General features: G+C 39.2%; 7 protein-coding genes across 14 annotated transcripts in view; 4 read left to right on the plus strand and 3 right to left on the minus strand.

The window, feature by feature from the left end:
* Window positions 1-222: 222 nt before the first annotated feature.
* Window positions 223-154,016, minus strand: LOC126131609 (UBX domain-containing protein 11-like). The gene is made up of 10 exons (XM_049915177.1): window positions 153,929-154,016; window positions 130,067-130,197; window positions 116,981-117,129; window positions 86,377-86,499; window positions 60,617-60,699; window positions 16,418-16,559; window positions 5,494-5,661; window positions 2,113-2,252; window positions 603-660; window positions 223-294 (listed from the first exon to the last, which is right to left on the minus strand). Exons 2-10 carry the CDS (start codon window positions 130,194-130,196, stop codon window positions 223-225), a joined length of 1,065 nt encoding a protein of 354 aa, XP_049771134.1. The 5' UTR covers window position 130,197; window positions 153,929-154,016.
* A 1,309-nt stretch (window positions 154,017-155,325) lies between these two features.
* On the plus strand, window positions 155,326-301,865 carry LOC126153681 (parkin coregulated gene protein homolog). 3 transcript variants are annotated; one of them, XR_007532077.1, is made up of 5 exons: window positions 155,326-155,659; window positions 179,831-180,002; window positions 190,224-190,373; window positions 202,152-202,285; window positions 258,165-258,293. XR_007532077.1 is itself a non-coding variant. In XM_049916089.1 (4 exons), exons 1-4 carry the CDS (start codon window positions 155,420-155,422, stop codon window positions 301,617-301,619), a joined length of 762 nt encoding a protein of 253 aa, XP_049772046.1. In that variant the 5' UTR covers window positions 155,326-155,419; the 3' UTR covers window positions 301,620-301,865. The 3 variants fall into 3 exon arrangements, 2 of the variants coding, with proteins under 2 accessions (XP_049772046.1, XP_049772054.1); XM_049916089.1 differs by lacking the exons at window positions 202,152-202,285; window positions 258,165-258,293 and adding an exon at window positions 301,420-301,865; XM_049916097.1 differs by lacking the exon at window positions 202,152-202,285 and having other exon boundaries at window positions 258,165-259,313.
* A 55,636-nt stretch (window positions 301,866-357,501) lies between these two features.
* LOC126154001 (uncharacterized) lies at window positions 357,502-362,788 on the plus strand. Of its 5 annotated transcripts, XM_049916118.1 has the most exons (4): window positions 358,408-358,508; window positions 358,732-358,897; window positions 360,373-360,468; window positions 362,103-362,788. In XM_049916118.1, the coding sequence occupies exons 2-4, from the start codon at window positions 358,851-358,853 to the stop codon at window positions 362,326-362,328; spliced, it is 369 nt and encodes a 122-aa protein (XP_049772075.1). In that variant the 5' UTR covers window positions 358,408-358,508; window positions 358,732-358,850; the 3' UTR covers window positions 362,329-362,788. The 5 variants fall into 5 exon arrangements, 2 of the variants coding, with proteins under 2 accessions (XP_049772067.1, XP_049772075.1); XR_007532080.1 differs by lacking the exons at window positions 358,408-358,508; window positions 358,732-358,897 and adding an exon at window positions 357,502-357,554; XR_007532078.1 differs by lacking the exons at window positions 358,408-358,508; window positions 358,732-358,897 and adding an exon at window positions 357,921-357,976.
* Window positions 362,789-399,065: 36,277 nt separating this feature from the next.
* On the minus strand, window positions 399,066-435,529 carry LOC126167485 (sesquipedalian-1-like). Its single transcript, XM_049920480.1, has 3 exons — window positions 435,051-435,529; window positions 433,389-433,577; window positions 399,066-400,325 (listed from the first exon to the last, which is right to left on the minus strand). Exons 1-3 carry the CDS (start codon window positions 435,253-435,255, stop codon window positions 399,937-399,939), a joined length of 783 nt encoding a protein of 260 aa, XP_049776437.1. The 5' UTR covers window positions 435,256-435,529; the 3' UTR covers window positions 399,066-399,936.
* A 14,611-nt stretch (window positions 435,530-450,140) lies between these two features.
* LOC126167502 (uncharacterized) lies at window positions 450,141-457,147 on the plus strand. Its single transcript, XM_049920481.1, has 5 exons — window positions 450,141-450,953; window positions 451,342-451,439; window positions 451,552-451,882; window positions 451,982-452,081; window positions 456,801-457,147. Exons 1-2 carry the CDS (start codon window positions 450,173-450,175, stop codon window positions 451,386-451,388), a joined length of 828 nt encoding a protein of 275 aa, XP_049776438.1. The 5' UTR covers window positions 450,141-450,172; the 3' UTR covers window positions 451,389-451,439; window positions 451,552-451,882; window positions 451,982-452,081; window positions 456,801-457,147.
* A 31,326-nt stretch (window positions 457,148-488,473) lies between these two features.
* LOC126133270 (uncharacterized) lies at window positions 488,474-490,752 on the plus strand. The gene is made up of 2 exons (XM_049915189.1): window positions 488,474-489,049; window positions 489,352-490,752. Exon 2 carries the CDS (start codon window positions 490,420-490,422, stop codon window positions 490,750-490,752), a length of 333 nt encoding a protein of 110 aa, XP_049771146.1. The 5' UTR covers window positions 488,474-489,049; window positions 489,352-490,419.
* Window positions 490,753-533,246: 42,494 nt separating this feature from the next.
* LOC126167518 (mediator of RNA polymerase II transcription subunit 13) overlaps window positions 533,247-534,487 on the minus strand; it is a 211,199-nt gene continuing 209,958 nt past the window's right edge. For both annotated transcript variants that reach the window (XM_049920483.1, XM_049920482.1), the window contains one exon: window positions 533,247-534,487. This exon is cut by the window's right edge and continues 1,387 nt beyond it. The gene's annotated coding sequence lies outside the window, so the exon portion shown is untranslated.

Here is a 534,487-nt window from a genome sequence, read left to right on the forward strand (position 1 = left end):
AGTTACCAGCCAAGACTCTCAGTGAACATTTGGCCTGGAATTCTTGGAGATCACCTTATTTGACCACACATCTCCTGAGACTGTTTGATTGATGCATGGTATTTGGACTTTCTGGACAATGCCTTGCTTGAACTTGTAGCAGATGTTTCCTTGAAACTATGCATTCATTTGTGGTTTCGGAACAACAGTGCTCCAGTGCTTTGATTTTCAGGCCAGGTCATTTCACACAAACAGTTTCAAGCAGAGAGTAATTGGATAGTTAGAATTGGATTCCCAATTCCTTGACTTTTTTCTCTGCAATTATTTAAGGTCCCTTATGCACTCAATACCAAGTAAGAATAGTACCTGAGCTTGGTGGAATCTTGCAGGGAATCAGACAATGCATGGTTCCTTGCTGCACATTATATAACAAAGTTGATAGTCTTCACATTATACATTTACTCTCACTGCACATTAGAGTACAAAGTTGGTAATCTTCACATTGTACATTTACTCTAAAGCAGTGAAGCCACTGATTCGATCCACAGTATTTGGTTGTACATTATTGTTTTGTCAATTAAAAGTTTCCAAACTACAATATTCTGTTGTTTCATTTAGCCTACCAAGTGCATACAAAATGGTTGTATGTTTCTTACATCAAAATGTTCCAAATTTTGTCCTCTACAATGTCCCAAATTTTAAAACTATCACTGTGTTACACCTGTATCATGGCTAAACATGTTGACTGCAGCTTGCATAGTTATGAACATTTCACCACCAGGTGTGCAGAAATACAGTGCACAGGGAATGGACATGCCTGTGAGCATGGTGCATAAAATCCTATGAAATATCCTGCATTGCTATTCATACAAAATCACCCATGCTTCCTTCTGATCTGCCAGCAAGACAAATGTTCACTCTGGCATTTCTTGCTCATGTGGAAGTGGACAATCAATGGCAATAGAATATTCTGTGGACATATGAAGCGCATTTCCATCTCCAAGGACCTGCCAGTACACAGAATTGCAGAATATGGACAACAGAAAATCTGCATGCACATCAACCGGTACCACCTCATTCTGCAAAGGGTGACTGTGTGGTGTGCGCGAATTGCATTGTTAATCATAGAGCCATATTTTTCCTGCTAGTCCTGTTACCTTTACTATCACTGGTAAATGCTATGAGAGACTTTTGCATGCCCACATCATTCCAACCTTTCAACAGCGTGGATGTGTGGGTAGGATCATTTTTATGCCAGATGGCACTCTTCCACACATAGCACTGCCAGTCAAGCGGCTGCTGCGGAGACATTTTGGAAGCGTTAGAATTATCAGCCCTAATTTCCCTACAGCCTGGCTATCCAAATAACCTGATCTTAATCCATATGACTTCTGGCTGTGGGGTGATGTGAAGGATGTTATGTTCAGTGCTCCAATTATGAACACAGCTGAACTGAAGGCATGCACTGCACAAAGCATTTTGAACACGACCCAGAGACACTCTGATCTGTTGTGGAACATGTTGTTTCCTGATTTCAACTTGTGGCAGAAAACTATGGACGGCATATCGAACATGTCTTGTGCCAGTCTCATGACAATTAGATAATTATGTCATTTTGCTTTTCATGCAGTTTTTGTCCTCAAGACAATTAAAAATCAATTTTTCCTATCAAATCCGGTAGGACACTGCCATGGTGGATGGGCTGATCTAACTAACAGTGCTGCAACTATTGACTGCTGAATGTCTGCACTTACGCACATTGAACAGTACAGATGGTGAAATGTGCATCTCAAAACCATAGCCATTGTATTGTGATTCATCTGTCATTTGTAGTTGACCGCATTTATCTTAAGACGCTTACAGCACCTTCTATTGGTAAAATTTTCATTAGATTTTTTTGTTCCATGATGTTTCCTCCAGTGTCAATAATACGCTGTTCAAATTTGACAACATTCTGAGCAGAGGTTCTCTTTCTGCAGCATTTTAAAGCTGGGACTTTACTGATGGGCACCCTGTATGTCACATTTATGTGTCTCTACTGGCAACACTATGATTTTTGCTTCCTTAAGTTAATTATTGTCCATTTTTGTACTCAATATGTGTAATCCATTTTGAGTCATCTTGCAGCCATACAACCAGATTTCTGAGCTACTTAGCACTGCCATTTCCATAATTGGAATGACAGGTTTATGTGGAACCCTATTTTGATGAGCATGAAAATTCATTTTGTTATTCATGATTAACTGGTTATCATGTGCCCAACTGCTTACTAGCTTTGGACATAGTTTACAAATTCCTTGCTATTCTTGATATTATGTAAAACTGTTTTAGAGTCAGCAAATAAGATATTTTTATGAGGATCCACAATTAGACTCAGACTATTAATATACAAGAGGAACAGAAGGGGACCCGTAATTGCAAACTGAGGCACCCTATATTTGATTGTACCCTCACATGACAGCATTTCATTGGCTGCTTTGGACTTCTGACCAGGGACCAGGGTACCTCACTGATTCCAGATGTTTCCAATTACTAAGGTAACAAAAAATGGCTCTGGGCACTATGGGACTTAACTTCTGAGGTCATCAGTCCCCTAGAACTTAGAACTACTTAAACCTAACTAACCTAAGGACATCACACACATCCATGCCCGAGGCAGGATTCGAACCTGTGATCGTAGCGGTCACGCGGTTCCAGACCGTGGCGCCTAGAACCGCTCGGCCACCCTGGCCGGCACTAAGGCAACAGTTGATCAGTCTTAGTGTCAAGGCTATTGTGATCAACCACATCAAATGCTTCTGACAAGTCTAAAAATATTCCTGTTGTTAACTGTTTATTGTCCACCCTTCTGAATCTATGTATGACATAGATAGTTTATAACAATATTATGAAAAGGATAGTTGCTACTCACCATACTTCAGAGATGCTTAGTTACAGAAATGCACAAGAAAAAGACTATCAGAAAGTTGCTTTTGGCCAATAAAGCCTTTCTCAAAAATCAACAACATACAAACTCACACAAATACAACTCACACACACACATGACCACAGTCTCTGGCAGCTGGAGCCAGACTGCGAGTAACAGCATATTATGGGTGAAGCAGCTGGGTGGGGATAAGTAGGAGGCTGGGGTGTGGAGGGGGTGAGACAGCAGGGTAGGGGTGGGGGTTGGTAAAATGCTGCTGGGAGTATGCTGGGATGGGGTGGAGAGTAGGGCAGCTAGGTGCAGTCTGGAGGTTAGAATGTGGCCAGGGGAGAGAGGAGGGAGGGATAGCAGAAAAGGAGAGAATTAAAAAGGGCAGGTGCGGTGGTGGTATAGAGGGCTGTGTAATGCTGGAATGGGAACAGGGAAGGGGCTAGATGAGTACGACATTCACTAATGAAGGTTGAGATCATGAGGGTTACAGAAATGTATGATACATTGCAGGTAGAGTTTCCACCTGTGTAACTCAGAAAAGGTGGTGTTGGTGGGAAGGATCCAGATGGCACAGGCTGTGAAGCAGTCATTGAAATGAAGAATGTCATGTTGGGTGGCATGCTCAGCAACAGTGTGGTCCAGTTGTTTCTTGGCCATAGTCTGTCTATGGCCACTCATACGGACAGACATGCCCACTCAGAATGCGGCACAGCAGTTGCAGCTTACCTCATAGGTAAGCCTGGTTTCACAGGTAGCCCTGCCCTTGATGGGATTGGTGACATTTGTGACAGGACTGAAGTAGGTGGTGGTGGGAGAATGTATGGCACTAGTCTTGCATCTAGGTCTTTTATAAGGAGCCGTGAGTAAGGGATGGAAGTAAGGGTTGTGTAGGGTGGACGAGGAGAATACTACTGTGGGAGAGGTGGGAAGGATATTGGATAGGATATTTCTCATTTTAGGGCATGACGAGAGGTAGCCGAACTCTTGCGGAGAATGTAATTCAGTTACTCCACTTCTGAATGGTACTAACTCATGAGGGGAATGCTCCTCTGTGAGAGGGCAATTACAATCTGTGAAGACCACAGTAAGACCTTTGGTATATTTAGAGAGGAACCGCTTGTCCCTACAGATGCAACAGCAATGGGTGGCTAGGCTGTATGGAATGTACGTCTTGGTATGGAATGGATGACAGCTGTTGAAGTGGAGGTATTGCTGGTGGTCAGAAGGTTTGAAATGGGCAGATGTACTGATGTAGCCATCTTTCAGGTGGAGGTCAACATCAAAGAAGGTGGCTTATTGGGTTGAGGAGGACATGGTAAAGTGAATGGGAGTGTGGGTGTTGAGGTTCTGGAGGAAGGTATCCAGATCATGAAGGTGTCATAAATGAATCTGAACCAGATCAGAAGTCTGGGATTCTGGATGTTTAGGAAGGATCCCTCCAGGTGGCCCATGAATAGATTGGCATAGGACAGTGCCATATGGGTGCCCATAGCCCAACCCTGGATTTATTTGCAGGTTATGCCTTCAACGGAGAAGTCATTGTGAGTGAGGATATAGTTGGCCATGGTGACAGAGAGATGGGTGGTTTGGAATCCATTGGGCGCTGAGAAAGGTAGTGATCAATAGCAGTAAAGCCATGGGAATTAGGGATGTTAGTGTAAAGGGAGGTGGCATCGATAGTGACGAGCAGTGCACTGTGTGGTAAGGAAACAGGATCTTTGGAGAGTCGGATAGTGGGTTGAAAAAGTGTTGGTCCACTAGAGCAGAGGTTCTCTCAGTGGGGCACAGTAACTGGCCATAATGGGGGATCCTGGGAGGTTGGGTTTATGGACTTTAGGAAGCATGTGAAGGTAGGAGTGTGGGGAGTGGTAGGGGTGAGGAGAGAGATGGACTACAGGGAGAGGTTCTGGGATGGACCTACGAATGTAAGGTGAGACTCACGATCCTGCTGGATTTCTGGAGTTCAGTCACTGGGGCAAGGTTTGAAGTTGGGTGAATCTGACAGCTGGTGGAGTCCTGCTTCCACGTAATCCTTATAGTTCAAAACAACAGCACTTGAGCCTTTGTCAGCAGATAGTGTTATAAGGTTGGGATCAGTTTTTAGGTGGTGGAATGCGGATATTTCTGCAGATGTAAGCTTAGTATGCATGTTGACAGATTTGGGGAATGATGGTGACGCATGATTCAAGGTCCTTAATGCTTTTATAACTCAGTAGCAGTGCTAATAAATATGGTCTTGGCACAGTTTTTTGCAGTTACAGTAAAGAAGTTATTAATTATGTAGGTTCATGACCATTAAAGATTCCCTACCTTAATTACTATTGTGTGTTAACACGTAAAAGTTGCACAAGTGTAATTATTTTCCCCATATGCGTTTTTTATAAGATTCCAGATGACTCTTCATAAAATCACTGTGTTCTCTCTTTTAATAAGTCTTATTACCTTATTTAGTACGTAAATGCATGCTTTGTTGTAAGCATCTATCTCAGGTGATCCACTGAGATATGAATACAATCTAATACAATATTTAAAATATTTGCCTTTCTATTTATACTTAATTTATTTCTAGCTACATGCTAACTGTCTCCAATACATACCTCAAAAGCAACACCATCAGGGTAAGAGTTTTGCAGTTCAGATGGAAAATATCCATCAATGATATCTTGCACAAACATTTTAGTGTTTATGTCAGAATAAGGTCTGAAAGGACCATCCGATAAAACCAGACCATTTGAATATATTGTTAATGGTATACTGTCTCCAGCCTACACAGAAAATGTGTATCATTAGAATCAAACTATAATGCAAATTTCTGAATGAAACAATATGTAAAATAAAGCAAAGTCAGCCATTCACCTTTAGCAGACTGATGTGTGGGGCACAGAAACCTCATAACAGAACACATTATCAACTAACTTTAAAGCCCTGCCTCTTCTTATAGGGAAAAGCATACGCAGAGACCCAACCCACACTAACGCAGCTGCAGCAACACACACACACACACACACACACACACACACAGGGAGAGAGAGAGAGAGAGAGAGAGAGAGAGAGAGAGAGAGAGAGAGAGAGAGAGAGCACATGTGTGTCTTCCTATATGTGTAATTCAGAGAAACTTATGTTGGAAGGGAGTGTCCAAGTGACACATGTAGCAAAGCAGCCGCTAAAAGTCACTTGGAAGGGAGTGTCCCAGTGGCACATGTAGCAAAGCAGGCACTAAAAGTCACTTGTGTTGTTGTGCACTGAATGTACAGCAACTGGATGATCAAGTTTGTGGTTTGCTACAGTTTCAGTTTGGCAGTAGATGTTTATGCAAATAGACAGCTGGTTAGCTATCATCCCCCATAGAATGCTGCACTGCAACAAAGCCAGTATATGATATCTGTTCAAAAAATTCTGGAACATTCATGGTGTGTTGCCATTAAATGCAGTCAGCATCTCTACACACACCTTTGTTTAACATGTAACTGCCAAAAGTTTCATTGTTGTATGTCTGTTAGTTACTTTTCACTGTTGTACTGAGTAGAAGGTTGTGTCACAGAGTTAGATGAGCAACCCGTCTGCATTAAATTTTGCGTGAAACTCAAGGAAACCTTTCCAGAGATAAAGCAAATGATGCAGGAAACCCACAGTGATGAATGCATAAGCTGTACTTGGTGTTACAAACGGTTCACATTGTTTAAAAATGGCCAGACAGAAGTTAAAAGATACCCTAGTTCAGGATGCCCTTCGACATCTACCAACAAATGTCATGATGGGACTGTCAATGAAATTGTGAGTGCCAATTGAAGACTGATGGTCCAAGAGTTTGCAGAAGAATGTAACATTTCAATTGGATCACATCACAAAATCCTCACACAGCATCTTGGGATGCATCATGTTACCGCCAAGTTTGTCCCATTACTCACGAGTCAAGATCAGAAAGACCTTCACCTCACAATCAGTGAAGAGCTTTCGGATCATGCAAATGAGAATGAGATGTTTCTTCAGAGAATCATAGCTGGGGATGAGACATGGGTCTATGGTTAAGATGTTGAGACCAAGGTTCAATCTCCACAATGGGCCAGGAAATACTCTCAAAGACCAAAAAGAGCTCATCAGGTAGGGTTGAATATCAAAGCTAGGCTAATAGTTTTGTTTGACTTTGAAGTATTAGTTCATCCTGAATTTGTGGCACTGGGACAAACTGTTAATCGATGGTACTATCAGGATGTGTCGGGATGCCTGCAAGAAAATGTGAGAAGGAAATGGCCTGAAATGTGAGGAGACAATTCATGGCTCTTGCAGCACGATAACGGACCTGCACATTCATCCCTGTCGGTGCGAGACTATTGCTCAAAAAACAAAATCATTGTGTTGCATCATCCTCTGCACTCTCCAGACATGGCCCCTTCACACCTCTTTTATTTTTGAAGTTGGAAACCCCATTAAAGGAATGAAGATAAAAAAAATTTGCAGGTGGCACTCCACACAATCCAGCAAGAGGCATACCAGACTGCTTCCAGAAGTGGAAATGGCATAGGGAGCAGTGTATCAATTATGGAGGAGAGTATTTTGGATGAGTCCATGCACAGTAAGTAAAAGGTAAGTGTAAAAAAAATTGTGGATAAAATTCCGGAATTTTTGAACAGACCTCTTACAACATGGCTACTTTCACAGGTGGCCCTGCCTTTTATCAGGTAGGAAATGCCTGTGACTGGACTGTGAAACAAGGTGCTGGATGGGTATATGCTACAGGCCTTGTACTAGAATCATTCACAAGGAAATGACCGAAAGGGCCCTAGATTTGGAGCCAGATTGAAACAGGCATTGATGAGATTATTCTAAAGGTTGAGTGAGTGGTGGAACCCTGCTTTTGGTGTTGTGCATAGGATTTTGCGTAGGGTATCTCTCATCTCAGGGCACAGTGAGGGATAGTCAAAGTTCTGCTGAAGGATATGGTTGAGCTATTCATGGCCAAGGTGATCAGATAAATACTAGATGGTGGCTGGATAGCAGGAGGAGATGGCATAGGAAATATGCTTGTGGATGAGCTGAACAGGCTATAGTTTGTCAGTAAATTCCCTGCTAAGTTTATTATCATGTTTTGACACCTCTTGTTGGTGATACACCAACTTTATAATGAATATGGGTAGATTTTCTAATCATATTCCCTAACAAGAAACCGTAATTGTGACATATGAAACTAAGAGACTGGTAGTGATTTGGTATTTGGGCTATGAGTGGGTCTGTTCAGAAAATGTGGCTCGACATTGTTATAGGGCCAAGCAGTACACTTCTGCTTTCATGCTCATTAGCTAAGATAGCTGAAGTAACAGCTACAGATTATGATCCTCTGGTCAAATAGCTAAAGCACTGGCAAGTTAAATAAAAACTGAATTAAACACAAATTGCAAGTAAAAAATGATAATAAATGGCAATACAAGGTTATTATCTTCTGATGATAAATTGATATAGACAACACCACAAATCTATGTAGAATAAAGTGATAATTTGTTCAATCAATTACATGAAAGACTATCAAGAAATGATTGCCCTAGAATAATGTAGTTTAAAAGATACAAACTAATAAATATTTACTTGCAGTTACAATTGTGTAAATCTGCATAATCAGAGTGATAGCTGACTCCCCAGAAATCAATAAATCATCACTAGTTCACCACAATAGATACAAATAATCTGAGAACAGCAAGTAAATCATATCAAAGTTCCCTGAAGCATATCTTTTGATGATTGCTCACAGTTAAAGTCCATACTAACTCACTGAAACAAAGAGCTATGTGCCATGGAATTTCACCAAGTTTGAGCAAATTTTAAGTATTTGTGATCGCTATCTGCCCATATACTATCACTTTACCCCACTAATTGCCCTGCAACATCAAGTATCTTCTCTATCACTTCTCAATGCAAGGTTTTCGCTCTCACATCTTGAAACCAACTCTATTCCCTCTCAACCCGAAGTGTTTCACAACTCCCTATCTCCCAGAAATCCCTTCTTGCTGCCAAGAGCCACTCCCTGAATCAAAACGCTTGAATGCCTCACCACTTGCACCAATGAGAAACATTCACTCCCACATCAAATAGCATGATTTACTAAAAATCTATAAAATGGACCACTTTTGTATAAGAATAAAGTTGCAGATTGGATGTACGACTTAAATTACACAACAATCAAACAATGGAAAATCCAGGATGGAGAAGGAAAGTTGCTACTCACCCTATAACGGAGATGCTGAGTCGCAGATAGGCACAACAAAAAGATTTTCACATTAAAGCTTTCAGCCAATGGCCTTTGTCAACGACAGGCACACACACACACACACACACACACACACACAACTCACACTCGCAACTGCGGTCTCAGACAGCTGAAACCACACTGTGAGCAGCAGCACCAATGCATGATGGGAGTGGCAACTGGGTGGGGGAAAGGAGGTGGCTGGGGTGGGGAGGGGGAGGGATAGTATAGTGGGGATGGTGGACAGTGGAGCACTGCAGCAGGTTGGGCGGTGGGCAGGAGCGAGCTGGGGTGCTGCAGGTTGGGCGGCGGGCAGGGGCGAACTGGGGTGGTGGTGGTGGTGGGGGGGGGGGGGGAGGAAGTAGTGGAAAAGGAGATAAATAAATAAAATTATTAAATAAAATAAAATAAACCAGCCCCTTCCCTGCTCCCATTCATGCACTACACAGTCATTCCACCACCACACCTAGTCCTTTTTTTTTATTATTTTTTTTTATTTTTTTAATTTCTCAACCACTGTACATTATGGAAAATTAGAACACTGCAACAAAAAAAATATTGACATGCCCTATCTTCTTACTCTTCTTACCGTTGGGCAATACAACAATAATAAGGAAGGGATAGATTCAGTAGGCATGTTGATATATGAGGGATGACCAAAAAGTAATGCCTCCACTCTTGTAACTCTTTAACAGTTGGCAGCATTGGTATGCGGCAGGTACTGGCTTGTTCCGTAGCCTCTTCTCTACAGATCCAGTTGGCAGGAAGCCTTAGCATTGAATGGTTGTGTTGTTACAGTGCACAGTAAGGAACTCTGCACAGACGGTTGGTCAATGCAATTTAAGCAACAAGCAGTCATTGAATTCTTGACAGGAGAAGGTGTCACCCCAAAGGAGATTCCTCCATACGGTCCAGATTTAGTGCCATCTGACTTCCATCTGTTCCCGATAATGAAAGACGATCTGCGGGGACATCATTATGCTTCTGATGAAGACATTGAGAGGACTGTGAGACTGTGGTTGTGGAAACAGTGTTCGACCTCTTCCGTGACAGCTTCAGAAAACTTGTTCATCATTGGCAGAAATGTATCCAATTGGCTGGTGATTATGTGGAAAAGTGAATATTGGTAATTAAAGACCACATTCTAAGAATTATTTCTGCATTTGATTTATTAAAATATTCCCATCCAAACCAAATTAATGAGGGTGGAGGCATTACTTTTCATTCAACCCTCGTAAATCATACTGAGTACATTGGAATACTGATACTGAGATTTTTAATTTTTTGATTACTTTCTGAACCAGTACATTTTATATGTTTAATTCATAGTTTGTGCAGGATTAGAATTTGCATTTGGGAGGATGATGGTTCAAATCTGTGTCCAGCCATCCAGATTTAGGTTTTTCATAATTTCCCTGTGTCGCTCCAGGCAAACGCTGGGACAGTTCCATTGAAAGGCCACAGCTAATTTCTTCCCCATCCTTTAAACAACCCAAGCTTGTGCTCTTGTTTCCAATGACCTCAATGAGACATTAAACCCTTATTTTCCTTCCTTTATCTTTACAGGGCTTGAGCAAAGATTCTGAGAGTATAGACCCTTAGCATCAAAATTACACAGGATGATCCATTTGTGGTGTCAGAAAATTAAAACATGATATGCAAGAAATTACAGAAATTTACTGTTTGTTAACAATAAATACATGTGTAGGAGAGTCTGGAGTTTGTATCTGAAGGTTGTGTCACAGCACATTAGCACTTAACATGTCCACCATTAAGACTGCAATAAATATCAAATATCATACCTTGCAACCGAGTTGCACCATGTGGCATGCAGCATTTCTGCAGTGATTTGCTGAAAGACCACTGTAATCTGCTCCATAGATCAGTCAGAATCTGTGGTCTCTGCGTATACACAATTGATATGACATAGCCCCATACAAAAAGATCTGTAGTTGTTATGTCAGGACTATTTAGGGGGGCATGGAATAGCTCCTCCAAGGCCACACCAGCGATCACTGAATATTTGGTTTAATAGTTCCCGTGCTATTAGAGCCCAATGTGGTGGTGCGCCATACTGCTGATGGATAATTGTGTCCAGTACCACATCTTGCTGTAACGGGGGGGGGGGGGGAGGGGGGGGGGGGGACCACATACTGGGCCCATCAACCATAGTGAGTCATACTGCATTGAACGGGAAAAATCATTTTTTAACTGTCCTGAGACCAAAAACTACATAAAAGGCAAAACGAGATCAGTTTTTAATTGTCCTGGAGCCAAAAACTGCCTAAAAAACAAAATTACATCAGTTTATAATTTTTGTGGGTCCAAAAACCACATAAAAAGCAAAATGACATGAGATTCTAATTTTCATGGGACTGGCATAAGAAATGTTCAGTATGCTGTCCACCAGTATATGCAACAAGTTAAAACCCAGAAACAGCATGTTACATAACAGGCTGGAGTGTCTTGGGAGTCAGTTCAGAATGCATTGCCCAATTGATGCCTTCAGTTCAGCTACATTCATAACTGGAGCACTGAACACAATATCTTTCAGATAACCCCCAACCAGAAGTGACACGAAAGAATATCAGGTGATTTGGATGGCCTGGCTGTAGGGAAATTATGACTGATAATTCTAGCATTTCCAAAATGCCCCTGCAGCAGCTGCTTCATTGACTGTACTATGTGTGAAGGAATGCGGTCTTGCATACAAATGATCCTACACACACATCCGTGCTGTTGACAGGTTGGAATGACACTGGTGTGCAAAAGACTCTCGTAGACTTTACCAGTGATAGTACAGGTAACAGGACCCACATGTCTCATCTCCTCAAAGCAACATGGCTGTACAATCAACAATGCCATTCACCTACACTACACAGTCACCTTTGCAGAATAAAATGGTATTGGTTGAGGTGCATGCAGATTTTCTGTTGCCCATATTCTCCAATTCTGTGTACAGACATGTCCTTGGAGAAGGAAATGGGCTTCGTCTGTCCATAAAATGTTCCATTGCCATTCATTATCCACTTCCATGTGAGCAAAAAATCCCAGAACAAACATTTGTCTTGCTGGCAGGTAAGCATGAAGCTATTCCTGAACATGGGTGATTTTGTATTGGATCAACTGCTTTCCTCCCTCTTCAACATTACACTTTAAAAGAACTTGTCTTTCTGAATTTTGTAATCACATTCTCCAGACCCTCAGCAGACATTGGACTAATGCCTTTTTTCATACCCTTGAATGCCTGGAACTTCTGGAGGGCTACTGGCACAAAGGCACCATTCTTGTAAAAGGGCTTTACCAACAGTGCATGATCCTTCATGAAGACAGTCATATTGGGCATCTCAGATGCAAACTGAGGAGCATCTCGGATGCAAAATGAGGAACAGCAGTGTGCCATGCAGTTGCTGGTGTGCATATGTTGATGCTTACAGTGCTGTTGATTGGTAAAGTATTCTGTGTGTGTGTGTGTGTGTGTGTGTGTGTGTGTGTGTGTGTGTGTGTGTGTGTGTGTTTTCCATAATGTTTCCCCCTGCCTCAATAGTATGCTGTCAAAATTTGATGCCATTCTGAGTAGGAGTTCTCTTTCTACAGAATTTTGGAACTGGAACTTTAGTTATATGCATATTAATGATCTGTGGACAATATTAATAGTAATGCAGTTATCTATAACAAAGTACCATGTGAAAGAAGCTGCATGAATATTCAGTCAAAGCTTGATAAGATTTCAAAGTGGGCCAAAGACTGACAACTTGCTATAAATGTTCAAAAATTTAAAATTGTGCACTCCACAAAATGAAAAAAAAAAATGTTATTCTATGACTATATTATTAATGAGTCACAGCTGGAATAATTCATACGAATACCTTTGTAGGGATATGAAATGGAAAGATTATATTATCTCCATCGTGGGTAAAGCAGGCAGTAAACTTCGGTTTAGTGGTATAATACTGGCGAAATGCAATCAGTCTACAAAGGAGACTGCTCACAAATCACTCGTGTGACCCATACCCAATAGGACTAACAGAACAGGGTGGCAAGGATGGTTGCAGATTTGTTTGCCCTGTGGGAGAGTGTCACAGAGATGCTGAAGGAACTGAACTGGCAGAATCTTGAAGACAAATGTAAACTATCTCAAGAAAGTCTACTTACAAAGTTTCAAGAATCAGCTTTAAATGATGACCCTAGGAATATACTACAACCAACTATGTATTGCTCCTACACGGATTGCAAAGGGATTGCAAGGAGAGGATTAAAGTAATTACAGCACGCTTGGAGGCATTTAAACAATCTGTCCTTTTGCACTCCGTACATGAACAGAAAAAAAGGAACTCTAATAACTGCTACAAAGGGACATACCCTCTGTTATTCGCTCCACAGTGGTTTGCAGAAGAATAAATGTGTGTGTGAGTGTAATGTAAATTATACGTATATCTTTGAGTAAATATGATCCCCATTTACTCAAACTTTCAGCTTTGCAGTGACTGAGTGTTGCCACTGTTGAGAAACTGTGAAAACCAGGTCTGTATTGCTACATAGTGTAGGAGCATGCCATACCTGTGTCATTGAGATCCTTATATGTTGTCAGATAGTTGCAGCACAAGACCCCTGTTTCAGACTGCATTCTTCAGTGTCACTATGTTGTGTACAGATTGATACCAATGGTCAAAGAAACTCTTCTAAATTAGTGATGCTACCTCCTAATGGCTTGGTCTGACATTTTGTGAGAGCCATTGGTATGACATTCAGAGTCTGCTGACAATCTTATAACATACACTTTTCTGCTGCATCGTATTGATTTGCTGGCACCATTTGATGAAGTCATCTGTTGTGGTTGCATCCTTCAAAAGATATTCTTCCTAGGAGTCCTCTGCCATGCTCTTTCTTAGGTGTGAAACTTCATTAGGTGCCATCACATTTGGCTTCATTGTGTGATATACAGAGTAGCGCTCATGCAAATTAACTTGACACATGTGCAAAAATGCACTGGATGAATCCACACCTTTTTTTCTGATGAGGCAGTGGCTTTAGTTTTCTGTCAACGGCTGAGCCATTATTATGGTGTACACATAAGAAGGCAGCAGTGCAATGTGTTCTGCACAGAGACTAACAGCCAGTGTACTTTCACACTTTCTGTCTCTGCCCCACTCCTCACATTCCACATGTTGTCTATACTGGGAAGCACAATAATGGTTACAGTTTCTGCTTCTGACTCTGCCTAGTAGAATTTATATGCTTGAAAAACTATTTCCCTCATTTCTAAACATAATTATTCTTGTGTTTGCTTTATGCCTTACAAAATGAACACTACAGTATCTAAATAATGTAACCATACCTAAAATAACATGAAAATTAATGCTAAACATTCAACATGTACTTCGATGCACATGCTACAGGCAAATGTGGCACAATGATACTATCTGTCGGAATGTCACATGGTACACTGCTCCCTCACACTATATGTCTCCCACTTCCACCTCCTTAAGTGTACACCAGTATACGTATGGGCATCTGAATTTTTTAAGTGCTGATTTCCTTATTCGGCACTATAATCAGAGATTACTGACTTACTGAATTTTTAATTATACTGGCACAATCTTAATCATACTAGCATAATCCATCAATACAATTGTTTGCAAGCTAGCTAGCAGTAGCACAGAAATTCTGCTTGTGAGTAGACTTCAACTGTTTCAATGCAATTCCCCAACGGCACCATAGCCACATGCTACAAGTCCCACATCACTACCACTGTATTCTCCACCAGTACGTCATTTTCACAGGTATGGGCCAAGTTATTATATGTACACTCTAAGCAACTTTGTTATTTCCTCCTGGTGTTGGTTCTTTGGTTAAGTGAACCTGATACTGGTTCTTGCCAAAGACTTGAAATTTATTCCAGATCTTGAACTGTACCCCAGAGATGTCAAACTACTGCTGGGCTGTACTGTACAAGTAAAAGCAGATGTTAACAAGATATTTTATGTCATCCTTCCTTTTGTATTTACTGACATAGTCAAATCCAATAAGCTATTTTGTCAGATCCCAGTTAGCATCTCCCAAAAATGCAGTTAGATGCCTGATGTTCAACTGGTTCACAAATTTTTTTGTGTACATTGGTACCTTGAGAGAGTGAACCATAGGAGGAATATACTGGTTGTATTTGGGTTCCTGTCCATGATGGTGATGGTTTCTGTACAGCCTGCTGGGGCTGCAACAATGTTGAGATAACCAATATCTTCATCAAACTATGTCATTTGTAATCTGTAATCTAATACCAATTACGAGAGAAAGGTCTTCAATGACATCCAACACTTTACACTGATTATATAGAATGCCCACTGACCCACATGTTGACAGCCAGGAACTATTGCCTCTGTACCAGGGAAGGCGATGCACAGAATATGGTACTAGTGTTGTAAATATGTATGGGTAGCAACAACTAGAAATTACAGTGTATGACTATACAAAAATTTTTGTAAACAATCAAAAATGTGTAACCAAAATACCACAATATCACTCATATCCCAATGGGAATTCAAGAAATTAAAATTATGTTTTCCATGAAAATTTGAAAGAACAGTGGTGAAACCATTTTTCACAAAGTATTGATTGATTGCTATAGCAGTTACATTCTTAATCTCTGCTTCCTTTTTCAGTATTAGCTTCCTCTCTTTCATATAAGCTGTTTTCCCAATTTCTCACAATTATCATATTGATGAATTTCTTATTTATCTAATTTCAGATTAGATAAATTTGCCAGTACTAAATGAAAGTTTCTTTAATTCCTAAGTCATTCTACTTTCACTACCCTTTATTTCATTTACATTAAACCCACAGAGACACTGATTCCCAAAAACTATGAATTGAAATTGTTTGACAGTATCAACCTTTGTTTCTATAAAATAGCATACTGCATGTCAATGGATTCACTATGTCACTTTCTTTGTTGTTTTAGTCCTTACAGGTGGCATATCAGTGAACATGTGATTTTGAATAAACCTGGCTTGGCTTTCTACAACTATGAAAGTATTTTACAAGGTATAATAACAATACAGAATTGTGTTTCAATGTTATAGCATTTTTGTAAATGTTTCCAGGCACTTGGTAATGATGTTTTGTATCAAATGCCATTAGCTCTAAATCTGTAGTTCTTATGGAAAAGAATATCAGTCAATATTGAGCAAATTGTGCTGTCTTTCCTGCTACATAAAATTTATTCAGTTATAATAATCTCATTCATACTGACACTACAATGTAAAGCTGAAGATAGTATAGTTTACCTTGAACATAGCACCTGCCCCTGTATATGATATTTGAGTTTCTCCTGCACCGGCTATCAAATTAAGTTCAGTTAAATTGTGCAGGAGAACATCAAAATTTATTTCAGGGCTCTTCAAATGATTATCAAAATTGTGATTTGTTCTGTTTGAAAGTAAAACAAGAAATAAGTTTAGTTCACCTTCAAACAAAATGTTTAAATTATGAAGATAACATATTTAAAAACATTATTCATCTATAAATTAAACTTCAGTATTTTATTACCTTATATTCATAATTTTGTTATTGTTGTACTAACTGTAATCATTATTAAAATTATGAAGTTGCTTCACTTATGTCATGTAGTTCAGATATCAATAAATATTAATGTTGATTTTCTTTACAGATAGTATGTGAATCAAGGCATTTTTAAATGTCACTACACAAAGAAATGACATTAATGATCAGAAGGGTCTACACGACTACAAGGCAAATTTTATCTAGTTTCCAGTTTATTATATGCATTCTAGCTCCAATATTAACAAGAATTTGAAAAAAACATTTGTCTTGCACTTATTACTCCACTCTGTTTCTCTGTGAATTCTTCATCAGAAGGTTCATCTCTGACAAGTCAGTGTGTGTGTAATATTTATCTGCACTAACTTTCATTATTCTGTATTGGACCAATTGACTTACTTGCATGAAATTCATTATGTTTGCAGTCAAACTTTGTTTACTGAGATTCACTTGCTACATACCACAATCAGTGCCTTTGACAACACTTTGGTCCCATGTTATTCAGATTTACCCCTCAGTCCTCAGCACCAACTTTGTTGAACAGTGCAGGTGGTGGAAATGTGCGTCCAGCATATAGATGCTAAACAGACCTCTGATAGGAAGAAGCTAAAAAGCTGGATGACAGAAGAATGGCAGTACATCTGGGACAGCACCAGCACAGGAGGAAGACTTTATAACCACCTACCAGATGTTAGGAACACACAAAAATAAGTTTCCTAATTTCTTTCAAGGGGATGGTTCACATGCTGATGGCCATGAATTATAACCTAATTATGGCCTTATGAAAAAGCAGTAAATAAATAAATGTAAACTTTGGAAACATTAAATTCTTGCTCCAGGAGAAAAGAGTGGTGTTATGTTGGTAAAAGTTAAAAGCAGAAGACTTGTCAGACCCCACCATGACAGTGCCCAATCAGTTGTGAAGACGAGGGGAAATAAAAATGAAGGAGGGAGTGTCAGAAAAACTGAAAGGTCGAACATAGTACATTGTGACAGCTTCTGTCCAGAGATGATAGGACAGAGTAAGGAGTATAGATGGATTAAGAGTAATATAAATGAAAAGTGAAATGAATAGTGCAATTAAGATTAAAAGGTAAGTGGAAAAGGAGATGAAGCAAAATACCAAAGAGAGTGAGACAAAAGAGAGCAAAGATTAAAAATATAAATGAATACATATAGTGAATAAAAGTACAGAATAAAATTCAATAATAAAACACAGATGTGGAGAACTGAATGTTAATGAAAGTTAAGTACAGGATGGCAGCAAAACTCAAGAATATGTTGGAGATCAAGTACTCATTCTCATAGTTCAGGGAGACTAGTATCAGATGGGAGGGTCCAAATAGACCATATGATGTAGCACACATCATATCTCTTGGGTCATGCTGTACAGCTTGTTCACAATTGACTACTGGTTTTTCCTAAAGTGGATAGTTCTTTTGTGTTCATTCATGTGATCATCCAGTTTAAGGGTGGTAATTTCTACATAAAGGGTCATGTGAGCAACACATTTTATTTGGTAAATAACATGCTAAATCAAACACAGCACACCCATCACATCTCCACTCAAGTCCTATCACAGTCATAATCAAACATCTCACAATTTATTGAGTCCTATATCTCTCATGCGATTCACTCTCTGAGCCTGAGACATATGTTTTTCTTTCTTCAAAAAGCCTAACCATCTGTCCCATATTTAAATCCAGTCACACTGTCCTGGTCAAAGAACTCCTCTCATTCATCCATTATCTCAAGTGGAAATACTACTTCGTCCTCCAGTCACAACTTAAAACCAACATTAGCAAGCACTGAACTCTGCTTAGAACAGTTCTAACACAAATCAAATAGAGAACAAATAGAGACTTTTCCTTCCAAACCATCCTTTAGATGCATTCCAGGAAACTCTTACTTCCAACACGAACACCCCATCTTTCATGAAAAAGTCGCTAAAATGCCAAAACTCACTTTAGTTGAAGGTAGACTGTTCTATGACCATCCTTCTTGTGGAGTGGACAAATGCTCCACTACTGTGATACTTGACTGTGTGGTTTCATTAGCTCTTGAACACCACAATGTACGAAAATATTCCTAATGACACAATTCCTTTTTATCCGGAAAATCCTAAAAATCATAAGCCCTTCACAAGAACTCTCATTTGCCGTCACTTCCAACATATCATGCAGAGCCTCCCAACCTACATAAAAGACATCAACCAATAACCACTGGAGTGTCTCACGTCAATTTCAAATCTTCTCCTACATGGACCCTCCTTAGCATCATCGATACGACCTCACTCTACACCAGAATACCATTTATACACGGTCTCTCAACCTTAGAACACTGCCTGTCCAAATTCCCACCTGAGAGTCTCCTTAAATCCTCATTTATAGCTGCCCTAGCTAACCTCATACTTACCTACACTTACTTCACATTCAAGCACCACACCTACAAACACATTAGAGGAATTGCAGTGGGAACAAGGATGACCTCATCCAATCCTAACCTTTTTAGTGGTTGCATGTAAGAGCCTTGAGCCCCAACAGCTGAGATCCCTTGCTGGACAAATTTATCGATTATACCTTTACCGAATGCACTCAAAGCAAAGGAGAACTCCTTAACTTTCTATAACAGATTAAGTCCTTTTCCTGAATCAAATTTGAATCACCGTTTTCTAAATATGAAGTGACTTTTCTTGACACTGACCTGCATCTAATTAATATTAATCCAGACTTCACATCATATAAAATTACCATAACAATACTGTTTACAGTTGCCACCCCTTCCGCATGAAATGCTCCCTTCCCTACAGCACAGGAATCCATGGCAAAGCTATCTGCTCCACCACTGAATTAACACTGACCCTAACAACTTTCGGAGGCTTTCCTCCTTTACAACTATCCCACAGATTATATCCTCATACAACCATATGATAAATGTGAGACGAAAGTGAAAAAGCCCATAATGTAATTTACTTCATTTTGTACAATATTGTAATGATTTGAATGTTGTTTGAATCCAACAGAATCAATAATATCATTTACAGCAATCAACATCAGTATTCTGAAAAAGAACCTCTTGTTATTATGTGGAAATAATATTGGCCTGACAGGTGAAGAAAATGGACCCATTAGGTTTCTTGGTGCAGTAATTCCAGCAGGGATGATAAAACAACAAAGATATTATCTTTTTAAAAACATCAGGACCTACTGCAAAGAGGAATACAATGGCATTCTGTGTCATGAAGTAGAACCAGAACCTCAAGACAGTGACAATGGGGATTCTGAGGAAGAACCTTACCAGCCAACTATTCCAGAACCAAAGAAAAAGAGATGAAAATGCTATTTGTCAACACTCTTGAACGCCTTCAGACACAAATATTTTGGAAGCAGAAAATCAAATCCTTTAGCCACCATCAAATATGGGGATTTTGTGAATTCAAAATTTTGGGCGGGGGACCATTAATGGGCTCAAAATGAAAATTTATTATAAGAGATGCCATAACACTGTAAAAATATAAATATCTTGACCAAAAAAAGAAAGAAAGAGAGACATAGAGAGCTGTGAAGTGCGCACTAACTTCTCATATTTTGGGGCCAATTTATTTGGTGTTAAATTTTTGTACATTATAATGTGCTATACATCTTAAGTGTAAAGTTAACTTAAAAAAAGTCTATACCATCTGACAATGGACATTTGAAGGGTAGTATATAAATGCAGGCTTATTTCTTAAGTATGTCAATCAAACAATGGTAATAAAGTGAAACTTTGAAACACATAATCTCAGAACACCTGTTTTTCATCAGCAATATTCAATCTGCCATAACTCACTCAAATTTAGAGATAGACATTATTTTTTATGTATATTTTTTCAGAATTTAATGCTGAACCTACAAATTACAGTAGTTCAAAATTCAAAATTTTTGCCAAGAGGTCCCTTTCTGCTTCGCACCCAGACCTCAAATTCCTCAGTACATTACTCCAACATAGATATGACTTCCTCATGTCAACTTTGAAATGAGATCATCTCTCACTGACATCCTTCCAACATCATGCACAGTCACCTTCCATTATGCTCCTAATATCTGCGACATCCTTGTCAAACCATACATCATTTCCAGACCACTGTCCCTACCACAGTGACATGCATTTGTTTTATTTCTACAAGAGAAGCTAAATGCAAATTTTCCTAGATTTAGCTTTAAAATGCTTGCACAATTAAATATTTCCATAAAAACTTTCATTTCCCGTTTCACTCCCATATGGGTTGAATTTCCAAAAACAATGAAATGCATATTTTTTATTTCTAACTAAGAGGCCTAATTTACATTTTCATCGGTTTAGTTATAAAAATGCTTTCATAATACACTGAAGAGCCAAAGAAACTGGTACACCTGCCTAATATCATGTAGGTCCCCCCACGAGCATGCAGAAGTTTCGCAACACAATGTGGCATGGACTCGACTAATGTCTGAAGTAGTGCTGGAAGTAATTGATGCCATCAATTCTTCACGGCCATCCATAAATCTGTAAGAATACAAGGGGATTGGATATCTCTTCTGAACAGCATGTTCCAAGGGATCTCAGATATGCTCAATAATGTTCATGTCCGGGAAGTTTGGTGGCCAGCAGAAGTGTTTAAACTCAGAACAGTGTTTCTAGAGCCAATCTGTGACAATTCTGCCCGTGTGTGGTATCACACTATCCTGCTGGAATTGCCTGCCAGAATGCACAGTGGGTATGAATGGATGCAGGTGATCAGATAGGATGCCTACGTACGTGTCACCTGTCAAGAGTCATATCTAGACGTATCAGGGGTCCCATACCACTCCAACTGCACACATCCCACACCATTACAGAGCCTCCACAAGCGTGAACAGTCCTCTGCAGACATGCAGGGTGCATGGATTCGTGAGATTGTTTCCACACCTGTACACGTCAATCTGCTCGATACAATTTGAAATGAGACTCATCTGACCATGCAACATATTTCCAACCATCAACAGCCAAATGTGAGTGTTGACAGTTCCGGGCGAAGTATAAAGCTTTGTGCCATGCAGTCATCAAGGGTAGATGAGTGGGCCTTTGGCTCTGAAAGCCCATATCGATGATGTTTCGTGGAATGGTTAACACGATCACACTTGTTGATGGCCTAGCGTTGAAATCTGCAGCAATTTGTGGAAGGTTTGCACTTCTGTCACTCTGAACAGTTCACTCCAGTAGTCATTAGTCCTGTTCTAGCCGGATCTTTTTCCAGCCACAGCAATGTTGGAGATTTGATGTTTTACCGAACTCCTGATATTCACAGTATGCTCAGGATATGGCTGTACGGGAAAATCCCCAATTCATTGCTACCTTGGAGGTGCTGTGTCCCATCGCTCATGTGCTGACTATAACACCACGTTCAGATTCCCTTAAATCTTGATAACCTGACATTGTAGCAGCAGTTACTGATCTAACAACAGTGCCAGACACTTGTTTCATATATAGGTATTGCCGACAACAGCGCTGTATTCTACCTTTTTACATATCTCTGTATTTGAATATGCATGCTTATATCAGTTCCTTTGGTGCATCAGTGTAAAATACATTCATAAAAAATCTCAACCCCTATTTCATCCCCTTAGAAGTGCAATTTCCAGATACACTCAAACAGGCGTTTCTTTATTTGTAATGGAGAACAGTACTTTAGTAATGATATATTAAAAAAAATGCTTTCACCCTCTACTTCACCCACATAGGGTTAAATTTCCAAAAATGCTGAAACATTTATTTCTTTATTTCTGACAGAGAAGCCAAACACCAATTTCCATAGCTCTAGCTTCAAATTAGCCTTAATAGTGATTTTTTTTTTAATGTCTTATACCCTATCTGACCCCTTAGGGTTGGAATTTCAAAAAATACCTTCTTAAAAGACACCTACAGTATAAGATCCACACCTCCTCCACATTTCTAACCTTAGAAGTTTGAGCTGGGCAATGATGAGTCACACAGTGAGGACACTGCCTTTTATATTTCGGGAGATTGAAGATGAAAGGGTTAAAACCATTGTGAGAGCAAGCCAGAAGGGTGTAACATTAGCCCAAATGGTGGATCAAGCATTAACAGTAGAAGATACCACAGTCACCTCTTGCAATAAAAAGTTCAGTGAATCCAGTTGCCCAAGAGATTACTGTTTTAAATGTAAGAGAGGAGGTCATTGCACTAGGAACTGCGCTACAGAGAGACATGTCAGGAATATATGTGTCCTGCAGCCAGGTTGTAGGAGAGCACAGAAATGGATGCCCACTCCTCTGTAGCTACTGAAAAAGATAGCTGAAGGACTATTCATAAGTCATCATGGAGAAACTGAAAGCATGCAACCAATTGTGTGCCACTACTTCAAAGACAAATGATAAGGTGAGACACACCGTATGATATGATGAGATTCTTTATACACTATGTGATCAAAAGCATCCAGACACCCCCAAAAACACGTTTTTTATATTAGATGCATTGTGCTGCCACTTACTGCCTGGTAATCCATATCAGCAACCTCAGTAGTCATTAGACATTGTGAGAGAGCAGAATGGGGCACACCACATAATTCATGGACTTCGAATGTGGTCAGGTGATTGGGTGTCACTTGTGTCATATGTCTATATATGAGATTTCCACACTCCTAAACATCCCTAGGTCCACTATTTCCAGTGTAATAGTGATGTGGAAACATACAGCGCAAAACCATACAGGTCGATATTGTCTGTTGACTGACAGAGACCACTGACAGTTGAAGAGGTTCGTAATGTGTAATAGGCAGACATCTATCCAGAGCATCACATAGAATTCCAAACTGCATCAGGATCCACTGCAAGTACTATGACAGTTAGGTGGGAGGTGACAAAACTTGGATTTCATGGTCAAGCAGTTGCTCATAAGCCACACATCATGCTGGTAAATGCTAAACTAAGCCTCGCTTGGTGTAAGGAGCATAAACACTGAATGAATGAACAGTGAAAAATGTTGTGTGGAGCGACCAATCACGATACACAATGTGGCGATCCGATGACAGGGTGTGGGTATGGTGAATGCCCAGTGAACGTTATCTGCCAGTATGTGTTGTACCAACAATGGTGGTGGTGTTATGGTGTAGACATGTTTTTCATGGAGGGGTTTGCACGCCTTGTTGTTTTGTGTGGCACTATCACAGTACAGGCCTACATTGATGTTTTAAGCACCTTCTTGCTTCCCACTGTTGAAGAGCAATTCGGGGATGGCGATTGCATCTTTCAACATGAGCAAGCACCTATTCATAATGCACAGCCTGTGGTGGAGTGGTTACACAACACTGTGCAGGCCAGTCCATTACAGGGATGTTAGAGCCCTGACCTGAATCCTATAGAATATCTTTGGGATGTTTTGGAATGCCGACTTTGCGCCAGGCCTCACTGACTGACATAGATACCTCTCCTCAGTGCAAACACTCCATGAAGAATGGGCTGCCATTCCCAAGAAACCTTCCAGCAATTGATGGAATGTACGGCTGCAAGAGTGGATGCTGTCATCAGAGCTAAAGGTAGGCAACACCTTATTGAATTCCAGCATTACCAATAGAGGGCGCCACGAATTAGTAAATCATTTTCAGCCAGGTGTCCGGATACTTTTGATGTTACATTTGCAAAAAACAGGACACTTAGCCTAATAGTGTAATTATAATGCTTGGTTAACAAGTACAAAGACTCAAAAATTGGGAAACAAAAAACAGCATGAGTTTACAGTCAAGACATGCCACAGTAGACTGTGAGGGAACAAATAACTTCATAAACATAAAGAGACATGCTGGGAAACATGGGAACCACGAGTTTCAGGGCATATTGTGCTGCTCAGGCAAACTTAATAAGGGAGTCAGTGCTGAGGAGTACAATGGGCAGAAACACTGATGAAAGAATAAAATTTAAAGGCATCACAAAGAAATGATAGAGATGTGTGGAGGCATGATATTAACATTGATAGTTGAGAACGTTCTGTGTGTATGTGTGTGTGTGTGTGTGTGTGTGGAATATAAGTTTCATATAGTAGGGGATGAGTTTGATGTCCCATATGAAACAATCATAGGTAGATACTTCTGTGTTTAAAAGTAATCACAGATTATGCAACAATAAGCTATGGGTCAAACGCAGACCAGCGCAGTTACAGACAGAACAGCAGCTGAACTATCAAATCTTGCAGACCAGGATGGAGCTGTGAAAAGGGAAGACTTGTCCCGTGAGATTGGCAATGGGCAGCCAAATGAGATGCGCTGTAAGCGTAAGTGCAATACCAAAAGCATTAGTAGAAATTCAGGTAGTATTGGACATAGATCTGACAGAACAGAGGGCCCCTGGAGTGCGGAAGTGAAAGCAATAAGGAGAAGTAGGGCGCAGCACATAAGGGAACAAGGAACATAGGTGGGAAGAAATCGGAAAGGGAAGAGTACCAGCGTAACTTTATATTAGTAGGCCAACAACAGGAAAAGATTTTACGATCAATGAACAAACCACAGATCTGCTTGAAGGAATAATGGAGAATGGCAGGTGCAAGAGGGCATGTAATTTTCAGCAGGATTGGTGACTGAGGATGCTCTTGAATCATGAGTAATTTGAATATTATGAATGAAAAAGTTATATTAGGATGTCTATATGTAGTACATTGTCAGTGGACCACTAGACAAGAGCAGAAGTTAACAGGTTAAAGAAAATGGTGTGAATAGATCATTTAAATGAAGAAGAATGGACCTCTAAAACTGAACTACGTATTGCCTTTCATGATGTATTCCACTTTCCAGGAGACAATTAACATACTCTGAGGTGGTGAAGCATAAAATTAAGCTGAAACCACTGGCACAAGGTACAGTGACAAACATCCAGCCATAATGACTCCAGAGCCACGAAAAGAAGTCCTTAAAAATGAGACACACCCAATATTACGGGAAGCAACCATTACACTGAGCACAAGTGAGTGTAATATTCGATTGTTCATGGCTCCAGAGAAGATGGGTACTTCAGGGAAGTGTAAGCAGAGGATAGTTGTGAACTATTGAGAACTAAATGACAACGGCATTAGCACTGTATTTCAGTTACCCCACATTGAAGAGATTCCAGATAGCTTAGGAACAAGCCAAATACTTATCCACTTTATACTGCAAAAAGAGTTATTATCAGATATTGTTAAATAAGAATGATAGAGAGAAGACAGCCTTCTCCTGAATCACAGTGCTCGTACAGGAGATTACTGATGGGAATAACAGATAGTGGAGCCACTTTCAAAAGACTAATGAACGCGCAATACTAACCAGACTTCAAGGGCACAAGACATTCATATATTCAGATGATTTGGTCATATTCAGAGCCACATTAGAAGAGCATAATGCCACATTTGGAGAAGGGTTTCAGTGTTTCCAACTGCACAACTTAAAATTGCAGGTTGACAAGTGCGAGTTCCTGTGGAAGAAAATATCTTATCGAGGGTACATAATTATGACAGAAGGAATAAAATCCAATCCACAGAAGGTAAGCATAGTAAACAAATATCCCAGACCTAATAGCATAAAGCAGTTGAAGAGCTCCTTATGAATTGTGTTGTTTTACCGTCGAAGGACTTCAGCCGGATAGCGAAACCATTACAAGAATTACACAAGAAACGAGCAAACTATAAGTGGTTGACACAGCAGGAAGCAGCTTCCCAAGAAACAGATAAAAATATGATGTGCATTCAAGTTCTAAGGCCTCCGATTTTTTTTCTAATTAACTACTCACCTGAAATCGATGAAACTGGCGTTACTTCTCGACGTAATCGCCCTGCAGACGTACACATTTTTCACAATGCTGACGCCATGATTCTATGGCAGCAGCGAAGGCTTCTTTAGGAGTCTGTTTTGACCACTGGAAAATCGCTGAGGCAATAGCAGCACGGCTGGTGAATGTGCAGCCACGGAGAGTGTCTTTCATTGTTGGAAAAAGCCAAAAGTCACTAGGAGCTAAGTCAGGTGAGTAGGGAGCATGAGGAATCACTTCAAAGTTGTTATCACAAAGAAACTGTTGCGTAACATTAGCTTGATGTGCGGGTGCGTTGTCTTGGTGAAACAGCACACGCGCAGCCCTTCCCAGATGTTTTTGTTGCAGTGCAGGAAGGAATTTGTTCTTCAAAACATTTTCATAGGATGCACCTGTTACCGTAGTGCCCTTTGGAATGCAATGGGTAAGGATTACGCCCTCGCTGTCCCAGAACATGGACACCATCATTTTTTCAGCACTGGCGGTTACCTGAAATTTTTTTGGTGGCGGTGAATCTGTGTGCTTCCATTGAGCTGACTGGCGCTTTGTTTCTGGATTGAAAAATGGCATCCACGTCTCATCCATTGTCACAACTGACGAAAAGAAAGTCCCATTCATGCTGTCGTTGTGTGTCAACATTGCTTGGCAACATGCCACACGGGCAGCCATGTGGTCATCCGTCAGCATTCGTGTCACCCACCTGGATGACACTTTTCGCATTTTCAGGTCGTCATGCAGGATTGTGTGCACAGAACCCACAGAAATGCAAACTCTGGAGGCGATCTGTTCAACAGCCATTCGGCGATCCCCAAAACAAGTCTCCCCACTTTCTCGATCATGTTGTCAGACCGGCTTGTGCGAGTCCGAGGTTGTTTCGGTTTGTTGTCACATGATGTTCTGCCTTCATTAAACTGTTGCACCCACGAACGCACTTTCGACACATCCGTAACTCCATCACCACATGTCTCCTTCAACTGTCGATGAATTTCAGTTGGTTTCACACCATGCAAATTCAGAAAACGAATGATTGCACGCTATTCAAGTAAGGAAAACGTCGCCATTTTAAGTATTTAAAACAGTTCTCATTCTCGCCGCTGGCGGTAAAATTCCATCTGCTGTACGGTGCTGCCATCTCTGGGATGCGGCCTCATTTTAAAACAATGTGCATGTTTCTATCTCTTTCCAGTCCGGAGAAAAAAAATCGGAGGCCTTAGACCTTGAATGCACCTCGTAATTTATCTTATAGTATCTTTATTTTATGAATCAGATCATAATGACAACAGGTGCTGGAAAGGAAGTGTTACGCATCATACTGAGTCAAGGAAAATTATGACAGAACTTACTTGTACCCCAATCACTCAGAACGCTGAACTGCACCAAAAATGTATATAGTATTACTGTGCAAGAGCTTTTAGCCGTAATATGGGCACTGCGACACTACCAGCCCACGTGCACAGAAGAAAATTTATTGTATGTATTGATCACAAACCACTGAAGTGGTTGGCACATGCAAGAGATCTGTTATTTAGATTAATGCAATTCTGAATTAAACTGGCAGAATAAAATTTTGAGACTATATACAAAAAGGGGTTGAAAAACACTGTAGCAGATGGATTGTTACACATACTAGCAGACCCAGCTGCAGTCATTAGGAGCATAGAAGACACAACAAATGAAGAATGAGATGACCAGCAACATGCAATTAATGAAGAAGAGAAATGAGCTACTCAGAAGCAGTTTCATTGATTTCCCCATAAGTGAACACCAAGGAATCAGACACATATTTGGCACCTTGAAAACAGAGAAGTGTGAATGAAGACACAGAAGAGTACATTCACAGTTGTGAGAATTTGCCAGAAGAATAAAATTATGCATAGTACAGTCAAGATATCCTTGGTCCTGACCAAAATACCTACCCAGGTATTTGCTCATTATGACATCATCATAGCAGGCATTATAGCATAACTGGACACTCACACAATAGAACAAGTTTCAGTACAGAAAATAATCTGAAATTATGGAATACAGTCAATATTATTCACTGACAAAGGGGTAAATTTCTTAAGTGACTTCCTACAGAGCTTTTGTCATTTACTGAAGATTCAGTCTTGCACAAACCACCTGCAGGTTAGTAAAGCACTTAAAAGAATGCATGAACTGCTAACAGAGTACCTACATCATTATGTGGGAATAAAGTAGAAAAACTGGGATGAATAGATGCCTTATGTTACATTTGTCTGTAATTACCATACCACATTTTCCAACTGGGTTCACTCCATTTGGTGAACTATTTTTTGGGAGAGTTTGTAATATTTATTTATTTATTTAACCTGATCAGATTAGGGCCATCAGGCCCTCTCTTACATCGGACCAGTGTTCCACACATGCAGCATCTTACACATCATAGTTACATCATGACAGTAGTTTGAATAAGAAAAATATATTAATCTAGTGACAATATGAGTAAAGACTAATGACAAAGACGTAATAAAGTAAATACTGGCAGTATTTTTACATCAGCTGCTACACATAAAAATTATGATAAAAGCAATAATAATAACAGTAAAAGAAAAAAATGAAATAATAATGGTAAACATGAGAAAAATTGGCAATAGTAATGAAGATTTGTGCAGATGTACATTAATATATTGGTGTATAAAGTAGATGTTTACTGGTATAGAGAGTTTTGGGGAAGGGAGATTTAAGGAGGCCGCCTCAGTTAGGAAAAAACTGGGAACTGAGGAAGATCTAGTAAGAAAGAAGGAATAGGGTGAAGTGCATTCATGTACAGAGGAAGGCATTACTGTTGCTCAAGTTGATACGCCATAAACTGTTTTTTAAAGCTTGAAATGCTTTTAAGTTCTCTAATATAATGAGGGAGGTTCCTGCTACTGTAAAGGACTTTGAGGAGGTGACTGAGTGATGTAGTGGAACAGAGAGGATTTTATTATTATGGGAACGTGTGTTTCTCTCATGTTGTTCAGACATGAGTATTAAGGACGAGGAGAGATATTGCGGACAGTGTACATTTATAAGCAAGTAGATGAGACACGAGTGTATGGAAATCTCTGCATTTGTCTGCACACAGCTAGGAAAGTTGTGCATATGCTGGTAAAATGTGATCAAAAAATCGAACGTCATAGATATATCGAATGCAGGCAGTTCCAGACATCATGAATTTTCCTGAGAGAGACCTGATAGGATAATATCGTGGTAGTCAATGATTGGGAGTATAAGCGTTTGCACAAATTTCTTTTTCAGATTGAAAGGGAAGAGTTTTCTATATTTTTGTGGAGCATGAAGGGATGCTGATGCTTTTTTGCACACTGCAGTTATGTGCTCTGTCCAATTTAGATTTTCATCTATTGTTACTCCCGAACTCTTTGCTGAAGGAGAGAAGTTGATATTTGCTCCATTTAGGATTAGAGATGGTACAGATTCCTGATGGTTTGGGCTAATGAGCTTAGAGTGACCAACAACTACTGCTCGGGATTTAGATGGGTTGAGTTTTAGTCCTGCATTCTGTAACCATTTTGATAGTGCATCATGGTCAGTATTGAAATTTTCATTAGCTTTCTTAAGAATGATTGGTTTTGCACTTACATACAACTGAAGGTCATCAACATACATGTGATATTTGCAATAGATCAGAACCGATGACACATCATTAACATACAGAGAGAAGATTATAGGCACTAATACTGAGCCTCGGGGAATGCCTGACACTACCTGCCGCCATTCTGATTTTATATTCTTGGACAGGACGCGTTGCTGACAAGACGCCATGTATGAGTGAAACCATGCACTTGGTGAGAAATTTAAACCGCTAAGTTTAGCAAGTAAGATGTCAAAGTCAACAGTATCGAATGCTTTGCTGAAATCTAAGAACCAAATGACAGTCGCTTCTTGTCTATCCATGGCAAGTTTCAGGTCATCTGTCATGTTTATCAATGTGGATGTTTTGCTTCGATGTTTATGGAAACCTGATTGGCCTTATGTCAAAGCGGTAGGTGGATCAAAACAAAATGTGCAGACACTCTGTGACCAAAATGGTACCGAAACAGAGGATGACAGACTAAAGGCCGAAATACTAAATGTCTTTTTCCAAAGCTGTTTCACAGAGGAAGACTGCACTGTAGTTCCTTCTCTAGATTGTTGTACAGATGAAAAAATGGTAGATATTGAAATAGACGACAGAGGGATAGAGAAACAATTAAAATCGCTCAAAAGAAGGAAGGCCGCTGGACCTGATGGGATACCAGTTCGATTTTACACAGAGTACGCGAAGGTAACTTGCCCCCCTTCTTGCAGCGGTGTACCGTAGGTCTCTAGAAGAGCGTAGCGTTCCAAAGGATTGGAAAAGGGCACAGGTCATCCCCATTTTCAAGACGGAACATCGAACACATGTGCAGAACTACAGACCTATATCTCTAACGTCGATCAGTTGTAGAATTTTGGAACACATATTATGTTCGAGTATAATGACTTTTCTGGAGACTAGAAATCTACTCTGTAGGAATCAGCATGGGTTTTGAAAAAGACGGTCATGTGAAACCCAGCTCGCACTATTCGTCCACGAGACTCAGAGGGCCATAGACACGGGTTCACAGGTAGATGCCGTGTTTCTTGACTTCCGCAAGGCGTTCGATACAGTTCCCCACAGTCGTTTAATGAACGAAGTAAGAGCATATGGACTATCAGACCAATTGTGTTATTGGATTGAAGAGTTCCTAGATAACAGAACGCAGCACGTCATTCTCAATGGAGAGAAGTCTTCTGAAGTAAGAGTGATTTCAGGTGTGCCGCAGGGGAGTGTCATAGGACCGTGGCTATTCACAATATACATAAATGACCTTGTGGATGACATCGGAAGTTCACTGAGGCTTTTTGCAGACGATGCTGTGGTATATCAAGAGGTTGTAACAATGGAAAATTGTACTGAAATGCAGGAGAATCTGCAGCGAATTGACATATGGTGCAGGGAATGGCAATTGAATCTCAATGTATACAAGTTTAATGTGCCGCAAATACATAGAAAGATAGATCCCTTATCATTTAGCTACAATATAGCAGGTCAGCAACTGGAAGCAGTTAATTCCATAAATTATCTGGGAGTACGCATTAGGAGTGATTTAAAATGGAATGATCATAGAAAGTTGATCGTCAGTAAAGCAGATGCCAGACTGAGATTCATTGGAAGAATCCTAAGGAAATGCAATCTGAAAACAAAGGAAGTAGGTTACAGTACGCTTGTTCGCCCACTGCTTGAATACTGCTCAGCAGTGTGGGATCCGTACCAGATAGGGTTGATAGAAGAGATAGAGAAGATCCAACGGAGAGCAGTGCGCTTCGTTACAGGATCATTTAGTAATTCCGAAAGCATTACGGAGATGATAGATAAACTCCAGTGGAAGATTCTACAGGAGAGACGCTCAGTAGCTCGGTATGGGCTTTTGTTGAAGTTTCGAGAACATACCTTCACCGAGGAGTCAAGCAGTATATTGCTCCCTCCTATGTATATCTCATGAAGAGACCATGAGGATAAAATCAGAGAGATTAGAGCCCACACAGAGGCATACCGACAATCCTTCTTTCCACAAACAATACGAGACTGGAATAGAAAGGAGAACCAAAAGAGGTACTCAAGGTATCCTCCGCCACACACCGTCAGTTGGCTTGCGGAGTATGGATGTAGATGTAGATGTAGATGTATTCGTCTAGTAGGTTCTTAGCAGTTAGGTAGTTGGTGAGCTGGTCATGGACTATATATCCTAAGGCTTTTAATAGTGCAGGAAGAATGCAGATGGGGCGGTAGTCAGAGGGTGGTGTGGCAATGTCCATTTTAGGCAGTGGCTTAATTTGTCTCAGTTTCCAGGCCTCAGGGAAAGCACTTGTGATTAAGGAATTCATCTGGTTGCTGTGGTTTCCTGAGTGTGAATTGCGTCTTCTATAGCTCTGGATCGACGTTTCGCCGAAGTTCTCTGCACTGCTATCTCGTTCAAGTCCACAGGTTGACGAAGACACCGCGGACACTCCTGAGCTCACGGAATGGCCGAATCTGCAGTTGTACCACAGATCTCTCCTCCACAACGGCCTCCCAGTAGCTTGGATTACTGTTATAGACAAGTTTTACCATCTGGATAATGATGCCATCATGTCCAATAGATGCTCATCTAGTCCACATGATGGCTTTCCTGATTGTATTGCAAGTGACATGCTGTAGATAGAATTTTTCTTTGCTACAGTCATTCATCCCCATGAAGTAATCATTGATTCTCTCAACCCCTCTCTTTTTTTCACCCTGTTCAATTGTGGTTGTAGGTAATGTGAAGAATCGGTTTAGTTCTTTAGCTGGGACCATGAGATTTTCTGCAACTTTTATTTTGCCTAAATCGAGACTAAGGAGATTTTTCCACAGGATAACTGGTCTATATCTATTGTCAGTTAACGTACAGGCATGCCTGAGCTTAGCGTTTCTCACCACTTGACTGACTAGGTTTTATTTCTACATGTATTCAGTATGATTTTCAAGTGCAGCGTCTCTGAAATTCATGAGCTGTTTTAGTTCATCAGTCAGCCAAGGTGCAGGTTTCCTTTTTACTTTTCTGGTTTTTATTGGAGCATAACAGTCATATAGTTGAGTAATTTTGTAAGTGAAATCCTGAAGTTTTTCGTGAGGGGAGTAGAGGTCATCCCCCTAACTATTTCTTGTGCCTCTGTTTTGAGTTCAGGCAAATTTATGTGCTTGAAGTCTTGGTACATAGATAGTTTTTCTTTCTTTCTAGGACATTTTAGTGAATACACCATGAAAATAATGTCATGGGCAGATACGCCAGGCACAGATATTTGACAGGAGATTTCGTTGCAAATATATCTATGAAAGTGTGACTGGTAATCTTGTGAAGAGTACGTGCCAGTGGAAGTAGTGTCATATTTGAGGAAGAAGGCATCCTCTTAAATTTCCCACTGGAAGGACTATAGTGCAGAAAATTAATGTTAGTGTCACCTGCTATAATTACATGTTCATATGACAAATTTGAGACTTGAGAGGGCAGTTTCAAAGCATGTGAAGCCACCTACTTTAGGAGGTTTGTAAAGGACACATATTAAGCACTGTCTGTTAAGGGATTTGATGTCTATGAACATATATTCCTCTTGTTTATCTACATTACTGTTGGATGTATGTAGCACAGTAGCTGATAAATCAGAGCGTATGTACGCCCCTATTCCACCCCCCTGTCTGTTGCATCTGTCATGCCTGAGAAAGATATGTTTATGGAAGTTGTGGGAATACTTGGTTGGAGCCAAGTCTCTGACATAGTATTACGTGTATATCAGTAGTTTGAAATACATATTTGAACTTGTCAAAGTGAGCTGGCAGAGACTGGACATTTGCATGTGCAATATGCAGCTTGGTGCATTCGGGTGTTGACTTCCCAAGGAGGCTGCCAACGGATGGTTGCGGGTCTTGGTTAGCACTGGCAAGAGGGTCTGGCTTGAGGAATGTGGGAGGCGTGAGGGAAAGTGGCCGGGAGGGAGGGTAGGTCCCCAGGGAGGCCACAGGACCTGTGGCCAAGTTCAGTGAGGTTTGCAATGATGCTGAAGGTAGCCGCATGCTAGCAAGGGAAAGAATCTTGCTAAACACAATGAGAGTAAACTGCATGTAATGGTTTTCAAGACAAGGACAGAGTGTGATATTAATGGCACTTACGAGGATAACAATTTAAATATGATAGTGGGTTGCTAATTAAAAATGGAAGTAAAACTAACTTATGTAATAATTAATAAAATTACATGAGAAAACAATTTGAGATAAAAATAGTTATGTGGAGAAATATTTCCAAGATTACACAGCGGGATCTGGCCAAAGTACAAGACAGTTGTGATGACCATATGCATTGTATGGTGAGGAGATGTAATACAGAATATAAGGAAAATAATAAGGAATACTATGCTCATAATATGAAAATGATAGATTGCCATATAGCAGAGATGATGAGTCTTGGACAAGCGCAACAAAAGCACTACTCTTCTGAATATTCAAGCTTTCGGCCTGAAGGCTTTCTTTTGAAACAGACAACATAAACACATACATTCATGCAAAAGCAGCTCACAGACACATGACCCTTGTCTCTGGACGCCGCGGCCAGTCTGTGAACTACTGCACATGATGGGAGAAGCAATCTAGGTGGTGGGGGTAAGGAGAAGGCTGGTGTGGGGATGGGGTACAGGTGGGGGGTGGTAAAATGCTGTTTGTGGGAGCACAGTGGAACAAGGTGGAGAGAGGGTAGGGTAGCTGGGTGCAGTCAGGAGATTAGACAGGGGGTGGGGGTGAAAGGGTGGGGTGTGGGGTGGACAGAGTGGGGGAAGAAAAGCAGAGAAGTTAAAGGACTGTGGGTGTGATTATGGAATAGAAGGCTATGGATTGGGAACAGGGAAGGAGTTGGTGGTTTGAAGGACAATGACTAACAAAGTATGACGCCATGAGAGTTAAAGCACTATCGAATAAACTGCAAGGAGAATTCCCACCTGCATAGTTTAGAAAACCTGGTGTTGGTAGGAAGGATCAAGATGGTACAGGCTGCAAAGCAGTCATTGAAATGAAGAACATAGTGATGGGTAGCATGCTGAGCAAATGGGTGATCCAGCCATTTCTCGGCCACAGTTTGTCAGTGACCATTCATTCAGAAACACAGTTTGTTGGTTGTTATGCCCATGTAGAACGAAGCACAGTGGTTGCAGCTTAGCACGTAGATCATGAATGGTTTCACAGGTAGCCCTGCCTTTGATGTGGAGGTGATCCTTGGGAATGGACTCAAGTAGCTAGCAATGGGAGGATGTATGGAACAGGTCTTGTATCTAGAACTATTACAAGGATATGAGCCATGTGGCAACGGGTTGGCAGCAGGGATTGTGTAGGGATGGATGAGGATATTGTGTAGGTTTGTTGGGCAGTGGAATACCATTGTGGAAATGGTGGGGAGGATAGTGGGTAGGGCATTCCTCATTTCAGAGCACAACAGGAGGTAGTTGAAACCCTGGTGGAGAATGTGATTCAGTTGCTCCCATGCTAGGTGATATTGAGTGATGAGGGGTATGTTCCTCTGTGGCCAGACAGTAGAACTTTGGAAGGTGGTGGGTATCTGGAAAGATAAGGCAAGGGAGACCCATTTCTGTACAAGATTCAGAGGGTAATTATGATCGGTGAAGACCTCAGTGAGACCCTTGGTATATTTCAAGAGGGACTGTTTGGACTACAGATGTAACGGCCACAGGTGGCTAGGCTGTATGGAAGGGACTTCATGGCATGCAATGAGTGGCAGCTATCAAAGAGGAGATATTGCTGGTGGTTGGTAGGTTTGATATGGACAGAGTTACTGTTGTAGCCATCTTTGAGATGGAGGTCAACATCAAAGAAGGTGGCTTGTTGGGTTGAGGAGGACCAGATAAAATGAATGAGTGTGGGTGTTGATGTTCTTGAGGAATGTGGATAGGGTGTCCTCACCCTCAATCCAGATCACAAAGATGTCATCAATAAGTCTGAACTAGATGAGGAGTTTGGGATTCTGAGTGTTTATGAAGAATTGCTCTAGATGGCCAATGAATATTTTGACATAGTATGGCACCATGCGGTTGCTCATTGTTGTACCCTAGATTTGTTAGCAGGTGATGCCTTCGAAGGGGAGCTGGTTATGGTGAGCAGGAAGGTGGATGTAGGACTGGAAACCATTGGTCAGTGGGAAAGGTAGTGTTCAACAGTGGCTAGGCCATGGGCATTAAGGATGTCAGTGGAAAGGGAGGTGGCATCAATATTGACAAGCAGGGCACTGTGTGGTAAATGAAAAGGAACTGTGGAGAGTTGGTGGAGGAAATGGTTGGTATCTCTTGTGTAGGAGGGTAGGTTGCAGGTAATAGGCTGAAGATGTAAGTCTATGAGAACTCCTTTTCCACCCCCACCTTGCCCTCCATCTAACTTCCTGAGTCAGGGTTGCAACAATTTTCCCCAAGTGAATTTCCCTGATTTCCAGACAAATTTTAGCATGTTTCCCTGACAATGTTTGAGATCTCAAGAGTAAGTAAACACATAAGTTGATAAAAAAAGGCAAGAAAAAAGTGTTACTAACCCTTTAGTATTGAATGAGCAGCAAGTTGTCTCCTTTACAGGATTTATGATCTGAAGGGTAAGTAAACAGGTGAGTTGTGTAAATGAATGCCATTTTTAGATGAAGAGTTTCTGTTTTTATTAATGAGTTAACTCTAATTTTGAATTAACAGCAATCCCATAATTACTGACACTAAATAAGAAAAAACTGAGACAAAAACATTTTATTAAAGATATTTTCTTCTGTTCCTGTTAGCTGACTTGTTTAGTTACTTTATTCAATTTTTAAATAGACAGATGATGAACACTGCATTGTAAAACACTCAAGTAAAAATTCTACAAAAATATCAGGCCTCTTCAAATAGAGAACAAACAATGACACACATCCATATGTATATGATGTATCCTTAAAATCACAATTTTATCAAAGCAAATAATTAAATCATGTACAGAAAATTTTACTTGGCTAAAACTGTTTTTCATCTAATAGCTATGACAGTGACATGTCATGAAATCACAATTTAAAAGAAACTTTTATGGCAGAACCCAGTATTTAAGTACAATCTATCACTCCAAAATCTCATAAATCATGTTGAAAACTTTGATTTTTAGGGTGTTTATATTAAGACCTTGTGATAGCTTCTATCAATGCTTTTAAAGATAAAACACATTTTCCATGGAATCAAATCATTTAAACACATGAGATGGCATCAAACCATCATACAAATTATTTGAACCACAGTGCAAGTTCAGAAAACTGTTCCTCAGATTAAAATCAATAACAAATTTGAAGTTTGTCCAAACTGCTCTTATATCTAAAGCACTGACAGTCTAATGATTAAATAAAAACTAAACAGTAGTTTTGCTGTTTCATTACGTGTTACAATATGTGATAATTAAGTAATTTTCAGCAAATTAGGTGACACTTTCTATGCTTTCATGTAAAATTCAAATAAATTTTAAGCTGTGAGAAAACAACGTTGTGTATCAAATGAGCAGTCAAAGGATTCACACATTATACTCAGTCTTAAATGATAGCATGTTTTTTTTTAACATAGCTGCATTCCCAATAATTACCAGCAGTCTCAATAATTACCATCTGGGACTGGAGGACAAGCAAATTGAACAACTCTGTACAAGTGCTAAAGTAATATAACTAGACATACATATAAAAGTAATAACAGTACATTTTTTCATCCTTTGTATATAAGGATTATCACATATTTTATAAGGTGTAGGCATCAGAAATTTAAGATTTGTACTTTAAGTTAACTTTCAGCAAATACTGAATGTTTACCTGCCCAACATAATACACAATGTATCTAAAAAGTTGTTAAGGAAGAACATAAGACTTTTTAACAACATTTCAAATCATAACTACAGTACAAATCCTTGTAACACATTGTTGGAAATGGCAGTTCACTTGTGCTTTAACAGTATTGATTCACTACTATCTGGTTTTTAGATTTTGCCTCACACGTTATAAATCATTATTCAAATGAGATGTTGAGGAGAGATGACCTTAAAATCTATTTTTCAGAATACATCTTTCCTTCCACAGAGGATTATCAGTTTTCACACAACCTCCTGACAGATTAAAAGTGTGTTTGGTTAGGACACAAATCTACACTGTTTCATAGAACTCATATTGAATTTGGAGGGGTGCAACAGATACTGACAGACTAAAGCAGTGATGTGGGTGATGACACAGGCCTAAAAAGACTGTGAAGCAAGACGTTAATCCACAAAATGGTATTGAGGCTCCTTCACAACTGATGGAAATGGAATAACAGATGTATTAAGGTACAAGGCTTGGAAAACATTTTGGCATTCGTTTGTGTCATACATTTTGTAACTAATTTATTTATGAATTTTCTTTATGTGCAGTCTGCATCTGGTACATATGGTGTCCGGCCTTTGTTTCCCTAAATTAGCATGGCCTGTCATGGGCTGTTTGCTACAGTACTGGAGTATGTTTAGTGACTTTTCTCTGTGAAATAATAATACTCTTTATTTTGTCAAACAAACAAATGAAATCAATAAATGAAAACCAGTCAAAAATTCTTAGTGAAGCGATCTCTTTATCAATTCCACTCACTACAGTGGACCTTTCAGAGAGTATCCATGACTTTTGGTCTCCAGTTCTTTAATTTGTTGGACGATGGATCCCTTCCATCTTGCTCTCTCGGCTTCTTCATCTTCTTCATGTTGCTTCCACTTTAAAGCCCCACTATACCGATCTTGAGCATTGCGATAGTTCAGAATCATTTTCTTGTTAACGTCAATCTTGAAGACACTGGCAGCTGATTTCAGGTCATCATATACTTGATGTTTGGCTACCAATGATTCGGTTTCTTGGTTGACTATCATATACTCTTTACAAATGGAAAAACACTGCTCTACTAAAGTTTGACCATGGTTCAGAATGACATCCTTTTAAAATAAGCTATACGAATGCTGACAGCTGGTATCACCATCCAATAAGTCTCTCCAAAAGTGATCAATTCGCATCTCAGTCCTCCTGTAGTATGCACAGAGATCCAAAAATACCATCTTACCAAGCATATGCATGAATTCTTTCTCAACTTTATTACAGTCCTTAGCACTTATCCAATTCAGTGCAAAACATTCAAGGTTCTATCCTTACTAGTTCTTGGGCTAGTTTTTATCACAACTGGATCAGAAAAGCTTATGCATTTACAAATGCTGTACTTCAAAGGGGATTTTTGAAGGAGGTTTAAGCACATTTCGATCAGAAAGTCTCTGCACTCAGTCGTGAAAGTTAAAATAACTTTGGTAGGTATCTACATATACATCAATACTCTACAAATCACTCTTAAGTTCCTGGAAGAGAGATTTTCAAACCTCTCTCAAACAGTGCATGGAAAAATGAACACCTACATCTTCTCGTGCAAGCGCTATTCCCTTATTTTATTATGATGACCGTTTCTCCCTTTGTGGGTTGGTGTCAACAAAATATTTTCACATTTGGAGGAGAAAGTTGGTGACTGAAATTTCATGGGAAGATTCTGCTGCAATGAAAAATGTCTTTGTTTTCATGATGTGCATCCCAAATTCTGTATCATGTCCATGACACTCTCTCCCCTATTTTGTAATAATACAAAACATGCTGCTCTTCATTGAACTACCTTGATGTACTCCTTTAATCCTATCTGCTTAGGATCCCAGACTGTACAGCATTACTCCACAAGAGGATGGCCAATCAAATATAGTGTAGTCACTTTTACTTTGCTGAGCTCAGACCGTACAGCATGACCTAAGTTCATATCTATTGCAGGAATAAGACCAGCTCTATTACCAAGTTTTATATCATACACTGATTTCACAGCAGATAATACTTCAGCCTTGACAACTAAGGACATCAAATCAGCAAGGAGAGGTGCCACACCACACATTGGAATTTCCTTACGAAGAGCGTGATCAGCCCCGAAACAAAGCTGGAGGGGAGGGGGGGGGGGGGGGGGGGATTTAGCTGGCAGCAGAGGATCTTCGAGGTACTTCAACATCATTCCCCAGCTGTAAGTATCTATTTACTCTCATGCTCCTTTACTTTGTCTGCATAAGCCTTTAAAAAAAGGGAGGGATGATTTTTACACCCCAGCTGGCAGTGCTTTTTAGGAAAGGATAGATTTTTCGCATTTATTAAATCTTTAATAATCAGCTGTTCTTACAGGTACATTCTTCAACATATTGTAAATCAATCTCAGAAAAGGTACAACATCCCAGTTAGTCTTTAAGGCTGCATTCTCAAAACTCTGATGATCTGTATGAAGACGACAAGATCCCATATAAATAAATGTTGATGCACTGTCCCCATGAATGTTCTTCAGATCAAGACGCAAATCCTTCAAGATGTCCAACTGACATTAGGCCCACCCACTGATACCTGAAGCATGTTGGTAAGGTTCAGATCAGAAGTTTCTATCTTCAAACCATCCAACATATTGGCAGCAGTGGTATGGCTTAAAAATGCAGATGAAAAATTGTGCATTTTGACTTGTTAACTTTGTGCCAATATCTGAGAACAATATCCTTTTTTTGCAACTCACCCACCTCATTAAGGTCCTTATCAGGTAAGATTACAAATGGAACATCCCCTTCAAGACCTTCAAGAATATTTTTCCTAAAGTGCAGAGCTAACCCATGGACAATACTGTATGATGTCTTGGTCAGCACAAGCTGCTTCTTACTAGCTAAATTATTGTTAGGGAACGTGACCCAAAACAAAACAGTCTGCTTTCCTGTAGTAGAAAAGGACACATGATTTTCGACAGCCTGCAAAGTCCATAATATTTCTGCCCTTGTAACATCACCCTGAATCAGGTACTTTCAAATACGATTGTTAGCTGATGCAGCATCAGTGGCAATGGTGGAGGTGATAATATGACTATTAGTTGATGCAGCATTAGTGGCAGTGATGGAAGTGTCATCAGACGGCAATAGTTGGCAGAAAGGGAGCATCTTCATTGTGCCTAGTTATCTCACCAGACAACAGGGAGTGTGATCAGGATGTACCAGCGCCCTGAAAACAATCAAATGTCAAAATAAGATGATGACATGACCCTGGTAATACTAAATACTTGTCAACCTTTAAAATCCAAAAATTGGGAGATGCAGTTGATCAAAAATCATGACTTATTTTCAGTATAGTCCCGAGACAACTGATGTGAGTCTTCTCCTGTGATGTCAAAAAGCTATACAATAGCTATTAAAATATAAATAAAAACACTGGAACTAATCAATGTGTCAATTCTATACCCGTTATCTTTAGTACTAGGTTGGGACATTTTTTGACCATTTCTCCTATGATTACAACAGTTTTTTTTATTTTACACAGCTGTATTTTTTCACTGTATTGCTATCCGATATTTTCCTGACAGGTCACTCGCATTGTCAGTGCAATTAATTGGCAAATTGTAAATAACGATGTAAATAATTCTAACACCAAATCCATTTTTTTTTATTTGTCACAAAGTTAACATTTTCTCGGTGTTTTGAAACATCATTTTTTTCAGCATGTGAAATACCAGAGTCTTATCTGTATGGTGTGAAAAGAGGCAACTGATCTTTAATAAAGAAAAGTGTGAGGTCATCCACATGAGTACTAAAAGATATCTGTCAAATTTCAGTTAGAAGATAAATTGCATAATTCTCAAGGCTTCAATTAAACTAAAAATCTAGGAATTACAATAAGAGCAACTTTAATTGGGAAGACCACATAGATAATGTGTGGGGAAGGTGAACCAAAGACTGCACTTTGTTGGCAGAACATTTAGAAGACGCAGTAAATCCATTAAAGAGTCGGCCTACACTACACTTTTCTGCCATTTGCTACAGTACTGGTGCACAGTATGGGATCCTTACCAGATAGGATTGATGGAGAACAAAAAAAAGTCCAAAGAAGGGCAACTCATTTTGCACTTTTTCAATATAACAGGGGAGCTTATGAAATTTCAATCACCAGCTTTCTCCTCCAAATGCGGAAGAATTTTGTTAACTCCCACCTACACAGGGAGAAAGTATTATTGTAATAAAATAAATCAGGGAGTGAACGAAGAGATTCAGGTGTTCATTTTTTCTGCACTCTATTTGAAATGAAAAGGTAAAGAAATAATCTGAAAATGGTACAATGAATTCTCTGTCAGGCACTTAAGAGTGAACTGCAGGATAGTCATGTAGATAAAGATTATAAATTACAAACAACGGATCTGTCCTTGTCATAATAATGCACAGACATTGTTGCAGTATTGTTCCAAGAAAACAAAATGAAAATGTTTGAGGTTGGCTGATTTCAGAAATGTTGAAATGATTGTATTGGTTGCAACATTGTAATATATTATTGTTATTCATAATAATTTGGTCACGCTAATGCCTGCTGATTCCTCAGTTACAATGTTATACGTGCTGTCACCGACATCTTGCCACAAATCTTGCACAAAACAAGGCCTTAGTACATGTTTTATAACTGCATTACGCTTTGTTCTATGTATTTGAAGTTTTCTGGCAATATCATTGTCTGAATTTGTTCATTTACATCCACTTAAGTGACCCACAATATGATTTCACAATGGTAAAAAATGCATGGGAACCCTCAGCTTGATTCACTTCTAAAGATTCTTTCATGGTACTGAAAGGTATTTTTGTTTCCAATGCAGCAGCTGTCTTGTATTTTTTCATGCCACTACGGCTTATATGTTGATATAAGATGCTGACAAAGTAATACAACACAATTTGCAAGATGTCCTTGTATCATTGCTGAAAATTTGAAATGAAGTTTCAGAAAATAATTCTTCATTTGTGTGATGACATTGTGCACTGCTGCCTTATAATAACTGAAGGTATTTTAAATCCATCTCTGGACATTCATATAAGAAACAATAATGCCATATCAGGAAATACCTAAAAAGTAAAATAAATAAATAAATAAATAAAAACCTTGCAAGCAGATGGTATATCCTCATGACTTCAGAAATAACCTCAGAAAAACATAGTAGGCCTCTTGAAAAAAGTGTATAAGGTGGGGAAGAGTTGTGTAAACCAACACTACAGGGTAGAGAAAAATTGTGTCACGAAATTTTAACCCTGGATAGCAGATGCCATTAGGAACCAAAATTACTAATGTTGTGTAGGTCGACAATGCACCATCTTTAAACTACGGAAACTTGGCATCACACGCTCCGATTCGCCATGGGATTGCCCATCATCAATTTACAGGCAGAGCTATGGTTGTCAGTTCGCACATACAAACATCCCTCACCCCATCACTGCCCCAATGTGATTCGCACACGTGTCGAATAGGTCTTGCCGATTGCCTCCATCTCATCCATCTCACATCAGAGACATGCACTTGTAAGCTTCGCTTCAGGACACACATGTCACCTGTGATTTAGTCATATAGTAGGCAAAGTGGCACAGTATTTGTTTGAAGAACAATGAGATGTGGTTTTTGTGTATGGACTAGCCAATGGTAATGGGCATACCCAGCAAGACCCCACCCACACCTGCAAACATTTACAGCAATTCATAAGTGACTTGGCGAAACAGGCTCGTTGGCAGGATATCGTGGTGATGCTGGAAGACCTTGAACATGATGAGATGCTTCATTTGAAGAGACTGCTCTCGAGCACTTCGAGGAAGCACCTATGACAAGTACTCGAATGGTTGGACATGACATGAGCGTTGCTCATCAGTTAGTCTGGGATGTTTTGAGGGATGATGGCCAGCATCCATTTAGTTTCTACCCTGTCCAAGACCTAAATCCTGTGACGGACTATGAACACAGGCTAGGGTTTTGCTGATGGTTTCTGCGATGTGTTGCACGAGATACCGACGACGCCCCCTCTCCCCATTGTGTTGTTTACTGACGAATGCACTTTCCATTTCCATCGGGATGGCGTTTACAACACTCGAAACATTCATTACTGGCCAAGGGGAAATCCTCACGTTACGTACGTCCACGGACACCAGGAATGACTTTTGCTCAACATTTGGGCAGGCATTGTGGGTGACCATCTGATTGGGCAGGTCTGACTACCTCCTCAACATACTGGGACAAATTAATTTCACTTTTTGCAAGATATTCTACCTGGCCTGCTGGAAGATGTTCTCCTGGACATACGGCTACACATTTGGTTGCAGCATGATGAGGCACCCGCACATAACAGACATGCTGTGCGCAGATGGGCGAGTAATTGGCAGAGGTGCCCATAGGATATGACCCCGGCAATCACCAGACTTCACACCATGGGACTTTTTCACCTACCCAGGCGTGAACCACCCAGAAACGAAGAGGAATTAATGAGTTGCATTCAACATGTTGCCAATCACATCAGGGCAATTCTAGGAATCTTTGAGAGTTCAGCAAAACACCGTTCAACGTTACCAAGCTTGTGTTGCACCAGAGAGTTGCCAGTTTGAGCACCTGCTTTAAGTAAACACTGTCCTAGCTACAAAAAAGGCCCTTTCCAGGGCCAACACAATTTGTAAAGGACTTTCTGTGTGCAAACTAACAGCCATTGAAGGGTTTGTTCCTGGTATATCTTATCATGAAACTACAGTGTATGTGTTGGGACCCTGGTGGATTCTCCTCCAGGCCCCAGAGTGGAAGGCTGGCATGCTACCACTGAGTGTGCGGGCCGCCTCAGATACATCGTGACCTCTGGCAGGCAAAGCATTCGCGGTCATCCATTGTCCAGAGCATCCAGGAACGGGGCAATCCTAAGGCCAATCGGAATGTGTGGCACCAAGTATCCGTAGTTTAAAAATTGTATGTTGTTGACCTACACAACATTAGTAATTTTGGTTCCTACTTACATCAGCTATCCAGGGTTAAAATTTCGTGACACAATTTTTCTCCACCCTGTATATGTGACCACCAATAAAATGTTGGTTCAACTACATTCATTATTGTCAGTTATTAACCACTGTTTTATGTCTATTATTTTAAAGGTATTGTGTGATTTTTCTTCTGAGAAACATATGACTACATAGCATACAAATTGCCACAATTTTCTTCTTCTTATCGTCCATACTTTCTAATGCATGAACTACTTTCGAAGTGCAAAAATGTGCTAGAATTTAATAACATGTCTATAAAATGCTGCTTTGAACAATGTGCTTGCAGTGAGACAGTTCCAATTCCTGAAATCCGTCCCCTGTGGCCTGGCGAGGAGTGCCACAGTCCTGGGTCCATGGGTAAACCATGAAAATCCACTGCATTATGCCACACACAAACAGACACAGCCTGCAGACAGATTGGTGATACTAGTCACAGAGAACATGTCAAAAAAATGAGACTGCATTGATCAATCCATAAATAGATAACTTGTGCAAATACTCTGAGAATCAATAAAAATGAGGATAGATAGCAACTCACTGTATAGATGATCACTGAGCTGCAGACAGGTAAGCAGAAAAGACAATTACACTTTCACAACTAAATTTTCAGCCATAGCCTTTGTCAGAAAACGAGAGCACACACACAATCACTCAGACACAACTCACACCCACATGAGTTCCATCTCTGGCCACTGTGTCTATAGTCTCTGAGAATCAGATTCAAACAAACCACTCCTCATGTCTCCCTGTCTCTCATCAGTAGCTACTAGGCTAGCAGCAAGAAGTGGTGGCAGCACTGACCGTAATCTAGGGGAGTAGTAAGAAGGGGAGAAGCAGTAGGAATGAGGGAATAGGCATATGTACTCAGCTGTGCCCAGCAAGCGACAATGCACAACATGTCAGTAAACAAACCATTTCATATACTGAGACAAAAAAAGAGATTTTTCTAGTGTTCTTTTTTCTGATTTCCCTGACATGTTTGAAATTCCCTGATATTCTCTGATTTCCAGAATTTATGGAAACCCTGTGACTGCACCTAGCTACCCTACCCTCTCTCCACCTCGTCCCTGTATTTTCCCTCAAACAGAACCTTACCATCCCCCACCCGTACGCTGCTCTCCCCTCCCTTCCTCACTCCAGCCTCCTTGTTACCCCCACCACCCCGACTGCTTCTTCCATTATGCGCAGTTGCTCAGAGTCTGGCCTCGGCAGCCAGAGAAGTGATCATGTGTGTATGAGCTGCATTTGCATGAATGTGTGTGACTATGTTGTCTATTTCAGTAGAATGCATTATGGCCAAAGGCTTACGTGCTTCGTAGCCTTCTTGTTGTGCCCGTCTGCGACTCAACATCTCTGCTATATGGTGACTAGCGATCTACTCTTTCCATAATACAGTCATTATTAAATCACTTAATAAAATCAAGTCTTCTGGTCCACACTGTATACAAATTAGGTTTTTTTCAGAGTATACTGATGCAGTAGCTCCATACTTAACAATCATATGCAACCGTTCGCTTGATGAAAGACCCATACCCAAAGACTGAAAAGTTGCACCGGTCACACCAATATTCAAGAAGGGTAGTAGGAGTAATCCACTAAATTACAGACCCATATCATTAACATCGATATGCAGCAGAATTTTGGAACATATATTGTGTTTGAACATTATGAATTGCCTTGAAGAAAGTATTCTGTTGACACACAGTCAACACGGATTTAGAAAACATCGTTCTTGTGAAACACAACTAGCTCTTTATGCGTACGAAGTGCTGAGTGCTATCGACAAGGGATTTCAAATTGATTCCCTGTTTTTGGATTTCCTGAAGGCTTTTGACATTGTACCACACAAGTGGCTTGTAGTGAAATTGCGTGCCTATGGAATATCATCTAGTTATGTGACTGGATTCATGATTTCCTGTCAGAGAGGTCACAGTTAACAGTAACTGACAGAAAGTCATCGAGTAAAACAGAACTGATTTCTGGCATTCCCCAAGGTATGTTTATAGGCCCTTTGCTGTTCTTTATCCATATAAATGATTTGGGAGACAAACTGAGTAGCTGTCTTAGGTTATTTGCAGATGACACTGTCATTTATTGACTAGCAAAGTCATTTGAAGATCAAAACAAATTGCAAAATGATTTGGAAAAGATATCTATATGGTATGGAAATTGGCAATTGACCCTAAATAAATAAAAGTGTGAGGTCATCCACATGAGTGCTAAGAGAAAGTAGTTAAACTTTGATTACATGATAAATCAGTCAAACTTAAAAGCCGTAAATTCAACTAAATACCTCAGAATTAAAATTACAAACAACTTAAATTGGAAGGAACACATATAAAATGTTGTGGGGAAGGCTAATCAAAGATTGCATTTTATTGGCAGGGCATTTAGGAAATGTAACAGCTGTACTAAGGAGACCGCCTGCACTATGCTCGTCCTCCCTCTTTTAGAATAGATGATTGGGTGTTTGTGTTGTCCTCATCATTTCATCATCATTCATGAATGCGGCGAGTTTGGACTGAGCAAAGGTTGGGAATTTGTATGGGCTCTGATAGCCATGCAGTTGAGTGCCCCACAAACCAAACATCATCATCATCATCATCATCTTTTAGAATACTGCTGCACAGTGTGGGATCCTTACCAGATGGATTTGATGGAGCACATCGAAAAAGTTCAAACAAGGGCAGCATGTTTTTTATTATTGTGAAATACGGGAGAGAGTGTCACTGAAATTATACCAGGATTTGGGACTGGCATCATTAATACAAAGCGTTTTCCATTGTGGAGGAATCTTCTCACAAAATTCCAATCACCAATGTTTTCCTCCGAATGTGAAAATATTTTGTGGATGCCGACCTGCATAGGAAAAAATGATCACCATGATACAATCAGGGATATAAGACCTCATACGGAAAGATACAAGTGTTCGTTCTTTCCATGCGCTATACGAGATTCGAATAATAGAGAATCGTGAAGGTGGTTCGATGAACCCTCTGTCAGGTGCTTTAATGTGATTTGCAGAGCATCCATGTAGATGTAGATTACATGATGGATATTCCATTGTTTGAATATTATGATCATAAGCAAATCCCCGAAGAATTTAAGGTAGGAGGCAGAGTATTATTACACGATGAAAGTGTGAGAAGAAGGTGATGGAGGAAATTAATCATGCCCCTAGAGAAATCCCTTTTATGATGTTAGGACCATATGTATAGTACTCCAATTAACGGATAAGAAGTCACACTGGTGTACACAAACAGATTGATTACAGTGGTGTACTCAAACAGACTGAAGGATTTCTTTTAACTTTAGTCATGTGATGCTGTGACCAAACAAAGTTTATGACTTCTGCAATACAAGGAGTGAAAGGCAAAAATCTTTTTTTAAAATCAATGAAAGAGGGCATTATATATTGAAATGTTATGAGTATAGTGGAGGGAAACATTGTGATTGGTTCTCGGAGACATGCTGACCCCCCAGTCAGTTTGCCTCGATTGCTTAACCCTGCCAGCACTGGCAAACAGGAGAAGAGGACAGAAAAAGGAGAGTGTCAGTGAAAAATGTAAAATTAGAAGTTGAGACATGAAGATATTAAAGAAAATCTTTTTAACTTTACAGATGGCCCCACAAATTATGCTGATGGAAGCCGTTTTGGTAAGTCGGTGGACAACAGTGACATCAATCCAGGATAAGCAGGACACCTATCAGGTGCAGGAATTTCACAGCACCCCAGGAGTATATTACAGTGATGAAGAGAAACGGTAGATCACCAGCATAATGTGGAAAATTGTAGCATATATCAGTTTAGGGAAGCTGGAAGAAAAGTTGACAAGATCATCAAGACAAATGGTCCCAGATAGCAGAGCTAGGCACTATCGGAGTATATTTCACAGAGGAAATGGTGGAACTGCAAAAAGAAAAGCTACAAGAATCACAGGTATTAATTAAGCAGCTGGCACTTCATATTGTGAATTGTGTTTTATTCATCTCATGATGTACATTTGCAATCCATTTGGTTTGTGTAAAGGAGACATGTCAAAAATTTATAATACAGTTACAATGATTTTTACATTAACAAATAATTGCACTACAATAAATAATAACACTACAAGGATATTTATTGGAATATGTAACACATTGTATCCAGCTTAGATTTCCAGTTTGTCCTGCATGAATTCATTCACTGAGTAATAACACTTCAGTGTCAGTACCTCATATAGCTTTCTTTTAAGTGAACCTAAATTCATCTGCATCAACTTGTTCCCTTTTGATTTATTACAAATTTTCATTCCCATGTATTGAGGTCCCTAGGCATACAATCTGAGGTGCTGGGTTCGGAGCATAAAATTTTCTTTGTTTCTAGTATCATGTGAATGGTTCCCTAAAATAATTCATAATAATCTCATACATGTATAAGGATGGCAGAGTTAATATTTTAAGTTTTCTAAATAATGGTCGACACAGTACTTAGTGATTTGCAGTGCACATATTTTGGATGATTTTTTCTGTATTTTTAATATCCACACTACGTTTATCGAGTTACCCCAAAAAACAATACCATACCTAATAATGGATTCGAAGTAGCTTGTATACGCTACTTTTCATGTGTCCATGTCAGTTGCGGTTGATAATATTTGCATTGCAAATGCAAAGCTGCTCAGTTTGCTTGCCGGGTATTTGATGTGCGCCAGCCAACGCAACTTTTTATCTACATTTAAACCTAAGAATTTGACTAAGTCAACTTCTTCTATATTTTGGTTGTTACATACAAGCTTAATTTGCTCACATTTTGAATGTTTGGTTTTGAACTGTATCACATGAGTCTTAGATATGTTTAGATTCAACCCATTTAGCAGAAACCAAGTTTCTAAGGTACTGAGCGTATTGAGCACAGATTTGGGAATTTTTTCCGGATCCTGTGCTTCAACTAAGACAGAAGTATCATCTGCAAACAAACTGATGGGCAGCTGATATTAAATGGTAAGTCATTAACACAGAAGAGAAATAGGACTGGGCCTAATATGGAGCCTTGTGAAACACCCTGAGATATTTTTTTTCCAGTCAGAAAAATAATAAGCTCCATTTTAAGAGATGCTAACTCTTTGCTTTCTGTTGGATAAGTAGGATTTAAGCTAGTGTAGGGTACTGTCGCTAATGCCATACTTTTCGAGATTGTAAACAAACAATGCATTGTTTACAGAATCAAATGTCTTTGTGAGGTCGCAGAAAATTCCTGCCACCTTATTTCTCTTTTATAATGATGTACTTATTTTCTCAGTGAAACTGTTTACTGCATCTACGGTGTTTTCCCTTGCTGAAAACCAAACTGATTGTTTAGAATAACAGAATATTTTGCTATGAAGTTTTGGATTTGTGCAACAGTAAGTTTTTCAAATATTTTAGATAGGACTGAGAGAATTGAGATAGGATGATAATTTTCCATGATCTCTCTTGATCCCTTCTTGAAGAGTGGTTTGACTTCAGCATATTTCAGTACCTGTGGGAAACAGCCCTCTTCAAAACATTAATTTATTATTTGAGCTAGTGGGTTTGCAATCCTATTGTGTACCACTTTACTAACTTTGGTGGGTATTCCATTTCAACCAGCAGATGTTTTGTTTTTTAATGTTACAATAACATTTTCTACATCCTCCATAGAAACTTTTAAGAATTTTGTAAAGTTTTCAGAGTTTTCACCTAGACCAAAGGAATTTACTTTGTTGTGATATCTGTTACATCTGCATCAGACTTTGCTACATTTATAAAGAATTCATTGAAGTACTCTGGTATTTGAGTTGGATTTACAATAGCATTTCCTTCCCTGCCAATTTTTGAAATTTCTTGGTTACAGGCTTTAACATCTAAGTCAGATTTCTGACAGACCACACAGCCTTTGTTTTATTTTTATGATTTAAAATTATCCTGTTATTTGCCAGTCTTTTTGCTGCCCTGACAACTCTTTTAAATTTGGTTTTATAGAGTCTAACGTATTTAATGAAATCAATATCTTTATTATATTTTAGTTCTCTCCGCAGTTGCCTTTTCCTTACACTGGAAATTTTTATGCCCTGGGTAATACACTTTCTTTTTTTGTTATTTTATTGCTGCAGAGCTTATGTGGAAATGTTTCATTAAATACACCAAGAAAACTATTTAGGAATTTCTCAAAGTTTTTGTCACTTGAGTTACAATCATCAAAAGGCCATGTTTTCTCTTTTAGATTCTCACTAAATGTTAGCAAGTTTTCTTTGCTAAAGTTCCTGCTCATATGGGTTCTCATACGTGAAATGTTCCTGTCTGTCTGTGGCAGCTCAATGAACAATGCACAATGATCTGAAATACCTAGATCCAGACAAAATTTATACACATCTTCATATACATAATTATTTAGAACATTGGCAATACATGTTGCTGATTGCCCATTGTCTCTGGTAGATCAAAGAAATTCAATTTTAGACCATATTTCTTTACAAAGTCAGCAAATCTTGAAGTGTGGCTACTATCACATGTGATATGAATATTATAATCAGAAGGTATTACATTTTTTTTCTTTTTTTCTCTACAAAGGTTTTCTAGCATAATTTGAAGTTAGGTAAGAATAGTTCTGTTGTTGGCATCCCTGGAATTATGTATATTGAGATTATTATAACATTTGGTAGTGAGTCCACTATTTCTACACGACAGCTCTAAAACACACATTCTTCATTTAAGTAATTAAAACAGTTTCTGGTCTCATAATTTATATCACTATGTACATGAGCCTCCATGTGACTTGTTTCCTCTGCAAAAGCTACTTGGTAATCTTAATGGTGTCCTCAGTAAACCAGTGTGCATTTAAACAAACAACTCTAATATTTGCACATTCTGACAGAATGATTTCCAATTCATCTAATTTGGAGATTTTATTGTTTGAAGCATCAGTGTTTAAACCATTTATATTCCAGTGGATAACATACCTGCTTTGACTATTAGTTATGGGCTTTAGCACATTTCTTGCCAGATAATGGTTTGATTTTGTCTTTCTTAATGCTGCACAAGTTTTTTCACCTGCATCGTTACTTACCAGTTTCCCGTATTTTTTATGACCTGGCAAGTATCAAAGGACACCTTACTGAATATTTTTGAGCCCAACCTATTCAGATGTAGACCATCTTTGGCAAGACATTTTGCACTTAGAAATTTGTTGTGGTCAATGAAAACCACTCATAGTTTATTGCACTGTTCTTTAATATTTCCATTTATTCTCTGCACATAGCTGTCACTCACCGATCTCCTGTACACAGTGCCACTTATTATTAGGGTGAAATTGGAGTAGAGTCTTCTGGCTATTCAGATGAGGTTCCTTGTGTGGTTTGCAGTTTCTTCCTCGCTATTGTTTCATAGCAAATTTGTTCCTACATATATAAAAACACCTTTTGGATTTCTGCTATGTTTAGCAGATGTGAAAATTACCGAACTATCAGTTTAATAAGTCATGGCTGCAAAATGCTAATGCGAATTCTTAACAGACAAATGGAAAAACTGGTAGAAGCTGATGTCGGGGAAGATCAGTTTGCATTCCGTAGAAATATGGGAACACGTGAGGCAATACTGACCCTATGACTTATTTTAGAAGCTAGATTCAGAAAAGGCAAACCTATGTTTCTAGCATTTGTAGACTTAGATAAAGCTTTTGACAATGTTGACTGGAATGCTTTCTTTCAAATTCTGAAGGCGGCAGGGGTAAAATAAAGGGAGCGAAAGGCTACTTACAATTTGTACAGAAACCAGATGGCAGTTATAAGAGTCGAGAGACATGAAAGGGAAGCAGTGGTTGGGAAGGGAGTGAGACAGGGTTGGAGCCTCTCCCCGATGTTGTTCAATCTGTATATTGAGCAAGCAGTAAAGGAAACAAAAGAAAAATTTGGAGTAGGTATTAAAATCCATGGAGAAGAAATAAAAACTTTGAGGTTCACCAATGACATTGTAATTCTGTCAGAGACAGCAAAGGACTTGGAAAAGCAGTTGAACAGAATGGACAGTGTCTTGGAAGGAGGGTATAAGATGAACATCAACAAAAGTAAAACAAGGATAATGGAATGTAGTCGAATTAATTCGGGTGTTGCTGAGGGAATTAGATTAGGAAATGAGACACTTAAAGTAGGAAAGGAGTTTTGCTATTTGGGGAGCAAAATAAATGATGATCGTCGAAGTAGAGACAATATAAAATGTAGACTGGCAATGGCAAAGAAAGCGTTTCTGAAGAAGAGAAATTTGTTAACATCGAGTATAGATTTAAGTGTCACGAAGTCGTTTCTGAAAGTATTTGTATGGAGTGTAGCCATGTATGGAAGTGAAACGTGGACGATAACTAGTTTGGACAAGAAGAGAATAGAAGCTTTCAAAATGTGGTGCTACAGAAGAATGCTGAAGATTATATGGGTAGATCACATAACTAATGAGGAGGTACTGAATAGGATTGGGGAGAAGAGGAGTTTGTGGCACAACTTGACTAGAAGAAGGGATTGGTTGGTATGACATGTTGTGAGTCATCAAGGGATCACCAATTTAGTATTGGAGGGCAGCGTGGAGGGTAAAAATCGTAGAGGGAGACCAAGAGATGAATAAACTAAGCAGATTCAAAGGTATGTAGGCTGCAGTATGTACTAAGAGATGAAGAAGCTTGCACAGGATAGAGTAGCGTGGAGAGCTGCATCAAACCAGTCTCAGGACTGAAGACCACCACAACAACAACTGAAGATATCCCTACTTGAGAATCAAATTTTCATTTTATACAGGGTATTGCACTACAAGTAAGAAGAGTGATGGAATGGTATGTATATTTAGCTCCAGAAATGCATTATTTTCTAATAGACAATGCCAAGCAACAACACACAGCTATACAACAGGGTGTAGTGTTACTTGGGTTTATGTGTGGAAAATCATAAATGCAGAATTGTTTCTGGAATGTCCCACCCCCAGACAACGCAAGTGATGGCTGCTGGGGAGGTTCCCTAGATGTTTACCACTAGTAAGTTTTATATAAGGTATAAAGACACTTTTGATGCTGAGCAAGCCAGTGAAGTATCTTGTCATAAAGATTTTACCACTAACTCACAATAAACACCTACATTTGTCATATTTAACAGATAGTTCCTTTAATTATAGTTTTCTGTTGTTACACAGACTTCATCTCTAAGTAATACATTTCATAGAATTTAAAAATGTCTTGAAATAAATATCCTTTTAAACCATAATTCATGTATTTCACAAATGTAGGGTTTACTAGTTATTGGGAGCTTCAACATTAGGTGTGTTATGGAGCCCCTTAGGCAGATAGCATTCAGGTCTGGAAAGGAAGCCAATGTGCACTCGGTCTGTCTGCCACTGAGATGTGAAGGCAGCCCTGCCTGCAGCTATCAAACAAGCAGGGTGCAGTAATCTGCAACTTGTGACTCATGTCGGCGCCGACGATAACTATTGCATGGGTTCTGAGGCCATCCTCAGTTCATATAGGTGGCTGGCAGAAGTGGTGAAGGCTGCTGGCCTCTCTTGTGGGGTGCAAGCAAAGCTCATAATTTGCAGCATTGTTCCCAGAATTTTTCCGGGTCCTTTGGTTTGGAGGCAAGTGGAGGGTCTCAATCAAAGCATTTGTCAACTCCAGGATGGTCTTGGCTGTAGATTTCTAGACCTGCGTTATCGGATGGGGATTTGCAGGACTCCCCTTGATAGGCCAGGTGTGCATTACACAAAGGAAGCAGCTACTTGGCTAGCAGAGTACTTGTGGGGCGTACATGAGGATTTTTTAGACTAAATGGTAGTTTGAGATACTCTGATGAACACTCGCCAGTCAATATGCAGCAAGGAAAGTCAGACCACTTTCAAAGTAAAGACATTTAAACTCTCAAAATTTTATCAGTAAATTTTCAAAGTATTCGTAACCAAGTTCCCAAATTTATTGCCCTCCAGGAAAGACATTTCAACTGTTAAAATTTTATCAGTAAATTGTCAACCAAATTGTAAATTGTCAAGTCAAAGCTTCCAAATTTACTGCCCTCCAGGAAAGTCCTCATGCTCAAATTATTCTCGAGACTGAGAGTTAGATGAAATCTGAAATGGAAAGTTGTGAGGTGGAACGTATATTGAGTCATGGAACATATATTGAAAATACAGATTAGAAGCCATAGAAGGGGGAGGGTTCATTGTAGTTGACAAAGATACTGTATCTATTGAGGTTGAAGCTGAGTGTGAGATTGAAGTTATCTTGTCACATATAACTGGTGTAGGTGAAACCAAGTAATTGCTGGATGTTTTACTGGCCACCAGATTCTGACATGAGAGTTCTAGACTCATTCAAAGAATGTCTATGGTCAGTTACATCTAAATATCCAGATCATGCATTACTAGTTGGAGAAGACTTTAACCTACTCAGTATAGACTGGTATGTCTATGGATTCTCTGCAGGGGTTACAGACAGCCATGCAAAGTACTTTTGAACATTTTTTCTGAAAACTGTCTTGAGCTAGTTTGGCAGCCCACACACAATATGGGGATTAGTGATAATGATGTCATTATAGTAAGTATGGTTACAAAAGTTAATAAATCAATTAGGAAGGGTAGGAGAGTGTTTCTAATAGAAAGAGCAGAAAATCAGCTGTTAGCATCTCACTTAGACAATGAACTGACATCTCTTAGTTCCACTATGATGGACATAGAGGAATTATGAGCAAAGTTTAAGCAGATTGTAAATCTTGGTCTGGAGAATTATGTGCCTAGTACGTGGATTAAGGATGGAAAAGAACCACCATGGTTTAATAATGAGAGTCAGAAACTGCTGGGGCAGCAGAGGCTGCTGCACTCTCAGTTCAAAAGAGAATGTGCAAGTGAAGACAAGCAAAACATCTGTGAAAAGATATGTGCACAAAGCATACAAGTTCTACCACTGTCATACCTTAGCAAAAGACCTAGCAGAGAACCTGAGAAAATTCTGGTCCAATGTAAAATCACTATGTGGGTCTAAGGCTTCCACCCAGTCACTTGTTGACCAGTCTGATGTGGCAATTAAAGACAGCAAAACAAAAGCTGAAGCTTTAATTTTACATTCAAGAAATCATTCATGCAGGAGAATCATACAAATGTACTGTTGTTTGACCGTCAAATGGACTCCCATAGGGATGACAAAGCAATAAGCATCCCTGTTGTAGAGAAACAACTGATGGAATTGAATACAAATTAAGTCACCACATACAGACAGAATTCCATTTTGGTTTTTCAAAGAGTCCTCTACAGCATAGGCCCCTTACTTACCTAGTATTTATCATGAACCTATCATGCAGGGCAAGGACAAAAAAGTACAGGTTATGCCTGTGTATGAGAAGGGCAAAAGAACAGACCCACAAAATTGCAGACCAATATCTCCAACATTGGTTTGTTGCAGAATCCTTAAACATATTCTCAGTTTGAATACAATAAATTTTCTTGAAACCGAGAAGCTGATATCCATGAATCAGTATGGTTATAGAAGGCATTGCTTATGCAAAACTCAGCTTGCCCTTTTCTCACACAATATACTGCAAACTATGGATGGAGGGCGAGAGCCAGTTTCCATATTTCTAATTTCTGGAAAGCATTTGATACAGTGCCCCACTGCAGACTGTTAAAGAAGGTATGAGCATATGGAATAGGTTCACAGATATGTGAGTGGCTCGAAGACTTCTTAAGTTATAGAACCCTGTATGTTGTCCTTGACAGCAATTTTTTTTTCAGAGACAAGGGTATTGTCAGGAGCAGGAGATTAGTGTTTAATGTCCCATCGACAACAAGGTTAATAGAGACAGAGCACAAGCTAGGACTAGGGAAGGATGAGGAAGGAAAGCAGCCATGCTCTTTTGAAGGAACCATCACAGCAGGGAATCACAGAAAATCTAAATTAGGATGGCTGAATGTGGGTTTGAACCGGCGTCCTCCCAAATGCCAGTCCACTGTTCTAATCACTTTGCTATCCCACTTGGTGGCCAGACTGTGTGGGAGGGAGCACCACCTACTCCAGTCCAATCATAGGCTCATTCTACCACCATCAGAAGCTGGGCCACCTGTGAAAGCGGAGTGTTATATACCAGCTCTGTTGCAACCACTGCAAAGAATTTTACATTGATATGACAACCAACCAGCTGTCTACTAGAATGAATGGCCACTGCCAAACTTTTGCCAAAAACCAGGTGGACCATCCAGAGGCACAACATGCAGCAGAGTAAAAACATGTGAGATTTGAATGGCTGCTTCTCAACCTGTTCCATATGTATCCTCTCCACCACCACCAGCTTTTATGACCTTCCTGGTCTAAACCTAAGGTAACTCGCTGTCCCTACCACCCCCACCCAATGGTGTGTGTGTGTGTGTGTGTGTGTGTGTGTGTGTGTGTGTGTACACTGTTCCCTGCCTCAGCATCCCCACCCAATTTGTGTCCCAAAATCAGCTAGCTATGTGCTGTTACCCAACAATCTAGTCTTTTGAACCATGTGCCAGGCCATCTGCTGCCTGTCCCCTCTACCTGCACCCCTAGCTAGTCCACAGGTGGCTCCCCACTCTTCCACGAGCCACTAGATGCATGCTTCCTCCCCCCCCCCTCAAACCCCCTCCCTGCCACCCACCTCTCTCCATCCCTCACACCAACCTACCCCACATCTCCACCTCATGCCAGTACACTCACCATGGGCCAGTAAAGAGCTGGCAGTCGAATGAGCACAATGTAGGGAAACAGGTGTGTGCATGTGAGTGAGTGTGTGTATGTATGTGTGCATGTTTTTCATACAGCTAGAAAAAGGAAGTTCATTCCAAAAGCTAGCCACAATCTGTACTTTGTATTTTGAGTGCCTATCTATGATGCAGCCCTTCTGCCTTTTGGTGAGTCATCTCCTTTATTCCTTAATGATTCACAATTTTCAACCAGAAGAGACAGAACAGTTGGATACATTTTGCAGATTAATCACTGCTGAAAACTGTAGTTGAAGGGGTGGAGGAAGGAAAGACTCACAGGGCCTAGATGTGAGTAAATATGGCAGATCATAAAAGTGTGGGATGCAGCACCTTTTTCTGAAATGAAGAGGATAGTTAGCAAGCACTAAGGATGAAGAATTGCATCAATCAACATTATGGTTAATGGCCAACATAATCACAATTTAATATCAACTTCAACACAGAAAAAAGTGTGGCACCTTCTGAAACACAGCTAAGCAACCCAGAATCCAAAAACATGAAAATTGAGAAATTAATTTCTGAGTGGGTCCTAATAGGAATTTTTTTTTTAAATTACCTTTTACCTTGTATACAATATTGATATTAAGTTCCAAGGATTGCTTTGTTTATTTAGCACTAAAAAGCACAGTTTATTTTGCATCATACTCTAAATATCTGTGTAGGACAAGGTTCAGAATATAATGTCCTCCAACTAAGAAACAGGCCACATGTCATTCCTCTCATTACAATATTCACGGTACCTTCACAATACATGTATTCACTTATTAATAAACCATTTGAATTCAAAACGAACAGCAAACTTCATAGCTACAGCACTAGAAAAAGGACGATATTCATCATTTTGGGTTAAATCTAACATTGGCATAGAAAGGGATGAATTATGATGCCACAAAAGTTTTTGGTCATTTACAAAATAGCATTAAAAGCTTGACAATAGCCAACCAGAATTTAAAAACAAACTAAAAGAATTTCTGAATGGGAACTACTTCTACTCAATAGATGATATTTTAGATATGAAGCAGTAATGCAAAAAAAAGAAAAATTAATTAATTAGAATTACATTATGTAAAGAAACCATATGTTATACTGACATGTTTCACATCATTACATGAATATGAGTCCTGACATTTCGAAGTGGTACAACTGTGGCAAAAGTACCAGTAATCATGGCATTTCATGTAGGTGAAAAATTACAAATACCATATTCCAGTTAGGTGACCCTGGAGTCATCATTCGAGCACATGCTTTACTAAGTGGCATTGCCTATGGAATGTTGTGTACCATGTTATTTAGGCACAGGTACTAATATCAAAAGGAAAATTCACTTATAAAATTTGTAAAATTGGAATGGGATAAACTGCCTGACCACTATTTACCTTCGGGATGCAAAATTCCAAATACAACCAATAGATGCATTAAAAGCACAAAAACTATCTCTGGTGGCCAGAGACAGTGGTCATGTGTGTTAGAGTTGTGTATGCATGAATGTGTGTGCATGTGTTTTCTATTTCGGAAGAAGGCCGTTTGGTCAAAAGCTTACTTGTTTAAGTCTTTTTATTACGCCTGTCTGCTACTCAATTTCCATTATATGATGAGTACCAACCTAGCCTTTTATATATTGTTATTGAAAGTTTCAGTTCACAAACTGTATCGTTCTCTTTATTTTACAGACATATTTGCAAATGGTAAAAAATTTTAGTGCAGGGAATGATTCACTGACATACAAATACTTATACTGATGATTTGGAGGTGTCAGTGATTGTTGATTAGACTAACACATAATTCTTGTTCCATGCAGGTGTCTAGGGGGACTTTTTGGATTATTCCAAATTCATACATCATCATGGGAATTTTAATTTATAAATAACATTTGAAAACCAAATTTCATTACATTCTTCATTTATTGGTAATTTTCCACTTTCAACATTTTCTCTACAATTTCACAAATCGAGATCATTCAGAATTGCAACAACTTTAACAAAACTGACTTTAACAATAACTACTACTGAACTACAAACACTGCCTCAACAATTCTTCATATAGACCTAACATTAGCCCTTATATGGAATCTTGAAAATACATGGTACGTACATGGTTATTTATATGTGACAGCATGCTCAACAAAAAATAACAAGTTATTTTAAACATAATGTTAGTAATTCAACTACCTACAATAATGGTAACTCCAATGTCAAATATATATAAGAGGGAAGATTTCAGTTTGTACTGAAGAGTGGTAATGTGAAAACTGTTTACATTATGAACAACTGGATGTGTCATATAAGTCTTAACAAAAATTCTGTTAAAGTATTTTCCACTGTAAACTGTTTCAAATGTTGTTACATAGTGATTTGTGTAAGTTGAAAATTAAGGCATGACCATAAAAATGTAACTACATAATAAAATTACAGTGCAACATGATGTTTAGGAATCTTAGTCTGTTTCATTATACATTGGGCCTGGAATCTGAGTGTCCACCCCATGCTTTGCTACCTTCACAAAGCTATCCATCTTTCCTCTCTGAGCATGGATCTAATGGAATGCAAGCTAGGATAGTTTTGTCTACTGTTACATGTGTCTGTTGACAGTACTTGTATTTTTGCCTCCTAAAGTCAAGTACAGATTAGCCTTTCTTCTTCATTGTAATTTTACAGCACATAATATTTTTAACCAAGGGCAGCCCTGCTCCATAATCTATGACACAAACAAAGTGGTCTTTCTGATAATGAGTAGGAACCTCAGCACATCAGATGCAACAATAAACAAATAAATTAATAAAGGTAAAAGAACTGTTATATATATGGTCTTTCAATTTCCTTACACTCAAATAAGCATTTTAGTGTTCCAACTACGTTTTGGCAAAGAAATACTTGAAAATTACTCTGTGTTAATGACTTAATAAAAGTAATAGGTCCATAGTATAGCATTAGGTGACTCACTGAGCGTCTGGTTCTGGGATGTTTTCTGGTGATTTGTGTGATTCACCACCAATCCACATCAGTCCATAATCAGCAAGAAAACTCTGGAAGAAATTCATTATAAATCATCATATCACAGTTCCTTATTGCACTCACTATTATATCTAATAAGGAACCAGATTAATAACATTAAATATATAATCTGAAAAAAACCTTCATTAATTCACTCATTGCAATCACAGAGGTACTAAACTGTAAAGCATGTAGGAATTTTATGAGCAGTGAAATGAAAACAACTCAGATACTTACATGTATTATTCAAATTTATTATCTCAAAGGACTTTTATCTAATTAGAGATAATATAAGCAGGACCCTTTTTGCAAAAGTTTGAAATGGCATTGAAAATACTGCTGTACACTTTCACATGCCTTCAGTCACTGTGTCTTCTTTATCCTCTGTTTTTAACTTGCATATATCTATATCAACATACATAATCTGCATGTAACTGTAAAATACATGGCAGGGGACACTTCATGCCAATATTGATTTTCTGTCCTCTTCCATTTGTGTATCGAGTGTGGGAGAAAGGATTGTCTATATGCCTCCATATACACTCTAATCTCTCCTTATCTTATTTTCACTCTATAGAATAATGGCTGCACAGTCTTCTCTGAATACAGACATTCTGTATTTACTCAACAGGATTTTCCGAGAACTGCATCATCTTTCAAGGATTCCCTTTTAAGTTCCTTAAGCATTTCTGTCAGGCTTTCATATGGGCAATAATGACCTTTTATGATACTAGCAGTGTGTCTCTAAATTTGTTTGATGTTCACTGTCATGCCTCTTTGGTAAGGACTTCTAATACTGGAACAATAGTCTAGAATTGGTTCACTCTGGCATTTTGTATGCAATTTCTTTACAAATGCCCTGCCACTTTCCCAGAACCCTTCTAACAAATCTAAGTCTTCCAGTTGCCTTACCTTACATTAGCATGTGATAGCCCCATTTCATATCACTTCTAAGTATTACCCGTAAATACTTATATGACTTGATGTGTTCAAGATGTTTATCAACAGCCTAGTAAATGCACACTATTGGATTCTTTCTCTTTGTTATACACAAGAGCTTACCTTTATCTATATTTATTCTGACCAAATCTTTCTGTATTTCCTTATCATCGCCTACATATGCATATAGGTGGTGCCTGATAAACTTAAGTTTTGTCGGGGGTAAGTGTGGTTATGAACTTTTAACAGCCTTGAACAAAAATCCTTAAGTTCTTACACAAGAGCAAGTCTGTTTCCCTTCATGTCTGAACGCAATATCTTCTTCGCAGGTGTGCAGTATTTCCTTCCAGTACATGTCTGTGCTCCAGGGCATCTTCATAATGTATCATGGCTCAGGATGGCAAACAGCTTTCCAAGTTCACTGTATAGCACTCTGGCCAACAACAGCATAGCTAAAGGCAACACCTCGTAAGCAATTTATCTGACTTAGCAATTAAATGATCACAAAATAAATATAGGACTATTTGGATAGCAGACCTTCACGAATCATTGATCATGTGTGAATATACATTATATAACTATGTTGTGCATATTGGAATAAGCCTAATACTGACAGCAACATAATATTATTACTTAAAAATTATTAGTTAAAAATATTATTACAGTAAAACTTGCTCAAATCAGCACATGTAGAATTCAGAAATCTGCCCAGACCATATAAGTATTTCAGTCCAACACATTCAGTGCATGTTCATATGCTGATATTTTGTATGAGGCAGAACATGCCTAATGCAGAAATGGAAAGCAAATCTTAGAACATACTTAATAATTCATTGTGTAATAGGAAAAGAGCCTATACAGTACTACTGTATTACAGTTCATTTGCTATTCATGACTCTACAAGGATGTTACTTTTAACACCTCTGTTAAGCAGCACAAAACCAAGAAAACAGGTCCAGTGCAGTGCAGCACTGCTGGTGTGGACCTAAAACCATGCCGCTCTGTGCAACAACGAATAAGTTACACTAAGTGTCGGTGCAGTACCTCATAGGATACAGTTTGTTTGTCAGCACTCTGTTTGTTGGCTTTCTCATTTTCCTCATTACTAATGCACACCAGCGCACGCAGGACCATTGTTCCTAGAATGAAATTTTCACTCTACAGCAGAGTGTGCGCTGATATGAAACTTCCTGGCAGATTAAAACTGTGTGCCGGACTGAGACTCAAACTCGGGACCTTTGCCTTTCGCGGGCAACTGCTCTACCAACTGAGCTACCCAAGCACGAGTCACACCCCGTCCTCACAGCTTTACTTCTGCCAGTATCTCATCTCCTACTTTCCAAACTTTACAGAAGCACTCCTGCGAACATAGCAGAACTAGCACTCCTGAAAGAAAGGATATTGCGGGGACATGGCTTAGCCACAGCCTGGGGGATGTTCCAGGAGGTTCGCAGGAGAGCTTCTGTAAAGTTTGGAAGGTAGGAGACGAGGTACTGGCAGAGGTAAAGCTGTGAGGGTGGGGCGTGAGTCATGCTTGGGTAGCTCAGTTGGTAGAGCACTTGCCTGCGAAAGGCAAAGGTCTCGAGTTCGAGTCTCGGTCCGGCACACAGTTTTAATCTGCCAGGAAGTTTCAGGATCATTGTTGCGCATCTACTAACACTCTGCTGCAATGTGCGCAGTGAAAGAGGTGGGTATTGTTCCATTAAACAATGGTTTTACCCGGCAAGTTCATTATTTTCTGCCAGTTTCAGTTCACTAGTAGCACTTTAAGAGATACAGTAACATGATGTCAAACAAACGGTATGTGTCATTAACAATTAATGAAAAAATTAATGTAATCGAGGTGAGTGAGAAAGACAAACTCTCTGTGCACGAAATTGTGTTGTATTTCAAATGCGGTAAAACACATATTTATGAGACTTTAAGAAACAAGGATAAGATTCAGGATGAATGGATGAAAGGGAATTGGCAGATGAAAAGAAAGACGAAGAAGACTGGAAATGAAGAAATTAACAAAATAATGTGGGTAGGTTTGTTAAGTGTGCCAGCAAAAAATGTACCTTTACCTGGACCCATGTTGCAGAGGGAGGCTCTGGAAGACACTACAGAGCTTGTAATTATTGAGTTTAAGGCATCCAGAGGATGGCAGGACAGCTTTGAAGCTAGGCATAACATTGTGTGGAATGAGGTGTGTGGGGAAGCTAAAGATGTGCAGGAAAGTGTAGCAACAGAGTGGAAGACCATACTGTCCAACTTAATTGTGAAGTATGATCTGAAAGACATGTTCAATGCTGATGAAACTGGACTGTTTTATTGCACACTGCCTTCAAAACTGCTAGCAATTCGAAGTGAAAAATGCTGCACAGGCAGAAAAATGTCCAAGGAAAGACTCACTGTACTGCAGTATGGAAACATGTTAGGTGAAATGGAGAAGCCACTGGTGATTGGAAAGATAGCAAAATTGCATTGTTTCAAAAACATAGACATCAGTAAGCTTCCAGTCACATGGTGAAGCAATAAAAAGGCATGGATGGTGAGTGATGTTATGGAAGAATGGCTGGGCTCTTTCAATGCCAAAATGAAAAAAGGAAATCACCAAGTTCTCCTTTTCTTACACAATGCAACCTGCTACCCAAAAGTAATGTTACTGAATGTGAAATTGGCTTGGTTCCCTCCAGGTTCAACTAGCCTCACACAACCCATGAACCAGGGGGTTATTTACACATACAATGTCATTATAGATGATTAATGATACAATCTCTTATCCTTAGTTTTGAAGAAGCCGAATGTGTGTTTGCTCTTGAATGGTCAGTTTCTGTCCTGGATGCAATAAATTGGATTGGCTTAGCAGTAAAGGAAATAAAACCGGAAACTGTCACCAACAGCTTCTGTGGCCATCAACTTACAAGAAAATGCACCAGCAATTGCTGAATTAATGAAAATGTGAAACATTTCATGTAGTGTAGATGATTACATTCGAAGTGATGACTTTCTGTCAACTCACTCCACTTACACTTCAGCATCAGATTTAATAGAAATCCACAACATAGAGGATGATGATGAAGAAACAAAGGAAGAAGAAGAGGAGCATAATTATGTCCCAAGAAAAATTAATAAGCCTGAAGAAGCAACTGCATGCATAAATGATGTTATGCAATTTGCACCTCACACAAATTCTCCCAACTTGTTGGAACTATTGTATGGTGCAAAAAATTGCCTAGAAATTGCCCCCGAACACATTGAAACAAGTCTCACTTCTTGATATGTGGCAAAAAAGTGGAATGTAAATCAAATAAACATGAGAATAATATGCATGTATATAAAATAATAAACAAACTTAAATTTTGAGAAAAATATAGAAATGCTGTGTTATTTATCAATTAGTGTAATAGTCCAGTGTTCTATTGTCCAATATACAGTAAATGTATATCTACTGTGCTGAAGTGAATGAACGTACAGTATATGCATAACTACAAATTTTTAATGTACTTTTGTGCATGATACCTGACAAATTTTACATAGCCCAGCGAGTTTTGTGTAATCCAGAAACTTGTCCAATTTGGAAAATTAGTTTAGTCCCAGGCAATTCTGTTTTGTGCAAGTTTACTGTACTTAAAACCTATTACTTAAGAATTCCGATTGTATGAATACTATATTTATTGGGCACACTGTTTACATAAATTCTAATTGTTGATACACACATTGCTCAATCTCTAACACAGTTCTGCTTTTGTTTTGGGATAAGCTATAACTATCAAATGATGACCTGAGGTTGTATTCCACCTCTCTCCTGACCCTGACAGTTTTAATGCTTTTTTGTCTGTACTGCAGCTCTGTAATCAAATGCTCTACTTTAACCAACAGTTAGCTTTAGGAACATAGTATTTTCTTCAATTTACAGCTACAACTCCCCTTACATCTTTGCTCACATGTATTAATTATAATTAATCACTTAATTTAATACTTCACAAAACTGACTGCCTATGTTTCCTCATGCCTGCATACTTGATACACAACCATTCATGACACACAAACCATATGCAACGTTTTATGCCAGGGCTGGTCGGCATATCTGGTTAACTAGATAGACTTTGATAGTGGTAGTGCACACATTCCACTTATCTCTGCTACTACTAAGGAAAGGGACGAGCACACCAGTGGCCAGAGCAAATGGAAGAGCCACTATTTGAAGACAGCATGTGCAGAGTTGCAAGATATTACACCGTGAACAGTTATCAATAAATAAAAGTAAAAACAGTCATGCTCATTTCATGAGAAGGAGCAAATGAACTTCCACACTTTATGTGTCACATAGAGCACCATTTTCTCTGATAATATGGTTTTATTTGTACTCTGGATATTATTATGTTTAGATATAGTAAAATGGTGTGGCTCAGTGGGTAGGTGCCAGATTTCAGATCCTAAGGTCTGGAGTTCAATGCTAAGTCAACACTTGGCATTTTATTTCTGTCACCTATCACACCTTGCCTCTGACAAGTATTTGTTAATGTGAAAAATGCCAAGATAAATGATGGCATGGAGTCCACATGAAACTTGATAAGTCAGTTCTGTAGTTCCACCACCATTTTTTGAGCATTACTGTGGCAGCATAGCTGTGCAGGATATCGATATGCCAGTTACAGCAACAGTGCTGTTTATGCACCGCAAGATAGATCAGGTCAGGCACTGCAAATCTTCCAGCAGTGGTAAGACTGGGTGGTTACAGGATGGTTCAAGCAGTTTTTTTCCACTGACTGGTCGCAGAAATCTTGTCAGGTGTGTGACCAGAACTGGTACATTGGCACAAAAAATTGGAAGAGGTATTCGCAGCCCGACAGACCTATTGTGACAAGAGGACTACACCAGGGGCTGCCACACCACAGGTCAGCTAGTGGCCACCATGAGCCCAGTCCTCTTCCACTGTCAAACCATCTTCTAGCACTGCGCCCTTCTTCTTGAGCTTGATGCATCTCCACTGGTCCAAGCTCACTCCCAGAAGCAGCTCAACTCCTATCCATGGGACAGTCAGTTGTGATCAGGAAGGTACAGCCACTAACCCTTCTATATTGGTGCAAGTGCTGTGGCACCTCACACCGTCACTTGCATGAGGCTAGATTTCCCACCAAGAGGGTGTCATCTTCTACCAAAGTTCTGGCCATCTTCCACACAGCTTCCACAAGCAGCTGTGGCACAACTAACTAGCTGGCCAATGGGCTTCAGCATTCTGGGGACCGAGTGAGGTGGCACAATGGTTAGCAAACTGGACTCACACTCAGGAGGATGACAGTTCACACCCGCTCTGGCCAACCTGATTTAGGTTTTCCATGATTTCCCTAAATCACTTCAGACAAATGCCAGGATGGTTCCTTTGGCATGGCATGGCCGACTTCCTTTCCTATCCTTTCTTAACCTGATGGGACTAATGACCTCTCTGATCCCCTCCCCCTAATCAGCCAACCAACTGTTCTGGCATGTGTATGTGATGGCCTACCACCTAAGCACTAGCCAACATTGCACGGCATGTGCCTACTGCTCCACAAGCCCAGAGGGGTGTGGCTGCCACACTGTGGCTTTTGTGTGTAGTCACATGAGTTATAATAAAGTGATTGACTTTTAATATTGTTTTACTAAGCTGCCATTGGCCTGCTCCTCGCCACAACCCTACATTACCATCGAGTAATGCGGAAGTGACTTGTCACCCCCGGTGCTCCACACCAGTTGGTGACAGAAGACAACACCAATCCGTGGATGAAGAAGATAACTCGACTACTGCAGGTTTGCAGTTTTGTCAACATATGATGGGGATATAATTGAAAATCAATGAGACTTTTGCCAAATGTGTAACTGTATTGGTAAGTTCAGTAGTCACAGACAATGTTCATTGAGTGTGTAAATAGGAATGTTAGTTTTGTAATGTGTTATCACAAGCAAGATTTGTAGATCATTCTGTAGAAGTATATAAGGTGGTGACAATGTGTAGAAATTCAGGAGGTGAAGCTGAGGTTTATCAACGAATGGTCATGGTTTTCAGTGTGTGAGTAGTAATTATGGGCAGTCACTCAGGCAGAGTAACTAACTTATGGTAAAAGATATTATGATATATTATGATAACCTTATGGTTAAGTGTCCTTGTCATAGTTAGATTTTGTTTTGTTAGCTTACTTCACCCATAACCTTTCAACAGTTTAGTCCTCTTAGAAAACAAAATCTGCTTATATTCTATTAAATATAAAGTCAGTTTTATACATCACTCATTATTATGAATTTAAATGTATTATTCCTGTGCATTAAAAGGCACCAGTAGAGTTTAAACAATTTTCTTCTCTGCATTTATAATTACTCTGAAGCACTTACAAATATGATAATTACTCGTGATTTTTCTACGCAAATGTTTCCAACACTGATGATCTTTTATATGAGGTTCATTCAAATGAAACGTGGTCAGTGCATCTATCTTTGTCTTACATGAAAGGTGGCACCATGTAACTGCAGGTATGATGGCACCATCTATTGGTAGAGAGACTGACGTAAGTGCACCACTTGATGTTGCATAGTGCCAGTGTGGTTTCACGCCAAAGAGAAGGTGGTCACACAAGTTATCATCCACTACTGAACATGCAGGTGAGTAAGCAGGAACAATGAGAAGTGATTCAATTGGCAGTGGAGGGAGTTGGAGGCCGTGAAATGTATCGACAGATGAAGGCTGTGTATGGTGAGTACAGTCTGAGTCGTTCAAGTGTTGTGGATTGGTGCAAACGATTCCTTGAGGGTCATGAGTCACTGGAGGATGATGCTTGTCCTGGACAGGCTCATCATGTCATCACACCAGAAATTGTTGCAGAGGTGAATGATTTAGTCTTGGATAACCACAGAATCACCATGGACAAGATCCATCGGTTACTGGGTATTAGCATAGGCACGGCCCACACCATAATGAATCAACACTTGAACTTTTGAAAAATCTGTGCACAGTGGGTTCCCCACCAACTGAGTGCCGAACAGTGCAATACTCGAGTGTTGCTGTCTCTGAGTCATCTGCATCATTATCATGAGGAGAAATATAGCTTTCTGTTGCGTATTGTCACAGGTGACGAAACATGGTGTCACCATTTTGAACTGGAAGGCAAGTAGCAGAGCAAGCAGTGGTTTTATGAGATTTCAACACCTCCAAAGAAATCAAAGGCCATGCACACCAGTTTTGGTAAGGTCATGAATGGTTCAAATGGCTCTGAGCACTATGGGACTCAACTGCTGTGGTCATAAGTCCCCTAGAACTTAGAACTACTTAAACCTAACTAACCTAAGGACATCACACACATCCATGCCCGCGGCAGGATTCAAACCTGCGACCGTAGCAGTCGTGCGGTTCCAGACTGTAGCGCCTTTAACCGCTCGGCCGCTCCGGCCGGCAAGGTCATGAAGTCGTTGTTTTTTGGCCACAAGGGCCCACTGCAAGTCGAGTTCCTAGAACCACCATCAATGCCCAGTGTTATCAAGCCACTTTACAGAACCTTAGATGAGCCATCAAGTCGAAATGCCAAGGCATGTTGTCCAATGGCGTTATCCTCCTGCATGATAATGACCGCCCACACAGGGCGAATGCGATGAAGATGACATTGCAGCAGTTTTGATGGAAACTGCTAAAACATCCACATCTCGACCTTTCACTGTGTGACTTTCCTATGTTTGGACCTCTAAAACAAACTATTTGCAGGCATCGACTTGAAATGGTCAACGAAGTGTGTGACTGGGTCTGGGACTGGATCCGACAGCAGCCTACTATCTTCTTCAAGGATGGAATTGAATGGCTGGTGCCACAATGGGATAAATGTGCCAACAGTTTTGGTAACTATTTTTGAGTATATGTACTATGTATAAGTACATTTTTGAGTTAATAAAACTGTTACCGTTACTTTACACTAGTGACTGGGTTTCATTTGAATGAAATGTAAGAGCATCAACACAGCAAGGAAAATAATGGAACAGGCGTACAACTGGTTCACAGCAAACAGTTAAATTTTTAAAGCATAAAGACTTACATTACACAACACCAATTACTTAAAAATATGTTACAGGTACAAGAAGTAGGGATCAGTGGAGGTTGGATCGGCTTCCTGTGTGAAGCAGTGAAGCATCCAAATGTATAATAAAATGAGGTGGCAATCATAAAGATCAGTTTTGTTTTCTTTCCATTTGGAAATATCTGCCATTAAGTTGACCTGGAGATGGGGTTGTTAATATGTGTACTTTGCTTACTTTCACTCTGTACTTGGGTGACCAACATTTGTCATGCTTTTAAGGAAGATGACCAACAGCTGACCATTATTTCAAAGGAGGTTTAAATTTAAACTGCACATTATATCACTTTATCTTGGAATGGATGACAATGGAGTTATAAATATAAACAAAAACTGGCACACTTTGGTTAATTTTATTCTATTACAGAACATGGTATCATATTTTGGGCTAACTCCACAAACTGATAGAAAGTTTTTAGAGTTAAAAAGCATGTAATAAGACTCCTCGCATTCCCTTCTTTTTTCTGAAGAAGTATAAACAGGAAAAAGACTATATGTCGACAATCAATTGTTATACGAAAACTTTTCAAGTCGGTCAGGGAACTCGGACTATCAATAGCGGTTCATGGATTAATATTTATAATTGGGATCACTGACAAAATATACAGCAGAAATAGGCAGTCAATAAGGGAACCAATAGGGTTAAAAAAATATTGCTATATATGGCAGATCCCATGAAATATGGGAGAGTTGGTCATCCTATTTGGTATTATCCTGTGGCAAACTCTTCTGGGGAAATGACTATTTATTCACAAAATTATAGCTTTTGGCCATTAAGGCCTTTGTCAGCAATAGACACACACAGACACAGACACAGACACACACACACACACACGTGCGCGTTTGCACTCTCAGACAACTGAAACCACTGTGGTTTCAGTAGTCTGAGACTGCAGGTGTGTGTGCAAGTTGCATTTGCATGAGTTTGTGTGTGTGTGTGTGTGTGTGTGTGTGTGTGTGTGTGTGTGTGTCTATTGCTGACAAAGGCCTTAATGGCCAAAAGCTATAATTGTGTGCATTTTTTTGTTGCGCCTATTGTGACTCAGTATCTCCGCTATATGGTGAGGAGCAACTTTCCTTCTCTAATATTGTTACATTCCATCCTGGATTTTCCATTGTTTGAGAATGGAGTTTTATATTCTGGTGCAAAAAACTATAACAGGCTCCAAGCATATATCAAACATGAGATTTAAAATCCATAAACATGCAAAAACAAACTAAAAGAATATCTCATTACCCGTTCCCTGTATGATTTATCAGAGTATCTGGGCTCAGAGATGTAAAGTCCGTGTAACTCTAATGTTTATATTAAAGAGATCTTCATTTTTCTACAGTATAGATACCTGCATAGGTATTGACAGGTGGGTAAGGGTAGCAATAATGAAGACTCCCCCCTTTTACCTGGACTCTGGAGTACAGAGATTTTATTCATATACTGAGTGAATAACCAAAAATTCTATAATAAAAATTTTTTCTGTCGCTTGCACAATTTAGTTCTTGTGCAATGACACATCTAAAACTGACTTGCTCACCTATTTGAAAAATGGAAATTTTAGAGCCTTGTTCATGCCCCAACCCGCTCTCTGCTCCCTTGAAAAATTTCTGCAGACATCCACAGACAGCTGATAGCGATCTGTATAAAGATACATAAGGCTTTGATTGAAGCATTAGATGAAAAGAACAGCTGAGTAGTATAAGACAAGAAGTGCTGTGTTTTTTCGCAAGGTTGTAATTTTCTCTTGCTCGTACACAAACAAAGGTATAATTTAATTCCCATAATTGTCATTTGAGTGGATTTCTGCTGGTTATTATTTCTTCTCAGTACTGGGTTACTTTACAGGAGTACACTGTAATGGCTGTTTCTGCCTGTTAATGTTTTACCCCACCCATTTCACTTCCTTGAAGTCCTCCTCGATGGTGGGATTTACGGGTCATAATGTACAAATGAATGAAGTAATATCAATATCTCCTAAAAAACCAAAAGGCAGTTTCTTCAGTTAACCAAAATGAACTTCCCACAAATCCTGTCCAACTGGAGCAAGTTGGAGTCTCCAATTGAAATTGTGTGAAACCTCTGATCATTTCCCATGATCAGTGCTACTGCTGCTTAAGAACTAGTGCATGTTCTTGAAAGTGCTCAACAATGTTCTACAGAAAAAAGTTATTTAACCTATGTGAGGACTTTCCAGTAAAGAGCAGATATTAATCAAGTCAATGTAAATAGTAAGGAAAGTCTCACCAGCACCAGTATAGTATCACTAGATGCTGTGCTCTTACATTCTCCAACTAATTCATTTTTAAAATTTCCAAGGAATTTTGAAAAACATAAAATAAATTCTAAATCCCTGGTGAAATCTACAGAGAATTGTAAACTATAGCTTATCCCTCAAATATAGCATTTGCCACAGTATCCCATCATTCATCTGCCCATAATAAATTACAACTCCATTTCAAATCATTTTCATTCATACTCAATTTGTTCAATTTGCTGTGAATTATCACTCTACAATCATAATTATCAGCAACAGAATGGCACACAAAAGTAATTAATAGTCAAGAATCATTAATGAGAAGACCTTATACTTATTCAAGAAGACAAGAGAGGAAACTTTTCAGAAGACCTCCAAGATTCTTAGAGAATCACAAGAAAAGTATAGGAATGTCAAACCAGTATTCAGAGGCAAATGGTACCATTTCAACCTTACAATATTCCCCAGTTAGTTAAAAGGATGTCTTAATGAATTAATTCAAATATGCCAGGCCCTGTATCACAGTGCATATTACCTTAAATAGTTGGCACATGAGCAAGTGCCTTGTCTTTCCTGAATTAGTGGTTATAGTGTTGGTCCTGCTGTGGAAGGCCACGCATACTGTGATACTATTGTTGTGCTCACGACTCACTGCACTGGTTGTCATGCAGAGGTAGCCGAACGCTCGTCTCCTCGATGAGTTCGACAGGGTATGAAAGCAGAAATGCACAAACTCTTTCCATGTGTTTAAACATCACATCTCCTCATGTACACATGTACACACAAGTATTGCCCACCTAGCCATACAATATCCTAACATGACAGTTCAAATAATACTGCTTAACATGCCTATTTATTGACACTTCCTGACTTCTTTTCGGTTCACGAAGTCCTTCCGTATCACTTGTGTTCGTACCACAAAGTGATTTTGCAGTGACCAACATCCAGTCTTCACACTTTCTTCCTTTTCCCAAACTTTTTGTTGATGCATTTCTTGTAATTTTTTACTCTGAAATACTTCCTTTCTCCTGTTATGCTAGCTTCTAAAAAGACTGAATCCTTCAATTACTAATCAGTTCTTATTATATTTTTGTATTTCCTTCTATATTCCATGGGCCTCCATTCTTGTGGTTGTAGTTGGACAGAAGCTGTTGCTGTGACCACTACTGTTACTCAAAAGTCACAGTATCTGCAATCAAATCATTAAATTCATCAACCCAACAACATTCAGGATTCTAAGAATGTTACTTACACCAGCAATGTCCCGCGTCTGGCCATCCCGATTTAGGTTTTCCGTGATTTCCCTAAATCACTCCAGTCAAATACCAGGATGGTTCCTCTGAAAGGGCACAGCCAACTTCCTTCCCTGTTCTTTCTCAATCCGATGAGGCCGGTGACCTCACAGTTTGGTCTCTTCCCTCAAACAACCCAACCGGCAATGCACAAATCTACACAATACTGCCCCTGTGTTACTTTTTTCTGCCTTGCAATGCTGTCTGCTCCAACTGTAATATAATGGTTCTATTCTGTTGAGCTACTGATGTCACTGCCTCATAGTATTACTAATCCAAGTTGATGCTGTACTTCCATTACACATGTTACCAATATCACAGATAATCCACATGTCCAAAACTGAAATTGCATGCATGTGTGAGGCAATCCTTAGTGTTGTATCCTTTACTATTGCCTAAAATAGTTCCTTACAGTGTGACTTTGCACTTTTCAAAATCATTCACCGAATTCATAGGTCCTCGGAGTGGCAGCCGAAGTCCTGCTTGCCAATCAACCCACTCTACCAAGGACATTTTATACAACAACTCCATCACAGAAGGCTACGTGTTTACATTTTATATAAACTACAGTCATAAAAAAGGCATTCCACTACCAGGATGGCAGGTAATATAACATCACTTGGATCAATAATTTACTACACTGGAGTCCAATGACTTTTTTGATGCCCATAGCCTTCCTTTGTCAGGAAAGTTCCAGGGCAGGTTTTTCCTTTTTTATTTCTGAGTTTGTAACACTAAAAGAGGAACAAATGTTGTCTTTATGTTACTTGGTTTGTGTACATTCTTTAAATGACCTTGGCCATGTTTCTACATGAACTCACTAGGTGGCAGGACTGTGCTTAGTAACACATGTTTGAGTTCTTGGTGTATTAGATGCAGTGACACAATGGATGCTGATTGTGAGCAAAGAGTGAACTTTAAGTACTGCATTATGTTCAGAAAAACCCATAGTGAAACAGGGACAATGATTAGTCAAGCATATGCAAGCAAGATACTTTCAAGAAGTTGTGTTTTCGAATGGCAGAAAAGGTTTCGTGAAGGCAGAGACTCAGTGCAGGATGGTCCCAGAGCTGTTCGCCTGTCTACAGCACATACCGATGCAAATATGGAGTGTGTAAGGCAGTTATTGAAGAAGACTGCCATGTAACTATGTGTGTGATATCAGAAGAACTTAATCTGAATCGTGATAAGTGTCATAAGATTTTACACAAAGATTTAGGGAAACAGAAACTTCAGGCAAAACTCATCTCTCACACACTAACAAATGAACAGAAGAAGGAAAGACAAATAATTTCTGCTGAACTATGGCATAGAGCCAGACACGATCCCACATTTCCGTCAAATATTACTGCTGTGGATGAAACCTCGTGCTACCAGTATGACTCTCAAACGAAATGTCGACGTGCTGAATAGAGAAGTCATGGATCACCAGCCTCGAAAAAGGTTAACAAGAACCTTCAAGAACAGAGACAATGTTGATCACATTCTTTTACAATAGAGAATTAGTTCATCATGAGTGTGTTCTTCCAGGTCAAACAGTGAAACAAACTCTTTAAAGTATTGAAATGTTGGTGACAAGCAATTCAATGTCACTTCCCTGATTTGTGGCATTCTCATGACTGGTCCTTACTGCATGACAGTGCAAGGTTTATGCTATCCATGGACTTCCCAAACCTAAGGTAATACCTGCTTTGGCCATGGGATCTGGAGGGACTCCCATGACAGTCAACTGTAGTGACTACAATTATGTGCATGTTATCACTGCCAATCCTGGAGGTTTTCAGCACACAAGTGTCCCACACCTACATTATAGGACACATCTGGTTTCCCCCAGCAGGTGCCACCATCATACAAGGTATCTTCACTTGCCCCATATTCCAGAGCTCTCAGAATAAGAGGTGCAAAGATAAAAAGTCTTCAAGACTAATTGTCCATTTCCAATACAGAGCTGCAAGGAGCTCGACTGATTTAATCCTTACATTTCAAAACTAGCCTTTGAATCAACCAGTGAGACTTTTGAAAGGGTCTGTTGCCTTTCAACATGGTTACATAGCCACCATCAGACACATCCAAGGACCACAGGCCAAGAGAGACAATCTACAGACAGGGAGCTCAGGTCATGAGTTGACTACAAGACCATGAACTTGACACCACACCTAAACCAACAGTTACTTGAGTGATGGTCTCTCAAGTGATTCAGGCCAGCTCTTATTCTGCAGAATAAGCAAATGGACAAGAATTAAGAATGGTTTTTGATGCTCTGTGTTTAGTTATTGGTCTCCAACCTAGATGTATTCCGACTATGGTTCAACGAAAGAAGCAAAATGTTCAGATATGTAAACTTAATAGCAAGTACAAGAAATGTCTTAAAAAAAACTTCACTCAGTACTGGCTTATGAGTTCCTTAGTAACATGTTCCATTGATCAATCTCACGGTAACTGTTATGATGTGGAACATGTCAAGTGCATAAGAAATGAACACATGAATGAATGTTTTTTTAATGAAAAAAAAAAAAGGTTAAAACTTTTATTACCTACCCCATTCCCTTAAATGGCACAAAATACATATATTATACCAATATATTTATTTATTCCTTTTCAAGAATCCATCTATGGTATACAAGGAGTTGTCAAGGAGATACGATTTCAATTTATTTTTAAAAATGTTATTGCTGTCTGTCAGACATTTTATTTCATCTGGTAATTTATTGAAAAGTTTTACAGCAACATATTTTACCCCTTTCTGTGCCAAAGGTTTCAACAACCTTTACCAATGAAATGCAAGAAACCCCTCTCCAGTGGTGGGTCTACTTAAGTTCAAACATTGATGCACAGAGCCCCATTTTCTGTGTTTATCATTTCATAACATTTAAAGACTTTCATTGCAGTCAGGGCTTGTCATCTACGGAATAATCATTGTATTGAAGACAGACAGAATTGTAAACCTTTGTATCTGTATACATCTCAACATTCAAATATACTGCTATCAACTGACAATGAACTACAGCAATGTTATGTATTACTTTCAATATTTTATATAAGATGTAGGATAGTTAATATCTGAATTATCTGTTCACAAACTGCTCATGTTCCTCACTCCTGTATCCAGTAAAGGACTACAAAGTGTGCAAAGTAAGTTACAACAGTCTCCAGGTTATTAGGAAGTACGGTGAACTGCCTCTACATCCTTGGCCCATGGTACCACTACCAACATTTAACAAATAAAATCCTACACCACCCTTTTCATAGCTTCCTTTAACCGTTCTGTGGGCTGTGGGAGATATACTTCCCACTAATGGTATTCCTTTACTGAATTCATGGAAATACGTGTTCCCACTTCCATACACTCCTGGCCCCTAATGGTAGTCTGCTGCACTAGCTCTGGTTTCTGTTTGTTGCTAAACATAGCTTTTAGGGCTGTGGAAAGTATATATCCCACCAAATAATGGTGTTCCCAGGGTTCTTGGGAAGTACGCTAACCACCAAAAGTCTTTTCTGAAAGGGGCTCGGGAAATATATATATCACAATGTCTTTTGTGGTCCTTGGGAAGCATACTTACCACAAATGTCGAGGTACTACAATGCTTCTGGGAATACATCTTACCACCACTGTATTTGCCTGACATCTTGTGGTAATACACTGTACCAGCTGTATGAAAACAGCTACAACAATCAGTTTGTGTGTATCATGGGATCACTGCTGTTGTTGGAAGAGTTTGCTTCGCTTCTGAAGTATATGTCTGTGTCACTATTATCAGCTCATAGCTTTACTGTTCTCACATTGTGGTAAGTAAATTTTAATATTGGTGGCAAATATAATTGGAATGTCATATTATCACTTATTGTTCGCCTCACAATCTTTATTTGCTTTTCGTAGCAAAAATGTCAAAGAAGCACGCCTATACTAAGAAATACACACCAGAAGAAGCATTGGAGTTGCTATTTTCACTACCTAGTGATCTGGATTCTGAAATAGAAAGTGATGAAGCATCAGAAGATGAATTTGTTTCAGATGTTGATCTGTGTTTGGTTCCACAACCTAATATCAATAACAGTGCAAACAATTTTTGCTTCATGGACATCGATATTTCTAGTGACAGTACCGTAAGTGCAGAAGAGCCATTGGCAGAAGAGGAATGGTCCGATGACACTGCTGTTTTCGACTTTCTTCGCACTGATACAAAAGGAGAACCAGTTGTCAACCACCCATTGACAAAACACAGCACAGAGAGAGACTACTTCCTTTCTTTATTTACCAATGAGATGCTGGAGTATGTGGTTCACCAGACAAATCTGCATGCAGAGCAACAGAAACAAAAATGGCAATCTGGTCAAACTGTAAGTGAGTCAACAAATTTATCTGTAGGGGAGTTACAGGCCTAGATTGGAATGAATATCTTGATGGGTTTGGTTGTGTTGCCAAATGTAGCGCACTACTGGAGTTCAGAACCTGCCTTAGGTCAGCCTTACATATCGAAACCTATGACATGCAAATGACATGCAAATGTTTCAAAAAGATATGTGAAACTATTCACATAAATGACAACAGGCTGAATCCTCCAAGAGGGCATCCAAACCACGATAAACTTCACAAGGTCAGATTTCTTATAACCTTTCTGAACAACACAGTTTATAAGCCATACACTGCTAGTAAGGTATTGGCTGTGGATGAAAGCATGATACCTTTCAAGGGACGGTCTTTGCTCAAGCAGTATACGCCTGTCAAGCCAGTAAAACGAGGATACAAGGTATGGTGTTTAGCAGATTCAAAGACTGGCTATGTCATAAAATTTGATATTTACACAGGAAAATCAAATGACAGATGTACAGAAAATTCTCTGGGAGAGCATGTAGTCATTAGCCTCACGCAAGTCCTGAAATATAGTAACAGTTTAGTTGCATTTGACAACTTCTTCACCACAGTGAATCTGATGCAAATGCTTTTGAACAATGGAATCTACTCTATAGGGACTGTCAGAGCAAACCGGAAAGGGCTTCCTTCAATGATGAAAGATAAATGTACCTTGAAACGAGGAGAATTTCAGTTTCAATGCAAACGTGGCATTGCAGCTATACAATGGATGAACAACAAACCTGTCCCTATTTTGACAACTTCAGACAATCCTAGAGATACCACACTTGTCTGAAGAAAGAATAAGGATGGCACAAGCAGCATGGTTATGTGTCCCACAGCTGTGGCAACATACAATAGCATAATGGGAGGTGTAGATCACTTTGATCAACTTAGAGAACGTTATGCAATAGGTCAACGTTCTCATAAGTGGTGGCATCGGATTCTCTATTTCCTATTAGACATGGCAGTTGTAAATGTCTTTATATTGTACAAAACTAATAAAGGACAAGAGGGATATGATGATCAATTGAACTTTCGATTACGACTTGCAAAACAATTGATAGATGGCTTTACATCCCGCAAAAAAAAAAAAGGACGTCCAGTAACCATTCTAACCAAGAACACCGTACCAGATCATGTTTGACTGGCAAATGTAGGCAATCATATGCCTGTTTTAGAAAAAACCTACAGACAGTGCCAAAAGTGTTCAACATAAGCTTGTGACAAGAGAACAAAATATGTATGCTGCTCCTTCAACGTACCCCTGTGTATCGAACCATACTTCCGTCAGTTTCATGGAAAATAAAAAGAACATTTTGTTGAAAAAGAATTATTACTTGTAAATCAATCATTTGAACATTTTGTTGAAAAGGAATTATTACTTGTAAATTTGTAATGTAAATGTTTTTGAAATAAAGTAAAATAAAAAGAAATCACCGTCTTCTTAAAAAATTTTTACATGTAATGCCAACATGTTACAACTTATAAAATGGAAATGGGATACTTCTTCCCACCAAAGTGTAAAGCTCACGAGAGGGAAATCGGTTTACCACTGAAAATGTAAGGTTTAAAAAAGTGCTGTGGTGATATATTTACCACCATAATTTTTAGACCTAAATCACAAAAATAAAATTATCAAAAAAAAAAATAATAATAATAAACTGATCACAATTCTAATTCGATGCAAACAAAATTAGCTTCATTAAGTCGCCACAAAAAATGCGCCCGTTAAGGGGTTAACCTAAGATTTTATGAGGGTCTGCCTTCTCCTCCCCCCGCCCCCCCCCCCCCCCCCCTTTTTTAATTGTCATGAATTTCAAATGCAACTACACAGATTGAAAACCACAGCCTTGACAATTAATTTATGACTTTTCAATAAAACCTGAGTCTGTTTCCATAGTTCTGATCCTTTTTTAACTAGGTCATATATTCCAGTGTGCTAAAACACACAACTTTGCATCCGAAGCCACTGATGCAGGGATGTTTTCACAGACTCCTCACATTCAGAATGAATCCCTTGATGGACTTCTTTTAGCCTGAACATATGGAAGTCTGATGGTGCCGGGTCAGGGCTGTATGGGGAATGAAGCAAGACTTCCCATCCAGTTTTTGCAATCTCTTCAGTCGTATGGTCTTGCGTTGCAATGTAAAAAAAAATATCTGCCATAACTTTTGTCGGGTGAATTCACTGAGGATGCGCATTAAGCTGCTCAAGGGTTTTGACGTATTGGACAGTGTGTAGCATGCATACCTTCTAAATCGTACCCTTTGCATCCCAGAACACAGTAGCAATAACTTTCCCTCCCAATCACACAGTTTTGAACGTTTTCTTCTTCAGTGAGCTTCTATGATGCCATGTCACTGTCTGCTTTTTAATTCTGGTTCCAAAAAAATAAAACTGCTTCCTTTCTGGTCACAGTTTTTTGCAGAAATTCCTCCCCCTCCAGATGGAAGCACTACAAGAGTTGGGAGGCAGTTGTCTTTCTCATCTCTTTATTCTGGTCAGTTAACATTCTTGGAACTCAAGTTGCATGAACCTTTGAGTATCTCAGTTGTTTGACAATAGTCATCACACTGCCTTTACTGAGGGTGGTAATGCAACACAAATCATCTGCAGCCACCTGTTGGTCACCAGGAATAATATCACCAACTTGATGAATGCTGTATGGAGTCGCTGCATTCACCAGCCTGCCACTTAGTGTTTCTTCAACCAATGGCGTTTGCCCTTCAGCTTTGTCACAGTGATGTAGTGACCAACCTATCATCTAACAGTGCTGATAACAACTATTGCATTACCGTAAACATTTTTCTGTTTTTCATGAATGCAAATGGGCATTTCATCTTCTGCATACAAGAATTCTATCACAGAATGCTGCCTACATGAATATCAATGTCAGACATTTAGCAAGTGGCTGCAGTACTGGCATCTGTGACAGAAAGTTATTACTGCAACGGACTGGAGAAGCTTTGCGGAATAGAGCCACATTCAGATTTTTCACTTAAGAAGGAAAAAGTAAGAGACATTACTTTTGGACTGACTTTCATATACTGACCCTTGATTGGCCATTGAGCTCTTTTATTTAAGGTATAACTTCCTTTTAAAAACTCAAGTCATACATTTTATGTCTGCCCCGATAGCTGAGTGGTTAGCGCAGTGGTCTGTCATGCCAAGGGGCCCGGGTTTGATTCCCAGCTGGGTTGGAGATTTTCTTCACTCGGGGACTGGGTGTTGTGTTGTCCTCATTATCATTTTATCATCATCAGTGGAAGGCAATGGGAAACCACCACTGGAATCATTTACCTAGATGCTCATGCGGTGGACACCTCTGACGAGGCTTCCCCCATGACAAGACCTGCCGTAAGGCAGAACACAAAGTTTATACATTTTATGCACTTCTTTAATGTTTCTTGCTCTAGAACACCTACTTCAGTGTGTACATAAGTGTGATTAATTCACTTTAAGTTATCAGTCTGTGGCTGCATACACTAGGTAAATTATTGCATGACTATGTACATACTGCAATATATCATATTATTATGGTTCATTCTGACTCTTAGCTATTGCACATCACATAATTTTAAACAAACATATTATAGTTTTTACATACTCTTTTTAGGTATTATTAATTTTCCAGTAATATTTTGATGTCTGCTTATCCATAATGTAACCTAGTATTAAGTAAAGTTTTGTAAGACACTTCTTGTAAGTAACATTCAATATGGCTGCCAGTGCAAAAGTATGTTGTGCATCTCCTCAGAAAAATATAAATATTTCCATTCAAGAGAAATCGTGTGCAAATTGTGAGGGTGAAATATCGATACTACACTTCCTGTTAAGTAACATTCAATACGGCGGCCAGTGCAAAAGTATATCGTGCATCTCCTGAGAAAAATGTACATATTTCCAGTAAAAAGAAATTGTGTGCAAATTGTAAGGATGAAATATCAAAACTACACAAACAAGTATCCAGTCTACAGTATACTAAAAATGGAAATTACTAAATTTCAAACAACAAAATGTGAACAGCCGACAAAGGAAAGTGTGCCAGCGGACAAAGGAAAGTGTGCCAAAAATTCCTTCAGAAATACTGCCCTTTTCTGATGAGTGGTCTGAAAAGTGTTGCAAGAAGAAAACAGCAATATGAAAATTAAATTCAAGGATCCAGAAGCACTAATACCCCATTGTGAACAATGAGCAGTGAAAAATTCTTATCATGTTTCATGTGAAAACTTGCAATCTGTTAGTCCTCAAACAACTGCTACAAAAGGAAAAAAGTGCTTATTTTAAGTGCCAGTCACGGCAGAAAATGGGGTTTGTACTAGAAGGCAAATTAGGTAAAAAATACAGTGTGCAAAGTATTATAAAACCTGGTGTGTCAATTAAGGAAGTTGTGAAATACGTCATCAAATTAACTGATAACTTCTCCATTAATGATATGTTAAATGTTATTGGTGGCACAAATGAGACTGAAAAACCTCTGAAATTTTGGAAGAACATGATAGATTCTTTGGAATATATGCTTAAACCCATGCACAAAACAAATGTAATAATTCATCCAACACCGCATAGACATCACACACATAGTCTAGATGAAAAAATCAGATCTGTAAATCGCATTATGTTAGAAAAAAATCAACACTGCCACAGGCGTATGTAGAAAGAGATTATCGTTGAATTTAGAGATCAAACACCTGAAAAGAAATGAATACACAACTGCTGGTTTACATCTACACAAACAAGGAAAGATTCGCATCTGTAATACGCTTGCTTCTTTCATACACACAGCAAAAACTGAGAAACCAAGTACAAGTACAGGGAAGAAGCATACGCAAACACACAATCAGATAAAAAGAGCCAGTCTTGAAGTGAAAGTGTCACCCACAAAAACAACAGACAGTTATGAACCAGTATATAACAAAAAATAAGCTCAAAGAAAGTCACAACACACTTATTAGGTTAAATTTCAAGCTATTAAATGCAGCAACAAGGCAGTTGTTAATGGAGAGATGGGTGAAAAAGGATGGAAAAACTGGACATTGGAAACATTTCAACAGAAGAAAGGCAGAACCCACATAAGGTGAACGAGCAAGCCATACATCAAACACCATGACTGCCATCCCTGGAAAACATTAGGATTTTTTTCCACTAACTACACTAGCTCAAATAGATAGGTAAGTGGTGAAGCAAGAAATGATCTACTCTCTGTACCTAATTTTAAATTACTCCACCAAAATATTCAATCACTCTCGAATAAATTAAATGAAATAGAAATAATATTGAACAACCTAAATGATACTTCTGTGCTGTACTTTACAGCACATTGGCTCAAACAAGATATGTTACAGCAAACATATATTCCTAAGTTCAAACTTGCAAGCATATTTCATACGAAAATATCGAGTCCTTGAGGTACCTGTGTATATGTTAGAGAAAATACTGAATTCAATAGTGTAACTAAACACTACAAACTGTCCTGTGTAAAAGATATAGAACTCTCTACAGCTGAACTACCAAGGCAAGATACAGTTATTATTTGAGTATACAACTCACCAGATGGAGACAAAAAAGTGCTTTATAATCGCATGGAGGAACTCTTGGAAGGAATTCACTCTCCCAAGAGAAATATAATTATATGTGGTGACTTTGATATTGATTTCTTGAAATGCAACTAATTCAGAGATGATAGTATAAATCTCACCACAATCGTTCAACATCAGTACAATGGTAACTGAACCAGCTTGACAACTTGTATCTATTATTGATCAGATCTTGATAAATATGAGCAAATATGCCTATAACATAGAAGTTGTAAACACTGATTTTAGTGATCACAATGCTCAAATTCTTGCAGTGAATACTTCAGGACACTAAATTCCCAGTAGAATATGATACACTGTAAGGAATTTCAATACAAAAGATGTGGAATATTTTTGTTCTCTTCTAAAGAGTGAAAGTTGGGAAGATGTAATGACTGTAATTATACCAATGAGAAATATGATAAGTTTATGCCTACAATCAAACCTTTTTTTTAAATGACTTTTATGAGAAAATAACTATGATAGCTCTACTAAAAACAAACAAACAAGTGGATTAGAAAAAGGATAAGGATATCATGTCAAAACAAAAAGAGAGTACTCCAAAGCAAAATACTAATCCTGACTTTATTACATATTTCAAAAGACACAAAATAATATTAACAGGAGTAGTTTAAAAAGCAAAAAAACTAGAAAATGACAAAATATCGTGTAATTTGAAGAAAAACTAAAGCAACCTGGCAAATTATAAGAAAAAAAATGGAAACCTGGTCAGTTAATCACAGTAATATAGAAATGATTACGAATAAAAATAAACTAACTGACCCCAAACATGTGGCTACGGCTTTCAACAGCTATTTTTCTAATATAGCACAGCAGTTAATAAATACACACCTTGACAAACAGCCAGCCAGTCACTCAGATCAAAAAATTAATCCAAACACATTATTCATGTATCCAGCAACACCCGAGGAACTGGATGACGATGTTTGGTTTGTGGGGCACTCAACTGCGCAGTCATCAGCACCCGTACAAAGTCCCAAACGTTACACAGTCCAATTTTTTACACAGCCCAATCTAAGCACTGTCATGAATGATGATGATGATGATGATGATGATGATGATGAAATGATGAGGACCACACAAACAACCAGTCCCCAGCAGAGAAAATCCCCAACCTGGGCAGGAATCGAACCCGGGATCCTCTGATCCAGAGGCAGCAATGCTAACCACTAGACCACGAGCTGCAGACACCTGATGAACTGTCAAGAATCCTAAAAGAATTACCTAATAAATATTCAGTGGGTGTTGGTGAGATACCTAATGCTATTATCAATGTTAGCACAACATTTACTGTGGAACCATTAACAAAAGACATAGTAAATTCATTTTTTGAGAGTGGTAGGTTTCCAAATAATCTAAAAACTGCAAAAGTAACACCTTTGCATAAGAAGGGTACAAAAAGTGATATTTCTAACTACAGGCGAGTTTCAGTATTATCAGGCTTCAGCAAAATTATGGAAAATATGATCCTTAGAAGATTAACAGTTATCTTAAATAAGGAGATGCTGATAAGTGACTCCCAACATGGGTTCAGAGCTGGAAAGTCAACACAGAAAGAAAATTTTGCCTTCTTAAATGAAACATTAAAGCAGTGGATGATAAGCAACACGTGTCTGAGATATTTTTGGATCTAAGTAAAGCCTTCGATGTTATTGATCATGAAATTCTCTTGTGTAAATTAAGTAATTATAGAATAAGAGACCAGTCTGAAAGGTGGCTCCAGTCATACCTCAGATTACAGAAATAAAACACAAAGATAGTGAAACACAAAAAATTTCTAGTTTTTACAGTGATGAGATGAAAATCTAATATGGAGTTTCAAAAGGGTCAGTTCTGGGACCTGTCCTATTTCTGCAGTATATAAATGACTTGGCTGGTAAAATACATGATGGAACCACTGTTCTCTTTGCAAATGACACTAATATTCTAATTAAATCACAGGTGAGGAAAATCTGCAGGATGTTGCAATATCAGTTATGCATACCTTAATGCACTGGTTCAGAACCAATAGGCTCATCATAAACTCTGAAAAAAAAACTCTGGCAGTTAATTTCCACACCACATGAAACCTCCAGCCTGCAAAACCTGTTTTTACTATCGAAGGAAAAACATGTCAAAGGCTGATCATACAAAATTTCTAGGCATTCATGTTCAGGCAGATCTGAAGTGGGAGGTGCACCTAAACAATTTGAATAAGAGATTGAATTCACTAGCATATGCTGTTAAGATGCTCACCCAGAATACACGCTGCTCATCAGTGCTGACAATGTATCACTGTAGTATACAGTCGCTACTTATGTACGGAATAATTTTTTGGGGGAATTCCACAAATTCTACAAAAACATTTAAAATATAGAAAAAGATTATCAGGCTGATAAAAAAGCTAAATTCAAGAATTCCTGCAGGTCCCTTTTTAAAACACTCAAAATATTGCCACTGCCTTGCCTGTATATACAAAATACTAATTTGCACAAAAGGGATCATCTTAGAAAAGGAAAATCACTTCAGATACAACTATGATATACACACATATGAAATCAGGCAGAAGATGAACCTACACATGAATAATGTAAATACAAACTTATGCCAAATAGGTGTGAATCATACTGGAGCTATGTTAGATAATCATTTGCCTTCTTACCTAAAACGCATACCAACATTAAATACATTTAAAATAAAGTTAAAACAGTTCTTGCTTGATCATTCTTTTACAAAACAATGTAATAAGTAAACCTGATTTAGCAAATTTTACTAACTGTCAATTCATAATATAGTTTATGTTGTGTTTATCATGTCATCTCATTTCATGACTGCTATTATCACATGCAGAAGCAATGTAGCACACCAACCTCCATTATTATGCATTTTGATTATGTCAACAATGTAGTCTAAATGACTATTTACTGTAAATTAATTAGGTTTAATACTGTCCTACATCACATGTACAAACAATGTACTAAAATGATTCTTGGACAAATAAATAGATAAACCATTTATGACTATGTTCTAATGATTTGTATTTTTCTAAATTTTGTGGATTTATAAAGATGATAGATTAATCTGTCAAACATGGTTAAGTGCAATAAATATTTCACACTGCACCTGCTGAATGATTTTATTTTGGAAAAATTAATCCTACTAGTTATAAATTCATTACAATAAACAAATCAAATGAAACCCTAAATTACTACACATTTACCTCCATTTCATAGACCTGTCTCTCTGCTTTCTGACATCTATGGAGCAGTTCCCGATATTTACAATGTATACTCTTCTTTGTGCTTATATTTATTACTTCCTTGCTTTTCTGCAGATCAGTCAGCTGTGAAAAGTGAAAGTCTCTGAGAAACAGAGCCACAATAAATAGAAAATATGAAAAGAAAAATTGATTCGTGAATGTACAAATTTCTCTAAATTTTCTGTCTTATTGCAGTTTTATTGTGGACCACAAATAGATTTCCCTTGTTGTATCATGCCACAATTATAATACTCTAGCCACAAACACAAACTAGCCACAGATGGGTGTTTGCATCACTGTTATACACACTTCATAAAGTTTTTGACTAACTTTTGTAATGTTCTCAAATGAGGAATACTCATCCCGAAAATCCTCCCTATACATCCCAAAACAGTATTATGTGAATTGCAGTTTAGCAGTCTGAAACACTAAACAATAATGTACAAATGCTATCCTATTGGTGTACAGAGTCATTTTACAATGTCCTTACATTATGTGGACCATAAAAGGCTACTTGATACATTGAAATGTCATAGAATAAATGTCAAGTATATAGCACGAGTGGAGTCTTACCATGACAACAGAAACCAATAGGTCACAGTAGCAAGTGCATCACAGACATAAAAGTAAACTCAAGATTGGGATAACATGAAACATGAAGTCCCCACAAACTTTGATACTGGGTCTGCAGCTGTTCTTAACCCATAAAAATTATTTTCAATAACTTCGGAGGCATGTTCAAAAAATTAATAGCTGCTAATGATAATAACTTATCAGTCAAGGGTCCAGTCTGATTATACCAGAGACACATCAGATTATATCCAAAAAGACCTGCGGATGGTGCACAGAGAACAGTTTAACTTTTAATCATACAAAGACTCACGTCATGCAGTTTGAAACAAGCAAAAATAGTGCTCAGGTGCCTGAAATAGGCATCAATGGCCCTACACCACAAAACACTTTCTTTAAGATTCCTTTGGATCCTGCTGAATACTGTGCTAAAATGGTTTAAATTCAAAGATACAACCATTGAGAGACAATCTGAAACTCTTCACAGTATTAGTTTATAGCAGTATGTTCCTTGAACAGAGGGTACTAGCTTATTTTGCATACTTTCATTACCAGTTTTCTTATGTATTTAAATTATGGGCAAATGCAGATAAGATAAATAAAAGATGTATCGAGCATATATATACACTCCTGGAAATGGAAAAAAGAACACATTGACACCGGTGTGTCAGACCCACCATACTTGCTCCGGACACTGCGAGAGGGCTGTACAAGCAATGATCACACGCACGGCACAGCGGACACACCAGGAACCGCGGTGTTGGCCGTCGAATGGCGCTAGCTGTGCAGCATTTGTGCACCGCCGCCGTCAGTGTCAGCCAGTTTGCCGTGGCATACGGAGCTCCATCGCAGTCTTTAACACTGGTAGCATGCCGCGACAGCGTGGACGTGAACCGTATGTGCAGTTGACGGACTTTGAGCGAGGGCGTATAGTGGGCATGTGGGAGGCCTGGTGGACGTACCGCCGAATTGCTCAACACGTGGGGCGTGAGGTCTCCACAGTACATCGATGTTGTCGCCAGTGGTCGGTGGAAGGTGCACGTGCCCGTCGACCTGGGACCGGACCGCAGCGACGCACGGATGCACGCCAAGACCGTAGGATCCTACGCAGTGCCGTAGGGGACCGCACCGCCACTTCCCAGCAAATTAGGGACACTGTTGCTCCTGGGGTATCAGCGAGGACCATTCGCAACCGTCTCCATGAAGCTGGGCTATGGTCCCGCACACCGTTAGGTCGTCTTCCGCTCACGCCCCAACATCGTGCAGCCCGCCTCCAGTGGTGTCGCAAAAGGCGTGAATGGAGGGACGAATGGACACGTGTCGTCTTCAGCGATGAGAGTCGCTTCTGCCTTGGTGCCAATGATGGTCGTATGCATGTTTGGCGCCGTGCAGGTGAGCGCCACAATCAGGACTGCATATGACCGAGGCACACAGGGCCAACACCCGGCATCATGGTATGGGGAGCGATCTCCTACACTGGCCGTACACCACTGGTGATCGTCGAGGGGACACTGAATAGTGCACGGTACATCCAAACCGTCATCGAACCCTCGTTCTACCATTCCTAGACCGGCAAGGGAACTTGCTGTTCCAACAGGACAATGCACGTCCGCATGTATCCCGTGCCACCCAACGTGCTCTAGAAGGTGTAAGTCAACTACCCTGGCCAGCAAGATCTCCGGATCTGTCCCCCATTGAGCATGTTTGGGACTGGATGAAGCGTCGTCTCACGTGGTCTGCACGTCCAGCACGAACGCTGGTCCAACTGAGGCGCCAGGTGGAAATGGCATGGCAAGCCGTTCCACAGGACTACATCCAGAATCTCTACGATCGTCTCCATGGGAGAATAGCAGCATGCATTGCTGCGAAAGGTGGATATACACTGTACTAGTGCATGCTCTGTTGCCTGTGTCTATGTGCCTGTGGTTCTGTCAGTGTGATCATGTGATGTATCTGACCCCAGGAATGTGTCAATAAAGTTTCCCCTTCCTGGGACAATGAATTCACGGTGTTCTTATTTCAATTTCCAGGAGTGTATATCCAGTATATATCCACACATTTGAAGCAACCCCTTCAAATAGCATGGAATTCTTATATGCAGCCCACTATTTTTACTTCCTAATGGTATGTAATGCCAGTAATAAAAATCAATTTAATTTGACATAACTTTTACATAACAACAATGCAAAACAGAAAAATTATTTCCTTGAAGATATGTCTTACTGTCTCTGGCTCAAAGGGGTGTGGAGTACTGTAAGCTGGTGCAAAAAGCAAACTCCCATTAGACATAAAGCAAGACACAGAACACAAATAAATTCTAAATAAAAAAAAACACAGCATATCTGAATAACCACCCCTCTTCAAAAAGTAACTGGTTATGTAAATTCAAGGCAGAAAGACCGCTGTTAGCTGCATGACAAGTAGCTATCTTTGTTGTACACAGGTCTTTTTGTTACAAATGTAGATAACTGATAATTTTCAGTAAATAACAATGTGATTGCATCTATCTTCTGCTGCTATTTAATACAGCTGAAGAAGCCTTAGCACGCAGAAATAATTAATGATGTAGTCTCTAACAGCCATTCACTTTCACTTTTTTAATGTTTAACATCTCAATTATCCTTCATGGACTGTTCTACAGAACATGGTGAATGAGTGGGTAATATTTACATCAGTATGGAAGAACCAGGTCTAAGACTGGCCTAATAAACCCCACTCTAGTGTCATCATTCATAATAACATCATCAGATTCAGAACAATATACAGATGCAGTCATGCAAGGCATCAGTTTCGCTGTAGTGACTGTGCTGCATTTTATTTAAGAAGAGCTTGGCAAACAACCATTTATCTGTTTGTACTGATGATCACTTTCAAACTACTTCACCGTTAAAGTAAAGCCCAATACTTTGTTCAATAGGACCAAATTTAATGGCTGCCTCAAACCCATGCCATCTTGGCCCTTCCCCCTTTTCTTAAGTAACTGCTTCTCTGAGTTATGTAGTTAGGGACAAACATCCACAACATCCCTCTACATCTGCAAGCAATCTTACTGTGTGTGGTGGAGGGTACTTTATGCACCAGTGTCACTTCCCCTTTTGCTGTTCTGGTCACATACGGTTCACAGGTAGAATGATTGCTGGTAAGCCTGTGTGTGGGCTCGAATCTCTCTACTTTTATCTTCATGATCTTTTCACAAAATATATGTAGGAGGAAGCAATATATTGGTTCTCTTTAGAAATTTTCAAACTCATAACTTTGACAGTAGACCATATCATGATGCAAAATGCCTTTCTTGCTGCGTCTGACACTGGAGTTGGCTGAGAATCTCTGTAATGCTTTAGAGCTACTACATGAACTGTAATGAAACGTGCTGTACTACTTTGGATCTTTTCTATTTCCTCCATCAGTCCTATATGGTACAGATCCCATACTGACAGGCAGTATTCAAGTGTTGAGCGAATGAGTGTTTTGTGAGCACATCCCTTTGTTGATCAGTTACTTTTCCCGGGGATTCTTCCAACAAATCTGTCTGGAATCTGCCTTCCTTGTTGTTACTTTGATGTGATCATTCCATTTCAAATCACTCTGTACACATACTTCTAAATATTGTACAGAAGTAACTTCTTCCAGTGATTGTCCTGAGACTTTGTTTATTTATTCACAAAATGTTACATCTGTTTATGTTGAAGGTCAACTGTCACTCCCTGTGCCATGCATCTAACCTCGGCAGGTCATCCTGCATTTCATTACAATTTTCTATAGTCATGATTTCTCTGCATACATCACCATCACCCACGAAAAGCCTCTTGGAACTTCTGACATAATCTGATAGATCATTTTTTTTATTTATTCATCCAGTAAATCTCTACAGATTGTCGAATGTCATTTGCATGACACACACACACAGGTTAGATATAACTTCAACAGTTATTTTAATAGTACAATAAATTAATTATATTTGATCTTGCTTTAGCAGCAGCAACAATTTTTGCATATTCTTGCTTCATGTCTGTTGTACTTCACATGGTTTAAAAATTCTATCACTGAACAGAAGCAGTGATCTAATAAGAATGCCCTTAGGGATTTGTGAAACAGAAAATTAAGAAATAACTTTAATTTTATGTGGAAGACTATTGTATATTTGTATTATGCTATGTGTACTGGAGGTTTGATAGGCTGTTGTCCATACTGACTGAACATGGAGTTTGTCTTTTTGCCTGGTATTGTGTTCATGTACATTACAGTTTTTATTTATCTCTTTGATGTTTTTCACCACATATTTACAATTTTCTAGAATAAAAAGACAGGGAATAGGGAGGATAGAAGATTTTTTAAAGAGGGACCTACATGAGTTTTGCATGGTGCATTGCTCTTACAGTTCTTTTTTGGGTCTGGAAGATTACTGAGCTAGCAGCTGTGCTACCCCAGACTATAATTCCATGCTGTAGAATACTGTGGAACTGGGCAAAGTATGCAGTTCTAACAGTGTGGAAACTAGCTTTATGTGCCGTAAGTGTAGGCTGTAGCATACTTTTTTCAGTGTCATGTTCGTTTTTGTCATATGTGTCTGCCATTTAAAATCATTTTGAAGCCGTATGCATAAAAATTTTGTTTCCAGTCAGGGTGTAATTCCACTGGCATTATTGTCATAGCAGTGTCACAGGCCTCCCCCCTTCAAACAGAAATTAAGCACAGTTGTTTAGGAAGTGTCTATTATTAGTTTATTTGCTCCAAACCAGTCATTTAGCAGGTCTGTAGATTTATTTACGTTTTCTTGTGGCTGTGTTTGTGTATCCTCTGTAAGAAGTATACTTGTGTCATCTGCAAAACAAAATATTTCGTTGTGATTCTATGCTTACATCTGTGTCATTTATATGGAGAAGGAAAAGAACAGGCCCAAGAATGGATCCTTGAGGGACTCCAGTTTTGATTATTCCTGCATCTGAAAAATATGTTCTAGTGCTAACATTTAGTTCATATGTTATTACTACTTTTTGTTTCTGATTTGTCAGGTATGAGGAGAACCATTTTAGCGCAGTGCCTCAAATGCGGCACCTCTGGAGTTTTTCCAACAGGATTCTGTGGTCCAAAATGTCAAAAGCTTTGCTCAGATATAATAAAATACCAGCAGGATATTGTTTATTATCCAGGGCTTCTAGAGCATTTTGTAAGAAATTATATATGGCACTGGTTGTAGATTTATTTTTCCAAAAACCATGTTGGGCATCAGCGAGGATTTTGTTCTTATCTAGAAATTCCATTAATCTGTTATACATGATTCTTTCCATGAGTTTGGCAACAACTGACAATAATGAGATTGGTCTATAGTTTTCCAAATTTGCTTTGTCACTTTTTTTATGAACAGGGTTCACTTTGGCAATTTTAAGACATTCAGGAAAGATTCCGGTTGAGAAAGACAAGTTGATTATCTCTGCAAGTGGTGTTGCAATGTTTATAACACATTCTTTTATGATGAAATCAGGAATACTATCAATTCCTGAGGGTGTTTTTCTGAAGGTTTTTGCTGTGTGAATGATTTCATTCGAGGATGTGTCATAGAGATAGATTGAGTGGAGGCAAGAATTCACTTCATTGTTTTGGTTGATTGGGCTGTCTTTCTTATCATTAATTATTTAGTTTTTTGTATTGTCTTCATAGTACTGCCTGAACAGGTTTGCAATCTACTGTGGGTCAGTAATTCTCTTGTTGTCACAGTTCAGTAGGAAAGTTTCCTTTTTACTATTTCCTTCCTGCTTTATTACTTTCCAGATTGCTTTGCTTTTATTTTCTGTCTCTGGTGTAAACTTATCATTAGCCATTATTTTTGCCTGACATATGACTTCTATACACCAGAATATATTTTGTGATATTACTGTTGAGGAGAGGGGATATGTTGTTCATATAACTGTGGAAAGTAACAGTTCCATAACACTTCCCTGAGGCACGTCAGAAGTTACTTTTACATCAGAAGACTTCTCTCCATTCAGAAAGACATGCTGTGTTCTGTTTTCTAGAAACTCTTCACTCACAAGGCTGCTCTGATATTCCATATGCTCATTTTTTGTTCATTAGGCGGCAGAGTGGAACTGTATTGACTGCCTTAAAGAAGGCAAGGAACATGGCAGCTACCTGGGTGCCTGTTTGTACTGCTTTCTTGATCTTGTTGACAAAAAGAGCAAGCTGAGTTTCACATTATCAGTGTTTCCGGAATACTCATTGGGTCCTACAGAACAGATTTTCAGTCTCCAGAAATGTTGTAATATGTGAGCATAAAACATGTTCCAAATTCTGCAACAGACTAACATCAGAAATACAGGCCTATAGTTCTGTGTGTCTGTTCAACAACCTTTACTGAAAATACGAATGACTTGTCCTTTTTTTCTAATTACTAGGTATGCTTCACTTCTCTAGAAACCTACAGTATACTGCTGCTAGACTAGGGCACGTTCTTTCACATACTCTGTGTAGAATCAAATTGATATCTCATTGGGTCCAGTGGTGTTTCCTCTGTTGAGCGATTTCTGTTTCTTTTCTATCCTTGGTCACTTGTTTTTATTTATTTATTTATTTATTGTCATTTGAGTGGTAATTTAAAAGAGCAACTATAGTGTGATTTTCCTTAGTGAAAAAGTTTTGGAAAAGATGTTTAGTATTTCAGCCTTTTCTGTGTCATTCTCTGTTTTCAATGGCTTTATGGTCACAGAGTGTCTGGACATATGGATTCCATCCATTCACTGATTTAATATAAGACCAAAACTTCTTAGGATTTTCTGTCAAGCGGGTAGGTAGAGTTCTATTTCACATTCACTGAAAGCTTCACACAAAGCTCTCATTATGCTAATTCTGAATTCATTAAATTTTCGTTTGTCTGAGAGGCTTTGGCTGAATTTAAATTTGCACTGACCCTCTACATGTGTTGTATGATGCTCTTGAGCTTTGTCCACTGACGCTCAACATTGTCAATGCTGGAATCAAATTTTTGTGATGACCTGTCAGGTAATCTGGAATCCGTCTCTTGTCACTTCTGCTAAACAGAAAGATCTTACTGCCTTTCTTTGTATTCCTGTTTATAGCCTATTCAGTGAGAGCATAATGGCCTTGTGATCACCGATTCCCAGTTATTTGCTAACTGTGTCAAAAAGTTTGTGTCTGTTTGTCACCAGGTTTAAGATGTTACCTTCACGAGTCAGTCCTTTGATTAAATGCTTGAAGTAATTTTTAGATAAGACACTTAAAACAATTTCACATGATTTTCTGTCCCTATTACCTATCTTATTCACTTGAGTCTTCCAGTCTATAGCTGTAAGTTAACATCGCCACCTAAAACTATAACAAGACCCAGAAATTTACGCAAAATATTCTCCAAGTTTCCCCTCAACTGTTCCGTCTCTACCATTGCTGAAGCAGATCTATGAAAGCACACAATGACCACATTTGAACCACCTTTAACACTTCTTTACCCAAATTATTTTGCATTTGGAGTCTGTTCTAATCTCACTAGAGATTATACTATTTTTTTATTGCTACAAACATGCCTGCCAACAGCCTTGCCACAGTGGTAACACTAGTTCCTGTTAGATCACTGAAGTTAAGTGCTGTTGGGCTTGGCTAATACTTGGACAGGTGCCCATCCCGGTCTCCTCAGTGCTGTTGGCAAGCAGGGGGCACTCATCCCTCGGATCACATGCCCATCTGTATCCACATCCAGTGATACCTAATGACTGAGGATGACACGGCAGTTAGTCAGTACCATAGGGTCTTTAAGGCCTGTTCGGACAATGTTTGGTTTTTCTTTTATAAACCCGCCACCACCACCAGCATTCAGCCTATCTTTGTGCTATACAGTCCAGTCAGAGTTTAGAGTTTCATTGCTATTAACCTTTGTGTTCTGCCAGCTTTCTGTCCCTAGTACCATACGGGCAGTTGCCATTTATAAGTGATATCAGTTCCAGGACCTTTCCATAGACGTTCGTGCATTTAGCTAATACTATATTAACATTTTCTTTCTCCAATCTGCTATGACAAATGCTACTCTGTCTGGACTCAGAAGGCATCTTATCAGGCCTATGGATGGATTTCTCTATTCTAAAAACCCTGCATGTGCAGCCATATATACTCCACTATGCTAGTAGCTGCTCCCTGCGTGCAGTGCACACCTGATCTACTAAAGGGTATCCTAGAGTTCTCCACCTAATAGCACAGGTCAAGAAATTTGCATTCAATACCATTATGGAATCATCTGAATTTCTGTTTTATGCTTCCAAAACCAGAGCACCACAATTGGTTATGGGAACAATGCAGCAAAGTAGTAACTCTGCTCCCATCCCTTGAGCGAGGCTAGTTGTCTTCACCAAATTAGCGAGCCGCCTGCAGGAATCAAGGAAGGCCTCTGAATCCAGGCAGGAGGTGTCTTTCACTGCTGGCTCCTCCATGTCTTGGATGAGACCCCTCAGAAGACAAATAGAGTAGACACTGCTCTTTTCTCAAATCACTCATCTAACACTCGAGTTCCCAGTGACAAGCCATCTCACTCTCTGTGCTTGTTCGCACCTCTCAGGAAGATCAGCCACAGAACCAACAGGTGAGGCATCCTGTGCTTGGTCAAATGTACTTTCAGCAGCAGGAAATATCTCAAACCTATTTTAAGACATAGGGTGACAGCTGTGTGGCCAGTACCCCTGGCAACTACTGACTGGCTGTGATTTATAAATCAGGAGGTGTAGCAGCATTAAGGTTGCCAGATGACAGTATAGGCTTCAGAAGGGCCAAAGCATTTGCCTCAGGAGTCCCATGACCACCACAGACCAAGGCAGCAGCCTGAACCCTGTCAACTGCGGCCAAAAAATTTATCAGCTGTTTACCGACAGTGGCCAGGTCCCATTGAAAATGTACACTACAGGCAAAGTCCCTATCTATCTTTAGACAGCACTGAAGGCAATACTAATAAAGTCACAAAATGAAATGAATACCACAGATTTGCACTCCTTTAGTCACTTTTAAAGGCCTTTGCACTCTCATTCACACTGTTTTCACAGTAGTCTCCCTGTATCAAACTTTTGTATGCAACATACACAATGATGTGGATTCTCTACCTCCATGTGCCCTTCCTGTTCCCCATCAGTCCTTCCTGCTTCCTGTATCTTTTCTTCTTCCCTGCCTACCCTTCTCCCCTCCCTCCTGCTTTCCAAGACAACCAGTCAACCAGTCATCCAAGTCAGGCCACAGCACAAAAAGAATTTGTGTGTGTGCGAGTGGGGAGGGGGCATGTGCACATTTGTGTGCAGTGTTCATTTTCTTGTTTATGCACAGTTCAACTGCTCAATACTTCCACAAAGTGCATTTGTATCACAACTTGTTTCATCAGTTTATTTTTCTACTGGAATCCCCATTAGGACTTCAGGACATTAAATACAGAACCAGTATCTCCTTTACTTAGAGCAGAGAGAGTCGCTGTGTGTTTGCCATTGTAAGTCAGAGATGCCATACTTAAAGTATGGTCATGACATAATGCTACATGTAATAATGTTTATATATACACATCAGATAAAATAATACAGCTACAGTTTAAAATTACAAGGAGACAGAATGACTGGCCAGATACAGATCTTTGACTCCTCTTTTTCTCACACCAAGTGGGCACCTCTCAATCTGGTATCTAAATGACCTGCACCTCCTTCCCAACCTACACTTCTTTTCTCTCTGAGGGAGGAACTAACAGCTGTCAGATCTAGGACAGATTTCTTCTATTGTGGAATTTTGCCTACAGAAGATAAGTACTGTTCAGCCATCTATCCCCTTCTGATACAGTTAGACGTCATCATTTTAATTGTATTATAAAAGTTTCACTGGATCAGAAATGCAGTTAATTGTATCACAATAGACAACAAAGCAGTCCCTCTCATCCTGTGATTTGAGTGACCTGCCCTTACATTTAACCTTCTCGAACCTAAAACCTTACCCCTACCTGAGGAAGGAACAATCAGTTCTGCAACCTAGGATAGTATATGTGTGTTGTTAGCAGTACTGAAATTTTGCCTCTTGAAGGTAAGTACTGGCTAAGAATTCTGTGTAATAATTTTATAGTTTAACAATAATGGAAATACCTGGATGAAAAAGTAAGTAAAATAAGGGAAAGACAACCCTTTACATAGAGAGGACTGGTGCATGACACATAGAAACATGTAACAGCACAGTTAATACTACATTTCAAGCTTTTGCTCTTTTTCTAGCAATAGTATACACATTCATACACACAATCACACAGACACCCAGATAGAGGGATAAAGAGAGTGAGGAGAGGAGGAAAGGTAAGGAAGATGGTGCTGAAGAGGGAGAAAGGGAGAGGAGATAGTAAGGGAGAGGAATGGAAAATGGGGGGGGATAGGGAGGGAGGGAGGGTGCCCAAATGGGGGTGGTGGGTGGGAGAAGGAGGAAGAATGGTGGGAAAAGGCAGTATATAATCTGGATGAGGAAAGAGTGGTGTGGTGGACAGAAGGGAAAAGGTTAGGTGAGGCAATAGGAAAAAGGTTAGTGGAGGTTTAGGGGAGGGGGATAGTGAGTGCACAAGTTAGTCTAGAGAGACAATGCTCACATGAGTAGTTCACAGAAACTTCTGCTGGAAGGGAGTGTCCAAACGGTCCATATAGAGAAGTAGCTGTTGAAGTCATTGGCATTGACATGCACAGTATGTTCAGCAACTCCATGGTTAAGATTGCAGTTTGCCACTGTTTGACAGTGGCTGTTCTTGCAAGTGGACTTGTCATGCCCACATAGAATGTTGTACAGTAATCACAGCATAGCTGATATGTAACATGGCTTTCACATGTGGCTCTGCCTTTTATTGGGCAGATATGTAACATGGCTTTCACATGTGGCTCTGCCTTTTATTGGGCAGGAGAGGGCTCTGACTGGACCGAGGTAGGAGGTGGTAAATGGGTGTATGCCACAAGTCTTGCAGCTGTTTGGACCATAAGGAAATGACCCATGGGGTTCAGGATTGAGAGCAGGATTAGCCTACAGATGGACTAGGATATTCTGTAGGGTGAGAGGGTGGTGAATGCAACTTTGGGTGATGTGGGTAGGATTTTGGGCAGGACATCCCTCACCTCAGAACATGACGAGAGGTAGTCAAAGTCCTGCTGAAGGATGTGGTTGAGCTTTTCAAGGCCAAGGTGATACTTGGTGATTAGAGGAGCGCTGGTTAGTGGCTGGTTAACAGGGTTACTGGTGTAAGAGAAGAAGATTGCATAGATATGTTTCTGGAGAGATGAATATGATTTTGTCTGTCAGTAATGGCTTTGGTGAGGCTGCTGGTATTTTTTGACAACTCTTGCTTTCCACTGCCAATGCAGCATCCACGGGTGGTGAGGCTGTATGAAGGAGATTTTATGACATAGAATAGCAACAGCTATCAAAGTGGAGGTAATGCTGGTAGTTGGTGCACCTGATATGAACGGACATATTTATGGAACCATCGGAGAAGCCAAGATCAGCATCTTAGAAGTTGGCTCATTGAGTAGAGAAGGACCAGGTGAAGTGGACTTGGGAGTAGGTGTTAAGGTTATGGAGAAGGTAACAAAGGTTGTCCCTACCAAGAGTCCAAAACACAAAAATGACATCAATAAATCTAGACCAGCAAGGGGGTTTTAGTGTTGGCAGGGCAGAAAGGATTCCTCCATATGGCCCATAACTAAGCTGGCATAGGATTGTGCCATGTACCGATGACAGTACCACGGATTTGTTTGTTGATTTGGTCTTCAAAAAGTGAAATGACTGTGAGTCAGGATGTGGTTGGCTAGGAGCATTATGAAAGTGGTAGTGGGTTTGGTATTAGATGGACATTGGGAAATGTTACAGAGACAGACTGGGACACATTCCACATGCAGCTGTGTCACCTGCTGGGTGACAGTAAAAAAAAGGCTGGGCATTAGTTCTTCATAACAGTTGATGCAAGTAGTGTCTGCAACAATGACAACTCTGCATCTCATTTAATTAGTAATTTGGACTTTCCTTAATATTGTTTAGGTGAAGAAACCTTTGCCAAATGTACAAAGACACACATTTGTGCATGCTTGAAAACACATAATTCATACTATTTAGAATATATTAGTTCTAAGATTACTGGGATTTTTGTTACTATTGTTGGTGTATTTGATGTTCAGTCTTATGAGTTTGGGAAAACAGTTTTAATTTATATAACTAAGTATGACACAGAACCATTTACAAATTGTAGAAAAAGTTCACTTTAATGTTAGATTGTCTAAGTGGGTCAATTATACTAAGGAGTTTGATTTCACTGACCCTTTTCTTGCTGCTAATTGGAATAAAGTTCATTTTACTGAGAAATACTAGAAGTCATATCAAGCCAGGCATTGTAAAGTAGAAGAATTAACAACTTGAGATTTGCTGTAAGGCATTTGGGCTGGAAAACTGGTTGCCCAGTATAATGAGACATTTCAGTACACAAAGGTAAGAAAACAACACCTATATTCGTTTAGTGATACTAGTATCGGTAAGAGTACTCTTATTGAAAAAAGATCTGAGCAGTCACAAGATACTTATTTGCCTTACTGTTCAGAACATGGTTTTGGTGGTTGTAATTCCAGGGTGCATAAAGTTATTCTTTTTGAGTAATATGAATGAGCTAGGTGGAGAAGCAAATTGTTAGAGGTAGGAATTTGAAAATAAGAAAATGAAAAATTATGACTGAAGTATTAAAATGGAAATAAATAGTAAGTACTGTAGATAGAGCTCTGTAGGAAGTTATAAGGCTGGTCATGAAACGTTTAAAGATGCAGGAGGTAAAAGCAATGTTTGTAAATAGATATGCTGATCCCATATTGGCACATGTAACAGTAAAAAAAGTGTGTGATCGTACAATGAAGCTATGAATAAACACCTTTGATCAGCTAATGGTGAAGCTGGACAGCACGAGTTGGCAGTACAGAGAGAGGAAAAAAAAAAAAAAAAAAAAAAAAAAAAAAAAAAAAAAAAAAAAAAAAAAAAAAAAAAAAAAAGAGAGAGAGAGAGGAGAGAGAGAGAGAGAGAGAGAGAGAGAGAGAGAGAGAAAGAAAAGAAAAAAAGAGAGAGAGAGAGCATTGGGATTATATGTTCAAAAAGGATCAACTGTTGCAAGAACAGGGAGTTTTTGTACAGCCCTTACTAGCGTGGTGGACCGTTACAACAGCAGGCATGTGGCCGGCGTGTGTTTTGAAGGCATGTTACTGCAGAAGAGAAAAAATATAGACATATTAACAAATAAAGAAAGGACAAATGAGTTGTAAGTAAGTAAAGAAAGACAGCAACAAAGGTAAAAGGGTACATGTAGCTATAAACAATTTGAAATTGAAAATATACATTTTAAAAAAAGTACATAAATTGAAGAGTTGCTTCTAGAAAAAACTGAAGTTAATTTGAAATATGTTTACCCCTAACTGTCTCGCACACTTAGAGGCAACATAGTCTGTTCTCCATAAGATGGTTCAAAAACTCTACTGGCAGTTGTTTCCATTCTTGATGAAGAGTTGTGTATGGGTTGTGGGACACCATCTGATGTCACTATGGGACCCAAACAGCTGGTGCAACATCACTGTCACCTGTTACTGGCCCCACTACCCAGAGGACATGGATCATCAGAATCCAGCACATAAGTCAGCCCAGGGCTGATTTGAGTCAGTTGTGACCCGATCTGTGGAATACATGGAAAGTATGCTATCAGTTTGGCTAAAGTATTTCTATTGTGGACTCTATTTGTTATAGGAGGAACTCTGATATGGTGTGGACTGGTCTTTCATTTTGAAAACAGATTAAGACAGACTGCACTGTCTCCAGGGAGCATCCTGTATATATCTCTTGTTGTTAATAAATTAGGATGAGTTCCTATTGGTAGCATGTAGAGATTGCCTTTTACAAAAGTGGCAATGAAGATGTGATTCATTATGTGTGCAAAAAGGACCTTGAAATATTTTTGCAATTAGGTGAGAGTGTGGGTTTTCAGCCATGAAACACTATCAACTGCTAATGCAGATCACATAGCATTATCAATAGCTACTAATACATATATTACAGGCAGTGCATTAGTGAATGTAGCAAGGACATCTCCCATGCCACCTACAGCCTACAGCTTTTCCAACATTTATGAACAACATGAAGAGTGGGATGTTTCTACTGCAGATGACTGTAATTATATTTTTTGGCTTGTCAAATTTGTGACTCGAAAAGACAAAAGACTAAGTTCTCGTCAGTAAATCCTGAATACAGAAACTGGAGCCTTAACCAAATCTGACAGAAATTAAACTGTCTAAAACACTTTCTTTATTACAAGAATATTTTTTGAGGAAAAAAGAACCCACATCTTAGGTGGACTGGGCTACTGACTTACATGGAGTGAGTAGAATATACCGATGCCTCTTCTTTAGTCTTCTTCTTGTTTCTTGTTTATTCTGGCTTCTTGAGATATCTTGTGAAGAGACATGATACAACACGTTCAGTAGACAATCAATGAAGTTACACAACAGTTAGTAATTTAACTTTTGAAACCGCCAGTTTATTGGCATTTCTGGAAATAAAATCACTCTCATATTCTCATGTGGTCAGCAAATTTCGTGTAACAGTTTGTATGTGTAATGGGCTTATTACATCACAAATCATTCTAATGAATTAATTAACCTGGATTACAGTGTTGCTAAGCAATGTGATCAACAAAGTGATACATGTCTCAATTAAAACAGAACCTTGATATTTTGAATAAACTTTCAGTTCATTTTTGTAAAAATCAGCACTTGTATCAAAGTTAATTTCCTTCTTTGTGCATTAAGTCCAAGCACGTTTTGACAGCTCAATCACACACCAGCGTGTAACGCATTTCAAATCAAGCCCGCAGTTTTCAGATTTCCCTAATGGGCTAAATGACTCTTTTGTAATAACGTGATGTGTGTATCTCATGTAAAGTCTAAATGAAACTGGATTTGTCTCCATACGTGTCAAAATCACAAAAAAATTCACCGTGCAGGTCAGCCAACTGTACATGCACACTCTTAGTACTCTAAGTGGTATTTTGTCTCACAGTAAAAGCTGCATATAAATTCACACTTTTTCATGCACACAAAATTCAAAACACCTTTATATTAAACAGCTAAACTATGGCCTGCAATTACTAATTAACGTTTCTGATTCTGCATAATTTTCAAGAACTTGTATTTCATAATCAATAAAAATTTATCGCCTGAAAGAAACTATTAAGTTTCCTGAAACAAATTCAGATTAAAGTCCACTTGTGTCTAGACAATGACATCACAAATTGATACTTGCTTGAAATGAATGACATACCTGTACTGAAAAATACTGTCCGTTGAGTAATTTACTGACTTTTATAACAAATTTGGTACCCCCCCCCCCCATCTGTAATGTCACAATAAGATTCACTGGAGCATGTACTGTGCTGTTATACCTTAGATCAGCCATCCCAAGTTTCATATCACAAGTTGTAACATACACTTTACATCAAATTTTACATGAGTAATTGTAAATGGGGGCCTAACAGAAATTGCCCATTTACATGAATCTCCAAACGTCAATGAATTTGTTTGAATTTCACTTTTTGACATGATGCACTTCACACACACTACACAACACACACACAACACTTAACTGTTTGGAGAGAAGCCCTTTCAACTGGCTGCACAAGGCATGGATTGCAGCCAGTTCCAATAGAAAATGGATAGAGCTGCAACTTCCACCGAGAAGTAGAGGCAGCTATAGCCGGCTCGGTCATCTCCTTCTTTCTTGTTCTTTAAATGTGCTGCATACAGTATCGGGTTGAATAACATATCAGCTGGTAACATCATCTATGCTTCTCCACCATGTGTCTTGCGATTCTCTCTGGGGCAAGTGTTTTGTCAACAGAAAAACAAAGTGAATGCGCAATTCTTCCAGTTAATCAGTAAATGTGTTTCATAATTTGTTCAAATAATTATTGTCGTGTGTTTTTTATCATGCTTTCATTATCTTCAACAGATGGTTTTCTTCTCATGTTTTCCAGATTATAATATCAATTAGACAGTTACATCAGCTTTCTTTTCATTCCATCCTCATATTTCCTTTAGCTTTGATCATGCCCATTACACATACATGAAATATACTTCCTACCATTAATACATATAAAAAATTCTTCAACAGTTCATAAACATAAAATACTTATGCCTATAGGGTAGCATTCTTTTAAACTTAACCAGTCACCTTGAAGTCAGTTAATCTTGCTTTCTCTTGTTCTTCAATCTATTAACTGCTTCTTTCTCTTTCCAGAAATTATGTTTTCTGTGAACTTTTTCATTTTAATCTTCTTAAATTATATTATCATGTTGTGTTTGCCATAACACATACATTATATTTAATAATAACTGAATAAAATAATCTTCTTAACTATATATAAAATAATGAACAAAATAATACATCTTGTAGCTCATACTGTGGCTCTAGTCTAATATCAGTGTCCTGTTAGTAAATACTCTTCTCATTCTCTTTTCCTTTACTTTCTCTCCACAAATGGTATATATCTTCTAATTGATTTTATTTCTTTATCTCCGTGTCGTGGAATAAACCTTTTATCACATCAGAATCACAGTCAGCAAGCATATAACTTCCTTCATGGGGAATTTGTATTATTCTGTATGGTCCAGTATATAAATACTACAAATTTCTTATTTAACATTTTCTTTATTGAGGCCTTTGGATGGTTTCTCAACAATATTTCTTCTCCAACAACATAGGTTATTACCTTCTTCCTATTTTCATCAAATTTTGTCTTTTGTAATTGAGCTTGATGTTGTAGATTAAAGTAAAATTTCTTTGAGAGGTCCTCCTTAGTGAGATTGTCTTCTTCGATTTGTGGCCATCCCTTTAGCCAGTCTTGAGAATCATCCCTGCCATACTTCACTTGGTTGGGCGAATATCCTGTAGAAGTATGAGGCAAATCTTTATAAATCCTTTCAAATCCTGATAACCACTCGATCCATTTGTAATGTTGATGTGTGGTATATGTATGTAGGAATCGATTTAATTCGTGGGACAATCTTTCAATTGGATTCCTACAGTGATAAAAATGTGATATATATTAATATATGTTTACTATTGTATTCCTTCATAGTCTCTTTCCAGATTCTGCTGGTGTAATAGACAGCATTGTCTGTCAATATCACCTTCAGTTTTCCAAACTCTGTTATGAAATTATTGACAGATTTCTTTAACATAGGATGCACATGTAGATTCCTCAAAGGATATATATATTTCGAAAAAATATAAGTGTAAATATTGCTTCATTATTTCTATAAGTACCATAAGTACTCTATTTAAAATCAGTCAATTGTTTCACATAAATATTGCTTCTTTATTTGTCTATCATAAGTGCTCATGTATATTCATATTGTCAATCAAATGGGAATTAACATTCTCCATTAACAGGAATCTCCTTAAAACTGCCTTTCTATATCTGTAATTTTCATCCTCATCACCACCACTACTACTACTATTATCTTTTTCATAGCCACTACTGCCACTTTCCATCTTTTTTTTCACTCCCTTCTCCAATACCTCCAGCCTGTCTGTCACCTTTAGCCCACAGACGCTTGAGTCAGCCACAACCTCGGGCACACCTGTAAATATGTCTTCCCCCGCGAAATCTAGCTTTTGTCCTTCTTCCGGCCAGCAGGTAAACGGAGCGCGCTCAGTCCTACAGGCGGCCACAATGGGATGGACCGGTTCCGGCGGCGGGCTCTTTGTGGCCCACGCAAACGCGCAGTCGCTAACGGCTCACTTCGACGAGTTCTGTGACCTGTTCTGCCAATCGCTGTTCCATATTATCCTCGTCTCTGAAACTTGGTTGAAACCAAACATTTCTTCTGACGCTATCCGAATCACTGGTTACTCTCTCCTAAGGGCAGATCATGAAACATGACGTGGGGGTGGTGTGGGTGCATATGTTCGCACTGATCTGCCACCTACTATACTATGCACATCGGATGCAAAGGGCGAAGGAGAAGCAGAGTTCTTGTTTTTCGAAATAAATACATCAAATCAGAAACTGCTAATTGGAGTAATCTATAAACCTCCAAATGTTGGTGCCATGTCCTCCTTTCAGTCTGCCCTGTTCTCACTCGTGACACAGTATGAACACATAATCATTATGGGCGACACAAACATCGACTTACAGTTAAAATCTCCCTCTGCAGAAAAACTATGGAGACTGTTCCACTCCAATGATATGAGTTTAACACCGCTGGACCCAACTCATCACACGCCACACAGCCACACACTCATAGATATAATAGCAACAAAGCGAGCAGATAAAATAATTCGCGCCAATCAGACATCCGCTCCGGGACTCTCTGCTCATGACGTGATATTCTTAAATTACTCAATTCATACTACCAAAGAAAAATCTCACCTGGTAACCTACAGAAACTTAAAAAATGTTAACCATGATGCTCTTCAAAAGGATTGCTCAGACATCCCTTGGCATGATATAAGCAATGAACCGACTTTAGACAGAAAAATTCGGGAATTATGTTGCAAAATTATTGGACTGTATGATAAACATGCTCCTCAACGCACTGTCAAGGTAAAGAGAGCTCCCACTCCGTGTCTGACCACTGCATTATGCCAGTTAATGAATAAACGTGATGCTGCACATAGGGCCTTCAAGCATAACCCAACTCCCAAGGCATACGAAGCTTATAGGAAACTCTGAAACAGAACCAAGCAAAGCGTGAGGAATGCCAAAATCAGACATGCCCGCTCTGTCATATGCGGCATATCAAAACCTGCTGCACTGTGGAAAAAGCTGCACACTTTCGGTATAGGGAAGCGAAGATCTGACGCTGTTTATCAAGCGTCTGCAGAAGAATTAAACGATTTCTTCTCAACAGCTGTAAACTGCCACGCAGCGACAAATTACCAGCTCCAAGATATCAATCTCTCGACAGACAAGTTTTTCCTAAAACATGTCACTACCGGCACAGTACACAAGGCAATTATGAGATTCTCTTCCAAGGCAGTAGGAAATGATGGAGTGAGCATTGGCATGATTAAGAACATCGTAGACACTATTACTCCAGTTATCACAGACATCTTCAACCTGTCTCTTGTCAGTAGTACATATCCTACTGCGTGGAAGCAAAGTTTAATTCAACCTATACCCAAGACTGACAACCCTAAGTCGCCAGGTGACTACAGGCCGATCAGCATACTACCTGCAATATCTAAAGCCCTAGAATACATCGTCCATGAACAGCTAACGGATTACCTCAAAACTCATAACATCCACGACAAATATCAGTCAGGCTTTCGAAAGCACCATAGTACAGCAACTGCATTAATCAAAGTAACTGATGACATTAAACATGCTATGGACAGATGTGAAGCTACCATTCTAACACTGCTTGACTTTAGCAAGGCTTTTGACACAGTTAACTTTGATATATTACTAATTAAAATGAAACAACTGAATTTCTCAAACAGCACAATACACTGGTTCGACAGCTACCTCAAAAACAGAAGTCAAAGTCATTTGTGGGTCGGAAAAGTCATCATGGAAAAACGTGCGCTCTGGAGTTCCCCAAGGCTCCGTCCTTGGTCCATTACTCTTCTCACTGTACATTAATGATATTTCTTCAGTGATTCATTCCTGCAACTACCATCTATATGCCGACAACATCCAACTGTACATAAGTGCAAGCCCCAAGAACATTGCTGACGCAGTAGCGAGTATGAACGCAGATCTTTGCTCTGTTTCTCGATGGGCACAGAACCTAGGTCTGAAACTAAACCCCAACAAATCCCAGGTCATACTTATATCTCATCCAAAGTTAATCAGCTGGTACTTTCGCAAAACAGCCCCTCAAATACTCCTCAATGGTACCCAACTACCATACCAATAAACAGTAAAAGACCTTGGAATAATCTTGGATGAACACCTAAACTGGGAAGAACAGACAGTCACAGCTTGCCGGAAATCGCTCTCCTCCCTACATGCAAGTCAAAAATTTAGTAAAATATTTCCAACCCATGTTAAACAAAAATTAGTCCAAACACTAGTCTTGCCTAATCTTTACTACTGTGATGTAGTTCAACACGGCACAAATAGTGAAAATTCGAGATGCCTCGAGCTAGAGATGAATGCTTGCGTTAGATACGTGTGCAATATACGGTTGTATGATCATATCAGTTCTTCATACTCCCAGCTAGGTTGGATACACCCACATAAGGCACGCGATCTCCACACGATGTGCTTACTTCATCGATTTCTTAGCCACCAGTGACTTAGGTTGGTTGGTTTGGGGAAGGAGACCAGACAGCGTGGTCATCGGTCTCATGGGATTAGGGAAGGATTGGGAAGGAAGTTGGCCATGCCCTTTCAGAGGAACCATCCCGGCATTTGCCTGGAGTGATTTAGGGAAATCACGGAAAACCTAAATCAGGATGGCCGGACGCGGGATTGAACCGTCGTCCTCCTGAATGCGAGTCCAGTGTCTAACCACTGCGCCACCCCGCTCGGTTTAGCCACCAGTGCCCCAATACTTATCTTCTCACATTAAACACCTATGATCATTCCACAACCGCAATACCAGATTGGATACGTCTAACACCTTGGCTGTACCTTTACATAATACAAAATCTTTCTCCGTGTCATTCTCCATTCAGCCATATGACTATGGAACGCGCTCCCCTGTGATCTGCATCTTATCCAGAACCACTCAACATTCAATAGGGAACTCAAAACTTACATATTAGGGATGGTATAGCCAACATTGTTGTGCCCCTCTCAACTCTTTCTTTCTCCTCTCCATCACAGCTTCAAATTTTACCATTCTATTTCTCTTCCTCTAACCTATCTACCTCTTCTATATCTCTTTCACTCCATTCTATCGTCTTATGTCTCTGCTCGATGAGAATAACTCACAAGCTGCAAGAACATAACAAGAAAATTCCCAACTAGCAATAGGACTGACATTCATAAAGGAAAAATATGTTTACTTTCATGTACATAGTCATTACTATTACTATTATTATTCTTGATTGTTATAATTATTTTTTTATTGTTATAATTATCATTGTACTACTGTTATAATCTCTATTTTTTTTCTTTAACATTAATACTGTATAACACGTTATATCTCCTTAATTTTCTGTAGAAACTGTAATTCGTTCAATCTGAGTATGCCTGGTTAGGTGTAAGAGAGGGCCTGAAGGCCCTAACCTTGCCAGGTAAAATAAATGCATAAATAAATAAATAAAATATACTTAAATTGTCCATGAGTAGTAGGGCATGGTCCACACACATCACAAGATATCAATGTTAAAGGTTGGTGTGGTACAACTGGACGTAATTCAATTTTTCATCAGTAGTTGATGGGTTTAGTTTTCAGGCAAATGTTACATTTCTTTAGAATGTTACTAGCCAAGCATTCTAAATTCAGATGTTAGCAATATTGTGATAACTTGGCTTTGCATTTTAAAGATCCAAAGTGTCCCCACTTGGGATGTGTATACCACACTAAAGATTCCAGATGCTCCTATGGAATGCATACTTTCCATGGTTTGGCATGAGTTTTTCATCGAAATAATACATTAGATTGTAAAGTATATAGACTACCCAAATGATTCGTAGCTCCTTAGCTAATTAAATCTCAAATAGGTTTCCAATAAGGATCTTGTTCTTGCAACTGCGGCATATTGTGACACAACTTTGAAATTTGTTTCTCAAAAAATGCAATAGACAGATCCATTATTTTGAAATCTAAAGTCTGTTCCTCGAATTCTTCACTATCCTGTCTTCTAGGCAAACAGGATAGAGCATCAGATACAATGTTGTCTTTCCCTTTTATATATTGGACTGAAATGTTATATTCTTGAAGTAACAAGGACCATCTGGTTAACTTTGAGTGAAATATTCTTCCCGTTAAAATATAAGACAAAGCTTTATGGTCACAAAATATGGTTATTCTTTTTCCATAGACAAAATATCTACACTTTTTATGCATCCATACCATAGCTATTACCTCTAACTCTGTGGTACACTATGCCCTTTCACATTTACAGAGCATTCTGCTTGTGAATCCTGTAATATTAATGGTATTCGTATCTTGTGGATCATCCATTTGGAAAAGCACAGTGCCTAGGCCTGTTTTGGAAGCATCAGCGGCAATTTAAAAATCCTGTTCAAGTTTCGAATGATGTAACAACTGGGCGTTAACTAAAGCATCTTGGATTTTGTCAAATGTTTGACTACACTCAGGGGTCCATTTCCACATGATGTTCTTTCGTAATAACTTTAATAAACATTCTTGGCTGATTAATTGACTAGGCAAAAATTGTCGGAGAAATGAGGCTAATCCCATGAATGATTTTAATTCCTTTTTATTTTTTGGATAGGGACACTTTTTGATAGCACTCATTTTGTTAGGATTCGGCATAATACACTCTGGTATAATTATATGTCCTAGGAACTTCAGTTGACTTCTGGTGAATCTAGATTTCATTAAATTTACTGTTACTCCATGCCCTAAGAATTTCACAAATACTTGTTCAAGAAGATCGAAATGCTCCTCCAATGTTTCAGTAACGATCAATAGGTCGTCCACATACAAGGTAACTCTATTGAGCAAATCTCGTACAAGTACAGTGTCCGATATAAATACACATCCGCTGATATTCAGTCCAAATAGCATAATAGTGAATTGGTAACTTCTGTCCAGAAAAATAAAAGCAGTATACTTTCAAGAGTCAATAGAGATTTTCGTTTGCCAGTACGAACTTCTCATATCAAGGGATGTCAGGAAGCGGGCACCACAGAATTTCTGAATTAACTCATCCAAACTCTCAGGTCTTGTCTGTACCAGTGTGATTATCTTGTTTATCTCTCTAGCGTCTAGAACTTATCTGACATCACCATTCACTTTGAGGACCGCCAAAAGAGGCTACAATATTCAGAATGAGCGGGCTTTATAATTCCCCATTCTAACATGGTTATTCCAGGACATTTACAAAATATGGGCAGATAATTACTTAACAGGCAATACAAATCTTCTTGTTGACTTGCAGATAGGTATTAGGATTTGGAGATTTTCTTATGAAGTGTAACTTCTCCAATATATTCAATATAGAAAATATCATCAACTAAATTACAGTCAATATCAATACAGCTAACCGTTAACTTCATGCAATACTGATCCGGGACTATTTTGCCCATTATCATAGAGACTGTCAAAACGTCGGCTTCAGAGTCCAAGGTACACTCCTCCTTGAAATTGATGACTGCTCCAGCATCACACAAAAAATCTAGACCCCAAACACATGGTATGGTCATTTTTCTTGAAACAATTATAAAGGTACTTTCTATTGAAGCCGCCCACATCATAATGTTGACTCGTGCCTGCTTTGAGACATTTTGCGCTTCCACACTAAATGCTCCAGATACAGTACATCCAGTAACAGGAAATGTAAGCACTATCACTCCTTGACTAATTTGTTTAAAACAATCCTGCATCATTACGCTAATGATTGCTCTAGTATCAATCAAAATTTCAACATCAATACCATTTATTACTGCTTGAGCTACTGCCAGCAAAATTCATCCACACTTTTTCGAAATGTAAGGTGTTTCTTCAACCAGTTCCTCCCTTAGGTCCAAAAGATCATTATATCTCAGCACATTCACTTTAAAATGATGCCTTCCCTCCTCATCCTCTCCAATTATCATAGGAAGGCTTTTGGTGACCAGTTCTAGTTTAATCTTCGGGTAGATGACATATTCGGTGGACCATATACTTCAACAATATGTACAGTATGGTCGGAATTTGGAAGTTGTTCCCTTTGTGACTTTATTGCTCTGTTACTGAGTGGTATTGGTCCTTGTGTTTGTTGAGTTACATTTGTGTCTACCCATCGAACTTCAGGTGTCAAAGAGTCTTTCCAAGGTTGTATACTATTAGGATTGTCTTCTGGGTATATATCACATCTGCGTGAATTACCACACTGATTATTCGAATCATTATATCTGCGTTTATGATTTGGTTTTCCTGTACTAATCTGATTCACCTGATTATTATTATTTCTATAGGTTTCTTTAGAATAATAGGTGATACATTTATACTGAACATTATTATTGGCTTTACTATAGCCATAATATGTCGCTTGTCCTCAATCGTGTAGTATAGGTTTAGTATTTGTATCTCAGTTGTCATTATTGTTAATATTATTATTATTATTATTATTATTATTATTATTATATTGTAAGGCAGACATTTGATTATTATCCCATACTAGGGCACCTTATAGTACCATATCGATTGAATCGACTACAGACAGAAAGTTTCTCATGTATATGAATAGGTAATCTTCCTTTCAAAATAGGTATCACTTCTCTATCGGAAATAGGATCACTCCAGTACCTTGTTTTATTAATGTATTTCTCTAAATACTGTCTTAATGAGCTTCATTTACTATTATAAAACTCCAGTTGATACACCTCCTTCCTTAGCCTCTCGTTTGGTACTTGACCAGTATTTTGCTAAGAAAAGTTGTTCAAACTCCGCACATGTATTGTCTGAGTCTGGAACCGTGCGACCGCTGTGGTCGCAGGTTCGAATCCTGCCTTGGGCATGGATGTGTGTGATGTCCTTAGGTTAGTTAGGTTTAAGTAGTTCTAAGTTCTAGGGGACTGATGACCTCAGATGTTAAGTCCTATAGCGCTCAGAGCCATTTGAACCATAAATTCGGTGTGTACGTTAGTCATATCCATGGAAACTTTTACTTCTAATTCACTAAATTTGGTACTTAATCGTTCTTTCCACTCTACTTTCAAGTTACTGAATTTCTCATTTAATTGTCTATTATTATCTTTAAGTGACACAATTTGATTTTCAAGTGACTCAAACTTGTTGTCAAATTTTTCATTTAGTGAAGTCATATTTTCCATTTCAGTGTTGAATTTTCCAGTTTGGGAATTAAATTTGGCATCAAACTTCTCATCTAATTGTAGCATATTCTCAGGTAACTGATGATGCATACTCGCCAAAAATTTAATAATATCATCTTTAAGCTCTGTAACATTTGATGTAAGATTCACACTTCCCTGTGTAGCTTTGGTATTTATAAAATCCTGTATATTCCTATTTCTACTTGTACTCGGGTCTGCTTCTACTGCCACCTCCACATCAATGATATTGCTACCACTTAAATTATGTGATTGCTGTCCTACATGTATTACATTTGGGACTCTTTCACCAAGATTTTCCTCTCTCAAATTATGCGATTGCTGGTTCGTAATTGGTTCCCTAGTTACCTCCTCATGAGGATTATATCCACTTTCACTCCACTCACCCGTCACTTCTAAACTCTGGGTTGCATTATCTCGCGCTCTTGTTGTTCAGGTGTACATCTTTCCTAGTATCTTTATACATAGTTAAAATATCAATATCAACACAACACACAATTATTTGTTTGTTCACAAAATATATGAATAACTGTGCTCTGGTCAAAGATGATTGTTTAGGACAAAATCAAAATATACTTTCACCAATCGTAGAACTGTTCATTTATACTATGCCTGTACTACTCGTACCTGTGAATATCTCCAACGAGCCAATGTTCGTGCCTTGGGCCTGAAGTTTTTAGTATATCCTTTTCAGGCCCCACATTGGGTGCCAAGTGTATGCTGATGGCTTTTCTTTAGTCCTCTTCTTGTTTCCTGTTTATCCTGGCCTCTTGAGATCTCTTGTGAAGAGACACAATACAACATGTTCAGTAGTGGCGAGGGACAATCAATGAAGTTATATAACAGTTAGCAATTTAACTTTCGAAAGTGCCGGTTTTTTGGCATTTCCGGAAATAAAATCACTCTCATACTCTCATGCGGTCAGCAAATTTTGTGTAACAGTTTGTATGTGTAATGGGACTTATTAAGTTGCAAATCATTGTAATGAATTAATTAATCTGCATTACAGTGTTGCTACGCAATGTGATCAACAAGGTGATATGTTCCTTTTTGTAAAAAATTTACGACGCACATTAGATATCCCGCTGGGATCTCTACAGCAGTACCAGCAGAGCTTGGAAAAACAAATGAGTTACGAAATGACATGTAATTCACAATACTGCCACTAGGAGACTAGTAAGCAGTAATGGCTGACAATGGAAGACTGATGACACAGCAACAATTGGCAATTGTGTTACTTTTTCATGAAACGAAAAGCCTTGTTGTGGCTCAGAGGCATTTTCGACAACAGTTTAATACACGATGGGTCCCTTGCAAGAAGACCATCCACAGGTTGTACGATAAATCTGTACAGGAAGGAACAGTATTGGAAGTGAAGCGACGTCGGCCTAAGCCTGTTTGTTTGCTGGAGAATATTGAGGCGGTATGAGTTGCTGTACAGAGAAGTCCCGAGAAATCATGTAGAAAGGCAGTAGTGCAACTGGGAATATCCAGACACTCCGTTCAACGCATTCTTAAAAGTGACCTCCATATGTACCCATACAAGATGACCTGTGCACAGAAGCTCACTGAAGAACACAAGCATCAGAGACTATTGTTTCCTCAGTGGGGAGGATTGGGAAGAAACTATCAACAACTTTTGGTTTTCAGACGAGGCGCATTTTCATTTAGACGGTGTGGTTAACAAACAAAATTTACACTTTTGGGCCACTGAAAACCCACAAGTGCTTCATGAATGACAACATTATGCTCCGAGGATTACAGTGTGGGCAGCAGTTTCCAGTCACATACTTATTGGACCCTTTTTCTTTGAGGAAACTGTGAACAGCGAGCGTTATTTGAGCATGCTTCGCAATAGCTTCATTCCACAGCTTCTTGCTACTGCTTTGCCCTTCAACACACAGTGGTTCATGCAAGATGGAGCAAGGCTACATACTGCAAACAGTGTGTTCGAGCTTTTACATGAGCATTTCGACATGCAGATCATTTCACTCAAGTTTTTTCAGGTCGCTTCAATGATGGACAAAATTGGCCCCCCAATAGTCCTGACCTCAATCCATGTGACTTTTTTCTTTGGGGGTCCCTAAGGGAAAAAATTTTCCTGAAACGTCCATGTGATTTAATGGAGCTTAGAAGACTTATTCTAAAAGCTTGCAGTGAAATTATGGAAGACATATGCCGTAGGGTAATCACTAACTTCAGTGTTCGTTTGAAGGAAGTTAGGAAACAAAATGGTGGACATATTGAGCATGTGCTGAGTTAGAACAAATCTCCATGGACGGCTCTTCATTGTAGTATATGTTCCTTTCAGATTGTATTGACAATAAAGTTTATATTCAAAAACAAAATGGTATGGGTCTATGGACGACATCATGTCCTTTGGTAGGAAAGTTTCCAGTCTTACTCACTCACAACCAAGTGACCCAACTAGCAAATTTTCCAATGGTAGCTGAGCCCAAAGTGGACAATATTTTATTTTATTTTTTGCAATGGACTCTTTCCACAATTTCTGATATAAGATTCATGGCACAGCGTACACCATGCAATACAAAGGGTCTTGTACCACCTTAAAGACTCTTTGCGACAGATATGCTCAAATCTTCTCAGCTAGGTTAGGGAAGGCAACATCACTTTTAAAATGATGGCTGCCCCACACTTTTTAAAGCCTTTTCCAGTGGCCTTGGCTTTAACCCTTGATTACTAATATCTCACAAAATATACAATTGCAGTTAGTACCAATCTGCGGTTCTCACCAATCTGATATTGTCAGTACTGAGTGTAAAACACGATATTTTGTACTTACTTGGTATAGGATATACAATTGGAGACTTTGTAATTGTAATTAATTCTAAACTGTAAATTATGACACCTTTCGAATAATATATGGAGCATTAAAGTTTATGATGGTTTAGTAACAATGTAACATTTTCCTCTTTAGTGTTCTAGCTAAGCCTCAAAAAAGAGCCAGACAGACTCACTCATTGAGATCTCTTAATGCCAATCTCCGCAGTCAATGGACCACTCCTATGGGCACAGTATGCAAACACAACTGGAGCTTGTAACTTTGTGATTTTAAAGTAACGAAAAATGCAGAAGCTGAAGTGGAAACATATTCTCTACTGACCCCAGACAAACTCTTTGCAAAATTAGGCCACAGTAATTTATTCTGTAAAATTGACCTTGCAGACGCATAGTATCAAAGCCTTTCAGGAGCAGCATCACAAGCTTACCTAGCACTAAATGCACAATATGGCCTTTACCATTATAAGCGGTTACCTTTCAGAATCTCTAGTCACTGTCATGTTCCAGCATTTTATGGATCAGTTACTACTAGGTATTCCCTACTTCCCATTTACATTGATATTTTAGTCCCAGTTGCAATGCCAAAGGATCATTTTAACAACTTCACAATTTTGTTGCAGAAACTGGCAGTGAAAGAACTTAAATGCAATCTGTGCAACCTTGACATATTTAAAGTTTAAACTCTCAGCAAATGAACTGGAATCAGTGAAGTATTATGTTGCAGGGATCAATAAAATGCAGCCTCATATGAATAGGACAGACTTAAACATGTTTCTGTATAAGATGAACTACAACAGCTGACTGACTGCAAATATAGCAGAATTCTCTTACAGACCGAATGTTCAAATGTGTCTGAGTTTCTAAGGGACCAAACTGCTGAAGTCATTGGTCCCTAGACTTACACACTACTAAAACTAACTTAAGCTATGAACAACACACATACCAATGCCCAAGGGAGGACTCGAACCTCCAGCGGCAGGGGCCACGCAATCAGTGACATGACACCTTACAGTCCGAATCAGCTACAATGCCAAGGTGAACGTCTTGTGTGATCACCTTGCTGTTAACAAGTTTTCCAGGCTTTGAATGATTGAATTTTTCCCTGCACTGTGCTCGACAACACACACCTCTGGTCTCCCTCTGATAGTAGCAACTGAAGCATTCCACTGCAGTATTGGTGCAATCTTGTCCCATAAATACTCCAAAGCTGCTGAGTGCCCTATCACATATCCTTGAAGACTGGTGCATTCACAATAAACATGTTTGTCCTTGCATTGTGTCAAGTGGGCACACACTGATGGATATCTTGAAATAGACCAATTGTTCTGAGACTGATAGGATTGTATATTTTCTCAGTATTTTGCAACACCCGAGTCAGTGATTAATTCTGCAGACATTTGCATACAGATATAGCTGGATTGCACTGCATAGTCAATGCTGAAAGTTATTTCTGTTGAAGGGTAATTACTTTAGGTCTACCAGTTACTGATCTGTGGCGAACAGAGTAGGGAGTAAGTCTGTAACTCACCTACCTCAAGGCTCTGTCGATACCAATGTGCAAAACAAGGACATAACTGCAACTTTGTAGCATTACATTATTAATTTTACCAACAGACTTCACTCTGCCCATAGTGAAAGTAAAAATATGATTGAGACACAATGAGTTTTTTTAGAGATATTTTATTATTTGAGTGTGTCAGAGCAATTTATGGTATTAGATTCATATTTAGGAGCAATGAGGTTCAAATTTGTGTCTAGTCATACAGATCTACATTTTATATGATTTCCCTAAATCACTTAAAGTAATTCCTAGAATGGTTCCTTCTACAGAGGCACAATGAATTTTTCCACATCCTTGTTCAACTGCATTAGTGCTCCATTACTAGTGTGCCCTCATTCCTCTTCACTGTTTCCATACAGGATTTTTCATCATCAGACTATTGTTATTAGGTAATCTGTATGCACAGACTGAAGATTACTTAGGAACAAAAATAAATGATAAATCTATGTCTACGAGTAGAACTACACCAAGAATTTTTCGCTAGTACTGACATGATTTTCAAATAATGTTGGTCAAAGAACAACAAAAAAGTTTAAATGAAATTTTAGAAACAGGTGCTACCATATGCTTGGGAAGTCTCGTTTAATCATATATATAATTTGTTAACACCAATGACATATACTGAAATGAAAGGGATATTTCACCTTCTCATTCAGATGTAGAATTTGTTTATCTCTCTCTTTTACACTGTTCTCAGCATTTGCCAATTCTTTGGATAACCGAACCACATTTCTCTCTGCTTCACCTAGTCTTCTCATTATAACTGGTATGAGATCAGCAGGCAGCTCAATTGCTGAAAGAAAAATTAAAAGTAATCAAGAAATGAGTATTACCTGATGCATTTTATGTGTTGCATCAAACTACACTTATGACAGAATAGGTGTATACAGTTTTGCAGACCTAATATTTTTAAATTTTGCAGTACTGACATTTATCACACAATACATGGGAATTTTAAAAAGTAATTTACACATAATTATGGCATATCATCTAAGTTCTGCTCTACACTTCACACTGACACAGATACATGACTATTTTTCAACATAGCCATCAAATCTATGCTAAAAGTCAAATGTTCTACAAATTGTTCAGTTGATGACAGAAATCCGCTTCTTGTTCTCAGAGCTGTTTGACGACTGCTGTGTGAATTTCCTCATCATTGAAAAATCTCTTTTGTGGTACAGTCAATGCCCACACCGTGGTGCCTGCAACTGCGTGGTCACGGTCTTTACGTCACATAGCTGACGGCCGGCACGCCCCGCTTATGCGCAGCTCTGCACAGCTGTACAGCGCAGGCGCAGGCCTCACTTACCGAGTGCCTCCGCACTTTCACAGCAACCTCAGGCGGCGTCCTCCCGAGAGATAGTTACGTGAGGCCGCGCCGCCAATCGTAGCGAGACACGAAAAGCGGACTCGGATAAGGTGGGCATATTCCTCCGTCACTCGCCCTATATAGCTGCATACATCGCCATGCCTGGCAGTCTCGTGTCGGGCTACCTACGTGCTACGTCGACGTCACATCCCGGAATGACACTACACTACGACTGTTTACCGTACCGGACTTGGACTCTGCAGCCCAGTCGCTGCACTTGATTGAGCACCAAGTTGTGTTGTTATTGTGGAACTCTTGGCAATAAACAGAATTTGTAACTCACACCAATGGTTAATTGTTGTTTCTCCAATTACGGATACAACATCTTTCTCTCAGATATTATTTGTCAGTAGCCCACACACTCTCTGGTCGATGTTGATGGCCTTCCTTCCCAGTCAGCATCGCCCACATTTGTATGGCTCGGTCAAATTGTTGGCACCATTTCATTACAGCTGGACATGACATTCTCTTTGGTCCGCATTCCATCAGGGCGTAACCACAACATAACTTAAAAAATAATTAGGCCCAAGTACAAGCAGTAATTTTTGTGCCTATAGAAATGTATCTAACCAAGTTCCAAAATAAAGCTGAAACAGGACAGATTGCCACTCACCACACAGAGGAGGCACTGAGTAGCAGACAGTCTCATTTAAAGTATATTTGAAAGTGCTTCCTCAGATGAAGAGAAAAACACACAAAAAAAATTTACACATGCACAAAATTTACACATACACATATTTCGCTCGTGGTCACTGTCATCTATGGGTGCTAACGCCAGAATATGGTGAGCAGCGATCTCAGCTGAGATGGATAGTGGGGGTACAGAAGAAGTATGGAGTAGGAATGGGGAGGGATAGCAGAGAAGAGGTTGGGGGAGATGCTGTAGTAATGCCTCTGGGAGTGTGCATGGATGTGGTGGAGGCACAACAGAAAGGTGTGAGCTGCAGCATCAGGAGACTGTTTATGGGAGGGAGGGGGGAAGCAGAAAGTAGAGAAGCAGAGAAGGGGGAAGGGCTATGGAGATCTGCTTTGGGTTGAAGTACTGTGTGAGGCTGGAGTGGGAGCAGGAAAGGGACAGGGACAGGTGGGGTTCAGAAAAGTTTGTGTTGGTGGGAAGAATCAAGATAGCACAGGATGTGGAGCAGTCACCGAGGCCACGCTCCCCATGTTGTGCAGCATGCTTGGCAACTGGGTGGTGCAGCTGTCTCTTGCCAATGTTTTGTGGTGGCCATTCTTGTGAACAGATAGGTAGTTAGTGGTCCTGCCCAAGTAAACTGCCACCCAGTGTTTGCAGCTAATTTGGTACACCATATGACTGCTTTCACAGGTGGCCCTGTAGCGTTGCAGCTATTATGCAACTGCAGATTTTTGCAGTAAGTATTGTTACATTATGGCAAGCTGTTTTGGAAGCCTGCAGTATAGTAGCATTTGGTGGCAGCCGACTTGTGGCCTGCTGTATACGTCATAGCCACACCTGTCGCTAAAGCGGACCTTGAGAATGCTGACTATGGCACGTACTGAAATCACTTACTCACCTCGCATAAGAAACTAAATAACTATGTTAAATATTATCTGTCTTATTCCAAATTTGGTACCTGACCTTTTGTTATTAAGATGAACTCTATGTCAAAATTTGATACCGGTACCTATAATACTTTCAGAGATATGAAAAACCCATAAAAAGGTACTTAACCGACACTTAAGAAAGTAAATTCAGATAGGAACAATAGCAGTTTATATTTCTTTTGTTATTTGAAAACAATAATAGCACTCTCATTGTGCTTATTTATTTTATAAAGATTTTCAATTCTAAACTTTTGATAATTTTTCTTTCGTAATGAAAATAACAGTTTAAAAGTTAATATTTATGTTTTGTGTTAGGGTGAGAGTAAATGTGAGTGTGTATGTGGGACATATGTCAAAATTCAATTCTATATTGTATTACACCTTACATAACTAACAAGTGTTATGCCACCAGGGTGTCATGAAAACTGTAAATCCCCTTAACTGACAGATGACGTATGTATACAAGTGTTTGCTTTTGTAATAAGGGAACCAGAAAGGTAATAAGAGGATAATCAGTTCTAAAGCATATTTCAAGCATAGTTTTCTCTTTGTTTTCATTTTGTTTGGTTTGGTGGAACATTTTGTTAATATTTGCTGAAATGATGTAAATGCATCTGTGAATGTTGATTGGAGTAAAACAGTTTAAGTGCGAACATGATGTAGAAAGATTGATCTGATTGGCTGTTTGTTTTGATCAACCAATCAGAGTAAAGTCTTTCCCATGCATTAGAATGAGACAATGAGTTATATGCCCTGAAAGCAACGGCATTCAGTCAGTCATGGACTAGCTGTCATACGAGAAGGTCACGTTAGACATGTCCGAAAAAGTTACTTGTAAAATGAAGAAGTGACTGTTATTTCGCATTTGGTTTATATCGCCATGCAAGCAGATGCATTTACGGACAGTTCTGTGAAGTTTGGGAGATTTTGGAGTGTTTGTTGTAGTGAAGAATTCTGTGTGGCGTGTTCAGTATTCATTTACAGAACATTTTTTGGTGAGCATCTTCCTTTGAAGAATCCACTGAAAAGGACCAAGTGTGAAACTCATTTCATAGCAGAGTATTGACTGCATTAATCTCATAATATTTCATGTTGAACTTAGTAAACTTCTGGTTGTTTTGCGTGTGATATAAGCTGCATGAATTAGTAGCAGATGTGCTATCCACGTAAATGTGGGCTTGTTGACACCATAACTAAAAGACAATAAAAAACATTAGTATCATTTTCAATGAAGGAAGGAAACATCCACTTTTGCCCATTATTGCTAGAGATTTACATGTTTATTTTGTTACTTGAGTTACGCGGACAATGCAATTGTAAGTATGGACAATGGTTTTCTTCAATGCTGCTTTTAACATTAACTACATAGTACCTATGAATGCAGAGCAACAGATGGTGAACAAACAATGTACTGAGGTAGGTGTACATTAATATGCAGCTTGCTTCACTCAGTGCTAGTGAATATTTTTAACACCGCTCTGCTGAAACCCTGCCTTTGACAAGACAGAAGATGTCTATGATAGGACTAGTGGAGGTGGTAGTGGGTGGATGTATGAGGTAGATCTTGCAAAGGCAAGAGGTTGGGAACAGGGACAGAATAGAGACTGCCAAGAATAGACTGGGTAGATGGCGGAATATCAGTGTAGGAATGGTAGGGAGGATATTTGTTATTTCAGTGCATGGCAAAGGTAGCCAAAAACCCTGCCACAGAATGTGATTCAGTAGCTCAGTCTTAAGTAGCAAATGAGTTGCAAGGGGGGATATTCTGTTGTGGCTGGTGACTGAGTATGTAGGGGATGGTTTAAGTGACTGGGGAAGGATACTAATATATTGAAATAATTTTTTTAGAATCATTCACAACACATAGTAATTACCATCAATAGTGTGTCTCCTCTTGTACTTATAACACAAATTATGGCAGTATAGTAGGCTGACTTTGTTTCTTTACTTAGAGTTATGTTTGTTGTTGTTGTGGTCTTCAGTCCTGAGACTGGTTTGATGCAGCTCTCCATGCTAATCTATCCTGTGCAAGATTCTTCATCTCCCAGTACCTACTAGAGCCTACATCCTTCTGAATCTGCTTAGTGTATTCATCTCTTGGTCTCCCTCTACGATTTTTACCCTCCACTCTGCCCTCCAATACTAAATTGGTGATCCCTTGATGCCTCAGAACATGTTCTACCAACCGATCCCTTCTTCTAGTCAAGTTGTGCCACAAACTACTCTTCTCCCCAATTCTATTCAGTACCTCCTCATTAGTTACATGATCTATCCATCTAATTTTCAACATTCTTCTGTAGCACCACATTTCGAAAGCTTCTATTCTCTTCTTGTCCAAACTATTTATCGTCCATGTTTCACTTCCATACATGGCTACACTCCATACAAATACTTTCGGAAATGGCTTCCTGACACTTAAATCTATACTTGATGTTAACAAATTTCTCTTCTTCAGAAACACTTTCCTTGCCATTGCCAGTCTACATTTTATATCCACTCTACTTCAACCATCATCAGTTATTTTGCTCCCCAAACAGCAAAACTCCTGCACTACTTTAAGTGTCTCATTTCCTAATTTAATTCCCTCAGCATCACCCGACTTAATTCGACTACATTCCATGATCCTCGTTTTGCTTTTGTTGATGCTCATCTTATATCTTCCTTTCAAGACACTGTCCATTCCGTTATCACTGCTCTTCCAAGTCCTTTGCTGTCTCTGACAGAATTACAATGTCATCGGCGAACCTTAAAGTTTTTATTTCTTCTCCATGGATTTTAATACCTACTCTGAATTTTTCTTTTGTTTCTTGCTCAATATACAGATTGAACAACAGCGGGGAGAGGCTACAACCCTGTCTCACTCCCTTCCCAACCACTGCTTCCCTTTCATGTCCCTCGACTCTTATAACTGCCATTTGGTTTCTGTACAAATTGTAAATAGCCTTTCGCTCCTTGTATTTTACGCCTGCCACCTTCAGGATTTGAAAGAGAGTATTCCAGTCAACATTGTCAAAAGCTTTCTCTAAGTCTACAAACGCTAGGAATGTAGGTTTGCCTTTTCTTAATCTAGCTTCTAAAATAAGTTGTAGAGTAAGTATCGCCTCACGTGTTCCAATATTTCTACGGAATCCAAACTGATCTTCCCCGAGGTCGGCTTCTACCAGTGTTTCCATTCCTCTGTAAAGAATTTACGTTAGTATTTTGCAGCCGTGACTTATTAAACTGATAGTTCAGTAATTTTCACATCTGTCAATGCCTGCTTTCTTTGGGATTGGAATTATTACATTCTTCTTGAAGTCTGAGGTTATTTCGCCTGTCTCATACATTTTGCTCACCAGATGGTAGAGTTGTGTCAGGACTGGCTCTCCTAAGGCTGTCAGTAGTTCTAATGTAATGTTGTCTACTCCCGGGGCCTTGTTTCGACTTAGGTCTTTCAGTTCTCTATCAAACTCTTCACGCAGTATGATATCTCCCATTTCATCTTCATCTACATCCTCTTCCTTTTCTATAACACTGCCCTCAAGTATATCGCCCTTGTATAGATATTAACTTTCGTTTATAGTTATGTTAAAAGTGCAGTCTTCAGAACAGTTATTTCTTTTACTCTCTGAAATATAGGCATGTATTTGATACAAAAACGTACATGGTAGGTAAAATCTTATATTTCACACATTATAAACAAGCTATCTTTTCTCTGAATTTCAGTCAAAAATTTTATGGTGACTGAATTAAAATTTAGAGTTCTTGTTGGTGGTCTGTACACCGGCAGCACAGTAGAGCATAAAGTTTTTGATCTAAATGGGTGATGAGTGTGTTCAAAAAACCAATTTATTAGGATGCTTAAGCTGTATACCTTCATTTACCAATAAAACTACATATATTTGTAATAACATGAATATCAATTATTATTACAAAATCAAGTACAGTAGCAGCACAGCCCAGTAAACAAAACATATGTAATACATATGCATTTTGCATGTACATTACATACGTAAGGAATTAATACTTAAAAAGTCCTTGGTTTTGGCCTGTCAAAGCAGGCCTACCCACTTACGAACGACTAAATCATGCACACTGTTTGCGGTCAGATGTCTGATACTGGTTGCTTTCATCTTGAGCTTCAAACCCTCCCAGGCAGTTTCTGAACATGTAAATACTTCAGAAGGAGCTGGTGTACTGTATTTTCATCTTCATTTTCTGGGCCACTAGTTGATGAGATACTGGTGGAGTCAGCTTCATCTGTGACAAGGTTTACTATTTCCTATCCTACATGATTTGATGCACTGGATCTGCATCACAGACATTCATCCATTCTTGAACATCTTCTTCATCACATTCATGGAGACTGAGTAATTTTAGCATACTGAGTTTTTTAGATATATCATTGTGTTCATCTTTTTCAATTGAATTTGAGAACTTTCCTCCCTCCCCAAAATTTTATTGCAGGCTTTCTTCAAATTTTGTACTCTTACCCCATGCTACACTGATCATGTAGAACACATTTTTCTAATCAAAATTTTTATGATTTCTTAACAGACTTTCTTCTCCCTTCTTGTCTCTTTCTAACAGTAACTTACGTTATTCTTTTCTGTAATACCATTTGAAAGTCCCAATATTGCCCTGATCAATGGGCTGTAATAAACAGGTTATATTAGGTGGAATAAATATGAATTTTATGAACTTGTCTTTTTCATTTAAGATATGATGGATGAGTTGGTACATTGTGAAGAGCAGTAATGTTTTCTCCCTTTTGCCAATCTTTAGTTGATGAGCTTTTACAATGAAAATTTGACAATCCCCCCGTGTGCTCTTTTGTGAGGTGTAAACAGTAGGCATCACAGACATATTTACTTTTTGAAACGACTTTCAACAATGGCAAGCACTGGCAATCAGTGGTTACTAGTAGCATCAGCGCAAGATAAAGCAGTAGTAAGATCCTTGCTTATTTTATGATCAGATGCTGCTAATTCATGACATGAAGCAAGAGTTTTTCTTGGCAAAGCTTTCCAATTGAGCCCAGTCTTGTCAGATTTGTAAATGTTTTTCAGAGCACAATGAAATGATTGTATGGCAGTGTTGGCTGGGAGGCCCCATGCAGAGAAGTTCGGCTGCCATATTGCAAGTCCTTTTTAGTTGACGCCACTTCAGCGACTTGCGAGTCAATGATGATGAAATGATGATGAACACACAACACCCAGTCATCATGAGGCAGAGAAAATCCCTGATCCCACCGGGAATCGAACCCGGGACCCCGTGCGCAGGAAGAGAGAATGCTACCGCAAGACCACGGGCTGCAGACACAATCTTCTTCCCCTACTACAGCCCTTAGTTTGATGCTGAAAGAAACAGCAGACAGTTTTTCTCCTTGTACTTGATGCTCACAAGTGCCATGTCTTGACTTAAAGCATTTTAACTAGTCTGTGCTTGCTTTAAGATTAGGCAGCCCTCCAAGATTTTCATTACATTGAATTACCTTTTCATACAGAATGTGACTAGAGAAAGGTCCCTCTTGTGATCTTTTTTTACCACTTTTAAACAGCATAATCTAAATCCATGTTTGTCAAGATCTTCATAGTTTTATGCCTTGATCAATCAGTGAGATCAGGCTTAGGTATAAAATTTGTAGTGCTAATCTTTTTATTTTATTTTATTTTATTTTTTATATCCATAATTGTCAACTTACAAACCTTCTACTGATTACATTACTTTGTTGCAGATTCGCCTTACATTAACCTTCATTACCTTCATATTTATCTCTCATAGAAATGAAAACACATTTACATTCATGTATTTATATCACAAGTTAAGTTTATACAGCAAAGTTGACACAAAAGAGCGCAACAGAGCGTAAACTATTACTATTGTTGACAATGGGGAAGGTGCACGAGTAACAGTCTGGTTAACACGTCATCTAGTTGACCAATGTTCTGACAATCGACACTCTACCGTAGTACCAAGTTGTGTATTACGCAGCCACTTTCCCCTTTTTTTATTGATTCTACCATAGTACAGTATTTATTTTTATCCACCAAAATTAATCCGTTCAATTTCAGGTTTTCCTTGTGATGTTCCCATATGCACAACAAATTTTCTGGCATTCCATCTATCCTTTTATTTCCCATAAGGAAATGAGAATTTCTTTTTTATTAATGACATGTCTGATGTTTTGGTTGAAGGGACTAAATGCACTTTGGCGATATCTGATCTACAGTCATATTGATTTTTCTTAATGTCCTGAAGCAAAATACGTTACCGTACGTGACACTCTGTAATGTTTCTCCTTGATACAGCTACACTAGTACATACCAGACTACTTAGATTATATACTTATATGGATATGGTGTCTGTCTTTTGCACATGTCCGAAAGAACAGACAACATTGATGACCTGCAGCTGTCTAGAACAAAATTAGAATTAAATTAATACCTTCAGGTGCTGACAAGCGTTGATATATATCAACGGGGACAGGTGAAAATGTGTGCCCCGTCCAGGACACGAACCTGGGATCTCCGGCTTACATGGCAGACGCTCTATCCATCTGAGCCACTGAGGGCACAGAGGATAGTGCGATTGCAGGGACTATCTCGTGCACACCTCCCGTGAGATCCACAGTCTTACCTTGTAAGCAGGAGATCCCGGGTTCAAGTCCCGGTCAGGGCACACATTTTCACCTGTCCCCGCTGATATATATCAACGCCCCTCAGCAGCTGAAGGTATTAATATAATTCTAATTTACTTAGACTATTGACCCTCATTTATGACCAGTTTCGCATTGCCAAAATATCAGTACCAACTGTTATAATGACTACATAAAATAAAGAAAAGGTAACCATATACCTATGGAGGAATGGTGCATGATGCATAGAAATACATAATAGAAAACAGTTAACACTAGTTTTCGGGCTCTTAGGCTCCCCACATACAGGGCGTCTCAAAAGCAACTCCTTTCTGACCCTGTGTTGGTACTGAGATGACAGTGAATAACTTCCTGCGTAGTTGCGTACGGCTACACAAATGGAACGACTCCACAGTGACTTACCAATAAATCACTTGCAATGCACTGCCAACCTGTTGTAGATGATTTGGCACTTGTGTTGCCAGGTTGTCTGAGTTACATCATGTCCCCAAACACAGCTCTGTATAGGTTTAATTTGATGATGAACAAGCTGGTTATGAACATTAGTTTTATACAGAAAGTTGATAGAATTCCCATTTTATACAACCATGAGTACCCAGGCTACTGAAGGAGAGATCTGTTAGAGAAAGCAGATGTGAAGTGAGAAAAAATTCATATCATATGCATAGTGCACTGTACATCTACTGTTTAAAATAAAATGACCGGTACATCAGTGGAAGAAAATGTACAAAAATTTGTAACATAAAATTACACTGTCAAGTGAAAATGAACATGGACAAGCCACAAATCTCTGATACATGTAAATACAATGGTGTTCAGATACAAGTGATTTAACAAGCACAAACCACCATCACCATATCTGCACGTATGTAAATCTCAAGATAAGTGGGTTTTCAAAACAAATATTACAGTATGTTAGGGTGCAAATCAACTGTGCCAAATCACTATAGTACTGTTTAGTTGTTTTGTCTGTTACAGCTCCTTGGCTACTAATACAGCATGTGGTCTACATTTCTTTGGCTGTAAGGATGAATCCAGTATTTTCTCTGTTTTATTATTATATACAGAACCACATCTTCCTCTGCATTTGAATCTGTTCTTGACATACCAAGTGAAACCAAAAGATGCTCAGGTGTGACAAACAATATTCCCTCTATCAAAACACACACATACACACACACACACACACACACACACACACACACACACACACACACATTTCAGAGCTGCACCATGTCCATTACTGTGCTGCCAACCAGTCAACAACCAGCTGCCAATGTAGATTGCTGCCTGTTGCGTTCCTTTTCTGTCATTCTATGTGCAAACAGCCTTACTCTTTTTCTAGTAAGAATACATGCATAAACAACCACCCAGACATGAAAAATAACAAGAGCTCAAAAGCTAGTGTTAACTATTTCTATTACTTGTTTCTGTGCACCACTCATCAGTCCTCTATAGGTAAGTGATTACCTTCCCCTTATTATACACATTTTTCAATACATAAATTTCCATTACAGTTATAATGACTAGTTCTATTGGTTCATATTTCAACTAACTTCTTATAATAGCACTCTTTTAGTTAGTTCATAGTGTTACTCTACTTCCATTTGAATGCCCAAACCTTTTAACCGGCAATTGTGATGGGATGCAACAATTTTTCTGAAAGTTGTTGTTGTGGTCTTCAGTCCTGAGAGTGGTTTGATGCAGCTCTCCATGCTAATCTATCCTGTGCAAGCTTCTTCATCTCCCAGTACCTACTGCAACCTTCATCCTTCTGAATCTGCTTGGTGTATTCATCTCTTGGTCTCCCTTTACGATTTTTACCCTCCACGCTGCCCTCCAATACTAAATTGGTGATCCCTTGATGCCTCAGAACATGTCCTACTGACCGATCCCTTCTTCTAGTCAAATTGTGCCACAAACTTCTCCCCAATCCTGTTCACCACCTCCTCATTAGTTATGTGATCTACCCATCTAATCTTCAACATTCTTCTGTAGCACCACATTTCGAAAGCTTCTATTCTCTTCTTGTCTACACTATTTATTGTCCATGTTTCACTTCCATACATGGCTACACTCCATACAAATACTTTCAGAAACGACTTCCAAACACTTAAATCAATACTCAATGTTAACAAATTTCTCTTCTTCAGAAACGCTTTCCTTCCCATTGCCAGTCTCCATTTTATATCCTCTCTACTTCGACCATCATCAGTTATTTTGCTCCTCAAATAGCAAAACTCCTTTACTACTTTAAGTGTCTCATTTCCTAATCTAATACCCTCAACATCACCTGATCACCCAACTTAATTCGACTACATTCCATGATCCTCGTTTTGCTTTTCTTGATGTTCATCTTCTATCCTCCCTTCAAGACACCATCCATCCCGTTCAACTGCTCTTCCAAGTCCTTTGCTGTCTCTGACAGAATTACAATGTTATCGGCGAACATCAAAGTTTTTATTTCTTCTCCATGGATTTTAATACCTACTCTGAATTTTTCTTTTGTTTCTTGCTCAATATACAGATTGAACAACAGCGGGGAGAGGCTACAACCCTGTCTCACTCCCTTCCCAACCACTGCTTCCCTTTCATGTCCCTCGACTCTTATAACTGCCATTTGGTTTCTGTACAAATTGTAAATAGCCTTTCGCTCCTTGTATTTTACACCTGCCACCTTCAGGATTTGAAAGAGAGTATTCCAGTCAACATTGTCAAAAGCTTTCTCTAAGTCTACAAATGCTAGGAATGTAGGTTTGCCTTTTCTTAATCTAGCTTCTAAAATAAGTCGTAGAGTAAGTATTGCCTCACGTGTTCCAATATTTCTACGGAATCCAAACTGATCTTCCCCGAGGTCGGCCTCTACCAGTTTTTCCATTCCTCTGTAAAGAATTCACGTTAGTATTTTGCAGCCGTGACTTATTAAACTGATAGTTCGGTAATTTTCACATCTGTCAATGCCTGCTTTCTTTGGAATTGGAATTATTATATTCTTCTTGAAGTCTGAGGGTATTTCACCTGTCTCATACATTTTGCTCACTAGATGGTAGAGTTCTGTCAGGACTGGCTCTCCCAAGGCTGTCAGTAGTTCTAATGGAATGTTGTCTACTCCGGGGGTCTTGTTTCGACTCAGGTCTTTCAGTGTTCTGTCGAACTCTTCACGCAGTATCATATCTCCCATTTCATCTTCATCTACATCCTCTTCCTTTTCCATAATATTGTCCTCAAGTACATCACCCTTGTATAGACCCTCTATATACTCCTTCCACCTTTCTGCTTTCCCTTCTTTGCTTAGAACTGGATTTCCACCTGAGCTCTTGATATTCGTACAAGTGGTTCTCCTTTCTCCAAAGGTTTCTTTAATTTTCCTGTAGGCAGTATCTATCTTACCCCTAGTGAGATAAGCCTCTACATCCTTACATTTGTCCTCTAGCCATCCCTGCTTAGCTGTTTTGCACTTCCTGTCGATCTCATTTTTGAGACATTTGTATTCTTTTTTGCCTGCTTCATTTACTGCATTTTTATATTTTCTCCTTTCATCAATTAAATTCAATATTTCTCCTGAAAGTATAAAAATATAATGGTAAATAAATAACTATATAAAAATTAGTGCATTTATTATGCAAGTATAAAATGAAACATGTTTTAATCAAATGTCTTAAATTCTTAATCTAATGTATTTGTTATATTGCAAACAGAAAATTGGAAGTCACTACAGCAGATGTAAAGTAGTTCATTTTTTATTTTGGGAAAGTTTTCTGGGCCTTTCATCTAACTCATCAATATCATGCATATAAAATAATAAAATGTTTCATCACATGCGTAAACCATAATTTTAAATTACAGTACAAACAAGTAACCTGCTGAATCCGGAAAAATTAAGACATTATCACATTAAATATCCAAAAACTGAGTTTCTAGTTCTGATGTAGACAGACAAAACTTGTTTTTGATATTCATGCAATTCATGCAACAAAAGGGGTATTCTGATGGAACAATCATGCTTGCTATAATCGTACTCCTACATCACACATTCAGCATTTACTTTAGTATTTAACGTAAGTGCAACATAATCTTACACAATCTGAGCTGACAACAGCTGAGACAAGCTGCAAACAGGTACTACTTTATATTCACCATCATCATGTTACTCACCTGGTATGTCTGATAATAATCCTGGATTGTTGTACAAATGAGTGATGTTGCAATAGGCATCTGAACGAGAATTCCCGACTGCCACTTTGTGATGACTGCAACTTCCCCTCATTTCACTCATCTGAAACATACTTCATCACAGATTTGAAAATGTAAAGACAACATATACAATGAAACCAAATATAACACAGATACATTTTCACAAAAGTGAGATAGCATTTTTACAAAAGGCAAAACAGCAAAACCAGAGACTAGTTTTGCTGCAGACAACAAATGAAGTTGAATAGTTGCTGTGAGAGAGAATAGGGGGAGGGGGAGGGACTGATTAAAATTTGCTGCTTAAATAATTAAAAAAGAAATTTTGGAAGAATAATTGAAAGAAATTGGAAAGTACTCAGATCCTGAGTGAATTTAGCTGGTATTAATATCAACAGATCTTCAATATTCAATACATTATTAGATTAACATTTGTAAATTTACATACATCCTTTTCCTTTAACCGCTATAGAGATTTGGAGATTTGTATGACAATACTGGTTCTGGATCGGCCCTCCTCTGCTTACGCAAAATCTTCTTGTTTGCTTCGATCATCCTGATGCAGGATTCTCGGTGCGAGCGCAATGATGAACAGAATGTGAATGTACGAATAAACTTTGCTTTCCTGATAACTTTTTATAACACTCCTTTAATGTACGGTTGGAACACACATTTTTTAACAATATTAACTTGGTGGAACTTGTAATTCATCCGCCAGCTATCTCTTATAGAGACAAACAAGTGAAGATTAATCAACCGAAGAGCACATCTCTCCTTGTTTTGTTTAATGCCAATATTATCCGTGGTACAACATTCTTATTATTTTATACATATAAAGAAAAAAAAATATGATTCTTTACAATTGCCCCCCACTGTGTACTGACGTCATACGGAGGTGCGCAGTGTCTGAGCTTATTTCTCTTTTTACGGGTTGATAACTCTGGCTGGTAGGGGCATAGCCTTTAGTTTTCAGCCATTGTAGTTATCCAATATGGTTGTCAATTTATATAGGCATGTCACCTCCCTTACATACATAAGTTTTCTGTCATAACAAAGTGCTTGCTGTAACCACCATTGTCAGTCAGTATCTGCATAGTGTTTAGCTTGCGAAGCATGTGTGCGCAGCTTGACATCAGTTACCATCCCAGCTCACTTGCACATGTTTAATACAAAGTCAGAGTGCCCATGTCGTGTGTTCACATAGCCTTCACTGCACAAATTCATGAAGCTCGTGTTCAGCGGTGTGATCCTTTGTGAAATCTTCCATATGTGAAATGTTTCCATATCAGCGATCTCGCACTTATTCAGCGGGGACACCAGTCGTACATCCGACATCTGCCGACAAGGTAAGTTTCTTGCTGCTTTTAACACGTTATCAAGCACATAAAATTCATGTTTTTACAACGTTGTTGAGTACAGAAAATTCATGTTGCATGAAGTATTGTCATTTTTTAGTTCATTAGACACACACCCACATATCTCTCACACACACACACTTAACACTTTGCAGGCAGGTTTTGTATGTTTTTGCACTTCATTTTTTAGCATCTTTCATACCACTCCAGTACACATCTATAGTGTCCTTTCCACATTCTACAAAAATAAAAAAAATACAACTACAAAAATAAACTTATCCTATTCATCTGCTGACATGCCATTATTGTTGCTTATATACATTATAGTCTGATTGTCATTTTATTTCAGTACATTTTGTTACATTATGGTTTCATTACATTGTTCAGTTTCAATTATATGAGTACACACTTTACTCTTGTTTAGTTTTACATTCTTTACATAACAATTCATACAATAATAGATTCTTTTTTCATTTCTTTACGGCAAAATTAACATACATTTTTTCAATTTACAATGACTTATTGTCGCAGCAATACTTATCAATTTCAAACAATTAAAGAAATAAACAATGGTAGCTACAACAGACTCTACACATTGCTCAAATAACTACGCATGGCCTCGCCTCTCTAGCAGTCTCCAGGATGGATCTACATGCTACAGGGTTGAGGAAATTTCATGGAAAGGCTTTTACATGCTCAGTTAAATCTTGCTACTAGACTTAATTGTGATCCTAGGAACAAAACAGTTTGTTGTTTATAAACACAACACAAACCTGACAATACCAATCGTATCGAATACTTATTCAGTGTTTAAAGTGCAGCTCAATATTTACTTGTTATGTTCATCGTGTTAAGGATAACCATTTCATATGCAGAGGTATACAGAGTTGTATTATCAATACTATATGTTATGTACAATGAGCATAAAATAGTGTTTATATAAGTAGCAAATGTGTATAAAAATTTCAATGTAAATCTGGTGTTTGACGCTTTCATGGGTAGTCGACGCTCACAGTAGTTAGGTTTTGGCCCCTTGATTATTTGGTAGTGCTCCACCTTAGTTCAGCATTGTGATGTGCAACGTACTGCAACTGTATTCTTCTACATATAATTTCACGCTATCATATTCATATATATCATAAACTTACAATGATATTTACTTGTGGTGCAGTCCTTTCTCATGTTTATATGGTACCTAACACTCAACAAGCATTTATCTTCCTTAACTTTAGGACATGTCGATGCATCATTCCCCGGAAGAAAAAAACTTAATACTAACTTAAAACTAGATCTTCATAGATAAGTTGGCTCGATGTTCACTAATATCCCTTTCATATATTCAACCATGTATTCATGTACTTGAGTGTGCAGTTGTGCCATCACAAACTCATTTAATGTCATGCGTGCATCTCTACTTACCTTATAAATCTGAAAGATAAAGTGTATTATAATCGTGGTGCGACCTCTTATTCAGTTTGCCACTTATATTGGACTTGCTTGTTTACCTGCAGCAAGAGTTTTCTGGTCCCTCAATTATAATTTATGTGTGTACTTTAAATACTTAAATTTGTAAATATATAGACATAATGTACATAGTTGCATAATTTCAGTGAACATCTCATAGTTTAGGATCCCTTTCCATGTATATAATCTCTTAGTTTATCTTTGTTTGTGTGAATTCTATAGATAGTCGTAGTTGTAGTACAGACTCTCCCTTAATTTCCTATGTCTCTTTTTATGCAATAGACTTTAAAAACGCTAGTATAGGCTGTAGTTCATAGGGTTTGTTTGTTTTTGGTGCTCCAACACTTTCAGCTGTGTCTGTCTGGCACACAGGCGCTTGGTGTTTGTTGACTAACTTTCTCCCGAATGCGCATGGGCTGTGTCGCTTATCACTAACGTCGTAGCGAGTTTTGTATTGGACTGCGTGCTACCGTGCATTTCACAACTTCGTTTATTCATTTATGACTCAGCTACACACAAGGCAAAGCATTGGTTTAAAGTATCATTGTAACTAGACACATAAAATTCTTCCTTGTTACATCCCCTCCCCTTATCATTTACACATCTGACATACAAGAAAAAACACAAAAAAAATGTTCCGTATCAATTAACAACATAAATTCAGGAATGTGATTTTCCAGTATCATAAATCTGATATTATTATACATATATACAACTTAGGGCCAACTGCGCCAATGGTGATTAAAGGTTAACCGCAGTCAAGTCAGCATTTAACCCTGATTAACTTGATATTCAGCTGCACCAACCTCGATTAAAGTTAGTTGAGGGATTTGATCGCGATTAAAGTTAACCGAGCTCAAAGGGTCGATTATCTTGATTTGATCGCGGTTAACTTATTGTAAACACGTAACGTGGCAGTGCGTTGTGACATTTTAGATGGCATAGAAGACGAAATGCTATATCGTCAACATATAAATCGTTGCATCCGTGTTGGTGTACTTGTGGAAAGGGGAAATACTTTGGAAGATTATGGTGACTGAAAATTTGAAGAGAGGGTTCGTCTTTCAAAAGAAACAGTGTGGTGGTTATTTGATGAAATCCACGATAGGTTAGAATTTCCAACTTACCGAAATAATAAGGTCTACATCTACATCTACATCTACATTTATACTCCGCAAGCCACCCAACGGTGTGTGGCGGAGGGCACTTTACGTGCCACTGTCATTATCTCCCTTTCCTGTTCCAGTCGCGTATGGTTCGCGGGAAGAACGACTGTCTGAAAGCCTCTGTGCGCGCTCTAATCTCTCTAATTTTACATTCGTGATCTCCTCGGGAGGTATAAGTAGGGGGAAGCAATATATTCGATACCTCATCCAGAAACGCACCCTCTCGAAACCTGGCGAGCAAGCTACACCGCGATGCAGAGCGCCTCTCTTGCAGAGTCTGCCACTTGAGTTTGTTAAACATCTCCGTAACGCTATCACGGTTACCAAATAACCCTGTGACGAAACGCGCCGCTCTTCTTTGGATCTTCTCTATCTCCTCCGTCAACCCGATCTGGTACGGATCCCACACTGATGAGCAATACTCAAGTATAGGTCGAACGAGTGTTTTGTAAGCCACCTCCTTTGTTGATGGACTACATTTTCTAAGGACTCTCCCAATGAATCTCAACCTGGTACCCGCCTTACCAACAATTAATTTTATATGATCATTCCACTTCAAATCGTTCCGCACGCATACTCCCAGATATTTTACAGAAGTAACTGCTACCAGTGTTTGTTCCGCTATCATATAATCATACAATAAAGGATCCTTCTTTCTATGTATTCGCAATACATTACATTTGTCTATGTTAAGGGTCAGTTGCCACTCCCTGCACCAAGTGCCTATCCGCTGCAGATCTTCCTGCATTTCGCTACAATTTTCTAATGCTGCAACTTCTCTGTATACTACAGCATCATCCGCGAAAAGCCGCATGGAACTTCCGACACTATCTACTAGGTCATTTATATATATTGTGAAAAGCAATGGTCCCATAACACTCCCCTGTGGCACGCCAGAGGTTACTTTAACGTCTGTAGATGTCTCTCCATTGAGAACAACATGCTGTGTTCTGTTTGCTAAAAACTCTTCAATCCAGCCACACAGCTGGTCTGATATTCCGTAGGCTCTTACTTTGTTTATCAGACGACAGTGCGGAACTGTATCGAACGCCTTCCGGAAGTCAAGGAAAATGGCATCTACCTGGGAGCCTGTATCTAATATTTTCTGGGTTTCATGAACAAATAATGCGAGTTGGGTTTCACACGATCGCTGTTTCCGGAATCCATGTTGATTCCTACATAGTAGATTCTGAGTTTCCAAAAACGACATGATACTCGAGCAAAAGACATGTTCTAAAATTCTACAACAGATCGACGTCAGAGAGATAGGTCTATAGTTTTGCGCATCTGCTCGACGACCCTTCTTGAAGACTGGGACTACCTGTGCTCTTTTCCAATCATTTGGAACCTTCTGTTCCTCTAGAGACTTGCGGTACACGGCTGTCCATGAACGGACTTCTGATGACATTAAGGGCATATGCAACTGGAGCATTTAATATAGCGATTGATGACAGTGTTAATGTACATTCTACAACGGCACAAAGAATTATAAGTGAAGTGTCGGGAATCATAGCAACAATGTCTCGTCAATACATAAAGTTTCCTTCTCGAGTGGAAGTACGCTCTGTGATGGATGGTTTCAACACATTGACTGGATTTCCTAGTCATTGGTACAGTGGATTGCAGTCACATAAGGATTCAGTAACCTGGGGGACAGAATGCAAACTTTTCTCCTTTAATTGTCAAACAATCAGCAACCACAATTTAATAATATGAGACATTGTGGCTCGGTGACCAGGCTCTGTGCAAGATAATACAATATTTCGTAATTGCGCTCGAAGAGCACAGTTTGAAGATGGTGAAATACCAGTTGGTCACTTACTAGGAGATAGTGGCTATGCATGCAGACCTCACTTATTGATACCACTTTCAAATCCACAGAGTGTGTCAGAGCACCGATATAATAGGTCTCACATTACAACAAGGAACACTGTAGTGAGATAATTTGGTTTGTGGAGGAGGAGATTCCCCATTTTATCTATGAGAATGAGGTGTAATCCACAAAAGACAATGGCAATTACTGTGAGTACGGCTGTCTTGCATAATATTGCAAGGAGCAAAAGCAAGGAAGAGCCACCAGAAGATACAGAAATTATGTGGCTGCTGAGGCTATTATGTAGCGAGAGGGGCCCAGAAATCGACAATAATGAGCCAATGCCTCCTGGTCAACAAATGTATTGTGATGACACATTACCAGGACAAGCAGTTCATCACACTATAATTGATGAACATTTTCAATAAGGTATACTATTACTTAATACATGTAAAATATGTAATTATTTTTATTTGAAATTATTATAGTGCACAAATAACAAAATGTTTTTTAAACATTTACATTACATTCATTAGAATTCTTCCGCTTCCAATATTTTAATTTTTCTTTTAGTGCCATAATTTTGAGATTTTTTATTCTCATTTCTTTCATATGTTCTCTCTTCATCATTTCCAGTTGCTGCTGGAGTACTTCCCCCCTCTTCTGCATCACACTGTCCAGTGCAGTGGAGGAAGTTGGTTTAGGTCTCGGTGGCATCCCTCTCCGATTACATGTTTCTTGTGTTCCTGCACTTGAAGGTTTGGAGAAGGGTTGTTGAACATTCTCCTTAACAACCTGTTCTGGGATCAGGATTTTGCCAGCTTCAGCAGCAATTGCAGTTCCATTACTGTTTGTGGTACTGCTGGCATCGCCAACTGCTGCATCATCAACTACATCTACATTTAGATCCATTATTACACTGTACTGTGCATCCGAACAAAGGTATTTTCCAGTGACTTCAATAATGAGCCAACTATTTCCAGTATTTTTGCCTTGTGTGGACTCTTTTTAGGTACTGGTACTGCTTTCCCTCCTCCTGTTTTATAGACTTGAACCTTCTCTTCAGCCAAATCCTTCCGCAACCTCCTCTTCAGATTCTTGTAACATGTTTTAAGCCTTTCAGGCCTTCTTTTTGTTACACCTGAAATGGATATATTTTGTAGTAGCTGATATCATTTTTATTGTGTGTATCTTGAATTGTTATTCAATATTAATCTAAGCACCATGAAAAGCAGTGTTTTAATTTACATTAATAACAGATGTTTCATTTATGATTCAAATAAAATTTAATCTTATCTGGAGTTGAATTAAATTGTGTTGCTATATTTTCCCATGCATCCAGTTTTTCCCTAATTGTGCAACCATCCGTTTTTCTACACTCTAATATACTTGAATTGGAGGCAACCAACTCCAAAGTACATCTACTTCGAATTTCGAAAAATTTGGTGTCCTTTTCTTGTTCTCCATAGAGAAGTAACAACGCTCACGTTACGCCAACAATATGAAAAGCACACGTAAATATCACAGACCAATGCAGTTACAACACCCTTGCCACAGGCAGACAGCGAACATCATTATCTTTGCATGTATATGCGCACTTTCCTTTGTAACACGTGAGTTAACTGCGGTCAAACTCCCGATTAGCTAACCGTGTTTTGGTAATCAGCGTTTAACGTTGGTGCACCGCAGAGACAACTTAATCATGATTAAGTTTAACCATGACCATGGGACCCTCGGTTATCTTGCTTTTTAATTGGCGTTGGTGCAGTTAGTCATTAGAGGGTATACCTACCTGGATCGTATCTGATAAAACTAGTGTTGATGAAGCTCATGCCCCCCTCGCCCCTCCAAGGTCACGGAATGGCAGCCTACCATGACCAGTTCAAGTTTCCCGGCATCGCAGTGACATCAATCTTTGGGTTGGGTGTAACTTCCACTATGTTGGCCATTGGTGTTTGATTACGCCAATTAGTGTCCTGAGAGGCTCTCGACTGGAATTCTCTTTGCCTCTGCATGTTATTCAGCATATGTGTGTTACTTCGTTGGCCGAATTCTGCTGTCTGTGATTTATCTGGTAGTCTGTTATTGTTTTGTGTTTGCAAGCGATTGGCTGATTATTGCCGGTAGCTTGTGTCTGTACATATTGTACAGGCTGGCCATACATTACTCACCCATTGTAGTTGTTTTCGCTAAATCTTTGCCTATTTCTTTTATATCCACCTTTGTCTTTATGGCTTTCTCCATTGCCGTTGTGATTACCATTACCATTACCATAGGCCTGTGTGGGGTACGGTTGCCATCCGTGTTGTACTACAAATCTGTTGTTTACTTGTTGGTCCGTAAATCTCTGTGTTGCTGTAGGCATATTAACAGGTTTGGGTTACACTGGTCTCTCTTCGTATGTCAAATCTATTGAGTCCAGTACAGATAGAAAGTATTCAATGTTATGTTCTAGGATAGTAATGAGCTTTTCCCTAACATGGGCCAAAAGACAGCTCTTTAAAATTTTCAGCACATCTACTTGAGATACCGAGTTCGTTCAGTATCTGGTTTTACTAGAATATTTTTTAAATTTCCGTACTTGTTACTGAATGGAGCTGGGTTGAATACTTCAGTCTGAGCCTCTCTTGTACAGCCTTAGACCAATACTTATACAGAAATGCTCTCTCAAACTGTTCATAATAGTGGCAACATTCAGCCGTGTCTGTAGCCCATAGCAGAATGTTACCCTGTGTGTATCCAACAACAAATATAATTTTCTGGACTTCGGTCCAGGTACGAGGTAAAAAAATTCAGAATGCTTTGATAAAGACCACAGGGTGTGTTATTTTCCATTAAGAAGTAAATATCGGAAATTGACGATGCCTAAGTAATCCATCATCTGCAAGTAATGTTGATAAAACAAGCTGCAGTTAGTGACAGGCGTTTTCATGCTTGCTCATGGTGTAGCGCATGGCAACTGCACTTGCTTGACAGGTGCAACTGTCGGCATTGTGCAACCTTCGCTACTTTCCTTTGACAGGCTAACCCCGTATTGTGGGTAACCAGTGAAGGTATCTAACTTCTCTAAAAGCATAGGTTTATTTTCTGTCATACATTGGTTTGGAATGTCAGTAGTTTTAGCATCACTGCCTTGTAACCTTTCCTCTGCTTCCTTTAAACCCAAATCTATTTTAGCTAGAAATTGACTTTCTTTCTCTTTTAGAGCCTTTTGTACAGCATGTACATAAATTTTGCATTCTGACACTACCTTTTCAGCAAGGGTGCTGCCCTTATCCAGCATCCCAGCTTCAGTTTTTTCAATTATTTCCCTTACATCTGCACATAACTTATCTCTCTGTTTTTTGGCAAATTCTAACTCTAAAATTAACTGATCTACTCTTAGACTCAACTTGTGTATTTCTGTAGGTATGTTTTTTCATACATCTTGCAGTTCACTGACCGTGTTCGTCTCATTTTTTAGCACCACATCCACTTCAGATTGCGTCTTCTGAATTTGAGAATATGCTTCACTAAGGTTTTGTAACTCACCTGAAAGTTCTTCAGGCTATTAATAGACTATGGATGTTATTTTTCCGTTAATGTATTTATATTGTGGGACATGTTGGTAATTATTTCTTATTTTAGTTGTTTACTGAGCTCTGTGAACTTACCAGATAATTCGTCAGATAATTCAGTGCGTATAGTTTTCCTCGCCTCACTGAACTGTTGACTAATAGTATTCTTGAAATTGTTAAATGCCTGATTTTCCAGTGCAAACTGTGTGTCCCACTAGTATTTGTATTGCTTTTGTGAACTGTTTCCTGTTCTTGCATTCATGATATTGTGAGCAAATAATCAAAGGAGTTTTCACTGTCGTGTGCTTCAGTTTCACTATTTGAAAAAATGTTTCCCGATGAGACCTGAGCTTCATACAAGTGACATCATGATTAGTTATATTACAGGTGTCATTAATTTTTAATTGTGGGACGCCAACCTGGTTGTTTTGGTAGCCATCGGCCAATTCATGAGTTGAAGCATTTCTTTCAAATGTTGTCAAGCTCGGATTTCCAACATCTTGGCATACTGCATTTTGGAATGAGTTTTCAACAATGGCCATTTTCTTTGACTCCATTGTGAATGGTGTTTAACAAAATTATGAAAAAAAAAAAGATTTTCAAAAATGAAATTTTGTTTGTATTGGTACCTTTCAATTATGCAGTTTCATTAATGAACTTGATTATTCTCTGATACAGTCTTACAGAATTTGAATGAATTATTTTGCACTTTAATGTTGACTTTACACAAATTTTCGCCTTTCCTATAGAAATGCACTTTCCGTACAGGATATTAATCGGATGGAAAAGAGATTATTTACTGTGAGAGAGACAGTGCCAAGTGCAGCCATATAAGCATACAGTGAAGCAGCTTCCTACCTTTGCCACTACAATCAGCATTCCCGGGGCACCTCACTTATTGGCAGAATTTAATTTTAATTTGCTTCTTCAAGTTTTAATTCGTCCCAATCTCACAGACATGTAACAAATGCAACAAAGGCCTCATTACGATCTTGTAACAATAAAATGGACCATTTATGTCAAAACATTTTTATCTCAGCAACTGAAAGGTCTGTTCGTATTCCACTCAACACCATCCTTTGAACGGTCGCCATTGAATAGTTTTTGAGAGAATAGAGGGGCATGCATAAAAATATAATATATAATGGAAACTGATTAAAATTTGCTCCTTAAATAATTAAAAAAGCAATTTTGAAAGAATAATTGAAAGAAATAGGAATGTACTCAGATCCTGACCTTCTGTACTCAGATCAGACCTTCGATATTCAATAGATTATTAGATTAAAATTCGTAAATGTATGTACATCCTTTTCCTGTAACCAATATTGTGCATAGAGATTGGTATGACAATACTTGTTCCAGATCACCCCTCCTCTGCTCATGCAAAATCTTCTTGTTTGCTTCGATCATCTTGATACAGGATTCTCAGTGCTGGCGAAATGATGAACACAATGTGAATGTACAAATAAACTTTGCTTTCCTAATAACTTTTTATAACACTTCTTTAATGTATGGTTGGAATACACATTTTTTAACAATATTAACTCGGCGGAACTCGTAATACACCCACCCGCTATCCCTTATAGAGACAAACAAGTGAAGATTAATCAACTGAAGAGTGTATCTCTCCTTGTTTTGTTTTTATGCCAATATTATCTATGGTACATAAAGAATTAGAGAAAAAAATATGATTCTTTACAAAGTATAGATATATTTTAATAGTGTGCCTTATTATGATTCCAGAAATGCAGTAGATCTTGATTGTGTCATTGCAAACATTGTAAGTGGAAAATGAATTTATATTTTTTATGCATCTATTAAATTTGGGTCTTTTGCATGAAGACTTGCAAGGCATCAGTTATTGTGCATGAACTAGCAGTTAGCCCTGAACACAAATAATTGTAACACACTGTGGATAAGAAGGCACTTAGGTCAAGTACTGTTTGATTACAGTATCGATGATAAAACACGGAAACAGGAACATTCATAAAATACTGAGAGGTAACTGTCTGGATGAACTTAAAAGTGAAATGGCCACATAATACTAGTAGTACGAAAAGCAAACCTCAGGCTGATACTTAATGACATAATCTTAAAGAAGTCCTTAATCCACAAAAGAAGTGAGCAACAAAACAATTCTAGACTCATTCTTGAGTACTGCCCATCAGTCTGGGACCCTTACCAGATCTGATTAATAGAAGAGATAGAGAATGTCCAACAAATAATTTGTGTTTAGCCATGGGCTCATTTAGTAAGTGCAAGAGTGTTACAGAGGAGCTCAACCTACTCCACTGGTAGATGCAAAAAGCAAGGCATTGGGCATCATGGAAAGGTTTACTATTAAATCACCCAAAGAGCATGTTCCAAGAAAAATGGGCAGTATATCATTTCTTCCCACATTTATCTTGAGAAATGATCAATGTGAATGTTGGAGCTCATGCAGGTGTTTACCAACAGTTATTCTTCTCACACACCTTTCATGAAAGGAACAGGGAATGAAGTGAACTGAGAGTCGTACCAAAAGTATCTTCCACCAGCACTGTAGGATGGTTTGCTGAATACAGGACAGATGCAGTACGACACCTTGAGGAACATCTGTTTGTGTTTTCTCAATAATTCATTCTCTATTGATTTGCATTAGGGTGCCCTCTCCCCCGCTCTCCTCTTTACTCCACTTATGTACCATTCATGAGAGGAACACGGGAACAGAAGTGTCTTCCACCAACACTCTAGGTGGATTGCTAAATACAGAAGCAGATGCAGTACAATACCTTGAGATACATCTGCTGGTTTTTTCTCAGTAATTCATTCTCTGCTGATTTGTGTTAGGGTATCCTCTCCCACCTTTTATAGTGTATTCCACAAAATTAGGGCATTCAAAGGGAGCAAAGCTGTCACTGCCTTTTATAAGTTAAAAATATGGCACAATGAGGACAGATTTTCTTAATATGAAAATATTTGAATGGTCTGGTAAAAAACATACATTTGGGAGAGCTGTGTGCTGACCACATACCCCTCCATAACCGCATCCAGTGATGTCTATGGGCTGAGGATGACATGGCGGCTGGTCAGTACCATTGTGCCTTCATAGCCTATTGGGCAGAGTTTAGTTCACTTTTTTTTAGAAAGTATGTGAAATGTTTTCTAGAAGTTATTTATGTCTTCAGACATACTGTGAAACTACTTTTGAATGTGGCATTCATTTCTCTAAACGAAATGTAAGTTTTTTTTATCACTAGTTATTTGTTTCTAACACTTGCAATTTTTACTCTCATTCCCAGCTGCCTTATATACAAGAAATCATCAACTACTTCAGTAACACTGTTGTTAATTTTTACTGTCTGTCTTTCAGCATCTTAATTGTTCATAATTTGCTCTTCTTCTACAAATGCTGGTCAACCACAAGATTTTGACTGAACTTCCTAATGGTTCTAAAAATTCTTGAACTTTTATGAACTCTATGACTTCCAGAAACTATTCAGTAAGGATGAAACATACCAATACATGATCATTAGGATAAGTAACATGAAGTGTTGACCCCAGGTGTCAGGCTGCCACAATTACAGGCTTATATACATTCCATGACAATTGTATTTCATTTATGTGGTCTATTAGAACTCAACTTATTATACTGATTCACATTCTGTTATTAATTTGATTTGACATTAGCAAGCTTACAAATATTTCTGTGCTGGTTGGATTGTTACTAATCAATACTTGAACATAAACAATTCTCATTTTCTAATTACAGAATACCTTTTAGAAGAAATGAAACAAGTTTTTTATTAGTATTTATGGAATAAAGGTGGGAATTTAAGGGGATGGGACCTGGATAAACTGACTAAACCAGAGGTTGTACAGAGTTTCAGGGAGAGCATAAGGGAACAATTGACAGGAATGGGGGAAATAAATGCAGCAGAAGAAGAATGGGTACCTTTGAGAGATGAAGTAGTCAAGGCAGCAGAGGATCAAGTAGTTAAAAAGACGAGGGTTAGTAGAAATCCTTGGGTAACAGAGGAAATATTGAATTTAATTGATGAAAGGAGAAAATATAAAAATGAAGTAAATGAAGCAAGCAAAAAGGAATACAAACGTTTCAAAAATGAGAGTGACAGTGCAAAATGGCTAAGCAGGGGTGGCTAGAGGACAAATGTGAGGATGTAGAGGCTTATCTCACTAGGGATAAGATAGATACTGCTTACAGGAAAATTAAAGAGGCCTTTAGAGAGAGGAGAACGACTTGTATGAATATCAAGAGCTCAGATGGAAACACAGTTCTAAGCAAAGAAGGGAAAGCAGAAAGATGGAAGGAGTATATAGAGGGTCTATACAAGGGTGATGTACTTGAGGACAATATTATGGAAATGGAAGAGGATGTAGATGAAGATGAAATGGGAGATACGATACTGCGTGAAGAGTTTGACAGAGCACTGAAAGACTTGAGCTGAAACAAGGCCCCGGGAGTAGACAACATTCCATTAGAACTACTGACAGCCTTGGGAGAGCCAGTCCTGACAAAACTCTACCATTTGGTGAGCAAGATGTATGAGACAGGCGAAATTCCCTCAGACTTCAAGAAGAATATAATAATTCTAATCCCAAAGAAAGCAGGTGTTGACAGATGTGAAAATTACCAAACTATCAGTTTAATAAGTCACAGCTGCAAAATACTAACGTGAATTCTTTACAGACGAATGGAAAAACTGGTAGAAGCTGACCTCGGGGAATATCAGTTTGGATTCCATACAAATATTGGAACACGTGAGGCAATACTGACCCTACGACTTATCTTAGAAGCTAGATTAAGGAGAGGCAAACCTACATTTCTAGCATTTGTAGACTTAGAGAAAGCTTTTGACAATGTTGACTGGAATACTCTCTTTCAAATTCTGAAGGTGGCAGGCATAAAATACAGGGAGCAAAGGGCTATTTACAATTAGTACAGAAACCGGATGGCAGTTATAAGAGTCAAGGGACATGAAAGGGAAGCAGTGGTTGGGAAGGGAGTGAGACAGAGTTGTAGCCTCTCCCCGATGTTATTCAATCTGTATATTGAACAAGCAGTGAAGGAAACAAAAGAAAAGTTCGGAGTAGGTATTAAGATCCATAGAGTAGAGCACTTGCTCATGAAAGGCAAAGGTCCCAAGTTCGAGTCTCGGTCCAGCACACAGTTTTAATCTGCAGGAAGTTTCAAAAACTTTGAGGTTCGCCGATGACATTGTAATTCTGTCAGAGACAGCAAGGGACTTGGAAGAGCAGTTGAACGGAATGGACAGTGTCTTGAAAGGACGGTATAAGATGAACATCAACAAAAGCAAAACAAGGATAATGGAATGTAGTCGAATTAAGTCAGGTGATGCTGAGGGAATTAGATTAGGAAAAGGAAGTCTTTTCTTAAAGTATTTGTATGGCGTGTAGCCACGTATGGAAGTGAAACATGGACAATAAATAGTGTAGACAAGAAGAGAATAGAAGCTTTCGAAATGTGGTGTTACAGAAGAATGCTGAAGATTAGATGGGTAGATCATATAACTAATGAGGAGGTATTGAATAGGATTGGGGAGAAGAGAAGTTTGTGGCAGAACTTGACTAGAAGAAGGGATCAGTTAGTAGGACATGTTCTGAGGCATGAAGGGATCACCAATTTAGTATTGGAGGGCAGTGTGGAGGGTAAAAATCATAGAGGGAGGCCAAGAGATGAATACACTAAACAGATTCAGAAGGATGTAGGTTGCAGTAGGTACTGGGAGATGAAGAAGCTTGCACAGGATAGAGTAGCATGGAGAGCTGCATCAAACCAGTGTCTGGACTGAAGACCACAACAACAACAACAACAACATGGAATAAACACACACAAATGTTAGGAACATTTTCGAGTGAATTATATTCATGATATAAGGAAGTGCTGTTATCATACATATTTTATGAATTTCAATACTAAAAGCTTAAAGCCGTGTCAAACTTTACTCTGCAATGTGAGAGGACCAAATGAACGTGTAACTGAATGAGACCAGGTGGTATACGCCAGGAAGTTTTTTATTGTAATCCGTGCATTTTATGTTTTGTAATAGTGGATGAAGTAAGCAATAATTGTTAGAATTATATATAAGCAGTGATGAATCAGGCACTGGGGCTACAGTTTTCTGTCAGAATTTCATGAGCCAGTTTTGTTGTAGTTTTATGCAATGAAAATGTAATTCTGAAAGAGAAAGTTTGCGTCAACCAGAATTTCTTGAAATTTATCTGGGTACTGAAACTTCCTGGCAGATTAAAACTGTGTGCCGGACCAAGACTCGAACTCGGGTCCTCTGCCTTTCGCGGGCAGGTGCTCTACCGACTGAGCTACCCAAGCACGACTCACGCCCCGTCCTCACAGCTTTAATTCCGCCAGTACCTCGTCTCCTTCTGTAAAGTTTGGAAGGTAGGAGACGAGGTACTGACGGAATTAAAGCTGTGATGACAGGGCATGAGTTGTGCTTCGGTAGCTCAGTCGGTAGAGCACTTGCCCGCGAAAGGCAAAGGTCCCGAATTCGAGTCTCGGTCCAGCACACAGTTTTAATCTGCCAGGAAGTTTCATATCAGCGCACACTCCACTGTAGAGTGAAACAACCCCCAGGCTGTGGCTAAGCCATATCTCTGCAATATCCCTTCTTTCAGGAGTGCTAGTTCTGCAAGGTTCACAGGAGAGCCTCTGTAAAATTTGGAAGGTAGGAGAGGAGGAGGAGATTAGTGTTTAACGTCCCGTCGACAACGAGGCCATTGGAGATGGAGCGCAAGCTCAGGTGAGGGAAGGATGGGGAAGGAAATCGGCCATGCCCTTTCAAAGGAACCATCCCGGCATTTGCCTGAAGCGATTTAGGGAAATCACGGAAATCCTAAATCAGGATGGCCGGAGACGGGATTGAACAGGAGACGAGGTACTGGCGGAATTAAAGCTGTGAGGACGGGGTGTGAGTCGTGCTTGGGTAGCTCATTTGGTAGAGCACTTGCCCGCGAAAGGCAAAGGTCCTGAGTTCGAGTCTTAGTCCGGCACACAGTTTTAATCTGCCAGGAAGTTTCATATCAGCGCACACTCCGCTGTAGAGTGAAAATTGCATTCTAGAAACATCTTTGGGTACTGCCAAATCATTAGCTACACTTCCAAGAAATAAGAGTTGTGGCAAATTTTTGTGGAGCAGATAACTGAAAATTATTTTGTAGCTACTGCAGCATTGGAGATTGCTGAAAATATAATTCAAGGTATAATTCAAGGCTATCAGGAGAGAGCTATGTTTCCACACAATGTGTGCTAATAATGTTGATTTCATAATAGGAATAAAAACATAAACTTTCAACAAAACATTATTATTATTTTCTATAAATTAGAAGTAACTCCAGGCATGTACTAGGGAAGTGTGTTGTGACCATTGCTTGTTCACGTTATATATTAATGACCTGGCAGACAATATTAACAAAAACCTCCAACTTTATGCAGCTGATGCAATTACCAGTATATATAATGAAGTACTATCCAAACAAACTCTGCCTCCTTAGTTCAGTGGTCAGCATAGCCGACTGACATGCGGGGGACCTAAGTTCGATTCCTGGTACTGGCAGGGATTTTCCTTAGTGGGAGGACTGGCAACAGGTGCACACAGCCTCATGAGGCCAACCGAGGAGCTACTCAACCAATTAGTAGCAATTCCAAGGTCCAGAAACCTGAAAGCAACCAGAAAGGCAGTGTGCATACCCCTCCACGCGGCATCTTATAAAGTCATTGGCAGAGAGCAACACGATAATCAGTCAAGCCTGACTGGCTTGTCTGCGGCCAGAACACAGGGTGTAACCTTTACTATCTACACAAAGCTGCACAAATATCCAGTTAAAGTTGATAAGTTTTCAAACTGGTGCAAAGACTGGAAACATGTTATAAATCTTCAGTAATCTGAAATTGTATACTTCACAAAATGCAAAAAAAAGGAATATTCTATGACTACAATATCAGTGAGTCAGAACAGGAATCAGTCATAGTAATAACTGAGCATTACAATTTGTGAGGATATCTACAAACAAACAGGCCTGACCTTATCGACGTAATATATGACAGGAACTAGTGATCCATGATGTCATAATAGTGATAATGGTTACTAAATTTAACAAATCATTCAAGAAGGCCAGGAGAGTATTTTTGCTAGAAAGTGCAGATAAGCAATTGTTAACATCCCATTTAAGGCAATGAATGGTCATAATTTAGTTCCATTATGATGAACATAGAGGAATTGTGGGCAAAGATTAAACAGGTTGTAAATCACGCTCTGGAGAAGGAAGTGCTGAATAAGTGATCAAGGGTGGAAAAGATCCACTGTGGTTTAATACCAAAATGAGAAAGTGCTGAGGAAGCAAATACTGTTGCACTCTTTGTTCAAAAGAGAATGTGCAAATAATAGTAATACACAGAAGTCGGTAGAGATTTGTGTGTCTTTAAAAAGATTAATGTGCAAAGCACACAACTACCACTATCATACCTTAGCATTAGATCATCTAAAGAACCTGACAAAATTCTGATGCTATGTAAAATCGCTAAGGGGCTGAAGGCTTCTCTCTAGACACACATTGATCAGTCTGGTGTGGCAACAGAAGATAACAAACGAAAGCTTAAGTTTGACATTTCACAGTTGAGAAATCATTCACGCAGGAGGATCATACAAACATACTGTTATTTGACCACCCCCATCATGTCAGATTAAAGGAAAACATTGAAGCAATTCAGGGTCGAGCTGCTAGATTTGTTACTGGTAGGTTCAAACAACAACCAAGTATTATGGATATGCTTTGGGAACTCAAATGGGAATCTGTGGAGGGAAGACAGTGTTCTTTTCACGAAACACTACTGAGAAAATTTAGAAAACCGGAATTTGAAGCCGACTGCAGAACGATTCTACTGCTCCCAATGTACATTTCATGTAAGGAGCACAAAGATAAGAGTAAAGATATTACAGCTTGTACAGATGCTTATACACAGTTGTTTTCCCCTTGGTCTATTGCAAATGGAACAGAAAAGGAAATGACTAGTACTGAGGCAAGATACACTTTACCAAGCACCATACAGTGGCTTGTGGAGTATTTATGTAAATATACACATGAAATGGAATGACCACATCAGCTCATTTGTACGTAAAGCAGATGGCAGCCTTCTGTTCACTGATATAATACTGAGGAAATAAGACCTTACACTTGGTGTCCCATCCTAGAATATAACTCAAGTATGTAGGGACTATAACAGAAGAACTAACACTGGGTATTGAAGTACAGCAAGAAGAGCAGCATGACTGGGCACAGATTTGGTCTGACACATGAGCCAGCATCATATCAGTGGCCAAAAACTTCATTTGGCAGAAACTTGAAGATAAATACTAACTATTCTGCTAAAGTTTAAAGTTTCAAGAATCAGTATCTTGAAAGGAATCTAGGAATATACTAGAGTCCTCTAGGCTTGGTTCCCATAGGTAACATGAAGATGATATTACACAGGACATAATCATACACAGAGGCATTTAAATAGTCATTCTTTCCACGCTCCACATGCAAATGAAATGGGAAGAAGTCCTAATACATAATACAATCAGAAGTACCCTCTGGCTTACACTTCGGAATGGTTTGCAGAGTACAGATGTAGATGCAGATGCAGAACCAACAAAACATAATGTGAAAAAACTAAGTTCAACAAACATTTAAACTAGTAACAGATGATTATTATCTGACTAAATTATTGCAGGTACTTTATGAATTCAGACATTTATATGAGCTTGTTTTTAGACAAAATACATACAAAATGAGTTTTCATTTTTCTTCATTTGCTATGCTCTACAATTAAAGCACTCAATTTACTTCAAATAAGGTTATGTTAGCAGTCACAAGTATTATCAGTAACAGAACTGAAATATGTAATTGTTGAATTATGCAAATAATAAGTTGTGGAATAGCAGAAATCAAGAGGATAGTCATTCATTCATTCATTAATAATGTTCTGTAAATCCCATTATGAAAACACACATTCATGGTTGGCTGTAAGAAAAAAAGGCCGGTTTTAAAATTCACAGCTAACAACCATACATCATGATGAAGGATCTACAATTGGAAAATAATCTAAGTCATAAAATCATTAAGTAGCAATAACAAAGAAATCAACCACTTCATCAATTTCATGTGCACTAGAAGGTGACAAGCCTTACAAATCTAAGATGCAAGCTTAGAGGCAAAAGAATGGGCATTACATATCAGTACATAAATGAAATTTTGTACGCAAGTTTTTGTGGGATAATTTGTGTTGATGTCCAAGAGTCTGCCAATTCAGATTGTTCAACATTTCTGTGGCACTCTCCTGAGAGTCAAACAAGCCTGCGACCATTTCTGCCACCCTTCTTTGCATGCACTCAATATCCACTGTCAGTCCTCATTCGTATGCATCCCACATGCTTGAGCAACATTCTGAAAGGAGATACACACAGTGATTTGTAAGCTGTCTCATTTGTAGATTGACAGCATTTTCCCAGTAGCCTGCCAATGAACTGAACTCTACCACCTGCCTTACCTATGACTGAGGCTATGTGATAATTTGATTTCATTTACTTATTAACTGTCACACCCAGCTATTTGTATGTGCTAACTGATTATAATTTTAAATCACTGATATTGAAGTCATATGCTATTATGTTTTTTCGTTTTGTGAAGTGCATAATTTTACATTCCTGTACATTTAAAACAAGTTGTCAATCTTTACAGACATTATTCCATTATAGATACTTTCTTCACCACTAGCAAAAAGTCTGGGCCTGTTATCAATATCTTCTGCCAGGTCACTGATATACAATATGAACAACGAGGGAAGTCCAGGTATATACTGCATACACCTTATTCCATTTGTTGCACCACAGCCTAGCCTGGTGTAAAAAACAGCTCCTTTGTCGATTCAGCATAATGGCATCGTAAAGCAAGAAGCGCTCATCAGCTCAATAACAATGTTCCATGGCACAAGAGTACGCATTGAGCATCCAAGAACACTTATTCAGTATGCTGATGATGTGGAAGACACCAGCCAGTGTCTCTGAGTGCCAAAGTTGTAACACCTTACAGCAAAAACAGGGCTTCTATAGGTGCTGACCAAACAGGAAAACCAAGGCAAATGAAGTCACAGTTTGCCAACAATTACACTGATCAGCATCAGTTTGGCGTGACTTACAGGGCAAGAGTGCTGCCAACGGGGAAACACTAACCAGCATAACTTATGTATATACCATCTAATTTATACCATTAATTTTAGTAGTGTTCAGTTGTGCATTGTATGTGCAGGGACACAGTAGATGCCAGCTGGTAACTGCGAGATGACGACTGCTTGTAGTTCAAGATGGACTAGCAACCTGCCACTGACACTCTTTTCTGACAGTACTTTTGCAGTCAGAACAATTGCTAATTTTGAGGATATAGAAATTAGCAAGCAAACATACTTTGCATACTTTCACTCTCTGACGTCATATGGAATAATATTTTGGGGTAGCTCAACACTTAGGCAAAAATTTTCACTGCTCAAAGGAAAGTGGTTAGAATAATGTGTGGGGCTCATAGTCGCACATCTTGTAGGCACCTGTTTAAAAGGTTAAGAATTCTTACAACAGCTTAACAGTAAATTCATTCAATAATGAAATGTGTGCTAAACAACATGGACCAGTTTAAAAACAACAGCGACATTCACAATCATAATTTCAGAAGAAAGAAAGACTTACACTATCCTGTACTTAACATACTTTTGGCACAGAAACGGGTAAAATATGCTGCTGTAAAACTTTCTGATAAATTACCAGATGAAATAGAAATCCGACATACAAACAATACATTGAAATCATATCTCCTTGACACCTCCTTCTATACCAGAGATGAATTCTTGAATAGGAATAAATAAATCTATAGATATTCTATAGATATAATATATGCATTTTGTGCCATTTAAGGGAAGTGAGTAGGCAATAAAAATTTTTAGCTTAAAAAAATGCACTTGACACATTCCACATCATAATGATTTCCATGAGATTGATCAATGGAACATGTAACTAATTAACTAACTAACTTTTGCTTATGCCTACCTCCCTGGTGAGCTGTGGGTTCGAGTCTGGGCCATCTACCTGCCCAGCTGCACTGTCCCTGTCCACCATTTTCAAAATGGCGTTCGCAATGTCATTTTCGAGGCCTGTATCTCGGGGCAGGAATTATTTTGGAGAAAACAAAAAAATTCGCATTTCTTTAAGTGTGAACCATAAGGAAATCCTTCAGTTTGGATTTGCAAAAATGAGTATTACTGTTAAGGCCTCTTCCATGGTATTGTAGATTATGTTCAAGGGATAGAAAAATAGCAGAACAGGAAGGGAAGATTAGAGCCCTTCAGGATGAACTGGATAGTGCTAGGGAGGAACTGGTGAGGTTAAGGGGGGAGGAGGGTGAAGACAGGTTGGAAGTGGTAGCTAGAAACAGGGGCCACAGACAGAGAACAGTATCAGACAGTTTCATCATTGGCACAAACAATAGTTTGCCCTGTTATCTGAGTTAGCTAAGAAAGAGGCTCAAGTAGATGTAAGTGTAGTCAGCACTCGATAGACTTTCACCAGGAAACCAACTGTTGCAAAAAAAGTAGCAAGTAGGAGGAAAGCTCTGTTGTTAGGTAGTAGCCATGAAAGAGGTGTGGGCCACATTTTGCAGGAAAAATTAGGTGACAGGTACCAGGTCACAAGTATTTTCAAGCCCAGTGCATGCCTTAGCCAAGTGATAGAGGATGTATGATCATTGTGCAAAGCTTTTACAAAGCAGAATCATGTTGTGGTAGTGGGTGGTGCACGAAACACTATTGATAAGGATCAGGGCTACAATATTGAGTGTGACCTGGTAAAAATAGCATCTGCAATGAACCATAGAAATGTTGGCTTGGTTCCCGCTTTCATGCAGCATGATTGGCCCCAATTGAACAGTTCTGTCAGGAGCGTCAATATGGAGCCAGATCAGCTGCTTCGGGCAGCTACTTTGTCAAGCATATGTTTGGTTCCTGTTGATTGATGGTGTTGGTAGGTGGAACTTCACAAGACATAGCCTGCATCTAAATAGGAAAGGGAAGGGTAAACTGGCTGGGATGTTATGAAAGCACAGTAAAAAATAAAGTTAATATATTGCATCAGAATATCAGGGGATTAAAAAACAAAGTAGATGAGCTTCTTGTTTGTATAGAAGATTTAGAAACTGAGGATGGAATAGATGTACTATGCCTGTCTGAACATCATATAGTCACAGGTAAGGGGAGACACTATGGAGAGAGGAGGAGTTGCCACATATGTTAAAATCAGTCATAGTGTGAAAAATTTGGAAAATAAAGAATTTTGCGTAGAGCAACACATAGAAGCATGTGCATGTGAGCTTAAACTAAATAAAGGCACTTTTATAATTGTAGCCATGAATAGGTCCCCATTGGGAAATTTTCAACTATTTTTGAAAAACTTGGATTTTTTGTTGTGCTACCTGTCAGATAAAGGAAAGCAAATTATTGCTTGTGGGGATTTCAATGTAAGAAAGCTTGACCTTTAATTATTACTTGGTTCTTTCAATTTGACATCATTTATTGATTTTCCTACTCAAGTGGTACAGGAAAGCAATTTTCATAGACCAAAATAAATTTAATCAAACAAAAATTTTTCCTGTTAAGAATTGTCTGTCTGATCATGATGCACAGCTAGTTATAGTATATGATATAGCTCCATACAGTAATGCAAAACAGTCCTCCAAAATAGTGTGTTCCATTAACAATTTAACACTTCAAAATTTTAGGGAAAGCTTGCAACAGTTAGAATGGGATGAGGTGTACAGGAAATGTGACGCTAATTTAAAATTTAATCTATTTCATGATACCTTTGTGAGTATATTTGAAGACAGTTTCCCTAAGAAAACAGTGAAATATAAATGTAACAAACCATGTAAAAAGCCATGGCTTACTAAAGGGATAAAAATATCTCGTAAATAGTAAAGGGAAATGTATCTTATAGCTAGGAGGAGTATGATCCCGAAACAATGAAACATTATAAAAACTACTGCACTATATTAAGAAAAGTTATTAAAAAGTCCAGAAGTATGTGCTTTATGTCTGAGATTAGCACATCTGACATTAAATTAAAACAATTTGGAATATTGTGAAAAGGGAACCAGGGCAACGAAGAGCACAGGAAGAGTGTATTTCTAACAAACACAATGAAAAGTGTCTTAACAAGAAGTCAGAAGTAGAAAACATTTTTAATAATCATTTTTTATGTGTTGTAGAGAAAATAGGTTCCAGCTTTTCATTGGAAAATGCAGGGCAGTATATTGAAGAAGCAGTACCTACGCAATTTGATAAAATTGAAATTCAACCCACCTCTCCTACTGAAATTAGGAAAATAATAAATTCACTACAAGTAAAAGCTCACATGGAATTGATGGCAGTTCCAACAGAGTACTAAAACTTTGTTCCCAACAAATAAGTAGGATTCTCAGCCACATATGTAGTAAGTCACTGAAACAGAGAATTTTTCCAGACAGATTCAAATGTTCTATTGTTAAACCATTACACAAAAAAGGGAATAGATCTGATGCTAACAACTACCACCCAATCTCACTTCTGACAGCTTTATCCAAAATTCTTGAAAAAGTAATGTATTCAAGAGTAGCATCACATATTTGTATAAATGAAGTACTAACAAAATGTCAGTTTGGTTTTCTGAAAGGCTTTTCAACATAAAATGCGATATATGCTTTCACTGATCAAATATTAAATGCAATTAATAACCCAACATCACCCATTGGGATATTTTGTGATCTCTCAAAGGCTTTAGATTGTGTGAATCATGAAATTCTTCTAAATAAGCTTAAGTATTGTGGTATGAGTGGGACAGTGCACAAATGGTTTAATTCATACTTAACTGGAAGAATGCAGAAGGTTGAAATTAACAGTACAGATAGTCTACAAACACCAGGAGAGTCTGGGGAGGTATCAAGAATGGTGTCCCACAGGGTTCAGTCTTGGGTCCCTTATTGTTCTTAATCAATATTAACGACTTGTCACTCTATATCTATAAAGATGCAAAGTTAGTTAAAGATGCAAAGTTAGTTCTTTTCGCTGTGTAATCAGAATAATAGCTAGAATCCACCCAAAATCACCTTGCAGACATTTATTTAAGGTCTTGGCTAAATCAAGTTATTTTGAAGAATTTCCTCACTTGAAACACACGCCGTATTGTCTCTTCGGTAAAGTTACGTTAATGTTCTTGCCTGCGAATACACTGCAACTAAATATCATCTGTCGTACTATTGTTGCCTGCAGCGTCATAACTACAATAACGCACAGCTAATTTGAGCAGGACTTCAATAGTAAAAAGTTCTTTCTCGCGTCAACAATCGCATACGTAAGCCACAGGAATTACATGCTTGCACATTGTACCCGTAATTCGTAAGTTTCTAAAGTACCACAAAGTTTTAATTTACAGACGTGTCATTTTCCGACGTTTTATTGCAGAAAATAATGCAAAAACGATACTTTTCTGCATATTAAAATCTACGATAAATGTATCGTTTTTGGTATGATTTGTTAAATAAAATGTCAGAAAATAATATACGCACTCCTAAATGGCAACAAAAACTCCAAACGAAATGAAGTAATTATTACTACGACACAGTAAAGACAAGAAAAGTTGCTATAGCGAGTTGTTACAGTTACCTTTCAGTGTTTGGAACGCAGAATTTGAAAATAGATTTACGACTGATGCATATTTTCGATTGACTGAAAATCGATAATAACCTCCGTTGCTAGGCGAAATAAACAAATTGGTAGATTTATAGCCCGGTGAATTCAGGTAGCAAATTTACCAGAACAAGGAAGCTCTAGGTGGTGCAGTGGGCAAAATTATTGTTTTGTTGGAGGGATGGTGACTGGGAGGGAATTCCGTGAAAGCCTGCGTCAGAAAGGGCGCAAAAAGCGCGTAGTGCCAGGCTTCACGGTGCAGTCCTTGCAAAGCGGAGTTGTCGTCCAAGGGCCGCCTCGCGTTAGTGCAGTTCGTCCGCGCCAACCACCAAAGGAGTCAATCTTCAGAAAGGCTTACCTCCGTGGGGACTTGCCAATATCCTTGGCTTTCGATACCTATGGCACCAAGCTCACCTGGAAGGTAAATACCGCCGAACAGGGCACCAATCGGAAATTTTATTTTCCACTTGAAATCCACATTTATATTACGCAAGATTACAATTTGGTTGACAACTTTCTAGCAGCCTTTTTCCATTTCGTGAAATTTCTGTATTACAAGCATGGTTCATCAGTAATACGTTTTTTTCTTTTAACTGTGTGTGTGTGTGTGTGTGTGTGTGTGTGTGTGTGTGTGTGTGTAACCGAACCTGTGCATCCCCTATCTCAGACAACCATATCGGTAGTTACCACAGACATGATGTAGTTATAATCAATGACTTGAACTTTTTGGTTAATAACTTGCTTTTTCAATTCCATCCCAATAATTTTTAAATTTAGTGTTGTACGTGGTGAGATGGGGTGGAAAATAAATATAAGACTAGCTATGATCAGAATTCGGAAAGATAAGAAATACATACATTTTTACTACTTTCATACCAATGTAGTTTTGATATGTATAGCTTAGGAAAACAGGTTTTTCTAGATCAACATCCCTATCAGTGCCCTGCAAGGAGGTTTGAAATGGGGCGACTTCTATATTATATGTTTTAAGGCATAAACATTTTTATATCTGTTGAGTTTTGAAACTGATGCAGCACTTTGGAAAATAAATATTTTGTAAATAATTCGTAACATAGTAGAGAACTACAAAAATGGGATCAATTCTGGTGTCCGATTCCACTCGTCGGCTTGGGGAATGTATGAAAGCAATGGATGGTAAATACCCTATATGTAGCATACGATAAAATTACAATCACATTCACGCTGTTATTTACTTAGTCATGAATTATATAACGAAACGAACTGAAAATAACGAAAATAGTTAAGAATTAAAAGTAATTTATGCGACGGGAAAATTAAATGAATGGCAACAAATACGAAACTGTAGCATAAAATGTTAGGAAACCGACACTAAATTCTAAAAGAAAAGCCAGTACGTGTCAAACGAATATCTACCAAAAAATAACGAATATTGGAATCGATAACTCTCTAAAACTACTGTGGTATATAACAAAAATTGGAATCGGTAACGAGAACTGACCTCCTACATAGATAAATTCCAGTTACCGTTTCCAATATTAGTACCTTTTTACAGTAGTTACAAAGAGCAATTACAAATGCAGAAATCATATTAACCTTCATTTTGGGGCACAAACATGCAGAAAAAACTAACTAATTAATGAATCATCGAATGGCTGGAAACGGTAACTAGAATTGACGTATATAGAAAGTCAATTCTAGTTACTGATACCAAGTTTTTGATGGTTCATAATTTTTGGCGTTTTTGCAATAACTCTGTGCAATGTGTTTTTGTAGGATTTCTAGATTTCTAAATGATCTCAGAACTACTTCGAGAAACTAATAAATATTGTAAGTGCAGCTTCCAGATTTTTCTCTTATTCATAGTAATGAAGGTAGTAATACCATATGTAGAAATCCTGTAACATTTTGCCGGCCGCAGTGGTCTAGCGGTTCTAGGCGCTCAGTCCGGAACCGCGCGACTGCTACGGTCGTAGGTTCGAATCCTGCCTCGGGCATGGATGTGTGTGATGTCCTTAGGTTAGTTAGGTTTAAGTAGTTCTAAGTTCTAGGAGACTGATGACCACCGATGTTAAGTCCCATAGTGCTCAGAGTCATTTGAACCATTTTGAACCTGTAACATTTTGTGCATACACTTGTTAAAACAATCTAAATAACGCACTGTGGAGTAGTTAGAATCGGTAACTAGAATTGACGTATGTAGGTAAGTTCCAGTTACCGATTTCACTATTTGTTAGACACTACTTTTTGCCGGTTTTCGTTACTTGTGTACTTGCCCAGTACGTTTTACAATTAGTATTAAAAGTTATGACTTTGCCATGCGCTATACTATACTGGATGTAAAGATTCTCTGTGCTTTCCTTACTCGCATAAATTACGATAATAATTTATTTGGGACATGTATATTTCTCTTTTTGTGTTCTTATTTATTTCCGTTAGGTTTAATCCTTGTCGGTATAATTTGTGACTGAGTAACTAATAACGTGAACTTTGTAATTTTATTGTATGCTACATTCGTTTGTTCACAAACATGATCAGTTGTTTCCAAAGAGATGCCACATAGAGACCACGTCTCTCCCTTAGGCATGGCGTCAATGCTCGAAGCTGACGAGGGGAATCGGACACTAGAATTAACCCCAAAAATGTGACTAATAAATCAAAGGTACTGGAGACTTGGCAGATTTTTTGCTCCAAATGTCCATCTTAGTATGTTCAAACTTAGTTGACACAATACTTATGGGCTATTTTAATGTACAAATTTAAGAATAAAATATAAAAATTTTAATTTTTTTTTTTTAGTGTTCAAAACAATTTTTCTAAATTTGTAAACCCTCATAATGCTAGCTTTCCTATTTTCTTACCATTTCATCTGCCTGTATTACATAAATATTTATTAATAAAAATTTAAAAAGTCACATTTTTATAAGTTTTTACAAATTACTTACTGGAAGGAAAACCCCCACCACAAAATTTATGAGAATTGCACAGTACTTTATTTGGTTATTGTGTTACTAGGTGGTTCAATCGAAGTAGGCAATTTTTTGTGCGTAAAGTTTTAAAATTTTCCCCATATTCTGTGTATTCAATATTTAATTTCTGGTGTTAAAACTCTGTTGGCAACACTGTTTTCACCTCTCTTTTGTTTGTTTCAGAAACATATAACTTTGCATAAAAATCATTCCGCTTAGAGATTTGTGTGTGGTTTAAACTTTAAAATACTGCGTCACTGAGGGAATATAGTAGTGAAAGGGTATATATGCGGTCCATGAAAACAGACAAAAGGAGAAAAAGTAAAAAAAAAAGTGAGATACACTTTTTGGAAATCTGGGTGAATAACTGCAGAAATATCTTGGTCCTCAAGTTACACTGTTACCATAACAGCCATTGTGTAAGAATTTCTATGCTCAGTAAAATGAGAAATTTAGTGATACCTCATGTGAAAGATCAGTTACCAGAACCTGAAACTGAAAAGATGACGCAGATGTTTGTACTTCCAAGGATGAAGTTCTTGATGTTGGCGTTTCTGCTGTAGCCTAACTTATCCCCCCACAAATGCCATGGCAGGCTAAATACAAGGATAAAGGTGGAAGAACTTGATCAAGTTTTACACAATCAACATCCACAAAACTTTGCAAAATGTACAATGTAGATCTACCTGGTACAGAAATCGAAGGCAGTGGCATGAACACCCATTGTGATGTATGGTTTCAAAACCTAACCACAGCAGTCTCTCGGCTATTTATTCTGAGCAGGTACAATTGCTAACACTGATACCGGAAAGTTACTCAGAGCAGCAATTACAGAAATAGATACCCATTTCCTCAAATTACTTAATTTCAAAGGCCTATAAAATAAAGAAGGAAAATAGTATTTGAGCATGCGCAGATTCTTACTGTGAACACCATCTGCTAGGTGGTGCTCTGGCATATTACCTAACTGATGACAAAGATTGTAGCAGGCAAAGTCCTAATAACATTGATGTTATCTCTGTAAGTGAAAATAGAAAGTTAAAAAGATAGATGACAAAATCAGTAAGAGAGACATACCTCCTAATGAAGGAGGAGAACTAAGTTTAAAAATTGGTGTCACAAAATTCTCATCCTTATGATCAAAATGGGTACAGTGCCAACCAGTGAAGGAAATATACACTTGCATTTCCTGCACTAATTTGAAACTTACCTGTTTATCCATGAGCAGCATTTCAGGAAAGAAGTACACAGAGATTGACTTGATGCTTTTGTGTATATGACAAGAGCCACAAGATAAATATTGGCTGCATTACACCTTCAGGATACTGACAATGGCATAATGTGTGCTCTGTGGTAGAGAAGTGAGTTGGTGAAAAAGGCAGTTGAGCCAGAGATTTGTTACAAATGTCACGGAAGGTGTACCTCACCATCATATCCACGGCATTCAGAGACAGGCCATAGCAGAAGTAAAATCAGCCACATCCCACAATCCTGATACATTGGTTCTTCATTTCAATTCTGCTGATAACTGGCCCTTCACTTTGTCAAATGAAGTTCAAAGTTACCACTGGCAGACATCATAAATGTCACTATTCACATGTGTTGCTCACTTCCTTCAAATGGCACACTGTTATTGATGATCTAATTCATGACAATGCACTTACATGCTATGCTGTCAAAATTACAATTGATGAAATAGCATCTAGAGGGCATGCTTTTCCTAAGTAAGTGTATGGAACTGTTGGTAAGGCATCTTGTTTTAAAAACTGATTTTAGCTTCATGAGCTTGGAAAACACTGTACAGAAAATGAGATAAGAAAATGGATATTTTCAGCAACATGGCATGGTAATGGGGTAGGAGATCTCTGTAAACATCTTGAAACAAAGTTTGATGTTGAGCATGAAGCTGTTGATAATGTAAGAGATGCTATATACCATATCAAAATTACTGAAAGATATTAGACTCTTACTGTAAACTGGGGTTACTGTGACCCAATTTTTGTCTGTCTTTTTGTATATGGCAAGAAAACAAAGAATAGCGGAGAGAGAAAATTTCATGTACTTTTTCTAGTATTATCAAAGTCTTGTGCCATCAGTTAAAAAAGATAGTAAACAAAATACATAACATCCGTTGCTGTTGCACCACAAGAAATGGACCAATATTACCTGCACTTGGGCCTACTTTGATTCATTCAGTCATTTATGCATAAAAAATTGGTAATATAAAAAGTTGGGCCAAATAAACTCAATGGATATCCCTAAAGTAGATATTCAGGAGCATGAGGAACAAGTAAAACACTAAATTTTGGATGCAAAGACAGGAACTATTGATTTTTTTTTTTTTTTTTTTTTTCAGAAAGCAACATAGTAAATATACGTGTGTAGTATATTTCATCAGTTGACTAATTAAGTTTAAAGTTAGATGGTACACTATAGTAACTACATGCAAAGACAATAAATAATATGTTAAGAATTTTGTACAGTATGGATATGAGCCTTATTACACAAATTACTGAAGCTCCAGTATTTGAAAGTAGCCACAGTTTGTTAGCCATGTTTGACTGATAATTGTTATCATATCATTCGAAGGATAAAATAGTTTATCTTTATTGTTGTGGCTATTTGGAGTAGGACTTTAGCACCCTCATCCATCATCTCCAAATTCCTGAAAATTCTTTGCCGTATGAAACTGTAGCATATTGCCAAAATGCTAATTTATCTTTCAATATTTTGTGGTACTGGGCATCATCTTGCACATCAGAGAAAGTTTCAGGATCATCATCAGATACTAACACCATTTCATCTGTGTTTTGGGGTTACTTTGGCCCGAGTTAAAAGTAACCCCATACTTTGCAAAAATGTTTACCTAATACTGACAGAATGCAAAATTATACTCACTGTGTTTTTAACTTAATTGATGTGTATCATACAGGCAGAAGTTATTGGGGCGTAATAGCTGTGAAAATATTTATGATCAACAATGAGTCTGGTGCTACCAACAAATTATTACTTCATGGAACTCACAACCTTTTAGATTGCTATTCGCGCAAGGTAAAAGCACACTGCCTTGTTTACTCTTGTTCATGATGTAATTTTAGTGACAAAATAAATTTAAAACTATTTTCTGACCAGTGGACCAAAGCTACCTGCAAAGCCTCAAAAAACCACAGCTTATCACAGTGCTTCAAATAAAAGTACAGTAGGGGAATTCCATTTACAAAAGAGACAACAGTGATCTGGTTTGAAGCCAGTGGAAGGAATTCAGTCTAGTCACTGCTAGACTGCATCCTGTAGTGGAACATACACTGCGAGAACTATCTTCCATGCAGTGCAGCCTGTTACTGTGTGGGAAATGCAGAGATCTCGGTATACCTTAGAAAACTGTTGTAAGCAACTTCATTTCTTGTATGTGCAGGTATGACAATCAGTGGTAGGGTCCCTCATGAGCTGCGAGATGTAAGAGTCTCTTTTATGACACCTCATGCTCCAGAAAATGCTTTCAAATTGCCAGCATCAGCAGTGTGCAGTTCCAATTTCCCAAATGCTGTTCTTGTTGGCTCATCCTTGTCCACATGCAAATTCAGCCCAGTTACACAAGCTCAATGAGAAGCAGATGAAAACAATGTATCCTTTTTCATCAGTGCAGTGTTGATTGTTACAGTGTGAGCAGTTTCGTCAGTCTTTTTTATAGAGTAGTTGAAATATGCATTTGATTTTTTAAAAAATCTTCAACAATCAGTTGATTGCCTAGTAAAATTTACAGACTATTTGCCTTACATTTCAAACACTGAACTATTGTAAGCAATTCCAATCCACGGAATGTCATAGAAAAGTAAAATAAAGCAGTAAAAATTTGTGAAAATTATCACAAAGAGAAAAATTTATAAATCTAACATGCATTTTGTATATCAAATTGTGTTATAAAATGCTTGAACAAAATCAAAAATGTTTTCCCACTTGTTTACAGCACTGTAAGAAATAGTTATTTTGGCCAGTGTCCAGGATTTTTTACCTCGAATATAGATTGGCCTAACTCAAAAATTTTCCGCAGAAGAATATTACCCACTCTGACCGTGCCTCCAATAAGTAGCCTACAATAACTTTTTGAGTAATAAAAGTTCTTGAAACAATTTCTGTCTAGCTTGCACATATGCCTGCATTAAGTTAAATACATCATTGCTTCTTAATGTTTGTTGCTTTAAAATTTGTTTAGTGAATACAGACAATTTTTAATTAGTTGTTTTTAGATTTGAATTGAACTGTTTTTTGTTACTAATTTTCATGAACTGTGGCAGCTTTATTGTACCACATAAACCCATTAATGTATGGGGTCATATTTGTCATTTTTAATTTAGTTCTTTCTCTGACGTAGTTATTTTTGGACCTGGTGTTGTGATCATGTATATCACTACATATAATTGTTGTAGTTTCCTGAGTGACAAGAAAGTAATTGATTTATAGAAGTACAAAGAATAGGAACTGTGTGTTGTAGGAAAATTTTCAATTTTAGCCCAGTCTGTGTGTAATCTATAACTATCTTTTTTGTAGCTGTACTCTGTTAAGGTTTGTGTCTGCACTACAACCCATTATTTCTATGCAGTAGCTATGATGAGAATTGATTGCCATGGAATACACAGTTTTAAGAACTGATTGTCCCAGGATACAAAGTTTTCAGGATTTTTGTGGGCACCATTTTGGACTTTACTACACACACCATCAATGTGTTTAATCCACCGAAAATTTGTGTACAGATGGATACCTAGGAATTTACAGCTGTTTGTTTCTGCTTCTGTTAATCCTGTATTTGCCGTGCAGGGTAGCCGTGTGGTATGAGGCGCCTTGTCACAGGCCATGTGGCTCCCTCTGTTATAGGTTTGAGTCCTCCGTCAGGCATGGGTGTGTGTGTTGTCCATAGCGCAAGTTAGTTTAAGTTAGATTAAGTAATGTGTAGGTTTTGATGACCTCAGCAGTTTGGTCCCATAAGACCCTACAGCAAATTTCCAATTTTTATCCTGTATTTGTGGAAGAGTGTTGTGAGCTGCAGGTTGCAAATATTAGCATGTACTTACTATGACCTTTAGTCCTTGATCATTGAAATATGTACTTAATTCTAATACCCAACTAGTTGCTGAAAATTCACATTCGCTGCCTTTGCCATAGAATAAAACTGAGGTGTTACGAGCATAATTTACAGTGTACAAGTTCAAGGGATGTACAGTGTCACTAATATATGCTAGAAAATGGGAATGCCCAAGGATTGAGCTTTGTGGGCCTTCTTGTCTGACTGTTTTGCTTGTGGATTTTAAAACTAAAATTTTATCATCAATTTGATATACCATGTGATCAAAAAGTCAGTATAAATTTGAAAACTGAATAAATCACGGAATAATGTAGATAGAGAGGTACAAACTGACACACATGCTTGCAATGACATGGGGTTTTATTAGAACCAAAAAAATGCAAACATTCAAAAAATGTCCAACAGATGGGGCTTCATCTGATCAGAATAGCAATAATTAGCATAACAAAGTAAGACAAAGCAAAGATGATGTTCTTTACAGGAAATGCTCAATATGTCCACCAACAATCCTCAACAATAGCTGTAGTCGAGGAATCATGTTGTAAACAACACTGTAAAGAAACTTCCTGGCAGATTAAAACGCTGTGCCCGACCGAGACTCGAACTCGGTACCTTTTCCTTCTGCGGGCAAGTGCTCTACCATCTGAGCTACTGAAGCACAACTCACATCCGGGCCTCACAGCTTTACTTCTGCTAGTATCTCGTCTCCTACCTTCCAAACTTTACAGAAGCTCTCCTGTGAACCTTGCAGGACTAGCACTCCTGAAAGAAAGGATATTTACATCTACATTTATACTCCGCAAGCCACCCAACAGTGTGTGGCGGAGGGCACTTTATGTGCCACTGTCATTACCTCCCTTTCCTGTTCCAGTCGCGTATGGTTCGCGGGAAGAACGACTGTCTGAAAGCCTCCGTGTGCGCTCTAATCTCTCTAATTTTACATTCGTGATCTGCTCAGGAGGTATAAGTAGGGGGAAGTAATACATTCGATACCTCATCCAGAAACGCACCCTCTCGAAACCTGGCGAGCAAGCTACACCGCGATGCAGAGCGCCTCTCTTGCAGAGTCTGCCACTTGAGTTTGTTAAACATCTCCGTAATGCTATCACGGTTACTAAATAACCCTGTGACGAAACGCGCCACTCTTCTTTGGATCTTCTCTATCTCCTCCGTCAACCCGGTCTGGTACGGATCCCACACTGATGAGCAATACTCAAGTATAGGTCGAACTAGTGTTTTGTAAGCCACCTCCTTTGTTGATGGACTACATTTTCTAAGGACTCTCCCAATGAATCTCAACCTGGTACCCGCCTTACCAACAATTAATTTTATATGATCATTCCACTTCAAATCGTTCCGCACGCATACTCCCAGATATTTTACAGAAGTAACTGCTACCAGTGTTTGTTCCACTATCATATAATCATACAATAAAGGATCCTTCTTTCTATGTATTCTCAATACATTACATTTGTCTATGTTAAGGGTCAGTTGCCACTCCCTGCACCAAGTGCCTATCCACTGCAGATCTTCCTGCATTTCGCTACAATTTTCTAATGCTGCAACTTCTCTGTATACTACAGCATCATCCGCGAAAAGCCGCATGGAACTTCCTACACTATCTACTAGGTCATTTATATATATTGTGAAAAGCAATGGTCCCATAACACTCCCCTGTGGCACGCCAGAGGTTACCTTAACGTCTGTAGACGTCTCTCCATTGATAACAACATGCTGTGTTCTGTTTGCTAAAAACTCTTCACTCCAGCCACACAGCTGGCCTGATATTCCGTAGGCTCTTACTTTTTTTATCAGGCGACAGTGTGGAACTGTATCGAACGCCTTCCGGAAGTCAAGAAAAATAGCATCTACCTGGGAGCCTGTATCTAATATTTTCTGGGTCTCATGAACAAATAAAGTGAGTTGGGTCTCACACGATCGCTGTTTCCGGAATCCGTGTTGATTCCTACATAGTAGATTCTGGGTTTCCAAAAACGACATGATACTCGAGCAAAAAACATGTTCTAAAATTCTACAACAGATCGACGTAAGAGATATAGGTCTATAGTTTTGCGCATCTGCTCGACGACCCTTCTTGAAGACTGGGACTACCTGTGCTCTTTTCCAATCATTTGGAACCTTCCGTTCCTCTAGAGACTTGCGGTACACGGCTGTTAGAAGGGGGGGGCAAGTTCTTTCGCGTACTCTGTGTAGAATCGAATTGGCATCCCCTCAGGTCCAGTGGACTTTCCTCTGTTGAGTGATTCCAGTTGCTTTTCTATTCCTTGGACACTTATTTCGATGTCAGCCATTTTTTTGTTTGTGCGAGGATTTAGAGAAGGAACTGCAGTGCGGTCTTCCTCTGTGAAACAGCTTTGGAAAAAGGTGTTTAATATTTCAGCTTTACGCGTGTCATCCTCTGTTTCAATGCCTTCATCATCCCGGAGTGTCTGGATATGCTGTTTCGAGCCACTTACTGATTTAACGTAAGACCAGAACTTCCTAGGATTTTCTGTCAAGTCGGTACATAGAATTTTACTTTCGAATTCACTGAACGCTTCACGCATAGCCCTCCTTACGCTAACTTTGACATCGTTTAGCTTCTGTTTGTCTGAGAGGTTTTGGCTGCGTTTAAACTTGGAGTGAAGCTCTCTTTGCTTTCGCAGTAGTTTCCTAATTTTGTTGTTGTACCACGGTGGGTTTTTCCCGTACCTCACAGTTTTACTCGGCACGTACCTGTCTAAAACGCATTTTACGATTGCCTTGAACTTTTTCCATAAACACTCAACATTGTCAGTGTCGGAACAGAAATTTTCGTTTTGATCTGTTAGGTAGTCTGAAATCTGCCTTCTATTACTCTTGCTAAACAGATAAACCTTCCTCCCTTTTTTTATATTCCTTTTAACTTCCATATTCAGGGATGCTGCAACGGCCTTATGATCACTGAATCCCTGTTCTGCACATACAGAGTCGAAAAGTTCGGGTCTGTTTGTTATCAGTAGGTCCAAGATGTTATCTCCACGAGTCGGTTCTCTGTTTATTCCTCGAGGTAATTTTCGGATAGTGCACTCAGTATAATGTCACTCGATGCTCTGTCCCTACCACCCGTCCTAAACATCTGAGTGTCCCAGTCTATATCTGGTAAATTGAAATCTCCACCTAAGACTATAACATGCTGAGAAAATTTATGTGAAATGTATTCCAAATTTTCTCTCAGTTGTTCTGCCACTAATGCTGCTGAGTCGGGAGGTCAGTGAAAGGAGCCAATTACTAACCTAGCTTGGTTGTTCAATGTAACCTCCACCCATAATAATTCACAGGAACTATCCACTTCTGCTTCACTACAGGATAAACTACTACTAACAGCGACGAACACTCCACCACCGGTTGCATGCAATCTATCCTTTCTAAACACCGTCTGTACCTTTGTAAAAATTTCGGCAGAATTTATCTCTGGCTTCAGCCAGCTTTCTGTACCTATAACGATTTCAGCTTCGGTGCTTTCTATCAGCGCTTGAAGTTCCGGTACTTTACTAATGCAGCTTTGACAGTTTACAATTACAATACTGATTGCTGCTTGGTCCCCGCATGTCCTGACTTTGCCCCGCACCCGTTGAGGCTGTTGCCCTTTCTGTACTTGCCCAAAGCCATCTAACCTAAAAAACCGCCCAGCCCATGCCACACAACCCCTGCTACCCGTGTAGCCGCTTGTTGCGTGTAGTGGACTCCTGACCTATCCAGCGGAACCCGAAACCCCACCACCCTATGGCGCAAGTCGAGGAATCTGCAGCCCACACGGTCGCAGAACCGTCTCGGCCTCTGATTCAGACCCTCCACTCGGCTCTGTACCAAAGGTCCGCAGTCAGTCCTGTCGACGATGCTGCAGATGGTGAGCTCTGCTTTCATCCCGCTAGCGAGACTGGCAGTCTTCACCAAATCAGATAGTCGCCGGAAGCCAGAGAGGATTTCCTCCGATCCATAGCGACACACATCATTGGTGCCGACATGGGCGACCACCTGCAGATGAGTGCACCCTGTACCCTTCATGGCATCCGGAAGGACCCTTTCCACATCTGGAATGACTCCCCCCGGTATGCACACGGAGTGCACATTGGTTTTCTTCCCCTCTCTCGCTGCCATATCCCTAAGGGGCCCCATTACGTGCCTGACGTTGGAGCTCCCAACTACCAGTAAGCCCACCCTCTGCGACCGCCCGGATCTTGCAGACTGAGGGGCAACCTCTGGAACAGGACAAGCAGCCATGTCAGGCCGAAGATCAGTATCAGCCTGAGACAGAGCCTGAAACTGGTTCGTCATACAAATTGGAGAGGCCTTCCGTTCAGCCCTCCGGAATGTCTTTCGCCTCCTGCCACACCTTGAGACGACCTCCCACTCTACCACAGGTGAGGGATCAGCCTCAATGCGGGCAGTATCCCGGGCAACCACAGTCGTAGTTCGATCGGGGGATGCGTGGGACGAGCTGGCCGTCCCCGACAAACCCCCATCCGGACCCCCACAGTGATGCCCATTGGCAACAGCCTCAAGCTGTGTGACCGAAGCCAACACTGCCTGAAGCTGGGAGCGAAGGGATGCCAACTCAGCCTGCATCCGAACACAGCAGTTGCAGTCCCTATCCATGCTAAAAACTGTTGTGCAAAGAACGTCTGAACTAATCTACAGAGAGCGCAAACAAATTGACACAAAATTTAAACGGTTATTAAAATACAAGATTGCCTAGTAAATGCAGTAATGCTGCTACTTGCGCACTGCTGACACACTGCTCGGCGGCGGAAGGAGACTACGCGATTTTACACTATTCAGGTACTAAAACATGATGCTACAACTATCAAATACTATAATATGCCCGAAATTTATGAATTAAACAATGCAAGTACCAAAAACACGCAAAGAAATTAAGAATTAAACCATGTAGCAAATGAGTGAGCTAGGAGTATACGACTTGCTGCTGCAGCTGCTTATCCAACGGCGGCAGGCAGCACACTGCATATTGCGGAGATATGGCTTAGCCACAGCCTGGGGGTTGTTTCTAGAATGCAATTTTCACTCTACAGTGGAGTGTGCGCTGACATGAAACTTCTTGGCAGATTAAAACTGTGTGCCGGACCGAGACTCGAACTCGGGACCTTTGCCTTTCGCGGGCAAGTGCTCTACCGACTGCGCTACCCAAGCACGACTCATGCCCCGTCCTCACAGCTTTACTTCTGCCAGTATCTCATCTCCTACCTTCTAAACTTTACAGAAGCTCTCCTGCAGGAGACGAGATACTGGCAGAAGTAAAGCTGTGAGGACTGGGCGTGAGTCATGCTTCGGTAGCTCAGATGGTAGAGCATTTGCCCGCGAAAGGCAAAGGTCCTGAGTTCGAGTCTCCATCGGGCACACAGTTTTAATCTGCCAGGAAGTTTCATATCAGTGCACACTCCGCTGCAGAGTGAAAATCTCATTCTGGAAACATCCCCCAGGCTGTGGCTAAGCTATGTCTCCGCAGTATCCTTTCTTTCAGGAGTGATAGTCCTGCAAGGTTCGCAGGAGAGCTTCTGTAAAGTTTGGTAGGCAGGAGACGAGATACTGGCAGAAGTAAAGCTGTGAGGACCGGGCGTGAGTCATGCTTCAGTAGCTCGGATGGTAGAGCACTTGCCCGCGAAAGGCAAAGGTCCCGAGTTCGAGTCTCGGTTGGGCACACAGTTTTAATGTGCCAGGGAGTTTTATATCAGCGCACACTCTGCTGCAGAGTGAAAATCTCATTCTGGAAGCTCTGTAAAGCATATCTGGAGTTATGGTGAGGCATTGGCGTCAGATGTTGTCTTTCAGCATTCCTAGAGATGTCGGTCGATCACGATACACTTGCAACTTCAAGTAACCCCAAAGCCAGTAATCGCACGGACTGAGGTCTGGGGATCTGGGAGGCCAAGAATGACGAAAGTGGTGGCTGAGCACACGATCATCACCAAATGACATGCACAAGAGATCTTTCATGTGTCTAGCAATATGGGGTGGAGCGCCAACCTGCATAAACACTGTACGTTCTAGCAGGTGTTTATCAGCCATGCTGGGGATGATGCAATTCTGTAACATATCGGTGTACCTCTCATCCGTCATGGTAGCTGTTACAAAACCAGAATGATGCATTTCCTCAAAGAAAAAAGGCCCGATAATGGTAGATGTGGTAAATCCAACCTATACCGTGACTTTCTCGTCCTGCAATGGAGTTTCCACGAGAGTTCTAGGATTTCCGGTAGCCCAAATTCTGCAGTTGTGCGCGTTGACAGACCCTCGGAGTGTGAAATGAGCTTCGTCGGTCCACAACACGTTACTCAACCCATCGTCATCTTCCGCCATCTTTTGAAACGTCCACACCACAAATTCCCTCCACTTCTCTAGATCGCCAGGTAACAGTTTATGATGCTGATCGATTTTGTACGGATAGCATCGGAGGGTACGCATAAGTGCCAACCAAATAGTAGTGTATGGAATGCCAGTGCAACATGCGACTGCACGAGCGCTGACTTCCCCATCCATAGACGAACCCACTACAGTCTCCATTTCTTCCTTAACTGTCTCAGCAGCATTACGCCTTGTGCTCGGTCGGCCACTACGGGGTCTATTGTCTAAACAACCTGTGGCTTCGAACTTCGAAATTATTCTCACCACAGCTGTCCAGCGCCATCTGTCAGACATTTTGTGAACTTACTTCTCTCTCTCTCTCTCTCTCTCTCTCTCTCTCTCTCTCTTTTTTTAAACCCATGTCATTCCAAGCATTTGTGTCAATTTTTATGTCTCTATCTACATTATTCCTTGGTTTATTAAGTTTTCAAATTTATACTGACTTTTTGATCACCCGGTATATGGGTGGTACACTTTTTCGGTTCATCAGTTATACGGTGAGAAGTTCCATTCCGGCATCATTGTAAAGTATGCCCACAGTTTCTTTCTTTTTTTTATTTTCTTTAAAGAGAGAGAGAGAGAGAGAGAGAGAGAGAGAGAGAGAGAAGCCCATGGTTTACTGAATCAGAAGCTTTGTTCAGATCTAGAAATATTCCAGCATCATGCACACCCAATTTAGATTACTGTATATTTCATGGAGGAAATTGATAACAGCTGTGGCTGTGCTTAAGTCTTTCCTAAATCCACGTTTTGATTCAGTAAGCATTTCGTGTCTTGAGAAGAAGTCTTTGAATGGGAAGAGTATAATTTTTTTACTTATTTTACTGAAGGTGGGGATTAGGGTTCTGTAATTTTAAAGTTCCTCCTTACTTCTCTTCTTACAGACTGCCTGAATTACATATATTTTTAAGTTGGATACTATCAATCAATAAGGTAAGTAAAATGTTCAGTGGTTTCATTGACACATTTCCTTAACACCACACTCGAGATACTACCCCGTCCAGATGGTTGCTTGTTCTTTAGCTTTTTTATTGTGTTAAATATCTCCTTTTGATTCACTTCACAAATTTGAGCACTTCACAGAATCTTTCAGTATGTGGCCTTCATGCCTAATGCTCACTGCTTCACTGTGGACATTGCTGGTGGTTTTATGTTTATTGATTAGTCTCCAGAATGCTTTACCAGTGTTGGGTGCATGCTCTATAACACCTTTGTTCATCTGTTTCCTCAGGTGTAAAAGGTTCGATTTAAATAGTTTTTTTGGCTTCATTGTAAATTTCCTTAAGCATATGCAGTTTACTTCTGCTTCTTTATGTACGCAGTCAAGATCATATACACGAGCGGCAGCCATTAAGTGTGCAACACTTTTTCTGAAAGTGGATTGGTTTTATTTAGGATTCCAATACATGATATTATTCCCCACTCCTTTGGCTACAAAAACTCTATTTTCAGTGCAATCTCTGTTCAGTGTGACAGCCTTAGGCCACTTTATTGGGGGTTCTGTATGCCCACATGGTGCCATTCTATGGGTCGATGTCAGGGCCAGTGTCTTGTTGAAACAACAACTGATAATCAACAGAAAACGGTCGTGATCAGCCTCATAACATGTAAGCAGTTGTGCATAGCTAGTCCTTTGTTGTTGTTTATAGTCATCTGTTAGGCAGCGAGGAACCCGGCAGGCTCACGCCTTTGAGTACCCCAACTAGTGGACCACGATGTCAGCACTACCAACAGAGACGTCCAGTTGAGCTGCAAGGTGTTTGATTATGATCCATTGATCACTTCGAATGAGAGTGTCTGCATATTGTAACATTTAAGAAGTTGCAGCTCTGTGTGGCCATTGGCACGCAGGAGATCAGACAGGTTTGCACGACCCTTTTTCAGTCTAGTAATACGTTCAGTATGGCAGTTTGTTAGTACCCTGGATATTTCTTTGAAAGGTGACAGTAGTTGAAATGCCTCAACACAGTCCTATAAAACTCATCCCATTTGCATTCTGACTCTTTAGTTTGGTAAATGGTGTCCCACCTCTCTGTTAGCTTAGTTTTGATATTGCTGATGATGGTGCTTCTCATAATCCACTTCTCACATATTTTAGCTGCTCTCTGGCTCTTGAGTTTAAGTGTGTTACACTAGTGCGAGAGCTTCTATATTTGTGAGGTTATATGATTTTAACATATCTGTCTGTCAGTTAAACAGCAGGATTTTGTTTAAGTATTTAGCTATTTAACTATACTAAGGTCATTGGTATATTTCTGCTTATGATTCTGTTAACTGTATCAAGATAGCGTAACACATCAGCATTTGGTGGGCAGCACATTCCAGTTATTTAATGTTTATCTAATCTACTTGAATAAGCATTTATGTGGACCACAACAGTCATTCCATTTGTTCCTTCTTTGCTGTATTGTTCAGGAAATGAGATTCTTTTAAATGTAAAATTTTCACTAATAAGTATTGCTACCCCACCACTTTTGTGTTGTTTCCTGCAAAACCATCTAATTTATGATAGTAAATTTTATTGACTTTCAGTCCATGTTTTCTTATTAGCTTACTGGTTGTTCAGGAAACTAGACAAAAAATCGCCAGTCTCATATCTCAGTGAGGAGCTTAAAACTTTTAGCTCAGGGCAGGAGCACATAGAGGAACTACAGCTTAAGTTCAAAAGCCCGAGCACGGGGTCCCGGGTTCGATTCCCGGCGGGGTCGGGGATTTTCACCTGCCTCGAGATGACTGGGTGTTTGTGTTGTCCTCATCATTTCATCATCATCCAGGAAAGTGGCGAAATTGGTCTGAGCAAAGGTTGGGAAATTGTACGGGCGCTGATAACCACGCAGTTGAGCGCCCCACGAACCAAACATCATCATCAAGTTCAAAAGAATAACTGACTATGCACTAGATAGATGTGTACCCAATAGAACAATTCATGATAGGAGAAATCCTCTGTGGCATACAGTCACTGTAAAGAAACTTTGAAAGACACATAGACTACTGCATAATAGGTATAAAACAAAACATAGTGCTATAGTTAGAGGGGTGCTGAATGAAATGCCTTTTGCAGGAGAAAAATGCATGAAGCCTTCAGTGACTGCTGTAGCAGAATGTTGTCAAAATATCTTTCACGAAACTCAAATAAATTCTGGTCATGCGTAACGGCTGTTAGTGGCGCCATGAAGTAACATCTAGTCATTCATGATGCAAGACAGGAACTGAAAATGAGAGTAGAAAACCAAAGTAGAAATACTTAACTCTATTTTCAAATGTTCCTTTACAAAGGAAAACACAGGGGCATTACCCCAATTTAATCTCCATACCACTGAAAAGATGAATGAAATAAGTACAGGGAATTGTCAAGGAACCTACACTGGAAGAAGTTAAAGCTAGTATCAAGATTCTTAAAAACAGTAAAACTCCAGCAGAAGACAACATTGTAGCAGAAGCGATAAAATGTGGTGAAGAAATGCTAATAAGGGTTTTGCATGAGATTATGGTGGAAAGAAAATATGCTGGAACAGTGGAACACAGCTATACTCTACCCTATACATAAGAAACATGACAAAGCTGACTGTGAGAATTATAGAGTAATTGCACTGCTCTGTATAGTATAAAAAGTATTAGGATAAATCATGGTGGGGCAACTCAGTACGTATGTATCTAGGAAACTACCAGTGTGGTTTTCAGAACTAATAGATCCACCATAGATCAGATTTTTACCATCGACAGATCCTTGAAAAATGTTGTGAGTATTACATCGATGTCCACCAGCTGTTGATTTCAAACAAGCTTATGATAATATCAAAAGGGATCAACTCTGGAAGGCAATGCAAGATGCAGGGGTAGCCAACAAACTAAGAAGACTGGTCCAAATGACTTTGAAAAGAACAGTGTGTAAAGTAAGGGCTGAGGGCGCTTTATCAAAGGCATTTGAAGTTAACCAAGGATTGCAACAACTATTATGTTTAATGTCGCCTTGGAGAGGGTAATGCAAAAGACACAAAGCAGTAACCCTGGGGGAACACTGTTTAACAGTGTCACAGGATCTTGCACAAGGAGATGATTTTGATTTGTTATCTAGGAGGAAACAGGACCTGGAAGAAAAGCTCGAAAAATTAGATGTGGAACAGAGGTGGGGGTTGACAGTTATGAAGTCAAAGACCAGGTATTTGTTAATATCTAGGAAAAGATATAGTGAAGGAGAAAGAAGCATGACTTTGAATGGAAAAGAATTTGAATGCTGTGAGAGTGTTAAATATCTTGTGTCACTGGTAACTGAGAATAATGATACGAGAGAAAAAATACGTACAAGGATTACAGCTGGTAACAGGAGTTACTTCACACTGATTAAAGTATTTAAAGCAAGAAGGCTTACAAGGGAACCTCCCCATCACACCCCCCTCAGATTTAGTTATAAGTTGGCACAGTTGATAGGCCTTGAAAAATTGAACACAGATCAATCGAGAAAACAGGAAGAAGTTGTGTGGAACTATGGAAAAAATAAGCAAAATATACAAACTGAGTAGTCCATGCACAAGATAGACAACATCAAGAACATCAGGAGCGCTGTGGTCCTGTGGTTAGCGTGAGCAGCTGCGGAACGAGAGGTCCTTGGTTCAAGTCTTCCCTGGAGTGAAAAGTTTACTTTCTTTATTTTTGCATAGTTATGATCTGTCCATTCGTTCATTGACCTCTCTGTTCACTGTAATAAGTTTAGTGTCTGTGTTTTGCGACCGCACTGCAAAACCGTGCAATTAGTAGGCGAAAGGACGTGCCTCTCCAATGGGAAGCGAAAATATTTGATCGCAAGGTCATAGGTCAACTGGTTCCTCCACAGGAAAACACGTCTGATATATTCTATATGACACTGGTGGCGGCATGTGCGTCACATGACAGGAATATGTCGTCAACCCACCTAACTTGTACACTTGGCGAATGGGTAAAAGGATTCTTCTACCTTGCCCGATTTAGGTTTTCTTGTGGATGTGATAATCACTCCCAAAAAAGTGATGAAAACATTAGAGTTTGTCACGTAAACTGAAAACAAAAATTAAACTTTTCACTCGAGGGAAGACTTGAACCCAAGGACCTCTCGTTCCACAGCTGCTCACGCTAACCATGGGACCACGGCACTCCTGAGCTCACATTCTCCTTGATGTTGCATTGTGCATGGACTACTCAGTTTGTATATTTTGCTTATTTTTTCATAGTTCCACATAACTTCTTCCTGTTTTCTTGATTGATCTGTGTTCAGTTTTTCAAGGCCTATCCACTGTGCCAACTTATAACAAAATCTGAGGGAGGTGTGATGGGGAGGTTCCCTTGTTAGTAGGAATCTGAATCTGACAGTGTATCGTACAGTGAGACCTGTGTTGATGTTTGGGTTGTAGGTTTGGAGAATGACACAAAATGATGAGTTGTTGCAGAGATGGGAAAGAAAGATACTTAGGAAAATCATTGGGCCAGTGAATGATAGGGGGTTTAGGCTATCAGAAATAATGTGGAGATCAGAGAGTTGTTTAACAAACCAGATATTGGTACAGAATTAAAGAGCAATAGACTACGTAGGTTGGGACATGTAGAAAGAATGGTGGTGAGCAGTACGATAAAGAGTTTTCAAAGGAAAACCAGGTGGACACTGTATAAAGGGCAGACCAAGGACCAGATGGCTAGACAAAGTGGAGGAGAACTTGAGAAGAATGGGCATTAGAAGATGGAGAGCCAAGACAGCCAGCAGAGAAGGGTGGGCGGAAATTGTCCGGGAGGCCAAGGCCCAACACAGACTGTAGTGCCAAAGAGTAAGTAAATACATGAAAAGATATTAGTGTTGGTGGCATTGAATTGTTAAAACTGAACAAAGCTGCATGGCTTGATGAAATCCCTATCAGATTCTGTACTTAATTTTCGACTGAGTTAGCCCTTCTGTTTACTATAAGCCGTTGTAGTTCCCATGAATGAAAAACAATGCCCATTAGCTGGAAGAAAGCACAGATCACGCCTGTCTACAAAAAGGATAGCAGAAGTGGTGCACAAAACTATCATTCAATGTCCTTGACATCCTTTTGTTGTAGAATCTTAGAAGATACTCTAAGCTGAAACGTAATGAGGTATTTTCAACATGATGACCTTCTGCATGCCAGCCAGCATGGTTTTCAAAACATCAGTCATTTGAAACCCAACTCGCACTTTTCTTGGGTGACATTCTGAAAGCTTTGGATCGAGGAAGTCCGGTAGATGCAGTATTTCTGAAAAGCATTTGACTCAGTACCACACCTATGTGTATTATCAAAAGTGTGATCATATGGGGTACCAAGTGAAATTTGTGACTGGACTGAGGACTTTTTGGTAGGGGGGACACAGCATGTTATTTTGGATGGAGAGTCACCATCAGATGTGGAAGTAATGCACCAGGGAAGTGTGTTGGCTCCCTTGCTATTTGTTTCGTTTATTAATGACCTTTTGATTTATAGTAACAGCAACATCAGACTTTTCACAGATGATACAGTTATTTACAATGAAATACAGTCTGGACGAAGTTGTGCAGATATTCAGTAGGTCTTGGTAAGGTTTCAAAGTGGTGCAAAGGCTGGCAATTTGCTTTAAATGTTCAGAAATGTAAAATTGTGCACTTTGCAAGGGGAAGGCCGCAGACACAGTCAACTGATTTGATTAACATTCAGCAAGTCAGTTGTACAACATAAAATGAAAGGCTCAGCTCCCTTCCAGTTTTGAGAAAAACAGTTCTAAATTTCATGAGACATAATTGAATCAAAATAGACAGGACCAATAGCTAATTGAAAACAGCAATTTTCATCATCAAATAAGGTATCTGCAAACTCACTTTTCCAAGAAATAGAGGAAAGAAACTGTTATAGCTTTCACTTGTGTACCCATAAGGTAGACACAACTGAGGAGAAACGCCACTGGTGTAGTGACCAAGGCATCTCAGTGGGAAGGAGACAACCTGTGTTCAATTTCCAGATGCATTTTGCAGCTCTTCCCTCCGCATCCAAATTTATAGGAATGGAGTGTTAATAAGTTAAGTAAATCAGTGAGGGATAATAACAAGGTATGCCTTGGTTGCTACAAAGATCAGTGAAATTAATCACCCATACTAGGGATTTTTTTTTTTTTTTAGATCACCTCATTGGTGAGAATATGGGGAGCTGTGCCTTCTTGTCAGTTTCAGGACTGGCAAAATTTCTTATACAAGCTACTTTGAATCTGGTTTTAGGTATGGTAATGGTTTTAGGGTAACTCAACAAATGTACAGTGGATACAGAAAAAGATCATTTGAAATATGTGCACTGTAAGCCATAGAGAACCATATTGTCTATTATTCAGAAAGCTTAAAATATTAACTCTGCCACCCCTATATATGTGAGAGATTATTGTCTTTTATTACATCAGACAATAATTATTTGAGGGGAAACAATTTTGTTTGTTCGCATGATACAAGAAGCTAAGAGTATTTTATGTTTCTTATCCATTGCCTCAGACTGTAGGCCCATTGACCTCAGTACATGGGAATGAAAATTTACAATAAATTAAAAGGGAACAAGCTAATGCAGATGAATTTAGGTCCACTTAAAAGAAAGCTGTATGAGACACTGACACTGAAATGCTATTACACAATGGACGAATTCATGCAGGATGAACTAGAAATTTCAGCTGCACACAATGTGCAAAAGCTGCTAACATATTCTGAGCATTAGCTTCTTCATCATCATCATCTTCTTCTCTTCAGTTATTAGGAAGGAATTGCCTGTTACAGTACCCATCTCTTCCTCTGTCTCTTCTCCCATGACACTTATAATTTCTTGCCTTTAAGGGAAGTCTCTCACTCTCCATTCTTTGTAGATGTTTGTTCCACTTTCTTCTGTAAGCTCGAATTTTATCGTTGAGGCTAAAGATTTGCAGTTCTTCTCTAATATCTGGATTTCTTAGCCTGCCTTCTCCTGTGCAACCTTTAAAACCACGAGAATTTCATTTCTTGTGCCTGAATCTGGCTTCTTGCTTCTGGGTAACCACCCAGGTCTCACTTCCATAGAGCAGTGTGGGAACTGCAACAGTTTTGTAAAATTTAATTTGTGTGTCTTTCCTGGCTTTGTTCTTTCGGTTTCTGTTCATTGTTCTGCATACCTAGCTGAATTTACTAAGCTTAATTTCAATATCTCTGCTGTAGCCATATGTCATTTCACATCTGAGGTAATTGAAATGGCTTACTTGCTCTAAAATCTTCTGATCTATCACTATTTTGGCTCTGATTGGTTCTTTCCCCATGAAGGCCATCATCTTAGTTTTTTCTTTTGAAGTTTTCATGTTATATTTTGCATTTATTTGTTTTAGCAAGTAGATTCCTTTCCAAAAGCCATCTCCCTTGTCTGCTAGGAACACTGCATCATCAGCATATAGTAAACTATTTAAAAGAATGTTCCTGTCTAGGTAGATGCCTTTCTGAAATTCTGATTTCCATATATGTATTATTTCAGTAATGTAGATGTTGAGAGTTAGAGAGATGCAGCAGCCTTGTCGTAGCCCTTTGTTAGTTGGTATCTCATTAGTTATTTTACCATTGAGATCCAGACTGATATTTGTGTCTTGATGTAAACTTCTCATCACATTTACTAAATGCTTTGGATTTTCGCGATTCGTCATTATTTCCCAAAGTTTCTGCCTATTGACATTTTCAAAAGCTTTAAAAAAAGTTGATAAAATCAACATGTGTTTCTTTATTGTGCTCTCTCCGTTTTTCTGTTATTTGCTGTAGAATAAAAACTGCATCTATTGTGGAGTGTCCTTTCCTAAAACCCATTTGTTCCTCATGCGTACTGCTTCTGCTATGTTTTTAAGTCTTGTATTTTATAATTTTAGCATACACCTTGTATGCTGAGTCCAGTAAACTTATTCCTCTGTAATTACTGCATAGGCTTTTATCTCCTTTTTTAAAAAATTGATATCACTCGAGCTGTTTTCCAGTCTTTGAGAATATTGTTCTTCTTCCAACATTCATTGAAGAGATGCAGCAGTTATTGGTGTAGTATCATTCCTCCATATTTTAATAATTCAGCATTAATGCCATCTTTTCCTGTCGCTTTTCTGTTCTTAAGTGATGTTAGTGCAGATGTTAATTCGTCAGACTGTATTTCATCTAATCCTTTCTCATCTAGTTGTTCAATTTCAGTTTCTTGTGCTGTATGATCATACCACAACTCGCTGTAATGATTTATCCACTGTTCTTGTTCAATACCTGTTATGTGTATCTTCTTTCTTTCTGTTGTGTTTAAAGTTTTTACAACCTTATATGCCATTTCTTGTCTTCTGTGGATATCATGTCCGATATTAGAAATAAACCTACCCCAGTGTTCCTGATGTGCTTTCCTTACTACACATTTAGCGTTATTTCTTTTCTCCTTATAGTATTGTTTGTTCTCAGTAGTGGGGTTGCTGAAGTATTTTATATATGCATCCTGTTTTTCTTTGACAGCTTTCATTATATCCTCATTCCAAACTTTCAGGACTTTTCTTTTTCTTTTCTCCCCCCCCCCCCCCCCCCCCCCCCCCCCTGATTTGGCCTCTTGAGAGACAGATTGTTGTAATTGTTCTGGTAAAGTCGTCAGCTGTGATGAAACTTCAGTAATAGGGCAGAAAATGTTGTAGTTGCGTATCATTACATTATATAATTGTAACCACAATTACTTTTGCTGCTAGCCTAGTCATTTTATAAATTTTTGATTAACGTCGTTGGGCCACAGCCTTCACTTCTGAGAGAAAATGTCATGGTCAGATGTGTTTCTATGATTTTTCATGCACATATTTTGAGTAAAATAGAAATAGTAACTGAGATGGGTGGGATTATCTGTGACATATTCTATCTGAGCAATTCTGCAGAGTCATTAGTACACTTCTTGGTGAGAAATTAACTATTTCTGTGATATCTGATGCTGTAATACAAATGAACAACTAGATGAAACATTAGTTATTATACATGAAGGAGATCAGCTTGATATTTGGCTGTGCAAAATCCCGATATCAGTAGGATTTTGGATGCACTTAACTTTTGAGTTCTTTGGAAGTATTTAATCGATACAGTCATGTGTTGCCAGCTTATAACATTGTGGCTATCCCAAAGGAAACACATTGAGTAATTATATTTCTTTTTTTCCAGGTGGAAGTGGAGAAACTGGACTACCATCACTACTTGCCAATATTTTTTGATGGGTTAAGTGAGACTGAATATCCTTATAAGTTCTTCGCACAGCAAGGGATAAAAGACATGATGCAACATGGTGGTCCAAAAATTGTACCAGTTATACCACAGCTTATTATACCCATCAAAAGTAATACTTATTACACTTTTAATTTATCAAGTTTCTGTGCTGAAGTTTACTTATTCTACACCACAAGATCTGTATACAAAACATAAGGCTAGGAAGTTGCAGAAATTTGCCAGAAGTAGCAGCAGAAATAGCTTAATTACAGGACAATAGTCATGTTCGAAAAGGAGTAGTAGGATACAAACAGAGGATAGAATGTAGGGCGACCAACAATTGATCATGGTTTTAAGGGAGATGACCAACATCTGACCGTGGTTTTAACGGAGGTTCAAGGGAAATTTAGTGACAATAATTTTCCACTGTGCAACTACAACACATTTTTTTGGAATGGGTGACAGTAGAGATATAAAAAAAATTGGGAGGCTCTGCATAAGATGTGAACACATCTGTGTGTTGCTGGTACTGACCAAGAACTGATTAAACAGTCTCACTCGCATAACCCCTCTAGACACTATGGCTATATCATTCTTTCTCTGCTCCTCCCTTTCCTTGAGCCAAACCATCTTCTTTCGATAGAAGCATGAACAGAAAAAGAGACTGTATGTTGACTGACAGTAGATTGGTTGTTATATAAAAGGTTTTTGAGATCTGTCAGTCATGGAATTTGAACTATAGGTAACACTTAATGGGATCAATATTTACAACAGTGATCTTTGACAAAATATATTGGAGAAATAGGCAGTCAATAAGGGAGCTGGGAGGATCAAAGAAGTTACTATAGTACAGAAGATCCCCAGAAATATGATAGAATTGGCCAACCTAATTGCAACATACCAGATTTGTAAGTCTTAAAAGCTAAATTCTTGGGATTCAGAATTCTGCAGTTGCTCATTTCTGACATCAACCTGTATACTTCTTTTATTTGGTTACATCAGAGAGTGTTTCAGTATATTTTTTTCCCTTTTTTTTTTAAAAAAAATCAGCAACTCACTAAATGAAACAAAGGAGCAAGACTTGTTAAAACAGGACTACCTGGAACTCAACTGACAGATACAAAATAACATGTAATGGAACTACAACTTTTGAAACTAGGACTCTAATGTGGATTTAGGTCAATAAGGAAACAGGAGCAGAAGATTCTGTGTTTCCTTTTTTAAAAATAAAAAAATGAAAAAAGCAAGTCCCACTGTACATGTTACCTATAACATGCAGAAATTTGATATGTTTACTCAATCACTATTTCCTTACCTGCGTCATGTAAAACTGACCTAAAAACACTGTTGGAATGAGCATACATAAATTTTTGAATGCTAAGAGCACTCTTTCATGTACAAAGTGTTGACTTAAAAGGTGTCTGTATAAATATGAATTGGAAGCCATAAGACACCAAATGTAAAGCAACTGTACTGTAAGTTGACAGTTTCCAAAGTTGTAATCTGAATACAGTATCTCTGTTCTACTTTTATGCCACTTGATATTTTTTTCAGCTGACACTAATTTATATGTTCCCTAGTGGCTGACACTAATTTATATGTTCCCTAGTGTTTTACTAACTTGGATTGTCTCCATTCTTAAAGAGCTTCTGCTCATTGTTGCAGTCTGTGCAAAAGTAAGGAAATGATTTAAATGTGTATTAATGGAAGAGTGCAAGAAGCATGTTCGTGGGCAGTTCATAGTATATTTGTACTGCAAACATGCTATCAGTTCAATAAAGTCTTTTTCCAGAGTTTGCCCACCTGTGTCACCAAATATTGGGCCACTACGTTATTTTCCCTACAGAAACATACATGTAAATCACTGAATATCCTTCACAGTGGAATTCCTAATGTTTCATAATCTGTTTCATATTTATTACAATCCTATGATTTCCTTTGTCACAATACATCATGAGGAAAACTGTCTTAGAAATGAAATCACATAAAAGCTTTCACTGACTCTTTATTTTTAATGATGTAAGACAAAAATTCTTTTTTGAGAACTATGACTATCTTTCGTCCAGGACTTAGTGACGATTAGGAAGTTCTTTACTACATCTTTTCCTTATTTATTTATTTTTTCATTAGAATGGCACATTTAAATACTGTACTCTTAAAATTAATCATAAAAGCAAACAATGACAGTTACTAATATTCTTAAATATGCAAGACAGCCATGAACAAAAATTGCAAACACTGAAAGGATATGTATGTATTAAAAACTGTGCTAAGATGTATTTTTCCTATTGAATTATAACTATATGTTAGAAATGTTTGGTGCAAGAACATAGGCAGTTTTAAACATTTAACTAAAACTGAACAGAAAAACAGCCACTGTCACTCCATAACTTATTTCTTAACTTGAATGTGCTTACCTTTACAAATGTATTCATATTAAAAGCAGCATTGTTTGCTAAAACAATGAAACTGTTATCTTGACCTGCACACTGTCAGGCTAAAATCAAAATAGAAAATAAATAGCCACAGAATAGCATAAACTACTTTGAAGGTGGTCAATGCCCTGCTTGGAAATATCACAGCCCTTCCTTCTATCAAATTAAAAGGCAGCCTTAAATCTTGACCCAAATGCATGTTTGAGCAGAGTCTAAAAAAGACTCCATATAAAATACACAATGGGTTTTTGTCTGAATTTTCATAGCCATGTGGAGGAAGAAGAAAGAAGATTAGAGTTTAATGTTCCATTGACAGTCATTCAAGATAGAGCACAGGCTTGGATTACAAAAGAACTTGGGAAAGAAATCAGCCAGGTGCTTTTCAAAGGAATCATTCAGGCATTTGCCTGGATCAGTTTAAGGAAAACATGGAAAAACCTAAATCTGGATGACTGGGCAGGGAATTGAACTGTCTTTCTCCTGAATGGTAGTCCAGTGTGCTAACCATTGCACCACCTCACTCAGTATAGCCAAATGTAGAGTGGGAAATTGACCACTGTGAGTTCTAGTTTTTCAAAACAGTATTTAATTGCTTGAAAGTAATTGGTGTAATTAAGTAATATCGTGAAAACAAATTTTTGTTACTTCTGCAATATATGTTGTATTCATTCCCACCCAATATCAATTTAAATTAAAAAAACAGAAAACACGGAAGAAAATTTTTGTGTGTGAGAAAAATGCACAGTACCACTGCACCATGGTGTACTGACACAAATGACCCACTAAGGAAGAAGCATGTGCACATTTAATACCCACTTAACAGGTTAAAATAATTTATTGTTACTTTTGCCAAATTCTTCTTGTATTCATTTATCACTGTGATGATAAAGATTGTTGCTGTTGGGGTGTGGTCTCCAGGCCAATGACTGGCTTGATGCAGCTCTCCATGCTACTATATCCTGTGCAAGCCTCTTCATCTCCAAATTAACTACCGCAATTTGGTCTCTCAACTATTTTTACCCCCCTTCCCCCACACATTCCTTCAGTATTAAATTGGTGATCATTTGATGACTCAGAATGTTTACTATCAACTGATCCCTTCATCTAGTCAGGTTGTGTCATAAATTTCTTTTTTTCCCCTGTTCTATTGAGCATCTCCTCGTTAGTTATGTTATCTACCCATCTAATCTTCAGCAGTATTCTGCAGCACCACTTTTCAAAACCTTCTATTCTCTTCTTGCTAATCCGCTTATTGTCCATGGCTCATACCATATGTGGCTACACTCCATACAAATACGACGGCTGATTTCCCCCCCCCCTCCCCCCTCCCCCCCCCCTCCCCGATCTCCGGTTGGCTATAAATAAAAGACGAGCTCATAGAAAAAAATTATTTTATTACCAAAAGTTTTGTACACTTATGGCTGCTTTTCAACATAATCACATAAAAGATTGAGACATTTATTGTACCTGTGGTCAAGCTTTGCAATACCCTCTTCAAAAAATGTTGCCGCCAATGAGTTTAAATGAGCATTGATGTTGTTTTGAAGATCTTCGTTGGTTTGAAAGAGCTGCCCTCCTAGCCACGTCTTCAGTCCAGGGAAAAGGTGAAAGTTGGTGGGTGCAGGTCAGGACTGTATGGTGGATGATCGAACATGTCCCATTCAAATTGTTCAAGGAGCCGTTGGGTTTTGCCAGAAGTGTGTGGACGAGCGTTGTCATGGATCAGCACAATTCCTGAAGTCAGCATACCTCTTCGTTTGTTTTGAATGGCTCTCCGCAAATGTCCTAAAGTTTCACAGTAAGCAGCTGCGTTGATAGTGGTTCCTGTTGTTGAATGTATGTTTGAATTTTGTTGGTTTCGGTGATTTTGGATGCATCCATTGTTGAGTGGTTCATGTTGTTGAATGTTTGCTTGAATTTTGTTGGTTTGTTCAGTGATTTTGGATGCATCCATTGTTGTGACTGTCATTTTGTTTCCTGTGTCGTATTGGATCCAAGTCTCATCTCCAGTAACAATTGATTTCAAAAAGTTCTCTCCTTCATCATGACAATGGTCAAGGAAATTCAAACCTGACACCATTTGGTGACTTTTGTGGGCATCCGTCAACATTTTTGGAACCCAACGAGCACAAAGTTTTTTGTAGCCTAAATGTTCAGTAATGATGGAGTGTACAACAGATCTTGAAATTTCCAGAATTTCCATAGATAAAGCAGTTCCATGTTGCCTTCAAGTTCATCTTCCTTGTATAGACCCTCTATATATTCTTTTTGCTTTTAAGCTTTCCCTTTCTTTGCTTAGTGCTGGTTTTCCATCTCTCTATTCATACAGTTGCTTCTCGTTTCTTCGAAGGGATCTTTAAATTTTCTTGTAGGCAATTTCTATCATTCCCTAAGTTGTATATGCTTCTAAATCCTTACATTTGTTAGGTTAGTATTGTAAAAAATTTTAAAAACATATTCCTGAGTGAAACCATCTCCTTAAAATAACTTGATTGTTTAATTTTGCCAATTTCTTCTTGTAGGTGGTGCTTCTTACAACTAAAAAGGTCAGTTTTGTGAAAAATTTTAATTTTTTTTTAATTGTTGGGGCTCAAAGAGTCAATTTAGAATTTTTGAATTTTTAAGACTAGTGGAGTATATTTTCCTGTTTGATTATGCAGACTGTGCAACTATTGTTTTGTGGCCTTGACATACTTCTGTTATCTATGTTGAAATGGGTAAAAAAAGTTCCAACTGTTTTTCAGTCTCAAAAATTTTTTGATAGAGAATCAGTCAAGTATCAGGACAGGGAATTGCATCTCAATCAACACCTCATTTGCTATGCATTATTTCAAGCATCATACGAAGGTGCAGCAAATATTTCTCTAATCTGTTTTATTTTATATTCATGCAAAATAAATTTCTGCATAATCTATATATACATGTTAAATTTACAACTGTTATTTTTCAGTAATTTCAGTTTCATAGTGTTAAGTGCTCTGCAACAAATTTGAGACAAACAAACATCTGTGACAGTATTTATAGATTCATAAATTAAAAATGTATGGAAACCTCAAAATGATGTCATATTTTCATTTCTACTCTGTGAAAAGAATATCATGGAAAAAAAACTTTGTTATTGTTACTTGACACTTTGGAAGAATAATCTGTGTGATGTCCCAAATTGTTTTATTTTGGGGGTGGCATAAGATTATATTATTATTATTATTATTATTGTTATTATTGGAGTACATTAACTCAATCATTTTTCATTGTTCTGTTTCTTCTTTTAGTCCAGTATTTTTCATTCTTTCTGATCTCACTTTCATTTCTTTTGTTGATCGGATCATTCATTCGGTTTTGATTTTGACTTGGAACTGCTCTTTCTTGTTCTCCATTTTACATTTGTAGCTGTGAACATACTTCCTATGACTGAGGTTTTTAAATTCTTACTCCATTCCCTTAAACCAATTTGTCTAATTTTTTGTTGCAGAAATATCAATTTTTTTCTGTATTTGGGTTTATTCTCAGAATGTGTCCATAAAAATCAAAATTTCTTTTCCTCATTGTGCCTGAAAGCTTCTCAGTTATTTAATAAAGGGTTTAATTTCTGATTCTCAGGTAGTTGACCGTGTGGAGTGCACAGAAGGGTTTCTTTTAGGTTAGGTGACTCTCCATCCAATCCAGATAATGGTAGCTGTAGGATACCCAGAAGTATGCATGTAAGATCAAAAGAAATGTCTGCCACAGATGAGAATATTAACATCCTAATGTTACACTGCTGAAGCATTCACAAAAAAGTGCCAGAGCTTGAAGCAATCCTGAAAAGTAGTGAAGTTCACATAATACTAGGCACAGAAAGCTGGTTGACACCTGAAATTGATACCAGCAACATTTTGGGGGAAAATTTAAGCATATATTGAACAGACTGGCAAATGAGAAATGGAGGCGGTTTGTTTGTCACAGTAGACATGAAACTCAAAACCACCAAGATAGTAATTGAAGCTACATGTGAGATTGTTTAGGCAAGACTCAGTATCAGGGGTGGACATAAGATGATAACTGGATCCTTCTGTTGCCTACCAGACTCATCTCCTGATGTGACCAAAAACTTTCGAGAAAACCACAGTTAACTTGTAATCATCGGTGGAGACTTCAGTCAGCCAACAGTTAATTGGGAAAATGACTTTTTTTGTGGTGGGCATGATAAGATATCCTGTGAAACATTATTAAATGCCTTCTTTGAAAATTACCTGGAACATGTAGTTACGTATCCCATTTATGATAGAAATATGTTGGATCTGATTGCAACAAATAGACCTGACCTCTTTCAGGATGCCCACATCGAAACTTGTATCAGTTACATGATGTGGTTGTGGTAACAATGATGACCAAAGTACAAAGGACAACTAAAATGAGCAGAAGTATATATATCTTCAGTAAACTAGATAGAGAATCAAAAGTGTCATATTTCAGTGAGTAACTTGAAACTTTCAGCACAGGGCAGAAGCATGTAGAGGAACAATGGCTCAAGTTTAAAAGAATAGTTGACCATGCACTGGATGGATAAGTACCAACTAGACCAGTTTGTAATGGGAGGGAACCTCCATGGTATATACTCACTGTAAAGAAACTCCTAAAGAAACAGAGATTAATGCATAATAGGTGTAAAACAATGCCTAGGGCTGTAGACAGAGAGATGCTGTATGAAAGGTGTTTGGCTGTCAAGAGAGCAATACATGATGCCTTCAATGACTACCATAGTAGGATGTCGTCAAATGATACCTCACAAAACTCAAAGCACTTGTGGTCATATGTAAAGGCTGTTATTGGCACCAAAGTTTGTGTCCAGTTCTAAGTGAATAACACGGTAACTGAAATTAAGGGTAGGAAAGCAAAATCTGCAATGTTTAACTCTACTTTCAAATGTTTCTTTACAAAGGAAAACGAAGGAAAGTTGCCCCAATTTAATCCTCGTATCACTGAAAAGATGAATGAAATAGTATTAGTGACAGTGGTATTGAGAAACAGCTGAAGTCTTTGAAATTGAACAAAGTTCCAGGGCCCAATTGAATCCCTGTCAGATTATATACTAAGTTTGTGACTAAATTAGTCCTTGTTCTAACTATAATCTATTGTAGATCTCTTGAACAGAAAACAGTGCTCTGTTCTTGAATAAAAGCCCAGGTCACAACTATCTACAAGAAGGGTTGTAGAAGTGATCCGCAAAACTACTGGCCAATAACCTTGACATCAGTTTGTTGTAAAAGCTTAGAATATATTCTGAGCTCAAATATAATGAAGTATCTTGAACAGAATGCTAATTGGCGCTCACAAGACGTACTGAAATCTTTGAATGAAAGCTGGGGGATAGATGCAGTATTTGCTCATTTCCAAAAAAGCATTTGACTCATTACCAGATTTATTTAAAAGTTTGATCATATGGGGTATCAGGTGAAATTTATGACTGGACTGTGGACATTTAGGTAGGGAGGATTTTATCTTGGATGGAGAATCACCATCAGATGTAGAAGTAACATTGGCAGTGTCCCAGGGAAGTGTGTTGGGATCCTTACTGTTCATGTTGTATATTAATGATCTTACAGACAATATTAATAATAAACTCACACTTTTTGCAGATGATACAGTTATCTATAATGAAGTACTCTCTGAAAGAAGCTGCTTAAATAGTCAGTCAGATCTTGAAAAGATTTCTTCAAAGTGTTGCAAAAATTGACAACTTGCTATAAGTGTTCAGAGATGTAAAATTGTGCACCTCACAAAACAAGAAAAACATTGTATCATATGACTATAATATCAATTAGTCACTGTTGGAATCGGCCAACTCATACAAATATCTGGGAATAACACTTTGCAGGGATATAAACTGGAATGATCACATAGGTTCAGTCATGGGTGAAGCAGGTGATAGACCTTGGTTTATTGGTAGAATAGTGGGGAAGTGCAGTCACTCTACAAAGGAGATTGTTAACAAATTTCTCGTGTGACCAGTTCTTGAATATTGTTCATGTGTGTTGGACGTGTACCAGATAGGACTGGGGGAGGGGGGGGGTATTGACCATATTTCAAAGAAGGGCAGCAGGAATGGTCACAAGTTTGTTTGATCCATGGAAAAGTGTCACATAGATACTGAAGGAACTGAACTGGGAGACTCTTGAAATGACATAAATTACCCCGAGAAAGACTATTAACGAAGTTCGAGGAACGGACTGTAAATGATGACTCTAGAATATACTACAGTCTCCTAGGTATTGCTTGCATAGGGATCATGAGGATAAGATTAGAATAACTACTGTATTAACAAAGGCATTCAAACAATCATTCTTCACCTGCTCCATATGTGAATGGAATGGGAAGAATTCTAAATAACTGGTACAGTGGGACATGTGCTCTGCCATGAACCTCACGGGGGTTTGCAGAGAATAGATGTAGATGTGGATTACTTTGTTACTATGGAACTTGAGGCTTAGAATTGTTCATAATACTTTCCTTTCTTTGATCTCCAGCCTTTCAGTTACCGCATTATTTTTGCAGTTTACGAGATGGAACTATGTGTTTTTGGTGAGTTGAAAGCCTAGTTTCTTCTAAATTCAATTGCCTTTTCCTCAGAGGCATTCCACCTGACCTGTTCTCTAAGATATTTGAATTCTTTGGTAATTTCTGTTTTTTATCCTCCTATTTTAAAACTTTTCAGTGCTTTTTTTATATTTGACATCATTTTTGTCTTTTCGGTGGAGGTTTTGAGATCTATTTTTTCTGCTAGTTTACAGTTTGAGGGTCTGGTCGTCAGCTTCTTCTCTGGTGTTGTCTAGTAGGGCCATATCATCAGCAAAAGGAAGGCCACTGACATTGATGCCCCACTTTTTTTCCCCTAGTCGGATTCCACTATGGCATTCTCTTCATAGCTCAATTTACTACTTGTTTAAATCTTCATTCTATCTTGCATTCTGTATTTCACATGTGATCTTATTACATTTACAAACTTAATTACTGTAAATGCTTCTTACAAATACATTTCTTAATCAGCTGCAGTTAAACCCCAGGGCACTTCTGAAAAAGTCTGCAAATAACTGCTTCTGCTATTTTAATTCTGTTTTCTATATGTTAAAGTGTCTTTATTCTTCTTCAAGCTGCTTTCTTCTCTCCCCCAACTTCCATCTCACTTCCATTTCAGTCTTTCCTATAAAATGCTGTCATAACTGAACATGCCATCATCACTCTAGCTGCCATCCTTTCTTACATCTGAAACACATTGATGCATGTCTCTCTCTTTTATACTTCTCTTTCTCACAGAAGGAAATCCTCTATAGTGATTTATTAGCTACAGTATACCATTTATTACTCATCTTAGTGTATCAGTCAAGTGGAATTTCTAAGTATCCAGCCTGACTGTTATACATATACACCAATTACTATGGTGGAATAATGTCAATATTATGAAAAGGACAGAGTGCTACTCACCATTTGGCAAAGATGTTGAGTCACAGACAGAAACAACAAGAAGACTGCTAAACAAGTAAGCTTTTGGCCAAAAGGCCTTATGTATGTTGCCTAATTCAGAGGAAGGCCTTTTGGTCAAAAGCATACTTTTTAGCTGTCATTTTGTTGTGCGTGTCTGTGGCTCATCAACTCCACTATATAGTGAGTAGAAATCTACCCTTTTCTTAATATTGCCATTACACCAATTACTAGAGCATTTACATTTTCTTACTAATATTGCAATGTCTGAAAAGGTTGAGGACATGGATTTCATAAGATATCCCTGAACAATATGAAATGAATGAGAGAAATTTTTGTAACAGATAAAAATGATTCTAATTCTTGTGTATACAATTTTTATTACCTCTTATTATTCAAATGCTCAGTATTGAACTGGCAGCAAATTTCTTAATCTCTCTTTCTGTATAATGCTCCAGATGCTTTAAATACGAGAAAGCATGATGTAGTCTGCACAACACTGAAGGTGATGCAGCAGTTGGTTATGAGTGCTGATATGGTGGGAGAAGCCCTTGTTCCATATTACAGGCAAATACTACCTGTATTTAATCTGTTCAAAAATAAAAATGGTGAGTACTGATGCAGTGAGTATGTGTAAAGCATATAACTAAGCTGACGTCACAGACTGAAGTCCACCATTAAAAATATTATTTATGTTGACACTACTTTTTTCATTAAATGCATTGCAGTGTATTGTATTTATGTTTTATAATTTGATTTCTTACAACAGTATAGGCTCCAAATTTTCATTTGCTTCTATGAATTTCATCAAGGTAAAGTGTCAAATATCATCAAAGCATTGTCAGCTTTGTCTGTTGCAGACTGATGGAAAGAAAACTGGGAGTAAACAATTTTATTCAAATTTCTGTAACTTTTTTTCCCCCTAAACATTTCCCATGAAAATAACAAGTACAGTGAATCATATTACTGTTTGCATTAAAATGACAAGTGTGGAAAAAACGAAAACAGAAATTTCCTCAGTCACACAAAAAGGGCGAAATAGTAATTTGTAACTATGAGATTGATGAGAAAATGAATGAGGAGTGTGACTAGCGTAAATTGTAAAATTTACTAAGATGCCTGTAATAAATGCGTTTTTCAACAAGCATCTTAATGACAAATGGAAGTGGAAAAGCCCCTACTTCAATGTTAAAAATGAAATAGACTTCACACAGTTGAATTCCCTTCATATTACTAAGCATATCTCTGTTACAAACAAATTCAAGACTGGCAGTGATCACGAACTATTAAGGTCGAGGTTTGACATGAATTCAAGAGAAGAAAGGCATAAACTTCTGAGATTGAAGAGAAATACTGTTAATCTCATGAAGTTTGAAAAAAAAAAAAAAGAAAAAAGAAAACATTAAGCAAGTCCCTTAACTAAGATTTCGAGATTCAGCAGGGGTGGCACAATTAAGATTAAAGATCAACTAAGATAAAACTAACAGTTTACCTAAAATATGAAGGGAAGTTAAAATCCGATCTTATTGTGACATGAGAGAATATTCCAAACTGTATGAGTGTAAACTTGAGAAAAGAAATGGAGGGTGATTTCAAGAAAATTCCAAGATCTAGTTAGAGGGAAAAAAGCTCAAATGAAAACTCATGATTGCTGGAAGCAGATTATTGCAACTTACAGAGACAATTCCAGACTTACCAATAAAGCAGAAATTTTAAATTGTATGCATAACAAAAGCTATTTACAACACTACATGACCTCTCCAATGCACCCAAAATTTTGGACATACTTCCTTTGGAAGTCAAATATGCTATTGATACTTCGAAGAAGGGTGCTGATCCTGATTATGATGAGTTGTCTGTTGATGTTCTGAAGTTTGCTGGTGAAGAAACTTACGAGCAACTATCAAAACTTTTTGTTTCGTCTAGTGACCATGCATCAGTTCAAGTATTGTGGAACAAAGCAATGATAAAATTGCTTCACATGAAAGGAAACAATCACAAAATAAAAAACTATCATCCCATAAACCTAATCTGTGTTTTGTACAAAGATTTTAGAAGACTATTGTCACATAGAAGGAGGTGTAATTAGATGAATGACGAACACCAACTTCACTGAATGAAGGTTTATTCAGCACTTGCACATACAAAAGCGCAGAGTGAACTGCCTTCGGCCAGAACACATACGGTATATATACAGTTACAGAACATACCAGTTAATGATTCTTGACATGTGTGGATACTTCTAGAATGTACTCGAACTGAATATAGAAATTAAAATTTTACTGTTCAGATGAGCTTTGAACTCGTGACCATCCATGCAACAGTCTAGTGTCATAACCATGACACCACAGCTTCTTCTGCGACGTTTCTCCCTCCTTAAGAGAACAGCGTCCCGGTGTTAGGTCCCCTTAGTCCGGGAACGAGTCATCGGTCCTGCATACTCCGACTCCTGATGACTGATGTTCACCCTGGTGGTGATCTTCTGAGAACTTCCTTTGCTGCTACGCTCTTCATCACCTTTCCACTTGTTGCCTGTCACTGGAGCTTCAAATTTACCCTGGGTTGCAGGATCCTTTGATGGACGTGGACCGTATCTCTGATCTTTCATCGTCTTGTGTCGGGGTTGAAATCTTCAACTTCATAAGTAACATCAGACAACTGTCTTACAACCTTATAAGGTTCAAAGTAGTGCCTGAGGAGCTTCTCAGAGAGACAGGAGTGAAGATCCAGACGAGGTCACCAGGCTGGTAGACAACAGGGCAGTGGCTCGCGTCATACCTTCAGCGATCATTTTCTTGAGCCTGCAGTGTGCGGAGTTGAGCTAACTGCCGAGCTTCCTCAGCGCTGGTTAACACCTGGCTGATGTAGTGATCGTCCGTGTCCTCAGGATGTAACGGAAACACAGTGTCGATCGTCATCATCACCTCACGCCCATGCACCAGGTAAAATGGTGTAAATCCTGTGGTGTCTTGTTTGGCGGTGTTGTAGGCAAATGCCATGAAAGGTAGCACCTCATCCCAGTTGCTCTGCTCAACATTGACGAACATTGATAGCATGATGGCCAAGGTCTTATTAAGGCGTTCAGTAAGCCCGTTAGTTTGCCGATGGTAGGATGTCGTCATGTGATGAGTAATGTTGCACCGACGGTTTCTCTCTGTCACAAGATTCGATTGAAAAACTTTCCCTTGATGTGTAATTAACAACCTTGGGGCACCGTGTTTTAATACATTGTCTACCATGATGAATTTGGCTACCTCGAATGCTTCGGCTGTTTTCACAGCTTTTGTAATGGCTTAGCGTGTCAGATAATCAGTGCAAACAGTAATCAATCTATTGCCACTAGAAGACATTGAAAATCGTCTGATGAGGTTAATCCCAACACACTGGAAAGGCACCAGGTGATTTCTGAGGAACTGCCTTTCTCCTCTGGCACTCTTCACAGTGTGACACATAGTGACAGACACTCGTAAATAAACCTGGCCAGAAAAATCTCTTGTGGATCCTATTGTATGTCTTAATAAATCATAAATGACCGGCCTCTGGTGTGTCACGGAATTTCTGTAGAACATCTAAGCACATGTCTTTAGGAATCACTGGTAGCCACCTCTTTCCAAACGGATCAAAGTTTTTCTTGCAAAGTAATCCATTAACCACCTTAAATTGTCCATTCACATCCTCTGACCAATTTAAGGCAAGCATAATTGGAGATATCTTGGTGTCCTCCTTCTGCTGAGCTGAGAGATCCTGGAGTGCAGCGAGACAGTCACTACCTTCATCAATGTCTTGATGGTCTTGCACAGGGTTTCTTGAGAGACAGTCGGCATCTTGGTGTTTCCTCCCACTTTTGTACATTATGATAATGTCATACTCTTGAAGGCATAATTCCCACTTAGCGAGTCATCTTGTTGGATCCTTAAGACCTGTCAACCAACAAAGTGAATGATGTTCTGTAACAATTCTGAATGGACTTTCATAGAGATACTGTCGAAATTTGCACATGGCCCAGATCACAGCAAGACATTCTCTTTCTGTAGTTGAATAGTGTCTCTCAGCTTTTGTAAGTTTCCTAGAAGCATAGGCTATAACCTTATCTTTTCCATCTGTATTTTGTACCAGAACAGTACCGAGCACTGGCATCTGTGTGTAGTTCTGTAGTTGTTCTCTCATCATACAGACCAAGTACAGGGTCAGTCGTCAGAGCTTTTCTCAGCACACCGAAAGAATCTTGTTGAGCACCACCCCAGATAAATTTAGCATCGGCTTTTAACAACTCTTGGAGTGGTCTGGCTTTGATACAAAAGTCTTTGATAAAACCACGGTAATAAGAACATAATCTGAGGAAGCTTCTAACATCTGTAATATTTTTAGGAATAAGAAATTCCATTATGGATCTCACCTTTTCTGGGTTTGGTCACGCGCCTTTGTTTGACACAAGGTGTCCAAGTATTTTGATTTCTTTTGCTCCAAAGAGACACTTTCTTGGATTAAGTTTCAGTCCACTTTGTTGGAGACACTTAAGAATGGCCCTTAGTCTTTTTATGTGTTCATCAAATGTCTCTGAGAACACTATAACGTCAGCTAAATAACAAAGACACATCATCCACTTCAGGTGACTTAGAATATTATCTTTCATCCTTTCAAAAGTTGCTGGTGCATTACACAAACGAAACGGCATCACCTTGAACTCATATAGGCCATCAGGGGTGATGAATGCAGTTTTCTCACAATCAGCCTCATCTACTTCGATTTGCCAGTATCCCGAGTACATGTCCATGGTTGAAAAAAACTTAGCCTCCTTCAGACAATCCAGTGTACACTGTCAGTTTGTGGAAGAAGGTAAGCTTCCTGTAATCAACACAAAAGTGCCAACTGCCATCCTTCTTCCTGACAAAACCACTGGTGATGACCATGGGCTCTGCGAACGCTGCATGATTCTCCATCATTCTCTCTACCTTGTCGTGAATTATTTGATGTTCCATTTGCTGACACATGGTATGCTCTCTGGCTTATTGGTTGACGGTTTAAAGTGCTAATCCAGTGCTTCATCGTCAATTTGTCTAATTTGCTCTTCACCTGTTGATTGAAGCATTCAGAGAACTCTCGAAGAATAGCAAGTAGCTTCTTCTGTTGTTCCTTAGTGAGATCTGGTGATAATTGAGCTAGAAGATCGTGTCTCGTAGTGGTAGCACTAATTTCGCCTACAGACTTGGTGTGGGAGGTTTCTGTGACACTCAGCTGTTCTGCAATTAACCACTCAGTGTTTGCTACGTACCTGTGTCCTGGAAAGATCTGCAGTTCTCGGCAACAGTTAACTATCCACAATTCACTGAATCCGTTCTAAAACGAGATGACAGAGCCTGGGATGACCAAATTATTCTTCAGTGGTATGCTTCTCTCACATTCCACTACAAGATCCATGGGTTGTTGCATGGCATGAAGCATGACAGTTACCTTTCTAGCACTGACTGCAGGAATGATCACTTCATCCAGCACACATAGTCTCCCCACACTCAGGTGCGAATCTTCCTGTCCACAGTATCTCATCTCGTCTAGCATAATCTTCGAGCGACCACAATCTATAATTGCCTGAGAAACTTTCAAAAAGTCCCATCCAATAATGACATCAAGACCACACTCTTGTAAGACGATGAATTCTAAGTGCTCTGTATGGCCACTTATACCCACATGAATGACACATCTTCCTGTAGTTTTTACATACTTTCCATTAGCCACTTTCAGCAGAGATGTTTTGTTGTTGACGAATACAGTTTTCTGCAACTGGCGATGGTACTTTTCCAAAATGATTGAATATGATGCTCCAGAGTCCACAAGAGCTTCGGCTGGTTGGCCATCCATGAGGATATTGACATAGTTTCCTATCATTTTTGTAGTGATTGATGGTGGAGGATTATGCTCTTCGGCGGCATCATCTCCAAGTAAGGTTGCACCTTTTAGTTTTCCAGGTTGCGGCAGCTAGGTGATTGGCTGGAGCTTCTAAACAGCGATGGAGACCTTGAACGGTGTGTTGGGGAGCATCCTCTCTAATGGCTAGCTTGCAGCGATGGTGACCTACATCATCCAGCACCCACATCTTCATTGTCCCAGAGTTGGCATTGGCTAAGATTGGTCTGCTGTCTTCTGGCGCAGGCGTCATCGAATATCTGCTGCCTTTCTCAACAATAGCACACCACATGCCCCTGTTGTCCGCAGTGGAAACATATTGGTTGGTTATCCTGGGTCCTCCAGACATCAGTCTTCCTTGGTGCCCAAACAGGTTTCTCGTGTGGCATTGTGGGAACATAACTTCTCCTGGGTCTTGACTTTTTCACCATTTTAAAGGGAAATGAAGGACAAGAGATTGGGTTCAATGTCTGTTCCACTTCCTCTCTTATGACCTCTTGAAGCGTCTCGGTTTTTTGCTCGCTGTGCAAACCAAGTGCCTTCCAAACTTCCTCTCTCACTATCTGACATACACTCCTGGAAATGGAAAAAAGAACACATTGACACCGGTGTGTCAGACCCACCATACTTGCTCCGGACACTGCGAGAGGGCTGTACAAGCAATGATCACACGCACGGCACAGCGGATGCACCAGGAACTGCGGTGTTGGCCGTCGAATGGCGCTAGCTGCGCAGCATTTGTGCACCGCCGCCGTCAGTGTCAGCTAGTTTGCTGTGGCATACGGAGCTCCATCGCAGTCTTTAACACTGGTAGCATGCCGCGACAGCGTGGACGTGAACCGTATGTGCAGTTGACGGACTTTGAGCGAGGGCGTATAGTGGGCATGCGGGAGGCCGGGTGGACGTACCGCCGAATTGCTCAACACGTGGGGCGTGAGGTCTCCACAGTACATCGATGTTGTCGCCAGTGGTCGGCGGAAGGTGCACGTGCCCGTCGACCTGGGACCGGACCGCAGCGACGCACGGATGCACGCCAAGACCGTAGGATCCTACGCAGTGCCGTAGGGGACCGCACCGCCACTTCCCAGCAAATTAGGGACACTGTTGCTCCTGGGGTATCGGCGAGGACCATTCACAACCGTCTCCATGAAGCTGGGCTACGGTCCCGCACACCGTTAGGCCGTCTTCCGCTCACGCCCCAACATCGTGCAGCCCGCCTCCAGTGGTGTCGCGACAGGCGTGAATGGAGGGACGAATGGAGACGTGTCGTCTTCAGCGATGAGAGTCGCTTCTGCCTTGGTGCCAATGATGGTCGTATGCATGTTTGGCGCCGTGCAGGTGAGCACCACAATCAGGACTGCATACGACCGAGGCACACAGGGCCAACACCCGGCATCATGGTGTGGGGAGCGATCTCCTACACTGGCCGTACACCACTGGTGATCGTCGAGGGGACACTGAATAGTGCACGGTACATCCAAACCGTCATTGAACCCATCGTTCGACCATTCCTAGACCGGCAAGGGAACTTGCTGTTCCAACAGGACAATGCACATCCGCATGTACCCCGTGCCACCCAACGTGCTCTAGAAGGTGTAAGTCAACTACCCTGGCCAGCAAGATCTCCGGATCTGTCCCCCCTTGAGCATGTTTGGGACTGGATGAAGCGTCGTCTCACACGGTCTGCACGTCCAGCACGAACGCTGGTCAACTGAGGCGCCAGGTGGAAATGGCATGGCAAGCCGTTCCACAGGACTACATCCAGCATCTCTACGATCGTCTCCATGGGAGAATAGCAGCCTGCATTGCTGCGAAAGGTGGATATACACTGTACTAGTGCCGACATTGTGCATGCTCTGTTGCCTGTGTCTATGTGCCTGTGGTTCTGTCAGTGTGATCATGTGATGTATCTGACCCCAGGAATGTATCAATAAAGTTTCCCCTTCCTGGGACAATGAATTCACGGTGTTCTTATTTCAATTTCCAGGAGTGTAGAACACTTGTGAAATCAGTTTCTTCCTCTATCACAGACATGAGTAAGACGTTTGGAAGCCGTTCAAACTTCTTGTGTGTAATTCTTTTTTGATGCATTGTCTCTATATACTGGCACCATTTTATGAAGTCGTCTGCAGTCAAAACTTCCTTCATGAGTAGGGTTTCATACATGTCCTCAGCAACACTGTTCATGATATTTGCAACCTTATTTTCCTCCTTCATTCTAGGATCCACTATTTTACACAGCTCCAAGATGTCCTGAATGTAGGATGCTGTAGTTTCTCCTGGACACTGTGCCCTGAACTTTAATTTATCTTCAGCCTTGCACTTCTGTCATTGTGTGTCGCCGTAATACTTGTGCAGTTTCGCCTGGAATACTTCCCAACTTGTGAACTTCACCTCATTGTTCTCATACAATTGCTTGGCAATGCCTGACAAGTAGAAAAATACATTAGCCAAACACATGGTGACATCCCATTTCTTAAATTTGAACTCATGACCCTCCATGCAACAGTCTAGTATCATAACCACTACACCACAGCTTCTTCTGCGGCACTATTGTTAAATTGTATCAGTCTCATCTTTGACACAACCCAACAGCTTACTTGTTAGCAGTCTTTTTGTTGTGCGTGTCTGCAACTCATCATCTCCACTATATTGTGCAGCACCTTCAATATGCTAGACCATATTTATGTTCTCTGGGAACTGGTAAGCAACACAGATGAGTACCAGATGCTTCTGTGTGCAGCTTTTGCAGATTTTGAAAAGTCGTTTGATTAATTTAGTCATCCTGCTGTAACGGAAGAGTTAGCTGAGCAGTGGGTGAAGGTGGTCAATGTTAAATTCTTGTACATTATATATGAAACTTTTACAGCTTTTATTAGTGACATGGAAGCAACACAGGAATGTCCAATTCACAGAAGAGTGAAACAACGTGATTCCACCTGTTGTAGCTGTTCTCTACCTTCTCTACCACCTAATGTCAGAATTGAACAGGGAATGAAAATGATTTAGAATCAATGGGAAGAGACAACAACCTGAGATTTGCATATGGTGCTCTACTATTGGCAAGTGATTTTTAGGAATTTCAAATGTCTGTATCAGGTCTCAGAATGTCAGGCAGGGAGACTGAACATAAGCCTTTGCAAGACAGAACCTTCTTCAGCAAAGAAAACATACACGCATTTACACAAGCAAGCATGCCTCACAAAAATTATAACAGCGATCATGGGCAACTCCAACTGGAATAGGACTGTCAGATGAATAACAACCTGGAGTGGAAACAGGCAGGGAGAGAGAAGAGTGCTGTCTGGCACTGCGTGCAGGGACTAGAGTTTGCTAGGCATAGTGTTGGGAGGCGAGATGTGAGTGGAGAAACAAATGGGGAATGGAAAAGGAGAAGAGTGGGGAAGGGAAAAAGACAAGTGGGTACATTGGCAGAGGCCAGCACAGAAATAGGGTGAGGGAATGTGAAAAGGGGGAGGTGATACAACAAGGGGGTGGAAACTATTGGGTATGAGATGTGGGAAGTGTAGGTTATCATACGTTGACTCTAGACTCGCATTCAGGAGGACGATGGTCCAATCCTGCGTCCAGCCATCCTGATTTAGGTTTTCCACAATTTCCCTAAATCACTCCAGGCAAATGCTGGGGTGGTTTCTTTGAAAGGGCACGGCCGACTTCTTTCCCTAATCCGATGAGACGGATGACCTCACTGTTTGGTCTCCTTGCCAAACAACCACACCATAGGTTGAGGCTGGAATAGCTTCAGGAGAGGAGAATGTGCTGTAAACATAAATCCCATCTGCACAGTTCAAAAGAGCTAGTAATGGAGGGGAGGATCCACATGGCCCGTGATGTGAAGCAGTGATTGGAATCAAGCATGTTGTGGTCAGCTGCATGTTGTCACAGAGCAGTCCACTTTGCTCTTGGCTGTAGTTTAGCTGTGGACATTCATCTAGCCACCTAGATCTGGTTGGTAGTCATAGCAGAATAAAAAGCTGTGCAATGATTGCAGCAGAGCTGGTGAATGACATGGCTGCTTTCACAGGTGGCCTGACCCCTGATGGGATAGGATAAACCTGTAATGTGACTGAAATAGGAAGTGTTGATTGGGTGGATTGGGCAGGTCTTGCACCTGGATCTTCTACAGGGATATGATCCCTGTGGTAAGTGGTTAGAAGTGGAAGTGACATACAGGTGGATCAGGATGTTCTGGAGGCTAGATGGGCGATGGAACACTTCTTTAGGATGATTGTGTAGGATTTTGGATAGGATTTCCCTCATGTCAGGGCATAGTGATATATCATTTTGACAGCTCCCATCTCTTCCACATTAAAAAATCCCTCTCACACAGCCTGCCACCTCAGCATGGTGCATGTGCAGTGAAACATTTCCCTTTCTCAGTACGCTGAAGGTCTCACCAAGGCTTTCAGAGACAGGCACTATCCATTCTTCATCCTCTCAAAGCTACACCGGCAGTCTCTAGTGCCTGCACACCCCACCAGACAGCACTCTCCTCTCCTCCCACTCGAACCCTGCTATACCTCCCCCATCCCCTCCCCACTCTAGATTGCTATTCACATGACAGTCGCATTCCAGTTTGAGCTGCCAGTGATAATGGTCATATGTGGAGGAGGTGTGCTTGCTTGTATGAATGTTTGTGTGTTTTCATTGCTGAAAAAGGCTTTGGCTGAAAGCTTTAATGTGTAACAGTCTTTTTGTTGTGCCTGTCTGCAACTCAGTGGGTCATCTTTACAGTGAGCAGCAATCTGTGATCTTCCTGATAATGTTGATATTCCAACCTGGAGTTTCTATTGTCTGATTTTGTTTCCAAGACAAAAGTTATATCTGATAAATGGAGCATGGTAGGAATAAGCTATTGAAAAATACATCCAGTACACTGTCCGAGAAAACATCTTTCTTGGCCATCTCCTAAATATGACAGGAGATCTTTTGGTCCATCAAGCTAACTGGCAAGCTTGTAGAAAACATTCAAGTACCTTCAGGTTTTTAGGTCAAACATGCCAGTGAAACCTTAAAACAATAGTTTTTCATCAGTCTGTCCTCTCCATTTTGACTTACAGCTGTGAGACCTGGACACTTCATGAATATAAAAGATAGAAACTTAGAACTGCACAGTGAGGCATGGAGAGAGATTTGTGGGGATCTAAAAGCAAGACAAAAAAAGGCAGAAGTTGTGAGATTACTTACATCAAGAACATCCTGGAGAGAACAGCCAGTATGAAATGGCAATGGACCTGCCTTGTTACCAGAAGAAATGATGACCAATGTACAGAGGTGGTGCTGGAATGGAGTCCCAAGAGATAGAGACAGACACAGGCAAGCCGACTATACTGATAGGGCAAGAACTGCAGATCACTGGAGTCAGCCACCTGAATATTGCCAAAGATTGTTCCTCATTGAAGAAGAAGTTGCAGACATTCCTGAGCTCAGTATCTGAGTCACAAATTTAATGTTTCAATCTAGTAGTCTCTCTCTCTCTCTCTCTCTCTCTCTCTCTCTCTCTCTCTCTCTCTCTCTGTGTGTGTGTGTCTGTGTGTGTGTGTGTGGGGGGGGGGGGGGGGGGGGGGGCATGTAGCCTGCTGGCGGCAGTTTACCAAGGTGGTAGTTACAGGAATATAGTGTTTAGCAAAATGGGTCTAGTACAGTAATTATTTACAGAAAAGTAATGAAATCTTCAGGAATTGTTAACAGTACATCTTTATTTTTATTAAAACAAACTGTTAACTCTGCATCAGAAACATTTTACCTTTCATTTCCCCATTTTCTTTTACTGTAAAAGGCACTTCTCTTTCTTTGCTTGTTCTTCTTCTCTGTAGGTAGAATCTTCTCAATTAAATGCCTTGCTGAGAGCTATTCAGGTGTAATAGTTTTGAAGGGTGCCCACAGTAATGTGAAGCTACACTCTTACCATGAATTTCCATCAGTTCTGAGATGAGAATCAGCTTGAAATTTACATGTGTTTTTTTTCTGTGTCTTTTCACTGGTATAACAAACAATAAAATCTATGTACACTACAATATTCATTAGCCTTTCCATGTATTACTTTACTCATATCTTTCTTTCCATGAGAAAAAGTTGTAGTTTGTGATCTTTTAGGTCTACATCATTCATAAAAAAATTGTGTTCTTTAATGCATTGAGGTTTTCTTACCTTGTTGCCCATTTTGGTTGCTGTACCAACTGCATCATTATGGAATGTCCCAATAAAGACCACCTATTTTTATCCATCCATTTCTGCATCACAATGTACCATGAGTGATGTACTGCAGGTTCATCTTTCTTGAATCTTGCATTTTTCAAGACATCAGGTACATTTGTTGTATTCAAAGTGTGCCCTCTACAATGATACTTCTTCCTTGTGAAAGTGACACAAATGCACACTGTTATGGTAATTGTCCATCCAGAGCATGTGACCAAAGTTAAAAGAGACTCTTACTAGTTTACTAGAATCTGACTTGTTTTCAGGGTACCTGCCGAAAGAAATTTTGTCTCTATCTCTGTGGAACTTTCTGTATAAATAACAAATTGCCTTACATATCCTGTGGGTGATTCATGGATTTCACAGACTTTATTTCAAACTTCACTGCTTTTAGAGATAGGTAAGTTTTTATTCCAACCTTCCTTTCTATAATACAAGAGATTCATCCAAGAAATGTTTTCTCCCATGTTGTATGTATTTTTAAATGTATCATTCAAATGCTAAATGACCAAGCCCAATTTAAACAATATTTTATTCCTCTTAAGAGCATGCAGTTCTTCATTGTTTACAAAATGAAGGAATTTATTAAGCAGCTCAAATGTGTCTTACCACATAGTCTGATAAAAAATTAGGTTGTTCAAAAGTGAATGCTTTTGAAAATTAGATTTTATGGGTGTTTTTCTGAATAATTGTCAATAACATCTGCAGTGGGAAGCAAAGCTCATCTTTGTAAACATCTATGTAGTTATGAAGCCTAGAACATTGTTGTATAACAGTTCATTCCTGAATAAAATCTGCAGTGTATTGGTTAATTTCACCCATGGTTGTTTCATTGTAACACAGCCTGAATGCTTCAACTGCATGATTTACTTGTTTTACTGGCACACATTTACCAATAAATGATGTCTCTAAAAGCACATGAGCTGTCAATCTCTTGCCACTTGCAGCCTTCTTCATATCAGTAATGTTTTACTGATGCAACTCAAATCTCGTCCTCAGTACCCAATGTTCCTTTGTCACTGTTTTTCAGGCATTTGTTCCAAACAGTCAGTATCATTGTCATCATCACTATTTAAGTCACTCCTGTTGTTATTTATACTAATTGGCCTGTGTAACTGTCCCTCTTACAATATTCACACATTAATAAACTGAAGAGACTGAACATCACACAGAGTGATGGAATAGCATATCATATGCTCTGTCTATGCTATTCCACCACTCTGTGTGACGTCCAGTCTTCTCAGTTTATTGATGTGTGAATATTGTAAGAGGGACAGTTACATATGCCAACAATAAAAAAAGCTTTTTTTATTGAAAGTGAATTATTCTTGTGCTTAAATCCTAATGTGTTAACAAAAAAGCCACATCAACCACCCTTTTTAAGCAATAATTTATTTTAAGCAGATAACACTTACATTTTTGAAAAAAAGCATTTTTAACTATTTCATATACTATTTTCAATAATAAATCAAGTTGAAGGTTTAACATTACCATAGTTACTTGTGCTAATGTGCCTCCAGTAGTTGCACTTCTGTTGAATCTGGCTGAAAAGTAGTTGGTGAGATTGGACTATTTTAAATAATGTTGTCCACACCAGACCAAAACACCTGCTGTTTATGGCCAGATCAAGTCTCATTTACTATTATTTATGTACAAATGATGGGTAAGTTGCATACTACACTTGACTGATGTCATATAATAATGATTGATTGACTGCAGTAACGTAACACAAATGCACTGATTCACAATAATTAACATACAGCAAGGGAATCATTAACACATTCACCGATCATGCTGTCCTTTCAAGTAGCTAGTCGTATCAAAATGGAAACAATACACACAGTAAGCATAATTTTGAAATAACACAGTTCACAGTTTGATACTATTGTCACAGTTTGCAGCAGCCATTATTAGTAGATTAACACATTTCTTGAAGTTTGTTGTAATTCTGGGCACTGATCTTCCTCACATTATACACTTCCGCAGACTGAATAAAATGTCTCCTAAAATGTTCCTTTTATAAGTTTACAATCATTAAACTAAATTTATCTGTTGTTCTTTGCTGGAGTTTTACAGGTTAAAATTAAGGATATATGTTTCTGAGCAAATGAATAGTAAAGGAAGTTCTTCTAAATGTGGACTTTTACGTAAAACAGTAATTGCTATTGAACTATGCTGTCTAGTTTGCCAAAATATGGTATTCTATTTCGGTAACAATGTTTTTCAAAAGGTCTTAATTCCTCTGAAACCAAACGAGTGTAGCAGTTACCAACATATTTCCAACATTAGCTGTCTAGATGCTTCTGTTATTTGTATATACTCTTGGTCTACTGTATCTTAGAGTTAGTATGTTTACAAAGAACAGTGATAACAAAGTTCTATGTAACTGGTATTTGTCATTAGCCAAGTTTTTAGGTAAACTAATCACATTTACAAATTTCAGTTCCTCAAAAAAATGTAACATATAATAAAGTTGGCTAAAGCCTGAGTTAATAGTCAAGATTTCTGGTACTGTGCACATGCCATGGAAGTGATAATCTTGCAAATATTTGTAAAATAAATAAATAAATAATTTTAGGGGGAAGAAAAACAACAGGGGGAAATCCACTTGCTTTGTTACTAGTGGTCACATTGGTTAGTGTGCATGTTGTAAACATTAACCAGTTACAGTGTGCCACAGTGGTGTGGATGAAGTTGAGATGAACAAATTGATATAGAGTACTTGTGATCTATCAAGCCAAGAAACATGTTCAGATTGGCCTACAGGAGCCACATAAACCACAGTGCATGTGTTCCATGTGTGATTTTGGCTAAAATCATCCTCGAATATTAAAAACTCCTTCCTGTTACTGCATGTACAAAATGTAGTATTGATGTTTGTGTAGATTTTACCTCAAGATATTGTGAATTTTAGTAGCATAAAATTAACAATTAAATCATTTTGTTTGACTGGCCTCCTTACTACAAAACTATTGTCCTTGTAAGGATTAAGTTTAAACTGAATTGTACACACAATTGGTTTTTGCAAATGACCTGACAAGTTCTTTAGCTCTTCTTCATTTTTTACAGTTAATTTTGATACTGTTTAGTGTATATGTTTAGTACAGTGGCTAGATGTGGTTGTAAAACCAGTTTTGTGAAGATTTAGAAAATGCTCAAAAAAGGAAACAGGTCTTGTATTCCAGTGATTCAGCGGGAGCCCAGCATTGGTATTAGTAGTTACAAACAAAAATAAAAAATCCATGCATATTATAAAAACCCATGCGTGCAAACTCGTGTGTATAAGTGTGTGTATATGTCTTCATGTATGTGTGTGTGTGTGTGTGTGTGTGTGTGTGTGTGTGTGTGTACCACACCACCTCCTAAACCACTGTACTGATTTCAACCAAACTTGGTGCATGTATCCCTTACTCTCTGACAACAATCGCTGGTGGGGTAACAATTACCTTTCTATCATAGTTCAGAAGATAGGATATCATAAACAATGAGATGCATGAAAAACTGCCACTCATGCATAACATTTAAATTTATTAACTCTTTGTTACTAACTCTAGTCACAATAAATTTCAGAGACAGTATCCACATATGCTTCTAAATGAACCTACTAAATTATATCATGGTACCATACATGATTCAGGAGATATGATGCCATAAACACTTAGATAGATGAGAAACTGCCCCATCATGCGTGGTGTTTAAATGTATTACTTATTTGCTACAAACTCTATTTTCAACTTAATTTGCAGGCAATATCCACATTGCCGCTGATTGTACCTACACAAATACACCACTGTACAGTACATAGTTCAAGAGATATGACATCATAAACATCAAAAAATGACTCATCATACATGAAATTTTAATACATTTACTCTTATTACTAAGACACTCCTACAGTTGAGTCAGCTTACAGAAATCCCTGACACCTGGCAGTGGTTTTAATAGCTTTCAAATGCGAAGCGCAAGTGGCTTATGCAAAAACAATAGCCGCCTATAGAGCTATGAAGAGGCATTGCCATAGAGACGTTTGCAAATTTTATATCTTCAAATTTAACACGTTTTTCGGACAACACAACACACACATAAGTCACTGAGTAAGTTGACCTGTGTACAAGTCGGCATTCGATTAAACACAGAGTCTCAGTTTAGCGGCCGCTGCTCGGCTGGCCGCTTAGGTGGCGCAGCTGCTGCCTGGCTGGCAGACAGCGCCGCACGTAGAGGACATGCGTAATTGCGCGGTGGCACTTTGAATAATCGGCGAGTCACAACAACAAAATCATGTTTTAGGCAGGCGAATCACCTGTACTTATACATTTGTGCATCATGCATATTTCTTTGTACAACTATTTCACTTGCGTTTTCACGAATACATAGAAATGAAATTTTTTCAATACAGCACCAAGAGCACAGTTCATTTTTTCCTGTTTTAATAGAAAATTGGCAAAATGAATATCCTGGCTATGTCAGGTCTGTCAGCTGGTAAAGTAATAATATCCGTAAGTAAAAATATCTGATCTGCCATTCTGTCAGTTAACCATGCAGCACTGGTTAGTATATAGGGTATAAATAGTAACTGTTTGCAATGTACCACATTGATGTAGGTGAAGTCAACATGAAAAAATTGATACAGGACACTTGTGGTCTATCAAGCCAGGAAGCAGCCTCCAATTTGCCTACAAACACCAGATAAACTACAGTGAATGTGTGCCACATGAGATTTTGGCTAAAATTATCATTGAATATTAGAAAATGTCATATCTTTGTATTTACAAAATGTAAAATTTATGTTTGTGTAAATTTCACCTCAAAATTAAAAAAAATTAAAAATCCCATTCTAAAACTGCAATAAGTTTTTGATGATATTAGGCTGTATCTTTGTAGTAACACCTAGTTGGATCCAGTTCATTGTATTTTGAACAATTTAGAACCAAAGCTTCTGACACAAACTAAACTAGATAGATTTGGGGTTAAAAAAGGAAAAAGTTGAGCCACTTGGTTCTACACTCAAAGAAAAGAAATTGTTAGGAGCAGGAACAAACATTTATTTATACAAGAGAGAAGAGCAGATATTTTCTTAATGTTTCAGAGAAGAAAGTGATTTAGTTTGCTGCTCGGGAATATTGCCAGTTTGTTGAATGAATCTGGAATTGAATATAAACAGGAGGAATGTGAACTGTTTTACAGTTTATTGTAAAAGTAATTTAAAGGCTGTTTCATTACACAACAGTAGCACTCTTAACGTTTTTCAGATGCCAAGAGACAGTGTAGTATTGGGTTGCAAGGCTCACTCATCTCTCAAGTCAGTAAACTTGCACATTGTGTGTAGCCAATTCTCTTCTCTGGGCAATCAGCTACGTCAATCTCCCTAAAGCTGTTAAAGGAATTTATTAAACTGCTTCTGTATCTTTGAAATAATTTGGGCACTCGTAGAATACTTTTCAGTTCAGTCACTTTACTTTTCAGTTCAGTCACTTTACTTTTCAGTTCAGTCACTTTACTTTTCAGTTCAATCACTTTACTTTTCAGTTCAATCACTTTACTTTTCAGTTCAATCACTTTACTTTTCAGTTCAATCACTTTACTTTTCAGTTCAATCACTTTACTTTTCAGTTCAATCACTTTACTTTTCAGTTCAATCACTTTACTTTTCAGTTCAATCACTTTACTTTTCAGTTCAATCACTTTACTTTTCAGTTCAATCACTTTACTTTTCAGTTCAATCACTTTATATTTTCAAGTTCCACAGACAACTTTTGCAAGCTAACTTAGTCCTAAAACATTAGACTTATTTACACATATTCAAATATCATTGGTTTGATAACCAAATAATTTATGAACATCATACATGTCTTGCTTCGTTCACAGCCAAGACATGAAGTAAGTTAAAAGTCTTTAGTCTCAAGCGAGACCAATACATGAATGTACATAAAAATCTATATTCAATTGTTCATTAGTCTTTTTACAATCAATGCAGACACTAAAGAGCACAGAATACTACATAAACTTTTGTTCTTTTCTGCCCGTACACGGAAACTCTGTGGACTGTACAGCGGGTACTTGTCTGCCGCCGCTGAGTCCATCTTTTGCTCATAACTGTTTTTTTTACCTGCACATACAAATAGGTGATGTGCAGTAGGGCATATTCGTTTCTCCCACTCACCTCTAAAATATCGGGTGTTCGAAATGGTGGAAGGCTGAGTGGTTCTAGAATTTGCTTCAAAATTCTCGAAGCACTACAGTACCTATGTATCAGTAGATGTTTTCCATTCTGTATAAATGGTGCATTACAAAATCCTTCTTTTATTTTTAAATAAAGTAAACTTTTTCACACATGTTTGGAATATATTTGGCAATTTGAAAGTGTCATGTATTTTCCTTGGCCGGTAAAGTGACTTTACTACATAGTAATGTTTCTTATGTGAGTGGGCTAATAGGGGAAGGTATCAATATTGGTCCAGAATAAACAGGCCTGCAAGAAAGTCTTTGAAGTATTTTTGAAACTTGGAGAATATTTCAAGTATCTCTGTGAGAATTTTCCTCATCCATCAAAAGTGCAAAAGAGGGCATAGTTATTGGGCCTGACATTCAAATAATGTTCTTTGATTCCAGTGTTAAATCAAAAATTATGTAAGAGAGAGGGAATCTTTGGTACAGTGCAAAGAGTTCATTATCAACTTCGTAGGGAACAAAAGGGACTCACATTTTTCTAGTCTGCATTCTGATAAATTGCGATATGTAAAATGAGCCTCAAGATTTACTTTTTTCTGAAAAATTTTGGTGCTGTCAGTGAGAAACAAGATGAACACTTCCATGAAGACATCCAAATGGTTGAAATACTGTTTTATGGCCTTCCTGGTAGATTAAAACACTATGTAAGACTGGGACATTAACCTGAGACCTTTGCCTTTCATGAGCACTAACCTGCAAAAATCAGAGTTTGCAGGTTTGAGTTCTAGTCCCACATAAAAATTTAGTCTACCTGGAAAAGTTTCAAATCGGTGCAAATTTCACTGCAAAGTGAAAATTCATTCTGGAGTATAAGGGTAGCTGTAATATAAACTTGGTGGGAGGGTAAAGTCAGCCAAGACAATGAGTAGCCAATTCATTGGAGAAAAAGCTGTGTTAGATGCTTTAAGGAAAAAGAAAAAAAAATAAGCTAATGGATACACAGTTCGTATGTAGAAACAGATTTTTTCATGTATATAAATCAGCAAATCTTTGTTCATATCGAAATAGTAAAGCACTCTTCATTCAAATTACATGTTTTATCCTATTTTTTAGTTTATAATAAAAGAATATTGTAATAAAATAGTACATGATACAAAAAAGAAAAAACTTAGGTCGTATATAAATTCACTGAAGAAAACAAGTAAAAAAAGAAAAGGGGGGGGGGGGGGGGGGGAGAGAGAGAGAGAGAGAGAGAGAGAGAGAGAGAGAGAGAGAGAGAGTGGATTAAGCTGCTACTTAAAAAAAAGTAATGAAAATATATTTTTTCACTAAATGGAAGTCTTTGTCTCACAACATTCTCAGTAATGTGCAGTAAGGTCTCTCAAGCATTGTCACATGAATTTATAATATAAATAAATGATATAGACTGCTACTTTTTTCTCATGTGCTTTTTGTTTATATGTGGAGAATTCAAAATCAGGTGTAAGGAGTACATTGAGATAGATGTTAAAATTGTGTAAAAGCCACTCTCAGTTAGCCAGAGTTCTAAATTTCAACCTCAGTCAACCTGTAGTCACTTTTGGAACAAATTTTGCTGTCACATATTTCATATGCAAAACATCCAAAAACAGTTCATGGATTGAGCCTATTGATATTCCAACATTGCCAACATTTCTCTTATTTTGACTTCCCAATTATTCATAAACAAGACATTCAGGGTGCTTGTTATCTTCCCGGTCTTCATGGTCTCCTTCTGAATGCTTATCTGAGTAGTAAACCCTTGTTTTACTCATAGTAGCCTCACCAAAAACAGTATTTAACTTTTCTAAAACTTGGATTGTTATACAAAATAAATAATCATTAGTTCTGTGTAAATAAATGTAAACTTTTTGACAGTTAACAGCAGACTAAATATCTCATATGGCTAATGTACAAATACCACTGAGTCATGTTTCTTGACGTAACAGCAAAAATTGAGTGAAATTATAAAATTCCCATCAATATTTGAGTGCACCTTGTACATTTTCTCACATTATTCTCTTAGACATACACACCCTTCGGATAAGAGAATCGTGCCTGACAGTTATACTATTAATGTAAGAGTTACTCAAGATAAACAAATGCTTAATCATAAAAACAGACCAGAACAAATATGAATGAAACAGATAGTTGCAGCTTCACTTTGTCTGCAGTCAAAAAAGATTAAAAATTAAGATGTTTATGGAAGTTCATTCATAACCTATATGTCTTTAAAGACCCAATACCCATTACATTAAGGATTAGCAGTTCATTATATTAACACATTTCAACCTATATTCCCCTTTATGGATGACTATTACAATAACTATTACTTTAAAAGGTATCAGGTGCCATGGGATACCTTATTTATTTATTGTATGGGTTACATACATAGGGTGTATAACATAATATACATTATATAAAATTTTATAGACAGACTTCTAGAGTACATGTGAAATCCATCAGCTTTGGAGTCACCAGCAGGCTAGTTTCTGGTCTACCATTGTTAGATTTTATTGGGCATTCTTGTGTCAAATGTCTAATGGTCAGTTCTATGCAGTCACAAAGTGGAGATAGTTGTGAACCTTATTTGTGGAAAAATTGTGCACATCTGCCATGCTGGGTTATAATTCTGTTTAACATAGATTATGTTTTGCATGGCAAGAATGATACACAGCCTATTATTATATGATTGTGCAGTCCATTCTTGAATCCATGCATTAGTAAGGTTGAACTCATCTTCCATAGTGACTCTTGCTGTTAATGATGGTGGTCACCTAGAGCAGAGTCAGTTATGATTTGCATTATCAATATGTTGATGGACTGGTAAATTGTTATTAGTCGTCATCTTTTAGTACTCATTTGTTAGTGTTTTTGTGTGTAGTAGTTAAGGGGGTGGAATGGTGAAATGCAGCTTGGTACTACCAGCCATTCCATAGATGTTGATTTGATAACACCAGCAATCATTGTGATGATGTCATTTAGCTGGAGATCTGTCCTTTGAGCACATGATATGCATATATATTCTCACCAAGTAGAGGCAGGAGGAAACACACAAAAAAGCTATGGAAATGCACAAGCTGTCAGTCAGAAGCTTATTCTTCTGACAGAAGGATTGAAGGGAAAGGAAGAGAGATGAAGGAAAAGGACTTGTGAAGTTTAGTAAATGGGAAGAGTTACAGAAAAGTCACTATAGACCCCACGTCACAGGAGACATACTGCTCTATATGGCAAGTAAAAACTAATTGTTGGAGCCTGTACCAGATAAGATTTGAAAACCTGAGAACTTGAAGGTGGAATGTGGGGTAATAAGTAAGACAGTGATTACTGAAAAAATGAAAAAAAAAGCACCATGCAAGAATCAACAAAAGGTTGGTGGGGAATATACAGATCAGAAAATAAAAGATACAGAAAAATAAAAGGGAGCAAAGAAAAGTTATAGTTGCTGGGAAAAAAGCTGGCACCACAGAAATTAATGTAATTTAGGTCAGGGGGTTGGTGAGAACCAATCACATTTTGTAATGCCAGTTTCCACCTGTGGAGTTCTGAAAGCTGGTATCAGGAGGGAGAACAGAGATGGCACATGTGGTGAAAGAGGCACCAAGGTCACAACCGTCATGTTATAGAATGTGCTCTGCTACAGGATATTATTTGTTATTAGTATACATCCTCTGTCTAAGCCCATTCATCCCATCTGCTAACTAAGTGATAGTCATACTAATGTAGAAGACTCAAAAATGTTTATATAGTAGATGGTACACAGCATACGTTCGCAAGTGGCTCTCTCTGCAAACTGGTACACGTAGATAGGAGTGTGCAGGACAAGTCTTAAGACAGGAATGGTCACAGTGGTAGGAGCCTTAGGGGAGGGAAATGGGTGCAGAAGGAGTGTAGGGCCTGACCATAATACTGCAGAGATTGGTTGGGTGACCAGGAGGAGGAGGGGGGGGGGGGGACTAAAAGCTATTCTAGATGTGAAGGGCAAAATGTCTGACAGTGGCTGTCATTTCACAGCATGGTTTTAGGAAGTCATAACCTTGCTGAAGTACTTTATTAATACATTCAAGACAAGGATGGTACTGAGTGACAAGAGGTGTACTCCTAAGTTGATATTTGGAGGGACCAGAAATACTAAGAGTGGATGTGATGGCTTGGATAATCTGCTTTTGAGATGGGTTGGTGGGATACTTATGTTCAGTGAAGGCTGAGGTGAAAATTATGGTCTACTGCTGTAAAGAGTCTGCATCTGAACAGATACATTTCCCATGAATGCCAAGGCTGTATGGGGGGGAATGTTTGGCATGAAAATGATGGCAACTGTGAAAATGTAAGCACTTTTCTTTGTTTGTAGCTTAAATATGAATGGTGCCATGCGTGAGGATAAATTCAACCTCAAGGAAAGTGGGATCAAGATTTGGAATAGGATCATGTGAATTTTAAATGGGAGAATGTATTTAAAGATTCCAAAAATTTCAACAGGTCAGCCTCACCATGAGTCCATATTGCAAAGATGTCATCAGTGTATCTAAACCAAACCAGGGGCAAAAGGCTTAAAAATTCCAGGACAGGGCCTACTTTGTCTCAGATGCTATGCAGCCAGAAGTATCACTTTGCAACACCAAAAGGAAACCTACATTGAACACTCTGGTGAACAGTTAGAACCCATACCCTAACTTACTCCATTACCACAACCTCAAAATCACCAATAACAAGCTTTCCAAGAAATTCCAAATCCAGCATTGCTTCACCACCCTTTCTCAGATCCCTACAACATGACCCTAACCTGCACTCTGCTGAATTCCAAGAATTTCACTGCGTAATAACTGATGTTTCCATCAGTATCCTCTCAGTGAACAAGGTATATACCACTGTGGTACCTGACTGATGGAAGTATGTAAGGGATGGTCTACACCAGCTATTTGACACTTCTACATTCAGCATCTGCCATCAAGATCACATCCTCATGATGCAAACTGGCCAACAGTCCCTCTTTAAAATGTCAGGCGCCTCACAAGGACTAACACCTCAATCTGTAGAGTGTCGTTGCCGACCTCTACCATGCAGTCCCACCTTTTACCTTCTTCCTAAGATTCACAAAGCCAATCATACAGCCAATCCCAAGTTGCTTGCTTCAGAGCACACACTGAACATGTCTTTACCTAGGTTGATCAAGATCTGCAGCCTACAGAGACTCCGCTCCTATATTAAAGACACCAACCATTTCCTAGATTGCCTGAAATTTGTGCCTGTTCCACTTTCACCACACATCTTGTTTGTCGCCACTGATGCCACCTCCATCTAAGCAACATTCCCATGTACACAGTCTGTCTGCTGCTGAACATTACCTCAACTAGTGCCCACCTGATTTCAAACTTGACACCCTTCCTGCTGGACATTAATCAACTTAATACGTGCAAACATGTACTTTACCATTGAAGGGCAGTCATACAAACAGGTCAGGTGTTAAAGTGTTAACACAGTCCTGTCATGGAACTGAACCAGGATTAAGTGTTCCATGTTGGGTGAGGTAGGTTGTAAATACACTATTGGCCATTAAAATTGCTACACCAAGAAGAAACGCAGATGATAAACGGGTATTCATTGGACAAATATATTATACTAGAACTGACATGTGATTACATTTTCACGCAATTTGGGTGCATAGATCCTGAGAAATCAGTACCCAGAACAAGCACCTCTGGCCATAATAACGGCCTTGATACACCTGGGCATTGAGTCAAGCAGAGCTTGGATGGCGTGTACAGGTACAGCTGCCCATGCAGCTTCAACATGATACCACAGTCATCAAGAGTAGTGACTGGCGTATTGTGACAAGCCAGTTGCTCGGCCACCATTGACCAGACATTTTCAATTGGTGAGAGATCTGGAGAATGTGCTGGACAGGGCAGCAGTTGAACATTTTCTGTATCCAGAAAGGCCCGTACAGGACCTGCAAAATGCGGTCGTGCATTATCCTGCTGAAATGTACGGTTTCGCTGGGATCGAATGAAGGGTAGAGCCACGGGTCATAACACATCTGAAATGTAACGTCCACTGTTCAAAGTGCCATCAATGCGAACAAGAGGTGACCAAGACGTATAACCAATGGCACCCCATACCATCACGCCGGGTAATATGCCAGTATGGCAATGACGAATACACTCTTCCAATGTGCGTTCACCGCGATGTCGCCAAACACGGATGCGACCATCATGATGCTGTAAACAGAACCTGGATTCATCCGAAAAAATGACATTTTGCTATTCGTGTATCCAGGTTCGTCGTTGAGTACACCATCACAGGCGCTCCTGTCTGTGATGTAGTGTCAAGGGTAACCGCAGCCATAGTCTTCGAGCTGATAGTCCATGCTGCTGCAAACATTGTCGAACGATTCGTGCAAATGGTTGTTGTCTTGCAAACGTCCCCATCTGTAGACCCAGGAATTGAGAAGCGGCTGCATGATCCGTTACAGCCATGCAGATAAGATGCCTGTCATCTCGACTGCTAGTGATATGAGGCCGTTGGGATCCAGCACAGCATTCCGTATTACCCTCCTGAACCCACCGATTCCATATTCTGCTAACAGTCATTGGATCTCGACCAATGCAAGCAGCAATGTCGCAATACGATAAACCGCAATCGCGATAGTCTACAATCCAACCTTTATCAAAGTCGGGAACATGATGGTATGCATTCCTCCTACTTACACGAGGCATCACAACAACGTTTCACCAGTCAACGCCGATCAACTGCTGTTTGTGTATGAGAAATTGGTTGGAAACTTTCCTCATGTCAGCACGTTGTAAGTGTCGCCACCGGTGAATGCTCTGAAAAGCTAATCATTTTCGTATCACAGCATCTTCTTCCTGTCGGTTAAATTCACGTCTGTAGCACATCATCTTTGTGGTGTAGCAATTTTAATGGCCATTAGTGTAGATTTTCAGTTGCTGTTAATTATTTAAAATGAATTTTGATTATTGTGTAATTTTTGTTGCTCCTGAAGTACTTTTTTGCACTGATTTCACATCTGTTATTCATTTTTTCTACCACATACAGTTTCTTCACAAATCAGGTAACATAATTTTTCATTTTAGCCTCAATTCCATAGAGAGAAACTTCATTGCAAGTAAGGGAAATGTTATTTTGTTGAGTGGGAGTAGTTGGCCATACACTAGTCTGGCTGTTAGTTGGGAAACTTTAGTTCATTTTTGACATGTTATAAACATGAGGTTACATTTGTGCTGTTAAATTTATTTTTGTCATTTCTTGGAAATGGTGTTCCCGCGAGTGTTTGAACAACATAAATGTATTCAGTTATGTTTGTGGTAACAAGATAATTGCTAAGCAAAGACAGTATAGGGTATGCATTTGTGGAAAAAGAATTTGAAAAGGACAAGAGAAATATTATTTAAATGGGAATATGATTTTTTAAGATCACTGTGGAATACATTATCCGACAAACGACGGGACATTTCATCAGGAATACATAGATATAAAATATAAAAAGTTCTTATGTCCCTTCTTGAAATAATTTTCTTTTTATATCTCTTAAAAGCTGGTGACACATTTGTGTCCTCACACTCATCCAAAATTGTTAGGTGGATTAACTGTCCATAATATATTTGTACATACGGCCTTTACGTAATACAGTCACAATGCTACTCATACTTGGTGGGCGTACGCATGGTGTGTAGTCTCTCTGAGTTCCCAACACAGACAGACTGTCTGTCAGTCAGCTAATAATTAATTAGTGTTTGCTGGATTGCTCATTAATAATCATCTTTGGTCTCTATATCTTTCATCATTGTCACAGATGGTATTCCTATCTAGTAGTCAGAGAGAGCATCATTTAATTGACTTAAAAATTACTGCCACAACAGAAAATTAAGTTTCATGAAAAATGTCCACTACACATACTTTGGTATAAGGCTTCGTGTATGAGACGAAAGTGGGGTGCCACACAGGGTGTGTTGTACATGTGTTGAGAAACTAAGACTGTGGAAAAATGGGAAGAGCAAATGAATGCCTTTTGAAATTCCCATGGCTTGGATGGAGTCATAAAAGTTTTGTATGGTTGCTATTTTTGTATGGTTAATGTTGAAGGCCATAATGAAAAAAGTAAGAAAGATATAAAATACCCTAACATTTCTTCAGCCGAATGACTAGTAACACATAGTAAATCTCTCGCTGTTCCAGTTCCATGTACGATTCTTGAAGATTTGCAACAGGAGAGCAGATCAGAACTTGAATGTAGTGATGCTGGTGACTATAAGCCAGAAGCAGGTTATGCACAAAAATTATTTAGTCAAAACAAAATACACACATCAAAAAAAGTTTTACATCAACCCGTTTTCCAGAACTCCTGAAGGTAGATGTTGACTGTGGATATTGTATCACAGGCACAGTCCCTATGTAAACAACCATACATGAGCAGCGCCTGTTAGATGGAGAGGGCCTGACAGCCGATCAGTTCCAGTCATTCCACCAGGAAGGAGGTACGTGTCTCGTGTTGTCTGTAGTTCAACCATGTCTAGACGGTCAATACCGTGGTTCGATCGCATCTGCATTGTTAGTTTGTGCCAGGAAGGGCTCTCAACAAGGGAAGTGTCCAGGTGTCTCGTAGTGAACCAAAGCGATGTTGTTCAGACATGGAGGAGATACAGAGAGACAGGAACTGTCGATGACATGCCTTGCTCAGGCCGCCCAAGGGCTAATACCGCAGTGGATGACCACTACCTACGGATTATGGCTTGGAGGAACCCTGACAGCAATGCCACCATGTTGAATAATGCTTTCCGTGCAGCCACAGGACGTCCTGTTATAACTCAAACTGTGCACAATAGGCTGCATGATGCTCAGCTTCACTCCCAGCATCCATGGTGAGATCCATCTTTGCAACCACGTCACCATGCAGCGCAATACAGATGGGCCCAACAACATGTGAGATGGATCGCTCAGGATTGGCATCATGTTCTCTTCGCTGATGCGGTCACATATGTCTTCAACCGAACAATTGTCAGAGACGTGTTTGAAGGCAACCTGATCAGGCTGAATGCTTTAGACACACTGTGTAGCAAGGTGGAGGTTCCCCGCTGTTTTGGGGTGGCATTATGTGGGGCCAACATACGCCACTGGTGGTCATGGAAGGCACTGTAACAGCTGTACGATACATGAATGCCATCCTCAGACTGATAGTGCAACCATATCGGCAGTGTATTGGCGAGGCATTCGTCTTCATGGGCGACAATTCGTGTCCCCCATCATTCACACCTTGTGAATGACTTCCTCCAGGATAACGACATTGCTCGACTAGAGGGGCCAGCATGTTCTCCATATGTGAACCCTATCGAACATGCTGGGATAGATTCAAAAGGGCTGTTTATGGATGACGTGACCCACTAAACACTCAGAGGGATCCATGCCGAATTGCCATTGCGGAGTAGGACAAACTGTACCAACAGTGCCTTGATGAACTTGTGGATAGTATGTCACGATGAATACAGGCATGCTTCAATGCAAGAGGATGTGCTACTGGGTATTAGAGGCACCAGTGTGTACAGCAATCTGAACCACCACCTCTGAAGGTCTCACTGTATGGTGGTACAACATGCAATGTGTGGTTTTCATGAGCAATAAAGGGGGGAAATGATGTTTATGTTGATCTCTATTCCAGTTTTCTGTGCAGGTTCTGGAACTCTCAAAACAAAGATGATGCAGAACTTTATTTGATGTGTGTACATTATTTATCTTGTTGATTGAATCTGACAAAAGGTGCTACTGAATTGCTTGGCTCAAGATTGAAAGCAAAACATCTACTACCTGGAGTATCGTTCTCCTACTACAGTAGGAGAGAAAAGTAATTAATAAAATTCTTTAAAGGAGACCATGAGAGTAGTAGTGCTATAGGCATTGTGGAACACTTTGTTGGCGTTTGTGATGATATGTTACTTAGGTCATTTATCTAGTGACATCATTATCCTTATCAGTGATGTCAGTTGCTGTTATCAGTGATGTCTTCTTGATCGGTGTGAAGACACACACATTTCCCCCTCCCCTCACCTCTCTCTGTCTTTAACAAATCATAGCACGGTATTAAAAATTCAAGATGACAGAAATAGCCCAAATACATTAGTGGAAAATTGGAAACCCTGTTCTCCTCCCCTGTCTGCAACCAATCACTGCACAGTACTCCTTATCTGTAGCCAATCATAGTGTGGAAAATCCAAGAAGGCGGAAATTGCACAATTGTGTGAATGGAAAAATTGAAACCCTCTCCCCCGCTTACATGGAAACCGAGCTCAATAGTGTGCCTTATACCCCTCCTCCCTCTCTTCTTCAGAGTGTGGCATCACTGCCTCCTTATCTCCAATTACAGCACAGCAAGATCTTGGAAATAGACACGTTGTGTGCTTTATATGCCTTCTACTTCCAACCAGTCAGTGCATAGAATTAAAATGCTGTCAAATTACATTATTTCTGATGAACATATCAAGTAATGCCCCCTCCCCCCCCCCCTCCTTATCTCCAGCAAATCATAGCAAAGTATTTTAAAAAAATGCAAGAGATGATGGAAACAAACCAGTTGTATCCTCCCCTTCTCTTTTTCCACCCAGTCAAAGCATAGTATTTAAATAATATGTAAAAATGGTGTCAGATAGTTATATATTTATGAGTCAAATATATTCATTATTTCCTAGAAACTCAAAGATATTGAACTTGAATGTCTTCATTATTTCATTGAAAGTCGAAGATATTCATTATTTCTGGCCCAAAAAATGACACCAAGTTACATAATTTACTTACACACTGAATGTGTTCCTTATAACCCACCCCTTCCTTTTTCGAGGACTGTATCAAACGTCCCATTATGACTGTAACAGACCAGTTGTGTTTTGTATACCCCCCACACCCTCTCTCGTAAACCATATACTGTAAAAGATAAATGCTAATTGCAGGATTGAGGATGTGTGCCTGGTACTTACCACCCACACATTGGTCTTGTCTTTCCATTGTATTGCTAGAACAGCATCTTGCGATCAAAAATTTGTTCCCCCTTCTTGGGTTTACCTCTTTGAGAGCACTGGCGGATCCTTTTCTATTTTGCATCACAGTCCCCAAAGATCAGTGTTGGCTTTAGCCAGTTCTTTGACTAGCTGAACACTGATATAGAACTGGTCAACATATACTGTGTGGCCCTATTATGGAGCATGCCAAGCAATCACTTCACCACTGCAGAAGCACTGTTGTCCAGGTTATCATCCCTTCCATGGCATATGTAGTTTTGGACTGCAAGAATGCATAGCTTCATGCCACATTTGTTCTGCGTGGTAACCACATAAACTTTTATGCTTTGTGTTGTGATTTGCATGAAACGGTGTCTGTTCTTTTGGACTTGTTCAAAAGAACAGAGACAGTTTCGATCCAGCAGCCATTATGAATTAAGACACAAACCAATTACAGCATTGGCTGTGAGTGGGCATTAATTGAAATCAATGGGGAAAGTTGAAAATTTGTGCCAGACTTGGATTTGAACCTGGCTTTCCTGCTTATAGGGCAGATGCTCTGACCACTAAGCCATCCAGACACTAGCATCATTGCAGTTGCATTGTCTACCATAGTACACCTCCCGTCAGACCCAGATTCTCAATTTACTCACACATTACTAATGTAGTGCCCCTTGCCCATTATCCTCTTGCAGCATTTTGACGATTCATGTAAGATTTTGAGCTTGGTGTACATCTGTACTGAAGAGAACATTGGCCATCTCACCTTTTATAAAGGAATTATAGACATTGGCTGTGCTAGTGGACATTGGTTGAAATCAATGGGGAAAGTTGAAAGTTAGTGCCAGACTAAGATTTAAAACTGAATCTCCTGCTTACTAGGCAGATGCTCTGACCATTAAGGCATCCGGACACACAGCACAGATGAACACCAGGCTCAAACTCTTATAGAAATCGGCAAAATGCTGCAAGTAGTGAGGAAAATGGGCAAGGGCTACTACATCAGTAATGTGTGGAGAAGCTGAGAACCTGGGTCTTATGAGAGAGATGCTAGGGTACTCTGTGCTCTGTGTAATGACCTCTGTGTCCATGTGGCTTAGTGGTTAGAGCATCTGCCTCATAAGCAGGAGACTTGGGTTCAAATCCCAGTCCAGCACAAACTTTGAAATTTCCCTGTTGATTTCAATCAGTGCCCACTTGCAGTTAATGTCTGTAGTTCCTATGTGTCTTACAGATAAAATATTCAAAAAATCTGTCCCTTGGGATAACATTGGAGCACAAGCTGTAGCAAACCATTGAATGACTACACTAGTGACTGGCCATTGTATTGTATGGAACTGGGGACCTAGAAACGACAAAGGGGCTACATCCCTGCCTTAGCCCGCAGTGCTTCACAACCCAACAATAGGCTACTGCAGTCCACTCACCCCAGTGCCGCCCCCACTGAACCCAGGGTTATTGTGTGGTTTGTCACCCAGTGGACACCTTCCCCCCCCCCCCCTTTCCCTCCCCTCTCCCCGCCACAGGGACGTCTCATAACAGACAAGTGTAACCCCAATGTTTGCATGGTAATTATGGTGTACGCATACGTGGAGAAAGTGTTTGCGCAGCAATTGCTGACATAGTGTAACTGAGGCGAAATAAGGGGAACCAGCCCAGACAGATTGAAAACGGCCTTAAAAAACCATCCACAGACTGGCCGGCTTACCTGACCTCAACACTAATCCACCGGGCAGATTCGTGCCGAGGCCGGCACACCCTTCTCGTCCGGAAAGCAGTGCATCAAACCGCACGGCTAACTGGGTGGGCCAGTGACTCTCCATACTTGGCTTCTCATTTATTGATATGTGGAAGATTGTAGAATTTGGTCCTAATTCATTTTGTGTTCTCAGTATGGTCAGCTTCTGTCTAGCATATAGGTTTTGTTTGTTCTTTCATATTTGAAATAACACTGTCATTTATAAAAGGAGAAAAAATCTAAATATTATCAAGTATGATCAAGTCCTACTTTATGTGGCACACCATCAGCGCCTGTAAATACCAAAATGTTTGGAATTTGATCTACTTCAGTCCAGTCATCCGAATTGTTACACAGCCTTGGTCTTTTTTGATGTTGAGTAGGTGGGTTCATAAACGATGGCCCACCTTCATCTGACATTGAATCTGAGTCTCAATAATACAGGACATAACAGAACCAATCGCTTAAAATTTCGCATGAATTGCTTTGATCCATATTGATTTAGAGGTTGGACTTACCAGGACTTCATTTATTTTCTTGCATTTCATAATCAATGTCACTATTTAAATCCAAAAAGATCATCATCATCCATAGTTTCAGCAAGTACTTCTTCGTGGCCGGGTTGGGGATTTTCTCTGCCTGTGACTGGTTGTTTGTGTTGTCCTCATCATTTCATCATCATCATTCGAGACAGTGGCTGGATTGGACTGTGTAAAGAGAAATTGGACTGTGTGAAAATGGGAACTTTGTACGTGTGCTGATGACAATGCAGTTGAGCGCCACAAAACCAAACATCACCATCAAACATCAAGTACTTCTTCAATCATTTTTTCAAGTTTTGCATCATTATCACATGTCATTTTGATTAAAAAGAAGATAAACAGCCTAACACAAATAATACTAGTGACACAAGCAATGATAAACAAACAACAAAACTTCAAAGAACATGTAACAAACAACTGGTAATCATAAGCAAATTCTTTCAGAAATATATATCGATGTATCACTCTACTGTGTTATGCCCTGCTATCCAACACCGAAGTGATGAACTAAAATCATTAAAGAGTATGTGGGTTGCAGCGGGAATAGTAATATTACGTTTTTAACATAAAAACTATGTGGAATGCTGTGCAGCATAATATTATGGTGACCGCGTTTTCTCCTTTCCATACATGACATAGTATTGTGGTAACCACATGGTAAGTGCTAGAGATCCAGTAACACCTGATACTTAAGGCATAGCTACTAATACGCAGGTAGTGGAAGGCTTTCCAGGGGGCCACATGTAAGGCTTCAGGCCTCCCCGGTTAGTCTGACAAACAGGTTCCAGGTGATGTGTGTGGCTGACACTGTCACTGCACCAGATGCCATCGCCTGTCCTCTTTCAGAGGAATCCTCTGAGCCTGCAAGACCCGGACAACACAGAGGGTGGGATTATTGATATTTGGGAGCTCCAACATTAGGCACATTATGAGGCCCCTTAGGAACATGGGCTGCCAAGAAGAGGAAGACAGCCAGTGTGTACTCAGTGTGCATGTTAGGTGGTGTATTCCAGACTCCCGGATGTCATTAAGAGTACAGGGTGCAGCCAAGTGCAGGTGGTGGCTCACATCAGTACCAATGATGTGTGTAACTTTGGATCAGAAGATATTCTCTCTGGTTTTGAGCGGCTAACAGAAGTGGTAAGGGCTGCAAGTCTTGCTTGCAAGATGAAAGCAGAGCTAACCATGTGTAGCACAGTCGATAGGACCGATTGCGGACCTCTGATACAGAGCCAAGTGGAGGCTATGAATCAGAGGTTCAGACAGTTCTGCGACCATGTAGGCTGCAGATTCTTCGACTTGCGCCAAAGGGTGGTTAGGTTTCGGGTTCCGCTGAATAGGTCAGGAGGCAGCTATACAGGTAGCAGGGGCTGTGTGGCATGGACTGGTCAGTTTTTTAGGTTAGAGGGTCTCAGGAAAACACAAAAAGGGTTTCAGTCACAAAGGGTGCAGACTGAGCATAGGAAGGACGTAGATACAGGAACCAGTTGTAAATTGTTGTAGCTGTGTTGGGAAAGTACCACAGCTCCAAGCACTAACAGAAATCACTGATGCTCAAATTGTTATAGGCACTGAAAGCTGGCTAAAGCCGGAGATAGCTCAGCCAGAATTTTTGTGAAGAACTTAACAGTGTTCTGAAAGGATAGGCTAAACGAAGTTGGTGGTGGTGTGATTGTTGCTGTTTGAAGTAGTTTATCTTCTTGTGAAATTGAAGCAGATAACTCCTGTTAGTTAGTATGTGCAGAGGTCATTGTTGGCAACTGGAATAAAATAATAATCAGATCCTCTTACCAACCTCCCAATTCACATGATACAATTGCTGAAAGATTCAAAGAAAACTTGAATTTGATTTCAAACACATATCTGACTCATACAATAGTAGTTGGTGGTGACTTTAAATTACCATCAGTATGTTGGTGAAAATACATGTTTAATTCCAAAGGTACACATAAAACATCATCTGACATTGTGCTAAATGCATTCTCTGAAAATTATTTCAAGCAGTTAGTTCACGGACCTCGCGCGAATAGTAAACGGTTGTGAAAACACACTTGATCTCTTGGCAACAAATAGTCCTGAGTTAATAACAAGCATCAAAACAGATATAGGGATTAGTGAACGCAATGTTGTCATAGTGAGATGAATATTGTAACCCCAAAATCTTCAAAAATATACCTATTCAAAAAATCAGATAAAAATTTCTCTTGATGCCTTCCTAAGAGACAATCTCCACTCTTTCCAAATTAACAATGTAAGTGTAGACCAGATGTGGCTTGAATTCAGAGAAATAGTATCAGCAGAAATTAAGAGATTTATACTAAATAAATTAACAAATGATGGAGCTGATCCTCCTTGGTACACAAAATGGGTCAGAACACTGTTGCAGAAACAATGAAACAAATGTGCCAAATTTAAATAGGCACAAAATCTCCATGAGTGGCAATCTTTTACAGATGCTCGAAGTTTAGTGCGGACTTCAATGTGAGATGCTTATAATAGTTTCCACAATGAAACTTTGTCTCAAAACCTGGCAGAAAACCCGAAGAGATTCTGGTTATATGTGAAGTATGTTAGCAGCAAGACACAGTCAGTGCCTTCTGTGCACGATAGCAATGGAGATACTATCTGCCAATGCAGAGTTACTAAACACAGCCTTTTGAAATGCCTTCACAAAAGAAAACAAAGTAAATATTCAAGAATTCGACTCAAGAAAAGTTGCCAACATCAGTAACAGAGAAGTAGATATCCTTGAATTAGTGAAGCAACCTAAATCACTTAAGAAAAGCAAGTCTTCTGGTCCAGAATATATCCCAATTAGATCCCTTTCAGAGTATGGCAATGCATTAGCTCCATACTTAACAATCATATACAACTGTTCGCTCAATGAAAGATCTGTACCCAAATATTGGAAAGTTGCACACGTCACACCAATATTCAAGAAAGGCAGTAGGAGTAATCCACTAAATTACAGGCCCATATCATTAACATTGATATGCAGCAGGATTTTGGAACATATATTGTGTTCAAACATTATGAATTACCTCGAAGAATACTGTCAATTGACACACAGTCAACATGGATTTAGAAAACATCATTCTTGTGAAAGACAACTAGCTCTTTACTTGCATGAAACATTGAGTGCTGTTCACAAGGGATTTCAGATTGATTCTGTATTTCTGGAAGGCTTTTGGCACTGTACCGCACAAGCATGTTGTAGTGAAATTGTGTGCTTATGGAATATCTTCTCAGTTATGTGACTGGATTCATGATTTCCTGTCATAGAGGTCACATTTCGTAGTAATTGACAGAAAGTCATCGAGTGAAATAGAAGTGATTTCTGGTATTCCCAAAGGTAATGTTATAGGCCATTTGCTGTTCCTTATCTATGTTAATGATTTGGGAGACAATCTAAGCAGCTGTCGTAGATTGTTTGCAAATGATGCTGTCATTTATTGACTAGTCATGTCATCAGAAGATCAAAATAAATTGCAAAACAATTTAGAGAAGATATCTGTATGGTGCAAAACTTGGCAATTTACTCTAAATTATGAAAAGTGTGAGGTCATCCACATGAGTGCTAAAAGGAATCAGTTAAACTTCGGTTACACAATAAATCAGTCAAATCTAAAGGCCGTAAATTCGACTAAATACCTAGGAATTACAATTCTGAACAACTTAAAATGGAACACACAGAAAATATTGTCTGGAAGGCTATTCTAATCATAGACTGCATTTATTGGCAAGACACTTAGAGAAAATAACAGATCTACTAAGGAGACTGCCTACAATACACTTGTCCATCCTCTTTTAGAATACTGCTGCACGGTGTGGGATCCTTACCAGATAGGATTGACAGAGCACATCTATAAAGTTCAAAGAGCAGCACATTTTGTATTATCGCAAAATAGGGGAGAGAGTGTCACTGAAATGATACAGGATTTGGGATTGATGTCATTAGAGCAAAGGTGTTTTCTGTTGCGGCGGGATCTTCTCACAAAATTCCAACCACCAACTTTCTCTTCGGAATGTGAAAATATTTTGTTGAAGCTGACCTACAGGTGGAGAAATGATCACCATGATAAAATAAGGGAAATCAGAACTTGTACAGAAAGATATAGGTGTTCGTTCTTTCAGTGTGTTATATGAGATTGGAATAATAGAGAATTGTGAAGGTAGTTCAATGAATCCTCTGCCAGGCACTTAAATGTGATTTGCAGAGTATCCATATATGTGCACATATATACCTCTGTCAGGAAAGTGTTATCCACAAAAATGTTCTCAGTACGAAGCCCTCCGACAGATTCAAATCTTGTGAGAGAGAGACCATTGACTGCTGCATTACTCTCTGATAACAATGTAATTGGAAGTCAGCCCCCTTTCCACTGTACAGATAATGGGTGGGATGATATTCCAGGGATGGACTCCATATATATGTACTACAACTGCTGTTATCATCATAGAATGATTATGATGTTGGAGGATGGAATCTACCCTTGTCATTTATCTGGTAATAAATGTGCAATCAATCACTTAAAAATGACTGGTTGCATATTTATTACCAGATAAATGCCAGTTTAAATCACAGTCACCATTTGTCAGTCACAATGGATATACTGAAAAAAATGTATACCCTTGTGTTCCCCACACTCCAAGATATCACACAAGAAAAACATGATCTGTGGTGGAACTACTACTTACCGATCGCATGCGGAGAAGTATTATTGTTATTCACTGTACATTAAATTCCCTCTCAAGCTGGAGGCGGGAATGAAGGTACAAAAGGACTCTATCCCTGCGACAGGATCTAGTTCTTTGTGTGCAACATTTGATCTACAGTTCACTGAGTTCTATTATCAATGTTGTTGTTACACTGTGGAAAAAAACTGTAGTTGTGTTGACTCAATAATGCCTTTCATTTATATTACAATGTTGTTGGCTAACTAAAATATAGCATTGTGGGCAGAGAAGTTTCTTACATAATAAAATCTATTACCTCCATAGTTGTATGTTTAGCATCATTATCTTAGGTGTAGAAGGACCTGGTACTTTCTCAGATTTGTCTCGGGTAGGGAGATCTGAAGCGTGTAATTGAGAAAAGAGAAAAGTCATGGAAACATCTAAAATTAACATTCCTGCTGCAATCAGTTTGTAAAAGATTACATTTAGTCTGCTAAGCTCAATGGCAGTAATATTCACATTCAAAACAATGCTCCATTGCAAATTTGATTTTGTTGCTACCTTATATCAGCCTATCCATGAAGTTCTGGCATCATGTACAACACTTTCAGTCATCTTCAAGGACAGGCCCACATTGTCTTACCTTTTCACAAGGAAACAGGCTTGGTGTCACACACAAAATGTGTGGCTATGTGTGGAAGCATTACAGAGGCGATTTAAAGAGTGGAATCTGTGCAAGAGACAGGAAATTTCATGGTTCTCTTGATGTCATGCGACACATGTGGTACATAACTTTGTGCAGTTACTGTCTTTCCCTGTAATTCTTCGTATGGCATTGAATTTCATTTTGGTTTGTAAATACAAATTATGTTAATGTTATAAAAAACTTAAATTTAATGCAGAACATGTCATTGGTTTATAAAGGCTGGAGATTTCTACGATCTGAAGATAAGCCTTATCAAAAGAAACCTGTGGGGAAAAAAGACTCAAATTGCTGTTTCCTGTCTCTCAGAGGAGAGGGGGCGGGGGGGGGGGGGGGGATACTGATTGCTACTTGTGGCTGTCTTGATAAACTCAAAAAACAACTTTCTCAAGTTTTTTTCTTTCTGCTCATTCATTGTGTTTGTGGGACACTGGATGTCCTGGGAATATGCTTAGGCAAGCTCTGATCCAGCTCTAAAGATAAGAAATCTCTGTTGACTTAGCAAGGGAGGTTTAGGTATAAAGGCAGGAAAGACTCACTTATAAAGCTTTCAGTTGTTACTGAGCTGTTGGGGAAAGTCAACAACATCCTGAGGGGATCAGTTGCGATTTGAGAGAGCAGAGTTGGAAATTCCACATGTAAAAAGGTGTAAGTATTCTTCTCACTTATCTAGTCCATCATTTTACCATTCTGTTTGTGATATCTATAACACATTTTTTGTCATATCATGAATAACTGTTTTTCCTTATTTAATGATTCATAATCTCTGGCCCTCCTGATTGAACACACACAAGATAAGGCCCTGCAGCATTAGTAACATTCTTTCGGAAGTATTTGGATGGTGTAAAAAGCAGAGATTCCAACTTGCAGAAGTTATTCCTGCTTTATCCTCAAAGCTGTGAACACTGTTTTGGATTCCTGGAAAATATCTGTGAAGAAAAGAAGTAGTGGAATTTTTTCTGCACTGAAAAAACAGTTGGGTTGCCAGAAATTTGAGAAAAGAGTAAGTATTCGTCTTATTCTTATATAAAATATCATTTAAACATTCAGAATGCCATATCTATAAATGTTTTCTTCTGTACTGTTACAGAATCTACAGTCTGGTACTGAGCCTGTGTAGTTTCTTCTGCAATACACATGAGCTCTGATTTCAGCAAAAAAATTTCTGCGGGAATCCCACCTCCACAATTTTTTGCAGATTATAAAAACCACAATTTTTTGCTGAGTATAAAAAGTCCAGGCGCATCTCGCATAAGCCATTCTTGCTTTATCCTTGGAGCTGTAAATTATTCTTACTTTTTTCTTGGAGCTACAAACATCCTTTTTGAACACCTGGAAAAGAATCTGCAAAAAAGAAACAGTAGAGTTTTTTCTGCACTAAAAAGAACCAGATTGAATCGGAAATTCGAGGAAATAAATGAAAATATTCGTGCTATTCATATGCACAATATCCTGTAAACATTCTGTTTGTCATACCTATGAATACATATTTTCTCATTTAATATTACAGAATGTTCTGTCTTCCTGATAAAACAATAAAGAGAATCTGCAGTCCTTCTATAATTGAGAAGTGGACTGATTGAGCAGCAACAGAAGGAAAAGAACTGCTGAACTTTGCAGACAACCTTGTCATCATCGTTGTCAACCTCAGCTTAATATCAGTAGAGCAAGACTTTGTATATATTTCTAAGTAACAGGTGAGCCAGCCACAAAGAGCATGTTGAAATCAGTGACAGCAGTCTAGAAGGGGTTTGTGAGTATTCAGCACAATTTGTGCCACATGTCTCCTGGTTTTCACCAATTGAGTGTAAGTCCTGGATTGGTTATGAACTGTAGATTAAAACTGAAGAAAAGATAAAAGGGTAGGAACTTAAGAGGATGGGACCTGGATAAGTTGAAAGAACCAGGGATTGTGGAGACCTTCAGAGGGAGCATCAGGCAACAGTTGAGTAGAGCTCGGGAAATTAATACAGTACAAGATGAATGGGTAGCTTTAAGAGATGAAATATGGTGAAAGGAGAAATTTAAAAATGCAGCAAAACGAAGCAGGCAAAAGGGAATACAAACATTTAAAGAATTAGATTCACCAGAGTTGCAAAATTGCTAAGTGGGAATGGCTGGAGGACAAATGTAATGATTTAGAAGCATATTTCACTAGGATAGATACTGACTACAGGAAAATTGAAGAGGTCTTTTGGGAAAAGAGAAGCAGCTATATGAATATCAAGAGCTTAGAAGATAAACCAGTCCTAAGCAAAGAAGGGAAAGCTGAAAGGTGGAATGAGCATATAGAGGTCTATATGAGGGAGATGAGCTTGAAACAGTATTATAGAAAGAGGAGTTGATATAGATGAAGATGAGATGGGAGATACATTCCTGGAAATGGAAAAAAGAACACATTGACACCAGTGTGTCAGACCCACCATACCTGCTCCGGACACTGCGAGAGGGCTGTACAAGCAATGATCACACGCACAGCACAGCGGACACACCAGGAACCGTGGTGTTGGCCGTCGAATGGCGCTAGCTGCGCAGCATTTGTGCACCGCCGCTGTCAGTGTCAGCCAGTTTGCCGTGGCATACGGAGCTCCATCGCAGTCTTTAACACTGGTAGCATGCCGCGACAGCGTGGACGTGAACCGTATGTGCAGTTGACGGACTTTGAGCGAGGGCGTATAGTGGGCATGCGGGAGGCCGGGTGGACGTACCGCCGAATTGCTCAACACATGGGGCGTGAGGTCTCCACAGTACATCGATGTTGTCGCCAGTGGTCGGCGGAAGGTGCACGTGCCCGTCGACCTGGGACCGGACCGCAGTGACGCACGGATGCACGCCAAGACCGTAGGATCCTACGCAGTGCCGTAGGGGACCGCACCGCCACTTCCCAGCAAATTAGGGACACTGTTGCTCCTGGGGTATCGGCGAGGACCATTTGCAACCGTCTCCATGAAGCTGGGCTACGGTCCCGCACACCGTTAGGCCGTCTTCCGCTCACGCCCCAACATCGTGCAACCCGCCTCCAGTGGTGTCGCGACAGGCGTGAATGGAGGGACGAATGGAGACGTGTCGTCTTCAGCGATGAGAGTCGCTTCTGCCTTGGTGCCAATGATGGTCGTATGCGTGTTTGGCGCCGTGCAGGTGAGCACCACAATCAGGACTGCATACGACCGAGGCACACAGGGCCAACACCCGGCATCATGGTGTGGGGAGCGATCTCCTACACTGACCGTACACCACTGGTGATCGTCGAGGGGACACTGAATAGTGCACGGTACATCCAAACCGTCATCGAACCCATCGTTCTACCATTCCTAGACCGGCAAGGGAACTTGCTGTTCCAACAGGACAATGCACGTCCGCATGTATCCCGTGCCACCCAACGTGCTCTAGAAGGTGTAAGTCAACTACCCTGGCCAGCAAGATCTCCGGATCTGTCCCCCATTGAGCATGTTTGGGACTGGATGAAGCGTCGTCTCACGCGGTCTGCACGTCCAGCACGAACGCTGGTCCAACTGAGGCGCCAGGTGGAAATGGCATGGCAAGCCGTTCCACAGGACTACATCCAGCATCTCTACGATCGTCTCCATGGGAGAATAGCAGCCTGCATTGCTGCGAAAGGTGGATATACACTGTACTAGTGCCGACATTGTGCATGCTCTGTTGCCTGTGTCTATGTGCCTGTGGTTCTGTCAGTGTGATCATGTGATGTGTCTGACCCCAGGAATGTGTCAATAAAGTTTCCCCTTCCTGGGACAATGAATTCACGGTGTTCTTATTTCAATTTCCAGGAGTGTATGATACTGCAAGAAGCATTTGACAGAATACTGAAAGACCAAAGTCTAAACAAGGCCTCAGGAGGAGACAACATTTCATTAGAATTATTTATAGTCTTGGGAGAGTCAGCCATGACAAAACTCTTCCATCTCATGTGCAAAATGTATGCAAAATACCCTCAGACTTCAAGGTGAATGTAATAATTTCAATTCCAAAGAAAGCAGGTGCTGACAGGTGTGAATATTACTGAACTATCACTTTAATAAGTCACCAGTGCAAAATACTAACACAAATTCCTTTCACAAGAATGGAAGATGACTTCGGGGAAATCAGTTTGGATTCTAAAGATTTGTAGGAACTTATCTTAGAGGATAAAGGTAAGGAAAGGCAAAGCCACATTAATAACATTAGTAGACTTAGGGAAAGCTTTTGAAAATGTTGACTGGAAATTCTGAGGGTGGCAGGGGTAAAATACAGGGAGTGAAAGGCTATTGGCAACTTGTACAGAAACCAGACAGCAGTAATAAGAGTCAAGGATCATGAAAGGGAAGCAGTGGTTGAGAAGGAAGTGAAAAAGGGTTGTAGCCTGTCTGTGATGTTATTCAATTTGTACATTGCAGAAGCAGTAAAGGAAACCAACGAAAAGTTTGGAGTAGGAAGTGAAGTTCAGGGAGAATAAATAAAAACTTTGAGATGCCAATGACATTGTAGTTCTGTCAGAGACAGCAAAGGAGTTGGAAGAGCAGTTGAATGGAATGGGCAGTTCTTTGAAAAGAGAAAATAAGATGAACATCAACAAAAGTAAAACATAAAAATGTATTCAAATTAAATCAGGTGATGCCAAGGGAATCAGATTAGGAAACTAGACACTTACAGTAGCAGATGAGCTTTGTTATTTGGTCAGCAAAAGAACCGATGATGGCCAAAGTTGAGAGGATATAAAATGTAGACTGGCAATGGCAAGGAAAGCGTTTCTGAAGAAGAGAAATCTGTTAACATCGAGTATAGGTTTAAGTATTAGGGACTCTTTTGTGAAAGTATTTGTCAGGAATGTAGCCACGAATGGAAGTGAGACATGGATGATAAACAGTTTAGATAAAAAGAGAATAGAAGCTTTTGGTGCTGCAGAAGACTGCTGAAGGTTATATTGGTCAGTCACGTAACTAATGAGAAAGTACTGAATAGGGTTCGGGAGACGAGGTTTGTGACAAACTTGACCAAAAGAAGGGATTGGCTTATAGCACACATTTTTAGACATCGAAGGATCACCAGTTTAGTTTTTGAGGGACGTGTGGAGGATAAAAATCATAGGAGATCAAGAGATGAATACAGTAAGCATATTCAGAAATACATAAGTTGCAGTAGTTATTCGGGGGTGAAGAGGCTTGCACAGGAAAGAGTAGCATGTAGAGTTGCATCAAACCAGTCTTCGGACTGAAGACCACAACAACAACAACAATTAATTATAACTTGATTATCTCTCTTTTTTGGTGGAAAAATTTTGTTTTGATCCTCATAATTTGATTTTATTGTGTTGGTAAAAATACTTAAAAAATGTATTGTGAATGTTATAACAATGTAAATACCTGAAAAACCATTGTATGAAAAAACAATTTGTTTTATAATAAATTTTATATGTAATATTCATTCTGTTTGAGTTTTCTTTCCTATTCCCCTATAATCTGTTTCCACACAACTTTAGTGAGTATCTCTCAACTGTGCTGCATTTCTTCAGGATAGCTGAGACATGTGGAAATATCTTGAACTGAATGTAATTTGATTTGATCCTGTAGGATTACGTGATGTACAGTGAATGTACATGTGGGGTCCTGCCCACTCATCTCTTATAGGGTGCCTAAAGGATGCTGCCTTCTTGGATAGCTATACAACAATTCTAGCAAATTACATCAATAGTTTTTATTACAATAAAGAAGATTGACAATACTTAACTTTTAATTCATTATGAGTTGTCACAAGCGATGGGTGACATGGAAACAGTCAGTGTCCTTCACTAAATAAAATGTCCATGTAAGCATTCACACTCGCTCATAAGTCACTGCTATCATTAATATCACTGCTCATCTAGGCCTCTCTCTCTGTTAGTGTCTTGTCTTCTACTCCCCCAAGGCTGGCAGGAGCAGCACTTATATTCTCTTCATCTAGAGGCCGCTCCTCTCGTGGTGCGGTCCTAGTCAGTGGGCTATTGGCTGATGTCGTCTCACAGCCTTCTCTGCTCTTGCGTTATTCATCTTCATGCCGGCGCTTGTCGATATGCCTGAACAATATATGTGATGTAGGACACATCAGAAATAGTAAACATTCTTTATTACATACTCCTAACCAATTTTCTTAAATTCTAACATCATTAATTTTAATGAAGAGAATATACAAATTTAATGTGATAAGTACTCTTCAATGTAAAATTCCTTTTTCACCAAATAGTCTTTGAGGTTCTTTGAAGACTTAGAATCATGTACATTGCCAAGCAGTTTTTAAGCGGACTTGTTAGTAATTTGATACCTGAGTACTGGGATCCTTTTTCAAGCATTGTCAGTCAGTGGGAATTGCTTCATATGTCAGTCTTCCTCTGTATGTTGTGGGTGTGGATGCTACCATTTGTAATCCTCTCTGCACTATCTTTTGTGACGTGTTATAGTTTTATGTATGTACAAAGAAGCAAAAGTTAAGGTCCTTGTCTTTTGAAGCAGCTTTTGCATGTTTTAGAAGTCTTTCTTTTTAATATGATCCTGATTGCTTTTTGTTTTGATAATGAACACCATTTTTACTTCTTGAATGTTGTAGTTAACCCACATTGTTGCACAGAAGTTGTCTGCATATTGTGATAGCTGCCTCCTTATGAACATGACAGAGCTGAGTTTCATACAGAAATAATTAATATGTTGTTCCCATTTCAGGTTGTTACCTACAGTAATACCTAAGAATGTAGTGGATTTTACTTCTTCCAGTTTGAGTCATCCACCTCTAGAAGCATGTGCACAGCCTTCTCTTTGCTTCTGAACACTGCATACATAGTCTTTTTTAGGTTAAGAAGAAGTCCATTTTCCAGGAACCACCGAGCTGTGGTGTTTGCAGATACTAGGGTCAGAACCTAAATAGTGCCAACTATTCGCAACCGATACTAAAGAGTTACATGTTTGCACCTGTTACTGTCCTTCAAAGCAGTCACCACATTGCCAGTGATGCGGAAGGCATAGTATACTGTTAGCAGAGCCTGTTCTGTTGATGGTGCGAATGGAATGGTTTACTGCCTGTCGAATCTCTGGAACAGTTCTGAAGCGAATGCCGTGAAGTGGTTCCTTCATCTTCGCAATCAGATCAAAGTCAGAAGGACTTAAGTCCAGGGAGTATGGTGGATAGTACAGTACTTTCCAGTCCCATCGATCGAACAGAGCAGCCACAGCTTGCACTGTATGCGCCCGCGCATTGTCACGCAAAATGATGGGTGTGTTACGCAGAAAGCATCGGCGCTTTTTTCGCAAAGCTGGTCGCAGGTGATGCTCCAAAAACAAACAGTAATACTGTGCATTGACAGTCTGCCATGGAGGAACATAATGCATTAGGATAACACCATCACAGTCATACACGAGAATCACCATAACTTTAGACCGCTCCATTCGCACCATCAACAGAACAGGTTCTGCTAACAATATACTATGCCTTCCACATCAATGGCAACGGGTTCTGCACAATGCTGGTGACTACTTTGAAGGATAATAACAGATACAAACATGTAACTGTTTTGTATCAGTTGTGAATATATAGTTGCCACTAATTAAGTTCCAACCCGTATGTATGTCTTGCCTCAAGAGGTATGACATTTTGGCCATTGTTCATTATTATCATGTCATCTGCATACAGTATTTTCTTCTCCTTCTCTTCAACACCTGTATCATTAACAAACAGGTTAAACAGTAATGGCCCCATTGTGGATCCCTGTGGCACGCCACATTTAATGACTTTTGTTTTTGACTGATATGCATTCCATATTGATACATACTGTTCATTTCCTGTTGCATAAGTATGATTCTATCCACTCTCCTGCTTGTCCTCAAATACCAGAATTTTCAAATTTTTGTATCAGTATTTCATGGTTAGTAATGTCAAATGCTTTGGAGAGATCGAGAAACATTGCAGACCCATCATGTTTTTCATGTAAGGACTGTATAATATATTCTCTTGGATGCAGCTGCTGATTCTGTAGATTTACTCTTTCTGAGACCATGCTGTGATGGTATAAGGATATTGTATTTGTCCACATAATCAAGTAATTTATTATATGTAAACATTTCCAGGATTTTTGAGAAACCTGATATCAGTGAAACTAGCCTACAGTTGTTGAGGTCATCCTGATACCACCATGCTTATCTCCAGTGTTTCTGGAAAAATTCTACCTCTGAAAGAACTGTTTTCGATGTCCAGCAATGGTGAGATTGTTTGTTCTGCTACTAGCTTTATTATGTGATTCAATATTTTGTCAACACCAGATGATTTGTTGGACTTCAGTTTTGGTATAGTTCTCCTCATTTCATCTTCTGTAACTGGTTTCAAGAACATGGTTTCGCTTAGTAACATTCTTTTGTGGCCTATTTCTTTCCAATTTCAAATTCCGTACCACTTTTATGTAGTTACCACTGAGTGTGATACCTATTTCTCTACCATCTGTAACAAATGTTTTGTCTATTTTCATTGAACCGATATCTGTTTCTTTGTTTGATCCAGCTTTTTACTTTCTTTCATCATTAATTGCATTCCAAGCTACCTATACCTTGGTTTTTGAGTTTATAATGGTGGCATTAATTGCACTTGCTTTTTGCCTCTCTTATTACTTTTCTATGCTTCTTTTGTAACATATTATAATTTTCAGCTTCAACCCTCGATCTCAGACCCCACAGTTCTATTAGTTCACTGATAATACACTTTGTCTGATCCTGGAGCTTTTCTTGTCTCTTTACCTTGGGGAATGCTACATTAAAAAGAGGTTTAATTATTGTAATAATTGAATCATACTTTTCATTTACATTCTGCACCTGTAGAGTTTTATTCCAGGTCTCCCTATACCAAAATTAGATGTTAATATTTTGTTCACTGATGTGCCCGATTTCTTTGGTTGTTTGTTTTGGTTCTGATATTATGTCCTTTCTTCTGCGGAAGCAGATCAGCCGTCCATGATGATCAGATATTTCTGTTTGGACTACATGTGCCTCACAGTTACATCTGCTAGTATTAGTAATGATGTCAATAACTGTTGGTGCAGATATTGTTGCCCTCACATTGTATTGTATTAACAATTCATCAGGATCTTGTCTTGGTTTTGATTCTTTTCCCATGTCAGTATGAAGTCTGCATATATAAGGATGTTTTTCTTCATATTCATTCTTAGTAAGTTGGCAATTCTTTTCAGAAAGATACTAATCTTGTCACATGGTGATCTGTACACACAAAATAATCTAAAGCTATCCATCACTACATCAATAATTTCAAAGTCTTTTTCTATAGCTATGGGTAATCTCACATCTTTTCTGTTTGCAGTCCTTAGGGGCTGTGCTGTTTTAATATATAAGGACCACCTCTATATTTAGATCTACAGAAATAATTGGATTAGATATAGTCCTTTATTGTCAAGCTATCTATCTGAATTTCAGTTGGTCCATGTTCACTGATTGTTTTTCATTTCTATTTTTGCTTTTAGTAGTAGTTTTATGTAATTTTTCTTTTGCTACATGTTGTGGGCTGCATTCTGAGATCATGTTCTGTGGTCCCTCCTTTTTTGTGTGATGCTCGTATTTTGCTTTTTCAGCTGCAGTAATTGATCTTTCACTCCCATCAGACCATACTAGTTTCCCTTGCTTTTCATTTTTTTGCAGACATCTGTAAACATTCTGCTGTGAATTACAGACTGTAATCTGTTTAAATGAATGCCATCCTTTCCTAGGCAGTTTTCACATAGAAATTTGTTTGGATCTATGAAGACTGCCACAAGACAATCACACTGTTCTTTGACAGCATAATTTATTTTGGATATATATTTGTAACTCACCGACCTCCTTTTTTGATTCTGCCAAGTGTCAACAAGGATCTCGCATAGACACTTCTTGCCAAACGAATTATATTTCTTGTTCCATTAGTAATTTATTCTTCACTGCTGTTTCTTAATGAATTTGTTCCAATGTGTATATAAAGACACACTGGTTTCAGAATCTGGTTTTGTATTTGTCTATTTGAATTTACCGTATTTTAAAAATGTTTGTCGAGTTGTTGCATTCTAATTCTCAGGACATCGATTTTGCAGTTGGAGACCTTGATATTTTTCAGCAGTGAATCAGCAATTATTGGAAACTCATATTCATCTCTGTGCACTGGGCTTCATCTGCCTCACTGCAGATGTGCACTGATGCTTTATAATGTGTGAACTGTATACATACCTGTGATGAAAAAAGCTTGAGAGATAGGAGTATGCTTCCACATAAAAATTTATAAGAGATGACATTTAATAATGAGATATATGTGCACAAACATATATGTGAGATGAGATATAATGAGGAAACCCTGCAGAGGTAATTTCATGGGAAATTTGTTACAGTTCCTGGGAAAATCGACAAGAATTGATCACTGATGATATGTATGTTTAAAGAGCATATAGTATATTGGCATATGAAATACAGAGGTGTGTGTGTGTGTGTGTGTGTGTGTGTGTGTGTGTGTGTGTGTGTGAGTGAGTGAGTGAGTGAGTGAGAGAGAGAGAGAGAGAGAGAGAGATTACTTTGCATGAGGGGGATGTAATGTGTAATGCTTGGAATAATGAGACTGTCAAGTTGAACATCTTACACTTTCAAGAGAAATAATCATTGTCTTTGACCTTCAAGTGTAGGTTACATAACTTTTTACTACACGTTTGGCACCAATTTTGCACATCATTTAAATAGTAAGCTCTGTCTTGGTGGACAAGGAAGGAGGGGAATACATAATTGGTCTACCGCCATAATCTCTTGCATTTTTATGTAATGCACTATGATTTGCTGGAGGTAAGGTGAAAGGAGGGGAAGGGGGTCATGACCTGATGTGTATGTCAGAAATACTGTAATATGACGCCATTTTAATACCACACTCTGATTGGTTGGAGATAGAGAGGAGGAGGTGTGGTGTATAAAACAAACAGTTGGTCTGTTTCCTACATCTGCTGTGATTGGATGGAGATTAGGAGGAGGGGGCAATGGGAAGAACTCTTTTTTTTTTTTTTTTTTTTTTTTTTTTTTTTTTTTTTTTTTAGAAAAAAAAATTTCCGTGTTATTTTCAAACACTACACTCTCAAGAAGAGTGGGAGGGGGAGTATGAAGACCACAATTGGTTCCTGTTTCCAGATGAGAGGAGGGAGAAGGTTTACCATTAATGCAGTTGTGCTTTTTGCACCATCTTGGATTTTTAATACCGTAATATATTGGCTGTAGGTAGTGAGTAGTGCACTGTGTGATTGTTTTGACATAGGGGAGGAGGATAAGATTTATCTAGGATTTTTTGTTATTTCACTATGATTGGCTGGAGATAGGGGTGGGGAGGTATGTGACTTCACACTGACAGAGATAATGGCATCACTGATAAGGGTGATGATGTTACTGATAAGGATGGTGGAATCACTACGTAAGTGACCTAGGTCACACAATGTCACAGATGTACACCAAGTGTTCCAGGATGCTCATACCTCTACTACTCATGTGTTTTTTGTTGTGATATTAAGAGTTTATTGAATTTCTTCAGCGTCAGTGATGATCAAGTAGGTGGAGGTTGTTAATAGACTCTTCAAAATGTATCCTCAAAGATACTTTTATGTAATGGAAATGTGTTTGGCTCAATATCTGCTGCGTGTCCAGTACACCATAGGGAGATGTGTGGGAATTTCAAAGTTGTGCTGAAATACATGATTTATGAGAAACATTCTTGGACAGTATATGGAGATTTAAAACTAGTTGGCATGTTACTTCGTCAACAATCCAACTGCAAAACATGCAGTGTTTCATTTGTGAGTGGGACAGCTGAGCCAAAGACAAGCACTGGAAAAGAATGTGACTGGTCTGAAAGATAAACCCTCCAACCTGTTTCACAGAATATAAAACATGAGATAATTGTACAGCCAAGCAAGAAGCTATTATCCCACTTGAAGCTTGGGTTACTGAAACAATTCATTAAAGCACTCCCAAAAGATGATGACTGCCTCCTGTACTGGGTAACAAGATTTCCAAAAGTAATTTATGTGAAACTTGAAGAAGGGATCTTTGTGGGGCCACACATCAGAAATTTAATAAAAGACAGTTTGTTTGAAAGTAGAATAAATCCTGAGGGAAAACAGGGGTTGGATTTTGTTTAAAGAAGTAGTGGCCAACACTATGGGCAAAAATATTCACACTATAAAACCACGGTTAAAACAATGTTGCAGAATTTCAGGAAATTATAAGTGTAACATGAGCATGAGGCTTCATTTTCTAAATTCACAGATTGATTTTTCCCCTTCGTACCTTGGCGATGTCAGTGAAGAACAAGGAGAATGGTTCCACCAGGGCATCAAGGAGATGGAAAAGAGATACCAGGAATGGTGGAATGCAAAAATGATGGCTAACCGCTGTTTTGTACTTAAGAGAAATAACACTGGTGAAGGGAGACAATCAAGGAAGAAAAGTTTTGCTCCATGTCAGAAAGAACATGAAATCAGCAATGGAAATTAAATAGTCAACATTTTATGTTTCGTTTTTGTAATCATTATTAGTATTTTTAAGTGAATATATATAATTATTTATTCTAATGCTGTGTGTAGTTATTCTATGCAAAGTAAAAAACTAAATAATTTATTTTTAATCCAATTAAAAAATTCTTTGATAAAAAAATGTGATTTCAGCTAAAATTCAGACATGAATTGCACAAAAATCTAACATGATACAGAAAAACCAAAATCAGATTTGAAATCAAAATGAAAATACATTAAATGTCACCTTACTGTCATAGAACATTATTCACAATATTTTAAAATACAACATAGTATTATTCATTCTGACCGTCTGCCTTTTACTTTAATGATCTGGATTACCACGTACATTTCTTTGTCATCGAAGACTTCTTTATCTCTGCATCTTCTGTATTGTCAGCAGTGAAATTTGGTCAAATCCAACTTCATTCTAAATGACAGAAACTGTTTCTTTGTAAAAGTGAATATATTGATCCTAGTTGTACAATCCGGAATGGTTTGTCGTATACAATGCATGCGCAAACAATTATCAGCTATTGGCTCTTATCAGATGTACAATCAGTCCAACTATGTAGAGCTCAGTCAGACAAATTGTACGTTTAATTCTGTATTTTGTAAACATCTCTTTGGCAATGCCTCAGTTTTTCACAGTTCTGTTGACAGCTACTGCTATAGCCTGCACCTGTTAGCACTTCGGAGTTGAAAGCTGGCAGCAGTGTTTTGAGCTGTCAGGCATCATCTTACACTGCCATTACTATTGGTGGGACCACAAAGTGTAGAATAAATTGCCAAACTAGCAGGTAGCACAATTTGTAGCAAAAGCTGCTCTCATCATCATGTCTTGAAGGTATTTGGTATCCAACCACACCCAAACAGTATACCATTATACATTACTTAACTAAAAGAAAGAATACTTTCATTGATGGCAATCAGCATTCATTGTTACTGTAGACGTGCAACACATCAATTGACCAAAGCGCTACATTACATGAAATACCCTTTTCTTAGACAAATGATGTCATGACAATAATTGGATGTAAATAAATAATACTGGTAGTACTGAACACACTATGGTGATTCATACCATTAAAAAACTATTTACAACCAGTCTTTAGGGCATGGTCGACTTCCTTCCCCATCCTTTCCTAACCCGATGGGACTGGGACCGATGATCTTGCTGTTTGGTCCCCTCGCCGAAATTAACCAACCAACCAACCAAAATCATCTCAAACTTTGGGGAATGAAAACCATTAACATATGGCATATGTATTAAACATTATTTCATATTACTCGCTTTTAAAATCTTAAATCATTAAGTAGTGTTTCCATTTCTTGTTCCTTACATGTTGATTACCATTAACTACTGATGTTGGGAATGTAATTGACTCAGAATTATTTTAGTCAGCTAGCATAAACATGATTACCTGTTAACCGTTCATACAATATACGTTTTAATTCTCAAAGTAAGCTATAGTCATAACATGATCAGATCTACACTATTACTTTATACATTTGAACTAGACACAAAGAGGGCTGGCACACCAATCACGACTGTAGTCATTCAGTTGTTCAGTTACACAAGATGAATACTTATCCCTTCACCATGCTTATCGGGTATCAAACAAGTATCTCCTGTTGTTACCAGTTCAGTACCATGTTAACTTTTGTTTACTTCTAAAGTAACTCAGGCCGTACTTTGTAATTGGTTTGTACTTCCATTTGTAATCAAAGTAGGAAAATCACATAAAATTATATACAGCAGATGAAGCTAATCTGTCCAGCTAATTTATATAGACCTCTTAATGAACAAAATTACCACTACACATGAGAAGAGCATGCAAAACTTACAAATTTGTATTTGCATGCTATGTGTACATAATGCATCATAGGAGATCCAAATACGTATTATTCAGCTGGTTTTTCACCAGACACCTCCGGGATGCATTACAGCATGTATAGGTGTACATTATTTCCGTCCTCCCATCAGACTAAAGGAGTCACATGCCAAGAACAACTATTCACCTTACATTGTCTTGCAAACTATAATTATTCCATTAAATGAGTTCCCTATGTCATGAATAGCCTACATACTCGCATCCTCATCATTGATTTATTAAATTCTTATAAACAACAAACTATAGAACTTTGGAATAAGCCTCAAAAGCAATGGTATCCTTTTTCTGTAGGAAACCTCAAATACAAACCCTCCTGCAGAAGGACACTCCCTAAACAATGATCCAAAATTTGGTGTGAGTTATCCATTTATTGGTACACCCACACTAGTAATTACCAAATTTATATGAGGGTAATCCCAAAAGTAATGTCTCCTATTTTTTATAAGAACAGAACTCTGTTTGTGTGCCAGTTGGTCACACTGTTATGAAGAGTGCTTCACGCGCTGTGTGTAAACATGTGCATGCCACGCTGAGGCACTCAGTCTTGGCCTGGCAGCCGTTGAGAATGGAGATCCCGTTTGGTGTTACTGCCAAGTGCGAATTGTGCGCAGTTATTCAGTTTTTGAATGGAAAGGGCTCTGCGCCAATTGAAATCTATCGCCAATTGATGGAAGTGTATGGTGAGTCGTGCATGGATGTCGAAAATGTTTGTAAGTGGTGTAGAGAGTTTGCAGCTGGTCGGACCGAAATTCACGATGAACAGCATGGTGGTGAGTTTGTATGACATGGGCATACAAAAACTTCCACAGTGTCTACAACAATGCATCGACAGAAATGGTGATTATGTCAAAAAATAGGTAAATGTTCAAGCTGTAAACTGATGTAAACCATTGTAGAAATAAACAGGTCTATGTACTTATAGAAAAATAGGAGACTTTACTTTTGGGATTACCCTCATATACAGTGACAGAGTATCTTGTTTAATATTGTATACTACTCTACTCTCCCCTTTCCTCATATATTTTAAAGGACTCACTTCTCTTGTATTTAGAACCCATTGATGACATCATAATTCTGTCAGAGACAGCAAAGGACTTGGAAGAGCAGTTGAACGGAATGGACAGTGTCTTGAAAGGAGGATATAAGATGAACATCAACAAAAGCAAAACGAGGATAATGGAATGTAGTCGAATTAAGTCGGGTGATGCTGAGGGCATTAGATTGGGAAATGAGACACTTAAAGTAGTAGATGAGTTTTGCTATTTGGGGAGCAAAATAACTGATGATGGTTGAAGTAGAGAGGATATAAAATGTAGACTGGCAATGGCAAGGAAAGTGTTTCTGAAGAAGAGAAATTTGTTAATATCGAGTATAGATTTAAGTGTCAGGAAGTCATTTTTAAAAGTATTTGTATGGAGTGTAGCCATGTATGGAAGTGAAACATGGACGATAAATAGTTTGGACAAGAAGAGAATAGAAGCTTTCGAAATGTGGTGCTACAGAAGAATGCTGAAGGTTAGATGGGTAGATCACATAACTAATGAGGAGGTATTGAATAGAATTGGGGAGAAGAGGAGTTTGTGGCACAACTTGACTAGAAGCAGGGATCGGTTGGTAGAACATGTTCTGAGGCATCAAGCGATCACCAATTTAGTATTGGAGGGCAGCGTGGGGGGGGGGGGGGGGGGGTAAAAATCGTAGAGGGAGACCAAGAGACAAATACAATAAGCAGATTCAGAAGGATGTAGGTTGCAGTAGGTACTGGGAGATGATGAAGCTTGCACAGGATTGAGTAGCATGGAGAGCTGCATCAAACCAGTCTCAGGACTGAAGACCACAACAACAACACCTGCTCACTGACATTCCTCATCCACTTTCTCTCAAGTATACTCCTCTGTGTTCAACTTAAAGTGGCTAAAGCTTATTTTTATTCATTGCAAATTATTCATTACAGTTATGCTGATGTGGCTTTCAGTGTACTTCTACTGACAGAAAATAATTGCAACACCAAGAGGGAGTTGTGCAAGATAAACGAAAGCTAGTAAGCGTGTTTCTACATCTGGAAGATTATGCCTGTTCAAATTTCACACCAGTAGCTTAAGAGTGAGGACAGTAACACCACTATGAGGTTACAAATTAGGTTTGCTTTACATACATGCTGTAATGATCATGAGAATTAGCTATCTTTGGGATTGGACATGGTAAGTCGATGTTACCCAAGAATGTCTTTAAGGTGACAAATACGCCATTATCAGCCGCTCACTGTGTTTGAACAAAGTCATGTAATGAGGCTAAAAGAAGCTGTATGCTCCTTCTGTGATACTGCAGAAAGACTTGGCAGGAATGTAACAACTTGACATGTTTGCTAGGTGTGGTGGTCACAGGAAGGTATGGTCACAAGCAGATAGGACTGTGGATGGCCACATGCCTCTTCTGAAAGTTAAGACCGTCAGTTTTGGTGTATGGCTGTGGTGCATTGTACTGCAGCAGCAATTTGAGATGCAGTTGACACCACAGTAACACAATAAACTCTGACAAATTGGTTACTTCAACTGCAGATCTGAGACAAATGCCGTGAAGTGTGCATTTCACTGACCACAAACCAGTGCTCTCTGCAACTTCAGTTGTGTCAAGCAGTAGATCAATGGAGGATGGATTATAGGTCTATTGTGTTTTCTTCAGAAAGCTGGTTCTGTCTCAGTGCCAGTAATGGCTGTGTGTTGGTGAGAAGAGGCCATGTGAGTGCCTGGAGCCAATCTGTCTGCGGCATAGACACACAAGACCTACACCTGGAGTTATGGTCTGGAGTGTGATTTCATATGACACCACAAGCACTGTTGAGGTTATCCCACACACCCTAACATTAGACTGTTGTGCCGCCATATGTGAACATCATTCCAGAGGGTGTTACCCAACAGGATAACATTCACTCACATACTGCTGTTGCAATACAACATGCTTTGCAGCACGTCAAAATGTTGCTTTGTCCTGCTCTAATACCAGATCTGTCTCCAATTGAGCACGTATGTCATCAGAAGACACCTTTAGTATCATCCACAACAATAAGTATCTGTCCCTGTATTGACTGACTAAATACAACAGGCGTGGAAGTCCACCCCACAAAAAAACTGACTTCCGACATCCGTATGACACAATACTTGCATGTTTGCATGCTTGCACTCAATATTCTGGTCTTTATACTGGTTATTAATGTACAAGCAGTTCACATTTGCAATAACTTTTATCTTGCTTACATTAACCTGTGATCTTGTCATGTTAATCAATTAAATATGTTTTCTAGACTAATGCATTTCCAAAATTTCATTACATTAGTTATTTCTTGGTGATTTGTATGTTAACATGTCAGATAACTAATATATACAGGGTGGTCCATTGATCGTGACCGGGCCAAATATCTCACGAAATAAGCATCAAATGAAAAAACTACAAAGAACAAAACTTGTCTAGCTTGAAGGGGGAAACCAGATGGCGCTATTGGTGGCCAGCTAGATGGTGCTGCCATGCATATGTCAAACGGATATCAACTGCATTTTTTTAAACAGGAACACCCATTTTTTATTACATATTCGTTTAATATGTAAGGAAATATGAATGTCTTAGTTGGACCACTTTTGTCGCTTTATGATGGCGCTGTAATAGTCACAAACATATGGCTCGCAATTTTAGATGAACAGTTGGTAACAAGTAGGTTTTTTAAATTAAAATACAGAACGTAAGTATGTTTGAACATTTTATTTCGGCTGTTCCAATGTGATACATGTACCTTTGTGAACTTATCATTTCTAAGAATGCATGCTGTTACAGCGTGATTACCTGTAAATACCACATTAATGCAATAAATGCTCAAAATGATGTCTGTCAACCTCAATTCATTTGGCAATACGTGTAACGACATTCCTCTCAACAGCGAGTAGTTCGCCTTCCGTAATGTTTGCACATGCATTGACAATGCGCTGACGCATGTTGTCAGGCATTGTCGGTGGATCACGATAGCAAATATCCTTCAACTTTCCCCACAGAAAGAAATCTGAGGACGTCAGATCCAGTGAATGTGCGGGCCATCATATGGTGCTTCGATGACCAATCCACCTGTTGTGAAATATGCTATTCAATACCGCTTCAACCGCATGCGAGCTATGTGCCGGACATCCATCATGTCGGAAATACATCGCAATTCTGTCATGCAGTAAAACATCTTGTAGCAACATCAGTAGAACATTACATAGGCATACATTACACCATTTAGATTGCCATTGATAAAATGGGGCCAATTATCCTTCCTCCCATAATGCTACACCGCACCATACATTAATCCGCCAAGGTCACTGATGGTTGAAATGGCTCTGAGCACTATGGGACTTAACATCTGAGGTCATCAGTCCCCTAAACTTAGAACTACTTAAACCTAACTAACCGAAGGACATCACACACATCCATGCCCGAGCCAGGATTCGAACATGCGGCCGTAGCGGTCACGCGGTTCCGGACTGCAGTGCCTAGAACCACTCGGCCACACTGGCTGGCCAAGGTCACTGATGTTCCACTTGTCGCAGTCATCGCGGATTTTCTGTTGCCCAATAATGCATATTATGCTGGTTTATGTTACCCCTGTTGGTGAATGACACTTCGTAGATAAATAAAACGCATGCAAAAAATCTGTCATCGTCCAGTAATTTCTCTTGTGCCCAGTGGCAGAACTGTACACGATGTTCAAAGTCATTGCCATACAATTCTTTGTTCAGAGAAATATGGTACTGGTGCAATCGATGTTGATGTAGCATTCTCAACACCGCCGTTTTTGAGATTCCCGATTCTCGCACAATTTGTCTGCTACTGATGTGCGGATTAGCCGCAACAGCAGCTAAAACACCTACTTGGTCATCATCATTTGTTGCAGGTCCTTGTGGACGTTTCACATGTGGCTGAACACTTCCTGTTTCCTTAAATAATGTAACTATGCAGTGAACGGTCCGGACACTTGGATGATGTCATCCAGGATACCGAGCAGCATACATAGCACACGCCCGTTGGGCATTTTGAACATAATAGCCATACATCGACACGATATTAACCTTTTCTGAAATTGGTAAACGGTCGATTTTAACAAGGTAATGTATCACGAAGCAAATACCGTCCCCACTGGCAGGATGTTATGTGATTCCATGTACTTATACATTTGTGACTATTACGGTGCCATCTATCACAAAGCAAAAAAAGTGGTCCAACTAAAACATTCATATTTCTTTACGTACTACACAAATATGTAATAAAAAATGGGGGTTCCTATTTTAAAAAAGCGCAGTTGATATCCATTTGACCTATGGCAGCGCCATGTAGTAGGCCAACCGTAGCGCCATCTGGTTTCCCCCTTCAAGCTAGACGAGTTTCGTTCTCTGTAGTTTTCTCGTTTGACGCTTATTTCGTGAGATATTTGGCCCGGTCACGATCAATGGACCACCCTGCATACAGAGTGTCTAGGAGGAATGATCAGTATTTAGGAATATGACAAGAATGATAATCTGAAGCATAAAACCTCCTTTGGACATATGCCAGTATTATTAGTACATTGCCAGGGTTAAACATGTACAGTAGTTAGTAAACATTCACAAAGTATCAATTGAAATATGTTTTTAACACCTCTAGGTGTTGTTGCACACATCACATTACAGCTGTTATACAGTTCACAATAAATGCTCGAATATCCCACCATCAACTTCATTACATCTGTACACTCCTGGGAGAATATGTTGTGTTGCTTGTCTTTTAGCGCCTCTGTACATTCCCTTATGAGGGTACAGCATACATGATGGGAGCAAGCAGTTTCTCTCTCATATTCACCTTTCATTTATACACTTTGCACATGCTGGGGGCAATAGCGTGCACTAATAGACACCTGTCATGCCTATCAGACTCCAATAACAGGGATCAATGCTTTTTTCACACCAAAGGGCAAATGAACAAACTAAAATCAGCTGATGGCTCATCTACTGAGGGGAGCGCCCATCGTTGCATTTACACCCAGATCAGCATGTTATGAGTTTATCAAGTGGTCAATGAATCTCAGTCAGTCAGTTATGAAAACAAACACATTAATCCTTTTGAAAACATTTAATGACAATAGTTCACATTCAAAGATCCATTAGCTCGATGTCATACCATATACAAATTGAACTGGTCATGTGACTGCCAGTGCATGGAAAGCAGTTTGCAGGTAAATTATGTATATCCAAATCCAAAAAAGATTGTTATGTAGTGCTCAAAAGACAACCGGCTACTGGTATTTCAGTCCTTATGTCAAGCTGTACTCAGCTCACATGCCGAAGCAGCACTTTCCCACCTAACAAGCCTTACTCTATCAGCATCCACCAGCAAAAGACTCCAAAAACTTCCCTGCACACTCTCAGCTCCATTAGTCATGTGACCACTACACTAGTCAAAACTCCCATCTACAGCCAACCACATTTAGTCACAAAAGGTCATTTATATTTAACATTTAATTCATATCCACTAAAATTATTTATCATAAAATTGAAAATATTCAGTTCATAATTGTTATAAAATTAACTTTTTTTGTTTTTGGATCATTAGATCCCCAGAATTCACATACACTAGTCAAGAGTCTTATTATATTTACAGCTTCCATTTTGACACAGCATTATTCAAATGTTATTTTTCTGTTTATATATGTATATGCCAATTTCTGACTCTCATTCAAAACATGGTCAAATCTTACATGGGTTGAAGTAGAACTGTCTCATTGTGGATGACTTGTCTTGACACATATTTTTTCTAAATCACTGTTTTCCCTCATCAGAAAATTATTTGCGAAATTTCCCACAGTACATATGTTCCAGCAGATGGTGCTACTACAGCTGTGATATATATTATCATACGACACTGCCACCTGTTATCTTACAGGACCCCCATGTCATGAATGTGTTACCCCAGTGATGGCTGCACAAAGTAGCACCAAAACATCCAGTCCCATACAAAATACACACACACACACAAATGTGCCACAGTGTGAATAGAAACTTCATGTGGCGAACAATTCAACACTGAAATAAAAGTTATATGTAGGTTAGTAAACATCTAAACTCTTAAGTGATGTCTACATTTTAAGCATGTTTATAAATTCAATTATAATTTATCTCTGTGGGGGCATCAATCAGCTCAATTTTAATAGAATTGCCTATCTTCAATTCTCCATGTTATAGCACATCACTTCACTGGTTATGGCCTCACTGCAGTCTCCCAGTTGCTTCCACAGTACGGACCAACTCCTTGAGTTCCAGCTCCATCTGGCATTGGCAAGACCACCCCTCTTGCATAGAAGTACAGTCGCCAGTGCATTGTACTCTTCATCAGGCAAGCCATGCCCTGACAAATATTTAAAAAAAATTACCCAAATAAGCAGTTGCCTGTAACTGTGATCCCATGGCTTCCCAGTGATCAGGCTACTGAACCCCAATCTGGTTTACCATGTTTCCACTGCATCAGCTCACAAGTGAAAGACGTTAAAGCACAGAGCAAAGTGAACAGACAAAATTTCAAACAAATATAGATTCCTGATAATGAACCAACTCAGAATCCGATTACCTCCACAGACTTCACAACTGATAAACATTTTATTTAAAGAGATAAATTATCTGCTATTTTTCAGCAGATACCCAAAGTCCCAGCTCATAGAGTATATTATTATTACACTCATCACTATTTTTTTTAATTACACATATATTTCCTCTTATAAAATGACATGAACTTCGATCAGCTCAACCGGGCTCTGGGTGCAAGTTTCCTAGCCATACTAAGAACAATGCATTGCCCCACATTTGCTTTCTTCATACACCCTGGCACGATTGCTCTTAAAAATACAGTCATCAGAATCCTCTTGTGTAGCAGTAAATCTGATGGTCAACATATATATAATGGCATGTTTTTACATACTCCCAAAATAACAATTATATCTAAACAACATACATTATAATCCCTACAAAATTTCTTAAAATGAACACAATGAGTAATAAACATTTCAACATTGATACATTGGCTTCTCTTAATAGAGTTAATTTTTTTTAATGTACTCTGCCTTTCATCTATCCAAATACTGCTGAACTGTTTCTCTAGAAAGCAAGTATTAATCACCTCCCATAAAAACCCGTGATTCTGCTTCTACCTCAGGGCAAATTTCAGTAATAGCATTTCCATTACAATAACTATTTACTATTTCACTAACCCATTCAACATTAAAACCATGTTCACCAAGTATTACACCCTTTGGTACAGGTAGATCATCAATGTTACATCAATGGATGATGTAAAGAAAATTCTATAGTACATACTTGATGAGTGGAAACCATTTTATAACAGTATCTGCCAGTAGGGAGAGAGGGATAAACAAGTTAGAGATAAAGTTCACCCACCGTTGCCTGCTTTGCTATATTTTGCTTCTGGCTGTATTTTGAAACTATGAATAAATCTGTGTGCTCATAATGCGCTCTTTTATTGCTATGATGAATATAAGTAATGTTGTTGTTGTTGTTGTTGTTGTTGTGGTCTTCAGTCCAGAGATTGGTTTGATGCAGCTCTACGTGCTACTCTATCCTGTTAAAGCTTCTTCATTTCCAAGTAACTACTCCAACCTACATCATTCTGAATCTGCGTATTGTATTCATCTCTTGGTCTCCGTCTACGATTTTTACCCCCCACGCTGCTCTCCAATACTAAATTGGTGATCTCTTGATGCCTCAGAATATGTCCTAAAAAACAATTCCTTCTTCTAGATAAGTTGTGCCACAAATTCCTCTTCTCCCCAATTCTGTTCAGTACCTCCTCATTAGTTACGTGATCTACCCATCTAATCTTCAGGATTCTTGTGTAGCATCACATTTCGAAAGCTTCTATTCTCTTCTTGTCTAAACTATTTATCGTCCACGTTTCACATCTGAACGTGGATACTCTTAAATTTCTCTTTTTCAGAAATGCTTTTCTTTTCATTGCCAGTCTACATTTTATATCCTCCTTACTTCGACCATCATCAGTTATTTTGCTTCCCAATTAGCTAAACTCATCTACTACTTTAAGCGTCTCATTTCCTAATTTAATTCCTTCGGCATCACCTGATTTAATTAGACTACATTCCATCATCCTCATTTTGTTTTTGTTGATATTCATCTTATAGCCTCCTTTCAAGACACTGTCCATTCTGTTCAACTACTCTTCCAGATCCTTTGCTGTCTCTGACAGAACTACAATGTCACTGGCAAACCTCAAAAGTTTTTATTTCTTCTCCATGGATTTTAATTCCTTCTCCAAATTTTTCTTTGCCACTCTTACTGCTTGCTCAATGTATAGATTGAATAACATCGGGGATAAACTACAACCCTGTCTCACTCCCTTCCCAACCACTGCTTCCCTTTCATGCCCCTCGACTCTCATAACTGCCATCTGGTTTCTGTATAAATTATAGATAGCCTTTCAATCCCTGTATTTGAGCCCTGCCACCTTCACAATTTGAAAGAGAGCATTCCAGTCAACATTGTCTAAAGATTTCTCTAAGTCTACAAATGCTAGAAATGTAGGTTTGCCTTTCCTTAATCTGTCTTCTAAAGTAAGTCATAGGGTCCGTATTGCTTCACGTGTTCCAACATTTCTACAGAATCCAAACTGATCTTCCCCAAGGTCAGCTTCTACCAGTTTTTCCATTTGTCTGTAAAGAATTTGTGTCAGTATTTTGCAGCCATGACTTATTAAACTGATAGTTCAGTAATTTTCACACCTGTCACCACTTGCTTTCTTTGGGATTTGAATTATTATATTCTTCTTGAAGTCTGAGGATATTTCGCCTGTCTCATACATCTTGCTCACCAGATGGTAGAGTTTTGTTAGGGCTGGCTCTCCCAAGGCTATCAGCAGTTCTAATGGAAATAAACTAGCATAATGCAATACTTCCACTGCAAACAGAATGCTTGTTGCCTCATCATCATCATCTGGTTCCGAAAGAGATCATCTCTAGTAAATTCAGACTCTATTATTGATCACAGTCAGTAGCTAAACTATGTTGTAATGGTGTATATTGTTTCTTCATGGGGCCAATTGGTACATGGAAACTCCATGACACCATCTTAAACTCATTGTATAGTAAAACAGGTTTTTGTCTCTCTTGAAATATTTGCGTTCTAGGACATGACCTCCTTTCCAACTCACCCATTCAATTGAAGTCCTCAGAAGTTGTAGTGGATGATCTTTCAACTCATGGCTTTATTAAATACTTCTTTCACATAATTATAGCTGACAAATTTAATGATTGCTCATTGGCTACTCAGTTCTTTTTAATTGATTTTCACTACAGTACTAGTAATGGCTTTTGCACTGCACCATAATCTTGGCTATCAATCATGTTTATAAGGACAAAATTGTTACTTTATTCTTAGTTCATATTTAATTTATTATTCTCGTTCAATTTTCTTCCCTTTTCCGGCACAGAAGTGTTACTCAGTGCTGTCATATAACTATGAGTCAGTATTAGGTGTTCTGTGTTGTGTGTGAGAGTTTGTGAACAAATTTTCAGTTTCCATTAATCATTAATTCTGACCTTCTGCCTTTTACTTCAGTGGTCAGAACAACCATGCGGAATTCTTAGTCACTGCGGAATGCTACATGTCTGAATTTTCTCCTGCACTGGCAGTTATGAAGTTTTCTCAAATCCAACTTTCTACTAAATGTTGGAAAGTCCTTTTTTGTAAATGTGAATATACTGACCCTTGTTATATTATATGGAATGTCTTCACGTGCAACTCATGTACAGACAATTATAGGACATTAACTCTTCTCTGACATACAATCACTACAACTCCATGCAGAACTGTGACAATAATGGTAAATTCTCTTCCTTGAGGTTACTCTAACTGTCACAGTCTTCTCTATTCCACAGCACATCTCATAGGAATGTCAAGGCACAGAATAAACTGCCTAACCAGCTAGCACTGTAACATGTAGCAAAAACTGCTCATGTCACTCCATCTTGAAGATGCAAAGCATTCAACCAAATCAGAATACATGCACAAACAGAAAAGCTAACTCCCAAACAGTATGTCATCACATATCACTTTACCAAAGTGATACATTTCACCACAGGGTACGGCCATGGGAACCATGATAGGCCCTTTCCTATGCCATCATTTCAAGGATCACATGGAGAGCACTTTCCTGGGATCCATAACCCTCAGCCCCTAGTTTCGATTAGACACATTGATGACATCTTTGCCATATGGGCTCATGTTGAGGCTGATCTGTTGAAATTTTTGGAATCTCTGAAAACAGTCTCCAATTAAATTTCGCAAGTTCTTTTTCTGCATCACATGCCATTTTCCTTGACATTGACTTCATCCTTATTCACATTTAAGCTGCAAACAACAACAGTACTCACATGTTGACAGTTGCTATTGTTGGCATGTCAAACACTTCCTCTCATGTAGCCTTGGCATTCGAGGCAAACATATTTGTTCATATGCCCTCTTCCTCAGCTTTCACGGTGTGCAATTATCCCACAGTCTAATTCGAAAGCAGCTTTCCTGGGCCATAACATCCAAGCCTGGCACTGCTGATCCTCCAAAAACCAATTAGGAAGTACACCTCTTGTCACTCAGCACTGTTCTGGTCTTGAATATATTAATCGACAAGGCTATGAATTCCTAAAATCTTGCCCTGAAATGAGGTCCATTTTGCTTGACATTTTGTCCACCACACCTAGAATATTTTTAAAAGACATTATTTTCACCATTGACTGTACTAAGTATTTATTTTCACAAAAGCAGTTTCAACCATAGGGTCATTGTCAAGTGATCTGCTGAAAACTACTCGGCCTCTTGTCTCACTCTAAAAATCCTTTGATATTTACACGTCACAATTGTATCTGAACCCTATAACAGTGTGAACTTCCTCAACATAAATTTCAAGAAACCATTGTCCTTTTACCTTGTTTAAATTTAAACAGAGACAACTGGCGTGAAGATATGTTTGCAGCACACCACTTGATAATGGCTCTAAGACCAAAATTGAAATTATGAAACTAATACTTGATATAGTCAATGACGAAAATGAAGTTTTTAAAAAGTTCTAAGTGACTGTGAACCCCTGCCATTAGAAGTTAATCACAACTAAAATAGTCTTATGTGCACCCTCCCCTCCCCCTGCCTCCCAATCTCTGCAATATCTTGATCATACCCCCTGCTCCTACCGCACCCTCTTCTCTACTCTAAGGCTCCTAACCCTGTGACTGTTCCCCTGTAAGACTTGCCTGATGCACCCTTGTACCACCGCCTATGCCAGCCCTGTAACTGGTGAAACATATTTTATGAAAGGTAGAGCCACCTGTGAACACATGCAAACACTGTTCAGTCTTGTACCATGGTACAGCTACCACCATGTTATCATTTTGAATGTATGGACATAATCAGAGGGTGTATACTGGTAACAAATGATGTCCTGTTGCAGAGCACACTCTACAACATAACAGTCATGATTTCAGTGCCTGTTTCACCACATGTGCCATCTGAGTTCTTTCCCGTGTCACCACTTCCTCAGAATTACGCAGATGGGAACTGGCATCACATGTGCTTGGTTTTTGTCTCCCAGAAGGTCAAAATTCATGTTAGTTTCTGCGGGCTAACCATTTCTTTTTTGTAACTACAACTTATTTTTTCTAAATCTTTTATTTTCCAATCTGTCTATTACTTCCTGCCCCTCCCCAGTCTACCAGGTATAAGGCACTTAGGTTTCTGCTCTTGCAAAATGCTTTTCCAGTAATCTCTATCTTGCTTACTATCCTCTCATTCACCTGTAAGTTCTCAGGTTTTCAAGTCTCATCTGTTGGAGGCACCAGTAATCAGTCTTTCCCTCTCATCCTGTCAAATAAGTCTCCCCTGCCCCAGCGTTCTGAGCCACTTTTCCAAACCTCTCCCCATTTCCTAAACCTTGTAAGTTCATTTCTTCATCCCTCTTCCTTTCCCTTCAGCTCTTCACACAGGATATAAAGCCAGTGGAAGCTGAAAGCTTGCACATTTATTTATATTTTGTACGTGTTTTCTCCTGCCGCTGCTTGGTAAGTATATTTTCTATCTGTCCACATTGTATTATATTTTCAAACATTGATTATTTTGTGCTAATTGGCTGTTTAGCCAAAGTTGGGCACAATATTTAGCATTTGAAAAGACAATGCCCAGAGCAGAAAAATGTAGGATGGATGCCGATGGTCTATAGGTTTCACCATATATTTTTGAATGATGTTTTAAAGCTAGTCCATGTTTGTAGCAGAAGGCTACATCTGCACCCTATTTAATGCTAAATGAGCTAGCAAATAATGGGAATAAGACAATCTTGTGATCTCCTGGCCGTAAGACATGTTCTACGTATCCCAAAAGCAAACAGGGTATCTATTTTATCTATTTAAAATATCAGTTCTCTTTCACAGAACACTCTGCCCATTTTGACTGCTGAGACACTCTCACAATGCTGTGTTTGTTCTCCATTGTTGTGTTCATTTACAATCATCTCTTTACTTTTAACATAATGATTTTAAACCATTATTGATAAAGTACTTATAAAATTACAAAGAGACATGAAAGGGTGTTCCATGCTTACCTTGAAGAGGCTGCCCACTAGGAACAGCTTTTTTTTTTTCATTCTAAATATGTCTATCAGTAGTACTACAGTTTAATTTTCTGAAGGTAAACACAGGGTGGCTGTTCCATCTCTTTTCTCAAGTGAACATGTCTGACAGAATAGACACCACACATTTGTTGAGACAATGGTCAAAAATATCAATTTTTGAAGGAACAACCAACACGAACAACCAACACCATTGAAATAATTTGATAGTGACAGTTGAAAATTTGCTCTGGACCAGAACATGACTCCCTCTTAATGCAAGTAGATGCCTTAACCAACTCGCAACTCGGCCAGACAGCCGGGCCACTGTACTTGATACAGCCACTGTATCAACAACTGTGTGGTGTCTGTACTGTCGGACATGTCTTAAAAACACACATGGATGCATAACAGGGCCTGAGTCTCTTGCAGGAATACAAGCCTCACTGTGAACAAGTGGGTGAATGGACAGTGTGGACACTACTAGTGTGAGACAAGTTGAGAATTTGAGTCATACAGGAAGCATGTCTTGTTGGCCAGGGCAGATAAGGCAATTGCTCATATTAAGCAGGAGATATGGATACATGTCCTAGTCTGGCACAAATGTTCATCTTTCACCAATGGATTATTTTCGTGCACAGTTGTGGCTGGCATTGGTCTTTCGTTCAAAATTTGGTATTAGATTTCTATCCGTCAGTACATGTGAAGGCAGTTGTGTATGCAGTGAAAGTCTAAAACCTTGTACATCTCAGGAAGCACATTTTTTATGCTTGTGCTCACATTCTGGTACATGTGTGGTTTAAAGACCATTAGGAATAGATACCAGAGATAACTACAACCGTACAATATGCTGAGATGTCAAGCACATCCTGTAGCCTTTATACATTATAAATAGCATTTGTATTGTTCTGTGCAATATGAGACATAACTTAAGAATGGATAGAGCTGTGCTCAAATGAAATACACTACTGTTTTTGTCGTGTAGTTCTCTGTGTCACATGATCCCCTATCCATTTGAGTAGCATCCAGGGTGGCAGATTACAAAATGTTCTCCATGTTGGTAACATAACCTCATAGGTTATTCTCCCTTTTGTCTCTCACATTATCTGGCTGTACATTTCTGTTTGTTCACCTTTTTTCTCTTAGCAGGGTTGTTCCACAACTATGGACCACCCTGTCAAATTCTTCAAGTGAAGGTTGTATGTTTCACAAAAAGCAGCAGTGGTCATATCTTGACTGACATGATTAAAACTAATACAGGAGAAATTAACGTCATCAGATGAGATAATATGGCTGCTTCTACTTGTGGAATGTGCAACCTTTACTTGAATGATTCTACATTAAAACAAACTGAACTTAAACACTATAATTCACTTATCGAAACAGCGTATCTGTATGAAAGTTAAACTCTCTGAATAACTAGAAAAGTAGAATTAAGCCAAGTGGAGAATTTCGTATCAAATAAAGTACAAATACTTTATCAACAGCTCCAAAGTCTACCACAAAGAAGACAGGCAGAACATTGGCCATAGAGATAAAATGGGGCAGGAAATCATGGAAAGAATACCGAACAACAAAGATGATCTCCAATAACGTATAAATATTGCTTAACATGGTCTCTAATGACACAAAAGTATAAGCAATGAAAGTTTTTTCTCATTAGCATTATTTTCACATAAACCATCATCTTAGCCATTTGTAACTTTGCATGGCATCATTTGAAACCTGTTTGCACCCGACTCAATAAAGTACAGAATAGAGTGTGGTAGTCACAGTGTCAGATTTAATGAACATACAGAAATTCATTATTATATAATCCCAAACTTGTCTGTCTGCAAAATACAAACTGGTATTGCCTATAGCTAAAACTAGCTATTGTGGTCTTAACGAACAATTTGTAAAATAAGTTACTAAATATCTAGCACTAAATCGTACAAGGCATGTTCAGAAACTAAGTGTACCAGATTTTTATTTTCTCGTAGAAAAAGTGTGATTGAAAAAAGTACAGGATATTGTTGATACACTTGTTGCCTATTTTCCCACATAAATCCTATTTCATTCAGTGCATGTGATGTGCCGTGGTGTCAGCTTCTTTATGCCCTCCTTGAAAAACTCTACCGCCAGCTCCTTTCCTCACTTCAGAACCTCCCTCTGCATCTGCATGTCAGCTGAAAATTTATTCCACTCGTGTGTGGTCAGGGAGGTGAAAACATGATAATCTGAAGGTGCTGAACCAGGAGTATAGATGGGCAGACGGGGGGAGGGGGTGGGCGGGGGGGGGGGGGGGGGGGGGGCAAAACATCCCCGTCGAATGAGTCCAAGAGCACCTTCAAGGTAAGGCTGTGTGAGGACAGGTGTTGTTGTGCAACAGGCATACTCCTCTTGTCAGCATTCCTGTCCTTTTGTTTTGAGTGCTTGTTTTGAGGTCTTTTAGGGTCTCACAGTATCATTGTGAGTTGATGATCTTTCTGTGAGGCAGAAATTCAACCAAAATGCTGCATTTTTGGTTCCAAGACACAGAGGCCATGATTTTTTTGCCCAAATTTGTTGTTTTTAATTTCTTGGTAGATGGGAATCGGTGTGATGCCATTGTGATGACTTATCTTTTTGCTTCAGGCTTATAATGAGCCATCCAAGTTTTATATCCAGTCACAATAGAGCTTAGAAAATCCTCACCTTTCAATTCAAGTTGCTCTAGAAACTCGCAGATGCTACTGACCCAGTATTTTTTGTGCTACTCTGCCAGCTATTCTGGGACCCATCTTGCAGAGTTTCTGGTATCCCAATATTTCTGTGAGTATCTCTTATAAGAGAGTTCTGGTGAATTGTGGAAACACTGCAGAAGCTTCACAAACAGTTTCCACGATTTTATTTAGCAACTCGTCAGTCCAAATGGAAGTCCTTCCACTTATCTGTTCATCATGAACATTTGTTCTGCCTCCACAAACTCCGTACACCACTTACACACACTCGTTGTGTTTGAAACACCTTCACTGTAAACCATTTTGACTCGCGAAAAAATTTTGATACACTCCATCTGCGAGTAGGAAGCGGATCAGAGCACATGGCTTGCACTTGGTGGGATTTTTTACTGACATCTTTCACACAACTGGACACCACAACATGAGTTTACACACTACTGTGTTCTTGACATGCTTGCTGTGGCCAGTGTTGCCAACCAGAGCCCATTATGCTCACAGTATACTTACTTTCTGAACATGCTTTGTACTTCATATCTTTCACATATTTACTTGATTTTCAAATCCACACAGAGAATGTATTGATGCTTTTTTATTTCATGTCCTCAGTATTTTATATTGTGATGACATGTTTTATTTCAGTGAACTGTGGTGATGACATTGACTATACTCAAATGAAGCATGAGAATCTTGGCGATCTTATTCAAGAAACACTTGAAATTCTGGAAAGACATGGTGGAGATGATGCGTACATTAATATAAAATACATGGTGCCTACCTATGAATCCTGTGTTATGAATTAGAATGAGCAACCATAAGGAGACAAGGTTATTTGTAGGCAAAATAGATTTCAGATACTGTTAACAGACTACAGTTGTTATTACTGCACACTAGAATCACCAAATAAATTGTTATGTTTATTAATTTTTTCAGTACAATGTAATATATGTGCTCATAAATAAGTCATGGGTACTTGTTTAATTTCATGGGAGATGGTTCACAAAACTTTTTATCTGCTAGGTAAACTATGTATTAGTGAAAACAGGTAGATTAACACTGAAGGAAAAGAGAAATTTCTACTAACTGTAAAGTAAAGAGGACAGGTAAAGAAACTTATATAAAGCTTTCAGCCACTGCCATGATCAGCAAAAGAGAAACACACCATTCATACACACAAGCAAGCACACTGCATGCACACTTGACTACCAACCCTGGCTGCTTGGACCAGAATACAACTATCATGTAGAATGCAAGCAGCAATCTGGAGTGGGTGGCAAAGTGCAAGGGATAGTGGTGTAAGGGTGGGTGGAGAGGTGAATGCCGTCTCGTGGAGTGCGCAGGACTAGAACACCAACAAGCACAGTGTCAGGACATTGTGGGGCAAGGACGTAGGGAAAAAAGGAACAAAAAGGAAAGGAGCAGGAAAATATGGACAGGTGCATTTGGCAGAGGGTGACAAACAAAGAGGATGGGAGACAAGAATGGGGAGGAGATGATAGGACAGAGGTGCAGGGACAGTATGTTACTGGAGGTTGAGGACTGGATAATTACCTGAGTAGAGAATGTGTGTAAGGATAACTGTTGAGGAAAGTTGGTGATGAAGGGGAGGATCCAGATGGCTCAAGTAGTGAAGCAGCCATTGAAATCAAGCAGGTATGTTCAGCTACATGTTGTGCCACAAGGCTGTCTACTTTCCATTGTTTGTATTCATAATTGTATAAAGTTTATTAAATGTTTGTCACATTGTACCTTGACAGAAGTGATAAATTACAGCAACACGATATACCCTTATCTCAGTACTTACTTGCTTTCTGTGCGTGTAAGAGAAGACTATTGGAAATGAATAGACCTCAACCACATACCACTGCTGTTCCTATTGAATAAATGTAATGTCCAACCCAATGCTTGAAATTCACCACAACATTTATTGGATGCTATTGCCTGAATTTCATCAAGTTATTGGTTAATATACTTGGAAAGATATGTTATTGCCATACAATTCTGTTTCTTTTCTTTGTAAGAGCTAATATTTCAAAGTGGCTTTCAGGTTTACACTTAAATGAACATAAATACATTTAAGCTGCATGCAAGTGTGCCTTTGCTATGTGAAATTCCACACATGCATTATTTAGGAAGATTGGATGATACATTATTTGTATCTGTTGTTTCCACTTGTATTTATTTGGATTTGACTATGTGAAGGAAATGAATTGCAGATTGTTATTATTACAAGCCACAAAACATACTAGCATCAGGCATACAACACCTTTAGTCAGTATAAAAGGACACTAAGCTGAAAATGCTTTTATACACTAGCTGATCAAAATTACAAAGATGCCCCTATATCTAAGGTGAAATTGACCACTAGATAAGATGAGAGGTGGATCCGCCAGTATAAAAGAAGGTGGAGAGTATTGCATTGTTAGTAGAGAAGCAGTAACAGTAAAATGGGTCAGTTACAAGAGCTCGTCAGGGACATTTCAACCCTTAAAAACTGCCCAAGTTGACAATTGGTGTTGTGATTGTGAGGAGTAAACTCAAAGGAACCACAACTAAACCGACAGACCTCATGTGCTGATGGACAGGCACCATCGAGCATTGCAGAAGGTGGTTGCAGGAAATTGCATGAATTGGCGGAGGGAATCACTTGTGAGTTTCAAAATGCTGCCAGCATCAAACTAGCTTAATGACTTATGTAGGAAGTTAAAAAGTAAGAGATAAATTGATCAAGCAGCTATTCACAAGCCACATATTTTTGTAGTCAATGCTAAACGACACTTGAGGTGATGTAAAGAGGGATGTCACTGGAAAATTGATGGATGGAAAGAAGTGACTTGGAGTGATGAATTGCACTACTCTCTGTGTCAATGTGATGGAGTGATTTGGGTTTGATGAATGCCTGGAGAATGTTGCCTGCCATCATGTGCAGTGTCAACAGTGAAGTACAGAGGAGGTGGTGTTATGGTATTGGGGTCTTTTTGTGGTTAGGTGTGGTGCCCTTATTGTACTTCAGAATATGCTAAATGTAGAAAGATATGAACATATGCTATAGCATTGGAGGTGTTGACTGTTTGTATCAGCATGAATTCATATCTGCTGTCATCAAGCAGTGTCCGTGAACAATGGCTTGTGGACAATAACATCACTGAAATGGACTGTCCTGCTCAGATTGTGAGCCCAATGGAACACGATTGGGATGAGTTAGAATGATGATTTTGCTCCAGAGCTCAACCTCCAATGTCACTTCCATGTCTGGTTGCAGCTCTTGAAAAAGGGGCTACCATTCCTCCACAGACATTCAGATACCTCAATTAAATGGTCTCCAGAGCTCAAGCTGTCATAAACGCAAAAGGGCAACACACTAGATTAATGTTCACTATAATTACAAGATTTTATATGTTTAATTGAGGTTAACATAGGATGATTTATATTTTAAATTTATTTATCTGACAATAAGTTAAAATTATTGCTTCAGTCACAGGGTTTCTCAAAGCATGAAATACTAACATTCATGTTTGGGCACTCTCACAGAAATAAGGAATTGGTTCATTCTCAAAATAATTACACTGTGCCCATAAAATGAGCGCCAATTAATTTTAAAAAAATTTGTCTATATCTTTTCCCCATGTTTGGTTCATTAATGAAAAAATTACATATTTTCATTTCCATGCAACAGTCTTACAGACTCAGAGACATAAATATTATGAGTTTTGGTATACAGGCCATTCTTCAGTAATGCAAAATTTGAGCTGGCAGGAAGGAGATATGTGGACTTATATCTATTGATTCCTGAAATTCTGACATAAAAACAGTTATACTTAATACCTGAGGTTCCCATATATATATATATATATATATGGTCGATAGACACATAAACAAACACAAACATACACATAAAATTCTAGCTTTCGCAACCAACGGTTGCCTCGTCAGGAAAGAGGGAAGGAGAAGGAAAGACAAAAGGATATGGGTTTTAAGGGAGAGGGTAAGGAGTCATTCCAATCCCGGGAGCGGAAAGACTTACCTTAGGGGGAAAAAAGGACAGGTATACACTTGCACACACACACACACATATCCATCCACACATACACAGACACAAGCAGACATTTGTAAATGCAAAGAGTTTGGGCAGAGATGTCAGTCGGGACGGAAGTACAGAGGCAAAGATGATGTTGAAAGACAGGTGAGGTATGAGCGGCGGCAGATTGAAATTAGAAATTAGCGGAGATTGAGGCCTGGCGGATAGCGAGAAGAGAGGATATGCTGAAGGGCAAGTTCCCATCTCCGGAGTTCTGACAGGTTGGTGTTAGTGGGAAGTATCCAGATAACCCGGACGGTGTAACACTGTGCCAAGATGTGCTGGCCGTGCACCAAGGCATGTTTAGCCACAGGGTGATCCTCATTACCAACAAACACTGTCTGCCTGTGTCTATTCATGCGAATGGACAGTTTGTTGCTGGTCATTCCCACATAGAACGCTTCACAGTGTAGGCAGGTCAGTTGGTAAATCACGTGGGTGCTTTCACACGTGGCTCTGCCTTTGATCGTGTACACCTTCCGGGTTACAGGACTGGAATAGGTGGTGGTGGGAGGGTGCATGGGACAGGTTTTACACCGGGGGCAGTTACAGGGGTAGGAGCCAGAGGGTAGGGAAGGTGGTTTGGGGATTTCATAGGGATGAACTAAGAGGTTACGAAGGTTAGGTGGATGGCGGAAAGACACTCTTGGTGGAGTGGGGAGGATTTCATGAAGGATGGATCTCATTTCAGGGCAGGATTTGAGGAAGTCGTATCCCTGCTGGAGAGCCACATTCAGAATCTGATCCAGTCCCGGAAAGTATCCTGTCACAAGTGGGGCACTTTTGGGGTTCTTCTGTGGAAGGTTCCGGGTTTGAGGAGATGAGGAAGTGGCTCTGGTTATTTGCTTCTGTACCAGGTCGGGAGGGTAGTTACGGGATGCAAAAGCTGTTTTCAGGTTGTTGGTGTAATGGTTCAAGGATTCCGGACTGGAGCAGATTCGTTTGCCACGAAGACCTAGGCTGTAGGGAAGGGACCGTTTGATGTGGAATGGGTGGCAGCTGTCATAACACACCAACAAGCAACAGTACCTCCATTATATACCTAAAAACAAAGATGATGTGACTTACCAAATGAAAGTGCTAGCAGGTCGACAGACACACAAACAAAAACAAACATACACACAAAATTCAAGCTTTCGCAACAAACTGTTGCCTCAATAGGAAAGAGGGAAGGAGAGGGAAAGACGAAAGGATGTGGGTTTTAAGGGAGAGGGTAAGGAGTCATTCTAATCCCGGGAGCGGAAAGACTTACCTTGGGGGAAAAAAGGACAGGTATATACTCGCAGACACACACATATCCATCCACATATACACAGACACAAGCAGACATTTGTATATATATATATATAATTTTATCTGAAGATAGTGAAATGGCTGTTCCTCCAGCTGATGGCTGAAGGAAGAGAAAAATCCTGACTACCAATTACAAGAATCTATGCAGTTTTAATATTTTTTTTGTGGTACTCAAAAAATTTAATAACCTCTCTCACACCGGCCTGATTTAGCTTCGCTGATCAGGATAGTAAAAACATGCGTATGTTAAGGGAGTTTTCATTCACAAAGCAGGCTTATCACATTCACACAGTTCAAAACTGTTCTATTCTGATTAAATCGAGCTTAACTTAAATTCCAGAAGGCAGTGAAGCAATTTCGAAGTCACGGTGCGACGAAAATTGTCAGCTGATCTCCTGAAAACATTTGTAATAATTATTAACTTTCGGTGATCACATGGAGAAGACCGGAGATCTGCTGGTAAGACCATGTTAGCCTATTTATTTGAAGTAACTGGATATCTTGAGCATACAAAACGGCAGGTTCGTCCAGTGTAAATCAGACATTCCCCACTGATCCCGTGCAACACAGCGTAGTAAGCAGACACTGTCAATAATAATCAGTTAAATAATACGCGAACACACTTACTTTAGTTTAGTTCATGTATTAAATTCTTTCTCATACAGAATCTCATCAAGATGGTGACTAGCTCAACAATACACACATATACATCCTCCTTCTTTCACGGCTAATCGGCAAGCATTGCCTCATTCTTTTCATAAGAGAAAACAGATAGCAGAGAAACTATTCCATGGAGTAAATGGACGATCCAAGGAATAATAGGGCTTGAAACTACTTTGCATTGATAATCATCGTATATTAAAGTTTAGGAATCGGTAAGATAAGAAGAGATATTTCGAGATATGTACTGAGTTATATAATTTATAAAATTTCTGAAAATATTGCGGAGAGACCGCTGCAAGAGACACTACACAGTCTGAGATAGAAAATGCAACAGACAATCAAGTGAATCCATATGCTCTGTCATGTAGTGTAATCAGCTATGGACTTTAGAAAGGAAAATTATCCACAGAGAAATGAACAAATGTTTGTTAAAATGTAAAACTTCATAAAAGAAAGATTTTCCCTAATGGACAGAAAATTTTCATTGATACTGAATTTCTGCCATCAAAGATATGACTACTTTAGACTATATACCATAGGAATAATGATTAACTGGACACTGCATTCTCTGTGGTAATCTTCCTTACATAATCAATAAACAACTGTAGCTTTAAAAAATTGAACTTCCATGTATAAAACAGCTTCAAATCTTTGATTACTTTATAAATGGTTGATATTTTATGTTAAGCATGGAAATGAGAAAAAATTTTGAAAATGTTTGAAATTATGTTTTAAGTTTGATGGAAGTCACAAAGCGCCCACATATCAAATACTGGATGAGTATGGTCTGGGTAATTTGTGCTCTGTTTTGTGCAGAAGCTAGTTTTCCACACATCTAAATGTTTATGATGTCATATCTCTTAAACTGTGTGTCATACAATGATATAATCTGGCAGGTTCAGTCAGTGAGACATGTGGATACCGTCTGCAAAATGTGTTGCACATGAAGTTAGTTGTGTATGTAGTTTCCCATGTATAGGATATGGGAATGTACCAATAATACACCAGGCACAAATATTTCAATATAAAGCATTAATTCACTTACAATGCAATACAAAGCACATAGTATTTCATGTCTCAGAATGAACAGCCAGTCTCTGTCACAGATCAATTACTTTTGATTACATTATGGAAGTATGCAGTGATCAGTGTTATTACGAATATTTACTGTCAAAAACAGTCTTGATCACAAATTATTTATTCCAGTGACCAGTTTTGACCACAACTGTGATAATTTTCATACCAATGAGTAAGAACCTCCTTCTGGAGGTAAATCGAGTAGTGATTTACCACCAGAAGGAGGTTCTTACTCATGGGTCTGAAGATTACCACAGTTGTGGACAAAAGCGGTCACTGGAACAAATAATTTGTGATCAAGACTGTTTTTGATAGTAACTATCTGTCACAGATGTTCCACCCCTCCACAAGGGAATGCTGGCCAGCATAGCTATCTGTAACAAATAGCAATGTTCCCACAGAGTTGTCCCTCCCCATACCCCACCACCTATTCCTGCCCCTGGAGCAATAGAGGATGTGTTGTGAGGTCGACATCGACGAGCAGATATCTTTGCCAGTAGTCATCAGTGGCTGTTGTCTGCATATTGGGTACCAACGGTACAGAGGGAGCCAATCATAGCATTAGGTAGTGGATGCTGAAGGCAGTTCTGCAGTTTTCCATTGATGGTGGTTGATTGTATATGGGTGGTGTTGGTAACAGTGGCATAGCTGTCAGTGATGAGAGGCACAGAGAGGCAGCTGACAGGGTGATAGTAAGCTCGTCTGCCTGAGAAAGCCAGGAGAACACAGCAGCAAACAGCACAGATGGCATTAGGGGTAAGTGCAGGAGATCTGGGTTGTGAGTGGTGTAGGTGGAGCATCCAGAGCCACATGAGTAGCTTCCACCAAAAGTTAATTGTTGTCGATTGTAATGGTCGTTCATTGGTTCAGTGTTCGTGAGTTGTATGTGGGTGAGTTATCGCAAGCATTGTCACCCCGAAGAGCAGTTGGATCATCTAAAGTGAAGAGGCCCATGCAGGTTTCAGTCTGTTGATGGAACTCATCATAGAAGTGCCATTTATGTCAAGATTAAAGGTGTGATGACCATGCTTCAACACTCAGAACGACCCAGTGTAGGGTGGTTGTAAGACCGTCTGTATGGCATCATTGCGAGGCACAACATATGTACAATCTGTGAACTGTTTATGGATGAATGACTTCAGGGCCAAATCCAGAGTCTGTAGAACACATTCTGCTGGCAGTGTATGGGTCTCACCTTAGAGTATTTCTGCTAATGAGTGATATAAGTTATCTTTGAACACCATTCAGACACCAAGAAGCACCCAAAGAAGAGCCTCAATCCATGCATCCCCATGGCACGAGTGGCATCTCCATCATATAGTGCCATCATTCCATGATGTGGCTGTTCAGGGGATGGGATGCCGTACTACAATGGTGGTAGATGACGCTGAAGTTACAAAGGGTACTGAAGACCAAATATTCGAACAGAAGACTCTGATCAGTGGTGATGGTCCAAACTGCCATGAAGGCTTGGTTTGGGATTCTGCTGTGATATCTGTGATCAGCACAGCTTCCACCTAGTGCAAAATGTGATCAATTGTTGAGAGTAGGCAGTTATACTCCTCTGACTCTGGCAGGGTCCAGCAACATCCAGATGTATGTGATGGAAGCATCTGAGTAGTATCTCAAATGCCAAGGGATATTTGTGTGTAGTGTTCCACCATACTACATTGGCACTCGAGGCATTCCTGTGTCCATTGATGGCTATCGCAACTAACACCTGGCCAAACAAAACATTCAATGACAAGCTGTATCATCAATTGAAACAACATGAGCAAGGTTGTGGAGATGATCAAAGACTGGCATTGCAGTGGTATGGGGAGGAGAAGTCAAAGCTGGTGATGGGGCACACCACAGAGGATACTGACATCTGAACCAAGAATTGATCAGCATTCAGTTTTGAGACTGAAGGAATTGTCATCAAGTAAGGCAGAAATTTTGGGGTCCCTCTCTTGTTCCGCAACCTGTCTGCTGTAATCGAGAGTGAAAGTTATCGTGTGTACCCATGAGAATAGTCAGCAACAACTTTGCCCACTGCACACAGATGACAGACATAGTTTGTGTGCAGGGGAATGAGATTGAGATGAAAAAATGTCGTGGATTGACTGTAGTGTGTGTTTGTGCCCACTAAGGCTTTGATCAGGGATGCTTGAGCCTCTGTGGAGTGTGGTGTCATCAGTAGAAGTTGAGGATTCCCAGAAACCAGAAAAGGTCATGATAGTTTCAGGGAGTGGCAGCTAGTGAACGAGTTCATCATGGTCTGGTATTGGTTTGATCCTATGAGCATTGAAAGTGTTTCAGAGAAATGTTAGGTCTGGCTTCTGCAATGACAATATTTCCTCATTGATGACCACCCACTTGTGTCAAAGAACACAGTGAGAATGAGTTTGAGCTGATCTTAGTGGTTTGAACGTCGACAGAAAAAATGAAGATGTCGTCTAGGTAAGAGTAAGTACATTTGGGATTGAAAAACTGCATCAGTGAATCATTCCCACATTTGTGCTGCATTATTCAGTCCATAGGGCATGATAAGGAACTTGAACAGGGGAAAGGACTTGATAATAGCCATTTTGGCAACATCATCTGGATGCACGGGAATCTGATAATAGGCCTTGCACTAATCAATCACATCAAAAATAGTAGCCCCTGCGACCAAATGTGGAAAATCTTGGACATTCACCATGGGTAGCTGTGCAGGAATTAAGAGCCCTGCAGTCACTGTAGAGGCAGACCGAACCATCTTTGTTAGCAACCAACATTATGGGCGAGGCTCAAGCACTGTCTGAAGGTTGAACAATACTCCAGTGCATCCATTCAGTTCATCCATTGCTGCCTTAGCTGTGAGAAGGATTGCAGGTGTGAGGCACCATAGCTTATGAGGAATGTGTGGACCCAAGATTGTAATGATGCAATGCGTCATACCATTTCTGATAGGACACTGGTAGAGCTTAACCTGCAATGTGTTGTGTTGGAGATTGAAATGCCTTTACTGAACCAGGAGGGACAACGCAGAAAGTGCTGGACTGACCTCACATAGTCTGAGGTAGCCACAGTGTGTGATAGACACCAGAGTATCTCGGGTACATGTGTAAGATTTTTCCTGTAACTGTCGATGCAGGTCATCATAGATGGAGAATAGGAGCTGCAAACTGTCACAGGGCTGAGGAGACTTTCCTGTGTGCTGATACATTCCAGTGTTGCAATGCACTGGTGAAGAGTTGAACAACAGTCGGTGTTGGCAGTGATGTAGGTCACAGGTGCGTGTGAGCACTGGTTCGTGGCCCATGATGGATCCCCAGGACCAACTGATGCATCACATGATGGACTAAGATAGCATGGTCAAGATTAGGTAGTGTCAAAATCTGCAGAGAAAGTCAATCCCCAGCACAAGTCAGCAACGGCAGTGATGTAGGAAGTACAAGGGCAGTGCAGCTGGTCTGTGAGTCGTAAGGCGTACATGAGCTGCAGTCACAGTGCACGTGGATGCTAAGTGTTGTCAGCTACAGCCCAAGAGCTTCAGAATGTGGTTCCAACATCTGTCAAAGCACTGTGCATAGATGTAAACCCATGTCAACAAGGAAGTTGTGGGTTAATCATGAATATAAAGGCACCCTTCAGCAGATGTTGAGGTTGTGGACGAGAGGTGACTTGATGTTAGGCATAAGCTGGCATTGCTGACCTGTGGACCACGTTCGTCATTTGAGTAAGAGCAGGGTTGCTGGCACTTGTGAGCAGGGTGCCAAACTGCAAGTAGTATCATCAGTGGTGTGGCCACATGCCAGTAGGATCAGCTGATGCAGCATTTTCTGCTAGCAGTGTGGTGCCATATGCGTTCTGTGATCCAACACTTGGGAGGGGATACAGGATGTCAGAACATATGAGTCAGGAGGCATTGAGTTTGTTCGGGGTGCGAGCCGGATGACAGGACTAAGGGAGCAGGCTCACTCACATTGATGTGTTGCCTGTGCTGTATAACCGTTTAGAATCTGTTGACTAGGGTGAGTTTCTATTCCAATGGTTCTGCCTCATGTGTGATCATTACTAGTTGAGGTGAGAGTTTGATGATGACTACAGCGTCCAGGGTCTGGCATGAAAACAAGATTCACAAGGAATGTAAAAGGCACCTCAGTTGAGGAGGAGGCCGCTGACCAAGCTGTGCGCCTATTGCTCCATGGTGTGAGCAACCTGTTGTATCAAGGCTGCCTTCAAGGTGTCATACTTATGGGTCAAATGGATGCATAATATGTCAGTAATCAGTTCAGTATGTTCAGCAAGATGGCATAAGAGCATAACAAACTTTGAATTGTCACCCGCCATGTCCAGTAAAGAAAAGAGCGACTCTACTGTTGCAAACCACAATGTCACTTGTTTGGTAAGGAAAGGTGGAAGTTTATGTTGAGGCACAGATCGGGTGCTGTGTTGTATAATATGATGACAGATGTGCTGTGGAAGCCGAACAGTAAGGTATAACTGGTGCCAATGACAGCATCTTTGGCACAATTGTGGAACCAAACATGGTTTCGACTTTGCACAATGGTTGTGCATGTGTTGTGATGGCGTTGAAACAGTTGTTGCAGTAGTCACAAAAGGTGAAGTTGGCACAACATTCATTTGCCCAAACACCAAGTCTGCAGTATCAATGAAACTTCCCAGAGTAGGTTCAGAGGGGAGTTTCATTAATAATGGTTCCATTGGCAGCCATTGTTATGTCGCACTCACTGTGCCTAGAGAAGCCACAATTTGCACTAGCATCCTGGCCTGTTTTTCATACTGTCTGCTGTTGAATACAATGAGAACACTGATCGCCACAAGTCCTTATGAAAACAGAACAGTAGAGATGTGTGGAATAACAGACAAAACATGTTTCATGACAAATGGCTGCATTGTTAACACTCGATAAGACAAGAAATTTTGCAGTTATTGTGTAGTGTAGATATTTTCCCTCATGTAGGATACAGAAATGTGCCAATAATACACAGCACATGAATATTTCAATGTAAGGCATTTATTCGCCTTCTGACGAAGCAAGCTGGGATATTTTTTGCTTCCCCTCTTGTTTTGCCATCTGCCTCCTTCAATTTGTTTTTTTAATTTTTAACTGATTATCATTAGCAAACATGACTATAATGTGCATTTTCACAAATGAGAATGGCTGGACCTCAGTTTTAAAGAGTATAACACCAGATCCAATTTTGTGCTTAGTTTTATGTTTGTAAGCGATTTTCTAATTTATTTTGACTATTCCTAGTTGGTATCTTTTGTTATAGGGTGAAATCAGCAAGTGTTTCGTTACTTAAATCCTATTGTTGACATATAAACAAATATAAATTCTGTAATAGTTGTAAACATTTGGAAGACGAAATGCTAATATTCTTAAATTATCTATTTGGCTCTAGTCAGAAACATGTTAGCAAAGTAAGCCCTTAATTAATTCCAAAGTAATTAACAGTTTTGTCAAAAGTATTGTTTACATAACTGTCTATGTTAATTTCATGATTTAAACAAATAATTTGGACTAAACAGCAATAAACATTTTTCCTTTCATCATCTTGCATGGTCCGAAAGATTTGTAAAAATTTGAAAATATATATAAAGTTTCTTGGAAGGTGCCAAGTGCTCTCATCCTCATATTGTGGGTGAATGTGGTCCATGTAACTGGCGCAAACTGCCTCCAAACATACACATGGTTTCTAACTGTAATGCTTGTCTTACTGTGTTTAACCTTTAAGATAAGATTCTGCCTCTTGCAGAGTAGATTATACAAAAGCAATAATTATACAAAATGTTGAAAATAAATTTTTATTGCCATTGAAGTTGTCAAATAGGCAACCTGTGACTGGGATTGTATGCCATGAACTATTAACCAGATTACCATTTAATAATACATGAGGTGTTCAAAAAATTCCAGAACATTATCCACAAAATTTTTCTACACTTGCCTTTTACTTATTGTGCATCGTCTCCCTTGAAAAGCTCTCCTCCGCAATTGATACAGCAGTCCCAGCACCATTTCTACTTGCAGAAGTAGTCTTGGTACACCTCTCGCTGGATTGTGTGTAGCTCCGTCCGTGAATTTTCTTTCATCTTGTGTATCATTGTTAATCTTCATTCTTTCAACAGGGTTTTCAACTTTGGATATAAAAAGATCCATAGGGGCCAGGTCTGTAGAATATGGAGGATGAGGCAGCACAGTGATTTTCTCACAGCCTTTGCAACATGTCCTGATTGTACCACCAATTAACAATTTGCCCTGTGTACTGAATTCTTGATGGACTAATCCTTCAAAGTTAAAGAAAACTATCAGCATGGCTTTGACATTTGATCTGACCTGAGAAGCCTTTTTTGATCCTGAAGAATCTTTCCTGACACATTGTGAAGATTGAACCGTTGTCTCACCATCATAACCAAAGACCCAGTCTCATCACCAGTTATGATCCTATTATGGAATATCTCATTCTCATTTGCATGATCCAAAAGCTCTTCATAGATTGCAAGGTGAATGTTACATTCTTCTGCAACCTTTCAATCAGTCAGTCTTTGATTGACAGGCACTGTTTCGTTGACGTTTCTGACATGAGCGTTGTCAGTAGGTGTCGAAGGGCATCCTGAACAAGGGCCATCTTTGACTTCCGTCTGACCTTTTTTAAACCATGTGAACCATTTGTAATGCTGAGTGTGGCTTCAGTACTCATCACTGTAGTCTTCCTGCATCATTTAGTGTATCTCTGTAAAGTTTTTTTTGAGATTCATGCAAAATTTAATGCAGATGTGTTGCTCCTCAAACTGTGTGATACATTGTTCTACTCAATACAGCACTGAATAATAGCTAACAGACATGCAACAATGAAACTTCTAGCAGTTACATATTAAACACAGGCATGTGCAAGGATGCCAATTGCATTTTGTTCCACCACACCATTGGCGCGAAATTACGAATGTTCTGGAGTATTTTGAACACACCTCATAGATTGCTCTGTCATTTAAGAATATCCTTCCGTTATTAACTAATGATGCCTTGATCTGTGAATGCTACAGAAAAACTGAATGCACCAAACTATTCATAACAATGAGGTAAAATCATTGCTGCTTCACAGTTGTTTATAAAACCAAAACTAAGAAAATTATGGCAATTTTTCTGAATTATATTTTCACAATTCTAATTAAAAAGCTTATTGCATGTTATGAGGGTACAAAATTTTCCAGCTGCTTTGCAGAGTTTGTAAATTAATAATTTTGAGCAGTGAAAGTGAAATCCCATACTTATTTTGAATATAAATGAGCATGCTTTATTTGTAGAATTATATACATTTGGTGTTATCCAGAATAGTTGTTCAGAATATGAAGTTTTAATTATTATGTAAAAATATTTATTAGGGGACAAGTTCTGTTTTGTGTATTTTATTATTTGCATGAGATATTCTTCCCAGTATCCACATTGTCCCAAGAGTGTTGAAAGGATACTTGGAGTCTTGACGGGCAAAGTAGTCAAAGGCAGCAATGAGTCTTCTGCACCAGAGAAATACCAATAATCAGAAGTTTACATCAATAAATGTACATATGTATGTACTGAAAACATGCTTGTTATTCATTGCCCAGGTCTCCTGTAACAATGTACTAATCGTCTAATATGTGTTGTATTTAAAGGCGCAATAAAAGCCTTAAAAGATCGAAGTTGCCAAGTCCTGGTTTCTAGTAAAATTCTACAGATAAGAAGAATATTTAATCGATAAGGAAGTCTGGGCACGAAAGTTAAAGTGATCAAGAAGCCACTATTAACCAGGCAGTATGGAAATAATCAAAATGTACATTCTTCTTTCAAGAAATAACGATTCTGACCAAGTAACAGGTGTTGGTAACAGGCAGCACTATCCAGTACTAAAGTTATTATTCAGGGGCCAATACAAACAACTGTACAACACTGAAACATCAAGACTCAGTACAGCCAAAAGCACAAAAGTGGAATTCAACAAATTTGAACAAATAACAGTTTTCCATGTATTGGAATTTCAGTTTAAGAATGAATATATTTATAACATCACAACTGGGATTCAGTTGCTAAGCAACTAAACAACCATGGAATTACAACTACATCTACCAGCAAGCGGATAATCAGAGTACCCATGATGAAAGGCCATACGTGCTGTTCAGAGCGTAGAAGTTTGGCAGCTGCCATCAGGTTACAGTTCGACAAATTGTTGCAATATAGCACACTTATATCAACAGTAGCAGTTGACACCAAACAGCAAACATCTCTGCAGCTGTCCATGAGTCGTAAAATGCTGTAACTTGATAATTTCTGATATTTTTTATTCTTCTTCCCAAAGAGCAGTGGTGTGATCACATGAATGTAAAGATTAAACTGAAATACTACTACAGTAATTTGGTTGTGACAACTTCTGTGAATAAAGTTGTTTACACCCAGATCACTGTGACATTTAAATGTTCTATTATTTCAAGTATTGTACTATTGCATGTAGTAAATGAAGAAACCAGACCATTACAGTGAATATACCTACCCCCATCTCATGATTAAGACATCTTATGTTGTATACAGGGTGAAAAGTATTTAAACCAACAAACTCTGGGAGGTTGTAGGGGACATCAAAACAAATATTTTTCCCTAATGTCTTTTTTTCCTATAAGGATTATTTAAACCGGTGGAGGCCGTATTACGCTCTTCAGTTGTTAGAGGCCATACTACAATCTTCAGTTGTTAGGGGACGTATTACGCGCTCTTCAGTTGTAGGCAACTGCTGTCCACTAGTGTAGTAGTGCATTGTCTGTACAAACATGGTACTAACATGGAAAAGGAAAGAGAGCTGTATATCAAATACCCAATGGAAAGAAAAAGTTACATAAATGGAAATGTAAAGTAATATTATATGAATACAATATTGATGTACGTAATGAACATGTATAACATATCATGTGTTCGAGGTAAGGGGAGGGATATGTAGTGCCTTGAGAATTTCGGGGCAAATTCTAGAGACTCTCGTATTTGCACCATCTCGAACACGTGTTATATTAGAGATGAGTGTAGTAAAGTAGAACGGTGTCTACTGCACCACAATTATGTGTGCGCAGGATGGATGTGTATCAGATGGATGATCGGTGTGGGCAGGTAGTCGCCGAGCCCACCTAAGAAGTTACACATCCAGCTCAAGGAATAAATGCGCTGTACTCCATGCGACGTCAGACATTATTATGTGAACATTTGAATGTTGTTGAAAGAAGAGAAGAAACAATTACTTACTCATTCATTCTCTTACTTTCGTAAGGTCCAGACAGTTGTCTTGTTAAACTTGGAGAGATTTGTAGACTGTATTTATGGAAAAATGAATGTGATAGTCTCTGACGGATTGGAAGGTGTCGAGCTTATGAAACATGTTTTAGTTGTATGAAAACTGTTATGTGTGATGAAAATACAGTGAGACTGAGTTCAAAGTATTCTTGAGTGTATGGAGTTATTTTAAAAGTATATAAAAAAAAAAAAATTCCTCCAAAGTAGCATCTTATCTTCAGAGAAGAAGTTGTGCAGCACATCGCAGCTGACTATCCTGAAAAGTAGATCAGTGAAGCAACTCCAGCTAAGTTCGACAGCCAAGGGGGAGTGTGAGTCTTGCACACCAGTACCACACTGCCACCCTCAATCACCGGAAACCGCCAGAAGCTTCTGCCATTGATGTTCCACTTATAGTGATCTCCTGCTGACCTAGCCTGGGAAGGGTGTGAAGATTAATTTTAATTATTTCATAAAATTCAAGAACTTGTCTTATGTAAGTTCATTAGTGAATTAATGTTAAATACATAATGAGACAAATACTGTTGCTATTTTAAGTTCTTGACTGTATAACAGTTACACTTACATACATACTTTCAACTCATATCACATCGGGTACATCTTGTTCTCTCAATTGATGTAGTAAGCATCCTTTATATGCAATATCTTGGAAAACTGTGTCTTATAGTTATTTCATTGCCGGCCATGGTGGCCAAGCGGTTAAAGGCGCTACAGTCTGGAACCGCGCGGCCGCTACGGTCGCAGGTTCGAATCCTGCCTCGGGCATGGATGTGTGTGATGTCCTTAGGTTAGTTAGGTTTAAGTAGTTCTAAGTTCTAGGGGACTGATGACCTTAGAAGTTAAGTCCCATAGTGCTCAGAGCCATTTGAACCATTTTTTTGAAGTTATTTCATTCCTAAATCTTTCACTTCATGCCAATATGTGTTCCACTACTTTCCCCTTTTCAGTAGACTTTTTAAGTTTGTTGCGTAAGTAGGTGTGTACCCACACAAACACAGTTAGAAATCAGAAACTAACGGAGTCTGAACTCAACTTTCTTTTTTATTTCTTTCACATATAACAGGTTGTCAAGTAAGAGAATATATAAAAGAGAATCAACAACAATGAATAACACGGTGGGTATGAGAATCACAGTCGACGGCTCTCTTCTCTGTGACTCCCGTGCGAACTGTGGAGCATAATCTCTGCGGTCGGTGTGATTTTTACGCGTCGGCTGCGATCAAAATGTGCGGTAGTCACCACATGAGCCCCCTTGGTGAGAGCGGAGCTAGGATGTTCCTCTCTGTAGCGGGCAGGGAAGTGCACTTGTCTGCCAGAACGCGTGGTGCATCGAGGCTGCTACTTTATTGACTGCGGAGGTAGCGGAGTGGGGTTCTGCATTGTTGTCTTGTGCTGATCGCTGCGCGGCGCTGACATCGCCAGAGTGTCTTGAAGTATATAAGCAGGTTCCATTCTACTTAGTGATGCGGTGGCTTGTTTCCCATTCAGTGCTATGTCTAGGGTGTGTGCATCTCTGTGTATCACGCCAGTGTATGGCGGTTGTAGTGGTGGTTTGACAAAATCTGTGCGTAACAATACATGCGTGCAAGTTTTTAAATCGTTGTGCACGAATGTTACCGGGGCTCCGTGTCTGGACGCTTTCGCAGGTTTGATTTTCTTGATCATTTCTGTCAATCCTTGTAAATATTCTGACTGATCATCTGCATTCGGCACCCCTGAGTCGTCAGCAAACTCTCTGAGCAGACGTATTGTTTCTCCGTAGACCAACTCTGCCAGGGAGTTGTTCGTATCAGGTTTAAAGATCGTCCTAAGATGTAACAGTACAATGGGTAATGCTTCCATCCATTTAGTACCGTGGCACATGAGGGCTGCTTTTAAGGTACAGTGCCATCTTTCTACCATCCCGTTGCTTGCTGGATGGTAGGCGGTGGTGCGGTGAGGGCAGTATCTGCAGAATCTTGCTAACTGAGCGAATAGTTCTGATTCAAACTGTCATCCTCTATCAGTTGTTATATGGAGTGGGCAGCCGAACCTCGATATCCAAGTTGACACGAATGCCATTGTCAGAGTTTCCGCCGAGATGTTATCGGTAAGTATTCCTTCCGGCCAGCGTGTATACGTGTCAGTGATTGTTAGCAGGTAGCGATTACCATCTGATGGTGGAAGAGGTCCTACGACGTCCAAATGAATGTGCGAGAAGTGTGCCTTGACATCCGGAAATTGTCCGATTGGACAGTGCACGTGTCTGCTCACTTTGCATAGCTGACAGCGTGGGCAAGTAGTACAGTTACGGCAATTGCGGTCTATTCCTGGCCATACAAATCTTTTGGACACCAGTCTGGTAGGTGCTCGAACACCGGGGTGACATAGGCCGTGGAGACAATCAAACACTCTTCGGCGATGTGTGATTGGAACGTAAGGGCGTGATCGACCATGTTGTACATCACAATGTAGTCGTACGTCTTCCCTGGGCAAGTTAACTAGCTGTAACTTCAACGCCGTGTTGTCATCACTCAACAGGGTATTTAGCTCATCATCTTCCTGCTGGGTTTGTGCTAGTTCTGCCATAGTTACAGGCTGTGTTATACTGGATACTCGTGACAAACAATTAGCTACCACATTAGTTAAACCTGAGATGTGGCGTAAGTCTGTGGTGAATTGGCTTATGAACTCCAATTGAGAATACTGCCTTGGAGAGCATTTGTCACTGTTCTTGTTGAATGCGTAAGTCAAGGGCTTATGATCGGTAAAAATTGCGAAATCACGAGCTTCAACTTGTGGTCTGAAGTGTTTGATCGCTAAATATATAGCCAAAAGCTCTCTATTGTAAGCACTCCAGCGTTGTTATGCTGGTGACAACTTGTGTGAATAGTATGCCAGAGGTTGCCATGCACCATCCACCAATTGTTGCAGGGCTGCACCAACACCAAACTGGCTACCGTGCACCTCCAGTGCAAAAGGTGCTTCTAGTTTAAGGTGTGCCAGCAGTGCAGCCTGAGCCAGGCTCTGACATGTCACCTCGAATGCTGCATCAGATTCCTCATTCCATTGTATGGTTGCATTGCTGCGAACCTTTGGGCCGGCTAATAACACGTTTAACGGTGCCTGCTGTTCAGCTGTCCATCGTAGATGCCGTCTGTAAAAATTTAACATGCCTAGGTATCTTCTTAATTCTTTGACTGTAGTAGGCTTGGGCATGTGTAGAATAACCTCAACTTTACCGGGTAAGGGTGCTGAACCTGTAGTGGATATGAAATGACCTAGAAATTCCACTTCAGGTTGGCCAAACAGGCATTTTGCTGTATTTAACACTATTCCAAACTTCTCTAAGTGTTGGAGTACTTCTTTTAAGTGCTGCTTGTGCTGTTCATTGTTTGTGGAATATATGAGAACATCATCCAGGTAGGTAAAACAGAAGAGCAATCCTCGTAATACAGAATCCAATTACTTTCAAACAATCCTAAGTGTGTTATTATGGCGGTCTTTGGTATGTCTTCTGGCGCTACAGGAATTTGTGTATAGGCCTTCATGCAATCTAGCTCACTAAAGACTGTGGCGCTGTGCAGCATGTGATTGTAGACCCTTCACAAAGGTACAGGATAATGATCTGGAATAGTTCTGGCATTCAGTGCTCTGTAGTCACCACACGGACGTCAGGCTCCACCTATTTTTGGTACGAGGTGTAAGGCCGATGCCCATGGACTGGTTGATAGGCATATAATTCCTTCTTTAAGCATTAGCTCAAATTCCACTTTAGCTATAGTGAGGCATTCCAGTGCTAGTCTCCTAGGTCAACATGACACAGGCGGGCTGTCTGTGGTTTTTATGTAGTGTACTGTATCATGCAACACTTTGTGTGGTGCCCCGGGCAGTTTCGTTAATTCAGGAAAATCCGCTAGGATTGCGCAGTACTCTGCATCTGCCATTTGAATTAACTTAATACTGGTACAATCTCTGTCATGATAATAACAAGCTGTTGATAGGTTGGTGAGACTGTCTATCAGGTGAGCATTGGCCAAGTATGGCAAAAGTCTGAAGTGTGATAAGAAATCAGCTCCTAGTATTGCTTCTGTGACATCTGCTACCGTGAAATTCCATTTAAAATCTCTACGGAGTCCCTAGTTCAGATTCTCTTGTTGTAATCTGTATGTTGAAATCTGCGAATTGTTGGCAGCGGATAAGTTAAATGCAGTGCATGCTCGGCAACAATGCAAGGACTGTCTTGGTAGTATACTGAGGTCTGAACTGGTGTCGATTAAAATTTACTGCCAGACGCACGATCTGTTATAAAAAGGCGTCGAGATGCAGGAAGGTAGGAGGTAGCGTCTACTGCCACTTTCCGCTCCGATTTTGAGAAAGATCATGGGCTAATGCATTTACGTGCTTGCTCTCCATACCGACTATGATACCAACAAATGGTCTGTCTGTTCTCGGTTGTAGATTGCGATGCAGAACGACTTCCATGTCGTCATCGGCTACAGCTTCTCTGATTGACAATGATGCCATTCGACATTAGTTTCGAGAGCTGTGTGCATAGGAGATCAACCTTGGTGGTTAGTGCATTGTAATCCATCCGAGACACTGTAGTAGATGCAGCTACTATGCTGACAGGTATGTCTACAACACTAACCTGTGTGTTCGGCGTGATCGCTTCCAGTATGCGGTCGGCGAGTTCTGCTACCGCGTCCAGTGACGTCTCGTTCTGCATGGCGATGACTGCTTTTACCTGCGGTGGCAGGCAGGAACTCCACAGGGTATGCATAAGACTGTCTGGAATTGTGCTGGGGTCCACCTTGCTGCGGAGATGGCACAGGAACTGCGAAGATTTCCAGACACTGATTTCTTCTTGCGTCAATACTTGCCAGATTCTATCTTCTTGAGAAATGGCTTAGCATTGTATCAGTTCAGTCTTTAACTGTTCATATGCATTCTCTGACGGAGGAGCTGTTATGATATCCTGAACTTCGGTTGCGTAACGATGATCGAGTTGGCTTACTTCGAGGGAAAACTTAGTTGTTTCTGCAGTTATTCCCGCATAAGTGAAACTTGCTTCCACCTGTGTGAACCACAGTGTTGGGTTGTGTGGCCAAAACGGTGGTAAGCAAACCGCTAGTCTTGATACTGCTGGTGTGTCCATATCTGTATCTGCTGTTTGTTTTGCAGTCAGGGTCACCAATGTTGCGTAAGTAGGTGTGTACCCACTCAAACACAGTTAGAAATCGGAAACTAATGGAGTCTGAACTCAAGTTTCTTTCTTATTTATTTCACATATAACAGGTTGTCAAGTAAGAGAATAGATAAAAGAGAATCAACAACAAAGAGTAAAAAGGTAGGTATGAGAATCACAGTCGACGGCTCTCTTCTCTGTGACTCCTGTGCGAACTGTGGAGAATAATCTCTGTGGTTGGTGCAAATTTTATGCGTCAGCTGCGAACGACATGTGTGGTAGTCACCACAAGTTGTAATTGTAATTATGACAGTGCCATAATAAATTAAAAAATATTGCCTTGATATATGGCCTTGATAATGATCTGTAAAATCCACTGATTCTATGATCATCAACTCAGTATGACTTGGTTCCCTCCATCACCAATAATTAGTGGCTACAGGGGTGCAGTTTACTTATGAGAATCTTGCTTAGTTAGCAGTGTGCGGTCACTGATTATCTGTTTAATTGTTCTTGTTAGGAAACTGCTACTGCATACTGATTGGAAGCAGACACTTTTATAAACATGATTTTTCAATAAAAACAGGTTTTATAAAGTCTGTTAATAACTAGATATTGCTCAAATTAGCTTTCGTCATATATTACTTTCCTTCATTTGTAAGTAGTGTTCAAGAACATAAATGATTCCTATCCTTTCAGATTCTTTAACATGACAAATAATTACAGATGGATGGTTAATACCATAATTATACTAGCCACCACATAAAATTCTAGAAACACAAATCACATTGTCATTCACAGCCTTAAAATAGTTTAAATTCCTCTTTTTAAGTGAAGACCTGCATTGCATTTAACAACAAGTACAGGAGTTCTACTACAAGTTAGTATATTCCTAGCATATTCTTAATCATTAAGCTGTTACTGCTATTCCTTTTGTTACCAACACATCAGTGCATTTAATTTCATGGAAATTGTGTGTTGCACTTCAGTGAAGTGATCAACATAGGCCAAATACCAATAGTAACATAGTGATTAATCTCACACATGTGTTATTTCCTCTTAATAATATTCAGTCTTATAGGCCACAGCTTTATTAGTAGTACATGAAGTCTTTGTCTGAGGGCTTGTAGAAACACATATGCTCAAACTTTTAAGGGCCTCTCCCACCAATAATTGCAAACATTGTTTTATTGGCCACATCCGGTCTAACACATTGGACAAAGATGCCTTGCTTCTGCAAGTAACACAAAGAGATTAGTTTCTCAGCTAAATCCCCTATAACATTTAGCATGAGGCTATAATGAGCATTAGATATACCCACTGTCACACATTTTTGCTTATTGCAAAATCTTGTAGTACTCATAACTTAATGCTATACATTCCAATGACTTACTTTATTACCAAGGTAGCTATGTCTTTTGATTATTCCAATATTACATCATATTTCTTCCTAATTTAATGTAGTTATTCCTAGGTTTGAGACCAATGAAAGCTGGTAACTGCATAACAGTTTCTTGCAAACTTTATACCTTTACCGATGTATTACTGATTTAATCTTTTGAGGTAAGTAATGTCTTACATCAAAGGTTATTATATAGATTAACAGAGATATATTAGGTAATATGTCATATCCACAATAATTTCATAATCACAGTATTGTGAAAAGGACCATGTAACAGAGGTTTTGAGTTGCAGACAAACAGAGCAAAAAGACTTAGGGTGTAATCATCTGGCCAGAAGGCCTTCTTCTGAAATAGATAACATACAGACACATATTTATGCAAATGAACACTGTCTCTGGCTGCTGAGGCCAGACTGCGAGCAGCTGTGCATGATGGAAGAAGCAATCTGGGTGGTGGGATTATGTAGGAGGCTGGGAGAGGAAGGGGTAGCAGCATATGGGCGTGGGACAGTAAAGTGCTGCTTGTGGGAATATACAAGGATGAGACAGAGAGAGGGCAGGGCAATAGCTAGGTGCAGTCAAGAGGTTTGTGGGGGAGGGGAAGTAAGAAGACTGTGGGTGCGCTTGTGTAATAGAAGGCTGTGTAGTGCTGGAGTGAGAACTGGGAAGGGGATAGGTGGGCGAAGGACAGTGACTAATGAAGGCTGAGGCCAGGAGGGTTACTCAAACATAAGATACATTGCAGCAAAAGTTCACAACTGTGCATTTCAGAAAAGCTGGAGTTCTTAATAAAGATCCAGATGGCACACGCTGTGAAGCAGTCCTTAAACTGAAGACCATTGTGTTGGGCAGTGTGCTTAGCAACTGGGTGGTCCAACTGTTTCTTGGCCGCAGTTTGTCAGTGGTCATTCATGCAGACAGACTGTTTGTTGTCAAGCCCATTTAGAATGAAGTTTAGTGGCTTCAGCTTAGCTTATAGGTCACATGACTAGTTTCACAGATAGCTCTGCTTTGATGATGGAATAGGTGACACTTGTGACTCGAGTGGAGTAGGAGGTGATTGTGGGAGGATGTATGGGACAGGTCTTGGATTTATGTCTAAAATATGGATATGAGCCTTGAGGTGAGGGGTTGGGAGCAGGGGTTATGTAGGGATGGATGAGGATATTGTGTAGGTTCAGTGGGTGTGGAAAAGCACTGTGGGAGGGATGGAGAGGATAGTGGGTGTAGGACATTCCTCATTTCAGTGCATGAAGAGAGGTAGTCGAAACTCTGGAGGAGAAAGTCATTCAGTTACTCCAGTGCTGGGTGGTACAGAGCCATGAGGGAAATACTTCTCTGTGGCTGGACAGTGGGACTTTGGGGTAGTGGGTGACTGGAGAGATAAGGCACAGTAGATCTGTTTCTGTACAATCTGTTACAAAGACTGTAATTAACCTCCCAATCTTACAATCTGTTACAAAGACAGAAATTACCCTCCCAATCTTGTGCCTGTGTACAACTCAGCATCTCCACTATATGGTGAGTAGCATTCTATTCTTTTCACCAGGATTGTCATTATTCAATCCTGAATTTTCCATTTTAAGATTACCTAATCGTTAATGTCTATCCATAAATTCTCATGCATGAACTGACAGTTGCAAAATTTTCACCTCAAAATCCCCATTAACAATTACAGTCTAAATAAATAAGTAATCTGAAAAATGTTTGTGAAAGTATAAAAATTCCTTCCCTTTAATGCTTTAGTCAGTACAAGGCATACAAAATTACAAAGAAGAAAGATCAATATTATCTTAGCAAAATGTTTGACAAATATGTTAGCTTTTAGCATCAAAGTTATACTTTTTTCTTCCTAACATGGGTCACTCAGTACCACACAGTTTTCTTTCTTTTCATAACATAAACATACAGTATCTTAGTGTCCTCTTTCCCTGTCCCTTAAATTACAAATACTTAGCATACACAACATATTTAAGGTGGAATACTCAATACTACCATACTGTAATGGATTTCTTAAATGCTCAAGAATCAGAGGTAAAATGTTCCTGAAACAAGATTGCATCACATTGACAACAGCAAGAGAACAACATCATGAAAACATAAGTTTTAGAATTAATGAGTTAAAGTCAAATTCTCATGCTTCATCTAATATCTTGGATTGATTAAATACCTGTTATGTTCATGAAACTGTATCCTCAGGTACAGAAATCATTGTTGGAGAGCAGAAAAGTTTGGTAATACAAAACAAGCTTTATGTTAGGTGTCAGTACAAAGAATGATTAGCATAATAATAGTAATAATGCCTGAACTTTGTTAACATTATAAACTGCAGGCTTGAATAAAGTACATTGAAATTTGGAAACAGTGGGGCACTTATGGTGTGTGATTATTGGGTCACCAAACCAGTCACTTCCAACTAATTAACAGGCACAAAATACATATAAGTTATTGGATTAGTGGAGCATAATGCTGATTACACTACTTTGAATAAGATATAATGCACTTTTAAGCATTTAGTTATAATTTCATTAGTCATTATGATAACAAAAATACAGAAACTTCTCTTTTGGAACCTCTAGCAGGAATCAAAACAAGAATTAGTTGTACATCATTTTTGCATTTTAAAACAACAGAAGAATGAAAATTCCACAGATAGCTTAATAAGCACAGGAGATAAAACTTCTGCAGTACAGTAAAGTCTGATGTTGAGTCATAATGATTTCTTATAACGTCCCCCTGAATAACAGAGACAATATCCATCAGAGATTCTGGAAGTGCCATTCAATCATGTTTCACTCAGGGGCTGATTGTGGATATGCACTGATGAGCCTGAATATTATGATCACATACTTGAAAGCATGTTGGTCTACTTCTGGAATGCCATTCAGCAGTGATTCTGCATGGATTCAACAAGTACTTGCTAGGTTTCCAGAGGCTTGTGGCACCAGATGCCTACACACAGATCACACATTTCCTGTAATTTCTGGGTGATTGGTTTGTGGGTGTGGAGCTGGCACCCGATAGTGTCCCAGTTGGGTTTCGCTGGATTCAGATACACTGAATTTCATGGTCATGACATCACCATGAGTTCACTGTCATGTTCCTCAAACCATTGCAGCATGGTTCTAATAATGTTAATGTTGTCCACAGCTGTTGCAGTGCCTTTGATTACTAATGCAGGTCCCATGGAAGACCAGGTGAATGTCTCCTGTAACATAATACTGCTTCCACCAGCCTGCATATGTGGCGCACTGCTTGTTTTCAGCAGCCATTTGCCTGGATGATGGCATATCTGGCCGCAACCATTGACCTGTTTTAACAATAAATGGGATTCATCCAACCAGATGACACTATTCCACTGATCTGTTGCCTAATCTCAATGATCCCATGCCTACTGTAATCATAATTGATGATGTTGTTGGGTCAACATGGGAACACATATGGGTCCTCTGCTGCAGAAGACCATGTTCAACACTGTCCGCTGAACAGTATATCCCAAAACTCTTGTGCCTGTGCTACCACTGTACCCTATTGTCAGATCTGTCACAGATCACTACCTATCCTGCTTTAGAGAGAGGGCAAATCTCCAGTCCTATGTTCAGTGATGAGGTGTGGCTATCCAAGTTCTTGGTTCCTACTCATGGTTTAAGCAGTCTTCAACCACTTTCCACAGATGCTCACAACAATAGCACATGAACAGTTGACCACTTCCCAGCACTGGGCCACAAAAATCTGGCTTTTGTCAAAGACACTTCAGAGAGTGAATTTCTGCCTCTGTGACGTTTAACATAACTAGAATGGCTCCCCATTCATCTCTGCTCCACTCATGTATTTCTCTTACCGTGTCACATGTTCTCAGTGCCACAAGACTCATATAAGTAAATTTTCATGCAAATAGGACAGCTGAAGATAAATGAAATACATTAAATGGCTCTGTATTAGCATGGGAAGGCCTTTCTCTTTCATCTACTAAACATCATTCAGTGTCTAGTACATGGTGCTTTAAACCACAAAAGTTTGTGATGAATGAATTCCTGGAGTTGAAATCAATTTTGTAATTAATGTCCACTGTTGTGTATGCTACTGTGGGAGTCAGCACTGACACAAACAAGGAAGGAGAGAAGTTCCAATGGCCCGTGGTAGGAATCCAAAATGATCTCTACATACTCTTTTAAATAAATAGAACACTTTATTTCTAAAAAGACAAGAAACTTAATTTAACTGCTCATTATGAAGTGACTTGATGTGCTTCCTGTGCCTCCTACATGCAATGACTTTTACTCTCTATTACTACTCATAGAAAGTCTTGCTGTTACTCAGTACCAATTCTCTCAAAGACTGCGAACAAACTGGGCCCAACCAGTGATGGGCAGCTGGTTAAGTCAGTGTTGACATAGGGCACTGAAATCTGTCTTCCTGGAGGTGTGATTTGCTCTATCCAAATGTGTGTGGGTCAGTGCCCTCTTGATGCAATTTCATGGTGTTGCACCGGTTGGTGCGCAGTTAATGCTTTAGGACTACAAATTTATCCCCCCCCCCCCCCCCCCCAAAAAAAAAGGCCACACTGTTGTCATGTAGGGAGCCATCTTACATTAACAGGAGGGAAGGCAGGAAGCTGGTTGGAGTGAGGAGCCGGGAGCCGCAACTGAGACCGATGCCGAGTTCCCTGCCACACCCTGACATCTGTCCTGTACTTCAAGGGGAACATTGGTCAAACAATCCATAAAAAGGCGCCTCCCCTTTTCCTGAGTAGATCTGATGAAAAACAGAGAGAGCTGTGATGATGACATCAGCAGCGATGATGCCAATGATAGTGCCAGTTCCGTGGTAGGTACCAGAATGAGTGCTGTGAAGTCGAGCTGCTGCGGCAGTGAAGGTGATGGGTCAAGCTCCGTCACTTCTGCAGGTGGTGCTGAAGAGGGCCCTTGAGACAGTCATGCTGGCTGCGATATCTCAGTAGGATGCAAATCTGGGGACAGAAAATCAGCAGAAGATTCTCACAATACACAAGCATGAATCTGGCTCTAGTGGTGGTTTAACAACCGAGCAGGGCCTTGAATTAAATAAGTGCAAGTACCCAAATTTTGAAGAATTGTTCCTCTCTCTGAGTTTCTGTTGTGACCAAATACTCTGGAAAGGTTAGAATCATTTGGCACAAAGTGATACTTGTGGTGTGTGGGAGGCACCATGCGCTGTGGTGGGTGCAGCAACTGGAGCAGCATGCAGTGGCACTGGCTATGTAAAAGCTTTGCTGGGGACGGACCATTGAGAGGCTGGGAGCAGTATGTTGCGAGGAAGAGCAGCAGCGCTTGCTTCCGTGGGCAGGAGACATGTAGTTTGTTCATCTGTTGCTTGAAAAGATGCACAAATCATTCGGCTTCTCTGTTCAACTGAGGATGAAATGGAGCACTGGTAAGGTGAGTGCTAGTATTGGCTGCACAAAACTGTTCATAGTCATGAGGCATAAACTGTGTTCTATTGTTTGTAACCATCACTTCAAGCAAACCTTCCAAGCAATAAATAGTTGACAAAACCTGAATGGTACAACGTGTCATAGTTGAGTTCATTGACACTGCAAATGAATATTTTCCAAAGGAGTCCAGAACAATAATCCAACGAGTGTTCCAAAAGAGACGATCAGAGTCAATACGCACTTTTTACCATATCGACTGAGACTTGGGCCAAGCTGAAAACGTTTGCAGTGGACCCAATAAATTTTCAGCATAAGCACAACATTGTGATGTCATCTGTTCAATGGGGGCATCCATCCCCAGCCAAGCACAGTGCCAATGCACTAATGTTTTGTGCATACAATTCTCCAGTGTCCTTGGTGGAGCAATCACAACCCATCTTTTTTGCAACAATTTATGAAGAAGCACACACGATTGCCCAGAGTCATATTGCAATAAAATTACATCATGCTGGACGGAGAGGCTATGCCGATGAGCAAAATATCAGTGCATAAAAGAATTTTGAAATGTTTTTCACTGAATGAGGTCAAGCAATATGGATTAAATGCAACAAAAAATTCAAGTCAGGTTCTGCTTCTGTGACCTGTGCCATTTTCCTATAGTGCAGTGCAAAAGTCTGTAGAAGTTCAGCATCATGTGCATCAATCTGACAACAAAGTGCAGCAGTAGCAATAAATTCAGAATCACGTTCAACAGGAAGGTGGGAAAGACATCAGCATTTGTGTGCTTCTACATGGTCTGGTACAGTGTTTAGTACTGATACTGTTACAATAACAAAGCCTAACATTGCAGCATCTGAGCCATACATGGTAGAACAGGTTTGGATGGATGAAACAAAAACTGAAGTGGTTTATGATCTGTTGCCAGATAAAACTTACAACTAAACAGATAATTGTGAAACTTTTCACACCATATATAATAGTGAGCACTTCCTTCTTGATTTGGGAATAATTACATTGGGCCTTGGTCAATAACTTGGAAGCAAAAGCAATTGGCCTGTCTCGTGAACCAAATCTGGGCGAGAGCTCAGCTCCAATTCTGTACAAAGAAGTGTCCACTTGTAATATAAGAAAAAAAGGATTTTTGAATAAATTATAATTGTACATGATTGCGTTGTTAAAATGTTCTGTGCTTACTGGTTTTTTTTTTTTTGGGCATCGGACTTCCTTATGTTTTTGTTGAAGCTGCAGTCAGAGGGGGACTCCAGGGACACCGGCGCTTGTCGTAGTCACAAAAATCCTCTTCCTGTAATTTTCCTCTTTACTTTCTTCAATAAATAAATTGTTTGATATGGTTCTTTAACATTATGTTATTCACTCACACATATAATACATCGAGATCACAATACTTCATTTCTAAAATTGCACATACTCATCATACTTCTACATACAAGAGAGTTAGTTTGTGTCTGTCTAAAACAAAAAACTGTACAATAAATTGAATGAGAACATGTTTTCATTTGTCTGTGCCTTACTGCACTTTCATAATTATCGTCTTTGTCAACCCTCTTGTTACTCAATGTTTCAATTTTTTTTTAATATATAAATCTTAATTTTACGGCATCCTGGGGGCCTTGCATCATGTACTTATACAATTGCCCCCACACTGCACATTGACATGTTATGGAGAAAATTGCGGTTTTTTTTTTTATGTAAATTTGCCAATAGGGGTCAATGGAATGGACATGTCAGCTTTATATTATATACATAATATGTGAGTCCATTACACATTTAAATTTAGTGCAGTTTGCTCCATTCTTGCTGCCGGGTTTCACACTGGCTGAATTGGTGGCAATAACTAGTTGCCAATGGTCAACATGCTATATTCTACCATTGCACATGCGTGCACTCATTTTCTTGGTGTTGATGTCACACTGAGTGTCACACTTTCACCTGAGTGCCATGTATCAAAAAATTGCTGCGGCTTTTGTCTTCATTATGGGTGCAGTGAATGTGTGATTATTGTTCAAAATCTGACACTGTGGCAATACGAGCATATGATACATTTTTGCTTCATTTTATAGATAGGCTTTTATCACTTATGGGAGCTTATTTCTTTCTTAGGTAGAGAAGCGAGAAAATACTAGAAACACGACTAAAACACTGCACATTGATGGCCTAACTATGCTTGGTGCCACCTCCTTTGTTTTGAAGGGAAGAAAGGAAATACTCATCTACTGGTTCAAGGATTTATGAGGAAATGTTACTTGTACAATCATGAACTAGTTGCCAAGGAACTTTTGCTTCATTGAAATAATGTGTATTGACTAATCACTGATGAAGTGTCAGGTTGTTTCTTCATGTACTAGTGTTATTTACTTCAATTCATGAATAGCTTACTGTGAAATCTGATGTTTTAACCATCGTATACTTATCTTTCTCAAATACCTGGAAATGTCATTATTCAAGCTTTCATTTGCGATGGTAAGAAATTAATTGGTTTTTGTAAAATCTCATGCTTAAATGTTTATGTGTACTCTGCAGCAAATAGGTAGTGATAATTGCCACTGAGACACACTGCAACAGTGCATATTTCATCTTTCATTTGGCTTATGACCTTATTGTAAATATCCTTATAACTAAATTGTTTACTCGAGGTGCAGCCCATTTCTTCATTTGGTACCTGTTACTCTCAACATAATTCTCTTCTTCTGCACTGTGACAATAAACTGGTCGCTGAAAGAAAAAGAAACTTAAAGCTAACTTAAAACTAATTGCACTTCGTAGCTCGATGGCCACTGATACAATGGATCATTGCATATGCCCGCAGATATTTCCATATTTTGTTTAAATTCACAGACATTCATTTATTCTGCTACCATTTATGATCATTTTCCCTGCAAAGAAAATTATGTGATATTTCTCACAGAATTTTTTTGAACGTACTTAGCACACACATCTCGTACAGTTTTTCATAATGCTTCCTTTTGGTTGTAAATATGTTGTATTTAGCTTAGTATTTAATTAAATCCTTGTGTGCGTATATCAATAGGTTCCTTAGATCTTAGACAGTAGATGTATTTACGTACTATTTCTGTTTACTTTGTATTTAAGTTAGGTACACATTGCATTCCTATTTTGGCTGCTCCTTCAGCCAGTCTGTCGCCTCTGCACACAGGTCAGTGTCTCTTCTCCTGCTACTGATGTAAGTGCATATTGTTGAGTGTGCAACAGCTGAGCCATAAGCTAATTTCATTTATACTTTCGCTTCGAAGGAAGCTATGTGTTACTTCTCATTGCTGGTAATTTTCATGCCTATGACTACAAATCAAAAGGATCATTTATGTCTATACACATTACTTTATCTTAACATACACTCTAGAAGAAAAATTACACTTAGAATTATGTACACTATGTACAATTATCTTGTGGAAAAATGTTACCTCACTTCGTCATTCTATAAAGGCTTTTATATCTTTGTGAGGGTAGAGACCCTTGTATCTTCCTGTCTTCTCATAGGCTAATCTGTACATCCCAGGATATGGTATTTTGGAAATTACATAGGGTCCTGAATAGAGTAATTGCCACTTCTTTTTCAGTTTGCCAATTTTGTTGATTTAAGGTGAGTCCGTAAGAGGACTCGTTGCCCTTCAAAAAATTGTGTAACACGTTTCAGTTTCTTGTTATAAATTTTCCTTCTATACTTGGCCTTGTTTTCATGAGTAACTATGGCTTGTTTGATTTTATCTTTTAGTGTCATTTCTGTAGTGGATACCTTTGGTATGGGTGACTCCCACTCATTCATTTGCTTTGTCCAGAACATCAATTCATTAGGTGTGAAACCTGTTGAAGAACATGGAAGGTTATTGACAACTTGCATGAAAGGAGTTACATATTCTAACCACTGGGTGTGTTTGTGAGGGGTGTATGTCCCAATAAACTGGTTAAATTCATTAAAGTTCAACTGGGCTTTCTTCTGGGTGAAAAAAGCTTACAGATATGTGTTTTATGCCCTGTGAGGTCATAAATTGTTTACACTTCCGCCCAACGAAATATGAAACATTATCAGTTAGTAGTACCTTTGGTTTACCTACTCTTCTCACATAGTCTCCCTCGATTCTTTTTCTGATATTTGTGGCTGTTTCATTGTTAATGGCATACATTTTAACATGTTTCAAGAAAATATCGTACAGTGCTACTACGTATCTTACTCCTCCTTTACTTCTTGGATATGTACCAACTACGTCCAGGGATGCAATATCTAGAGGTTTTTTTTGTGAGTATTGGGTGTAGCTCAGTATATTTTGATGCATTGCAATGTTTTGATTTTTGACATATTGTACACTTTCTTAATACCTGTAGGACTCGCTTTCTCAAATTTGGAAAACAACGAAGTGTTGCAATTTTTGCAGTACATTTGCTCGCTCCATAATGTCCCCATACTTCATGTGTGCATCTTATAAATTCGTTGATATGATCTTCCAAGATACACACGCACCATTGATCAGATTTTTCATGTTTCCTACGAAACAAAACGCCCTTATACTCCTGATACCATTTACTTACCTTTCCACCTCCATCTTGCTTAAAGTTTTGCATCACTTTACTCCCTCTGTGACCGTGCTGTTGTATAATTTTCATCTGCTTACAATACTTATGGTAATCAGACTGTTGTGTTGTACCTTGCATTAATAACATTCTGAGTTCTGCATCTTGATCTGTTAATTCACCAAATTCCTCTGAACCTTGTGGTAGCCTAGACAAGGCATCTGCAATAACGTTCTGACTTCCTTTAATATAAATGATTTTGAAATTTACTTCCTGTAAATATAGACACCACCTAGCTAATCTACGATGCAATAGCTTACATGTTAAAAGAAATGACAGTGACTGGTGGTCACAGTAAACTTTTGTATTCTTGCCCCATAAAAAATATTCAAACCTTTTAAATGCCCACAGTAACACTAAACTTTCCAACTCTGACACAGAGTAAGATCTTTCTGCTTCAATAATGTGTGACTAGCAAAATTGATGACCTTGGGTACTTCCTTACCTTCTTCCTCTCGCATCTGGAATAAGCATGCCCCCAGCCCTTGAGATGAGGCATCTGTGCATAAACAAAAATCCTTGGACATGTCAGGGTGAAATCCTTGGACATGTCAGGGTGGCTAAGAATTTTTGCATTGACTAATCCCTGCTTAATGTTACTAAAGTCCTGTTGACACTTCTTATCCCATAGCCAAAGCCTATTTTTTCATAACAAGTTGAGCAAATCATCACTGTTCATCAGTTGTTGCGGCACAAATTTACAAAAAAATGAAGCTAGTCCTAAAAAGGCTTTTAGTTGTTTTTTATTCCTTGGAGCTGGACAACTGCTATGGCATCAAGTTTTTTCAGATCAGGTAATATACCTCTGGTACCGCGCACCGCAGGATTTGAATCCCCGTCAGACGTCATGGACGTCGAAGACCCCTGGAGGTCTCTGCACCATTGCACCGTAAGCTGTGGCGGCGCACGCCTCCTGGCCCGCATTTAGTGTGAGGGCGCCACAGTGGAACACGTGGTTCAAGCAGCCAATAGTGGCGCCCCCAATAGAGTATATAAGCACCTGCCTCTTGCTTAGCCAGCGAGTCTAATCTTGCGTACGTCTCTGGACACATCGCCTTGCCTTAGACAGCTTATTTACTTTCTTGTTCTGTGTACAAGTGGATGTGGTTGTTAGGTTTTTTTGTGACTCCGTTGTTTCAATCTTGTTGTTGTTTGTTCTGTCCTCCGTTGGTCGTGTCCGTCCTCTCCCACTGTGTTATTGTTTGTGGGCCGCTCCGCGGTTGCAGCCACACTTTCCATCATTTCAACCCCACAACCATTCCGGTCGCCGTTACAACATTTTCGCAACAAGATAAACGGTGGTTGTTCTTTGTATGGAGGCGAAGTTGGTCTGTCTGCTGGAGCAACAGCAGCAGCAGCTCCAGTTAGACATCTTATAAAAGTTGCTGCAGTTGCTAACAGACAAAGTCAATGCCTGGGACGCGTTACCACAACAGCTTCAGAGTCCTCGGGTGTCTGATGGTGTCCGATTCTTTCCCACGTCCGCCGTCATTTCCACCCTTTAATGACGCTAAGGAGGACTGGGAAACCTACTTACATCGGCTGAAACAACATTTCACGGCTTTTCAAGTCACGGACGACTCCTTAGCAGCGGTCGTTGTTTTTGTCTTGGGCCTTCCCAGACACGTTCTTTCTTCTCCGCAAGTTGGCACCGTTGTCCAATCCTGTGGCTCTCTCTTTCCAGGAGATGTGCCTTTTGCTGAAAACTATTATTCCCAATGCTACCATGTGGTCGCCTCTCTGCTGGATTTCCACCAGTACCATAAACAGCCTAGTCAATCATATCATTTCTGCATCACGGACTTGCAGGGTCTCAGCCGTCAATGCGATTTTATGTGCACCAATCAGCAGTGTAAGGCTTCGTATGCAGACTTCCTGATCCAGGATGTGATGGTTCAGCTGGCTCCCAATCCTGAGGTCCGTAATGTGGAGTTGAAACTTGACAACCCCTCCTTGGAAGAGATTCTCCGCATTGGCCACTCCTTTGAAATTGCTCAAGTGGCTAGCGAGCGTCTTATGGCACGACCGCAGGTGGCGGCGATTGCGGCATCACAGCGGATTCCACCCTCGCGACATCAACGTGGCCTGGCCAACAGAGGCCAGTGCTGTCAGGACTCCTCATTGTCCGACGTCTCTGTGGCATCGATGCCGTCGGTCGCCCCTCATTGCCGGTCATGTGACGCACTTCCATCTTGCCCACAGTGCTTTACTGCCCATTCACAGGCTGATTGTCCCCACCGCTGGAAAATGTGCATGCTGTGTAACAAGGAGAGCCACATCTGATCGGTTTGTCATAGTCGCTTGACTCGCTCCAATCCTGCCCCTCCTGGGCCTCAAGATACAGTCCATGCTATGCAATCAGTCATCCCGCAGGATGACCCATCAGCGTGGAAGATTTTCCTCACACTCCACGTTTTCACTCAGGATGTCAGTTTTCAGGTCGACACTGGGACCACCATCTCCCAGATTAATATGACGACATATACCCGGCTGGGCTCTCCTGAGTTGTCACTTCCCTCTCGCTGTTTGGCCGCCTACAGAGATGGTTCCATTCCCCTTCATGAGCAGTTCGTCGTCCAGGCGACATACAAGTGTGTTGCCCAGCTCCTTATTCTCTTTGTCATCGACCATCCATTGGCTTCGAATATTTTTGGCCTGGATGTGTTTCAACTGTTTGGCTTTTCAATTTCCGACAAAGTTAAAGTCGTTTCCATGGCTGTTCCTTTTCAGGACTTGGACGATCTGTGCTGTGCTTTTGTGTCTTTGTTTGCAACGGATCTCATATGTGCTTCTGGTTTTCAGGCGCACATCACCTTACGCCCAGATGTACAGCCTCGCTTTTTTTGGGCCCAGCCCCTTCCGGTGGCCTTACGGCCAAGTAGGAACTTGATCAGCTCCAGGCTGCTGGCATGCTGGAGCCTGTAACTTACAGTGCATGGGCGATGCCACTGATGGTCGTACGGAAACCCAATGGGTCCCTTTGGCTGTGTGGGGACTTCAGCACTACAGTCAATGCTCAGTCCCTCGTTGACACTTACCCCATTCCCCAACTTGGATGCTGAATCTTAGAACATCATGGTTATCAACACACCTTTCGGATTGTATAAGTAAGCACCTTCCCTTTGGTGTCTCTTTGGTGCCGGCCATTTTCCAGCGATTCCTGGAGCAGCTTACACAGCCTACCCCCGCATGTGTGAACTATCCAGATGACATCTTGGTCACCGGGCATTCCCGCCAGGAACATTTGCAAAACCTCAGTGCCTTATTTCATGCTCTACAGTCCGCTGGTTTACGCTGTCGGCTGGACAAGTGTTGTTTTTTTCAACTGGAAGTGGAATATTTAGGCCACTGGCTTAACAGAGATGGCATTCACCCATTGGGTCATAATGTCATGGCCATTGAGGCCCTTCCTCATCCCAAGGACTTATCTGAACTCCAGGTGTTTTTGGGCAAGGTTACTTATTACTTAAAGTTCTTGCCCCAGGCTGCCTACGTTGCTCCACCCCTCAATCACTTGCGCCCCAACGGGGTACCTTTTGATTGGAATCCTGCCTATGTCCAGGCTTTTCTCCATTTAAAGGCAATGCTGAAGTCCGCCCCTTGCCTTACTCCCTTCTCTCCGGACAGACGCTTGGTTGTGGCGGCTGACGCATCGGCTTACAGCATTGGGTCTGTCCTTGTGCACCGGGATGCCAATGGCTCCAAACAGTCCATTGCTTATGCCTCTAAGACGTTGACCCCAGCACAACGGAACTACTGCCAGATTGAAAAGGATCCAATCCCTGGAAATCGTGTTCGCTATCCAAAAATTTCACATCTATCTCTTTGGGGCAAAGTTCACCCTCCTGACGGACCATAAACCCTTGGTCACACTTTTCGGACCCCACTCTCACCTTCCAGAGGCGACAGCTCAATGTCTCCAGTGCTGGGCATTGTTTTTACGTAATTACACACCATGCTAATGCTGACACTTTGTCACGTCTCCCAGCAGGCCCAAATCCTGCCTTTGGCCAACAGGAGGTCCTCTGCTTTCACATTGATTCCGCCTGCCGGGATGCACTGAACAGTCTGCCTCTTATTGGCTGCTCACATTGCTGCGGCTACCCGTCGCAACCCTGTCTTCTGGCAGGTTCTCAACTACATGGTTCACGGGTGACCCTCCTACATTACTCATCAGATGCAGTCCGATTTCAGCCCCTGGTGCCACCTGTCCCACAGGCTCTCCATGGTCGATGATGTCCTACTGTTAGCCACAGAGATGGATGCCCATCAGGTGGTCATCCCTCCAAAACTGCAGCTTCGGGTGCTCAGTTTGTTACACCCCAGGCACTATGGTATGTCCCGATGAAAGTTTTGGCTCACCGGCACATGTATTGACACATGTATTGGCACTGATGGTGATATTGAGCGCCTGGTCTGTGGGTGCACTGTCTGTGAGCATCATCAGGCAAGCCCCCCTTAGTCGTTTTCACCCTGCTCTGTACCTCGCCATCCCTGGGATCGCATCCATATCAATTTTGCAGGCCCGTTTTTGGGGTCCATGTGGTTACTCATCATTGATGCCTACTCCAAATACCCATATGTTGTCTGCATGGCATCCACCACCACGGAGGCTACAGACACGGCCCTGGCCCAGGTTCTCACCATTGAGGACCTGCCACACATGTTGGTCTCCGATAATGGTTCTCAATTCACGGCGTCCTCCTTCCATGACTTCTGTCAGGCAATGGTATCAAACATATCCGTAGCCCCCCTTACCACCCTCTGTCCAGTGCCGTGGCGGAGAGGCTTTTCTGCACTTTTAAACACCAGCTGACTAAGCTGGTCGACACATCTCCAACCACGTCGGCCCTCACCCTGTTTATGAGCACCTATTGCAATATGCCAATTGACGGACGCAATCTGGCAGAGATCCTTCATGGGCAACAGCCATGGACCTTTCTCCATTTGCTGATGCCATCCTCCTCTCGCCCCCACTCCCAGCCCTGGCAGTGGTATGCCCCTGGCACGGCTGTGTGGGCCCATGAGTACCGGTGCAAGGCAGGTTGGACACCCGCCATGGTCTTTACGGCCCATGGGTGGCGTATGATGTCAGTGCAGACGTCAAAAGGGTTGGAGTGCCGCCATCATAACCAGCTCTGCCCTCGTGGCCCCGTGGGACTTGCACCGCCACCTCTTTCCCTACATCCTTCAGGTGTGGACTTGGTCCTCGAGTCACCGTCCCTGCCCCCGGTTGCCATTCTCCCCACAGGCCTGCTGCCGGCCCTCTCTGCCTTCGGGTGAATCGGCAGCTCCCTTCCCCGTCCTGGACTCTGGATCGGCTGTCATGGATACCACAGGTGTCCCTTCCTCCCCACCTATAGCGGTTGATGAGCCCAGCTCCTCTTCCCATGCTGCCCACCTCGGTACCGTCCGGAACGTTTCCGCTCCTACGTGCAAGTTTCAGGAGGAAGTGACCTGGTACTTACGCGCCGCGGAATTTGAATCCCTTCCAGACGTCATGGACGTTGAAGCGGCACCCCCGATAGAGTATTTCAGCATCTACCTCTTGCTCAGCCAGCAAGTCTAATCTTGCGTACATCTCTGGACACATCGCCTCGCCTTAGACAGCTTATTTACTTTCTTGTTCTGTGTACGAGTGACATGGTTGTTAGGTTTTCTTGTGACTGTTGTTTCGAGCTTGTTGTTGTTTGTTCTGTTCTTTGTTGGTCACGTCCGTCCTCTCCCGTTGTGTTGTTGTTCACGGGCCGCTCCACGGGTCCTGCCGCCGCACTTTCCGTTGCTTCAACACCACAACCATTCTGGTCACCGTTACAATAATACCTTCTTCCGACACATCATCTCCTAAAAATACGACTTGCTCCTTACCAGAACTAGGCTTTTTTATATTGGCTATTACTCCGTAATCTGCAAATTGTTGAAACACCTGTTCAATGAGCCTGATTTGTTCTAACCAAGTAGGTGTGGCTATTAGCAGGTAGTCTACATAGACAGTGACTTTCCTAAGCACTTCTGGTCCTAAAACCTTGTCCAATGCAGGTATAAACACTCCTGCACTAATGTTCAGTCCAATAGGTAGAACACAGAATTCATAACTTCTGCCCCCACAAATAAATGCTGTATATTTTTGACTTTCTTTGTGGAGTTTTGAGATCAAGTATACTGAAATATTCTGTATTGTAAAATTTTAGAAGCTGTTCATCCAAATTGTCTGGCCTTGTGCGTACTGGTATTATAATCTTATTGATACCTCTACCGTCGAGAACTAATCTTCAGAACCATCTGGTTTGCTTACTGGTAATATTTGACTACAATAAGGTGAAAATGAAGATTGTGTAATTCCCCATTTAATCATATGATTGATCTCTTCCCTTACTGACTCTCGTTTTGTCCATGGAATAGGATATGACATTACACAAAATGTCTCATGTGGATGGACTTCAAATTTATATTCATAGTCTTTGACTACTCCTGGCTCCTTACTGAAAACATTGGCATACTTAAATAACAAGTTAGAAAGTTCTTGTCATTGAATATCATTTAGCACCTGTGATTCGCTTAGTTTCTGCTCTACCATTTTGTAACTAACCTCAGTGTTCGCTTCTTGTTCAGTATCAAATTTGTTTGTGAAATACATGCTGGAAAGGAATATTGTACTACGACATTTGACTCTGGTTTGTTTTTCTTACTTTCATCAGGTGTTTTGACTAAATCAACAGAAAAGATCTGATTCTTCACATGAAAGTGGCATTCAACATTGCATATGTCAATCTGTGTTTTGTATGTTCTAAATGTGTCCATGCCAATATGACAATAAATTATAAGTTTGTCAATTACAAGAAAGTTGCCCTTCACTGTAAAATGTTCAATTTGTACTGGAATAAGTGCTTGATGCTTAACCAATTTAGTCTTACTGCCTGTAGCAGTTTGCACCTTGCAATTTTGTACAGGAAATGTTGGGAACTTGCCTCTCTTCTTCAATTCACAAAAAAAATGCATTTGGCATTAGGTTGGTAGTTGAACCTGTATCTAAAATTAACTGTGTGTCAGTGTTACATATTTTCACCTTAATGATTGCTTGTACTTGTTCTTCCTTGACTTTGGCTACTATATCTAACTCATGATGATACAAATCATCCTTGATGTCCCCTCGTTTGTCAAATCTTATGAAACATGTTAGTAGTTCTGCTTTGCCCCCACTCCCTGAGAGGTCAATAGCCTGGGGCTTAACTACCACCAATTGGTGTTTTCCAACAGCGTAATGTGACTTAGTTCATTACCTGGGGAAATTTCAGTGAGTTACACTGTGTGTGTACTTCATCAATTTGTGTCGTTAGCTGCTGTGCAGTTATTTTGCTGCCCGAAGGTTGGCTGCGGTACAGCGTAAGGTATGGGAATGTTGCCGCATGTCGGCCACTGCTGCAGCTGACTCCTTCTATTCATATTCGGCACAGAGCCTTGTGATCATGAACAGTAATTCGCTCATGTGTTGAAATTACCCCTGTTATTTTGGACATTCTTTTAAATCATCATTTTTTCTGTTCCCGCTACTGTACTCATTACCTCTGGGTATGTAATTTTGCCTTTGTGTGTACCAACCTTGCCGTGTGTTTAAATCACATTTTGATGACTGATTTACATAATTATGTTGTTGTTGTGCCCGATTTTCTGTTGGTCTATGGGGTACCGGTCTTTCCTCATAGATTAAGTCAATAGAATTGAGCACTGACAGAAAATATTCAGTGTCATGCTCGGTTATTGTGAATAATTTTTCTCTAATGTGTGATAGTAAACGAGTTTTCAAATTTTTAACACATCTACCTGCGATATTGGGTTCATCCAGTAGCATATCTTGTTCAGGTATTTTTCAAAGTATCCACATAGACTACCATATTTGCCATTGAATGGTGCAGGGTTGAAAACCTCACATCTGATTCTTTCTTGCACTGCCTCAGACTAGTATTTGTCAAGGAAAGCTCGTTCAAGAGCAAATCGTCTTGTATATGTCCCATGACAAATCTGATTTTCTGTGCTTCCGTCCAGTTGCATGGAAATACTCGACAAAAAGCACTAATAAATACTATGGGATTCATTCTTTTACCTTTGGTACCAAATGCAGAAAATTTCAATGTCTCAGCAAACCTTCGTCTGCAAAAATTGTTGACAGATTCGTGGCATTTTCGATCATATTTATGTAGTTATTGTAGTTACCTGTAATTCTGGCTGGTAATTGTTCAGGTATTGGAGGGGTATGTTTACAGTTTGCAATCTACAACTGTCACTGGTACCTGCTGTGGGACTCATGACAATTTGTGAATAGATACCAACAGGTTATGGTTTGTTGAGATTTGGTAATATTTTCTTCTAAAAGATTGCAGATCCTATCTTCCACAGAATGTAGGTTAATGTCTACCTTGTTCACGATTTCATTTTCTTTTTTCTGAATTGCCTTTTCTACTACATCTATGTATAACTTACAATCGGTTACTAACTTCTCTGCAATAGTGTTACCCTTATCTAGCATACCTGCTTCAGCTTGACTAATGATATCACTCAGATTTTCATTAATCTTCTCTCTCTCCTTCTTAGCACATGCTGAGTCAACTTCTAATGTTGCTACTCTTAAAGTAAGCTGTTCTACAGCTAGGGGTATGCCTTCATAGTCTTTGTTTTGTTTGTTAATGATTGTGGTTGCCTTTTTTTACTGTCAAAACCAACTAGTTTTGTGTGGCTTCATTGTTTGTGTTTGTGTCTGTGATTTTCTTTATCTGTTGTTCTACTAGACTGCGATGGTCATTAAAAGAATCTACCTTCTGTTTTACCTGTTACTGTTAACTTCAGCAAGTACTTCATGCTTTACTTGTGTTTTTGGCTAAGTCATCAAATTCCTGGGAGACCGTGTCTTGCAAATCCTTGAATACTTGTTTTTGTTCTTGCTTCATTGCATTTAGGTCTTGTGTAACAGTATTTTGTTGCTGTTTTACCATGTTCATATCTTGTGTAGCAGTGTTTATATTGTGTTTTACCGTGTTCATATCTTGTGTAGCAGTGTTTTGCTGCTGGTTCATATCTTGTGTCACATTACTAAAATTGGTGTTTATATTGTGTTTCAAATTTTGCATTTATGTTAGAAAGTAACTGCCATAGCAGTGCTCCAGTTGTACTACTGTGGTTGCTGTCCACTGTACTTCCCAACTTAATGTTCATGTTGTGACCAAGTAGTGTTTGTAACGTGTTGTCAAGATTCATAATTAGATCGCTCTCCGACGTTTCATTCATGAGCGGTATGTTGCTCTGGGAGATGCATGACATTGTCTCATCAATTGTAAACATTATATCATCAAGGTTATTCTGTTTTGGAGCATCGCTATCATTTGTCACTCCTGAGACACTCATCTCTGATCTACTTAAACCTTTCGCAGGAGGCATGCATGGTGCCTGAACTTCAATTGTTCGATCTCACAATTCTGCGCCATCTTGGTTGACTGCATTTTTACTATCGCTATCAACAATGGGCATATATTTTTCGGCCTTTTATATGAATTTGCAAAAAATGGAAATTTCACAAAATGTTAAAAATTTCTTACACGAATTATTACACTTGATAAATGAAATTTACTTAATGTTAAAACCTGTTTTAGATCTAATATGATGTTCAAACTATTGTGTCACAAATCTTATGTTTTAGTGACAATGTGTATCACATTGAAAAATTTCTGTAAATTTTTCGTCAATAAAATCCAAGGAAAGAAATAATAAGGAAAAGATTTCTATCCACATCAAAAGAGGCACTACCAAGCATAACCATGCAAGCAACTTGCATAGCCATCCTACCTTTGCCGTGCCGAATTAAACAGCGTACTATGGAAAAATTTTTCATAACCTGTGTCCAATTCTTATTCCTTTCAAAATTTTTCTCCTCAACTTTTGCCTTTTTGCATTACTTGCCTCTCATTGTGATTCACGCAAACAGAAAATATAGGCAATTAGTTTTTATAATTTATAACAATGTCATAGAAATTTCTTACTATAACAATAGTTAACAAACATTACTCACGACCGGTGCCCAGAGGTTCTGGCAAACAGGTCAACAGTTGTAATATAAAAAAAGGATTTTTGAATAAATTATAATGATTGTGTTGTTAAAATGTTCTGTACTTATTGGTACTCTTTTGGGCATTGGACTGCCTTAAATTTTTGTGGAAGCTGCAGGCAGCGGAGGACTCCAGGGACACCAGCGCTTGTCATAATCACAAAAATCCTCTACCTGTAATTTTCCTCTTCACTTACTTCAATAAAGAAAATGTTTGATACGGTTCTTTAACATTATATTATTCACTCACACATATAATACATCGAGATTGCAATACTTCATCTCTAAAATCGCACATTCTCATCGTCCTTCTACATACAAAAGATATAGTTTGTGTCTGTCTAAAACAAAAAACTGTACAATAAATTGAATGAGAACATGTTTTCATTTGTCTGCGCCTTACTGCACTTTCATAATTATCGTCTTTGTCAACCCTCTTGTTACTCAATGTTTCAAATTTTTTTATATAAATCTTAATTTTACGTCATCCTGGGGGCCTTGCATCATGTACTTATACAATTGCCCCCACACTGTACATTGACATGTTATGGAGAAAACATTGGTCCCCTTTTTTTTTTTTTTTTTTTTTTTTTTTTTTTTTTTTTTTATACGTAAATTTGCCAATAAGGGTCCTTCTACATACAAGAGAGTTAGTTTGTGTCTGTCTAAAACAAAAAACTGTACAACAAATTAAATGAGAAAATATTTTCATTTGTCTGCGCCTTACCACAAATTCATATTTAATGTCTTTGCCAACCCCCTGGTTACTCGGTGTTTCAAATTCTTTCTTTTTTCTTTTTTACAGCATCCTGGGAGCCTTTCATCGTGTACTTATACACATTGCCTGTCACTCAACAAGGACTTTTTAACTTTCTTGAATACACCCTGACACTCTTCGATCCAGGCAAAAGACTCATTCCTCCAGCACAAACGATGCAACAGTGTCATGGCATGGGCTGCGTTGGGTACAAACTGGATATAATATGTCATATTCCTGAGAACTGACTACAACTCCATCTTGTTCCACAGGGCAGGGAGGTCCTGGATGGCCAGCAAATGTGGGTGAAGGGGATGAACAGCTTGGCCATAAGAACATGGGCCAAGTGCTGAATTTCAGTCTGAAAAAAGGCACATTTGTCCAGATGTCACTTCAAACCTGCAGCTGAAAGTACTTGAAAATGTGTATGAAGGTTACCAATATGTTCCTCTGATGTACGTCCTGACACCATGACACTGTCCAAGTAATTTGAATAGAATGGAACTTTTGTAGTAAGGTGTTCTAAGTAGTGTTGGAATATGGCAGATCTGGAAGTGCTGCCACAGGGTAAGTGCAAAAATTTGAAGAACCCTAAATGTGCATTGACCATAAACACATTCTGAGACTCCTCATCTAGTGGAATTTGCCAATACACTTTGCATAATAAAGTTTTTGAAAAATAGTGGCCTGCACCTAGCCTGTCCTTTAATTCCTCAGAGTGAGGCAACAAATAAGTATCAATTATTGTTTGTGGATTCACAGTATATTTAAAGTCAACACAAAGATGAAGTCTTCCAGAAGGCTTCAGTAAGATTAATAAGGGAGAAGCCCACTGACTAGCCTGGATAGGAGCAATAACATCATTGTCTTACCAGTCTTTAAGTTCACTTGCAACTCTGTTTTTAAGTGCAGGACGTGCCTGAAAATACTTAGGTTGTGCAGTTTCCTTTATTATAAAGTGCACTACAAAATTATTTGCTCTGCCAAGTCCTTCAGAAAATAAATCAGGAAACTCCTTAAGCAAACGAGCAACACATTTTTTGGGTTGAAAGCAAAAACAGAAAGTACATTGTCCTGAATACGAAGACCCAAAAATATCATCACAATCTTGTGAACACAAATTGCAAATGTCAGTATTGTAGTGTGAGACTTGGATATGGCAGGCAGACTATATGTACCAAGCACTGGAATGTCCTGACCATTATAGGCAGTTGAGTTGCATGCAAGATTTTTACAACTGTGGTGAGCCCAACTATTTGTAAGGGGCATGATTAAAGAGTGTAATGAAAGCACCCTTGTCTAAATGAATTACACACAGCATCTGGCAATGATGAAGTTCACAAACAGTTTGTTTGACTGTTGTTGCACAGCACTTGGGCAGTTTGAAGGCACATCCTGAATTTGATCATTACTGGTAGCTGGTTTAGAACAAACTTCATTTACTAAGAGATAAGGCACTCCACACTTATGAGAGTGAATGTGGATAGAGTTCATTTTCTGTTGCCAGTACGCAAAGTGTATATGACCTGGCTTTCCACAAGCAAAGCAACTCAGGTTCCATGAAGGGCAATTTTGTCTTTCATGCCTGGAAAAGCAGCAGGGACATGATTTTACAGCAGACACACTCGTTGACACTTGTTTACTGTGTCCATGGCATGGTGGCCTGTTTGAAGGCAGTGGTCAGTTGCAAGGCCATACCTGTTTGTCATTCTGTGTTACACTGCAGATGGAAGCTACCTCAAAGCTTTCCACAGTACTATTACAAGGGTCCTTATGTTCAATAATTTGTAACACTTGTTTCAAAATAGGATGAGAATGCTGGAAAATTTGTTCATGAATCCTATAGTCTGGCATATTGTATGTAACTTCGTCACTGTAGTACTGTCCACAGCTACATTGTAAATGACACTGCTGTTTCAAACACTGATGTTCAGTGACACACTGATTATGTATCTGTTCTGGCTTTTTCTGCAATTGAAAGAACTTGTAACGAGCTGCAGCAACCTCAATCTTCAAAAACTAGCAACTCTGGCATACTAGTTGGGAATAACTTCTGACCAAGGCAGTATACTTCTGTGCTGGGCGTTGACAAGAAATAAGAAAGTTACACAGTACCTTGCACTTGATGTGTAGCACAATGAGCAATGAACTGAGTTTACCACTCATTCTGTTCCTCTCATTATTCAGTGAAATTCTGGAACAGTGGAATGCACGAAGGTGGTGCCGTGGAAGTGGCTGGGCATTGGGGTGGAGTTTATGCAGCATCGGCTAGTATATTGTAGCAGGACTTTGAATTTTGCCGCGCTACACTCGTTCCCTCAGATAAAAAATATCCCGTCGCAGCGGTATGAGCGCTCAACGGCAGAGAAACTACTAAAATTGTAACTCTTTTTTTTGTTTTCGATTCGTTTCTTGTCTCGTCTCTTGTTAGCCGAAGCTGAAGGCAGACGTGGTCTGATGAAGACATAAAAAAAAACTTATTAGCTAGTCTTGATCTGATTTTAATGTGTAGACATATTGTGGAAGTTGTTAAGAAATTCGGAGGATGGAAGTAGCAAAGTAAATTAAATTGCATACAGGATCAAGATGATTTTAATTGGTATAAATTAGTGATTCCTGGACGATTGCAAGATTTCGGAGCAGACTTTTCACGCAGTAATGAAAGAGATTTTTGAAGACCTGAACGCAGCACGAAAGAAGACAAGTTTACCTGGTAAAGGATGAACTCTTATCTACGCCATTTTCCCCTGTCAGTAACATTTTGTTATTCTCTGTTCTTTTTCAATACTTTTTGTAGTGGAAATTGGTTTAACTTTTGCTCAAAAACGCCACAAGGACCACCCCAACAATAGCTTTTCTGTAATACGAAGTCCGATTTGCTTTTCATTCTTTCCCCCTTTTTTTTTTTTTTTCACGGTCATTTACGATATTAAAACCCCTTTTTTATTCACCATTTTTTCCCACATTTTCAACCTTTTTCTTTTTCTTTTCTTCTCTATTTTTCTTTTTTATTAACCACTACAATATTAATGAGTTTCTGGACTGCCATCATCAACTACAAGATTTCGTGGTTCTGAAACTGAATAACCTGCATTATATCAAGACCAGCAGTAGCCAGGGGCATAGGTGCAGGTGGTGTAGGAGATGGTTTAGAGGCCCTTTTAATGAGAGGAGTGCTGCAACAAAAGAGTCAGAAGGAATGCAAATACACAAATAACAGAAGTGTTGGGGCTAGTCTGCAAGAGAAAAAACAAATAGTAACAATGCCTCTCTGAAAGAAAAGGGAGAAATATTAGTGAAATGCTGTGACAGAGCAGTGAAGACAGCATTGGTTCTGGAATCTGCAGTGCCAGATGTGTCGGCTACTGTGGGAATCAGCACCAACACATACGAGGACGGAGAGAAGTTGTGATGGCTTGTGGCAGGAATCCAGAATGATCTGCACATACACATTCAAATTAATAGGACACTTTATTTCCAAAAAGAAAAGAAACATAACTTAACTTCTCAGTAAGAAGTGGCTTGATGTGCTACTTGTGTCTACTGTATGCAACTACTTTTACTCTCTATTACTAAATGCAGAATGCAGGCAAAGTATCATCTTCCTATTACACAGTACTGATGCTCTCAAAGTCTGCGACCGAACTGGGGCAGTCCAGCGACGGGTGGCTGGTTAAGACAGCATTGACATGGGGTGCTGAACTGGTGGTGTGGTGCTGCCTGCTCTTTCCACTGGCATGTGGGGCAATGCCTTCTTGATGCCATTTTGCAGTGCTGCACTGGTCAAAGTGCAGTCAGTGCTTTAGGACTGGACACCCACAACATGCAAAGTGTATTTGTCTCTGTAAGGCAATTTTTCATTATTTTGAGTATGCAGTTCAAATCAGTAATGACAATGTGTACAGTATCTCACAACAACAATGAGGTTAGGGGTGTGACAGGCAGAACGTCTAGTCACACCACTTTGGTTGTCGTAATGACTGCGCGGCCAGTATCTCAGATCCTTAGCGTGTGTGAAAGTATGTGTAAAATTGTCCCTCAGCACATGAAGAAAGTTTCATCATCTTGCACTGTGCCACAACTGTATAGGAGACTACTGAGTTCATCTATAGTAAGTGCAACATTCTTCACAGACCTTCTGTCAGTATTTTGGTATTTGTTTGCACTTTAGCATGTCCTAACACAGTGCTAGTTTGTCTGTGCCTTAACTTTTCACTATATGTGTTCATCAGTATCCATATCTTTGTCTCATTCACACTAACACATGACTTTTTAGAAACAAAGTTCACTACATAACAGTTCATCAGTACATATTACTTACAGTACATGCTTTCATGACATCCCCATGGATATCAGTATTTCTAGTAAAATAAAACACGTAGTAAAAATGTTTACAGAACTATTGTATACATCTTCCCGTAGGGAGTAAAGCCATACTTCATTACAGAAATAAGTTTGCAATCATCAAAATAATTTTCTTTTAGAAGTCTGGACTAACTTTGTAAAGCCTTAGCATTCCCAATGAATCAAAATTTATGTGTAAGGCAGGACATCATCATCTATTCATAGGACAAAATCAACTTTTGCGTAAGTGATTTAAGTCAAAATCACTTGAAAAAATTGTCAAAATGTACAGAAAGAACAAAAAACTCACTCAAAACTGAGCAGAACGCTTATTTTGAACTCGTGAGATACGAGGACAAATGTAGTCATTCAAACAAAGCCAGCTTATATGGCTAAAGTTACTATTTAAATGGCTTTGAATACTATTAATAATTAATCATCTTTCCATTCTTACCAGATAGAAACATGACATGTTATGCATTTATAAGCAATTGGTAATGAAGTCATGTCTTTCTTGTGCCAGTCTTCCATTTCATTTTTGTTACAAGTACAGGAAAAACACATAAAGAAAAGTAACTTACAGTTGAATATTTGACATTACAAACAAAATAATATACAATTTCCACAGGGAAGAGTCTTGCCATATATATATTGAGACATAACAGTCCATTACAACAGATTTTTAAAAAATACTTTTCGATCATAAACAGAAAATTTCTGACGTAATTACTATATGGGTGTAGGTAAACATGTACTTGTGGAATAGATACAAAGAAGCTAGTTATTACATTATAATTGCATTGAAGGGTATAGGTCCTATAATTGGTAGGACTAATCCCCTAAGCATGAATCTTCCATAATTAATAAAAACAACCAAAGTATTGTTAACTCTTGATACCTAAGCATTTGTACAGGCTTAAATTAATAAACACGCTAAGATTCATTCATATGTTTAATATATAAGAGTCAATGTAATTAATGAAATACTGTACTAATTTGGAGAGAAGAATTTTCTTTGTTATTTCTTTAAAAAACCATTTACAACAATACAGTGAATTGTTAAAGAATATATAAATAGTGGCAGCCATGTTGGCATGGAAGCTTAAATATTCATTTAACTTTACAACTATTGACTAAGAATCCAGGACCATGGCTGCATCAGGTATCGTTGAGTACAAACCCCGATATTAACTTTAACTTCAAAACAAGAAACGTTTCAATATACAATGTGTTCCTTTTCTTTGCAGAATGCTAGCATACTCATCTCAAGTAGAATAGCTTCACAACATGTAGTTTCTATTTATCATAGTGTAGTGCCCATGCATTATACATACTGACACTAAAATGTCTTTTGACCTTACATTCCTAGTACCTACTATTTATGTACACATTTCAACTAGTATTTGTGCGACACAGGCAGTTTAGGGCCTTGTAATCGGTTTATTTGACATATACAACTAGTGTAGAAGAGTTTGATCAAACTAAATACTACCAGTCAAAGTTTTTCCCCCTGTAAGAGATGTGTAAGTACCAAGAGTACTAACCACGTAGTTTCGTTTCAATCAGTATCGATACCATGCATACATATTATGGCTCCCTAAGTTTCTCTTATTGAGTTAATTGTTAAATCACATATTATAATTCATGGATACATAATTACTTAATTTATATCTAAAAACAAAGATGATGTGACTTACCAAACGAAAGTGCTGGCAGGTCGATAGACACACAAACAAACACAAACATACACACAAAATTCAAGCTTTCGCAACCAACAGTTGCTTCGTCAGGAAAGAGGGAAGGAGAGGGAAAGACGAAAGGATGTGGGTTTTAAGGGAGAGGGTAAGGAGTCATTCCAATCCCGGGAGTGGAAAGACTTACCTTAGGGGGAAAAAAGTACAGGTATACACTCGCACACACACACATATCCATTCGCACATACACAGACACAAGCAGACATTTGTAAATGCAAAGAGTTTGGGCAGAGCTGTCAGTCGAGGTGGAAGTACAGAGGCAAAGATGTTGTTGAAAGACAGGTGAGGTATGAGCGGCAGAAAATTGAAATTAGAAATTAGCGGAGATTGAGGCCTGGCGGATAACGAGAAGAGAGGATATGCTGAAGGGCAAGTTCCCATCTCCGGAGTTCTCACAGGTTGGTGTTAGTGGGAAGTATCCAGATAACCCGGACGGTGTAACACTGTGCCAAGATGTGCTGGCCATGCACCAAGGCATGTTTAGCCACAGGTTGAACCTCATTACCAACAAACACTGTCTGCCTGTGTCCATTCATGCGAATGGACAGTTTGTTGCTGGTCATTCCCACATAGAAAGCTTCACAGTGTAGGCAGGTCAGCTGGTAAATCACGTGGGTGCTTTCACACGTGGCTCTGCCTTTGATTGTGTACACCTTCCAGGTTACAGGACTGGAGTAGGTGGTGGTGGGAGGGTGCATCGGACAGGTTTTACACCGGGGGTGGTTACAAGGGTAGGAGCCAGAGGGTAGGAAGGTGGTTTGGGGATTTCATAGGCATGAACTAAGAGGTTATGAAGGTTAGGTGGACGGCGGAAAGACACTCTTGGTGGAGTGGGGACGATTTCATGAAGGATGGATCTCATTTCAGGGCAGGATTTGAGGAAGTCGTATCCCTGCTGGAGAGCCACATTCAGAGTCTGATCCACTCCCGGAAAGTATCCTGTCACAAGTGGGGCACTTTTGAGGTTCTTCTGTGGAAGGTTCTGGGTTTGAGGAGATGAGGAAGTGGCTCTGATTATTTGCTTCTGTACCAGGTCGGGAGGGTAGTTGCGGGATGCGAAAGCTGTTTTCAGGTTGTTGATGTAATGGTTCAGGGATTCCGGACTGGAGCAGATTCGTTTGCCACGAAGACCTAGGGTGTAGGGAAGGGACCGTTTGATGTGGAATGGGTGGCAGCTGTCATAATGGAGGTACTGTTGCTTGTTGGTGGGTTTGATGTGGACGGACGTGTGAAGCTGGCCATTGGACAGGTGGAGGTCAACGTCAAGGAAAGTGGCATGGGATTTGGAGTAGGACCAGGTGAATCTGATGGAACCAAAGGAGTTGAGGTTGGAGAGGAAATTCTGGAGTTCTTCTTCACTGTGAGTCCAGATCATGAAAATGTCATCAATAAATCTGTACCAAACTTTGGGTTGGCAGGCCTGGGTAACCAAGAAGGCTTCCTCTAAGCGACCCATGAATAGGTTGGCATATGAGGGGGCCATCCTGGTACCCATGGCTGTTCCCTTTAATTGTTGGTATGTCTGGCCTTCGAAAGTGAAGAAGTTGTGGGTCAGGATGAAGCTGGCTAAGGTAATGAGGAAAGAGGTTTTATGTAGGGTGGCAGGTGATCGGCGTGAAACGAAGTGCTCCATCGCAGCGAGGCCCTGGACGTGCAGAATATTTGTGTATAAGGAAGTGGCATCAATGGTTACAAGGATGCTTTCCGGGGGTAACAGATTTGGTAACGATTCCAGGCATTCGAGAAAGTGGTTGGTGTCTTTGATGAAGGATGGGAGACTGCATGTAATGGGTTGAAGGTGTTGATCTATGTAGGCAGAGATACGTTCTGTGGGGGCTTGGTAACCAGCTACAATGGGGCGGCCGGGATAATTGGGTTTGTGAATTTTAGGAAGTAGGTAGAAGGTAGGGGTGCGGGGTGTCGGTGGGGTCAGGAGCTTGATGGAGTCAGGTGAAAGGTTTTGTAGGGGGCTTAAGGTTTTGAGGATACCTTGAAGCTTCGCCTGGACATCAGGAATGGGATTACCTTGGCAAACTTTGTATGTAGTGTTGTCTGAAAGCTGACGCAGTCCCTCAGCCACATACTCCCGACGATCAAGTACCACGGTCATGGAACCCTTGTCTGCCGGAAGAGTGACCACCCCCGGTGTAAAACCTGTCCGATGCACCCTCCCACCACCACCTACTCCAGTCCTGTAACCCGGAAGGTGTACACGATCAAAGGCAGAGCCACGTGTGAAAGCACCCACGTGATTTACCAGCTGACCTGCCTACACTGTGAAGCTTTCTATGTGGGAATGACCAGCAACAAACTGTCCATTCGCATGAATGGACACAGGCAGACAGTGTTTGTTGGTAATGAGGTTCAACCTGTGGCTAAACATGCCTTGGTGCACGGCCAGCACATCTTGGCACAGTGTTACACCGTCCGGGTTATCTGGATACTTCCCACTAACACCAACCTGTCAGAACTCCGGAGATGGGAACTTGCCCTTCAGCATATCCTCTCTTCTCGTTATCCGCCAGGCCTCAATCTCCGCTAATTTCTAATTTCAATTTTCTGCCGCTCATACCTCACCTGTCTTTCAACAACATCTTTGCCTCTGTACTTCCACCTCGACCGACAGCTCTGCCCAAACTCTTTGCGTTTACAAATGTCTGCTTGTGTCTGTGTATGTGCGAATGGATATGTGTGTATGTGTGAGTGTATACCTGTACTTTTTTCCCCCTAAGGTAAGTCTTTCCACTCCCGGGATTGGAATGACTCCTTACCCTCTCCCTTAAAACCCACATCCTTTCGTCTTTCCCTCTCCTTCCCTCTTTCCTGACGAAGCAACCGTTGGTTGCGAAAGCTTGAATTTTGTGTGTATGTTTGTGTGTCTATTGACCTGCCAGCACTTTCGTTTGGTAAGTCACATCATCTTTGTTTTTAGATATATTTTTCCCACGTGGAATGTTTCCCTCTATTATATTCATATAATTACTTAATTTAATATACAAACATAATTAATCATCCACGTAGATATTTTTAAATTTCCTGGTAGGAATACATCCCTTAAGTTTGATGGTTTTAGGGTAAGCCACCAAGTGACTTCCTTTGTATGGAATCCTGACTATTTTAGAAGGGCCTGTGTAAAGTAGCTGTCACTTACAATTCCTTTTGTGTAGAAGTGTAGATTTTAGGTGAGTTTTCAAAACAATAGTTTGTCCTACCTGAAATCTTTGCATTTGCTGTAATTTCTTGTTAAGTTTAATAAGGTTTTCTCATGTGTGCTTGTTCTGTGAGTGTGACTACGGTTTGCCTTACCTTTTCTTCTTGCTGAACACATGGAAACAGATCTATCCATTCATTCTTTTTCATCTTGCTTACTGGTTCAGCTTGAGTGTATTTTCTTGTGTTCAGTAGCAAATTATTTATGATCTGTTCAAATAACCCCAGATATTCTACACAACATGTGTTGACTATGTGCATAAGTGCATATAATCCTATTATATTCATGGAAAATTCTCAGTGGGGGGTTGCTTTGTGGGAGAAGTCTAGTATTTGTTTAATCTGGTGTTCATGTAGAAATTTACTCCATGCTTAGCAAGTGAAGTCGGACGCATTGTCTGACAGCAAGGCAGCAGGCTTGTGAACTGTAGGCATGTAATCATTTACAGTTATTTCAATATTGGGCTTGCTGCAGTAGACCTTGCAGCATATACACTGAAGAGCCAGAAAAACTAGTACACCTGCCTAATATTGTGTAGAGCCCCACAAGCATGCAGAAGGGCCACAACACGGCATGACATGAACTCAACTAATGTCTGAAGTAGTGCTGGTGGAAACTGGCACCATGAATCCTGCAGGCCTTGTGACATTCACCTGCTTTATTTCTTCTTTAATGGTCCTTGGTGTTGATGTACTGCATTGTTATACTGGGTGGAAAATATGGGGTGGGGGTGGTGGAAGTTCAAAACTGAATACTTGAAATGATGTAGCCGACAGTTGCACAGTTGTGTTTTGTAGTTCTCTACTTTCACTGTTCACAACCCCCCAATAATACACAATCATATGACTGGTTAACTGTTGGCAAATTTTGATAAGCCACATTAGTAGTTTGCAGCCATGTGTCAGCATATTGCTGCAATAGTTTGGTGTTGAATATATGTGAGCAGTAAAAACCTAACCACACAGTTCACAGTTCTTGCAGAATAATACCGTACATATTGAGCAGACACTGTCATTGTTTTAACACATGGCCTATTTGTGTTACACTTATTTCACAGTTAAGTTGATGCATTGTTGTTGATCTAACCAATACGGGTTACTCGTCTGAAATTTGGCCGGCGACTGACTTGTCTTGGGACCAAAAATTGGGCCATTATATATCATCATAGTAATAGTTACTGAAACTACACATTTTTTGATGTTAAAGTTACAGAAATTTCAATAAAAATATACCTCTTTCAATTAATTGAATACAAGGAAAAATTCTTTCTTTTTAACAGTTTCTTCTACTACAAGGGTTAAGCCAAATTATTTGTTTAAATGGTGAAATTAACAGATATAGTTATACGAACAATACTTTTGACAAACCTGGTAATTAATATGGAATTAATTAAGCACTGGCTTTGCTAACATGTTTTTGAACAGAGCCAAATAGAGCCTTTTAGAATACTATTAGTTTTTCCTCCAAATGTTTATAATTAGTACAAAATTTATATTTGTTTAAGTCAACAGTAGAATTTAAGTTATGAAACGGTTACTGATTTCACCCTATAACAAAAGGTACTAACTAGGAATAGTCAAAATAAATTAGAAAATCAATTACATACATACAACTAAGCGCAAAATTAGATCTTGTGTTATATTCTTTAAGACTGAGGGTCAACCTTTCTCTTTTATGGAAATACAGATTATACTCACATATGTTAATGGTAATTAGTCAGACATGAAAAAATAGATTTTAAGGAGGCGGATGGCGAAACAAGAGGGGAAGTAAAAATATCTCTGATTGCTCTGTCACATCACCTCCTCATTGGATTGACCAGATAGATATTTCAAATAGCTAATTAGGCAATTCAATGACCACAAGCAACCTCAGACAGTGGGTTAAAAATCTACACATGAAAAATATTACATAAGAAATCTTATCAAAACTACATTATATATGTTTTTCAAATTTCTACTTACACGAACTGGCCATATGAAAATCCCCATACAAATTATTTACATACACTGTATTGTACAATTGCACAAAATATCTGCAAGTTATACTTTTAGTAAAATTTAATCATCTTCATCATAAGTGATGTCCTTTTCAGGTAAACAAGGATTACATTCTAAAATACATATCACTTTATATAAGACCTGTCTTGCTTAAAAAAATAAATCCTCATGGTTTGCAAAAAGTTACATTACACTGTGCATTGAAGATCACTTTTTAGACAGAAAATTTCATTTGCTCAAAATTTAGTATTTTTCACAAGCACTTTCACACTTTTAATGAGCTTTTACACATTTTTTTCACCAATTTGTCCATGACTTTGACAGGTCCAAGTGGCAGTTTCTTTTTATTTTTATTTTTTTATGTCATTTTGTTCATTATTGTTCGTTGTATTTGCTCAGGGCAGAGGTCTCATGACACCCATTCAAGTAAATTGTAGATTCATTCACTCAGTTTTTTATTACAGAGGACAGCTAACTCTCTGACCGAACACGCTGAGCTACTGTGTCAGCAATACCCTACTTTAGTACACTTACTTTTACTTCTGACATAAGTATAAGAAAAAATGTTCCACACTAAAAATGATAGTTGTTACTTCATAAATAGATACATTACATGGTTCTCATAACGTCACAATAATTAGCTCTACAATTGACTATAGTATAAAAGGGGGTGACTAGAAAAACTTTTAAAATCAAGTACACATTACACTACAAAACACTACTCTAGGTCATAACTCTGTCTGAAACTGATTAAACTTGAAAGATTTGTGTTTCTTTCCCATTTGCAAAATAGCAAAATCTCAAGATGTGAAGCAGCATTGATTTACTAATGGTTACATTATACAAAAAGAATAGAGTCACACAATTTAATTACTATTCAGCTCAAAATTAAGGGGATGGAAGTTGTACCAAATCATTGCCCTACTTCTCCACTCAACTCTGAATCTACTCTCATTCAATGAGAAAATTAAATCACCGCAAAATGCTTACCAAATAGTTGGCCTGTCGGAATATTCACACTGCTCTAGCATCACAGTTATCAGTTAATCAACAAAATTACTTTTCATTGTTCCAGTATTACCACTTTAAGCTCATAATTCCTCAGAACACAAGTGGAAGCTTTCAGATAACCTATACATCCAATGCTGCAGTATTATCTGACTTGTACCTCACTAAAATATTGCTCTTTGTTAAACTCTCATTCCTAGCTGTAGTGTCATGAATTGCACATTATAAACAGTACCCAATGTTGCCTAGTTCAAAATTTAGATCCTCAATACAGTTACACCACAGTCATTTGTATATGGTTATCTTTTTCATTAATCATGTCTGTCAGCTCCATTAGTTTTCTTACCTCTCTTACCTTGTTAGCCAGTGTAGTGAATTCTCAAAAAATATCCATACTGCAGAGGTAGGCTCCCTAACCATTAAGACCCTAACATTATCCATTTTTATTATTTCATTATCTAATAAATAAACACCTGCTCTGCTTATCTAATGTAGAACTGATTCTACTGAGAAACACTCCACAGTAAGAAATCCTTATGCTAAGGCAAACTTAATTCTCATTACTGATCAGGCAAAATTATCACTTAGAAAAACTATTATTTCACTGTATTCCATTAAACTGTTTGAGATTCTAGCCTGAAGGGTGATATACATATAAATCTTGCTCATTCTTTTCACAGATTACTCCAGGCAACTATGTTTGAAGTCCTATTTCCTTAATGGTAGAAGAGGCTGTACCATGACATACTTCTATACTGATTGCACTGAACACAAACACTTCTATTATACCACAATTAATGTAAAGACCTAGTATCCAAGATGGTTTTTACTCTATACTGCCTCTGCTGTTGCACCAAATTATACTAATTTCACACATGAGCTGATTACTTCAGATGTTAATTATAGTCCATGTATGCTGACACATTTCATTGTCTGTTCACTTTACCTCTTCGTCTGATGTTGAAATTCTTCAACCATGGTACCAATTTACTTTCTTCAATCCTCTTATGATTCCATTACTTATCACTAACACAACATAATATATACATAGATACACTGGAGAAACTTTTTCTAAAATATTTCCATACTTAACTATCCTACTGCACAAAATCCAATGAAAGTCAAAGCTAGAATATTTCTGATTCACTTATAAACTACAGATAGTATAGGAGAAAAATTTGACTGACTCAGGAAACATGAAAAATTAGACAGACAGCTGTGGTAAGCATTATCGCCACATAATGAATCCCACACAGAATGCTGAACTGAACCCCCTACTTACTTGTAGGCATTACTTCTGGTTCAACGCACATTATAGTAAGTTCCTCCTCTCCTTTTATGGAATAAACATTGCTACCCACACCATCATTCAACATCTCACTAGAATTAGAAATTACACTCGTCTTACTACTATCATTTACACTACATTTAACTGTGATTACAGCACAGTTATATACAAGTGGCTCTTCATCATTATCTGCTCTAGTGCGAGCCAAAACTGGAGCATTCTCTAGTTTAAATAGTTTAACCCAGAATTAAAATCATCCTCTTTCATTCCATTTACTCGAATTTCTCCTACCATTTCCGTGCCCATTCTGGCTATCCTCCGCCCAACCATTTCTCGAATTTCTACTATAATCAGTCGAGTTCATCCTGTTTACCTGAAATTCTCTCCCTGATTGATTATTGTCATCAAAATTCCTCCTATAGTCTTCCACTGAGGGCTCCACCCTCTCCACTTTATCAACATAATTCAAAAAAATCACTAATATTATCCCTAGGGGCAGGTACAAGCAATTCTCTAACTCTCTGAGGCAACTTAGTTTCTAAATCCATAATCACTGATTCACTACCTAACTCTTTGTCCAAATATTTCAGTTTGTTTATCCAAAGATGACAGAAACTTTGCACAGTATCCTTCCTAGAGTCAAATCACTCTCCTCCCCAAAGTTCACTCAGAATTCTCTGCTGCTTCTCTTTCGACCAACATTCATCTAAAAAGGCTTTCTCAAAGCTTTGATACATCTATCAGCTACCTGAGCTGCCCATCCATAAGCATCCCCTTTCAAAAAACCTCTCAGAAATGATATTTTCTCTTTGTCATTCCATGTTTCAGGCAAATCATTAAATTCCCTAATGAAATCCAGTGGATGCACTTCCCCATATGGTTCAAATTTATTAACTTTCTTACATCTAACAAATGAATGGCAGCTTTGGACACTACCTACTCTATGCTTTAGATTTTGCACCTCTTCCATCTTTTTCTCCATTACAACAAATTTTGAATCTACATTTCCTCTACCACTACTGCACACTTGGTTGCTACCTCCATTTCCAAATCATTTTTAACATGATCGATTTGGTTCTCAAGTTTAACCCTCTTTTCACCACAAAATTTCCTGGCAGCTTTGACTTCATCTTTATACTGTTTCTCGGAAGCCATCACCTTCTTACTGTAATCACCACAAAGCTACTTTCTCTCTTCTACACATTTACTACTCATTAATGTTGATTTCTCATTAGTATTATGTACTACCTTCTTTATCTTTTCATCACAATCTTTAACCATCACCTCAACCTTCTTATTTAATTCTGAAAAATTACAGTTGACTACCTTTATTTCTTCTTTAATTTCTTTCTTCAGTTCATTCTTTAAGCTAGTCATGTCAGTTCTAATACTACTAATGTCTTCTTTCATACACACACTACTCAAACTACTTAACATTGCTTCCACTTTCCTGTGTGTCATCAATTTTTGCTCTTGCTGACTTTTGCTACTAGTTCCCTCCCCCTTAGCCTTAATGATTTCATCCGCTTCAGCACTGTTTTCATCCATTTCGCTCACCTCACCATACATTTTAGATTATGCTTTTATCATTTCATCTACAAAAGGTCTTTCATCCCCAGCATTCAAAGTTACATTCATGTCTGATTTTTAACCACTATCATCTACAGAACCAGTCCTCCATTGTCCCTTCTCTCCTATCACACTGTCTTGTTTGTTAAGGTCACTCATTATGTATCACATAATATAAACGGCTTTCACTATGTAATTACCTTATTCTTATTCACTCACCTCCTCTGCTGCTGCCATCTCGATTCGTCATCTGCACAGTTGCTGCGAGTTGTAATTTTCTCGGTGAGGCCTATTGTTTATCCCAGTCAGCTGTGCTGATGGGCTGCTCCTATACTCAATAGCTGCTTCCATAAAACCTGCTCGCTGACTGGCTGCTGTCCTACTGTCGCCATGAAACCCAAGCGCTGATTGGCTGTTGCAACTCTTTCATTGAAATCACTGTGCTGTAAATTGCTCTCGAGTTCACTGTTCAAAGTTCATGAGTCCTAGTTTATTGTGCCCAACTACAATAGTCCTCACCCAGGGCACCATATGTGACGTTTGCCAGCTTTATTTCTTCTTTGAGGGTCCTCGGTGATTAAGTACGGCATCGTCATACTGGCTGGAAAATGGGGGGGGGGGAGTGGAGCTCAATATTGAATATTTGAAATGATGTAGCTAACAGCTGCACAGTTGTGTTTTATAGTTCTTTACTTTCACTGTTCATAACCCCCAAATAATACACAGTTATATGGCCAGTTAACTACTGGCAAATTTATATAGGCCTCGTTAATAGTTTGCAGGCATACATCAGCAAACTGCTACAATAGTTTGCTGTTGAATACCTATGAGCAGCAAAAAGCTAACCACACAGTTCACAGTTCTTGCAGAATAATACGGTACACATTGAACAGACACTGTCATTGTTTTAAAACATGGCCTATTTGTGTTACAATTATTTCACAGTTAAGTTGGTGCATTGTCATTGTTCTAACCAATTGTTCCTCATCTGAAACTTGGCTGTGGACTGACTGTCAGGACCAAAAATTGAGCCCTTATATATCATTACAATGATAGCTACTGAAACTATACATTGTTCGATGTTAAAGTTATAGAAATTACAATTAAAAAACATCCCTCATTCAATTAACTGAATACATGGAAAAATTCTTTCTTTTTAACAGTTTCTTCTACTACAAGGGTTAAGCTGAATTAATGGTGTAAAAAATGAAATTGACAGATATAGTTAAACAAACAATACTTTTGACAAACCTGGTAATTACTTTGGAATTAATTAAGGATTGGCTTTGCTAACATGTTTTTTAATAGAGCCAAATAGATCCTTTTAGAATACTATTATTTGTTCCTCCAAATGTTTATAATTAGTACAGAACTTATATTTGTTTATAAGTCAACAGTAGAATTTTAGTTACAAAACAGTTACTGATTTCACCCTATAACAAAAGATACTGACTAGGAACAGTCAAAATAAATTAGAAAATCAACTACATACATAAAACTAAGAACAAAATTAGATCTTGTGTTATATTCTTTACGACTGAGGGCCAGCATTTCTCTTTTATGGAAATGCAGATTATACTAACGTATGTTAATGGTAATCAGTCACACATGAAAAGATGAATTTTAAGGAGGCAGATGGCAAAACAAGAGGGGAAGTAAAAATATCCAAGCTTGCTTCATCACAGGCTGCCCATAAATCTGTAAGAGTCAAAGGGGTGGAGACCTCTTCTGAACAGCAAATTGCAGGGCATCCCAGATATGCTCAATAGTGTTCATGTCTGGGGAGTTTAGTGGCCAGCAGAAGTGCTTAAAGTTGGAAGAGCATTCCTGGAGCCACTCTGTAGCAATTCTGGACATGTGGGGTATCGCATTGTCCTGCGGAATTGCCCAGGTCCGTTGGAATGCACAATGGACATGAATTGATGCAGATGATCAGAAAAGATGTTTACGTATGTGTCACCTGTCAGAGTCCTATCTAGATGTATGAGGGGTCCCATATTACTCCAACAGTACATGCCCCACACCATTACAGAGCCTCCACCAGCTTGAACAGTCCCCTGCTGACACGCAGGGTCCATGTATTCATGAGGTCCTCTCCTTACCTGTACATGTACATCTGCTTGATACAATTTGAAATGGGACTTGTCTGACCAGACTACATGTTACCAGTCATCAACAGTCCAATGTTGGTGTTGACAGGCCCAGTCCAGGTGTAAAGCTTTGTGTTGTGCCATCATCAATGGTACGCGAGTGAGCCTTCAGCTCTGAAAGACCATATTGATGATATTTCATTGAATTATTTACATGCTGACACTTGTTGATGGCCCAGCATTGAAATCTGCAGCAATTTCCAGAAGGGTTGCACTTCTGTCACATTGAATGGTTCTCTTCAGTTGTCTTTGGTCCCGTTCTTGCAGGATCTTTTTGCGGCTGCAGCGATGTCCGAGATTTGATGTTTTACTGGATTCTTGATGTTCATGGTACACTCATGAAATGGTCGTATGGGAAAATCCCCATTTCATCGCTATTTTGGAGATTCTGTGACCCATCGCTCGTGTGCCACTATAGCACCACGTTCAAACTCACTTAAATCTTAATAACTTGCCATTGTAGCAGCAGTAACTTATCTCACAACTGCACCAGACACTTGTCTTATGCATGCATTGCCAACCCACCGTATTCTGCCTGTTTACATATCTTTGTATCTGAATATGCATGTCCATACCAGTTTCTTTGGTGCTTCAGTGTAGTTTTATGTATTGTGAGGAAATATCATAAATTGCTACTACACAGTTAACTACACCTCTTGCTGAAGGCAAAAGTTCTGTAATATCAACTGAAATGATTTGTCGTTGTTTTGTTGGTAATGTAGGATGAAATTCTGTATGACAACATTTGTGTGCAGTTTTGTTTTTTGACATATACAACACGGTTAAGCAGGTGGCATTCTGTCTCCTCATGTTAGCAAAATAGCAATACAATTAGTCTTCCTTGTACATTTTGTTGTGCCATAATACCTCCACCATTGATGAGTGTACCAAATTAAGGTATCCTCATATTCGGCTGGAATGGAAACACATTATGTGTCAGATGGTACAACATATTTATAGAATGGAAACTCATTATGTACTTTGTAATGTTGATTTATTTTTCAATAAGGTCTTGAGTTGGTTCTCTAATTATCTGCTTGAAGTAATTTTTGGATCAGACATTCAGAATAATGTCACACAAATCCCCGTCTCTGGCATCAGTTTTGATAGTATGACTCTACCATTCAAGCCTGGCAATTTGAAGTCACCCCATATAATTATATTCTGCAAATTCTTTCTGAAGTGCTCTTCCACTACAGCTCCTGATCCATGCACTCTTAAAATCATCTGATTACCATTTTTGATTGACCTATGGTGCTTGACTTCACCTAGATTACTTCACATTCAGAATCTACGATAACTTCAATGATGTTATCAGATTCCTTACTGCAAACATACGCTGTCACCATTGGTGACTAACCTACCTTTACGAGAAATATTCCAGTCTGATCTTAAAATTTTGTTGCTATTCATTTCTGGTTTCAACCAACTTTCAGTTTCTAACAATATCAGGGCATTATAACCTTCCATAAGTTATACTAATTCTGTGACTTTTCCTTGCTCCAAAGCAGATGACCGCACGCAACTCTGGGTATGACACTACAAATAGTGGGCTTAGCTGGCATCTTACATGTGACACTAGTTACCTTCACCAGATCAGCCATCTGCTGAAAGGAACTGAGGCTTGCCATAGAATTCAAGCAGTAGGGTTCATTTTTGATGTAATGTGCCACTATTTGCAACCAGATGCACCCATTGTGCTCAGTAGTTGCCAGCAGGGCCTGCTCCACATCTTAGAGAAACCCTCCCAGCAAACATACCAAGTACACACTGGCATTTTTTCCCAGCCTGCCAGTTATTTCCCTGAGTGCTAACATTACCCACCTAAGGTTGGAGCTTCCAATGACTAGCATAACCGCCCTCTGCACTTATCCGGAATGGACAGGTCTTCCTATTAGGCACTTCTTACATTATACCTGACATTTCTGTTCTCATTTCTGTACTGCTAGCAGCAAAACTATTAGTAAATTCCTTTACTGCATTTTCTTGCCTATCAGCAGTTCCTTTCATTATTTTTCCTTGTCTATCAGCAGTTTTCTCCAAGTTCTTTGCTATAGGCTACTAAATATTCAGTAATTTCTTTCATAAATCAGGACATTTCAGAAAAATATCCCTATGTTTTGATTTTGAACAAATAGTATGATGGAATATTCCATTAAAAAAAAAAAAAAGTACTACCCACAACAAAATTTCTTACTATTATTAACAGTCCAGCTAATAGCTTCCTATACTCTCTTCTAGGTCTCTGTTCTCAAAGTATCTGTTCAAATCTCTTCCTATCAGTCTGACTCACCCCATGTAGAATGTTTTATCGAGTTTGTAGTGGCTGAAGTGCTGCTGGCAGCAGCTGGAACTTGATGGCGAATTACTGCATCTGTCTTGCTGTAACATGTTGTAGGTGAGTTGGTTCAGTGCTGTGGACACTGATGGCACTGACTCAAAGAGATGGTAGTGGCTGGATGTCTTGGAAGTCCACCCTGCCATATTGTTAGTATCATCTGGACAAAAATATTCCCTTTCTTCCCAATAGCCTCTTTTCTTGTTCCTTTGCTTGTGTCTTCGACTTCTTGCTGGTGTCTTGTCTCTTTAGGATGTATCTCTCCCGCCCCCCACCTTCCCACCCACCCCCCAGCCCCCAATTTTTCCCAACTATTTCAGTTCACTTCAATGATGGACACCACATACAGTAGTGAGGTCTTGTCAGATTGGGAACTGCATAAAGTGTATATGTATAACCCTCCTGTGAAAGTAATGTAGCAAAGTTGCATTTCTGAGTGCTCTAAGTCTCACCACTCCAGCATTAAATAAGAATGCCAATCCAGTTAATAGTTCACTTTTTACCTGAAGACTGTTTTTATAATTCAATAGATTCTTTTTGTTTGCTAATGTCATAAAATGTGGGCTCAAAATTCTTTAAATAAATGCGGTCAAAAATTTTCAATTATGTTGCTGTGGAATATCAGCACAGTTGATTCTTGCAATGACAGAGACCACAGATGCTATAACACTGGCTAATTGCCGCTAGCTTTTGTCTCTGTATTCGTATCAGATTCACTCAAATATTTCAATATTGTAATTTAAATGTGCTGAGTTTCCCTCTAGCCACTGCCACTATTACTAGGGGTGTTCAATAAATAATGCAACAAATGAGTTTCCAAAAGCATGTTAGTTTTATTTAGAATTCCAGTACACCATATTATTCCTGATTCTTTTGTCTACAAAAACCCTATTTTTAAACATAATCTCCATTCAATGCAATGGGCTTATGCCACCATACTGGGAAGGCCTGTATACACACATGGTGCTTCACCAATAACTTCCCCATCATCCACGTACTGCTTCTCACAGAGTGCACCCTTCATTGGGCCAAACAGATGGAATTAGGAAAGCGTGAGATCTGAGCTATAGAGTAGATGAGGACGAACAGTTCAGTGAAGTTTTGTGAGCTCCTCTCAAGTCCGTAGACTTGCATGAGGCCTTGCATTGTCATGGAGAAGGAGAAGTTCATTTGCATTTTTGTGATGATAAGCACATTCCAACCTGCAAGACGCACAACAGTGCGCAACTGGCCAGCACACAAGATATCAGATGTGTTTGCACAACTTTGCAATGACAGACACCTCGCCCAATGACTCACTGCACTTTTGTTCACTGCTGGGTCTCCATAGACATTCTGCAGGTGCCTGTGAATATCTGTGATGCTCTGGTTTTCTACCAGAAGAAACCCAATGACAGCTCTCTGCTTGTAATGCACATCAGTTACAGATGCCAATTTGAAGACTATGTATAGCACTGCCATCTATCGAAACTTCATGAATCTATAGCGGCTGAAGCAGGACTAGCCCAGAATGTCTGATAACAAATTCTATATTCTTTCAACTGAAATTGGCTGAGGGAAAAATTCAATTGCATTACTTATTGAATGCCCCTCATAATTGCACCATGTTGCAATATGTCAAACCAATTCACTGACACTGTTAAGAAGAGTTCCAGTAAGTCTACTCCCCACATATGTCACACAAGCTACATCAATCACCCAAATTCAGACCGATCCCACAACTACAAGATTACTATAATCTATTGGAATGAAACTCAATGTGTGAGGAAACCTCTGAAGCAACACATACCCTAACTTCTCTAACAGCCTCAACAAAGAAAGAGAGAGAGAGAGAGAGAGCTAGCCTGAATTGATGGAAGAACTGGATGTGACATGGAGTGGTCAGGAGGCCTGGAGACTGTTAAAGAAACTGAACAGAGATCCAATTATGAGTAATACCCTGTCGGATATAACAGTCAAGCAAACTGCCAATCAACTTCTCATAGGTCACAAAATATAACAAGAATCCAAAACCAAGCCACTCCTAATTAAATTAAGGAGTTGTTAGCAGCTGAATATTGTAGCAGACCTTTATTTTTAAATGACCATGACTGTTTCACTTCACTTAACCCAAATTAATAAAATAGCTATCACTACAGGATACAGTCAGTAATCCTCATGAGCATACCAAAATCAAACAGTAACATCAATGTTCACAATTTTATCAAAGCTATTTAAATGAGATATACATCTTAAATCAATAAACATATAAACCTATAATTCACAATAAATAGTCCCCATAAAATTGCTGTTGTCTGCTACATTCACTGTTCAGTTGTGTAAATATGCACACTTAAATCTACCATACTTCACAGCAAAATTTCGAAAAATACTGAAAACATTGTTTATAAATATATGAATTAATGCAGAACACAATTTGAAATCTGTTATGTATTCTGAAGATTGTGTGATATTGGTTATTATAGTGCCAGCAGGTCATCTTCACTCACCCATTGATGCCGTGCAAGTCCTCATGTTTATGACAGCTGATGTGGGTGTGCCTTTTTTTACATTTGTGCTGGTCACATCATATGTCTCGGTTGGGGTGTCATGCTCTGGGACAATCTGCATGATGTACCAATGATGCTGTTGTCTGGCACAGTGGTCATAGTTCACAGATTGTCACTCGATGGAGCTGTGGGCCCTGAAGCTCATAGAGCATTGCCAGGTGACACTACTGCTGTATCAGTTTGGAGTTTCATCATTAGAAATCAAGGTCAGCACATGGCATTTCTAGTTCTGACACTTGAAGTCACTACTACCACACAGAGTGGTGTAAATCATCTGCAATGTCCAAAATCCTTGATCAGGTCTAGCATGGTGTAGAATATCTTTGCCACTCTCTACTGTTTAGCTCAGCTTCTCTGAGCACCCACATGATGTCACCCAACAATTGTGTCATTATCAGAACTCGCATGGGTCCATAAACTGACACTAGCAATTTAAAAAGCAATTTTGGGCATAAAATCGCTAGAAAAACATCTCTAATATGTTCATGGTGAATATTTGATCTGTTTCATCGCAATAAGTCCACACATGTCTTTCTTTTAAACACTGGAATTTCACAGTTTTACATGCAGACTTTCACATTCACACTATCAGATACTGTTCTTTGACACTATTCATTAACATTCCTCCTGCTGTTTGATATCATGAAAACTAATTCATTCACAATATGCAAGCTATTATTGCACTATACTATATGATGATGATTCTTCCCACTTTTTTTTAATTTCAAAATTACATTTAATCACTCTCTCCACAGTTTAATATTCATTATAATTTGATCCAAAGAACAGGGCTTAGACACAGTAGCCAAGATGAAACACTACTGTGCCTAATTACTATTGTTCACTGCAAATCTGATGACATTTCATGTGTCGCCAAGATGAAAAGTTACTGTTCCTGTCACAGTCACCAAGATGAAACACCCGACTTGAATTAAAGTATTATTATGGGTTGAATACTGTAGCAACCTGACCTTTATTTTTAAATGACCATGACCTAATTGATAAGTCCTAATTGATATTGACTGCTATGAGAATCGTTTCAGTCAGAGTTTGGCTGTTCAGTAATACTATTTCAAAGATGATGTTTTTGTATTAATCACAGTCATGAAAAGGTTTCATTAAACACCAAAGAGACAGTCACTATTATTGTCATACATTTCCATTTACGTTTAATGTCAACACAGATTAAATGCATAGAAATACCGTCACATGCTGTTGTAAAAATCTGCACATCCTATCCTTCACTACAATCACTGGCCAGCATGGCAGACATAAACACATAACATTGGCACAATGTATTTATAATCACTTCTTCACAAAAAACTTGTAACAGTTTTAACAACCTCCTTTGTTACACACATTGTATGACCGTTAATCGTAATAAATTTTCATGGAGTAAAATTATTGTTGGCTGGATCTTGTGGTAGTTTTAAAGAAAAAATACTCATCTTGTTTTTTAAGGATCTCCTTCGATCTGTTGCTTGAATTTCTTCTGTCTGGAAGGTAGGTTCTCTTGTAGGTCTGGAAACCCTATAGAATGACGTGTTTCTTGGAATAACATAGATGAGAAACTGATTCATATGTAATTTTCAGGTTTAATAGTCCTAGATGCCTTGCTGCCAATAGTTTCAATGTCCATTCAGTGAAATAAATCCATTTGTGTGCACTCCAGAAAAACTTTACATCTCTCCTTCCTTCCTTTCTTCCTTCCTTCCCACCACACAACCTGGAAGCAAACTGCACCCAGTTAACATCATTCCAAAGTACATCAGTAAAGATATAGTCATACTAAGATTGAAACAGAGAACATTAAATAGTAGATAATTTACAAAAAATGAAATTTACTCAACAGCACAATAGAACAATTATGATAACATATATTTACATAAACAAAAATATCTTTTTTATAGTACAGTAATTTTATGAAATTTGATTTTTAAATTACAGGGGTTAATTGTGTTAGCACGACATATACTGCTATACAGTCAGACTTTAAGACATTTCAAATATGATCAAAAAAGGATAAGATCATAAGTCTGATAATAAACATGATCTAGACAGCTTATCGCATGTTACACACCCTCCAAGGGTTTCGCTCGCATTCCACTGTGAGAGAAAGTCTCGCAGGCATGCACAGTGTTTACAAATTTGAAAAGTAGACCATGCAGTAACACACATGTTCATGAAATTGTATGTTTCTGTGGTCTGAATAGTTGAAGGCTGGTAAAAGGAGGTGTCTGGTGTGCACTGAATTGGAGGGTGGTGTCCGATGGTTCTTCATACTGCTGATGGTCTTGATCATTTTTTTTGGTGTGGCCACAGCTCCCAGGGTGTTTCCTACAACATTTCGCAGTGTATCAGCTTCAGAATCCAAGGTTCCATAATCACATATTTGAAATACTTCATGAGAGAAATTGCAAGATAAACAAAGGCTAAAAAAAAAAAAAAAAAAAAAAAAAAAAAAAAAAAAAAAAAAAAAAAAAAAAAGAAACCAGAGAAACGTCAAAATGACTGATTTGAAGTTAAGTGAAAAGAATACTTGGCAAACCCTTAGGCAGAAGCAAATACTAAGTTATCTTGAAAAAAATAATATTGAAAAAGGTTACTTCTCTCAAAAATAATTTTAGATTTTGTCAATTGTAATAACGCTGCAGAATTTTGTACAAATACTAATTAGCAATATTAAAAAAAAACACTTATACTAAGACAAAATTGTAAAGCAAATATTAATGTGTTAGGGATAATAAAACTGAAACTAACACTGAACAATCAGTAAATTTTAATTTGGATGCAGAAAATAATAAGATAAATGATTTTTTATCTTATACAATTGACTTCCTAAAGTTACTCAATTTTTTGAAAAGTTAACACTAATTTGGAGACAGTCTTTTCTATTATTTTGATCATAGCTGTAAAATATGATACCACTTGCAATATTGTAGATTACGATACCAATTATACTACCGAAAAATGTGATACCATATCTCAGAAGCAAGTCCTCTGTGCTTTTTGGCGCTACCACAGCTCACAGTTCCATTTTATATTGTTGATAGTTCATGTAATACTGTGTGCAGCATAGACAGTACTAAAACGTCAGAACATTTGATAAATTCTGTGCGCTACATAAGCACTACTCAGTTCCAGGATACTAGATTATGTGTATAGTAGTTTCAAATATAAGTCTGCTGTGCCAAGATGGCACAACTTCAATTGGGGATACCATATGGTAAAATCTATCACATAACTAAAAGTTCCTTATGACAATTTAAGTTCAAGTCCAGTTGAAGGTACCATGTTCACTATCAATTTGGTTCAACTCATGGTTGAGAATAGTATACAACATCAATGAAATAACTTATATTCATAAGCACTATGGTGAATGTCCATAGAAACATGTCATGTAAGTAACACTTGTCCCCAGATCATGGGGTTGTGTGAAATTTACATGCCATTTCTGGTTGAAAATTCACTTAAAGCTAGATAGAATTGGAAAATGTCTATTTAGGTAACACACAAGATTATATACTATACACAGATGATATTATGTATGAAATTTTTGGGAAACAAGCGCCCACAGATTTCAATAATTCTCCTGATATATTTTACACACTTCAGGGAAGATAAGATTTGTTTGTTTCAGAATTCTGTGTCATGGACATTTACATAAAATTTCATGGTGCATTCTGCACTGTTTACAATTATTTCAAAGACAAAGAATAGTATACAGGGTGGTCCATTGATAGTGACCGGGCCAAATATCTCATGAAATAAGCATCAAACAAAAAAACTGCAAAGAACGAAACTCGTCTAGCTTGAAGGGGGAAACCAGATGGGGCTATGGTTGGCCCACTAGATCGTGCTGCCATAGGTCAAACAGATATCAACTGCGTTTTTTTAAAATAGGAACCCCCATTTTTTATTACATATTCGTGTAGTACTTAAAGAAATATGAATGTTTTAGTTGGACCACTTTTTTCGCTGGCCAACCATAGCCCCATCTGGTTTCCCTCTTCAAGCTAGGCAAGTTTCGTTCTTTGCAGTTTTTTGTTTGACGCTTATTTTGTGAGATATTTGGCCCGGTCATGATCAATGGACCACCCTGTATATATGTTACTAGTTATCAGACAGTATCTTCAAGGTATTTATAGAAATTATAAAATAAAATGCAGTTTTTATGGGGTGTGAGTATAGTATTCAGTGGTAAAGTGGTCTTTGTACCTGTTTAGTATCTTTCAGTGACATAGTTGGTCACATAAATAACAAAACATCAAAGAAAATATGTAATAGCGGTAAGATATTTACAACTCATTGTGTGAGATATGGTTGTGTTGAAACACTCAAAAACTAGAATTTCTGTACAGATAAGTGTTGATCATTACATGTTTCAGTAAGTCACTATATGGTTGTATCACTTGGTGCACATCAAGCACAAAACTAATTCAGTATAAAGTCTCCCATCTGGAGTAGCATGTTTCAAAAACTTTGTATATACCTCATCATGTTTTCAGAAAAGGAACAAAATAACTCCCACCTCTCAATAGATATCTGTCTCAAGTGTATAGTCTGATACAATAAGTAGTTCAACTCCTACAGCCTTTTGAGTACTGAACACATCAACCATCAAGTATTCTAATATGCTGTCCTGACTTCCCTTATATGATTTAGTGTAAATATAAAAAATTTCATAATATCAGAAGTAAACACTTTTCACTCATCATTACCTTTCAGCAGTGTACAAGTATGTAGTGGTGTATTGGTGCAGTTATTAAGTCACTAAAAACATTCTCCAGTTTACTTCCTATTTTCAAGTGTCATGTTTTTCACCTTAATTACCAGCAAGATGATTGGCCACTTTTCAGTGTACAGATTATTGACATGTTACCTAATCACAAAACATGTCACACTGCACATAGAATCAAACTTTCTGTATAAATACAATTGAGTTTTACTTCCATCTGTTACTTCAAATCAAAAACAACTTGCATTACAAACCTTGCTGACTAAGTGTATCCTTCATAAACTTTCTCCACAGTAATAAAAGACAGGTTCCATAACCAGTCCCTCCCTAACAGCATTCTCCTCATTGCATCAACATAATAATTTCACCTCAGTACTCCACTAAATACTCCATAACAATAATCACCTAAGAAAATTCACCTGCTTCATATTACACAACAGATTAACCTCACAAAATAAGACCACATAGCAGCAGACCTCACAAGTAGTATAACTTTTTTCTAACAATAGAAACACACATTATACTATTTACATATTTCATTATTTTACTGTATGTAATCATTGCATTGCTTGCACAACTCATTACTGTATACAATCATATTACTTCAACTTACGAGTCAGAAAGGTAATACTCCCCACAATCACTTCATTACTTTCAAATATATTTCACTAGGCAACTGCATTTTCCCCTGTTGCACACACACGTGGATGGATATGTGTGTGTGTGCGAGTGTATACCTGTCCTTTTTTCCCCCTAAGGTAAGTCTTTCCGCTCCCGGGATTGGAATGACTCCGTACCCTCTCCCTTAAAACCCATATCCTTTTGTCTTTCCTTCTCCTTCCCTCTTTCCTGACGACGCAACCGTTGGTTGCGAAAGCTAGAATTTTGTGTGTATGTTTGTGTTTGTTTGTGTGTCTATCGACCTGCCAGTGCTTTTGTTTGGTAAGTCTCATCACCTTTCTTTATATATATATATATGAATGGGATTACCTTGGCAAACTTTGTATGTAGTGTTGTCTGAAAGCTGACGCAGTCCCTCAGCCACATACTCCCAACAATCATGTACCACGGTCGTGGAACCCTTGTCCGCCGGAAGAATGAAGATGGATTGGTCAGCCTTCCGATCATGGATAGCCTGTGCTATCAACATCCTATCAACATACCAACGCTTTTGTTTGGTAAGTTACAGCATCTTTGTTTTATATATATATATATATATATATATATATATGCGTCAGCTTTCAGACAACACTACATACAAAGTTTGCCAAGGTAATCCCATTCCTGATGTCCAGGCGGAGCTTCAAGGAATCCTCAGAACCTTAAGCCTCCTACAAAACCTTTCACCTGACTCCATCAAGCTCCTGACCCCACCGACACCCCGCACCCCAACCTTCTACCTACTTCCTAAAATTCACAAACCCAATCATCCCGGCCGCCCCATTGTAGCTGGTTACCAAGCCCCCACAGAATTTATCTCTGCCTACATAGATCAACACCTTCAACCCATTACATGCAGTCTCCCATCCTTCATCAAAGACACCAACCACTTTCTCGAACGCCTGGAATCGTTACCAAATCTGTTACCCCCGGAAAGCATCCTTGTAACCATTGATGCCACTTCCTTATACACAAATATTCCGCACGTCCAGGGCCTTGCTGCGATGGAGTACCTCCTTTCACGCCGATCACCTGCCACCCTACCTAAAGCCTCTTTCCTCATTACCTTAGCCAGCTTCATCCTGACTCACAACTTCTTCACTTTCGAAGGCCAGACATACTAATAATTAAACGGAACAACCATGGGTACCAGGATGGCCCCCTCGTACGCCAACCTATTTATGGGTCGCTTATAGGAAGCCTTCTTAGTTACCCAGGCCTGCCAACCCAAAGTTTGGTACAGATTTATTGATGACATCTTCATGATCTGGACTCACAGTGAGGAAGAACTCCAGAATTTCCTCTCCAACTTCAACTCCTTTGGTTCCATCAGATTCACCTGGTCCTACTCCAAATCCCATGCCACTTTCCTTGACGTTGACCTCCATCTGTCCAATGGCCAGCTTCACACATCTGTCCACATCAAACCCACCAACAAGCAACAGTACCTCCATTATGACAGCTGCCACCCATTCCATATCAAACAGTCCCTTCCCTACACCCTAGGTCCTCGTGGCAAACAAATCTGCTCCCGTCCTGAATCCCTGAACCATTACACCAACAACCTGAAAACAGCTTTCGCATCCCGCAACTACCCTCCCGACCTGGTACAGAAGCAAATAACCTGAACCACTTCCTCATTACCTCAAACCCAGAACCTCCCACAGAAGAACCCCAAAAGTGCCCCACTTGTGACAGGATACTTTCTGGGACTGGATCAGACTCTGAATGTGGCTCTCCAGCAGGGATACGCCTTCCTCAAATCCTGCCCTAAAATGAGATCCATCCTTCATGAAATCGTCCCCACTCCACCAAGAGTGTCTTTCTGCCGTCCACCCAACCTTTGTAACCTCTTAGTTCATCCCTATGAAATCACCAAACCACCTTCCCTACCCTCTGGCTCCTACTCTTGTAACTGCCCCCGGTGTAAAACCTGTCCCATGCACCCTCCCACCACCACCTACTCCACTCCTGTAACCCAGTAGGTGTACACGATCAAAGGCAGAACCACATGTGAAAGCACCCACGTGATTTACCAACTGACCTGCCTACACTGAGAAGCTTTCTATGTGGGAATGACCAGCAACCAACTGTCCATTCACATGAACGGACACAGGCAAACAGTGTTTGTTGGTAATGAGGATCACTCTGTGGCTAAACATGCCTTGGTGCACGGCCAGCACATCTTGGCACAGTGTTACACCGTTCAGGTTATCTGGATACTTCCCACTAACACCAGCCTATCAGAACTCCGGAGATGGGAACTTGCCCTTCAATATATCCTCTCTTCCCGTTACCCACCAGGCCTCAACCTCTAACTCTTTGCTTTTACATATGTCTGCTTGTGTGTGTGTGTGTGTGTGTGTGTGTGTGTGTGTGTGTGTGTGTGTGTGTGTGTGTGTGGGCGCGCACGCGCACCAGTGTATACCTGTCCCTTTTGTCCCCCTAATGTAAGTCTTTCCGCTCCCGGGATTGGAATGGTTCCTTACCCTCTCCCTTAAAACCCACATCCTTTTGTCTTTCCCTCTCCTTCCCTCTTTCCTGATGAAGCAACCGTGGGTTGCGAAAGCTTGAATTTTGTGTGTGTGTTTGTGTCTCTATCAACATACCAACACTTTCGTTTGGTAAGTTACACCATCTTTGTTTTTATATATATACTAATCTCATTACTCCTGCAATTATATAACCTTTTACACTTTCATGTTTATTGTTTACTCGGGGTGTTCAACATAGTTTGATATACTTGTACATTTTGTAAAATTCCATTATCTTACATTTTGGTATAATCAATACACTTTTCTTTCACTACAAATAGGGAAACATCCTCCTGTATTACTTTTGTACTCAGAAAATAATAAAATGGATATTAACTCTCAAAATATTACATAATCAGTGTTGTATAGGTTTTATGTTTCTGTTTACTGCCAAAAATGACTGTTCCTCCATGTTCCTGCCAACTGAGAGGATTTCAGTTTAACCTATCACCTCTACTATCATTATCTCTCATACTTGTGGGGACTGGTTATTATTTGTCCACTGGCCACCTCTATTTTCAAAATTCCTATCACCATTTCTATTCCCAGAGTTTCTATTCTCATAAAACTGTTGATCCCCATGGTTTGGTTCTACATTCCGATAACTTCTAAAACTATTTGGATTCCTGTTATTCCTCCCTAGGGTGATGGTGTTATTAGCTTAAAATTGACATTATTATCAATATTTCTATCATGATTATGGTTATTCCAGTTTGGCCTCCTTAAATCAGTACTTTGTTGGCCAAACACATTATATGCCCTGTCCAACATTTCTACATATTTTAGGAACTGGTCAACACATCATCTGGCCCATAAACTAATCCTATATGAATTCTTTCTGGTAGCCTTCTCTTAAGTGCATCTATTTGAGTTAATTCATCAAAAGGTTGGTCTAAGTGTGCAAGTTTCATGATCTGGTATTTGCAAAATTCTTTCATACCTGCTCTCTGCTCCTTGTACATCGGACCATTGAAAAACTCCCTCTTTATCTTTGCCTGTTCAGTATCGGACCAAAATTTTTCAAAAAACACTTTTCAAATTCATCTATGGATAAATTGCTACAGTCAAACTGGTTGACCCATCCCCCTCTAATGATCTTTTCATAAACTTAATTTTTAATTCATCACTCATACCTGGGAGAAAACTATCATGTTCGTCACCAGAGAAACACTTTAGTGGCATAGTAGGATAGCTTTGGTGTCCTACACTACATAATGTTTTTAGATATGCTCCATCTTGTAACTGTTGTACTTGTTTTTTGATAATTGTGACATCACTATGTAAGTCTGACACATTTGAGTCTGCTATCTCAGCTATCTTCTGAACTTTTTCATCTACATCTGAGGCGCAGATGTCCATTTTTTCATTTAGCTTATTTATAAAGGCTACAGCTTGTTTACTAGTGTTTCCAACTGCATCTTTACATCTAACTTCAACAGTATCTATCTCAGATCTGAAATCCTTGTCAACTTCCCCTATTTTTGTCTCTAAAGACTGTGTTTTGGATTCTGAAGCCTCTACCCTCCCCTCTAGTGTTTTCACATGTTCATCTATAGCTTTCACTTGAGAAAACACACCAACTAAGTTTTTTTTAACATTAGAAATTCGTGCATTAAGCTCTGCTCTAATGAGATTACATTCTGAGACTATTTACTTTTCAAGTTTTTCACAAGGTTTTTTTCCCATTGATGACAGTTTCTTTTTAAGTTTTTCACTATTTTTTCCATTGATGACATTAATGTAGTAAACATATCTTGTAAATTTAACTGTTTGGGTTTTTCACTATGCATTATTTCACCTACGTGCGACTGTACTTGTTTCTCATGGTCTGGACTCGAACCTAACACGCTACTGTCTAAAAATCCCAAGTCTGCACCGATTTCATTTAACAGTCTAATACATCCTGAAACATGTCTTTATCGACTATGTCCTGTTTAAAGACAATAGTTGAAGCTTGTAGGTTTGGCATATTTATTTTATTGTTCTGATCATGATGCATTTTTTGTAAATTTGTTCATAAATTATCAATGCAAAAAAAGGATGTTCACACAACACTGCACTGAGAAAATACAAAAATAAATGTTTTAATTGGTCCTTAGCTTATTTTTGTCCTGGATTGGGTAGGTGGCATCAACTTTAGTAATAATGCTTCAACCTTTTGCAACCATGTATGTCCATAGTGTTGCATCATTCCAAAACTTCTCCACTTGTACTATGTCAAATTATATTAGGTTTAAAATCATTTCACTTTGCAACACAGTTTCATATTTTTTGGTCACCTGAAACATAAACACTGTCAAAAATCCAAACATAAAAGTATCATGGTCACAATGGCACCACTTTAACAACCTCCTTTGTTACACACATTGGATGACCATTAATTGTAATAAATGGTCATGGAGTAAAATTATTGTTGGTCAGGTCTAGTGGTAGTTTTAAGGATATCCTTCGATCTGTTGCTTGAATTTCTTCTGTCTGGAGGGTAGCTTCTCTTGTAGGTCTGGAAACCCTATAGGATGACGTGTTTCTTGAAATAACATAGATGAGAAACTGATTCGTATGTAATTTTCAGGTTTAATAGTCCTAGATGCCTTGCTGCCATCAGTTTCAATGTTCATTCAGTGAAATACAATCCATTTGTATGCACTCCAGAAAAACTTTACATCTCTCCTTCCTTACTTCCTGCCACACAACATGCAAGCAAATTGCACCCAGTTAACATCGTTCCAGATGACAGGGTAATCATAATTAAAGTTAACCTTTCAAACAGCTGTAGAAATAACACCACTGGTTAGAATGACATCAAATTGAGACGGAATATTATCAGAGAAGGGGTAAACACATGGCAGAAGAAAAATAAATAGTTACAAAATGTAGCAATACCTGGCACTGTAAGCATCATAATTTAATAGTGATCGACTACAAATGACAAATGAATCATACAACAATGCCTAAGGCATACGTTTGACATTAAACAAACTGTAGTGCTCAGTGTGCATGGCTGTACAGAAGTGATACCGTTAGTTACGTAAGCCCATCCACCACGGCAAGATCATACCACATCGGATGGGCAAAATCAGTTTTTAATAGTCCTGAGGCCAAAAACCACATAAAAAAGTATCAATCAAAATCAAATCAGATTATTAATTTCCGTGTGATTGGCGCAAAACATGTTCAGTATGCTGTCCACCAGTTTCTGCAACAAGTTGAAATCAAGAAGCAGTATGTTCCACAACTGATCGAAGTGTTTCGGGGATTACCTTCAGAATGTGTTGTGCAATGCATGCCTTCAATGCAGGTAAGTTTGCAATCAGAACACTGAACACAACATCTTTCAGACAGCGTCACAGCCAGAAGTCACATGAATTAAGGTCAGGTGACCGGGACGGCCAGGCTGTAGCAAAATGGCGGCTGATAATTCTAGCATTTCCGAAATGGTGCTTCAGCAACAGCTTAACCAGATTTGCAATGTACGGATGTGCGCCATCTTGCACATCTTGCATAAAAATTGTCCCATCCACACATACATGCTGTTGGAGGACTGGAATGATGTGGTTGCATAAAAGACACTCATGGCACTAGCCAGTGACAGTACAGGCAACTGGACTGGAAGCACCTGTCTCTTCGAAAAAATATGGCTCTATGATAAATGCCGTAAACCCACACCACACAGTGACCTTTTCAGGATGAAGTGGTACTGGTTGATCTGCATGTGGATTGTATGTTGCCCATATTCGACAATTCTGCGTATTGACATACCCTATCAGGTGGAATTGGGCTTCGTCTGTCCACAAAATCTTCCACAGCCAATCATTGTCCACTTCCATGAGAGTAAGGTCTCTCTTTCTGGCAGGTCAACAGGAAGTAACTCGTGCACCAGTGGTGTTATTTCTAAAGTGTTTTGAAAGTTTAATTATACTCATCCTGCACATCAGTAATTATATAATCATACTAAGATTAAAACATAGAACATTAAATAAAAAATAATTTACAGACAATGAAATTTACACAACAGCACAATAGAACAATTATGATAACATATATTTGCTAAAAACAAAAATATATCTTTTTAGTAGTACAGTAATTTTATGAAATTTGATTTTTAAATCACAGGGGTTAATTGTGGTAGCATGACATATGCTACTATACAGTTGGAGTTGATTTCAAATAAGATCAAAAAAAGGATAAGATCGTAAATTTGAGAATATACATGATCTAGACGGCTTACTGCACATTACACAGTTCAGTATAATTCAGTTTTCTAAGAGGGGGGGGGGGGGGGGTCAACTCATCATGATGGAGACACACTCTCAACCTGTACAATATTCTTCCTCCCTCTATGCCGTTACAACCACAACTCAACAGTCCCCACTCCTCAACTGTTCTCTCAGTGCTTGACCATCGATTCTTGACCTATGCCCAACCTGTACAAGTAAAATATGGTTATCTTTGAGTAAGGGACTATGGTTCCCTTGCAAATAAGTACAATGAAACATATAAATTTTTGCAGTATTTTAACATAATTGAATTGGAAAATGCAATAATCAAGTGCAAATTTGGTAAAGCTTCTGGTTTGTATGATATTTGGGTAGCAAAAGTAAAGAAATTTGGAAGGTCTATGAGTGACTAGTTGCTACAGCTTTATAAAAACTGCCTAAAACATCATAAAATCATGAGGGAACAGTGGAGACCCAATGAGCTATAGACTACTATCTCTCCTATGCCTCCAATATAAGGTTTTCAACAGAGTGCTATTTAACCAACAGACTCATCCGGGCTATTGACCAAAATTCATTCGACGAAAGCAGGTTTTCAGATGGGCAAAAATGTTGTCACACAAGTTCTCAACCTTACTCACTGCATTGAGGATGGATTTGAAAACTGACAAATCACAGGAATAGCTTTCATTGACATCAGTGCTGCATATGCTACAGTAAACCACCATATCCTGTTACAGAAGATGTTTGCACTCACAAAGAACTCCAAAGTCACCAGACTGATGTCGATCTTGTTAAATGATTGCAGGTTTTTTGTCGACTTCCTAGGTCAACAAAGTAAATAGAGAGTGCAGAAAAATGGATGGCTCCCGAAGAACCATACTGGTTCCTTTACTATTCAGTATTTACACTAATGATCAACCACTCCCAAACAACACAATAAGTTTTACCTATGCAAATGACCTTGCACGAGATTGTTAGGGCACACCCTTCAAATAGGTAGAACTTGCCTAACCAACTACAGCCAAATCCATCAAAATCCCAACATTGTATTTTCCACATCAGGAATGGAGAGACTTCAAGGATATTAAATATGTCCTGGAATAAAACACCGTTTCTCCCCAAAAGCACCCAGAGTAATACTAGATCACTCCCTCACTTTTAGAACAAATTGCTCCAAGATCAAGCATAAATTCGGTGCCAGAACTAACATCCAGAGGAAGTTAAGAGGTACAAATTGGAGTGCAAACTTACAAGTTCTTAGAACCACAGCATTGGCTCTGGGCTACTTTGCTGCAAAACATGCATCCCCTGTGTAGTATAGGTCAACTCATGCCAATACTGTGGATCCTGCCTTGAATGAAGCTTTCAGCTTAACCACCAAATGATTAAAAGCCATCTCTGTTAAAAAGTTATGTGTCTTCCTGGCACTGCACTTCCAAAAATTCACTACTTATCAAGAATGACTCAAGGGTTAGGATGCTGAATCTCATCCACTGTTTGGCCATCAAACACTCAACCTCAGATGAAAAGGAAAAGTTTCCTCCAGACATCAAAGCCTTTAGTAGTACTTCCAGATAAGGTGAGACTTTTATCAAGGAAATCTAAGCACCAGGACTGGGTAGAACACATGAACATCTTGTAGCTGGCTACAATCTGAACTGGAATGTTTTGAGATCACTTAACCAAATAAGAACTTAAGACAGCAGGGCTAAATCATTACTTAAGTCATCAGAGGGCAGCAAGTGTGAGTGTAGCCAAGAAAAAATAGTCAGCCATATGTTCCAATGCCCTCTCTGCCCATTTTCATGCCCAGCACAAGATCTATTACTTGACACTGGCGATGCCCGAGATGTGGCTCAGTTTTGGAGAAAAGCTCTTTGTCTTCCCCTCATAACTCAGTACTGCTTAGGATTGGAGCAACTGAATTTCATTCTCTGCAAGGGTTTCAGCTACCTCTTATGATGCCCTGAAATGAGAACTGTCCTGCCACAATCCTTCCCATCACTCCCACAGTGGAATTCCGCCATCCACCAAACCTACACAATATGCTCATCCATCCCTACACAATCCTTGCTCCCAACCCCTTGCCTTATCCCTGTAATAGACCTAGATGCAGGACCTGTCCCATACATCCCCCCACCATCACCTACTCCAGTCCAGTTATAAACATCACCTATCCCATCAAAGGCAGGGCTACCTGTGAAACCAATCATGTGATCTACAAGCTAAGCTGCAACCAATGTGCTGCATTCTATGTGGGCATGACAACCAACAAGCTGTCCATCCACATGAATGACCACTGACAAACTGTGACCAAGAAACAAGTGGACCACACTGTTGCTGAGCATGCTGCCCAACACGACATCCATCATTTCAGCGAGTGCTTCACAGCATGTACCATATGGATCTTCCCCCCAACACCAGTTTTTCTAAATTGCACAGGTGGGAACTCCCCCTGCAGTATATCCTATGTTCCCATAACCCTCCTGACCTCAACCTTCATTAGTTATTGTCCTCACCCATGCAGCCCTTTCTCTGTTCCCATTCCAGCACTAGATAGTTCTCATTACACCAATGTACCCATTCTTTTTACTTCTCTCCCTTTCTTCACCTCATCCCTACATGCTCCCCAGCAGCTCTTCATTATCTCCCACCCTACCCTACTATCCCTCCCCCTCCCCACCCCACCCCAGCCCAGCCTCCTCCTTCACCCACCCAGTTGCCACTCCCATCACACACTACTGCTGCTGCTGCTGCTGCTGCTGCTGCTGCTGCTTGCAGTGTGGCTTCAGCTACCAGAGGCTGCAGTCGTGTGTGTGTGTGTGTGTGTGTGTGTGTGTGTGTGTGTGTGTGTGTGTCTTCATCTATTTTAGGCAAATGCCTAGTTGGCTGAAAGCTTATGCTATACGGTGAGCAGCAACTTTCCTTTTCATAATATTATTGTAAACATATAAAAAATATTTTTTAGTCTTTTAAATTTAAGTAACTATACTATATTATCCAACATGAAAATAAATGGTAAATATGGCTTACCATATATCATAGTGGCTCCCCAACTACTGAATTATGTAACGATTTACGATGTATCATTAGAATAATTCCACAACATCCCTATCATCCTATGTCACAAATGCTTAACTGTAAGATATATTTTGTGAACAATAATTATATTGCCAATATTTATATATTTTTATACCTGTTACGGATCAAATATTTTGTATATATCAGGTAATTAATTTCAGTCTGTAATGACTATCTTTGGATCTGAGTACACACAGCTTGCTAATCATAATGGGACAACATATGTAAAAATGGTACAGTTACAACAATGACACAAACAGCCATTGTCATATAGAGTACACATGTGTGATCCACCTGTAAAACTAAGTGTAGCAAAGTTGCATATCTGAGCGTAATACTTTGCAAAGATATGAAATGGAATGACCACATAGACTCAGTTGTGAGTAAAGCAGGTGGCAGACTTCGGTTTATTGATAGAATACTTGGGCAGAGAAGTCATTCTATAAAGGAGATTGCTTACGAATCACTTGTGCAACCCATTCTAGAATACTGTTCAAGTTTATGTGACCCATACCAAAGAGAAATAATAGAGGTTATTGAATGTATACAGAAAAGGGCAGGACAAATGGTCACAGATTTGTTTGACCAATGGGAGAGTGTTACAGTGATGCTGAAGAAAGAGAACTGGTAGACTTTTGAAGACCAGTGTAAACTACCTACATCTACATCTACATAGATACTCCACAAGCAAAAACATGGTGCATGGTGAAAGGGACGCTGTATGACTACTTGTAATTTCCCTCCAGTTTCACTTGCAAATAGAGCAAGGGAAAAACGACTGTCTGTATACCTCCTGAGAAAGTCTACTAACTAAACTTCAACAACCAGCTGTAAATGATGATACTAAGGATATACTATAACCCACTAAATATCACTCACATGGGGATCATGAGGACAAGATTAGAGTAGTTACAGCACACACAGATGCATTCTAACAATCAGTCTTCCCACACTCCGTACATGAATGAAATGGGAAGAAAACCTAATAACTGGTACAATGTGATGTACACTTCACGGTGTTTTGCAGGGTATGGATGTAGATGTAAACGTATAGTTTGGCTGCTGTACAGCAGTGACACCAAGTGTGCCATACTAAAGACACGTCAGTCATTGCCACATGGCAATCTAATAAGTTTCTTCATATAGTCCATATGTCTATTACAACTCTGCATAGGGTACTTAAATTTTCTATGTACGTACTATAGGTGACATACTCATCAGGAGAAAAATCAGCAATTGTATTGATATTATAAAATCGCTGTATTATTTGTTTTTCAGTTTGACTAGTTTTGATCTCCTTGGATCATTTTTCAGATTTAAAACAAAACTAAATGCATACTATCAATTATTTTACAAAAAATAGAGAAGTATTGTACATAACTGTTGAATTTACTTTTTATAATTTTAGCAAAAGACTCTTTTTAAAGAAATTACTATAATGTTTTACTCAGCGTAAACCCATTATGTTCCTGACACCTCCTCTTGCAATCCCTGCCTTCTCTCCTCCCTCCCTTTGCTCCACTTTTTCTCCCCTCTTCCTTCTTCTTTCTGTCTCCCCATCTCCCACAGTTACCTATTTAAAACAAAGACCACAATTGCATACCTCAGTATTCTGATGTGTAGTTCTGATGCAGACATGATGGGTTGCTGATGCAACTGTTGTGATATAACATATTACTTTGGTAAAGTGATGTATCGTACAATATCTATAGCACTGACAAATTATGATCACCATCATGGAAATTTCTTTTAGTCTGAATAGTGAGTTTAGTCTGGGAGTTATATCTCACTTGTACATGAAATTTGGTATGGATGAAATGGCATTTCTGCAGAGTGGAACAAAGTATAGCTGCTTTATCATGCTTCATGGTATCTGCTGGTTTGGGCAGTTTATTCCATGTAGTCTCGACCCACCTTTATCTCTGCATTTTCTTCTGCAGTCGTAGCTGAAATGTTTTTGCAGTTCTCTAGAGCTCTAATAAATGATCTACACCATTTCTCCAGAAACACTCATATATTGACTCTTGTTTACAATCAGGAAACTCTGTGTAACTATTCATGCTAATACATGTAGTCTGTCTGACATGATACGTTGTGAATGACATATGTCTCAAATCTTAATGACAGTTCATCTTAGTTTCTTGTTCACATGATGTCATACCAAATGTCAATTTCTCCTTGCTCCATGAGGTGTGGTGCAGATCAGAGGCTGGGCAAGACTGCGTGGAATAAAGTATGCAAACTAGCAGGTACCATGAAGTGCAATGAAGCAGCTGTAGTCACCCCATCTCGCAGAAATTTCATGCACAAATGAGATAAACCTCCCAATCAATATGCCAGTTGGAACATTGTTTATGTGGTTTCTGGTACGATGGTGCCCACACTATATATGATCTGTCACCTTTCAGGTGTGTATCCCAACTTTTAACTTAGAAAGTATCTTCGATCACGATTCTTGAAATTATTTGTTGTAGTGGACCTGCTGTGCAGTGCCACTGAACATTGCTGTTGGACTATTTCATCTTGTTGTGATGTGTGGGTGATAGGAGAAGAGCTCTGATCTATTCAAGCTACTAAATGACAAACTCACTTCTTTGTGAGCTATTCTATATTTACAACATAACAACATAATCTTAACGCTTTGCAAACTTGACTAGAATTTCTGGTGAACAGATCTTTTGTTATCTGTAGCTCTCAATTGGTAATGATACATATGTAATCAACATGACATTTTAGAGCGAGAGAGAGATCTGCTCTATGTCTGCAACTGTTTCGGCACTTACATTGTTGAACACACCCAAGCCACATCACCCAAAGAATAAGCATTCTGTAACAGCTGATGGAGAAGTTTATTCACTGCTGCACCTTGTCGATGTCTGCAGCTGATGTCTTTTACAGCTCATCTGTATATATAACAAAGCAGATGACGCACAGTGGGGTGTTCTACACGCAATGTTACTATTTATTTGTTCCTGAAACTCCAATTGCTTTGTGACATAACATCAACTTATTTAAATTGAGATGACTTTACATAATTTGCTGCAGTTGAAATGACATAAACTTGCTTCAGTTTTAAACTCAATGATATATGGACAGTCCTTATGAGTGATGCATCTCAGGATAATTAACTTGATATCTCACTGTCCCAGAATTCTTCCTGAGAACTGGATTCACATTTTAAGCCCATTCAGCACGTTGGGCATCAACATCGATGCCCAGTAAGCTAACTCTCATTGTTATATACCCTTTTAAACAATGTGTTAGTTCTTAATATTACATTTTTGATATTACAACTAAAAATTACCACAACATATCAATTTGATGTACATACAAAATAGTTTCAAATGCACTTAACAGTTTTAGACATACAATTCTGCTAAATTACAGTGTTATTACAGAAGCTTACATCAAATGTGTAAAACAAACAATGAATTTATTAGTTTTCTAAATTTCATGAAAATATAACTAGGTTGAACGTTCCTGCCATGTTTTTGATGTATATGTGATTAGATGTTTCTATCAGAACAAGCAATAGTTCAGTCCTTCAGATTAAAAGTACTTTTTGACAATTATTGTGACATGTGGTAAGCTGCATTATGCCGCAAACTATTTTAATTACTATGAAAATTAAATACCTATATCATACACATTTTTTATAGATTGACTGTAGTAGTCCAGATGTTATATCGTGTTTTTTTTTTTTTTTTTTTTTTTTTTTTTTTTTTTTTTTTGTTAACAGATGAAAGTAACATTGTACTACATGATTTCATATCACATGTTAATTACAACAGGATATTATAATTTCTGACATTCCTATTAATTGACTAAATTCTATAAATAAGATGTTTTGTTGTTTCATAGTTATTTACATTTTATATCATTCTCAATGTAAAGATTACTGGTTCCAACATTGTTCTGATATTATTATTATCATCCTGTAAATTGAAATCGGGGTAATTCCATGTCCTAAATGTACTAATAGTTGTATTGATCAGTGCAGTATGCTTCCAAGACTTGTTTGTTACACATGACACATTTAACAACTATGGTAAACAATATTTCTTGATTACACAAACACGTTTTGTCAACCTGAGTGGTCAGATGTCAAACATGATATTCCACAGGATAGGGATGCTACACCGCACAGTTTGAATTAACTATTCAAACTAAAAAATATTTTCATGGTGGAGATCTTCATACTTCAGTACTACAGACAGTGTGGAACACATCACTTTACAAAAGTAATGTTACACCACACTAGATAGATAAATTCTACAGTTACATACAATGTTTTCCTACTTTTTGTAAAATAATAGATACAGTTTCAAATACAGCAATTTCTAGCTCTTACCCAGCTAATCTGTGACCTACATGCCTCATCAGCAAATTTCCACTCTACCAGACTTCTCTCCTTCCACAAAATCCTGCAGTTATCTGCCCCTCATGTCTCCTTGAATGGTATCATCCACCAAGCCAACTTCAAACTGCAACAACATGCCAGATTTCACCTCAAAAAGCTATCTCACCTTCTCCTAAGCTACCTGAACAGTGGTGTTTCCCTTCCTGTCCCTCTGCAACTCCCTGAAGTCACACACCATCAACCACCACTCCTCTCCTGGAAACTGAACTTGGCCAACCTCCTTAACATCCCACAGCCTTCACTACTGCCTCCCAGACCAATAATAACCCATAATCCCAAGAACCAGTCACAGCAGTACAGTGTCCTTAACCTCTCATCTAAAGCACTGTCCCCTCCTGAATTTATCTGTATTATCTAAGTGCCTCACTTTCAGTCCTAAACCTGGATTTGATCATGCTGCTTTGGTGAAGGACCTACTTTCCTTCACAATCCAATCCCAAAACCTTTCCAACAACAAACCTGACATTGAACCCTGCCTCAAACAGTTCAGACCACAATCCCAAATTGGTCCACCACCACAACCTCAAAATCATCCCTTAATTCCTCACATCCAGCACTGCTTCACAATCCTTCCTCAGGCCCCTACAACATGACCCTAAACTGTCCTCTGCAGAACTCCAGGCTCTATGTTCCCTAAAAGCTGATGACACCATCATTATCCTCCCAGCAGACAAAGGCTCTATCACCATAGTACATGACTGAAAGGAGTATGTCAGTGAAGGTCTATGCCAACCGTCTGACACCTCTACACACACCATCTGCCATCAAGATCCCATCCCTGTGATTCAAACTGACCTGCTGTCCCTTCTTAAAACCTCAGCCCCCCCCCCCGCCCCACAAGGACTAACACCTCAATCCACAGAACTCACCCCACCCAAACCATGCACACCCACCTTTTACTTTCTTCTTAAGATCCACAAACCCAGTCATCCTGGCCGTCCTATAGTTGCTAGCTTCAAAGCACCCAATGAACATATATCTGCCTTAGTTGATCAGCACCCGCAATCCTTAGCACAGAGATTTCCCTCCCCCCCCCCCCCCCCCGCCCCACCCCCACCCCCACCCTCCATCAAAGATACCAACCATTTGCTACATCATCTCAAATCCATGCCTGTCCCTCTCCCTCCACACACTTTGCTTTTCACTATTGATGCCACCTCCCTCTATACGAACATCTCCCACATACATGGTTTGTCTGCTAATGAACATTTCCTCAGTCAGTGCCCACCTGATTCCAAATGTATGACATCCTTCCTACTCACCTTAATCAACTTCATACTTGTATCTTCTGAGACTCATGAAGCACCCCTCACAAGTAAACAACCCATTCACCATAAACTGCAGTTCATGAGCACACACTTAAAGAAACCAGTGTCGCAGAGTTTTGACTTGCTCTGCATGGTAGGGATGGAGCAACTGTTTGTGAGGGATTGTCCAGGCAACAGCAATGCCTTCCACTGCAGCTGTCCTTCAGACACTCCTTCCCGTGTTGTCCTCATGTTGCTCCATGTGGTGTCACCGCCAGACACCACACTTGCTAGGTGGTAGCTTTAAATCGGTCACGGTCCATTAGTACATGTCGGACCCGCGTGTCGCCACTGTCAGTCATTGCAGACCTAGCGCCACCACATGGCAGGTCTAGAAAGACGGACTAGCACTCGCCCCAGTTGTACGACGACTTTGCTAGCGACTACACGTACGAAGCCTTTCTCTCATTTGCCGAGAGACAGTTAGAATAGCCTTCAGCTAAGTCCATGGCTACGACCTAGCAAGGCGCCATTAACCATATCTGGAGAAGGTCTAATTGTATCGTCAATAGCGATGTACCACAAGGATGAAGTAAAGTTAAGTAAACATACGATACGTACTTTTCTTTAGTGCCTTCTAAAGTATCCTGTTCCAGACTTCACACCAGTCGGCGTGAGTTGACGCGTGCCCTTTCGGTAACCTCACCCTGTGTCTAGACTGTCTTGTCTAGACACAACACTCCATATCAGGTGAGTGAGTTGTTTGAGGTCTGTCTTGGTCCTATGTTCATGGTGCAAAGGATCAACAAATTAGAACAGCGTTGGACAAAGTGTAAAAGTCTAAAAGGAGACTAAGTCAAAAAGCAAAAAAGGTTTACTCCAAACACGTAAGTAGTTTTTATTTTTGCACGCACTTTTCAAACTCCCCTTGTAGTTTTTAAAATACCTGGCAAATTCAGGTGTTGTGAGACATATTGTCATACTGTAACCAGAATCAAGTCCAAATCCAAAAGCACGGTAATCAGTGAAGTACAACATTTACCACTGAAAGCATGTTTATTACAAACACCAATGTGTAGCCAGAACAGAACAGAACTTAACTCCAATGACAAAGAGTGCTACTATTTATAAAGATATCCAGTATTTCAGAACATACAAACATAATAACTTCTGATAACATTCTAGAAATGGTAAATAGTAAATAACAAATCATTTCTAGGGGTTTAGAGTTATAATATGACCCAAGAATTTAATCTGGTTTCTTCCAAATTTGGATTTCGCTAAATTAACTGTAACTCCATACTCTAGGAATTTTTCAAATACATGATTCATCAACTCAGTGTGTTCTTCCAATGTCTCTGTGGCGATCAATAAGTTGTCAACTTATACCGTGACCCACTCTAGTAACTCCAGACTGAGCACTGTATCTACAGCAGTTATAAAAACACCACCACTAATGTTCAGCCCAAACGGCATTACTTTAAATTGGTAACTACGTCCTAGATAAATGAATGCCGTATACTTCTTTGATTCTTTAGATATCATAGTTTGCCAATATGAACTTCGGAGGTCAAGGGAGGTCAGGAACTTCACCCCGTGAAGATCCTGTAATAGTTCTTCTAAATCTCCGGGTGAGTCCCTACAGGCTTAATAACCTTATTAATACCACGAGCGTCTAAGACTAGCCAAATGTCACCATTAGGCTTAGTCACTGACAATAATGGGCTTGAGTATTCAGATGTGGAAGTCTCAATAATTCCCCAGTCTATCATCTTTTTTATCTCTTTAGTTACAGCTTCTCTCTTCGACCAAGGGGCTAAATACGTAGTTTCACAAAAAGTGCTCTGCCGGTCTCGGTCCAGCACACAGTTTTAATCTGTCAGGAAGTTTCATATCAGCGCACACTCCGCTGCAGAGTGAAAATCTCATTTCTGATAAAAGGAATGTTTGAGTTTTGTAATATTTGCACCACTGGAATAAATGTTTATTTTATTTTCAAAGAGTGCATAATCAAACAAATTCAGATTCTGTTGAATGCTTTGACAAATTTCAAACATTACAGGAAGCAGAAGTTTCCCTAATTTTACACCATTAGATTGTTTAGGAAAGTTAAAAGCAGTGGAACCCTCCCTGACATGTAATGTAAGAAATATATTGGCATTCCTTGTTATAAAAGATTATTTATCCCATCAAGAATTATAATTTGTAAATGTTACACGCTGTGGTACTTTGGGATTGTCACTGACATAAATACAACATAGCATGATATAAAGATTTTCAGTATGTCACATCTTGCAGCTCTCAGATATTGAAGAATTGTTTGCACTAAAGCTGCTATTTATTCATTTATTGGATAACTAGATTCAGGCTTTTCCCCATTTTCACAAGCCATGTATTTTGTATGCATGGTATAGCTGGTGCGGACAGCTCTACCTATGTCATCACACTTTGGATGTAGCCCAGATCCCCATTATCCAGAATGACCTGATCCATGTGACAGCAATATTTAATATATAACGGAGAATTTGTTCTCCATGGAGTTCACAGTGTATCATGGCAGCATTTTCTTTGCAACAATATCTATCAAATTCACAATAACACCTATGAAAAGTAAGCCAGTGTGACACTCAGTGAACTTCAGTAAGAACAAATTTTCCATTATATGTGAAATATCATTGTCATGTGGATCAAATCATGTTGGACAATGAAGATCCAAGCTATGCCTAAAGTGTGAGGATATAAACAGAACTGTTCACACCAAATATATCCCAACTTCTTAGAATACTAAGAAAGTGACAATTTTAATTTTCTTAATAAGGAACTTATATTTGAAAGTTGCTGGGTAGAGCTAGAACAACATATTATCATCTCAGTATAAAGGATTCCAGGTAGTGACATGACTAAACTATGTTTAGAGAAATTCTGCCGTCTCCTACATAAATTCACAAAAGAAAAGAGAAAAAAATAGTAACTGCTGCTGATTGTAACATAGATATGGTGAGTGAAATAAACTTGTCAACTAAGTTTGTTGACTTAATTAAAAAATATGCCTTTAGACTAAATTTCACTAATTTCACCAGAGTAAATTGACAAACTGCAATGTGTACAGACAATATTCTAACAAATTATGTATTTAATGGTACTGCCAAATGCTCTTTTGACCTAGGTATCTCAGATCATTCTGCTTTGCTTTTTGAATTACTAAATGTAAATAAAGAAAATGGAAGGATATGTTTCGTGAAAAGACAGTTCAGTGAAGAAAGCACACACTCTTTCAGTTGTAGACTGAGTGAGGTAAACTGGTTATTACAACATGAAAGCTCATATTCAAAAAATTTTGATAAGTTTTTAAATAGTTTTTTTACAAGTTTTCAATTAAACTTTTTGATCCATAGTCTGTCACAGAAAGGCAAGTGATAAACTAAACTGGATTACTACTGGCATAATAATATCTAGTAATCGATACATACTCAGCTGAAAGCCAATAACAGTCCTGAGTTCATTAACTATGTTAATCATATAACAAAATATCTAGGAAGGTTGTAAAAGCAGCAAAGAAAATGGCAAATACTAAAATTATCAGCAAACACAGAAATAAATCCAAGGCCGAAGGAGTTGTCAAATCTGAACTTGAAATCAATCCTAGCCACAAGGAAATTTCTAAAATAAAGACAAAATAATAGTAAATCCTGGTCAAATATCAGAAAATTTTAACAAATTATTTATAATGGTAGCAAAATCTGATGTTGATGTAGACTCCTATCAAGTTAATATCAGAGCAAGAATCAGAGTCTAATCAAATTTGACAAAGTAAAAGATGTAGAAAAAACTGTATTCAACCTAAAAAATAAAAATTCTGTGGGATGGGATGAAATATCTGCAACATCATCAAAGTAGCTTCAATTATAACAGCACATCCACTGTCTGAAATAATAAATCAATCACTTGAAGAAGGCTGCTTTCCAGACATACTAAAATATGTCAAAGTGAAACCATTATTTAAAAAAGCCTCTAAAAAGATATGGCACATTACCATCCAGTTTCCCTTCTTCCTGTGTTTTTTTAAAATATTTGAAATGATCTTTGCAATCGAGATTTCAAATTTTTGTCACAAATTTAATATAATCTCAAAAAGGCAAAAGTACAATTCATGCAATTAATAAATTTATAAATGAAGTTAGTTTCACCTTAGATAAATCACAAAAAGTTGCAGGAATCATCTGTGACTTATCCAAAGCTTTTGACTGTATGAAGTGCTCATTATTATTATATAAAATGCAAAAATATGGAATTACAGGCAGTGTCTTAAAATGATGTAAGTCATATTTGACAGAGAGACAGCAAAGGGTATTGATAACATCCGATAAAGGAAAATACTCCTTGAAATGGAGAACTATCTCACATGGGGTACCAAAAGGATCTATTCTAGGCCCAGTAACACTTCTTTTTTATATAAATGTCTTTCCCGTAAATATACAGTAAATCATCATTCAGTTTTATTCACTAATGACACATCAGTACTGATAGAAAATAAAAATGCAGAAGAAATTCCCAAAAATGTCATAGATGTGTGGCTTCACATAAATGGCATAAAACTAAATATTTCAAAGCCATAGCTCATGCAGTTCCAGACAAAACAGTCAAAAATAAATGATACCATATTCAAAATTATGCATGGATGTCTGGAACTAAAGGAAACAGCAGGTTTTAAATTCTTAGGAATGCAGTTGGACAGAAATCTGTCATGATCCTCTCATATAGACTATTTAAAAAATAAACTGAGCAGACTGGCATTTGCCAACGTCACTGCCCTAGACACAGAAAAGGCAGTGTACCATAGCTACTTTGAGGCAATAGCAAGATACAGCATTGTCTTTTGTGGAAATGTTAGAAATTTGATGAAAATATTAATTTTACAGAAAAAATTTATAATTCTCTTCACAAATAATAATCCGGAATTGTTTGCTCCAAGTAACTTCCGGCATTCATATGGAACTAGAAACAACGAACGTTTCATGCTTCCTACACATAGAGACAATATCTTCGTGCAGACCCCACCATCTACAGGGATGAAAATATAGAATAATTTAAAAAACACATAGTAAAAAGTATATTATATAGCAATCTGGTACAAAAATGCTATTACTCTATTGATGATTTTTTAATGATGATCTGACCATTTCAGCAGGATAAAAATTAATGGTATATATAATCAGATACTTTATAGTTCTAGTCAAGAATCAAGAATTTTATTCAGCATAGATCATTTTACAATGATATTGACTTCGTCATACAGGATGTAGTATAATAATAAAATAAACTAATGTCAATATATTACAGCATACATTTTAAGCATGGCAGTGAATAAAATTACACCAAGATAGTTTCTAAAATTTAATGCAATAAGCTATACTATAACATTTAATAAAATACAGAATAGTATAGCATATTATAGTATACCTTGTACATAGTGCTGGCAATGGGCTTGCTGCAGTGGATAAACTGGTTCCCGTCAGATCTACGAAGCTAAGCACTGTCGGGCGTGGCTGGCATTTGGATGGGTGACCATCCGGGCCGCCATGCACTGTTGTCATTTTTCGTGGTCCACTCAGCCTCATGATGCCAACTGAGGAGCTACTTGACCCAACAGCAGTGGCTCCAGTCAAAGAAAACCATCATAACGACCGGGAGAGCGGTGTGCTGGAATGAGATTTTCACTCTGCAGCGGAGTGTGCGCTGATATTAAACTTCCTGGTGAATTAAAACTGTGTGCCGGACCGAGACTCGAACTCGGGACCTAGGAGACAACGTACTGGCGGAACTGAAACTGTGAGGATGGGTCGTGAGTCGTGCTTGGGTAGCTCAGTTGGTAGAGCACTTGTCTGGAAAAGGCAAAGGTCCCGAGTTCGAGTCTCAGTCTGGCAGACAGTTTTAATCTGCCAGGAAGTTTCAGAGCAGTGTGCTGACCACACGCCCCTCCTATCCACATCCTCAGCTGAGGACGATATGGCAGTTGGATGGTCCCGAAGGGCCACTTGTGACCTGAAGACATAGTGTATTGTATATACTATGTAATTAAACACAACTTAACCACAGCATACAATAATGTGCTTAAATACAGAAAGCTTTTAAATGCTAATATCCTCCTCAGGCATCTCAAAGAAATCATTAATGTCATAAAATGGATGAGCTGACAGCCAGCTATACCACTTAATTTTATATCCATGGACTGAACACGAATTGACAGTTCACTGAACATTTTGAGTTGGTTTAATTTGTGGGAATTTCCTAGTCTTGCTAATCTGTGGTATGGTATGTCTAAATTACCCTTAGTGCTGATGTTGTTTTCTTGTATTTCCTCGCTGGCAACAAATTCTGAAATGTTATTTTTAATATAGAGTACAGACAAATAAATGTATAAATTTATAATTGTGAGTATTCTGAGTCTGGAATAAAAGAGGACAACACTGCTCCCTATGACTTCTTTTACATACTGTGCATAAGACTTTTTTCTGTAATTTCAAAATGTTCTTAATGTGAGGGGAGTACCTCATATAATCAGACCATATGAAACATGAGACTGGAATAGCCCAAACTTTGTCACCCTAAGGTACTCCAAGCTCACTATCTCCTTTAGTTTCAAGATAAGATATGCCATGCGGAATATTTTTTCACATACGTGATTTATTTGTTCCTCCCAACAGAGTTTTGAGTCAATGTAAATACCTAAGAGTTTTACTGACTTATTGCCTTCTTTATTTGATATTTGCATTAAAAGTTGTTGGGTTTTATCAGGATTGCACATGAGCTTATTGGCTGCAAACCAGCCCAGGCCTTATCAAGTGTTTCTTTTATAATGCTATTCAGATCTGAAATGTTCTGATGAGTGGTAAGTAGCATTGTATCATCAGAATAGCATATGACAGGGTGGACTACGTTATTAGGAAAATCATTGATAGCTACAATGAAGGAATGTTGTAAATGTTGTATTCCATGTCAACCTATTACAGTTATAACTAAAAAGAAAGATGATGAGACTTACCAAACAAAAGCGCTGGCAGGTCGATAGGCACACAAACAAACACAAACATACACACAAAATTCAAGCTTTCGCAACAAACAGTTGCTTCGTCAGGAAAGAGGGAAGGAGAGGGAAAGACGAAGGGATGTGGGTTTTAAGGGAGAGGGTAAGGAGTCATTCCAATCCCGGGAACGGAAAGACTTACCTTAGGGGGAAAAAAGGACAGGTATACACTCGCACACACACACATATCCATCCGCATATACACAGACACAAGCAGACATTTGTAAAGGGGCCTTTACAAATGTCTGCTTGTGTCTGTGTATATGCAGATGGATATGTGTGTGTGTGTGTGTGTGTGTGCGAGTGTATACCTGTCCTTTTTTCCCCCTAAGGTAAGTCTTTCCATTCCCAGGATTGGAATGACTCCTTACCCTCTCCCTTAAAACCCACATCCCTTCGTCTTTCCCTCTCCTTCCCTCTTTCCTGACGAAGCAATTGTTTGTTGCGAAAGCTTGAATTTTGTGTGTATGTTTGTGTTTGTTTGTGTGTCTATCGACCTGCCAGCGCTTTTGTTTGGTAAGTCTCATCATCTTTCTTTTTAGATTTATTTTCCCACGTGGAATGTTTCCCTCTATTATATTCATATTACAGTTATAAGCTTGACGAGTCTCCTGTACAATAAATCAACGATTTGAAATGTATGCTATAACACAATAAAATTCTAATTCTATGAAAATGGGTGAAGCCCAAAACTAGTCAGCAAATTAATAAATAGCAGCTTTGGCAGAAAGAATTAAAAATTCTTTTCTGCAGCATAGCGTGATATTATTGTTCAATCTGTGTGACCTTCAGGACCATTGCCACTATTCTGTTAGACATGACAATAGAATATTTGCCTTATGCTATTTGTCATGTACATGCTGTTTCTAATCATCCTACAACAACAAGAAGAAGAATTTTTTAGGAGGGAGGGAGAGGGATGGGAGGGGCGGGGAGGGGGGGGGGGAGGGGAGGAGATAGAGAGAGAGAGAGAGATTTTTTTATTATTTTGATTTTTTCAAAATTGATGATAATGTTTTAAAGTTTGATCACTTCAAATATCAGTTTTGTTATAATCATATGCTCAAGGACCTATGAAATTACCTGCTCTGACTTGCTCTGTTATGAATCAAGTCTGTTGTCACTAGTTCCTTGTTTTTTTAAGTAAATTATTATGCATTGGAAAGACTAACACTGAAGTTGCAAATTGTAGAGAGCAGGAACTCAAGGGTCATCCATCAATTCCCAAAATAAGATCAGGTTATTAGTCTGGACTATTACCGATTCAGCCACCACTAACATGGGGAACTATCTTGCCCTATGTTCATTTCAGCTTTTGACAAGAGGTTGTCAATTTCCACCTGCTCTACCATAATTAAGTTCACCTTCTTCATCTTTGCTGACATTGAGGAAGTACTGTAAAAATTGGAAACAACAAAAAGAGGAACTGAAATTGTTACATGATCCAAAATGGTAAAAATGAACTGAAAAACTAATTTTTAAAAAACAGGTGAGCTATAACAGATTTTGACACTCACCTGCAAAGGTGATTACAGTACCAGGTCAGACAGTGACACACATGTTAATCATTGTAACACCACATTATGCCAAAAAGATGTATATCATGCAGGAACAAAACAATACAACAGATTACCAATACATATAAAATCTTTTCCTGAACTACAGAGCTTTAAAAAGTCTGTGACAGCCTACCTTCTGAAAAACTGCTACTATTCAATCTCACAGTATCCTATGGAAGAAAAAATGTAATTTGTACCTTTAATTGTAGAAATAGGTTACAAATATACAGTATTTAAAAAAATTGTCATTATTAACTGTATAGATCCAATTTGTTATAAAGATTTAAATAATGCATGTTTGACATTTGAAAAACCAATAGATAAAAAGGGTTTCTGTCCAATATCCTGTGTACGATATATGTACTGCAAAAGAGATTTATATGGACAAATAAGTAAATAAATAAAGAAAAACATAAAATTTCCAATATAGCAGGGAAATATAAAACAAAACACAAAACTGTAAGCCTAAGTACGCATTTTTTCTGCCTTTGAGAGTTTATTTGAAGGTAATTAGTTTTCAGAATGTTAGCTAGCCATTTTGTCCCACCACAGTATTACAAATCTGAAGACTTCCAAAGTTTAGAATCCCATAAAATGAAAACAGAGAGAAATTAAACTGTGAAGTTTCGTATGGATATTTACCACTGTATGCAGAACAAATAAGCCAAGTTTAATTCAAATCTGAAGTAAAGGATGAGATGACTGGGTTGACTTGATACTGAGTTAGCCTACCCACATGCAGGGCAAGCAGAAAAGTCTGGAAAGTATGAAATGTGTATTGGCAGACTGAAGGTGTGGATCAGATCTGGGTAGCTAAATTAGCAAGAACATTGCTCTCAACCACAAGACACAACATTCAGGATTTGATTACCATCAATGCACATGTTCTTATTCTGTTAGGAAGTTTATTAATAACATATACACTACTGCAGTGCAATATTCATTCAGTTACAATCTGAATGTTACACCAGCTGCAGCCTTGATCCAGTGCATCTGTTGCAGTGGTGCTTTTACCTGGATGTCTAATGCTATTAATGATGCAACATTACCATCATTACACAAGTAACAAAGGGAAAGAAAAATCATTGAAGTAGTCTGATAAAATTGCAACATCATGTAGGGTATACCAAAGTCAATACATCACCTCTTATCAAAAGGATGTGTCCTTTCAACACAATGTTATAAAAAAAGATCAGTTTTTGAAAATGTAACATAACTGGAAAGGTAAAATAATTTAAAAAAAAGATTACAGTACTCAACTGCCCGCAGCAAGAGAACACACATATAAAGATACTCAAATCGGGAAACCTTGTTCCAAGTAATTTGCCTTCTCTGAGAGAACTACAATGTTGTTGACAAACCTCCACCTTTTATTTCTTCTCATTGAACTTTAATTCCCATTCCAAATGTGTCTGTGATTTATTTTACTCCTTGCTCAAAGTACAGATTGAATAACACTAAGGAGCCAGAAAGGTACATGACACGAGAAACACAATGACTGTAATGCCTTAGTGGGTACATTAAAGATGTAATATTTTCAAAGTCATATAAAAATGACCACAGGCCGCAAGGGGTTAGGTGTTAGGTACTGAATGGGATTCTTCTTCGTATAAAATATGTATTGTAAATTTTATAAAATGAACCAGGGATTATTTGTAGGTAGATGCTAAGTAAGTGATTAAAGAGACCAAACAATGAAGGTCATCAGTTCCTATTCACCCGACAGGACAGAAGCAGTGTACCCAATCTCTCTACATATGGAGTATATTCTGCGTGCAAGTGTGCGAAAGTGTATTAAATATTTGTGTAGTGTGTACCTGAGGTGAAACATGAGAACCTGCCCATTATTTGCCACGTGGTATGTAGGAAACTGCATACCATTCTGTCCTGGAAGTGCTTGCATTAAGGCATGTGGCTCCCCATGTGGGTTAGTTGTAGTTGTGGAAGCATAAGATTTATTATGAACTCACTGAAATCATTCTAGTAAGAGGAAATTTCATAGTATGTTAGTGCACTAACAATGATTCTGCTGCCAGCAGAATGTCTATATGCCTATTCAAACATTGTGTTGTACACTGAAGAGCCAAAGAAACCGGTACAGGCACACATATTCAAATATAGATATGTAAACAGGTAGAATATGGCCCTGCAGTCAGCAATGCCTATATAAGACAACAAGTGTCTGGTGCAGTTGTTAGATCAGTTACCAGTGCAGCAATGGTCGGTTTTCGAGATTTAAGTGAGTTTGAATGTGGTGTTATAGCTGGGACATGAGTAATGGGACACAGCATCTCTGAGGTAGCAATGAAGGGTGGATTTTCGCCTACGAGTGTACCGTGAATATCAGGAAACCAGTAAAAAAATCAACTCTCTGACATTACTGTGGCCGGAAAAAGATCACGCAAGAACGGGACCAACGACGACTGAAGAGAATCGTTCAGCGTGACAGAAATGCAACACTTCCGCAAATTGCCACAGATTTCAATGCTTCGCCATCAACAAGTGTCAGCGTTTGAACTATTCAATAAAACATCATCAATATGGGATTTCAGAGCCAAAGGCCCACTTCTGTACCCTTGATGACTGCACGAAACAAAGCTTTGCACCTCACTTGGGCCCATCATCACCAACATTAGACTGTTGATGACTGGCAACATGTTGCCTGATTGGATGAGTCTCATTTCAGATTGTATCGGGAGGATGGATGTGTATTGGTATGAAGACAACCTCACGAATTCATGGGCCCTGCATGTCAACAGGGGACTTTTCAGGCCAGTGGAGGCTCTGTAATGGTGTGGGGCATGTGGAGTTGGAGTAATTTGGGACCCCTGATAATCTAGATAAGACTCTGACAGGTGTCAAGTACGTAAGCATTCTGTTTGACCACCTGTATCCACTCGTATCCATTGGCATTCCAACAGACCTGGGCAAGTCCAACAGGACAATGCGACACCCCACACGTCCAGAATTGCTACAGTGTGCCCCCAGGTACACTCTTCCGAGTTTAAACACTTCTGCTGGCCACCGAACTCCCCAGACATGAACATTATTGAGCATATCTGGGATGTCTTGCAATGTGCTGTTCAGAATAGTTCTCCACTTCCTCATACTCTTACGGATTTATGGACAGCCCTGCAGGATTCATGGTGTCAGTTCCCTCCAGCACTGCTTCAGACATTAGTCGATCCCATGCTGTGTCATTTTTGAGGCAGTTCTGCATGCTCATGGGGACCCTACATGATATTGGGCAGGTGTACCAATTTCTTTGACTCTTCACTGTATAACGTAATTGGATAGATTAAAAAAAAAAAAATCTACTCACCAAGTGGCGGCAAGAGAACAGACATATAAAGATATTGAAATCTACAAACTTTCCAAGCTAGTAACTCTTTCTTCTGGCAGAAAGGTTGAAGGAGAAGGAAGGGCGGTGTCCTTTCCCTTCCCTCCATAACGTGCTGAAATTCAGTTTAAAACCAATTGACATTATATACGATTATCGCTTATCGGTAATGTTCTATAATATTGTACGACCTGTAAGTTTATTTGGATGGCCATCTTACACAGCAGTTGTTATGTAACAATTATTACTCGGATTTTCCTGTATTAAGCGGTCTGCAAACTAAAGTTTTTCACCAAACGCATTTCGCTTAATGGTAAATCATCATGAGTGGAGATTCTGCAAACATCTTGCATACGAAACTTCTTTTTCCATTTCAATTGTCATAGAGGTAAAAGCAGTTTTGTTTCTGACTGTGATGCGCAAATAAACAATAAAACAGTATCCTTTGGTGTAAATACTACAAGCAACTCTGATTCTTTTACAAGTAACTAGGAACAAAACTGTGTTGAACGACACAATTTTCAAATACCTCATACTAAAGTTTTGCGACGTGATTACGTCGGTCAAATGCAAGTTGTTGAGTCTTACAAGATTTTAGCGTCGTCATTTGCACCACATGTTAGTCTTATGCTATTACACATTTTTTTCTACATTTATTCCGTTCACCAAGTAATATGTGCAATGGATTTATTATGTTATAGTGCCTCAAATTGTAGGGTTTTGTTTACACTCCCTGTTACCATAGAAATTTACTGGATAGCGCCTACTGAAATATGTTTCTATTAACTTTATTTTACTGCCTGTCCTTTATTGTATCAAACTGTCTGTTTATTTAACGATTACTTTGTATCTAGATAAACAAACGAAATAAAAACTATTATTTATGCCAAATGCATACAGAATAAGGATCTTACTCTGCACTACGTTTAATATAGCGTAAAGCCGGTACCGTAGTTCGTCCCTACGTATATTTCTCTACTTCAAATTCGATTACAGACACTTGCACTCGAATGCTAGCGAGCAGTCGAATGAAGCGGTAGACTGGTGACAGCAAGTGTATTTTGTCACGTGACCTTGTTCTTAGTCGGGGTAAGAACCATATCTGTATTTAGTTATGCCTCTCCTTGCAGCCGGTATGCCAGTTTTCTGTTCTACACAACTGCGATGATGCAAGGGGGCAACACTCTGAGATTCTATTAACAGGAGATTTGGTATATATGTACGATTACCATGAAAACAAAGTCCACTTTCGAATAAATTTTCTCATTCCCTTAATCTAGGAGAATTCGTTTAAATATTAAGGTATTTCCACGCGATGCCTCTCTCCTCGTGCGCAGTCGCAATCGCAGAGGCACGGGAATAAAAGGCCATGCACAAAAGTGTGTGGAAAGGACGCATGTACTCATGAGCTTTCTCGTAATCACGTGTTGGCTCATTGCGCAACCACTCTGCGCAGTGCTTATTCCCGAAACAGGGTGATACTTACGGGGGTTTCTTAGTCGTTACGTGAAGTAATTAATTTTCAATGTGTAATTTGTTTTATTTTTTTTAAAAGTTGTGTACATGATTTTAATCATCAAATACTGTAAGTTATGTAGCTTAATATCCTCGGACTCAGCAAATTTGAGAATATCGTAGATGCAAAAATCCACTGGAACGGAGGTTATATTTTCTAGTTTTGTATTTGCCACATCATCAGTGTCCTTCGTTCCTATTTCTAGTAGTTTGCAGAGGAGTTACACATACCCCATCATTTCTTTTCTTCATATATCACTCCAAAATGATTGATACATGCGCCCAGCTGCCTGTCGTCTGCTAAAAAGTGTAAGTATTCCCACCAAAGGTGAGAAGCAATGCATTGACGGCATTTCCAGGAAAATACGCATTCGCAAATGCGCACACGTAGCTGCGCTGCTGGAAATTTATGCGCATGCGTAAAGTAGAACAGCGAAAATGGCATCTTGTGGACGCACCTACCGCATACACTAGTTGGCCTCAGCAAACTGCGGTAGTATTTGGTTGTTTGTCACTTATCGTAAGTAGGTACGGTCGACAAACAAGGCACTTTAAATTTTTACTGTAAATATAAGAGCCTGAAATATGTCAGTAGTATGCAGACACATTTCAGGTTAATTTTTAAACCTGAGAAAACCCGCAAACGCTGATAACAAATACTTGTAACGAACTTCCTATGACATACCGTACATTTATTCCGTACAACTTCGATCTTACAAGACGCAAAACTGAAAAAATTTTCAACTTCTAGGCACAATTTCTCAGACATCTCCAACTCAATTGCAACGGAAATTAGGAGTATCATGGGGATGACAGCGACGACTAACTGTATTTCACCAAGATATCAAATCTTCACGTTTACAACCAACTATGCAGACTTCATTGCAGTTTTCCAGTCGTGGTCTTGAGGTTGCTTGGTAAGGCGTGTATCGTCGCATTCTGGGCTCGAGTGTGATTTAAGTTTTTCACCATCAGATTTACTCTGTGTTGCGATAAAATTAGATTACTATAAAAATAATGGAGCATATGGTAACACTTTGATACCCCTATGTGCGGGTTGTATGCTTCACATACGGTATGATAGTTAAAAAGGAGAAAAAAGAGGGGGACAATTGCTTGTCGTTCGTTAGAAAAACTTCAGTACTAGTAACATACAGTGTTGGCAGTGTAGGTACACTACAGACTCATCACGTTGAAAGTGCCCATCAGCTCAAAGAAGGAAAAATATTCGTATAATCAGTATGGTTGTTAATAATTAAAGTGACTGTGTCGTATGTGCTTTTACGCTACGTTGCAATTTTTGAACCTGCGACAATAGAATAAAATGCCGACGCATCCAGGTAATAATTTTATGTTTAAAGTGTCAGAAGCCTAAGCTAACTCCATACAGTGCTCATGATTTTTAAAGGGATTAAAAATTACTAAGGCCCCGTATACACAAACGTTAAGTCATTAGAATAAATTTATCGCCGTATGAAATTCGAAGGATAAAGTGAAGGTTCCAAAATACCTATACACTTACGATCTTTCATCTTGATACAGGAAACTGTTTTTCTTGAGAGGATAGTGCACTAAACAACTCTATCTTTGTTACACTTTCATCGAAAAATTTCCGCGAAAAATCGTCTGTGAATGAGTTATTAACACGTTATGTCGTACTGAGAGCTATTTCCGTCTGCTAAATTTTGACGTGCATTGATTGAGAGAGGGTTAAACAGGTCATGGAAAGCAACTAATTCCGAAATAAAAATGTGAAACATAGCAACCACCGTCAGAGGCTACTGCAGCTGATTATTAGGCATAGTAACTATGGCTTAATATAGCCACATCGCTGTGTCGCATTCTTCGATACGAAACGGAAAGAATGGTGTTAATGAGCTATTAATAACGCTGGGGAAGTGGTTGGATTGAGACCGAACATAAGAACTTTTTCGGTATGGCGGATCTGATAACACTGCCGATTTTCTTAACTTGCGCAGCACTGTGAATCCCGCTTCGAAACGAAGAATATAGACATTCCCCACTGAGCTGGCTGCCAAACCCATCACGGACGAATCGCGAAATTTCCATTATATCGAGGTACAGGTACTTAAGGCGAACGCTTCAAAGTAAGAAGTTTTTCCGTATAGGGTCTGCGAGAGTTGACACGAAAAGGGTGATCTGTAGGTAATGCTATTTAACTACTATCCTTTACCCTTCACTCGATTGTTGGAGAGGGTAAAGAAATTCCTACAGAAACCTTGACTGCGATGCTTTACACGCCAGAAACAAACCGTTCAAAAGTGAAATACTGATATATACTTTAGTTTCTAAGACACACGTAGGATGACGCCACCGTAGATTACGGACGGCTGAAGTTGTGTTGGAAGTAACCGTGTTTCCCCATTTCCAGCGGCGAGTCGTACAGGATACATCGTGGACGAAGCATGGAAGAAGCGTTTGACGTTCTGGGGCATTTGGTACCCGAAATATCTATCAAAATTCTGAGGTAAATTGTTAAAAATACCATTAGTAGGTTATTTAAGGAACATAATAAGAGTTCATGTATAGTGATAGCTGACAAAGCCTTTAATCTAATGAATGTTGAGCCCATCGAAAGTGCACGTGGTCCTCCAGACATGGGTATTACGTATGTTTCACACGTTGTCTTATGAAAGGTTGGAATTCAGTTGTTGCTGAAGTCACCGTTCTTTCTTGATGAACAAATGACGGCAAATTAAAAAAAAAAAAAAAAAACACAAAGTACCTGTAGCAATCTGAACTTCGTCGCCCCCTGCAATGTTTCATTTTGTACATAGCACAAGAATTTTAGGTATAAGGGTAGATATTTTTAGTAAATGAAGCGAATAATTATTGCTGAAGGAAATAGGTGTTGGGATTCACGTAGATCTGAAAATAGCAGGATCATAGCCATTATCTTATTACGCCAGATAAACAAATTAGAAGTCACCAGTTAGAAACTCTGTTATACGATACATGGACTAAAAGATTTGGTTTAGTTGCGATATAAACTTGTAGAGCTTCCATAGTAACCCTTTGCTGTAACTACTAGATAACACGCCAATGTGCACATGTATAGAGAGTTGAGGGAGGAAACAGTGATCAGAAAGAGCGCCCATGAATTTCATGACTGCAAATTGCTAGCAACTTTGATACTCAAAACGTTGATTAGTTGATTAAATATGGTTGTACAAACATTACAACCGAAATACCGTCAAACCTATGATGAATGTGCCTTGGCCCTCACATGCACCCATATTTGGGCAATTCAGCAAATATAAATGAATATTAAATTACACATCACCTCGGGAAAAATGTTTCCCAGAATTTTATGTGGTAATTCACTGACAATGGGATAATAGGACAGGTTTTACAGTTACATGAAAAGTGACAGTAATTGCAACACTGCCTGAGTCATGTAGTTTCACTCATATAGCTACAGACTCACTACCACCACCCCCCCCCCCCCCTCCCACGACCACTACCACTACCACTCCTGTCTCCTTTCGACCTCCTCCTCCGGTTACTGTAGAATATAATAGATTCTGTTGCTTGTGAAATGCTGTTAAGTAGGTTCAGTTCACTAAATTGAAGTTCACAGTAGTGTTAAGTGCTGTGGTACAGTGTGATGATATGAGAATGCCCACCTTCCTCTCCCTTGCCAACCTGCACTGAAATCTTGATAGTGGCAACAGGTTCACCTGTAGCGAAACCAGACATCCTGGTTAGATTAGGTGACAGTTTTATTGAACATTCAGAAAGCAACAAATATAAATATGAAATAAGGGTCATTGTAACAGTGATATGTAACATAGGTAGATATCTTAAGTTTATGTATATTTGGTTAGTTTTGCAACATTAAATACACTGTTTGTTACTAGTATTAAAGTAAAACTGCAACATCTATACAAGATAATAGAAAAGTCTTACGTTTTTCGGTGCATATTGTGTAAGTATTGTTGATAAAGTACAAGAATACAGAAGAGTTCATTTGGTAAGTCTTGCTGCACTTGAAATCTCTCAGTACATATATAAAAGCTTTGATTCCATGTGATCTCTTAAGATGTTTGTTTAAAAAACAAGTAATTCATGTTTTAATCATTAATTTTTTTAATTCTCCAGGATGCTGGATATGAAATCACTTGGGTCCGCAAGCAAGGTTTGCAAACACTGGAGGTCGCTATGCTATAGGGATACTACCCTGAAGCGAAGAATGAAAAGGTTTAGGGAGCTGCAACTACTGAAGAAGAAGCTGCGGAGGGTTAGAAAAAAACTCGCATATATTAAGAATGAAATAGCAGAATTAGGAAATAATCACAGCCTTAAACTAGTTTTTATGGAATCATAGTGCCAGGAATCTAATTTTAGTTGCTCTTGACTAATAACAAAGCAGTGACTTAATTTCTGCAGGCATTTTGTACAGATGATGAGACTGTACTTTGGAATAACATGCACCACTATTGTACCATAACTCGAGTGAGAGGGGTCTTGTGCAAACTGAGATTTCAAAAATTGCTTCTGCTAGAGAACAGCTGCAATTCTGACTTTGACAAAAGGGAAGAATTTGTTGAAGTGGAAAATATCGATCGTGAAGTGTGTTGCGTAACTTCCTGAATAAGCAGTTTCACCATACTTGTTTGTGAACTTCCATTTGCATCATTTGGGGGTTTCACCAACTTGTGAAATGCAGTCCTTACTATAGTTTGTGATCAGGTGCCCTCGAATATAGGGCATCAATTTGTGACAATGTGTAATGTTTTTAACTATATTTTGTACGTTTATTTGTATTTGAGGAAATAAAGTAATTATTTCTGTCTGATCTCAATATGTTTGTTCTTCTGGAGTACGTAATATTGTTTGTTACTATCAACCATACTAGGTTTCATCTGTGTTGAATCTTTTTCCAGAACAAATTTATAATCATTTAATGAAGAGAGAAAAGTTTATGAATGATTTTTATTTAGCAATGGGACATACACAAAAATTTTCTTGTGAGTGAAGGCTTTGGAGGTAACTGTCTATTTTTAATTTTTGCAACAAGTGTCTGAGAAATGTTCTAAACCCTGTCATATTTTCTGATTAAGAGAATGTCTTCATCCACAGACAACATGTAAAAAAAAATCCATTTCTGACAGCAATGTAACTCATTGTGTGTGTGTGTGTGTGTGTGTGTGTGTGTGTGTGTGTATACATTGTTCCTTTTGAACTGCAGTGGGTTATTGACAACAGAGTTCATGAAGGAATAAATAGAATGCGAAGAAGTAAGCAAAACTCGTAACTCCTGACAGACAAAATCCAATTGTGGGTGAACACCACATAGTATTCTTACAGCACATTTTTGAGCAATGAAAGCTTTTTCTTAAAAATTTTACCCCAGAACATTATTCCATAAATTATCTATGTCCAAGATTTCCTGCATTTTCTAGTGCAAATGTGTGTGAACTGAGTTTTAGGCTTTGAATTTTTTCTGCAGTTTAAATTCTCACCAATATGAACACCTAAAAATTTTTAAGTTTCTGCAGAGTCATTTGTCTGTGTGCGATTGTGATATTACAATACTTGTCATCTGCAAAATGAACTATTTCTGCTGCTTGTGTATTGAGATGGAGGATTGCTTACACATAGAGAAACAATAGTGGACATAAGATTGAGACCTAAGGAGTTCTCTAAGTGATATCACATCCCCTCCACTCCTCCTCCTGGTCGTAATAATCTCCCATGTGCACATTGGTTTAATTATTTAGTATAACTTTTCAAATAATGGAAATTCCATGTTGGAATATCAACAATTATGAGAAGAATAGATTGCTATTTACCGTAAAGATGAAACGAGTTGCAAACAGGCACATGGAAAAAGACTTGCACACTGTGCTTTCAGACAGTCTTCTTCAGAGAAGAAGAGAAAACACACACACACACACACACACACGACCACTATCTCTGGCCAGAGTAGCTGGAGCTAGTGATCACATGCGTGAGGTGTGCCTGCTTGTGTGAATGTGAATATATATGTATTAACTCTTAATTTTTGAAGGCTTTCAAAGCTCAAGATGTAACACTCTTTTCTTTGTGACCGCCTGCAATCCAACGTGTTATCTTTATGGTGAATACCAGTCTCTCTTTTTCGCCATTAAGTACAACTTTTTACAGTCTTTTTGTTAGATATGAAACATGAACTGTGGACCTTGCCGTTGGTGGGGAGGCTTGCGTGCCTAACGATGCAGATGGCCGTACCGTAGCTGCAACCGCAACGGAGGGGTATCTGTTGAGAGGCCAGACAAACGTGTGGTTCCTGAAGAGGGGCAGCAGTCTGGATGATTGACTGATCTGGCCTTGTAACACTAACCAAAATGGCCTTGCTGTTGAGGTACTGCGAACGGCTGAAAGCAAGGGGAAACTACAGCCGTAATTTTTCCCGAGGGCATGCAGCTTTACTGTATGATTAAATGATGATGGTGCCCTCTTGGGTAAAATATTCCGGAGGTAAAATAGTCCCCCATTCGGACCTCCCGGCGGGGACTACTCAAGAGGACATTGTTATCAAGAGAAAGGAAACTGGTGTTCTACAGATCGGAGCGTGGAATGTCAGATCCCTTAATCGGGCAGGTAGGTTAGAAAATTTAAAAAGGGAAATGGATAGGTTAAAGTTAGATATAGTGAGAATTAGTGAAGTTCGGTGGCAGGAGGAACAAGACTTTAGGTCACGTGAATACAGGGTTATAAATACAAAATCAAATATGGGTAATGCAGGAGTAGGTTTAATAACGAATTAAAAAAATAGGAGTGCAGGTAAGCTACTACGAACAGCATAGTGAACGCATTATTGTGGCCAAGATAGACACGAAGCCCACGCCTACTACAGTACTACAAGTTTATATGCCAACTAGCTCTGCAGATGATGAAGAAATTGATGAAATGTATGATGAGATAAAAGAAATTATTCAGGTAGCGAAGGAAGACGAAAAGTTAATAGTCATGGGTGACTGGAACTTGACAGTAGGAAAAGGAAGAGAAGGAAACTAAGTAGGTGAATATGGATTGGGGGGTAAGGAATGAAAGAGGAAGCCGTCTGGTAGAATTTTTCACAGAGCATAACTTAATCATAGCTAACACAAAGTTCAAGAACCATGAAAGAAGGTTGTATAAATGGATGAACCCTGGAGATACTAAAAGGTTTCAGATAGATTATATAATGGTAAGGCAGAGATTTAGGAACCAGGTTTTAAATTGTAAGACATTTTCTAGGGGCAGATGTGGACTCTGACCACAATCTATTGGTTATGAACTGTAGATTAAAACCGAAGAAACTGCAGAAAGGTGGGAATTTAAGGAGATGGGACCTGGATAAACTGAAAGAACCAGAGGCTGTACAGAGTTTCAGGGAGAGCATAAGGGAACTATTGACAGGAATGGAGGAAAGAAATACAGTAGAAGAAGAATGGGTAGCCTTGAGGAATGAAAAAGTGAAGGCAGCAGAGGATCAAGTAGGTAAAAAGACGAGGGCTAGTAGAAATCCTTGGGTAACAGCAGAGATACTGCATTTAATTGATGAAAGGAGAAAATGCAAAAATGCAGTAAGTGAAGCAGCAAAAAGGAATACAAACGTCTCAAAAATGAGATCGACAGGAAGTACAAAATGGTTAAGCAGGGATGGCTAGAGGACAAATATAAGGATGTAGAGGCTTATCTCACTGCTTACAGGAAAATTAAAGAGACCTTTGGACAAAAGAGGACCACTTGCATGAATATCAAGAGCTCAGATGGATACCCACTTCTATGCAAAGAACGGAAAGCAGAAAGGTGGAAGGAGTATATAGAGGATCTATACAGGGGCGATGTTCTTGTGGACAATATTACGGAAATGGAAGAGGATGTAGATGAAGATGAAATGGGAGATACGATAATGCGTGAAGAGTTTGACAGAGCACTGAAAGACCTAAGTCGAAACAAGGCCCCGAGAGTAGACAACATTCCATTAGAACTATTGACAGCCTTGGGAGGGCCAGGTCTAACAAAACTCTACCATCTGGTGAGCAAGATATATGAGACAGGCGAAATTCCCTCAGACTTCAAGAAGAATATAGTAATTCCAATCCCAAAGAAAGGAGGTGTTGGCAGATGTGAAAATTACCGAACTATCAGTTTAATAAGTCACAGCTGCAAAATACTAATGCGAATTCTTTACAGACGAATGGAAAAACTGGTAGAAGCCGACCTCGGGGAAGATCAGTTTGGATTCCGTAGAAATGTTGGAACACGTGAGGCAATACTGACCCTACGACTTATCTTAGAAGAAAGATTAAGGAAAGGCAAACCTACATTTCTAACATTTGTAGACTTAGAGAAAGCTTTTGACAATGTTGACTGGAATACTCTCTTTCAAATTCTGAAGGCGGCAGGGGTAAACTACAGGGAGCGAAAGGCTATTTACAATTTGTACAGAAACCAGATGGCAGTTACAAGAGTCGAGGGACATGAAAGGGAAGCAGTGGTTGAGAAGGGAGTGAGACAGGGTTGTAGCCTCCCCCAGCTGCTATTCAATCTGTATATCGAGGAAGCAGTAAAGGAATCAAAAGAAAAGTTCAGCGTAGGTATTAAAATCCATGGAGAAGAAATAAAAACCTTGAGCTTCGCCGATGACGTTGCAATTCTGTCAGAGACAGCAAAGGACTTGGAAGAGCAGTTGAACGGAATGGACAGTGTCTTGAAAGGAGGATATAAGATGAACATCAACAAAAGCAAAACGAGGATAATGGAATGTAGTCAAATTAAATCGGGTGATGCTGAGGGAATTAGATTAGGAAATGAGACACTTAAAGCAGTAAAGGAGTTTTGCTATTTGGGGAGCAAAATAACTGATGATGGTCGAAGTAGAGAGGATATAAAATGTAGACTGGCAATGGCAAGGAAAGCGTTTCTGAAGAAGAGAAATTTGTTAACATCGAGTATAGATTTAAGTGTCAGGAAGTCATTTCTGAAAGTATTTGTATGGAGTGTAGCCATGTATGGAAGTGAAACATGGACGGTAAATAGTTTGGACAAGAAGAGAATAGAAGCTTTCGAAATGTGGTGCTACAGAAGAATGCTGAAGATTAGATGGGTAGATCACATAACTAATGAGGAAGTATTGAATAGGATTGGGGAGAAGAGAAGTTTGTGGCACAACTTGACCAGAAGAAGGGATCGGTTGGTAGGACATGTTCTGAGGCATCAAGGGATCACCAATTTAGTATTGGAGGGCAGTGTGGAGGGTAAAAATCATAGAGGGAGACCAAGAGATGAATACACTAAGCAGATTCAGAAGGATGTAGGTTGCAGTAGGTACTGGGAGATGAAGAAGCTTGCACAGGATAGAGTAGCATGCAGAGCTGCATCAAACCAGTCTTGGGACTGAAGACCACAACAACAACAACTACATGACACATTAGTTTGGTCACCATCAATTTCATAAAACCACAGTTTGAGTAGAGTGATAGTGTGATCCACACAATCAAACGCCTTAGACAGGGAAGGAAAATAGCCAAAAGACCTATACATTAGTGCTTGTAAAATTTTGTGAGTGAATGTGTAAATGGCATTCTCATTTTAGTACTCTTCTGAAATCCAAACTGTGATTTACTGATGATATTATTGTTCAGGTGGGGTACCATACTGCAGTACATTACATTCTCAAACCTTTTGGATAATGTAAACTGTGAAATAGACCAGTAATTATTGACATCTTTATCACATATCTTATAGAAGGGTTTAACAATGGCATATTTTAATCCTTCTGGAAAAATATCATGAGTTATTGGTACATAATTAAGTAAATGTGACACTTATTATGCAGGAAGAAATCTTTACAATGACACCTGAACTCCGCAAACCACCATGAAACGCATGGCAGAGGGTACATCCCATTGTACCAGTTTCTTTATGTTGCATTTACATTTGGAGCACGAGAAGAATGATTGAATGCCTCTGTGCATCCTGTAATTATTCTAATCTTATCTTCACAATCACCACGTGAGTTTGTAGTATATTCCTAGAGTCATCATTTAAAGCCAATTCTTGGAATTTTTTTAGTAGGTTCTCTCAGGATAGTTTGCCAACTTCAGGAGTTTGCGAGTTCCATTTCTTCAGTAACCCTGTGACACTCCCACAGATCAAACAAACCTGTGACCATTTGTGCAGCATCTCTGTGTAGGTTCAATATTTCCCATTAGTCCTATTTTGAATGTCCATACACTTGAGCAGTATTCTAAAACTGGTCACATGAGCAATTTGTAAGCAGTCTCTTTTGTAGACTGATTGTACTGCTCCAGTATTCTACCAATAAACTAAAGTTTACCACCTGCTTTACCCACAACTGAGCCTACATGATCGTTAAATTTCATATCCCTAAAAAGTGTTACACCCAGGTATTTTCTGTAAGTTGTGGAGTCCAAGAGTCAAGAGTGACTCAGTGGTAGTGATAGGATACTTTTTTTTTGTTAAGTGCAAAATTTTACATTTTTGACACTTAGAGCAGGTTGCTGATCTCTGCATCACATTGAAATCTTATCAGGATCTGACCGAATATTTTTGCAGCTTCTTTCAAATAGTTCTTCATTATAGATAACGGCATCATCTGCAAAACGCCTGATTTTACTATTAATATTGTCTGCATGGCCATTAATATACAATATGAACAGAAAGGGTCCCTGGGGCACACTTGAAGTTACTTCTACATCTGGTGATGACTCTCCATCCAAGATAAGATGCTGTGTCCTCCCTACCAAAAAGTCCTCAGTCCAGTCTCAAGTTTCACTTGATACCCTTTGTGATCATGCTTTTGACAATAAGTGTAGGTGTGATACCAACTCAAATACTTTTCAGAAATCAAGAAATACGGCATCTACCTGACTGCCTTGATGAAAAGCTTTCAGCATGTTATGTGAGAAAAGTGCAAGTTGCGTTTCACATATTCGATGTTTTCGGAATCCATGCTGGTTGGTATGGAGGAAGTCATTCTGTTCAAGATATCCCGAGTTCGAGTCTCGGTCCAGCACACAGTTTTAATCTGCCAGGAAGTTTCATATCTCATTATGTTCGAGCTCAGAATACCTTCTAAGATTCTACAACAAATCAGTGTCAAGGATATTGGAAGATAGTTTTGTGAGTCACTTGTACTACTCTTCTTGTAGACAGGTGGGACCTATCCTTTTTCTAAGGACTGGACATGGTCTTTTGTTCAAGTGGTGTACAGTAGTTCATAGTTAGAAGAGGGAATAACTCAGCCACCATTTCTGTATATAATCTGATGGGAATTTTATTGTGCCCTAGATCTTCATCGAATTTAAACAATTTCAGCAATTTCTCAATACCATGGACACTAACATTTGATCCACTAACTTTCCCAGTTGTATGAGGATTAAAACAAGGCAATTCTCCTTGGTTTTTCTTTGTAAAGGAACACTTGAAAATGGAATTAAACATTTATGCTTTTGCTTTGCTAACCCACAATTCCAGTTCCCGTTTCCTCCATAAGCAACTGGACACTAATTTTGGTGCTACTTATAGCCTTTACATATGATCAGAATTTCTTTGGATTTTGTGAAAGATCACTCAACAAAATTCTGCTATGGTAGTCATTTGAAGGCTTCATGCACTACTCTCTTGATGACCAAATGCATTTCATTGTCTATCTCCCTATCCATAGCCCTATGCAGTAGTTTCTGTTTCTTTATAAATTTCTTTACAGTGACTATACCATTGAGTGTCCCTCCGATTATGAACTGTGGTCAATTACTCTTTTAAACTTGAGATAGAGTCCTCTAGATGCTTCTGCCCTGTGCTGAAAGTTTCAAGTTCCTCATTGAGACATGGCATTACAGTTTTTTATTTAGTTTATTTAACATGTATGTCTTTCTGATTCTTTTAGCCATTCTTTTTATTTTGATAAACATTGTCATCACAACTGCGTCATGGTCGCTGATACCAGTTTCAGTGTGGCCATCCTCAAAGAGGCCAGGTCTAATTGTTGGAATTAGATCCAATGTATTTCCATCATTAATGTGTTTCCAAACTATCTGCTCTAGGTAGCTTTCAGAGAAGGCCTTTAAGAATGTTTCACAGAATGTCTTACCAGGCCCGTCAGTAATAAAACTGTAATTTTTTTTCAAGTGATTGTTGGATGATTAAAAGTCTCCACCAATGATTACAGTACGATTGAAGAGCTTATCTATGAGTGAACTGAGGTTTTCTGTAAAGTTTTTGGTTACATCAGGAGAGGAGACTGGTGGGCTATAGAAGTGTCCAGTTGTCGTTTTATGACCACCCTTCAAACGGAGTCATGCCCAAATAGTCCCACATGCAACTACAATTCTCAGTGGATTTGAGTTTCTTGTCTGTTGCCTTTTTTACATCAGTATTTTGTTAGAAACAACGTCAGATCCAGATGAGTTTTCATTTTTGAAAGAATATACAATTTTCTTAATTTCAGAAGAGGATGTTGATGAGATTCATATGGTTAAATTTCATGTGACTTGCTTATTCAACATATTATTGTGATATCTATTGAATTGCTACATGTAAGAACTAATTATATCTGTTGTCTGTGACTGACCATTTATATCCATTCCATTTAAAAGACCAGTGATTTTATCCTGTTCTGTGACCTTTCGTACGGCCCATCATTTCACAGCAGTCTGCATAGGTGTAAGTCTGTTTTTGGAATTAATGATCTGTGCAATAACATGCATGCCCATTGTTTTGTTAATAACTTCTCTTAAAATTTTGAGTATTTTTAATGTCCTTTTCGATTAGTTTTTGAAGAAAGATATTCGCAAATTATGATACAAATCCACTACGGATAACTGAGCTGGATATAGGATTGAGTCATGTGCAGAATTATTTGTAGTGATATACAAAAATGAGCAAAGAGGCTGTACCTCATCCTTCTATCTGCTTGCCATCAACTTTTGTGTCACTTCTTCAACACATTAATCCATTACAAGTTTGTTTCTTTGCTCTGGGAGAAGGAAGTAGGTCTTGTCTCAGCAGCCAATATGCTATTAGCCTATTCTAAGCTTTTGCTCCCAGCATCCTCTGCTCAGGAGCAAAGTTACAGTATGCAGTCTATACTCACTCACCTTTGTTGTTGTTGTTATTGTTATTGTTGTCGAGGTCTTCAGTCTAAAGGCTGGTGTGGTGTAGTGTGGCGTGGTGCTGTTCTCCACACTGGTCTACACTGTGCAAGCCTCTTCATCTCTGCGTAGCTACTACACCCTATGTTCACCTTGAATTTCCTTACTGTATTCATGTCCTGTACTATTTTTACCCACCGTACTTCCCTCCATTACCAAATACACTATTCCTTGATGCCTTAGGATGTGTTCTATCAACATCTAATCTTTGGAATGCTTTTGTATCATTACATTTCAAAAGATCCTATTCTCTTCCTCTCGGAGCTGCTTATCGTTCATGTTCCACTTCTGTACAAGGCTTCACTCCAGGCAAATACCTTCAGACTTCCTAATACTTTAGTTTATGTTAGTTGTTGACAAATTCCTCTTTCTCAAGAATGCTTTCCTTGCTATTGCTGGTCTAGATTTTCTTCAGCCCTTGTCAGTTATTATGATGCCCAAATAGCAGAACTTATCTACTTATTTCGGTGTCTCATTTTCTAATCTAATTCAATGTCAACATCCCCTGATTTAAGCTATTTAACTTGACTACATTCCATTACCCTTGTTTTAGTTTTGTTGATATTCATCTTATGATCTCTTTTGAAGACACCATCCATTCCATTAAACGCTCTTCTAAACCATTTGCCATATCTGACAGAGCTACAATGTTATGGCTCATTTTTTTTTTTTTTTTTTTTTTTTTTTTTTTTTTGCCCTGTGAACTTTAATTCCCTTTCTGAATTTTTCCTTAATTAAGTAATATTAATTCTTTATTTCATGTCAAAAGTAATAAATGTAGTAAATTTATGATTTAAAATGTAACTATCAATGGAAATGACAGAAATACATACTTCTAACATAGCCATTGCCACTCTAAATCCCAAGGAAGGATTGGAAAATTATACTTTTTTCGTCTCGTCTAGTTTCATGTTTTGCATTTGTATTCTAACACATTATTACCATGTACAGTAAATCTTGCTCATGTGGACAATTCCATATCACACACAACTATTGCTGATGCTAAAGGGAGAAGGTAAATGCCAGAACAGATCCCCTGAAGTGGACATGGCTGACTTCTTTCTCTAACTGAAGCATGTAATGGCATCATTGATGGGATGTGAAACCTATAATATTCCCTTTTCCTTCCAAATTTATTATATTTCCCAATGACATAAATAATCATCCACGATTTTTCAGCTTATAAAATTTGCACTGTGTATAGAACCAGAGTATGTATCTATCCGAACCCAGTTTCCTCTCATAATAGTGAATACTTCTCTTTACAAGAAAGACCATTTCTCCAATACTTGTGTAATGTTTGTCAATTCATCTGTGCGTCGATTTTAAATAAGTATCTCCTGAGAGTGACAACTAAATTCAATATTTTTACTGACTTCAGTCTAAAAGGTTTGACTACAAGATTCAAAACCTTTTCCACCACCATAACTGGGAGTGGAGGGGAGGATGGGTTTGTAAGGCGGATAATTCAAGTTCACAGAGATTATTTTGGAAGCCAGTATTACATTTAAAAATACAAAGACATACACATCAGGATACAATGTTCCCAGCCTTTGCTGCACAAGGTTTCCAGGACAACTTATTTTGAGTGGTGAGTACCTGTTTCATAGTCACTGTTCGTACAACATCCAATTTCTCATAAACAACTGTGCTATTCTCATCAGGACATTAATAATCCAAATTATCATGCTGTTATTAAAGCAGAGAGTCACAATAACCTCAGTTTGTAAGCAATGTAACTGTTATTCAACTGTAAATTATAACCTACAGTGCAACCAATTTGATTTGTTGTTTATTTCTTTATGCCTTTAAATCAGTTATGACAGTAAGCTCATGGAGAAGTCTAATAATATATTTTTGATGTAACACTACAAAACTTGTTTATTCATCAGAATTATAAAGTAGGCAACTAAATCATATTCATGGGCTGTTTGGTCCCCAGGACAAGGGAAAATAATCACAGAAAATAATGGCAGACTATTAATTTTTCCAAAGGAGTTACATAGCTCATCAATATAACAGCAAAAGCAATCAATTATTGATAAAATTATTTAATTGGATGGATAAAAAGCTACTCACCAAGCAGTAGAACACACACATTAAAGACTCTTGTGATTGGCAAGCTTTCGGAGCCAGTGGCTTCTTCAGGCAGAAGGGTTGAAGGGGAATGAAGAAGGGTGAAGGAGGAAAGGAGGAGGACTGGAGAGGTTTAGGAAAAGGGGTAGATTTTGGGAAAGTCACCCAGAACCACGGGTCGGGGGAGACTTACTTACGGGATGAGAAGGAAAGCCACTGGCTCTGAAAGCTTTCCAATCATAGCAGTATTTTATGTGTGTGTTCTGCCACCATGTGGTGAGTAGATTTTTTATCTATCCAATTAAATAATAGCTCATCAACAGCTAAATGAATGTGTAATGGTCTTTATAGCAGAAGGATAATGTCATTAAAACTAGCATCTGTAGTTACATGGCAGTATTGCTGAATTTAAGGGAGCACACTGTTAAATAAGGTGCTCCTAAAAACACCATATACAATAATAAAAGCTGACTGAATAAATAAAATCTAGAGCTCAGATGAAGACAGTATTTACGCAAATGCAGAAGTCACAAAATCCTGGGACACTAGAGTTTGTCATCCTATGGATTGTACTTTTCTTCAGTAAGAATGTTAACAGAAATAATTTTAAGAATGGGGGTTCAACTGTTGTTTTGTACACACTTCTTTATATATTTACACAGACATGATTTGATAGTCTGGACCATCAATCAGTAAAGGGATTTGAAATTTTATATTCAAAAGTTTAGCACTCATTTTCATTAATACAATGTCATATGAGAAATAGACCTACACTTTTTGCTATTACTATCTTGTTCTTCACTTTGCTTTTGACCTTAATTTCTAAAGTAGAGCATTTATTCATTGTGCTTGTACAGCATTCCATCAGCAACAAAACTTAGGCCCAGTGCACCAAATTGTATAACTGACTTCAGTAGTGTGTTGTCTGGGAATTTTCCACTGCATTTTTTTCCAATGTTGGTCTTTTATGAAGGCTACATTTTCCTGTTGTGGCACTAGACTTTTTTTTAAAATGAAAAGAGGTAAATTTCCCTGTATACATTGACCTTAACAACATCATTTTCACATTAGTGCCATGCAAAAATTTAAACTTATTTTTCCAAGTGCCATATGTGTATGTTTTCATTTATCATTTCCCAAGGAAATTCTACGACATGTTGGTGGAGCAATAAAATGTTAAGCACTAAGTACTTAATAGATCTATTATGAGGTTTATACTAGATGAGTTTATCTGTTTTGTGTTCTAATGATCCATGATGTGTATATATCACAGGATATGGAATGTGTCAGTTTTATTAGTTTGTTGTGGTTACATTCTCTGGACTTATGTAAATAACACTGATCATTTTCATATTAAAGTATGTACAACTTGGGTTCTATTGCAGAAAAATAAATAGGTTTACAATAATAAATCAATACGCACAAAAATAAGACCTTGGGAATGTATTTGAGAGTTACAGGTGCATGGATACTATACACTGTGGTTCAGAAACTATTCTGTGGTGTAAAACGACCTTGGCAATATCAACTGCATACGTTTTTTAAACACAGGATGATAATCCACTTAATACTTAATTTGTAAAGGAAGGGTATTAAAAATTTACTCACTGAAATGGAACCCCTTCTGTACCACACTCAGGTTTGTATGCTCATAGTGTATATAATCTTTTCTTCCAGTATTATGACAATGACAGACACTATTAGGTTGAAAAAAGGAGCCTTTTTCCTTATGAAACACTTCAGGGAGAGTATATATTGTGCACTGGATGCAAAGATTTCAAATCTCGTAAAGATATATTGTTTCCATATTCCTATAAGAGAAAACAATGTGTAAAGCATGTCACAGAATGCAGTCTTTTGCACAAATTCCAGGTATGATTTGGTCTGTTTAGTTTGCAATCAAACTGGCGTTCTACGAATCAGAGCGTGGAATGTCAGATCCCTTAATCGGGCAGGTAGGTTAGAAAATTTAAAAAGGGAAATAGATAGGTTAAAGTTAGATATAGTGTGAATTAGTGAAGTTCGGTGGCAGGAGGAACAAGACTTCTGGTCAGGTGACTACAGGGTTACAAACACAAAGTCAAACAGGGGTAATGCAGGAGTAGGTTTAATAATGAATAGGAAAATAGGAATGCGGGTAACCTACTACAAACAGCATAGTGAACGCATTATTGTGGCAAAGATAGACACGAAGCCCACACCTACTAGAGTAGTACAACTTTATATGCCAACTAGCTCTGCAGATGACGAAGAAATTGAAGAAATGTATGATGAAATAAAAGAAATTATTCAGATAGTGAAGGGAGACGAAAATTTAATAGTCATGGGTGACTGGAATTCGAGTGTAGGAAAAGGGAGAGAAGGAAACTTAGTAGGTGAATATGGATTGGGGTTAAGAAATGAAAGAGGAAGCCGCCTGGTAGAATTTTGCACAGAGCACAACTTAATCATAGCTAACACTTGGTTTAAGAATCATGATAGAAGGTTGTATACATGGAAGAACCCTGGAGATACTAAAAGGTATCAGATAGATTATATAATGGTAAGACAGAGATTTAGGAACCAGGTTTTAAATTGTAAGACATTTCTAGGGACAGATGTGGACTCTGACCACAATCTATTGGTTATGACCTGTAGATTAAAACTGAAGAAACTGCAAAAAGGTGGGAATTTAAGGAGATGGGACCTGGATAAACTGACTAAAACAGAGGTTGTACAGAGTTTCAGGGACAGCATAAGGGAACAATTGACAGGAATGGGGGAAAGAAATACAGTAGAAGAAGAATGGGTAGCTTTGAGGGATGAAGTAGTGAAGGCAGCAGAGGATCAAGTAGGTAAAAAGACTAGGGCTAGTAGAAATCCTTGGGTAACAGAAGAGATATTGAATTTAATTGATGAAAGGAGAAAATATAAAAATGCAGTAAATGAAGCAGGCAAAAAGGAATACAAAGTCTCAAAAATGAGATTGACAGGAAATGCAAAATGGCTAAGCAGGAATGGCTAGAGGACAAATGTAAGGATGTAGAGGCTTATCTCACTAGGGGTAAGATAGATACTGCCTACAGGAAAATTAAAGAGACCTTTGGAGAAAAGAGAGCCACTTGCATGAATATCAAGAGCTCAGATGGAAACCCAGTTCTAAACAAAGAGGGGAAAGCAGAAAGGTGGAAGGAGTATATAGAGCAGGGGCGGGCAGGAAACCGGCACATGTGCGGTGCACTTGCACGCGTGCAGTTAACAAGTGTTCCGCGTGCACACAGGGGCCAGCTAGCCACCGGCTTATCTCCCATCCCCACCATACATTCTGTCCGCTCCTTCCTCTGTAATGTGTTTTGTTTCCTAGCTTGCTTTATTGAGTGAATGAATAAGGTTAGTAGGAGTGCTTGAAAGAAATCATGGTTTGAAAGAGTATCTATTACCTACGATACGTTTTATTTAATTATCACAGGTGGAGTTTACAATACGTTTAATATCTGGAACAAAGTTTCTACATACAGACAAACACAAACAGTTACGTAAATTTTCATCACTGATGTTTGCTCTTAACCGGGACTTATTAATTCAGCAAACGGTTTTCCAGCTCTCGCTATATTAAGCGCAGTGTTATAACTTGTACATACCGCTGGGCTATTATTGTTGTCGTCCTTAAAACTTGAAAACAGTGCTCCATAAAATATTAAATCAGTTAGATGAGAGACATGACGAGAGGAAATCGCAGATCTCTCGTGACAACAGCAACTAAGACAAATTCAAATGGCTCTGAGCACTATGGGACTTAACTGCTGTGGTCATCAGTCCCCTAGAACTTAGAACTACTTAAACCTAACTAACCTAAGGACATCACACACATCCATGCCCGAGACAGGATTCCAACCTGCGACCATAGCGGTCGTGCCTAGAACCGCTCGGCCACTCCGGCCGGCCAACGACGACAGATTCATCTGGTATCGTCAGATCGCTGTTCTTAAGCTCAGTCAATTCCCCATCCGCTCAGAATCCGACAATAAATTGTACTCATCCTTGTGAAATTTATTATAATGGCCTTCAATACTAAACTTCCGTTGACCAGCGAGAATACTACCACATATTAAACATTTCGAATTTTCACATTTTTGCACAAAGAAAAAATGATTCTCCCATTACTTTTTAAAGGATAGCAAGTCTCCACTTCTCCGTTTCTTGAAATACAACGTTCACTACATAGTGCTCGCTTCGCATCAACGTCCGCAGCTTAGCCTGGCACTACACTGCCGCAACCTGCCGGCTGTCGCCACTGCCCTATTCGACGACTGCACGCGAGCAGCACATGTGCAGCACTGTGCGCTCATGAGCCGCGTGCAACGTTTGCCCGCCCCTGATATAGAGGGTCTATACAAGGGTGATGTACTTGAGGACAATATTATGGAAATGGAAGAGGATGTAGATGAAGATGGAATGGGAGATACGATACTGCGTGAAGAGTTTAGCAGAGCACTGAAAGACGTGAGTTGAAACAAGGCCCCCGGAGTAGACAACATTCCATTGGAACTACTGACGGCCTTGGGAGAGCCAGTCCTGACAAAACTCTACCATCTGGTGAGCAAGATGTATGAAACAGGCGAAATACCCTCAGACTTCAAGAAGAATATAATAATTCCAATCCCAAAGAAAGCAGGTGTTGACAGATGTGAAAATTACCGAACAATCAGTTTGATAAGCCACAGTTGCAAAATACTAACACGAATTCTTTACAGACGAATGGAAAAACTAGTAGAAGCCGACCTTTGGGAAGATCAGTTTGGATTCCGTAGAAATATTGGAACACGTGAGGCAATACTGACTCTAGACTTATCTTAGAAGAAAGATTAAGGAAAGGCAGACCTACGTTTCTAGCATTTGTAGACTTAGAGAAAGCTTTTGACAATGTTAACTGGAATACTCTCTTTCAAATTCTTAAGGTGGCAGGGGTAAAATACAGGGAGCGAAAGGCTATTTACAATTTGTACAGAAACCAGATGGCAGTTATAAGAGTTGAGGGGCATGAAAGGGAAGCAGTGGTTGAGAAGGGAGTGAGACAGGTTTGTAGCCTCTCTCCGATGTTATTCAATCTTTATATTGAGCAAGCAGTGAAGGAAACAAAAGAAAGGTTTGGAGTAGGTATTAAAATCCATGGAGAAGAAATAAAAACTTTGAGGTTCGCCGATGACATTGTAATTCTGTCAGAGACAGCAAAGGACTTGGAAGAGCAGTTGAACGGAATGGACAGTGTCTTGAAAGGAGGATATAAGATGAACATCAACAAAAGCAAAACAAGGATAATGGAATGTAGTCGAATTAAATCGGGTGATGCTGATGGAATTAGATCAGGAAATGAGACACTTAAAGTAGTAAAGGAGTTTTACTATTTGGGGAGCAAAATAACTGATGATGGTTGAAGTAGAGAGGATATAAAATGTAGACTGGCAATGGCAAGGAAAGCGTTTCTGAAGAAGAGAAATTTGTTAACATCGAGTATAGATTTAAGTGTCAGGAAGTCATTTCTGAAAGTATTTATATGGAGTGTAGCCATGTATGGAAGTGAAACATGGACGGTAAATAGTTTGGACAAGAAGAGAATAGAAGCTTTCGAAATGTGGTGCTACAGAAGAATGCTGAAGATTAGATGGGTAGATCACATAACTAATGAGGAAGTATTGAATAGGATTGGGGGGAAGAGAAGTTTGTGGCACAACTTGACCAGAAGAAGGGATCGGTTGGTAGGACATGTTCTGAGGCATCAAGGGATCACCAATTTAGTATTGGAGGGCAGCGTGGAGGGTAAAAATTGTAGGGGGAGACCAAGAGATGAATACACTAAGCAGATTCAGAAGGATGTAGGTTGCAGTAGGTAGTGGGAGATGAAGAAGCTTGCACAGGATAGAGTAGCATGGAGAACTGCATCAAACCAGTCTCCGGACTGAAGACCACAACAACAACAACAACAACAACAACAACAGTTTGCAATCAACATGTAAGCCCAGATAGTTTGAAGTATACACCCTAGCTATATCCCACTCACCTAATTTCTCCCCTAATTCTTCAACTTTGGAGGTTGGAAGAAACTGAATAAAGTTTGTTTTATCAATATTAACAGGAGGATGATTTATATTAAACCAGTTCACAATACCCTATTATCTGACACCTCAAGTTTGTCCAATGAATTGTCAATAAGTACCATACTGTCACCGACCTCTGCAACTGAGGGATCAATGGAAGGACACTCATGTTACGAAGTCAGGTTCGATATCTGGTACTGCCAGGGAGTTTTTCTTCGTGAAATGACTGACTGAACCAGAGTTCACTCAGCCATTTGATGCCAACTGAGGAGCTACATGATTGAGAGGTAGCGGCTCCAAGGTCAAAACTTTGACAATGGGCAGGAGTGTGATGTACTGGCCCCATGCCCTGCATACCATATCCAACGATTATTAATTGATGATAATGTGGTGGTTGGCTGAGTCTTGTGTGGTCTTCAGTGCCTGATTGTAGGGTTTCCCTTTTTTAGCCATCAACAATATTCTGTGCACGTACATAGATCATTTGTAAAAGTAATAAGAAGTAGGGAGGCCATAACTGAGCCCTGAGGCACTTCACATGTGATAGTAGCCCGTGATGTTGCTGAAACATCATCTTGACTATCCAATACAACTTTCTGTTAGAAAGGTATGAATCGAGCCACTGCCCTGCTGTACTACTTTTATCTAGATAGGTAGTGTTGCGTAAAAGTATTTGGCAACTGATACAGTCAAACTACACTCCTGGAAATGGAAAAAAGAACACATTGACACCGGTGTGTCAGACCCACCATACTTGCTCCGGACACTGCGAGAGGGCAATACAAGCAATGATCACACGCACGGCACAGCGGGCACACCAGGAACCGCAGTGTTGGCCGTCGAATGGCGCTAGCTGCGCAGCATTTGTGCACCGCCGCCGTCAGTGTCAGCCAGTTTGCCGTGGCATACGGAGCTCCATCGCAGTCTTTAACACTGGTAGCATGCCGCGACAGCGTGGACGTGAACCGTATGTGCAGTTGACGGACTTTGAGCGAGGGCGTATAGTGGGCATGCGGGAGGCCGGGTGGACGTACCGCCGAATTGCTCAACACGTGGGGCGTGAGGTCTCCACAGTACATCGATGTTGTCGCCAGTGGTCGGCGGAAGGTGCACGTGCCCGTCGACCTGGGACCGGACCGCAGCGACGCACGGATGCACGCCAAGACCGTAGGATCCTACGCAGTGCCGTAGGGGACCGCACCGCTACTTCCCAGCAAATTAGGGACACTGTTGCTCCTGGGGTATCGGCGAGGACCATTCGCAACCGTCTCCATGAAGCTGGGCTACGGTCCCGCACACCGTTAGGCCGTCTTCCGCTCACGCCACAACATCGTGCAGCCCGCCTCCAGTGGTGTCGCGACAGGCGTGAATGGAGGGACGAATGGAGACGTGTCGTCTTCAGCGATGAGAGTCGCTTCTGCCTTGGTGCCAATGATGGTCGTATGCGTGTTTGGCGCCGTGCAGGTGAGCGCCACAATCAGGACTGCATACGACCGAGGCACACAGGGCCAACACCCGGCATCATGGTGTGGGGAGCGATCTCCTACACTGGCCGTACACCACTGGTGATCGTCGAGGGGACACTGAATAGTGCACGGTACATCCAAACCGTCATCGAACCCATCGTTCTACCATTCCTAGACCGGCAAGGGAACTTGCTGTTCCAACAGGACAATGCACGTCCGCATGTATCCCGTGCCACCCAACGTGCTCTAGAAGGTGTAAGTCAACTACCCTGGCCAGCAAGATCTCCGGATCTGTCCCCCATTTATCATGTTTGGGACTGGATGAAGCGTCGTCTCACGCGGTCTGCACGTCCAGCACGAACGCTGGTCCAACTGAGGCGCCAGGTGGAAATGGCATGGCAAGCCGTTCCACAGGACTACATCCAGCATCTCTACGAGCGTCTCCATGGGATAATAGCAGCCTGCATTGCTGCGAAAGGTGGATATACACTGTACTAGTGCTGACATTGTGCATGCTCTGTTGCCTGTGTCTATGTGCCTGTGGTTCTGTCAGTGTGATCATGTGATGTATCTGACCCCAGGAATGTGTCAATAAAGTTTCCCCTTCCTGGGACAATGAATTCACGGTGTTCTTATTTCAATTTCCAGGAGTGTATTTTGTTAGGTCAAAAAATATTGCAACCATCTTAATTTTGTTATTCGTGGATTCCAAAACATTGCCAAGAAAATTCAAATACTGCATGTTCTGTTGATAACCTATTCTGAAATCCAAACTCACTTTCACTGAAGACATTTTCGTCACTAAGGTGCTTAACAATCCTAGCATATAATAGTTACATTGAGAACTTGTGGGCACTGATATTGGCCAACAGTTATCAGTGGCTGCCTCATCTCCTTTCTTATACAGTGATTTTACAACTGCATACTTAAGCCTTTCAGGAACTAGTGATAAATCATAAATATGGTAAAGGATTTTGCTTACATGACAACAGAAATCTCAGTAGTCAAAAGAACATTAGAATATGAAAGAGCTTTCATTGTTAGCATAAATATTGAGCTAATGTGATTTTCTATGTTCCGTTGTCAATAATAAAAAGTGGGAGAAAAAAGTCCACATTTCAAGATGCAGCTAACAATGGTTGGTGTGTGTGTGTGGGGGGCAGTCAACTTGAATGTAGAAGAATGACATGGTCTTTGGTCATATGTTTTTGGAGAGAGTTCCCATTTCAGGGGGACACCCACAATTATTCCTGCTCAGAATATTTTGTGACAAAAATGATACAATGAGAAAAAAATTACTACATGAGAGTTGCGTTTTCTTTTTCAGAGTTGAAGAGTACCCTAAATATTCTAGGATCTAGAACACTAAGAACAGTTCATGAATACTTAGGTGTCACTAATTGACATGACAGTTGGTTCCATGGTTCACTGGCAATTCAACTTTGGGGGCATAAAAAAAAAAAATAATAAAATAAAATAAAATAAAAATTTAAAAAAAATTAATTTCCAATTTCCTACAAAGACCAGAAACCTGACTACTATTCTTCTACATACCCAACATGTTGTTACTCAAGAATACTAAGTAACACACTGCTTGTCTGAAGGTATTGCTCTTTTAGACTATGAATTATTTAACACTACGGATAATTCAGGATGGAATAACAACAATATTATGAAAAGGATAGATTGCCAGTCACTTTATAGAGGAGACATGGAGTCACAGACAGGCACAACAAAAAGACTGCTTTACATTTTAGCTTTTGGTGAAATGGCTTTCTTCTGATGCAGAAAATACACACATATTCACACAAATACAACTCATGCACATGGCCACTGTATCTAGCAGCTGTGACCTTACTGAGTTGTAACTTTTTTCCATTATGTGTAGGATAGTTGAAGTAATTGTAGTATTAAAGGAAATAGTAAAAGGGTTAGAGACTGTTAAACACAACTTGAAATGTGAAAGAATATAGCAGATGACTCAAAACCTAGTAGGTGTCAATCTGCTCAATCCACAAAGAATGTGAATTGATTTGATGAAGAGTGGCAATTAATTTCCATTTTTCTGTGCCTGTGGTACTGAAAATGTACTTTAGGATGCATATCTGACTACATCAATCGACTCACACTCCTCTATTTGCTTACTACAGGCTCAAAGTCATTGACACACTACTTCAAACATGTGTTTTCATTTCTTTTTTGTGTTACACAAATTCTTATAGTCAATACCTGATATAGTATAGAGTATTAGGTAAATATAATAGAGGGAAACATTCCACGTGGGAAAAATATATCTAAAAACAAAGATGATGAGACTTACCAAATAAAAGCGCTGGCAGGTCAATAGACACACAAACAAACACAAACATACACACAAAATTCAAGCTTTCGCAACAAACGGTTGCTTCGTCAGGAAAGAGGGAAGGAGAGGGAAAGACGAAAGGATGTGGGTTTTACGGGAGAGGGTAAGGAGTCATTCCAATCCCGGGAGCGGAAAGACTTACCTTAGGTGGAAAAAAGGACAGGTATACACTCGCGCGCGCGCGCTCACACACACACACACACACACACACACACAGACATAAGCAGACATTTGTAAAGGCCTTTACAAATGTCTGCTTGTGTCTGTGTATATGCGGATGGATATGTGTGTGTGTGCGAGTGTATACCTGTCCTTTTTTCCTCCTAAGGTAAGTCTTTCCGTTCCCGGGGTTGGAATGACTCCTTACCCTCTCCCTTAAAACCCACTTCCTTTCGTCTTTCTCTCTCCTTCCCTCTTTCCTGACGAAGCAACCGTTCGTTGCAAAAGCTTGAATTTTGTGTGTGTGTTTGTGTGTGTGTCTATCGACCTGCCAGCGCTTTTGTTTGGTAAGTCTCATCATCTTTGTTTTTAGATGTACACTCCTGGAAATGGAAAAAAGAACACATTGACACCGATGTGTCAGACCCACCATACTTGCTCCGGACACTGCGAGAGGGCTGTACAAGCAATGATCACACGCACGGCACAGCGGACATACCAGGAACCGCGGTGTTGGCCGTCGAATGGCGCTAGCTGCGCAGCATTTGTGCACCGCCACCGTCAGTGTCAGCCAGTTTGCCGTGGCATACGGAGCTCCATCGCAGTCTTTAACACTGGTAGCATGCCGCGACAGCGTGGACGTGAACCGTATGTGCAGTTGACGGACTTTGAGCGAGGGCGTATAGTGGGCATGCGGGAGGCCGGGTGGACGTACCGCCGAATTGCTCAACACGTGGGGCGTGAGGTCTCCACAGTACATCGATGTTGTCGCCAGTGGTCGGCGGAAGGTGCACGTGCCCGTCGACCTGGGACCGGATCTCAGCGACGCACGGATGCACACCAAGACCGTAGGATCCTACGCAGTGCCGTAGGGGACCGCACCGCCACTTCCCAGCAAATTAGGGACACTGTTGCTCCTGGGGTATCGGCGAGGACCATTCGCAACCGTCTCCATGAAGCTGGGCTACGGTCCCGCACACCGTTAGGCCGTCTTCCGCTCACGCCCCAACATCGTGCAGCCCGCCTCCAGTGGTGTCGCGACAGGCGTGAATGGAGGGACGAATGGAGACGTGTCGTCTTCAGCGATGAGAGTCGCTTCTGCCTTGGTGCCAATGATGGTCGTATGCGTGTTTGGCGCCGTGCAGGTGAGCGCCACAATCAGGACTGCATACGACCGAGGCACACAGGGCCAACACCCGGCATCATGGTGTGGGGAACGATCTCCTACACTGGCCGTACACCACTGGTGATCGTCGAGGGGACACTGAATAGTGCACGGTACATCCAAACCATCATCGAACCCATCGTTCTACCATTCCTAGACTGGCAAGGGAACTTGCTGTTCCAACAGGACAATGCACGTCCGCATGTATCCCGTGCCACCCAACGTGCTCTAGAAGGTGTAAGTCAACTACCCTGGCCAGCAAGATCTCCGGATCTGTCCCCCATTGAGCATGTTTGGGACTGGATGAAGCGTCGTCTCACATGGTCTGCACGTCCAGCACGAACGCTGGTCCAACTGAGGCGCCAGGTGGAAATGGCATGGCAAGCCGTTCCACAGGACTACATCCAGCATCTCTACGATCGTCTCCATGGGAGAATAGCAGCCTGCATTGCTGCGAAAGGTGGATATACACTGTACTAGTGCCGACATTGTGCATGCTTTGTTGCCTGTGTCTATGTGCCTGTGGTTCTGTCAGTGTGATCATGTGATGTATCTGACCCCAGGAATGTGTCAATAAAGTTTCCCCTTCCTGGGACAATGAATTCATGGTGTTCTTATTTCAATTTCCAGGAGTGTATTAGGTAAATATATAGCTATATTTGGCACTGTCCTTTTCTTCTTCTTCTTCTTCGCAGATGGATCACTTAGCACCACACGTAATCAACATTTGTTGGCCTTCCTTTTCGCCCAGTATTCCTTCATACGCAACGAATGGGCTAGTTTTTGTTGCACAGACCACGTGAGTGAGTTCGTTTTTCTCTCTTCTTCCTCAAAACCCCATGTGTTTGTGATTTTTCTGATTTCATTTCTGTCTTGTAAATTTGGAGATCCTAATTCTCTCAGGTCTTTTTCCATCTGCTTGTACCAGTTTGGTCTTGTAGTTTTGTTATTTAAAAATGTGTGGATTTCGTGCGCTAACCTGTTTGAGTCCATTCTTTCTAAATGCCCCATGAATTGGATTCTTCTCATGTGCATTGTGTCTGTTATTCTGGAGATATTTTTATATATTTCTGCATTGGATTTCGGATAATGCACACCATCTTTAGTTCTTGGTCCTAGGGTTTTCCTCATTATTTTACGCTCTTTCGCTTTTAATTCCCCTTTTAGTGTTCTGTGTTGAAGAGTTAGTGTCTCAGATGTGTAGAGAGCTTCGGATTTAACTACTGTTGTGTAGCATCATATTTTGCTGTTCCATGAGACTCTTTTTGTTGTAAATGTTTTTTGTTTACTGAAATGCCGTCTTCATTTTCTGGGCTCTTGGTATGACAGATTTCTTTTCATTACAATTTTCTGCAGTCCAGTCACCTAAATATTTAAATTCTTTTACTCGAGAGATCTAGTTATTACTAATTTTGAGATTAGAAGGTGTATCTTTGATGTCAGTCATAAATTTTGTTTTTTCTTTTCATAATTAATCACTTTACTAGATGTTAACATTAAGTTATCTGTACTAAATTGCATGAAAATATGAGGCAGGTTATGTAAATTAACACCAAAATGACCATGCATGTAGCTTAAATTGCCACCAAAAGTCAATAAACAACTTAAATCCACATATTCTTTACGAAATTGTTGACTAAATGTTAGTAGATGCATGTCCCCCAATTCAACCGCAATTTTTTTTTTTTTTAGTATTATTTTTATTTATTTTTCAGTCGTCAGTCTTCTGACTGGTTTGATGCACCTGCCACAAATTCCTCTCCTGTGCCAACCACTTCATCTCAGGGTAGCACTTGCAACCTATGTCCTCAATTATTTGCTGGGCGTATTTCAGTCTCTATCTTCCTCCACCGTTTTTACCTCTACAGCTTCCTCCAGTATCCTGGAAGTTATTCCATGATGTCTTAACAGATGCCCTAACATCCTGTCCCTTCTTCTTGCCAGTGTTTTCCACATATTCCTTTCCTCTCTGATTCTGCACAGAACCTCTTCATTCCTTACCTTATCAGTTCACCTAATTTTCAACATTTGTCTGTATCATTACATCTCAAATGCTTTGATTCTCTTCTGTTCCGATTTTCCCACAGTCCATGTTTCACTACCATACAATGCTGTGCTCCAAGCATACATTCTCAGAAATTTCTTCCTCACATTACTACTTGAGTTTAATCATTTCCACAAATGGCAGTTTGTATTTGGAGTTGGCTGTTTACTGTGCAGGAATCAGCTTTCGTATACAGTGTAAATATGAAGTTTGTTAAATCTGTTTTAAAATCTATCAGAAAAGTAATGCTCTGAGGACAGGTTGTGAGTTGTGTGAGGGTAGCTCAATTGGTAGAGCACTTGCCCGCAAAAGGTAAAGGTCCCAAATTCGAGTCTTGGTCTCGAACACTGCTTTAATCTGCCAGGAAGTTTCATATCAGTGCACACTCCGCTGGAAACAGAAAATTAAATTACAATAAAAGATAGCCATGAAGGAATTAGGGCCTCCAAGAACAGCTCCTTTGATTGAGAGAGTGACGAAATCAAATAAGTGTGACTACAAGCAAACATTTAACAAGAAAGTGCACAATTAACACAAGTTGTTGTGTAGATGCAGCATAAGAATATATGATTTTCAGCCTAGAAGTAAAGTCGTGAACTAATACATCCGTTAGCAACCTTGTACATTTGTCCAAAAAAATGGAAAAGCATGAAAACTCCCACTTTATTTCGTCATTACCCTAAATAGTACTTAATTATGTGCAAAACAACAAAAATTCATGAAACAATTCTTTATTTTGTCAGGTACATTACGCATCTTATAATTACTACTATTAGACTCTTGTTAGTATTTACAGTTGCTGTAGTTGTATGAACTTGTTGATAAGCAAAACTTTTATTTATCAAATGCTATTAATTTCAGACTCTCAAATTCATCTGAATCTAAAAATTTGTGAACATCCAAAATGTATACTTACGAGCTTGACTTACTATGTACTGCAGCAAAGCTGGTAGTTGATCTTGTTATCCAGGGCAAACATGAAATATTTTGATGAAAAACTTCAACTTCTTTTTATTATAACTCATCGATTTTCTCTTCAATACAGAAATGTCTTGTGTTCTGTCATGGTCGCCAAAATGGTATGTCCCCTGCTGTATTTGATGACTGTTCAAAGGGGGGATTTTGTGCAATAATTCTGATGCAGTGGTGTTCAGATCTCTAGTTACTGACTCATTTATCTAGAGTACATTTCCCCTCTTAATATCTTCTTTTTGTGGACCTCGTCTCCTGTGTAGTCTGGCCTGTGCTGGAGATAAAAATTGTGCTTATCTATGTCCAACAAGTTATCAAATAACTGAAGTCATTTTTTGAAGATGTGCACCCATTCATCCAAGTTTTTTAGCTTTGGAAAATTCCATATTTAACTGTCTGCAGTTTCACTTTACAATTACATCAAATATTACAAATTTATAGACAGTTCAACATTCACTCTCTAACAGGCTTCAGAGAATATTCTCCAGGTGAACTGTGTTCTTTCTTTTTATGACTTAGTCTATTTTCAACAGATGCACTATTCCATGGAGTTCAGTGTGTCTCTGAGGCAGGAGCGTAGCTGCATGGAGTAGCTGCCAAATCAGCAGGTGCCGCAAAGAGTGATGAAACTACCAGTGTTGCCACCTACTCGCAGAACGCTGTGTCCATCAGGCTCATTTTCATGTACAAACAATGCAAATTCTTCACACAATATGTGTAGTCAAACTCCCTAAACCTACCCATAAAAATTAAATGTATATTTGGTGATCAAAATTTGCTACTACTATAAAACATCTTTTCACTGAAGTGATATTTTTCAGCTCACTAAATTGGCATTCATCTCATGCAATATAAGGTAGCAAAAATAACCATTAATATGGATGGCCAGACAGTTGTTAGAATCCCTTGTCTTATAGGAAGGAACAGAACTCTGTTGTCTTTGGGACACAATAAATAAATTACAAGAAAAAGGAATTCTGTAATCAGTCGGAAATCCAATCTGATTTTTTGTATTCCATATCTAGATTTAAGCTACTGAATAGCTATCTTCAGTGTATTCAAATATGGTCATACAGACTCCTCAAGCTTTTGACAACATGCTATATGACTTGACCTGAATGGAGTAAAGATGGCTGTTCAATTGTTGAAATCTGTATCTGTAGTAAAAAGCTACAGATTGGATTTGCTTTGCTGAATCCCTTTTCCCATTTTGAAACACAGTCTGCAGTCACTGTGCACAGTGGTTCCAATGGAATCGAATTTGGATAAACATATTAACTGGCATCTTAATGATAGCTGCCTCCCTTTAGATATTGTAGCTGCAAGTTATATTCAGTGTCTTAGAACAGACTATTTGTGGGGGTTGAAGTAGACAGTTTCATTCATACACCAGTTTATGTCCTTGGCAGGCAAACTCTTGCTTTCAACTGAAGCTACAGTTTCATTTTACAAAGGCTGCTGATATTTTGAGAGCCAGTGGGCTCATGCTACTTACCTGCAGTCTTGAATTATCATTCAAAGTCGAGGAAGGTTGGTGTGGTGTTCTCTGCATCTGACCAGTTTAGCACACTTACAATATAAAGCAAAATTGTTTAAATGATCTTATGGATTTGAAGGATACACAGAAATAACAATCAAAGGCTATCCCAAACAGAATTATAGCTTTCATTGGCATCTTGTAGTAGAAATGAAGTAGTTTCAGACCGTCAAACTTTAATTCCAGTGAAATGACCGATGTCCATATAAAATACAGGTCCAAAGTAGTTATGTGCTTTGGATGAATGATCAAAGTCAAATTATCCCTTTTGATAGTCAATCAGACACACAGTCAGGTGTTAATTATTCATTATTGTTTCTGATTGTTGTAAACACAGGTTTGGAATAACATTGTTAGTGCATTGTTAATTGTGCAGTAACTGTATTGAGACAGCAGTCAGAAATTTGCACAATTTCAAGCACTAGTTGTAATGAAAATTCATCTGCAAAATCTGGAAACAGTTCAAAGAGAAGGAGGGTTCATCCCAGATAGCACAGTAAGCCGGTTTCAAACTTGTTTCCAGCTGTAAAGTTCAAGTATATAAGCTTGATCAAAGCTGGAATATTCAAGCCTGTTAGCTGGATTCTAGCTTGAAATAAACATCAAAGTTGGCAGTTCAAGCTATATTTCAAGCTTGACTTATCAAGCTTGGCTCCAGCTGTATCTACACACGTGGAATACAGCCTGGTATTTACAGCTTGTTTTAAGCTATATAAATATTAATCTGAATTTATTGAACCTAATTAATTACGTTACATAATATTTAACATTTGTAACATTAACGTACCGAACTGTTTTCTAGTATAAAACAAACTTGTCAACGAACCACAACCATTAACGCGCGTCACAAAGGTAAAATGGCCGTAAACATAGCAAGGCTCAGAAAAGTAAATAAAATACGATAAAACAGAACTGGAGACAGCCACACTCAAACCAAACTCCGCGCCGTCATGACGTCACACACGACAACACCCTTACGTCACGGCTTATAAACGCTTGTGGCGCTTCCCGTGGACGTCTATGGAAGCTAGGCTGCGCGCGCATCTGCTGTACAGCCTTCCAGGGAAATTACAGTTTATTTCAAGCGTGGGAAAATTATTTTAATTCAAGCTAAATTTTTACAGCTTGATGTAAACTGTGTAACAGGTTGATTTTTCAATCTTGAATTTTCAACTGAACCTAAACTCAATACCCACCTTGAAACAAGCTGTGTAACAGGTTGATTTTTCAATCTTGAATTTTCAACTGAACGTAAACTCAATATCCACCTTGAAATAAGCTTGAGTGCTAGCTGGGATGGGTCAGTTTAAGATGCTACAAAATACATTTGAGCCATGAGCCATAATACTGGCGATGATTGTTTGTGGTCACGCCTGAAATGTTTTGTAAACACAGTGTAGCACAGAAAGAAATGCATTTACTAAAGAGTTCAATGGTGTACTATCTTATGATAAACAAAAATGCACTTCAATGCCTCATCACTTTGAAATGTTCTCTAGCCACTACAGGGAAAGCATATGTCGAGACCAGGGATAAACATGGTAACAGGTCACACAAAATTAAGCGTGAAACAGTAGTCAAAGTTCATGAACTTGTACTGCCAATTACAGTTTGCATGACAGTACGAAAGTCTTTATTTGAAGACCTTAATGTGAAGAAGTTACATCAGATATACCTAAATTCCCAGACAACCCTACAGCCTTTTTTTTTTTGTGGTTTTAGGGCGCACAACTACAATGGTCATTAGCGCCCACCAACAGCCTATGAACAATATTGTTTAATTTTTATGACACAATATAACAAGGTTTTGCTACCCAAGGATGGTATCCACAGCATATGTGATAATTTCAAGCCAATGTTGCTCAGCTTGATTCACAGATAGCTAGCAGCCACAATGAGATTTCTCTAGAGGACCTGATTAAGAAGAGAAAAAATTTATCTGTTCGAAATGAATGACACAAAAGAAAGGCTGACAAGTTTAATGAAACAAAGTGGACTGAGTGGTGAAAGTGTACAAAAATCGTAAACAGAGTTGCAATTACGATGGATTACAAGAAAAATCTCCCGCTTCTCAATATTACAACAAATGAGGCTTACTGCAATGGCAGTTGTCATTTCACATACATTGCCTTACAATAGGGAAATCTGGTTCTATACCTACGATCATTTCAAACAAAGGTTCAGATGAAATCCGCTCTATGCTATGGCATTACTGTATTGAAGTCAAACCCAGCATTGTATGTGAACTTAGTGCATTCTGCGATTCTTGCTCAGGGCAGGACAAGAAAGACAGCATGTTTTGTTTCTGTATGCTACAGGAAGGTTTGATAGCATCCATATAACTTTTCCAGTCAAGAGTCATTACTATCTCAAATGTGACAAAAGTACAAGCATAGTAAATACAAAGACAGTATGTGAAATGCCAAATGACTGGACCAAGTAATTGAAAACTCAAGAAGACTCCCAGAACCCCCTGTGGTAGGGGACTGTAAGCAAGACTTTTTTTTCTTGTGAGGACAATTTCTGAGTGAAGGTTACAAGAAGACGTGCCCTTTTGCTCAAAGAACTATCTCACGGTTCCTCATGTTGTTGAATGACAAACTAGCTCACCTGCTACTGTCATACTTTGGACCATATGAAACCTACAAGATCACTGATGCTCCTCAGCTTAAAGAGTCATAAGTGTCCACACAGACACTTAAAACTACTTGGCATTCCTAGAGGAAAATATGATTATTTACAAATTTTGAAGTAATTTTGTGGCAGAGAAGCTCAACAATATTTCACTTCGTTATCAGTCAATGAAACCAATGATTAAGATTAGTACAATAACGTTTCATATTACGGACATTGTGACTTTGGGCTCAGATTTTTTTTTCTTTTTTTGCCTTTTTATATACCAGTATTAATTAACGATACTGTTTTATATTATTTAATAACAACTTGCGTCAATGTATAAAGTTGAATAGTTCAGAAAAACCTGGCTCATTATAAAAAAACCGCTAACAATAGCTTCTAAACCTTGAAATTCATTTTGGATAAGTACTTTGATGATAATTTTAACTCGCAAAATTAATTCTGTGTATCATTCTATTAATTTTTTTCACAGTTATACTGTATTATTACAAATACACCTACTATTATGTGAAGGTAAAAAGATTGTTTTATTGATTATATCTTATTTGTCAAGTATAAAAATGATACAGTGGTAGTAATATTCACAAAAGTAACTTATAAGCTTTTAAACTCATTTATGAATGACTTCAATCATTTTTACCTTGCAGATTTTGTTTATTGTTGTATTGATACATTTTTCATTGTTATACTGCTCTATTCTAAGTGGTTATTATGCCATTAAAATAGACCATAATTAGGGTAGAAAATGTACACATTATTTATAATTAACACCTGGCAACAGTCCTCAAAGTTTAAATTTTTTCTCAGAATTTCCCAAACTGAACTTGGATCATTATTCCCATGTATCCTACATCTGGATGTGTCATATGACAGTGTCATGTGCGTAATGGAAGAATCACCTAGCTCTTCACAGCATGGGAGTAATTCTTGAAGTGTATTGAGTGATTTCTGGTCCAAGATGGCTTCCTTCAGTTTAAGAACATACACTAGTATCTGATGGGGCCCAATAGGGGAGTATATTTGGTGCACTTAATTTAATTTATGTTTGGTGCACTTAGTTTAATTTATGCCCATAAAATCCTGAAGTACTAAAATTCACTGATAGCTCCAAATAGATGTTTTCCTCGGTATCAAGACACTGGAAAATGAGTATCTATTGTGAATTATCATGCACTGAATGATTTAAGTGTGAACTGTTGCCATTACACACTGGCCTGCACTAGTTTCTTGCTTGAGTGGATAAGAGTTCATGTCATCCTTTCCTGTTTTTACAGCAACAGTTCTGTCAATTAGTGATCTCCACAACAGTTACTGCAACTAACTTATCTATGATAAATTTGGGATATTTGACATGCTAGAAATTTGTGTGTTGCACTCTAGACTACTTTGGTATTACTTGTTTGCCACAATACATATTAGGTATACTCTCAAATAACTTACCTGTACTTTAACACACAAATTGCAATATACACTTTTTTGCTCCACAGAACTCTGATGTGTGCTCCAAATCATAATGCCTGTAACACAAAGTGGTCTGACATTCAGTGTTGGTGATTAAATACATGTTTCACTATAGTTAAAATCATGTTTACATGTGTGGACAAATCTCCAGAATACTGTGGGTATAACCAGCATAATGCCACATCTTTTAATTGTAATTTTGATTTCTGTTTTAAGTTTTTCTTATACACAGCATCACAGATTCTTTCCTAGGCAATTCACCTCATTAGTCCATATTTATTAGAGCACACTGCAACAAGTCATCTGAGTTTCAGTTCCAACTATTACTATATTTTCAGTGCTTTTTGGGATTTTTACTCTTTGGTGAATTTATCTTTCAGTACCCTGGCATTTTACATGTCAACAAGTTTAATGAATAAGCTTGCCACATAGCCCAATAATATCTGTCCCCTCTTTGTAATTTGCCACAGAGATATGTCAAACAATCTGAGGACTTGCTAGCCATTTTTGTGCTCTGGCACCAATTAGTTAAATAATTCAGACTGCCACTGGCAACCATGCCTATTCATCTATCTCAGCCCACACTACAATGTGTGTGTCACACATTCATTCATGCCAGACTTCTGACAGTGTTGGGCAATTGATTGTGGAGTATGCCCAATTTCTATCTGGACCACACTGACATAACACTTGTAGGGGCAGTGACTGCTGTGCAGAAATGTGCATGCAGTAGAATAAACTGACTGCAATTAGACCAATCAGCTCAACTGTAATGCCTTGCACAGTAATGTACACTAACCACTTGAAACAATACAAAGCAAAAAAAAAAAAAAAAAAAAAAACAAATGTCATTAAAGCAAGCAAGCACGCTGGACACAGAATGAGTCTTATTCAACCCACCTACATCCATACTCTGTGAACCACTGTGAAGTGCATGACAGATTGTACATCCCCATTTTATCAGTTATTAGAGCATTTTCCTGTTCCATTCAAGTATGGAATGGGAAAGATGTTTGTTTAAATGCCTCTGTGCATACTGTAATTAACCTAATCTTATCCTCTCAGTCACTATGGAAGCCATATGTAGGGGCAGTAGCAGATTCCTAGAGACGTCATTTAAAGCCAATTCTTGAAACTATGCCAGAAGACTTTCTCGGGATAGTTTCCATCTACCTTCATGAGTCTGCTCATTCAGCATCTCAGTGACACACTCCCAAGGGTCAAACAATCCTTCTCTGTATATGTTCAGTATTCCCTGCAAGTTCTATTTGGTACAGTTCCCACACACTTGAACAATCTTCTAGTGTCAGTTGCATTAATGATTTTTAAGCAATCATCTTTGTAGGCTGAGTTCATTTCCAAAATATTCTACCAATAAACCAAAGTGTGCTACCTGCTTTACCCACAAAATTTGTATGGGTTTATAGATTCCAAATGTAACTCACTCATATTATATTCATACGATAGTACGTTTTTTTCATTTTGTGAAGTGCAGAATTTTACATTTTTGAATATTTAAAGCAAGTTGCCCATCAATGCACCATTTTGAAATTTTATCAAGGTTTGATTGCATACTTTCACAGCTTCATTCAGACTATGATTGGTTGGAGATAACTACATCATATCTGTGAAATATCTGAGGTTACTATTAACACTGACTGCAAGGTCATTAATATACAAGATGAACAGCAAGGGGCCTAACACACTTCCCTGGGATACAACCCAAGTTACCTCCTCCCTACCAAGAAATCCTCAATCCAGTCACACATATTGTCTGAAACCCCGTATGATTGTACTTTTGATAATAAACGTAGGTGCTGTACAGAATCAAATGCTTATCAGAAATTGAGAAATACTACATCTACCTGGCTGCCTTGATCCATGGCTTTCAGGATGTCACTTGAGAAAAGGGCAAGTTGGGTTTCACACAATCTATGTTTTCAAAATCCAAGCTGGTTGGCACGGAAGAGTTCATTCTGTTCAAGATACCTCATTATGTTTCAGCTTAGAGTATGTTCCAAGATTCTACATAAAACAGATGTCAAGGATATTGGATAGCAGTTCTGCATGTCGCCTCTACTATCCCTCTTGTAGACAGGTGTGGCTGTGCTTTCTTCAAGCTACTGGGCATAGATTTTTGTTCCATCGATCTATGATACATTGTAGTTAACATAGGGGCTGATTCAGCCACAAACTGATTATAGAAACTGATAGGAATTCCATTGAGCCCTGGGGCTTTGTTCAATTTTGAAGATTTCAACTATTTCTCAATGTCATGACACTAACATCTATTTCACTCATATTTTCAGGGTGTGAGACGAATTAGGCCAATATTCCTGGGTTTTCATTTGTAAACATTAGAAAACTTAGTTAAACATTTCTGCTTTTTCTGTACAACTCTAAATTTCAGTTCATGTCTTGTCCATGAGTGACCAGATCCATCCAACATTCACCACAGCTAACAGCTAGCTGTGCTTGTCCCTCAAGAGACAAATGCTGTAACTCCATTACTGTCCATCACAGATCACTATACACAGCAAGCAAACTTCTCCAGATTGAAGACTACCTATTTCTTGAAGGAATCAGTAAATTTCAGCAAAGGTATTGTGGTGTGAATTTCTTTTGTTACAAAACTAATGGTTGTGCATGTCCAGACTAAATCTTTCACTCTGCAGCCAAGTGTGTGCTATTTTGAAACATTTTGGCAGATTTAAACTTTGAGCCTGATCAACTTGAAAACTGAAACCTTGCCTTTTGCAGGCAATTATCTTCCCAACTAATTTATCAAAACATGCCACGCTGTCTGCTTTCACTTCTGGCAGTACAACTCTCACTCTCCAAATTTAACAGCAGCTCTCTTGCATACGTTGTACTACTCGTAGAACTCCTGGGAAAACGTATATTGTGGAGAAATAGAGCAGTGTTACAGCATTTTTCACTTTGCTGTGGAGTGAGCACTGTTTGGAAACTTCCTAGGAGATTAAACCAATGAGTCAGACCTGCATAGTTGTCAGTAAAGAACATTGCGTGTGAAAGTCAAGATTCTGGTGCAGATTGTAGTTATGTTGGTCAGTGAGGTCCTAAAACACTTTGAAAGCCTAAGTCACTATTAGTACACATTTATATCCACTTGCAAGAAGATGTTTAGTATTTCAGCCAACATGTATGTTACAAGAAACAGCAACTGTAAAAAATTTCTCAATTATTATTCGATTTATGTGTACATTTTTTAAAGACATGATGTGTTTTGATATCTCTGGATCATCTTTAAATTTACACTCATATTTACACATAACAGAATATTTACAAAATAAATAAATAAATAAGTAAATAAATAAATGAAAGATAAAGTAGAAGTCAAAACTTATAGTTACAAAATCTATTCATCATAACAAAACAAAGTAAGCTGTTTAGCTCCAGCAATGGAATAAATGTGTGATAGTTGCTGCTTCCTGTTGTCATTACTAAGGAATCTTATTACTTCATTAATTTCTCAAACTGCTTTTTATTTAATATAACACACCATTGAAATTATTCCTTCTGAATAGAAATATATAAAATACAGAAATATTTTTTGGCTAAAATAGTGAGTGAAATACACCAAGGTACATGAAATCCTGTACGTACATTTCAACATGAAATGAAACTACTGAATTTCATACTAATCTTTCCTAATTGCATCAACCAATTGATCAGATTGAAAACAATGACTTTTTTTGACTTGAATTCTATCAGCTTCCAAATACACTTCTTGTGTCAACCAGATGGTCAGAACTTGATTTAGTATAGCCCTAGGTTAATACTATATTAGACCATGAGAACGTTGTTTAAATTGCTGCCCAAGAAAAAGGTCATGACATATTATTTTTATTGGCACATAAATATTCAGTTTCTATAGAGTGATTAAATTTTCAAATGATATAATAAGCATCAACATTTTCTTACATATGCAGCAATCACTATCCATAGTTGTTAGAGCAAACTGAACCTCCCCTCTTCTGCTTTAATCCCCTTACATTTAAAGCAGAAAGAATAACAACAATGCATCATCATCTTAAATATTCTTGTGGCTGCCTTTTTATAGTGTTTCTATACAGTGGAACCTCTCACAGTGAGCATAATTTGTTCCAGAATCTTTCTCGTAGTGCAAAACACTCATTAAGTGAAACAATTTATTCCATATAAAGTAATGTAAAATACAAAAAGTTTTATCTTACTCATGCCATTTATTCAAAGACAATTATACATACAGTTCAATGTACTTTATTATTCACAAAACATAACTATTTCTTTTTTATTAGGAAGTTGGCTACAGTCATTTGTTTCTGCCAATGCTTCAACACTTGGTGAAAATGCGACACAGCATTATCGTTAAATTTGTAGCACAAGTAGCTACTGATTTATTGTGGTGAAGATTTTCAATGTACAATGCAACCAATTCCCATGCTTTCAGAATTTCTCTTGTTGCACCAGAAGATTGCTGCTCTGCTGTACTGCCTCCTCCTCTTCCTCATCCTCCTACTCCTCCTCCTCCTCCTCCTCCACTGAACTGCTCTCCCCAACTTCCTGCTGTGAAACACATTGCAACTCTATAAGCTCTTCTGTGGTCATTTCTTATCTGTGATGTTCCACTAGCTCATCAATATTGTTGTTATCCACGTCTAATCCCATGCTCTTGGCCAAAGGCACAATCTCATTGACTACAGGCTCCACAGGTGCTGACTCAAATTCTTCGGAGTCGCATTCGACAATGTACTCCAGCCAAAGCTTCTTCCAAGCAGAATAGGGATTTCTCTTGGCAACCCCTTACACACCTTTTCAGTCATCTTGATGCAGGCAATGATGTTGAAGTGATATTTCCAAAACTAACTGAGAGTGAGATTGCTAGCTTCAGTCAACTCAAAGCAATGCTCAAAGAGTGCTTTAGTGTAGAGCTTCTTAAAGTTAGAAATAATCTGCTGGCCCACATGCTGGAGTAACGGACTGATGTTGGGAGGCAGAAATTGGATTTGACGAATTGAATTTACTCAAGGAGCTGGTTTTGTAGGCCTGGAGAATGGGCAGGAGCGTTGTCAATAACAAGCAAGACAATGGAGTGGCAGATCCATTTCAAGCAAATATTTTATCACCAAAGGACCAAATGCTTCATTGAGCCCATCACAAACAAGATCACATGTCACTCAAGCCTTGGTGTTGGACCTCCACATCACATTTAATATGCTCTTCTGGACTTGACTTCTTGAAGACTAGTGGAGTAATTTTCAAATAGCCACTTGCATTGGCACAAAATAGCAGCATGAGACAGTCTTTCGTTGGCTTTTGACCGTGCAATGCATTCTCCTCTACTGTTATAAAGGTACACTTCAGCATCTTTTTCTAGAACAGACCCGTCTCGTAATGATTAAAAACCTTTTGTGGCAGATCTATGAGCATCTTGAAGCTGCTGATGAAGTTCTCTGCTGCCTTTGTGTGGAGCTGGCTGCTTTGCCTTGCCTCATAATGCTGTGGATGCCAGTTCTCTTAAACTTCTCGAACCACCCATGGCTTCATATAAACACTCCTTTGGCCGCTGACAATTGTGGCATCGTCTTAACGAGGTTGGCAAAAAACATTCTCACCTTATCACAAATGACATTCCTGTTAATAGTGTAGCCTTGCAATTGCTTTTCACGCATAGATATAAAGACAGCCTTTCGACACTGTCCAGAATATGAAACCATTGTTAGATACTCTCATCACTCTCTTTGAAGCATCTATCTCCTTAATCTTTTCCTTTTTCTTGAGGATAATACAAATAGTTGATGTAGATGAATTGTATGTGCGTGCTAAATCCTAACACTCACACTGCATTTACGTTTTTCAATGATTTTTTTCTAGGGCAATTTTCTTTCTCTTATGGTTGTCTAAGCAAGGTTCCACTGTGCATTAAAAGTGTAGTGTGATGCACGATAAATATAAGGACATTCTATCAATGAGTTTATTTTACGTTATGTCCTGTCAGTTACAGATTGTATAATGTAATAATAATTCTACACAGCATAAATATTACAGAAACAAAACACAGGATGTTTACTTTTATGTACAATAACAAGAGGCAATTTCTATTGGAAGACTTTTATAACATAGCTTGCATAACAGTCATTGCCATTGTACATCAAAACCACTAAGAAAATATATGTATTTAATGCTTCTCTATAATAATCAACTATACCTTACATAGCCTTATAAATAATATGAAGAAAATACATGTTAAATAATCAGGTCACTGAGATGTTGTACAATAACAGTGTTACACATGTGCACATTATAAACGCTACAAGAATCAAAATAGACATTACTCATCAATTATACATCTTTTGCCCTACATTTCTAAATTAGTCAGTAAATAATACAGCAGTAATGAGGGGAAAATAATATACTCCTAGAGAGCTATAATACTCTTGTGGTCATGAGACATGCAAAATAACATTAGCTTCTGAAGACAAAGAATCAAGTGATACTATTTTCATCCCGTGAATGATGGATTTTTTCACTTCAAACTCAGTTTTTAGTTACCAAATGTTCATTGTCTTTAACAGAAGATATATTTTTTTTAATTTGTTGCCATTTGCTTTAATCTGTTCACTTCGTCCTAATTCATCAACTGATAATTATGACTTGTTTATGTTTATTTACTGCTCAAGTTTTTGAGACCTTAATAATAAATAAGATAAATTACACACCACGTACTGCAGCAACGCATTTTGAATATAATAAGCACAGAATATCTATTATTATAGCAATATCAACAATATGATTAATATCTCCACAGTGAGTTTGTGGTTTATGAATGACTTACAGTGTTATGAGTAAGTCTTGTGATGACTCTGCCACCTGCTTCTTCTCCTGCTCTAATCTTTTTGAGTGTCGCCATGCATTGAAATCAGTCAGAACTCTGCGACCATAAGCGGTATGTAAATCTCTGAAAGTCACTTTAGTTCGGGGAACATTCTCATAGGATCTGTAGGTACCATCAGATCTGCCTGGTGCTGACCGGATACTATGAGAACGGAAATGGTGCGGAAAACCAGAGCCGTTCTGGCCATCCAAACTTGTAGCTGGTTGTATTCTGTTGAAGGGATTGTGTCGCTGTCGTGGTGGTGGTAAAGGAGAATCCGATGGCTTATGTTCACGGCTCTCAGGTATAGTTTTCTTACTTGCATTTTTACTTAAGACTTCACACTCTGGAAAGAAGTAATATAATCATTAGTAACTAACAAAAATATATTTAAAATATTTCTAGCTCCATTTCCAGATTGAATGAATAGCATCTGGGTGCTGAATACTTAGTTTGGGTAGTGAACAATGAGGCTGACTTTGATCTCCTCTATACCTCCATATCTTTCACAGTCATTGCATGCATTAACATAACTTTTTCACTGTCGTGTTCTATCTATAAGGAATCACTTTATATGTTTCAAAACTAACAAAACATATCTCTGTTTGTCCAGTAATTAGACATCAAATACCAAAAACCTCTCTTTCAAATTGCACATACTACTACAGTCTCTCAAACCACTTTAGCGAATGCTCCACAATACAGCAAACAATGCACAATAATACAGCTCTGTGCAATACGCTATATCAGGCTTTCCCTCGATGCATAATGCATACTTGGCCAAAAACTGCAGATTGGAGTGACATCCAGTAACTGTCAGTATGAGAGCAAAATTATTTATGCAATCAACGTTAGTTATATTTACAAAATTCTTGACCCTACAGGAATATTACTTTTTACGAAGTAATGATGCTGTGAGAATTAATATAATCTGTGCACATTTTTTTAATGACCAACTCCAAATAAAAGAAACAATGGAAATTCCAGGTAGAAAAAGACAGATTGCTTCTTACTGTGAAGACACGCCAAGTTGCAGACAGCGCAATTAAAAGACACTTACACAAAGCTTTTGGCTGCAGCCTTCATCAGCAAGAGAGAAACACACACTGTGCATACACAAAAGCAAGCACACCTCACGCACACATGCTGGCCAGCTCCAGGATCCTGGGCCTTGCTGGAGTTGGTGGTCACGTGTGCATAAGCTGTGCTTTCTTTTGTCTATGAATGGTGTGTGTTTCTCTTTTGCTGATGAAGGTGTGGCCAAAAGCTTTAAGTAAGTGTCTTTTAATTGTGCTTGTCTGCAACTTAATGTATCTTCTTTATGGTAAGTAGCAAACTGTCTTTTTTCCTACACTGTTCAAATAAATGACCACACTTACCAAATTTATAAGCAAACTATAAGTCTCGAAGGTTTCACTTATTTTTTAAAGTTTCAACATTCCATATTTCTTATGAAAAATAATTTACCCACTTTATATTATGAAATTTTAATAAATATTCAGAATGATTATTAGTATTAATGTTAATTCAGAAAATTTTCATCTATAGCCTGCGGACAACAGCACATTTTTTGCAGTAGTAAAGTCTGTAATTAATGTGAAACTAGTATCAGAACATAAAGGACAAAATCATGACCCATTCCAAAATTTTATGGTACTCACTATCATCATTTTCATTAAGCACTTTTTGTGACTTGAGACTCAAATAAAACTGTCCACACTCCAGGCATGAAATGTAGTATGTGTGTTTCAAGATTGATATTGGACTTCCATATACATATTTGGCCATTAGATTTTGCCAAAAATCTACAAAGTGTAGGGGAATGAGACATTGTGCTTTCCCTCAATGTGGCCTGCAGAAAATAGTGACCTCTCAAGACTCCAGTGAACAGTATGTTATAGTATTGCCAATCTACTTCCGAGTACAAAGTACTATTACATATCTGATGTACACAATAAATTATTTTGGGGACAATAGGGAACAACTGAGCAGTGCACAGCAACAGAATTGTGCTGTGGGCCCATATGGAAGTGAATATCAGACAAATTAGTGAAACACTTTTTGTGAATGTTCAAATATACAATGTGGGTCTGCAGTATAGATAAGCTTGTTCAATAGATGCCAGGAGCATGCATAAATGCAACTACCTCAAAACTGATGACGGTGTTCTTTAGGCACTTACAGTTCCCAGTGCCTCAACTGATTCTAAGCGTAGTGTCTGTTGTCTTAGCTCATGTTTAACACAGTAGGGCTGTCTCCTCAGTCATGTAAATTAGCTTACACTCTGGCAGTCTAGCAGCAGATCCAGGTTTGGATCTGGAGGACGAGGGGGTGTCACAGTTAGTAACTGTTTTGTGCCCCCTCCTCAAGCACATGATCACACATACCTTTAACACGCCTATAACTTTAATTATAACAGCAATAATAAAATACAGGATGTGCATAAAGGCCGGGAACACTATCAATTATTTATTTCACAAGAACCAAGCATTCTACAGATATACATATGTCATTCTGAAAAGAAACCCTGAAAGTTTTTTTTCATGTATACCACCACAGCGTAGTTTGGTAATTTGCTGGTAGTCAGTGCTAGTTACAAACATGGTGAGTTCAGGTGCGGAGCGAGCTTTCTGTGTTGGAGTTCGACAGAAACAAGTGTGTTACAGCTGTTCAATGGATGTTTAGAAGCAAGTATGGTAAGAAGCCACCAACAAGGAAGGCCATTTACCACTGGCACAACAAATTTGTTACGATGGGTTGCTTACGCCCGGCAAAGAAAAGTGGACGTACCAGTGCGAGTGAAGTGGCTGTGGAGAGCATATGAGAGACAATCATAAGAAGTCCAAAGAAATCGGTGCATCATGCATCCCGTAAACGCGAAATGGCTCCAATGACAGTGTTGAAAGTCCTCCAACAGAAGCTGTCTATGAAACCTTTCAAATTGGAGCTAGTGCAGAAGCTCAATGATGACGACAAAGACAAGCGTTTTGAGTTTCGTTCGCAGTTGCAACAATTGAATGAGGATGAGATGGCATTGTTGATCACTTAACTTTTAGCAACGAAGCCACTTTCACACTAATGACAAAGTGAACAGGTATAATTGTTGAATCTGGGGTACAAAGCATCCACACGAATGCATTGAATTTGAGCGTGATTCCCCAAAGGTAAATTTTTTTGTGCCTTGTCACATCGAAAACTGTACGGGCCATTCTTCTTCGTTGAGAGCACTGTCACTGGATATTCCTAATTGGACATGTTGCAGCAATGGCTGATGCCTCAAATGCAATCAGACTCTCCGTTCATCTTTCAGCAGGATGGGGCTCCACTCCATTTTTGTGGGTACCTGAATACGGAGCTGTCGCATCGATGGATAGGCTGTGCTACAGTAGGGGACAACTGTTTCATGAAATGGCCTCCCCGATCACCAGCTCTCACACTGTGTGACTTTTGTTTGTCGGGACACATTAAAGATCTGGCATATGTACCTCCTCTACCATGTAAGGTAGCAGAGCTCCAGGAGAAAATACGGGAAGTGACTGCCATAGTCAACAATGCCATGCTGGGGTGGGTGTGGCAAGAATTCGATTACCGTATTGACATCTGCTGGATCACTCACGGTTTGCATATTGAATGTTTGTAAAAAAAAAAAAAAACTTTCAGAGTTTCTCTTCAAAATGCAATATGTACGACGTCTGTACAATGTTTAGTTATTGCGCAATAAATAATTGAAAGTGTTCCTGGACACTACGTCCATCCTGTATATAAAATGTTTTCATATAATAATACTAATTTGTTTTAATCAGTACTATGCTTTAATGTAACAGTCAAGAAACTGCATTCGTTCAAAAATTTGACATGAATAAATGTTGTGCAATTCATTTAAGAACTATAAGGCATCACATCATAACCACATTCAAGCCCAAATCCGAAAAAAGCGTCATCAATGAAATACAACACACAGCATTGAAAGCAAGCTTTTTACAAACACCGATGTACAGCCAGAGCAGAATTAAACTTTTTGATGAAGAGTGCTACTATTTATACAAACAAATATTCTAGATTACACAAATGTAAGAGATTTCAGGAACCTCCCAGAAATGATAAATATTACATAAAAAATAATTGCTGGTGGCTGGGTTTGAATTGGCAACCTATAGCTTGCTGGCCACCAACACTACCATGTTGCGTGCACCACAGCTCACAGTGACAGTAACAAACTCTGACAACCGTAACCTACTAATTTACACACTATAACATTCAAGTGCACTCTCACCCCTGTCAGTGTTTCAGTTAGCATTACAACTGAACACAGGTATGCAAACTTCGGCTCTGTGAGTTGTAAATTGTGGGAATCCTGTTTCTTCTAACTGTTTCCCTACATTCAGAAAGTCAATATTTCTAATTTTTTTTCTCTTGTTAATGAATGGTTTTTTTCCTTTATGTCTTCCCAGAGGTCAACATCTGCGATTTGTCAGTTCTACTTGTGCACATCTGCACCATTTCAGATTTGTTGTTGATAGCTGGTACAGTCTGCTTGGCTAGAATGTTAATGGTCAAGTCACAAACCCATCCATGTGCATAAGCCTCCACACAACAAACTTAATTTTTAACCTACTTTATTCTCTGAGAATATCACAAAAGGAATAGTTTCTATTCACCATATAGTGGAGATGTGAGTCATTCCCACAATTTACAACTCACATAGCCGAAGTTTGCATACCTGTGTTCAGTTGTAATAGGCATAACAAAAAGAATGTCAAACAAAGCTTTCAGCCAAACAGGCATTCATCAGAGTAGACAGACCGACCACTCTAGTCTTGGCAGCCAGACACTGTCATTATTCCATCCTGGATTTTTCATTGTTTGATTTATTCTCTGGGAGTTAGTTGTGAAATTTGATACGTAGAGTAACAGAGCTAACCTTTTCACCTCAAATATTTCCTGTAACATTTAAGATACTATCATTCAGTTTTCTTCCAAATGAATTGTGAAAAAGATCTGAACCAAATGACACGTAGTCCTCTTTCATAGCCAAACACATTAGAATCAACTGCACTTTTTCATAACTTTTTCTGTTACTATACTACTTCTAAAAAGAGAGAATTTCAGTAACATTCCACCCTCCGAAATCTGATCACATGAGATTGGAGAGAGACACCACCTGGATGGCAAAGGGTATAGCATCTAAGGATGATTTACCAGTTAATGAATGACTTTCTTTGTTACTGCCAGTGCCTTGCAAGAGAGGTGCACATTAAAACTGAATGGACCTGTAAAACAGAAAATTAAGGTATGAAGATTGTTAAACAATAACTTCATGCTATCAGTTTAATGTGAAGATACATACTTACATTGAAAAATTACATCAGCAATGGCAACAAAAAGGAAATCACAAATGAATGTGGTCATAAACTTTTCCTGAGAATTTATTTATGTCATCAAGCGTTTGAAATGCCTACCATCTACTGCAATAGATATTTGGAGGCATTGAGGCATGGACTTCTGGATAGACTGCAGACATTCCTTCGATATCGTTGCACACAACCATTGGTATCCAACCAGGAGAAGGTACACACTAACTGATAATGCTTTTACGTCCTATCCTGTAACCAGGAAAGAGCTGTGCAGGCACTGTCCTAGCCACAAGCAAATTGTGAGCTGGGAACTCATTGTACTGGTACCACATATGAATGTATTTCAAGTGGTACTTCCTCTAACAGGCTGGTAGAATTTCAGAAAGAAACTATGGGTATCTCTTACCCATTAAGGTAAGATACAATTCAGATAATACAATTGCTGAAAGGTACAAACAAAACTTGAGTTTGATTTCAAGCATGTACCTAACTCCTACAATTATAGTTGGTGGTGACTTCAACTCACCCTCGATATGTTGGCTAAAATACATGTTTAATATCGGAGGTACACATAAAACTTCATCCAAAATTGTGCTAAATGTATTCTCTGAGAATTATTTCGAGCAGTTAGTTCATGAGTCCATGTGAATAGTAAATGGTTGTGAAAACACACTTGACCTCTTAGCAACAAATAATCCTGAGTTAATAAAGATCATCAAAACGAATACTGGGATTAGTGAACACAGGGTTGTCGTAGCGAGATTGAATACTGCAATACCCAAACCGTACACAATTAAATGAAAAATATACCTTAAAAAAAATTCACTTGATGCCTTCCTAAGAGACAATCTCCACTCTTTCCAAATTAACACTGTAAGTGTAGACCAGATGTGGCTTGAATTCAAAGAAATAGTAACAACAACATGCCAAATTTAAACAGATGCAAAATCTCCAAGATTGGCAATCTTTTACAGAAGCTCGAAAATTGGTGCGGACTTCAATGCAAGGTGCTTATAATAGTTTCCACAATGAAACTTTGTCTCAAAACCTGGCAGAAAATCCAAAGAGATTCTGGTTGTAGGTGAAGTATGCTAGCGGCAAGACACAGTCAACGCCTTCTCTGCATGACAGCAATGGAGATACTATCAAAGACTGTGCTGCCAAAGCAGAGTTACTAAACACAGCCTTCTGAAATGCCTTCACAAAAGAAGACGAAGTAAATATTCCAGAATGCGAATCAAGAACATTTACAAACAGGAGTAATGTAGAAATAGGTATGCTCAGAGTAATGAAGCAACTTAAATCACTTAAGTCTTCCGATCCAGATGGTATACCAGTTAGGTTCCACTCAGAGTATGCTGATGCAATTGCCCCACACTTAACAATCACATACAACCATTCGCTCGACGAAAGATCCGTACCCAAAGACTGGAAAGTTGCACAGGTCACACTAATATTCAAGAAAGGTAGTATGTGTAATCCACTAAATTACAGGCCCAATCATTAACGTTGAAATGCAGCACGATTTTGAAACATATACTGTGTTCGAACATTATGAATTACCTCTGAGAAAATGGTCTACTGACACACTCAACACAGATTTAGAAAACATCGTTCTTGCGAAACACAACTAGCTCTTTACTCACACGAAGTGTTGAGTGCCATTGACAAGTGATTTCAAACAGACTCTGTTTTTCTGGACTTTCGGAAGGCTTTTGACACGTACCACACAGGTGGCTTGTAGTGAAATCACGTGCTTATGGAATATCATCTCAGTTATGAGACCGTATTTGTGATTTCCTGTCAGTGAGGTCACAGTTCATAGTAGCTGACAGAAAGTCATCAAAACAGAAGTGATTTCTGGCATTCCCCAAGGTAGTGTTACAGGCCCTTTGCTGTTCCTTATCTATGTAAACTACATGGGAGACAATTTGAGCAACCGTCTTAGGTTGTTTGCAAATGACGCGGCCATTTATCAACTAGTAAAGTCATTAGAAGATCAAAACAAATTGTAAAATGATTTAGAATAAATATCTCTATGGTATGAAAATTGGCAATTGACCCCAAATAACAAAAAGTGCTGAAAGGAATCCGTTCAACTTCGGTTACACAATAAATCAGTCAAATCTAAAGGCCGCAAATTCAAGTAAATACCTAGGAATTACAATTACGAACCACTTCTATTGGAAGGAACACACAGAAAATGTTGTGGGGAAGGCTAACCAAAGACTGCATTTTATTGGTAGGACACAGAAAATGTAACAGATCTACTAAGGAGACTGCCTACACTACACTTTTCAGTCCTCTTCTAGAGTACTGCTCCACGGTGTGGGATCCTTATCATATAGGATTGATGGAGTACATTGAAAAAGAAGGGCAGCATGTTTTGTATTATCACAAAATAGGCGAGAGAGTGTCGCTGAAATGATACAGGATTTGGGATGGACATCATTAAAACAAAGGTGTTTTTCATTGCGGAGGAATCTTCTCACGAAGTTCCAGTCACCAACTTTCTCCTCCCAACGCGAAAATATTGAGACCGACCTGCATAGGAAGAAATAATCATTATGATAAAATAAGGGAAATCAGAGCTTGTACAGGAAGGTACAGCTGTTCGTTCTTTCCGCGCGCTATATGAGATTGGAATAACAGAGAATTGTGAAGGTAGTTCGATGAACCCTGTGCCAGGTAATTAAATGTGATTTGCAAAGTATCAATGAAGATGTAGATGAAGGTTTCTTCAATGGTCCAAGGACCAATTATGGTAATCTCCTATAACCCAGCACCAAACAATCACACACCACTGCCTCTGATGTTTGGTCTGCCTTGGCCTGTGTGGGTTATCAGTTGCCCAATAATATGTGCAGGGTAACTAAAGAAAAAAGAAAAGATTTCAGTTGTTTCTTACAGACAAATTGCAAAGGATAGAAACAAATTTGCATCTTACTGGATAGAGGAAGTTTTGAAGTTTTACGTTCACACAGACACTATAGCATACACTCAACATGAGCAACATGTATTGCTTGAGTAATACCAAGACAGTAATGCATTTAATGCCACGTACGAATCAACAGGTCCCTTTTGATTGAAAAAGCAGCTTCAGCAATTCAGTTTCACAGATCTTGAAAGGCAGCTGCCATAGGTGGCACAAAAACTGTGTCTTATGTACTGTCACAGAAAAAAATCACAAGGTGTAAGGTCTGGTGATCTGGGAGGCCAAAAACAACTAACAAGATCTTGTTGCCCACCTCTTCCAATCCAATATTGTGGGATGGACTTCTTAACATAATGCTGCCCTCCAAGGTCAAACAGAGGCTTCATCATGCATAAGAATGAAATCAAATCTTTGTGAAGTTCAGGAAACAACCAATTTTGCAGCATCTCCAGGTATCACATATCTCTGCAAAAAAGAAAGGTCCACAGCACAAAACATCTTCTGTTTCTGTTAGTCTCTCATGTTCGACAGCAATGCCAGGGTTTTGTGACCCTCAAATTCTTACATTATGGTGGTTTACTTTACCTGATATATGAGTCATTCGGAAAAAGTGTTCTCTGCCATATCTTGGAGAACTGAAATGCAAAATTCATACCTTCTGTCATGTTGCTGGGATGCAACTGCTGCAGTAACTGCAACTTCTTGTGAGACTTCATATGCAGGTGTTGTTTAAGAACGCATCACACGGTTCAGGGAGTTTAAGTTCATGGCATGTCTGTCTTGTGGACTTCTGAAGGCTCTGTGTGAATGCATCTTAGATACACTCAAGATTTTCATCAGACGTGTGGCTGACCAGTGCTCTTCCCTTTGCATATGCCACCAAATTCCACAGATTTTTCTATGCCAGTCATAAATCTGCTTGTGCAGAGGCAGCTTCTTGCTGAATCGATGGCAGAATGCATGCTGCACTTGAACGACTCACTTCGTGCAAATTCCAACACACAACACGCTTTCTCTTGTGATGTGGTCACAATGTTGCTACAAACAAATAACAGCGCAGCTGTATCAGAACTTTGAACCTTCCTCTACCCAGTAACATGCGCAATTTGTTTATCTTTTATAGTTTGTCTGTAATAAACAATTGGCCTGTTATTTCTTTTCACCCTGTGTTCCTTACATTTAGCTTTCCATGACTTGCAAAAGTAGCTTCATTGGAAAGTAGAATTCTTTGAAGGTAAAAACTTATTGTCCTCATGTTGCATCAAAACCGAGCACCAGAATTCCACACCACTTGTGCCACACCTCTGGTGAAGTGACAAATGATAGCGTGTTTGCATGCTCACTGTCGAATAAAAACACACGGGTCAAAATAGTATGGCCAGTACGAGGATGGTAGATTCCCACCAGAAGAGGCAGATGCAAGAATGCCTTGTGGTGGGAGTCTCCTCAATTGTGCAAAGTTTATTAGACAGGAAAGTAGCCTCTCAACAGTTGGCCTACAATTGAGCATAAAGGAATTTAATGTAAAGCCGCAAATCTGCCCCCAGAGGGGACATGGAGAACAGGGAGTAGGTGCCCCCCCCCCCCCCTCCATTCCAGAGGATAAGCAAGTTTATTACTCAGGATACCTAGATGACCAGGAATCCAAAGCAAATCAATCAACCAAGCAGCACAACCAAGATCAGCAAGAAGGTCATGGGTGGCAGAAACAAAGGGTTGGTGGGAAAAACTCCAGGCGATAGCCTGGAGGCCACTTGTTAAGTCCATACATCACAAAACTTTGGTGGGTGAGGACTGTTTAATGAAGCAGAGGAGCTGATAGATAGCCATCAATTCGACAGTAAAGCCCCACACATGGCAGGCAAGAGATAGTGTTCCATACCAACAGAAGATGAGAAGGCACATCCCATATGAGTGCTGGATTTAGGCCATCCGTATAAAAATAATGGCATCCTGAAACTCCCCTAAGAGTATTTGGAACAAACGATGGGACACCACTAGAGCAATGGAGGCTTCTGGCCCTAAAGAAATCCATCCATTTGGGGCCAAGGAACTAGCCAGGGGGGAGGGGGGGCGTTGTGAGAGAATGTGAGGAAGAGGACAAGGAGGGAAGATGGAAGTCATGGCGGAGAGAAGCAAGGCAGAGCCCAACCGGTAAACCCACCCAAGGGTGGGCAGAGGGCTGGTGACACCCAAAGCCACAGAAGGAATAGGAGGGGTAAGCAGGTGAAACTGCCAAACTGCAGTTTCCAATTGAAGGATAGTGATGGCATAGGAAATAGGAGCCGGAACTAACGAATTGAAAGGGGCGGGATCCCAGTGTCAACAAGAAGACCATCATTGACTGGACTAGTGTGAAAGGCACTGGTGACTAAACAGATACCATGATGGTGAACTGGGCCCCCAGAGGAGCAGTGTGGAAAGACTAGCTGATCTATAAACTTGACAAACATAGTCCGTATGAGACAGAACTAATGCCCGATAAAAATGGAGAAGGGTTGGAGGATCTGAGCCACAGGAGGTGTGGACAAGGATGTGAAGAACATTCAGTTTACGAAAACAGCCAACCTTCAGATGATGGATAGGGGGCAACCAAGTAAGCTAAGGACAGGCATTGGACGTCGAAGTAGAGCTCCAGATTGGGATGGACCGTAGTACGGCGACAGAGATGCAACATCCTTGACTTAAGGGGAGGGAACTGAAAATGTGCGAGAGTGTCCACGTGGAAGCACACCGGGTGGCACGCTGGAGCTGTGGTCCTGCAGAGGCCACTGAGTGGGAACTAACCCAAACATAGAAATCATCCACATACAGAGCAGGGGTGAACAATTGCTTGGCAGAAGCCATTAAGGGGCTCCGGAAAGGCTCAAAATCATGAAAAGTTCAATTTTTACTTTTTTGCGTTTTCTGAATCTGCAGACTATTACCTTTTAATAGATATATAATTTATTCAATTCCGAAGACTACAACTATTTTTAATTTTTTTTTGAAATGTGTTCTACATGGGCGTGACCCACTGTGGCGCTGTTAAACTGCTGTCAAATGGTGTTATTATTAACGTCCGAGTTCATCAGGTACATTTTAGTGATGTGAGATAAAGTATGTGTTGTGGCTAACCTGTGATGGTTCAATATATATCGCTGGTGTGATGAAAAAAAAACCCCAATGAAAGTGTAAATAGTGTTATATGGTCGAGAATCCCCAAGACTGTATTTGTTGGAATAGAAACACTTCACTTTGGTGTGTATGATGCTGTTGCGACTTTCAATGATGGCAACATTGTAAGGTGCAAGGTATTTAGAAATATGGGAATGAAGATAGGTTCTAACATGGTACGAGCGATGCTTGCTTTAGACAAGGAACGCCTTCGGGCTGCAGACAGGGCTGTAAAGAGTCTAGAAATACAAGCAAGAGTAAACAGGAGGAGGAACAAGAGGAAGCTGGAGGAGGAGTTTACAGAGGATGAAGATAATCCATCCTATGGACCTGGAATGCACTAAAAAGTTAATCCAATCTTTGTCGCTCGATTCCCAAAACTTTTATTTTCTCATACTAATTACATGTTTTCTAAGGATCTTCCAAACATATTTGTTTCAAACTTTCAGTAAATGTTACACAGTACCTTCTGCATAATTTAACACAGCCTTTTTCCAAAAAACTGTATATTTTTGAATATATAAATAAAAAATTGCAAAAAAATGTTGTGAATTTTCATTACAATTGAAAAAAATCATCTTTAATAACTGAACTAAAATTTTGTAAAATCCCTGTGTTAAGTTGTAGCCCATATTCCAATAAATAATCTGTAAAAAGTTCAGCTTCCTACCTCAAATACTTTGTGAGGAAAGATGTAATTTATAAGCGTTATTTTAACATTGCAAGTATAGGGCATTCCTCAAATACTTTGTGAGGAAAAATGTAATTTATAAGAATTATTTTAACATTGCAAGTATAGGGCGTTCCGGAGCCCCTTAATAATGATGAGAAAAAGAAGGACACTTAATATGGACCCCTATGGAATGCCATTCTCCTGGGTCCACAGAGAAGTGAGAACAGTGCCAATCTGGACTCTGACTGACTGATGGGACAGAAACTAGCTAATAAAAATCAGGAGAGGGCCTCGAAGACCCCACTTGTGGAGCATACGGAGGGATGATATGGCGCCAAGCTGTGTCAGAGGCCTTATGAAGACTGTAGAAAACTATGACAAGATGGCGGCACTGAGAAAAGGCTTGCCAAACTACAGTTTCCAATTGTTGCAAGGTGTGATGATGACCACAGATAATTGCGGCAATGGCTGTGTGACAACAATTACAGATAACGGTGGCAATGGCTGTGCTCCACTATGCAACTGGCTGATGGTGAACATGGCCTGTCAAATGGGGAATGGCAATGCCAGTAGTGCAGACTACTGTATCGGACAGATCACTGATGACTGCATCAATACAACCTCACAAAGAAGGTGGAAACATGACCAGCGAGATATTTATAAGCCAATCAGCCGATGGAAAGCCCAGCAGCGTAACCTGGTCATCAGGAGGTGGGAAGGGAACGTAAGAGTCATGGAAAAGTTCATTGTGTGATGACCAGTGTAAGGAAGGAAGAAGTGGGAAAGAAAAGAACAAAAGGTCAAACGCAGAGAAAGTGCCATATGTGGCACAAAAATGAGTAGGGGAAACCATCATTAAGAAGGCACAGGTCTTGGTCTGTAAGAAATAAGAGATTGGTCAATGAGGAGCCCCTGACTAGATGAAAAAGCACTGCCCCACAGAGGGTAATGGGCATTAAATTTGCCAAGAAGGAGAAAGAGATGGAGAGTTGTTGAAAGCGAGCAGTTAGGGCAGCAGATGTGTGTGTCCTGTCAGGAGGAAGATAGAGACTGCAAACTGTGACCACAGAATCCAAGTGAACCTGGATGGCAACTGTTTCCAATGGGATACAAAGTGGGATTCATGTACTGACAATATCCGCTAAGACTAATGTGCAGGCGGCACCAGAAGCCCTCAGGAGGTTAATGCGGTTCTGACAGAAAGCATAGAACCCACAAGAGGTGGTGAGCGAGTATCAGTACAATGAGTTTGCTGGAGAATGCCACAAGCTGCTGAGTAAAAGGCAATAAGGAGGTGACAGTGGTACACTTCCACTGAGTAAGCACAGACTAGGTATCCAAATGGAAGGCAAATGGGCTGGAGCCAATCACGCTGTCAGGTCATCATCCGTCACCAATAAGGACAGGATGACATCCATAAATAAGAGGTCCTACACACGTTGCAAGGGGGGAGATGGAGCTCCGGGGCACTGTGGGGGATGCTTATCCTCTGACTTCTTCTCCTTCTCCTCCTCCTCTTTCAGAGGTTGAAGAGCGCAGGACACAGAGGGTGAGCAGGCTTCTATAAGATCCAGAACCAAAAGAGGGCACATAACCTCGGGCACACAGACTGCCCTATGACTGAGCTGTGATAGCAGGCCTCCAGCCTGAGAGATGCCAGGGGGAGGGATCCTGAGAGGGAGCCTCACCACCGGCAGGCACCAAAGAAGGGGGTACTTCTTCGGCTGGTAGGGGAGCAGCACCCAGAGGGGAGGGTGTGAAAACTGCAGGGGAGAAGGAGAGGAGAGGGGGATGGGACTGTGTTAAGGAAGAGGGAGGAGGGGGAATGGACGTAACAGAGACAAAAGTAGAAGTTACTGACAGAGCATGACGTCAGTCAAATTTCTTATACGCATTAGTGTAAGATAAAGGACCCGGGGACTTATTCTCATTTTATTTTACTTTCTTTCTCATAAGCAATCCGGTGAGTGACAATTAACACGTAGGAGTGACAGAACATAAGGGCTCCCCTCATGGAGTAGGTGTCCACAGTCACCACATGGAGGGCCCACCATACATCAGAAAGACATGTGTCTGAAACTCAAGCACCAAAAGCACATAATGGGTGGTGGATGTACAGCTTCATGTCACACCAATAACTCATAACCTTGACCCTCTCTAAGAGGCTATCTCCCTCAAAAGCCAGAATAAAGGCACCGGTATCAGTGCGATTGCCCTAAAGACCTTTCTGCAAATGATGAACAAAATGGGAAATGCACCATCATTCCACATTAGCCCAGAGTTCTGCATCAAGTTGGTTGGTTAATTTGGGGCAGAGGACCAAACAGCGAGGTCATTGGTCCCAAGTTTTTCATCAGTTTGAAGGATGAGGTCTGTATGAAAAATGACTCCCTGAACCACGTCCAAAGACTGGTGAGGTGTAATGGACACTAGGACATTGCCAAAATGATCACAAGCATGAAGAGCTGCTGACTGGGTGGCAGTAGTAGTTTTGATCAACAGGGAACCTGACCGCATCTTGCTGAAAGATGCTTGTCTTTGATATTTTCCACATAAAATAATGGCTTTGTGGCAGTGGATGTGTTGCTGTCCATCCTAGTACAGACCAGGTAGCGGGGAAAATATTTCACTCCACGATGGCGAGCTTGGCCCTCTTCCCAGAGTGTAGCCACGGACGGGAAGGCCATAAGCTCACAAGAAGCAGTATTCAGTGATCCGTTACCAACTGAAGAGATGGCTGTAGTAGAACGGCCAGATTTTTGGAGCCTGATACTTTGCACATGCCAAGCATCTGCCCTGATATGACCCACTCAGATCAGGGGATATCCCAAGGGCACCACCCAGCCACAGCAAGGGCCGTCTGGCACGGTGGCCGTTACTCCAGAATGACAAACAACCATTCCTAGGCATATATGGGGAGGCAACAGCTCATTATCAGAAGTGTAATCCCTGTGTTGTCAGGGGGCTCAGCCATATGAATAATAACAGCCCTACCACACGGACTGACTACAAGTGCTGATGACCTCGTGGGGCAGAGAGAGGCTATAGTGGGGAAGGAAGGGGGGAGAGGAATCCAACCAATGACGCTAGGAAGGAATTCTTCCCAAAATCGCTTAAATTACAAGGAGAAATTTAGAAGTTGTGGTCAAAATCCAAAGAGGGCACAAAAATGCCAAGCTGGAGAAAAAAAAAGGGTGAGGAGAACAAAACTACAGGAATACAGAGAACAATGTGGATAACCAGGTTGACATAAGTAACACCAAGTGAGGGAAAGGAGGAGGCAGCGGGCAAGGAGTGAGGATGGGGACGGAGGGGCAGGGGAACAAAACGCAGCCTGGTAAGGAAGTAGGGGCTGCAATAGCTCAGGGCCCCATGAGTGCCATGCTCAAACTCACAAAAGAACCATGAGCCACCTGAGGGGAATTTCTCTATGTGAATAATGAGAAACAGCTCCCAAAATATCATTTCACTCCACTCATTGTAGGCTTCCTCATTAACATTTGCATATTATTCCAATGCCCTTCCAATAACAATTATTTGCACATTAGCTAAATTGTCACTCTTGTTGGACAATGTTTGTCAGGATACCTTTGTGCATTCATCACAACTGTTCTCTTTGCGTTCATTCTGCATTCTGTGTAAAGATTTAGCCTATCTAGTTGTCCTTCCTTTAGGATGGTTGGTTTGTGGGGTTGAAGGGACCAGACTTCAAAGGTCATCGGTCCCTTTTTCCACGACCGTGAAACATCCACAAGGAATAAAAACAAGCAACGGAGAGGACAAGGGATGACACAGAACAAGAAAGACAAAGACAAAGACCTTGGAAACAAAAATGGAAAAGCCAGCCACCAAGAGAGACACTAAAATACCCAATCGAAAACTGTAAGCCAAAGGCCAGAGTCAACAAACAAAAGACACAAACCCTCAGATTGAACGATAAAAGCCCCCTGGTCAAATAAAACCTAAAACTAAGCCTGCCATTGCAGTGTCATCTATTAAAAGTGTGGGAGTGTACTAGGCAGCACAAACGTCTGCCTGAGCGCAGCAACAAGCGGACAGTCCAACAAGATGTGGACCACTGTCAACACTGATCCACAGCGACACAAAGGTGGGTTCTCACGGCGCAATAAATGGCTGTGCATCAGCCAGGTGTGGCCAATGCAAAGCTGGCAGAGAATAACTGAGTTCTTGCGAGAGGCTCGCATGGAGGAGTGCCACACACCTACAGTCTCCTTGATGACCCGAAGTTTGTTGGGTGAAGGCGGGGTGTGCCATTCATCACCCTAGGTACCAAGGACTTTCTGCCGTGAGAATGACTGGAGATCACATTCCGAACACTGATAGCCTGTTTGGCCAGTCTGTCAACATGTTCATTACCCAGGATGCCGACATGACCTAGGGTTCACACAAAAACCACAGAGTGGCCGCAACGGGCAAGTGTATGGATGGACTCCTGGATAGCCATCACCAGACGAGAGTGAGGAAAAGACTGGTCAATAGCTGATAAACTGCTCAGAGAGTCAGTACAGATGATGAAGGACTCACCTGAGCAGGAGCGAGGATATACTCTAGAGCGCGAGAGATGGCTACCAGCTCTGCAGTGAAAACACTGCAGCCATCCACAAATGAGCATTGTTCAGATCGATCCCCAAGAGTAAAAGCATAACCAACTCGACATAACCAACCATCGAGCCGTCGGTATAGAGTATGTCAGAGCCGTGAAATGCGGCAAGGTTGGAAAGAAAGCATTGGCGGAGGGCCTCAGGAGGGTATGAGTCTTTCGTACCTTGTGCCAAATCCAGCTGAAGGTACACCACGGGGGTATACATATATGAGCCGAAGAGACCGGACGCGAACCACAATCGTACACCCTGATAATCTGTGTCCCTTGAGTCTGGCATCCAAACAGCCTTTCCCAGACGCCAACACCTTGTTGCCGTCTTTTTTTATTTACGAAAAGCATATGACACCACCTGCCGACATCATATCCTTGGCACATTATAGGAGTGGGGTATCCTAAGCCTGCTCCTGATTTTTATCCAGAATTTCATGTCACTTTTTACTTTCCGTGTCCAAGTTGGTGCCTCTCATAGTTTCCCTCCTATCCAGGAGAATGGGGTCCCGCAGGGCTCTGTATTGCATGTATCTCTATTTTTAGTGGCCATTAATGGTCTAGCAGCAGCTGTAGGGCCGTCCGTCTCACCCTCTCTGTATGCAGACGACTTCTGCATTTCGTGTTGCTCCACCAGTACTGGTGTTGCTGAACGGCACCTACATGGAGCCATCCACACGGCGCAGTCATGGGATGTAGCCCACGGCGTGGAATTTTCGGCCACATAGTCGTGTGTTCTGCACTTCTGTTGGCGTCGTACCGTTCATCTGGAACCAGAACTATACCTTACTGACAATCCCCTCACTGTAGTGTAGACTTATCGATTTTTAGCACTGGTTTTCGATGTCCAATTGACTTGGCTTCCTCACCTTCATTAGCTTAAGTGGAAGTGCTGGCAGCACCTCAATGCCCTCCGTTGCCTGAACAACACCAACTGGGATGCAGATAGCCCTACGCTGCTGCAGCTATACAGAGCCCTTGTTCAATCCCGCCTTGACTATGGGAGTCTGGTTTATGGTTCGGTGGTGCCCTCAGTGTTGCATTTACTTGACCCAGTGGCATTTGACCCCCAAATCATCCTAAAGTGTAACTGTCACTGTGTGTCCATTTACAAGTAAGAAATTTCAAGCTTTTAGTTTGCTAGCATTCTTTTATGTCTAACTTCATTTAGCCAACCAAATGCTGTGGCCACTGACAAGAAAAGAATGTCAAGAAACAGCTGTTCAACAAAATGTTTGACTGAGTAAAACAGCAATATAATTCTTGGCTGACAACATATAAGTATCTTGTAGAGCAGACAACGGGGACATTCCACCATTCTTTCAATTATAAGTTGTTAAAACTTGGAATACATGAGTGCCTTAGAAATGGAAACTGTCTCTGAGAATTGCTTTCAATGTAAAATTAGCAAGTCATATGCAGAATTTTGAGGTACTACAAGGCACATCAGTAAGTAATGCAACACATTATTTTTTTGGCTTATTTCGGTTGAAAAAATGTGGAATTTGTTCAGGACGTAATGGAGTATTCCTGCTTCCCCTATAGTTTCATGAAGTTCCAACAGGTAGCAGCACTATACATAGCCTTCAAAATGACATGTGAAACGGACGTGTGTTCCAAGCAGAGAGGTGTCATTGAGTTTCTTTTGGCAGAAAACCAGGGCTTCACAGATATTCACAGGTGCTTGCTTCTTCTTCTTCTTCTTCTTCTTCTTCTTCTTCTTCTTCAGGGCGCAAAACAGCTGAGGTCATAAGAGCCCACGTCATAATTTAAAATGGCCAATTACCGAATGAATCTGAAGTCAATAATATTCAGAGCCTACAGTTTAGGAATAGCTAAAAAACAATCACTTCCCCACTGAAGAGGTTGCTCAAAAGGCTGAAAATTAAATTTCCTTCACCATATTACTACTGTGAATAAAAATTATGAGAATTGTCTGTAAAATAATGTTCCCAATTATTTTTCACAATGAAAAGCATGTTTATTGGCACTGAATAATACATGTGTGGAAAGCTTAGACTTTTACTTATTTTTTGACATAATTGCCGTCGAGATTAATGCATCTTTGGATGCGGTGTACCATTGTATGTATGCCTGCATTGCAGAACTTTCCTGCCATTCCACAAAGGTAGGTTTTAAGCTACCTTCATGAAGTGGTGGTAGGGTTCTATGATGCAGGCATACACTTAAAATGTCTTATTTCAGCTCTTCTCTGTTTGTGAAATGCGTCCCCTCAGGTGTTTCCTTATTTCAGGGAAGAGACGGAAGTCATTAGGGGCTATGTCTGAGCTGTAGGACAGGTGTGTTACAGTATCCCATCCAAATTTGTTGATGAGATTGGTTGTGATGTGGGCAATGTGCGGACAAGTGTTGTCCGGATGGAAATGCACTGCCTTCATGAGCATGCCTCAACTCTTGTTTTGGATCGCACGGTGAAGGTCCTTCAACTTTTCACAGTAGCATTAATTCACACCTGACATGAAAAGCAAGTGGGAGCTAGATCTTTATTGACTGCCAAGCCAAGACTGAGTTTCACAGACAGCTTGCCGGGGTGGGAAATTTGGAACCAAGCTACATGACAGGGTGGCCAGATACTGCATGACAGTGTCCCTCGCAACTGCAGGTCCTTATTTTATGGACAACCCTCATAAAACGCGATCTACACCTCGTGCTGTATCTGTTAAAATATCAGATAACTCAGATTGCAAATATACATTAAAACATAAAAGGTTATACAATAGGTACTGGCTCAGAAAATGGCACACTATCAATGGCTGATTGCAATAAGCACAGAGTGGTATGGAGTCTCCACTTAATAAATAACAATGACTGAAATGACAGTGTACAACACACAGCCTAGCTGAAAGTATCTCCTTGCAATGAGAGGGGCAAGAGGAAGTTGTCCAACCCATTGGGAGGTGTTTAATTTCCCAGATTTTGCTTCTAGATAGTGAAGATCAGTGTTTATACCAGAGTGACACAATGTTCGTACATGCAGCAACACAGAGATCATCTGAAGGGACAGAACAGCTAAGAGACCTAGGTAGTCAGACTGCAGCCTTGGCAGCAGCAGTTTCATCCCCCGACATTCTGACATGAGCAGGACCCACATGAACACCACATTGGTCCCATCATCAGTGAGCAAATGGAGGCATTCTTGGATTCATTGAACTGGAGAGCAGTATGTGTAAAGCTCACAGAGGCTCTGGAGGTCACTAAGTGAATCAGAGCATAATACACAATTGCGAAGCATTTGTCGTTGGATGTACTTGGTGACCTGATAAAGGGTGGAAAGCTCTGCAGTTAAAAAAAAAATTAAGCACTGTTCTAGAAGCCAGTATCTAAAATGTTTGTTGCCAATGACAAAGGCGCATCCGACACCAAGGGTGTCGTGGTGTGTTACGTCATTACGGCATGGTGTTTATGAGTAGGTTGTGTTTGTAGATGTTGTCTTGTGTTTCATGGTGCCCTCTGGTGGTATATGTGTGTATGTGCTGAGTATAATGTGTTGTATTGGGTTTATTTGAGCCTTGGTCTTGGATGTGTGAAGTCGTTGGTGGCAGTGTGTGTAACTCAAGCCATCTTAGAGCCATCAGTATTGATGAAGGTGCTGTCTCCAAGCTGCGCGCAAAGTTTGAGAAACTTACAGGGATATGTTGAATCTAGGGTAATGGCTTTGTGAAGTGAATTAAGTCCAAGATGAATGCGGATCTCTGCACGAAGCCAGGACAGTGAAGGGCTCTCACTCATTGGGAATGTGATACATAATGTAAGGTTAAGCTTTTGATTCAGTATACAGAAACCAACTCTGGGAGGCAACAAAGAAGTTGTGTTTACACCATGTTAGCAGTCAAGGGAGTTCTCAAAAAAAAGATGGATAGGATGGATGGTTGGGCACAGAGGACAGACGGCACACGTATCTGCTGAGTAGATAATCATAACGCTATGACAGCGATAGTTTGGCAACACCTTCACAGATACCCATAACTGGGCTAGTGTAGAAAGCTCCAATGGCCAAACGTACACCTTGATGGTAGATTGTGTTGAGATGGTGTAAAATAGACAGTTGTGGAAATAAGTGAACAAGAGATCCAGAGTCCATTTTTGAATAGACAAGGGACTGGTACTAATGGAAGAGGATCTTCCGATCCACCATAAATTCAGACAGACAGTTTTTTTGGTGAAAAAGTGGGGTCAATGGAAGTGTCAGATTCCACCCGTCTGCTTTGACCTATGACATAAGGGTGTTGTGGTGTGTGACGTCATTAAGGCACAGTGTTTATGAGTTTATGAGTATGGTGCTGAGTATAATGTGTTGTATTGGGACAGTTTATTTGAGCCTTGGTCTTGGATATGTGAAGTCGGTAGTGGCAGTGTTTGTAAATTGAAACATAAGGTTTGGAAGTTTTTTCCATGAGTTATCATTTTTTTTTTTTTTTTTTTTTTTTTTTTTTTTTTTTTTTTTTTTTTTTTTGTAGTGTGGTAAGACATTTAATGTGTGTGTGTGTGTGTGTGTGTGTGTGTGTGTGTGTGTGTGTGTGTGTGTGTGGCGGGAGTGGGCAGGTTGAGGTTGGGCTGGCTGGTCTAGTTTGCAGTGCCAGAATTTGCTGGTAGTAACCAATTTTTTTTTGGTCTATTCGTCTCGAGTTGTGATATTTTGTGTATTTATCGTGTATTGAACGTGTTTTAATTTATGTAGGGATGTTTGAGGTTATGGTTTTGGTTTTATTTTTTGTAGTTATAGGTGTTGGTTTTTTGGGTATCAATGGTTGTGGTTGATCTATATGTCACTGGAAATGGCTGATTCGCATTTTCATAGTTGTAGGTGGTGTTTTGGTATCGTTATCTGTGGTTGACCTATATACGTCACGGTAAATGTCCGATTCCAATTTTCATAGATCTAGTTGTAGGTATTGGTGTTTTGATATTGTCACCTGTGGTTGACATATACAGGTCAAGGGAAGTGTCTGATTCCTGCAGCGGAATGTTGTAAATTTGTTATTTTTTTCTTTTTGTTCATCATTTTGTGTTTTGGGATCGTGGTTGTGTGTGTGTGTGTGTGTGTGTGGGGGGGGGGGGGGGGGGTTATCTTGTCCTCACCCTAAAACCCCCAATTTCCCCACTATTATATTTATCTTGTCCTCACCCTAAAACCCCCAATTTCCCCACAGTTGTCCCTTTAGTGTGATTGTTTTTTTGGAGGGAGATGTTATTGTCTTATTTATATGTATTTTCGTGTCTGTTGCTGCATGCGTGTAGTGATGTCATAGGCGCCATATTGGAGAAGTTTAGAATAGCTATTTTCACCATATTGATGATGTCATGGGTCAAGGCAGATGGGTGGAATTGGACACTTCTGTAATCCCGAAAAGTGGAAGCCGTTGTTGATGCTCCATGAGCAAAGACACCTGAGCAGAGCCCTAAGGCGCCCAGTCCTCCTGAACAAAAGTGTTCAATAAAGCTGAATCCACATGAACCTTGAAAACCTGGTCTTCCAAAAACACCCAAATAAAATAGGGCAGACAGCCCTGGAAGCCCCATGTGTGACTGTACAAAAGATGCCCATCCTCCAGCAGTTATTTTGAGCCTTCTTCAAAATCAAAAAACACAGCTACTGTCTGGCATTTCCACACAAAATTGTTCATAACATGGGTTGACAAGGTGATGAGATTATCGACTGCACAGCAATTGCACTGTGCACTGCACACTGTGCATTCATTAGCAAATTCCAGGACTCAAGACAAAATACCATCTGACCACTGGTCATGTGTTTCATCACATTGCAGATGCTCCTGGTGAGGGAAATTGGGTGGCAGCTGGACAGAGAATGTTTGTCCTTATCAGACTTGAGTACGGGGAATAGAGTTACTTCAAGCCAACATCTGGGAAATGAGCCGTCCATCCAGATGTGATTGACAGTATGAAGGAGAAAGTGCTTGCCATCAAGAGACAGGTGCTGCAACATCTGAATGTGAATACTGTAAAGGCCTGGAGCAGAGCATCATGATGAGATGAGAGCATGTTCAAGCTCCCTAATAGTAAAAATGGTATTGCAGAATTCATGATTCTGAGTGGGGAAATATATCTCCCAAGCTTCTTCCACTCATTTACGAGGTAGGAAGACAGGATGGTAACCAGGGGAGCTCGAGGTCTCTCCAAATATCTACCCAAGGTGTTGGAAGTATCAACAGGGTCCACAATGACATCGTTTGCTACAGTCAAACCATGAATCAGGAGATGTACCTTGATTCCAGAAACCCGATGTAGGTTACCCAAAACAACAGAAGATAGAGTAAAACAGTTAAAAGAATTAGTAAAAGAGATCCAACTAGCTTTTTGTTATCGCTGATAATGCAACAACACTTTGCGAGCAACTGTTTATAATGAATACAGTTCTCCTTTGTGGGATTGCATTCAAATACACAGCGAGCACGTCTCCACACGTGAACTGCGTCGCAGCATTCCTCAGTCCATCAGGGGCTGGGCTGGGACATGTCGCAGTAGGGAAGAGATTCAGGGGATGAAACATTCTGCGGTGGTAAGGACAACATTCATAAGGTGGTCTACCTGATAATCACTGCTGTGGATATGTTTGCTGAAGGTGCCAGTGAAGAGCAGAGCCTCCAGTCAGCTTCAGGAGGCTGCTCTTGCACACAGAAGGGACATGAGTTAGCAGTAGAATTATGGACGGCAAGTGGTTGCTTGAGTAGGTGAGTGAAAGGACAGACCACACTAGATGGTGGGCAAGCTGTGCATTACAGAATGAGAGATCCATATGCAAGAAAGTGTGTGTGGAATTTATAAGAAATGTGTGTTCACCAGTGTTGAGAGAAATGAGATAAGCCGGTTGATAATATCTACCAGGAGAGAGCTCTTGGGCAGGTTCTCAGAGAGCCACAAATGGGATGATGGTCACTGAAGTTGCGGAGTAGCAAAGAGGATTGAAGGAGCTGAGCAGAATGCTGCAGTACATCTGCCCTGTTGAGATGATGGGATATGTAGATATTACTAAGTGAAAAGGTATAACAGGGAAATGAAAGACGGACAGCAACAGCTTATAGCTGGTTGTTGTTTTTTTTTTTTTTTTTTTTTTTTTTTTTTTTTTTTTTTTTTTTTTTTTTTTAGGGTGCAAAACTGCTATGGTCATTAGCGCCCAGCCCGTGACTTAAGACAGTAAAAAACCGAAATTAAAAACCAGCAGCAATGGGAACAAACTCATAAAATTGGAGAAACTAAAAGTAGAAAGAATGCTTAAAAATCCACTACAGACAGGGGGTGGTTGTCCCCCAAAAAAAAACGTCAAATGACTGACGTCATTTCACTGTCACTAATAAACTGGAGAACGAGGTCGGCTGAGCGCGTGTCATCTGCTAAAATCGACGATAGATCAGGCGATAGCTGTAGACGGGAGCGTAACGGATTAAAATAGGGGCATTCAATTAAAAGGTGTCTGACCGTCCACGGCTGAGAGCAGTGGGGACAGAGTGGAGGAGGATCACCGCTTAAAAGATGTCTATGGCTAAAAAGACAGTGCCCTATCCGGAGTGTAGCTAAAATTACCTCCTCCCAACGACGCGTTCGGGAGGAAGAGGTCCAAGCGCAAGGAAGGCCTTTCACTTCCCGCAATTTATTACGGGGAAGTGTTGACCAATGCGCATGCCATAAATGAGCAACTTGGCGACATAAACCGCTCCGTAGATCGGTGAAGGGAAGCGACTGAATAGCTGGCCGAGGAAGAGAGACTGCAGCCTTGGCCGCCATATCGGCCGCCTCATTCCCACAGATACCAGCGTGTCCCGGGAGCCAGAGGAACGCCACCGAGACGCCCCCCAGGTGGAGCAAGCGCAGACAGTCCTGAATCCGGTGGACCAGAGGGTGCACAGGGTAAAGAGCTTGGAGACTGAGGAGAGAGCTGAGAGAATAGGAGCAGATAACGTACTGTATCCGCTGATGGCGGCGGATGTAGTGGACAGCCTGGAGAACAGCGTAAAGCTCCGCAGTATAAACCGAACACTGGTCGGGAAGTCGAAAGCGATTTGGGGTGTCGCCAACAATATAGGCACTCCCTACACCTAACGATGTTTTCGAGCCGTCGATGTAAATAAATGTGGCGTCCGTCATTTGTGCACATAGAGCAGCAAATGCCCGACGATAAACAAGTGTAGGGGTACCATCCTTGGGAAATTGACAAAGGTCACGGAGGAGGCAGATCTGGGGACGGAGCCAAGGCGGTGCTGTACCCCAAGTTGTCAAGAAGGTTTTCGGAAAGCGGCAGGAAAGAGAATGGAGCAATTGACGGAAGCGGACTCCCGGGGGTAGTAGGGAGGAGGAGCGGCCTGCATACCCTACATCAAAGGAGGCGTCGAAAAAAAGATCATGGGCTGGATTAGCAGGCATGGAAGACAGATGGCTAGCATAACGACTCAGGAGGACTGCTCGCCGATTGGACAGCGGAGGTTCAGCAGTCTCAGCATAAAGGCTTTCCACAGGGCTAGTGTAAAAAGCTCCAGACACTAAACGTAATCCACAGTGGTGGATAGAGTCGAGACGCCGAAGAATAGACGGCCGAGCAGAGGAGTAGACTATGCTTCCGTAATCCAATTTTGAGCGCACTAAGGCGCGATAGAGGCGGAGAAGGACCACTCGGTCCGCTCCCCAGGAGGTACCATTCAGGACACGGAGGGTGTTAAGCGATCGCAGACAGCGAGCCGAAAGATAGGAAACGTGGGAGGACCAGCACAGTTTTTTGTCAAACATAAGACCCAAGAATTTAGCGACGTCTGAAAACGGAAGGTTGACAGGACCTAGATGTAAGGAGGGCGGAAGAAACTCCTTACGTCGCCAAAAATTGACACAAACGGTCTTACTGGGTGAGAAACGGAAGCCGGTTTCGATGCTTCACGAGTGGAGGCGATCGAGACATCCTTGAAGACGTCGTTCAAGAAGGCTGGTCCGTTGAGAGCTGTAGTAGATCGCAAAATCGTCCACAAAGAGGGAGCCCGAGACATCAGGAAGGAGACAATCCATAATTGGATTTATGGCGATGGCAAACAGTACAACACTCAGCACGGATCCCTGGGGTACCCCGTTTTCTTGGGAGAAAGTACGGGAGAGAGTAGTGTTCACCCGCACCCTAAAAGTGCGCTCTGCCATAAATTCGCGAAGAAAAAGGGGCAGCCGGCCTCGAAAGCCCCAAGAGAACAGTGTGCGGAGGATGCCTGTCCTCCAACAGGTATTGTATGCTCTCTCCAGATCAAAAAATATTGCTACCGTTTGGCGTTTCCGGAGAAAATTGTTCATGATATAAGTGGAGAGAGCAACAAGATGGTCAACTGCAGAACGATGCTTCCGAAATCCGCATTGGGCTGGTGTTAAAAGACTGCGGGATTCCAGCCACCAAGCTAAACGGTAATTAACCATACGCTCCAAAACCTTACAGACACTACTCGTGAGAGAAATGGGGCGATAGCTAGAGGGGAGACGTTTGTCCTTTCCAGGTTTCGGAACGGGAACGACAATAGCTTCCCGCCACCGTTTGGGAAAGGTACTGTCGGTCCAAATTCGATTATAAAGGCGAAGGAGGTAACGCAGACTAGGGGTTGATAAATGCAGCAACATTTGGACATGGATACCATCCGGTCCTGGGGCGGAGGAGCGAGAAGATGAGAGGGCATGTTGGAGTTCCCGCATGGAGAAAACAGTATTGTAGCTTTCGTGATTTTGAGAGGAGAAAGCAAGAGGTCGCACTTCCGCTGCACGTTTCTTCGGGAGAAACACTGGCGGGTAATTTGAAGAGCTCGAAATCTCAGCAAAGTGCTGACCCAACGAGTTAGAAATTGCGACGGGGTCCACTAAGGTATCATGCGCGTCAGTGAGCCCAGAGACCGGGGAGAAACTAGGCGCGCCTGAGAACCGTCGAAGCCGACTCCAAACTTCCGAGGAGGGAGTGAAGGTGTTAAATGAGCTAATAAAGAATTTCCAGCTTGCCTTCTTGCTATCGCGGATGACGCAACGGCATCGCGCACGGAGCTGCTTATAGCGGAGACAGTTGGCCAAAGTAGGATGGTGACGGAAAATGCGAAGAGCACGTCGCCGCTCACGTATTGCGTCACGGCGTGCCTCGTTCCACCAAGGAACTGGGGGGCGCCGGGGCAATTCGGAGGTGCGTGGTATTGAACGTTCCGCAGCTGTAAGGATAACGTCGGTAATGTGTGTGACCTCATCGTCGACGCTGGGAAAGCGACGGTCATCGAATGTCGCGAGAGACGAAAAAAGTGTCCAATCGGCTTGGGCAAACTTCCAGCGTCGCGGGCGCATATATGGCAGTTGAGGCTGCAGTCTGAGGACACATGGAAAGTGGTCACTCGAGTGTGTATCATCAAGGGCGAACCATTCGAAGCGCCGAGCTAGCGGAACAGTACCGACCGCAAGGTCCAAATGAGATAAAGTTGTCGTGGAGGCAGACAAAAATGTGGGGACCCCAGTGTTGAGGCAAACTAGATCCGCTTGGTGGAAGACGTCTAGCAATATGGAGCCACGTGGACAAGGATGTGGAGATCCCCAAAGCGGGTGGTGGGCATTGAAGTCCCCAACCAGCAAATAGGGGGATGGAAGCTGACCAAGAAGATGAAGGAGATCTGCTCGTGCCATTGGGGTGGACGATGGAATGTATACAGTACAAAGAGAGAACGTGTATCCGGAAAGGGAAAGACGGACGGCGACAGCTTGGAAGGAACTGTTTAAGGGGATTGGGTGATAATGGAGAGTATCATGGAGAAGAATCATGAGTCCTACATGGGCTGGAGTGCCTTCAACAGAGGGGAGATCATATCGGACGGACTGAAAATGAGGGAAAACAAAGCGGTCATGGGGACGCAGCTTTGTTTCCTGAAGACAGAAGATGACCGGCGAGTAGGATCGTAAGAGGATCGACAATTCATCCCTATTGGCTCGAATGCCGCAGATATTCCAGTGGATAATGGACATGGGGTGAACAGAAAATGGAGGAATGTGACCAAAGTTGCTGTCAAGTCAAAGACTGCTCGGAGCTAGCGACCGACAGCATGGAATGGCAGTCAGCTGAAGGCAGAAGATCCTGATCCATAGGTTGGTCAGGAGCAGCTCCTGCCACCAGCGATCGGCCGGTTGACTGGCCACCAGCAGTGCACCTCGGCGACACAGAAGACGGCCGAGGGCGATTTCCGCCAGGTGGTGCTGTAGACGGGACACGCCGTGGCGGAGAAGGAGAGGAACTGGGTTTCTTCGTAGCCTTCTTGTAAGAATGATGTTTAGATGAAGGAGGAACCAATGGTTGGGAAGTTGCGGTACGTAAAAACTCTTCACGAGTATGCTCTTTTTTCGAAGACTTGGCGTCCGACTTTTGGGCTCGAGATTTAGCAGAACCCGACGAAGGGTGAGCCATAGAGTGGGCAGGCGAAAGTGGTGAGGTTGAACGAGCGATCTTTGCGCTGGCCGATCTGACGACCGTGGCACTAAAGGTGAGGTCGCAAGTCTGCGTGGCCGCCTCCTTTGTTGGCCGAGGAGAAGCAAGGACAGTGCTGTATTTTCCTGTCTGAGGCACGGTGGGCTTGCGACTGGCGAATAATTTTCGAGCAGCAAAGGTCGACACCTTTTCCTTCACTCTTATTTCCTGGATGAGCTTTTCGTCCTTAAAAACGGGGCAATCTCGAGAGGAAGCAGGGTGGTCACCCATACAGTTGATGCAGCGAGGGGATGGAGGTTGTCAAGCACCCTCATGGGCCTCCTTGCCACACGTAACACATTTGGCCGGATTGGAACAGGACTGGCTGGTGTGATTGAACCGCTGACATCGATAGCAACGCGTAGGGTTTGGGACGTAAGGGCGAACGGAAATTATCTCATAGCCTGCTTTGATTTTCGATGGGAGTTGAACTTTATCAAATGTCAAGAAGACAGTGCGGGTTGGAATGATGTTCGTGTCATCCCGTTTCATAAAACTATGAACTGCCGTGACGCCCTGGTCAGACAGATAGTGCTGAATTTCTTCGTCAGACAATCCATCGAGGGAGCGTGTATAAACGACTCCACGCGAGGAATTTAAGGTACGGTGCGGTTCCACCCGTACAGGGAAGGTGTGGAGCAGAGAAGTACGCAGCAATTTTTGTGCCTGGAGGGCACTGTGTGTTTCTAACAACAGGGTGCCATTCCGTAATCTGGAACAAGACTTTACAGGACCTGCAATTGCGTCGACACCTTTCTGAATAATGAAAGGGTTGACTGTGGAGAAGTCGTGACCTTCATCAGACCGAGAAACAACAAGGAACTGTGGCAACGATGGAAGAATCGTCTGTGGCTGAGACTCAGTATACTTACGTTTGTGAGCAGACATAGTGGAAGGTGAGGAAACCATTGCGGAAGAATCCCCCATGATTACCGGCGTCTCCGATGGCGCGCTCCTCCCTTGTGGGGGCCCTCTCTGAGGGCACTCCCGCCTTAGGTGATTGTTCACACCTCAGGTCACACCTCCCGACAAACGGACGGAGGGACCAATCGGCACTTTCGGAAGGTATCAGCTCGGGTAATCACCCCTCCCTGGGCCTGGCCGTTACCAGGGGGTACGTACATGTCCTACCTGTCTACCCGGGGCGGGGAATTACGCGTTACCCCGTCACCGGCTACGCACAAAAGGCGTGGGTCGGCCTTCAGACACGCACAGGGAGGAAGAAAGATCAAGGGAAAGGAAAGAAGAGAGGTCTCAAACGCCGCAGCGGAGAAAAGGGAAAGAGAAGAGGTAAGGAAAAAGGAAGGACAAAGGAAGGAAGAAGACATAAAAGCAAGGAAGGCGAAGAATGCAGTACATTTACGAGCGTCCGTCTCCGGACGTAGGCACAAACCATACTCCCAGATGGGGAGAAAGGGAAGGAAAGAGCCAGAGGTGAGGGGAGGAGGGGCGAAGATAGGGATGGGGAAGGATGCGGAAAGGGAAGGTATGCAGCCCGGAAAGGAAGGAAGGCCACATTAGCTCGGGGTCCCGTGCTCGCTACGCACGTATCCACAAAAGAGTTGTGGACCCCCTGGGGGGTTATAGCTGTGTGTTCAATGAAATGGTTTAGTTATGGACGTCATCCCGAATGAGTGTCATGACTTCCCTGTGAGTTGGAGTTACAGGAGTAAACTGTAAGACGTCAAAGCCATCTTGAAGGTGTGATTTTCTTTCTTCAACTTCAGACCCTACATGCCAAACATATTGCGTTGCTACCAATGTCAGTGTTATAACCATACTCAGAAGTCCTGTGAAAATGCTGCTGAAAGTTTAACTTGTAGCAAGGATGTTCATGAGGAAATTTCCCACCTCCTCCTCCACACTGCATCAACTGCACTGGCAACCATGCCGCCTCATCTTACAAATGCCCTGCATACCTCGATTAGTGAGCTGTTGAGGAGCTCTGGGTGAAAGAAAAGAAATGTTGCTTGCAAAATATTAGCTATCCAAAAGCCTTGTACACATTATCTGGCAGTTACAGTACTGTTGTTGCCATGTCACGACCCACAAAAGATATGGCCACGCAGACCTACGACCTCCAGTTCAGTGCTGCGGTTGTGAAATCACCTAGTGCTAAAGTGATGTCCTCATCTCCGCACACTACAGTTGCTCAACATACCACAAAACCTTCGCCCACAATGGTGAGTTCACTTGTGATGCAACCAGAAGAATGGAAATTTAGAAAGGAATACTCCTGTGATGATTTTGGTGCACCTAAAGTCAGAAAACATCTTGGTCCACATCTGACAAATGCAAATGTTCTAAGAAAAGACAAATGTTCTTCCCCTTCTCTAACAAAGAGAGTCTCTACAACAGTGACACCTCTGCCCAGCCAACCTCCATTTCACCAGTGCAGATCACCAGCTGCTTCTCCACCCAGGAGTCAGATGACTGACCCATGAAGGTTAATGGTACCTCTGAAGAAATAATGGAATAGGAACCTCCAGCCTCAGAACCTTGTAACCCATCCAAAATCTGGCACTCGGTAGCCACTGAACCAATTGCCCCGTAGAAGATAGATATCTTATATCTTCTAATATGGTTCTTCTCCAATGCAATATTCATGGGGTCAGATCACATAGGTCAGGCTTACAGCTGCTATAACAATCATACTTGCTACATGTTAAACTTTCAGCAGCATTTTCACAGGACTTCTGAGTATGGTTATAACACTGACATTGGTAGCAACGTAATGTGTTTGGCATGTAGGGTCTGAAGTTGACGACTTCATAGCCTGCCATGTTTTTTGACGAGAGCTCCATTCGATCAAATATTAACAAAAAGGTGCGGATGGGCACTAATCTGCATCAGCCCTCTTCATAACCCGATGTACTGCGGGTACGCATTGATCAGAAAGATAATGTTGTATATCTCCCTCAGTCATACCATCAAGCAGCCAAGTTTATGACACCACGTGAAGGATTCAGTGTTCAATGAGTCTCTACATGAATGCGGTATCTGTGGAGGTGCAAAACAATAAGCACTTTTTGGTCTCGAAAGGCGCACTGCCTGACTCTACAAGCAAGTTCCATTGCGTAAGCGAGGGCAGGACTTTTAGTGCATATGCAATTGTATCCACACCTTTCTGAATGACTAACGGGTACTCTGCAGAGAAGTTTTGACCTCCTCCTGTGAATGACACCACAAGATAGTGGGGTGCAACTGGAAGATTTGTTTTGTCTTTGGTCTCATTCCATTTACATTTATTAGACAAATGTCGCATTGATGGAGTTGAGCACTCACTGCAAGTGAATCCCGCTAATGATTGCCAGCAGCTCTGATACAGTGCTCCTTCCTTCTGTGGCCTCCCTTATTTGATTGTTTACACCTCATGCCACACCTCCCAAACTCCAGACAGAGGGACCAGTTGGCAATTGGGAAGATAACATATCAGGCAGTCACCACTCCCTGGGCCTCGCCTTTACCAGAGGGTACACACGAACTCTAGCTGTCGACCTGGATGCCGGGTCTTACGCAGTATCCAGTTGCCCTTTACACATCAAATGTGTGAGCAAGCCTTCAGGCGTGCACAGCAAAGACGAAAGACGAAATGCCAAAACGGAGCAAGGACAGGAGAAGTCTGAACAAGAATGGAGAGAGAGAGAGAGAGAGACAAAAATGAAATGTACCTAAGTCTTCTCATACTTCACACATTTTGGTTTCCCGATTGTACACAAGACCTGGTCCCAAAGGGAGGAGAGAGAGAATAGGAGGAGGATAGACATGTAGCACAGAAAATGAAGGAGTACTCTAAGGCAGGGTCACATGTGTGCCAAGCACATACTCACAAAACAGTTGAGAGTCCCTGGGGGGATGTCTGTCATCACAGCAATAAGGTTGCACGACCCAGTCTGATCTTATTGCGTAGCAGCTGACTGCACACAGCTGTGACTCCTGCAATATTGGAACATGCAGACACTCTCATTCAAAGTGTTCGACAAGTCACAACCACACACCTCACTGCATAACTGGGCGTCTCTGTTGATAGTGATGATACATTTGCCCATCAGTTGGGATAATTAAAGGTGTGTGCCTGCTGGTTTCTACGCTATCAAATAGAAGATAAGGAGTAATGAAAGACCTGTGAAAAATGGCTTGCATGTTATGAGGCTGATAATGACAATTTTTTGTCAAATTATGTCAGAGGCAATGAAATAGGCTCATCAGTTTGAACCAGAAACAAAATGACAATCCATGTTCATCTATGAAGAAAAAATCCACAGCTGCACCCTCAGCCAGTAAAGTCATGGCTACGGTCTTCTGGGACCCTGAAAGAATTCCTTTTGATGTTTTCTCTCCCGGTGCAACAATGAACTCTAAAGTGTATTGTGCTACCATCAAGTAATAGAAGAAAAAGCTTCATCTTGTTTGTCACATAAAAATGCAAACAAACTTCTCCTTCTAAATGACAATGCAAGGCCTCACACAAGTCTGCACACCTAAGAGGAGTTCACAAAACTTGTCTAGACTGTTTGTTTCTCATCCACCCCACAGCACGGATCTTGCACCTTCAGAATTCCATCTGTTTGGCCCAATGAAAGATGCACTCTGTGGGAAGTAGTACATGGATGATGGGGAAGTTATTGATGCAGCAAGACATTAGCTCTGAAGTCAACCAGTAGAATGGTACCATATGGGCATACAGACCCTTCCAGCAAGGTGGCGTAAGACCGTCATATTGAATGGAGATTATATAGAAAAATAGGTTTTTGTAGCCTAAGCAATGGTGAATAATGTGGTGTACTGGAATCCTGAATAAAACCAACCTGCTTTCAGGAAAAAAATTGTGCTGCATTACTTACTGAAGACCCCTCATAAATGTAACAAGAAGGAATACAAAAATCAAGATGACAAAACTGATATTATTTTAAAGGTCATTGCTTGAAGTCAAACACGTAATAGAGCAAATGCTATATAACAAATACAACTATTTGTTGTAGCATATCAATAACCTGGATGTTGAGGCAAAGAAAGAAATAAAAATGAGTGGTGAGATCTTGATGAGATGGATTGAGCTTAAAGCCAAAAACATGAAATGGAGGAGAAGATGCAGCTCCAAATCTCACACCTACATAAGAATTACATGTGGTATGTGTAAGTTACTACCAACCACACTCCAATATAAGGTTTACATGTGGTACATGTAAGTTATTACCTTCCATTTCATCCAGTTGCCTTTGTAATTCTGCAACCATGAGTTTCATGTAATCATAGCTTGCACAAGCCAGTGCTTTCATCCACTGCTCCATGCTCTCTTGAGACTCTGCGCCAAGAACATAACTACGGTTTCCAGGACCATGGAACACAATTTTGAAACCAAACTGATCTTCATCTTCGGCCAACTCTGAAAATAATGCGAGAGTCAGGTACACTAAGAAAGAATTTATCTGTTTTACATGAAAACTACATTGTTTAAGTGCATTATCTAGGCAACTAATTATAGGATCTCTTCCAGTGATCCACTGATAAAAATTCCCCCCCCCCCCCCCCCCCCCGAAGACACTACAATAAATAAGGCAAACAGCAGATTATCTCTTTTCTTGTATTGTATCATGTAACAAAACTATACAGTCTCAGTATTTATTTTCATGAAAATTATTATATAATAAAGTTGGCCGGTTTCCAGCCAATATACATGCTTTGTAATGTAGAGGAAAAATCAATATTCTCAAATTACGGAGGAAATCTTGGCACATCTTGGACACTTCGAAAAAAATATGATTACACGATTCTTTATTACATGTACTTCTCCATATTTCCAAGCCAGGCCAAATCTGAATGGTCTCCTGCCTCTATCATGGATATATTTCTCCATTAAGTAGAAGAAATCTTGGCAGAACCAATACCAATACATACGAAGAAAACTGCTTGTCTTATTCTTGCAGCAGATGGAGCTACAAAATCAGTAGAGATATCATGAGATGGAGAGCATATAATGTAACACACTACCCAGATAAATGAGTTCTGCCCAAGATTTCATAAAGGAAAATCATTTTTCTAACTTCCATAACCTGCAATTGACATAGCAGCTTCACCAAACGCCCAACTCATAATGTATCAGTATTGAGACAAATGGGATATTGCTAAACGCCACTGTCAAACATTTATTTTGTTCCTTCAGAGTATACAATAAGTCTGATTCTAATATGTAACAGTATACTGTGATCCTAACTCAAATCCAAGCACACATTTTAATTTTAAACATAATATACATAAATAAATGTGGCTGAGGTTACAACTGCAATGTCTGATTTGGCAGAGTAGGCTATTTTCATGGTGCAATTATCCAAAAAACTGAGGTACCAGATGCCCTTCTCACTTGACTTTTTTTTTAAAAATTTTCATAAGGGAATCAGTGCACACAAACATTTAACTGTAATTCATAATTATATATGATTATTTTTTCAATACGTACATGCTTTGTTACAGATTATTCATAACATAGTACCTGTAAGTACAACTTACTAATTTAGCCTTTCGTGGAAAATAAAAATTCATTTTCATTCCAATCAGGACTATAAACAATGGTGAGATTGAATAACTTTTTTTATCAGCTTGTAGAACTCTGTGATTAAGCAGAATGTAAACTTGAAACTGCAAGATCTCTCTTTTTGTTGTACTAGTTTGACTACACACAATGTACTGTACTTTAGCTATTTTACTGGAAATGAAGTTCTTTTGGAAACATTGAGCGTGAGATACCTAATTATTTTACACTGGGTAATAATGTGAGTGGTGTGTGTGGGCGGGAGGGGGAGAGGGAGGCCAAAATACAACCTTTTTATTTTTTCTTAGTGTGTAAACAGGAAGAGCATACCTATGGTACAGCCCTCCAAAATAATCACGCCAACTGGTTCTTTATCACCGCGTTTTTCGAAGTAGAACAATAAATTTCCTTTAAGAACGAACCAGCGTTTTTGGTAACCTTTGTTTACTTCACCCCTTTTCACAAGCCAGCCTTCCCTATCCACTGGTGTTGCAGAGGAAGCAAATGCGGCCAAATTCTTCTCGTTTATCTTCATTGTGGAAAAAGGAGGTGTGTCGTCTTACTTGTGACTTCGTATGTCACAATGATTAATACATTAATGTGTACACCACTTGAATTGATGCACTGACTGAATTACCCATTTCACAGAAAGTGACTTAAACAACTCAGTAAGTAGTTCATCTCGAAGTTACTTCAAACTACTGAACTTCAACTTTCAAATTTGACAGTATCCTACTAATGACCACTTGTGCACCAGAGATACTGATCAGAGAAACCTTTCAAATTTACAGGATGGCCAATCGCTGAAGTGCCTCAGTTAAGATCGCGTTGCCACCTTCGACCATTATCTATGGTCGAAGGTTGCACAGGCGTCTAAAGCTAGCGCATGAGGGATGCTCAACTACCGGACCTACCGATAGATGGCTCTACCAGCTGATTACTGTCATCTGTATTGCCCGCCATATTCGAATTTGCCAAGAAGCTTCTCTCGGTCTGTACGGTGTATAAGGAATTAAGGATTATCGAAATGGTGATGTCTTGTTCCGCTTTCAATTGTACGAAGCGATGGAGTAAGGAAAGTGACTTACCATTTCACAGGTAATAGGACTACCGATACAATACGATAACAATACAGACTTAGTGCGTTTGCTAATTCGATGTTTTTGAACAGGTTTCCTCTGAAGCACCCAGAACCGCTAAAGAAGTGGATTACTTCCGTGAAGTGGAAAGATTTTAATCCTACGTCTTGCAGTTTTCTTTGCGGAAACCTTTTCCGGCAAGATGATTACGTAGTGAGCCCTGGAACATGGAAGAAACGTTTCAGACCCGAAGCAGTGCCATCAGTTTTTGACTTTCCGGCACATTTGATGCCACCAAATAAACAGCCACGACGACATGTTATTAGGATTTTGAGTGACAACGATGCTTCTCCATTTGAGGTAGCTAATGAATTTCCTTGCTATGTGTGTGCTTTTTAACTTTTGTGAATTTATTTCGTACGGACACAAATGGGCTACATAGGTCTAAGCAGCGTTGTAATACAGGTCCATATTTTTGTTTTTAGCGTTCTGTCCTGGAATCCGTGCTCGATTTGCCCACTGCAGAAGCTACTGATTGCGTGAAGAATGTTGTCAATGAGAATTCTTCTGTGGAAAGCATGTCCCATTTATCCAATGCAGAAGCTGCGAATTGTGTCGAAAACGTTAGTATAAGGATGTTTTCACATCCCCAAAGTTTTCTTATAATATTTTTTCATCCAGCCTTGAGTTATTTCAATCATATATAACGAAATTATTTGTTTATTTCAGAGTGCAGTTGGTTCTTAAGTAATTGATTGTGGTATACAGTCGAAAGTAGAAATGGAAGACAAGGCGACCGAAACTTGCAATTTTTTCTCAGACATTGTGCACGAATTAAAACGTAAACTGAAGCGCGCCCGTGAAAAACTTCGAAGAAGAGAGAAGAAAGTGTTTTCCAAGGATGACATCATAAGTTCATTGAAGGAGAAGGGGCATCTTCCTGAGAAGTTACATAACTTCCTCAATCACCAGAAAGGAACACATATGGAATTAGTGTGCAATTTAGTGAACAACTCTCTCTCGTCAAAGGGTAATAGATACACAACAAATGTGAAAATGTTTGCGATGACTGTGTACTTTTATTCACCAGAAGCATATGAATACCTGCAAAAATTAATGCCTCTGCCCCTTAAATCGTTAATTTCCAAATGGGTGGCAAGTGTAGACTGTGAACCTGGCTTCTTAAAAGATGTTTTTAAGTACATTTATTTGAACCCAATTGTAAGGGAGCAGTTCAGCGATTCATGTCTAATTGTAGACAGTATGGCAATTAGGAAGCAAGTACTTTGGGACCAAGGAACTAAGCAATACACAGGTTTTTTAGACTTAGGTAGGGAAGTGCCTCAGTCAAAAGAAGTAATAGAGGCATCTTTGGCTCTGGTTTTCATGCTTGTCTCTATTAAAGGCAAATTTAAATGCCCGATTGCATATTTCTTTATCAACGGTGTACAGGCAAATAATCAGGCCACATTGATAAAATCTGCTTTAGTTTTGGCATTAGGGTTTGGTGTGTTACATGTGATGGCTGCAAGGTAAATATAAGCACTTTACGTTCACTTGGCTGTACTTTAAATTTTTCCAAGGGTGATTTTAAAAGCTACTTTCCTCATCCTGTGGAAAAATACAATGTTTATTGTATCTTGGACATGTGTCATATGATTAAGTTTGCCAGAAATGCTCTAGCAGAAGTATCTGCTATTGACTCTCCAACTGGCATTATTAGATGGCATTTCATTCAGCAATTGAACAAGGTACAACAAGAAGAAGGTATGACATTTGCCAACAAACTATCAGGACAACATATAAGTTATGTAAATAGAAAAATGACTGTTTCATTAGCTCCACAGACTTTGAGTTCTAGCGTGGCAGATAGTATAAAGTTTTTGAGGAGGGTTGGTGATCCAAATTCTAAAGGAAATGAAGCAACAGTAGAATTCTTGTATAATATTGATAGGATTTTTTATATTCTGAAATCCATTAGGTAAAGGGTATAAGAGCCCCCTGAGGGATGACAACAAATCTTATTGGCTTGCTATTTTCACACACACTGAAAATTATATCAAAAGCTTAAAAATCATTGGTGTTCCGTTGCTGCTCCATGCAAGAAATACTTTTGCTTTTGGGATAATTTTCAATATGCAATCAGTCAGGATTTGTAGTAGAGATAGGAAGATACTGGAACAGGAGGGGAAAATTGCTGCCCTTAAGGCTGAGTTAGACAAGGCCAGGGGAGATCTTGATAGGTTAAGGAGGGAGAAAGGTAAAGAGAGGTGAGAAGTGGCAACAGGAGGAACAGGCCTAGAACTTTGTCTGACAGCTTTAAGGTGAATGTGGAAAATAGATTTGACCTGTTGCTTCAGTTAGAAGCTGGTGAGCCTCAAGCAGTTGCAGGTGTAGACAGGGCACAACAAACTTTCAGCAGCAAATTGAAAAGTAAGAATGTAGGGAAATCAGTAAAGAGAAAGAAAGTGTTGTTGTTAGGTAGTTCCCATGGAAGAGGTGTTGGCCAACTCTTGCAGGATGAACTAGGATCAGAATACCAGGTCACCAATTTTTTAAACCTAGTGCTGGTCTGGAGCAGGTGACAGAGGATTTAGGATCACTTTGCAAAGATTTCACTAAGGAAGACACCGTGGTTATAGTGAGTGGGGCAGGTAACAGTATTGACAGAGATCCTGGGTACAGTATAGAGTGTGACCTGGCGAAGATTGCATCAGTATCGAAGCATACTAGTGTTGAGTTTGTATCTGTTCTTGGGCGCCATGACCGACCTCATTTGAACTCTTCTGTCAAGAGAGTTAATTTGGAGCTGGAACGGCTGCTCATGTCGGGTGCGGGGTCACACATTGGTGTGGTTCATGTTGATTCTATCAGTAGGTGGGATTATACTAGGCATGGCCTTCACCTCAACAGGAAGGGGAAGGGTAAATTGGCTGGGGAAATAGCAGGAAAGTTAAAGGGGGAGGCACTGTCATGAGTGGTAAAATACCAGTGGTTATAGGATTCAGAAAAGACCCTTTTTTAGGGTAGGGAGGACAGAAAGAAAGCAAATTTTAAGAGAGGTTAGAACTGGGACAAACCTTCAGTTTGAGAAAGAAATCAAAAAACATAATTCCAGCTTATTACATCAGCATAAACAGCCATTGGTTAAGAATTTTCAACTGTCAGCAGACATTTTAACTCCACCCAATTTTAACTCAGTCAATGTGAAATGTCAGCTATCTTTATTGCATCAAAATATTCGAGGACTGAGAAATAAAATTAATGAATTAACTATCTGCATAGATGAATTAGAGTCTTCAAACCCAGCTGACATAATCTGCCTCTCTGAACATCATGTGACCACTGGTATAGAACTTTTAAGTGTTACAGGGTTTAGGTTAGCATCTCACTTTTGTAGATCGGAAATGGAGAAAGGAGGAATTGCCACATTCATCAGGAACTGTCATAAATTTAAGAACATAGACATTCATAAATTTTGCCTAGAACAGCATATGGAAGCATGTGCAACAGAATTAGATTTTCACAAAAAATCTTTCATAATATTAAGTGTGTATCGAGCACCTGCAGGTAACTTTAATCTGTTTGTAAACCACCTTGAAGCTGTACTGGCCCATTTAACAACCAAAAACAAAGAAATAGTGGTTGCTGGTGATTTCAGTGTAGATTTCCTTAAAGACACTCCCAATAAGAACTTATTTGAGTTAGTAACACTATCATTCAACTTAATTCCCACAGTAAAGTTTCCCACTAGGATAGCCACTTGCTCACAAACAGCCATTGATAATATCTTTATAGAAAAGTCCAATGAACAAAATTATATTACAAAACCAATAGTCAATGGCCTCTCAGACCATGACATGCAGTTCCTTCTGTTAAATGTTAATACTGAACAGGATATAAAATCTGTTAAATCTGAGCTCAAGAGGGTAATCAGTAAGCCAAAAATTGATTATTTTAGGACACTCCTCAGAGACATTCACTGGACTGATGTTTACAGTGCTCATGGCATGAATGAAAAATATAACATTTTTGCTAATAAAGTGCTTACCTTATTTGAACACTGCTTTCCCCCAAAACTTACCAAGGTTAGAGCAAAGTCTACAAAGAAGCCATGGATTACTCGAGGAATAGGGGTATCTTGTAAAACAAAAAGAAAACTGTATCTGTCAATCCGCAACATTTCCAATGTTGATGCTATAGCACATTATAAGAAATACTGCAAAATATTAAAGACTGTAATACGGATGTCAAAGCAAATATATTACAAGGAAAAGATAGTCATATCAAATAACAAAATAAAGACAATATGGGATATAGCGAAGGAGGAGACCGGTAGAACATGAAGAGGAACAAATAGCATTAAGAGTAAATGATACATTGGTGACAGATGTGTATAGTGTTGCAGAACTTTTTAACAAACATTTTATAACTGTTACTGAAAAGATGGGGTTGTCAGGTTCGGTAGATGCTGCTATGGATTACCTTAGACCAGACATTTCAAGTAACTTCCATAATATGAATTTGACCCTCACTACCCCAACAGAAATAATGTCCATCATAAAATCTTTAAAATCAAAAACATCTAGTGGGTATGATGAAATAACAACAAAGTTAATTAAAGAATGTGATTCTGAGCTAAGTAACATATTAAGCTACCTGTGTAACCAGTCATTTATCAGTGGAATATTTCCTGAATGGCTGAAATATGCTGAAGTTAAGCCACTGTTTAAGAAGAGAGATAAAGAAATAGCGTCAAATTTCCGTCCAATTTCACTGTTGCCAGCATACTCAAAAATTTTCGAAAAAGTAATGTACAGTCGTCTTTATAACCATGTTATCTCAAATAACATACTGTCAAAGTCACAGTTTGGATTTCTAAAAGGTTCTGATATTGAGAAGGCTATCTTCACTTACAGTGAAAATGTGCTTAATTCATTAGACAAAAAATTGCAGGCAACTGGTATATTTTGTGATCTGTCAAAGGCATTTGACTGTGTAAATCACAATATCCTTTTAAGTAAACTAGAATATTATAGTGTAGCAGGAAATGCTGCAAAATGGTTCAAATCTTATATCTCTGGCAGGAAACAAAGGGTGTTATTAGGAAAGAGACATGTATCAAGCTATCAGGCATCATCCAACTGGGAACTAATTACATGTGGGGTCCCACAAGGTTCCATTTTGGGGCCCTTACTTTTCCTTGTGTATATCAATGACCTTTCATCAGTAACATTACCAGATGCCAAGTTTGTTTTGTTTGCCGATGATACAAACATTGCAATAAATAGCAAATCAAGTGTAGTCTTAGAAAGATCAGCCAATAAAATATTTGTGGATATTAATCACTGGTTCCTAGCCAATTCTTTGTCACTAAACTTTGAAAAAACACACTACATGCAGTTCAGAACTTGTAAGGGGTGTCCCAAGAGTATATGTCTAACATACGATGACAAGAAGATAGAAGAAGTGGACAGTGTTAAATTCTTTGGATTACAGCTTGATAATAAATTCAACGAGGAGCACACCACAGAACTGCTGAAGCGTCTTAACAAATCTCTGTTTGCAATGCGAATTTTGTCAGACATAGGGGATATAAAAATGAAAAAGCTGGCATACTATGCTTACTTTCATTCCATAATGTCATATGGGATTATTTTTTGGGGTAATTCATCAATCCAAGCTAAAGTTTTCCGGGCACAAAAACGTGCAGTAAGAATTATATGTGGTGTGAACTCAAGAACATCCTGCAGAAGCCTGTTTAGGGAACTAGGGATACTAACTACTGCTTCCCAATATATTTATTCCTTAATGAAATTTGTCATTAAAAATATATCACTTTTTCAAACCAACAGATCAATTCATGGAATCAATACTAGAAATAAGAATAATCTTCACAAGGATTTAAAGTCACTTAGTCTTGTACAAAAAGGTGTGCATTATTCAGGAACACAGATTTTCAATAACTTGCCAGCAGCCATAAAAAGCTTAACAACCAATGAAATTCAGTTTAAGAGAAGCCTAAAGGATTTATTGGTGGCCAACTCCTTCTACTCCATTGATGAATTTCGAATTTCTTAGTAAAACCAACTGATTCTCATATAAGTACAACATAACTTCTGCACAATTTCTCTCTCTCTCTCTCTCTCTCTCTCTCTCTCTCTCTCTCTGTGTGTGTGTGTGGTGTGTGTGTGTGTGTGTGTGTGTGTGTGTGTGTGTGTGTGTGTGTGTGTGTGTGTGTGTGTGTGTGTGTGTGTGTGTGTGTGTCTATATATATATATATATATATATATATTAGTATTTGTAAAATGACTCTTAGTGTTCATTAAAAAATGACGATCATTCCACTTGGGACCTGTGGAATGATACATTAGCTTATTTGTTTTAGTTGTAAATATTCGTCATGTATTGTTGTTTTTCTGACATGTTCCACATCCTGGAGGACCTCCTCACTACGGATCAATTGGAATGAAAGTAAATCTATTCTATCTATTCTATTCTATTCTGGCAAGTATGCTTTGTGTTGAATCTCCTCTGAAGTATTTTCTAACATATAAACTGTCGCAAGACCACATAGAGCTTTTTTTTCCTGCATTCAGTCCAGAGGTGTTTGGAACAATACAAATGCATACCAGTTCAAATGTTCCATGAGAAAGTTGCTCTTGGGTAACAGTGTCACTGCAATGAATGGGAATTGCTCAAATTTTAATGTGTGTTGCTTGCCACCTGTTTATGATTTTCATGCAAGAAAGCATGTAGTAGAAAGTGATGCAGAAAATGAAGTAGAGAAGTGGTGTGCACTTCTTGATGATAAGTTGATGATTAAGTTCTCATTTTACAAGCAAAACATACTGTATTATATTGCAGGGTATGTGTCATTGCGCCTTTCAAGGCAGATCACATGCAAAGACTGTCTTCACATACTGAAGCCACCAGTAGTTAAATCTGCATTAGAATGTGATTCTCTCTATGCTTTTCCCAATATGGCCAATAAAAATGCATTTGTAAATTTTGTTAACCGGGGAAAACTCGTTAGTACAAGTGACCGTGTGTACTCTGTTGTAGAATACTCAGAAACTGTTTCAGATGTTTCTGATTGCTGGGGATATGTGACAGAAATATATACAGGCCAAGATTTTGCATTGTGTTAAAAATAAATTTGTAGATTACCCATTTCCTGCTCTTGGTCATGATTACCATTATGAAATTAGGATTGAGGACTTACATCAGACTCAACTTGTTTGTAAGATTGCATCCCTATACTCCTGCATACGCTTAAAAACATATGGAAAAAAAGCAGCTGAGAAAATTTTAAACAACAAATCAAGTATAAGGCAGAATTTAAATAAACTCATATTGTTTAATCATGTATAGTGCTAAAATTGGAAGATATTATGTAATGGGACATTCCATGCATACGGGTGTGACATTTTGACAGATTTTTTAGAACTTTTTTGTCCATAGATTTGTTGTTGTGTAATGATGAACTTCAAAAGATGAATCACATTGAAGTAAAATTAACTCTTTACATCCTGTGTAGATATTGTAACAAAATTATAATTGTTTATTATACAAGCTTATATTAAGATGTTTGGTGTTACAAAATATGCACTTGCACTAAAAACAGGTGATTTGTGTGAAATTAATGAAAAAAAAATGTTCCGAGACTTATTTGACAGATGGCTTTAAGTGTGACAAAATGTTTCCCTCAATAGCTATGTCAACTTGAATTTTTCACTTTAAGAAAACAGTTTAATCACAGGATGGGTGTGATCTAATGTAGTATGCAGTGGCCCTATGTTTCAAACAGTAATGTTTGTGGATACTCTGCAACATAAGAGCAATAAAATTGTTACTCTGTTAATTCTTGTTTTAATACTTCCTAGAACGAACACAATGTTCCAATTGATCGTAAGCATCCTTATTACTTTAGAACCTAATTTTCTGAATTTTGTCTTTATTCTGCTAGGATGTCTTTCTATTATATTTTGCTGTGTTGAGGAAGGGGGAGGGGAGAATGCAAATTTCTTTCTAGCACTACAAAGTACAGAATACAGTGATTACAGGTACACTTGGTAATTTCAGTATTCATGTTACATGCCTAATTTTCATCAACATTTACCTTAATTATACAGTTACACTTTTTGCTGATTTGAACTTTGTACTACATGTTAAAAAGATTTTGTTTGGTCATAGTAATAAAAGCATTTCATTTTGTTAGTTCATATGTCCCATACAGAACTGAAATTATCAAGTTATGATGACAAAGGAAGGAAATAACATTAAGGAATCTTACTTCACAGAAATTGTGCAAAAATGGTTACACTTTTTGCTAGTTAACTTTAACATAAACCATTTAGTTTTCCATTAAGAGTGAAAGCAGTTGCACGAGTCACGTAAAGAACAAAGCTTCCCATAGGGAACTAAAGTATTTTACGTTTGTGTTATTGCAGACCCAAAGTATTGTGATCTTCATATTTCTATTTAAAAAAGTTTGTAACTCAAATTCACAGACATTTTGGAATCTGTACATACATGCCATGTGGAACCTTTAATTTTCTGGTTTAAATATAATTTATTTCATGAATTACCTTTAATACCAACACTGTCTGAATGCATTATTTACCATTTAGAAGAAGAAATATTAGTGTACAAAATAACAAACCTCATGAAAAATGTGAGAGATTGTTCTGTACAGAACTTGGAATGGCTCTTTATCAATTGCAGGTAAAAAGAAGGCTTCTATTAAATGTTCAAAGAAACCAGTCAGTACCTCTTCATTTGCCATAGAGGTGATAAAGTAATAAAACAATTTACTTTTTTCAGAACTTCTGCTAAGTATTAAACGTGTGAAGACCTATTCAATTAGTATTTGCTTTACCAATAACCTGTAGTACAAGCACACCTATAAGCAGGTAATTATGGGAGTTAAGAGTTACGTTAAAATTAAAGATACTGACTGTTATTATTTGCTCACAAAGCACTGTAGTTGCTGTACAGTTTATGCTGTATGTGGTGTACCCAATATGATTCCTGGAGGACATAATATGCTGTTATCCTATGGGAGTGCACTGGTACCACACGTATTGAAAATATATTTTGCTGTGGAATAGTTGTATCAGATGTCTGTACCAGAAAACAAATCTCCACTGTAACACCCTCACGTTCTTGGTATGCTATTAGCTATTATTACAGGAATACTCTTTCATCATTTCCAACATTGTACACAACTTTCTTGCACTTTTATGTTATCACTTTTTTTCCTTGATAATGGAGGAGAGTGAGGGGGAGAAAAAAAAATTAAGCGAGCTTTCACAAAAACTGAAAACTCTACTTGTGTCATTTGTTATTTTCAAAATGTTACTCTCTTTCCAAATACTGTTCTATTTCTTCAAACCAATTTTGAATTTCTCAGGTTATTACATATTATTTACTGTACTTTGTTCACCAATAATTCTGTTGTTACTGGATAGTTTGTAATGTGGCACTACCTTTGTGCCACTGGTATTGGCTAGTGTACTTTTGCAGATAAGAAAATCGACTGGACTAGAATGTCCTGTCAGTATAGGACAAATTCAGACAATATGGAACTTTTTACACTAAATTTGCAATACAATGTCACCCTTGTCTCACACAGATTGTAGGCAGCCATTGGGGTGTATGTCTGGCCAGCTTCTGCAGCTTTCACTTCCAGGTTGGTTTTTTGCTTGGGCCGTATACTGACAACCAGTCATTCCAGTGATTGACACCATGTCAAAGACTGGAACCAACATTCACAGAAATAAAATTCCATGGTTGTAATTCAAAGTGTAATTCATTTTGCTCACTGACATGTTTTGAATTCAATTTTAAAATAAAACCATGGTACCAGTCATTGTTTGGGTGTCAGACTGGAAAATTACAGTTTTAAGACACCCCAGCCTTAAAATTAACAGCTGTGATCGAGGTTATTTTCACCAAGTTCCTTCACTTCCTACATCATCATGGATCAGTCCTATATAATATTATTACTAGCCTAACTTCCAAATGATACAAGTCATGCATCTAAGAGGATACCTTAACGTTGGCCTTTGTGTTTGTCTCATTTAAATGTATTTCTTGTCTCGTATCAAAGACTGAAGCACTGCTAAAAACTGATGCTTCTACCTTATCACTCAGTTAAAATACACCGTGTCATGTACAGGCGTTAATAAAATCATGGCATTTAAATTTCTGATCAAAGAGAGAGCCAAATTCGTAAGTGCATGTTGCAATTACAGTGTCAGCATATATGCAGACGGTAATGCATCACTTCAGATAAAGAAAAAAATTATGAATTTTTCCGTTTATACGTAAGTAATACTTTAATAGTTCAGTTGTAATTTCTGTTGTCAGTAAAGATACCCCTAAGCAAACTATGTCAACTTTTTTTCAAGAGACGTCTTCACTGTTTTCCACACTTGACTTTCCGAATTATACTTGTAGTTAAAAGCTTTGGCAAGTAAGGTAATTTGTTGACCTCCATTGAATCTTAAATAGTGTTTTAAAACGGGCAAATAAGTAAAGCACTCGTAAAATTAATAGTAATGGTTTACTGCAAATGGTCTTTCACTTAACCTGAGTAAGACTAATCATATTCAGTTCACCCCAACTGCCAAAACTGAGGAAGAAATGACTGTTAAATATGCCACACAGGTCATAGAAAGAGTGGAAGTAACAAAGTTTCTAGGCGTGAAGATTGACTGTAGAGTAAACTGGTCCCATCACATTTTAGATCTTTACAAGAGACTCAGCTCTTCAGTTTTTGCAATGCGAATCATCTCTGTCAGTGCAAACTTAAGCATTAAAAAAGCTGCATACTATGGTTACTTCCATTCTTTGATGGCATATGGAATTATTTTCTGGGGAAATCAACCTCTTGCAAAGAAAATATTCATTGCTCAGAAGCGTGTTGTAAGAGTGATGTCTGGTGTAGATCCTAGATGCAGCTGCAGAAGCCTATTCCGGAATTTGGGAATTCTTACAACTACTTCTCAATATATATACTCACTTATGTGTTTCATAAGTAAAAACACTGATTTATACAAATGTAACAGTGAATACCATCAGTATAACACAAGAAGGAAACATGATTTCCACACTGAAGGTAAAAATTTGAAGATTGTGCAGAAGGGTGTACAGTCCTCTGGTATAAAGATATTTAATGCTCTTCCTCCAGAAATCAAATGTGAAATTGCCAACAAATCTACATTTAAAGAGCTTCTGAGGCAATTTCTTTTAGCCATGTCATTTTACAGTTTGGAAGAGTTTATGAAACACAGTGAGAAACGGCCTTAAAATAAGATGTATTATCATATAAATTGAACATTAAGCTGAACATTCTTGTCACATATGTAACTCTTTTAGTGTTAACTGCTTATATTTAACAGTCTGGGTTGTATGACCTTTTCAGGTTTGATTTACTTTGTTTTATACCTGTAATCTGTAGGTCTAAGGATTCTCATTCCATTATATTGTGTTATGGATCATTGTAGTGGTTAAGTAACTTCATATTCTTTACCTGTAAACATAGTGTACAAGTACTTTTCATTGACAATGTAAAAATTGACACACACTACATCCATGTGAAATTGTCACAGTTGGATCCATGGTGTAAGAAATAAATAAATAAATAAATAAAATATAGGTCAGCTTGTCAAACTTTCAAAACACACTCGAATTTAGGAATTTCATAGCAGAACTGTCACTGTTTTTTCTCGCTAGATTAGAAACACTTCATTATGTTGATGTGTATCTAGAACATCCAATATAAAATACTTATGAGGGCGCAGAACGAAAAACATTTTCATCCATGTTTTGACACTTCGCTTTTTGTCAAATTCAGATATGGCGGACACTCAATGATATGATCTCTTGACCGGGACGGGCACGCGCTAGAGCCATCTATCGGTAGGTCCGGTAGTTGAGCATCCCTCATTTCGCTAGCTTTAGACGCCTGTGAAGGTTGCCACCTCCAAGGAACCTTTGTTGTCGATTCCAAGGATGTTAGAATAAGTTTCTTGGTCGATTTAACCATGGAGTCTCCATTGATTTAGCTCCATCCAGTAGAGATGCCGCCAGCTTCTGCCAGTCAATCCGCTGGAAGCACTGCAGGAAGCCCAGCAGCAGTTCGCTGACAGACCGCCTGTCGTGGGGATCTGTGATGCGGAATTGTTCGCTGTCGTTGCAAAATGCGGTTTCCCAACCTGCAACCTTGAGGCTGTAGGAACGTGAAGGTGACCATAGCAAGAGCATGGGACGTCAGCTCCGGTCTCGGCGAGTTCCTGGCTACCGGCGTCAGGCCTATGCTGTAAGCCCAGCGCTTGAGGAACAACAGAAGGGGCCGAATGCGGCTGTCCAGGGACAACACAAATCTCAACAGCCGAGCATTGCGGCAACCGATGCCATTCGTGAAGGCTGCGTCACAGCTCGTGTTGCTGGGACAGTGGAGGAACTTGACGATGGGCTCACGCGCCCTGGGAACGGCCGGCCCGTGGTTGAACACGTGCCACGCCTTATAACTGCTGTAACACAATATTTGCGACAGTTCCCAAAAGATGTTGCTTGACGATATTTAGTATAATTTTAAATCACAAAGAACATACGCCACTTCGCCTGCTTCAAGACTTCTTTATTGACTTTACTTAGCAGAAACAGAAACCTTTAGGGAGAGCTCGGCTCGAAACGAAAATAACGAATAGCATTTCAGGGTAGCGATATCCAATAGGATTGCTCGTTTCGAAAGAGCCGTGGCGCAGACATTTTTCTCTTTCGAAAGTTAGACACACGTGCGGTTTGGTCAGCAGATACGTATGGAATAAGTGTATTTTGCCCTTACCGTTACTTTGTGCTGTGGAGTTGTCCGTGTAAGCAGTGAAATTTTTGTGTCCAACATGATTTTTCAGTGTCATGTGTGCGATAATGTCTATCCTAAAAAAGGAAATTTTAATAGACAACAATAGGTTCATGGACTGCAGATAGAGCAGAAAAAATTGTTTGTGTGCGCCCTGTGTAATGAAAGAAGTACTTCTGAAAAGTGCCTGTTTGAACATTTACAGTCGGCACATGAAGTAGATGTGAATTATTACATTTTAGCACCGCTGATGAATTTCAGAAGTGGAAGGAGGAAACTGAGCAGACAACGCTCTCAAAGTTCGTCAGACGTCGTGGTTCCCATGTCAAGGTTGATTAAGAAGTTGTTTCTTATATTTGTCACCGGTCTGGTAAGTTGGTGTCTAGAGGAAAAAACGTGCGATGTCTTAAATTGCAAGGTAGTAGTAAGATTGATGCACTGTGCCCTGCTAAGATGAGAGTAGATATGAAAAAGAATGGAATCTGCTGTGTGAAATGTTTCAACCCATGTTGGCCACAAATCCGAGTTATGTCATCTGCAACTAACAAAAAGAGAAAGGGAAAGTATTGCTGCAGATATAGCAAGTGGCATACCATTCTGTCATATTAGACAAAATTCGAGATACAGTTGTAGATTCGAACTTGGAAAGGATACATTTGATTACGAGACAGGATCTACATAATATAGATCAGTCTTATAATTTGTCCTTAAAGTCGATAAGACGCCATAATGATGCAATAAGTGTAGAAGCATGGGTAAATGAAGTAAATGGAGACAGTCCTTGTGTGCTTTTCTATAAACCACAGGATGTAGTCCTTGATTCGTACCCACAATTAAAGCGCTCTGATTTTGCATTGATAATTATGAACAATGCTCAAGGCGAGATATTAAAGAAATATGGGAACGACTGCGTTTGTGTTGATGGGACTCATGGTCTTAATGGATATAATTTTGAACGATCTGAGACAAGTCCAGCACATAAAGAGCCAGGTTGGATCAATTTCGCCAAATGTTTTTATGACGGATTTGGCCGAGTCTTTCTTTATTGCATGGAATGATGTCATGGCAGCTCCATCTATGCGACTTTATTGTACATGGCATGTTGATAGATGTTGGAGGAAGAATATAAAATGTAAGATTCAAGGTGTAGAAAAACAAGGTGAAGTATACAAGCAAATCAGAACTTTGATGCATGAGCAGGATGTAGATTCATTTGATGAGATGTTAAATATTGTGCTAGAGAGATTGGAATGTGATCCTGATACAGTTCAATTTGCCACATACTTCCGAGACAACTATGCTGGGAATGCAAATTGTTGGGCATGTTGCCACAGGTTGAATGCTGTAATCAATACCAACATGCATATAGAAAGAATGCATATATATATATATATATATATATATATATATATATATATATATATATATATATATATATATATATATATATATATATATGTAGTAAATGTGTCAAGCGTTTAGACAAAGCTATTTTTGCATTGATGTCATTTGCGAAGCACAAGCTGTTTGACAGGCTTATTGTGCTAAATAAAGGTAAACTGACGAGTAAACTTAAGGACATTCGCCTTCGGCATAAATCAAGGAATAATATTAAGGAGGAGTTCATTACTATGGAGTTTTCTGGTTGGAAAGTGTGTTCTTCTTCAAGAGGGTCAACAGATTATTTTGTATATGATAATGACTTTCAGTGCAACTGCAGATTGATGTGCATTAAATGTAGGGCTTGCATTCATAGGTATTATTGTACATGTATAGACTATACCATCAAATGGAATATGTGCAAGCACATACATAGTGTTTGCCAGATTCAGTTAAAGCAGCAACCTTCTGAACACCTAGGAAATAGTGAAGTTACACTTATTGAGAGTGAAGATATTTCTGTTGTAGATGAGAGAACAGAAATACTAGCGGAGGTAACGAAAAAAAGTGTTAATGATTCTGTACCTTTGTCAGTCCAAAGAAGGGAACTTATCGCAGAATTTTCTGGTATTGTATCTGAACTGACCTCAAATGACTTGGAAACTGCCAAAAAAATGTTATCACTAAATGCAACTGTAGCTGTCAGAATGTTGCAGCAAAAACAGGCACCGCTGCAAATAGAAAGGAAACAAGCACAAAAGATTTTACCTCAACGTAGACTGTACTCTACAAAGAAAAACAAAAGGAGTAATAATGCATCCCTGGTGCTACCAAATTCAGAAGAATCCAGTTTGATCAAATTATCTCTACTGGCAGACAAAGAAGATGCACTTGTGGAAAAAGGTATGTTACTAGTGCCCCTTCCCCTCCCAACAACGTACATCCCTGCAGCAAAAAATGCTTGTAATTAAGCAGTCTGGTAAAATTCTACATATGACTCAAGTGGCATAGTGTGCTGCAGATGGCAGTGATCAATCATGAAGTAAATAATTAATGCTGTTCCTGTTCTCTAGGTGTCACGTTCTCATATGTACCCTTGTTTGCTCAGTAATTTAATTATCCTTGTAAAGCAAACATTTAGAACAAGTATTTACAAGAAACAAAATATACAGAATAAATAAACGGTCATTGCCAGTATCACAGCTCCACGCCGCCTGAGCTATAAGTAAAATTTAACCAGTGCTCTATTATCTGTTAATGTCAGCAGTCTAATATAATATACTGTTTGCAGGTTCAGCTGTTCAAAAGCAACCAACAATAAAAAATACAGAGGGTTAGCAGGTTCATCCCCGATTACAGCATGTGCCCTACAGCACAGCCCGACGAATCGTGAGTATTATAAATCCAGGCATTAATGTACCTTTTTGTTATAAAATATCAATCTAGTTTTATGCCAGTTCCTCGTAAGTTACAGCAATCCAGTTTGCAATTCTGCTTGCAGGCTCAACACCCATGATTCAGCCAATAGCAAAACAGGCTGAGGTGGTATCTGGTCCGTCTCTCGGTACATCGTATGTGCTGAAACACAGCCCGAGGAATAGCGAGTACTGTGAATCAAGATATTAGTGCACCTCTGTGTTATGCCATTGTTTATTTTTGTCACAGCTCCTTATAAATTACTTACTGTAACTTAGTTTGCATTTCTGCCTGCAGGCTCAACTTCCACAATTCAACCAATACCAAAACAGGCTGTGATGGTACCACATCCATCCATCGGTACAGTGCGTGTGTTGCTACACAGCTCAACAAATTGTGATTTTCTATGAATTCAGGTATTAGTGCATCTCTTTATTATAAAATGTTATTCCAGCTTTATGCCATAGTCCCTTGTAAGTTATTTATAGCAATTTGGTTTTAAATGCTGATTGCAGGTGCTGTTCTCCCACATTTAAACCAGTGACAGGGCAGGATAAGATGGTATCAGTGCCTTCCCTTACTACAGCGCATGTGCTGCAACACGGCTATGGAATGGTATTATAAATTCAGGCAGTATTTGTGGATCCTTTCTGATCTGAAATTTTGCTTGTCAACTACAACCTTCCTTATGACCTTTCATTTCCGATTTATACCAAAGACGAGTGTCCTTTTGTTTAACTGAAATTTTTTTACCACTTGTCAGACTGGTTTTTCTTCACAAAATATATTAGTACAAATATAGCTATATAACAGCTCTGAGCACTATGGGACTCAACTGCTGTGGTCATAAGTCCCCTAGAACTTAGAACTACTTAAACCTAACCAACCTAAGGACATCACACACAGCCATGCCCGAGGCAGGATTCGAACCTGCGACCGTAGCGGTCGTGCGGTTCCAGACTGTAGCGCCTTAACCGCTCGGCTACTCCGGCCGGCCATCCTTGTTGTGAATCATGTTGTCTGCACTGGCGATTTGTTCACGTGTCCCAGTACACCTCGCACATGAAGTACACTTCACTAGGAAAATTAAAAAATGCTGTAACTTTTGAATCACTGCAGATAGGACATAAACTCTTTCACCCTAATCCATAAGAAACACTACAGTTTATGTCCTTAATGGACATTACATGCAAGTTACACAAAGAATTATATTTAGCAATAGTTTTTAAATGAAGCTAAATTTCACTCCATAGTCTTCCTTATAATAATGTCGTACACACTTTATTTTACTCCTCACTAAACTTGAATTCAGAGAATCTTACCTTGCTCACTGAGGAGAAAGTGTCAGATGCAGTAAACACCAAATGAAAAGGCTAAATAAGACAATGCAGTGTGATAGTCAGCACTCAGTATGATATAACCACCACTAGATATTGACATCTTCAGCCTTTAGTGCATAATTTCACAAGTTCGATTAATTGAACAATCTTTTTAGCTTGAAGTAAATGAAGTTGTCAACATAGAAAATACCCGACATTTTTATAATTTCCATTCAAGTTATGACTCACTATAAATAGATTTTTAAAACACAGGTTGGTTGTGAGACAGCATGGATGTGATAGATGGAACTACACCATCGACTATGCCTCTGAGAAGCACTAGCAGAATGTGGAGATGGTACAGGATGAAGCATGTATCATTGACCATGACACCTAGCCAAACTGCTAGGTACAGAGTTCAGCTGTGTGGAGATGTACTTCATAGTGTTTACAATCCCAACATCAAGGGCAGCTGCAGGGAAAGATTCTCAGAGTGAAGGTTGAAGGTGCTGCACTTCATATTGGACAGATCGTGCTTCAGTAGTATGGTAATTTGCTGTCAGTCAGTGGGACTGCACTAGACATGTTGGTCAACTCTGGTCAAGTGCAGACTAACTTTTTTTTTAGTTAGGCTATGTGCTAGGATCTTCGAATTATTTTCAACTTAGAGCAACATTGTTCTTTTTATTTGATTATTTTCTCAGAATGTGCCATACGGTATGTAGGCAAGATTGTGAACTCACTACGTATGAGTGTTTTTCTCCATAATTCTCTCCCATGCCACTCAGATGTCTAAAAATGTGTTCTTTGTGAAGACTGTCTCTGTAAGTTGAAGCAGTGACCAGCAACACAAGATTCTGTTTACTCTTGATTCAATGCTTAACATATTCTGCAATTGACACTTATTACAAGTTAATAGCACATACATAAGCCAACAGCGAATGTTTTAATTGCTAATATTTGAAACTTGTGAGTAGCTAAATGACATAATGCTAGTTTAATGGCTTCCTACTGCCCTCACAAATTAGAAACATTAGTTTTTGAAATTTTTTCCCCTTCACACCACTTTTCAGCACTGATATGTGCTTGCAGCATTTTTGCTGTTTGGAAAGGTTTTAAAAAAAATGTTATTTCAACACAGTTAGCCAAGATATTTTTAGCCAAAATAATCAAAGTTTAATTCTGGTTCAGGAGTGTAACAGGCTCGTACTGTATGTGATGAGACTAAAAGTTTTCCAATGAGTGTGTGGATGTGCAGTTCTTAACATACTAGACTTCCATTTGTTGGTGTGACAGTCAATTCCTAATCTAACAACACAGGTTCGTTTTTTCACTTTTTTTGAAACTCCCTCCAGACTAATAGCCAGAATGCTTCTTTTGAGAATTTAGGGAATTTTCCTCCTAACTTTGGATGCCTGTTTCGTTGTTAGCCGTTTCACCCTGTCAGTTACATATAATGGTAAAATTTTACTTGCGGTTCAGGTGGCGTGCTGTGCTGATGTCAACAGCGACCAACCATGAAATAAATAATTAATCCTGTTTCTACTCTATGGTTGACGTGTTCTTGCATGTACCTGCGTCTGCTCAGTAAATTAATTATCCTAGTAAAGCGAACATTTAGAAAAGTGCTTACAAGAAATGAAATATTAGAGAATAATTTCCAGCACTGCACGGTCGTTGCCAACATCACCGCACGAGGGCACCTAAGCCGTAAGTAAAGTTTAACCCATATAAATGTGATATCTTCTTGTTTCCTCATTGTCATGCCACAAGGAGCATGAGTGCACCAGCTAATGCGCAGAAATAAGTTAACAACTTACTTGTCCTGTGACGAGTCGGAGAATTAAAGTGCCATAAGATTACACCAAGCTTCCTGGTATGACAGTGGCCACCAATAGGCGCTGTAGTATTCGTGAGGATGAATGTGTCAAGTTGACAGATTCTCGGTATGTCCTACAAATAATTATTTGATAGTGTGCACACTTGATTGTATTTGGGCCTAACTTTTTGTTCTTAGTATTGGTTACGTTGAGGCTGCTGTGCATCTCATCTCTACTATGATTTTCAGAGCAACTGTATTACCTAAATTTCTAATCCAAAGTTCCATTAATTTGGTTGTTCTTGAATCCTGTAGTCTAGGATTATCTTTTCACACAATTTCTTATGGTATTTCCAGTACTTGAGAAGGAACTCGCAAAGTGTTCATTGTTTTGAACACACATTATCCACTGCCCACTTACCGTTACATATTGAAGCATAACTACTGTTTTGTAATAGGATTAGTTACATTTGGCTTGTAAATGTCATGTGACGTTACACATGGTGCCACAATAATCTTTACTAATCGTTAATTGCGTCTAAAATTAATAAAGTCTTAAGCCAACATTCCTTACTACTTCCAAACTGTTTGCAGTTTTCACCACTGGCTTGTGAAATATACTCGATTACACTTTCGATACATATAATGTACTAGTGCTACCATTGTGTGTCTGTGCCCAGTGCATGTCAGGAGAGCACCAAACTGGGCAGTGACTTTTAAGTATTTTATTTACTGCCAAAAATATGTCAAATGTGATCTTTAAAAACAAATAAATCACCAAAGTAAAAACTGAAATTAACCCATCTGGAACTGACAAACTTCCATTGCTCGACTGATTGCTATGGGATGTTGACAGTTGGATAAACTGGTGTCTTTTTCCTTCGCAACATATAGTGTAAAACATCATCCCATCCCCTGTGTTAGTCTCACCTGCAAAGTTAACAAACGTCCAAAGGTTATACTTGACAGTATTACATTTCCAGATCAGGATGATCAGTATTGAAATTCTGGTTTTCTGTACATTTGAGGTGCAATGAATCTCATTTGCCATGCCTTGTTGATGTCTCATGCTGATTTCTCTTAGACAGGTAACTTTTTGAAACTGAATAAGCTCACTGCACTGTTCATGGTAACATAACTTATTTATAGTTTCCATCAGATAATACTAACCTTGCAAGAATTCTTGAGCTATAATTTATGGGTTGAAAGGCTGTGGTCAGTGTATAAACCTACTACTCCAAGTGCAGGAGACATCTTCAGAGGTACAATGGTAACTTCCATTCTACCTCGGAAGATGTCTCCTGCAGTTAGAGATGAAACGTCAGGAAGAAGTAATTTTATACATCAACCATGGCCTTTTAACCTGGAAATTTTGACTCAAGAAAATGCTGGCCATGAAAGTCTACATTGTATGACTTTACAAAAATTGTCACCTGCTGTGTCCCATAGAAGTAAATAGTTAATAGTAGTAATGTTTAAGCACATACTAAATAAATCAATTATATTCAGCAACATGTTCAAGCATATTATTTAAGGATGTATCATTCAAAATTACACACAATTTGTTTGTTTGCACTGAGAAAGAAATAGAACTACACAATGTATTCTACATTATGCTAATATTTATTTTACCTCTTTGAGCTGCTGTGGATTGGAAATATCTGGCAGAAGAGATATGGTGTGATTTGGATCCATTGTCTGAATGGAAATGTTGGTATACTTAAAAGCTTTATAGAAGAGGTCAGGACATGTCAAATTAGCAACAGATAAAATTTTGCACACCGTTATTTCTAGATACTATTTTTGTACTACAATATGCCAAGAGGGCAGATTCTCTGTATTGATCTTTCACCTTGTTCAAGTACTTAACACTATGTTGCCTACTATGTAGCCTTTTGACATTGCATACAGCTAAACAAAAGGACGCTTTCATTTTGGGAACTGCTTTTCAACAATGAAATTATTTCAGAGATAGTACTCAGAACCATTGAAAAGACTACATCATTGCCAGATAAGTAAAGCAAAATTCTGTCTCAAAAGTAACTGACAATACGTAAATCAAGATAATTGTTGGTTTTTGTTATTTTTGGGGGGCTTTTAGATAAGTGTGTGAAGAACTGGATTGGTTGTATGCTATAAACGGCACTGGTAGACTGAATTTTGGAGCAACTATACGCCTTCGATTTGATGTTTCAGCAACCTGTGATGCCAGGAAACTCACAGATAAACTAAATCATGTGCCAGATGTCGAGCACCATTGTGTTTGGAAGTTCCATTGTTCTGTGTGCAAACAGTTTTGGAAGTTTGGATGAATCAAGTTTCTGAAACTGACTGGAAAGAAACTTAATTATCAAAAACCAAGATTTTATTGCAATTCATGATACTGTGAAATATTTTTATAATTGCTGTAGATTCAGCTAAAAGTTACAGTAAAATTTTCTTGTAAGTTATGCCTGCAGAAACTTTTGTACTGAATTTAATCTTTTCTTTTTGGTTTATAATTTTGATGTAAAATCTATTTTCTGTTTAAATATGAAGTTTCGATTGAGTATCTTAATATTTGTAGCTGATGTGTAGAATATTTGAAAACTGTTTTTTCACATTCTGTATGTTTTGTACGTCACTGTATTACTTCATAAAGTCTACAAGATATGATGACAAATTATGAATATAGTCTTAAAATTGTACTAATAAATCCTAATTAAAAATTTGATATTTAAATTCCAATCAACTGTTTAATTTTTTCCCATAACATACTAAAAATGTAAATGTAAATGTGTCCTGATGACCCTGGTGTATCTTAGGTGTTGCAATGTTTAAGTGTGCCAAGTAACAGGTAATAATGAGACAATTCGTATGAGTGACTCTGCATTGGCAGTGTAAGCTGTGAACGCAATTTCATGTTAGCAAAAGCAAGCATAATCTGCAGGGAACCAGCGACTGTTGGATATTGAAATTGTAGACCAGCCACAAGTTACATGTAATTTTTCTTTATTTTGAGTAGTTTCTCAACAAATGTGAGCAGCTTCATAAAATTATGTGGACAACGACCACACATTACTGTATACAGCACTGACGTCATACAAAAATAAAACAACGAATGAATGGACATCCATGTTAGTTTTTGGGATTTGCAGTAAGTCGCAGATCTCGACCTGATACTTTGATTCTGTCTTTATTCAATGCCAAAGAGCCTATGCTTTGAAAGGACCTTTTAATTTGCAGAATATTCCTAAAATTTTGCAGCTTGGAAGTTTTTGAATAATGAAGTAAAATAAATTTCTGGTAACATGAAACTCTTGCAGTTAGGTGGTTGTAACCCACATATAGTTCACTGCACTTTTAAAACTGGAGTGTCACAAACAAATTGGGAAAGACCACCATTTTCAGAGCCTTGTATTGTGTTTTTCATGATTTGCCTACGCGAAGGTGTCAATATACAGAATATATAGTGTCTTCAGGTTTTCCTTTGCAATTCTGTGGCATAAAATGGATTGAAAATGTGGCCCAACTAGCTTTAAAATTCTCCCACATCTAAGAACTTGTACTTCTCAATTGGCTTAAAATTAAACTCTTACCTGATTCAGTGTGTTTGAAAACTATCTTAACAGTTGGAGACAAATTATTAGGTCAAAAATTGGCTTTTTTTCACTGACAGCACATCCTTTCAAAAATTATGTGATTTTCTAACTGATGTACCTATGGCTTATTTTTTGTGTAATGAGTTGTTCACTTGTACCACCTCATTAATGCACCAAGTTGTCAGTTCAGACATTTTGCATAATTGGAAAATCCCTCGTATAGGCTGACATGAAGAATATTAAGAATCTGATCACTGCACAATGCTTCGTGTATTTTGGATTTCACTGCAAAGGTACCAAAAGAAAGTTAAGGACTTGACTGACTGACATCTTGAGGCTGAAAGAAGAAATGCATTCTTGTATTATTGGTATAATACAAAAGCTACTTGAAGGCGAACCACTGAAATATAAACCTACACATGCCATTTCATGTTTGGACCCATCAGCAGCATTAAATCAAGAAACAGCTGTATAAAGATTGACATTATGACTTTAAATTCTCTTTCTGGTGAAAATTTGTGTTTGTGTCAAACAACAATTTGTCAATATATTAACGATGCTCATATTCACAAAGAAAAAAATTGGCATTTTTCAAAATAAGTGAAACTTGGGTTGGATGAACCTCATTACATTGCCACAAAAGAATGTTGTAATTTTGTAGATTTTTTTTAAAATAATGTCAGTACTTTCGCCTGGGAATGCTGTTGTAGAAAGAGGTTTTTCAATAAACTCTGAATGTATTTCCAGAATTGATGCTCACTCTGTAGCAGCGTGTGCGCTGATATGAAACTTCCTGTCAGATTGAGAATGTGTGCCAGAGCTAGACTCAAACTTGAGTAGGCAGAAATGAGGTTGGGGTTTGAGTCGTACACGGGTAGTTCAGATAAGAGAGCACTTGCCCAAGTTCGAGTCTTGGTCTGGCACACAGTTTTAATCTCTCAGGAAGTTTCTGAGTGTATTGTTGAGAGTTAGAGTGAAAAGTATTCTTGCTCATAATGCTTGCACAGTGTTGACAATTTTAAAATCAACAGAAGTTTAATTCTGTCTATGTGTAATGCAAGTTGCTTGTACATAGATGACAAAAGAAGCAACTAAGTGAAACTGAAAAACAACAAGAACAAAAATTATCCAGAAAAGGAATGAAATCTGAAATTAATGTGTTACAATCCCTGAAAACAAAAGAATCAGCTGAAGCACCTAAAATTATGTCAGAAATTGATGTTTGAGAAAGTATACATTGGTAAGTGTGCTACAGAATGGTCGGTCAAAGTCAAACATGCAGGGTAGCTAATGCAGATGGGCAGGGATATGCAGGGTGCATGTTGTACCTGTTACACACACTCGATCACTTGTTTCAACAGACTTGATGGGATGAAAAATCAGCTTTCGTGACAAACATTCAAACTGTCACATCACCAAGTAAACATTGACGAGTCGCCATAGTTTATTCAAATATAGCTAATACACAGTTCTGTAACTTCATATTGCATAGTGTAGGTGTAATGACAATTTGCTGCAAAAGGATTTTTTTTGTAAACAAATCAATGTAAGATTATGAATACCTTAACAAAATTCAATGAGAAACTACAAGTTTTCTTTCAAGATTAACTGTAACATTCTACCACCATTAATCCATGAGATGTGACTGTGGACTTTAATCTGTCTGTTCTGTGTCACTATTTTCATGTACTGGCCATTTAACCCTTCAGTTGACCCTAATATGTCTGGCTTAAACAGACAGACAGTGTTGCACAAATGCAACCATGTGACATTTTGATGTGCACTATCCTTCAGATGATCACTCCACTTGGTCAGTCATGCTGTATGTGGTGTACATCTTGACATGGTTCATATCGGACATCATATATTTTTAAAACAAGCAATTTGTTCTTTCCAGTGTAGTATGTATGCCTAAACCCATACAATAAACATAATACATGACATCATTGAATTTTAAAATTCAAATTTGATGGCCACCCTGATGTTTGTACAAAGAATAAATTACTTTTCTGCAAATAGATTCTGAAATTATGTAAAGCCTCAGTTTCATTATAATAAGTAGCAGCCAAAAGCAAGGAAATGTCTGGCCATAGTGAGGTTCAATGTGGCAAAAATTGGGGAAATGTGCCATTTCATTTTCAATATTTTCGTTTGTTTTTCTTATATAATTTAGAACAATTGCTCCCCACAGAATTTGAAACTATATAATTACTGAAGTAATCTGTAAACTAATTTGTATAGCAATTGTCCTTAATCGAACCGTCAGTGGTGCCTCGACCCTACTATGTTAAGTTACCATGGAATATGCCATATCCCAGTCAGTTTGCTGCACTAATTGTAACACTTACAGAACAAAAGCCACTAAATATTACATGCAGTAAATGTGTGTGTGAAGCTACAGTTAGGGAACGGGACAACTTTGCTTTACACCCTTTATGTGTAAAATCTTAAGCACTTTCACTAGGCCCAAATATAATGAGAATTAAAACATGTCCAAAGTGCAAAAATTACGGAACAAACCAGAGTCGAACACCTTAATCTCAAAGTCCATTCTCTGTTGTTTCTTGTGATACGTACTGACACTGCATACAACATAATGAGTTAAGTTTGTCACAGGAATAACTTCATTACCAATCTAGAGGGATATTGAAAAAGTTGCACTAGTGGATGGCTTTGAATATATCCACAAGAAACTAAACTGAAACATTCAAAGGAATTTTACATTGCAATGTTACAAATTATTTTTCTACCAGATTTATGTGATTTTTTTGCGGCATATACACTGCCATTTTTTTGTTATAAGATAAATGATCATTTAACGACAAAATAAACACATAACTGTAGCAAGCAACAAAGTTCATTCATTAAACTAAGTGCTACAAGTTACAAAAATATCAGTGGATCTAAACAATACGTGAATGTTCCAGCACAATAAGCACACACATATTGACAGAAGAATGTTGAAGATTAGGTGGGTAGATCACGTAACTAATGAGGAGGTTTTGAATACGATTGGGGAGAAGAGAAGTTTGTGGCACAACTTGACTAGAAGAAGGGATTGGTTGGTAGGACATGTCTTGAGGCATCAAGGGATCACAAATTTAGCATTGGAGGGTAAAAATCGTAGAGGGAGACCAAGAGATGAATACACTAAGCAGATTCAGAAGGATGTAGGTTGCAGTAGGTACTGGGAGATGAAGGAGCTTGCACAGGATAGATAAGCAAGGAGAGCTGCATCAAACCAGTCTCAGGACTGGAGACAACAACAACAACATTGACGATATGAACCACGTTATGTTTACTCCCTTTTTTCACAAAAATAACAGCAGTGACAAAATACACCATTGCATTTCTTATAAAAAAGTAACGAAACATTTCACTAGTATAGTTGAGAAATCGTCAAAAAGCTGTTGCCAAACAGGTATTTTGTCTTCCTCTCCTAAGTAATCGTGCCACTAAAAGACTGTCGGTGCAAGGAAAACAGGTATTTACTGATGATACGTAATTTTGTTGCTCGTAAAAAGAGTTGTCAACACGTTTCACCTGGCCACATGTAAAAACGGAAACTATCGTACTAACATAAGGAATTTCGCACTAACTACGTTAACTGTATATCTACATGTGAAAAGGCAACACGACAAGACTATATACTGTTAAAATTAATGCCAAATTTCAGTTATAAATGAGAAAAACAATAACTATCTCAAAAGATTGGCGCGTATGTAGTCCATGTTATTGAAGATGACATGTAAACACCAAAGATAAAGTTGTCCACGCCAGGTTCGTCCAAAGCGAAGCAATCCTATTGGCTCTAGCTACCTTGAAATTCTATTGGTTGGTCTCGTTTCGAGCCGAGCTGTCCCCAACGGCAAGTTTAGCAGCTATCCCAGAATCATCACCTCTTTGCTACCAAAGAATAAACAAAAAAAATTTAAGATATTACATCATGTTATCAGTAATGAACTATAACTATTAACGGTCTTGGCAACTTCATAAAATATAAAAATTCCATTTAGATGTCATCACTGCCTTTACAATCCCCACACTCCACCACTGTGCAGTATTGTGCTGTTGTTTTGTGGGTTGTTGACTATGGGGCAATGTTGTGGTAATACGGTGTTTCGTAGCAATCTGTGAGAAAGTCGCGGCGTTTGTTTTCGAGACAGGTGTTATTTACAGTTGGAGGTAGGAATTAGAAGAGTTGTTATAACGTCACAAACTTGAAGCCGACCCAAGTGAGGATCCGCCATGTTAGCTACCCCAAAACATTCACTTCTGGTGGTTTGATTCCGTATTCCTCAACGCATTTCAATGATTACAGATTGTGGCATTGACACAGACATTTAACGGATGGGAGCGGGACAATGTTGACGTAGGAAATTTTATAGTTGACGTAATCGAGGGGGATTCAGTTGATTTATTTAAACAACTGTTGGGGGACTTAGGACAAGAACGAGTTATGCAGAGCAAGTATTAAATGTAAAGAATGCAATAGAAATGAGTAGAATCAGGAACTTGAAATACGTAATAGCTTTTGTAGGTTTTAAAAATGCCTTGGAGTCAATTGATAGACTTTTTTTACTAATTTATTTATTCGTGCCTACTTATACGCTAATAGATATCGATCGCAATATCTGGAAAGGAACAAAATATGTTAACAATTACAAGCATAGGCACTTTCCAAAGTAAAACAGAGGTATAAAACAATATGGTAACAGCTAAAATTACAAGTACATATGCCTTAGCTGGCTTTCAATAAATAGAAGTGTTATGTCAAAGAAAGCATCAAGAGAGTAAAAAGAGTGTTTCGGAAGATAAAGTTTTTTCCATCCACATGCAAGTCGTGTTTTGGCCCTTTGCAATAATCATGGTAGTCACTGTTGGTTTTGTGCGTGGGTAGGTTCTTAACTTAGAAAGGACGTAAGGATACTTTGTGAGGTCACTGTTAATCTTTTGTGTGTTTTAAAAAGATTTCTGCATGAATAATTCCTACGCACTCCATTTTCAATTCGTATTTCTCTTTTCAGAGTGACAAATACTTATTTGCCATTGGTTGATTACCCCAAAACATTATGCCATATGACGACAGTGAATGAAAATAGCTAAAATAAGCAGCCTAAACAGAGTCAGTATTTGCAGTTGCTGCTACAATACGTAGAGCATAAGTTGATGAACTAAGTCTTTTTCTCAAGTCCAGAGTGTGGCACAACCAATTTAATTTATTGTCGGTGTGGAGGCCTAAAAATTTGGAAGAATATACTTGATGTGTATCTTGATCATCACAACTTAGACTTAAATCAGACCCATGGAAATGAATGTACTTTTTTTTAAATTTAAAATCAGGCCATTGCAGGTGAACCATTTAAAGAGATATTTTGAACACACAGCGGATGTTGCAATATCACTGTCAGGTGTTTTTTCAACCAAAAGAGATGTATCATCTGCAAAGAGAGTTAACTTGACAGTAGCTTTTGTACAGTGTGGAAGGTCATTAATAAAAATAAGAAAGAGGAAGGAGCCCAGCACAGAACCTTGTGGCACTGCTGTACTTACTGTTCCCCAACCAGATCAGGCTCTTGTGCCAACTCTATGATTAAGCGATACCCCCTGCTTTCGATCAGTTAGGTATGATCGAAGTTACATTCAATAGGAGGATTTCAAGGTTCACATAGTTGAAGGTCTGGGTTAAATCACAAAATATGCCAACTGAAGCTAATCTATTGTTCAGTGCTCCTAAAACATTATTGGTAAATGCAAATATAGCATCATCGGTTGACAGGCCTGATTGGAATCCGAATTGACATTGGTGAAGACCCTTGTGGATGTTCAGGTGCTCAACAATTCTCTTATGAATGAGTTTTCAAGAACTTTGGAGAAACTTGTTAGAAGGGAAATTGGGTGGTAGTTAGACAGTTTTATCCCCACTCTTGAATAGTGGCTTCACATCTGCATACTTTATTCTGTCTGGGACTAACCAACATTATATTTTGGAATCAATAATAAAACAACAGAAATAATGAAAGGAACTTTAAGAAACACAAGGGACAAGGTCTCTTAAGAATTATAGGGGAAAGATGTATTGAGAAAGGGAGAAAGATTTTTGCTGTTTTTTGATTTGGAAAAAGCATTCTTCAGAGTGTAATGGAACAAGCTTATGGATATTTTGAAGGGGAAGTGAGTAGATTGGAAGGAGACACAACTGCTACAGAACACGTATAGACAACACAAAGTAGAATAAGAATTAGAAATGAAATGTCAAAAGGATGCAAATTTGGAAGTGACATTAGACAGGGTTGTTGACCCTTGCCTTTATTGTTTAACTTGTACATGGAAGACATTACTGCAAAAGGCCTAGATGGAAAAAGAGGAGTGTGTATCGCTGGAAAGAGAATAGTGTGTATACGATTTGCTGATGACATGATATTAGTGGCAGACAGTGAATGGACAGTACAAAAAATGCTGAAAGGTCTAAATGATGCTTGTGTGAAATATGGGATGAGAATCAATAGAACAGAAACAAAGAGTATGATGATGAGCAAAGGAAAGGGACTAGCACATATTAATATGAAATCAGGAGTAAGACAGGGAGATAGTCAACCACCTCTACTTCTCAACTGCATATTAGAGAAAGTAGTAAGAGAATGGAGGAAATCTACCCATACTAATGGTGTTCAACCCAAATGAAATAACTATAGAGTGATTCACTGGATACAGTAGTGCCAAAGAACACATCACAAAACTACAGAACCCAAGCAGATAAAACCGGACTATAAATATCATTTGAAAAGACACACTTCACGACAAATATCAATGATGTGTGTTGTGTGTCTTCCTCCCCCCACCCCCCACCCCCAAAAAAGAAAAAAATTTGAAATTCATAACAATACAGTAGCTGAAGCAAACTGTATTAAATGTATATAAGAGTGGGTAACAAACAATACAAAAGGAGAGACAGATATAGAAATGAAGGGTATGATACATAAAATGGACAAAAAACATACAACAAAAAGTCTTTGTACTGAAACTTGAAACTAAGTCATTATTAAAGGGTGGTAAGGCCAGAAACACTACATGCAGCAGACACATTTGAACTAAAAAGATTGGGGCAGTGGCAGTTACTGTGTAAGAGCACGGAAGCACCCTAACTTTTGACAGCTTGTGGATTTATTGGTTATTTTTCTTTGAATGCTGGTTAACATAACACAGATGCTGCAGTCTGAAAGATACAGCATTTAACTCTACTACACTGCTGCTCTTTCATACTCCGTGAAATTTGGCATCAAGGTGGCGAGCACACAGTTTAAGGAGCTTTTGCGCATGCGCAACTTGCATGATGTAATTACCTTATTTGCCAAATACATACAGATTTGACAAACAATGAGCACAGATCATGATGTGCACACAACTAGAAGTTTACATCAGGGCCATCAGGTGGTAGCACACTGCAGCAGACTTTTACCCCCATTTGCTCAGAAATCCTGATGGATGATAGCACATTTCAGATATGCTAATTCGCTCACTATGTAGTAAAATCAAATTGGACATCAGTATATGTTAAAGTTGTACTGATAATAAACCTATTTTTTGGGGTTCTGAATGATTTATAGTATATTAAGTTATGAACTTTATCATACAGTGATACATATGATGCGCTGAGAATCGTAAGGGCCTATAGCACACCACCATCCGTTGCGAGACTGTAGCATTTATTCATGCTTCTGAAATCAGTTGATCTATATGGTCAGTAAAGTTTATCTGTGCTGTAGGCCCACACTGTATATACGAAAATCTGTATTACTGCTTTCTCTGACACTCTCTTAAATGTGGGATTGACGGCAGTGTGCTTTAGGCCCTTATGGATCTCCGCACCTCATTCGTGTTCTACTCAAGCGACAATGTTGGTAGACATTACTCCTTGAGTTTAATCATTTCAACAAATGGCAGTTTGTATTTGGAGTTTGTTGTTTACTGTGCGGTAATCTGCTTTCGTTTGCAGTCTTAACATGAACTTCAATGAATCCATTTTAAAAGCTAACAGAATAGTAATGCTCTGAGGAAGGTCGTGAGTCGTGCTCGGGTAGCTCAGTCGGTAAAGCACTTGCCCATGAAAGGCGAAGGTCCCGAATTCGAGTCTAGCTGTAATATGTTTCATATCAGCACACACTCTGCTGCAGAGTTGAAAATCTTATTATGGGAACAGAAAAGTAAATTACCAGGAAAAGTTAGCTGTGAAGAAACTAGGGCCTCCAAGAACAGTTCCTTTGATTGACAGACTGACGAAATCAAGCGTGACTACAAGCGAACATCTAATGAGGAGGTGTGCAGTTAGTACAAGTTGTCGTGTAGGTGCAGTATAAGAATGTCTGATTTTCAGCCCAGAAGTAAATTCGCAAACCAGTACATTCGTTAGGGATCTTGTGCATTTGTCCGAAAATATGGAAAAGCATGAAAACTCCCATCTACACAACAATACGAAACTGAGAGTTGCGAAAGCTTACACGTTATTTTGCTATTACCCTAAACTGTACGTAACTATGAACAAAGCAACAAAAATCCACAAAACAATTCTCTCTTTTGTCAGGTAAGTTATGCAACTTATTATTATAATTATTAATATTATTACTGTTGTTATTATTATTGGCTGTGGTTGTGGTTGTATAAACTTGTTGATAAGCATAACTGTTTTACATCAGATGCTATTAATTTCACGCTCTCAAATTTATCTGAATCTGAAAATTTGTTAACGCCCAGAATGTGTACTCATGAGCAGTGACTGGATTTGGGGATCTTGAAAAGTTGGGAAGACATAAAAAGAATTTTAATTAATATGATGGGACCTAGAATCGAGCTCTATTTGAAAATTGAGAAGCTAACTGTTGCAATAAGGAAAAGAAGACTACAGCTTTATGGACATATATACGAAATAGGTAGTAACAAACTAACCAAGCAGATTTTCAACTTACTAAACAACTACAGATTCAACCCACATGGTTAACTGAAATTGACAGAGATGTGAAAAACATTGGCTTTAGAATGGGCTTTATAGATAACAGAATACTTGTCAGAGGAGCAACACAAAAGGTACAATTTCAGGAAAGAAAGAAGTCTGCAAAAGAAAGGAAGTGAACCCACAAAGAAAAAGACTGATACTTGAAGGTTGAAGGATGTCTTTGAGCAACAAAAATTAAACATGAAGAAGCAAAACCAAAGGTTGGTTTGTTTTGCCCCCCCCCCCCCCCCCCCCCAAAGGATTATTTGAATAAATAAAATAAATGAACAACTGTTGTGTTATGTGATAAATTGTCAGCATATATATGATTATACAAATATATTAAAAAAAGAGATGCTGTGACTTACCAAACGGGAAAGCGCTGGTAGATAGACACAATAAAAAACACACACAAAAATATCAAGCTTTCGCAACCTACGGTTGCTTCATCAGGAAAGAGGGAAGGAGAGGGAAAGACGAAAGGATGTGGGTTTTAAGGGAGAGGGTAAGGAGTCATTCCAATCTCGGGAGCGGAAAGACTTACCTTAGGGGGAAAAAGGGACAGGTATACACTCGCGCGCGCACACACACACACACACACACACACACACACACACACACACACACACACACACACATATATATCCATCCTCACATATACAAACAAGCAGACATTTGTGTGTGTGTTTTTTATTGTGTCTACCAGCGCTTTCCCCTTTGTTAAGTGATATGTCTGCTTTTTGTGTGTGTGTGTGTGTGTGTGTGTGTGTGTGTGTGTGTGTGTGTGTGTGTGTGTGTGTGTGTGTGTGTGCGCGCGCAATTGTATACCTGTCCCTTTTTTCCCCCTAAGGTAAGTCTTTCCGCTCCCGGGATTGGAATGACTCCTTACCCTCTCCCTTAAAACCCACAACCTTTCGTCTTTCCCTCTCCTTCCATCTTTCCTGATGAAGCAACTGTGGGTTGCGAAAGCTTGATATTTGTGTGTGTATTTGTGTGTTTTTTATTGTGTCTATCTACCAGCGCTTTCCCATTTGGTAAGTCACAGCATCTCTTTTTTAAATATATTTTTCCCATGTGGAATGTTTCTTTCTATTATATTCATATCATTATACAAATAATTATGCAGATGGTTACAATATACAAATATTATTACGTAGATACATCTTATTTTGTATTTACCACATAATTAGCTTTAATGTAATAGGATGGAAATCTACTCACCAAGTGACAGCAGGAGAGTACACATATAAAGAAAAAGGTTTTACGTATTCAAGCTTTTGGAGCCAGTGGCTCCCTCTTCTGACAGAAGAGTTGAAGAGAAAGGAAGAGGGCTGAAGGGAAAGAACTGGAAAAGTTTAGGGAAAGGTTTAGAGTTTGCAAAAGTTGCCCAGAACCCCTGTCAGGGTGAATTACTGGATGGGATGAGAAGAAAAATGTTTTATGTGTGTGTGCTCCTGCTGCCACTTTGTGAATACATTTTTTTATCTATCCAATAACATTACCTTGTCAAAAATTGATTGTTTTCATTGGTACATAATTAGTTTTGCTACATGTATTACACATACCACAAAGTAGATTTATGGTATAATCTATGACTTTGTTTGTTCACAATCACATTTATAATAAATATCATCTTTTTTCATGACATATAAATTCATTTGTGTTATAGAATTGTTTTTCTTTCAACCATGTCTCGTGATGTTTTTACTTTTCATGCAGTACCATTATGTCATATGGTATATTGTTGAAATATATTATTTTGGACTTTACTTAAACGAGTGCAAAGATTGGTCACTAAGTTCCTGTTTCTGGTTCCATGTAACTGCACATAAGATATGTTCATATATGTTGACTTTCTGTTTGGCATGCATAACTGAGTATTTATAGACTGAGGACTGTAAGTATTTTTCAAATTTAAAAATGATAGAGCACAGCAATCACTCATCCTTTTTTGCAGGTTTTACTTGGCAAATCTGGATTTCAGGTAGTGTTTAGCCATTACCCAGTCGCCCGAACAACAGGGAATTGACATGCATTGATACTATGGAATAGTGCATTGATAATGGCTAGGCACCATCCAAAATCAAGATTTGCCAAATAAAACCTGCAAAAAAGGATGACTGATAGCTGTGTTCTATTATTTGTAAATCATATCACAGTTACCAAGTGCACCCATATTCCTAATGGAAGGTAACCTGATATAAGTATTTTTTGCTCAATAAAGTACTGTCTGCAAGAAGTTTAGTTGTTCTGGCTAGAAATAAATCTATTAGGTTTCCTCTGCCAGAGAAACCTCTTCTGCCACAGGTGAGTTTCCCCAAAGAAGTGTTTCATAACGAAACTGTGTATGAAACAAGGTGTTGTATAACATAAGCATGAGCTCTTTATTCCCACTATCCTTCAGTTTCCTAAAGGCAGCACCACATGTGTGGCATTTGCAAAATACTGAGAAATGAGCATTGAGTAAGCGAGGTCTTCATTGTGACATTCAGTGAATATTCACATAATAGTGAGCACATTGTACCAAATATGCACTATTTGCTGAGCATTGAGCATTCCGAGTACAATGAATATTTGCCTTGCTCCAGTTGCTCTGAACAGTAGTGGATGGTCATTAAGAACTTTTGCTTAGTAGTTTAGTTGCTTTCTTGGTGATGGCTTGTGACTGTATGTTTAAAAATTTAGCAGTTTTTTTTCATTTAAAAAATGAAGAAAAGAAAAGAAAACTGAGGAGAAGACAATGGTGGACTATGTCAGTGAACCAGAGCAGAGGAATGCAAGCCATAATTTTGTGATGTAAATATTTGCATTACTATCCCATTTAACAGTAAGTGAACTGAAATAACAGTTTCTGAGTTAATAGTAAAAGCCAGCTTAAATAGTAGTATCATTATAAATAATGTAATTGTGCAGTAATTTTCCTGAAATTTGCAATAAACTATTGTTTGTCACTGCTTACATTATGTCATCAGTGTTGGTACTATCATTCTGTACGAAATATGTCTTTACTTCAAGGTTGTATTACATATTTTCAATAACCAGATGACAGACTGCAATGTACTGTTGCTGTTTTTCAAAATAATTTAGTAGCAAGCTGATGTTTACCATGAATTTCATATGCAACGTATTTAAATATAATTTTAATATGAGTGTGTAGTTAGTTATGCTACTTGGTCCAGTCACATTAATGTGACCACCGACTAATGTGCAATAACCACTCACAGATGGCAGGTAGCACCATTAGCAGTGGAGGTTATATAAAGTGCATTGGGGGGGAGGGGGGATGCTGAAAACAGTGCAGTTGGTATCATAATGCAGAAATGGAGTAGCGACATCCAAAAGGGAATCATCGTTGACTTTCAGACCAAGGGTGGAAGCATTTCTGAAATGACTAAGTTTGTATACTCTTCATGTGCTCTCATGTGCTTGGCAAAATGGCACTATCCAAAACCGGCTCTGAGATAACTGTGGAGCACCATGGGCCAAAGAAGATGACAGGTGAACAATGGCTTCGAAGATGTGTCTGGGCGAACAGATGTTCAGTGGTTGAGCAACTGACAGCCCAGATGAATAATGGGGCTGCCAATAGCATCTCCCTAAGGACCATTCAGTGGATCACTGCACCGGGCACCTGGTTCAAGTACCCATGCTAACTGCTGTTCAGTTGTGATTAAGGCTGAAATTTGTGCGCCAATACCACATCTGGACATCCTCTGAGTGGTAGCAGGTGACATTTCCAGATGAATCACATTTTATGTTCCATCAGACAGATAGCCATAGGCATGTATGGCATAAAACATCTGAAAGCAAACGCTCTGCAACCAGGAGGAAGTGTAATAGTGAGGGAAATGTTTTCATGGCAGTCTGTGTGTGATTTTGTCATTCTGGAAGACACAGTGGACACAAGTATGCATCTAGCCTTGGGGATCATGTCCAACCTCTAAATGCAGTTTGATTCTCCTCAGCACAGTGGCATCTAAAAGCAAGGCAATGCAATGTGTTGCACAGCTCACAGTGTACATGCATTGTTTAAAGAGCACCAGAATGAGTTTACTCTACTGCCCTGGCCACTAACTCCACAGATTTAAATCCTGTTGAGAATCTATAGAACCACCTCAGTACTGATGCAGCTAACCGTGGCACTGGAGTTGCCGTGGCTCAACATCCCTGATGGACCTTCCACAATCTCTATGACTCTCTTCATGCATGCTTGTACTGCTAAAGTTGGCTATTCAGCCTTTTGACAGGTGGTCACGTTAATATGACTGGACAATGTATTATCCAATTTATTAAAAGAACCTTCCAGTCAATTGGAAAACTTTCATAGGATGTAAAATTTCTTTCATTATAGTGCCCATGTCTTTTTTCTGACATAACACTTTTCATTTCGAACTGAATGTCGTTGATTCTATGCATAGAAATTTACATCCCCTCACATTAGCTGCCACTAGACTGTAGGGTAATTTTTTTCTGGCTGGTTTTTCTGCAGCTGCTTTTAATGAAGTGAATGACTTTTATGTTTTAATTTTCAGGTCTTCTGCCTCATTAACTTTCTTCTTCTTGCTAGCGTAATTATTTACAGTAACCCTGCTGCCTGAAGGCAACAAGAATGCTGCTGGCTTAATCCATATCACTTCTGGCAGGAGAGTACCTTCATAGGCTCGGATGTTATTGAATTTAGCATATGTTAAAATTCAGGACTAAGTAAAAAACACATATTTTTTTTGTTTTCTCCAAAAAAACTTCCTGCCTCGAGATACGGGCCTCCATAGGTGACACTGCAAACACCATTCTGAAGATGTAAATTTTGAAAAAAAATTTAAAATGTTGTATCTCTGTAACAGTTCTAGATATTTTGTTAGAGTTTTTTATTTGAAAGATAATTGCTTTATGATTATGATGGTATCCTCCATTTGGACATATCTGTCAAAGTTCTTTTACTGTCGCCTTTTGAATTTCTTTTATAATTTACAGATATTTTTTTTTTTTCAAAAACGCCAATCCAGAAAAGTTAGATTTTTTCTGTTGATTAAAAAATCATCTTTTTTAACTTTCAAGGCTAATGTATGTCTTCACGAAGTTGTTTCTTACTAATTTCTTTGTTACAGTGTTTATTTCCATTGTCTTTGTTGCAGTTATTTCTTTTCACTTTCACTGTTCCAAATATTTCTTACACTTTGTTGTAGTTTCTTGTCAGTTTCTTTGTCTTGGTTGTTCATTGCAGGTTTCTGTATTGTAGTCGTTCAGTGCTAATTTGTTTACTGAAGAGGCTTCTAAGAAATCTGAGACCAACCAGTTAGTTCTGTGTTTTCATGAGGAATTTGCCAATTGACACAGTTGCAGTGTGTGTGTTTTGTGAAAAGGACTGTTTGAAATGTCGTCTGACTGGGGCTACAGGAGAGTGAAGTGTGCTGACTATTTGCATATCCATAAAAGAGTGATTTATAAGACAAACAAAAAAACAGGCATTGTTCAGGTTGGGAATAAGTGTTCTCATTTGAAGACCCTGTTTCAAAGTGAAGATGCTTCCAGTGACACCTTTTTGTGATCTAAATGTTTTGACAGAATAACAACAATGAAAGTATCTGAACAAGGTGAAGCTTCCCATGGTGCAGATGATGCAGTTAATAGAGGAAGAATTAAATACTCTGAATCAGTCAGCTACAGAGGTAGGTGTTAGTCCTGTTAAGAAACTGTTGCCAGTGAAGTTGAGTGATAAGCTCTGTGCATCAAGAAAATGCAGAGAAATTACTAAAGCTACGGATGAAACAACTACAGCAAAACTAACCACACTCTTCAACATAGTAATTCCATCTTCAGAGGACAATGAACCAAAGCACTCTTGCACCTCTTGCCAGGAATTTTTCACAAATATCAATTCAGCTGTTGAATATTGTGCATCCTACAGTGAAAAGGTACAAGTTTTAATTCTTATTCCAGAGACATTTTCATAGAAAACAATTTTGAACCACGTTCCATCAGTATGAAAGTACATGGTAGACAAATCGAGAAATGTGAGGTCTGTAAAAGGAGTCTTTGGAAGACCAGATCCCTATTACGGTCATCCTGTAGAATCAGCTCAAGTTCAAATATTGCAGTCATTTTATCTGGAAGGTAAATGGGATTGTTCACCAAAAAAAGACACTTTAACTGTAACAGTTGAAGTTCAAAAAGTTGTGAAAGTGAAGAGGTACATGACTCACAGTATTAAAGAAAATTTTGCAATTTATAAGAACAACTATACAACTTCACATATTGGAAGATCAAAATTTTATGCACTACGACCTAAGTGGGTAGTTCCACGCCCACTTAGAGATGTCTGTTTATGTGCATACTGCGTGAATTTTGAACTTTGTGAGGTAACTTTGAAGAACTTACTGGAGCACATAACATATGACACCTTGATGGGCGTGTGAAGTCATTAGTAGTCTGTGATGTAAAGCAAGAGACATGTTTGTTTCAAGAATGCGGTGACTGCTCTTTAAAGGGAGGACTGTCTTTACAGACACTTTGCCTGGAAGACATAGTGAGCACATTATAATGTCCTATGTCTCAGATTCCAAAAGTGGCTGCAAAATGGAAGAGCATCATTGCAACATTCAAAGATCCCTGGAATTTTCCTCATTGCTGTGGTGCTGTGGATGGGAAACATGTTGTTATTCAGGCTCCTGCAAACACTGGATCTGAATTCTACAATTACAAAGACAACTTCAGTGTAGTGGTAATTGCTTCAATGGAAGCTGAGCACTGTTTTGCATTTACTGACTGGGAGTTTCAAGGGAGACTCAGTGATGGGCCAGTCTTCTGAATTACCAGCTTATTTCAAAAAATTGAACAAAGTGAACTAACCAGCCTCCATCAGAGCAGATGTCAGGGTGGAAGAAAGGTACCACCTTATTCACTTGTTGCAGGTAATGCTTGTGGGCTTTCCAAGCATATTGTGAAGCCTTTCCCAAGCAAATGCAAAACTGGTAGCAAATCAAAGGTGTTTAGTTACCATTTATCATGAGCTTGATGAGTCATTAAAAGTACATTTGAATTACTGGCCAATGAATTCAGAGCACTCCACAAACTAATTCTATTACAGCCTTATAAAGATGCTGTAAAAGTAATGACTTGTATTGTTCTCCACAATTTTTTGAGGAGGAGCAAGTCCTCACAACCTGTGTATTTGCCAGCAGACTCTTCTGATTATGAAGAAACTGGTAATATTGTAATATAGTGTATCATGTCAAATGAATGCTGACCAAACTTCATTATTGCCTATGATAATCATACCAAGGAAGACTGGCCATGAAGAAAAAGATATCCGAAGTTAATTTGCTGATCACTTCCTAACCATTGAGCAAATCAATTATAGTTAATGTAAACTTGCTACAAGGTGTTTGTACTGAAATATTTCATTATTGAAATAAAAATTGGTCAAAAATGTATAGTTACATTTGGATTAATTTTTCTTTTTGGCTCATCCCTACCCCACGGTATTCTTGATAACTGTTTACTTCTGTTATTATTTTGTAGTAATTATAACAAAAGATAACACTGAGAATGAATCCATTGTACCCCAGTTGTTACTATACATTAATCTTGTTCCTTTCCCCCTTCTCTTATTTTGTGAATCACTGATCCCAATTTATAAGAGATATGGAGTGACTAAGAGACTAAAAATACATTGTCATCAGATTTACATTGTTAGTGTTGTTTTGTTGTTACACAACGGCACTGTATGCTTTCTGACATTCATAATTAAGAAAAACCTGCAATTATGCTCTGATTTATGTTAAAATAAGTGATCTCCAGTTAAAATACATTTTGGTATGGTAACAAATAAATGTATGTTATGTCCTTAATGAAAGGATTTTTCACATCAAAAGGTTCAAGAGTTCACAAATAAATAATTGGCATGTATGAGAATTGTTCAAAAAGTATCCAGTATTTTTTATTGTTGAAACCTCTTTGTTTGTAGGCGGGCCTGATTATTTTATTATTATTATTATTATTATTATTATTATTATATTTCACTGACAAGTGAACATGTGTACATGGTGGTCATTGGATTTTGTGCTATCGTCAAAATGAAAAAAGTGGAACAACATTATTGCATAAATTTTTGTTTGAAGCTTGGCAATTCTCAAGTTGAAACAGTCCACAAGATTCGACAAGTGTTTTGGATGAAGCAATGGGTACCACACAGATCAAGCAGTGGCACAACCATTTCAAAGATGGTTGCTCATCAGCGAGAAGTGAAGTACATTTTGGTAGGCTCTTGACATCTGCAAATGAGGTAGGTATTGATCACATAAGTACTTTGGTGATGCAGAATAGATGAATCATGAACTTGTAGGTGAGATTAAAATTAGTTTTGGATCCTCTTACTCCATCTTAATGAAACATTTGGCTCTTAGGAGGATCTCCGAAAAATTTGTGTCGAGGGTGCTAACAATTGAGCAGAAGCAACTTCATTCAGAAATCTAACACGACATGCTGGATATTGTGAAGAGTAATCCCAACTTTCTTAACACAGTGATTACTGATGTGGAGCCATGGGTTTATGGGTATGATCCAGAAATGTAGTTCCAATCATTGCAATGGATGCATCCATTATCCTTGAGACCCAAAAAAGTGAGGGAGGTCCACAGCAGTGTGAAAGTCATGCTAACCATGTGACTCTAATGACATGGTCAATCATGGGTACACCCCAGATGGTACTCATGCCATTAAGAAGTACTAAGAGAGTTTCTGCATCACCTTTGTGAAACAGTAAGACGTAAATGGCCAAACTTCTGAGCAGCTGGTGCCTTCACCATGATAATGCACTCATTCATCATTCCCAATCAGTTCAGAGCTTTTGGCCAAACACAACATGGCTGTGGCTTTTCAGCCTCCCTATTCCGCTGACCTAGCATCGAGTGACTTCTAGATTTTCTCTAAACTGAAAAAGACTCTGAAACAGACCAGATGTCAGAACAGGGAAAACATTATGCAAAATTAGATGGAGCAGCTGTGTACCATACCAAAAGAGGCTTTCCAGTGATGCTTCCAGCATTGGCAGTATAGGTGTGTAGAAGCTGAAGGGGATTACTTTGGAGATGCTTATTATCAAACAGTTAATAAAGATTGATTTTATAAATAAAAGTTGGATACTTTTTGAATGGCCCTAGAACATCAATTGTGCTTACTTTCATTTTAGTACTGAGATGCGTAGCTGTTCCTGCAGTTACCTCTCTTAATATGTTACACTTACAATAGAAAACTATTGCTATCATCAGATTCTGTGCTAATTCTCACCCTGAAACTTTTCCACGTCTACGATCCAAACACCACAGGTGTTTCAGTACTGTCACTCCAATCTGCAGTCTCTCATACTAAGGCATGACAAAAATTAAATTTGAAAAGGCACAATTGAAATTCAGCATTTTTGCACAATTATATTTCCACTCTGTGCCGTTATTACAAGAAGTACTAAGAGAGTTTCTGCATCACCTTTGTGAAACAGTAAGACGTAAATGGCCAAACTTCTGAGCAGCTGGTGCCTTCACCATGATAATGCACTCATTCATCATTCCCAATCAGTTCAGAGCTTTTGGCCAAACACAACATGGCTGTGGCTTTTCAGCCTCCCTATTCCGCTGACCTAGCATCGAGTGACTTCTAGATTTTCTCTAAACTGAAAAAGACTCTGAAACAGACCAGATGTCAGAACAGGGAAAACATTATGCAAAATTAGATGGAGCAGCTGTGTACCATACCAAAAGAGGCTTTCCAGTGATGCTTCCAGCATTGGCAGTATAGGTGTGTAGAAGCTGAAGGGGATTACTTTGGAGATGCTTATTATCAAACAGTTAATAAAGATTGATTTTATAAATAAAAGTTGGATACTTTTTGAATGGCCCTAGAACATCAATTGTGCTTACTTTCATTTTAGTACTGAGATGCGTAGCTGTTCCTGCAGTTACCTCTCTTAATATGTTACACTTACAATAGAAAACTATTGCTATCATCAGATTCTGTGCTAATTCTCACCCTGAAACTTTTCCACGTCTACGATCCAAACACCACAGGTGTTTCAGTACTGTCACTCCAATCTGCAGTCTCTCATACTAAGGCATGACAAAAATTAAATTTGAAAAGGCACAATTGAAATTCAGCATTTTTGCACAATTATATTTCCACTCTGTGCCCTTATTACAAGTGTTTTTAGCACATAAAGTTCAAAGGGGTTTTCACAAAGAAAGGGGGGTTGGCAGTGTGTTTATCAAAATCAAATGGGGATATGTAAAAAGAAACCTTTTATATTGGACACAAAATTAGTTTCTTTAACAACTTCATCTACATCAGTTATAACATATTTAGTAATACTGGGAGAATAATCATGACTATAATATTGTATATGTCCACTATCACTCCTGTGCCCATCTTGCTTTGCAGACATCATCCCGTCAGTACAAAAAATAATTTTATTTATACACTGCATGGCACTTCCCTCTCTCTTCATCCATAAGCCATTTAGCTGCCACTATATCCCCAAAAATTGTACACACATTCTTTCTCTTTAGGGGTCTTCCTGCTACTACTTTGAATAAAGCAAATGCCTGATTCATTTTCAGTTTGAGGTGCTCTACCTCATTAACTTTCCTCTTTTTTGTGGCTATGTATTCAATGTAATTGGGCTCGAGAATATACATTTTCAGGGTACACCAAAGTGCTGCAAGAATTTGTACAGAAAGTGACAAGAGAGATCATTGCACTGGCTTCTTTAAGGGGAGTTGGAATGCCGGAAAATGGAAAAAATTCACATTTTCAGTTTTTAACCTTATAACTTAATTTGAAATTTTCTGCTTAAAATGGTGCAAAATTTGTTAAGAAATTCCAATTGGAAGTATTTTTATTTAATTTTTCAAAATTACATGTGCGCCCAGCAAAGTTACCCATCTTGTGATTTGTACACATTTAAATCTTCGCATTTCCGAAAACATTACATATAGAAGGCTGTGGATTTCACTCTTCAGTTGTAGAATCTTTGATCCTTCCATAGGTACCATTGTTTTTACGACTAGCTGTGTTTATTGTTCAGTTTTTGATCTGTGAGTGTTTGTTTTGAGCCTCGAGTTTAGTTTGTCGCTCATTTGGAGTTTGTTATCTGTCTTGTTTTGACTTTCAGTGGTGAGTGCGTAGTTTCTACGATGCCTAGGAGTGCATCATTATTTAAAAAGCGAAAGTTTCGCGGTAATAGATTTACAAATAACGTTTGTTCAAGTGATTCTGCTTCAGCACCTGTTGATGCTGGTGAAAGTTCTGACGTTTGTACAGCTGAGATGTGTGAAGGAGACACGCCCACCAGTGCATCAAAAAAGAAGTTATCAAACTGTGCAAGTGAAATTACAGATGAAGCTTCTAATGAACAATATGTTTTAGTCGACTTTCCTGTTTTTACTGAGTTTATGAAGAAATGTTTGTGTTGTAATCTTTGTGGAGGTTCTTTTGATATGAACATAACAAAATCTATAGGACTTTCCTGCAAAATTGCTATAGTTTGTGCCAGTTGTGAAAATGAGACCTGTTTTTGGAGCTCTAAAACATGCAGTAGCAATTTGTTTGAGAGTAATATCAGGCTAATGTATGCAATGAGAGCAATTGGTAAAGGACATACTGCTGCTCAAACATTTTGTGCCATAATGAATCTTCCACCTCCACCTGCTAAAATTGACAATTACACTGAAGTGATAGGAGATGCTGTTCAGTCTGTAGCAGATTTATCAATGAAAGCTGCTGCCAGTGAAGCAAAATATATAAATGAAGGAAACCCAGATATCCCTGTTGCTTTTGATGGAACCTGGCAGAAAAGGGGTCACACATCCAAAAATGCTGTTGCTACTGTTACTAGTGTGGACAGCGGTAAAGTTTTGGACTATGAAGTGCTCACTAAACATTGTTACCATTGTGCATCTGGTAAGATAGAAGCAGCTCACATATGTAGCAAGAATTATGAAGGTACGAGTGGAGGCATGGAGGCTGCCGCTGCTGTGAAAATGTTTAGCAGATCAGAAAAAGAACGGGGAGTATTTTACACAAAATTCCTTGGAGATGGGGACTCCAAGGCATACAAAAGTGTTACAGAATCCATGCCATATGTCAATAAGACAATAACTAAACTAGAATGTGTCGGTCATGTTCAGAAACGAATGGGCACTCGTCTAAGGAAACTGAAACAGAATCTGAAGGACAAAATTTTGTCAGATGGTAAAACCATTAGAGGTCGCCTGTCAGATAAAATTATAAATGAATTACAACAATACTATGGTATGGCAATAAGAAATAATGCAAATAATTTGCAGGAAATGAGACAAGCTGTATGGGCCACATATTTACATCGATCATCAACTGATGATAATCCTCAACATTTTGCTTGTCCAGATGGTCCTCAGTCATGGTGCAATTATAGAAAATCTCAAGCTACTGGGGATCCTTATCACCATAAAAATTATATTCCATTGGCTGTTATGGAAGTAATTAAACCAATATATAGAGACTTGGGGCATCCTGATCTTCTGCGAAAATGTCTTCATGGTTGTACCCAGAATCAAAACGAGTCGTTCAACAACCTCATTTGGACTCGTGTACCTAAGAATGTATTTGTTGGGATAAAAACATTGAAATGGGGAGTCAGTGATGCTGTTATTTCATTCAATGATGGTCATATGGGTAGGCTAAAGGTCATGGCAAGGCTCGGCATTGCTCCTGGTATCAACACCATCAGAGGTCTTCAGCTTCTGGACAGCGTGCGAGTAAGGAAGGCTCAGTATGCAGCTGAATTTAATACAAAAAAAGCAAGGGCAGCAAGGAGAAGAAAGCTTCTAGGTGAAGAAGAAGAACTAGAAGATGACCCTGATTACTCTGCTGGACACTTTTGATAATAGAATAAAAGGTATTTGTGAATTTTCATAATAAATTACTTTAATCGCATTTTCTGGCATTTGACATTTTTAGTGTTACATGTACCTTTATCTCATAAACCACTCAACCAACAACATTCAAATTTTCAGAAATGCTGCAAAACAGTTCAAAGAGGCCACTGAACTAGAATCATGACAAGAACTGGCTTATTCTCTGAACTAGGGAAGTTTATGTTATACTTTTTCCAATAAAAAATGGCTTAATGGTAAAAAATTCATAAATACTATACCAACAAAAAGAAAACATTGGTTCTAGTTCAGTGGGCTCACAATATATGCTGAAAACCTCTGCCAGAATTTCAAAGTTCTGAAGATAATAGTTCCAAAGAAAAAGGTACACAAAGTTAGCAAATTTAACATTGGCGAGATAGGGCATTCCAACTCCCCTTAAAACTATAACTAAGCTGTGTGGCTAATTCCATCTGAACAAGTTTTTAAACAATGATGTACATGAAGGAAAATGTTGAAATTGTGGATCATTGATGGTAGATTAATCACTCACTGAGTTATTTTAGGTAAGTAACAGATTAATTTTACAATGTGAGGACAGTAATGCCATGTCTGAACATGGCAGTACTTAGAAGCAGACTAAGCAATTATGTAAAAGAAGGAAACACTCATCATACAGTTTCTCAAGAATGGTTTTGTCTCACGAACTGTATAAAAAAAAAAAAAAGAGAGAGAGAGAGGGGGGGGGGGGGCTGAACAGCACAGTACCTACCATTTTGCACATAAACTTACAAACAGATCCAACTAATATGTACCTCTCAGTGGGAAAAACTATTTACATTTTGAAGAAATTCATGCCAAAATTCATTACAAATGTGTTTAACAATGTATTAATATAATAGAGGGAAACATTCCACGTGGGAAAAATATATCTAAAAAGAAAGATGATGAGACTTACCAAACAAAAGCGCTGGCAGGTCGATAGACACACAAACAAACACAAACATACACACAAAATTCTAGCTTTCGCAACCAACGGTTGCTTCGTCAAGAAAGAGGGAAGGAGAGGGAAAGACGAAAGGATTTGGGTTTTAAGGGAGAGGGTAAGGAGTCATTCCAATCCCGGGAGCGGAAAGACTTACCTTAGGGGGAAAAAAGGACAGGTATACACTAGCACACACACACATATCCATCCGCATATACGCAGACACAAGCAGACATTTGTAAAGGCCTTAAAGGTGGGGGGATACCAATATGAGTGTCGCACACTGTATGGCCTGACAACCAGGGGGTGCAGGACCCCTCTGGTTGTCATCTTTGGTACCCTTACAGCACAGCAGTATGTTCACGATATTGTAATCGTGCTCTACATAATAAGTCACCCTGGGATTATATTTCAGCAAGATAATTCCTGCCACATGGGGAGAGTTTCTACTGCTTGTCATCATGCCCGCCAAACCCTACCTTGGCCAGCAAGCTCACTGAGTTAATTGAAAATGTTTGGTGCTTCATGGTCAGACCATCCAACCAGTTAGGATTTTGATGATCTAACGTGCCAGTTGGACAGAGTTTACCATGACATCCCTCAGTAGGATACCTAACAACTCTACCAATCAGTGTGAAGCCAAATATCCGCTTGCACGGGGGTCAGAAGTGGTCCAAACTGTTACTGACTTGCTCACTTTGTGAAGCTCGTTCTGTTGAACAAATCATCCAAATTTTCTGAAATTATAATCATCTGTTTGTCTGTATATGTACATCACACCAAGTGAATCCATCCCATTTGGATAATTCCTTTGTGATGCGTCATTTTTTATTTGTCTTAGAGTAGGTATGGATGCTTAAATCTAATGGATTATTAATTACATACAATCATATTTAAAAATACAAGTATTCACATTAAAAATACTTATAACTACTACAAGCACAATTCTTGTACATCATTCTCCATGACTTGTTAATACCATGATTTCATAAGTCATGCTTTTTGATCAAGTTTCTTAAGCTTTTTCAAACTTATATGGAATAGTCAAGTGTGCTGTTTTTGATAATTTATTTGAAGAATTTTGGGCTCCTTGGTTTACTGTATTCTGTGTGTGAGAAAGTCTTGAGTATGGTTAATCTACCTTTTGGTTGTTTCTTGTATTGTGCAAATGAACATTATTTTTTAGTCTGAGTTTGCATAAATTTTCTATGGTACAAATTAGAGAACTACATATGTAAAGGGTGAGGGCTGTCCTTATGTTAAGTGACCTGAAATGACCCTGCAACTCTCTGGGAGGCAGCCCTAGAAAGCACCTAATGGATTTCTTCTGCCAGTGGAAAATGTGAGCCATACTGTGGGAGTGAGTGGAACAATACATAATGTGAGTATACTAGCTAATTATAACTGAAATTTTGCCTTAATTTAGGTAACAAAAATAGTATTCTTGCTAGTCTGCTGTTTAGGTAGTTTATTTGTACATCTCATGGTAGTGTTTTATCAATAGTATGTCCAAGTAAGTTCACTTTCTTATTCTCAGACATAGTTGTTCTGAGACAGAAACAAAATTCTTTAGTTTTTGTTTTGTTAATGCACAACTGATTGGCCAGACACCAGTAACTAGTCATCTCAGTCATTTCTATATTGTAATTTTCAACTCTGTAAATTTTCACCGGTTTTTATCTGTGTGACATTATTGGCATAGAATACATTCTCATATAGTGTATGGAAATCATTTATACAGACAATGAAAAGAAAGGTTCCAGGAACTTACCTCTTTGAGATTCCACATTTTAATTTCAACAATTATCATATTTGATTATTTCAAATAATTGTTGTAGTCTGTGAGAGAGATAGATTCAAAATAGGCATAATGACTTATCCCTTACGCCATAGTGACCTAACTTTATTATTATAGCCTCACAATGTCAAATGGTTTGTGAAAGTCTACTAGTGTGAGACAAGTAGTTTGTCTGTTTTCCACACCCCTGTGTATGTGGGGACTTCATCATTGATAATGGAAGAACAAGAGAATAAGATTGTTTGGCAGTGTTTGAACTTCATATAAGGAGAGTATGATTGGTGTCGACATTCTGCTGTAAATCGTTTTGTCATGTACATGTGTCTTCTTGTAACTCTGTATTAAGCAATAAAGTGTGTGTGAATTCCATTAATTTGCTCTCTGCATTCCTCCATGAGCATTCCAACCAGGAATTCTCACAGTGGAAACCCCAGAGTGAACAACAACAAATACCACAACTTAATGAGCATACTTCATCTGACAGTCTTCACTATTACAGTGGAGCTGTCCTGTGATGGCTGGTCATACCGACCACGAGTACAAGAAGTGACTCTCATGGTGCCTTGTATGATGTTTTTCACTAACCAGATCAGGCTACAGTATATGTGAAATGTGAAAGTGAGATTCTATCATGTCGTATTATGGACTACAACAATGATGCAAGTGTGCACCAATGACGTCTAATGACTTCCAACTTCCTCACTGACTTCAGCGATGAGTCCAGTGCATCCACACAAGAAAAAGTCAATATTTCTCCAATTACTCCACATCTACACAGCAGCACCTCAAGCAATTTTACCAGTCCATCTGCATCAGGCACAACCAGCCAAATTCATTCTTAACCTGAAGTGGGTCAACACAAGAAGATTTTTGGGTTATCATCCACATCACATGTGATCCCAAGGATTTTGTCTACCACCTCCTTCAGGTAATATTGTGGAACGCATATACAATGAAGTTTTCATTCCAAACTACCGCCATTCCAACCGGAACATCCAGCAACAATAATCACAACCACTGACATTATTCTACAGAGCTGTGTCATCTTTGGCGACACTTTCAAGTTGGTCACTCTATTGAACAACAAAGGACAGCACACTCACATTATCAGTGACAACGTACTGGCACCTCTGACTGATGGCAGACTTACCACTTCTAAAGGTATATTGTTCCAGCGGCTTGCAAAGGCAGCAGAGAAACAATTGTTTCAGGTGGTTTATGAAGACACACTGGACAACAGAACACCATCTCAGCTCTGAAGGAACCTCCGTACATCTATTACCTCATTGCTCATGCCAGAATTTATGCTTAGGATGTTACGGTTCATCAAACTACCGCCACTGATGGAAATATCAATCATCTTGCAGGAAAGTGAAATGGCTGACAGACTATTTGAAACCCTGCAGTAAAACAATTTGCAGATGTATTAGACAACAATGGCCACCACCAGTACATTTCTAGAGTGATGTACTGCCTGCAGCAGCTAGCAGCCGATGCAATCTGAGCAGTTCTGTACACTCACAAGAGTGACATCACTAGTTCCCTCCACAAGGCCACTGATTTGGAAAGCTGCACCAACCATGCCCACAACAAACAATAAATCTCCACACACAGGCAGCCCACCATGTTTGTGGCTGTGTTGGTTCCAGACTCACTTTGATGACAAGCACACAATTGTTCTCCCCCAATCACAGGTGGCGACTCCATGGGACCTGAGGGGGCCCAAGGCCCTTCAAAAATTCATTTGGGGGGATGAAGCTCCCCCCAATAATTTAAGAAAATTATTAATTATGTTATGCTTTATAAAATCACAAAATTATGTTGGAATTTTTTATTTTCCTTGTTTGATGGTAGTTACCTTTTAAAATACATTATGTAATGAGTAAAAACAAATAATTATTACAGTACTAAGCAGGTTAACTGCAAACGAGTGGCGTGAATCATGATAGTGTTACGGTGCAGCGGGCACACTAAGAATTTGTCCCAGTGCGCGAACCTTCGGGTAAAGTCTGGCGCCGGCAGGTTAGCGCTGCGGCTGCAGCAACATCAAGAGGCTTGGAGCAGAAGCGCCTGGAACCCTCCGCCTCATGTCGCCTTGGCGCTTCGAGACATTACAACACCGTGGATATGGGGACTTTTCAGAAGCATACACTGTGAGAGCACCAGTGACCAAGTTGGTCTACAACCCCTTTGCTTGACTCGATGGATTATGCGAGTTTCTAGTATCTTGAGAATACTGAAAAACTTTGAAGAACTTCTAGAGTTTTTTGAAACATTTTCTGGAGAGGACAAAAAAAAGGCAGGTTACGAATGTGCAGGCTACCTTGAGCCAATGTTACAAGTCAAGACTAATTTCTTTTTACGTCTTTGTTGCCATGCAATGAACCCAGTAGAGGATTTCAATGAAAGAATTCAATGCCCTCATCTAAGTGTTGCTGATCTGTAAAAAATATATGAGTGCTTGATTCGTATATTGAATGGAAGGTATGATAGTTTTGAACACTTTTGGGAATTGTGTTTAAAAGAAAACCCTTCACAAGTTGATGATCTTTCGCTTCCTCAGAATCAAAGTATACCAAAGAAGTATGAAAACAACGAAGCCAGCTCACCGCACACCTTCAAAACCCCAAAGGAATACTACAAAGCTATTTACATTGAAGTTTTTGAAACAGTGCAATCTTGCATTACTCAGTGGTTTGCTTCAACTGGACTCACACAGGTCATTGCAGCTGAACAAGAGTGTTTGCTTTTAGTAAACAGAGGTGAAACAAATTTGGAAAAATCAACCAAGTTTTTCAAAAATGGTCTAGGCATTGAGAGATTGCGCTTTCTATTGAATATGTTAGCCGATATCGCTAATAAAAAAACGACTGGTCTTAAAAAACGTGTGATATAAGAAAGTACATTACAAAGAGCCTGCAGTTGGAGAAATGTTATGTGAAGTAGTGAAGTGAATTAAGCTTCTCCAAGTAGTTCCAATCATGACAGCAACAGCAGAATGGTCATTTAGTGCCTTTAGATGTCTGAAGTCATATCTCCGATCAACATGGGACGGAAGCAATTGAACAACTTGGCTGTTCTTCATGCTCACTGAGATGTTTTTGAAGAATTGGATATCCGACCAGCCATCAACAACTTCGTATTCAGTAATCCAGTCAGACGGTCAACATTTGCACTTTTCTAAAGATACTCTAGCCATAATAATGGCATTTAGAGTGATATTAAAAATCTTTATAAAATAGAGAATTAAATACGTACATAATGTTAAATTTTCAGTTTCGAAATATTAGTACTGTATTACTACATTACTATAGTACTGTATTAGTTATTTTCAAATACTTATATATTTTCAGGTTGTAAAGCCCAATTAGAATCCGCTATTTACATACTTTTTGTCTGAAAGTATTAGGCATACTGTATTATTTTCATTAACTGTATTAAAGCATTAACTTTGAGATATTGTTTTTATTTAATGAACCCTGAGCCTTATTCAAATTAAGCTTAAAATAGCTGTTTCACTTATTAATCAAAGTGCTATTACTGTGTGACAGCAATATTTTATGTTTTATTCTTTTAATGATAGTTTAGGATTTATTTAAATATAATTTCAGTCTTTTCAGAGCTATATATTCACTGCTCTATAATAGTCTATAAGCATGATTATTACTGTAAATTAAAGTAGCTTTTTACAAAAATAGCGTGCTTGTATATGTTTTGTTTCGTTTTTCAAAGCCAAAAAATGTGCCAGGCTTCTCGAGTTTCCCGGAGTGTTGAGTTATACGGAGTCCAGTTTTTGGGGTTATAATGTTGATCATATGACTCTAAAATGCTTTAAAAAACTTTTAACTCACTATTTTTCATCTAAAATTTAGAAAATTTTCCAGGGCAAGACCCCGAGTAATGGCCCCCCCCCCCCCAATATTTTTTATAAGATGGCGCCCCTGCCCCAATCAACCAACCAAAGGCAAGATGCAGAATGCACAATGCCCAATTATGCCATCCACAGCTCAGATACATGAGCCAAAATAGTTTTGCCCCAGCTCTAAGTGACAATGGTAGACTCAATGTGCTAGATCACTCAACAAAAGAATATTTTCTGATTGACACCAGCTTGGAAGTGAGCATCATTCCTAGGAGAACCCACCAATGAAGCTTACTACACTGGTCATCCAGCTATGAGCTACAAAAATTTCTCCTGCCAAACTTGACTGAACTGTCACACACTTCGTCGATATCTGCACACATGAAAAATATCTTTGACATTTTTTGATCGCTCATGTTCCAGAACCAGACCTAGTTGCCGATTTCCTCTGTAGCTTTTATCTCTCCCCAGATTTGATGTTTGGAATCCATATGCAAACCAGTAGTGAAGAATCTGTAACCAGTATCACTGGTAGTTTGCCATTCCATACACAACCACATCCACATCCTAGTAAATCCCCCACTGCTACTTGGTGATCACAACACAGACCAGCAATTCTGCTATGTCTGACCCCACCAATCTCGACCCTAGCTGTTAATATCATCTGTATCTAGACAGGTGAAGGATCACAATCTCACGTTCTTTTTCTTCTCTCTGAATGAATATAGCCCAGCCATGCCCTGCATAGCAACCAGCTGTGGCACAGTTCATCATGTGCACCAGCTCACAAGATGACAGCAGCAGCTGTGATCTCCAGTGTCCTTCTCCCCCAGTGCTCTGCACTCCCTGGAGTGAAAGAGGATGGATGGCTCTGTTGGTACCTCACCATCAATAACGTAAGTGCAAGAGAATAAGACTCTTTGGCAGTGCTTGAGCCTCTTATGAGGAGTCTATCATTGACATTGAAAGGCTGCTGTATGCCATTCAATCATATATACATATCTTCATGTATCTCCTATTGAACATTGAAGTGTGTGTGAATTGGATTCATCTACAGTCCGTATTTCTCTATGAACCTTCTGACCAGGAATTTCCACATACATAATATCTAACTGATTTCCTACTGCATTTCCATATAAGTTTGGTCTAAGATCAAAATGGTTTGCATTCAATAACCTGTTATTTTCAAATTTACACGATACAGCTTTCTGCAATTTTTTGTATAATGTTGAAGTGAGTGCTATAGCAAGCAGAAGTCTACTAATACCAGTATTGATGGCCCCTGTTTTGCCCATAACTGAGGTAGAATCTTGCTACACATCAGTCAGGGGCCTGAAGACAATGCAGTAAATCGCCAAAACCAGTAGCCAAATAAGATACCTTTGGAAACTACATGGCTGAAAGGTGTTTCATTTGACATCCTGAAATGAAAGTGATTTGTGTTATTGGTAACAGTACAATATTTTTGTTACAAGCTAGTTCCATAACGCAAGGAAGAAATAAAAGGAGTTCATATAATGTGGGCTATAAACTGGAAGTAACATCGTGTGCAGAAGAACGAGGAAACAGAGCAGCTGAGCAGCAATTTGGCCCTCCACCAACAGGGGGGGGGGGGGGGGGGGGGGGGGGATCGTGGCTGGCAGGCTAGTTCAGATTAACTGATGCAAAAGGGCCAAAATAGAAGATGACATATTGAAATGGATTGAAGGACACCATCAAAATAGCACTGGAATTAAAACAAACATGATTCAGACACACACTTGTAAGCTAGTGCTATGGTGGAACTTAATAGACTTCAAGGGAGGAGGTGGTTGGTGCTACAGGTTTATGAAGCGTCATGGACTTAGTATGTGAACCAAAACCAAAATATCTCAGAAAATGCCACAAGTGTATGAAGAGAAAATATTATCTTTCTATTACTTTATTACTAACATCAAAGAAAACCAGTGTGGAACTAACCCAAACAGCGAATGTGGATGAAACTCCACTGACATTTGTTGTGCTGTTTAAAAGAACTGTTGCCATGAAAGGTGCAAAAATGTAACTATAAAAACAAGTGGACATGAAAAAAATGCACTACACTGCTACTGTAAAATGGGATGAACAGAAACAGCAGGGTGAATAGAAACAAAACTATACAATTACTGTGAATACTATAATGTTGTACTGGACATTAATTTTAACCATTATTGTTTTTGGGTTGGCAACATTTCAGACTAACAAGGAAATTATGTTTTGTAGGGTTGGCAGCATTGTAGTTTGATGTTTATCCTTGTGTCTGTGTCAATAGTTTTTAAGCTGTTTTCTTACCAATTTTGAACTTCTGTGGTAAGTAAACATGTATTCTACATATGACAGTTAATGGCATTGTAAGTACTAGGTATAACAGCTATATAAAACAGTAAGGGTTGGTTTTTGTTTCATTTCAATGAAATCAGGTCTGTGAATTTTCAAATTTTTTAGGTTATGTTTATAAACTTTGTGGGGTGAAGAGAAACATATGAATACTGGTGTTTATATTCACTCCACAATAACAAAATCTAAAAAAAATTCTATTAGTGTGCCGTATTAATACTACATAATTCTCTAGTTATGTTACATGCACAACTAACATATCTTCCTTGTTTCAGAGTTGCTGTTCAAATATGCCACAGAAATACAAACCCACCATAGGCGATGGTTACAAAAAACACAGATGTAATCGTATAAACAATGCCCTCTCTGACATCAAATCGGGGGTTAGCTTCCAGAAAGCAGCTGAAAAACATGGGATACATTTTAGTGTACTATACAGACACCTAAAAAGAGCGCCAACATTGAACCTCAGGGTGGACAAACTGCCTTGTCTTTTAAAGAAGAGAAGCTGTTTGTAGACAGATGGAAATATGCAGTGAATGGGGCTATCCTATTGACTTTACAACCTTAAGACTTCTAGTAAAGGATTCTCTGGACAGGAGGGGGAAGAAAGTGAGAAGTTTTATGAATAATTTCCCTGGTTGTGATTTTGTGGACCGTTTATGTGGCAACGCAAAGATCAATTAGCAGTGCGAATGTGCCAAAACATAAAACGCTCCAGAGCTGGTGTTACACCAGAAGCTATTAACAGTAACTTTGATGAGCTGTCCAAGGAATTGGAGAATATGCCGCCAAATAATATAATAAATTATGATGAGACAAACCTTACAGATGATCCAGGAAAATGAAAGGTAGTCACATGTAGGGGAACTAAATATCCTGAAAGGGTCATGAACTCCTCAAAGGCATCAATCTCAGTAATGTTTGCAGCTGCTTCAGTTGGTGCTATACTACCCCCTTATGACAAAATGTTTGATATGCTCCGCTTCAATTATTGGGTCCTTACAGTTGCTGTCCCATACCTGAAAAAGCTGGAAGGTAAGAAATTTCTCAATTTATCTTTGCATCTGTCCATAGAATCAGTTACGCTGTGTCACGACAATGACATAAGATTTATATTCCTACCAGCAAAATTCAACACACCTGACACAACCACTGGATGTGGCATTTTTTTGGCCTCTTAAAACTACTTAGCGCCAATGGAAGAAGGGCCCAGGAAGAAATGAGGCAACAGTTCCTAAGGATAAATTTCCTCTACTTTTGAAAAAGTTGTGAGACTCCCCGAAGGAAAAAAAATGTTATTGCAGGTTTTAGGAAATGTGGGATTGTGCCTCTAGACTGCAATGAAGTATTGTCAAATGCTCCCAGGTACTGGTACCGATATACCAGTAAACAAAAACCAGGATAAGAACAATCTTGAAGAATCCACTAATATTGTTGACAACAGTTTTAAAAAACCCTTCCAGAGTCTTAGACAAGACCAGACTCCTAAACAAAGGAGAAAAAGGGCAAAAGTTAATGTCCAACCTGGCCGAAGTATTAGTGTTGATGACTTTGAGGACACGGATGGGGAGGATGTAACCCCCAGTTATTCACTTTACCGTGATCCAAGCCCTTGTACGTCAAAACAAGGCAAGACAAAAAAAAAAAAAAAAAAAAAACTGTTATCTCCATAAGCCAAGGTGACTATATGGTGGTCAAAGTATATGATAAAACATCATCTTTTTGATGTTATGTTTGCAAAGTTAATTACCTTATTGACAATGGTTTTGTGGGAACATTTTTAAAAAGTGTTCCTCAAACCAAAAAGTTCACAATGACTGAAGAAGAATCTTTTGTCTCAAGAAACGATGTCATCCTAAAATTGTCATTGCTGGTTCTCAGTTCAAGTGCTTGTTTCAAAGACATGCTATGTTTTGAGGATGATCTGACCAATTTAACAATTTATTAATAATACAGTACCAGGCGCGTGGTAAACAGCTGTGTTCTGTTTTTTCACCTTAAGTTTGAATAGATTAGCCATGTGACAAAAACATTTTTGTATATTTTACTTACTTTTAATATTAATAAATCTTTTAAAATAATGTTTATCTCTTTATTTTATAATAGAAAAAATATATTTCATAGCTTTTATTCACCCCTATCTGCGGGGTGATTAGAAACACCATGTTTAAACTTTTTTTAATCTATTGAAAGAAAATAATTTGATAATAATATCATAATCTGATAAGAGCCATACAGAAATGAGTTGTGGTTTTTTTTTTTTTTTTGTTTAAACGTGACAAACAATAAGTAAATTTTTCAACCAAAGTTAAAATTTGTTGCTATTTACCCCATTTTACGGTACCCTTTCATGTTGAGCTGACGGTAATAAATTTAATCCAATGACCATTTTCAAGTGCAAAACAATTCCAAAACCTCCAGAAATACGAGCAGGTACATGACAAGGTTTGGATGGATGAGGCTAGTATGAAATTATGGACTAACAGAGTGTGCAAGAGAAGAAAAGGTGCTTTATGGAAGAAGAGTTCTCTTCTTGTGCTAGATCAGTTTAGTAGTCATTTGAAAAATTCTGTAAAAGAGAAACTGAGACAGGTAAATGCAGAGCTCGCTGTTATTCTGGGAAGTTTTACTTCACTGTTGCAACTTCTTGATATCTTAACAAATAAACCATTTCAAGTGTAAATGAGTCAGGAAAGGAACAAATGGACAATGGATGAAACCCAACATGAATTCATGCCAAAGGAAGTTTTAAAATAACTGTGTCAGTGGATAACATAGTCATGGGCGAGAGTGAGAATTGCAGTAATGCTCTCGATGGCAGTGAAGACCATCTTATATATGAAGGATGATGATAATAATGATGATGAAGAACAAGAAAAATAAGAAGGAATTTCAGATGACAATTTTCATGAATTTTAAAGGTCAGTTTGGTTTTATAAGCTAAGATTTTTTTAATGTCTGACTTTGCAGTCTAATAATAAAAATGACCAAAACATTATTTAATCAAAATGCTTAGAAATTAAAGTGCATCTTATAGCCCCCTCCCCTAGAAATGTCTTAGCAACTGAGCTGTTGTTTGAATGATGAGAGCCCATACAGATTTCAAAGTATTTGCCCTGGTAACACTTCTAATATATATATATATATTTTTATTTCTTTTATGTACTGGATACAATACCACAAATACATAAAATATCAAAATTTGTTTTTTTTTTAAGTTGCAATTTTCTAATCTGTATCATTCAGGCTATAATCTAGACAAGGTTAATAACAACAGTATAACTATTTCATCTAGAAACAAATAATGGAAAGTCCAGTTTGGAATATCAGCAGTATTATAAAAAGGATAGATTACTACTTACCATAAAGATAACACGTTGCAGAAAGGCACAATGAAAAGACTGTTACACAATGAGCCTTTGGCCAAAACCTTATTCAGAAAAGAAAAGAAACCACATACACACATTTGCACAAGCAAGCACTCCTCATTCATTCATGGCTGCTTTCTCCGGCCAGATTTGGCCACAGCAGTCAGAGAGAGCAGTAGTATATGCATGAGAAGTGTTTGCTTGTGTGAGTATGTGTATGTTTTCTTTTCTTTTCTGAATGAGGCTTTAGCCAAAAACTCAGTGTGTAACAGTCTTTGTTGTACATGTTTGCAGCTCATGTAGAAACATTTTCTTTAATGAAATATTTGTTACTGAAGACTCTTGAAAACCACGTCTACAAAAAAATGGTCCCAATTCCACTGATAAGTATTTTTTTAGGAGTGCCCTACACCATTTCACAACCCTATTTTTATACCATATAAAGGGCATATGGTCTTTCCATAAATTTTGTAATGCTACTCTTAGCATTGTTGCATAATTATCCAAATTTTCAAACCTTTCAATTAGCCAGTATTACTCTCTTGTAGCCCTAATATTCTTGTTTTCTTAAATGTATACTTTTAATACAAAAATATGTTGGTTAATGAATCATTTCAAATATGAAATCTGAGTTACTAGAAAAATCTTGTTCGGCTTTGCTAGAACATTGGGAGAAAACAGCATGCCTAAAAATGCACTCACAAAAATGGGATGCAGTGTAAACGTCAATTTAAAATGTATAGTCAATAGTTGAATGAAATAACATCATTGCCAGATGTGTAAAAGTGTTGTTTAATAGTCATGTCTCTTACATTTTCATTAAAAATGTAATAACTCTCTATTCTAACATTTTATAGAAACCTTCCTATGCTAATTTTTAAATAGGTACCATAAACAGTGGCACTATCATCTTAACCTGAGCATTCCTTGAATAATGTTCCTGTAGTTGGTCTGTGTTGAGTAGTTGGTGAGCTACAGTTGTTGAGCTACAGTAAAGTCAAATGTATAAATTTTTGGTTGTTTCCTAACTGAGATTGCTCATGCAGTATAATTGGAAATGGTCACCCATGAACTTTAATTAGACTCCTTGAAGTGTATGTAGATTGAAACCTGTTGTGTATAAATAATAGTGACTGGCACTTCTTACTACCAAGCTAATCATCATTAAAGTGTTCTATAACAATATATGTGCTTTAACTGAAATTTGTCCACCCCCAGTAGCTGAATGGTCAGCATGATGGATTGTCAATTCTCTGGGCCTGAGTTCAATTCCCAGCTGGGTCGGGGAATTTTCTCCGCCCAGGGACTGAATGTTGTGCTGTCCTCATCATCATCCTCATTGACTGCAGGTCGCCGAAGTGGCATCAAATTGAAAGACCGGCACCCGGCGAACGGTCTGCCTGCCATGCAATTAAATAAATAAACTGAAATTTAACTTCAGCAGTGTTGACCTGATTGCTTATCGCTCAGTTCATCTGATGGATGGGCAATAAAAATAATTATTGAGACAAATAAAGTCAGTCATTATAAATGTCTTCAAGAACTTTAAGAACAGTCTTTTCATTACATCCCACCAACAGAGAGTACATTAGAAACAAAGTTACAATACGAAACTGTCACACCAATCAACAGAAGTGGTTTAAGAATATGTTGTAAGGATAAAATGATAATGGGAACAATGGATTTTATAGAAATTTTTCACAACTATCAAGTCCATTCTTCAGTTTTGGCATAATAGGTACTTAAGTGAAATTAAGAATAGAATAAACAACGGCAGGTGGTTCGCATTGACAGCAAGGTATGTAATATTGGGACACGCAACACAAAAGGTTGATTCCAAAAGTCTTTAACTGAGTAAAAGATAATTAAATTATTGAACAGTTTGACACAGGTTTCCAAAATTATCCCAATGTATGTTTATGTAACTTTTCAATATTTTGTAATCACTTGCAACTTATGCTAGACAGCACTCCTAGAGGAATGTCATTCAAAACACTGATGTAGGATGCAGCAGTATCTTCATCCAAGAAATAAATACCCTTGCATCTGTTCTATTGGGATAAAGCCACCAATTTTGCTGGTATGTGTTATGGCGCACTTCTGATTGCTATATATTTTAGGTTTCAGCCAAAAGACCTTCAGCTGACATAAAAAAAACACACACACACACACATTCACACCAACTCAACTCACAGACAGATGACTGCTGTCTCTGGCCACTGCAGCCAGTTGTAACTGTGTCTGATGGGAGCAGCAACCTGGTGGTGGAGGTAAGGCGGAAGCATGGCCAGGGAGGAGGGGGATACAAAGGTTGGGTGTGGTAAGCATTCAAAAATTGTTCAAATGGCTCTGAGCACTATGGGACTTAACATCTGAGGTCATCAGTCTCCTAGAACTTAGAACTACTTAAACCTAAGGAGATCACACACATCCATGCCTGAGGCAGGATTCAAACCTGCGACCGTAGCAGTCGCGCAGTTCCAGACTGAAGCTCTTAGAACTGCTCGGCCACACCGGCCAGTGTGGGAAGTGTAGTATTGCTTGTAGGAGTGTGCTGGGTTGTGATGAGTACGAAGTAGAGCTGCTAGGAGCAGTCAGGAGGTTGTGGGGGAAGGGGTGGAAAGGGGACAGAACAGGAGAGAAGCAAAGAAGGGGGAAAATACTAGTGAGTGTGTTTGCAGAATAGAAGGCTGCATAGTGCCAGAGTGGAAGTAGGGAAGGGTTTAAGTAGGTGGAGGACAGCGACTAATGAAGGTTGAAGCTAGGGGGTTACAGGAATGTAGGATATGTTACAGGGAGAGTTCCAACCTGTGAAATATAGAAAAGTTAATGTTGCAAGAAGGATCCAGTGCTGCAGTCTGTGAAGCAGTCATTGCATTGGACCTCATGTTCAGCAACTGGGTGTTTCAGCTGTCTCTTGCCCACAGTTTGTTGATGGCCATTCATGTGGACTGACAGCATGTCACTGACAAGCCCATGTAGAAATCAGCACAACAGTTGCAACTTAAGTTTGCAGATCACATGGGATAGGTGATGCTTGTGACTGGACTGGAGTAGGAGTGTGGGAGGATGTATGGGGCAGACCCTGCACCTTGGTCTATTGCAGGGAGGGGTTGAGGTGTGGAGTAGAGATAGACAAGGATTCTGTGTAGGTTTGGAGGGCAACAGAATACCACTGCAGGAGGGTTGGGAAGGATAGTGGGTTAAAAGTTCGTAATTTCAGTGCATAATGAAAGATAGTCTAATCTCTATCAGATAATGTGATTCAGTTTTGTCTTTCAAACCCTCTGCACACAACACATGGCTGTGTGACTGTGCAGCTTGTTGGTGCAGCATATCACGCCCCATATTCATCCCACCAATATAATTAATACCTTCAAACTGATCACACTTCCTGCCTCACCTGCCCATCGATCTGCATTCCACTATTAATGTCTTTTTATTTATTTTTGTCTTTGATCTCATTGTGTTTTCACAATGCTTTTAGTTCATTTTCTCCTTGCACCATTGGACCTACTTCCTCAGGTATCACCTTTTCCCCCCATACTTCATCTTTTCTTTGTTGGTTTTTGCCATGTATTTTACATATTTTTACCCTTTTTTTATCCTCTACAATGGATCCTTGTTCCTTCTGTCAGCACAAATAAGTTTCACAATCCCTAGCCATAACCCAGTCCCACATAATGTTTCTGCATTGTTGCCTAGCTCATGGAATCCCCCCAAATGGCCTTATCAAATTATCCATCTTCAGCTGCAACCCCTCTTTCCATAATGACCGCTACATTTTCCAATTCTGTCAGTCCACAGTTCTCACCAACTCAATCCTGCAAAACCATGTAAATCAGGCCTGAACCCCATCCATCTGCAAAATTCTCCTGTTATGCCATTCCTAATTCTTGCACTCAATCTTTCACACCGAAACTCTTGCCTTCCAGGAACTGGAGCACTATGCACAATGCCACCTCAAGAAACTCCCCAACCTGTTGACATCCTACTCCTAACTTGGACTACCACTATATATCACAAGAGCCTCCAAACCTCCCCTGCATCCCCTCATAGCTGAAAAACCTTGCCTTGCAGACCTACTACATTTACCACACCCTCAGAAACTCTCTCCCACCACCGAATAGAACCCAGAGCGCATTCAGACCTGGAACACATTAGACCCACAGAGGCATCAGTCCTTTACAAAGGTCTTATGCCCCAATCCCAAATTCAATCACACTGAAGCTGTTAAAGATCTTCTATCCTTTGCCCAGTTCCTTCAAGGGAAACACTTTTTCACCACCAACCCTACCAACCAGAGCCAATCCAAAATCAATGTTGAACCCTGCCTGACTCATTCCATTCCTCCATCCTATGGTGATCCACACTCACTATCCCCTAATGATCCACTGTTAACATTCCAGAATTTCTTAACCTTAAACCTTGCCTCATCATTATTCCCAAAACCCTTCATCATGGAAACCAACCTTACATCCACAGAAAGAATTGTAATCCAACATCTGTGATGAAGCAAGCTGTGATGTCTTTACTTCCTCATGTTTTGCTATCTACCTCCTTAAATTAATTTTGCCTAGTTACCTTTAACATACAAGAGTATATCGACATTTCCATAAAAGAGAAAGGTTGGCCCTCAGTCTTAAGAAATATAGCACCAGATATATTTTTGTGATCAGTTTTGTGTACATAATCAACTTCCTAACTTATTTTGACTATTCCTAGTTAATGTCTTTTGTTATAGGGTGAAACCAGTAATTCTTTCGTGACTTAAATTATATTGTTGACTTATAAACAAATATAAATTCTGTACTAATTATGAACATTTGGAAGGAGAACTACGAAGATTCTTAATGTATTTATTTTGCTCTATTCAAAAACATATTAGCAAAGCCAGCCCTTAATTAATTCCAAAATAATTACCAGATTTGTCAAAAGCATTGTTTGCATAACTATATCTGTTAATTTCATTATTTAAACAAATAATTTGGCATAACCTTGGTGGTAGAAGAAACTGGTAAAAAGAAGGAATTTTTCAGTTAATCAAATGAGTTAGGTTTTAATTGCAATTTCTGTAAATTAAACATTGAACAATGTATAGTTTCAGTGCCTATTATTGTGAGGATGTATAAAGGCCTGATTTTTGGTCCCAAGACAGTCAGTTCATAGCCGATTTTCACACGGGTAGTCTGTATCAGTTATAGTAATGCATCAACTGAACAGTGGAATTAGTGTAACATGAACAGACCATTTGTTAAAACAGTGACCATGTCTGTTCAATTTATTTGAGAAATAGTGAACTGTATGGTTAGATATTTACTGCTCATAGATGTTCAACAGTAAACTATTGTAGCAGTATGCTGATGTATGCTGATGTTAACCAATTGTGAAATGGCCATATAACTGCGTAATATTGGAGGTTGTGAACTGAAAGTAAAGAACTGTGAAACACTACTGTGCAACTGTTGACTACATCATTTACAGTAATCAGTGTTAAACTTCCACCCCCCATATTTCAGCCAGTATAACAATGCAGTACGTCAACACCGAGGACTATCAACAAAGAAATAAAGCAGGTGAACATCACACATCTAACAACTGGTGCTGACCTTATAATCTTACCTGTGATAAAGGCTCCACACTGTGATTTTGAACTGCAGGGGATTACTGGGCAGAGAAACTCCACCAGCTGTTGGGTTTGTCCATCTACAAAACCTGCCACAATAATCCATCCAAGAAATCCAATAGGATCTCCAGTCCCCCTCAGATCCTTAGGCCCATCCCAGAAACTCTCCCAGTCTACTGCGCTTCTCACCCGTACCACTCCTGGCTCTCCTCACTCCTACATGCTTCCTAAAGTCCATAAACTGCACTACCCAGCACTCCCCATTGCAGCCGGTTACTGTGTTCCCACTGAGAGAATCTTGGCTGTCATGAACTTATAACTTCATACCCACAAACTACCAACCTATATAAGAGACACCAACCATTTCCTCCATTGACTATTTACAGTTCCCATTCCTTACCACACGGTGTCCTCCTCATCACTGTTGATGCCATCTCCCTCTACACTGACATTCCCAATGACCATGGCCTTGCCACTATTGAACACTATGTTTCCAAGTGCCCTAATGACTTCAAACATACAACCTCCTTCATAGTCACCATGACAAACCATGTGCTCAGCCACAATTACTTCTCCTTTGAAGGCATTATCTAAAGGCAAATGTGTGGTGCAGCAATCGGTACCCACATGGCACTATTCTATTCTAACCTGGTCATAGGCCTTCTAGAGGAGTCCTTCCTAAGCACCCAGAATCCTAAACCCCTCACCTGTTTCAGATCCATTGATGGGATCTTCGTGATCTGGACTGTGGGTGATGACAGCATATCCACATTCCTATAGAACCACACCACATTCTCCTCCATTTGCTGCAACTGCTCCTCCTCAACCCAACAAGCCACCCAGCTTCCTTGATTTTAACATCCATGTCAAGAATGGCTACATCAGTATCTTAATCCACATTAAACCTACCAGTCACCAGCTCTACCTCTACTTTTGACAGCTGCCACCCATTCCATACCAACAAATCTCTCACATACTGCCTATCCACCCACTGTCATTGCATCTGCAGTGACAAGCAGCCTCTCTCCAAGTACTGTATATCATGGATCTCACTCAGGCCCTCACAGACCAAAATTACCCACCCAGCCCTGTACAAAAACGGATCTCCCGTGCCTTTTCTCCATGTCGCACATACCCACCTTCCAGCCAGAAAGGAACACTCCCCTCATGAGTTCAATACCACCCAAGACCGGAGCAACTGAGCCACTGTGCTGCTTTCTATGTGGGCACAACAATTAACAAACTGTTTATCCACATGAATGGCCAACAACAAACAGGCCGAAAGATAACAGGACCATTTAGTTGCACAACATGCTGCCCAATACAGTGTGCTTCACTTCAACAGCTGCTTCACAGTCTGCACCATCTGAGTCCTTCCTACTACCACCCATCCCCAACGTTCCTGACTGCACCTAGCAGCCCTATCCTGCCCCACTTTGTCAGTGCATGCTCCCCCTCTCTCCCGTGCCTTGTCTTAACCTCCACCACTGGTTTGGAGCTCCCATCAGGTGCAGTTACAACTCAGTTTGCTCACAGCAGTCAGAGACAGTGGTCATGTGCATGAGTTGTGCTTGTGTGGCTGTGTGTATGTTTTCTACATCAGGAGAAGCTAAAATGTAAACCAGTCTTTTTGTTCTGCCTGTCTCCTCCATATAGTGAGTATCAATCTATCCTTTTCATAATATTGGCATAATAATCCATCATGGATTATCCATTGTATTACATACTTCAAAAGTCTAAAACAGCAATATCTTCAGACAAGCAGAATGATTTAGTATTCTCGAGTAACAACATATTGGGTACTGAGAAGAATGGTAGTCAGGTTTCAGTCATTATGATAAATGAAATGATGATTTTTTTTTCTTTTTGCTCCCAAAGTTGGGATGAGTACATTTTATTGTGGAATTTTTTCTAGTGAGTTTATGCTATTTGATCAATCTTGCTTTCTGTTGATTTGCCAGTGAACCATGGAACCAACTCTCAGGACACTTAGTGTCACCTAAGTATTCATGAACTGTTGTTAGTGCTGTAATTCCTCAAATATTCAGGATGCTATTGAATTTTGAAAAAGAAAATGCAAGTCTCATGCAATAATTTTTTCTCATATTATCACTTCTGTTGCAAAATATTCTGAACAGGAATAATTGCGGATTTCGCTGAAGGGGAAACTCTGCCCAAAGACTATGTCATTCTTCTAAATTCAAGTTGACTTCCCCCCCAACCACACACACACACAAAACTTCAGACACATCACTGTTAGAGGTGCATCTTGAAATTTGGACTTTTTTCTCTCACTTTTTATTATTGACTATGGAACACAGAAAATCTCATTAGCTCAATATTTGTGCTAACAATGAGTACTCTTTCATATTCTAATAACCTTTTCATTATTGAGATTTCTGTTGTGTATTTAAAATCCTTTGCCATGTTTATGATGTATTGTTTAAGCAAGGAATAGTTCTTAAAAGGCTCAAGTATGCAGTTGTAAAGCCATAGAAGAAAGGAGATGAGGCAGATATCGTTTAGCAGCCTCTAACTATTTATTATTTTCTGTAAAACTATAATTACTTCAACTATCCTACACATTATGGAAAGAAAGGAAAAAAAATGATGGACTGGGTTTTATTGACTCCATCTTCTATGTACAGTTTTGTTTTCTGAGTATACCTTTTATTAGCATAGTGTATGTTAATCTACAGTGACAACTTCAACATCATAAATGAACAGTTGGAATCTCAAGACAATTTTGTTTTAATATAAGTTCAGTACGCAAGGGAAAGACACTATAAAACCATTACCTCTGGCATGCGGATTACAAAAGAAGCAATAGCATGCATACATAATAATATATGCCAAGTATACAAATAAATAAATTTCAGTTCAATAATGACTCATGAAGAGAATTAATATATTATTACATACAGTTAAGCTACACAAGAAAAGAAGACAGAAGTTCACCATTGAAACAAACAGATTATCAATGTCAGCACTCCCTCAGAGGTGAATTGCATGAGCAAATATAAAAATAAAATATTGACTTTGACCTACACAGAAAATAACCCGCAGGAGTAACAAGCTTTAAGCAGAGACTTTGCTTATTATTATTTCAGTTATCCTTAAATCCATCATACAGGAATTTTATTGTAAATAGATGTTAGCATTAGGCAAAATCAAACAATAGGAAATCGAGGATGGAATGTAACAATATTATGAGAAGGAAAGTTGCCACTCACCATACAGCAGAGATGCTGAGTCGCAGATAGGCACAACAAAAGACTCTCATAATTGTGAGAGTCTTTTGTTGTGCCTATTTGTGACTCAGCATCTCCACTATATGGTTAGTGACAACTTTCCTTCTCATAATATTGTTAGATGTCAGCATTATCACATTTGACAGAAAAAGAAATGGGTAGACACACATACAGATATGAGAGATGACATGTTAACTTCCAGTCTAGATCTTGTGCTGAAAGAACTAAGATGATTTGCTGGAACAGCCATGTTAGTAAACTGGTACTAAAAATCCAGTACAGAGGAGTACAGTTCGGAAGAGGCCTCTTAGAAAGCTTGGTATTCAGGTAGGATTTTAATCATTATACAGGTTAAACCACCTCAAAAATAGGTATTTTGAAGGAGAAGATAGAAAGATGCTTTTTATTGACCAGGATACTGTACCCATAATACAGATTGGTGAAATGATTGGGTGTATGGGTGTACCAAAGAAAAGAATGACACAAGCCAAAAAATAGGGATGAAGCAGTAGGATACTATTGCAGCAAAAATGGGTTATTATTTGGAAGTCATCTGTCTATGGTGCGAGGTATAAAGGACGGTTCCTTGTTACATCCTCGCACAGCCCCGTTTCACCAATATAGGATTGGCATGGCCTACACGGCACAATCAGGATATTAACAATACTGTGGATCTGTGATTACCTTAATTGACATTTATAATGGAGATGAGAGCGAGTAGGATCTCCTTGGCTGCTTAAAACTGCGTAGATACAACTGACAATAACTTTTGTTAGGCAATGGGAACAAGTGGGGAATTTGGCAGGAATGGTCTGCCAAAGTCATTAGTGCAGGATTCTTCCTTTAAACTAGTTTATTTATCTATTAATACAAAAGACGAGGGAAGTGTTCGACCCTCTGCCCCTTACTATGCCCACTGTTTCACACGATTGCCTACAATTCAGCCGGCATCTGATTTTGCAACTCCAATCCTCTCTGTTGGAGACAAGTGAATTTCTACCACTTGTTCTGTTCACTTCAGACTCACTAATGCACACATCAAAAAAAGTTTTGCTTCACCCAGTTCCCAGAACTCCTGAAGATACAAGTTGACAGTCCCTTTGACTGTCAGAGATGTCACTGACAACCCCCCCCCCCCACCCCCACCCCTGCCCCCAAGATATAAACAACTATGCATGAGCCGCACCTATTAGACTGAGGGGGTCCGGCAGCTGATCAGTTCCAGCCATTCCACCATGAAGGAGGTACATGACTCGTGTCGTCTGTAGTTTAACCATGCCTAGACGGTCAATACCGCGGTTCGATCACATCCGCATTGTTACTTTGTGCCAGGAAGGGTTCTCAATAAGGGAAGTGTCCAGGCATCTCGGAGTGAACCAAAGCGATATTGTTCTTGTTCGGACATGAAGGAGATACAGAAACTGTCGATGACATACCTCACTCAGGCCGCCCAAAGTCTACTACTGCAGTGGATTACCACTACCTATCGATTATGGCTCGGAGGAACCCTGACAGCAATGCCACTATGTTGAATAATGCTTTTCATGCAGCCACAGCACGTTGAGTTATGACTCAAACTGTGCGCAATAGGTTGCATGATGCGCAACTTCACTCCCAACGTCCATGGCGAGGTCGAGCTTTGCAACCACAGCACCATGCAGCACGGTACAGATGAGCCCAACAACATGTCGAATGGACCGCTCAGGATTGGCATCACGGTCTCTTCACCTGTGAGTGTCACCTATGCCTTCAACCAGACGATCGTTGGAGACATGTTTGAAGAAAACCCGGTCAGGCTGAACTCCTTAGACACACTGTCCAGCGAGTGCAGCAAGGTGGACGTTCCCTGCTGTTTTGAGGTGGCATTATGTGGGGCCAATGTACGCTGCTGGTGGTCACAGAAGGTGCTGTAACGGCTGTACAATATGTGAATCCCATCCTCCGACCGATAGTGCAACCATATCGGCAGCATATTGGCAAGGCATTCATCTTCATGGATGACAATTCGTGTCCCCATCATGCACATCGTGTGAATTACTTCCTTCAGGATAATAATATCGCTCAACTAGAGTGGCCATCAGGTTCTCCAGACATGAACCCTATCGAACATGCCTGGGATAGATTGAAAAGGGCTGTTTATGGACTATGTGACCCACTAACCACTCTGAGGGATCTGCGCCAAATCACTGTTGAGGAGTGGGACAATCTGGACCAAAAGTGCCTTGATGAACTTGTAGATAGTATGTCACAATGAATACAGGCATGCATCAATGCGAGAGGATGTGCTACTAGGTAATAGAGGTAGCGGTCTGGATCACCACTTCTGAAGGTCTCGCTGTACGGTGGTACAGCATGCAATGTGTGGTTTTCATGAGCAATAAAAAGGGCGGAAGTGATGTTTATGTTGATCTCTATTCCAATTTTCTGTACAGGTTCCAGAGTTCTTGGAACCGAAGTGATGCAAAACTTTTTTTGATGTGTGTACATTGGCTTAACTCACAATTTAATCAATGGACCCTTGACCATCTTCCAGGAGACAAGCACCAGACTGTAACTTGTTTCTATTGCCAACTGAAATTTCACACAATACTTGTTTGAGAAAAGGACAGGCTGTCTCTGTTCAATGCTATTCAATGAGGAGATGCAGTTTCCACTCAATCGACAGTTGCAGCTGTTGCCATCAGAGTACCACTGTCCTCCCATAATGGACGTCTTTATTATCCCATTACTAGCAGCTACTAGTCTCTCAATGTTGCTGGCTGCTGTGCTTACTTGCGCACTCTTCAACTTTTGCACCGACTTTGCCTTTCGCTGTTCGTGGATGCTCTTGTATACTCATTTTGAAGGCCTTCCCAGCTCGGACACAGCAACCATTTTTAGGCTTAAATTGACTGATGTGCCTTTTCAACTAACAATACAATCCAAATTAACCATCAAAACACAGGATTAACATCTTTTTGACAGTTAACATAAGGATGCACCCTCCAAAAACATGCATTAAAACTGCCTCCCCCCCTCCCCCCCAATTCGTTAAATTGGAGACCCAGTAAAAACACTCCATTTTGGATGGAGAATCAGGAGTGGTAGGAAGTATCTAAATCTCAGCAGCTGTAGTGTATGATGTATTCGTAACACAGTGGTATGGTCAGTGGTCTAGTAACCAACTGCCTGGTGGCAAGGTCTGGTTTGCATCTAACTTGGTGTGGTAGTTGTTTTCTTTGCGTTACTCCATTAATTTGTGTAATCAGTATACATTTTGAAATTAATAGAACAAACTGTTCATCGTTCTTATAAAAATATTTTTAACCCTCAAAAGGGAAGAGCATGTGGCTTCTTTACCACTTAATATCCTGTCCAGTGGCCAGCAGATTCAAAGACTGGCTGCTATCAGTGAGGAAGAGTGTCTATTAGGTGGGTTATAAACTTCTCATTTTCTGCCACCTACTACCAGGCTGCTAGGCAATGTTCTGAAGGTCATGACAGGTTCCTGGTGCTGGGCTAGGTCAGTTTTCTTGCGTGGTCTATTTCGTCTTTGCCCATAAGTTTTTAATAGTGTTTCAGTTTGGTGTGGGATGAGGCCAACTGGGAAGCAAAATCTCATTTTATTCTTCAACTGCTCATGCGCTATCAGTGATATGCATATAGGACACTGATATAACTCATAATATGGGTATACTGGACAGCATCAAGATGGTGTGAAGCATTCCAAGCCCATGATAACAAATCTAGTCACAAACTGCCACAGCCACTACGAGATGACTCATGGATATACTTTGGGTTGAAATGGGCACCTTGCACCATATGCACTCACACTGGGCTATCATTCGCTGGAGACAATACTGATCTGTCTGAAAATATCATGTCCCGCCAGTCAAAATTGGCTTTACCCTCCGAAAATGCTAATCAGTAGATTTAATACAATCATGTAGCTTCTTGATGGCCACACATTGGCTAAATACAACTCATCCAGGAAAGGATTTTGCCATGATGTGTTGTTACATTCACTATCTTGGACAGGTGTTGTTACATGCCACAGTCCAGTTCCCACATACCTAGTAGATTCTCCAGATCTGGATAACACTTTATCCATCACTGAGCAGTGGACTCAGCACTGCCATACCGTGTCCTGGTCCCTGATAACCTAAAATCCCCCTCTCCACAAGAGCAATTGATGTGGATGATGAGGAATGGTTTATGAATAATATGAGTCAACTGAAAGTGATGCAGTGCAGGTTTTGATCATACTCATGTACTTTCATTGGCTTTTATGCAATGACTGGTGCACTTGTAGACCTAACTCATGATGATGGTCTGTCAGTTGACTACTATGTAATATCTGTGACACTGTGTGGCTAATTCTCATATATTATGTCAAACAGAAGTAGTTAATTTAATTTTCCATCACCAGGGTGTTCATACTTCACAAAGTAACTCTCACTGATTTATGCCCAAAATTCTGTCATGTCTTGTGTGAGAAATTAAGCACATAACCATAATGTATTTTATATAATATAGACAAATTTTTGAACCAAAATACTGCCTATAGTGGAAAAAACACATGGACTGAATATAAGACACTTTACATATAAAGTGTGCAAGTTGTTATTTTGGCTACAGGGACCATTCAAAAACTTATATCTGTTCAGTTAACATGTACTACATCTACATCTACATACATACTCCGCAATCCACCATACGGTGCATGGCGGAGGGTACCTCGTACCACAACTAGCATCTTCTCTTCCTGTTCCACTCCCAAACAGATCAAGGGAAAAATGACTGCCTATATGCCTCTGTACGAGCCCTAATCTCTCTTATCTTATCTTTGTGGTCATTTCGCGAAATATAAGTTGGCGGCAGTAAAATTGTACTGCAGTCAGCCGCCTCAAATGCTGGTTCTCTAAATTTCCTCAGTAGCGATTCACGAAAAGAACGCCTCCTTTCCTCCAGAGACTCCCACCCGAGTTCCTGAAGAATTTCCGTAACACTCGCATGATGATAAAACCTACCAGTAACAAATCTAGCAGCCCGCCTCTGAATTGCTTTTATGTCCTCCCTCAATCCGACCTGATACGGATCCCAAAAGCTCAAGCAGTACTCAAGAATAGGTCATATTAGTGTTTTATAAGCAGTCTCCTTTACAGATGAACCACATCTTCCCAAAATTCTACCAATGAACTGAAGATGACTATCCCCCTTCCCCACAACTGCCATTACATGCTTGTCCCACTTCATATCGCTCTGCAATGTTATGCCCAAATATTTAATCGACGTGACTGTGTCAAGCGCTACACTACTAATGGAGTATTCAAACATTACGGGATTCTTTTTCCTATTCATCTGCATTAATTTACATTTATCTATATTTAGAGTTAGCTGCCATTCTTTACACCAACCACAAATCCTGTCCAAGTCATCTTGTATCCTCCTACAGTCACTCAACAACGAACCTTCTCGTACACCACAGCAACATCAGCAAACAGCTGCACATTGCTATCCACCCTATCCAAAAGATCATTCATGTAGATAGAAAACAACAGCGGACCTACCACGCTTCCCTGGGGCACTCCAGATTAACACTCACCATCGAGGATAACGTACTGGGTTCTATTACTTAAGAAGTCTTCGGGCCACTCACATATTGGGAACCAATCCCATATGCTCGTACCTTAGTTACAAGTCTGTAGTGGGGCACCGAGTCAAATGCTTTCTGGAAGTCGAGGAATATGGCATCCGTCTGATACCCTTCATCCATGATTCAAGATATCATGTGAAAAAAGGATGAGTTGCGTTTCGCAGGAGCGATGCTTTCTAAAGCCGTGCTGATGCATGGACAGTAACTTCTCTGTCTCAAGGAAATTCATTATATTTGAACTGAGAATATGTTCGAGAATTCTGCAACAAACCGGTGTTAAGGATATTCGTCTGTAATTTTGAGGATCTGTCCTTCCACCCTTCTTATATACAGGTGTCACCTGCGCTTTTTTCCAGTCACTCGGAGCTTTACATTGGGCAAGAGATTCACAATAAATGCAAGCTAAGTAAGGAGTGTAGACTTCCTTTGAATGATTCTAGAACTGTTACAGTGGAACCTGGTGGCCGGTAATAACACCCAACAATTAACTTTATTTCTCCTAGCCCTGTTAAACACGTCCAGATAACTTCACAATCACACTCTACTTCGACCTCAGTAAACACAATATTTTTGTCAACTGCAATGAAGACACCACTTCCTTCGGTGTCTAATCTATCATTCTGAAACACGTTCCAACCCTCACTAAATATTTCAGAACTTCCTATCTCAGGGTTCAGCCAGGTCTCAGTCCCGAGAACAATTTGTGAGCCACACGCTTCCTGGAGGGCTCTAAATTCAGGAACTTCATTCTGAACGATCTGAAAATTTACAGCTAATATCTTGATAGCTGAAGTGTCCTTACACTGAGCACGTCCTGATTTCCCTGCTCGCACGTCGACGGGTGAGTGTTCACAGGACACCTCGCACTACTGCCTAGCCTAAAAAAAAAACCATGTTCATTACATCTACAGATAATATCGACATACTCTGTTTGCAGAAAAGATTTTTTGCCTTCTTGGAATAGACTTGAAATACTGACATAGATCTGAAATACTGACATGCTCAGTTTCCTGTAATTATTGAAGTAATACCTCTCTGTCTGCATGTTATCAAGATAAATAAGAAAATGTGGCATGTTCAGACAATGGAAATTCAGCTTCAGAGATGTGGAGTCAGAGGGGTGGAGTCCAGAGAAAGAAATTTTTATGGTTAAACCGTTGGAGGTGGGGGGTGGGTCATGGGGGATGTCACTCCAAGGCTTAGTCAGCTTTTAAGGAACATATGTGGGACTATGTCTTAGTCATGGAAAGAGATACTTCCCTGAAATGGTGCAGAGACCTGGAGCAGTGGTCCATTGTGGCAAAGATGGCATTGGGGAAATGGTAAAGGAGGTTGGAAATGGACAAATGAAAGCATTACATGGTTGTGAAGAGAGCTGCATAACAGAAAAAGACACTTAAAAATATGTAGACAGACACAGAAAACATGGACAAATATGTAAAACTATGAAAAAATGGGAAAAACATGTGAAAACATGCAAAATACATGAAAATGCATAAAAACACATACAAACACGCACAGATATGTAAGATGCTAAGTCGCAGATAGGCACAACAGAAAGACTGTCAGAAAGTGAGCTTTCGGTCTACAAGGCCTTCATCTGAAATAGACAAAACTCTCTCTCTCTCTCTCTCTCTCTCTCTCTCTCTCTCTCTCTCTCTCTCTCCCCTCCCCCCCCCCCCCCCCATACACACACACACACACACACACACACGTGAGTAAGAAATGTACAAAAATATGGTAAAAAAGAGATTGGTTAGGTTGAGATTCACAAGTTCATGTGACACAGGCAGGTGTGGAAAATACACTGATGTGACAAAAGTCATGAGATAACGCACATATACAGATGGCAATAATATTTCATACACAAGGTGTAAAAGGACAATGCATAAGCAGGGCTGTCATTTGCACTCAGGTGATTCATGTGAAAAGTTTCCAATGTGATCACGGCCACATGACGAGAAACAGACTTTGAACGCGAAATTGTAGTTGCAGCTAGATGGATGGGGCATTCCATTTCAGAAATAGTTAGGAATTCAGTACTCCAAGATCCACAAAGTGAAGAGTGTGCTGAGAATACCAAATTTCAGGCATTACCTCTCACTCTCACCTTGGACAATGCAATAGCTTATGGCCTTCAATTAACGACCATGAGCAGCGGCATCTGCATACAGCTGTCAGTGCTAACAGGCAAGCAACACTGTGTGAATACTTGCAGAAGCAACACTGTGTGAATACTTGCAGAAATCAATTTGGAGGTAAAACAAACATATCTGTTACAAGAGCGCATCAAAATTTGGTGTTAATGGGCTATGGCATCAGATGACCGATGTGAGTCCTTCGCTGAGAGCACATCACCTACAGCACGTATCCTGGGCTTGTGACCATTTGGTTTGGATACTAAATGACTGGAAGACTAAGGCCTGGTCAGATGAGTTCCAATTTCAGTTAGTGAAAGCTGACAGTAGGGTTCGAGTGTGGCAAGGTCTCCATGAAGCCATGGACAACAATTGTCAACATGGCACTGTGCAAGCTGGTGGTGACTCCATAATGGTGGGGGCTGTGTTTACATGGAATGGACTGGGTCCTCTTTTCCAACTGAAATGATCATTGATTGGAAATGTTTATGTCTGGCTACATAGAGACCATTTGCAGCCATTCATAGACTTCATATTTATGGATGACAATGCATCATGTCACTGGTATACAGTTTTTCGTGACTGGTTTGACGAACATTCTGGTCAATTCGAAATAACGATTTGGTCATCCACAGTGCCCAATATGAATCCCATCAAACATATGTGGGACATAATCGAGACATCAGTTTGTGCACAAAATCCTGCACCAGCAACACTTCCACAATTATGGATGGCTACAGAGACAGCATGGCTCAACATGCTGGGGACGTCCAGTGACTTGTTGACTCCGTGCTCCATCGAGTTGCTGCACTATGCCAGGCAAAAGGAGATCCGACACAACATTAGGAGGTACCCCATGACTTTTGTCGCCTCAGTGTGTATAAATGACATAGGGGATAATGTTGGATGCTCTCTGAGGCTATTCAACAGTGATTCTGTTGTATGGAAGTCGCAATGCTATAAAATTTTTGTGAAATGTAGAAAGACCTGCAGAGGATCAGTGCTTGGCTCAGAAATTAGCAATTGACTCTCAACATTAACAAATGTATCACATTACTCATAAACAGACAAAAAGAGCCATTACTGTATGACCACACAATTGCTGAACAGTCCCCAAAAGCAGCCTCGTCTCTAAATATCTGAGAGCATACATATTCTATGATTTAAAGTAGAATGACCACACAAAAGAGTTAACTTATATAACCGTTGTTGAACCAACATTTTGGTATTGTCTGTCTGTTTGGGACCTTTATCGAACAGGATTGATACATGAAATAAAGAAGGTCCAATTGTGAGTAATGTATTTCATCATAGGTTCATTTAGTAAGTGTGAAAGGGTCACCAAGATGTTCACTTGATTCGAATTGTGGTCACAAGAAGAGAGGCATTGTGTATTGTGGTGTTTGGACAATGCTCAGTATCAAAGACACGAATAACCTATTGTTGGATCTTTCTATCAACTGCCAGACTCATTTCCAGATGTAACAAAAAATATTAGAGAAACCCCAGTTTGCTAGTACATAAGTTCTCCAATCAATACTGTCATTATTGATGAAACTTTAATCATCCAGTAATCAATCTGAATAATTGCAGTAATTGGTAAGTACATTCTATGAAATATTACTAAATGCCTTCACTGAAAACTTCCTAGAACATATAGTTCAAAATCCATTCATGATGGAAATATATTGGATCTAATGGCAACAAACATACCCAACATATGTTCACAATGAATCTGGTATAAGTGACCATGAGGCAGTTGTAGCAACAATGACTACCAAAGTACAAAGGGCAATTACAAGAAGCACAAAGAGTAAAACAGTTTACGATATGAAGGACCCTCCATGGCATACAGCCACTATAAAGAAACTACTAAAGAGATTGCTGCACAGTAGGAGTAAAACAAAGTACAGGAATATAGATAGAGAGACGCTGAATGAAATACTTTTGTTTGCCAAGAGGGCAATGCGTGAAGCCTTCTATGACTACCATAAAAAAAAGAGAGAGAGAGAGAGAGAGAGAGAGAGATAAATTTTGGTCATATTTGATGGTTCTCTCCACCCCCCCTCCCCTGTGCACCACTTATCCAACCAGTTTTCTGGCCGGTTTGATGTGGCTCATCAGGAATTTCTATTCTTGCCAACCTCTTGTAAAATAGGAGAATGAATGACTATTAGCAAAACCAATGATTCTGACTATACAGAAATACCTGATACTATCTTGCGATGTTTATTCGAAGTAGAATATACAGATGAGCATGCATTTTAGTACTAGAAATTCAATATGTTGATGTGATTAGAATACCTGGAATGTAATTACAATGAAATATAATAAAATGGGATGAAATATATCTAGAATCTGAAAATATGTGTAGAAAATGTTAAAACTTCTACATATAAAATTTGTACACAGAAACAATTGTAATTATTGTTTAATAAGTTTAAAGATGCAGGATTCGTGTTCATATCAAAATCATACCTCTGTTTAAAAAGTTATTATTTCTAAATGAAATATTACCGTGGGAAGGTATTTCATGTAATTTAGTGATGATCCCTGTAACAGTTTGACTTGTTAATTATTCTGGAAATATTGTAACAAATTGCAAATCTAAATTCTGTATCTTGTTTTAGAAAGCCAATCAGTACTTAACTGTAAACTTCAAAATTACAGTTTGAGACAATGTATGGTTTCAAATTTCGTTTGTTAAAACATATACAAGCAATGACAGCAAGAGCCAGTCAGAGTTAGTTTTGAATCAGTATTGTCTAAATTCAGTACACTGTCGGTGTCACCTATGTGGTGCAAAAAGAGTAATTTATTATTTATTAGAATTGATTAACCTGATTAATCACTTCTGACATACAAAGAGCCCAAACTTTCTTTCAGATGCAAAGAAACATACACCTCAATTTCAAACGTGAGCAAACATTAATTTGAATATCCAGTTCTGATAGTACAAAAGAGTGGTTGAATTTTAATTTGGCGGACTGAGCTGAAATAAGTTGAAAATTGTTAGGACAGTCTTATTAATCATCTCTAGCTTTCATGTACCATCGCATCACCAACACAAAATTCAAAATTACTCTAAATTACATATATGGATGTCACTGACAACAATAAGGACCAAAAGTGAAACAAAATGTCAGACAAAAGTGCTTTGCATTTCTGTCTGTGCAGTAGTGTAAGACAGTGTTTTTGGTCATGCAACCTGTAAATAAATATATTTTTGATGTGTTACCCAATACACTCCAGTCATTTTCACCTCTGCAAAAGAACAACTCGTTGAGTGTGACATCTAGTGGCAGCCCTAAATATTTCGTATCATGACTTAAGTGGCCATGGCCCCAGAAAGCTCAGGATTTAATGCCAAGTAACCAAAAATTTCCTCCATAGCAGTCAACACGGATTCCACAAACTGCAATCTTATGAAACTCAGCTCAATCTATTTGCCCACGACATTTAGAAGACAGTAAATAGCAGCACCAAGACTGATACAGTTTCCCATGAATGTGGACAGTGCTCATAGATCTGTGCTGTCAGCTAGTGAACAAAACAAGTTCCCAATAAAAAAGTAATCCACTAAATAAGACTGACTGCAACCCACCTGTACCAAACCCATATTTCCATATGAATATCACATTTTTAACTGAAAATAAATTACATATAAATTACATATAAATTAAGCTCACATCATAAAATAATATTGGTATATAAATTTTTAACAATGGAAAATCCAGGATGGAATATAACAACATTATCAGAAAGAAAGTTGCTACTCACCATAGGGCGGAGATGCTGAGTTGCAGACACACACAACAAAAAAACTCATAATAATAGCTTTCGGCCATTAAGGCCTTCTTCAACAATACACACACATACACACACACACACACACACACACACACACACACACACACACACGCGCGCGCAAGCGTGACTCACACACACGACTGCAGTCTCAGGAAATTGTTGTGCCTATCTGCGACTCAGCATCTCCACAATATGATTAGCAGCAACATACCTTCTCATAATATTGTTATATAAAATTCCTTAATCACACTATTCTATAAGGCAGCAATTTCTTTTTCTGATATGGGCATATTACAATATCCAATCTATCACAGTACCAATTCATTGTGGGTTGGACCAGCTACACCCATATCAATATTTTAATTCATTTTTGATGTGCTTTATTATTAAAGGCCACATTTAAACGATGCAATGGCAATGCTCAGGAAAGTCCCAGAGCCTTTACATTAATGTACCTAAAGTAAATAATTTTTTTATTCAGCAGAATCAAGCAGTGGGAATATTGTGTACAATGGAAAATTGTACACCTTGCAGAGGCCTTTTTAAAGATCTCAGAATTTTTACACTCACTTTCCAATACATTTTCCCTTAAGAGTTTTTGTTGCAACAACAAAAATCATTTTAAGGTGAAATGTGATTTACACAGCCAAAATCAAGACAAAAACAATTTTCATTGTTCAGATTCAGAGTGAAGTTACTTATTCTGGTGCGAAAATATTCAGGCTCCCATCTAACACAAAGCAAAAACTGAGAATCCCTAAGCAACTCAAAAGGAAATTAAAAACATACTTCATCAGCAACTTTTTCTACAAATTATTTGTATACCTAGATTCCAAATGTACAAATCAGAGTGTATGTGCGTCTTTATGAAGCTACTGACAGCATATGAACAACAGTTATAATAAAACTGAGGCACCTGCAGCATATTTCAATTTAGGAGCTTCCTTAATAATTCACTTCATTAAATTTAGATGGCCTAAGTGTGAATAGCACCAAGCAGTTTAGTGATAATGTATTGTTAATGCAGTATAAAGTTTCTTTCATCAACGCATACCTTGACTTGTTCTATGTCTCTGAAAGTAGTTCTTGATGGGAGCTAGGGAACATGATGAATCCCAAATACTCAACAACTATATTATTACATCCATGATCAAAGACAAGTAAACCAAAGACAACGAGCCAAGTATTATTTTAGACGAAAATAACAAAAACGAGAAGACTCCAAGTTCACAAGGAAACACAGCAGTAGTGGTAGCACCAACATTTGAAGTGTCAGAAACAGCACCACCATCAACAACAACAAATAGAAGGCTGTTGGACAGAAGAAATGCTGAGCCTCCTTCTCATCTCAATGATTTTTTATGTGTGGGCCTGAAGAAAAAGAAGGGACAACAGTAGGTAGTGTCAGGTGTCTCCTCTCTCCTGTCTCAAGGCAGACTCCAATGGATTCTCAGTCAGGTAACAGCACTAACAGAATGAAAAAGCAAGAGGAAGGCATCTCTTTCTTTCATCAAAACATAAGGGGCCTCTCAAACAAAACAGATCAACTCCTTATTAACATTAGTGAAAAGGACAGTATAAATAATGCCCAGATTTTGTGCCTAACTGAGCACCATGTTACTGATAAATGTGCCTTGCCATCTATAGTAAGTTATACTTTAGTAACATACTACTGCAGGGAAAGTAAAGATAAAGGTGGAGTAGCAATTTATGTTAAGGATAGTGTAGCATACAAAGCTATAGATATTAAGAAATATTGCGTGGAACAACAATTTGAGGCATAAGCCACAGAAATAACAACTAAATTCTACCCAATAACAGTGTTGGCTGTCTACAGGGCTCCTTCAGGTGACATAAAAACTTTTCTGCATTCAATGGAACTCCTACTGTCATGGTTACTTCCAAAAGCGAAGGATATTGTAGTATTAGGGGATTTCAATATAAACTTTTTGACAGAAAATAAGAATAAAATAGACTTTGAGATTGTGATGACCTTACACAATCTGACATCAGTAATAAACTTCCCAACAAGAATTACATCCGAGTGCCAAACTATGATAGACAACATTTTTTTAGATGTAAATAGACATCAGAATTATATTGTCAGGCAGGTTATAAGTGGGCTTTCAGATCATGATGGACAAATTCTCACTATTTATGACGTTAATCTGTTCAAAAAAGAATTTCCTCGATGGAAATTCATAAGAGTAATTAATGAAGAGGCGAAAGGAACTTTCAACCACAGGTTGCAGCAAATGGATTGGTCTTTAGTATATAGCCATGATGATGTTGATACTAAATTTAACTGTTTTATAAATGAATTCTGTGTTCTTTTTGAAGAAATATTTCCCAAGAAATGGGTCAGAAACAGGGCTTCCAATTCTGTAAGCAAGTCTTGGATTACAAAAGGTATAAAACAGTCATGTAAAACCAAAAGGGAAACTTATGCTGCAATAAGATTCTGTAAAGATGCAGAAAAATGGGAACACTATAGAATATACTGTAAAATTTTGAAGAAACTAATACAGAAATCAAAAGCCCTTTATTATGAGAAGAAAATAGATAATTCTAATAATAAAATAAAAGCAATTTGGAGCATTGTAAAAAAAGAAACAGGAAGAGATACAACAAGTAAAGAAGATATAAATAATATCAGATATGAAGGTATCCTAGTAGATAACCCCAAAACGGTGGCCGAGGTTTTTAATAAACACTTCATATCAGTAACTCAACAGATTGGTTGCAGGCCAGATGTTGATGAAGCTGTAACTCTTTGTCAAGCCGTATATTCAAACACCATTTCAGAAATGCACTTTAATCCTGCCACTGTAGAAGAAATTCAAAAAATCATCATGTCTCTAAAAAGTACGAATTCTGCAGGGGTTGATAATATATCTAGTAATTTATTGAAATATTCTTGTGTGTGGATAAGGGACATTCTCTGTCATATTTTCAATGCTTCCCTTCAGAAAGGTGTTGTTCCCAGTAGACTTACGTATGCCATTGTGAAGCCCCTGTACAAAAAGGGTGATAAAGCTGAACTAACTAACTATCGACCTATCTCTTTGCTGACAGCTTTCTCCAAAATTCTAGAAAAGCTAATACATGTAAGAATTACTGATCATCTCATGAAGAACGAAGTTCTCAGTAAGAGCCAGTTTGGCTTTCAAAAGGGCCGTTCAACAGAAGATGCAGTCTACGCACTTGCAAATGAAGTCCTAGAAACTCTTAATGAAAAAATGCTAGCGCTTGGTGTCTTCTGTGATTTATCCAAAGCGTTTGACTGTGTTGATCACCAGATTCTCTTGCAAAAAGCAAAATTAGTAGGAATATGTGGTGTTGCAGGCAATTGGCTACAGTTGTACCTCCTAGACAGAAAACAAAAAGTTGTGTTGAATAGCTCGGGTGGAGTATGTGACACTTCCTCAGATTCTGAATGGAGTTCCATTACATGTGGAGTGCCCCAGGGCTCAATTCTTGGGCCACTATTATTCCTGATTTTTATAAATGATCTACCATCATGTACAAGCCTGCCGTGTAAATTTACATTATTTGCTGATGATACCACAATTTTTATGAGCAGTAGAACAGACAACACTCTTGAGGAACTCATTAATCACATACCCTCAGATATGGTTAATTGGTTCAAGGTGAATGGTCTCTCATTAAATTCCAGTAAGACCACCTTTATTCAATTCTGTACAAAAACAGAAAAAGAGAGAGAGATAAGTGTGACATGTGGTAATCAACCAATAGTTAGAATGGAAACAACAAAATTTCTTGGAGTGCACATTGACAAGAAAATGAACTGGTCTTCACATATTATTGATCTCTGTAAGAGGCTTAGCTCTGCTACCTATGCTTTACGGGTTGTCACTACATGTGTTGAACCTAACACTGCAAAAGTGGCATATTATGGCTATTTTCATTGTCTCATTGAGTACGGAATTATTTTTTGGGGCAACCAGCCATTAGTAAGGAAAGTGTTTATTGCACAGAAGCGAGCTTTAAGAATTATATGTGGATTGCGCCCAAGAGACTCTTGTAGAAATAGTTTTCGTAATCTTAAAATATACACAACAACATGCCAATATACTTTTTCTCTCATGTGTTTTGTTTGTAAAAATATAGATATATTTCAACCAAACAGTAATTATCATGAGCATAAAACACGGAGGAAGAATGACATACACAGTGAACTCAGAAATTTGAGCTTGGCACAAAAGGCTGTCCACTACACTGGAGCAAAACTCTTCAATGCTCTTCCTCCCGTAATAAAGACAAAGATTCATAACAATAGTGAGTTTAAGAAAGCTCTAAAAATATTTTTGCTAGAAAAAGCTTTTTACACTCTAGATGAATTTTTAACTAAATAAATTGTAATATTTTAATACTATATAATACAAGTTGACAAAATGCCAGTATGAATTTTATTTAACCTGAGCTCTGTAACTGTGTGTGCTCCATATCTGTTTTCTGTAGTGTTTTAATGATTCTAAGAAAATATGTATTTTCTTTTTCTGTATTGCTGCCCAAAGAATTTACTGTATAAATTTTTATATAATTATGTACTCAAATTTCTGTATATGCTACAAGATTATCAGATTGTATTTGTAAAAAACTGACTCGTTCCACGTCCTTGTGTATCCAACACAGTTGGACCTATGGAACACGAAATAAATCAAATCAAATCAAACAACAACATAGCCATTATTGGACAAAACTAGTGTATCAGAGAACCATGAATGGATATTTCACCATGCCTGCACCAGAGACTATTTACTTATTCAACATGGTATATTCTGATTCAGGAGCTACACACACACACACACAAAAAGTGTGAAAAGTCAATTCAAAATCAAAGCTATAGAAATTATCCAAATGCAAACAGGCAAGAGAAACCTTGTGAAATAAAAATGTATTATCTATAGTTTCATAAATCTTAAGATTTTGAACTTTGCATTTTATGATAAGTGACCATTTAATATCCTTCTATGAAAATATGTTTTGTCTAGTCATTTGAAGTAATTAAGAGGAAAATCAGCACTTTATTATTAAATTTTACATGTTTTATTATTAAGCAATGCTCAATATACTGCTGAACTCCACTTCATTTGCAGCTGACCTACAGTCTAGAGAGAGTCCCATTTGCGGAACCTTACTCATATACCAAAATTTTAAAGCCAAATATGTTCATGAGCATGCTCTGTGTAATATAAAGCTACACATGTACAGTAACTTTTCCCTTGCTCAATACATAAATGGAATAAAAGGAAAATTGGTAATATTGGGCATGCATTGTACAATGGCTTACAGATTATATAGGTAGATGTAGCAACTAAGAGGGTAGAAGTACATCAAAACGAGTAAGTTTTCTCTCAGAATGAGTCAATAAAGAGGCCTGCGTAGCTACAAATGGAAGAAACGCTTAACTTCAAACATTCCATCGTTGAAGGGAGCAAGTTCTGAATGTTTCTTCACTTTCAGAAATGTTATTGGAAACTGAAGCCACAGAAGCAATAAACTTGGTCATGACTCTGGTAGACATACTAAATTAAATGAAAAGGGCCACTGAGGTCAGAAGCATACTGAAATACTATTTTGGAGCTATCCCTTATCTGCTGGTGAAAGTGAGTTCCCTTGAGCTCATGTACAGGTGTAAAGACAATGTATCAATAAACAGTAGAACTCTATTTTCAATCTTTCTGCTATTTAGAAGCCAATGATTGCACACAGAAATGCCGGCTGCATAGGTGAATTGCATTATCATCATTCCCATTGTCTGAAGTTCCAATGTGTGTGAATTTCTTAGGAATCAAACTGCTGATGTCATTAGTCCCTAGACTTACACATTACTTAAACTAACTTACACACACACACACACACACACACACACACACACACACACACACACACACACACACACACACGGAGGAGGACTTGAACTTCCGGGGGGAGGGGGCCATGCAATCAGTGACGTGGCACCTCTAACCGTGCGGCCCCATTGTCTGGGAACCAGTGGAAGTATAGATCACAGAGCAAAAATCTTATACTGATATGAACCTTAATTGGAAGTCACTGTATAGATAAATTTAAATGTCTAAGCACTGCAACTTGGCAGCCCTTGGGTATCAAAGATATGAAAGTTTACTTACCTTTCATGTTTTCATTCACTAATCTCTACATCGCTTGGCTATAGCTACAAAGTCACAGAAAGGAGAGAGAGCCACGAAACTCTTACTACTTACCCAATTATGTCAAGAATCTTTATAGATAGTGAAATGAACTTGAAACACAGACTGAAATCATATCTGCTTCGCAATTCTTCCTAACATATAAGCAAAGTTTTGAATATATAATACTACTGTCTATGTGCGTGATTGAACCAGAGAGCTTAAGATGAATGTAAAAGACAATAGTGGTAAATGGTCATTATGTTGCCATATTTTTCGCTTAGAAAGTGTATTGTACCTGTAAACTTGAATGGTTCCACACCACATTGAGAGATTGCAGTTATGGTCCCTGGAACCTGCAGATAACTAATATTTGATGTTGAGTCCAGGACGAAAATTGCCTGTCACCATTTATCATTATGATTGTTGAATCATAATGACAACATTTGCTTTACAGTGACTAGAAACCCTAGAACAGTTCATCTGACACTGGTAATTAAATAAATCATCATAGTCAACCACCTCAAATATTTAGGCAGCTTTGTTTCTTCAGGTATACAATACATTGGGAAATTGCAACAGAAAGCAACCAGTTTCCAAATTCCACCACTGTGTTCCTTAGCTACTGTACAACAGAAATTTTCCATTACCTCCAGATCACACTTTACAAAAACACACCTGGTTCTATTTCAGATATGTGGTTTGGTAACAGTAACACTGACAGTGATCATGATAATGACTGCACTAGGTAGCTAGCAGTTTATTCACAAAGAATGATCTAGTTCTTCTTTCTCCTTTTTTAAAGACAAAATAAAAAAACGAGGACATATGGCAGCAACTCCCATAAGGAAAGAGGCCTGCCAGATGTAACATAGATGAAAAGTCTTAAATTACTGTCCCCAAGACAATATCTAGAAACAAATGGAGATGTTTCTACTAGTTTGGATTCAACTCAACATTTTTGGCTGTAGCAAAATTGATACAAACATATTTTTGTCAGTGCTGTATTGCAACAAAAGTAGAAAAAGGTTACTGTATCAATACAATAATAATATACTGAAAGTAAGAACTATGAAATCACAGTCACAGAATAAGTGCATCTGTTGACCTAGCGTCTTCAAAGTACTTAAAAGTATCAAGACACCTTTACCCAACCTGGAGAACCTGTAGCAAACCTGGCCACATATTTACAAACCTTAAAGTAGGATCGGGGAGGGAGGGAGGGGCAGAAATTCAGCCATTAATGTACAAGGTTAGAATGAAACACTTTCCATGAGTGTAGTTATATGGTTGGCCTCTTTGAAATGAATGCCGAGTGTTTGGGCCAATGTGGTCACATAGTGTAAGATTGTACATTTCACTAAATCACACAGCCATTAGAGCAGTGTGTCACTTTCCCTCTTTTACAACTTTGTATTATTATTAAATAACTGTTTTCAGGGCATGGGATGATGCTCGACAACAAACGTGGATGAGGCACTTTGGCTGTATGCAATATCATTGGGCAGAGAATTTTGCAGAGTAAATTCCATTATTATTATTATCATCATTACTATTATTACCACTCCGTATTACAAATGTCTCAAAAGAAATGTTGAGGTCTTGCATACTCAGCCTGAACAGTTTGTACATCTAATCTTTTTTTATTTCCTGTAGTAAATACTACAGAAACTTGTTTCTTGGAATTATACATCTACAATTAACTAGTCAGCTAACAATTCTACACTGTTTCAGATTTGTTTTCAGGTGTCTTTCACTTTATGCTAAATGTTTGTGCTATAATGAGTAATGTGTGTGTGTGTGTGTGTGTGTGGAGGGGGAGGGAGGGAGGGAGAGAGAGTCAACCAAATACACCCCAAATTTTTCAACAACATTTACACATGTAACTAAGTAGTAATAATAATTCTTCATCCCAGAACAAACAAAACTCCCCACATCTTTCAATTACCATCAGTTGCAAAGAATTAACTTTTGGGTTTTGACTTCATGTCTCTCACATTTTTGAAATGGCACAACTTCTGTTTATTGCAAGCTCTTGTTCCTTAAGATTGGTGGACACTAAATGATTTTCAACTGCTCTAGACTTAAAAATTAGTGATATTTTGGTGCTTAGAAAAATTACATCCTTGCCATGGTGAAGTCATCACATTAGATAGGTGTTGGGGTTATATTATTCAGACTGTACAGCCAGGTAGTTTATTATGATAATCATTTCAGAACGTTATAGAAGGATGGCAGGAAGTCATGGCAGGATACTTAATGTCCTTTGGCATTAACAACACAAATAGCAAAGACTGCTGGGAACATGTCTGTTGATTTCACTAGTTATAACATTAATTTCAAGGCTAGATGTATGCTTGTGCTAATTGTCATTTATATGAGACTACAGATACATTGCACACTGATGCTCACAGTGTAGGCTGTTCCATGGTGTAGATCAGGTTTAAATTGCAAGAACAGGCATTGCAAATCTCGTAACGTTTTCATTTTTCACAAATTACAATATTAACAATCAAGTAAGTCTTTGGCTAGCAAATTATGCAGCAATAGTTTGAAGGTCAGTGCATGGGCTTTCCCTTATATTGAGTCCCCTCCTAATTCACTAGATCTCAATTGGAGTGAGTGCAACGTTTCAAGATTGATGCTGTTGCACATATTTAGCCATACTCATGTCTAAACCAATGGAAACTTGAGTTGAACATTCACTCAGTTTGTTTTTTTATTTTTTAGCCGCCACTTATTTCCTCCCCTAAGGTCAAGCTTTCACTCAACTGACCTGGGGTGAATCTACCAAACAACTGTCACACGTAATATCTACCTTCCTGTTACCGTGAAAGTGAGGAACTGTTAATACTAATTTCACATAAATTTCTTATACTGAAGCGATCATATGTAGCTGACCAAAAGACGAGGCTTTTTCCCCTCCAAATTCGTCAATAGGAAAAAATGAAGGGTCATCTTATACTTACAGATAAAGCTTAGGTGGCTGAGGTCAATGTTTTTACATTGTGCAATAGCTCTTAATTGGGGGGGGGGGGGGGGTGGAAGGGGGGAGGGCGTGGTTACCTTTCATTCCTAGATGAAGGTTTGCAACCCGAGGTCATATGCAGATTCAACATGATGATAGAGAGGGGGGATGGTGTGCAGTGGCACCAGCATTGCCAAATGTGGGGAGGGTAACGGCAAGCAGGCAGCAAATTTCATCATACTGCCACTGCATCCCACATACCTTGCTTTCTATAAACATTTACCATGTTTAAGCTGCAATTCACCTGTATCTACAAGGTGTACAACTTTGCTTTCACCATTTGCCGATAAGTGGCGACAATGGTAAGTAGCGGTCGAAAGAAACAGATCGCAGACGTCAGGCAGTTAGCTTAGTCCTCGGTCAACATAACCTCATTCAAACATTAGTCCATTTGGGTCTGCATCATAAAGCTGTTCTTAATTGAAAATGTCAGTTTATGAGCCTAATTCTCGTCATTTGCGGGAGGTGTTACTGTTTTGTTTCAATATGAAGAGAACAGCGGCTACGTCTCATCGAATGCTCTCAAGTAGGTATGGAAAGAACGCTGTTAGTGGAAGAACGTGTCATGAGTGGTTTCAGATGATTTTAACGTCGTAGACCAGCACAGTGGTGGAAGAGAGAATGTTTTCGAAGATGCAGAATTGGAGACACTTCTGAGTGGAGACTCACGTCAAATTCAAGAAAAATTGGCATGATTAGTGGAAGTGACACAGTAAGCCATTTCAAAACGTCTGAAGGCTATGGGCATGATTCAGAAAGAAGGAACTTGGGTCCCCTGTGAGCTGAAACCAAGAGACGTTGATCGGCATTTGTGAACAGTTGCTTCAGAGGCAAAATCTGAAGGGATTTCTGCATCGCACTGTGGTCAGGGACTAAAAATGGGTTCATTACAATAGCCCTAAACACACACAATCATGGGGATATCCCGGCCATGCTTCCACGTCGACGGCCAAACCAAATATTCACCGCTCCCAGATCATGCTCTGCATTTGGTGGGACAAGCTCAGCATCGTGTACTATGAGGTGTTAAAACCAAGTGAAACAATCACAGGTGCTCGTTATCAAACATAATTAATGCGTTTGAGGAAAGCATTAAAAGACTGCGAGAGCTATGATAAAATGATTTTGCAGCACGACAACGCTCGACCCCACGCTGCAAAAAGAGGTCAAAAAAACACTTAGGAACGTTAAAATGGGAAGTCCTACCCAACCTGCCGTATTCTCCAGGCATTGCTCGCTCTGGCTATCACCTGTTTAGATCAATGATGCATTTCCTGGCTGAGCAACACTTCCGATCTCGTGAAGAAGTCACAAATTGACTTGATTCGTGGATCGCTTCGAAAGACGAACAATTTTTTTGATGTAGGATTCGTGCACTGCCCAAAAGATGGGAGAAAGTAGCGGCCAGCGATGGAAAATACTTTGAATGATACATGTGAAACCAATGTGTTTCATTAAAGACTCAAATGATGGGGGAAAATGGCGGAGGCAAAGTGGTACACCTGGTAAATGTAGTGAGAACCAAACTGACTTTACAAATGGAGAAATTCTAACATAATCAAACAATAGGTTCAACAATGGCACTAAATCAACTACTGCTCGACAGTGATGTTAGTCTGAAGAGGATTTCAGCTGATTCAGCACTAATAAGCAAAGAAGATGACATAGTACTGATTATTGGTATTCAGCTTGCTTAATGCTGTAAAAAAAAAAAAAAAAAAGAACAGTACATTGTACAAACAAATAAAGTTAGTTATGACGTAAAAGTCAATTACGAAGTATTTGCATCTGCCAAATTCAAAAATGAAGTCAGAAATGTTCCATGACCCACCAATCTTTCGCAACATAAAAAAACTTTTCGTGTTTTATTAGCGTAGGGTGCCAAAGGCAGTGATTAATACAATACAGTTTTATTTAATTGGATCAACAATTGACATATTTGTTTAAGGTGATTGTTTTTCTATGAATTCAGGAATGACAACAATGAACTTTCCTTCTCAATTATGGTTTTCCTGTCCAGGCTCAGGTTTGCTCCAACAACACTCACAGAAGAATGTCTGTTACAGAAGAACATCTCGCAGACGCGTAAATGATAAAAACAATTTTTGTTTTATGTCTACAGCAAACTGACTCTTCGAATTAAGAGAGTTTATCAGTGTTATTTCGGCAATCAAATAGTCAGAATAAGTTTTGGGCTCCAGAAACTAGTTCCGAAGTGTAAGATCATTAACTGGCTGGTTACAAGGGTCCTTGTATGCCTTTTGCAATTCCCATGATATTGTGGGAACCTAACAGTCTTTTGCATGTAACAGACTACTACTTCTGCATAACAAATATATCTGGAAGCAGTTTAGAGTCCATATACACTGCTAAATATCTTTCTCTCTGCTCAGCAATTCCACCTGAGCCGCATGTACCAGGCCTTCCCATAACAACTCCAGCAGAAAACAAAAATGTGACTGAAGAGTTTGAAAGTGTTGATGACATTAGTGAATTGGAATAACAGTGACCCAGATTTTGTGATAGGAGTTATGTCAAATTAACTTGTTTCTAACAGAGAATCTAATTACTTGGTTCATGATCTCAGGGTACCTAAAAGTAAAGCAGAGTAACTTTCTTCAAGATTGAAAGATTGGGTCCAACATCAGTTCTTTCTGTCAATACCAATAAGAATTTGAGCATTTATTTTCTAAACAGAAGGACTTAGTTTTCTGTAATAATGCTGAGTGGGTGATGAACGTAAACCTGAAGATTGGCATTTGTTCACCAACTCCTCAGATATCAGCTTAGAAAGGGTCTTGTTACATTATGGAGTGGGTGTTGAACATAAACCTGAAGATTGGCATTTGTTCACAAACTCCTCGGATATCAGCTTAGAAAGGGTCTTGTTACATTATGGAAATAAGTTTCCAATCATTCTTGTAGCTCACACAGTTGGTCTGAAAGAAAGTTGCATGAACATACATTTCTTGCCATCCGGTACCTGATATGGATGATTGTTTATGGCAGATTTTAAAGTGATAGATATTCTACTTGGATTACAAACTGACTATACTAAATTTTGCTACTTCTTGTGCATGTGCAGTAACAGAGATGGAAGCGAGCATTATATTAAGAAAAGATGGCCTAAGAGTCATTTAATCCAGGATAGGCAAATGATGTTAATTAACCACTCATGAACAGTGAAACTAAACTAAAGGAGGGAATATTTGTTGGCCTTCAAATAAGGGAGCTTACAAAAAATACATAGTTTGAAAACTAGTTAAATATTTAACGAGGGAGGCCACAACATTGGGGTCACATGGATTTACTTGAAACTTTGTACACTTTTGGTGAGACATTAAAGCAATATAATGCAAAAGTATCAGGGTGGATCAAATATAAATGGAATTTGATATTTTATTTAAATTCATTTATTGAACAACTCAAGGCAATTATAATTTATTTTTCCACATAGCCTTCTGCTTTGGAAAAGCATTTTTCCCAGTGTATGGGCAGCTTTTTGATGCCCTCATCACAAAAAGAACTGGGTCGTGTCACCAGCCAGTTGCGCACGTCCAGGCTGTAAGGATGATGATCAAGTGTAGTTCAGTACATTTCCTGTAGCTTGGAGACAGTTAGAGCTGCAGTATGGGGTCGCGCATTGTTGTGGAAGACGATGACCTGTCAAATCGATTCGTCTCATCTTTTGTGGTGATATGCAACTCTCACCTGGTTCAACAGTTCGCAGTAGTAAGCAGCATTGATTGTGTGTCAATCATGCAAAAAACCCATGAGCAAAATGCCTCACTGATAGATAGGGAGGGGGAAAAAAAAAAGTTGAAAGAACCTTGCCAGCTGATAGTCGAGTCTTGGCTTTCACTGGTGCTACCTGCCCTTTCCTCCGCCACTCCTTACTGGCATGTTTTGATTCTGGAGTGTAGTGGTGAACCCATGTTTCATTGCAGGTGACGATCCGACTCAAAACTGCTTCACCTTCTTCCGCAAACCTTGCTATAAGCCTCTGACAAGACCTCCAAATGTCTCAACTTCAGATTTTTGGTCAAAAGTTTAGGGACTTATCTGGAACACACTTTATGGAACTATAGGTCGTTTGTGATGATTGCTTGACAGCTTCCATAACTGAGTCAGACTTTTTGGAAATTTCTGATACTCTAGCCCATCGATAGTCTCAATAAAGTCTTTAATCGCACAAATGTTTTTGTCTGTAATGCTCGTCTGAGGACGGTGATCGTGTTGCTGATTCTCCACATGTTCTTGTCCTTCCTTGAACTTTTTGTGCCAGGCAAACACACGCATCCTTGATAATGTTTTATCACCAAACTGCAGTCAAGCTTTGGCAAATTTCCCCTGCTGTAACTCCTTCATGAACAAGAAATTTGATACTTATGTGTTGTGCAATGGAGGGGTGCACCTGTTGCTCAGACATCATCAGCGTTATTGACGAAACGGCGGGAAATATCTAACAGCACGCTCTCCTCACTTCTAATGTTCCCGCCTAAGCATAGCAAAAGTGCAGGGCCAGTCCTACCAACCGTTGATGTTCAGGAACCAAAATCCCATTTATATTTGATGCCCGCTCATAGTAAGGTGCACTACACTGGCAATTCCGAGAAAATCACAAGAGACATTTTACACGTCTATTATGTAAGTGATGTATCTGTGCGAAGATGCTGCAGCCGAGAATTCATTGTGGTCAAGCAGTAAGCATTCGTGCTAAGCAAACGTGTAAGTCACAATGTGCCAGACCATAAGAGTAATGTACAATTACTCATTGTTTGTGCTCTTGACATCACATTTTGCAGGATGGTATTTGTTATACAGACATGGAAAACAAACTGAAACTTCATGCAACTACACACTTTTTTCTGTTATATTATCTCTCAAATGTCACATAAATTAAAAAAATATGGAAAAATAGACTAATAATTAAGTCTGAGGGGCGAGTCGAACCGTTGCCTTGTACATATTCGTCTTACGAAGCTCGAACACTAATCACTTGCCCACCGTAAACTCTAATGTACGGCACCTACGCACACACACATAAAGCCACATAATACAGGTATAAAACTTCTCTTCAGGTTACCCTCCATTCAGAGGATGTTACATGCAGAAACTGTTATTTTGATTTATAAATAATAGATTTCAGCTATCAGTCGTCCTTAGGAATTTTAATTGGCAGATCTAGATTTCAGCTAGAAACTAGCCATTCTCAATTGCACTATCATTTTTGGTCAATGTGTGTAATGCCTGTTGGCTGGGCTTTGTCCACAGTTCATTGGATACTCAGTATTTAATGAACTGTGGACATAGCCCGACCAACAGTCATTACATGCATTGACCAAAAATGATACTGCATTGAGAATGGCTAGTTTCTAGCTGAAATCTAGATCTGCCAATAAAAATTTCAAAGGAGGGCTGATAGTGGAAATCTATTATTTACAAATAAAACTTCTCTTGCGATTTTCTTGGAACTGCCAGAACATTGCACCTTACTATATGCGCATTATATTGTTTTAGTGGCCTACTAAAGGTGTACAAAGTTTGATGTACATCTGTGACCCACAAACTTCTTGGCCTCCCCTTGTAAGAATCTGCTGCACGATTTTCTTTCAAAGATATTGTCATAAACTTTCTAGTAAACTGCAGATCTCATAATTACAAAGAACTAGTCAATGAGCTGACTGAAAACTTAAAGATCACGGGGTACAATATATTACTGAATGTCATCTTGATTCTTCCATGACAACCTTAGCACAGTCAGCGATGAACATGCAGAGCATTTCCACGAGGGCATCACTGAAATGGGGAAAATCCTACCAGGGACAATTGACTCCAAATATTTTGGCAGACTACCGTTGGACATTCAAGAGCGATGTTCCTCAAGCAAAGTACAGGTGGAAATCTACTTCACATGCATTTTAGGTAAGTGAAAAGTATTATAACCAAATTTACTCAAAAGTATAATTACCAGAAATGTTAATGTGATGACTCATTAACTCTGGGTGATGGAAAAGTTCTGTTAAGAGATCTGAAATTAGCAGCAGAATGTAATAAGAATCGCCCATTATACTTCTTTTAACATTAAGAAACTTTAATTTTGTTGATAAATGCGTATCTACGAGTTTGCAGTTCACAATTGGTTCATACAGATAATATGAAACTAACTGGAAGTCATTATTTTATAATGCACAGGCCACAAACAACTGTGTAGCAAGACGAAAATTTGATGTCACAGAAGGGAATCTTCATCAGTGGCATCAGATGAAGAATAAATTAAAAATGACTTAGCTCTACATGCCAAACTTTCAGGCACCAATCAAGGGAGGTGTGAGAAAATGCATTTAAAGCTATCTGATTACTCACGAAATTATCCTAATAAAGCTGCTAGGAAAAGAGAAACTTTACACTACACTGGGCACAGAATCTAAAGCAACTACAAGACAATGAAGAGGATGAGGCTTATATTTAAAGCAGAACATTAACTAAGTGACTTCCCATGGCTTTTGATGAAAATCTATTTGAGTATCAGAATCACATAATCTAAGAAAACAGCAAGATTGTTTACAATGGGCAGTGCTAACTTTCTTATGGAGGACCTAGTGATAATTTACATAAGTAAAACAGTATCAAATAAAAATTTCTCGAGGGACCTCATAAAAAAAGGGAGGTTGTTTTATTGCTGGGTAATATGAATTCCACTAAACTCAGCACGTTAGTTTCCAAAGCACTGAAATTGAGATTTCAATGTGCTTTTGTCAGTCAGTCACAGCACTGGTTATGCTATCTCGCCAGCAAATGACAGCTGATATTCAGAGTGATGTAGTCAGCCAACAGCAACATCACTGTTAAGTAGCACAAACACATAAATAGGAAACATTCATGGCTTATATATATAGCCTTTTGGGCTAACTCTTTGCCTTTACAAATGTCTGCTTGTGTCTGTGTATGTGCGGATGGATATGTGTGTGTGTGTGTGTGTGTGTGTGTGTGTGTGTGTGTGTGTGTGTGTGTGTGTGTGTGTGTGTGTGTGCGCGCGCGCGAGTGTATACCCGTCCTTTTTTCCTCCTAAGGTAAGTCTTTCCGCTCCTGGGATTGGAATGACTCCTTACCCTCTCCCTTAAACCCCACATCCTTTCGTCTTTCCCTCTCCTTCCCTCTTTCCTGATGAGGCAACCGTTGGTTGCGAAAGCTTGAAATTTGTGTGTATGTTTGTGTGTCTATCGACCTTATATATAAAGAAAGATGATGAGACTTACCAAACAAAAGCACTGGCAGGTCGATAGACACACAAACAAACACAAACATACACACAAAATTCTAGCTTTCGCAACCAACGGTTGCCTCTCCTTCCCTCTTTCCTGACGAGGCAACCGTTGGTTGCGAAAGCTAGAATTTTGTGTGTATGTTTGTGTTTGTTTGTGTGTCTATCGACCTGCCAGCGCTTTTGTTTGGTAAGTCTCATCATCTTTCTTTTTAGATATATTATTCCCACGTGGAATGTTTCCCTCTATTATATATATATTTTACAGCTACAAGGAAAGCTAAGCTTTTACATATAACATTGGTCTTTTTTTTGCTTGTGTTACCCTTTAAGATACATCAAACACAAATGTGCCAGTAAAATTTAGATTACGACATAAATGCCTGGACTTCTGGGCCAAAAATTTTTCTATGTAGCTGGCCCTCAAATGGTTCAGTTTTGAATGAGGGTCAACTGTGAGTTAAAAAATTCATTGCATGTTCTCACAAGTAACACTGCGTAAAAGGAAATTTACTTTGAAAATAACTTTTCTCAAACCACCATTTGCAATATTTCCCCACAACTTATCAGAAACACGGTAATTTGAGCAGTTGCCAGAGAGCGACAGAAGACAGGCTTTACTGCACATGCACAGCTACGGTGACATAGGAAGCCTGTGCCTGACGATATACCTCTTGTGGCATTTCTGTTTGGAATTTCATGTGTAGTGAGGCATCAAGTGATCATGTGCGTAAGTGCGACATGTTGCTCGTAAGAGACATACAGAGTTATTTTATTAAGGGAAAATGTTTTATCATACCCTATACAGATAAGGAAACCAAAATTAGAAAGAAGTCCTTGGCACAACTTTCATTTCGAAACTATACAATGCAACTCAAAATACAATAATATTTTGCCATATTCTAACTTTGACACATATTTTCTTTTTTTAACATACTCTGCCATACTGTTACGTAGCATTTCCAATCATGTTTACATTCAGACACCACTGCAAAAAGCTAGTAAGAAAGAATACAAATTTCTTTGGGAAAAAAGTTGTTTGTATACACTGGAACTAAGAATAATGAGCTTTTCATGATTTTTTTCAAACTGTGTAAAAATTAACAAGGTTACTTATGAAGCCAAGACTGTGTGTAACTGGCAGTTTACATTCTACTCCAGGAGTAAATATAAAGTCTTGTGGCCGGTTACAATGATAAAACACCCTATGCTGCCAGTCTATATCCTATTGAAGAACAAGTTCTGTAAACTTCTGACATAAACAAAACAAATTTAGAAATAACATCAAGCCTAGAAGGAACTTGTGACCGAAGAACAATGCGTTTCACAGAAAGCAGATATGTAAAATTCTGCTAAAGCTTTTCAGTGAGGTTTTCAGGAAGCTAAATTTCTTGGAGTACCATTACCGTATTATCTCCTGTTTACTTTATTATGGTGTAGAGCTGTAAGTGCCAGAAGATGAAAATGTGCACTTGCAATTCAGTGACCAGTTGAAACTGGATAATTATGTGGAATGAAACACTTTTCAATTCAAATAAATTGACTGCCTCTGGAGAAAAGACATATAAAAACCAAATTTCTTCAGCAAAATGACCAAAATAACTTCATTGTTCCCGCAGTGCGATTAATGTTTGATTGCCAATAAAGTGGAAATAAAATAAAATCAGGAAACTGAAATTAATAACATATTTGTGTCTTCTATAATTATGTAAATGTATTTTAATGTAGTTGATAAATCCCAGCCAAATAGTCCCTTTTGTTTTCAATTGGTGTGAGAGCTGAAAACAGAGAGAGCACACCCTAATCACAAAATGTAAACACAGGCGATGTGGAGACTACTTCCCACTACAACTCTGCACATGAGCGAATCTGGAAGCTTGAACAAATCAGAAAAAAATTTTCCAGAGAGCAACTCGCTGCTTGCAGCTATACATCTAATAGCCACGCTTCCAAGCATCGAGAAGCGGGAGAAAGCACTGCTCATTTGCAACATCAGCTCTGCACATGTGCATGAGCCCACTGGCAACTGTTCAGACAAACCTAGTTTTAAACACTCATGATGCCACACTAATTGAAAGCAGTCTGATTTTATTAAGTACTGCATAGTCTTCATCCTAAAGCCTCTGACACATTTTGTTGTCGTCCAACATTTGCGTGCACACGATGTTTTTTTGTTGTAAATGGTGCATTTTCTTTGCAACTTACATTTCTTTTGGTGTTTTTTTCTCGTTTATGTTTTATTGCTGCAGTGCCAGGCTAAAGTGTAATTCTTTGTTCGTACATCAGTTCTTATCAGTCAAAATTACACATTTTTAACTCAAAACTAAAATGACGAAAAATTCCCCAGGTTTTTCCGTTTTCTCCTGGATGAAAAAATTCTCACATTTTTCCTGGATTTCCTGTGGCGTATACACCCTCAACACCCCACAAAAAAAAAAATTGTTGGTAATAATTCCAATGTATAGTTAGATATAGATATAATAATAATAATAATAATAATAATAATAATAATAATAATAATAATAATAAGTCCTGAGTGGAATAAAATAATGGAAGGAGTAAAGAGAACCACAGGTGACCACTCACCATATAGTTGAGGGATTTTGTGGTTGACAGGCACATACAAGAGGGTGAAAACTTTCTTAAGCTTTTGAACAACGCCTTCCACTTCAGCGCTAACTAACATGGAAAATACACACACTGCGCTAAGCAAAGTTTTTAAGTTACCCCTCAAACTCTCAACCATGTGGTGAGTCATTACCTTTATTTCTTCCATTATTAGTATATCAATTAACACATGTGCCATACAGCTTACCTACAATGTATATCTCTGTTGTCATTGTTTTAATACCAACTAGACTGCTGTCCAACAGCATGAGAATGAAACTCCTTAAAATAAGTGGTTGGATACTAAAATTAGTTACTTGAACAACATTTTAGTTTTATTCCAACCACATTACCACACATGAAGTGTGTATCAATAACATTTCTAACATCAAACAAATAAAAGTAATTCCATTTGCAACTGTTTAAGTGTGCATGGGATGAGATAATAATTTTCAATTCAAGCACAGCCTGGAACATTTTAAAGCAGAGATCTGTAGATCACCTTTCCAGTACCTACCTTTTCCATCAACAATGTATACTTTCCTTTTCACTGAGAGTGTACAGTATCATATATAATGTTAAATATGTAAACGTTTATAAACGCAGCTGCAGCTTATCAAGAAAGCCACAAACAATGAACATCTCATCCAGTACTATGAGATGCATTTATTCTAAACACAATAATTGTTTTGCCTAATTTTGCATTGTTGTTGACAATTAGGACCGCTGAGTAACACCTAAAAAGGAATATATTTGGATTCACAAGACTCGACAAATTTTAGTCGTCAACTTTATGAATAATGGGAAAGAAGAGACTGAAACCATCTGGTACATTTCCTATGCATGAAAGTCTTCTGTGTATATGTGCTCATAATATTGTTACATTCCATCCTGGATTTTCCACTGTCAATAATGTTACTAATATAGCATTCCCACATTTTGCTATCCAGGTAATAAATATCACAACAGCATTTTTAGAAATTCATATGATGAAATGCAGATGCAGAACAAAGGAAGACTTTGGTATCAAAGTAGTATCTGTATTCCTGTTGAAAAAAATAAAGACATAACAGGGGAATTGAAGCTTCAATTATTTACTATGTGATCTGAGCATAAAATCCATTTAACTTTGGTAGAGAAATATTATTGAAAATGTTTAACAGCTATCAATATATTTTAACTGTCACACTAGTGTAACAAAAATATTCAAATATTCATAAAAACTGCTTCCAGATCACACAAGTAAATAAATGTGACTTCAGAGTTGGTCCAGGGTACATATATCTGTGCTTCCAAAGACTAATGATGCTTGTACCAAAATCTGTCTTTAGTATGAACTGAATCTCAGTTTTTTTTTCTTTCAATAACATGTATAAAATTTTGATGTTTTGGATTCTGAAATATTTTAGAATGTTTTAGGCATGTATCAATTCAATATGAAAAACTCAACAAGAACCTTAAGCCTTTACAGCAATTTTGTAACAGTTTCTGCATGGTACACATTTGCACGAGACTTCAGAAAATATTCAACAAGACTGAAATTCAGGGCTCCACAAAAGTTCCTAATACCTGTTACATCCCTGCAATGACTTCTTTACACAAAAGACATGACAAATACAGCTGAGACGGCTGTTCACTTTTAAAACATGCCAGTTGGTAAAAAAAAGAAAAAAAAAGACTATATACATTTTTCACCACAAAGGGTCAACTGTAAAAGAATCCATATATATTCATTTATAACAAAAGGAGTATTATCACCTTAGGTGACACATGCTCCTCATAAAATGTATACATAACAAATCCAATTATTCCCGTTTTTGTATTATAATGATACAATGATTCCTGGTCATTGTTACCTCAAAGTTACACTAAACGGGAATGAAGAGACCAACTATTTGATCTTGCATTTGTATGCCTATATACAAAATAAATAATTTACTGCAAATCACAATAGCTGGCCTTTTCACAAAACTTATTACAATTCATCTGAAATTTATGATGAAATAGTGCAATAAATCTGTAGTTGTACTTGGGAAGAAGAAAAAGAGAAAGAGAGAGAGAGAGAGAGAGAGAGAGAGAGGGAGGGAGAGAGGGAGAGAGAGAGAGAGAGAAAGAGAAAGAGAGAGAGAGAGAGCGGGAGGGGGGGAGGGGAGAAAATAACAGAAAGAGACAGATAACATGACAGTGTCAACAGCAGCACAAGTAAACTTAGCCTGTGCTCAATTACAGTCTTTTTCTTTAAAAACGTTAAAATACACAAATGTGACTTAAAAAATGCCCGATGACTTAAAAATTTAATTGTTCTACAGCCAACCTCATATGATATTAACAATATTACACGGTTTCAGAACTAGAAGACATTACCTGTACAAAATGTACACTCTTTCAAATCAAAACAAATATATATATATGTATATATATTCACACAATTACACTGTCCTTTGTACACAGGCACACCCCGAGAGGTCAACTACGTGATGCCCTTTCTAGAGCAATAGTTTGTACTAT

The sequence above is a fragment of the Schistocerca cancellata genome, chromosome 1 (assembly GCF_023864275.1).
Source record: "Schistocerca cancellata isolate TAMUIC-IGC-003103 chromosome 1, iqSchCanc2.1, whole genome shotgun sequence".
In the NCBI taxonomy this organism is placed as follows: Eukaryota; Metazoa; Arthropoda; class Insecta; order Orthoptera; family Acrididae; genus Schistocerca; species Schistocerca cancellata.

What these genes read in the sequence shown, in the direction of transcription:
- LOC126131609 (XM_049915177.1), bottom strand. Translation starts at nt 130,196, where the DNA reads ATGTTTCAGATGAGTGAAATGAGGGGAAGTTGCAGTCATCACAAAGTG. An exon ending in ATTATTATCAGACATACCAG is followed by an intron (nt 117,130 to 130,066) that starts GTGAGTAACATG and finishes TTTTTCTTTCAG; the next exon opens with CAATTGAGCTGCCTGCTGAT. An exon ending in GGGCAGGTGCTATGTTCAAG is followed by an intron (nt 5,662 to 16,417) that starts GTAAACTATACT and finishes TTTTCTGTGTAG; the next exon opens with GCTGGAGACAGTATACCATT.
- LOC126154001 (XM_049916110.1), top strand. Translation starts at nt 358,390, where the DNA reads ATGCGCATGCGTAAAGTAGAACAGCGAAAATGGCATCTTGTGGACGCA. An exon ending in TTGTCACTTATCGTAAGTAG is followed by an intron (nt 358,509 to 360,372) that starts GTACGGTCGACA and finishes CCCCATTTCCAG; the next exon opens with CGGCGAGTCGTACAGGATAC. An exon ending in ATATCTATCAAAATTCTGAG is followed by an intron (nt 360,469 to 362,102) that starts GTAAATTGTTAA and finishes TTAATTCTCCAG; the next exon opens with GATGCTGGATATGAAATCAC.
- LOC126153681 (XM_049916089.1), top strand. Translation starts at nt 155,420, where the DNA reads ATGGTGACTGGGAGGGAATTCCGTGAAAGCCTGCGTCAGAAAGGGCGC. An exon ending in GCACCAAGCTCACCTGGAAG is followed by an intron (nt 155,660 to 179,830) that starts GTAAATACCGCC and finishes CTTTTTTTCCAG; the next exon opens with GTGGAAGTGGAGAAACTGGA. An exon ending in TCTGTTCAAAAATAAAAATG is followed by an intron (nt 190,374 to 301,419) that starts GTGAGTACTGAT and finishes TCTTTTTTACAG; the next exon opens with CATCCTGGGAGCCTTTCATC.
- LOC126167502 (XM_049920481.1), top strand. Translation starts at nt 450,173, where the DNA reads ATGTCATTTGCGAAGCACAAGCTGTTTGACAGGCTTATTGTGCTAAAT. An exon ending in AGATGCACTTGTGGAAAAAG is followed by an intron (nt 450,954 to 451,341) that starts GTATGTTACTAG and finishes TACTGTTTGCAG; the next exon opens with GTTCAGCTGTTCAAAAGCAA.
- LOC126167485 (XM_049920480.1), bottom strand. Translation starts at nt 435,255, where the DNA reads ATGAAGATAAACGAGAAGAATTTGGCCGCATTTGCTTCCTCTGCAACA. An exon ending in TTTGGAGGGCTGTACCATAG is followed by an intron (nt 433,578 to 435,050) that starts GTATGCTCTTCC and finishes CATTATTTTCAG; the next exon opens with AGTTGGCCGAAGATGAAGAT. An exon ending in GCAACTGGATGAAATGGAAG is followed by an intron (nt 400,326 to 433,388) that starts GTAATAACTTAC and finishes ACTTCTTTCCAG; the next exon opens with AGTGTGAAGTCTTAAGTAAA.
- LOC126133270 (XM_049915189.1), top strand. Translation starts at nt 490,420, where the DNA reads ATGAAGTATTGTCAAATGCTCCCAGGTACTGGTACCGATATACCAGTA.